Source organism: Zootoca vivipara, chromosome 3, assembly GCF_963506605.1.
Source record: "Zootoca vivipara chromosome 3, rZooViv1.1, whole genome shotgun sequence".
In the NCBI taxonomy this organism is placed as follows: Eukaryota; Metazoa; Chordata; class Lepidosauria; order Squamata; family Lacertidae; genus Zootoca; species Zootoca vivipara.
In genome coordinates this window covers 61,893,248-62,455,135 of record NC_083278.1, presented here as the reverse complement: position 1 = coordinate 62,455,135, position 561,888 = coordinate 61,893,248, and the positions used below count along the sequence as shown (strand labels likewise).

Genomic DNA, 561,888 nt, shown 5'->3' with positions numbered 1-561,888 from the left:
TCCGTTTGGATTGTGTCCCATTGGCCAGATTGAACCCAGCAACGAGGGACCTACCAATTGGGTGTTGTGGCTGACCAATCGAACCCACCCACAACACAGGGAATCGGGTTCCAGATCTCACCGTAACACGTGTCCTCTTTTAGGAGGATCCGATTTGGGAATAATGATTAAGGCACAAGGTACTTCCTGATAGATCAATAACCCACTGGGAGGAATTAATGGTCCAATCTATGCTCTGCTTTACTAAACTCTGCCATCCATTAATCCCCAGGTAATGTTCTGTGCTGAGGCTGCGTCTGTTGGTTTAAATTGACAATAGTTTTTATTCTCTAATTCTGATTATGGTTGTATTCTGTTAATAATGATATTAGATATGAGTATGCTAGGATGTAATGTCCAGACAGAGAAGCTCTGTGGAGTTGTAACTTTGAAGACAATGAAGCTATTATTTACTCCAGCTGCAAGGATCAGGAAGACTGAAATAATACATATAAAATTTGAGCATTCTAAAATGTTACATAAATGCTAAAAACCCAATCTAGCTGACCTTCTATGTGCATTGTTTGGCGGGTTCAGCTCTCTTGACATAGGGGGTGGGAGAGGAGGCCATGGTGCTATTGTTAGTGGTAGGCAAACAATAAGACAAAACCACCGCAACAACTCCCCGAAACGAGATGTATTGTGAAGACAACTTAAAACTAATGACTATTCAAAAATATATATGTCTCCCAAACTTAAGTAAATAAGAAAGAAATTAAACTTTTTCTAACTGACCTATAAATCAAATCACCTGACGAGATGCCGGCTATAGCAGATTTTGGACTCCCATCAGCCTCAGCCAGCATGGCCAATAGTCAGAGACAATGAAAGCTGGATCCATCTTCAGTATCTTCATTTTACTGGCTATGTTGTTCATTTTGCAACTTTGTACATTATTTGCATGCATAATCTACCCGACATATATGATGACAGAATTGCATGCATGGATCGAATCACAATTGCTGGCAGTGGCTCACACATACTCCATTGGCTGAATGCGCACTGCTATTGTAAAGTTTCTCATGACTAACAAAATAAAATACAAAACATATGAACAATGTTGGTCATGTAGGTCAGTGTTGCAAGACTTCCAGCTGAAGATTAAGTATGTGGAGTAGACAGTCCATGACGGATACCATCTGAATTTGGTGTGTCTTCTCCTCCATCGCAAGCCCTGCACCCCAGTTCATTGCCTGCCACTAAATGCATTCATGAGTTCACAAAACTATTTTCAATTTTATTTGGATACTGGCTCTAATACTTGGTTATGTAAATATACTAAGGGTGAAACTCACTCTATAGTTATACACTTGGACTAGTTTATATCTTATCACACCCTTCCTCCAAGGAAGTCAGAATGACATTTTTAGTATGTTTATGTTGACAGAGAGTAATTTGCCCAAGCCTATCCAGAGAGAATCATTGTTCAGTGAGGAACTAAACTTTCTCCTCATATCCAACACTTTTTAAACCACTACATCACACAGTCAGCATGTTCTACTGGATATGCAATATACTTTCATCAGGTTTTAAGTGTGCATAAGGTTAAGTTCACTTTTCAAGTTCAATTTCTTGCACAACTGCCACTTCTGTGAACAGAACCGCTCACAACTTACCCCTGTGATTAATATATACTTGACTCATTTGCAGAGTGTTTTGCTATCTTGCAAGCAGCCCAGAGAACTTCTGTTATAAAGTGGACTATAAATGTTTATAAAATAAATAGACAATTTCACTCCAAAAGAACTCAGTACTCATTGGGATCATACACATGGTAAATAAATATGTGTGCTTTTATTTTACATGATGATATACATGCAAAGTAGCCAAAATAATTTACACAGAAGTGATATTTGTCATCTGTAAAGTTCCTGCAGTGAACCACAGACTATTGATATCCAACTTGTATAATGGCAATATTCCAGTTTATTTCAGAGATCTTAAACTATGCCTCCAAAAGTTATATACTCATGGACTTCCGGCCACCGCAAGCGCTGAAGCCGGCGGGGTTTGCCTCGAGCTCCGAGGCAACCCGGCTTCGCGAGGGGGGGGGGAGGTGAGATAGCGCCTCACCTCCCCAAAAGAGCCTCAGGTCGAGCTTCCTGGGGACGAACAAGCTCAGCGGAGTCCCGAAAACGTGATCCCTCAACTCCCCGGCAAGCCTCAGAGCCCCGGAGAGAGTCGGAGTGGAGTCGCGGGGGCCATATTGAGCACAACCGTCACCCTCGTGAGGAGAAGCTACGTGCTGGCAGCGGAGAGCGGTGGATTTCTTCCTTTTATTTTCAAGTAAGGATTTTATATTCGAACCTGTTAGCAAAAAGCTGCATTTGGAAAAATTATTGAAAATATCAAGAATTGGCTGCAGGGGGTGATTTAAAAAGGGAGTCGATTACCCCCCCTTTGAGAGACTGCAAAGCAATGAAAGAATCCCTAGCTGATAAAGTGGGAGACATTGAATTTACCGGAAAGTGGACATAAAAACCCTCCTCTGTTGCAGGCACAGGGGAGAGGATTGAGCAAGTGGGAAATCCTGCAAAATGATGATTTATTAAAAGAAAGCCCTTCTGGAAGCTGGTCCCGGGTTCTCAGATGTGTCAGTGAATGGTGCTTAGATTTTGGCAACAACAAAGAATGATTTAAAAATAATAATAATAATATTAAAAGGATTGAGTAAGATTTTTAGAAATTATCTGGAAAATGGTGTTTAAAGAATTTATGCAGTTTGGACTTAAAAATGGCATTAGAGAAGACGAAATTTGATCCCAGCCATTTCCGGCCGCACATTCTGCTGGACTCATATGAAATTTGAGATGACAAAGATGGCTGTAGCCATAACAACATCATCACAGGACCTGGCTTGGCAAAGGATCTCTGGGTTACTGCTGGAGATTAAACAAAAACTGGATGAGAATAACAAGCAACTGAAAGAGACCACCAAAGTGTGGGGAGAAAGTAATGACAGCTGTGATGCAAAAAATGGATCTGAAAAAGATATGAATTTAATGAACAAAGAGGATTTACAAGATGACCAAACACAAATACTGGAAGAAGAGGGAAAAGACGAAGGATACATTGTTCCACAAGTGAGAGATGTGGAACAGGACTTTGGTTTGATACAAGGAGGCCTCAAAAAAGAAACAGTGTATACTGTTGGACTCCTAGTGAGAGAGGGAGTCCAAAGTCTGCACTGGGAACTGGATAAAAAAAGGAGAGAATTTGAAGTTGTTCTGGAATTGGACATTGTAAAGGACTGGTTTCTTCCCACAGAATCAAAAAACAATGTAAAGTCAGTGGAAAGGGATTGGGCAGCAGGTGTAGCATGGAAGAGACGGCTCAAGATCTGGAAACAAACTCGAGGAGTTTGGTGGGAAAGGGTGGGAATGGGGTGAATTATAAAGGGATATTGGATTGGATGGATTTAAACGGTCTGAAACTGGCTTGATATTAGGAATTCACTGAGGGGTCTGGGAAATTTGGTTCCAGCAAAAGGGGGGATGGTTCTAAATATGAAGAATTAAGAAAGGAGAATAGAATTTTAAGATTTGAACACAAATTGCATTTCTGGTAAAATATTAAGTGATGGGAAGAAATCTAAGACAAGGAAAAATTGGTAAGATTAGATATGGATAGTGGAGTTATAAAAAGGATAAGATTGTAATGTGTAAAGGAAAATAGTAGAGTCAGAGAACATTGCATATATGGTTATTACAAGGGACCCAGAGCGGGGGGAGTCGGGGAAGTCCAAGATGTTATTGCAAAGATTACAAATAAGATGTTTTTCTTTTTCTTTTTTCTCTTTTAAATTTTTTTTGTATTTTTGTATTTTTATTGTTGTTTGGCTTTTGTTTTGTCCCTGTTTTCTTTTTTTTTAAGTTTTTTTTGGGGGGGAGGGGAATACTTTCTCTTTTTTTCATTTTGGGAAGGTGGGGAGGGATATGTGTACTTCATGTGTTATTCTGTAAAATCAATAAAAATCATTTAAAAAAAAAGTTATATACTCATGGTAAAGCATTCCAATTTCAGGGAAATATTACAACTCCAAGGCTTACTGCTTGGAAGGTAGTCAGAACAAGTTCTGCACACCCTATATTGTTGTTCGTGTGATGTTGTGTGAAGTCTCCAAGAGCAGAATTCTGAGACTTCTCTAAACATTCTAGAGCACCAGCTACAGCCAGTGACCTTTCATTACTTGGTTTCACAGGCTATATATAGATGATTGCCTTGTAGACAAGGTATTTAATTGCTGCTACATTGATTCACGAAAATAAAAAGGGTAAACAGATTAAAGTCTAACATCTAAATATAATACTTGACAGGCGAAACAGAAGCATGACACTGAAATTTACCAATAGAAACCTTATAAGGCAGAGTTCTTGAGATAGCCAGAAATGTGAAATTAATATGCCTTTTCTTTTCTTTTTCTGCAGAATTACATCCAGAATGACTCCCTCCTCACACTGCATACTACTGATACCAATGCAAAGTTTCTTTGTTTTCAGAAAAGCTCAGGCAAAACAAGACTCAGCAAGGGAAAGAAACTGGAATCTCAAAAATACAATGCCAAATTATAAGGTAACTTTGGTAAATGGACAACAGCCATGGTTCTTGCTGAGCTCTTGGATTCAAGTGGGAGGCACTTGAGGATGAGGGCTTGGAAGAGGAGGAGGGAATGAGACTACGCAGCAAAGTCCACTGGGGGAACCTACCCCCCCCAATGACCCCAGATGCACCAGTACCCGATGGGACCCAGAGGTTGCCACTACCCAGTCTGTGGACAACGATGGAGGTTGAGGGGAGCAGCCTGCTGTGACAGAGCAGGAAAATTCAGATGAAAAGGCATGTCCAGCAATGTCTCCCAGGTAAAAGTGGTTCCTCAAGGTAAGAGAGGAGATTTATCTTCCTTGGAGAAATGCTCGCCTTCAGGCCAGGAATTTTCACAGAGATTCTTGCGAGTAGTTGAGCCTTTTGTCTCTGCCTACAAGCTTGGCGGGTAGGTGTGGAAATTTGTTGGAACCCTGTTGCAGCTGCGGTGCGGTGTCTTGGAGCTCTGGATACTCATCTTGGCTTTTTCAACCTTGGCCTTTGCTTTTGCTTTGGATTTATTGTTGTCATGCCTCTGCCTTGAAAGAGCACCTAGATAAGATTCCATTTCCTAGCTGTTGAATTTGTACTGTTAGACTGCTGTAATAAAATATAGATGTCAGCGACCACTTTGAGGATGTGATGGAAGCAGTGAAGCAGTCACTGCTTTCACTGCCACACTGTAGACATGATTATGTGTTCTAGCATGTGCTTGGACCTCTTTGCAGTGGGGCTTCTACCACCTGCCACTGCCTGGCCTGTTTTGTTGCATGTAGCTCCCCAGAATATAAGGGACCCTGATATGCTCTGTGGTGTTGGAGAGGGCACTCAGAAACAATTATCTCTCTGGCCCCATCTACACAATGGGAGGGACTTCCAAATGGTAGGTTCTGAAGGACAGGGTCACGCTGTCACTCTATCTAATGCATTGCTCTTCAGATATTGACATTGGCATTAGCCAGCAGAGTGGTAAACTAGAATACACAGGCAAAGCTGAGCATCTTTACAATGAAGCCCCCAAAAAACCATCTACTCATTCTAATGCTCATTGTTAAGGAGAAGGAACAGAGGCAGCTCAGAGCATTCATACAAGAAATATATTGGATTATTTCTCAGAAAGTCACTGGAGAGGAAACATGTGCTCCCTTTCTATGATATATAGGCATGTCAATAACACCTCATGATCAGCATTACAAAAGGCAGCTGCTACATCTAATAATGTCAGCAGGGACACCCGATTTATCACTGCAAACTGTGCAGACTTTGTGCTGTATGCAAGACAGCCATAGAAATCAGAGATATGTACATGCTGCAGAAGTGACAGGGGCACTCGTAATAATAAATTGCACACTACCTCTGTGGTCACCAATAGTCAGATTTCACAAACAACAGTGCTTTTTTAAAATAATAATAATAATAATAATAATAATAATAATAATAATAATAATAATAATAATAATTAAAGGACATAAGAATGGTTGTGCTGGGCATCTGAGAATTTAATACACCCATGAATAAGAGTACTGGCCTAATCACAATTCCTTCAATTTGCATATTGTCTCTCTGTGTGTGCTCATGCCCCCAATCACTTTCACAGTGTGGGCAGCTTCATGAAATCAGCAAGAATTGACTGCCTGGAGCACACTAAAGTCCATTTAGCCCAGCGTAACAGCAGCGGCGTAGCTAGGAGGAGGAGGAGTGTTGGATTTGATATCCCGCTTTATCACTACCCGAAGGAGTCCCAAAGCGGCTAACAATCTCCTTTCCCTTCCTCCCCCACAACAGATACCCTGTGAGGTAGGTGGGGCTGAGAGACTTCAGAGAAGTGTGTCTAGCCCAAGGTCACCCAGCAGTTGCATGTGGAGGAGCGGAGACACGAACCCGGTTCCCCAGATTACGAGTCTACCGCTCTTAACCACATGGTGCATGGTGCGACGGCGTGTCCTGCAGCCAGGGGCGGGGCAATCTGCCTATGGGGCGGGGCAAGTCTCTCCGCTGCCTCCCCCTCATCTGTAGGGCGGCTGAGGGAGAGGCGGTAGGCAGACTCAAGTCCCACACTGCTGTTTCAGGCAGCACGGAACCTTCAGGCATCTAAGTCACCATGTCACTCCTAAAAAGTTTTGTGAGCCCTTTAAAAACAAAAAACAAAAACTCATTTTGTCACACACCTGGGGCGGGCCACACCCCTCTCACTCCCCTTCCTCCACCACTGCATACCAGTTCCAACAGGAGCCAGCTAGATCCTCTTGGAGAAGAACTACCAGGACGTGCAAGTCACAGCTATCCCCTATTGCTTCTCCCTTCTATACTTCCCCTGAACATGCTGCTACCGCAGCTATTTCACTTGCTATAAATATCTTTCCTCTATAGTTCTTATGAATGATGGAGCTCTTCTGCTCACAGGAAATTATTGAACCAGGGTTGTTAGTCTGGTTTGGCTCTACAACTGTTGCACCCTGTCCCCAGAGAAGTGGATTAAGGGTTATATCCAAATCAGTCAATCAAACCAAGGAATCCTTAAAGAGAGATGCCGCTGAAAACCACTTTTTGCAGGTGGGTGAGAAAAATTGCACAATATGTGCTCATACAAAAACACCTTATCTTTGTTGGAAATGGGAAGTTAGACAACACACAGCAGTAGCCCAGACTTGCCAGACTCTAGCTATTATCATCACCCCTGACTGGTCTGATGCATGGGCAGGCAAATTAAGGCCCGGGGGCTGGATCCGGCCCGTGGACAGTCCGGAAATCAGTGTTTTTTTACATGAGTAGAATGTGTGCTTTTATTTAAAAATGCATCTCTGGGTTATTTGTGGGGGATAGGAATTTGTTCATATCCCCCCCCCCAAAAAAATATAGTCCGTCCCCTCACAAGGTCTGAGGGACAGTGGACCAGCCCCCTGCTGAAAAAGTTTGTTGACCCCTGGTCTGATGTGTGTTGGAGTCGAACAATATTTGGAGGACTGCATGTGCCGCATGCCTGATCTATGCACACTCCTATAGTGTATCTAGAAGGAGATTGCTTCTCCCTACTGTGTGGTTGGGCTGTCTGTGATTTCTTCCCATTATTAGTATCAGACACAGCTATTCATTCATTCAGGATCTGGAATGCCTTATTTCAGTAACTCTTATTCATCACAAATTTAATTCACTGGCCAGTTCTGTGCTACTTCTCCTCATTGCATTACCATTATTGCTACCTTACCATTATTCTTCGGGAGCACAATAACCTATAAAATTCCTACCGACTGCATGGTAGGTAACCCAGAAGACAAAACCCTAGACTAAAGCAAAAATTATACCAAAAAAAGTTGTCACACTGTCAATTTGCTGTTTTCTCTCTGCGCCCAAGGCCCTGTTGGCACAAGATTTCATACTGTCCAGATGGTCTAATTTCCACTTCCTATGCATGCAACCTTTTATTTTTGCCCAGCCGGTGAATGCCAAGTTTCTGGTAAAAACTTTAATTCATTTATCTAAAAGGCTCGTGAGATCTTTCTTTTAATTCCCTCATCATGCTGTACTGATGACTGCTAGAAAAGCTCCCCCCCCCCTGCAATGTTCGACAATAGAATCACAGAAAAGCAGGAAACATAAACAAAGGGCCATTCTCCAACCAGAGATAATAAGTGTTTGGAAATTAGGAGAGTCAAGCAAATATTCTTCTAAGTATTCTTTTAGAAGTGTGGCTGAGGCTGCACACATTTACTGGATAGGCGCTGGGCTGTGTGTTTTGCCGGAGAGCAGCATTGCAGTGGCAATTTCTGCTTCCTACTCTGCATGCCTTCTCATCCGAGTATGCAGTGTTCCTATACGCATGCCAGTGGGTGTACATAGGCATCTTTCTTGTTGGGAACCCTACAAAGTCAAGCGCCTGGTCAATCATGAGGAAGATGTGAATATGCATGTAGGCACACTGTAGATTTTCACTGGACTACACCAAGAACCTACGGCCACAACACAACACCCTAACACCTTACGTGAATTTACTAAGCACATGGCGGCCCAGCTGCATTTTACTTTCAGTGTAATCACTGGATAAAGGGGACTAACTCTCAGTGTAATTGGTGCTTAATTTGGCAGGATCATGCCCCCCACCTATGTTGCTACACATAATTTTTTTTATTTGCTTGTTGGGGTGGGGAGGGAAAATACTTAACAGATTCAATCCCTGGTCCTCTCCATTCTAGTACTGTATACTATATCTAACTGTGTGTACCTTATATGAAACCACCTTGTAAGATATAGTTGTGTGTCAGTATTTTAAAAAAATAAACCAAAGAATCATCTGTTCTGGATTACTTGCTCTTTCTGAAGCACACTATTTCCTCCTGTGGTGTAGGGAATTTGAAAGACTTCCTGCCCCTGTGATGGACACAATAGCCTAGAAAGATATCTGTTCACATGACCAAGAACCACACAGATGTTACGGAAGACCAGAGACATTTTCATTGTAGCTGATGGGAAATCAGCTTGCCTCTCATGCGGTAGAAACTTCAGAAGAAACCTCTGGAGTGTCAGCAGTTTCACTCTAGGGTCCACTTACAAAAGAATGCCCTTTTCCTCTGGAGCCTTAACTCCTTCTGCACCATCCTTGCACAGAAGTTCATTCATTTCTCTAGAATCTGCCCTGTATAGTACTCCATTCATGAATGGACTTCCTATGTCTACCTTGAGCATAAGTTCATTCAGTGCACCCAAGCCATACATGGTATATGGTGCTCATTCTGTGCCCACCCTGATCTCCCACCTTAACCCTTTGCAGTGCACAAAGGACTGAGGGGCATAGCACAGGTAGTGGCGTCTAAAGAGAGGAAAGGGCAGCGTTGATAAGCTTGGGGGTAAACACAGGGTTTCCTTATGAGTGCGAATACACTTTATGGAAATTTTCATTCAGATATGCCAGAAAACAGGGATGGCTAAACTTCTAAAACTCTCTCTCTCTCTCTGTGTGTGTGTGTGTGTGTTGTATTTATATATTGCATAATATTATCATTTAAGAGCAGTATACCTTTAAGAATAATAATAACACCACACAGTGTTGGCTAACCCTCAGAGGGCAATAAGCCTATAACAAACACAAACACCACATACATGCATGCCACATTCATAGACACCTACCAACACTAACCTTGATCATACTGTAATGCTGAGCTGAAAGGAGAGACTTAAAAGTCTCCTCTCAACCATGTCTTCAGTGGAGATTCAAAGCACCCTATCACAGCACTGGGCTGAGAAGAGATGTTTAACCCTCTCTTTCCAGTTCAGCACTGTGACAGCATCATTTATCCATTGCAATGCTGAGCTGATGGGATTGTTTAACCTCTCAGGTCGGTATCATAATGGTGTGATTTTTCCATCACAGAGCTAGGCTGCGTAGAGAGGTTTAAACCTCTCTAACCAAGTCGAGGGCTGCAATGGGAAGAATGCCCCATCGTCTTATCTTGCAGAAATGCTTCTCCTCCCTCTTGTGCAGTGCCATTGCTTAGGGTTTTTGAGGCTCCTGCAAGTCTCCTTCATGCCTAAACACTTAACATGTTGTTGTTGTTGTTGTTTAGTCGTTTAGTCGTGTCCGACTCTTCGTGACCCCATGGACCATAGCACGCCAGGCACTCCTGTCTCGCACTGCCTCCCGCAGTTTGGTCAAACTCATGTTCGTAGCTTCGAGAACACTGTCCAACCATCTTGTCCTCTGTCGTCCCCTTCTCCTAGTGCCCTCAATCTTTCCCAACATCAGGGTCTTTTCCAAGGATTCTTCTCTTCTCATGAGGTGGCCAAAGTACTGGAGCCTCAGCTTCACGATCTGTCCTTCCAGGGAGCACTCAGGGCTGATTTCCTTAAGAATGGATAGGTTTGATCTTCTTGCAGTCCATGGGACTCTCAAGAGTCTCCTCCAGCACCATAATTCAAAAGCATCAATTCTTCGGCGATCAGCCTTCTTTATGGTCCAACTCTCACTTCCATACATCACTACTGGGAAAACCATAGCTTTAACTATACGGACCTTTGTCGGCAAGGTGATGTCTCTGCTTTTTAAGATGCTGTCTAGGTTTGTCATTGCTTTTCTCCCAAGAAGCAGGCGTCTTTTAATTTCGTGACTGCTGTCACCATCTGCAGTGATCAAGGAGCCCAAGAAAGTAAAATCTCTCACTGCCTCCATTTCTTCCCCTTCTATTTGCCAGGAGGTGATGGGACCAGTGGCCATGATCTTGGTTTTTTTGATGTTGAGCTTCAGACCATATTTTGCGCTCTCCTCTTTCACCCTCATTAAAAGGTTCTTTAATTCCTCCTCGCTTTCTGCCATCAAGGTTGTGTCATCTGCATATCTGAGGTTGTTGATATTTCTTCCAGCAATCTTAATTCCGGCTTGGGATTCATCTAGTCCAGCCTTTCGCATGATGAATTCTGCATATAAGTTAAATAAGCAGGGCTTAAACACTTAACATAGCAAAGTTAATATAGACTCTGTTGGTGATTGACTTCATTGACTTATTAGTAACTTAAAATTTCCAGACAGATCAGACCAGGCTTGCACAACTTGTGACTTATCAAGCTAATGTAGACCACCAGCCATGTATTGTACCCTGCTTAGGTCTTGGCAACCTGCCTGTTTTTGCAGTCTCATATAAGTAGCAGAAAACTGTAAATTTGCACAAATCCCTAGTGGGCTGCATTATTTTGATGGGTCATAAGTTGTCAAGGCCTGAATTTTAGTTAGTACTTGAATGTAAATTTTAGTCATTTTACAACAACAATCTTTATTACGGTCCATAGACCCATCAACTCGTTACCAAGCGATACACAGCTGGGACACTCCACCCTCAAACCACTCAGACATCTTACTCAAATTCGGAATAGGAAACTTTAGTTCTTGTGACCACCAATAAAAACTTTGCCACTGCTAGTGTTCTGGCATTTGACCGGTCATTTTAAGTCCCATTGATTTTAATGAAATATTTAACGATGTTTTTAACTCTGTCATTGAAATCAATAGGAATTAGATTCTGAACTGTATGATATACAGGCCCTGTCCCTTGGCTATTCTATTAAGGCAATTATTGTTGAAATAAATGGAAATTGCACTGGAAGCAGTCTTCATAGCCTTTGGGGCCGTAATCTTTTAATTCCTCACAGCTATGTTAATTAGTATATTATCTTGAAAAATCAAAATAATATTTTGATGCAATCTTGTGTGCCATATAATTATGTTTTCTTCAGCTGCCATGCAAACACTTTCTAGGTCATAAATAACCTTCACATGGGAAAAATCGTTCAATATCTATAGTTTATATATATATATATATATATCTTGAGATACCTTTTAAAGTGCTAAAAAAGAATAAGTTTTTTTAAGTGTCGTAAGTGCTGTTGTTGCAAGAAATTTTGGACTAGCAACCCGTTATAAGGGAAAAGATCCATGAACAAAGAGTGAGACAATCAAATGAAACAGACAATCAAATGATATCTTCATATTGCAATATAATTTTAGTACAGTCCAGCTGAACGTTATTTGAATGTTAAGGGCACAACACACTGGGAAGTTTTCATGCAAACAATCCCCATTAAATTAAAGAAGAACAGTGGAAAAACACTCTTGTGCTGTGCCTGTTCAGCTGGGCTGGGGTTATAAAACATCCCAGTGAATTTCCTAGACATCACACATCACTATCTCCCCCGTCCCTCAGCCACCATGTTAGTCCTTCCCTGTGACTTAGCCACCTCTTAATCAACTTCTAGATGTGAGCAATTACTGTCTTGTAATTGCTCAAGCCTTTATAGCTGCAGGGATAAGCCACTTGTAATGTTGTACAGCTTCCCCAATAAAGTGATGCTGATGTGGTAGCATCAGATGGTGCAAAATGATGCAACTGGGAACCCTGAACTCCAAAATACCTTGTTCCTTCTGTGGCTGCAGTCATTCAGTTCATCAGTCTGCATTGTTGACAACATGTTGCCCTCTTAGTCTCCCTTCAAGGCAGTGCCTCTGCCGCCACTGCTAAGTGGTGACAACAGACTAGGGGGACAATTGCTGGCCATCTTATAAAACGTTTTTGTAAATTCTAGCATCTTTTCAGGGTTGGGGTTTTGTGGGAGGAGGACACTTGGACTGAAAGTGTATTTGCTAGGCTGTACTTAATCCCCCCACCTTTAAAATCTGTTTTCTTTTTATGTATTTATAAACAGATTTCCACTTTGCACATAAGAACCAAAACAGTGCACAATAATAAAACAACTGTCGTTAAAATAGCATAAATGCACAATAAAACAATGAATATACTATAACTGGGAAGAAAATTAGTGTCCAGTAATTCCCTGGGTAAAGAAGATTTTTTCACTGCCTGTAGAGACCTCCCTCTAAAGGCACTCACTGTATCTCAGGGAAAGAGAGACTGTACGAAAATACTGGTGCCATTATAGATCAACTGATGCAGGTCGTGGTGCCACTAAAGGGGCTTCCTTGAAGATATTAGTGAACAGAGTGATTCATATGGGAAAAGATACTCTTTTGGACAGCCTGGTCCTGAGTCATTCAGGGCCTATTAAATCCAAAGTAAAACCTTAAACTGGGCCTGGTAGCTAAAAATGCAGCTCCATTTTTTTCACACAAATGCAGGTAGTAGGCATGGCAGTTAGCAGCCGAGCTTCAGCTTTCTGCACTTGTTGTGTCTTCCAAACCAAGCCTAAGGGTAACCCCACCTAGTGTGTACTACAGTAGTCCATTCCTGAGCTTACTGACATTGTGGCCAATATTTCTCAATCAAAAAATGATCATAGTTAGGATTCGAGCCAAAGCTGATGAGAGGAGCTCATATTCACTGTGTCTACTTGGATGACCTGATCATCACTGGTGGCCCGTCAAGTTGACCAAGGCCATTTCAGTATCACAACTAGACCTGAACTCATATTGGAAAATATCTAGATACTCAGTATCACCCAAGAGTGCCTGCAGCTGAACCACCACCACACTCTCAAGCACCTTATCTCAACAGGGGGCAGGTTAGAGACCAGGTGGGAGTTGTTAACAACCTCTAGGCCCATAGTGGTTTTCTTTCCAGGAGTGGAGATGCCACTAGCTCCTTAATTTTGGCAGGCACCACACCTTCAAGTAGCAAGGCATTAACCACATCCTGGACCCATCCTTTCAATCCCCCTCAGGTAGCTTGAATTAGCCAGGAAACATAGTCAGGTGAGCAGCTACAAGCACCTTGGTCACAAAACCGCAAAAGGCTGCAAAAGCTTAAACTCGTAAAACCAGACCAGACAGTACACCTTATATGGACCTGTCATGACCATAGCATGCAAATCATTGTGATCAAGACAATGCAATTCTACTCTCAATGTGCCTGACAAATCCGTCATTGCAGAAGAGTTCCAACATGCCATGTACTGGAACAGATGCTAACCACCTCTCACCACTCAGAAAAGCTCTTTTGGGTGGCTACTTGAAAATGCAATAGCAGCAACACAGTAAAGCCCACCAGGATAAACCATTGTGGGGTTCGCAAACACCATGCTCGAGAGTAGGGATGTCAGATAATTCCAATGGAAATGGAAGAGAAAATGGCCAATGTTCACTTATTTGTCCCATATCTGGAATGGAAATCTATCCAGTGAATAAAATCAGTAATGGTTGTGGTGGTTGCTTTCGGTCCATAAATATGTGAGCGATTACATTTCTCCTCCTCATGTGCTTTGTGTTTCCTTTGCACTGAAATGAGTGGAGTAGAAAAACACAATGACATTGTAATGAATTGTGTGAATTATGAGAGTTACGTAAATAATTCCACCACAGCAGAAAGCAATATGAATAATATAGTTTTTGGCAGAAGACGAAACGTATGGGGATGGAAACAGTGTTGCATGAGATGGATGCAGGGCGGAATGAAAAACAATGCCTTCTAACATCCCTAGTCAAGACCAGCTCAGTCAGGGAGGCTGGTCTAAAACAAATTGCAGGTCCCCACAGCCTGCCCCAAGCCAGGAGATCTCCTGGGGAGAAAGAAGAAATTTTCTTCGGATATTAATTTGGAGATGTATGAAGTTTTTCATACTGTGTGCTTTTATGTGTGTCTTTTTTTAATAATAAAAAAGAATACACAGGCACATGGGCAAGCTAGAAAGATTTTTTTTTAATCTCACCAATTATAACAAGAGATGCAGTGATGCGGCTATGGTGCCTCTTTGTCCAACACACCAGTTAGGAAGACACTCTCGATTTGCTGGGAACTCTTCCTGTCTCCACAGTTGGTCTCTGTCTCTACTTTGAGAAACTGAATCACTGCAATGCAGTCAATGTGCAACAAACAAATGAGGTGAAGGAAACACCATAACCTTCCTGAGCAGACATATTTTTCCTATCGAAATGCTCTCAGCCAGATATCAGGCAAAGCTTTTCCATCAAATGAGCTGGAAAAGTTAAGTATCAGGCAGGCTGGGGTGAAAAACCCATGGCAACTGATATAAGAGGCCATTATGCAACAGAATGCCTCTGCTTACAGGAAACACAGTGTCGAACAGATCATTTAACCAGCTGCAGCTAATTTCAGGTCACACATCTCTTCATTAATATCAAGCTCTCACCACACAATCTGTGCTCAGCGGGCAGCCTGCTTTTCGATCTACGGTACTTATTATCTGGGTGAAAAACAAACAATATTGGCAGTCATTCTAGGAATGAGATCATGCAGGTGATCATGCAGGTGTCAGAAGCAGCCCTTGCATTTTTATGTAGCGACATTCTTTATATGTAGGGAAATAGACTCAGGTGGCTGGAAAGATGTATGCCTGTGTCATTTCTGAACCATGTGTTGCATGTTTACCAAAAGAAAAATAAAGAAAAAGCCATAAGTATGTGAAAAGAGGCTGGGTAGAAATATGCAATGACATTTGCAGATTACTTAGATACAAACCTCCCGGAGATTTCAGGTCTATTCCTTGAACGCGTTTCAGAAAATGACATAGGAAGTGGCTCTCTTGGTCTGGTGGAGAGATTGCTGACTTGGCTCTGGCTTCTTTGCTTCAAATTTGGCCCTTGGCTAAGTCAATCTCTCAAAATGTGCCTCCATATTATTTATTGTGGTATGACCAGTACAGGTAACCATATGGCAAGCAGTCATTGTTTTCATTCCATGTTTTAACTTCTTAAAGAAGTCAAAATTTATGATTGCTTAGACATAAAGGTCATGCCCATCACCTTCCTGGTCATTGTCCTCTCCTTTATGCATCATGGTAAGATAACTTTAAGAGAAAACCTATTCATTCCGTTTGCCATTTTCTTTTCAGAAGAAGAGCTCAATTGGATCAGTTTAGCATCCAATTTCCAATACTGGCAAGCCACATGTTATTTAAATTACCAAGTGAAATGATCAAAAGCTCTCTATCATATCACAAGGTGGAAAACTACTTACTGTAAAATCTTACTCAAAACCAAAAGAATATACAATGAAAAAATAATCTTTACAATGTGAAACCATCAATACAATTAGAAACTGAGAAGACTAGCCAAATTACAGAATGCAGATCAAAAGCTGTCTCAATTACAATACAGTGCAACAAAAATTAGAATTTAGGATTGTCACGGCAATCCTAATAAGCAAATCAAGCTAATAAGCAAATCAAGCTGCATTTACAGTACATGCTTCTTATATGAAACTGAAGTTCTGTCATAGCTTTAAGAATACAAATAGGCTAGTCAAGTGTCACATTAATATCTTATTCTAAGATAGTGCAAGTAGATAAATAGGTACCGCTCCAAGCGGGAAGGCAAAAGGCGTTTCCATGTGCTGCTCTGGTTCGCCAGAAGCGGCTTAGTCATGCTGGCCACATGACCTGGAAGCTGTATGCCGGCTTCCTCGGCCAATAACGCAAGATGAATGCCGCAACCCCAGAGTCGGTCATGACTGGACCTAATGGTCAGGGGTCCCTTTACCTTTACCTTTTTACGGCTTAGTGAATATATGACCAAAGTTGTCCTAATAGATTGATCAATGTTTACACAGAAGTAAGAGCAGTTGATTTTAATGGGACCTTTCAAAACTAAATGTCCACAATCCAATACAGAGTTTAGCACACTTAAATTAACTGAAATAAATGGCCTTAACTGTGCTCACCCTTGTATTGGATTATGGATAGTACACTTATGGAATTAGTGTGGTAGCCAATATAGGCAATGAAGCTTGTATGTAAAATAATAATCCCCCCCCAATTTTTGGACAGAATTCAATAATACAGTGACTTTCCTCTTCCATATTTGGTGGTTTCAGGCAAAAATGTGCAGGCAACCCCCACCCACCCCGCAATGTCCTTGCATGCATTTACACTTGAATGTGAGCAAAATGCCTCCTGTGATTCATCATAGTCCTCAGTCACACAGGTTGTCCTATTTGCATTCAAGTGACCTCCCCCCCCCCACTCAACATGGGGATGGTTGGTTGGTATAAGGTGCACCAGGAAAACTGGGGCTTGTATGCACACCCTGTACCCCCATTAATCGATACAGAGTATGCATGGTCAGTGAACATACAATTTGTCTTCTACTAACAAGCCTGATGGGTGATGGTTAAAAACCTTTTAACCACTGTTAGAAGATATTTCTCTCCACAAAATTTAGTCTGAATCAACACCAGCATATTTTTTAATCATAAAGTAATTGACCTCACGATTTTGGAATTAAGTTGGGACATGAATAATTCAGCACTTTTCTCTTCCTACACAGCATGGAAAATACTTGTAATTTCGATTCACGGTTTCAGCTAAATAAAAAGCTGACAATGCTATTTTCTGACCAGCCACCTGGCATGTTCTTTCAAAAGAGGTGCTTTGGGCCATAACTCCCTTTAAAGTAACAAATAAAAAGAGAATGACCAGTAGGAAGAGAAATTTCCTTTATGGGAGCTATTCCCTATCCAGACATGCAAAGGAGGACCCACATATACAAAATGCCAGAGGCACACTCTGCAATCAGGAAGGCATTGCAGATTTTGCTAGCATCAAAATAATCATTTTACAAAAAAAAAATTTTTTTAAACTGTCTTGATGATTTAACAATTCCATTTCCCACTGTGCTATATAATCACTTGAAAAATGGTGAAAGATTCACCCATGTGATCCTGCTGTTTAATTATTTTATTTTATGCATTTCCAGAACTTTCTTTAAAAGTTGGAAAGATTTGTTTTGTGCTCCACAACTATCCTATGATGCTTTCTTTAAATGGCATCTGTGCTGAAGATGCTCTGATACATGCAGAATGGATTGATTTTTCTTAAATAGAAGATATAATCACTCTTGCTTGTCTGGTCATAAAATTTTATTTAAAAGAGATAGGGGTAATGAGGCCACTGAAATACTGAAATTCAAGCTCTAGAGCAACCTTTCCTAACCTGATATATAATGCTTGGAAACCATTAAAAAAAATATTCTGTGTAAAACCTGCCAGAACCCACAATAACTTTAGGTAGCTACATTTCCTTCATGGGAGATCTTAATACCACTGAGTTAAGCTGGTAACTGAGCGACAGTTAAATACCAGGGATATGAAACTTTCAAGAGGGGTGAAAACATAATAAACTGTCCTTCATCAAATGAATTCAGGGAAGTGTACAAAGGTGTGAATAAATCGAATCTATCATTTAACATATAAATACAATTTAAAACCAACAAATGAATATCATAGAACACAAGACAAAAATAAATTGAAACCTGAACAACTAAAGAGTAAACTAAAACAAACGATAGCATAAAACACTAAAATGCCCATCCTCTTTCTGGCCTTGACTAAAATGTCTTTTTCTGGTGCTGGAAAGCATGTAAATGTCAGGGCTAGGATTGCCTCCTTGAGGATGGAATTCCAAAGCTGAGCACCCTAATAAAAACATAATGACTCTTCACTAAAAGAGGATATATGGACTGTTATGGGGCAAGAGAAGAAGAAATCCTTCAGGTATTTGGGGCTGAAGCAATTTAAGGATTTAGGGGCAAGCACTTGCACAGGTGGCACTGTGTGTTACACCACAGAGCTTAGGACTTGCCGGTCAGAAGGTCGGCAGTTCGAATCCCCACGACGTAGTGAGCTCCCGTTGTTCAGTCCCAGCTCCTGCCAACCTAGCAGTTCGAAAGCACGTCAAAGTGCAAGTAGATAAATAGGTACCGCTCCAAGCGGGAAGGTAAACGGTGTTTCCATGCACTGCTCTGGTTCACCAGAAGCGGCTTTGTCATGCTGGCCACATGACCTGGAAGCTGTACGCCGGCTCCCTTGGCCAATAATGCGAGATGAGCGCCGCAACCCCAGAGTCGGTCATGACTGGACCTAATGGTCAGGGGTCCCTTTACCTTTACCTGCACCTTAAATTAGGTTTGGGAGCCAATGTAAGACCTTCAAGTTATGTATAATAGGAACAAGTCTGGTTGTACCCATCAGAGGCCTTACTGAGGCTTCTGGGTCACTTTTAAGGGCATTATACACAACACACAACACATTATAGTAACAGGTCTGAGAAGCTACCAGAGGATGAAGCTGGTAAAAGGCTCTCTGAGCCCCTGAGACCACCTTGGCCTCAGTTATTCTTGCTGGATCCAAGAGTGCACCCACACTGTGAACCTGTTCTTCCAAAGCAAATGAAATCATGCACAGAGCAGGATATACACTGGTTTCCCATACCTGAGAGTCATCCACCCACAATGCCTCCATTGTGTCAGGATTCACCTTCAGTTCATCAGACATTAGCTCTTGGAAGTTTCTTCTGATAACCTAATTTACTTGGCAGTTAACAGCTATGCATGATTCTTTCTTCTATTATTAATTACTGTATGTCCTCCTTTTCTCTCTCTCTCTCTCTCTCTCTCCCCAGAATTCTGTACTGTACTAATGGAAGTTTCTTCAAAACAATTATTTTTATAGCATTAGTGTTTCCCAACAAGCCACTTTCCATAAGTGGCAGTGGAAGGGAACAAGTAGTACTGAATTCCACTCCCACTTCTAATTCTCCTACATCCACCCATATATATATAAATGAATGAATGAATGAATGAATGAAGCTGGGTGTGCCAACAGTAGGAATAGTTTTCCTATGTGCATCATACGACTGCTGGTTCAGGTTAATTACCAAGAAGCCTGGAATGAACTTTTATTCTTTAAACATTCTCTACACTCTCTCCTAACTAAATTCCTCAAATGTTTGATGTTTAGTAATCCATTATTTTTTGTCATTCTAAACCACAAAATTAGATGCAAATTTCTGTAGATTTTCTCTTCCTTCCATAGATTTTAATCTGAACATTAATTTAGCCTTGAGGCCAGCTAACTTTCAAGTTCAAAACATTCTCAAATTTTGTACAGGAATAGCCTCACGTTGAGATTATGGTGAAACGTCTCTTTTTTGCTAGTGTGTGTCACCTTCTGACACTTTAGGAATTCATTATTTGATCAAATGCAAGCTAAGGCCAAGCAAATTAAGCTGACACGTAGTCCCAAAAGATTAACCGTATATCATTTACAGTATCAGAGCAAGACATTACTCTGAATTTAGGTAGTGAAAATTAAACACTAGTCAAAGCAGAAACCTGAATCCAGTTTGTTGTCATCAGAGCTGATCTTACAGAGCACAAAAATTCACAAAACAGGTAAGTCCATTGGGTTCTCTATTCCAGTGGCAGTATGTATTCCAAATGGGAGCAGTTATTCCTATCATGTGGAGGAATAAATATGGAGGCAGTATTATGTTTGCTATCCTATATGTACAATACACAGATACATCCATAATTCAGACTGTTGTAGTGCAATTTCGTAGTGCTTTTTTAAACGTGGTTTTAACTGTGCTATTATACTACTGTGCAAAATTTAAATTCTGGATATTCAAATTCAGACAGGTGAAAGAGGAGTCAACTAGATACTGTAATGCCAGGGATTACATTGGAGGCCAGAAGAATCAATGCTTGGCTTCAGTATGAGATGCGAATAGCATTGTTTATGTGCACTTGTGAATTGACACCTTACTAGCCTTTCATTTTAAACAATTGTAGTGTGGATTAAACACTCGTGTTTGCAAGCCCACAATTTCTCCTGCCTTTAAAAAAAAGCTGAAAAATTAACAGTCGTGAATTTAGGTAGTGAAATGATTTTGAAAAATTAATTTGGGAAAAATGATGAATGAATGAATGTTATCTCTGATGTATTTAATTATACTTTCTAAGGAATAGGGGAACAGAATCAGTTATACCAAAGTAACAGCAGGATGATTCTAAGCCAAGTTATGGAGATAGTTACAGGTAGGTAGCCGTGTTGGTCTGGGTCGAAGTAAAATAAAAAAATTCCTTCAGTAGCACCTTAAAGACCAACTAAGTTTTTCTTTTGGTATGAGCTTTCGTGTGCATGCACACTTCTTCAGATACAGTGAAATAGGAGTCCCCAGGCACTTATGTAGAGAAGGAGTGGGGAGGGGAGGGGGGATCACTCAGAAGGGTGGTAGAAGTGGGTGATTGACTGACTGATAGCTGTTGATGACCGAAAACGACTGCAAATGGTTTTGCATGAAAAAGCAAGGGTTGAGATGGCTGAAGGTCGCTTATCATGTATAATGAGATAAGAATCCGATATCTCTGTTCAAACCAGGTCCCTCCATGGTTTTGAGCTTGGTGATAAGTTGTAATTCAGCAACTTCTCTTTCCAGTCTATTTCTGAAATTCTGGGATGTTGGTATATAGAGATTCCACATCCATAGTGGCTAGTATAGTATTGTTAGGAAGATTGTTAGGAAGAAAATCTGTGTGACACCACAGATTTTCTGAGGAAAATACAATCTTTGTTCCCACACAATGATGGTTTACAAGCCATAAGGAACACCATTTCAGATAAAACCACAGCGGACTTTGCTACCAAACTCTGCCACTTTGTCCTTACCCACAACCACTTCAAATTTGGTGATGACCTGTTCCTCCAGATCAGCGGCACAGCCATGGGCACCCGCATGGCCCCACAGTATGCCAACATCTTCATGGCAGATTTAGAACAACGTTTCCTAAACTCCTACCCACTCAAACCTCTCTTGTACCTGCGATACATTGACGATCTTTTTATTATCTGGACACATGGACAACAGACCCTGGAAACCTTCCACCAGACATTCAATGACTTTCACCCCACCATCAACCCTTGCTTTTTCATGCAAAACCATTTGCAGTCGTTTTCGGTCATCAACAGCTATCAGTCAGTCAATCACCCACTTCAACCACCCTTCTGAGTGATCCCCCCTCCCCTCCCCATCCCACCCCCTCCCCACCCCTTCTCTACATAAGTGCCTGGGGACTCCTATTTCACTGTATCTGAAGAAGTGTGCATGCACACGAAAGCTCATACCAAAATAAAAACTTAGTTGGTCTTTAAGGTGCTACTGAAAGAATTTTTTTATTTATGGAGATAGGTTTTTTATGGTTGGTTACATATTAATAAATATGTGGTATCACTCCCTTTAGTAGCTATCATATTAAAAATGTGAACAAGCTGGGACCTAACCCCTGTCAAATGATCTAGGGTTCATAATGTTAACACCAAATGTTGGAAATGGACAGGGCTGACTTTTTTCATTGCTGGTGGCCATGTTCTGTGGCAAGGGATTATTGGCAAGAAATCCAAAGGAAGCAGGAGCACACATGGATTCAAAACTTTTTAATTAGCCGAGTTAAAATACTCTGTCCCAAAAGAGAATGATAAATTGTTGTTTTATATGGTTATATTCCATATGTCTGTGGGTGGGCATAGCACATTTCTTATATTTTCCCTTTTGTTTCTTATGCATATCTGGTTTTACTGAGATACCTTGGGAGCTCACTGTTGCAACACAGCAGAAGATGATTTCACAGATTACAGCATAACAAACCTGAAACAACCCAACTTTAAAAAACAAACAAAACACATTTGCAACCATGTCATATAATATGTGATCAGCAATGATGGGGAATTCATCATGAAATGTGATCCTTTTTCTTTGGGGTTGGAAAAATCTGTATAAAATCTATAACAGCAAACTTTTTCTCTTTAGCCTTGTGCTGCACATACGGTATTGTTTAGCACTCCTGTAAATCAATCTATAGCCATTTCTACCAAATGCCCTCACCACTTCTGTAAAGCTTAACAAACCTTTATAGGGAGAAATTTATAATCATGTTAGTACATCCCATGTTGCGCTGTGTTCAGTTGAATGTTTCCTTGAAAAGTATAAAGGAAAAAAAATGAACCCCATTACGTCACTGTCCACTGCCAGGTTGTTGTTGCTGTTTTAAAAACCCACTCCTTTTCAACATTCATTGCAACTTTCTGCAATGGAAAGTGGTGAGGGTGGGGGTAGGGAGAAGAATCTCACTGTCCAGGCTGATCAGGCAGGCAGGCAGGCAGAGCGTCCTCTCATATCTGCTGACAAAAAGGTCACTTTGCTAGCTTTTTATTATTCAGCTTCCACTCCAGATCTTGATTTTTAACTTGACACAAATAAGTCACTTCATGCTCGCCAGATCCCCAAGGTTGCCAAGCTGTTTTTGGATTATTTGGGATAATTTACTTTGAAAGCAGCCTGCTGAGTCTCTTTCCATGTACTGAGAATGTTTTAATGCTGTTTTGACTGTCACCCACAGGAATGAGGCTGTACACCTCCACTCTCTAATGTTTTATAGGAGAAATGTAGGAAAAGAAGGGATTAACGTCCCACACCCTCTGCCTATTGCACTTTGGGCTTTGACAGATGCTAACCTATTATTTACCACACTCTTTGGGTACTTCCAGATGACTTACTTATTGAGCATTTGTTTTGATTTGTTTGTGGGGAAGTTAGATGATGTGTCAAAGCAAGCATTATCCAACCCTTTCCGATCATCATTTTCCTTATCTCAAAAACTCATAAATATATTGGGGAAGCAGGTCTGGTATGCAAGGCCTCCCAATCTACTAAATTTCTGCAACCTGTATTTGCCACTATGTGATTTTCTTTTGTTCTATAATTGTATCCATCTTTTTCTCAATTTGCTCAAGGGGCTGCACATGGCTCTCTCCCTTCTCATTGAATCCCCACAACAACTCTGTGAAGTAGGTTAAGCTGAGAGGCAGCGGCTGGCCCAAGGTCGCATAGTGTGCTTCCTGGATGAATGGGGATTTGAACCCTGGTCGAGGGACCCAGGTTGAGGGACCCAGGGGGCGCTGTGGGTTAAACCACTGAGCCTAGGGCTTGCCGATCAGAAGGTCGGTGGTTCGAATCCCTGTGACGGGGTGAGCTCCCATTGCTTGGTCCCAGCTCCTGCCAACCTAGCAGTTCGAAAGAACGTCAAAATGCAAGTAGATAAATAGGAACCGCTACAGCGGGAAGGTAAACGGCATTTCCATGTGCTGCTCTGGTTTGCCAGAAGTGGCTTTGTCATGCTGGCCACATGACCTGGAAGCTATACGCCGGCTCCGTCAGCCAATAATGCGAGATGAGCGCGCAACCCCAGAGTTGGTCACGACTGGACCTAATGGTCAGGGGTCCCTTTACCTTTACCTTCTGGATTCTAGACCAACACCTTAACCAGAACCACACCACAACATCTTGCATCCCATCCAAAAAGAGTCTCTTCCAGTTACTAAAATGATATGTTTGCTAACCAGTCTCATGAACCACTCAGACCAGTAGACTTAGCAAATGTACAGTCTATAAAACATACACAGAAGTAGCATGCTATTATTATAGCTGTGGGTAAGAACATTTCCTACTACAAGGAAATGTTGCTTGCTTTTTCATGCAAGACCAATTGCTCTCATTAACAGTCGTTAACAGTCATCAACAGGTTTACCACTCCTATCAGCCCATCACCCATTCCCATCACACACCCCACCCTCTGACTATACATAAGGGTCTGGTTTCTTCTGTTTCAGTGTATCTGAAGAAGTGTGCAAGCACACGAAAGCTCATGCCTATGACAAACTTAGTTGGTCTCTAAGGTGCTACTGGAAGAATTTTTTATTTTTATTTTGACTGTGTCAGACCAACACGGCTACCTACCTGTAACCAGTACTACAAGACAATATTCTTGGAGGAGAAAGATGATTTCTGAAATGTTCAAAATACTTAAGTAAAGGCACCCTGTTTTCTGGAGATCCCTTTCTGGACTTTATGTATCCATATGCAAATTCAACCCAGTGCTCAGTCTTGGGCTGGTGTTCTGTCAATCTCAGACAACATTGTCAAAAGGGAAAAATACAAAGTCGCAAAAGACTGAGTGCAATCTAAACCTTCACAGCATCTAGTCTCCTCTCTTTGCTAAAAAATGACAGGCCTTATAAAAGTCCACATGCCCATGTGTGCTCATACTTTCTCCAAATCTACCGGTACATGCTGTCAAAATTGCCTTTGCAGGGTTTCTGCATGTTTGGTGCTGGTATATTATACCATCCCAATTACTTCAGATATGACATGCATTATTCAACCCCCTCCCAGGCACAATAAAATAGTCTTTTTGTGAAAGAATTTGCTTGGAATTATGAAATGTGCGCGTGCGCGCGCACACACACACACACACACATGCCTACAAGATTATCTCATTTTTAAAAGTTTGAAAGTTTTGTTTGTTTGTTTCAGGAGAAAGCATGATTTCAGTTTCTCCAAGTAATGACGTTAGCCTTTAGAGCAATGTGATTTTCTGAGATTATGAAATGTTATTGATTGGAGAAAAGGGGTAGCAAATGCATGTCACAAAGACAGCTGAGCGATTTCAAAACAACACAAGCTATTTATGGTCCACAGACAGGAGGCAGTCAAAGAAAAACAATGATTCAGAAAATATACTGCTGCATAGGTGTCTAGGAAATATCCTCATTTTTGTAGGTAATGGCACCTGTACTATAGAGACTTGTCTTTTGTCTGCAAGCATTGCATATTGCAACTCTCATCAACCCTGACCACTGACTATGCTGGCCAGAGCTGATGAAAGTTGGGAGCCCTCTCTTAGGGAATTAAGAGGGAGATTGAGTTGGGCTACCCAGCCACTCCAAAGTGCACCAGGTCTTGATGCAGTAAAAAAAATAAAAATAATGTTGGACAGGGGTAGCCAACACAGTGCCCTCCAGATGTTGTTGGCCCCCCAACTCCCATTAGCCACAGCCAGTGTGGCCAGTGATGAGGGATGATGGGAAATGTAGTCCATTAGCATCTGGAGAGCACCGCGGTGGCCACTTCTGACATAGAAGCTTGGCAATACACATTGTTGGGAGCCCTTCCAGAGCTAAACAGCAAAACCGGAACTGGACTGCAGCTCTGATGATTTTCACGGGGAAAGCAACCCAGAGAGCTGGTTCCTGTTACTGCCATGAACAGCTGAGAGCTGGAAATTGGGAGAACAGCCCTCTCACTCTCCCTCCCCTTGAGGGAGGAGGAGGAGGTTCACCTCCTGTCAGACCTCATAATGACTCAGATGATTACAGCTTTTCTACACACACACACACACACACACACAGCAAAGTTGATAGACACATGAAAGGGGCTTGTGAGCCTACTATGGCTGACACCCGTCTGAGCCGAATGTCCATTTTATGCTGAATACGTAGCATGTAGCAACATCTTCATGTTTTCTTTAGGTAATGACATGTCGGGAAAATGGTTATTATTGCGAGAAAGGAGGCTTCTTTCCCCACTTTCCAGCAACCATTAAAATGACACACACACTCTGCCCACAGTTTTTCTTTCTTTCTTGGTCACCACAAACACTTGTTCATCTTCTCATGGAGGAAACCTCTTTGTTTGATGCATTTATATCCCACCTTTTCTCCAAGGGGCTCCTTGTTCTTTCCTTTGCTTCAAACATGGACAAACACGTCCTCCCCTCTGCCGCTTTGTTGTTTTTAACACTTCTCAGTCAAGCTCTGATCTGGGAAGGTGGTCTGTGTTCTCCTCCTCCTTCCCAAGTAGCATCATGTGGAGCTAGCCAGCCTTTTCAGTGGTAGCCCTGGAGCTCTTCCCAAGCAATCCATGTCCTTTGCTCCTGAAGCTCTGGAGAGCTGAGCTCTGGTCAGGAGCCCAGGCAGCTGGTTGGGGGAACCAGACAGCTGGGGCAGGATACGTACTACAAATCCTATGGCTCTTCTGAGTCACTGGCAACAGGCAGATCTGCTGGGGGGGGGGGTTGGTGGTTCTTGCTTCCCCCTATGAGATTTCAGGTTTCAGTTCTGGTCAGGCCTGCTTCTGCTTTGCATGCGTTTACCTCATCCAAACCTGAAGCTTCCTTGTTTGATGCTGTCTTAACATACATGCACTCTCCAACTCTGACTAGAACCCAGTCCAGCTGAATCAACTGCCCAGGAAAGAAATGTCTGGAAAGGGAAAGGGAAAGGGGTGGTGGGTGGGAAGAAAAAGAAGCAACTGTCTGCTGGATGAAATAAAATAATTGTATGAAATGGCCACTAGTCTCCCACATACTCGTTTCCTCTGCGGATTTCAGTTGTCAGCATGACTTCTAATCTTGGCCTTTCAGACTAGTTTGCCTTTCCTGTGTTTGACCAGAGTGTCAAATATAAATATGTTTCACTGGCACTTCCTGAACACGTTCTGAACCCATGTAGGTCTTGGATTGCTTCTCCCCTCCTCCCACCGAAGTGTGGGAAGAAGTCAAAAATGATGGATGGTATCAAAGGAATTGTCAACACCCTGTAAGTCCTAGGGCAATAATCCTTCTTCCCCACTCCCCACCCCTGCTTGGCACTCCTCTGCTTGTTTGCCCACTTCTGGCAACGGTCCATTAGTTAGACCAAAGAGTTTCGGATGGTTGGATTAAGACAATAAAGCTCAAACACACAGCATACCAGATAATCAAATATATGTATTCAACACTGCTTAATAACTGTTGCCAAATAAGACGGCAAATTCTTATTTGTCGTTTCAGTTGCAAGTCAGCTTCCCACGTCTCATATCTCAATTCTCAAATGTCTGGTTTTGAGCACAGCATGACATTTGCAAAGGAAGAAATGAGATGCAATCATACATCATAAAACCAGGGAATGATGTCCACTTAAAGAGAGGCGGCTTGCTGAGCTGGGGTGACCATTTCTAGACAGCGCTTTTCTGCATCTGCTGCTGATAAGGCCAACATAATATGCTCCAACTAATGAGGAGTTCTTATTTGTATCAATCACAGCTGAAGTCAGTGGGTAACATTGATCCTAGCATCTGCCAAGAAGGAGATGAAGCATATTAATACAAATTCAGACAGAAAACCAAGCTCCCTGTGTTGATGACAATGAATCTTTCCTGAAATCTACTTGGTATTTAGAAAATAAAGTCAATTCTCAGGCCCACAGCCAGTAGGTAGGCCTTGTGGGTGGGTCCAGTATTATCCTGTACAGTATTTTCATACTTCCTACACGGATATAAGAAACATACTTTCTGTCAATTTCTGCCACTGAATTCTTCTCACTAGAAAATTCTTATTTCAAAAACATTCATTCACATATGTATCTCAGTAAAAACAGATAAGCTAAGTATGTTACATTGCATTATTAAAGTGCTTCATCTACATTATCTCACAACACACGCACCACCTTGCCCCCATGGTTGGGCTGTGTGATGTCAGTGCGGTGTGTACACATGAGTCAGTGCCTGCTATGGCTTGATGTTGAACATGTGCAACAAGGAGTGCTGGCATGCACATGGATGCCCCACAGGATGCTTGTGTGGCTGGCATAGAAGTTTGGGGGTGGCCGGCTCTTTTATTTGGAATTTTGTTGCGGACTTGGTGGCCTTGGTCTCACAACAGAATTAGGCCACTGTGTTTGCCCATTAGGATTGTTTTTAAAAATAAAATATGCAATCCAGAATAGTAAAAAAAGTTGTCAAGGTATCAGCCAGCTCTTGAGTTCTCCAAAATGCCTAATCAGGCTGGATGCTAAAGAAATTGAAGGTGAAGTAATAAATGCTGAACATGATGTCGCTTCATCCAAGTCTGCCATTTTTAACAGTCTTAAAATGAAGCACAAGAAAGGTTATGCAAGTATAACTGGATTAGCCTCGCAAGGTGCTAAACAGTTTGTAGAATTAACCCTGGGGCTAATGGGACAAAGAAGCAAAAAATCTCATAGCTACTGGAGTCTGCTCCAGCACTATCAGAGTAATCCTTTACAGTAATCCTGTAAAAGGTATATGAAGTATTACTCCCACGTTGCAGATCACTGGCTTGCCTTAGAAAATTACAGTTAGATGCTTATAAGTTTTGCTAAAGCACTCCTGTCTTAGAACCTTATTTCTATTTACCTTTATCTAGAAGAGAACACACCATTTTAATATGTTCTTGGAATCCAGCACAGCATTTAGGGTTTCACAATTAGGCTTCATAGATCTAGCAGATGGAGGCACTGTGCCGCTTCTACAAAGACTCTGCCGTCACACAGTTTTGTAGCCCTATTATTTACTTGTATTAAAGCAGCTGGCATCCTACATGAAAGTACTTAACAGCAGCTAAGGAACCGCAATATGCAGCAGACAGAATTTAAAATTGAAAGTAATATGGGTTGTGTGTTCAGACCCAGAGACCTCCCCCTATATAAATTCACACTTGACTCAAATTTTAGTTTTGGTTTTTGGCAGAATTTAGCCCACAACTTTATTGATTACAGAAAGTGAGTGGTTGCATAGGCTCTGGTTTGACTAGCTCCCTGCACCCTTGCAGGTAGCACTGACCCAGGGCATCAGCATAGGTCAGCCAAGGGTGAACACCTGGATAGGCGAAAAGTTGGGAACAGACTATGTCCGCCACCCAGATGTCCCCCTGGACTCAGGCATGGGCACAACCCCCTCTCAGGGGTTGACCAAAACATTTGAGTCCCTGGATTCCTTTAATGGAATACCCTTCACATAGGGATGGTGAGAGTGTTCCCCCATCCCTATCATCTGAACCAGAGCCTATCCACAACCTTATAAGTTGTGACAATTGGCTAAGCGGCAGGCGAAACCCAAATGGCAACAGCCAATCAGCCAAGTGGGGGAAATTCCTGCCGTGCCCCTGTCCCAACGACAGACGACACACGACGGCTTAGCAAGGTCAATCGCACAAGCCCTAAAAATAGGGAGAGGTGGGCGGGTGTTCTGAATGCACGTGCCGAAAGAGGAAGCTCTGGGTCATGTACATGGGCATATATAGGTCCCTCGATCCGTTTGGACTGCGCCCCATTGGCCAGATTGAAACCCAACATCAAGGGACCTACCAATCAGTTGTTGTGGCTGACCAATCTTACCCACCCACAACACAGGGGATGGGTCTCCAGCTCTCACCGCAACACATGCCCTCTTTGAGGGAGGACATGATAAAGCAAAGAGCAGGATCTTTTGTATCTTGTTGACACACCCTTCCAAAAAAGGAACATGTTGGAAGAGAATTCTTTTTCAAGGAATTGGAAAGTATCTGCTAATTGCTAAGGAAGTATTAAAGGAAGGTTTCCACACAATCCCAAATTAATTTAAAAGTTATATACACCGCGATTTCAAAAGTTTGGGTTCATATATATATATATATATATATTCTGGATTAAAGCACAAAAAGCATATTGTCCAGATTTCTTTATTTACAGTAACTAATATAGAGGATTAAGCACAAAAACCTTTAACTGTTTAAAAAAAATAATTTACAACTAACTCAGAATGCTCTTTTTTAAAAATAACAAGTAGTGTGTTAAGAGCAAGGTAACCTAAAGGAAACAATGTCATTAGCGATTATATTAGCAATTATCATTATTCCTGTTGGATTTTTACATCTTTGTGCCCACCCACCTTTTTGCTGAACTTCTTCTTGGTGCCTAGCAACTGCTGCTTTTCAAAGGGCTAATGGTGACCATCTTCTGAATCCAATAGGAGTGTGAGCGTGTCAGTGTGTGTGTATTTGTGTGTAGTTTAGGCTGTTCATAGGGAAACAGTAGAGTGAATTAATGCAGAAAAAGATCCAAACCTGGTAGCTTCATTCTAATGTAAGAAATAAGAGAGCTAGTTTCAGCTGTGGGTTTTTTTTTATCACACAGGCAGAAACTAGGTGGCTTTGCAGTCAGCCTGCTCAAGATGCTCATATGTAATCACAGACCTGGGATTGCACAGTGCTTATGTTCTCGAGGATGGATCATAGCTCACTGGTAGAGCATGGGGCTAAGGGTGGGGGGCATGAGGGCCAACTGGCCTGGGGCCTCAGGCTCCTTGTTAATTACGTAGCATAGGATAAGTTTCACAACTTGTTTTTGTGCGCAGCAGACCAAATTGTGATGCACTCGAGCAGCTTAAAGCTACAAATTGAAACAAGTAAGACATATGATTTGGTAAATGACATAATTTTTGTTAAATGATAATAGAGTTTGTCATACGCTTAAAATCAACTGTGACATTGTGTGAAAGCAAGACTATCCCTCAATAAATAGTGCATTTGCGCAGAAAAAAGACAAGAAAAGCATTTGTTAAATTTTTATTATTTGTTAAATTTATATAAAGCCCTTCATCCAAGGATCACAGGGTGGTTTACAGTATAAAATCACAAAATACAATGCATAATAACCAACAAAACAATACCACCACCGCCACTCCCAGTTTAAAAGGCCACAAATTGTTTCATTAGCCAAAGCCTTGGGATAAGAGAAACATTTTTTCCTGGTGCCCAAAGATATGTAGCAAAGGTGCCAGGTGGGCCTCCTTCGGGAGAGCATTCCACAAATGAAGAACCACCACAGAAAAGGCCCATTCTCATGTTGCCACCCTCTGGACCTTTCATGGAGGAAGCACATGAAGTAGGGCCTCTGATGATTATCACAGGGTCTAGGTTGGTTCATATGGAGAGCGGTACTGTGGGTACTGAGCCTTTTAAGTCTTTATAGGTCAAAACCAGCACTTTGAATTGGGCCAGAAGCTAATTGGCTCCCAGTGCAGTAGGGCCAGGATCAGGATAATATGCTCAATCAGTCTTTCCCTGGTGAGCAACTTGGCCACTGAGTTCTGCAACAGCTGAAATGTCTGGACTGTCTTCAGAGACAGCCCCACATATAATGCATTGCAATAATCTAACCCCCATTATGTTTCACTATTCTCTCTCTCTCTCTCTCTCTCTCTCTCTCTCTCTCTCTCTCTATTTTGCTGCTTCTTTTTTATTCCTTGTTTTGCTTTCATGTGTTGTGATTTTATTTTTTATTATGACTGGAGACCTTAGCTTGTTCATTAGTGCAATTAGGGCTTAGCCCTACCAAGAAAAATGTCAAGCAATTTTTTAGGGAAAAAATCTTCATAAAACTTCAAGCCTTCTTTTCTCGGTGAGGAATAAAATGAAAGGATATTAAGTGGAATAGGACCTAGAAGATCATGATAAAAACCACACTCAATGCAACTCACTGTGGGACCTTGGGCCACTCACTATCCATCAGCCTATCTTCCCTCACAGGGTTGTTGTGAGGAGAGCATGGGGAAGAAGAGACTCATGAATGCCACCTTCAGTTCTTTGGAGGAAACATGGAATGGCAATAAACATAATACTTAAAAAGAAAAAGAAAAAAAATCTCTTTCCAGTCTTCTTCTACCCAATTCAGAACTGGGGAATGCAGGCAAAATCTTGTCAGCATCAGCTGAATGTACAGTATTTTGAAATTACTGGTGCCTAGCATATTGAAAGGACGCGGGTGGCGCTGTGGTCTAAACCACAGAGCCTAGGGCTTGCCGATCAGAAGGTTGGCGGTTCGAATCCCTGTGAAGGGGTGAGCTCCCGTTGTTCGGTCCCTGCTCCTGCCAACCTAGCAGTTCAAAAGCAAGTCAAAATGCAAGTAGATAAATAGGTACCGCTCTGGCAGGAAGGTAAACGGCGTTTCCGTGTGCTGCTCTGGTTTGCCAGAAGCGGCTTAGTCATGCTGGCCACATGACCTGGAAGCTGTATGCCAGCTCCTTCGGCCAGTAAAGTGAGATGAGCGTCTCTTCTTGTGTTCTTTTCTAATGCAAAACGTCTAAAACAAGCAATTCATGCTGCCATATTACATGTAGGCTTTGCATGCAGAGATCTCTTCTGAGCCAACTCTGGTGCCATCCTACTTTTTGTACTGTAACAGCATTTTAAATTTGCCAGAGTGTTATATATTCTTTTTATTCTCACAACAGCCCTGCATAATTCTCACAACAGCCCTGCATAAATCAACAACAAAGAACGGTTCTTGGATCATAAACACCAATACATTTATTACAGCCTGAACTTTGGGGGGCTAAAGTCCAGTTCAGCAGATGAATCATTCTTGGTAATCCATGAAAACTTATGGAATAATACATATGCTAGCCTCTAAAGTGCTACTTTACTGCTGTTTTATTTTTGCTGAAAGCCAGGGCTAGTCTGCTACTCCTGTGATTGAAAGGATACCAGAGTAATATATCCTACCTCACAGAATAAGTTGGTGACAAAGAAGAGGATTTTTAAACTTAAGTCTTCAAATCCTCTGGTATGCTTGTTTTTTTTAAAAAAAATGTACAAAAGTATAAAGACAGGGAGGCTTTTTCCAATTGGCTTACCGGGAAAGAAAATGTGCAGGCGATATTCTATCCAATTAAAGTATGATGCAGCCCCAGGGGGTATAACTATCAGCACCACCACAGTCTCCTCGCAAACCATAGCCTCCTCTACAAACTTGAGCAGGGGAGACCTGATTAGGAACTTTGAACCTCAGAAATAAGTGACATGATAATGCACAAAGTGTACAGTACTGTACCTGCCTCAGCAATGAGGAACCTCTGTTTGTATTTTAAAAAGTTCTGCAACAGATTATCTTTTCTATAAACAGTGCAATGCAGAACTGGCACAGTAGAAGGCCCATCCATTGCAAGAGGCCCATCCATTGCAGCATTCTGTTCTCACAACACCCAACTAAACACACGGAGCATTTTTTAAACCTAAAGAAAAATAGGAATGCAAAATATCCACACTTCTCTCAAACATAAATGACACACACATTTATACCTATAGTTCCAAACACAAGTACACAAGAAATTCAGAATTTTTGACATAATAGTTATTCTGACTTATTAATATTTCTGTAAAGTTATTATGAACAGACTACAAAATCAAATGACAATTCACATTTGGGGAGTCATAGGTTGGCAAATTTACAATTTTGTAGGAGGAGGACTTTAAAAGTAAATAAAGGCTGAAGACACCATTGTGTCTAAGAGTTAAAAGTTTTATGGGAATCATAAAACTCTGCAAAGACAATTCTTTCATTCCACCATCATCTCTCATCAAACAGGTTTTTAGCAGCTCTTCAAACCCTGTAAAACCTGTTTATCAGAGATGAAAGTGGGATAAGTATGCATATCATGGGTGATGCTGGTTGTCCTTCAACAGTCTGAGAAATATGTGTAAGCCTATGTACACTTTAGTGGCTTAAAACCCTGTAAATTCATTTCCCCAGCTGCAGTCCAAGTCATATTTTTACACCAGAGATGGGGTGAGTGTCTCTTCACCTGATGCACATTACCCGATTTCTTTCCCTGCACCTGCAACCCTCCAAACTCTTATTCAATGAAGTTGCCATCTTCTCATGTGCAATGGCTGTTGGAAATACACACACCTCAGCTTACCTGCAGCTTGTGTTTTCAAATCAAATGGAGCTGGTTTGAGGGGAAATGTATCAAACAGCTGTATTTCTCAAAACCCACAGGCTACAAATGGATAATATCATGGTACTAAGTTTCAAACACCAGCACTGGGAGAACACGGGAGAAAATGGTAATGTATACACAGCCTAAGTCTCTTGCCAAAGTAATGCCCAGTTCATTAACTGAATCTTCCACCCTGCTTCCTTCTGCATCTACTATATAGTTTGGGAAATAGTTTGGACATTTGTCCTTTTGTTTGTTTTTCATCTCCCAAGGTTGGGGTGGCAGTCCTTATTAATGTCTGGACACGGGATGTCCTTCTGAATCAAGATGGCTGACTGAAACATCACTTCACTTACTTCAAGGTGCGAAGACTTGTAGCTCAGTGCCAGAGCACATGCTTTGCATGCAGACGGTTCCAGGTTTGATACTGGAATCTCAAAGTATGACTAGAGAAGACAGCTGTTTGAAATGCCGGAGAGCTGCTGCCAATCAGTATAGACGAGTAAGAGCCAATGTGCCGCCCTCTAATGTTGCTGAACTGCAACTCCCATCAGGCTTGGGGAACACGAGCAATAATCAGGGATGCTGGGAGTTGTAGTCTGATATCTGGAGGGCAACGCATTGCGTGTTGAGGTCCCCAAGCCACCCTCAAAATAAATCACACTTCACACAGAATTTCTGTTTAAGGTTTTTGTATTGAATACAAAATGTGAGTGGTTGCTTAGGCATTGATTCACGACTATCGGTCCCCGCCCAGGGACAGAACTGACATCCACACGCCTGCAAAAGTCAGTAAGGGAAAACATTTTTGGGGAGAGAATAGAGCTGGGCACCAGACCCTCACCTCTCCCCAAATGCTCCCAGGGGCTCTTCTGTGGCCCTAGCCCTTTGACAGGGGTTCGGACAAGAGCACGGCAAGCCCCTGGATTCCTTTAACGGAATACCCTTGCAGCAGCAGCATTGGAGGGGCAGGCACAGCCTATCCATACCCCTCCAACAACCAAATTTAACCAATGCCTAACCGCAACCTTAAAGTTGTGATGATTTGCTATGCAGTAGGCAAAAACCAAATGGCACCAGCCAACTGGACAAAATTCCTACCAGGCCCCTGCCCCTCCCCCAAAAGCAGACGACCCCATAACAGGCATAGCAAGGTCAACTTGAAAAGCCCTAATATCAGGGAGGGTGGGTGGGTGATCCGATGCCCGCAGCGAAAAGAGAAAGCTCAATGCTCCGTGCAGGGTATGCATAGACTCAAGGCTGTCAATCAAAATTAGCAACATCCAAATCTCCCCAACAACTCAGAGGAGCCCAATCACATTCGTGGCTATCCAATCAAAACCCGCCCAGCAACAGAGGGATGTCTTGCTAGACCCCACCACAACACGTGCCCTCCATGAAGGATAACACACTTTGGCTGCCCCTGGTTAGACAACGCGGCCCTAGATCAGCGCCGTCTTAGGCACCCCCGGTGCCGTGGTGCGCCGGATCCCTCCGGCGCCCGCCGGATCCCTCCGGCGCCCTCCCGCCCCGTTTCCCAGCACGGTGGGCGGGTGGGCGCCGCGCGCAGCACGAGTGCAACAGGTGCTGCTGCGCGGCAGGCGGGCGGGCAGGCGCAGCTGCACGGCGGACCGGTCGGCCAGCGGGTGGCCGCAGCTCGCGCCGCCCTCCTGGCGGGCTGGCGCCATGGTGCCCTGCGCCACCCAGCCTGCACGTAGGGCCGGCCCTGCCCTAGATTGACTAGTGGTCTGACTGGTATTAGACAGGCTTCCTGTGTTATAGGTCCACATGGATCGTTATCCCAGTATGTCTCTGTATCAGATTTTTGATTGCTATAATTCTTTGTATATATGAAACTGTGCCATTGGTTTTTATTGCTTTTACAGCGAAATCACTTTTAGATATTTTGATGGGAAGCAATTCAGAAGGTAAATCAAATACATACATACATACTACACACATACGGTGCTTTTTTCAAAAAAAAATGTTTAGGGGTACTCTCATTTTCCTAGTCATATTGAAATACTGCCCCTCAATGAGGCCAAACTTAGATTCACAAAATGTTTAGGGGTATGGCGCCCCCCCGCCCCGTTTCCCACCGTGCCTGTCTGGCGGGTGCAGCGCGCAGCGCAGCTGCCACAGGCTCAGCAGCACGGCACCCCCCTGACAGCCCGGCACCCTGCGCCACCCAGCCTTGCCGTAGAGCCGGCCCTGGTTACCCCTGTGTCCCCCCCAGAAAAAATCTACTGCACACACACACACGTATTCTACTTAGATTTGTTTTCAAGGAGGGCTCCTCTTCCTAATATATAATAGCTTTTATCTCTGCCTTTAAAAGAAAGTATTCTTCATCCATCTCTAAGACAGAAACAGCAAGTTCCCCTTTGATCCCCTCCTAAAGCCACTGAACTATAATAGGTTCCAGTGTTTTCATAATGCTGTGTGAGGGCACAAGTGCACTTTACAGAGGATGTTGCTATCTTCACCTATGTTTACATAACACAACAACATTCAGAAAGCAAATAAAAGAGAGCGAACATGAATATCCATTACGAACAGCCATCCACACAGAAATGCATGGGTGGGAAGAACTGCTTTTGGAGCTGCAATGTTTTTGAAGCTGTTTGTTTTACCAGCTCAACAGACAAGGTGCTTTTAGAAATGAACTAATTTCCTCTGTGGCAATGATAGCTAATCCCAACTGCACAACGCTGCAAGACAAATTCCAAAGAAAGTCCCATCTGCACAGGTAGCTCTTATCTACCAGTACATTTATTGGCTTCTTTAGATTGTGTCCAGCATTGTTAACTACTGGGAATGTCAACCCCACCTAGGAAGCCTTCAACCTTTGCAGATAATACCCTAAAACTAGTATCCCAAGAATCAATGCATGCACTCTGCACTGGAGCGAACTGAAGGAAGGTCTAATTTGAGGAAGACATTTCAGCAAGGAATCCTTTGGCATGGGTTTGGATGGGATGAAGGGATAAGCTTTAATTTGCATTCAACTTTCATTAGAGCTATATAATCCAGGAAAAGTGGGGAGGGAGGTATCTATTTTGGAGTTTGGTGAATATATTGCAGCAGAATGCAGAACTAAATAGCCTGGTAAGACTGCTGGTTGAAAGAATAAAGCAAACTACGGTAAGTTTATTATTTTTGGCAAACAATGCCATTCTGACAGATTACAGGCTTTGGCCAAAATGAAGTTAAGTAGCTAACACCATCCTATGCTTACACATGCTGTTAACTAACTTGGAGAAGAAGCAGGAAGGAAGTAAAACGCAATCATGAGAACGCAATCTACATGAAAACAAGTCATTACTAAAAGAGATGGAATCAATCAGGATAGAGAACAGGTTGCCTTTTCAGGGAACCTATTTCAAGTATTTTATTTTTCTGCTGGAAGCCGCCCAGAGTGCCTGGGGAAACCCAGCCAGATGGGCGGGGTATAAATAAATGGTTATTATTATTAGTAGTAGTAGTGCTGCTTTACTCTCAACAATTTATTTATTTTAAAATTATTTATCACCTTTTCTGTGGTATACTAAAGTGGTGTAGAGCATAATTAAAGGCATATTACATTAAAACAACTGAAAATATACCAAAAAGGAATTGCATAGTGAACAAGTAAAGAAAAGGTAAATGAGCCAGTGAGCAGCAATTTACAAATGCATTGCTTCTTACATGAAAAAGCTACATGTAACCTCCCCATACATGTAACCTCCAAAACCTCCCCATAAATCGTCCTGCAAAACCTGCTTTTGTGCTCAACCATTGGTGCTACCTTGGAAGTAGGGACCAAGGAGTGCCTAAGAAATGATCAGGTAGATTTAGAAATGATCCTAAGGAGTGCCTAAGAAATGATCAGGTTTGCAGACATAGAACCTTCTTATACACTGCAAACACTCTGTGTTTCGGCTTTCCATTTGCAAACTATACTAATATAGAATTATTAGAGGATTATAACCCTACATGTAAATGACCTAGCAAACACTGAGTGTCATCAAATACTGAATCTATGAAGCTCTAAATAAGCACTGATTAACATATATCTGGACAAATTAAATTGTTATTATGCTAACCATCCAACCCCATAAACTTGACAGTGCTTTCCATCAAATTCTCTAGGATCAGGGTTAAAATACACATTTTGAAAAAGCTAATTATTCACATCCTGATCTTGTTTTACAGTAGGAAATTTTTCTTGAGTTCCCATAATAAATACATTAGACTCTATTTGCAACAAGACGTTTGCTGGTTTTGCTGCAACAGACTGACAGGAATGTTTTTGAAAATGTTCACATTACAGTATGATTAGCTATTGTTATTCCCCAGCATCTAAGCACCTGATTTTGGGCAGAAAAGGAGATTGGTACAATCTTAGTACTGTACTGGGTAAGTTTTCAAGTTACAGTATTTTCAGCCTTTGTTTTCTTGTAGGGAGGGCAGTTCAGAAAAGTACAGTCTGTGGGCTATTTCTATTCAAGAGGTTGAGGCTCACACATAGCCCCTCAAATCTCCCCTGGAGGATTGGCAGGGGATCCAGAACAAATCCCAGGAGGGCAGGGGTGGAGGGGATGTGCTATTCCAAAAGCAGAAGTCCCTGGAGCCAACTCCAGGGGGCCATGGGTGTTTCGGCACTCACAATAATATATTTGTGGTGCTGGGCCCCCACAAAGTCAATAGGCAAAGTTGAAGCCCTTTGCTTCACACCATCTTCGGCACGAGATGGCACCTATGACAGAAGTCCTTGTGTAAACAGGACAACTTCCTTGGATACAACTTGTAGCACCTGTGTGACACATCACAAGTAACATGGAAAGGAAGGATTCAGGCAGATTCATTTCAGCCAGTCTACACTGCTGGCTGATATTGAGTTCAACAGGCTGGTGGCAAACCACACAGGTAAGGCAGGAATGACTACATTATCTCACAATGTATTGCTTGAGTGGTACTGCCTAATACCTGGACTTGAACTTGCCCATGTGCCAGTAATTTTGCTCTTTAAGTGTCATAAATATTGATGGCACTATCTAAACAGTGATACATTGAAGTGTCCTATTATTCTTTGGATTGACTTTTCCCTGTCTTCTGCTCCACCTTTGTTCCAATTTGACACAGATAATTTGCAAAACTAATTTTGAAACCGGCACGTGCGTAGCCCCCCTCCCCGCTGTTGATTCTGTTCATTCATATCTTCATTTTCTTTCACATTCAGGTGACTGACCTGCATAAGTGCCTATGCGCACTAAAGGTGCAGGGAAGAATCTTAATGAGGCTGAGTGCTCCATCAATCACATCAAGAATCCTTTTTGTGCTGTTTTTCTGCCAGTGTCACACATGCTTGTGAGCATTCACAATCAACATTCTGGCAGAGGGGGAGGATATGAATTAATAGAAGGAATTGAGAGCTATAGCAATCTACCCATATGCTGCAGTCTGTTTAAACTCCAAAAACGAAACCCGGAAGAATAGCAGATTGCCGACATATCCGTGCTACTCTCCAAAGAAGAACGGATAATTGGGTTCTGTGACAGGAGAAATTCAGGAAATAAATAATTCAAGACCCACCCCATTTGGAGCACGAAAATTTCATAAGCATCCTAATAACTAGCCTTTTCAAAAGCATTCACCACCGGAGTCAACATAGGTCTATGATGAACACCCTAGAATATCTCTCTTCTCCCCCCACATTTCACTGTTGCGGGTTATGTTAGATCTCATCATTTACTTAAATGCATTATTCATTCATGTAGCAAGAATGATGAACCTGAACTCAAAAGCAAGTCCAGATGTGGGATAATTTCTCTCAAAGCATGAAAGCAGCCATTGTGTTTGCAGATAATGATAATTTATCACTTATAAAGTGTCTAAAATTTTCCAAGCACTGTACAGAGATTAAAAGATAAGGACAGGATCAGAAAATAAATAATTATAACAGTGAAAGCTAGCTTGTTGGATGTGTTTGACTTGGCTTTCCCCCCCTTTTTTTCTTTTTGCTAGTATCTATAACAACCGCTATGTGAGAACAAGTCATACAAGATTTCATCTACAAGATAAATTATTGCATTCATGAGCCTTTATACAGCTCAAGTTACCAGACTTTGCAAGCATATTTGACAAGCTCAAGTGAAAATGAATAGCAAAGCTAGCAATAAAGAACACGTGAAAGATTTATAGACGAAGCTATAGAACCTGAATAGATAATTCAATAGCAGATTATATAGTGGAACTACAATAATCCTATGGATATACATTTTCCTTACTGTGAATATCAGTAGCCATCTTCAGGTGTTTGCCTGAATGTTTAAGTATTAAAAGCGTGTATAGAGACCATTGTGTGCACATACACAAGCCTCCCCCCCCCAGTGTCCCCAGGCACACAAGCTCCTCTTAGAAGCCTCTGTGAGTTGAGGTGTCCCATCTTTTCAGGATTCCTAATAACATGGAAGGTTCTAAGCACATTCATTCCAATGCTTGGAGAAGCCTCCTTCAGATCTTTGCACTCAATGTTGGAAGAGAAGCCCATACACCAGGGGCCATTGGGCCAGAGCTTACAGGCACACACTCCACTCCTCTACGCACTTTTAACCTCCATGTGTTCAGTTGAAAGCCTAGAGAAGCCTAGAATTCCTGAATGCCATGCATATATGTAATTTGAATACCTTTGTGATAAGAAAACTCCCCAAATTTACCTGACATTGACACAAAGCTGCTGCAACTATTTGGACAGTGAGAATGTTCCCTCCCACCACATTTTCTGATTCCTGGGATGTGATTAATTCAGCTTCTATGTGATTAAACTTTGCATGCAGTTGTTGAATGTATAGATAGCTTAAGTACAAAATGTATCCAAAATGGGGTGGCTTCATCACACCACTCTTTATAAAAATCACAGTTATGCTAACAATATCATTAAACATGTAGATTGGTGTTCAACTGTTACTCACAGAAGACCTAATGAAATGAACAGGTCTAATGTAGTCACGTTAATTAATTTCAGTAGGTCTACTCTGAGGACAACTGAGTTTCATACCACTCATTAATATATATTTTTTTCTAAGTGAGAATAATAAGTTAAACAGCAAGGCAATCACCGCATGGATACAGCTTGTTTTTTATTAGTACAATCAGAAGGTATAACACCGCTAGATTAACAAACACCTATTGTCAAAAGAAAAAGTGAAAAGAAAGAAGAGGCATTGTAAACTAACTAAGCTGGTCAGGTGGACAGTATAGAATCACCATAGTGTTTTATAGGTGTGTAATATTCTGCAATAAGAGATTCATTTGAAATTCCTTTGGGGGGGGGGAGGTTGTAGCATATGCTTTCCATATAGAAAGCCCAGCATATCCAGGCAGGTCTAGGCAAGTCCTACCTGAAACCCTGCAGAACACTTGCCAGCCAGCATAGGCATTACGTAAAGAGCAAAATGGATAGTCCAACTCTGCATAAGGCAGCTCCCTATGTTTTTAAAATAAAACAGCATCTGGCAATTCAACAGCCCCCCATGTGATTTGATTAAGGCATGAGTACAAAAACTTGGGAAACATTTCCCTATTTCCTGGTCTGTGCTGAATATATCATGGTGATTATCAGTCCTGGAAAGCAATGCTCCCTTCTTCATTGTTTTCAAGCTTCAGCTTTCCTTTCCTTTCATCCGCCAGGGATCTTAAAAGCACACGGTGGGCTTCTCTATACTTGCAGTCTATTCATTCCCTCTGTTTCCTTGCTCTTGGCATGAGGACAAGAAGAGCTAATAATGCCATACAAGCATTCACTTTGGAGTTTTTTTTAGTTACACTTTGGGAAATGAGATGAGGAAAGGGAAAGTCAGATATGTTTTCTTTTTTTACTTAAAAGTTAGTTTGAAAATCTTAACAAAGGTGCAGATCATATTTATACAACAAAAATACAGCATTAAATGTAAAGAAGGGAGACTCTACAGAGGAAATTATAGTTACAGATAAAAGCCGTGTTGCTCTGATGTAGTCGAAAAAAAATAAAAAAAATCCTTCCAGTAGCACCTTAGAGACCAACTAGGTTTGTCATTGGTATGAGCTTTCGTGTGCATGCACACTTCAGAAGTGTGCATGCACATGAAAGAGGAAATTATGTCAGACTTAGCAGTGTTAACCCAGAAGAAAACTTTAAGCCAAGATTTTAATAAAGGGAGGTTTGGGTTCTTTTTAACAAGTACTGCTACCACTGAGACTCCACCTCTAATTATCACAGGCCAGAACCCCTTGTAAGGGTTAATAGCAGTTAGTTGCAGTTTCTGCTCCCTATGAAAACTCAAGGAACAAAGCATCTTTTAATTTTTACTGTGAACAAAATACAAACACAGAGCATGGGGCGGGGGAATTACCATTTGTGTGGCATGCTAAAGCTATAATTAAAACCAGAATTCTGTCAGGCAATTTTACAATTCCCATTATTTGTTACTAGCTGCCCAGGCAACCAATGGTGTAGTAGTCTCTTCTGTTCCTGCAGAAGAGATTGTTAGATCTTTGCCCTAAAAATCAATGATGTTATTGTCTTGATTAGCCAGGTGACATTAATAGAAGATGGCATGGCCTTTCAGAGGACACCTCCTTTCTTCTCAATAATTTTAAATAAAGCACTCAGAAAAGGAAGTGGCTAAATTCCAAAGAGAGAATTCAGAAGTCTGTTAAGTTGTGCCCTATCCTCTTAGTATTCTTGATTGAATGATTTCCATTGTTGCTGAACTATTTTAAATGTAGGGACCCAGAAGTTAAAGAGCCCAGGGGATAGATTAAGCAACCGAACCGTTGTATTAGACCTATTTGTGTGTAATATTGGTGGGAGAGTGGAAATTAACATAGAGGAACTATGTAATATATTTTCTAAGGCAGGACACATTTGTGACTGATTCAATAACACAATAACCTAAAATAAATAAATCCTATTTATAGAATTCCTTCTGTTTGTCCTAACTGGCTGCAAGCTAACCTAGTTATAAGCACTTTGCTGTGATCCAGATGAAAGCATGCATCCTTCAGATTTCCACAGGGCACAGAGTCTCTGTATTGTGTGTGATGTGGACCATAGCTGCCAAGTTTTCCCTTTTCTCGCGAGGAAGCCTATTCAGCATAATGGAAAATCCCTTAAAAAAAGGGACAACTTGGCAGCTATGATGTGGACTAGTTTTCAAAAAATAAAGAAACAAATATAGAGATTTTCCTAAAACAAAGATCAAATCACTGAACTAATTTCATTACTAATACCATGTGCTTATTCACAACTTGGAACAGTTTCCTTTGATTTAGTTGGAAAGGAGAAAAAAAGTTGGGTATCATCATTATATTGGTGACACTGAACTCCCAATGACCTCCCCAGAATTTTCATGTAGATGTTAAATAGCTTGGGGGACAAGATGGAAGATGGACATCACAGACCAATGGCTAAGATGTCAAACAGGAATTCCTAGCATCATCTTCCAAGAAGGACCAGAACCACCAAGAAATGATGCCTCAAAGTCCATTGATTGCACAATGAGAGCCACAAAACCAACAGGGTCCTCCTCCTACCTATCAAGTTCCTGGTATACATACATACATACATACATACATACATACATACATACAACCTCTGGGGGAAGATGCTTGCTGGAGGAAGCCCATTGTTATGGCAACCACACAGCTTGATCGTATGATAGAAAGGTGGGGCCAGTTCTTAAAAAGAAGGAGGAGGATTTGTTGATATGTAAAACTGTAAGGGGGGCAGTTTTTCTGCAGAAATTCCAAATGTCATCACAAACAAGCTGTAGACAGTTCATTACATTAATTTGCATAGTCCCTGAGGTTTCCTGTAACGTGCCGTCAGTTTTCATGTCAACATCCACACCCATTGCAAATTCCTTGAACGTACATGTCCCACTTGAACCAGCAAATGAAAAGTTCATACCAGCACATGGGGAAGGAAGCAAAGAAAAAGAAAAATAATATCTGCCAATATGCTGCATTCCCCCCCCCCCACCCCGCCAGCAATGTTTTTTTGGCAACCACTATATGAACTGCTTATGCAATGTACGGTAGAAGGATTAAGCAAACTGGCATAAGGTTGCTTTAATTCCTGTGAGTGCGTTTAATCCCAGAGTGTTTATTTATAAGAACGGAACACAGTTTAATCATAAATGGGGAGGGTCTCTTATAGAGATGGAAAATAAGAACTTTACATCAGCAGCTGGAACCATTTGAACGTGTAGTTTTTGTCATATTTCAAACTCTGTATGTACTCAAATTAACAACCTAGACTTCTTGTGTATTAATTTATTCAAATATTTGAAACCTGTATTTTGGTTCTAAAATATCTAAAAGGTGGCTTTCGAAATTTTTGAAATACATAGTACAAAAGAAAATAATCAAAGCCCATAATTTTTCCTTTAAAAGCCCATCCACAATAAAAAAATAACAATAAAAAAGGAAAGTGACAACTACTTGAAATTAGCAGCAGGAGCTGATGGAAAACTCTGACAATCCCAAATGATTGCAGGGGATAGGGACTGTCCAAGCTCAGCACCTAATGATCTGTAGAGATGTGGTAGACTGTGACTCTTCCTCAGGTGAAACCAACAACATTGGTGCCACTGCTGAGTGGGCTCTGTTATGTAGCCCTCCACCATAACACCAATGCCAGTGGGACCTAGAGCATTGCCATGAAGAAAGATCTTAAAATGCAGGGAGATTCATGTGAGAGATTGAGGTCTTTATTGTATTCTTGATCCCAACTATTCAGGGCCTTAAAGATCAAAGCCAGTACTTTGAACAGAGCCCAGGAACAAACTGGAAGCTGACAAAGTTACTGTTGACAAAGGCAGTTTCATGTAGAGCATTCTGCAATAATCTAATCTTGATGTCACTGAAATATGAATCCATCACTTAGGAGTCTTCCATCCACCTCACAGCATAACCAAGGCAGCAGACTCGATCAAAAGGGCCAAGATAATCAGCATCATTCAAATATCCCTGAAGCTAGGTCAATGCAACCTGCCAATGGTTGAAACCTGATTTAATGGTCTGCTTGTTAAATAAAACCAAAATGTTCTCCCTGAGTTTATGACAGCCATGGATTGGGGGCGGGGGACACAATCTACAGAGGATAATGCAAATGTTTGAAATGGTTTTTGTACAGCAACTATGAAAGTTGCAGCTGGATACAGGGTAGGGGTGGTAAATGTTTGACACTTTGTAGACATCCATTTCAAAAAATAATTTGCCACCAATGAACAAACAGAATGATGTTCAAGTCAACACGCAATAAAGGCTTTAAACATGTCACACACAATGTTGTTGTCTGCACCTTAAATCTGGTTGCCACATTGGCCTTATAAACTGCCACACCAGTCTCCAAAAAGGATGAGGACGACATATAGTTTGAAAAGCATGGCTATTGCCTCAAAACAGAAGGAACAGTGCAGCTCTCTTATCTGTTTACATACTCAGATAAGGGGTTCACAAAGTAGAAAGGTTAGGCAACACCCAGCCACCACTGGCAGATAACTAATCTCTCAGCAAACAGCTTCAAAATCCTTTGAGTCTGAGGCAAGGGCACACTGCACTCTTGTTTTACCCAAGTGAGTATAGGATACTAATCCCACAAGCAGGCCCAAACTCGGCCCTTCTGCTACAAAGTGCAATAATAAAAGTAGTGTGAGGTAAAATGGCATAATAATTTATTCCATTGAAAAGCAAAAGTAACAAATACCGAGGAATACTAATAATAATAACGATCAATAGCGTTTGATACCTGCATTAAATCAAACCACTTTGAAAGATCCCTTCAAAGTCATATCTGCATTTCTGAAGGAAGATAAGAAGCATGCTGCCTTTTAGAAAAAATATTTAATTTTACTTCTTCAGCAAAACCCTAAAATAAATCCAACCCACAGGCTTGGCAATGTTTGTGAAAGCCAAACTCCTGTCAGCTCCAGGCAGTTCACTGTGACGCACAAAGTCTATCGATGCTCACAGCATCGCTCAGTGTGACCATGTGTCACATAGGCTGCGCAGAGTGCGTGAGGAAGTGGCCATTTTCATTGTGAGGGTCTCCCCCTTCCCAGTGGTTTCCCTGCTTTCCCCCCATATAGTCCAGGGATGGGGGCGGGCGGGGGAAATCGGCAAGAAATAAAATTACAGCTGTGGTCCAGGCCACAGGTTCATTCACGGCAAAGACCCACACCCACTTGCACAGAATGCTTTAGCTGATCATATTCCAACTATGACTAAACACAGCTTGCATTTCCATGAGCTGTTTTGCCCGAGGAAACACAGTGTGCAAAGTGTGTGTGATTCATCTCAGCAAGAGACAGATAGAGGGTGACAGTGAGAGGCTCTGACTTCCCCAGCGCAGCCACAACACAAGAGGGAGGAAACCCAAATAGCTTCACTTGCATCACAGTGCCCCTTCCCACCCTCATTCCTCAGAGCAATATGGGCTACTCATGGCTTGCAAAAGATTCCCTTGCCTTTCCAAGCCTCACTCTGGGCTATAATTAGGAAAGCTGATGTAGCATATTGGCCTAAGAGACAGAGGCTATATGCACATTAGTGGCCTAAAACACAGCAAGGTCATTCTCCCTCCTACTGCATTTCAAGTCACATTTGCACATTGCTGTACACACCAGAGAGGGTGTGGGGATAACTTTGCCCAATACACAATACTTGCGTGGCTTTCCTGTGCCCGAACCCCTCCCCCAATCCTATTCATGAAACTGTAATCTGCACATGCGCAATAGCTGTCTCAAATGTACATGCCTCAGCTAAACTGAGAAATAAATGTGACTTACCGTATTTTTCCGTGTATAAGACTAGGTTTTCCCCCTAAAAAATAATATCAAAAATTAGGGAGCATCTTATGCACGGATAGTGCCAAGGGTGGATTTTCTTAAATCTGAGTCCCCAAAAATTGGGGAAGTCTTATACATGGGACGGGAAAAATACGGTATGTTTTCAAATTGGATGGAAGCTGGTTTGAGGGGAGAAGTATCCAACAGCAATATTTCTCAAGAAACTACAGGATGGGTGTGAAGTGTGGTTAATGCCATGTGAACATGGTTTCAGCAGGAGTGCACTTGAGCCACAGTAAGTGGTAATGTGTATACACCCTGCATTATAAATCGGGAAGTCCCTGCTTTGAACCTTACCTTGGCCACTAGGTGGACTTAGCCATGCCATTCTCACTTAGTCTCAGTCATTCCAGCCGCAAAATGGGGGGGGGGGTCCATACTATAGACTTACCTTACAGCAGGACTGGGGAACCTGATGTTGTTGGACTCCACCTCCTATTCACTCCATTCAGCATGGAGTAGTGACTGCTGGAGAGGAGTCATGAAGTCACCCTCCTGACACCAGTCTTGCTGCAGCTTACTAGGACAGTTGTGGGGTGGGGCAGGCTGGAAATGCCGTTGGGGGGGGGGGGTTGCATGGATACACTGCTGGAAGCGCATATCCTCTGCTGCTCAGAGATAATGGAAGTTGTAATCCTACCAGACTTGGAAGGCCACAGGCTCCCCAGCCCTACATTACAGATGGTTATAAGGATTACAAATAGATAATGTATAGGAAGTGCTCAACATGTATTTTAATTACCAGATAAAATTTTTGCTCCAAAGGGGAGAACTGATAAAGGTTAAACTGCTTCCTACTGAGCCAGACCATCGCATTCATCTACCCAGGTAATGCCTACTCCAAAGCCTTTCTCAGCCCCATTACTTAGCAAGTATTTCAACTGAGCACTTTCAGCTCTCTTTGCCTGTGGCTCTTACTGTCCGAAGGCAAAGCGGGTTTGCCTAGAGACGCAAAATGTCTGCCAGTGTTTGATATAAACAGTAAGGCAAACCATGCTGGAGAGACAAGTGACTGAACCTTTCCTGGAAAGACCATTTGTATAGAAAGCTTTTGCTCTGCCCCTGAGATATGGGCCCTGCTTGGCAGCTGGATATTATGAGGCAGCATAGAAGCCAAAAACAGGAAAGGCTGTCCCTGTTCTATGAGGCAGTCATGTTCTGCATTCTCCCCGCATAATCCATCACAAGACACAGTGCATTTTATGGGGAGGCACAAAGGGACCTCAGCCCTTAGGAGTTCACTCCTATGGGTGGTTCAATATACATTATATGGCATAGGTTTGGCGATTTTTGCAGGTGCCAGCTTCTGAAGAACTATTAAAGGAAGTGACAAGAAGTGGTATTTCAGGTTCGGAGTGGGGAGGCAATATTCCTAGCAAGGCTTGATTTGATCTGCCCATCTCCTTCCATGCCCATGTGTCCCCAGTCCACAACAGGCCATTTCTTTGCATCACCAAGAGGGATTCCCTGAAACCGAGAACAGGGCTATGCCTGACAGTCATCCCTCTCGGCCAGTGAAGCATGCAGGTACTTGTGAAAGAAAAGGGAACTGGGCTTTAATAATTAATTTTTATAAATAATCATAATCATAATAATACCCCGCCCATTCTGGCTGGGTTAAGACTGGTGTGCATTTTCAGAGCCCAAGTGGTCCTTTCAGCAGGGAAATTGTATTTGTTTATTTATTTAAATAACTTTTTAGCCAGCTTTTCACACACTCAAGGCAGCATACGGAAAGTAGAAAAAGACTGCAAAATAAGAACAAGGGAATAAACAGCACCAAACAAGCAAACTAGCCAGCTGAGCTAAAGGCTAAATCTTCTCAGCGGAGAAAAAAAAGAGGATGTGTTTTGAAAATTCACCAGAGGAAAGGGAATAGAGAAGGGGAGTTGTTTACCTCAGGGTGAGTCTATTCAGCAGCCTCAGGGAATTGTGTGTAAAGGCTGTGTTTCTTGCCACAGCATAGTATTGAAAAGCATATTGAAGTGGGGGGAAATTAAGGAGAAGTGTGAGGGAGCCCTTCCTTGAAAGGAAAGGGGAGATTTTACTTTCCTGTGAATTTTTAGAGATCTCTATAGTTGAAGACTATGTGAAAGGATGTTTATTTAAAACATCTCCAGCCTTTCCAGATAGGGTGTGAAATGTCTCCTATCTGAACCCCTCGAGAGACTCTGCCAATCACAATAGACGATACTGAACTAGATGGACCAATGGTCTGACTCAGGCATGGATATAAATCAGGAAGTTTCCTAGAAATCACCAATAAACCGTAATTCCCAGACCCAGTTTCCATTTTAAAAATAGAAAGTTTGTAGCATTTGTAGAACCTGAGACAGGAGACAAAATGTACATATGCATTTCTTGGTGAGAAATCAGCCTGCTCTTCCTTTCAGTGATTTAATTTACCCACCAGGGCCGTCTTAAGGTCCTCGGGCGCCCTGGTGCAGGGATCCCTTGGGCGCGCGCCCCCCCCCACGCTTAAAAAAAAGAAAAGAAGGGAAACTCACGGCGGCCCCCGCACCTCACAGCCGCGCTGTGCCGGAGGCCGCTGGATAAGCAACCCGGTGCTGCTGAGGCGCGACAGGAGCTGCTCGCAGCCGGGCTGCCTCTGAGTGTCGCAGGCCATTTCCGTGGCCCGCCTGCCGAGCTCTGCGCGCCGGCCAGAGACGCAGCTGGGTGAGTGCAGGATGCGGCCGTCGGGGTTTCTTCCCGCCAACAGGGAGCTGCGTTTCATTGATAGAGGAGCTGACATGTGGCTTCGCCTCTACCAATGAAACGCAGTGCCGGGGTGAGGGATGACCCTGGCGCTGCAGAGCGGAACAGGGTCCTAGTGCCCCTGTTCCGCTCGCTTACCTCCCTGCTCTCCCGGCGCGGCTGGTGGAGGAAAAAGGGAGGCCACCGCAAAGCTCCCGTGCTTGCTGGGGCGCCCCTCAGCGCCCCCCTGATCGTCCAGGCGCCATGGTGCATTGCGCCACTGGAGTCAATGGGCGAGCCGGGCCTGTTACCCACAGACAGAGAAAATTGCTGCAGGAGCCCGTGGTATCAGGCAGCTTCTTGTGTTCCTAGGTGTTCCTCAGAAGAGCCACTGAACTTCCCTTCTTGTGCCCCATAAACAGGGCCGTCTTAAGCATATCTGGCGCCCTGATGCGAAGATCCCTCCGGCGCCTCCCCGCCCCGTTTCCCAGCGCAGCTGTCTGGCAGGTGCAGCGCAGCTGTCGCAGGCCAGCTGCGCGGCGCCCCCCTGGCGGCACGGCGCCCTGATGCCCTGCGCCACCCAGCCTTGCCGTAGGCCCATCTATGCCCATAAATCAGCCTTTGTCTATTGTTCTCATCAGCCCCAGCCAGCTGTGCTGCCCTAAGTGGTACTCCTGAGGTGCTGAATTGTGTTAGCACCAAAGTCCTGCCCTGCTATGGAGCAGGGAGCTGAAGGCCTTTGCTTCTTTGGATATGACAGTACTACCTCAGATCAACTACAAGAAGAAATGTTTTCTTCCACAAGTAGCTCTTATCAGTCGTTTCTTTTGTAAAGAAATGAAGCAACCTGACTGATACTATAAAATGTACAGAGTGCCCCGAGTCATCACATCACATCAGAGGGAATTAATCTGACCTTTGTAATTTCGTGAGCACAGAACTATTATTTTCCAGGCAGTACATATGTGCCATTTAGATGGCGGGAGCTGCCTTTCTCACAGCATTTGTACTGGCATGGATTAACCAACATTGTAAACAGCAGAAGAAAGGCAAATATTTGACCTCCTTTATTTATTGTTATACAAAAACACCCTGTCGAAGCAAGGATGTTACAGCAGCTCAAGCTAAGAGAAGGGAAAGAAAGCTTCTCTGGGTAGCATGTTCAAGCATGGATGTAACCAGTGCGAGCGATAGCAGTTTTGAACAGGGAGGGGTGATGGTTCTAATTATCAGTGCCTCAATGTCACAAGTGCAAAGTGGGAGAGATAATGCCAGGGTCTGGCGGGGCAAAATTCAGACAGCTTGTAAGAACCATGATCTGTAGGTTGGGATAGGTGAAACTGCCAATTGCGGCTTCTCTTGGTTTTCCATTTTCCAGTCTAAGGTTCGGTTCTCCACACTTGCACGTCAATTTGCAATTAAAAGCACCATCTTCAGGAAAATGTATTGGTATTTTAGTGTGGATTTATCCCAATATACCTATTTTATATGCAATTTGGCTTAATATACATACTTATGCAGAGCAACCTGTCCAGTGCCCTAACGTAATATGTTTGTATATTTTCCCCCCACCCATATATGCAGTTGTGTGCACACTTCACCCTAGTATATGCATGTTGTTGTTGTTTTCTCAGTACTTGGCTAGAGAAACTGAATGCAAAATTCAGAAAAGGATGAATTTTCAGTTTGTGCATTGTTTCAGAAAGTGTGCATTAGTGAGGTTTGCCTTTAAATGTGAAATTAATCCAGTTTTCCCCCATCGCTATTACTGGAGGTGAGCATGGTGTTGGAGGGGGGGGGGCGGATGCTGAGGAAAGGGTTTTGAGCATACCTCTTTAAGAGCCTGGTTTTAGTTTAACTGGGCTCAACTGAAATCCTGCTGAAGACTATTGAGTTGTGCAGAACCACTTCAAAATATACCATTCGGGGAGTTCAGGAGAGAGCACACATTGTTTCGCTTTCCCCGAGCTCAGACTACCTATCATTTCTCAGGACTCCTCTGTTTCTGGGCAACTGGTCACACACACAGACTAATATAAACAATGGACATCACTATGCACACTGATAGGCATGCACAATAAAGGCCTATTTACTTGGGTTTTTTTAAGGGGGAGGGGGTAGCTGAGATATATTGACTGATCATATTAAACCTTACGAAAACATTGCTATAGTTATCCTAGCATTTGTTATGCTACGTTTTTCATGCTTCACATACATGCTTAAAATTAATTGTGAAAATATCCAAGGCCATGTCTTGAACCTTGATGAGAATATTATCCCACCTATGAACTCTGAGACGGTGACCTTGTCCAGTACAAATTCAGGAGACATATTCAGAAATTCTGTCTCTTTGCGGTTATTGCTGTGATTACACATTATTAGTGTGCCAGTTTAATACCTCAACTATGGTGTGTTTAGGCTGGTCCAATTTGGGCAGGTGAGCCAAGGGGATATGGGGGAACATTTGTGTTTTTTAGGAGGCCCATAAAATTAAATTGTGATTTGTGTTTCAAGGCCTTTTGTGTGTTTAATTTGAGTTTATATTGCAAACAACAGACTTTCTTTGACTGATAACACTTTTATTGTGTTTTGTTAGGGACTTTTCTTTTTTTAGACTGTGCTATTGCAGAATTCTGTATTGCTTCTGCTCTTATCTGTCCTGATCCCTTTGCCTTCATTAACTGTTAACCTTTCCTACGATAACAAGAGGAGACTCTTTAATTTTCTTCTGCCCGATGAGAGAGATTTGAGAGGCATACCAAGGCCATGCATTTCACTTCCCTTGGAATCTTTTCCTTTTTCAGCTGCTAGTTTCTGGCACAGTTTATGCCTGTGACATTTTCAAGAAAAGATAAGGCCACTCAAAATGGTGACACATTTGAGCTCGGTTCACTCATAAGTTGTTCTGCTCTGAGCTAGAAGTGAATCAACTGAATCTGAATAAATGCCATCTCACTTATTTCTGTTCTGAGCAGAATTTCAAGGATGCTGCTATCCTGAGCATGTTTACTTGGAAGTAATTATTGTTTGCATGGATTAGGGTGCTAGAATTCTGAAGTATACCTGGATAGAACTAGAACCAGCCAAAATTGAAGATGTCTATAATGTTGGATATTTTGAATGGCAAGTTGGATATTTTGAATGGCACACACTTTCAATGAACTTATTATAGAAGAAGTCCTTCAGAAAATGCCTGTCACTGCAGAAGGTCATTCATGGGACTCTACCCCCCTTAAGGTTCCTGGCTCTGTAGGGGACAATCTCCATTCCAATTATGGTGGGAAAGTGAAGAGGTAACCTCCCCCTTCTCATATGCTTCCTTCCCAGTTAGAATCAGAATCCCTTGGATCTTGTTTTTAAGGGAAAACAAAGTTTGTAATTGCATACAACACATTAAGAGAATGTCTACCGTGGCCCTCAGTGACACTTCTGGTGGAAACAAAATAAAAAAATTCCTTCCAGTAGCACCTTAGAGACCAACTAAGTTTGTCATTGGTATGAGCTTTCGTGTGCATGCACACTTCTTCAGATACACTGAAACAGAAGTCACCAGACCCTTTGTTGTTCTGGTGGGAACAACAAAGAGTCTTGCAGCACTATATTAGGACTGCTGACTCTAGCCTGAGACCTGCGGATATAGAGCAGTATGCAAATTTAATAAACAATAATAAGGTGCAACAAGGTTCTGTGGTTCTTGATACAACAGACTAATGTAGCCCCCTAACTAGAAAATGCTGGTAAGGGTCGTCATGACCATCGCCTTGTAATCTCATTCCTAACAAAGATCCGCTATCCTGGCTTTTATAGTTATTCTGTGCTGAAGGGAAAGGCATTCTACCACCTCAGGGGCAGCTTCATCTATTTTCTGAGCTTTGGCATACCAAGATTGAGCCCAAATTACGGCAAATTCTGTTTTTGGCTCAATCCTGTGAGTTTGGAGGAGAGGCCTCATGAGATGAACACAAAAGTCACCTTGCAATGAAAAACAGCTAATGAGACTCCACCGTTGCCATAGGGTGGCTGGAAAAATCCAACTGAGCCAAGAGAAGAAGAACCCACTCGCAAAGGGCTTGTTATCATCTTATGATTACCTATCTAAAAAATGTTTGCTGATTCAGCATTCACCTTGAGCCTAGTAACCCATGTTCTGACATGCTAAGTGAGTTATAAACATTCCCAGATCTCTAGATAACATTACTAGATCCTATACTGCATAGCTGCCAAGTTTTCGCTTTTCTCGCAAGGAAGCCTATTCAGCATAAGGGAAAATCCCTGTAAAAAAGGGATAACTTGGCAGCTATGTATACTGGATGGGCTCCTTGCTCAGGAAAGGATGCTGGAGTGGAGGAAGAATGGGTTGTGAGCAACATGTAGTATACAATGGATAGACAAACCTCACTAAAATAAGGCAACAGTTGATTTGGTAGAAACACTTAACAGCACAGTCCTGTACATGCCCACTTGGAAATATGTCCTATTGAGTTCAGTGAAATCAATGCCATCAGGCTCACTTCTAGATAGGCATGTATAGGAATGTGCTGTGAGTCACTATCAAGCCCCGTGCTGAGTGAAGAGAGCCTAGTCATATTGAGTTTTAACAAAAAATTCAAAGGTCCCAGAAAAAAAAATGCATGCATAATAATTCATAAAATTTTTACACAGGCTTTCTTGTGGGTAAACAGAGATTCACTGGTTGAGGTTCATCAAGGATGCTTTCTGTCTTCCAGCTTCTAAGTCTCTATTCTGTTCTAAGTTGTGTGCCCCCGCCCCCTTGCCAGGGCACACAGACAAGTGGCAGGCAAATGACTGTAATTTTTTTTCCATTGTTCAATAGCAGGCTCAAATTAAATAGTGCCAGGTGCCATATTGTCACCCACACATCTGTTTGTTTCATTCTATAAGAGCCTTCAAAAACAGATGGTATCTTGGGTACCCCTTTCCTCCCAATGAATCAGCTGGCCTTGAGACACTAAGATCTTCCTCAGATTTCCATCATTAAGAGAAATGTCACTGTAGCTGCAATATGTAGCATTACCTGTCTGTAGTGCTCATGCCTAATCACTTCTCTTAATTAAGGCTAATTCCAAGCACTAATGTTGTACCTTCATTAGCTATCTCATTTTTCTCTACGGCAAATATTAGAGCAAAAAGCTTCTGTGGATCCAATATAACTGTTCAGTGTTTTTAACTACACTGGATTTTGACTGATTTAGCTTGGGAACAATCCTAATTATGCTGGCAGGAAGACTGACGTAATTAGTAACATGTTTTGGCATTGTTTGTATATCATTATCTGCAGTATATTATCTGTCTGCTTAATGAATCCAGATTTTTGATAAAAATGTATTATTTTAATCAGATCAGGTAGAATCAGATTAAGGGGGGAATATGTCCGATTGTTTCTTGTAGCAAAGAGTTGCCACCTACTGAACTGTACTTGCAGACCCACCAAGTTTCCCTATTTTCCAGGGACATCCCTGATTTAGAGAATGTTCTGCTTTCCCTTAGGGTGTCCCTATTTTCATTGGGGAAATTTTGGAGGGTATGGAGATATGCGACCTCTGAGCAATCTGAAGGCAATCCTGTATAGGGAAGTCTCTTTAAATGTTTAATGTTTTATTATGTTATATATATATATATTGGAAGCTGCCCAGAGTGGCTGGGGCAACCTAGTAAGATGTGTGGGATATAAATAGTAAAATCATCATTATGGGATGGGACGTCCCTATCTTTCATCAGAGAAATGTTGGAGGGTACGTGCTTGGCCCTCTCTCTAGCCAGGGCGATTAGGAGTGTTGAAATTTGAGCGGAGGTACTCAAAGACTCCTATTCAAATTCTTGCAAGCAGAATTGAAGCAGGCATGCCCTGCTGTGAGCAGACTGTGCTAGCCTCGATTCTGCTTGCCCTCCACCACCTGCTCCTCTATCCCTTGAATAACAAACATTCAGCAGGCTTCAGAGAGGCCTACTAATCCTAGAGCACATGATTTGCATGCAAAAGGTTTCAGGTCCAATCCCCACCATCTCCAGGAACAGCTGGGAACACCTTGGAAAGAGACACTGCCCATCAGTGTGTCGCAGTGCTTAGTTAGACGACTCTGGATAGGGCAATTGCCTATCTTCTTTCCTCCAACTCTTTGGAAAGTGAAGATGCTGTGGGCACAATGAAAACCCTTGAGGGTCTTTTCCAGCAATTGCCTGAAATGCTCAAAGATGCATTTTGGGATGGCCACAAAGCTTCTCACTCATTTTAAATGGCAATGAGGGTGTTGATGCAGACAAACATATGCCACATAAGTGGTTACCACTCACCTGGTCCCACCCTAAGAATTCTGGGAACTGTAGTATAATTCCCAGCACTCTTAACAAGGCACAGTTGCCAGGATTCTTTGGGGAATGCCATGTGCTTTAATTGTATGGTGTAAATATGCTGTCAGCATAGTCCAATTTAGGCAGGTGAGATTGCTGGATCACTTGTTTGAAAGTAGCTCATTTACTCTCCCCGCTAGGTGACTTGTTCTTCATTTATGTACATGCCACACTTCATGATATTAGATTTCAGTGCCGCATACAATAAAAAAGTACAATATAATAAAACACAAAAGCTAAGACTGCAGAGTTAAGTACTGAACTTTTTCAACAGCAGGGATGCTCATGAAGGCGTACACAACTAGGTTGGAGTAAATACCTTTAATTTGGCTGGGTGCATTCCTTGATGCAAAACAAATGTATTAGCCTCTCTCTAGAAATAAATGATCAATTAAGCCCTGTTGGTTCAATGGCACTTAAGCATGACTAATGCATTCTGGATTAGGACCATAAGCTTCTTGCTTATTGGTTAATTTTCATTCATCTTTTATTTCAGAAGTCAAAGAAGGTGAAGAAAACAAGAGAAATTCTAATAATTCATTTGCAGTATGTCGTAGGGCAGTTCTAGAAGGAAAAGGTGACAACACTCCACCCTTTTCTTTTTTTGGAGGCTATGACTCAGTAACCTACATACTTCAATAAGTATATGATTGTCTGAAATAATCTGGTATTTCTCATGGACTCTCCTAGGTGAAAAAATAATAGTTTCTTCTTACATCTTAAATGAGCTCATCATTCTACAAACCCTCCTGTGGATCTTAGATAATGATGCTTTACAAAGTTGGGCGCAGAGAGAAGGTCGATACTCTGAAGCAACATACAGCTGCACCGCCTCATTGACGTCAGTGGCATTACACTAGAGAAAGTGGTTTGAAAACAGTATTGTAGTTTCTTCATGGTGGCTGAAGGGGCACTGAGGGGGACTCTTAAACTGGAGGTAAGCATCATACAGACAAAACAGTGAGTCATTTGAAGATCTCTCTCATCAGCCGCACTGAAGAATAATGATGGGCTTTCCAGTAAAGAGATTCATTGTTTTCCTTAAGTAGGTTATTCCTGCAGCAGCCATTGTCAAAGACTCTATAGCAGGCGTGGGGAACCTCTGGCCCCTGGAACCTTCTGGAAGCCACACCCCCACCTATCACTCACTCTGCTTTGTCCCCTGAGGGCTTTTGCTTAGGCGAACTCTGAGAATGCCTCAGGCTTGCCTGGATGGAGTTTAGAGAGGGGTGGGTAAAAACTAGGCTGCCCTACAAAGATGAAATGTTCATGAGGATTTTTCAAAATTGCAAATTGATGCAGAAATATAGAGAGCTGAATTTCAGGTTGGACAAATGAAAAATGGACAGACAACAAAGCTGTGGTATTTGCCCATCCCTACTCTCTCTCTCTCTCTCTCTCTCTCTCTCTCTCTCTCTCTCTCTCTCTCTCTCTCTCTCTCTCTCTCGTGTGTGTGTGTGTGTGTGTGTGTGTGTGTTATTTCTTTGCACACCAACACACTAGTCTCTGCCCACTGCAGTGCTGTGTCTGTTTTAACTTTTTCCTTGCCAAAATTGGTGGAGTCATAGAGAACCAGGAAAATATGGTGTTTTTTTGGGGGGGAGGGGCTGGTTAGCCATGCTTGCTATGCAGCGAATGCTGGCTCAGTGTTTTTGGCCCACACTTGTTGAAGTACCATAGCACAGATCTGGGCCTGGGACATCTCTTAATGAATGAAAAGCATTCTAAAAAGCTTAGCTGCATGTGTCCTTCTCTCACTGGTGTGGGGGACTAGCCTTTGTGCCATCATTTGAAATCTGATTTTGAAATGTGCTTTCAACTGGAGATGCCACCTCTGCTCGGATGACTGAGCCAGCCTTGGTGTCACAGTCCATCATCGCATAGAAATACAAAATGTTAGAAGTGAGAAGAAACATAGTACTGTACTGGGTTCCGGTTCACTGTAGAATATGTTTCTCTTTAAAGCCTCTTCCCAACCACGGGACTGAGGTAAGCTCTGAAGCCCTGCCCTGAACATACCTGCTGATGAAGTATGTCAATACTACAGATCAAACAGTTGTGCAGTGCAATCCATGGTGCAGGTAGCTGTCATGATAAATATTCATATAAATAGGAAAATAATCTGAGTAGTAGTGGCTGGATAATTTATGAGGTAGCAGGCAGGTTTATGTTTATGATTCTCCCCAGAGTGGATGAAATGCTTTCTGAAATAATGAACAGTCCTTAAGACAATCTTTAGCTTGTCTGAGTCAGTCCCCCCCCCCCACTCTAGGCTTATTAGCAACAAGCAATCAAGAACAAAACACAACCACCACCCCACTCTCTGTGCATAATAAAACAACAAAGGTTGATTTTTCTGCAGGAACATAGCATTAGTTTTTCATGAAGCCTTGGATCATCAGGCAGAAATGATCTGCAGAACAGCTGCCTGGGTGCTGTGCAAACAGTCTGAGGGCAATATTTGTCCAAGTATTCAACCTTTACAGCTCTTCCAACACTTATATATTTCACACTTTGCCCTGAGGAACAAAACCCATGTTGACGTGGGAGCCCAAAGGGATGCTGATAGCCCCAAATAACCCAGAACAAACTGCTTTTGAATGTTGCCTATTGGTTTATTTAAAACTTATCTATCCTGCCTGATCTTTTTAAATTCTAAGTAACAACAATGCTCTGAGGTAAGTAGTTTGCAAAAAATTCAATGTGAGACAGTGAACAAAGAGAATCATTTTAAAACAGAATATACACCGAATGCTCTGAGAGTACTGAATTTCACTGTGTAATGCTCGTAATTTTAGTGCCAATCTTTCCCTTCCAAAAAGGGGTGTGTGGTTGTGACTATTACGCGGGGAAATATGAAAGTGCTACCATTATGCAAAGAAAATGGTCCAAGGAGCTGGGCTGGTGGAATAGGGAGAGCAAGCGTGGACCTTTTGCTGTAGGAGAAGTGAGAGAGGTGGGAGGCTAAAAGGCTTTCTCAAATAGCTCCTCAGATAACCACGTGGCCTTTACAGGAAGGGATTTTTATATCCTTCTAAATGACAGATAAGAACGCATAGGCAATGCTAGCATAATCAGTCACTACCCATATCTGTCTAGTCTTCTTAGCATAAGCAGCACCCACCCACTAACTCTCATCCCACCATCAATCTGCCACACACAGAAAAGGTGACCAGATTCCAGTCTATGGTTCCTACCTAAACCTTTGAGGCTGAGCCCCTATGCATACTTAGTGTGCAATATTTCCGAGTAAACTGGCCTAGGTTCTATCTGCAAACATTTCAAGAGAGTGGGAAGAGAGTCTCATCCATGCGTCCCTTTACCCATGCAGGACTACAATGCCTATCGTGTCCCACCCAGACTGGGCCTGATGGGAATTGGAGTCCAACAACATCTGGAGGCTCCCCATCCCTGCTCTTTAGTAGAGAGGGTTATAATGGATTCCACAGATGAGAGAGAGAGACAAAGAAACATGGTAGGAAACATAGCTGTGGTTTCCTCTCTCATTCCTTCTAAAGGTACAGTATAGGCAGGATGTCTGAGGGATTGACTGTCCAGCCATGTCAAAAGACCCTCCTACAGCAATGCCTCTTGCTTCAGCGGAGTCTACAGGATATCCCAGGGCAATGATGGTGTGCATTGCTTCCTGATACTCCACCCAGTATTTTTTTTTACAGTATGAAGCCCAGGATGAGAAAGAGCTGCTGATTTGAAAAAGAGGAAAATCAAGACTCTTTGGGTTCTGATGTTCAGAGCTGCTGAGGTTTATAGACCAGAAAGCTGGGGCCTATAAACCCTGGCTTTATAATTTTGGCAAAATCCAGCAACTGTGATTCACCGGTGATTTCCCTTGCATCACTCTCAGTGGCAAGCAACAAAAGAAACTAGCATCAAGAAGAGCCAACTTTTCTATCTGTCAGCTTGCCTTTCATTCTCTCTTTTTAGAAGGAAATCGTGGTGGTTGTTTTTTTTTGACCCAGGGGCTTCTGCAGGGAGCTTGAGTCTGCCAGTCCGCCTGCATCAGCATTAATGAAAGGAACTCAGCTGCTGATCATCCCTGCTGATATAATCTCGGGAGAAATTAGAAAGGCAGAGGCTTGCTTGTGAGGGGAGAGAAGGGGCTGAAGGAAAGCAATCACAGGAGCAGCGAAGAGGGAAAATTGAGAGTGTAAAGAGGAAGAACAGGAAACTGACAGGCTCCAAAAGCATATTGTTTGGCAAGCTGAATGCAGTACCTACACAGCCAGTCCAAATCTATGAGGACTCAGTGGAAAAGGTTTCATACTGGTTTTGAATTCACCTTGTAATGAGGAAAGAAAGGGCTTGCCACTTCTCAGGACATCAGGGTTTGAAAAAACAACAACTCCACTATTGGGCACAGTCCAGGCATGTGCAGTTAGGGTGGAAGAAGATAGCTGGAGAGGGAAGTGCAGGAAATCCCATCCTCCTATCTATCTGATGTTACAGCAGGGGCAGCCCAAAGCGTTTTGTTGCTTCCCCATCAGGGCATCGACTACATCTAAGGGCCACCAAATTATTTTGCCACCCAAGGCAAAAAATCCCATGAACACCTACCTTCCCACCCTTGGTGTTTCCCTGCACCCACCTCAATCAATGCTCTCTCCAGAAATAGTTGCATTCATGCCTGAATGATTTCCAGCTCAGGGGCTTGCAGTTGATTGTGAGACAGGCTTCATACAACATATGAAGGACCCCCTGAACACATACTTTGCCTGGAGCAAGTTACCTCCATTCCATAAAAAAGAAAAGGTCTAATTGGCTTAGTTTGTGTGCATATTAAGTTGGAGCAGAACAAAAGGTTGGAAAAGCAACTTTTAAAAGTGCAATGGAAAAATATTTTTTAATCAAGTTGTACACAACCTGCACCATTCCTGTACAATTCCTGCACCAAAAAGGAATGAACGAACTAACGAACTAACTAACTAACTAACTAAACTAAATACATAAAGGGCATCCGTTACATTTCTCTATTCAATTTCAAAGCAAGCATTAATGAGTTAAGGAAGATGTCTTTTTTTTCTCCAGCCACTAGATGTCAGACTAGACTTTAGAAATGATCCTCACATTGAAGGAAAACCTGTACAGTATTTTATGAGGCTTGCTAATGAGGCCTTCACATCTAAGGTGTGATGGGCATAAACCATTCCTAGCCAATTTGGGATTATATATTATTATTTTTTATGAGAGGTGCACAGCCACAAATTGTTTTCACAAATTGTATCTGTTTCTGAACCAGTATTAAATAAGACCGTCTTGGAAACAATTTCACAACAATTAGCCCCTTCCCATTGCGGAACATTTGAGGGTACAGTTTCCAGGTAGGCTGAAAGCCCAACATGGATCTTTTGAGAAAGATTCACTACTGCAACACCTAGAGGTCAGGCACCTTCAATTAATGCATTGATAAGGCACAAGATTTCTGTTTTCGTTGCATTTGTATTCTTCCCTTCCTCCAATCTGCTCTGCATGAACAGGGTTTCACAAACACACTGCAAACCTGTGAGGTAGGTTTGACTAAGATTTGGCTCAGGGTCAAGTGAGATTTATGAATAAGTGGGGATTTGAACCTTGGCCTTTCCAGTACTAAGCTGGTACTCTAACCATTATACATCACTCTACTTGCTAAGGATGTGGTGGTGGGGGGTGCTTCAATCTGCATTTTAAAGCAAACCAATCTAATTTGCAAGTCCCTGATTTACATGTGGATTGGAATGCAGTTATTGGATTATGTACTTCTCCACATTTTTCAGCGCAGTTTAGATTTTTTTTTTTAGTAGTCAGAAACATCTATATTTTTACAAAACAAAACAAAGAAAAGGATACCAAATATATACATTGGGGAAAATAAAGGTTACAAAAGTGTATTTTTGGAGGAGGGGGAGAATGCATACAAAATGCATGTAATTAAACTGTGACCCCCCCACACACGCACAAAATGAGCCAGCATAGATCTATGATGGAGTGCCTATGAAACTGACATGGAATGGAAATAGAACGATATGCAGGCAAGTTATAATCAATTAAAAAGTGCTATGATAAAACATGGGGCTATGTTTCAATGGATAAATTTAATCCTCTGTATCAGATTCGGAGAATAAAATCAGAGAGAGGATAAGGACAAATGGGACAAAATTTATTGTGGGGTGTACAAGTGGTTACTCAGTGCATGTTATGGCTTCTCAGTGTTTTTATAAAAGGAAGTTCATGTCACCCCAAAGTCATTTCTTGTACTACTGTATAATTTCCTTGAGACAATGTCTAAACTTTAATAACTGTAAGATACTTTTTGTTATCTATTCTACTTATTTCAAAAAACATCCATTGCAACATAAAGTGAATTCAAATAAGCAAGCAAAGAAACAAATAAGCAGACGCAATTGAATATGCTGTCTACCCCTACCTGTGGCTGCTCCCACCTTCTCTCTCCACAGGCTTTCATTTTGCCCTCTTCTCTCGCTGGCAACAGAAGGGCAAGTCTCCATGTTCTTCCTGTTGCTGGCTTGAGCAGCCACAGCTGTTTCATCTCCTATTTACTGGTGCATTTAAAGGAACGTGTTTCATTTTCTGGAATGCAGTTTGGTAATCCTAGTTAGAGTTCATGAGATTTTTTTGTGTGTGTGCAATTTACTTCTGTCAGGGTTGCTGAAAGTTTTCCTGACAAAGGCGTCTGTTTCTTTAAAAGTAACATTGCTGCAAATAAGTCAACAGGTAACATTTCCCCCCAGTCACAGGTTTAAGCAACTGAGAAAACACTCTCAGTTGCACTTCTTGTAATTGTGCAGGAACTTCTTTCAAAATAGGTGGCAGACCTTTTTTTTTGGTGCCTGGAGGAACCTGCTACAAACTTATCACGATGTAGAACTCCTACTAAACCTCTCATATTAATTCAAGGCTATAATCCTTATGTCTACTCAGAAGCAAGTCCCTTTGAGTTGTGGGGCTTACTCCCAGATATCTGGGGTTGGGATGGCATCCTTGGCTGGAAGATCAGCTCTTGACATTATGAAGTTTTCTTGTAAGAACAAAAAAAGAAGAAATAAAACACCTGGCGCATCTACCAAAAACTGGTATTCTAGGCTGCATCAATAGAAATATAGTGTCCAGATCAAAGGAAGTCATAATTCCACTCTGTTCAAGGTGAGTACTTTGTTCCACGTGGAGTACCATGTCCAGTTTTGGGCACCACAATTTAAGATGGACATTGACAAATTGGAACGTGTCCAGAGGAGGGTGACCAAGATGATCAAGGGTCTGGAAAACAAGCCTTAAGACGAACAGTTGAGGGAGTTGGGGATGTTTAGCCTGGAAAAGACGAGACTGAGAGGAGATACGATAGCCATTTTCAAATATCTGAAGGGCTGTCTCATGGAAGACAGAGGAAGATTGTTTATGCTGCTCTAGAGGGTTTGACCCAAGCCAATGGATTCAAGTTACAAGAAATAAGATTTTGATGAAACAGAATTTTCTGGCGGTAAGAGCTGTGTGACTGTGGAACAGATCTGATTTTTAAAAGACTTTTAGAAGGCAGCCCTGTTTAGGGAAGTTTTTAATGTTTGATGTTTTATTGTGCGTTTAATTCTGTTGGGAGCTGTCCAGAGTGGTTGGGGAAACCCAGCCGGATGGATGGGGTATGTACGTACGTACGTATGTATGTATATCATCACCATCATATCAGGAACATGACACCATAGTGCATGCAAGACTGAAAGATGGCAATCAAATAGCAAGGCTCAACAGGAATTAAAGACTGAAACCAAACAGATTCATAAAGAAAACTGAAAAGCTGTGTGGTCTGAGCTTAAGCTAGAGAAATAACATTGTTGGTGAAGTTGAACAGAATCTGGCCAAAGTAAATGTTAAGCACCTTCAAAGCAATCACTCTTCCTTACATAGGAATAATCCACTTGGAATGCAAATTCAGAGCTCATTTACATGGTGCCTGAGGCTGCTGAAACAGGGTTTGATTCTGAACCAACCATTTTTCTTTATACAAGCAGGAAACCTGAGGGTGCTTTAGCCACACACCCTTGCACATCACTGCATATCGAAGTGTGGGCGCAACTCTTCAGGGTTGCTGTTGATGATGTGCTTTCAGCTGTGACAAAGAGACATTCAATAAATGGGTCTTCTCTCTCTCTCTCTCTCCCAGCATGGAAATGCTCCAAGCAGAAAACATTTCCTATCAAATTTATGACTGTCATGCAGATATTTAAGGCACAGAGTCTCTGTCAGAAAGCATCAAACCTGAGGGCAGTGCAAAAATGAGTAATGTCCACATCATAGCTGTCAAGTTTTCCCTTTTCTCGCGAGGAAGCCTATTCAGCATAAGGTAATTTCCCTTTAAAAAAGGGAGAACTTGACAGCTATGGTGCACATACCAAAGATACTATCAGTGATGACGACATTCCCTTATTTATGCTGGTTGACCCTTAATTCTCCAGGTGTTTTCCCTTCTCCTCCACAGCTTCTGGATTATCAGAGTGAGTTTTCTGGTGCTCTGGCCAAAACAGATCAATAAAGAAAAGCGTTGGGCTGCTTCATATGATGTAACAGTTGATAGTTTTCTTCATTTGTAGAAACAGTGAAAAGTATAGAGAGCTGTTTTATACCAAATCAAGTTACAAGAAAGGAGATTCTGACTAAGCATCAGGAAGAACTTTCTGACGGTAAGAACTGTTAGAAGATGGAAAGCACTCTCTCAGAAAGTGGTGGTCTCTCTCTTGTGGAAGGTTTTTAAGCAGAGGTTGGGTGGCTATCTGTTATGCATGCTTTAGTTGAAATTCCTGCATTGCAAGGGGTTGGACTAGGTGATCCTTGGAGTCCCTTCCAACTCTACAATTCTGATTCTATGAAAGTGTTTATTTATTAAAATAGTCATGATGTCCTGCTAACAATCTTTAGACATCCACACTAATTTTAAAATTTGAAACCCTTTGTCCTAATATAAGTGATAGAAAAACCTTCAGCATTGCTGTTCAAAACAGGAGCAGGAGCTCTTGCTGTCAGTTGTTGGACCCAGTTTTCTAACTTCTTGCTGTGTTGTGTCTTGAGGCCACATCAATAAAATCATATCACATTTGCGGCAGGCCAGTGTTCAGACAGACGCTGAGAAGAACAAACAATTGATCTGCTCCCCACAAAAACTTGCATTTTCCAAGTTTACTGTTCTTGCACAGGGTAATTCGCTATCGATATTCCAGCATGAATCTTTACTGCAGTGTGATCAATACCATGTATCGTTGCCTAACGGGTCAGGAGCAGGGAGGTCATCTAAGGCGTTACACTGCCTGAGGACAAAACAAAAAACAGCTTCTAATTACCTTCAGATCTCAAAAGTCCACAGCAATTAGATCTGAGGGCTGTAATATTTCACACCAGGCAAGTTAATTACATTCTGTATTTGATATAATAGATCTTGGCTATTGCATGTAGAAGAATAATTACACACATGTTAGAGCGACTCTGCATGTTATATGGCAGTCGGCTGCAAGTTTTGCCTCGGCAAATACACAAAAAGTGTTGATTGCAGGATTCCAAGGCATGGTTCCAAAGGAAAGAAAGGCATTCACTTCCTTATCCATCCTTCTATCAAGAAGAACGACCCAAGGTGAAAGGAAAAGAGCACAGTCATAATACAGAGAAACTTGAGTGCTGATGCTTTCTGTCTAGGAGGTCAAGATTTTCTATTGGCCAAGATAAGAGTGCAGCTTTTAGTGGCTTGAATAGCATCAGACTTTTTGCTGTTTTGCCAGCCAATGCTTTTCAGCGATGCTTTTGATTTGGGCTATTTATTTATAGCAACTACTCAGCACTGAGTACAGCTCTTGCTGTAGGGAGGAGATTCCAGCAGTATTTAGTATATGGGATAAATAATAATAAAAAACCCCAACTGTGCCTATCAACATTAACAATCACATCTGTGCTATTTCATTAATAGTTCAATAAAATGGAACTGTAGGGTGATTTGCTAGCTGACATAAAGGAGGCCTTGAACATTTTGTTGATTGGATTGGCAATAATCAGATAAAGACCATAGATCAAGTGAGGGGCTGTTTGGGAGATACATAATTTATGCTATACAAATATTTTCAGGTTAGAGACTTTAAAAATTATTGGTTGCCAATATACAGAGGAGGAGTGAAGCAGCCAAATAATTTTGTCAAAACCCAGAAAAATGGTTGCCTCACATATGTCAATCTGTTATTCATATGGGAGACAGTACACAAGTTGACTATGTCACAAAAAATGGGAGGAAATGATTGGGGCATCAATAAATATCTGGAAACATATATGGGAAAATATTACCAAATATACTGCATTGTTAGCATTGATAGATAATTCTATTAAACTTTGGATAGTGTGGTATCTAACACCATCTGGGATATCTAGAAGATACAAGACAGGAAATGATAGATTTTGGAAACGTGGAGCAGATAGAGCAGATTTTATCCACTGCTGGATTTCTCATCCTCAGGCTAAGAAATATTGACATGAAACTGTGTCTAATATAAACAATACAAGCACTCAGTACAGTTAGACCCCAAAGCCTACTTAATAACTTTCTTTAAGGATGCAATCCCCCAAGGACAGAGAGAAAGTCTTATATCATATGGTTCTAGTAGCAAGGATTTTGTATGGGAAATATTGGGAGGGGAGAACACCTCTATTTAAGGGAATGGTTTATACAGTGATACTTTTGGAACTTTAAGCACAATCACCTGGATGCTTTGGGTCCAACAAGGCAAAAGGAAAATTGAAATATACTCGGAGTCGAGAGTGAATTTCATGCTCTTTATTCAGCTCATAGTCATCAAGGAGAAGAAGAGAAGAATGGCTCTTTCCCCAAAACCATCTGCTTATATACATTATTTACACAATGGGCCTTGCGTGATTGGCTACTTCAGGGCTACACCTGTGGGCCAATCAGGTTGTGGATTGACTTCTGCCTGCAGCCTGATTGGCTGCTCCTACAGGCCAATCAGGTTGCAGATTCACTTCTGCCAGCCGCCTCATTGGCTGCTCCTGCAGGCCAATCAGGTTGCGGATTCACTTCCACCTGGAGTTGGATTGGATAGCTCCTGCTGATTCTGAATCCTATTGTTCTAGGATTCAGCTCAGTACATAACAAAAATAATATTCTTTTCTTCTCTTTCTTTTTCTCACTCCTTTGGTTTTTTTATTATTTCTATTTGTTTCTTTTTTGCTGATTTTATATTTTGGATTTAAATGATAATCTCTGTTATTTAAAGTTCACTTACAATCCGATGCATCTTTGTAAACCAGGTAATGATTGTTTGGATGTCAGTCTGTTTCTATTCCACTTCTTCTATTTTTACCTCTACTAATAATAACAACAATCAGTGCTTTTCTCTCTCTAAAAAAATGTTTAGGGGTACTCTCATTTTCTTACACATATTGAAATACTGCCCCTCAATGAGGCCAAACTTAGATTCACAAAATGTTTAGGGGTATGCACCCCCTGTGTCCCCCCAGAAAAAAGCACTGATAACAATCAGAAAATAAAAATTGTAAACCCCTAGCAAGCCTTTCTGTCAGCTGTACATCAGCAACAACCCTATATTTCATAGAAAATTATTATTGTTTTATTTACTTATTTTTGTTAAGCAGCCTTGAGGAAAAGTATATTTTCCACCTCCCCCCCCCTCTCTCTGTGTGTGAACCTTGTTTTGTGCATTATCCGATTGTGCAACATTCCAAACCTAACAAAGTCAAAACCTCATTGTTGCAAGTAGCTTCCTATGCAGGAGCTGTTCATCTGCAAACAAACCCGTATCGATGCAGTAAAAATGGCTTGGAAACAAAAATCTTTGCAATATACAGTATTGGGCATACAGTATATAGAAATACCCCCCTCTAGTGACTAAAGATGGTGATCTCTTTCAATAAGGCAACCTTAAACCTTTGCTGTAGATTTTACCTTCCAGGCGAAGAAAATTATGCATGAGCAATTAAATTTAATAATGATGATGGTGATACTTTTATTGTCAATGTACAGCCTGTGTACAATGAAATTAACCGAGCCTCCCCCATCCAAACAGTCAATCTCATTGCACTCTGTGTGCTTGTCGCACAACACACCAACCCCGAAAGTCAGTTGCACTATTTTATTTTCCGCTACTGTATTAGGCCCCCTGTGAAAATAAAGAATTTTAGGCTGAAATACTTCAGCTTAACTTGGTTAACTAAACTTGGTGCAAAACTTCACAAGAGCCCTCATGCCTCCTTCCTAGCACCTCAGCACCTCGTTTACCCAGCTTTGGGAAGGCAGAATGAGGGCTGTGGAGGCATCAAAAGTGGCCTTGGACTGTGTGTTGGACTGCCCTGAGCTGGCAGTATTTTTGTCACCACATTGCAGATGGGGGGCTGAGACCTCCAAGGAGTGCTATTTTTCTAGAAAAAGGGGTGCTGGAGCTCACCATGAACACCTCCCTTGTTCTCTTAGAATGGCAATAGCACCCACCTGAGAGGTGCCAGAACTGAGTTCCAGCATGTTCTGGCTGAAAAAAAAAGCCCTTCCCCCAGAAGAGAGTGGTTTGACAAATGCCTACTAGTGAGTTCATGGCTGAGGTGAGGCGTGGATTCTCCAGCTCCCTGCCTTTGCAATCATATTATATGAAATTTGAATCTTACCAGCTTAGCATGTGGGTAGGTAAAGATGATGTCAGTCCTGCACACTGCAGTTGGGCCCGGTACTGGGCTCAGGAAGTGGTGCCATCAACTTGTCTCTCCTCCGATAGCACTTGTGAGAGGCTTATAGCACACTTAGATGGATGAACAGATTATTACTGAATTTCTGCTAGAACGGATGCAAGACCTGAAACAAATCTCAACTAGCATATTCTCTTCTACCACAGCAGCATCTTTCTCAGATGTAACAGGGATAAATTATACCTTTAGAGAGCATCAATTATAGCCAATTACTCGCATCTAGAACATAATGAAGATTACTGTATTTTAATCAAGATGTGTGGTTTTGTAAGTGACAAAGCCCTTAGAATTCAGGAAGTGAAACTGTTACATAATGTATGCTAGAGAGGTATACTGATAATGTACTCATTTCAGCCTACTAATTTGGATGCTTTATTATCATAGGTACACATATTTTGGGGGAGAAGGAGTTGCTGAGCAGCTGCTGTAGCATTTTCTGCATGAAACATGTTCGTTACTATCATGGTAGATGAAGATTGAAAACTAGTAAGGGCTGCATACTTCCTTCCTTTACTTTAGACCAGGGGTCAGCAACCTTTTCCAGCCGTGGGGCGGTCCACCGTCCCTCAGACCATGTGGTGGGCCAGATTATATTCTGAAGGAAAAAAATGAACAAATTCCTATGCCCCACAAATAACCCAGAGATGCATTTTAAATAAAAGCACACATTCTACTCATGTAAAAACACACTGATTCCCAGACCATTCTTAACCTGAAACTGTTCTTAACCTGAGGCACCACTTTAGCTAATGGGGCCTCCTGCTGCTGCCACGCCGTCGGAGCACGATTTCTGTTCTTATCCTGAAGAAAAGTTCTTAACCTGAGGTACTATTTTTGGGTTAGTGGAGTCTGTAACCCAGTGTCTGTAACCTGAGGTACCACTGTATCTAAAATGTATTGAACTATAAAAGGGTGGTAAATGAACAAACATTGTTCTATGCTACCTCTCAATTATTCGAAATAAATAGGTGGCTACAACCAATAATTCATTGTATCAATCCGGTTTAACATTGCACTTGTTGTTGTTTAGTCGTTTAGTCGTGTCCGTCTCTTCGTGACCCCATGGACCATAGCACGCTAGGCACTCCTGTCTTGCACTGCCTCCCGCAGTTTGGTCAGACTCATGTTGGTGGCTTCGAGAACACTGTCCAACTATTGCACTACAGCATTTTAAATGTGGCTTTAAAGTGAAAGGTAAAGTCAAGTATTAATAGGCTAAGAGATTGTGAGTTCCTCTATTTTTCAAATCCTGCAAGAGAGAGGTGAACATGTCGGTCACGTAGATGGTCAGTCCAGATGGAGATGTGAACTGCTTTCCAATGAGCCTGATGGATGCTTCTGATATGGAGGGATGCCTTCTGAAGTCATTAGGTGAGGTGCTCTTCTTTTTCTTAGCTCAGCATGGATAGTGGTCTGGTCTTCCTAAGTTTTATATTTTCTTTTTAGCTTCTTTTTTCTCTGAAAGGCACCTTTACCCTCCCTTGTTGATCTGTATTTCCTATTTTTCTTAAAAAGAATAAGCACATTTAATTTAAATTAAGCCTGACACAATCTGGATTAATGTTGCATAGTTCCCTGCTTATACTTACGGTATTTGGGGAGGGAATACACACGATCCCTCCTTTCCACAATATGAGGGGACATGAGAATTGCATCGCCAAGCCATGACCCTTTGCATCAGACAGCTATGCCCTCTCTGCAGCGCATGGTCGTAAGCGCAGCCTTAGTGGGCATTATAAACTCAACATTCCTCCATGGACTCCTGGGCCAATCAAGATTCCCCATCATTTGGAGGAGCCCCACGCCTGTGCATCCTTACACATGCAGGGCCCATTACCACTGAGCCTGAACTTGCAACCATCAGAGAGGCATGGCTCAGCCAGCACAATCCCACTTTCCCCTCAACATGCAGGGGGTGTTTTCGTGAACACCCTGTTGCCAACCTGTAACTACCGACTGTTATGTTGTGTAATGTCAGTGACACTGGGTCTCTGTGTAGTTGTGCTTCTACAGCTTTGTACTTAAAAGTAAGTTAAGATAGGAGCCAGCTCCTAGGGGCCGAGGGGTCTATGCCCGCTCCAATAAAATATTTGTGGGGGCCAGGAGCTCCCAAAGTTGATGTGCCTTACCATTTAAATGGTGTGTGTGCACCATGTCATGTAGATTGCTTATGTGTGGTGGGGCTTACCTAGGCACCTCAATATTTTATTCAAGTTGGCACACCTGTAAGACACTGAGCTTTGTGCATCTGTGAAGGGAAGCAGTTTCCTGTGACCACAACTCTGACCATGTCAGCCTATAGTGACCACCCCTACTCCTCAGGTTTTTGTAAGACTCATATCTGTCATGAGTAATAAGAAAAAGCAATTTCTACATTTATTAAAAATCATTTTATTTCTCATATTATTACTAGGGCTGCCATTCAATTAAAAATGTAGCTGATTAATTCTGTAAGATGTAGTCAATACTTCCGTGCATAAATTTGCATATGATAATACAATTGTGCTTGTAAAAGTCTTGCTTTTAGACAGGAGCAAAAATGTTGCCACATGGTAGAAAAGGCATGCCTCTATTCTAAACTGTCACACTGCGGTTTTTGTAACTGTGCATTAAAAATACTTTTTTATAAAGAAACAACCTGCGACCTGGGAAACAACACGAAGGGTGAGTAATATGGAAATAAAACAAAATTGGAATATGAGGGAAGTCCAGTGGAGGAAGGGGGAAAATATGGAAATTTTTTAGAGAAATATTGTTAGAGGATGTATACATGGAAAAACCAATAAAAATATTTAAAATAAAAAATATATATTTAAAAAGTCTTTATTTCTCTTTTAAAAACATTACATAGGAAATCATCGTACATAATGTAAACACAAAATAGCACAAAATAAACTTGAAAAATGAAAGCGAAATTACAAATTATATATGCAAATTATATATATATACATAAATTCCAACACACAAAAAAAATTGAAATGAAAAAGAAAAAGAAAACTAATAGGTAAAGATAAACATTAGGATACGAAAGCAAAAATTTAGAAAAGAAAAAGATTAAAAATTAAAAATACTTCCGATTGGATATATATCGTTTCTAACCATTTCTAACTGTATCCTGTTTTCTTTATTTTATTTTTCCTCGCCCTTCATGGGTGAATCTTCTTCTCCTTACTGTTTATATAAATCAATTTAGACAAACTACCAATCTATTATTTATACCTTCTGTCTTCAAATGTTCTTCCACTAACTTCCACTCTTTTTGCACTCTCTGTTTTGGTGTGTTTCTTATGGCCGCTGTCATTTTATCTAAATTCATATATTCTACTAATTTGATCAACCAATCTTGAACAGTTGGCACCTCCGATCCTTTCCATTTTTGGGGCTGTTACTCCTGCATATACCGTGTTTCTCATATTTTAAGGCATCCCCAAAAAATAAGCCATGACAGGATTTCTAAGGGTTAGTGAAAAATAAGACATACCCCGAAAATAAGCCATGTCGTGTAGCCCCGACCGAGCGAGAGGCGAAGGCGCGGGACCCAGCAGGAGCTCCCTGCCTGCTTCCCCGAGCCGTCGCGCATCGGGGGACAGAGCCGAAGATCGGCGGGCGCTCCTTGCTGGGCTTGACAAGCCCGGGAAACAGCGCCCGCCGATCTTCGGACCTGTCCTGTGTGACAGGCGGGGGTGGGGGGGGAAGCGGAGATCATGCTCCGCTCTCCCCCCACCCCCGCCTGTCACCGAAGATCGGCGGGCGCTGTTTGCTGGGCTTGACAAGCCCGGCAAACAGCGCCCGCCGATCTTCGGACCTGTCCTGTGTGACAGGCGGGGGTGGGGGGAAGCGGAGATCGTTCTCCGCTCTCCCCCCACCCCCGCCTGTCACCAAAGATCGGCGGGCGCTGTTTGCTGGGCTTGACAAGCCCGGCAAACAGCGCCCGCCGATCTTCGGACCTGTCCTGTGTGACAGGCGGGGGGGGAAGCGGAGATCGTTCTCCGCTCTCCCCCCACCCCCGCCTGTCACCAAAGATCGGCGGGCGCTCCTTGCTGGGCTTGACAAGCCCGGCAAACAGCGCCCGCCGATCTTCGGACCTGTCCTGTGTGACAGGCGGGGGTGGGTGGGGAAGCGGAGATCGTGCTCCGCTCTCCCCCCACCCCCGCCTGTCACCAAAGATCGGCGGGCGCTCCTTGCTGGGCTTGACAAGCCCGGCAAACAGCGCCCGCCGATCTTCGGCCCTGTGCTGTATGACGGGCGGGGGTGGGGGGAAGCGGAGATCGTGCTCCGCTCTCCCCCCACCCCCGCCTGTCACCAAAGATCGGCGGGCGCTCCTTGCTGGGCTTGACAAGCCCGGCAAACAGCGCCCGCCGATCTTCGGCCCTGTGCTGTATGACGGGCGGGGGTGGGGGGAAGCGGAGATCGTGCTCCGCTCTCCCCCCACCCCCGCCTGTCACCGAAGATCGGCGGGCGCTCCTTGCTGGGCTTGACAAGCCCGGCAAACAGCGCCCGCCGATCTTCGGACCTGTCCTGTGTGACAGGCGGGGGTGGGGGGGGAAGCGGAGATCGTGCTCCGCTCTCCCCCCACCCCCGCCTGTCACCAAAGATCGGCGGGCGCTCCTTGCTGGGCTTGACAAGCCCGGCAAACAGCGCCCGCCGATCTTCGGCCCTGTGCTGTATGACGGGCGGGGGTGGGGGGAAGCGGAGATCGTGCTCCGCTCTCCCCCCACCCCCGCCTGTCACCGAAGATCGGCGGGCGCTCCTTGCTGGGCTTGACAAGCCCGGCAAACAGCGCCCGCCGATCTTCGGACCTGTCCTGTGTGACAGGCGGGGGTGGGGGGGAAGCGGAGATCGTTCTCCGCTCTCCCCCCACCCCCGCCTGTCACCAAAGATCGGCGGGCGCTGTTTGCTGGGCTTGACAAGCCCGGCAAACAGCGCCCGCCGATCTTCGGCCCTGTGCTGTGTGACAGGCGGGGGTGGGGGAGAAGCGGAGATCGTGCTCCGCTCTCCCCCCACCCCCGCCTGTCACCGAAGATCGGCGGGCGCTCCTAGCTGGGCTTGACAAGCCCGGCAAACAGCGCCCGCCGACCTGTGCTGTGTGACAGGCGGGGGTGGGGGGGAAGCGGAGATCGTTCTCCGCTCTCCCCCCACCCCCGCCTGTCACCGAAGATCGGCGGGCGCTCCTTGCTGGGCTTGACAAGCCCGGCAAACAGCGCCCGCCGATCTTCCGACCTGTCCTGTGTGACAGGCGGGGGTGGGGGGGGGAAGCGGAGATCGTGCTCCGCTCTCCCCCCACCCCCGCCTGTCACCAAAGATCGGCGGGCGCTCCTTGCTGGGCTTGACAAGCCCGGCAAACAGCGCCCGCCGATCTTCGGCCCTGTGCTGTATGACGGGCGGGGGTGGGGGGAAGCGGAGATCGTGCTCCGCTCTCCCCCCACCCCCGCCTGTCACCGAAGATCGGCGGGCGCTCCTTGCTGGGCTTGACAAGCCCGGCAAACAGCGCCCGCCGATCTTCGGCCCTGTGCTGTGTGACAGGCGGGGGTGGGGGAGAAGCGGAGATCGTTCTCCGCTCTCCCCCCATCCCCGCCTGTCACCGAAGATCGGCGGGCGCTCCTAGCTGGGCTTGACAAGCCCGGCAAACAGCGCCCGCCGACCTGTGCTGTGTGACAGGCGGGGGTGGGGGGGAAGCGGAGATCGTTCTCCGCTCTCCGCCCACCCCCGCCTGTCACCGAAGATCGGCGGGCGCTGTTTGCTGGGCTTGACAAGCCCGGCAAACAGCGCCCGCCGATCTTCGGCCCTGTGCTGTATGATGGGCGGGGTGGGGGGAAGTGGAGATCGTGCTCCGCTCTCCCCCCACCCCCGCCTGTCACCAAAGATCGGCGGGCGCTGTTTGCTGGGCTTGACAAGCCCGGCAAACAGCGCCCGCCGATCTTCGGCCCTGTGCTGTGTGACAGGCGGGGGTGGGGGAGAAGCGGAGATCGTTCTCCGCTCTCCCCCCACCCCCGCCTGTCACCAAAGATCGGCGGGCGCTCCTTGCTGGGCTTGACAAGCCCGGCAAACAGCGCCCGCCGATCTTCGGCCCTGTGCTGTGTGACAGGCGGGGGTGGGGGAGAAGCGGAGATCGTTCTCCGCTCTCCCCCCATCCCCGCCTGTCACCGAAGATCGGCGGGCGCTCCTAGCTGGGCTTGACAAGCCCGGCAAACAGCGCCCGCCGACCTTTGCTGTGTGACAGGCGGGGGTGGGGGGAAGCGGAGATCGTTCTCCGCTCTCCCCCCATCCCCGCCTGTCACCGAAGATCGGCGGGCGCTCCTAGCTGGGCTTGACAAGCCCGGCAAACAGCGCCCGCCGACCTGTGCTGTGTGACAGGCGGGGGTGGGGGGGAAGCGGAGATCGTTCTCCGCTCTCCGCCCACCCCCGCCTGTCACCGAAGATCGGCGGGCGCTGTTTGCTGGGCTTGACAAGCCCGGCAAACAGCGCCCGCGTGCACTTTATTAAAAAATAAGACATCCCTCAAAAATAAGCCATGTCGTGTTTTTTTGAAGAAAAAATTAATATAAGACATGACTTATAATATGAGAAACACGGTAGTATTATATTCCTTCTATCTTTCGGTGTATTTTCTGGCAACATACTCAATAAAAATAGCTCTGGTTTTTTCCCCAAATGTTGTTTTTAAGATGCTGAAAATGACTTACAGGTGGCATCTCACACCAGAGAAATTAAACAAAATTTATAAGACGGGATCCAACAAATGCTGGAAGTGTCAGGAGAAGATCGGCACTTTTATGCATTGTTGGTGGCAATGTAAAAAGATACAAGAGTTCTGGAATAAAATCTATGAAAAATTAAAAATACTTTTTTATAAAGAAACAACCTGCGGCCTGATTAATTAGAGGTACTTTTAGTCAAGTGAAATGTTCTAAATTGATTAATTTATTAGCCTAATTCCATGAATCTTGCAGTCTTTACATATCACACATTTAACGCAAATAGATAACAAGGGAGGGAAGCAACAAAAAATAAGTAAACAAAATATACAAAGGTGAATGAATCAGAATTACATAGCATACAACTGAAAATGATTCAAAATACAAATAAAAACTAAGAAAAATGATTAAATAATTTTTCCATTACCAGCAAGTCCCATTTATTTATGAAATGTATGCCCTGCCACAATGGAGGCCCTGCAAGGCTTTCTCTTAGTGGGAAATGGTGAATGGAGCGTCACCTCCTCCCATACATCATGGAAAATATAACTACAAAAAAAGTTGCAAGCTCTACACAGGTTCTATTAAACAAGAGGTGTTGCAGGGTCTCTCCAATATGAAAGTGAGACCTCCCTGATTCCCATTACTCCCCCCACCCCCACCATGCAAATGTGCAGGAATAATTGGATGCTTGTGGGCACAGGGTTCAAATCCCACCTCAAGTCAGAGCCAGGTCAAAACGAACTACACCTGATACAAATAAGGTCAGACTTTCCAAGTGTGTGTGCCTTTCAAAGAGAATAACATTTTAAATCCTTCTCTTCCCATTTGGAGTCTCACAGCCTCATTACTCAATGTGCTTGAAGTTGAATGACAGAGTTGGAAGTGACCATGAGGATCATCTCGTCTAGGGTTGTCATATCTTGAAGAGCAAAAAAGAGCACAGCCCGAGCCACTGCCAGCCCAAGCCAGGAAAAGAGGCAGGCGGATGCGCGGGTGTGTGGGGCTGCCACACATTTCCCTCCCCAGCTTGGGCTGGCAGTGGCTGCAGTGTGCAGAGCGCCCATGCCCATCTTTCCCTGGATTGGGCTGGCAGAAGCCATGGCATGCAAAGTAGCCTGAGCTGCCCACGCCCGAGCTGCCTGCACCCCCCCAAAAGGAACCCCCCAAACCCAGACATTTGCTATAACTGTAAACATCCCCCCAGATGGGTGTGTAGGCACCCCAAAAGAGGATGTGTCTGGGATTTCATGGACGTAAGACAACCCTAATCTATTCCAACCCCAGCAGTGCAGAACTCTTTTGCCCAATGTGGTGCTTGAACCCATGATCCTGAGATTAATAGTCTCATGTTCTACCGGCTGAGCTATCCCTATACAGTGGTACCTTGGTTGTCAAACTTTACCTGTTCCGGGAGTCCATTTGACTCCCGAAACTGTTCGAAAGCCAAGGCGTAGCTTCCGATTGGCTGCAGGAGCTTCCTGCACTCAATTGGAAGCTGCGGAAGCCGCATCGGATGTTCAGCTTCCAAAAAAACGTAAGCAAACCGGAACACTTACTTCTGGGTTTGCGGCGTTCGGGAGCCTATTTGTTCAGGAGCCAAGCCGTTCGAGAACCAAGGTACCACTGTAATGCTGCAGGAAGCAAGGATTTCACAACACTCTTGCTACTGCTACTAGTTAATATTTATTAAGTACCAAGATTCCATAGTGTTGGTTCAGAATGCAAACATGATGTATTAGGAGGGGAGTGAGGGAGAAGCCATGTCAATCACCCCCAACTCCTTTGAAACACCATAAGCAAGCAATCAAAAGGAGAAAATGATAGGTACTATGGGGCCCAGCCTCCATCAGTACAACTTGAGTGAAAAATATGGGCTTGGTGTAGTTACAGGACTGCTTCACACAACTATCCAGGCTAGGAAAGTACTAGAATTCTCAATTCACAGGCTTAAAAATCAGATTATCTGTGCTGATAATGTTGTTGAACCTTAGAGCTGGCCCTTGGTCCTTAGGTTAAAAGACAAGTTTTTACTGCTGATTAGAGAAGAGATTTCAGGCAAGCAATGCACCAGCCTCAATATTGTTGCCAAAAGACTACTGTTGCCAAAGTCTTTAAAAAGATGCTTGACAAATCTGCAGTGATTGTGCAAATGGTATTGCTATTGTGTGCATGGGGGAAGACTTCATTGGCTTTCGCATGCAGCCATTCACAGAGGACAGATGGAGAAAATAGGGATGGAAAATAAGGTACTAACTTTGAGAAATACACTGGTGACAAAGAGGATGTAACAGAGGAGCTAAAAGGTGAATTTCAGTAAAGGCTTTTCAGGAAAGTGAGTGCTGAGTAGTGATGGGTGATTTCCCATCAGCCAATATCAGACTGACTTGGAAAATAAGTCAAACTACTTTACAAAATTGAAATACCTTAGCTTATTTCCCGAGCCAACCCAATTTCAGAAATTATTTACCATCCCAGCCTGCAAAACATTCACCACCTATGATTGCCAATCCCCCAATATTTATTTCTAAGCAACAAATTTTCCAGCTTGGAGTAATAGAATGCAGTGTTTTCTGGCACAAAAAGTATTTTGTTGCTTCCTTTTCTTTCTATTCACCATCCAGCTAGGGTGCTTATGAGAGAAACATCTTCCAGCTGGACAAAAGAAAGGCCAGTGCAGATGCAATGCCACAGAATGAGATTAGTCAGCACTAGCCTATGTGGGCTAGGACACACTGCCAATAAGCAATGTCTGGTAGTGTGAGTAAGGTTCTGGGATCCAATACCTGTGTCATTAAAGGAAATTGGATTCAATTAGTCTGCTGCGTTTCTACAAAGCAAAATTATTTATCATGCCATCCTTCTAATTCAAATGACAGGATTTTGCCAAGTATTTGTTCAAGCTTATCTCAGAACATACCATACTTCTCTAAAGTACTAACTGTTGCAAAGGGAAACAATACTCTCAGTTGGTAGAGACCTAAACAAGAATGAAAAATGATAGGTCGTGTGTAGGATTTGGATGAAACTAGCTCCTTAAGAATTGAAAGTAAGCTGATAAAAATATATCATTTAACAATGTTCCGAGCATAATTTGTAAACATTCCATTAGTTATCACACATGAGAATGACGCATCCTTATGTTTTGTCATTTTTTTTGTAATACTAGGCAATAACCTTTCACAAACTCTCTCTCTTCACTAGAAAAGGTGAAGAACAAAGACAGCCCAAAATACCAATACTGAGATTCCTAAGAATATTTTAGCGTTCCTCTGCTGGGCCATGTACTTTGTAGGCTGTGTGTCTAGATTCATATATCCTCCCCCCCTCCCCCAATAGTTACTTCTACAACAAGGGATTCTATAGCTGTTATTGCACTTCATAAAATCCATAAATATATAGCAAAATGGCAATCAGAAGCAGGCACATGGTCAAGTTTTGCTCAGAATATTCTTTTTCAGGATTTTTTGCTTGAATCACCACCTCTTGGCCCAGCAGAATGCTTGAGGGTGGTACCAAGATAACTCTCCTCTCCATTCCACTAGACTTTCTTCTTGATTTAGATGCTCTTTTATTCTAAAAACTGTCTGACAATACTGAAAGGCATATTGGTAATTTTGTTGCAAACATTTATTGCAATTAAAGCATAAAAATATAATGCCAAAGTGATGGCATACAATTACAATTTTAAAATCAATTTTAAAATCAATATCATTTAAAGATTATAAATGGATTTTCAAAAATAACACTTGGAAAAAAAATACCGCAAAAACTGGTGCTCTTTTCTGACCACTAAGGAGGTTTACCCAGCTTCTATTTCAAGCAAATTTACTTTTTCTTCCCTCCTTTTCCTCCTTTTGCTCCTCCTTTTGCTCCTCCCTTTTTCTTCTTCTGCACATCTGGGGTTTTCTTCTCTTGCTCTGCTCGAAGAGCGGCTTCTTCAGCTGCTAGTGCTTCTAATCTTAAGCGCTCAGCTTCTAATAGCTTAGCTCTGTATGCTTCCCGGACGCTGAGCACCCTGCCTCGTGCTTCATCTAAGGATGCCTATCCAAAGACAAATACATCCACTCTATTCAAAAATAAACCTTTAGGTATATAATAAATCTAGTGCCTCTCTAGTAATATTTTAAGTACTTCATTTATTCCATAAATATATGGGTCCTTTCCTTTTCCCATATACATGGCTTAATTGTCAGTTTTGTTTAATTATATCAAATGGGAGAAACTATAATTTACCTTTTCAAGTGTATACTTATATATCTTGGGTGGATACCTACAACAACAACCAAATATTTTGAACAGATTTCATTGCTCTAAAACTCTGTAATGCTTACTTCACAACCAAGAAAATTGCACAATGACTTCCTTACTTATTATCTGACACCAGGCATTTTCTACCTATGGAAAAATTCTTCATCTTGATACAAGAATGTTAAAACTCAACAAATGTTTTAAAGTATAAGACGCATCAAATGTGTATGCAATTTGTTTGATTTCCAAATTATTACAAGATGTTATTTCCCAAAAGTCTGTAGTAGCATAGAAGAACTGTAATTAAAAATCCTAAGTATTATCTCTTCAATACTGTGGGTTGCACAACTTTTATAAAAGCATGGATATTTTAGTTACCTAGAGCTCAAGTATATTTCCTCACAAAGTTTTTATTTTTCTAATGACTACATAGATGTATTATACTGAAGGCTTTTTAAAGATGTGTGTCTAGGGGCTGCTTGTTCATACATAACTTTAAGTACCAATACTAAAGAAACTGCCTAGGGAGCAAGCCCCATTGAACCCAGCAGGACTTGCTCTGAGTAACCATGCACAGGATTATGTTATTGCAATTTCTGGTCACTATAACTGCATGTTGTACTTCCTCTCCATCCTCAGCCTGCCAAATTTTGATTGATGATAAAAAAAGAAAGAAAATGAAGTGAAAGGAAATCAGGAAAAATATGAACCGAGCAAAAATGTAACAAGCATACCCAAGAATAAGACATTTATTCAAATGATTAGCAGAATTGTGCATACTTACCTGAAGATCGTCATACATATCAAGTACATTTTGCTTCAACCGATTCCTAGCCGTGTGTTCTTGCCCTCTGTGTTCTCCAACCATCTCTCGAAATTGTCTAAAATGATTTATTTCTTCTGCCTTACGCATCTCTTGCTCTTGAATAATAGCTTCATTTTTCAAGACAGGTTCAGGTAGTGTTTTTCTGTGGGTAAAGCAGAGATTAAATAATTCCCTTTGATGTGCTGCTTAGTTAGAATTGATTTCAGGGTGCTCGGATCCAGATCCACTCCATCTCCATAGCTTTGGGAGCAGGACATGCTTAGACAGTGGGACTAGGCACAAATGAGACAACATGGTGTACTGCTAAATATAAAGGCATATAAAGGGCTGTATCCAAGGAAGCCAACCTTTTCGCAAAAGCACTTTTGACTGAGCAGAATGAACTTTTCAAGTGCATGTTGGTTCTCTACCCTCTAGAGGGGAAATGCCGTCACACAAGTACTGTAGGAGTTCTTGTGCTAGTGGGATAACTTCATGGGATACAGCTAACCATAGGATCTAGATGAGTACTTTAAAATATTAGGGTTGCCATATATCTTGAATTTCCTGTCCATATATGGAATATTGCATTTGGCAGCAGTGTCAGGCGGAAATCGGCAAAATGTCCAGGATGTATGGCAACCCATGCTAGCGGTGTCAATTTTGCCCGAACTTCCATCAAAGTCATTTTTTTTTTGCGAAACAAAACCAAAAAGCTGAACAACTTTTCCGTCACTGTTTGAAATATAGCAACCCTACATTTCTTAACTTTTACACATTAAAAATAAATAAATTGTTGTAACCGAAATTTAAACACTTGCCGCAATTTACCTAATATAGGGAGAGAGGTCTAAAGGTTCGAATTCCTTCTTCTGCGTTTCAGCAACTACTCCAGGCGGGGACACCACTGGTTCAACAGGAGAAGCAGTCCCTGACCAGAAAAAAGAAACTGGTCAAAACTTTAGTACCAAGTTATCCCAGACTATGAATACATAGACAGTTATATATTGACCTGATCCAAAGATATAAATATTCACCAGTATGTATATTTGCAAAGTGACATGATGATCTGATGGCCATTGAAGTCACCTTTACCTAAACTGAACTGCTGCCTGGTAGATGAGCTTGGGCTCTATCCCAGTCTATAGAAACAGATTGTCAGTACTGTCAAAGCTAACAATTTTTTACCCATCTGAATGAAATTGCACCTCCAGACCATGGTCTGGCTATGCACAGCAAGGCGTAAGCCTTTCTCCTTGTGCCTTATTTCCTATATCCTTCCACTCACTAGGCTACAGACTTAATTAGCTGGCTTCCACTCCATTTCCAGGACCAATACAAAGTGCTGTGTTTACCCTCTAAAGCCCTAAAATGACTTAGGGCCGGGTTACCTGACAGTTCACCATCCCTCATACATATCTGTCCAGACCCTGCAACTTCCTTAGAATCCCCTTTCCAGGTTTCCTACCTAATTGAGGAAAAACAGCTACTAGGGAAATGTGGTAGTGTCTCCCCAAAAAAGCTTGCCTGCCACTTCACTATGGTCTTTATGACACCAGAAGAAGACCTCCTTGTTTTTCCAGGCCTTTTATAATTACAACCCATTGAGTGCTTTCAGCTTTTGTGCCAGGGATTTTATGCTAGTGTTAACTATTTTAAATTCTAGGTTTCTGCTTGCTTTAGTTGCTTTTTTGCTCAGCTTTTTTGTTTTTGTATCCTATCTTATTTCGGTTTAAGTGTTTCAACTGTGAATTATATTTTGTAATTTATGTAAACTGCCCAGAAAACTTAGTGCATGAGTAATATACAAATGATACAAATGAAACTGACAGAAAGATAGATACCTTAAGTGCATGATTAAATATGTGTGTATATACAAGAGCCATTAGGCATTCTGACTGGGAGTCACACAGTGGATGTTAATCCTTCCTTCCATGCTGTTCTCCCAACAAAAATGGCCAGTGAAGCTTCCATGGGGGAAGTTGATATGGACACAAAGTCCATGGGCCAAAAGTCTTCCTAGGCCAAATGTCAGACTGCCAGGTGGATTTTCACTAGGAATAGCAAGGGAAACATCCTTCTTCCAAGCTCCTGCCACTGACTTGGATCAGGGGCCTCTGCAGCAGGGTTGTTTATGTCGTGAACTGCCCTGAGATCTACAGGTATAGGGTGGTATACAAATTTAATAAATAATAATAATAGTTTGGACTGCAGTATTTTTGCTAAAATGCATTCCAAAGCAAGGTATATTCAGAAGTGACTTGAAAGCAGCATACGATAGGTAATGACACCCATTTTATGGCGGGCAGAAATTACTATTTCATTCCACAAATCCTACACCTGAAAAAAGTTTCTTCAAGGTTTTCATAGGGAAGAAAGCTTGTATTATTTTAGGGTTGCCATGTGTCCTTTTTTCCAGGACACCTTTCAGCAGTAAAATTTGAGACAAATTGCATTTGCTTTGAGTGGCTGTTATAGCCGTCATAGCATCCTCTTTTTTGCTCTTCAAAATATGGCAACCCTATTTATGTAGGCATATACATACCTGTTTCTCCTGAATCCACTCTAGTGCTGACACTGTCAGCCTCAGATGTAACAAAAGCTTTCCGCGCACATTTATTAATAAACTGCTGGCGCTCCTGAAAAGCCTGCAAAGAGATTTTTATTGCAAATATTTGAAGTACTGCATGCTATATTAATTATCAAGCCATTTTTATATTGGAACATTTTTAGCACTGGCAAAAGATATATTCAATAATTCATGAATTTTATAGATGCAAAAGCCATAATTTTAGGCTAAAAGCTTAATAAACCATGTTTCTCCGAAAATAAGACACCGTCTTATTTTTCCTCAAAAAAACCCCCACTATGGCTTATTTTCAGGGGATGTCTTATTTTTTCCTCCTCTTCCTGCTGCGGCCAGCATTGCTGCTGTGCCTATCACTATTTCTTATTTTCGGGGTATGGCTTATATTCCTTGAATGCTTAAAAATCCTGCTATGGCTTATTTTATGACTACATCTTAAAATAGGAGAAACAGGGTATGATCATAAAAATTCTATGCATCCATGCACAGGCGAGCACTGGTTATCAACATGGATTTAAAACCTCTTGGTTTTATCAATACCAACATGAAACTAGCACAAATATCTAAACGCAATTCTAATAGTTTCCCCACCCTCAAGTCTGTTTAGAAGATGCTTCCAAAGCCAACATCTTGATTATGAATCCCAGTTCACATGTAAACAAACAAGATTGGCTTCCCCTGTTTGCTGTTGGGTTGGCTTTGCAAACAGACTTGGGACATTGGGAAATAGGGTTCTTCTATGCAGCAACAACTGGTGACTTTTTAAATTGATGGTGAAGCAATTATTTAACCCTCCCTTCCTTTCCCACATAATATTGGTGTTTATTGTAATAATGTGAGTCCAAATTATCACACTGTAGCCTTGGGATGCCTCTGTTGCCTCTGTTTGCTCCAAATCAAATCCTGCCAACAGAAGGTCCTTTCATGGCTGACAGTCTCCAGGAAAAGGGTTCCAGGCAGGAATGCTTCCCTATATTTTATAATTTTGAAATGACTGACAAAACAGTCCTTGAAGCAGATCTAAAAAAAAGCCAGGCAATACAAAGGTCATCCACAACCTTCTTGTCTGTGGTGGAGAATGAGCAGGTGGTCACTCCCTTTCTTCCACACATTCCATTTTCCTTAAAGTAATTTGGAAAGCTATTATTCCCTTTCCCCTTCAAATAAGTGGAACTCGGGGAAAGGAGATTACCTTTTTTGGAGGCACAATTTTTCAAAGAATGTGTCACAATTAAGAAAATATCTCAATATATGTCATCCAGATGGGATGGGGGAGGATTTGGCTTCTCAGACAGGAGAGCAGAGGAGGAGAATCCAAAACCAGAGGCAATCTGGTGGGGAGTAGCTAAATACACAGTTCAAAATTAGGGGAGACAGGTCCAATGAGTAGGTGATGGGTGTTTGTCTTCTTTCAACTTCAAAAGGCAGCTATTGTGTCTGACTTTGTATGCAGAAAGAAACTAATAGGCAGCCTACAGAAAGCCAGGATTTGACACTTCGCTGGTTACGTTAGGAGACACATTAGGGCAGTCTTTAGCATATGTGCTGCCCAACGTCCCAAAATTTAGTTTAGCCGCCCCCAAATGAACTTTTATTGAGCTTTTTTTGGAAGGGGGGAAGCCAAAGTTGTTGACTTTTGGGGGGAGCGAACTCAAAGTTGTTGAGATTTTTTTTGGTAGGGAAAATCGCTCACCTGTAACAACAACACAGTGGAAAAAAACTGCTTTTGTTTCCTAACTCGTCAGGAATATTTGACGCTACAGGGTAACAGAGCGATGGAGGAGGGGGGGCGAAGACTTTTGCTCCATTGCTTTTCACTGACGGTGATCGAGAGGGACCGGTATACAGCAGTAGGTATACATTTGGCACCCCCCCCCCAAGAATTTGGTGCCTGAGTGCCCTGCACACCTTGCACCCCCGGGTAAAGACGGCCCTGCAAATACTACCACATCTACTTCATGTGAGGCACTTAAATGCATACATTTAAGTGCCTCAGGGTGCCTCAGGGCTCTGTCCTCTCCCCCATGCTTTTTAACATCTATATGTGGCCGCTGGGAGAGATCATCAGGGGGTTTGGGCTGGGTGTTCATCAGTATGCGGATGATACCCAGCTCTACCTCTCTTTCAAATCAGAACCAGTGAAGGCGGTGAAGGTCCTGTGTGAGTGCCTGGAGGCAGTTGGAGGATGGATGGCGGCTAACAGATTGTGGTTGAATCCTGACAAGACAGAAGTACTGTTTGTGGGGGACAGGAGGCGGGCAGGTGTGGAGGACTCCCTGGTCTTGAATGGGGTAACTGTGCCCCTGAAGGACCAGGTGCGCAGCCTGGGACTCACAGCTGTCCATGGAGGCACAGGTCAATTCCGTGTCCAGGGCAGCTGTCTATCAGCTCCATCTGGTACGCAGGCTGAGACCCTACCTGCCTGCAGACTGTCTCGCCAGAGTGGTACATGCTCTAGTTATCTCTCGCTTGGACTACTGCAATGTGCTCTACGTGGGGCTACCTTTGAAGGTGACCCGGAAACTACAGCTAATCCAGAATGCGGCAGCTAGACTGGTGACTGGGAGCGGCCGCCGAGACCACATAACACCGGTCTTGAAAGATCTACATTGGCTCCCAGTACGTTTCCGAGCACAGTTCAAAGTGTTGGTGCTGAGAAAGACAGGAAAATCTAAATCACTGCATGTCTGCTACATGCCATCTTCTCCCCTGTCTGACTACTAGTTTGTGTTTGAGCTGAATACTATCTTAGAGAACAAAAACAAAGAAATAAGCTTGCATTTTCTCACCCAATCCTTTGCCCATTGCCCCATAATAGAGCCACTGCTGGTAAGATAGCCACAATATACCAAGCATAGTCAATGTTAGGGCAAGCAACAGATATAGTCAAAAAGCCTGACATGGCATAAGACAGCTTCCTGTATTGCCTATGATGTTACCATAGCAACATAGGCACATGCATGTAATTGCAGTGGCATACGAAATAACAATCTTCAGATTTGGTCTGGCTGTACAACAGTAGCATGTTATCATTGCACACCAAGAGAACGTATCATTTAAATTTTGAGCTGAGTGGCTTAATTATTTTAATAAGTGATGGAGGCCTGGCTGACAACTGAATGATGAGTCACTGAATTAAGGCACACACATGGGTAAATGACTCATGTCACAACATTGCACTGCAGTGCTTGGAGTGACAGGAACAGAAACAAAAAATCAATATTTTCTCCTTAAATTATGCAATTTTAAGCTGTTTGACTACTAGCTGTTAAATAACAAAAACAACTTTGGGTACATGGAAAATGTACTGAATAAAGCACAATATTTTTTAAAGCAACCGAAAAGGGGAGATTATTAATGCTTATAAAAGAAAAAGACCTTGTTTTGTTTTTGCAGTCATGTTGATGCTCAGTTATTAACATAAAATATGCTGTGCTGGAATGGATCAAAGGCCTATCTAATCCAGCATTCTGAATCCAACAGTGACTGGTATTGTTTTTAAAAACATATTAGGCTGGATTAAACTAAGTTGTTGTGCTAGCAGAATCCAGTGCAATGAGTAATGAGTCCCACTGTAGGACTCCCTTGCTCCCCCCTGTTCCCAAATCAGCTTGGGAAGATCAAGAGAAACCCTAGAAAAGTGGGAGGGGTGGGAAATCATTCTGTCTGGCAAGCACAGGGATGCCATCTCCTAGGGGCTGAACCCCCACCCCCAAGTCCAAAGCATGCATCTGAGCACAGTGTAGCCTCAATAGCAATGGCTCCTTCTCCTCTTCCTCCTCCTGCTATGGAGGGGGAAAAGGGTGAAAGCAGCCCCAGGTCGGTAGCGGCAGCAGCAGCTGGAGAAACCACAGCCACTGAAGCTGTGCTGCCACTGCACTGCCACTTCGCTGAGCTCTGTCCCAGCTCCTCCGACATCCTGACATGCACTGTGCACACACACACCCCAATTCTTATTCAGAAGCTGGTACGTGTGGGCAAGCAGAAACACTTCTGCTGAGACGGCAATTCCTTTGGCACAAAATTTAATTGCACCCATTGTAAGCCACCTCATGTTGGCTCCTGTGATGAAAACAGCAATGTTAAAAATTGCAGCCATAACCAAGTTTGTAGCAGTGATCTTAGATTGATGTCAGCAAACCACATCAAATAGAAAGCTAGCTGTCAAAACCCTCAGCTGTCAAATGCATACAATAGTTTTAACGTACAGCGCTGGCAAACCTTCCTGTACGTCAGTATGCATAAACACGCATTCACAAGTTGGGTCAATGGGACATCAGAGGGCAGCAGGTCACTACTGGACTGGCCAGAGTTGGGAGGATCCTGATGGAACCGGTTAGAGCAGGGGAGGCTGGTCCAAGCCTGAAGGGTCAGACCCAGGTTAGGAGGAAGACAATGGGAAAATGGTGGAGTTGGGGGGAAAACACCAAGAGTCACAAGATGGAGAGGAGGGGGGTGTTTAAGGAGTAGGCCTGTGACAGGGAGAGGTCTGAGGAGTATGTGAGGACCAGGCACTTCCTCTATGGCGGAGTTTTAGGGTGTTGGCAGGATGTGACATACCCAGGAACACCACCTCTTTGGGACTTGACCAATTGTCATTGGATGAAGGATGCACCTCTAGTTAATCTTTGACAGTTCTGAAAATTTACAATAAAAGGGGGCGCCCGCTTTCGTTCTGGGCGACCTTCCGGATCCACATTCTGTCTCCACAAGTTGGAATGTTACCAGCCAGCACTGTAAAGCACAGATGAAAATTCAGGGCTTTCACTGCCTAGTTGCCTAACGTGGTTTATTCAAATCAATCTCTCAGTTCAGCCTCAGCACTCACTCTTCAAACAGGAGTTTGATACTGAAAAGTCTCTGCAGGGATTTGACTTTTTGGTTGGCATTTCCACGCTACCCTGCTGAATCTCGAAACTCATTTTAAATGCATGTGTAAAACAATAAGCCCTGGTTACCTTAACAGCTCTCCCTGGCTCCGCAGCCTCCCATGCTTGCTTCATAGCTTTGATCTCATCTGCTCTCTCAGTGTCTTTCCTCAAATCCAGTGCTTCTATTTCATTTTGTTCAACGACTAGACGTAAGATCCAGGAGGGTTTGTTAGGATCAGATTGCTGGAAATGAAATGCACAAAGCAAAATCAGAAGAGCACATATTGCTTTGAAACTCTCAAATGAACGAAAGAGCCAATTCATTATCGAGAAGCACTGTCTGTTTCCCCTCCACATGCAGCAAAGGCTGCTTTCAGTCAATATCTTCTTTAGCAGACAGGAGCAGTAATGGGTCAATGGAGGGCTGGATTTGAAGTGAACCCCAATGTGAGTTGTTTTAAAACCTGGTTTCTAAGCTGGGGTTCAGGCTTATTCATGGCTAGCATATGACTGCAATTAAAAGTGTCAAGAGAAATTTGTACAAATGGGGTAACTGCTGGGGAGGAAAGAGAGCATGTGATTCTGCTACCCAAACTATGAGTAGTCATGGAGTAGCACTATGTTTATCATGGGTGCTAATCATCTGCAGCACATCAGTGGCCTGAAAGGAAGGGGGGGACACACCTCTTTTTCCCTTTACAAATGCTTGCTTCCTTGTCCAGTCACCTGACGATGGCTGTTATTTGCCATAGCTAAGATATCAAGCAAGTTGCCTGGGGGGCTCTTGTGGATAATTAGTATTACCTGGCTTATCTAGGCATCACTATGTAAAATGAAGAAATGTGGAAGGAAACAAGTTAACGAAAATAAACAAGAGAGGCCACTCAAGTTGATCTAAGTAGATAGACAGAAGAGGACACCCTAAAAAGTGTGGCAATGTATTTCCACCCTCAAGTGGAGGAATCAAAACCTATTAAGGGTCATTAAAATAAAGGCGATGATAATTATGATAGTGGAAGATGTGAATGAAATGTGTATGACGGGCATAACAAGTTGTGAAACCTCTCAGTTGTCACAACTATCACATTAGTGATGCAAATTGCGGCTGATATTAATATTTCATTGCTCCAGCAAATTCAAATAGAATTTGAATTCAATTCAATTTGCATTCCATTCAATTATACAGGATCTCAAGACAGCTATCTACCCAGGCAGAGCTGAAATATAGCACAATATAGTGTGAGTTTCAGCCACAGCACTAATAGGGAGGTTACTAGAGAGTGAACATATCACTTTTTTTTTACTACTTTCCCCTTCACTCCTGGAAAAATAAAGAAGAAATTTACCTTATAATTTTACCTCATTCAGAACATTTGAAAATTCACTTTATGAACTTTATTATTACCTGTGATTCGGGCCTAACAACAGTTACAGGTTTTTCTTTAGCAGCTTTTTCTGCCTTCTCAGTTGTTTTCTCCTTTACTTTTCGACCTGCTTTGGAAGAGCCTGCAGATTTTTGTCCTTCCATGTTGCTGTGAATGTCTGGACTTAGGACACTTACACTTTCTTCATGTTTTTCAGTAGGACGTGCTGTGTAAATTTCATTGCAGTGTTTATTTATGCTTTCCATTTACGCTTGTGGAGCTACATAATTGCTTGTTACTGAAGAGTTTACTTTTAGGAAACAGGTCTTAAAAATTATGCACTCTCCCTTATTTATGACAAACTGCTGTAAATTTCACTTTAAAAGTGAAGTGTTCTGTCCTAGCTACTTAATTTAGACACTAAAATCTACCCTAGATGGCACTGTTGTCTTACATTATGAAATATTAGGATGAGAGATGAAAGCTTATAGCAGTGGTTTTCTATTTTTCCATTTACACAATAGCATTTTCTGGAAATTATCAAGTGACATGTTGTTTTGATGCAGGACTGTATCAGCATCTTTGAATAAAAAATAATTTTGACTACATCCAGCATGTCTGCAACATTTCTTGACAGCCTCTTTCTGAAAATGGATGCTTTCACACTCAAACACTACCACTACTTTTCCAAGTTAATATAATGATGGGCTTTCAGGAGGTACTTTAAATATTTTTTTTTTTTAAAATATTTTTATTAATTTTCCAATTAAAACCAATTATATCACATTCAATATTTCAAATTATACACATATATATATCAATCAAACCGAATGTTATGCCAAATCATCTAAATAATTTATTTTTGGGTTCCCATGCTTCAAGAAATTGGGAATTCCTCGCAACTGTCCACTGCCGTCTTATTTCTAAAGTTCAAATCGTCCTCCAAGCTCATAATATTCCAAATCTTCCCCTTACAGTCACCTAGATGTTTTCCACTTTCATCCGATTGTTCCAGCTGCTGAGATAAATGTCAAACGAAGTTTCACAGATGTTCTTTCTCCTGTGTGAGTTAATCAGTCCAGCCTCCCCATAAATCTTCTTAGTGGAGCTCCCTGTTGCGACGGAGTAGCAGCGCCATCTTAAAAGGCTCAAATCACTTTCATTTTCTCTCATAGCCATGAAGATTTACGATTTATTTATCTTTATAGAATTTACAGCTTTTCCAGGCAGGAGACCCAAACATCCAACCATGAACTCTTGGTAAATTAATGGATCTCCTTGCCCTATAGCTGAACTTAGCTTCAGGTCGCTGCTCCAATTTAAAGTGCGTCACAGCTCATAAATCCTCCGAACGCGTCCAGAACTCCTTCCGTCTGACTAGGGGGGGGGCTTTTCTCATCGGCAACTTCACACTCACACAGTCTTTTGCTTCTCTTTCACTCCAAACAAGCCAGGACATCGCGTCCGGGAAGATACGAGGCAACAATATGAAGAAAAAATAAAAACTTGCTTCCCTTATCGCTCCGTCCCCATCAATCCTTCTTCCAGATGCCGTACATTCTTTGACTCCTCTCGCTCAGCAGCATAAAATTCTCAGCAGTAAACAGCGCTTCTTCCCCTCCTTCTGAAGTATGTCCATAGATTTAAGCCTAATTATCTTCTTTAACCATGGAAATCCCCGCCATGCAGATTAGCGTCCGGGAGTCCTGGCCGTCGTAAGTGCTCAGCCCAAGCTCCCCCCACTCCAAAAACAGTCGGAGTGGGTCTGGGGGCATCGCGGGCCAGCGGCCCCTCTCCGTAACCCCCGGAGAGGGTAGGGGGTTGCCATTTACTCCCCTAGCAACCGCCAAATTCCTTACGAAGGTCAGAGAGATGGAAAACAGGTCCGCCATTCCTGCAGGCGGAAACCGGAACCAGGAGGTACTTTAAATAAACAAAAAGTAACTTAGATCTTAAGAACAGTTAGTTGGATAACAGTGAGTGGTCTTAAGAACAGTCAGTCACAAGGAAGGTGTGCTGGCCAGCTGATCCTAGAGAGGTCCAGGTGGAGCACACAGTCCATTGTATACAGAAAATTGTAGAATAAATAAATAAAAATCACAGGCAACAGCTTCTTCCGATAGCTTCAGCCACAAGGGAAATAGGGCTGGCCGCACTCAGCCCTGGACAGAACCATCACCACCTAAAAAAACGCAGTTTCATATCCTTTGACATGCATAACTATTTCAATCATTATAAAGGATGGTAAAAAAGTTATCATCATTAGGGGGCATAATTCAAAACAAATGGCACTCCAAAGTAGAAGAAGTTGGAATAAATAAATAAATAAATAATGATATCATTCTCCTAGTATCAGAGCAACAGTTCATCTTCAATTGTATGTTCATATTTGTTCATTTCAGTACACTGTTTCTAATGTCTTGGTGTAAGAGAGGTAATAAGGTACACTAGCATACTAAAGAAGAAAAAAGCTACTCCCAGAGAAATTTGCACTCCAGTCTTATTGAAATCCTAAAACCACCTACTAGGAAGAATGTCCCATTGAAATTCATGGCACATATTTCGGAGTAAAAATGCATAGGATTGCCCTGAAACTTAAGCACCATAGTTTTAATGGACTTGAGTACAATTGATTTTTTCTGGTTTGACCTCTCTTTCTCTATTTGATAAAGTTTTGTGCTACCATTCAGTAAAAACGTTCTCAGGGTGGTATTAAAGGCATTTATCAGAAATAATTAAATTTGCTATTTGTAAGTTCTCATCAAAATTCTGTTAAACGTAAGTTACATAATTAGCTAACTGAAATCAAAGAAATTGGTGTTTCAGTTATGACACATTTCAATAAAAAAAGCATGTAGCAAAGTGACTCACTCACCTTTGATTTCATTTTTTTCCAGTTCTCTCAGTGCCTGAACAAATACCAATTGGTTCTCAGTAAGTGGCCAACTATTATGCAACACTGAGGCTTGTATAATATACTTGTGAGGCTGTAAAAGACAAATGCAGTAAATTACTTTTTCCGGAAATAATCACAGCTTCTTATTTTAATATTTTAAAAAACCTTGCTTTTAGCCACCACTCCCCCCCCCCTTTGACTGCTATCTTGGATTTCTGTAGGGAAGGAAAGAAGGGTCAAATAAGGTGCTTGAAGAATATGTGGTGAATTCCTGTACAAAGCAACATGATCTAAATTTCTCAGACTGAAATGCAGGTTGAAACTTAACTAGCCACTTCTCTGAATGCTAAAATTCAGTTCTAAGCTGTTTAGTATCAAAATATGCACTTAAATATGTATTTTGAAAGGACTTTTAGAATAATTTTTAGAAATGCACAAATTAATGCAGAAATGGAATTATGGGTAAAAGAGGCAAGAAATACCATGATGGTATATTATATGCCCCAGACAAGGGGGCTTGGTTTTGAGGAGCAGAAGAGAAAGAGCGGGTTCGGTGCCCTATTGCTGCCTGCAAGGAAAGACAGAGCACTCTCTAAGACATTACTGGGCTACCTCTTTGACAACTTGAGCATGTCCCTTAACTCCTTGTTTCCTACAGGTTTGCTCTGCAGGTGACTGTGCCCAGCAAAGGCAGGGGGTCAGCACAAGAGAGGAAGCAAACCATGACATACAAAAGCTGCCTTCTCTGTTACAGGTAAACTTGCACATATTACTTATATATTCGAGTTCTTAGTCGCTTGTTACAGAGAGGTAACCTGCAGCTTATTACAAACATAAGCATCAATACATTATAATATGAACATGTACCTTGGATACCAAATATTGTATTACCATGCTTTTATTTATATTGTATAGATTTAATATCAGCTGAGGAAGCCCTTCGGGGTGAAATAAGGGAGCTATCCGGAAACCTTGTTCTGCCCAAGTTAGCAGTTTGCACCTGCCCCAGCCAGCTTGTGCCAGCAGTCTACACCAGCTGTGTTGTTCTTGTTACCTTGAGGACTCTTCTATTTTCACCTAAGGATTGTGTTATACGGGAACTTACAAGAAGAAACAATAACAAAAGATAAGAAGAAATGTATTAATATTGTAAAAACAAAATAAAAAAAATCCTTCCAGTAGCACCTTAGAGACCAACTAAGTTTGTCATAGGTATGACCTTTCATGTGCATGCACACTTCTTCGGATACATGCACGCACACGAAAGCTCATACCTATGAAAAACTTAGTTGGTCTCTAAGGTGCTACTGGAAGGATTTTTTTATTTTGTTTTGACTACATCAGACCAACACGGCTACCTACCTGTAACTATTAATATTGTCATTAGTCTCATAGGTTATATACCGTACATATGAACTCTATATGTTGCACATACTGGGCTAGACCTTTACGTTAGAAAATAACCAATAAAATGTTTAGTTATTATTATTACTACAGTTATTATTATTCAGCTTGTTGTGCTTTGTGTATTGTGTTACACCTGAATACAGCCACCACAAGCATGTGGTGACTCGGCAAGATAGCCCCACTGCTGGTGGTGCCTTGTTCCGTTTTGCACAAAGAGTTTTGTCCTTCCTTTTCATCTAATTTCAAACCCATATTTAGCAAGAATCTTGAATTACCTGAACCTTGTTTCAATCCTCTTGTTTTAGATAATGCTCCCCTTAGGAAACACGATACCTAAGAGTTCACTCTTGGAGAACTGTTTTGTTTAACATTCCACAGGAACTTTACGATACGATGTTTATTACACTATGAAGCAATGTAGTAGGAATTATTCTCAAAATTCCTCCACAAATATATTTAAGATCTCTCACCTGCTGAAATAAATTTTCATCAATAATAGGGGTAACAATTGTTTCTTCTTCTATTAAAGTTGGGCCTTCCTGTAACATCTTCGCTGTAGACTTGACATTCTTCTGAGTTGCCACAGAACCTTTTTTCTTAGAGGCTGCAACTACTTCAGGTTCCTTTTTGGGACTTTGGGCAACTCCACCTTTACTTGATGTTGCTGGAAGAGGCAATAACATTTTAAAGAGTATTTTAGTATTTAGTCATTTGTCTTACTAATTTCAATTTTATATCTACTTCTGTAATTCTCTCCTTTTCCTGCTTTACCTACTTACCTACTGACTCTTTCTAAGGATTTACATCCCACCCTTTATAAACTTTCCCAGGGAATTTTAAATAATATAATACTAAAATACAGATAACCACAACTTCCAAAATGCTGATATCAAACAGTATAAAAATTAGATAAAATACCTGTTTAAAATGCCATGAAAAAATAAGAAGTCTTCACCTGACACCTAACTGAGAGAGCCAAGTCTCTTCAAATACAGCATGTAATAATTACGTACCACCACCAAAAAGGCCCAAACCGTTTTTCACCTATTCTATCTTTTAGAATGGGAGACGATCGAGGAGCAAACTAAAACTCCAATGATTAAATGGGCCCAAGACCTGGGTTATAACATCAACATAGACCAGTGGGAGAGATTGTGGGAGAAAGATCTAAAATTTACAGCATGTTTCAACCTAAGAGAAAATTGTATGAAAATGATACAGTAATACCTCGGGTTACGAACGCGATCCGTTCCAGATCGCAGTTCGTAACCCGAATAGTTCGCAAACCGAACGCGATGGGCGCCGCCATTTTGCGCATGCGCAAAACGCGTTTTTCGCGCTTTGCGCATGCACAAACTGCGCGATCGCGCGCGTGTGGCTTATGCACGCGCGCACGCGCGCCGAAAACACTTCCGGGTTTGCGCAGTTCGTAACCCGAACTGTTCGCAAACCGAGGTGGTCGTAACCCGAGGTACGACTGTATACCGCTGGCATTTAACACCATGTAAGCTGGCTAAAATGTATGGGGGTATGAATCCGAGGTGCTGGAGGTGCAAGAAAGAAGATGGCACGTACTACCACATGTGGTGGGCCTGCAAAAATATAAAAGAATACTGGAACAAGATATATGAAGAACTAAAGAAAATGTTTAAAATAACATTTTAAAAAATGCCTGAAATGTTCCTTTTAAATATCTTACCACCGGAAATAAATAAGGAAATAAGATCTTTATGCCTATACGCTGTGACCGCTGCTAGAATCTTGGTAGCTAAAAATTGGAAGAGCGAGACACTGCCCACAGTAATAGACTGGCAAACACAAATGTTAAATTATATTAGGATGGCATGGTTGACAGACTCAATGAGAGATATACCTGTACAAAAGACAGTGAAAGAGTGGAGAGTGTATAAGAACTATCTCAAAACATATTACCCAAATAGCTCTCTACTCACGGATATTGATTGATGCTTGAGAGAAATAGAAAGGATTAGAATAATAATGAGGAGGAAAAAGAGATATCGTTAACATAAGCCTGTGAAACATAAGATATTGAAAAGTGTGCAACAAAAGGGACAGGAAGTATCTATATGTAGATGTGATGAGTGTATCTGTTTTATATTCTTATTTGTTTTGTAAATCTGTGAGGATAAGTTTTGACGAAATATTGTAAGAATAAGGTTTTTCTTGCCCTTTTTTTCTTTTTTTCTTTCTCTTTTTTTCTTCTTTTTTTGTTATCGATCTTCTTTATTGCATTGCTGATTCCCCCCCCCTTATTATTCTCCCCCACCTTATTATTCCTTTTTATACGTAAGTGTGTATTTGTTGTTCTGCTGATTTTAAACAATAAAAACTATTTAAAAAAAAAAGAACAGGCAGGCCCATATGGAGATTGGTGGGTGGTCTCTCTCTCTCTCTCTCTCTCAATATTTTAAAATGGAATTTGGTCTCTTTGCTCTTTATTCTTTTGAATAATACACGTTTGAATAATAATTAATCCAGAAAAACAGCTCAGAACTGTTTATAAGGAGCTTATGAATGTAGATTAGTCTTGGCAAAATAATTGCTTGATTGGAAGCTTGTTAGTTCTAAGTAAAGCTTAACTGTCAGAATGAGGAGGTATCACATCAGACTTTGCTATTCCTGCAATATATTAGCTGCTGTGAGACTCCTAATAGCACCCTAGTGGAAATCTCTAGAGACAATGCCCAAATAGATGTGGTGTAGCAACATATGAGATGGCTCTCTTGGAACACCTAACTTACCACTGTAGGGTAATTTGAGGGGAAACAGAATTTGAATCACTTGACAAGGAATGGTATACCCATTCTGCATGGTCTGATGGCTCCATATGCCAGAAACCGATTCTAAATATGCAAGCCTGATCACTCAGCAGCAAGCATGACAAAGCAAAGTCAGTAATCCTTAAATGAGGTCTTAGCATATGCCACAAATCATTAACTCAGTTATTAAGTACATATGCAAATGTATTGGCAGTCTCTTTGTCCACAATAATCATAGCAATTCAGTTTACCATACTTACACATGCTACTTAGAGGCCGCTCATTAGATATGAAATAAAATGCAGGAACAACAGCATGACCCTTCCCAACAGAGTGCACCATTTCTTCCTCAGAGTCCAGAACTTGCACTTTAATGATTACATCTGGCTTGCAGGTCTGTACTTGCACAGTAGCCATAAGTGGTGTTGTTACTTTTACTACATACCTGAAGGAGAAGGAGGAGTAAAGATATATAATTAACTGAGCCAGATTTTATTATCTTCAGCAAGTCTAAGATCTCAATCCATAAAATAATGTTATTCAAGAAGGCAGGCCAGCCCCAGCTCAGTAAACTCTGAGATGGAAGTTAACACATATGTTTAGAACAGGCCATTTGTTGCTATGGAAACCAGTTATCAAAATGAAACTGCAGTTAAAATGTCAAGATTGACTACAATAAACTTTCTGAACAAACATATTATACAAATGATAAAAAACAGGCCTATGCAAGGCCCTGAGTACCTTAGGAACAATCTCATACACGTTTGCACAGAAGTGAGTCACTACTGAGTTCAGTGTGGTTTACTCCTTCATGTTTTTAGAATATAAACCTCATTTCCTAGATCATGCAAATGTCTTGAGATGAATGTAATAGAGAAAAACAACTTTCATGTCTGACTTTCAGAAAGACCAGGACTTTCAGAAATGCCCAACGAGGTATATTTGGGCAAATATACAAAAGCATTACTGGGACAGCTCAGTTGGCAGAGCATAAGACTTATGGTAATCTTGTGGGTTTCAACGTATGAACACTCAAATAGGGTACATATGCAAATACCTTTGCTGTTTCCTCAATTTTACCTGAATATAATATTCTTAGCATTTGGTACATAATAGTCTTTAACTTCTTTAATGGAATATACATTGTTCATAGTCTCACGAGAAAGAACTGGAAGGGGACTGTAGGAACCTATGAGTCGAAGCCTCCATTTCCCAGCCAACACTGGTGACTCACCAGTTTGAGCTTCGGCCATAAAAGTATATCCTCTCTGAAATTAAAGTTAATTTTGTTAGCTATTAACACATGTAATATGATACAATAAGTACTGGTAAATAAAGAGCAAATATTAGAGCTGCTGCTGATGCAATACTATATATCCCAAAATGGCCCTACAATAGTCAAGACTTGTACATTATGAAGAATTACATGTTGTGTTGTTGCATTCACAGTACCTGGGGAAAATAATTGTTATTTATATCAGTGTGTAGTAACAGGTCCTTTGTATCGTTTTGTGTGCGCACTAAATTTTAGTTTTCATACAATCATATTTTTGCATATTGATTTCTTCATTTGAATATGCTACTGAATTGTGTGTTTTCAAATTAAAATAACTATTTAAAAGAGAAAAAAAGGATTTCAGTTTCTTACATATTTGGGCAAATAGTTGTTGCTTGGGGAGTATGTCTAAGAGGAAAGGGGGAGAGCAGTGGTTCAGGGTAGGGGGAGGTATGGTTTGGGAGGTGGGGCAGGCCAGGTGGGGCCTAGTGGGGCAGGCACATGGCACAGGCTGTTAGTGACTGTGGCACATCCCAGTCCCTCCTCTAACCTGGGGAATTGTGGTTGTCCTATCAGCCAGCCCTAGGATCTGCAGTTGCTCCTCCTCAATGCCAGGTCAGCTTTGAATAAGACCTCCCTCATCCATCGTCTGATTGTGGGTGTCAATCTGTATCAGTGAGACCTGGATGGGTGAGAAGGGGGCGTTGGTCTCACCTGCATACCTGTGCAGCACCAGGGCAGATTTGAGGGTCGGGGAGTTGCTGTGGTCCAGGCTTCCTCAAACTCGGTCCTCCAGAAGTTTTTGGCCTACAACTCCCATGATCCCTAGCTAGCAGGACCAGTGGTCAGAGATTATGGGAATTGTAGTCTCAAAACATCTGGAGGGCTGAGGTTGAGGAAGCCTGCTGTGGTCTATAGAAATTCTCTCTCTCTCTCCCCCCAGGCTCTCTGTCCAGATGTGGGAGGGGGGGATCTAGACTGTATGTCTGGCATTAGACAATCGAGACACATTAGAGATCCTGCTGGTTTACTGCCTGCTTTTCAAGATCAACATGAAACTGCTGAGTGAGGTTGTCAGCAATATGCTAATTGCACACAGCTCTGCTTCTTCTTTACATTGGCAGGTGTGGCAGGGGATGTGCTGAACCATTACCTTGCCTCAGTGATGGGCAAGATAATAAACTGAAGCTCTTCCCAGTGGGTTGCTCCCAGCCTGGATGGATGGGAGGTTGTCTGATCTTGATGGTGCTACACTGAAACAGTGGGTATGCAGCTTGGGGGTGCTTCTTGGTCCATTGCTGTCACTTGAGGCTCAGGTGGCCTCAGCGGCATAGAGTCCCTTCCATAAACTTTGGCTGGTGGCCCAGCTGCACCTCTATCAGGACAGGGAAAGCCTAACCTCTGTTTTCTAGGCTCTGGTAACTTCTAGGTTAGATTATTGCAATGTGTTATATGTTGAGTACCTCTCTCTTTTCTTTCTCTTTCTTGTTTTGTTATCATATTATATAATGAAAAACTTTAATAAATATCTTACTAAAAAGAAGAATATTCTTGGACTATGTATGCTTCACATTTTAGATTTCATTCTGTTGTGTCAGTAATAAGTGTAATAATTGTGTCAGTAATATGTGTGTGTGTGTGTGTGTGTGTGTGTGTGTGTGTGTGTGTAAGGTAGTATTACTGTAATTACTATGAAGATGTTTGTGTTTATCACCTTATTCTTTGTATAAAGATGTGGTGCAACCCTGAGAAAGATCCGAGGCATTTCTTCCAATGTATCATTGTCTACGACGTGCAATACGCATGTAGCAATGGAAGAATAAAACTTTGCTGCTATGATCATCTCTTCTGGAACATAAAACACCTCTCTACAAAAAGGGAGAAAGGGGTAAAGTAAGGATAAGGGGATCTGTCTTTCTCCATTTCGTGTCATTTTTGCAGGTTTTACCCATATTTTCATGTCACTTCCACCATGAATCTAATTTTTTTAAAAATTCATTCAAAATGCATATTTACAGGCAGATTTTGACATGCTTAAACTGCCTAGAACTGCATTACAACATTCAAAGAAGGGTTGAAATCTAATGAGCATCAAAGTTCCGATCCACATGTTAGTTATAGAGATGTGGAACAGATAATTTCATATTGAAATTAATGAAGACTGAATTCCTCAAGCATGACCTTCATGAACAAGTACAATAATTTTTCAACATGTGGTTACTTGGCTTTCAGTCACATGAACAGAATTAGCAGTTAAACTATAATATGATAGATGGTCTGTATGTGACTCATCAATAATAAACCTCACCTGAAGACCACAAACCAAAAATTTGCTGGCTGGTCCCCATATGTTACAGTATAATCAGCAAAAGATGTCTTAGTCCACTCATCTTCAGCGCAACGGTATTTTTCAAGAGACTTACATTTACTTTTGAACATATCCCTATGAAAGACAACAAACAGAATATGAAATAATCAGTTGAGGTCATAGCCAACAGTACTGAGCTTCAAGCTGCCTCCACTCTCTATATATACATAAGATATAATAGCATCCCAAAGATTAAGCAGTGGCAACTGTGTTATGAAAAAAAAATGCCTTCCTCAACAAGCAACAAATTACTTGTGGCAGAGGCATATCAAACACTTTTTAAGTGTGGGTGTACTCAATCTCACAAACTAGGGATCAGGCCTTCCAGATGCTGCTAAACTACAACTCCCATCAGCCCAAGCAAGCAAGGCCAATCGCTTCCCACACCCGAATAAACTGTAGGAGGTGATTTAAAGGACAAAAGGAATATGGGGATGAAGGGTTCTGAACTATACCCCAATCTGAGGATTACCTCTGTTTAACTGGGATTTCACTTCTCTTGTCAGCTTAAATCTAATTGGGAGGTGAAAGCAGCTGGAGCAAAAACCGCAATAAGCTCAGGTTCAAAGCCTCACTACACATCATTTTTGTGTGTTCTTAAAACCAGACCCCCTTTGTTCCTTTTGCTTTATGCTTAATTAGCCAGACCTATATTTTAAGAGCTGGCGAAACTAGAAGTAGCATGGGAGATGCTCAGATGCATCTTTCAACATCTTTTTCCCTCCTGCTAAAACCAGCTGTGGGCCCCCCACTTTGGATCACGGCCGATCCAATTCACACATATACCAGCTGCTATTAGCTGTGCAAGGAAAGTGTGCTGTGGAGAGTGAAACTCATACTGTTTCTATATATTTTACTGTCTGAAACGAACAGCAGTTCGCAGAGGGAGGATTTAGATTAGCAGTGTGACCCAAATCTAGCCCTACCCTCTCTCTGTGGCTGTTTTTGGAGAAGAATAAGATGTCAGGGGTTGTATTTCTGAATCTTTCACATTACATCTAATGTGGCCCTGAGGAGTAGTAGAAGTTCAAAGGGAAATTAAGATATGATCATCCAGCTTTATCACTTGACACTAGAAATATATTCTACCGGTATACATTCTTTTAAAAACAATGGTCTCTGTATCAATGTAATAACTATGCTACCTCCGGGCTGGCATAGTTTAGGGATCCAATTCTGGGGCCTATCAGGAAAACAAAGGAACTTTGGATCCAGCGGGTCAAAGGCTACCTTTGATCTGCCTCTGCAATACCCTGTTTCAGACCTTTTTGCTGGCTGAAGCTGAGTTGTCAACACAGAACAGATGTGTACATTGGGGAGGCAGGGTCTCAACCTGTGAGCAAGAAGAAACCTTGTGTGTGATCAAGCCACAAGTCTGTTCTTACTGTGCGGTGTAAAATGTATAAAGCCTTAAATGGCTCAGGACCACAATACATTTCCTTTCCTCATATGAACCAACCTAGTCCTTGCAATCATCATTCAAGGCCCTTCTTTGTGGGCCCCCTCCATGAGAGGTCTGGAGGGCGGCAACACAGGAATGGGCCTTTTCTGCGGTAAGCTCAGCACTTGTGGAATGCTCCCCCCAGGAAGGCTCGCCTGGCACCTTCATTACATTATCTTTAGGTGCCTGGCAAATCTACACCATTATAAACCGGGGTGTGTGTGTTTTTGCTTGTTACTATGTTATGTATTTTGTGCTTTTATATTGTAATCTAGTCTGTGATCCTTGGGATGATGGATAGAATAGAAATGTAATAAATAAAATTATAAATATATAACCCTTTCCTCATGATAAAAAAATTAAGCAATTTGGCTTCCACCTTATCAACTAACACAGTTTGAAGAGAACCATCTCTACTCAGTCAGACTATAGCCCATGGTTTGTAGATCTGTTCATGCAGGGCTCAATCATTTATCTGGGACAGCAATCTGGTATCCTTCATACAGATGTGAATGTGGATCAATAAACAGAAGAGATGTTGCCCCATTTGCCAATTTGCACATACATTACATTTAATTCTTCAGTAACAAATTTATGTAAAATTCATAGTCTCTTGATTTTTTTATCCCGAATATAAAGCAGAATAAAAATTGATTCAATGGTTAAGCAGGATGGTCTTTAAATTTCACTTTTACATCTGAAACACTAAATATGGGGATGCCCAAAACTGGGCTACAGTACTTTCCCAATAGCACCTCCACAGGTGCAGGCCAGTTTTTATGAGAGAAAATAGAGGGGGGGGTGTTGTGAGGCAAAACATAGGATTGATATATGTGACCCTGCAGAAACCATAGTGTGTATTACCTCAAAAGTGTCAAAGAACATTGTTCAAAATTTGGCTCTATTAGAGCCCACAACCTTTGAAGTGTGTCTTTGACTTTAGTATTCTCCTTAGTACCTGAAAAATTAAAAGACAAATAAAACAAATCCGGCTATTAGTAAATATTCAACATAGTTATCATTCCTAAACACTGGCATGAAGAAATAGGGTAAAATATAAAGCCCTGAGAGTAAACAGAATGAATGCATGTCTAGCTGAAAAGATTACAGGTAGGTAGCCGTGTTCGTCTGATGTAGTCAAAACAAAATTTAAAAGATCCTTCCAGTAGCACCTTAGAGACCAACTACAATGCCATGTTTTGTACAAATAAATAGCTTTTATGATATAATGACCAACTGCATTATACAAGCACTGTGGTGATTCTTATGGCATTCTGTGAATAGTTCAAGATTATAGGTGTCAAGAATGGGCCCTGGCCCCCCAAGCCAAAAGTCAGGAAAAATGTGTTTGGCAGCCATTTGGAAGTTCTATGCCCTTTCCACTCCTCATCTGGGCTTCTGGACAGAATCTTCCATCCAGATCCCTTTTACAGGAGTACCCTGATATACCACATGAGCTGGCACCCAGTGCAGCACACTTTATACTTCAGTGGTGGACCAGAGTGAAGTCTTGGTCCCTTCAGTCCGTTTCTGAAGCCCTGCCCCACCCCGCAAGTAGGCCTCCATTGGCCAACTTAAATTTAGAGTTTTGGTGGGCTATCCCATCATCCTCCGTGGCTGGTTGAAGCCAAAGCAAATGGCTGTCTGCAAAGGAGGAAGGTTCTGCCCTGCTCCATATCCTAGGGGCTGTGCCGGGTCACAACTGTCACTTCCCTCAGAAGAATCCTGACCTGGTTTTCTGCCATTCATTAGTAGCCGCACATAAGACCCTTTCCAGGCAGCTTGCAGTTTAAGTGCAACTTTCTCCTCTTCAGGTGTGGGATCTTTGCTTTGCCAAGCAGAAACATTTACCTCTGTCAGCTCTAAAAAGAAATTAATACAAAAGTTACCTGCCTGTGAGATTACAATACAAAAACCAACCATGTCTACAAAAACCAACAATGGAGTGCTTTGTTGTTTTATGATGAAATCCTATATACTAATATTAAATTTGCATCTACAAGTGTGGATTCTTATGTAGTCACACATAAGAGGATCACTGCAACATTTGATTGCAGTTCCTACTTGTTCATTACAATGCAGTAACTCAAAGAAAGAAGTCTAATGCAACATTTCTGATGAAAATATATGGTTGTGTACTGTTTCACTGCAAAATGTTTTCAGGTAACTGGATACTGCAAGACATGACAAAGAAGCCATGAAGTATTTACATGAATTTAGATCAGTTTGATGGATCTGAAACATTTTTCTCATCTAATGAATGTTTATTAGACCTTATGTCAGCAAGCTTAGTGCTGCATACATCAGTAAAAACCCAGATAGTCCAGGCAGCAAATCAGGATAGTTGGCAGATTATGTCCTCCCCCACCCCCGTGCCCACAACTGGCTGGCTGCCTTTCTCTTCTGCTGCCTGCTGCCACCTCATCCTGCCCCTGCTCCCTATTTGCTACCAAGAGTGGCGGCAGGTACTCCATGAATTGCTCTGGGGATGGGGTATTTCCCCAGAGTAAGATAATGTCAGTGAAATCTCCTAGATAGTGTTTGTACTACAGCTGTAAATTACAGCTTAAGTTGCCATTAAAAAAGAAAAGAAAAAAGATTTAAAGAGTCATTTGCTGCCAATGGAGAAAAATGGCAGCCCAGAGCATCTCTGAGATGTCTTGCCTTAAGAAAGGAGTCCTTTGTCGGAAGAGCAAGAGTGGGAGGGAGTAGTTGGTGGAGGGGAGGAAGAAGAAGAGGGGAGCAGCAGAAAAGGTGGCGGCATCTGCTGCCATCTCAGGTGGTGCAATATCTACTGTTGGTCCTGATTAATCCTGATTGCCAAAAATAGAACCTCAATTTTCAGAGGCAATTGACTGCTAATTTTCAGATGCTAGGCACCAACCACAGTAGTGGCTTGTAACTTCCCGAAGCTTGGCCTGGCAGCTGTTGGAGATAAAGCACTAGCTAAACAAAGTACTTAGTTTTGGTCCAGGATGACCTCAAACAGACAGCTTGGACAGTTTCATCCTCCACATTAGATGCAATGCATTTACACTTTAAGTCTGGGAACATAAAATGCAAATTGATTTTTGTATCGAGTGCTAGACTTATGTCTTGCAAGCTTAGGTAAGTGATGTGCTGTTCTCCTAGTGTCAAATGCTAATTAAAACTGAAATCCAATTAAAGTTTAAGAACATATATATGACTGATTTTTTTGTAGGTCTTGCAGAGCATTTGAATGATTGCAATGCTGTTGAAATGGGAAAAGGATGTAGCTCAGTGCTAGAGCATATGCTTTGCATGAAAAAGCTCCCAGGTTAAATCTCTGGCAACTCCACATACGGATGTAAAAGACACCTGCCTGAAATCCTGGAAAGCTGCTGTCAGTCAGTGTCAGCAATACTGAGCTAGATGGAACAATGGTCTGTCTAGAGAATCAACAATGTTCAAGTGTTCCAGGGCTGTTATTGCTAACGTTGTCCTAGTCTCCCTTTGTATTCTTTTGCTTTCATCTCCACATTGATGCCCCAAAAGTTGGAATCAAAGATGGGTAAACTTCAAGAGTATCACACTAAAACCAAACAAGTTCAATGGCATAAAGGTGTGCTGATACAGAATTAAAGTTAGCAGCATCATGTTAGCTCTGCTGTATGAAGTTAAAAAAATCTGTAGGCTCCATCAGTTATATGAGAGAATACCACCTAAGAATTTTGTGTCTGGTTTCTTGTGTTCAAAATGGCAGGACAACTCAACATTCAGCAGAATTTTTCTGTAATGGTATCTTCTTAATAGATTATTTAAAAATAAATATTGCTGATAAATTATTCATGTTTTCCATATACCTGAGGAGTCTGTGTCTTCAACAGACACATCACTGTCTTTAAAATCCAAAGTGAAACATCTGTAAGCAAATTTATAGTTGAGAGGAACATTCCCCAATGTCTGTTTTATCAAATGCCAAAAAGCATTATTGAAAGCCTAAAATGTAAAAGAGAAATTGTCAGTAAATTATTATAAATAAATGTTCAAATATTTTCTACCACTGATTTTCAGAGGAAAATATTGCCGAACACATACCCGAACCTGTGTATTTGACTACTGGATAGAGTGGATTTGTAGAATCTATAAAATGGCTCACTCCAACTAAATGAGTTTTCCTTTTGATATTTCAAACCAGCCACATAATGTGATCACTATCTTAAGATTTGATGGCATATAAACAGTATATTTTCAGAGTATCAGATATTTGCCTAGTGACATTACGGTTTCCAAAATATTTAATTGCAGAAGCAACCAGAACAAAAAAATGTATCTTTTCAACATGAGTCAAAGGCTGGGGACAATTCCAGATTTTGGGGCACTGTGGTGTTTGAACAACTGGCAACCCAGCAATAACAACAACAACAGTTAGCTGAAAGCTACATCCAAAGTCAAAGTCTGAGAAATGGGCAGTTCAATAACATGTTAGCTACTGCAACATGGGCAACATGATCCTAATACTTGCACAGCCATAGCAAAAGGGACAGTCCTTTGAGATTAGAGGAACACAGCTGCTCAGTGGAGCATATTGTAATTGTCTCTAAAACCCATACTTCACTTTCTCATTATTTATATAATATACTGAAAAATTAGGGAGTGGAGATCTGTTCTGAAGACATCCATTCTTCACTGTGTCTTCATAATTTGAAAAATGGCCCTTGTGTGCCACATTGGCACAAGACCATAATTTCATTTACAGCGTGTCTCCTCACTCCAACAGCACAGCTGCTGATTCTATGCTCTTATGTCACTAAGCAGCCAGAAAACAGGCATCAGTGTGATTGATTATTAGTTCATACCATCCAGAATACGGGGTTAGGTTTCTTGTCAACACTGAGGAAAATCTAGACTTTTCAGATATTAGAAATTTTTTTAAGGTGATAAGTAGAAAGGAAATTTAAATAGAATTTAAAAGAATTGTTATTTTGTGAAAACTGCTTTGTAAGGAATGGAAAAAATGAACCAATGAGGGGGGAACCGGGGAAGTCCAAATGAATTGATGAAGATATAAGACTATTGGACATTATTATAATTTCTTTTTTTTCTTTTTGCTGTTGATGTTTTTTGTTTGTTTGTTGTTCTCTTTTCTTTTTCTCTTTTTTGTGCTTATTATTCTTTTGCTTTTTGTATTTTATGTGTAAAATGAATAAAGATGATTTTTTTAAAAAAGAAAATCTAGACTTTTCAAACTATCTGATGTGAAATTCACAAGAGCATGTTTACAGGAGTTAATGGGAGACAACCTAAATTTTCATTATCAGGAGTTTCAGCTAATGAGCTGCACTAGAAAACAATCATTTGGAAAGCACAATATATTCTGCATGTTAACAGAAGGATAAGATTCATTTTCTTCTTCTTCTTCTTTTTTACCTTGAAGTGTTCTCTAGTTGTTCCTGGAGCACAGAGGCCAGGAGGACAATGTGTTGCTTCCAGTGCCTTTATGGCTGCGGGAAGGTTTTCTGCATTTCCATAATTCAGTATCACATTCCCAATGGCTTTCATGATAGTGGTGGCTTGTTCTATGAACCGATAGCTTTCCTGAGGAGAAAATACATAAACTACCATTAGTCAGAACTATTAAAAACATAGCTGCCAAGTTATCCCTTTTTTAAAGGGATTTTCCCTTATGCTGAATAGGCTTCCTCGCGAGAAAAGGGAAAACTTGGCAGCTATGTTAAAAATATATCACCATTTCAACAACATCACATGTTCAACTCATTAGGAATTACTGTAGCCCTAAACCTATGTTACTGACTATTACATTTATACGTCATTACTATAAGGGTTTTTCCAATGTCCTTGATGAGAGAGAAGAGAGTTCAACATAAGAATCAGTTGAAAAATCTATGATTTCAATATTACCGCATTGGCCCGAATATAAGCCGCACTCACAAATAAGCTGCACCTTTAAAATTTGGCTGCTTGTGGGAGGCTTGGGAGTCGCGGACAGGACAGGCTCCATTGCTTCGTGCTCCGGGGTGGGGGTGGGGCATGGAGCCGCGCCACTTTGCTGGTGGTGTAAGGTTGCGAATATAAGCCACGCCTTAGCTTTTCACGATCAGAATTTGGGGGGGTGGCTTATATTCGGGCCAATATGGTAGATCAGATTGGGGGAACCACAGAAACATAAACACAGTGAATAAACAAAAGGGGGAAAACTACTGAATGAAGACTGAGCATGCTCAGTGGGTATGGAATGCTGTCTGTCTGCTAGAAGAAAACTTAGAAAAGCAGGAGATGAGTGGAGAAAGAATAGAATGTCTGGAACCATGAACAGAAGGACTTTACACTTTAACTCCACTTGTATAAATGTATTTGCTAGCTCTAGAAAGAAAATCCAGCAGAAATTGAACCACCACTACTGTTTTTGAAGAGCTATGTGAGATTCTCATGGAGCTCAGTCTGTAGCCATTTTGCAGAATTTCTCCCTGTATGATTTGGAGAAAAAATGCTGGGCACTTACCTCTGCCCATCCATGGGGCCGGCAACCAAATTTCAATATTGCATAAGCATTTGTATGTTTTAGCATTATTTTGTGATTATGCAAGTGTCTTCCAGATCCTGCCCATTTTTAAATTAAATTGCAGGATAATTATGGATCTGTGATCTTTTCCATTCAGAAACAGACTAAGTATATCTCAAACAAAACTCTCACTTCAATAGGAAATAAAACTTGATAATGAACATTTGTTACTCCCAATGGGAACATAGCTCAAGTTGTTATGGTAACAAATACCTTTTCAAGATTTGGCAGGACAATATCCTCTTCACCAAACACACATGGGACCATGCTACAAATATGGATATGGTGCCCTACGGGAGAGCTCGCAGTGAAGAGTAACACATGGCGCCTACATTTAAAATAAGCACACTAATGAACAAAGAAACTAAAACAGAACAGAAATTCTAAACAGTCAGTATAAGTAAATCCCTCTTGTCTCTTTCATTATTTATTGCTTGGCTCTCAAAACATTTAATGTATAAAGGAAAGAGACGGCTCTAAGACTATTTGGTGGACCACATGTGTTTGTACACTTTGAAAAGAGTTATATGTGAAAAAGTGCTAAGACTTATTGGCATTTCATCCACCCACTAGCAAATAAATATGTAGCTTATTTTGCAAAGTAAGTAACCATAGCTATGTTCTTCTTCCTCGTGCAAGAACAGATGCCTCAGGTGGGAGTTGAGCTCTCCCTTGTGGCTGAAACTGAGATGGGAATCAGAGAGTTCCTGGCATAAATCTGAGCTTTCAACAAGGCACATGAGAAGAGGTGAGGGACTAGTGAGACACGTTAGCACTAAAACTCCAAACCATACTGAGGTAAAAAAACAACAATGACAGCCAGGGAGGGAAACTACCACAAAGGCACCCCACCTTAGAAAAAACACACATACAAAACTGACAAAAATCACCAATGGGTTAGAAAGAAGAGGCCAGAAAGGCAACACAAGCTGTGTGAAACCAAGAAATCAGATCGTGGCTTTCCAAGGGAAAGGCACACAGCAACTTCTTTGAAAATGTCAACATTTCCTGTCCGCAAGCACAGGGAGGAACAAGATCCCAGTTGGAAGTGTCCTGTTGCCCTCTAGAAAACAGAGAGTTCTTATGCTGAGGCTTAGCCCTACCATGAATTAATTAATTTAAATATTTAAAACTGCATTTTCCATAAAAGATACAGCAAGGGGGTATACAACATACAAAGTGACAATAGCTTTGATAAAAGCATAAAGGTGTGTTTATTTATTTAAATATTGAGGTAGCGTAAAAAATAAATGCTTATTTCTCAGCCTCAGTAACTCCATGGAAAGAATGGCACTGACCTATTTTACAGGATTGCTGTGAGGATTAGAAAATCTGAGGAGGTGTGTAAAGAACTTTGAACACTTTAAAGCCCTATTGCTATGCTTCTAACTCCTGGATCAAAAGGGTGGAGCAGACTGGCACTTACCCAGCAGGAAGACTTATCACAGCAGCTTTAGTGGCATATGTATGGATCTTCAGGATTAATTGTCCTGGAGCCAAATTTTTCCATGAGAATTTTTCAACCATGAGTAATCCCTTAGGCAAAACATGACCTTCTTTTTGTGCAGCTGCTATAAAAGTGTACAGAAAACCTGTTTTTTAATCACCAAAATGTAACAATTTCCAATATCTTTACATATGCTGAGGATTTTATTTATACCCTGCTCATCTGGCTGAGTTGCCCCATCCACTCTGGGCGGCTTCCAACACATAAAACATTTAAAAATGTCAAACACTAAAAACTTCCCAATACAGGGCTGCCTTCAGATATCTTCTGAAAGTTGTTCTTAGATGTAACCTGTAGTTTGTTGCTTGCAAACCTCATAGAACATGATTTATATCTTATAAATATCAGCAGGCAGTCTTTCAAGAGAGTAGACAATAAAACAAAAGGAAAGGGGAAGCTCATCAGCTTTTTCCTTTCTGCCTATAACATGTTAAGTCAAGTTGCCAGGGAAAGCAAATAATTCAAATTTGTAAGCAGTTCTACTAAGAAACAATGAAATCCTCAAATCCTACATATGCCTACCACTAAGAGGCTTACTTCAGGTACATGAACAAAGAATTGCAGTCTAACATGTTTCTCTTCTACACCTTCTTGAACAGGTCAAATCTTGAATATGCAAGGAGTGAGGAACATGCTATGCTACCCTCCCCAGATCTCAGGTAATGAGATGCCTCTTGTGGTGGACAACAAACCAAACTCAAGGCACTGATAGGAGACGGAGTAGACTGGTCCTTCATAGGTTTCCTTGAGCCTCATGTTCACTGAACTAATGCTGAAGGGACTATGAGTACTATGTGCCTTCCTTAAAGCCTAAAATAGAAAGCTTAGTAGTTGTGTGGACTGGGAAGGCAAGCTCTAGGAGATTAATGGAGGGGGAATAGTAGGGATGGTGGTGAACCGAGCAACCAGGGTTGCAGACCCTAGAACTTCAGTAACAAGTGAGCCACATGTTCAAGACATTTGTATTCTGACATATGCCTTGAGGCTGTTTTGAACTGCAAATTATGGCAAACCATAAAAGCAGCTTCAAATTAGTATGAAGAGGATGGAAGTTGATTGAACTTTGATTTGTTCATTAATAACTTGTGCGGTCCTACTACAGACTCTGGGCTTAAGAACAATTAATTGAATCCAGTACTTTCACCAAACACTCATGGGAAAATGAGAAAGTCGTGTGTCAACATAGGAGAAGATCACAAATACTGCAGCTCTATCTTTGAGTACTCCTTTGTGAAAAAAAAATCATAAAAATCAATATTTGCATTACCTATATTTTTGTTACTGATCTTACCTCCTGATTCTCCCCAGTGTACTAATGCAGAAAAGCTAATCAGCATATCAATAGGCTTCAAACTATCTACAGATAAATAATATACAATACGTTCGTCCAACATCTGTAAGGAAAAAAAGAGTATTCATGTTTATTATTTATCTAGTGTTGGAGCAACTAGTATTTGGCAGCATTTGAGTTATATTTTAAATACTGTTTTTCAAATCAATGTATGATATAAAGTGAACAATGTAAGGTCATCAAGGAAAACCTTGGGTTTTGCTTCCCCATAACATTTAGCTTTGTCCATGGAGTTTTCTTGGCAGGGTTACTGGAGTGGCTTGCCAGTTCCTTCTCCAGGTGGATCACGTTTAGTCAAAACTCTCCACTATGACCTGTCCATCTTGGGTGGCCCTGCATGGCATAGCTCATAGCTTCTCTGAGTTATTCAAGCCCCTTCGCCACGACAAGGCATTGAAGAAAGTAGGAAAAACCACTGGGCCAGTAAGATACAATCTGAATCAAATCCCTTATGAATACACAGTGGAAGTGAGGAACAGGTTTAAGGATTTAGATTTGGTGGACAGAATGCCTGAAGAACTATGGATGGAGGCTCGTAACATTATACAGGAGGCAGCAACGAAAACCATCCCAAGGAAAAGGAAATGCAAGAAAGCAAAATGGCTGTCCAACGAGGCCTTACAAATAGCGGAGGAGAGGAGGCAAGCAAAATGCAAGGGAGATAGGGAAAGATACAGGAAACTGAATGCAGATTTCCAAAAAACAGCAAGGAGAGACAAGAGGGTCTTCTTAAATGAGCAATGCAAAGAAATAGAGGAAAACAATAGAATGGGGAAAACCAGAGATCTGTTCAAGAAAATTGGAGATATGAAAGGAACATTTCGTACAAAGATTACCATAATCAAGGACAAAAGTGGTAAGGACCTAACAGAAGCAGAAGACATCAAGAAGAGGTGGCAAGAATACACAGAGGAATTATACCAGAAAGATATGGAGGTCTCGTACACCCCAGGTAGTGTGGTTGCTGACCTTGAGCCAGACATCTTGGAGAGTGAAGTCAAATGGGCCTTAGAAAGCACTGCTAATAACAAGGCCAGTGGAAGTGATGATATTCCAGCTGAACTATTTAAAATTTTAAAAGATGATGCTGTTAAGGTGCTACACCCAATATGCCAGCAAGTTTGGAAAACTCAGCAATGGCCAGAGGATTGGAGAAGATCAGTCTACATCCCAATTCCAAAGAAGGGCAGTGCCAAAGAATGCTCCAACTACCGCACAATTGCGCTCATTTCACACGCTAGCAAGGTTATGCTTAAAATTCTACAAGGCAGGCTTAGGCAGTATGTGGACCGAGAACTCCCAGAAGTGCAAGCTGGATTTCGAAAGGGCAGAGGAACCAGAGACCAAATAGCAAACATGCGCTGGATTATGGAGAAAGCTAGAGAGTTCCAGAAAAACGTCTACTTCTGCTTCATTGACTATGCAAAAGCCTTTGACTGTGTCGACCACAGCAAACTATGGCAAGTTCTTAAAGAAATGGGAGTGCCTGATCACCTCATCTGTCTCCTGAGAAATCTCTATGTGGGACAAGAAGCTACAGTTAGAACTGGATATGGAACAACTGATTGGTTCAAAATTGGGAAAGGAGTACGACAAGGTTGTATATTGTCTCCCTGCTTATTTAACTTATATGCAGAATTCATCATGCGAAAGGCTGGACTAGATGAATCCCAAGCCGGAATTAAGATTGCCGGAAGAAATATCAACAACCTCAGATATGCAGATGACACAACCTTGATGGCAGAAAGCGAGGAGGAATTAAAGAACCTTTTAATGAGGGTGAAAGAGGAGAGCGCAAAATATGGTCTGAAGCTCAACATCAAAAAAACCAAGATCATGGCCACTGGTCCCATCACCTCCTGGCAAATAGAAGGGGAAGAAATGGAGGCAGTGAGAGATTTTACTTTCTTGGGCTCCTTGATCACTGCAGATGGTGACAGCAGTCACGAAATTAAAAGACGCCTGCTTCTTGGGAGAAAAGCAATGACAAACCTAGACAGCATCTTAAAAAGCAGAGACATCACCTTGCCGACAAAGGTCCGTATAGTTAAAGCTATGGTTTTCCCAGTAGTGATGTATGGAAGTGAGAGCTGGACCATAAAGAAGGCTGATCGCCGAAGAATTGATGCTTTTGAATTATGGTGCTGGAGGAGACTCTTGAGAGTCCCATGGACTGCAAGAAGATCAAACCTATCAATTCTTAAGGAAATCAGCCCTGAGTGCTCCCTGGAAGGACAGATCGTGAAGCTCAGGCTCCAATACTTTGGCCACCTCATGAGAAGAGAAGAATCCTTGGAAAAGACCCTGATGTTGGGAAAGATTGAGGGCACTAGGAGAAGGGGACGACAGAGGACAAGATGGTTGGACAGTGTTCTCGAAGCTACGAACATGAGTTTGACCAAATTGCGGGAGGCAGTGCAAGACAGGAGTGCCTGGCGTGCTATGGTCCATGGGGTCACGAAGAGTCGGACACGACTAAACGACTAAACAACAACAACATTTAGCTTCTATTTTAATCTACTGAAAAAAGTTAAGTTTATCCTAAGAATAATTTTATGTATGGCTTCCTACGAGGGCTGCTCATTAAAGATATACCCTGACCCACTTCTGTTATTGTAGGAGGATGAAATTGTACATGTATACATCTCTCCATAGGTAACGTGGTAATTTGTAGCTGCATAAAGCGATGGGGGAAGTGTGTGACTCTTGTTGGTAGCTATGTAGAGAAGGACTAATAACTGTGCCCAGTTTCATTTGCCTCAGTCCACGGGAAGTACATCAGGAGAAATCTTTAATGAGCGCCCTTCGTAAGCTACTGGTCTAAATATTTTAAAAGAGAGGACACAAAAGCAAGTTAACATGATGAAGCAATGGGTTTAGGAATACTGCAAGTAGATTTTACTTAATTAGCTCAAAATACTTAAACCATAGCTGCCAAGTTCTCCCTTTTTTAAAGAGAAATTCCATTATGCTGAATAGGCTTCCTCACGAGAAAAGGGAAAACTTGGCAGCTATAACTTAAACACAACACAAGTCTCCTCTGCATTTGCCCCCCCCCCAAAAAAAATGGCCCTGAGGGGTTCAGGAGAATCCCAGAACAGTATGAGTGAGAGGAGAAAGGGGATCATTCCATCGGGTGGAACAATCACTTTAGTACAACACTGAATTATTTCCCATGTATTGGTCCAGAATGTGCGGCTTGCTTTTAAAATGTAGAACAAGTGAAATTCTCCTCAATTTCTTCTAGGCCTTAGGGTACAAGGGGTACTTGAATTGGCTGAATGCCTAATAACATTATTCCACTGTATTCCAAAATGTTTTGGATCCACAGAAAATTCCACAGCAGGGGACTGGGATAAGTTTTTTTTTTTAAGTGTCCCCGGTTTCATTGAAAAAAATCTGGTAACTATAGGCTAAACTGTCTAAGCAACTAAAGGAATTTCGTGGGTCAGAGGCAGATTGACTGAAGTAACTGGATTGGGTTGTGGCTGTATTTGACTGGGGTAGAGGAAAATATTAGTATTCCTTTGTGCATAGTATCCCTTTTAATTAGCCAATGATCTTAGTTAAAAGTTCATCTTATCTCTCATGTTGTTGTCCAGCTCATATGTCAGCCTACTATACTATAAAACTACAAAAAGGTTTCAAAGTATTCTAAGTGAATTGATGGCAGAAGAAAAATTAAAAAATACAATTATCTAAACTTGTGTTTATACAAAATGAGGCTAAGGGAACTAGTTTCCCTGTCAGATCCAAACTGAAATTCTGCAAAATAAAAAAAAATCCTTCCCGTAGCATCTTAGAGACCTGAAGAAGTGTGCATGCACATGAAATCTCATAACAATGACAAACTTAGTTGGTCTCTAAGGGGCTCCTAGAAGGAATTTTTTTAAAAAAATTCGACTACAGCAGACCAACACGGCTGAAATTCTACAGTATCCCTGATCCCAAAGTATCATAATAACATTGTTTTTAATGTCTGTCATTTATATTTTAGGATTTGTATCAATTATTTCTGTGCTAGGTTTTTGTAGACAGTAACATTTTACTGGCAAATGCAAATGTTTACAGAATGGATACAAAACTGGGATTCACAATGCCGCTTTAGTTTACAAAGAGATGAATAAATCATGTAGTCAGTGCACTTACTCTAAAATCTGACTTCTGATAGGTGTAGCCATAGGTGTTTGGCTTGTGGAAAACATACAAATTCCTAAGGAAAGCAAACATTATTATTTTAGCATTAATTATACAGAAACCTCTCCCTTATGCTGTGCTTCACGTTTTACTGAATTATAAGACAGCTGAAACAAACCATCAGTATTCTTTGAACAGTTACTCAGTATGTTATTATCATCTAGCAATAGAAGTTAACTTCCAAATACATGACAGCTTCTGAAATTGAAAATGTGAATAATCCGTCACCATTCTGAACTGCAAGCAGTAATTAAGTCTAAATTTCCATTGTTCATTTAGGCTACAATCCTGTACTTCATTGCTGAGAGTAAGCACCATGGAATTGAATGAGACTTATTTTTTAACTGATGTGCATAGTTGTGGTTGCAGCCGTGACAGAACTCTTCCATTACACCTTTATCAGGTTCTGGCTAAATTTAGGATGTTTATCAGCATCAAATCTGATGGAAAAAATATAACCATGTGCTTAAGATTTCCCTAAATGCTAAAATATTATATGAAAGGACCTTTTTACTTGTACATTGTTTTTTATTTCACCATAACTGTGTTTTCATAAATAAAATAATATTTGGCATATCAAGTCATTTATGTATGAGGGAAGAATGTGTCCAGTGAGCCATTCTTATGTCCAGGAGACACAGAACCAAAAACCAATGTGAAAGCATGTACTGTAGAGTAAGTTCAAAGAACCTGGTTTCAGGGACGGGGCAGCAAGAGGCAGAATGGCAAGAACTGCAAGGGACTAAGAGCTCTTTGTGGAGGAAGTAAAATGGAGCTTGCAAAGGTGCTTTTGTAACCAACCAGACAGGCCTACAGACCTATGGGCTGAGATGACACCTGTGACCTTATGGGTCTAGCAGTTGGGTTTGTGCAGCTTATTCTCTAAGGAACAATGGAGGGGGAATGATAGGAGTTTGGCAACTGCTTTTGAAGACACTTATTCTGGAAAATTGATGATACATTTATTAAAGAAGGTTATCAGACATCACAGAAATCTCTTACTGGGCAACATCCATTGTTGGATGAGCGGACTTTTGCTTGCACAATGGGACTTCCCCTTTTTCTCTGCCATCATATCCTCCCCAGATCTACTCCAGGGGGTCCCTGAACCATCAAGAACAGCTTTTGAATGTCAGCAGAGGGAAGGAAAGGAAGGGAAAGTTCTGTCACACCAATAGAAGTCCATTCTCCTAGTGGTGGCCACCACTGGACACCATCCATTGTCTTAAAGAAAAAACAGAATAATTTGTTAGGAATCATCAGATGGAAGATTTTTAAGGAAATCTGCTGGATTTCTAGTATGTACCACAGGGGCTGAGGATGCCTTTTGTGTAGCAGCCATGAGTCACCTACACAAATTTGAAGGATAATTTGCAAAAGTCCACAAAAGAAGATCTAGTCTCTGTAACAATAATAAAAGCATGCCTTACTGAAAACTAACACAGAAATCTTCATAGTCCATCCATATTTCCTTGGAGATGGGGCTCTTTTCTGATTCAATCTCTTCCTGAGATTTATTTGCTAACTGGTTATTAGCAGGTTCTGTTGATTCTGGCATTGGAGCTGCTTCACTACTTATTTTTTCAGTCGATTCCCCTGCACAGATAAAAGGGGGGATTTCCTTAAGATTACACTCAGAAATGAAAGACTATATTCTACTGGTAAACTTGAGAAACATAAACAGGGCAAAATTATCCTAGTAATTTATCATAAACAGCTTAGCAATATATGTATACCCGCAACAGCCTAAAGCCCCACTGATTGCTGTGAAGCTGCATGAACTACAAAGGCAACTGCTTTGTAGGTAAATGGACTGAACTATTCTATCTTCTATTTAAAAAGGCAAAGAAAGGAGAGAGAGATTGAATTTCTAACTCCCAGAAAGCAGCACATTAAGGCAGATTTCTTAAACCTGGTGCCATTCCAATATTTTGGAATACAACTCCAATCAGTCCCAGCCAGCAACACTGTACAAAATATCTGAAAGGTACCAGGTTGGGAAGGGCATGTTTGTCCAGCAACATAAGCACAGATGAACTATCAATACGTCAGAAGAGAATTCTCAAAAGCAGACAAGCATTTTTTTGAATACACACCAAGACATCTGCTAAATAATGACTGAATCAAGGAGGATTTGTCCATAACCACTTGAAACAGGGCCCTAAAACCAACATATTGCTTGCATATTAAAGATTTCATACATCTTCCAAAAGAAGAAATAAATTATTTAACGACTGTGAATTGAAATGAAGGTTGTGAAGCTGTGAACCCTTTAAACCCAATTCACAAAAATAACGAATAAATGAAAACGTAATGGTTATGCTTCACCTCTAGAGGGCTCTCTAGGTTAGCCCTGAAGCATGCTGGCAAAGAATGCTTCTCTGCTTTACCTAATCTCTAGTAAAGAAGTTACAGAATACAGGGTTGTCAATACACATCCTTGAAACTATCTTATATACCATATTTTAAAACAATTTGTTTTTAAGAGACAAGCTCAACTGAAGTTCTGGAAGCGTTGTGCTCCAAGAAGCCAATCTGTGCTAACTCTGATAAGAAGGGACCTGAACAACATTTCCTGGTTCAATATGACAACCTGAATTTAGTTAACTGGCTTTTGCAATTCCCTCGTGTTTGGTGCAAGGTTAGGTTGATTAGGTTTTGGCTCAAAAAGTATTGAAGTACATTTTTAAATGTGTATTTTGAGAGAAAGTAAGTTAAGAAATGCAGATTTTGACAGAAAAGGCCTATTTAACCCCCCCCCCCAAAAAAAATTACAGATTGTGGAGATGCAATAAATGTAATTATAAGTGAACATAAGAAAAAGTGACACGGAATATAAACAACCATCTATCCCTAATTAGGTTACTGCTATGTGATGTTTCTGTAGTTATATAATAACACAATGTGAAATATTAACACACATGCTTTTTTTGAGAGAAGCACTCATGTACTATGTCATAGTTTGAGAATAGCATGAAGCATTAAAAGAGATTAGGCATTATTAAGAGGGCTTCAGAGAACACAGAGCTTTAGCATTTGGGAGTATGACACAGGATTGGTTCACATGTAAACCAAACCATGGTTTAGCATAGACACGATGGAACATAAGACACATTGGAACTAGCTATTTACAGAATTTTCACTTCATTTATAACTAAATAACTGAATGAATAAATATTTTCCTATTAAATATTAATTACCTTTGGTGGATCCTTCCATAGTATGTGGTGGAGCTAAAGTAGATTCCTGCAGAGTGGGGGAAAGTTTGTTTAGAACAATACTGACACAATAGCAAAAAGCAAAATAAATGTGTCATAAATTAGAAGTGTCATAGAAAGCTAGTCATCTGTAGTAAACGTCCACAGTCTGGCAAACCTCACTACACACTCATTTCCATGAGACAGTGTGTGCATGTGCACACATGCATGCTAATGTTGGCTTCACTGCAGGATGTGAGGCAATAACTGAATGCTTAAAACAACTCTGTTCTCGTCCCTAGGGAAAACTCTTAAATCAGAAGTATGCTCAGCCCACTACTACCAAATTGCCTCTATGCATGGTGGCAGATTTAGGATCATGCCCACCAACTCCATTTTAGGACAATTGTTCTGCTCTCAGATCAATATGGTACTGGGAGTCCAATTTAAGGGAATATTTCTGTATTTTTACAAATTGTGTCCTCCGTGTTACAGTCTGCTTAATAAAGGTTATAAAATGATAGAATCTGGAGTCCAGTCGTACCTTGGAAGCCAAACGGAATCTGTTCTGGAAGTCCATTTGACTTCCAAAACGTTTGGCAACCAAGGTGCTGCTTCTGATTGGCTGTAGGAGCTTCTTGCAGCCAAGTGGAAGCCACACCAGACATTCGGCTTCTAAAGAATGTTCACAAACCGGAACACTCACTTCCAGGTTTGCTGTGTTTGGGAGCCAAAACGTATGGGTGCCAAGGCATTTGGCTTCCAAGGTTTGACAGTATAGCCTCCAGAAGAGGGATGGTGGAAGCTGAATTTCCCAACTCATCCACACAGCCCCTTAAAGCCTCTCATGGGACTTGGGAGACCCTGGTGAATGGAACAGAGGTTTATACAACCTGTCACTAGTCACATTAAATGCAGCCCAGCAGCATTTTGTGCTTGATAAGCATCCTGTTTTTGCTGCCTACCTTGGACTGCCAAAAAAAACCCCCCAAAAACCCCAACCAGGGCCAATTTCAAACCCCAACAGGTTATACATGTATGGCTGGTAGGCTGAGTTGTGCTTGCTTGGCAAGTTGTGCAGGACTGATCTAGAATGATTTGTGAACATCACTTTTTTACTTCAAACTTCAGATGAATCACAGTCTTCAGATTTCTTCAAATGCAAAGAGAAAGAGCTCAGCAACATTTTTCTTTTTTCAAAAAACTGATCATACAGGAAGTAGTGTACACAATTTTTAGAGTGAGTAGGGAACAACTCATGCAGAGTAAAATCTTAACCTGAGAAATTTCTTCTGTACTCGTTAAATATGAATCTGCAGAAGAGTCAATTACACTTTCATCATTTTCAGTGACAGCAGGAAGACTGGATGCTGGAAGAGATCCTTTTTTGAATGTAGAAGGTGGGAAATGGCTAAATAAAAGACAGATAAATTAACATTCATCTCTAAATAAAATGTATATATTAAAATGTCCAGCCGAGTGACTCTACTCCATTAGCAGTTACCATAGAAAGAAGTCCTACTGGAAAATAGGGAATATCCAAGGAAAAATAATTTAAGTTCAGAAATCAAAACACTTCCTTGCACTTTGAGTAGGTGAGATTTACTAATGAAGCTTCTAATCCTGGTACTTGTTCTATAAAAGAAGGTAGACTATTTTTTAAAGAGCAGAGGCTCTGCTCACCAGAGGCTGGGCTAGTTGTTCTAAGGAAGTGGAAGGCCTATTTGAGGCTTATTCTGGGTTCACTGTTTATTGGAGCTACATTCAAGCTTTCCTTGTTTCATTGCCAACCTAGGTGCTACTTGGAGCTATCCAGGGTGCTACTTATCTAACAACCTTGCCGGTTTGCCTCATAGACCTTACTTTGCTTATTTAGGCCAGGCATCACCAAACTCGGCCCTCCAGATGTTTTCGGACTACAATTCCCATCATCCCTAGCTAACAGAACCAGTGGTCAGGGATGATGGGAACTGTAGTCCCAAAACATCTGGAGGGCCGAGTTTGGGGATGCCTGATCTAGGCCTACATTTTCCTTTGTCTGGCTGTGCCTTACTGGGCTGGGCTTCCTGAAGGGAGATAGTAATATGTGACAAAGAGTCCCTGGGACCTTAGAGGAAATACACATTAGAAATGAAATCATCATCATCATCTCCAATTCCTTATGTACCCCCCCCCCTCCCTCGCACATGCATGCTGCCTCTCACGCTTCTCTAGGGAATCTCCAAATCCTCTGGTTCAGTTTTTCAAGGGTGTGGAAAAGAATCTGAGAAAAGTGCCTCTCCTTCCTCTAACATGATTGCAAGTCTGATTCCACCATATTGTCTTTTGGACATATAGGAAATTATATATGTCTAATGGGATTTTTGAAGTTCATTTTTTAAAAAATATTACAGCATTACCATGAATACAAATCACTTGTTGCACATCTCCCCTCCTTTCTTCCTTTTCTTCCTCTATTGATACACACACCCCTTTAATACTTTGTAGTGTTAAATTGTTCTTGAATTCACCTTTATTGCACAAAATATCATTATTTATTAAATTTTATATAGCGCTTGATTGTATAAAACCTCAAAGCAGTTTCCAAAAATAATTCACTGAAGCCCACTGGTTCATATACTTACGTGTCTCTTGGTATTGGCATTGGAGAAAGTCTATAGCTCAGAAATGGGCTAGCAAGCTCAATGAATTGTTCTGGCTTTTTTATGACAGGTTCTGGAAGGTAAATAACAAAAACAGGAGTTCTTCGTAGTTTAAGAAACCATCCACAAAGCCCTCCACAAAACAAGACTCTCATTGAAAAATAACAACCTGAATCCAGGGAATAGTATATTATCTGCAAGTTCTACACAATTAGACTGCCTTTCATTCAGGAAGGTGAAATGCACACACAGACAAACATGGTTAGCAGGTTTATATTAAAATGTTAACAGCACAGTTTTAACAAGAAAAAATGTTCTTAATGTTGTAAAGAACATCAGCCTCACCTTCATGACAGTACCAAAAAAAATGACCCCAACTGGGTGATCCCCTTTCATGTCACCCCTTTGGGGTCAGCCTACCAGCAGCAGTCTTGCGTTGTGGGCAAGACTGAGGCTAAGATGCCTAGAGTCCTTCAGTTGGTTCTGCCACAGCTATAAAGCTTCAAAGACAGATGTTGACTATTAGGAGCTAGAGCAGGCATCTCCAAACTGTGGCCCTCCAGATGTTTTGGCCTACAACTCCCATGATCCCTAGCTAACAGGATCAGTGGTCGGGGGAGATGGGAATTGTAGTCCAAAACATCTGGAGGGCCGAAGTTTGGGGATGCCTGGCTTAGAGCAAGCATCCCCAAACTCGGCCCTCCAGATGTTTTGGGACTACAATTCCCATAATCCCTGGCCGCTGGTCCTGTTAGCTAGGGATGATGGGAGCTATAGCCCCAAAACATCTGGAGGGCCGAGTATGGGGATGCCTGAGCTAGAGGGGGATAATATGATAGTAATATTCTTATCTGCCACTCTCTTTTCTCATTAGTCTTGGCCCAAACAAAGAAAAACTCAACATTCCTCCCATCAATATGATAACACTTTCCACATTGCAAGTTTCTGTGCCAAACCAGAGAAATGTCCTATACCAGGCATCCCCAAACTCGGCCCTCCAGATGTTTTCGGACTACAACTCCCATCATCCCTAGCTAACAGAACCAGTGGACGGGGATGAAGGGAGCTGTAGTCCCAAAACATCTGGAGGGCCGAGTTTGGGGGTGCCTGTCCTATACTATATTTTGTGTATGTATGTGTATTGCTGTGGGTTAGATAGCTTTCAGAAGACACAATACTGTATACCCCTATGTCTCAAAAGTGGTCAAGACAAGGGAAACACAACATAAACCACACAATAGTAATACTTTCAGTATTTATTTCAAGCACAGAATAATACTTATTAGGTAACCGATAAAGTAAAAAGCACCTGAATTTTCATATATTAATCCTTTTGATCCTCTAAATGGCAGTGTGGGTGAAATCAATAGAGACAAGTATTACATTTTGGCTCATTGTTTGTTAAAAATATACTGCAAAGCCTGGAAAGACAAACCTTGGGGTTCATCAGTCACAATAGTTTCTTTTTTCTGGCGGATAAGTTTCCAACGAGGAATAGATGGTGGTTTTGGAGGAGCTACCAGGGGACCGGACCTTGTTCTGGTTAGCAGTGCAGGATGACTGTATATGTGGGAAAGACCATATTGCCGCAACTGCTCAGATGAATCAGCCTGCAAAAGAAAGAGGAATAAAATGCACAATGGAGGCTGTGATACACATAAAAATATCAAGAGGAAACTAATTTTGGCACAATTATGTAATTTCTGACTATCATAATTGTTCTAGGACAGAGAGCACCGCGTTGCCTCTGTATGTGGGGCCATCAACAGCCCTAAACTCCATTTGAGCACTCCAATCCTACTGTTGGCAAGAAGGGGAGGGAGAAGGGGAATATAGAGGAATATAGGAACAACTGCACAGTCCTGTAAAAACAATAAGATTCAGGTTTGGAGTGGAAATAAAATATTGCACTGTAATTGAGCTGTAATTTCTCTCAAAGACTGTTGGCAAACTTGGCCAGTCACTAGCATAATTGCAGCCCCGTCTACTTCTAGATTATCCTTCATTATGATGGGCAACTTATTCTTGGCTAGACCTATATGGAACGTCTCCAGTAACATTGGGAAGATCTCCTTGTCAAAGGTAAGAATACTATACATGCCAGGATTCCAATTAACTGCACATTGCTGTACCAAGTTTCAAAAGAGGAACGTTTATGAAACATATGTTTCTTTTTAATAAGTCAAAGCACTTAAGGTTTAAAACCACACAACCAATCACAAACCTGAGTTCGACAGAGGCAGAAAATTGGTCTACAAACAGACCTTTTTACAAATACGTTTTGTGTTCTTTGTTGATATATTTGCTGTTTTTATTGGATTATTTGTTCATATTTTAAAGGCAAAATAAACAAAGCCTTACCATTTTCCCTAATACAAATATCTTTCTTTCAGACACATAAAGAGGCATATAGCAAGCATATACCACCATCTGTGGTTGCAGTGGTGTTGCAGAACCTATTAAAAAGAACACATTACGTATTATTATTAATTAGATTTATATACCGCCCATCAAAAGATTTCAGGGCAGTTCACAAGATAAAAATACAAGATAAAAAAACCCCAAACAGTAACAAAAACCCCTGAAATGGTGCCACAGATAATAGCTCAATATTATCATACGGTAAATATTATAGACCTTGTTAGGTGCTATGTTGCTATAAAGGCAAGAAATGAAACTTGATTTCACCAATTTTGTTCAAGTTAAGTAACCTTTCAGGCAGATGAATGGAGCTACTTCAGAACAGTGGTTTCATGATCAGTTAGGGCTTTACACTCAAATGGCATACATTTTATTCACTTTTTTCCTAGGGCCTGATCTGCCCCTACGTGACCTCTTGTGCTTAGAGCAAAAAAAGAGCTAGCCAAACCATGGAAGGAACCAGCAACCTCCAAGTGAATTGTTCCATGTACCCTCCCAGCCACCACCTGCTTTTCCCACAACAAACCCAAAATTTTAGCAACATGTTCAGGATTGCAGTTTACCTGAAGAGGTTAACTTCTTCAGACCACCTAAAAGAAGAAGGGAATGTGGGGCAATATACACTTTCTCTGAGGCTGAAACCAACTATGAAGTACTTTTTGCCTGCCTTTGACATTCATTTGTGTTTCATGCAGACTGGTGTGATTTTTTGCAGTCTCATTTAGCTTAGGAAAAGCCTACAATTCTTAATTATGAGCAGAAAATAAAGTATTTGCTGTTGAGATCAGTTGTTACATATTACATCTAGGAACAATGATATTTTACCATCAAGAAAGAGAGAATTTTGAAAGTCAGAAGACACACGTCCAGAATGAAGCCCTGGCCTGAATCTATCCCTTTCACCATCCTTGCTTCTCTTCTTTCCAACGTCTTTTTGATCTTGTTTCTCTACCAAAGAAAGACAATGCACGTGTGAATACTACCATACATGGTTACACAACACTCAGTAGTCCTTGTCTCAAGCAATGGATAATCCAGAAAACCGTGAACCAAAATTCAGGCCTCTGTTTTAGATAAATGTTAAGTTCAAGATAAATCATGATTCTGTGTTTAAGGCAATCTTTACTAATGGCTCGCCACTCATATCTTGTCTATAACCTTTCCAGTTATTTTATTTTAATTAAATTTATATATCACCTTTATCTTCCAAGGAGCTCAAGGTGGTGTGCATGGTTCTCCTCCTCCCCATTTCATCCTCTCAACAACGCTGTGAGCTAGTTAGGCTAAGAGATGGTGACTGACCTATGATCACCCAGTGAGCTTCATGGCTGAATGGGGATTCAACCCTGGTCTCTCAGGTCATGGTCCAGCACCACCCATTAGCAACTATGAGAATCAATAACTAGCGCAGAGACTGTGATCTTCATAGATGCCCCCATGCAAAGTCCCAGCAAAGACTGGAATGCCAACGCAGGGGCTTCATGAGCAGATAATATGAGTCTCTCTGTAAAAGAACTAACACTATGCCTGTTTACAGGCCTGCCTAGTGGTTTTATAGCAGAACAAAGCACAAAGGATAAATAATAGTCACCTTTCTTTCTAATTTAAAATGTTTTTACACTGTACTTTCCAATCTAAAGAACCTTTAAGACACTTAACAACAATATTGATGAAGACTATTCATATACAATAAAAATATAATGCTTATGCAAAACTATAAAATATTATAGAACATTATAGTAGTAAAATTCCAGTAGGGATAAAATAAAATAAAAATTACAAATCCCAGTAGCCTAGGCCCATGGAAAAAATGTTTTCACCAAAAACAAGTTGTTAATCTGGGCTTCTTGTGGCAAGGAATTCCAGAGGTAAGGCATGACAACAAAAGTCTTGACTACATACTGATCAACCACACTTAGTCATAGAGCAGAGCCTCTAAAGGTTTAAGCAGCATGGGCAGGATTACAAGCTTTTCAGGTCTTTAAAGGTGAGAGCCAGCACTGCGCTCAGAAACAATTTGGAAGCCAATGAAGCAGCAGAGTCCAATGATTTCATTTTATTTTTTAAAGAATCAGGTTAAGTTAAACTCTTTCTGCCACCATTTGCAGTAGATGAAGTTTCTGGACACTTTTCAAAGGCAGCCCTATTGCTGCAATAATCCAGTTTCAAGATAACTAAGGAATGTGTGAGGATGGCCAGCCTTCTCCAGGGAAGGGCACAGCTGGCTCACAGGGTCTAAGCAAAAAACAACACTCCTGGTCGAAGCTGTTATGTGCTAAATGTAGAGCTCTCCTCAGTTTCCAAGGGCCAAACTTGTCATGACCCCATTCCATGCAATTAGAAAGTGCACTAATACACACACACACTATATATATATATATATAGAGAGAGAGAGAGAGAGAGAGAGAGAGAGAGAGAGAATATGTGACAGGAATCAGGCACCAACAGAGATCCTTTACCTTCCTGTGGTTCCTGCTATTTACTTTACAAAAAATCATGCAATTGCTATTGGTGCAAATGTTTTTGGCTCTGAACTATGTTATCTAAAGAAGAAAACCCCAGATAATATTTAAGACTTGATTTAAAAATATTAACGTGGAGAATATGTTTTTCTGTATCCTATTTGAGCAGTACTTACAACTAGACTTGCACTATCCTGTGCACAGTTAAGTCTACTGAAATTTGACTGAAATCAACAAGGCTTAATGCATTGGTCCTGCTAGCTAGGGATCATGGGAGTTGTAGGCCAAAACATCTGGAGGGCCGCAGTTTGGGGGTGCCTGGCTTAATGTATCTCCTGGCGCAGTGTACTGTATATTTACTCAGAAGTAAGTCTCACTAAGTTCAGTGGTGCTGAGTTATCTGACAGCAGTCCTAAATTTTCAATCCAGCACACTGTTGCACTGATTTCAATGGGATTTAAAGGTACTTTATTGTACACTGGATGGCAACCTTACATCGAACCTCAGTTCTCTCTCACACATACACGTAACACCTTCAAGTCTGGTAACTTCTTGGATTCCTTCGAGTTTAATGTGATTATTTGACGCCTATACAAAAAAGTGCAAAGGAATAAAGATGTTGTTTCTCTGTCCAGAGGGTGTCCTTTGTTGCATATCATTTACACTCTTCATCATGTCATACCTTTGGCAGTTTTTTCAGGTTTCTCTACCTTCTCTGGTGGCTTAACTGCAGGTACGGCATCATTTTTAATGTCAGAAGATTTTAGATCTTTTTTAGTGTCTTGAAGTGACATCTTCATTTCAGGAACTGATTCTTCTGGTAACTTAAATTCTGGCAAGGTCTCTCTTAAGAATTCCCATACTTTATCCATATATCCAGATCTTTAAAATATACATAAACATTACTTTGAAATGTAGTTCTGTCTGCTGTTTATTTACTACATATGCATTATGCTATTCAAGTAATTCTTTTTTTTTAATCTATAGGAGTCAAGTAAAGAAGCTGCCATGCTAAATTTTACTACCATTTAAATAGTGTGGTTATCACTGGAACCAGTGACTCTTGGTCACTCTTGGTACCTAGTGTCATCTAGAATGTATCCACTCCTTGAAAAGAAATGCAACCTATTTTTTTTCTGGAGTACTGAGAAAATAACTCAGAAAAAAACCATTCAGAAATAAGCGAAACAAAAAAACTAAACCAAGCAATTACAAAAGCAGATATTCAAAATGATCCTTTGATACGATGAAACATAGTTTCCCCCCTACATCCTTGGACAGCACGATCCAATGTATGTTTGCTCAGATGAAAGCCCTACTGAGTTCAACAGGTCTAACTCCCAGGTAACTGTGAATTTGCCATTAATTTAGGCTGGAATCCTATAGACACCATTAACTACCAGACAAACCCAACAAATAAAACATGTGTACAACAATTTTAAACAGTAATATTTCACTAAATAATCATAAAGTGATCAAATAGTGAGTGAGTATTGAGCAGGCAGAAAGGAATACAAGAAGACCCCAGCAACAAGCAAGTTATGATCTTTTAGGGTTTTTTTTAAAAAAAAAAATCACAGAGTTGATTTTGACTGCTTTTAAGTTTTGAGTCATACTGTGTATCTGTTCACCCCATCCCACCCCAAACACCAGATCAACCAAGTATAGGGGAAGCAAAGCGGAAGGAACTGCATATAAAAGTAGAACTTACTGGAGAGGAATAATTTCTGGTATCCATCCAGTAAGTGCATGTAGAACTGTGAATTCCCCCAGTTCCCTTTTTCCTACGTCATTTATGCTAAAACAAATACAAATATGCATATAAGCAGATCAATATTCTATTCAGACAGTAATTTTGTCTCAACAATCACTCATATCCTTCCAAATTCTTCATATTTCATATATAATTTCCATTGCAAGCAAACAAGAATATTCACAAATCAATTCACAGTACAGCTGCAGTCAGAGGGGTACAGGCCTCTTCCCCGAAACAAAATATAGCATCAGATAGGAATGAAGCATTAAGCAATTCAAGCTTTCAAAGGTTTGAAGAAAAACAAAAACCAGGGCCAATGACTTTTTGCTGTAACTCAGTGAACAAATTCAGTTGACAAATTCCAAGGAAAACTTGTTAGCCAGCTAGTCTTAAGGTAACTGAAAAATGAAAAATTATCTTGAGCCATAAACTTTCATGACAATAAAGACATGCTTCCATATTAAATGTCCATCTATAAATCTATTTAAAATTGCCATTCTACATCTTCTCAGTAAAATTTTAACATATGAACACAAAGAGAACCTGCTGGTTCAGGTCTATGACCCATCTAATCCATCACCTTGTTCTCAGTGGCCATTCAGAAGCATGTGGGAAGCACATTGGAATTCAGAGTAATACTGCCTCTCACAATGGAGGTGGATTTCTGCTGCTATAACATCTACGTTTCTTTAATGCCTTCATACAATTTTTTTCATTATATTTGTTCCAAAGCTATGCAACTGAAACTGCTAGACACAAAGTTATAGAATTATTGGTCAAACAGGCCAACATGTAGGGTGGCAATGCAAATGTACTTTATGTTATAGTTGTTGTGTTAGCTTTCCAGCTGCCAACACAATTCATGATCTACATGTTAGGGTTAAAAGCAAAATCAGCAGAAACTGGTTGAGGAACTTACACATAGAGACCAAGGCTTAAACAAATGCTTGGTTTAATGGAGAAAGGAAAAATTACAAAAGTAAATTAAATTAGGCTTACACAAAATACCCACACAACCAAACCACCCACCAAGAGCACACTGGGAAAACGCCCAGCACAGAGGCAACACACAACACCCCTGATATACCCTGCATCATCAGCTTCACAGCAACACCTGTAGAGCTGCTCCACAGCTGCAGAGCCCCAGTCATTAAATCTTTCCTGACTCTTAAAGATACAGTGAAACAATAATGACACTTTTACACAATCATTCAACATATCCCCTGCAGTTCATTATTGTGAAACAGAGACAAACTTTGTACATGTCTTTCATGCGCAACTTTTGGAAGTGCTTTAGTAAAGATGTCTGCAACTTGTCTGTCACCGGGGACATATTCAAAAACAATTGTTTTGTCAGCAATCAAATTCTTTACAAATTGTAAACGTAATCTCAACACTCTAGTGCGCTGTGTGTTGGTTTCTGAGCACAGGATAGCAAGTCCACTCTGGGAATCGAGATAAACTTTTACTGGGAGTGATGCTGGCATCTTTAAGTCTTCAAATATTTGTAAATACCACTCTATATCACGAATGGCCTGAGTACAGGCATATAACTCACTTTCAGTTGAAGAAAGACAATTAATCCTTTGATTCTGTGCTTTCCATTCAAAAGGACACCCATTATAAAAATAAACCATACCAGATGTACCTTTGTAATTATTTTGCTCTACAGCATGAGATGCATCACAATATATTTCAAAACCTTTGTCAATAGATGGTGTAAACTCCAACCTATAATGTTTTGTGTGTTTGAGGTACATCACCACTCTCTTAAGAGCTTTGAAGCATTGGGTAGTGGGTTTTTCTACAAATTTTGCCAGAAAATGAAAAGCATAAGTTACATCTGGCCTTGAAACTCTTTGAATAAAATTGAGCTTGCCTATGGCAGAGCGATACAAAGTTTTGTCAGAGAACGTGTTATTGCCATCTGTAAAAGTAAAACCACATACCATAGGCGTTTCTTTCCCATTTGCATTCTTTAAACATAACATTTCAACAAGATCATCTATTTTTGCAGTTTGATGAATCAGATAAGAACCATTTTTGCCTTCTTCAATTTGCATGGATATATAGTTTTTAGCTTTGCCTAATTCTACCACATCAAATTTTTCTTGTAACAGTGACACTATCTGTGTATATTCATGTTTAGTTTTTGTAGAAATTAATATATCATCTACAAACACACACAATTTGGTCACAGAATTTCTATTTTCTTTTGTAAATACACAGTTATCTGCCTTGCCTTGTGTAAAACCAAAATTCAGCAATTCCTTCACTAAAGTCTGATGCCAGTTTTTACCACTCTGATGCAAACCATAAAGAGATTTATTTAATTTGCACACTACTCCTTTAGTGGCGATTACGCCATCAGGGACACGCATAAAAATTTGTTCTTCTAAATCTGCAAACAAATAGGCAGTTTTTATATCTACATGATAGACAGAATGTCCACGCTGGGATGCATCTTTTAACAAAAGCTTAACAGATTCATATTTTACGCTCGGTGAGTAACACAAATCATAGTCTTCACCTGGGATTTGCTGGAAACCTCTGGCTACTAACCTAGCCTTGTACCTTACAACTTCGTTTTTATCATTCATTTTCACTTTATAAACCCATTTTGAATCAATAACTCTCATGTCTGGGGTTTGTGGTACAAGAGACCAAGTGTTATGCTCTTTTAAAGAAGCTATTTCAGCATCCATAGCTTTGTACCAATTTGCAGCTTCATGCAAAGGTAATTTTTGAACATCGTTGTAGCATTTTGGCTCAAAAACTGCTTTATTGGCATACACAGTGTATAACTGCTCTTTTGAAAACCGTCTTGGTTCCTGTCTCTTTCTGTCTGAACGTCTTAGTCCTGAAGAAGAGCTAGGCCCTTCAGAATCAGTAGAACTATTTGGACTTCTAGCTTCAGACTGTAAATTGCTATCATCAGACTGATGAGACTCTTGTGGGCTTTTCTTACTTTCAGAAAACTCAGAAGAACTTAACCTTTCTTTAGGTGTCTGTGTCTTTAAATTTTCAAACAAATCACCAGACACAACAGGCTTTTCGTCTTCAGATCCACTAGTATCCCCTGCTCCAGCGTCTTCCTCTTCTACTTCTACTTCCTCCTCATCAGCATTATCTAAACCATCTCTATCTTGAAAAATAGCAACTCTATTCCAATTTACAGTTTCAATCATGCTTCTGGTAATATGAAATTTGCCAGTTGCTGGTACATAAACTCTGTACGCCCCCTGCTGGTAGCCCATGAACTTTCCTTGAACACTACGTTCATCCAACTTGTGTCTAGCAGGGTAGTGAATAATAACGTCTGAACCCCAAATTCGCAGGTATTTCAAATTAGGGCGTTTTTTAAACAACATTTCATAGGGTGTAACATTTAAACTAGAATGATAGGATCTGTTTTTAACAAAAAGATAGGCATGAAGAGATTCCGCCCAATATTCTTTCCCCAAATTAGCATCATGCAAGTAAGTTTTAACACCTGCCTGCAAATCACGTTGCACTACTTCTACAATCCCATTCTGCCAAGGACTTCTAGGGCAGGACAACTCGTGAACAGTCCCCTGCGCTTCCAGGAAATGTGAAAATTCCTCAGAAACAAATTCTCCCCCCCTGTCAGAAAACAAATGCTTTATAGGTTTGTTAAAGTGGGTTTTTACCCAGTTGCAAAAAATCTTGTACTTCTCAAGTGCTTGTGACTTTTCAGCAATGGTGTAAACAAAACAATATCTGCTGTACTGATCAATAAAAGTAAGCCAATATTTTGAATTTCCTAAAGAAGGAGGGAGTGGCCCTACTAAATCACAATGCACGCGTTCAAATGGCTCTGTTACTTTCCTGCCTGAGCATTTACCCTTTCTTGCAACCTTAATCTTATTCTTACAGCAAGATACACATTGCATATAGTATTTACATGGCTTTAAGTTTAGTCCATCAACAATCTTCTCTGTCTTTATCACATCTGTGAAATTTAAATGTCCCAAAAGTCTATGCGCCTCATGAATACATCCGGAGTGAGGCTTTACATTTCTCAGCCCCTGACTTTTTCTCAACCCTTGACTTGGCTGGGTTACTCTACAGTTCACAGGTGGCTGTGAATGCTTTTTAAAATATAGTCTATATAAACCTTCAGACTCTCTGGCATACAATACACGTTTTCCCCCTTTGTAGAACTCACATAGTGATTTTGTGAAGCACACAGTTACTCCTTGGCGTGCAAAGCAACTTACTGATAATAAATTGTCCACTGATGGGCAGTAAGTGCAATTTGCTATTGTGATGTTTAAGGAGTCAAGTTTCACAGTACCTCTGCCAAGCGACTGTAGAACGTCGGAGTTGGCCAGATGAATGGTGCCAATTTCCTCTTCGAAAGAAACAAACAGACTTCGGTCGTTACAAAGATGAATTGACGCCCCGGAATCTACTACAAACGATTTCCACGTGCCATCTTTAATTACTTTACGACCTAATTCACGAACATGGAATGCTCGCGGCTCACGTCCATCTTTACGATGTGCTGCCGACTGCTGGGTTGCTGTCTGTGATTTACGAAATGGAACGGACCCTGAAGCATTTTGCTTTTTAAATCTGCAGTCCCTCGCAAGGTGCCCCTGCTTTTTACAAAACCAGCAATGCATGGAAGTTTTGAAAGCAGATGAATCACCACAGACTTGCATACGGCGTTCCTCATTATTTTTAGAAATAGGAGTGCTAATCCCACAAGCCTCCCTTCTGTCCAGCTCGCCCATCAAACTTGCTGTTACCCCTTCCACAGTTAATTGTGCTGGAGGTACAGCAGATATCTGGCTAGCTATGGCAGACGCTGACTCCTTTCTAACGTGCACTGCCGTAAGACTGTCCCACATTTCTTTGGCAGTCTTCTTATTTCTTATATACACAACTTGCTGATCACTAACAGACAAGTTAATTAATGCCCTTGCTTTAGCATCACCTTTCGACCAGGCTTCGGTCACAGGAGCAGCAGGAGGGTCCTCGGTCACGTACTTCCACACATCACAGGAAGTCAGAAGTGCTTCCATGCGAAAGGACCATAGACTGTAGTTCTCGGCCGTTAGTTGCAGGAATGTTAAAGCCTTCTCAGCCTCAGCAACACGGTCTGCCATGCTGGAACTTTTCAACCACCAGCCCACAAAACCGTTGCAGCAAAAAGAAGGAAAAAAACCTTTCTAAACCTTTCTCCAAAAACTAACATGTGCAGTTCCACGCTCAACCACTGGGCCCATAACCAAGATGTTAGGGTTAAAAGCAAAATCAGCAGAAACTGGTTGAGGAACTTACACATAGAGACCAAGGCTTAAACAAATGCTTGGTTTAATGGAGAAAGGAAAAATTACAAAAGTAAATTAAATTAGGCTTACACAAAATACCCACACAACCAAACCACCCACCAAGAGCACACTGGGAAAACGCCCAGCACAGAGGCAACACACAACACCCCTGATATACCCTGCATCATCAGCTTCACAGCAACACCTGTAGAGCTGCTCCACAGCTGCAGAGCCCCAGTCATTAAATCTTTCCTGACTCTTAAAGATACAGTGAAACAATAATGACACTTTTACACAATCATTCAACACTACAATGCAGTGAGCTCTACAACATACACCCTCCTAAAACTCTGAATCTTTTTTCCCCCAACTTTCCAAGCATTTCCTTGCTTGGGTGGCCTTGGGTTTTGAGAAACCAGGTCTATAGCTCCCATGCTGTCACAGACATTGGCTGAAGAGGGAAATAATTCCATCAATCCCCCTCCCGAGAGGATTCTAACTGCCATCAAGTCAGTTAAGGCAGCTGCCTTAGGGAAGAAAGGTGGCAGAAGCTGCTCTGTCCTGCACATTGTTCAGCAGTTCTGCTCCTGGACTGGAGGAGAAGAGTGCTTTTGGCGAAGAAAGCCCTGGCCATAACTGCCTCTGACACCTGTGAGTAGATGCAGTTATTCTACACAAACAGAATCTTATAACAGTTATAAGAACTGTAACGTTACGAATTGAGCTCCAGTGTGCTTCCCCACTCCACCTTGCTCCCCGACCACTCCTTTTTCCTCATGTGTCATCTTTTTAGAACATAAACCTTAGGGCAGGGACCATCTTAAAGCTGATTTTTTTTAAAAAAAAGTCATTTTGGCAGCCTTTTGGGCTAAAGGGTGCGATATAAATACCTCATTAACAGAGCCTTAGAATCTACAACTGCAAAATGAGCTCAAAAAATGGAATGGGGATTCCCCACTACTTCTTCCTAATACAACTTCATGTAGGAACTTGTCCACTTCCAAAAGCTTCCTTCCCCCCCCCAAAAAAAATAGTGTTCAGTGGGGTACAGGAGATTGCAGCAAAGGGAAAGGAAAATCAAAGACACCCTGGGCCTCTGTGGGATTGAAATGAAAGTGTTTGTTCATTAATCCTATATAATAAAGTGCAAATCTCTCTGCGTCTAGTCCCTGTGTCCATGGGATTGCGCTACTGCGCATGTGCCCCACGGACAGCCATTGGGACTTGGAGCGCAGAGACTTCGGACGGAATAAACCAGGACCATGAGAGAGATTACATGCTTGCATATACATAACCATACAAAAAAAAGTGTGCGGCTACCCCTTGCCTCTGCTGCGCTACGGAAGGATCTCTCTCTTTCCTCCTGGTTTCTTCTCCGTTAGAGGGGAAGGAGAGGAGGCAGGCGTGTGCCGGCGAAAGGGAAAGGGAGGGTAGGTGGGTGTGGATAGAGTGTGTGCGCGAGCCGCGAGTGATGCGGCTGCTGGGCTGAAGGATTGTTTAGCCTTTACTGAGGGGCGAAAGCAGGAGAGCCGGCGGTCGGGCGCACCCACGGGGGAAGGGGGAATTAGTCTCTGGAAGTGTGTGTGGATTTTTTTTGGAGGGGGGGGGGGTTGGAAGGGCTGCTGCAACTGGGACCAGCGAGGGGTGGGAGAGAGAGAGAAGAGGAGTAGAAAAAAGAGGGTGGGAAATGGGGAGGGAGAGAGGAAGCTGAGGAGGCAGCTGGCTGGGGCGGGGCGCGCGGAAGGGACTGAGTGAGGGGCTGAGGTGGTGGCGGTGGATGAGTCACCGGGGGGGAAGCCCGCAGAAGGGAGAGGCAGCCTTTTGGGGGGGGAGGGTAGGTGGGAGATGTGAAAGGTGAGCGTTGAGGGGCCAGGGAACGGGTGGGGTACCTCCCTACATATCCATCTTCAAAGCAGCAGTGGGGGCACCTCTTTTGGATAGAAAGGTGTCGCCCTCTGAGGAAAGCTGCGCGGGCGGCTCCCAACCAAATATTAAAAACACAATATAGCATTACAGAGACTTCGGACGGCCGGGCGGAACTGTTGAAGCGGCGGGTGTGTGCGGGCACACGGCAGGCAGCGCTCTGCACATGTCCCCGAGGTTGCTAGAGCAACAGGTCTGTTCTAGCACCCGTTAATTTAACGGGCTTCATGATACTAGTGTAACTATAATCCAGTTGCATTTATGTAACACTAAACCATTGCTTATTGCTATGTGGATGAGCCTGAACAAGTCTGAGTAAAAGGTCTAAGCTAATGCACTGCATTCTCTCCTTCTCTTGTATAGCTGGAAAGGGCCAAGTTTAACTTTCAAAGAATCCCAGCTTAGCATTATGTTCAAACCACAGTTCCTGTTTAAAACAAACTCTAATTAAGTTTCAGAAGAAAACAATTTCAAACCATGGGTTATGAAGCTCAGTTCTTAAAACTAACCAGTTTGTTTTAAACCAATGTTATTGGTTTAACAATAAGCTGGGGTTCTTTAAATGTAGGACTAAACTCTGCCAAAGTCCTCCTCCCAGATGTGCAAGAGGAGTAAAGCAGGGAGGATGTAAGCTTATGCTGCAGTCAGACATTTCAGGCTCATCCATGTAGCATTAAACTATGGCTTAGTATATGATGTGTTAACATACCCACTGACTTTGGCTGCAGCTGAGGATCTTCCTTTGTTTGCTAAATTTTATAGGGTTCAAAAAGCACCCCTATCAATTCATTCATTCTTAACAAACAAGCATCCACCCTGTGTATTAAATTCTAGCTTTGTTTCCCATAGCTCTATTTTGATCTCAAAACAGACACAAAGCTTAGAAAACATACTCATTGTTTGCTAGTTTAATTATGGCTTTGGATAATATCAATGGCCAAAGTTCAATTTCACATGTTGTTACTGGAAGCAGCATTTCATTGTCTTCATTGAAAGGTATGCTGTCATCCACAATGATCTTTCGCCAGCTCCCCTGCAAAAGAGAAAGGAAATTAAATGTGATTAGGTGGCAATGAAAAATAGTGTCAGCATGAAAATCTGTGTGACCTTCCAAGAACTTGACCCTCATTATAGATAATTTTAATAAATAGGGAGGGAGAGCAAATATGAAAGTCCAGTAGATTCCATCTGCACAATGGAAAGCAACACAGCTAGTACTTTTGAAATTGTTTGCAGGGTACTAATGAGCTATTCCTCAGTTGTCAGCTCTCATGTGGTTTTCACCAATGCAAAACTATCCTCTCAGAACTAAAAGGATTAGTTGGAACATTCTCATCTTATAAAAGCATAATGATAAAAGCAGTTTGTCATCTATCATTATTACTCATATGAAGTGGAAGTATGGGGTGGGACAAAGTGTGCTACTCAGATGCCACTGAACAACCATTGAGGGAGAATGTTATTGGAATATTCTGCTACTTTGGGAATGGCTTGTTATGCTTTCATGGCAATATATTCGAATCCATTTTTCTGGAACTTTCCAGAGCATCTGGAACAAGGGAGAATTATTTCCTCCTTGTTTACCTATGCTGTCTATATAGGACATCTCACATATGGGATTGCACTCCTTTTCAATACATGGTTTGAATCGGCCTGAATCTACATTCACCTAAGTGTGGTTTCTCTTAAACTTAGTTGGTCTCTAAGGTGCTACTGGAAGGATTTTTTTATTTTGTTTTGATCAAATGGTTTAGTTACTTATATATATATATGTAACTTGTGGGCACAGCTTAAATTTTAAAATGTATAATTTCTTCCTGAAGAGGTAGAAATTTGTTTCAGCCTGTGCTCTCTTTATATTCATGCATCATATACTGGTCAGTATTTTGGTTCAATATTTGTCATTCATTTATTAAAATCATTGGCCATGCTGGCTGAGGCTGATGGGAGTTGCAATCCAATAACATCTGGAGAGTTGTAGCTTTCCCAACCCAAGGCTATAGGAAGCACTGGATTTCCCTTTCTGCAGACCATGTCAGATCTCAGATAGACGTAGAGAGATCCAACCCTGTATGGCCCCTCCCTGTCATTGCAGAAGTGTCCACAGCCTCTGTGTGGAAAGGAATGAAAGGGGTGTGTGCTGGAGGAAGGTACTGATTCAAAGGATTCCTAGCCTGTCCAATTCTCTGGCACACCCACCCCTACAAACCAAGAAGAAAACCATGCCAGTTTTGGAGCTATTGCTACTAATGAAAGGAAAACTGTAAACTAAAATAATAAACTGGAGGAGGACATAAGAGTGCAAGAACTTCACTTCCACCCTTCCAGCGAAAGATCATTAAGCCTTTGGATGAGGCCGCTCAAAGGCTTTCAGCCTTCAACCACCCCTCCCCACAACAGGATTGCAACCTATGTAAAATAAATGATGTGCATAATATATACAGTCATACTTCTAGATACGAATGCTGCGGGTTGCGTACAACATGGGTTATGAACGCGCTGAACCCGGAAGTAACAGAACAGGTTACTTCTGGGTTTGATGATTCGCGCATGCGCAGACGTGCCGAATGACATCATGTGCATGCGCAGAAGTGCTGAATCGCACGGCGAGCATGCACAGATTCGGCATTTCAGGTTAAATACTGCTCTGGATGCATACGGGGCTCCGGAACGGAGCTGTACTAAAAAGATTGATGCATACTTACCATCCAATAAAGCTTGACTACGTATTTTCCATAGCTATTGTACAATGGCATATGTCCCTTGATAGCTCTGCATAACGAGTATATATGTTCCCATGGCTTCCACAAAAGCTGAGGTGCTTCAGTTGCAGTAGCTTTAGGATCAGGACTTAAAGCAGGTGCATTATACAATTTCCAAACTGCATAGATTTCACTTATTATCCATCTTATCAGCTGAAGTCAGGGTTTGTTTGTTTTTTGGGTGGTGGAACAAATAACAGAAGTCAGTTTTGTTCACAATACATATACATATACACACATATATAGTCTAACTCTACTTTAAAATGAAATACATAATGATAACAATACCATTTAATTGTACAGAAGCTAATAAAGCAAGTGCTGCACAGATAACATTAAAAAAGAAGTCTGTGCTCAATACAGCAGAATCTAAGCACCAATATGACATGAAAGAGAAGGGTATGGGAGACAGAAAGACAGATTAAAAGGTGCAGAGAATACTTTATTTATAAATCACCAGGCCTTTATAAAAGTAGGCAATCAATGCAACCAAAGAAAAATCAAAATAAAGATGAGTTTATTGAGGGATCTCTTCCTGGATCACGCACAGCAAAATAATCTGAAACAAAGACACCCTAGCAAGCATGATCTGGAACCAAATGTGGCCATACATTTGCTAAAGAATGTTGTCAGGGAGAAGGAGCAGAACCCTGTCATCTGGGAGAATAGATGACTCCTTTCCTCTCCTGTCACCACACAGTTGTTCACCAGCAGCAGCTCTGATAGCATGGATCATATGCGCATAGGGACAAAGTGGAAGATCCTGTATGTTGTTGTGGGTGAACAGCATCTAGTCTCTAGACTAGGGCCAAGAACTTGATATCCAACCTGGTAACAGATTAGTTAATTTTAACTAAAGCCTAATGCATTCCCGTATGTAGCCCTTCCTTAATTAACAGTTCAAGTCTATTATTACCTACTCAGATGCAAGCCTTACTGGGTTCAGGGGAACATATTCCTAGGTAAGGTGCAATCCAAATGTAGGTAAGCTTAAGGCCAATGACATCAATGAGACCCCAACATGCTTAAATTCACCTGGATTCCCCCACTTTCCCCTTTTGGTAGCTCCCCTATAACACCAAGCCCCTTGTTAAAATTTCCCAAAGATGGAAATTGTTCTCAATCTATTTGTCATCTCTTTTTTTCATATAAGCTGCCTCTTCAGCAGCTGGCACTCTTCCCCCAAGCCAATTTTTTTAACTCAGTTCATTTTGAATTTTAAAGTAGCTCAAGGTAGCTTATATACTATTTTGAAAATGTAAGTGCGCTTATACTTCCCTTCATCTAACCCTCCTTCTGTGGCATCACTTGCAACAGGTCACTTCGGCTTGCAGCATGGTAGAGCCATCTCTGCCCTATCAAAGGCATTTTACCTGTTTTATGACATCAAAAGTGTCCTCCATTCATCTACACAATTAATATGCTTTCTTTTTAAAAGAAGAGATCGTACACATACCTCACTGCCCATTAAATGTTCATTGGGTGAAAAAAGGTCAAACCCTGTTTCATTTTTCACTACCACAGGCACCTAAAAAGATAATTGTAATTATTTTATTAAAATGTTTATGAAGGCTTATACATGTTCAAAATCTTGAAATAAATTATAACTGCCTACAAAATGTTATTCAAAAGTTAAGAAAGGTAATTTAAAGTGATCAGTGCTAAAATTCTGTAAAAGACTGATGAACCGTGGTTGAACTGAGTTTGGACATTAGTGAAAACATCACTGGGTAACATACAATAGTGTTAAAATAAAAAAAATTCCTTCAGTAGCACCTTAAAGACCAACTAAGTTTTTATTTTGGTATGAGCTTTCGTGTGCATGCACACTTCTTCAGAAAAGCTCATACCAAAAAAAAATAAAAATAAAAATAAAAACTTAGTTGGTCTTTAAGGTGCTACTGAAGGAATTTTTTTTATTTTACTTCGATCCAGACCAACACGGCTACCTACCTGTATACAATAGTGTGATAGTGCCATTGTTTACCATGGAATACATGCCCCCCCCCCAATTGCTATACACTGGTCAGGCAAATTTTGAAGGCAAACACCCGCAAAACCTTTGAATATAGATAACAGTGGGATCTTTAAACAATATTGTCCCAGATTGGACAATGTTTGAGGGGGAAAGTCATCTACAAGCTTCTCAAAATTAGAGGTGTATGAGGATATGATTGTAATTATGTTTCTACCATTGCACTATGCTCTCCCCTACTCAAACAACTTGGAAACAGGCAGGAACAAATGGTGATGATCATAATGATGCCTCTGAAATGGGCACCCCCCCAACCCCCACCACTACAACTTTGCAGGCAGCAAAATGACTGACAGGGAATTCCCACATTCTTTCTACTACCACAACACAGACACTTTTAAAGAGCCTTTCAAGTAGCCCCTGCTCCATGTGGCTGGCAGGCAGAAAAACAAAATAAACAGAGTGGCTAAAAAATAAAACACAAGCTGGAAAAGTGCACTAAAGGGCAGGGGAAAACAGAGACTGCAGGACTCAATGGATTCATGTTGTCTGGTGTCCAAACAACTCACTTATCAATCACAGCTCTGACTTCACTCATTGGCTAAAAATATTGACAGGAAAGAGAGCTAGGCTGGCTCTTTTCACAGAAATTGATTAGAAGCATATCTGCATATTTTGCTTCATAACTGTATTTCTAGGAAGGGAGATGCTTCTTTCTTTCTTTCTTTCTTTCTTTCTTTCTTTCTTTCTTTCTTTCTTAATCTGGTAGGGGTACCAATGGGTGCAGAGTTAGCAACCCCTGCTGTAAAAAATAAACATCAAATAAGAAACATCTTCTCACCTTAGTGACTAAGATTTCTTGTGGCCTTCTCCAGGAACTCACTTTTAAAGAAGGGGGCATTTCAATTTTTCCTTCTGGATCTTCAAAGACATGCTGTAAAAAGCATTCACACACACACACACACACACATATCACAATTATATGCTTATCCTGAAGAGATTCAATTACACACAATTCAAAGACAAGTTGCAAACTTTTCACTTGCAAGTCTTTTTAGTAGCATATCTAATATTGTAATAGTGATTAAAAAAAACCCTAAAGCTTAAACAACTGAGAGAAATTAAAGAACACTTGTATGAAATGGAAACTATCAATTATTTTTAATTCTGAATTTTTATAGATGGCATAACAACAATCATATAAAGAAAGCAACAATGTGTGTTGTAGAGACTAGCATTAAAAGACTAGCATTAGAAGAGCATAAATAGCTCCATAGTAACTCAGGACACCAACTATCTATACCTTCCAGAAATAACTGAAGACTTCTTTTTTTTGTTTTGACAAGCTTTTCCAGCTGCCTTAGGGTTTTACGTTGCATTGTTTTAAAACCTATCTTGTATTCTTTTTGCAGTCCACAAAATTATTTTCGCTGTTTTATGATGTTTGTAAATTGCCTTGAGACGCATGTAAAAGGCCATTCAGAAATATATCAGCAACACCAACATCATGATCATCATGATCATCATCATGATCATCAATCTGGGGCAGGTACCAGTCAAAGTCTGATACTTTTAAGCAGGAGTAAACTATTTTGTTTGCTGCACACATCGTGATAAGTACACAGATAGCTCTGGGAAGTGTGATGGGTCTCAGGCTTCTTCTCAGCCCTGCAACTATTGCAGGTGGAGGGAGAAGAGAAGAGGAAGCACTGGAGAACAAGTCTCTGCCTCCACCCTACAGCTCAGAGATAGAGGAAGAAGGCAGAAGCATGTTGGCTTAGCTTTGTGCTTGCCAGTCACTTGGGGCACTTGGTGAGCAGAGTTGCACAAGGCTCTTTACCCCTTCCGCATGGAGCTGTTGAGGGGCGGGAGCTCATTATTACTATGTGTAAAATCCCTCTCAATGCTGTCCAGCTCATAGCTTGGAGTGGGAGAGAACAGCAGATAGTTATCATTGAGAGCCTCACACTGGGTTTTGATAGCACAGCACCAAGTCAGTTATAAGACTTTGGCCCTTACGCGAAGGTGTATGATCCTAGAGATCACAATATTTTGGTTGCCCATGAAGGTCAGCCAAAAATTGGAGAGCTCAACTTTTAAATCTTACTGTTTTTAATACAGTATAGAACACAGATGTACACAGATCTGAGCAGTTCAACCAAAAAGTGCTTAACTTTGGCTGGACCCTATCAATATATCCAAAGCTATTGGTGATCCCACTCAGAAATGCCTCATTTACAGACTTTCTCCTTCTACTGCTGGTGGGAAAACCTCCAGCAGTAGCTCTCTGCCACGCTAGGCAAAGCTGGGACCATCACCATAGTATAGCCTCCCCAAAGGGCAGCATTATTCTTAGTGAAAGATACCAGCAGAGTTAACTTTGCACAATCCTGATCAGAAGGTGTTAACAAGGTCCTTCTATCAGTGCCGTGCTCTCCTTCCTCTATATGCTGTTCTGGGAGGAGAGAGGGTGCCGAGATACCCACTACAGTAGTCAGAGTCCTTTTGCTGGCTTCCACTAGCAGCTGTGTTATAACTGGTGCCCACATCACTCTCTTAAAATGCAAAATGTGACCACCAGTTGGCAATACTTGACCTAAGGTATGATTCAGAAACAGCTTAGCACTTTAAACTTTAATATTAGTTTAATGAAAAGCCTCATTGCATTACTAGAATGGTGAGCACTCATTCAATGATGAATCTTTAAAATGTGTGCTTAAGAAGATAGTGTTAATACATATTTTCATATACTGATGAATCTGAAAGAACTTTTCTGATTACTATAGAAAACTTACTAAAATAGGACTTCTTCCAGATTTATCTTTTTCCTTTGCACCTTTTCCAGCATCCCACTTCTCTGCATTGATATCTGCTTCATTCCATTCTGGCCAGATAGGAAATTTTGGCTTCCTAGACTCACCCAAAGGACCTTGAGGGTTTACAACAGAGGTTGATCCAGTAATACCCCAAAGGCTGAAATGAAATTGGAGTTCTTGGTAAAGTCCAGAAATAAACAGTAAATTGAAAGAACTCAGGCCAGAAGAAAAATGGATTTCAAATAAATCTTCACAAGGTTTTATTTGTGTGATGAGGAGTTCAAATAGGAGTCAATCCCAGTATTGAAGGCAAATAAAGATAAATTCCAGTAAAAATCAGGACAAGGCCGTTTCGACAATTCGTCAGCAAAGATTCACAGGTCAGAGTGTACCAAGTCTGTTTGCCTTTTTGTTTTTGTTTCTACAAGACAGATCACAATATGCTCTACTGTGTGATCAGGAAGCCCACCTGAAACACACACTGCTCACCCTCCAGTCTTAAAAAAATGCCTGCAACTTTTGTAGGAGACAAATGACCCCAAATAATGAGGGTAGCATTTTTGTCCAAGCCTACTACTATCCAGTTGGCAGGGAAATAGTGAAAACTCTACCAGTAGTAGCATCTAACTGAAGAGCCATGTACCTCTGACCTGTTTGACATTCAAAGTGAGACTGCTCAGCATTGTGCCAGTCTGATAATCAAGGGTGCCTTTAAGATTATTGACAAACAGTGCACATCACCCCTTCACCAAGCTCAAATGAATCCTTTACATAATATAAATGTTCACTGGGGCTGCGACTAAATGTCTGCACCTGCACAGAGAAGTAGACTTTGCTCTTGCACTCCTGTTGCATTTCTACCACCTCACCCTTTGAGGAGCTGTCAATGGAACCTGAATATCCTTTTCAGTTGTGGCTTTCCATCTGTGGAATACTCTTCCCAGTGAGGTCATGACATATTTTTGGTGCTAGGTGAAGACTTTTTTCCAAAGCTGAGCTGATTTTGTTCTGCTGCTAGTGTGCTGCTGAAGTTTCCTGCAGATGTTACCCAGGGGATGGGAGGATGTCTTAATTGTAGGTGTTTGCATGAGAATGTATGAGAATATTAATGTTTTATATGACTTTTTAACAGTACAGTATACTGTATTTATGTTTATGTCCCTAAATGTAAGTCCCTTGGAGACCCTCGGAACAAGTGACTAATAAACAATAAAAATACTGTAAAAAAATAATTCAAATGGACCAACAATTGAATCTTACTTTGACAGTGCCAGGACAACACCACTACCCTAACTGGAGGAAGCAGGCTAGCTTAGGGGACCTAGGACTATTTTGGAGAAGATGGAGATTGCTGCCCTGCCTCCTCCAGCATCTGAGGCAACTGACTCATTCTGCCTAACAGTAGGGGCAGACTTGCTTGACTTTAAGGCAGCTGAGTCAGATATGAATTTACAGTTGTGCAACCAGAAAGTTTCAGCTTGGACTATAGGTTCATAATTACTGAAATAATATCTCAGGAATTACTATGATAATTACTCTGAAATAATCACAAATAATACTGTGAAACAGTTTGAACGGCAATAACTAAAAGCAATACAAATCTTGACTCCTGGATGTGCTACTTTCATTACCAGACAAAATACTTAAGCTACATTTATATATAATGTAGCTACTGTCAGTGCACCCAGTTCCAGTTTCAGACTAGTTTCTAAGTACCTATTATAAAAAAGTATTTCCATAAAATGTCTATAAAGACCACAGTAATTACTTTCTTCAACATGTCTTCATTATTGTACCAATAAGGCAAACATCAAAAGAAATTAACAAAGCAGGTAAAGTGCAAGACAGCAGAGAAGCAGATTTTCCAATATTTTCCCATTGTGTTATAGTCTGTAGGGTGGTGGTAATTCATTTCCTCTTATTATATTGAATGGTGACAGCTCCTTAGATAACAGTTTGTGTCTTTATTTACTTCAAAAAGACATACTGTAGAGCTGGAAAATGTGTGGAAAATGGCAACTAAATGATCAAAGGGCTGGAACCACATCTCTAAGAGGAAAGGTTACAGCATTTGGGGCTTTTCAGACTTATGGAAAAGCACGTTCATTAGTCCAATTTTTAAAAGCTGGAAGGCTTCCTGATACTTTACAGGTGCTTTATTTATAACATACAGACTTAAATATTCAATATTATGCATACAGACGAATGTCAACAAGCTAGGAGAAAGAAACTGACCTCTTTGAAATATGTATTTATAGTTAAAAATGTCACTTAATAGATGACAACAAGCTGCCATCAACATCTTGATTTAAATACTATCTACAGTTCAGCAGTAACTAAACTTAAATATTTCCTGACAGCTGGGGCCAGAAGGCTTAGCTGGTGGTTTGTCAAAGTAGAAGAGAGATATGCTGCTTTGACCTGACACTATTTCGAGTACAGCTTCATAAAAGACTTCATATATATATATATCCTTTGGGATATATAAGCAGTGACTTGACTAAGGTCAATCTGCAGAACAATGTCAGGATTGGTTGTTGTCGTCATTAGATTATTTGTTTAAGGGTTTCTTCCCCACTTTCGTATTAGACAAGACAGCAAAACAATCCATCGATAAAAAAGAAACTGAGCTTGGAAACTTCTGCCTGAACTTGAAAGGGACTCAGGACATATATAGAGCACAGCTGTGGAGTTTGTTCTACTTTTTAAAATAAAATTGGAAAGCAGACGATTATAACACATTTGGTACTACATTTTATTTCCTGTTCATCCCCAGGTTCCCCCCTTGCACTAGGACTAGGAGTGAGTGAGGCCTCTTTATGCTATATTAGTAAATAAATGAATTGGATAAAAGTGGATAAATACCCCCAATACTTGCTTATCAGTGGCCACGAACTATGATGGCTGTAAGTGTATTTGACACTTCTCAGCTGCTGAGAATAGCTATCATTATCTTGTGTTGGGGCATGTGGCTAGCCACCATCAAATCCACAGTGCTAGAACTGATGGCTCTTTAGCATGACCCTGAACAACTATTATTACCAATCAGCTACTGGTTTAGCCAGCTCCTGCTGAAATTCTGTTCCAACCCTTCCAAAAAATAGTAAATACGGTTAGTTCTCAGGTAGGCATGACATGTCTTCTGGCCACACAATCAGTCTTACACTCCTTTCTTTCTGCATCAGAAGACGTTAGTATTCAAGGCTTAAGAAAAGTATGAGAGCTTTCTGATATAGTAATTTATTTAATTCCCAGGTACCAGGAAACAGCTGATATACTCATTCAGAAGCTCCTGGAGATTGATGTGGCATCTCCTCTTTTAGTTGATTAGGGGGAGCGATGGTGAGAGAGATAGACAGACATCACTGAAGACAAAGAAAATCCAAGGCTTACTAAACCAGAGATAGTACAACACCCAGCAATTTGGTACTGTACCCAGAATCTCAATAGCACTCATTCAACACCACTAACTGATGACAGTTCTTCCATTTTTCGTATGAATTCACTCTTAACCGCGGCAGGTATGCTTACTGTGTACCAACAGGGTGCACATTACATGTGAAGAGGAAAGCCTGTTTGCAAACATCCAGCAGACAGAGAGGTGCAGTTAACCTTATCTTCCCAAAACATATCCCCAAGTGTTTTGAAATCATAAAAAGCCCTGTTGCGTTAAACAAAAGGTTCACCAACCAAATATTTCCTGGAATCCACAAGCAGAGGGTATAAGCAATAGCTTTTCCCTGTTGTTTATGATTCCTCGGTGTCCAATATTCAAAGATATACTTTCTTCAAACATGGAATAGTATTAAAGCTAATAGCCAGTGATAAACGTACCTTCCATGAATTTTAGTAATAAAGCTACCAATGCTAGCAATCACCACTACATTCTGTGGTAATACATTCTGCAAGTTAATAATGTTTTGAGTGAAATAGTCCTTCCTTTCATCTGTCCTGAGCCTACTGCCAATCAATTTCATTGAAGTTAAGAGCCTCTCCTTCCTACTTTATATGCTGCCCTTAACGTACATCTGTGCAAACAAGAAAACACAGCTACTGTTTTTAATTGTGGCTGACTCTAGTTGACCGCTACTGCTCTCGCTGCCTCTTACCTGCCTGTGTTGCATTCCACCCAGACTACATTTTCTGGGAGCAGAGCAACACTTCTGTAGCAAGTCTGCATATTCCAGACAAGAAAAATATCTGACACTTCTAAGATTCAGCACCCATTTTTTTAAAGGAAAAGTAGACAGTGGAAGGATGATTGCAGCGGAAAGGCCCAGCTTCAGTCTCTGCTTAGCCTTCACACTCACCCAGGCCGATTCCTGTACCTGTTGTTAAGGACTGGGAAAGGGAAGTGTGTATGTCACACGATGAGCTCCTTCCCAAGTTTCTTGAAGGAAGGGAGAGATAATAAATGAGCAATCTACACAGAATCGTTTTAAGGTTTTGAGTCCCAGCCAATCCCAGGTGCTGCAGTGCATCAAAACAAGGCCACTGACAGCCGCAAGTACATGTGGCAGATATGGCATGTGGCCTATAAACAAGAATCAAGGACATTTAGCACAGGCAAGACTTACTTGAGTAGCTGATGGCTAGATATAGCTAAGCTGCAGCTGGAAAGAAAAATATTAATCATCATATGCTCAACCTTTCCCTAGACCCCAAACACTGCGGGTATGATTTGGCAAGGACAGTGCACTCTGCACGCGCCCAGAAACACTCTTTCCCGCTATTATCGCTTCACATCTTCCAGGAGCGAGTCCTTAACCTTAGAAACAGAAATGCATTGAAAGAGGCGGCGAGGTGTGCGCAACCCGCAAGGAATGGGGGCCGCTTGAGAAGCGGAGGGTATTGGAGCCTTACTCTTTAGAGGAGAAGGGCGCCTGGAGAACGTTGTTGCTCCTCACCAGCTCCTTCTTTTTGCTTAACTTCGACATGCCAGGCTCCCTTAGACGAGCTTCAGCGCCGCCGCAATAGCTCGCCTCCCTCAGGCGCCGGCGTCCATTCCGTTGCTAAGAGACGCCGACTCAGCCGCCAAGATAGAAACGGGACACGCATCCCGTACTTCCGGCACAATAAAAAGCATGGAAAGTCTGAGTCGCCCACACCAGCCTCGCAATCATCATTGCCCACTTCCGGTCCGGAACCGTCCCTCCAAAGCACAGTAGACAGGGAATGTTCTTTACCATAGAGCTGCCGCCGGGTAGACGGACGCCTCCCTGAGTCCATAGAGGTAATAACACGCGCCTTCTGGCTTCCTGTTTTTATTTGTCGTTTGTATTTTTACGCTGTTGGGCGAAAATCCCGACGAGTGAACAAAGCCGGAGGCGCAAGGGGTTCGCGCCAAGCTGAGCGCAGGGAGGACGGTGTGGCTGTGTGTTTTCAGGGAATTTAGATACTTGATTTTGTTGACAGTATGCAATTCAATTGTATCTGTATCTTGCGTAAATCGTTCTTCTGTCCATATCTTGATAACATGTTGAATACAGTACTGTATCTTCATAAATACAAAGAATGAGAAGGTGATGGCTCTTCAGAATCTGCATTAGTGTTTGTTTATTTAGGTGGCGGGGCGGAGTTCAACTTGAAACATATATAATGCACAAGAAATAAAACAAATTTGAAAAACCCAACGGTGTACATCTTTTCTGCTGGAGGCAAGACACATGCTGAAGTTATTTGTCCAGAGGAGTTATTGAAAGCAAATATTTTATCTGTTAACATTAGCCTAATCTGAGAAGTAGAAGATCTCGAGACGGAATAGTTGTGACGTCTTTCCATCATTAATGTGGCGATATTAGTCTACTACATTACAAGGGTATCAGAAGCCACTCTTAAATTTAGCCTGTCCCCATGTATGACCTACAGTACAGAATAATGATACTGGAGTACCCAGAGCTGGTCCACCCATGAGGCAAGGTGAGGTGACCATCTCTGGTACCGGGAGCAGAATCTGCAGGATCAGCAGATCCCTAGGTAGATTATTATTCCCTGCCCTTATTTCTGATGTAGATCTTCACTCACCTCTTCTTTCCTGGCAAGGAAGGAGCACCACTTTGCAGTTTGTCTCAGGTGCCAAAATGTATTGGGCCTGCCATGGGAGTGTTGGAAGATTCATTCCCTGTGTCTGCTGTCATGAGATACCGGTAGTTGTTTATCACATGGTGGTGTGTGCTTTCATCCACAGTGGGAAGTGAAGACAGGATGTTTGTGTTACTGTGTTCCCTGAAGTGGGACTATTGTCCTTTGTTCTCTCTTTGTTGCCTGATGCTACAGAGAGGGAGCCATGTTGCAGTGCTCAGTGTGTGTTTATATGTAAATAAAATAGATTAGCCAAATGCTGAGTTGCTGAGGTCTGTTACGCAATTGCAAACACTCTGGATCCCCAAGTGTGCTGATGTTAGTTGGCATCGGTCACTGTGATGTTCGGGCTGATGAAAGCTTTTGAAGCTCCTGAACAATCGACCAGGAGGGAGGGAACATGACAGTCAGGCATGTGTCTCTGCCAGGGTCCTACTCATGAGTAGGAGATCCTAACAGGGAGTACCTTACCAGATCAATTGTGCACAGTATAAGCAGTAAGGCACACACTCAAGGAAACAGGAGTAAAAGCAAAATAGTTATTGGAGGCAAGGTAAGGGAAACAAAACATTGCAGGGAAAGGAGTCTGGCATTCAAATGGAACAGATTTTCAAGTAACTCAGATTTGCAAGGATTGGGGATCCTGTGGCCCTCCAGCTGGACTACCTCTGAAGGACTGGTCTATACATACAGCAGAATGGAATGCACCACTTAAGACAAGAAGTGAGTGGTGTTACTATTAAGTACTTGCTTTTTAAAAAATCCTGCAAGCCGAAGACAATGCACCGGAGAGAAAGTTTTTTGTCCAACTGCATTGGCTTTCTGTTGGCAGAGAGGTTTAACATAGCAGTGTTGGGGGAAAAATCAAACAAGTCTGAAATATGGACCAGTCTTGAATGTACACAGTAGAGAGCTGCAGACTATCCAGTACTCTTATTAAGACTGGTGAGATTCAAGTCTGGCTCATCTCTGTGAACTGTTTGAGTTGCTTGGGGTTCTTTTTTACAGTATCAGTTGCAGTTACGGGGGGTGGGGGTGGGAATGTACAGATCACTGCATCTTCTAAAACTTCTCCAACGAAAGCTCATGACACCTCCTAGAATTTAAGGGAATAATGGATCATCTGAGGAAATGAATTACTCAGTTACTTCAGATGTTTGTTAATCCATACTCCGTTTTTACCAAAACATCATCTCCCAGTACTTAAGAAGAGAAACACAATGTATTGACTACAAATTTTATTTATACAAAATATAAAGAGCACTTTAAAGTTTTAGAAAACAAAAATAGTGTCAAAAAAGCAAGGGTGGGAACAGAAAACAGATCCTGAGCACTGTATTGGAGCAAGTCAAAGTAGACAATTGCTTTTGCACACACAAACAATTGGATTTAGTATTAAAAACTTGGTGTACAAAGTAGAAAAAACGTTAGCTGTTAAACATATATTTTCTTCCAAAAAGATTTAGAAATATATAGTACATATTCTAGTGCCTAAATAGACACAGCCAACACATGGTGGATTCCAAAAGGGTTCAGTGGAGACCCATCTTCCTAGTTAAGTGTGGTGCAGAGGGTGGCAGAGGCTGGATGTGGAAGGGATATGCAGGCTACATATTCCCCCAAACCGCCCTGTCTCGTTACCTGCTCATGCACCCATGTACTTATGCTAAGCAGGAAAAGCAGGGACTGTAACTATCATTAGCCCTGGCAAGCATGTCAAAATTAACCTCACGACAAGGCTGTTAAAGGAGAATATTAGCTTAGAAATACAAATATAAAGGCTTCACACACCAGGACCATCATTCCATTTTGCATAGTACTGTTTACTCTGACTGGCAGCAGCTGTCCAAGCACATAGCAGAGATCTTTCCCAGCCCTTATAGTGTAGGAATTTTAACTAAATATTCTACAGTGGGAGCCATCAGCCCTTCAGTCGCTCATCAGGGAGCAGTAAGGTCATTGTGTAGTTTGAGAAATACACTAAATTAAGCCAGGGAATAAATCACATTTCATTTCAAATTTAAGAGTGACAATCATAGGACAGGAGTTGAATGAACTTCAAAGGGAGAAAGGGGGTCACTGCTGTTGGACTCGCCTTCTCTGGACAAGAGTGACTTCTCAAGAGCCACGCATGGAAGTCAAGTTATACAATTATGCTGCTAAGGTTAAAAGATATAGAAAGGAGGTGGAGCTATCAACAACTTACTTTACAACATTATTTCTGCTACTCACAGAGAAAAGCAGGTACTAATGCTCCCCCCCCCACACACAAACTAGAGATTACATATAATACCGCCTCTGGCTTTTGAACATCACCAAGCATTGCCTACATGCTTTAAGCTAGTATAAGATGCACAAAAGTTATTTTTTTAAAAAAAAAATTAAGCTGAGTTCTACAGCTAATACCACATTCTGTACTATATAAACAGTTAAAGGTGCAATCACTGAGTATTCTATGGCCCCTATGCCAAAAGGCACCACCATGCCCCTTTATGCAAGTGCTTTGCCCCCATTTAGAACAATGCAATATCCATGGAAGACCCCCTATCAACAGTAATGTGCATTGAATAGTTAAATGTGCACACCAATAAATATTTGGTAAGCTTGCTACTATCACCAAGCTAGCAGGTGTCTCTTTCCCCACCTTTGGTACATTTCTAGTGGCTATAGGATGCTTTACCATTACCTAGCACAAATCATGTGATATGTATTCAGCCTGTTTTATATGCTGCAATGAAGTTTAACTTTTGAATGTTTTAAGAATTCTAGAAGTGATCAGAGCAGCTTGCTGATATCAGAGCTCTAAACACCCACTGTCAAAATGCAATGTAAACTTCTCACTTAGATTTTGGGAAGAAATATTCAAAAACGTGTAATTGGAAAGCTAAGATTTGACTAAACTGTTTAATTAAAAAGCTGCAGAAGTGAGAGTTCCTTCTTAAGAAAAAGTGGTGCAATGCTTTCTCAAGGACAGCGTGAACTCACAGTAAGTATACAAAACATTTTTCTTCTTCTTGCAAATTGATATCATATTGGACAAGTATCAACAAGTAGTGTGATGTTATCCGTCTTGCTGACCTGTGCATGATTGTTTACTTACAAGCAGAGATTACTTGTGCTCAAAAGACTGCCATGTTAAGCAGAATGCTGAAAGCCTGGCCCCCAAAGAATGTTTCTTGTTTATTGCCCTACTCAGAAGTAAAGAAGTGCTGGAGGCTAGCAGACCGCATCTCCAATGAGGTTTTATAAACATGTTCATTTGCACACATCTGTTAATGTAAACACAGTTACCTACCCCCTCCACATCCAATACAGCAAGTTTGGGGTGCAGAAGGTGGCTATAGGATGCTTTACCATTATATTTACCATCAGAAAGTGCATTTTGATTTTTTAAAAACAACGAGTTACTCAAGCTCACATTTAGAGTTTGCACTTCATGTGTGTTAAAAGCTACTCCAAATGTTTTTATTTATTTTAGAAAACTAAATGATAACCACAATGGGTTAGGGGATTCAGCATTAAAAGGGGCTTTGACTTTTGTGGAATTCAACAAAATTAGTGCAAGCCTAGAAACAGAAGTCTAGGAACATGAGATGCTCTCTTTGGATTCTTGACAAAGTGCCTGAACATACCTTCTAAAAACTCTAGGCGTGTGCATTCACATCATAAAAATATTTGCCTGGTATTTAAATCATATCAAAACATCTTTGGTCACATACCGGTAAATAGATTTGTGACCCAGTTTAAGCTTTCAGAAATATTAGGTCAAAAGTACCTTAAGATGTCTAGCGGCTGGCATGCTATGTTATATAGGTGTAAGGTGCAGAAACCAAAACAGGATTAACAGGTTTTAAGACTGTAATAAGCAATGTGTTAAATATTTTACAGAAGTCACCCCATTTCACACACACCATAAGAAAAAGGCAGTTTTTGCACAGATACTTCAGACTTCTTATTTTTGCGCGCACGGCTTTAGCAGATAGCAGAAGTAATAAAACTAATAATATATTCCACATTTGCAAATTGCTCTTGTGCAAGACTTGAATCAAGCGTTACTCCTTGTGTTAAATAGTAAAAGTGGAAAAATACAGGTACTGTACTATAAATATAGCATGATTAAGAAGAGGTCTCTACTAGTACACCTATAAGTTAAAAGATCGAAGTTGACAGTGTTGCAATCTGTTTTCATTTTTAAAAAATTCTTGAGACAGCTTAATCAGGCACATTATTCATTTTTAACCCATCAGATACCCTAAAAACATACAGAATTAATTGTGCTTGTGCAAGAAGGGAGGTTTTCCTTAAGAGTTTAATTGTGCACAGATGCAATGTATGCAAGTGTACTGGAATGTTTGTTCCCATTATCTGAGTCAGAAGTGGTCAGATGGGACAGCACAGACTTATCCTTATCACTCCCTTTCAAACAGCATAATCTTCCTATCCCGATTTCCAAGCAATAGAGTTTAAGATTACCATTGCTTAATATCAGTCTTGTGCTATTCAGAAATGAAGTGTTCTTGGGTGTCAAGTGTCCCTAAAGGCTTGGTGGCCTTGGTGTTCAAGACAAATGGAGGAGACATTAGAGGAAAAGGAGGCAGCTATAGGATTTTGTATGCATTAAAGGGGGTATAAGCAAACGATAATAGCACTTATTAAAATGAACATTTTCACTCATAGGCAGATGTTCCTATTCTAGTTCTGAAATTGCACTGTGAAAGATAAATATTGGGATTGAGTCACCCATACTGACCCTTGCCTTGTAGGATAAATACTGCCTTTTCGTATTGGAGGCAGCTTTCAACTGTGCTAAATGGTTCACAACCAGACAATGATATAGTGTAGACGGCAATTTGAAGTCCTACCCAACAAAGGAAAAGGTGTGTAAACGCCTGAAGTGTGACCAACTCTACAAAAAACAATTCCTCATTAGGATTGTTGTGATGAAGCACCATAGCAGCAGTCCAACATGAGGAGCAGGAATCTCACTGCTCTGACATAGTGTGTCACTGCAAGATTGGATGTAACTAACAGCACTGAGATTTGCTTTCTGCTGTCAGAGGACCTGATTCCAGTTTTAGTCTCCCGACATCATTCTCTTCACTAGGACAGGTTTTGAGATTTGCAAGGATGTTTTCTACCAAGAACCGAGCAGCTTCGTCTATGTTGATATTGTCCTGTGGAGGAAACCATAGGAGACAAATTAATGCTTTCCTGTGTAGAAGAATCTACGTAAGAGCGCCACCTCTTCAGCATCCAAGCTTTTTACAACAAGCCTGCAACTTAATGCACATTCAGCTTTACATGCTCGGCAAACCTTTTCTAATTTTTTTTAGAAGGGGACAGAAAGGGGGTGGGCATCCAGGGGGGGGGGAAGGCTTCAGCAATCCCATCCGCCAATGCACTCAATGGGTTTTGACGATACACTATTTTGGCTTTAGGTACGATCCCTGAACGTAAGCCCAGCGTAGGTTGCAGACTTGCTGTATATGTGTAAAAGCTGTTTTGATACATTGATTCAAACAATTTAGGAAAACTGTTCAGAACTAAAGTTTACAAGCAAACCACTTCATGACTGTTATTTCAGCTTCCATGCAATTGGTTTAAGGTTAAAGTCTGCAACTTTACCTTTCTAAAACCAGTGCAAAACAACTGCCATGTTGAATTTCATTTTCTACACAGAAAAATGATCTTCAGGTGGATAGAAGAAGCTGCATTAAAAAGCTTATAATTTAGTTTCTCTCCCCCCCCCCTTTTGCCTGCTTTGGCATCACAGATACACTCCTGCAGCAGCAGCAGCAGCAGCAGCAGCAGCAGCAGCAGCAGCACTAACATTTTCAGAGCTTGCTTCTCCCCCGCATGAGCCTAGCTAAGCAGGGATCAGACAGTAAATATGTTGAGAATTGACATCAATCAAGATTACTTCCTAGCGCCTTATTCACATCTCCCTTTCTTGCTGTACAGTCAGTTCCACTGTCCATCATTGCTATGGGACAAGATTTCTCCGCATCTACATATGTGTGGTTCAGTTAAGTAGTTGGGGCAGAAATGTGGGTGCCAATTTATATTGGAATGCCCATTTCTTGTCAAAAGTAATATGCTACTGATGGACAGCATTTGCACCTGAATGCGTGATTTTCAGAAGGATGAAATTACTAGCTCCCATCTGCAATTTTGCCCCAATTAGTCAACTATGTGTGGCAGCATCAGCTGTCCTACCTCAAGCCATTTAAAGCAGAGATACATGAAACTTAGAACTTGGGGCCCCTTAGAACATCAAGGATATACAGTACTTAGTTACACATCTTCCCTTCAAGAACAGCTATTGAGTGAACACCCAGAACTGAACTGGAACTTATAGTCAAATGTTCTACCAGTGAGCTATGCTTCCTTACACATTTATCATGAGAAATGGGTTGCGATTCTAGTTATTCAAATGTTTGCTCAAAGCAAGAAGCAGTGGGGTTGCCATTTCTTTTAAGAGTCACATGTGTCTGATCTTCCTAGAAGCTTTTACTGTTTCAGGCGATGTGCTCCTCAGATCAAAAGCACAGCCGTTAACTATAAAGTTTGGTCTAAAGTTTCGTTTCCTGGATTTTACTGCTTCACCGTCCATATGACTAAAACACGTAAGTATCATATACCACATAATTACATAGCAAGAAGATTCATTTACACTAAATTAAGAACCACATCAAAATTAAGAAAGGATAAGCAATAAGCTCTGGGACATTTGGCTTTTTACATAATCAAACACAGATTGACTTCAGTGGTAAGGGCGATGGTGCATACACATAAGTTTTAAAGCTTACCCTGGTTTAAGAATATTCTTACCTTTGCAGAGGTTTCAAACCACCCAGCAAAACCTCCTTCTTTGCAGAACTGGTCCATCTGAGAAGGATTTTGGCCACTGTCTTTCTTTTGGTCACATTTGTTGGCAATTAGAACTGCAGGGATTGGGCTGCCATTTGGGAGAAGCACTTTGCTGTCCAAGTCATGTTTCCACTTGGAAACTGCCTCAAATGTTGAGCCTCTTGTGACATCAAATACTACAAAAGCACCAACAGCTTCTTTATAGTACACTCTGGTCATGTTGCCAAAGCGTTCTTGACCTGAAAGACAAGGGGGCAAATGTTACGAAGGGCAGCACGAGGCACTGTTTTCTTAAAGTAGCCAAAGCAAAAAGGGGTTGTTAAATACTGATAATCAGGTTATGCGGCAGCCGATCATGTGAATATGGGGAAAATGTATGTCCAATTGAGCTAGCACTCAGAAGAGCTAGAGATGAGTGAAATAATGAAGTCTGCCTGCACAAGACTTTGAGGATCCCCCCCCTCCCCAGAATTTAGGGAATCCAGCAGTAAACAATTGATCTGGTCAAACACCACTGGCCTGCATAGCACAGATCAAGCGCTCTTGGAAAGGGTCAACTGGAAGAGTGAAGAATACAGTTTGTACAAGTCCTGAACACAGTGTCCATCTATGGTGAACAGAGTTGGTGCCCTGCATGCAGAAAGTGTTGCGTTCAGTCATCAGCATCTCCATATAGATCTGGGAATCTCCACTCTATGAAACCCTGGAGAGTGGGCTGCCCATCAATGTAGGCAATACTGAGCTAGATAGACCAGTGGTTTGACTCTGGGAATTGCAAGTGGGGGTTGCTGTTGCACCCAGGTTCTATTTTCAGGCTTTTAATATAAATGTAGTTGGCCACTGTGAGAACAGGATGCTGGACTAAATGGGCCATTGGCCTGATGCAGCAAGCTCTTCCGCTTGTATGCAAGACCTTTCCTATGTTCCTAGAGCCTAGGATGTCTGCACAGGGGGTGTGCATGTCCTGAAATGTTGGGGGACCCATTCTTGTTTCAGATAACCTTTGGCACAACCCCTTGTTGTTGCAAAGTAGGCTTGAGACACAGACACACCCTGGTCACATCTACCTTCAAGCTAATCCCCACAGCAATAGCTTTACTCAGCTTAGCAGTGGATTAGACGTTCAAGCAAAAGCCATCATTCATGGCTGAAGGTGTGCACATTTTATTGCAAAATTCATGTACCCTATTTCCAAGGGATCAAACTAACATTTACACATTGATAATAACTTAAAAGAATTCTAGTTGCTTAACGGTCAAGCATTGAGTAAGTACTAAGAATGCTAGGACGTCTTTCGATGAACAGGAGATTGAGATCCCTTGTCAAGTGCTGGAGGTCATCTGCCTAATGACCCTGGGTACAGTACAAGCAAGGTAGAAAGGAGGAGCGAGTTTTTACAGATCCCACCAGAGCACATGCCAAGGTGGCCAACCCGAAGTCCCTGACATCACAAGCGATTTTCGGCGATTTTTTTCCCGCATGGGCGCGTGTGCGCATGCGCACGGGCGCGCACTCCCCCGCCCTCCGGCCCGCTGCGCGCGCACTCCCCTGCCCTCCGGCCCACCGCGCGGTCGGCGCGGCGGGCACCGGCCCGCCGCACGGTAAGTCTGGGGACCCCTGACTTAAGGTGTGTGGGGATTTAATTGGCTTTTGGCCTGTTGAGAGCAGGCTGCTTAACCAAGCCAATGGGCTAGGACTTAGAACACACCTTTCTTCCACTGCCAGAGAATTGCTTTGACCGAGTTGATTTAGGTAGACAGTAGCCCCAGCAATTTTGGGTTATGGGCTCCATAAGACTTCCTATAGGAGGGGGAAACAGTACAGAGAGCCCCCTCCCATCTTGAGGAGCAGCTCTTCCACCAGCAGCGGAGCCAGCGGGGAGGGAGAAGAGTCCAGTGGGGAAGTAGGAAGTAGGAGACAGGGCTCTGGCAGGATAGCAGAGCCTCTGCTGCACGGGAGAGAGGAATAGAGAGTGGGGGAAAGGGGGGAGAAGGAAAACATGGAAAGGAGACCCTGTTTCCCTCCGGTTCCGGAATTACGCAGAAGGAAACGCGGAAGGAGATTTGGGGTGCCCAGACTCTTATGTTGGAAGAAAACGCGGGAAGCGTCACTCCAGGGTTCTGGGTCAGACTAAGAACATGTACCCTGTACAGCTCTAGCACTGTAAAAAGCTTGCACACAATAAAAGCATGAAAAGGCAATGGTTTGGAGAGTCGTTACTTTAGAGTAGTCGCAACGCTCCCTCTGTGACACAAGGCTTTTCTCCCCCTCCTCCCCACACCAATTGATTTCTGCAAGAATGCAATACGCTATATCAACCAACCCTCCCTTTCCCCCCTTCTGACCACATATGCCAAGTTTGTAAAAACCTGTATAATTATAAACAATCAAAGTTATCTTGGATATCTTGCATGGAAGGCTTTCATCTTTTGTAGAGACAAAGCACACAGTCAAAAAGAGGATTATGCATGCTGATCTTAAAAACTGCAATAGAATTAAACAGGGCACGGGGAGGCTGTTTCTATGGTACTGGGGTAGGCACTGTAATGAAAAATTGGATCATTATTCCACATTTTATGTTTTAATTTGTTCATGTATGCACTGTTGTAATATTAACCAGCCAAGTTAAAGACATAAAAGCCTCTCACTAAACTCATTATAAAACTATACTTGAGGTGCTAGGATCAAACATTTGAAGATGATGGATCCAGCACCAGAAAATCAGTGCAATTTTCAGCTTCCCATGGAGTCACACATACCTGGCTACAACGCAGCATTCTGTAGTCTACTGAAACTAGGTCCATCAGCTAAAGTAAAGCTGACATCAGTTCTAGAATAGACCTTAATCCATCCCTAGATCAAGTCATGGGCAAACACACAAAACACCTTGCCCCATGAATCCTTCAGTATACTCTGCAACATCACAGAGTTTGAGAAAAGTGGAATTCCCAATTCACAAAGTTAGTTATTGCACACAGTGCCTGTTAAAACACTACTCCTGTGGGCATCAACTCCAGCAGCAAGTTCTGTTACCGAGAAGCTTGCTTTAACTGAAACTCTGCACATGTACCAGCATTGTGCAAACCTAACTAGTCTTCAGAATGTCTACCATATTTATACAAACCAATGAGGTAATGGTGAAGGTGCAGGCAAATTCTGTCAAAACTTAGAACAACAAGAGTTTACCCTTCTCCTTGTTAGATTGTAAGTATTCAAAACTGGGCAAAAGTTTTGAAGTTTAACATGACAGAAACCCTTTATGGTAGCAGAGTTCAACAACATCCAGGGCAACATGTTCCCTACCACTGGTCCACTATTTCTAGTTACTGAATCAAATTACTGCTACTGCACCTGAAAAAGGAAAAAACAGATCCCCGTCCAAGGCCAGACCCCTTCAGTCTCGAATGCCTATTCCATGCATGTCAGCTCACTTCTCTTCTGTGACTATTGCCTTCTGAACCTTCATTACTCTTTCCCCAAACCATTCATGCTTCTTTTACAAGTTCTGGTTAACCACATCCTGCTTACACCTTGGGCACTTCTCCAACATTTCCCATGCTGCAGATACATGGTAAAGTTGAGCTTCTACCAAACAATGTTTGATGGGGCTATATGTATAATTATAGAAGTGTTATTAGGAAGTCACAAACCAGTTTTAGTCCCCTGAAATGTATGTTCCATTGTATGTTTTTAAAAAGTTGGTTTTAGATACATTTTAAATTGCTATAGTTGGTTTTAGATACATTTTAAATTGCTATAGTTGGTTTTAGATATAGTTTTAATTGTTTCTCCCGCCATTTTAAGGGTAAAAGTTGACCCAAAATTAAAACAGCTCTGGATACTGAAAATTCATTTCCTTTAACAGAAGGAAGACATAATACACTTGTCAGCTCTGAAGAGATGATTGCTCAAAACCAGTTTTAACAGTCACCTTGCCTTGTCTTAGGGGTTTCAACACTTCATGCAGTGTGTAGACTTCAGCCCTGTTCAGTGGTTCTCCATGTATAGAATCCAAGTGTGGAGAAATGAATGGAGGTTTCTATATTTGCATAAAACAAATGGCAACAAGTTGCATACTGGAAACCCCATCTGATCACCACTGACCACAAGCAAAGTATACAATTTCCTTTTGTTTTAAACGGCTCAGGACCTCAATACCTCAAGGACTGCCTCTTTCCATATGAACCTACCCAGACCCCAGATCCGAGGCCCTCATTTGTGTGCCTCCTCCTCGAGAAGTCCGGAGGGTGGCAAAACAAGAATGGGCCTTCTCTGCAGTGGCTCCCCGTCAGTGCAATACTCTCCCCAGGGAAGTTCGCCTGGCGCCTTCACTATGTACCTTTAGGTGCCAGGCAAAAACATTCCTTTTTAACCAGGCCTTTGCTTGATCCCATTTACATTCTATGCCAGGCATGTCAAACCTGCGGCCCTCCAGATGTTTTGGCCTACAACTCCCATGATCCCTAGCTAGCAGGACCAGTGGTTGGGGAAGATGGGAATTGTAGTCCAAAACATCTGGAGGGCCGCAGCTTTGACATGCCTGTTCTATGCCCTTTTAAAATGTTTCTTTGGGGGGGGGGCTATTGGGTTGTTATTTTTATTAATGCATTTTGTGGTTTTATATCTTGATTTTATTCTGTGAACCGCCCTGAGACCCCTGGGTATAGAGCGGTATATAAATTCAATTAATAATAATAATCCACCGTGACGTACCTTGCTTGTTTTAGCCAGACCCAGGTGGCGCTGTGGGTTAAACCACAGAGTCTAGGGCTTGCTGAGCAGAAGGTCAGCGGTTCGAATCCCTGCAACGGGGTGAGCTCCTGTTCCTCGGTCCCAGCTCCTGCCCACCTAGCAGAACTTCGAAAGCACATCAAAGTGCAAGTAGATAAATAGGGACCGCTCCGGCAGGAAGGTAAACGGCGTTTCCGTGCGCTGCTTTGGTTCGCCAGAAGCAGCTTTCTCATGCTGGCCACATGACCTGGAAGCTGTCTGCGGACAAACGCTGGCTCCCTTGGCCTATAGAGCGAGATGAGTGTCGCAACCCCAGAGTCGGACACGACTGGACCTGATGGTCAGGGGCCCCTTTACCTTTACCTAATAATAATAATCCACCGTGACGTACCTTGCTTGTTTTAGCCAGACCCTAACTGATAGTCTACCCCAGTGAGAAACAGTTGCAACTGCAGCATAGCAAGTGGTGTGACAGCACCTTCTTCTCTCATTTCTTCCCTCCTTTCCCATCTGCTTGCCACAAGTTTCTCTGGAAAGCAGCCAAGGCCAGAAAGCCAGCCTAACATCTATGCACAACACTGTGTGGCATTTTACAGCCCATGCTGAAGCAAGCTCTCACATTATTCTGCTCTGCCAACAACTAACAACTATCACAGGTTTTAAACATATTGAAACCTCTCGAACTGGCAGACCTGCCATACCACACTTCTTCTGCCTTATGAAATTTTAAAGGCCATTCATCTTCTGAAGTAACACAAACAGTTAGAGGAATGACCCAATTTATACAGAGGGAGGTGTTGTAACCTCTGGTGTGTGCTTCTTCCTGGTTCCTTTTAAGAGACTCGAACTAACTGCTAAAATGCTCTGTAAGTTATTTGACTTATTTGTGTCTAGCAGAGAAATTTCAAGGCCAGAGTCATGTGCAGTTTGCTCTCCTCTCCATGCTACCATTTCCTTAGCCACACACACGAATCCAGGGAACCGAATTCAAGCAAGTCAGGAATCTGCATAAGATGTGATACAAGGGGCTGATTTCATACATACTGGCCTCCACTAATGTTATCCCTGATGTGTTAGTGTGTTGGGATGGGGGCTCGGTTGCACTGTTTTAACTTTAGTGCATTTTAACTGCTTTGCAATGCCATGAGTCTTGTTTCGGAAACGACAGCTAAGAAATTGCATAAACTAAACTTAAGAGCTCCACTTTACCTGGAGACATGCACACCATGTTGCTAATAATATCTGAAAGGAAATCCCTTCCACCTCAGTATCCTTTCAACACCTTCTGCTACCTAATCTAAGCAGACTTGGGGAGCCGTTTGACATAGCTTTAAAACTCATATCCCAGTCTAATTTTGCTAGTCTCTTCTGTTTCTCATTTTAGATTTACAGTTTGAGGCTTGTGATTCTTCTGCTCACAGTCAAGACTGTGCCCTTCTACGATTGTCCCGGCAAGCCCTGCACTGGAAGCAACGTATTTTGCACTAAAAGTGCTTGCCTCCCAGCTTCCTTGCAGAGAAGCAAGGGACCTCATGTTTGGGATCTTTGCTACAGGTGCTTCTTCTTAGGGTGGTTGTGCATCATGGGACCAAGGGCCATCTAGTCCAACATCCTGCAATGCAGGAATCTTTTTGCCCAACATGGGGCAAAATGACCCTGAGATTAAGACTTTTATGCTCCACCATCTTCAGTCCACTTATCACCAGTATACCACCATGAATGACTTGCCAAGGGCACCCAGAAGCCTTACTGGCCAAGTGGAGATTTGGGCCTCCATGATATTATTACTGGATACAGAGAGACCCACTGGGCACCATTCCTCTCAACTGTCATGCCAAGACTATTTTATTTACCCAGCTGATTTCATGTCAGTGCCTAGAATTTATACCAAGTGATTCCATCCTGCTGCTTTTAAATCTGGATTTTATCCCGCTTCTGTGTTTTTCATTTTTAGCCATTTTAATTTGCAACTTTATAATTTTCTTTGGGGTTTTTGTTTGTTTGTTTTGTTACCTCCTACTCTGGTGATGTCGTTTATACGTTTTGAAAAGTGGACAAAGTATCTTCAAGACATACTCTTTTAAAACACCTGGGGAAAGGTTAGTGGGTAGACGAGTGTTGCAGCTATTTTCTGTAACTTTTCCTGTTTTTCTAGTTAGCCTCAGATGTTCATCAACTTCTGGCAGCCTGTGATTTGAACCTCCAATCCCTAGACTTGCACACTGGCACAAACTTGAACATATTACAGTGGTACCTCAGGTTACAGACACTTCAGGATACAGACACTTAAGGTTATAGACTCCACTAACCCAGAAATAGTACATCAGGTTAAGAACTTTGCTTCAGGATGAGAAGAGAAATCGTGCAGCGGTGCCACAGTGGCAGCGGGAGGCCCCGTTAGCTACAGGGGTATCTTAGGTTGAGAATTTGTTGTTGTTGTTTAGTCGTTTAGTTGTGTCCAACTCTTCGTGACCCCATGGACCATAGCACGGTTGAGAATGGTTTCAGGTTAAGAACAGACCTCTGGAACAATTAAGTTATTAACCCGAGGTAACCCTGTACAGAAGAATATATTGATGGTGCATTATCTGGACACCTTGGTGAAGTTCTGATAAGGTGCAATAATGTCCTTTATAATAAGGGGTGTGAAAGAAGATGGGTAAATGAGAGAAAAACTATTTTGGGGGCGGGGGGTATTTTACTGTGTTAATAAATTTAGCTGTCAGGTTTTGTGTTTTTGTTTTTTTAAAGGTTTTGTCAAGTAACAATTTCTATGGCCAAAAAATAAATACTGTCGTTGAAGAAAAATTACCACTGTGGAAGAAAAATAACGATATTATTTCTGAAAGTGTAGATCGATAGATATAAAAGACCTGGTACATAATTGCTTTGGCCATTCTTCCGCAAGTACTGAGTGCAGCCAGTAGGATAAAATGACAGCATTAATTTAGGCCTCATCCACACTTACTTTTTGCCCTGTGCTTTCAAGGCACAAGTCTGCATTTTAAACCTCTGTGTCCAAGCACCTCCCCCCTGGGAAAACCTGCTCTTTAACATTGAATCGGAATTAATGGAAATTTGGGTTTTCAACGAATTGCCATTTGATCCGATTCAGCAGTAAAAAGTTTTTGTGGTTTTTGTGGGAAAGATACTTGACAGAGCATCAGACTTGGAATTGATTATGACAGCATGTTCCCCCCCAACAAACCCTAAGCACAACTCTTGAAGAAAGCTTTTGCATATTTATCTTTTGCTGGTATTTAGCACCCATAAGGCTTTACAGGGTAGAGAGGAGAACAAATATATGCTGGAAGTGTAAATCGTGAGCCACGCTGATATGTCTGGTATTTTTGGTTCTGCCTGAAAATTTAAGCCTTCTGCAGTCATAATAAATTAAATCAAACTTGCAACAGGATATGACTCTTCTGAACACTCATTAATCTTGTCATTTGGCTATGCATGATTTGGTTTTGTCAACGGATATAGGAATGTTACTTCATTTATTAACAGTGGCACATATGGCAACTTGTTTTAATGGGGGGGGGGACTCCTTTATCAGACGAGTGGATTTTGCAGGTCTGGGAATTGGCAAATACATTCTACTGTAACGATTATACGACGGCGAGGGAAGGTGGACAATCTAATGATTTTATTATTGAAAAATAGAATTATGCTTATCCTGTACTGGTGTAATAAAATGTAACAATTTCCACCCGCATTTAGGAACACCATAAAAATATATTGAATGGATTTACTACTGACTATTTGGGAAGAATTTATGGATAACAGAAAGTTTTGTTTGTATTGTGATAATTATTCATCTGGCTATTTTGTCTTTATAATTATTTTATTACATTATCCTTTACCATACTTTTCATTGTAATAATAAAATTTTAAAGTAAAGTAGTAGTTGGTAAGTAAAAAACATGCCTGCAAGTGAGTGGATTCCGGGTCTGGGAATGTGCATATTCTGGATAGGATTGTATTCCCTCCAAAGATTGGGTATTCAGTCCTCAGTCCATTTTCATCACTGGAAGCCCAAGCAACCTCTGTGTCTGGATATTGACAAAGGCCGAAATAAAGCATGTTCATTTCCCCTTTTGCAGTAGACATCCTCCTATGTATGTACTATGAGTGTTTCACTATGGCATAGGAATCAGCTTTTCTGGAAAGGCAGGCTTCTCAGTACACCTAACTTGGTCCTCTTGATCCCAGCCCAAGTATGTTACTTGCTTAATACAGGTTGTGGATTGCAAGAGTAGATCGCAATGTTCCAGTTTAGATGCAACTGCCACAGAAGGACTTCCAAAAATGAGTAGTGTGTACTAATGCAAGACTTAAGCAAAAGTCCCTGAAGTCTTGTGGCTTTAGTTTTGCTCTTGTGGAAAGACCTGGTAAAATGTAGAAGTGACTATTCATTCTTTTTATCACATGAGCTAAGTCTTGTGAATGGAGACCCATTTGTCTGAATTTTAAGCTTATTTTCAAGACTTCTGATTAAGCAAGATAATAAGGAAGTGCTGTTTTGTGTAAATGTGTGGTTTCAACTCGATTATGAATTAGAAATTTGTTTCCTCTGAAGCAGAATACTCTATGTACCAAGTCTTATACATCAGCAGCAGCCATCACATGAATATTGAAACAGTCTCAACTCACTCTTGATTCCTGCAATTAAATTCTCTACCCCAAGTTAGCTACTCATTTCCACTTGAAAATACAATTTGTTTTTATACAGGATATAAATACCAACTTTGATTGATTTTAAGCCTGATTTAGATGAGTCATTTTCCTATTTGCTTCAGATAACCACATTTCATTTTAAAAAGCAAAACAAGCCTAGAATTATTTTGCCTGTCGCCACACATCAATACTGCAAAGACAGACAATAGTCAAAGATAGTCAAAGAGAATGACTATCACATGCTCACTCTGGAGCGTCACTCCCTTTTTCTAAAGGGCAAGCTTTACTAAGAACTTGCACGTTTGGTTTAGCAATGCATCTGACAACTGGAAATCATCTGTAGGAACATTGAGACCCTTCCATTTACTATCTGCATGCACCCCAAATACTGAACATATTTACTGCTGCAAAACATTCATTGGGTAGCTAACCAAGGACAATTTATTGTAATGCAGAATAGGCACACTTAGGACTGCAGCCTACAAATCTTCTAGGTGAGTTGTCAGAGGAATGGTTAAGAGATTATCAGTGTGGTACTTTGCTCCTTTTGAATTCTTCAAGTGAAAAAGAACATTTTTAATTTGAGACTACTGTAAAATTTAATAGAGTCTCATTTATCTTAATCAAGAGTGGTACTTCAGAGAAGTCTACTGCCATGCACTTTTTATTTTTTTAAAAACCTGTTGCTCAACCACTCCTGTTAGCTGCTCAACCACTTCCCATTAGCTTATGGTGGATACTCTCTTTGGAGAAGCAACTTCCATGTTCAGGCACCACATATTCAGCCTAGCAAACAGTTGAGCTGCAGCCTCATATCCCTACTATAACTTCCTCACAGCCTGCCTGCTCTTCATTACTGCTCCCATTATTAGTTCTCTTGTCACAGGACAGTCTCTTTCCCTGCAGGGGATCTCTGCACCAGAAGCTCTGCTGGTTGTATGCATCACCACACCATTTCCTTTACAAATATGCACTGCTGAAAGCCATAATCCAGTGATGGCCAAACTTGGCCCTCCAGCTGTTTTGGGACTGCAACTCCCATCATCTCTAGCTAACAGGACCAGTGGTCAGGGATGATGGGAATTATAGTCCCAAAACAGCTGGAGGGCCAAGTTTGGCCATCACTGTCATAATCCTATAATTTGTTACCTGGAAGTAAACCCTACTGAGTTGATCTGAGCTTGCTTTTGAGTAGTCATGTTGAGGATTACACTGAAAGTCACACTGAATTTAATGGAACTTGCTTCCAAATGCTTTCCTCACCTTCCCACCCCAAACCCCTCATGATTTAACATTTAAAAGAGTCGGGTCCTGCGGACTGTCATGAAAAACAAAAACAAAGTTGTTGAACTCAACAAACATTGAAATAAGGGCCCATAAAAACTTATTTCCCAATTTTAAGGAGATGGTAACGTAAATTATGCTGGAATAGTAAACTACCGGTAGGAAATCCTGGGCAACTTTGTGCTAGCATGAGGTTTTGTAATGCACATACACAGAGACACTGACATTAGCATGTACCAAGATTAGAGCCTAGTTAAGGGCTCACCCCATTGCAGGGGACGCTCAACATTCATTCATTCACACACACACCGCGATATTCTTGGAACCTCTACTTCTAACCTTCATTATTTCCTCTTATAGCAAACTCAGCTGGGAAGCATCATCAGGAGATCAAGTGCAGTCAGTGAGGGGAAAAAGAGGGGACATCAGTATGTTTAAAGGTAAAGGTAAAGGGACCCCTGACCATTAGGTCCAGTCGTGACCGACTCTGGGGTTGCGCGCTCATCTCACATTATTGGCCGAGGGAGCCAGCGTATAGCTTCCAGGTCATGTGGCCAGCATGACAAAGCCGTTCTGGCAAACCAGAGCAGCACATGGAAACGCCGTTTACCTTCCCGCTGTAGTGGTTCCTATTTCTCTACTTGCATTTTGACGTGCTTTCGAACTGCTAGGTGGGCAGGAGCTGGGACCGAGCAACGGGAGCTCACCCCGTTGCAGGGATTCGAACTGCCAACATTCTGATCAGCAAGCCCTAGGCTCAGTGGTTTAACCACAGCGCCACCTGGGTCCCTTTTTAAAGGTAAAGGTAAAGGGACCCCTGACCATTAGGTCTAGTCATGACCGACTCTGGGGTTGCGCGCTCATCTCGCATTATTGGCCGAGGGAGCCAGCATGCAGCTTCCAGGTCATGTGGCCAGCATGACAAACTCCAAGGGAACTCCAAGTTTTGCATTAGTGTGCTAATAATGGATTGGAGTATCCTGTAAGAAAGCATGGTTGGCAGGGAAATAGAAGTTGAGCATGCCACAATGTCAATATTTTGTTGTAGATCCTACTTGTTTCTCTCAGAATATAATCGGCTCCAGGGTCAGAGTGGCTCTTGTCAGGCATGTGTGCTTTAGCTTCCCTAGTTGCAATCATCAACTCAGATGTCTCAGTAACCTAATTTGGGCACACGTATTTCAGCATGTAACAATAAATCCGCTTGAAATTAAGTTACATAAGTAATGGCTGTATGTCACAAGATTTTGAATGGCATCTTGCAAGTACAAACAGGTTGAATGGCTTGAACCTTTCTATGGGCAGACAGGTAGACTTGCTTGAATGGAAGCAGAGTTTGAAGGTTTCCAGGCACATTTTGCACCTGGCTATTGACCACTTCTGATGAAGTGAAAATGCCCGGGCGCCAAGATGGCACCCGATGTCTCCAGCATCTGGAGGTGCATGCCTGGGAATCCTTACACTAGCAACACATCCGGTAGAATTCTATCCATTATACTTTATCTGCACAATCAGACTCCTGCCCACCTAGCAGTTTGAAAGCACGTCAAAGTGCAAGTAGATAAATAGGTACCGCTTTGGCAGGAAGGCAAACGGTGTTTCCATGTGCTGCTCTGGTTCGCCAGAAGCGGCTTTGTCATGCTGGCCACATGACCTGGAAGCTGTAACGCCGGCTCCCTCGGCCAATAGAGCGAGATGAGCACCGCAACCCCAGAGTCGGTCACAACTGGACCTAATGGCCAGGGGTCCCTTTACCTTTACACAATCAGAATGAATTTCAGGAACCCAAAAGTTGCATAAAAAATACTACTTCCGAGCTGTCTGGCCCAAAAATGGAACTAGGCATTCCATTTTGGTGACTGTGACCCTGGTTTGAGGAGACATTTGGCACCTAGCTTATATATATATGAGTTTCTAACACTGCGTGGAAGATTGTCTGCTCATAAAAGGAATAATCAGAACTTACACAGCCACCTTAGTAAAACTTCAACTTTTCCCATTTTGGTAGTTTCTCCAAGAACGTATTATTTCTGTACTTCACGTGATTGCTGTGTTTGTACCTTGCAATAATTATAATGTTCTATTATTGCAGTAACCACTTCTGTAGAAAGTGCAGTGCAAAATTGTTTTGGACCCACTTCGAAACATCTAGGGGATTGACAAATGGAACACACTGGTTCAGCAGGCTCCTTGCCAGGTAGGTTGCATTCTCTGCATTGTTATGTTTCGCTCTACTGACTTGCACTTCATTAACTTATGAAGCGCAACCAATTACAAGTACATTTCATGGCACTGATTAGCTGAAAACTGAAAGGTGCCAGACCACAGAAAGATCAGACCATTATGTAACACAAAGCTTTGGAGACCAGAATTTGGTTCTTCACACACTGTGCTTCGGAACTAACTGGACAAGAGACTTAAACCAGCCAATTCTCTCATCCTGATGTGATGAAAATACAACAGTCACAAAGGAATTCTAACCAGGAAGATATTCCCGTGTATCTCTTGTGCAACCTAAGCCACATTCTAACTGCTTCTGGCCCAGTTTTTCTCCCTGCGGTGGGTGGAAGCCCAGCACAAACTTCACTAGCTTCCCTTCCACTGACTCCTATGTGGTGCATTTCAGTTACACCAGTGACTCTGCTGGCAAAAGTTACACCGAGTGCTGAATGAAGGCAGTTTTAGGATGCTGCATAACTTCGTTTATCCCTGTCCCTGCCATGCCTATTCCCATCGCTGACGCTGTCTGGGACAGGTTAGGATGTGGAATATCTGAAACTTAGTCCTTTATCATCAGTCTCATTGGTACTGACAACAGGTTGTCATTTCCTGTTGTTCTATCGAAGAAAATAGTAAACACTATTTAGATTTATTGTTTTAGAACAGCCTTAAGATAAACAAAAATAAAAGACTAAATCAAAAGCACCCAATATCTGCAGATCAGTACATCAATCTGCAACCTCATCTTGAAAAGATAATTTCAATAGAACTCAATGAAACCCAGCATCTGAAACAAACATTTGCAACAGTTTGGCTGTCAGTTGAGACTCATATATATGTTACTGAACACTGGTGTCCTGTTTTTTCAACCCTTACACCTGGGGTGGGCAGACTTGTTGGATGTACTTTTGTTTACTAGAAGATCACAAAGACCCACCCATCAGAATCAGATGCAAAGGACATACTGTTAAAATTAATCAGCAATTCCTTCGGAGCACATTCTAAGCCCAGGAATTCTTTTCCCATGCCAAACTGTACCAAGTTCATAGTTCTTTCACACAAAAATCCATTCCTGATTTGCTTGTTTCATTCAACAGCCTAATTTAGCTGGGAAAGTCATTTTACTGCGGCTCTTTAACAACTAGGTGTCAGAAACCTTTGCTGAGCTATTACAAATGAGTCCAAAATCAATCATCAGACCCACTCCCCCACCCTGCCCCCAAATTAGGCAGCAACAGCAACAGAGAAATTACAGGTGGTGCTTGTTAGCACTGTTAAATTGTACTGGTTGTGTAGATGTAAGTATATGTAACAAGGACCATTTCTGGGCTACCAGCGGAATGGGAAAACCCACACCAATATAAATGCTCCCCATATTAGTGACTGCTTTGGTAACACAAATGTTCAAAAGAGAAGTGAACAGCCTTCATTTTTAATCAACTATTAGAATGGAGTTTTTAACAGTACGTTTATATAAAAGCTGCTTTACAGTCCTAGCAACCTTATTAAGTTAGTCATTATGATTCACTTTTACAGGCTAGTATTTGAAGGTGAGCAACTTGCCTGATGCCACCCAGGTTAAAGTACACTTGCAAAGCTCAAATGCTGCTGCATGAAATCTGGCCTACTCAAATATGTCACTGTAAATCGGCCTATGTATCACCCCCAATTCGAAGCTGCTCTGCAATCACATCAATTCAGCCAACTAAAAGGTCAGAAGAGCAAAAGGTTTGCACCAATCACATTACTTTTTTAAATTAAGGGGGCGGGGAATTGCAGTTTTAGTAGCTTTCCCCCAACTGACCCACTCTATACCGTAAGGTAAAGGTAAAGGGGCCCCTGACCATCAGGTCCAGTCGTGTCCGACTCTGGGGTTGCAGCGCTCATCTCGCTCTATAGGCCGAGGGAGCCGGCGTTTGTCCGCAGACAGCTTCCGGGTCATGTGGCCAGCATTACAAAGCTGCTTCTGGCGAACCAGAGCAGCGCACGGAAACGCCGTTTACCTTTCCACCGGAAAGGTACTTGCACTTTGATGTGCTTTCGAACTGCTAAGTGGACAGGAGCTGGGACCGAGCAACGGGAGCTCACCCCGTCACAGGGATTTGAACCGCCGACCTTCTGATCAGCAAGCCCTAGACTCTGTAGTTTAACCCACAGCGCCACTATGATAAATAGTTGCTGGACTCAGTTGTGGAGAGGGAGGGGGTACTAGGAAGAGAATGCTGATCCCATAACTGGAAAGTTGTCAACTTGGCAGATGAAAAAGAAATCCTTCTTGCATTCCACTGCTATAGAAAAGAATTTGTAGTCTTAAAAGGTAAACTGGGAGCTAGCAATTGTCTAAAGGAAAAGAGGAACCGAAGAGACTATTACAACGAAATTTGCAAAACTGGGAAGACTTCTCTTTCAAGACTACATCCAACTGAAGAAAATGCCACATCAAAAGCTCCCTGCAACTTACTGTTACTAGATGTTTGTCTAAAACAAGAAGTAACACCTTTTATTGAACAACACAGCAACTGCCATAAATCATAAGAAATGACACTCATTTCCAAAATCCAGAGTTTTTAACACATTTCACCAGAAGTCTGGAATAATGTAAAAAGTACACTTAGAAATATTCTAGTTAAGCTGATACTGATAACTTCTGGAAAATCCAGAATGCAACATAGAATTAGCAACATCTTTGAAACCCCACAACCTCCACAGCTGTCACACATGCAGACCTTTAACCTATGCCCATGTTTTAAAAGTTTACTACACGTACACATTTTACACATTAAGGCTTAGTACCTCTGCTTGTGAGTGGGTATATACAAAAGACTACAACTTGTGTGCACGGAAAAGCATAGATAAGATACCTACATGAATAACTTTATCAAACTGTATCTCCACATAACACAAACATATGCATTTAGAAAACTGACAGGGAGAAAGAGGCTCTTCCCCCTCCCCAACAAGTAAATAATGGCAGACCCATTCGGGTAACCCTCCCCTCCAAGCAGCTCTGAGTGGCATATATGAATTCTACTTACCGTATTGATCATGCCCATCCTATAAGGCGTGATCAAAAACTAGCTGACCTAGAGACACCCAGTGAGCAGGAAGGAATATGAATTCGCATCTTCCCTGGACAAGCCCGGCCCTCTCTCCATTACACCACACACTGACTTTCCACCCAAGTAAGCAAAACCAAAAGCAAAAGACCGCATAAAGCCCGCATAACGAGGGATTGCCTCCGAGCACATGCAGAGAGCGCCTTTTCCATACGAGAGCCGGCTCCCCCAGCAGGCATCGCCCGCCTGTCGCCTCCTCACCTGCGATGTCCCACAGCTGCAGCCTCACCAGGGTCCTGCTATCCCAGTTGAGCACTTTCAGGGCGAAGTCCACGCCGATGGTGGCCCGGTAGTGCTGCGAGAAGAGCTGGTGCACGTAGCGCTTGATGATACTCGTCTTGCCCACGCCTAGCTCGCCAATGACGAGCACCTTGAACAGATGCTCCCGGCTCTCCGGCAGCCCCGCGCCGCCGACGCCGCCTCTCTCGCCTCCCCCCGCCATTCTCGCGCCCCTCGCCCGCCTGCCCGCCTTCCCCCGGGAGCTCCCCAGCCGCCAGCGACACTCAGGGGGAGCGGGGCGAGAAGGGGAAGGTTCCTAGAGCTTTGCTGCGGCTGCTCGGCAAACCTTCTTTGTTCAACTCCTTCTTTTCTGGGGGGAAGGCGCGTCCTCCCGTAGGCAGCTGTGGAGAGCGAGGGAACCACCTGACCGGAGTCACAGGACGCGGAAACCCGGCAAGTTATAAAACTCCATAGAGGGGCGGAGACAGCGCGGGCGGAGGAGCACGAACAGCCGCCGCCTCCTCCTCGGCTCTTCCCCGCCTCTCAGCCCAGCCCCAACGCTGTAAGGCGCAAAGGAGGCTGGCGCTCTCTCGCCCTCACGCTGCTGCCCTGCTTTGGGTTAGGCTGGCCTCACCCCCGCTGACATGAGACTAAGCCCCGACGAACTTCTTCCACAGAGGGGAGGGTCTCTCTAAAGATAGTAGGGAGCCTTCTCGGGCTTAGGGTAGCGAAACCAAAAAGAGCCCTTGCGCCTTTAATGGCTGCATGGAAAGGGGAGATTGCCGCGCTTCTTCAGGAGAAGCTCTGTACCGGATTCCCTCTTCTGCACCACGCAACTCTTAAAGCTGTCTACCCCCTTTGCCGCCTGGCCACGTTAATGTGTCGCGGCCACATCATGGATGCCACGGGATGCCCACTATCCTGTGACACTGCGGAATGAAGTCGGCGCGGTGTTCTTTTCAGGAAGCATGCATATATGCTCAGTCTGCAAGTGTGCTCAGGAATGCGGGCCTTCATCAGACATAAGCCACAATAAGATCTGTCCTGTACAATTGTATAAAATATTGCATTGACTGAAGTGAGCTGGGAAGAGGAGGTGACTGATTTCAGGGTGAATATAAAATGTGTCTGGGGGGAATATGATGCAACTATCTTGTTGAAGATAAGCAGGTCTGGTCTGGGCAGTGCTTGGATGAAAGACTACCTGAGACGTCTATGCCATCTTGAGTTACACAATGGAATGAAACGGGGGGCATTAATGTACTATTTAAATAAATTCTAAGGAAACAAAATGTAGCCTGACTGATTAGGATAGCAGCATGTCATTAGCAGGTAAATAAAGGTAAGCACCCTTCCAACATTAAGCATCTAAACTCACAGTCCCACTCCAACTCATACCTCTTCCTCTTAGTCGAGTATGGAGTTTACTTTGTTACTCAGCAGAAATGAACCAGGTGGAGTGCCCCAATAAGTCCTCTTCAGTAGTAGAGGTGCTGGAGAATTCAAACTATACATCCCAGCAACCCCTTGGAAGCCACCACAGTTTTGGAATATTGGAGAGAAGAGTGTTAGGAGATGGTTCTCAAAAGTACACAGCATGCTTTCATGATCCACCAGATGGACCTATTGTGAACAACTCTCACCTTTTAATAATAAAATGTTCATAACTATCGTTTTAATCGGCTCTAATTAAATCACAGTGTAAGTCACATTGAAAGGCATTACACAATGTAAACATAAGCCATTTTAAATTTACTTAGGCAAATTTATTTAGGCATGGGGAGAGGAGAGGGAGGGGAAGTTCCTTTCTTCAGCAGAAGTTCTTGCACTAATGGAACTACTTTGGTTAATCACACCCATAGTTAAGCTATTTTCCAAGTGATGAATTTACTTTCAAATGTTATTGCGTTGTACCTGCATTTAGACAGCACTTTATTCCATTTTCCGGACATTTCCTTACCTGGTAATGTCTACATTTTATGTGAGCTTTCACACAATGTAAAAGTCGCTTCTGGAAATCTAGCAGAAGTTTAATGCTCCTTTCTGTGTTAATTGCTTCCAGAAAAAAAGATTTGTTTGCAACCCCATTAACACAAAAAAATTGTGGGAGTTTTGCACTGTAATTTCCCCACTGCTTTCATGGAACATGCCATGAGACAGAATTTGTGGCGGTATTCTGGTATGCAGCTCTTTCCTGCCATTATCATGAGGGGAATCATGGGTGACCAAAGCATGCATGCACGTTACAGGTTATGACATGTCTAACACCCTCTGGTGTGATTGAAAGTAAATGTGACATAGCAGTATATCGATCAAAAAGCCACAGTTCTATAGTGGGTCATGCAGTATAAAAGGAATGTTAGAAACAGTCCTCGCCAACTGTAGCAACTAGTGTTCAGCGGCATATTGCCTCTGAATCTGGAGGCTTCATATAACCCTAATAACTACATAATAGCCACGGTATTCCCTGGACTCAATGCATTGCAGAGTGGAGATCAGTAATTCAGGGCAAGTTGTTTTCTTATCATTCTTCTCACCACATAAGCCCTTACAATTGTCCATGAAACAAAGTTAGAAAACTGCTCAGGAAGACACAAATGTTTCATACGCTTAATAATATGTGAGGACGAGAGGTGTCTTTTTTGCAAGGTTTGTCATATCTACAAACCATGTCTTGGCTTGTCATCTAACTTTCTCTTGAAACTTCCAAGTTCCGATACATGATGCACTTAGGGAAATGTTGTCAAGCAACTAGGAGTGCCCCAATAAAGTTAACTGAAACTTTCTGCTTGCTTTAATATGAACTGAATGTTTGGTACAAACTTTCACTTCTCTTTTCTTTATGGTTTGGTGAAGTCCTTTCTAACCTCAGGCAGCAGAGTACATGATTCTGTTTTCTAGCTAGAAAATTTGCACTTGTCATATTTAATAAGCACATACTGCTTATTTATTGGAATGATAAACAATGTTGTTCATTTGCTTATGACTACTGTTTTGCACAAACCTGCCACAAGAAGCAGCATTTGATTTTAACAATTAAGTTCAGGACAATCATGTAACTCAGAGCTAGTTTTACAGTGGGAATGAAATCTACTTCAGGACAAATTGGAAGAACAAACTTGTCATTCTTAATTAGGGTCATTTGCTTGACAATGGAAGGTGATATGAATTTTAGGATTCTGAAGATTAGCATGCTGCAGTCTTAATGCCAAGAGCCACTGGTGTTCTGTCTTGTGGACCAAAGTCCAGTGACCTTGGAATTCATTCAATCAATCTCACCGGTTGTCCATTCAGTTTCTTGCCCAGGAGCATTAAAAACATTGCGAAATATGAAAATGGATTTTCTGAGCTGGAATGATATAAATGAGATGAGACACTCTCCTTGAAATGGGAATCACATAAGACAAGCACTAAGCAAATCACCATCTGCACATTTTGTGTGGAATAATGAAAACATAAGAAGAGTCCTACTGGATCAGATCAAAGCCCTATCTAGTTCTGCATCCTGTTGTTACAGTGGCAAACCAGATGCCTATGGGAAGTTCACAAGCACGACCAGAGTGCAATAGCACTCCCCACTTGTGATTCCCGGTAACTGGTATTCAGGGGCATCCTACCTCCAACATAGCAACTGAGCCTGGTAGCTATTGATTGCCTTATCCTCCATGAATTAGACTGATACTCTTTTAAAGCCATTCAAGTTGGTGACCACCACTACATTCTGTGCAAGTGAATTGCATAGATTAACGATGCACTGTATGAAAAACTACTTGTCTGTCCTGATGGTCCCTAGCTCTAGCATTATGAGACAGGAAGAAAATACTTCTCCATATGTACCTTTGTATAGTGTTGTGTTAAAATGATATAAATGCTACAGCTATACACCTGTATCTTCTCTCCCCTGACTTATTTTTCCCGCTGAACTAAAAAGCCCCATATAGAACTTTTCCTCATATAGAAGTTGCTCCAGTCCTTTGATAATTTGGCTTGCCTTTAACCGTGAAGTGGTTGGCCACTGTGGGGAACTGAATGCTTGACTGATCCAGCAGTTCTTATGCTCATATATAAGGATTTGGTACATACATCTTGCACACAACTTTTACTCTTTTTAGCTTTCCCTTAAAGTTTATCATAGGTTTTATTTAAGCAATGAACTCTTACTTCATCTTATATTTCCCGTTAGGTGAAATCAGGGTTTCTCTCTCTCTCTCTCTCTCTCTCTCTCTCTCTCTCTCTCTCTCTCCCTCTCCCTCTCCCTCTCTCCCTCTCTCTCTCTCTCTCACACACACACACTTAGTTCACTACTTTACTGAAAATCTTTTCACTTTCCCCAAAATCCCTCAAAAGCTTTTGCCCAGGCCAAAGCATCTAAACTCAGCGACAATGTTACTGAATTGCATTGTGTTCTGAAAAGTTCTGTCATGAGATGGGAAGCTGTTTTAACATTAGGCAATCTTGCTGTCTGGTATATTCCTGACCAGCTGAAACTGATTGCAATCATACACTATCACATGTACTAAAAGCACATGTTGTGCATTGCTGGACCTTTTGGGCAAGACTTCATTTCCAGATACTTCCTCAGTAAACATTGTGCTTAATTGCCCTGTCCTTTAATGGCATATAATCTGCCTAATCGGATTGGTCAAGCTTCAGAAAAATTTAACAGATGCCTCAGAAATTTCTTTTGGGCCACTGATTTCATGCAATAAGAAGTATGTTCTGCATGAACAGGTCCCACGCCTGCAACATGCTCTATACATGTATTTAAAATGTGGTTTCTCCATTAATCAACAGTGGTATGCCATCAGCACCAGACACTGGAAATTGTTGCTCTGCTTCATAGACTGGCCATTTTGACAGTGCTGAAGGGTGCAGGGAAGCTTCTACGGTAGAGGGGCAAGTAGCAAGAATGTGGAATGTTGGGAAAAAGGAAATACACAGGGGATGGAGCCAGCATTATTATATTCTTTTCTATGCTCAAATATCAGCTTTCTCCCACAGGAGGATGCTGAGGAGTTGCCAACTTACTTTCTCAAGAAAGGGAATGTCTCATACAGCTCAGAAAAGGGAGAGCTTGTGCTCCAAAAGTTCCTGAAGGAATCCTGAGAAAGCTCTCCAGAAATCATTGTGATTGGCTTAAGAGATTGGCTTAAGCCCAAATGGATGTGGAACACAGAAACATAAAATGGAATAATGCAAACAAAGACTGCTTAACATGTCACCAAAGTCGGAGGTTGGAGGTTTTGGTGTGTTGCTTGCATCTTGCTATGCTTGCTGTATCTTTTCACTGTATGTAAGGTGCTGCTTTCTGTTATTTCTAAGTGGATTCAGAGGCATTTCAGCGGCTCACCAGTTCTTCTAGCTAATAAGGAATTTTTCAATGCCAAGAAAAATCACAGTGCTGAGACACACCTCTAAAAATTATCTTGGTTCAGAGTCTCTTGTTTTGAAGCTGATCAATTCACAGCCCCATTCCATTAGCACCACCCCATACATCGTCTCTCTGATTACATAAGGGATGGTATAGTATCTGGTCAGATAAGCAAGTGTCAGGGAGAGGCACTCATTCCTGGAAGAGGCGCACTGAGCCAGGATTTTTCTCTATTGACAACAACTGTAGAGAGTGGAGTACTGTGTAGTTCACGCAATTGTGCCATGATTTATTATTATTTTTGTAATAAATTACTGTGTCATGCTCAGCATCAATGGCCAGTTGTAGACTATAGATAACAGCAACATGATTTCTTCTTCTTCTTCTTCTTCTTCTTCTTCTTCTTCTTCTTCTTCTTCTTCTTCTTCTTCTTCTTCTTCACAACGACAACAACATTATCCACCCTTCACCAACAGGTTCAGGGTAGGTTACAACAATTTTAAATTCAGAATTAAAAACAGTTAAACCATATTACATGCACAAGAATAGAATGGGTCCCAAAACACGTATCTCAGCTGTCAGAAGTACTTGTATTATTATAATATCGTTAATGAAAAATTGAGGCTATTACACCTACTTTCATGATTTCTATTCTATGCAAAGATTCCAATGTTATTTAGCAACACACCAGGGTTATTCAAAGTGTGCTTTTTGTCAATACTACTGACCAAGTAACCTCTGAGGTTTAATGGAACTCACAATAGGAAGGAAGAGGATCTTGGAATGCCAATCACTGAAGAAATCTCTTTAACGTTAATAGCTTCAGGAGGCAGTCTTTTAATTAACAATACACTTCTCATGAAATTAATAGGCATTTCTACCAGGCAATTTGCCAAAGAGGACATTTAAGTGTTTGGGAAGTGCAGGGCATGTCTGAGAAGCTGTAGCAATTAGAGTTGCACATGGAATTGGCCATGACTGTTTATGAGACAAAAACACTCATCCATTGTGGGGCCATAGATATCATTAGACCACACCATCCATGGGCATCGGTGCTTTTATAATTGGTTGAGCAAAACTATGCTCAGAAAGCACAGCTCCTTGCCTAAATCAAAACAACAACACTAAGAAGATAACATTGGGAGTGGAATGTATTCCTCAATACTAACACAGTTCATGTGCTCATCTGACAATAACAACAGATAAAAGAGGGATGATCATCTTCCAGCCAATGCTGGCTTGCTCTCCATATTCTAGTTGGGCAAGATGGAGGCTTATCATGGCATCTCTCTCTGCTTGTCAGTCTGTATACTCATACCCAGAAATTCCATGAGAGATGGGCAGGAAGGTTTGTCTAGTCTTCATGTCTAGAGTTTTGGGGTGTGACACATTTGTATTGGGATACCTGAGTACTCCTGACTGAATTTCTTTTTTAAAAAACATGCTGTCACAGTGGCCTGGGTGGGCTACTTCAGAGAAACTCTCCCTGCTTTCCCCAGCGCTCGGAGATGGGCTGGAGCTCAAGATGGGAGGGACCTCCCGATATCCCCTGTCCCTCACACATATGAACAATTTACTACAGGTAAGCTATTCAGAAGTTTAGTGACACATCCCATTATTTTCATGCTGTTCTATGTGACATTCAATTTGGTTCCAGCACAGGGTATTTTGAAATTTTTTGGAAAAGCAATTTCTTGTCAAGAATGGACCTGGGAGATTTGGTGTGGCTCTCTATAATTCCTATCTAGAGCTTTGGGGCATCTCAGTCTGGTTGCTGGGATATATTAGAATCAAGTAACCTACAACTTCTAACATTTAATATATGAAATGGACCTTCTAAACTTTTGTCATGAAGTGGGAGAAGCCCATCTTGAACTCCACAGTGTGGATAATACCATATCTTGGTTATTCAACTTCAAGATGAACAATGCTGGAAACAGAATGTGTCAGACTCTCTTGCTTGATTAATTGTAATGACAACAAGAACACAACATAGCATCATTTATACTGTCAAATCACCCACAGATGAATAACTTCCTTTTTGTTAAATAACTTGGAGAGGAACAATAAGTGCTGAATTGACAACAGGAAAATTAAAAAATTCTTCATTTTACATAATATATTCCATATTCACTTTTTCAGACAGATCCACCTATTTCATACAGGGAACCTATATTTCTGAGAGAGAGAGAGAGGGGAGGCTGGGGGCCAGAAACAATATTTGGGGGCATAGGGAAGCAGCCCCAACACTCAAGTTCTGGACCAGAAATGAAACCCAAATCCTACGAACTTCTCCCATTCAATTGCTCACTATCACCATGTAGTCAAAACAGATATGGGGCATCTGAACTAGGCTAAAACCATTTGTTTCCAGGGCAGAAAATATACATACTGCAAAACCACTTTTCCCACACTTGAAATGCCTGTCTGTCTGCCTTCTTCCCAAGTCTCCTTAGGATCAAAGCCAAAATTGGATTGAATTCAGATATTGTGGCTTATCTTACTTCAAGAAATGAAAACTCTTTTGCGAGGCAGCAGTGAGGAATGATCCCTTTCTTCTGAAAATATGCAGGCAACTGTGATAAAATGCCTTGAGGCAAAAATAAAACCAATGACAATGCCTTAACTTGTTGCCTAATAAGAATAGAAGAAGAACCTGCTGGATCAAGCCAGTAGACCATCTAGTGTAGCATCCCATTCTCACAGGTGCAAAGCAGATGCCTAATGAAAGCCCAAAAGCAGAAGCTGAGCACAAACTCCCCACTTGTGATTCCCAGCAGCTGGCATTCAGAAGCCCGTACATGCTAATATATAGAGAAAAGCAAATTGTACCTTAGGCTTTTAGGAGATGTATGATGACCACGAAGTTCTTTAGGGGGCGGAAATCATCCTGGTTATCCTTTAATTAATATTTTGATGATCCTTCATCTCTGCAAAAGCCTCTGTTTTTATATTAATATGAGATTTAATTCAGTTTTATCAGCTGTGATCTGTTTTGCCGACTCTATTTTTTATAAATTGTGTTTTAATATATATTATATTTTTCCCCTTCTTATACCTGCAAGCACTTCATGTGTCTGAAGGAGTAAGCTTGAGTCCACAAAGCTTTAGGCCATAATACATTTGTTTGTCTTTAAGCTGCCACAAGACTGTTTCACTCTTTTCCTGCAAGAGACTAATGTGGCTACTCTTCTGATATTTTATGCAATAGTTTATATGCATATTTTATGTAACCAACTTTTATCCTGCTATTTTTGGTCAGTGGACCATCAATGACTGACCAGCTGCAATAGCCTCTGATTACTGCCGTGCTTTTGGACTGTATATTTCAAAAGGTGATGGGTTGGACGTGGAAAACTACGGTAGGTGTTTGCATTTTTCAGTTGTGAATGGTTAACCTTTCAAATACAGCACAGTATTATGATAAGATGCACCGGTTTAGAGACTGAGAATATTCCCACATCCTAACGGAAATGGCTGCCTTGAAATCATTGAAGTATTATTATTATTATTATTATTTATTGCAACCATGAAAATTTGAAAGTCATTAATGATTCAGACTCAATTTATCCGATTGAATACTATTTTTGAATTTTGCTTCAGTTGTACAGCCTTCTAAAAACTGGATAAGGAACAAACTATTCGGGTCTTATTTAACAGATTAGATGGGAGGGAGAGAGAGGAAAAGTCTATCTAAAAAAAGCTATTCTGTGTATTCAATCTTCCTCTCTCTTTTCTATTGTCAATTATTCATTTGATTCCTCTGGGGATTTGTGAGTCCTGCCAATCTTTCCTTGCAGAGCTGGGGAGGTGTTGTGGGGGGGGGGGGAGGCCTAAAATATATATGCAGTCTCAATATTGGGAGTGTCAATCTAGCTACCTTCTGTACCAGCAAACCTGCTTTTGACTGTAAATGCCCTAGCAACAAGCGCCCGCCTCTTGGGAGATCACAAATGTCACCAGAGATATTTTGAATGCGTGAATTGCCAAGTATTTCACCCCCAAGGCAACAGGAAGCAAAACGCTGAGGAATCAGCCTGAGGTTTGTGTAAAGGTGAAAACTACTGTACAAGAAGTCTTACCCAGGGCACACACATTCCTGTCTCCAGTGAGGATTTTGGAGGAAGAGATGTGAAGACAACCTTTTCATGACAAATAATACATTTTTGGACTCATTTAGGCAATATGTGATTGAAGACAGAGGAGTCCCTTCAAAAGAGTGGCTGGGGAGACCCAGCCAGATGGGTGGGGTATAAATAATAATAATAATAATAATAATAATAATAATAATAATAATAATAATAATAATATAAAAAATAAAAAACGTCTTTTTCTGGCAGGGCTCAAGCCACGCTAAGCTTTAATGCATGACAACCAAACCTGCTGAAATTGTGTGCTTAGCCTACACAACTAATAAAGGTTGCAGGAGTCCATGGTTGTTTTTTGTTTTTTTTTTCAGCCTTGCCACTGTAGCAGTAGAACTACATTGGACATTTGACTCTCAGTTCCTTTATTTACATCATACTTTGGATAATTTCTGCCGGTCAGAAGCAGATGCTATAGAATTGGATGGGCTAGTGACTTTGCTGAGCATAAGACAGGTTTATACTGTATATCCGTAAGGGAATTATTCAGCTTCTTTTCTAATGCTGCAAATTGGACTGTACGATGTGTTACTATTCCTTTTAGTCATCCCAGACAATGAGCAAGACATGCTGTGGTTCAGGGCATCTTTTTTTTTATTAGACCAACTGCTGTTAGTTAGTTTGCAAGCTTTCCAAAGAGATCTGCTCTTAACATCTCATTTGCGAAAGTAGCTGGACTCTCAAAGGCTCTGGGCTCTGTTCCAGAAGATGATGATGTAATAATCACATACATCACTTGCCAGCAGGATGTTTTTTTTTGTTTTTAAGAAGTGTCTGTTAAATACCTCATTAAGAAAGGCATGCTGTAGGCTGGCTGCTTCTTTCCCTTGATGAATTTGCAGGCTGGTACTTGCCAAGTATCATTTTACTGATCCAATTATATAAAAATACCCTTCAAGAGGTTGTTAAGATATACTCCCAAAGACTTCAGCTCAAGTAGTTAGGATTACATAGGAAGCTGTCACACCATCAGTCCATCTAGCTCAGCATTATCTTCATTGACTGGCAGAAGCTCTCTAGAGTTTCACTCTGGGAGTCATTCACAGTTCTACCTGAGAATTGAACAGGGACCTTCTTTATGTGAAGCAGATGCTCTACCCAGGGCCAGCCCACTTGTGAGGCAGCCTTGGGCAGTAGAATCCCAAGGGGTGGCACCAGTGGAGAAGGGAGGGAAAGCTGTTTGCGAAACCCCTTGATAATAATAATAATTTATTATTTATACCCCGCCCATCTGGCCGGGTTCCCCCAGCCACTCTGGGCGGCTTCCAACCAAACAGAAATTCTAAAATACAGAAATCCATCAAACATTAAAATACAGAAATCCATCAAACATTAAAAGCTTCCCTAAACAGGGCTGCCTTGAGATGCCTTCTAAAGGTCTGGTAATTGTTGTTCTCTTTGACCTCTAGTGGGAGGGCATTCCACAGGGTGGGTGCCACTACCGAGAAGGCCCTTGAGATCTCATGGAACTCTTCTGAGATCTCACAGAGCTCACACAAGATCTCGCCATGGCCCCCGATTCTCCTCACTTCTCCCATGGCTGAAAGGCACCCTCTCTCCCCACCCCCACTGCTGCCACTGGAGAAGCAAGGAGAAGTGGCTGTGGTTTCTAGGTTCTGGCGAGATCTTACAGAGCTCTGGCAAGGTTTCACAGGAACATGCGCAGTAAGCAAGGCTTCAGCAGGGGAGTGGTGGGATTGGCTGCTTCTGGTTCTTCCACTCAGCAAAGATTAAGTTGTGTCCCATTGACCTTTTTAAAAATGTCCTCTAGCCAACATTTTTTTAAAATAATAATAATAAATGATTGGAATTACATTTCAAAGCTTGGTTCTCACTTCTGTTCTTTTCAGAATTCATTCACACAGCATGCATATGCAGTGATTGATGGGACAGGAGAGGACGGTGGTTTAGAAATCACCATCCTTGGGAAAGCGCTGCTCTCCATAGTTCATAGGCAGACGTATTTGGTGTTGAAGTAGGCACTTTTAAAGTCTTAGGGCTGGCAAGTACAACCAGAACTGAAATGTTATGCTTATCTTTTGCTTGCATCTCTTGATACTTCTCTCTGTGCTTAGCAGTAAACATGAGTTTTGTTGTTTTAAATGGTCTAAATTGGTGCAATTCAAGTTGCTTCCTAGGTAATGTATTAGAGAGGAGTGAGGGCCATGAGGTTGAAAAGATACATACAGAAAAGATACATACAGAAGAGGAGATTTTTAAGTAGACAAGATCCTGTGCAAAATGGTGCGGTGACATTCCCTCAAGCAAGTAAGTTTGTTCCAGAGACAGTTTACACATTGAGCTAAGTCCTCTCTCACTCATCAAGCAGCTTACAGTGGTACCTCTGGTTACAAACTCTTCTGGTTACGAACGCTTCAGGTTATGAGCTCCGCTAACCTGGAAGTAGCTGCTCCTGGTTGCAAACTTTGCCCCAAGATGTGAACGGAAATCACGTGCCAGAGGTGCGTGCGCAGCGGGAGGCCCTGTTAGTGAAAGCGCACCTCAGGATAAGAACAGTTTCAGTTTAAGAATGGACCTCTGGAACGAATTAAGTTCGTAACCAGAGGTACTACTGTATCTGTGATTCTATCCCATGTGCTGTGGTAAAAGATAAGGTAAAAGACCCCTGGACAGTTAAGTCCAGTCAAAGGTGACTATGGGGTTGCTGCGCTCATCTCGCTTTCAGGCCGAGGGAGCTGGCATTTGTCCACAGACAGCTTTCTGGGTCATGTGGCCAGCATGACTAAACCGCTTCTGGCACCACAATGGAACACTGTGGCGGAAACCAGAGCACCCGGAAACACCGTTTACCTTCCCACCACAGTGGTACCTATTTATTTACTTGCAGTGGTGTGCTTTCGAACTGCTAGGTTGGCAGGAGTTGGGACAGAGCAATGGGAGCTCACTCCGTCATGGGGATTCGAATCGCCGACCTTCCGATTGGCAAGCCCAAGAGGCTCAGTGGTTTAGACCACAGCACCACCCGCTCTGGTATGCCTCAATGTCACTAGAACATACCAGGGGCCAATCTGATGGGTAGGCCCACCTTCATTTGGAAAGGAACTACATGCTCAGCCTCACACATGTGGTTGTGGTCAACCTTTTAGTGAAAAACCGCACCTGTATAGGAGGAGCCAAGAAAAATGGCCGAGTTTTGCAAGTGACTGTGGGATGGGGACTTGAAGTGATCAAGTAATGTGTTAATCAGCTCACCAGGGCCGTCCCTAGGCCCAGGCCGGGTGGCGCAAGGCGCCAGGGCGCCTGGCCATCAGGGGCACGGAAGGGGTGCTGAACGCTGGTGTCTGCCTTCGTGCACCTCTGCTGTTGAGCGGCTACAGGCAGCTCTCCGGAGGCGTGCAGGGAGCACGAGCCTGGGGCTCCTGAACAGCTGAGAGGCGCAGCGCGGTAGCCCCAGGCTCGCACTCCCCTCGCGCGTGGAGCGGGAGCCTGGGGCCGCCTCCTCCGCGCCTCTCAGTTTTTGATCGGCTTCAGGCCGCTCTCCAGAGGCGCGCAGGGAGTGCGAGCCTGGGGCTGCCTCCTCTGCGCCTCTCAGCTCCCCGTGCGCCCCTCCTGCCCGCCTCACACACGGGGGGCGCCAGAGGGATCTTGGCACCAGGGTGCCAGATATGGTTAAGACGGCCCTGCAGCTCACAAAAGATTATTACTGATTTAAACTCTTTATGTGGTTTTTGATGTATAGTTTTATGTATCATTGTTGAATAGCAGTATATAAATATTTTTATAAATTAAAGAATAACAACACTATGTGCAGATATTAAAACCCCTGGAGTGTTACTTTTTCAGATATGTAGTTTGTATCTTAAATCATGATAACTTCACGGAGTAAAAATATAAGAGTATCTTCTTTCAAAGTAAATATAAAATACTCATTAGACAGTGTTATAAAGGCAATTTTAATTAATCATATGACAGGCCCAAAATATACTTTTTTACAGAAATCTTAGAAGTTTGTACAACCACACATGTGAAGGTCTTAACCTTTGGATAAACATTAGAGACATATATCACAGTTCCAGTTTCCAGTTACAAACTAAGAGCTAATATAAGGAGCCTCAATATATATGTAAAATGATTACTTATTATGTTGAGATTGACTAGATCAGAGTACAAGTTGCCACCATCAAATAGGCGAAAAAATAGGTGCAGGTAGATGATGTGCTTCCTCTTCACATTTTATTTTTGAATATGGAAGCTATTCTCACTGCGGTACTGATTTTGTATCAGTCATAACGGTGAGTTATCCTATTTCAAATGTTGCCTTCTTAGTAACTAGAGAGGGCTTATTGTAAGATTTTGTTCAAACAGTGTTTCTTCAGTGGTAGAGTAGGACCGGCCCTGCCATTAGTCAAGGTGAGATGACCACCTCAAGCAGCAGAGGCTAGATGGCAGCAATAGCCCCCTGGCAGATTCTTCTAAGCCCCCAAGCCATTCCCTGTGTATGTTACATGGACTGTCCTGCCCCACTAAAGCATTCTGCTGTCAGGTGCAATGAAGAATGCTGTCTTCAACCTGTGTTGAAGCAATAGCCAACTGAGGAGTCAGGCCAGTTAAAAAAAAAGTCATTCTATTCTTGTATACAGTGATATTTACATGGCAGGAGAAAAATATTCTGAACTTGTGAACTGCATGTGTAACATGCATGATTTCACTAAGGTAACCTATTTGGGGATTGCTAAATTTGCCAAATAGTACAAAAACCTTATCTTTATATCCTTAGCTTTTGCTACATGTCTCTTTACGCTGGCCTTTGTCAGTTAAGGTATTTAAATTTTTGGGGACCTTGCTTTTTTGCTGAATTTATATTGTTCTGTTTCATTTGGACTCATTTTACATGTTTTATAATAAGAAAGCTGCAGCCTTTTCTGTCAAATCTACAGCCTCAAGAAGACAGGCTACTGTATTGCAATGAGATTTGGGGGGGGGGGTTACAAGGGGCGAAGGGATTTGACAAAAATTGGGCAGAGGCACTTCGCATGAGCAGAAGCAAAGTGCTCCAGCCTTGTTCTAACTTGCTGAGTTTCATGATACTTTAGAGCAGCCTTTCCAACCTGATGGATTACAAATTAATTAAATTTAGTCTTACTTAATTTCCCTTGATTTCAATAATTAAGTGTGGATCAAACCATCTATTACAATGGCTAAGTACTCTTTTGGGCTTCCCTAATATTCACCTTTTTCAGGCAAAAATAGTGATTTTGGTGGTGTAAAATATTTCCACAAATATCCCTTTAGACTACGTAAACATTTACCATCACCATCCAGTCATGTTCAGTGCCAACATTCTGGCTTCCTGATATTATTTCCGTGCAAATTCCTGTTCTCCAGCTACTGTTTCTTCCTTCTGGATTACATATGGGGGTGATTGAAGGTCCCCTCAACTTATTGGGTGGGCAGTGTTGCGTTGATCCAGCCCAGGGACAGAGACTGGCACCCTCCCCACCGCTGCTTGCCACGCCATCGGCGCTGCATGGGGGCCCTGCTCAAGGGGCGGGCCCCAGTGACCAATCAGCACCAATGGGGGTGGGGGTGGCTGCGGAGAATTTAAACCATGGCATGGCAGGGAAATTGAAGCCAATCAGGGATTAAATAGTCGATGGAATTGCATCACAATGCTAAGTATGGTCAATTAAATTTGGCTGCATGATGACATCACCGACGGCATTCTTTGAAATTTACACTCCTCCAAATTTTGTGAGGCAGTTCTCCAACCAAACAAGCAAAAATGCATGGATTACGGGAAAGTGTGCATAAAATGCATATATTTGTGATGTACAATTGTTGGGGAAAAAATCATTGCAATATTCATATTAGGCAAAATTGTATATAAAAAATGTATATTCCAAACTTCCACGTTGACTTAAAAAAACCACAAACTGATGTGTAAATGTGAAGGGTTGAATTTAAGATTGGGGGGGGGACATAGAAACTGAAATAAAATGAAGTTGATAGATTTGCCCACGCTTACCCACTGTAAGATCTGGGTAACATCCTATGCTGTTCTAGAGCTTTGCCTGATCTCAGGTCAGGAGCTCACGGGACTGATGTCAGGAAGAGAGAAATAAAGTCCCTTTGCACAAGCACCCCTACACTTGTGTATCTTTGGATACAACTCTGTGGGTATCTGTGTCTTAGTGGAATGCATCCGTACACCCTGGAGATATTTGCTTGTTTCCAGTCCCCACTGCCCATTTAAGCCCAGCCTGAAATGCTGGTTTTAGGAGTAGAGAAAACATCAGCAACAGAATGGGATATGATGCAGAGGGCTGCAACTGGTAGGATCATTTAAAAAGTGGATGCTTTCACTTGTCCGTGCCCAAAGCATTTTTAGCTAAATCAAAGCCGCCACTGCATACAACATTTTCCAGTTACATATTCTCCGAATTCAATTCTGTTATGCATTTCCTTCAATCCCTTATATGAAAAAAGTAATAGAAATAGGTTGTTAAAACAGCATGTTAATAATTGACAATGATTTCGATTATTAGAAAAGAAACCTACACAAAATCCGGAAACTGGGGGAAAGGGGGGGGGGAAACAGCATGAGAGGAAGAATAACAATGGTAGACAGATTCAAGCACCATAGAAATTTCTTTGCCACAGGTATGGTCTTTGAGTTATCCATAACGAGAAATGGTCTAAATACTTTTTCCAAATTTGCCTTTACAGTTTTTTTTTTTAATTCTGGTGTGTGCAAGATTTCTAAAAGAGTTGCATCCTTTATTAAATACATTTGTTTAAAATACATGAAATAACAAATTATTGGAGCACTGGTTATTTTCAACAGCATAATTTCACATGGCAAAAATATCAGCAAAATCAAGCACCCTATTATAAGGGAAGGCTTAGCTTATTAAAAATGTTTCAGCACAGCTTACAAACCTTCAAAGATCTATAGTATATTTTTAAACAATGCAATATAAAACATGATCGAAACATAAAAATATCGATAATATATTTGTAGGACAATCATCCAGTGGCAGTTATTAGATGTTATACAGCACATGTTCTATACAGTTACACACGCACACACAAACAGACACAAACATACACTCATTCTCTTGCCTCTACCATGAATCTAATGAGCCACGGTTAAGAATTGCTTTTTGCTTTAAAGTAGTAACTGTTGCTCAAAATATATAATTATTTCATATGTAGTTGTTTCCATAGTAACACAAACAATGTAACCACATGGCAAATGCATCAGATTATGAAAGTCGAGTAGGTAAATATTGTTTTGCTACAGGAAATGTAGTGTTAACAGTTTAGCCACCTGGCTTGCAATCATCTACAAAAGGGCAAAGGCTCAACACTACAGGAATTTCTACCTTGGTTCTCATCGGCAGCCCTTTCGTGTCTTCACTGTGTTTATTCTGGCTCTTTTTAAAATCAGCACAAGTGGGGGGGGGAATACTAAATCAGAGGTTCTAAACATTCCTTATAAACTATATTCTCACATGCTATTTTTTGCTTCTCTGACACAAACTTCACATGACAACTTGTTATTTCCAGGTCACCCACTTAAGAAAGCATAAGAAAAGATATACCCAGGTGTGCTGTCCGCAGAGAAGTCTTTTATTCCTTCCTTTCCAAGGGAACGTTGCTGCATTCAATGAAGATGTCCAGCGGTGAGATGTGCTAAGGTCTCCTCTGTGGTTTGTGTTATGCAGAGTCCTATTCAAGTGTTGCCAAGAGAGAGTGTGACAGTGTGTGTGAAACGTTGTGTACTGTACTTATTATTACCCCTTTGAATTTTGTTTTTGCTATAGAAGTTGTAGATGGGATTTGTGCTTTGTCAAAATGCCTACTGTCTTCTCAGAATACAATACTTTGAAAACAATACAACACTTCCCCTTTAAAACACGTGCACGCACACACACACAACAAGAAAGGAATTGAAGCCCTCTAATAGATTTAGTGCAGGATACACATTTGTTCGTTGTTGTTGCTGCTGCCCCCTCCTATACACAACACCATGTTGGTTTGCCTTCTTTTGCCCTCACATAGCTTGTGCTGCTTTGCCCCATCAAACCAAAGCTGACCAAGGAGATGTGGTCCACTTGCTTTCATCACCACAGCCTCCGTTCTACAGGGTTGATGAAGTTTGCTTATAATCCCTCAGAACAACAGAAGCATAGGTTGCAATGGGAGGTGTGCAAAGCACTGATTCAGATACCGGGGAGCTGGGCACAGAACTGCCTGAGGCCACCGAATCTCGAAAAGGAGATGGAGGCGTCAGTGCTGGTGAGTCTTCTAGAGTCAGTTTGCTGGTTGCCCGCTCCTCTTCCTCATCTTCATCCTCCTCTAGGTTCCCTGGCCGCTCATACACGTACCCTTGGATAAGTTTAAACTTTTCGTTTTCTTCCTCCTCCTCCTCTTCCTCCTGCCCCTCTTCTTCAGCTGGGGATGAAACTATCTCTTTGCTGAATGTACCCATTTGGAGTGGCAACACCTGCTGTTGCAATAATGGAGGGTGATAGATAGGCCTTACTCCGTTCCCGGCACCAGGTGCGGGGATCACAGAGTTGAAGTCCGGGATGCCAGTGGCAAATTTGTTGACCACGCCTTGCAGCTGCTCCATAACGGATCTCTGTGGTGGTGGAGGTGGTAGGATTTGCGGAGTCTGCTCGGACAAGAACAGGTGGGTTTCCTCTGCTGTTGTCTGCAGGGGAGGCGTCGCCATGACTCGCCGATGAACAACCATGGAAGGACTATTTAGTTGGCTGAAGCGCACTGGCTCGCTCTCCTCTTCCTCCACCACATTGTACAGAGTCTTACTGCTGATGTCTGAAAAAGTCAGGCTCTTGCCTTGGCCTGGGTAGCTTTTAGTCAAGGGCTTGATCACTGCGGTCTGATTGCCTCCTGGCTCCTTGCTCTTCACATGCACTGAGAGTCTGTGCCACATATGTTGTCCCTTGGGAACGTCTCTCCCACCTGGTTCAGACCAGGACACAGACTTGCCGTTGGAACTATGAAGAAAGCAAAGATGGTTGGTTTGCGTTTGCTTCAGGAAAACAGAGGCAACAATAGCAAAACTGTCCTTAGTTCTGTTCTGTAATATTGCCTCCATTCAGAAGCAATTACTGTACAGGGAAATACTACATTGAGAAACAGCAAGGACTTTTAAATCAAACACTTGCTGCTTTTTAAAAAAGGAAAACCAAATTATTCTTTGTTGTGGGGGCAACATGTTGTAGAACAGAGGTCACAAACGAGGCGCCCATAGGTACCAATGTGCCTGCCAGTGCCTTCTATGCCACTCAGTAAATAGTCCCTAAAAGATCCACAATATACAAGAAACTATTTGCTCAAATTCTCCTACATTGAGCACACCTGCTTAAACATTCCCACAACTTATTGTATGCACTGGAGGATGAAGGGGGGCGGGGGGGCGGTCCACCCCAGGTGCCATCCCTGTCAGGGTGCCATCGCAGCCACCCCCAGGACACGCGCCGTACACCCCCCAGGACAAGCGCCACACCCCCGCCTGTTCTCCACTCCCGGTGCCAAAGCATGTAGCTCCGCCACGGATTGTATGCCAGGACTGGGCACTTACTATCCCTTTCATTCTGAACATTGAAGAGGTGCAAAGGGCATCTCTCTTTGAGTGAGTATGGTGGCCGCTGTAGGTGCTCCCCCCACTGTGAATTGATGAGGGAGTATGCCTGCACCATTTTGTGGCCCAGTAGCTCAGCCGTTTTAGATGTGGCAGCCATTTTGTGTTATGCTGCCACATAACACCCCCATGACAGCAATTTTGTGACTTGCAACAAAGGCACTTTCTCAAAGTTCCAAATGTGCCCCCTGGTCAGGCAACTTGGATGACTTCAGTTATTTTGGTTTCAAAGTTCTCTGCAGGGATAAGGAACCACTAATCAATGTTAGATTCACTTTACTTGAAAGTTTTGGAAGATGCAATCCATAATCATTAGAACTCATCTAAATCTATGGCAGTAGAATTAAAATATTTAATGTTATATTCCCACGTGCCATACACTTTACATTTCTGGGTCCCATCTAAGCTTCTATTGTGCTTTTTTCTCTGCCACATTTCTCAGGCAATTCTAGTATACAGAATCCCAACTTATTCCATCGTGCTTTAAAAATAATGATCAGTGTTTGGTCCACTCATAATAAGTATATTGAGGTTCATGATCAAGCTTATTCCCTTGAAATGGTAATAATCTTATATCCAAATAAAATTTGATAATGTCCCTCATACATTTTTTTTTATAGAAAGCACCAAAGGAAGAGATTTCAACATTGCTCCAGACAAAGGATTCCATGGCCCATGGAAGGAATTGCGTATTGATGTTTCGAGTAAATCTGTTTTGCCAGAACTGGAAGCTGCAGTAAAAAGTTGATTTCTCCTTTATTTGCCGGTAAATGATGCTTTTAGCTGTTTTGGACAGTTACCATGTTCCATTAAACAGTTTGTAATTACCGTTGGGAGTTTTAATTGTGTCTTTAAGACATCGAAATAGTTTCACGTCAATTGTGACTCATGATGGCAGTTTTTAAGGGAATACCAGAATGTTAATTTCATTCTGAAAAGTAGAAAAATTTGAAGAATTTGGAACCAGGTTATCCCCAATAACACCTTAACTTCCTGGTCACTTTGATCCTCAGGCGAGGCATTCTTAGAGGTGCTGTATGTTACTGATGTCCACTATGGCCTTTAGTGTGGTGTTACTAGCCTTTGGAATGTACTCCCAAATCAATACCAGGCATGCATTTGGAATTCAGGTGCCCTGCTTAAAACTCATGTTTTCACCCAGGCTTCCCTTGAGGGGGTGAGCCAGCTATGTTGATGTATTAAGCTAATGTACACATTTGTGATATTTTTTGTACTTGTTTTATGCATGTAATCTCGGTGTTCAATTTACAGCTGTTCACCAGCATGGTCTCCCCACCCTTAACATTAGTGGTTATAGACTTCTTCTTTTTGCAAATAAACAATATGCTAAACTACTTTCTTCTTATCCTCACTAACAGCCTAGTGGGACTTAAGTCCCATTCATTTTATTTATTAAACCTAGCTCCCACCCTTCCTCCCAAAGGAGCTGGAGGCGGCAAACACACAAATGAAAAAACAACAAAAACATATTAGAAACCATTCCAATACAGACACAGACTGGGGGAGATCTCTACTTAAAAGGCCTTTGTTGGAATTTCCAGCAGACTTAATACCAGCCAACTTGGGGGTGCTTCCAGACAGGGGCCTGATATTGCAAGTCGGCTGTTCAAAGCACATTAACTTCCACGCATTCCTGTTTTTTTCAGTCATGGATATTCATTGCTATTCTGCTGCTTGCTGTCCACACAGGTGGGTGAAGGTTGAGGAAATGTACCTGGAGGGCTTCCCATTTCATTCCCCTCAATCACTCATTTCCAGCCCTCCAATGCTGTTGTTGGGCAAGTATTGTGGTATTTTCTCTCTGTGTGTGTGCTCAACTTTTTAAAAAACAACAGTAACCCAGGAAGCGCTTATGAGTGCAAGAGGAAATATCACCAGGCACAACATGCAAAATGGGAACTTGTGATTTGAGGGATGGGTGTGAGCAATATCCATTTCCATTTAAAAAAAAAAATACTGAGGACTTGCTTATGAGTGATGTTTATCTAAGCCTAGTACAAGAGTGATACTGAGATCTTGCACAAGATCACTGTATTGGTTTTGTTGATAATAATTAAAAAGACAGATGTATGTATTGTGAATACAACCTCTGAGGTAATTTAGGAGATCTTTTAAGAAAACTCATAGCAACTGGTTTGCTGAAATTTAGGTGTGCCCTCAGCATGTGACAATTGCTGGAAATAGGCACACTTGCATCACTTGAGCCCATGGAAACAGAACGGCTGGATGAGTGTGGCATTAGAATCCATCCACTAAATGCCACAATATGTGACAAACCATGGTCCAAGACTAAATTAATGTGCTGATAAGTGACTGCGGATCACTAAGGTTTATTTTTATGAATCAGATTTCGAAAGGGGAAATCTGGACTAAAATTTTAAAAAGTACGGGCTGACATTTTGTTGACAAGGATATTGTGTGGGCACTGCAAAAAAAGAATTGTGTTCACGAGCACCAATTACCCAATATAAACTCCTGTCTGGAAGCATCCTTAGAGTGAACTCAGACAAACACTTAGCAGCCTATTTACATAGAGAAGTGCTTTTTCAATGGTGGCTATTGGGATGGAGGCTTCCAGTGACTTGGTTGTCATGTGCTAGCACAAATAGCAAATTAAAAGCATTATTTTTAAAAAATGTAGCCTTAGTACACCCATCCAGCACAAGTCTGCAAAATCTACAACGTGCATTTGGCCCGCATTTGTATCACTTGAATAAATATGGGAATTGATTTTTTAAAAAAGCAATGCAAAATTGGCTCAAACTATGTGACGACTGAAATTCTACCTATCAGACATGTTGTCACTCATCTATCCCATCTTGCCAATTTTCTCTATCGCTGTATATGTCCGTGACCATAATGAACTGATTCATTCATTCATCTTGCCGATTAGAGACACAGAAGCTTGAAGGGGTCCCTCTCCCCCAATTATGTTTAGAACAAACACACAGGTTCCACGGTACAAAATTCAGCCTCAGTAATCACTAACACAAAAAAAGGTAATAAAATACAAATGGAGACATATTTGATACCTATGACTATACAATACAATTGTGTGTGTGTGTGTAAGTAAGTAAGTAAGTAAATAGGTACATCAAAATTTTCAAGAAGTGTGGGGGAGGATGCAAGGTAAGCTGCAGGAGCAACCAGTTGCCCTGGAAAAACCCAAATATGTTAAAAACAAGGGTGTGCTAATAATATGGCAGCATCCAGAAGATTGAGACCATTGGGTACAAAGGCACTGTAAACAGTGAGACTCAATACCACATCCATTTAAAGCAAGGGACACACAAAACTTTAAGCAGGACTCAGGCATCATGACAAAGGGAGTCGTAAAGGTATGGATGCTAAGGAGATTTGTGGCCCAGGCAATCTGTTGTGTCTTAGCTAGGAGGTGAGGCAGGATTTTGCTCTCAGGTAATAAGTCTCTAAAATAAGGAGAGCTTTTCCATTTGGGAAGGGCTTGGGGAGAGTTAAAGAAGAACTAGGAAGGGGGGTGATTGGAACTCAATGATAAAATGCATTCTTTGCTGCATAAAGAAAGTTCCTGGTTAATTTCCTCACACTCGTTCTTTCCTAGTTCTGCTGGATCTCTCAGCCTCCTTTGATACTTTGACCATGACATCCTTCTGGGCCATCTAGAGGAGCTGGGGGCACTGTTATACAGTGGTTCCGCTCCTTCCTCCTGGGCTGTGTCCAGAAAGTGGTGTTGGGGGATGAGTGTTCAGACCCCTGGGCTCTCACTCGTGGGGTGCCTCAGGGTTCTGTCCTCTCCCCTATGCTTTTTAACATCTATATGAAACCGCTGGGAAGGATCATCAGGGGGTTTGGGCTGGGTGTTCATCAGTAAGTGGATGATACCAAGCTCTACCTCTCTTTTAAATCAGAACCAGTGAAGGCAGTGTATCTGGAGGCGGCTGGAGGATGGATGGCAGCTAACATATTGAGGTTGAATCCTGACAAGACAGAAGTACTGTTTTGGGTGGACAGGGGGCGAGCAGGTGTGGGGGACTCCCTGGTCCTGAATGGAGTTACTGTGCCCCTGAAGGACCAGGTGCGAGTCATTTTGGACTCACAGCTGTCCATGTGACTAAGTTCTGTAATTCTATATTTGTATAGAATGGAAGACAATACACACTACACTATAAAACATTTTTGAATAGTTATACTGATTAATACATATAAACACAAACAGAAAACCTACCTGCATGATAGACACAGAACTGAAACACTTTTAATTTCCATTTTAATAAGGCTGCTTTGATGAATTTAATCTATTTACAACAGAACCATGCTTTGAAATAGGAAATCCTAATGGACTTTTGATATTATGGTATTATAGCAGGGATGATTTTCTGTTAAGGAAAGGTCCAATATAGCTGACCTTACATATAATTCATCAGGACCTGTTTCCTAGCAAATCATGTTTTAATTCACCTTACTCAGAAGCAAGATCTGCTGGATTTGCACTCAACATAGATAAAGGTTTGTGCTGCAGTTACAGTTAGATGGTTCTAAATGGTGTTTCAGTCACTATAACTGACATTTCATGATTTGCTAAAAATCTGGGAGCTGCCAGTAAATAATGCAAATCCTGCTTCATTCATACTATGCCTTTGTTACATATCTTCAGGTGCCAGGAAAAAACACTCCTCTTCTTCCAGGCCTTTGGCTAATTAAGCAATCTACGGTTTTTAAACTGTGTGTGGAGCGTGGGCTGGGGTGGTGATGGTGGTTGTTTCGTTGGTTACTTTTTAATTTTCATATTGTAAACCCTTCTGTGATCCCCAGAAATTTAATAAATATTAATAAAATATATCAGAAATAGTTGTATACCAAACATTTGTTTTTTAAAACTGCATACATGAATGTGTTAGACTTTCAATCTGATTCAGAGATTAACAGTGCAATCCCAGCCATGTCTACTCAGAAGTAAGTCCTATTGAAGGAAGCTTACTATCAGGTTAGGATTGCAGCCTAAATTTCACAGGCCTTTGGAATTTGGCTAGCCTTGTTGAAACTCTTTTTGCTTTCCTCTAAAGCAGAGGTGGAGAACCTGTGACCTTTCAGGTGTTGGTGGACTCCCAACTCCCATCACCATGGTTATTTGTGAGAGATGGGACTTGTGGTCTATTAATAGTTGGCGGGCTACAGGTTCCCTGCCACTGCTGGAAAGTGTTGAGTCTAAACTTAAGGATGTTTCTCCTAAGACGTTACATCAGAATAAAATAAAATACAATAATCTATTAAACATTAAAAGCCTCCCTAAACAGGGCTGCCTTCAGATGTCTTCTAAAAATCTGGTAGTTGTTTTTCTTTTTGACATCTGGTGGGAGGGCGTTCCACAGGGCGGGTGCCACTACCGAGAAGGCCCTCTGCCTGGTTCCCTGCAACTTGGCTTCTCACAACGAGGGAACCGCCAGAAGGCCCTCGGTGCTGGATCTCAGTGTCCGGGCAGAACGATGGGGGTGGAGATGCTTCTTCAGGTATACTGGACCGAGGGCATTTAGGGCTTTAAAGGTCAGCACCAACACTTTGAATTGTGCTTGGAAATGTACTGGGAGCCAGTGTGGGTCTTTCAGGACCGGTGTTATGTGGTCTCGGCAGCCGCTCCCAGTCACCAGTCTAGCTGCCGCATTCTGGATTAGTTGTAGTTTCCGGGTCACCTTCAAAGGTAGCCCGTAGAGCACATTGCAGTAGTCCAAGCGAGAGATAACTAGAGCATGCACCACTCTGGCGAGACAGTCTGCAGGCAGGTAGGGTCTCAGCCTGCGTACCAGATGGAGCTGATAGACAGCTGCCCTGGACACAGAATTGACCTGCGCCTCCATGTCAGCTGTGAGTCCAAAATGACTCCCAGGCTGTGCACCTGGTCCAGGGAGTCCTCCACACCTGCCCGCTGTGAATGTTGCTGTGGGTTAAATTTGGTGGTTACTCCAGAGGTTTGATCTTTGTCAATTGCATGGAGAGGTTCCCCAGAAAACCTGAACCCGCAGCATATATTTGGTGCTGGTGAGATGCTGAATTTGCCAACAATACAGCTTGTCAGTCAATAGCATGCATCTTTCTATAGCTCCTAGGTGGGGGTGCACATCCTCTATGCAAAGAATATTTTATCATATTGTTGGGTGCTTTGTTTCCTTCCTTGAGTATTTTGTCTGAGTAGGAAAGTCAACATTTGCTGTGAAGATTCAATTTGGGTTTCAGTGGCAACTCTGTTAAAACACTGAGATGACCACTATATCTGTGAAGTCTCTTTTTCTTGGCTAACAGCTGTTTCACGGCTTCTGTCATATTCTTATTTCTACTTGGTTCATGTTCTCACTACTTTTGTCTGGCACTACCTTCTCTGTGTTAAATTTCCCAACCAGAATACTGCTGTTCTCATTATCAGCTTGATTTGAACTTTAATAAAATTAATTATCTCCCACTTTCTACCACAAGCATCATGTTGGAAAACATACCGCTTCTATAACGACTGTTTTCTTCTCCTTTTCCTAACATAATTCTGCTTATTAACCAGTTTTCACCAGCCCCAAAATCTTTGACATAGCACCTACTAATCTGTAGACACATGTTAATGTGACGAGAAAGGCAAGAATCAATTGGGTTTAATTATTACTTTCAAAAGTAATAATTAAAATCTTCTATCTCATTGCTTGAGTGTTTGCATTTCAAAATTCATGCATGGCCAGCTAGAGATCCCATAAATGGTTGTCAGCATGAAGCTCTGTGTTTTGCACACTCCACCAAACCAGTGTTTTGTGAAAACCTGCAGCCGAAGTTCACCAACCCAGGCTGTCAAGAAGGATCGGTCACAGCAAAGCTGCAGCAGCCACTAGAGAAAATATAAAGCTGTCATTGAAAGTAGGCAGGATTGTTTCAGCTCCATGCAGAACTCTGAACAGGGGGAAACAGTGTTGGCTAAAGGATGGGGGTTAAGATAAAACGAACAAGAAAAGTACGTATTTTTGTTTTCGTTTTGCAATTTGATCAGCAGATGCTGAAAGTGACAACCATGGGGGGGGAAAGAGTTTCTTTCAAAAATTATTCCACAGTGTCCTTTGAAGAATATATGGACAAGCAAGAGTCAAGGCAGTGTGAAAAATGGGACACATAAGCAACTGTTCCATCATTAATGGCATGCACCACATTTGTCCCATTATCCGGAATGAGAAAAGTCATGAGAAAGAGAAAGCAATGGGTAAAAAATAAAGATAAAAAAGATATAACAACAAACACCACTGTTTGTCATGCAGCTTCTCTTACACATTCACTGCAGTTTGGGGGTTTTTCAAAGCTGCACATGGGCCGACGGACACTGGCTGGTGGGCGAGAATTCTGGCTGCCTCTTCCTGAGGATTGAAAAGAAAAAGACACCCAGTGAGTGGTTATCCACATGCACATTCATGGCAGCTGTACCACTCAGTTGGGTGCTTGTCCCTGGCCTACTTCCAGCCTTCCTCGTGCCGCTTCAGGTGTCTTCTCCCGGTCTGCATGACTTAAGTGGTTCTATCTATCCTGTTCACCTTTCCTTTCTTCTTCACCTACCGACTTGCTATGCAGTTAAAAATCAGGGTGGTTATGCAGTGGATACAGTGCTGTGAGTTTTTTTTGTTTTGGAGAGGGGGGCAGCCAGGTGGAAATCCCTGTGCTTCATGGAATGGGCAATGCACTAGCACCCTTAATGGCTTATGTTGGAGCTAAAATAAGAGAAATGTATAATGGTTGTCCTCCAGAGCTTCCCACAGGAGAGCAGGAAAGAAATCTAAATAACATATAACCTCCAGATCAGGCATAGGCAAACTCTGGTCCTCCAGGTGCTTTGGAACTACAATTCCCATCATCCCTGACCGCTGGTCCTGTTAGGTAGGGATGATGGGAGTTGTAGTCCCAAAACATCTGGAGGGCCGGAGTTTGCCTATGCCTGGTCCAGATGATAATGGTGCTGTGCATGAGTGGAAACACCTCTTAGTCATGCTTAAATAGCTTGTAATTAGCTATTTGTTTGGTTGCCTATGGTGAATTAGACCTGATTCTGAGCAATCACGGTCAGCTGGTTCTTTTCTACCCTTGGACTACTGATTGTCAGAAGTAACTAGCACAATTAACACGTAGGGATAGCCAGGCTTAGGGGGGAATTGTGGGGTAGTAATTTATTTGCAAGGTGGGTCTATATGCCACATTCATATTGGAAACTTGCACAATATATGGAGGTTTTCCTTTCCCAGTGATCGAGTGCTTGGAAAGAGGGCACATATATTCTACATCCACTTTTTTGGATTGCTGATAGCTTTTCGCAATGCACAGGCCCTGCCTTTCCATAAAAGCCATTGTCACTATTTGCTTTTCTCATTTTTTATTTATATTTTTTATTTTTAGAATTTGTTTCCAAACTCAGAGTCTCAGTATGGGTGACATTTTGTGCCATAGTAATTAGGGAGATGACAAATTAAAACACAGTACATTTACTGATATAATTGCAGTTATGTCACCATCAAAAGTGTCACAGGAACTTGAGGGAAAAAACGAAGTGCTCGAAGTCAGCATAGGCTAGCACTTACCTGAACTGGTGAGAGGATAAGAATATTCACAAACATTCTGTGCTTCATTTACTGAGCTGCTAGAGAGGAACTACTAGCCTGTCCTCGTCCCCAACGCCACTTTTTTTTTTTGCTAGAATAGTAGGCTGGCCATGGTTTCACATGATATATTTGTGAAAATTATGTAGATAAATTTGTTACTTTAAAAATTATCCAGTTTCTGGCACACCCCTGAGGCTTAGTGAGGCAGATGCCTCAGGACAGCAGATATGAGACAGTTGGGATGGATGGCGCATCCGGGCCCATGAGGAGAGCATCACCCCTCCCCCTTTGCCTTTCCCCCTCTTCCTCCCCTCCACAGGTCTCATTTTTGGTCTCCCTTTTCTCCCTTTTTTCTCATAGTCATCATTGCAGGGGGAGTGGCAAAGGTGGTCAGTGAAGCTAGGGCAGACACCCCCAAACTTCGGCCCTCCAGATGTTTTGGACTACAATTCCCATCTTCCCCGACCACTGGTCCTGTTAGCTAGGGATCATGGGAGTTGTAGGCCAAAACACCTGGAGGGCCGCAGTTTTGGGGTGCCTGGGCTGGGGGGTGGGGAGGATTTGTCATCGGGGGTGGGGGAGGAGTTGGTGAGGTGGCATTTTCTGTTTTGCCTCAGTGGCAAAATGTCCTGGTTTCAGTTTGTGGACAAGAATGAACCAAACTGTAGGAGTGATGGAACAGACTGTCTAAACCAGGTATGGCCAAACTCGGCCCTCCAGATGTTTTGGGACTACAGTTCCCATCACCCCTGACCACTGGTCCTGTTAGCTAGGGATGATGGGAGTTGTAGTCCCAAAACATCTGGAGGGCCAAGTTTGGCCGTGCCTGGTCTAAACCTTGCTTCTCCCCCCCCTCCTTTTTATGTTAATTACAGTACTTATTATAGATGTGTGTGCTATATTGTGCTAACATTTGTGTCATATTGCAAAGACTTCACAATAAACTGCTACTTCTGCTACAAATATTCTTATAACTCTGGGCTAAATTTTCAGTGTGAAGGGCCAACAGACATATGGAGGCATGTGCTATTGTTGCGAATGGGGTGAAGATGCAAGGATAAATGAATTTAGAAGAAACTTGTTGGAATATCTTACTGCAAAAGGTTTCTTGGACTCCTGAGGAACTATATGGTTCTCATGTATATGCAAAAGTTGCCCTGTAAAGTTAAATAGATATCTCCCTTTTAATGTATCTGGCTTGGAAGTTATGATTGGTTGGAATCCTATAACTATAGATATGTTAATTACATTTCATTTCAGTTTTCTTCTCTTCGATGAACTGTGCAGTGGCAAGCTGCCAATGCAATGTTCCCAAAGTTAAACAGAAATGTTTTCTTTTAACAAGTCATGAATGCTACCTTTCTGCTGGCTTGGACCAGCAATTAAGTCTAATCAGGATTTTAATGTCAGCTAGCAGGAGCTGATTTAGTGACCATGAACTACTGCAACCATAAGCCGACATAGCATTACGTGCTATTAGCACATTCAGACTTAGGATTTGGGGGAGGGTGTGTGTTGATGTGTCTGTTTACGTGGAGCACTAAACTACATACTATGATAAGCGGGGGGGGCACTTACATGTCACTAAAAAAAGAGAAGACTGTGACCGGTTGATCTATATGTGATTGCTCAGTCAGCTCTCTAGGTGATAACTGTTGATGGGCAACTTCTAAGCCTTGTACTCTATCTTCACATGGTTCTTTGTCTTTAAACTTGACGGGCTGGACAGTCCTACAAACAGAGGACTGTCCCCTGACTTCTCTTCAAAGAGAGGACTCTAAAGTAGGCCACAAAGCCACCATAATGAGAAAGTTGCTCCAGGTCTGGTTCTCTTGCATCTGCTGGCTCGGAAGAAGAGGCAGGTGTTGGTGCCTGGAAATAGGTGCCTGGAAATATGTGACAGAAGAGGCAGGGAATTTCAGATCTGGGAGCAAAGTATGGCTCTCTGGGGTTCTTTATTCAGTCCTCAAAACTCTCCCCAGATCACACCTGCTCACTGGTCTTGCTCCATGCTTTCCTATAGTGCTTTTGCCTGGATGAAGTGTGTCTTTGTACCAAGCAAATGAACCTTGCTTGACTGAATGAATAGGTATAAATAAATAATTATTATTATTATTATTATTATTGGTGTGTGTATGTAAAAACCTTTAGACTTGTGTGCAGCTGTAATGGAGCGTACTCTACAATGGTAGAAGTCACATCTGTTGCTCTGCTGACCTTGCCTCTGGCCCTGTCCACAGTTAGCATGTGGCCCCTGGAAGGGTGCCTACAAGGGAATATGGCCCTCAAGCCATATTCTGCCATCCCTGCTGTAGGCTTCGCGACAATGAGGTGCCTAACAATTTGCCCATGGAAGGCTTGGGGTTTTAATGAATGGAACTGCTTGAAGCAGAATAATCCCTTGGGGTAGAGGATGTCTTATAATTGTTGAGAAACTGTAATGTAAGAACCATTTTTCTATGCAGGACCAGGGACCCTGGGAGCAAGATTCTTGCAGGGCATGGATGAACATATGGGAATATTTTGTTTAGTGTAGTTGTGTTAGGCTTGCTCTCTGTGTGTATGCAAGAATTTTGTTGCATATAGCTGATTGGTTAGTTTCACCAGAATAGAGGGAACTATAACCATGATGAGAAGGAGGGATAGGGTGCCCTACATATGACATTCTGGCAGATTGCGTATTTCACAGAAGATTTGATCCCAGATTTCAAAGAAAATTTATTCACCTAGTGTCCTGGCACAGATCTTCTACCGGACAGAATTCTACAAAAAGAAAAAGAATGCATAGCTGCCAAGTTATCCCTTTTTTACAGGGATTTTCCCTTATGCTGAATAGGCTTCCTCGCGAGAAAAGGGAAAACCTGGCAGCTATGAGAATGTAGTTTTGCTCTAAAAGCATGTAGAACAAAACTCTGCAATTTTTGCTCTCGACCAAATAATCAGTATGCATAGTATTAAGATTGCATTTGGCACAGATAATGAAGGATTCTTTGACTGAATGATTACTTGAATTTTTGGTGTAATTTAAAGGTGCAAGTCAGTCTCATTCCAGGGTCGTTTCCTTACGTTCATTCCATTCACAAGAAATTCTACATGCAATGACAGTCTGAAGCTTAGCGACTGTGACCTTTTTTATTAGGCCTTTCAAATTCACAATGCTTCTGATTAACTAGTCCAAGTTGAAAGGCAGCCTGATATGTGAACATTTGACTCCTGGTTGAAAAATGATGTGCATCATTATGTGTTAATTATCTACTTGTCTTGGTTCAAATTAGGGAGAACAATATGTTCAGGTAAGGGATTTGATGCTATAGGATTGAAAACGCTAGAGCTGCTCCCCGCCTGCCCCCCCCCCAAATCCTAATGCACGGTACTCAATTTTGTTTGTCACATATAGTTTAAGGGAAGCGACTGAGAATCCTATCTGCCTATTTCCACTTCTTCATTTGCATAGGCCAAACTGAAGGGTCGTGCCCTGATTACCCTGTGTCCATTAACACAGTGCAGTGATGAACAGCTCAATCACAGACACTTGAACATATATAATGCTCCAAATTTCTCCCCAAGTGTAGGGTGCTTGGTGGAGATATAGAACTAATCACAACTAATCACAAAAATCTCCACCCACCAACAGCCCTAGCGCAGGCACCTGGGCCACAATATCCCACCGAGTTCGATGAAATGTGATGTTGGTTACTAATACTACATTCCACTTTTCCTCTTAAGGACCTCACAGAGGCCTACATGCTCCCCCACCCTCTCCATTTTATCCTCAGAGTAACCCTGTGAGGTAGGCTGAGAGAAATACTGGCCAAATACACACAGTGAGCTTCATGTCTGAGTTTGGATTTGAACCCTGGCCTTCAGTGGCATGTCAGACTATGTTAGTCCCCTAAAATGAAGCAATGATTCTTCAACATCAACTTCGTTGGACTGGTCATGTTGTGCAGATGCCTGATGATCGTCTTCCAAAGCAACTACTCTATTCCGAACTTAAAAATGGAAACCGTAATGCTGGTGGTCAACAAAAGAGGTTTAAAGACTGTCTCAAGGCAAATCTAAAAAAAAATGTAGCATAAACACTGACAACTGGGAAACACTGGCCTGCGAGCGCTCCAGTTGGAGAACAGCCTTTACCAAAGGTGTCATGGGCTTTGAAGAAGCTCGATCTCAGGACGCAAGGGAGAAACGTGCTAAGAGGAAGGCACGCTTGGCAAATCCACACCGTGATCAACTCCCACCTGGAAACCAATGTCCCCACTGTGGAAGGATGTGCGGATCCAGAATTGGCCTCCACAGTCACTTACAGACCCATTGTTAAAATCGTGCTTATAGAAGACAATCTTACTCGGCTACGAGTGATCACCAAAGAAAGAAAGAAAGAAAGAAAGAAAGAAAGAAAGAAAGAGTATTAAAGCCTGTCACCTTCTTCCCAAAACCAGGGAAGCTTCTTCCTGGCTAAGGGAGGGAGGCCTGGTGGGGTCCAGGAGCTCCCCACCATCGTCCTCACAAGCTGGCGCCTCTGGCCCTAACTGTTCACCTATGGAAAATTTCACCACACACCACTCCTGGCCTTCTTAGGTCTTGCATAACCACTACACTGGCTTAACTCTCAGGGCATCTTAAGTTCCAGGCTAGATATTTTCATAGCCAGCAGCAGGTACTTGTGCCCACAGATGCATATCAGGATCTCCCTTCTGAACAGACATGTAAGGGTTATTTTTAGGTGAAAAGTCTGTGACACTCTTGGATCTCAGGAATTCTACATCATAAATACAAGTTATATCCCATGTTACTGTGAAAGGTGTAAAGAAACCTGAAGCAGTTCAGAGCTGTAGAATATGACTCTCTTTTGCATTTCATTTTATTGCAGCAATTCTCCGTATTGGTGGACAGCGACACATATATATCTTTGTTTTGAGGAGAGTATATGCAGCGAGTCCTCAAGTGCAGTGACAAAACACCCCATCCCTGAGAACAAACATTTAGAAAACATAATTTTCATGACCCATTGAACTACCGTACTACTCTGCTTATTCAGTAAGAAAAACAGTTTTTATCACAATGCAACCCCCCCCCCCCAATAGTTCTACCCTAAGTAAGATACTGTCACTGCAAGTTCTACGAGAAAGACTCCATAAAAAGGAAAGATTCTCATTTGTGCACCAGATACTTATCTGCAAGGCTGAGCTTTTATCTGAGCCAGTAAGAAGAGAAATGGAACTTATGATATGGATAGAAGGACTTCAAAATTGGATGGCACAAAAAACAAACAAACACTTGATACAGGTGAGAACAGTTTTCACTGTTAAATAGAGACATTTCTCCATGTCAGGCTAACTGAATTGTTGTGAGTTTCTTCCTATTGCTCAAATGAAATATACGTATATCAGTGTGGTGTCCAAACTTTTTCAAAGAGGGCCAGATTTGATGAAGTGAAAGGCTGTGTTGACATTTTTTTAGGGTAGAAGTTGTTGAGCTTTTTTTTAGGATTTTACCCCAGGAAATTAACTGCCACAGGCGCCGGGTTAGGCTCCCAAAATGGACTTTGGACATGCCTGGCGTATATTCACAAAGGTACCAATACAAGAAAATGTAGTATGAGATCCAGCCAAGCAGGAAATTAAATTATAACTGGCGTGTGCATTACTTCTGACATGTTATGCCATGTTATTATTTCTGACATGTTATGCCATGACCAAAGCATTTCCTTATGTTTTCCACAGTGATACATTTGTGACCTCCAACTTTATTTTTTATTTTTACCCACTCTGCAGTTTCCAAAACATTTGGACATGGGGCATGGAGCTGGAAAGTCTAAGACCCTTTTGGGCTGTCCAAACTCATTTCAAGGTCCTTTGGATCCTCCTACCATTAAGGTGATACTAAGCTAAAGCACGTCAAAATGCAAGTAGATAAATAGGTACCACTCTGGCAGGAAGGTAACAGCATTTCTGTGCGCTGCTCTGGTTTGCCAGAAGCAGCTTAGACATGCTGGCCACATGACCTGAAAAAACTGTCTGCGGACAAACACCGGCTCCCTTCATCTATAGAGCAAGATGAGTGTGCAACCCTAGGGTCGTCTGCGACTGGACCTAGGTTACCTTTTAAAACTATTTCACTGAATATATATTGCAGACAATTGCTGACTGAGGTGATGGTAAAGCACTTAATTTAACATGCTGATTTCATACAAAGGCTGGATCTAGACACATCAAAGAAGCATTTGAGTTAAACGTGCCATAAATTTAAACAGGGAAAACAGGTGGAGAAAAATGAGACTCCGCAGTGCCATCTGGTGGCAGACAAACGCCGGCTCCCTCGGCCAGTAAATCGAGATGAAGGTCGCAACCCCAGAGTCGTTTGCAACTGGACGTAACCATCAGGGGTCCCTTTACCTTTTTATGACATGGTATAAGGAAGCTTCCTATGTTCTTAGGTTGTTCCGATTCTCATTCCATCCCAATCTGACTCAGTAACCTATACCTGTCAAATATGGAATAACCTGTGTGTGTCCCTATTCATTTGCATTGGACAGGGCCACAGCAGCTTACACTATGAAATTAAATGCAAATGAGATGAGGCAAAGTATAAATAGAGAGACTGAATCGATTGAGCAAGCCTTCGGCTTTCGTGCAATCAAGGTTTAAATGTTAATTCGGATCTCGTTGGCTGCATTAGTTTCCGTTGTATTCCCCCACCCACCCACCAACCCATTTTAACTGTGACAGTTCCTTTAAAAAATTGTTGCCCTGCATCTCGCGGGGGCTTTAAATATTCTCTTAAGTCTATAAGCTGACAATATAAAACACATCTAAGCTTGTTGAACTTCCTACTTGAAATTCATCTCACACAAAACGAAGAGCTGGAAAACAGCCATTATTTGTCACAGTCCTGTGTGTCCTACAAAAGGACTGAAGTTGAGCCAGCAGTGTTGGCAAACGTGTGACTGTCTGGGGTGGATGCTTGGCACTTAAATCTTTAATTATTGTTTTGTGTTAGCTGCACACCTGCCTGCAGAATTTGGGGAAAGGTGCATTTACCGAAGTCAGAATAATTGGTAAAATCTGAATAACAAACAGTAAAGAATAAAACATGGTTTTGTTCTAAAGTTTGGGGGTTTGGGAACAAACCCGTCCTCTGTCTGCCTAAGATACAAATGTAAGTGCCTCATAGAGCAATGCAATACCATTTTTAATTGAGAGATCTGGGAATCCAGTAAATCAATTCTGTTCTTTGTAAATATATGGAAAGCATTATTTAATATAGAATTACCAAGCATGTAAAAGAGCAAGTCTTGCTGAAGAAGAATCAGCATGGCTAGTCTTGGCTCACTTTCTTTTTAGAGTTCTCTGGAAGTGTCAGCAAATATGTGGATGGGGTGATCAGGAATGGTGATCTCTGCTTTGACTCTCAAAAATATTTTGACAAATTCCCTCACCTATCAGCTGTATCTAGCACATGTTGTATAAGGGAATTCCATCACAATCCTTACTATTTCCCTATTCTGTCAGGCAGAGTGACTGTTAGCACAGAGGCATAGTGTGGGTTGCCAGCGCCTGGGGTGGTGGACTGGGCAGCGGTCAGGCCCTTCACTGGGCAGCGTCTAATCAAGGGAGTCTCTCCTTGCAAACTAGCCCATGTATTTTATGCCCTGGGGCCACCTGCTGGAGGGGGGCATTATACATTTCACAAAGAAATAATAAATAACAAATACCCTGTTTCTCCTAAAATAAGACGTAACCATAAAATAAGCCATAGCAGGATTTTTAAGCATTCAAGGAATATAAACCGTACCCCGAAAATAAGCCATAGTGATAGGCAGTTTAACTTTGTAGGTTAAACTGTACCATACTTAATTAAAAAAAATAGGACATCCCCTGAAAATAAGCCATAGTGTTTGTTTGTTTTTTGAGGAAAAATAAATATAAGACGGTGTCTTATTTTGGTGTCTTATTTTTGGAGAAACACGGTAGCGGAAAAATGCACTGAGCATGAGCGATAGCAAATACAGAGACCAAAATTAGAGGCATGGCAGTCTTCTCTACTGAAAGGGCAGAGGAACATTAGATATGGAGCTGGTGAACATGTTTTCAGCTGCACCTCTGATCAAGTATGCATTCTTCCGAGGGCTTGTCCTAGTGCTCCAGTGGGAGACAGACTTCCTATGATGGAGACATTTCTATGAGAAAAATTAAGAGGCATCTGCAAAGGTGGTAAGAGCCAAGGCACATTTTCACCAACAAGACAGGGATGATGTGCTGGCCCAGGGGTGACCACAGCAGCTATCTATCTATCTATCTATCTATCTATCTATCTATCTATCTATCTAATCTATCTATCTATCATCTATCTATCTATCTATCTATCTATCATCTATCTATCTATCTATCATCTATCTATCATCTATCTATCTATCTATCTATCTATCTATCTATCTATCTATCATCATCATCTATCTATCATCTATCTATCATCTATCTATCTATCTATCTATCTATCTATCTATCTATCTATCATCTATGTGATTTATAGCCCACTCTTCCCTTCATTAAAATCAATCCCAAAGCAAAGTACAATATATGGGGTCCTCTGACCCATTCCAAAGATCCTGAGGAGTAAATGTTTCCATCCCACAGGATTTCTGAGGACATTTATGGATTCTCAGTAAAGAGATACCTTTGATTTCCCTTCCTTCATGGGCATCTTACAATGTAGAAGTGTTTATCCTACAGCAACGAGTAATTATTTGATTACATTGTATTCACTCTAGACTCTTTGCTTCAGGGGTCAGCAAACTTTTTCAGCAGGGGGCCGGTCCACTGTCCCTCAGACCTTGTGGGGGGGGCGGACTAATATTTTGGAAAAAAATATGAACGAATTCCTATGCCCCACAAATAACCCAGAGATGCATTTTAAATAAAAGGACACATTCTACTCATGTAAAAACACCAGGCAGGCCCCACAAATAACCCAGAGATGCATTTTAAATAAAAGGACACATTCTACTCATGTAAAAACATGCTGATTTCCAGACAGTCCGCGGGCCGGATTTAGAAGGTGATTGGGCCGCATCCAGCCCCCGGGCCTTAGTTTGGGGTCCCTGCTTTAGTCTGTGCCAAAATGGTACGGTGAATGATTTGTGGTAAATATATATTCATGAACGGAGCTACAGAAAGAGGAAGGATGAACTCTGGGTTTAATAGCTGAGTTGGGCATTTAAAGGGTGAGTTATCACCCTGGCTTTCCAGCATACAGTGTGGGGTGTTGGCCAAATCACTTAATAATAAATAGCCTATCTTTCAGAATACTAAACTAGAAATTCTTTATGGAATTATTTTTATTAAGTGCAGAATCTGGAGAGTTTTAAGTGAATTTATTAGGCAGAGTCACATGCTGAAAGATTAAGCTAGAAAGAAATGCTTTTTCATAGCTGAGGATAACTCATTTCACACCCTCTATGTAATGTATGAATGAATCTTTTCTCTTTTTGCCCCGCCACATATCCTGCCTTCCTGTCTGTCCTTATTTTCCTTTCTTGATTAATGTTGTTTCATCTTATTTCTCTGTTTCCCAGGGTTGTTAATTTAGTTGTTTAAAAACAACAGTTTAGCCCCTTTCTCCAGGAATTCATCATGTGCCCTTAAACATCATCACTTGGAAATAAACCCTATTTATTTCAGTGGAACTTAACTTGAGTTAAGTGAGTTAAAAATGAGCTTCCAACAGCTTTTTCACTTACACAGGGGCATAGCAACGAGGGGCGATAGGGGCGGTGCGCCCCGGGCTCCACTCTGGGTGGGGCAGCACCCCCTCCCCACCTCCACTGACGACGGCCACTGCCGCCATGACTGCCATGGCAGGGGTGCACATCTCCAGCTCCCCAGTAGAAAGGCTCGCTCGGCGCGGGTTGCCCGCCGTGCTAAGCGGGCTTTCTACCAGGAGGCTGGAGGCTCCACTTTGGAGTCGTGGGGGGGGGGCACTACCCGCTACGTAGTGTGCATGCGCATGCGATGTTATGTAGCAAAACATGCGTCGTTACGTAGCGACGCCCCGCCCCCTGGGTGCACAGCAATTTGCCGCCCCGGGAGACACAGTGGCTTTCTACGCTGCTGCACTTACAATCAAAATCAGGCTTTGGACAGGTGAGCATTCAAGAAAAATGAAGATGAGCAACAATTTAAAGAAAGTTGTCTACAGTGCCTACAGAGCAAGTAAGGACAGCTGTTTGCACTGACTTAATCCAATTTGAGTTCTGTTTAACACCAGCACTTGATCTTTATCTCAAGTTGTATTGTTTTACTTTCCTTTTTTGAATTGCTCCTTTTTCTGAAGTCTATGTCTCTCAGTGTTTCACCAATAAAAGTATCTCACTTGATCTAACATTTCTAAGACTACTGTTAAACTGTTGTTAACAGTTTGAAAAGTGTCTAGATGCTTTGCAACATGCCTTTAGCCTGGGAAAACAAAGCAGTCCATTGAAGGCTGATGGCATCAACCTTCTGCTCCAAAGAAACTATCTTTAGCCAGAACTTATGAGACCTTGAATAAAGGAGGTTAATGCCCTAGATCTATTGATAAGTATTATTTGACACAGGAATTAGAAACCAGCTATCTACACACATTTCTGTATCTATTACAAATGTTAGAAAGGTAAAATAAATCCTCTGAAATTGAATTTTAAAAAGTAGAGAATAAACTCATACTTCCACTATTATGGTCCTATATTTGCAATGCATCCGCAGGACATTGAGTCTCCTCTTTCTGAATTTATCTTCCCAGATATCCTCCCAGAATAGCAACCGTTTCCCTTGCTTATTCCATTAGGAACCAGCAACTGGCTGAGTGCCTTTTCCTAATAAGAGGTAGCAGATTTACAAGACGAAAAGGTAATATTATATTTTATAGTCAGAAAAGTGGGGAGCTACTGGCCAGGGAAATAGATGGAGAAGCTGTGTGGGCTTTCTTGCCTAAAGAAGCTGAGTAAACATCAGTCAGAGATGGCTTAGTCATGGCAGATCCAGCCTCTCTGCCTTAGATGATCATTGAGTTCTCCCAACTCTATGATTATCTTCTCAAGAAGTGCAAATATAGCTTATCTTGGGCTGCTGACGCAGTGCTTTAAAGCCAAAGTTATCTTCTGGGATGCCCATCAGCATGTTTACGTTGGTGCATAATAATAGCATGGTTGTGTGCCCCCACTTGAAAACAGATTTGCTGTAGCAGCAGCATATTCCTGCCTTGCAAGCAAGCCCTTGTGAATGCTAAGGCTGGCAGGAATAGCCTATTAGGAGACTTAGGTCACATTGCTGCTTTTATTTTGGGTGTGTTAATGATCCATGTGCCCCGAACAAACACAAAATACAGAAGACATATTAACAAACTAATTTGCTTTTAGTTCCAGGTCACAGTAGAGGTACAATGACCGTTTGTTTTTGTTTGTTTCAATCATTACATACTTCCTGGGTGGAGAAGAGCCAGAGGGAAAGAGAAAAGGAAAATATCTCAAGAATGTGCTCAGTGCTTTTCAAAATGCATCAGATTGTTTAGTGGCCGAAGGAAGAGAAATGTTTTCTTGTAATATGTACTTAAGGCTGAGTGCAAAGTCTAAATTATGAATGAACAATATAGAAGGCGAATATTGCTCCTCCAGTTTAGTTCCATTCTCTGTCATTCAAAATTACATTTGAAGGGGTTAGTCCAGGTTCTGTTATTATTTGATTTGAAATCTTTGCTAAGAGTGGAGAAAAAGAGTGGTTGCTGAAGTTGCTCATGATTCAAGGCACACAAAATAACTTTGGTGAGGATCCTTAGAACCCAGTCTGTTACTGACTGTGAAACATCAACAGCAATTACCCATGACCTTTACCCAACAAATAAAGTTATTTCAGAGAGAAAAGATACTGAGAGTTGTGAAAATTAGGTTGAATTACATTCAAGGAAAATAGTACCTGTCTCTATATTGCAGTTTACAATATTCTGTCTCTTTGGCATGCACTCTGTGAAAGAAACATATGGCCAGAAAATTGGTTCAGAACCATCCAAAATTTGAAACCTTGGTGACATCAGACTAGGACATCTAGTAGAGTTGAAACTTCTGCAGAATTAATCAAGATTATTCTGTTCATCTTTATCTATTACTCTAAGATAGACAACTGTTGCCAACAGGTCCAAGACTGAAATAAGACTGGCTAAAATCCTATTAGTTTAATCAAGTATGCATATAATACAAGAGCAATAGTCTGATGATGTTCATGAAACTCTCCAAAACCTTGTACTATAAAAGTGAATGTATATTTCTGTATTTTTCAGTTGAGAAATCCCTTTAATCTTTCTAGATTTAGACGTTCCGTTCCATTCCATCCCATACTCTCTATCTAGCTCAATAAATATCTAATTGTTAATTTCCATTGGAAGGGTTGTATGTAATTATATCTCTAGACAGAAGAATTACTGGGATTCCTCATATTGAAGTGTAAAAAAAAATATATGTTTAGGTTAACTTTTTGTAAGGCTCTGTCACTCTCATATAACAGAGCAAGAAGATGTAATTTCCTTACCAAGCCTTGAAACCTGATCCATAAACAATTTGAGAATTACTATTTCTTAGGGAAATATTCAGTCACCTGAAGACTACATTGGTTTAAATTGAATTTGACTGATTGCTAGAAACGTGCTGCATAGTTCAATAGCTTTCCCAGACTACTTGAAAGGTGGTTTGGGTGAGAGTAGCCACTCCATCATGGCTGTTCATATTATGCTAAGCAAGAGAGGTGAAAATCCTGGATTTGGAATAGCAGTTAGAAATCCTTCCAGTTTACTTACCTGCCATAGATGGGACTACATTGAAATCTCACTGCTGGGGTTCAGCCCTGCCCAGACCTCAAATCTGAGGTTTCCTCAGAGGAGGAGCAGGGGGTGCAAAACCATCCAGCAGAGCTCCACTGGGGAGCAAATGGACCCAGATACCCCTGCCCCAGGACGAGAGATCTCCACACCAGCTGCCTGGGTTGCTGGTTGGCTCTCAGATCTCCCTACCTCCCCCTGGGCCACAGAAGCAGAAGAGTCATCTAAACAAGCAGGAGCTTCATAGCCATTGATGAAAGGCCTGGGTAGCTGCATGTGAAGCTACATGGGAGGAGTGGAGGTGCATGGAAGCACCTGCTCAGATCAGGGGTTGGCTGACAGCTCCTATTTAAACTTCCAGTCTGAACTGCTTCATTGCTTGAAGCAACAGCTCTCTCCTAAGCTCTAGGCGAGCGGGGGGGGGGAGTCAATGCACAGCTGTATTTCAGACTAAATATTTCTTCCAAGACAGGAGTGTTCAGGTTAGCTTTTTCAACTCAGTCTCAACCAGTCAACAAGTATAACAGGGATTACTGCTCACCAGCCAGGGGCCGCCATCTTCATATGTGGCAGTACTGCGATAAGCATAAAATATAATATTTTGAACAAATGTAGAAACATGGCTACCAAGATTTGTTGCTACTTTACAGTGCTAAAAAGTGACCGCGATTTTGTATGCATGTCACTGTGGACCGAAGCAGAATAGGTTAAACGCAGGATTGGGGGTCAATGGCAGAAAAGCACGTAGGCCTGTTGCACCTGACACGTAGCACAGGAGAAGCAGAGGGGAAGAACAGGTTGTTCTTGCAGACTATTCCAGAGTTCATGTCTCATTTCCTCCCTTGTGTCCTCATGCAAAGAAGTTGTAGCAGAATCACAAACCTTGTTGAAAAAGTAAGAAGGTTCCTGAAAACGGGAAAAGACTAAGAAAGTGAAAAACAAAGACTGACAGATGCACAAAATCAAGTTACTTACTTTGGGTTTCCAGTACTTGGCTTCTTCCGCCGGAATATGCTGAGGAAATTGTTGGACCTGCAAGGTGTCTTCCCATCCCCAACATGCATACGCACCACATCTGAAGTGGTGAAGGCACTGCGGACATTCCTCTCGGGCTTGGCAATGATGATATACATCTTGGGTGTGAACATGCACCCCAGGGCTACTGTCACACTCAGGCTCACCGCAAAGCAAGTAGTGATGATCTTGTAATTGCTCCCAAAGTATATAGGTACAAAGGCCAGCCAGATGATACATGTTGTGTACATAGTGAAGGCAATGTACTTGGCTTCGTTGAAGTTGGCGGGCACATTGCGAGTTTTGAAGGCATAATAAGTGCAACTCATGATAAGGAGTCCGTTGTAGCCCACTGGGGCCACCACACCTAAGTTGCTGGTGTTGCAGATCAGGAAGACTTCCTTAATGCTAGGGTAGGAAAGGATGGGGAAGGGGGGCTCCATGATGATCAGGGTAATCACCAAGGTCAGCTGCACACTGATTAAGATGGAGGCAATGAGGACTTGGGCCCAAGCACTCATGAAGCGCGGTTTGCGGGTGCAAATTTTTTTCTTGCTCCCTGCTAGGATGCGCGCAATGCGATTGGTTTTGGTTACAAGGGCAGAGTAGCACATGGCAGAGGAAAGCCCCACGAGGAGGCGCTGGAGGTAGCATGAGGTGACAGTGGGCCTAGCAATCAGGGTAAAGGGGCAGATGTAGCCAAGGAAGATCCCGGCAAGTATAATGTAGCAAAGCTCCCGGCTGGAGGATTTGACAACAGGGGTGTCCCTGTAGAGGGCAAAGATAAGCGTAACAAACAGGGTGACCAGGATACCCAGGCAAGAGAAGGCCACAGCCACAATGGACTCAATGTCACTCCACTGGAGATATTTTACAGGGATGGGTTCACAGCCTAAAGGATACAGAAAAGAAAGACAGATAAGTTTTTTCCCCAAAGAGAAACTTTGAATTAACAGATACTTATTTATCAAGCGTAATTTATTTTTAAAATCTATACCCAATAACTCTAACATTTCTAGGGTGGCTTACACACACAATAATGATTTGTAACTTCATGGGCGTACCCAGCGTGGGGCGGGGGGCAGCTGCCCCCCTAGAAGCAGGGCCGGCGCACGAGAGCGGTGCTGCCGGCGGGGCTGGTGGGCAAAGACGGAGGCGGAGTGCAAGTTCGGCGTGTCCGCCCGCCGCGCCGTGCCCTCCCTCCAGCTCCCCGTCACGCCCTCCGGCAAGGCCAAGCGCGGTGGGGAACCAGAGAGCACGATGGGAAGCTGGAGGGCGCGGCGGGCGAGAACGCTGAACTCACGCTCCGCTGGGCTGTGCTCCTCCTCCTCCGCCTGCCTCTGGAGACTCCCCGGCTGCCACCGATCCAGCTGCTGCTGCTGCTGCCGCCGCTGGCGCCCCCCTCACCCGGCAGCCATCATGCTCCAGCTCCTCCCCCACCCTGCCCCGCCATGCGCGCTTCCTCCCTTCCCTCCCGTGCCTTGGCCTTGCCTCTCCCTAGTTTTGATCCTGGGTACGCCCCTGTGTAACTTAGAGTTTATACCTCCATCCCAATATTGGAAGGGTAAAATTCTTTCACTCTATGCAAAAACTAAATTAGAGAGAAGGAAAGAAGGAAGAAAAGAAAGAAAGAACTTGGAACATTTTGGCTATTATTAAGCAAAGCTAGATAATAAAAGGATTAATTATAGTCATTACTTTTCTTTTAAATATAACCACACACTTTTAATAACCCGTATGCCAGTTTTTATTCTGTCTGGCATAAGAGCTGCATGATCATTTGAGAACATGGCTTGGTGGTGTGACCTGTAGAGGAAGGTTACCAGACGTCCCTGTTTCCCAGGGACAGTCCCCAGATTTACAAATCAGTCCCCTGACAAATCCATCTATTTAGTAGGAAGTTGAAAAGTGTCCATGGATTCTTTGAAAAAAATCTGGTAACCTTACTGTAGAGTCAGAAAACTACATCTATTTGTACTTTATATCATTTTAAAAGTAGCCACATTTTTATTTTCTTAGCATGTTTATGCTAACTGACCAATGTCATGTGCTAACATATTTGATTAGCTAAAAGTTATTGTTTTGAAAGTGTAGGCATGGGAATGTACAGTAATGTCTGTATATGCTTACATTATATGTGGCTACTGTGCACAAGAAAAAGGCATAGAAGTTTCCAAGAAATGTATGAGTTGGATGTTTTAAATAATTCTTTGTCACAAACCATTTTACTCCCTCACAATGTTCCAACAGACTCAGTGCTGCTTTGTCAAGCATAATAATGGTGATAAACTATTATTATGCTTGACTATAGCAGCACTGAGTCTGTTGGAACATTGTGAGGTGATAAACTATTGTAAATATACCTGCTGTTTTAGATCCTTTAAAATACACATTTCTAAGCTTTTGGAACAGAGCAGTTGTACAACCTTGAGTTAATGACTTGAAGGCCATCTTTAAGGGGAAAAATGCCTAAAGACCCTTGATTTATTTATTTGCCACTCTTTAATTCAACATTTTCGGAGTGGTTTATAATACCTGATAAACACACACACACACACACACCCCAAAGAGAAAAAGGCCATGCTGGAAACAATAATAGCAGGGGATAAATACATGGAATTAAGACATGGGGAAATAAAATGTTCTGTGCCTGGCAGATCAAAGGCACTAGATGAGCTTTAAGAAAAAAAATTGCCATACATGAGTGAGGTGCCACAGCTCTCTTCTCCATTGATCCCCACCTTAAATAGATGGCATGGGCACCCAGAGAAGGGCCTCTGAGGAAGATCTCAGTATATAACAGAGGTGTGCACCAGCCATAAGATTTCAATTCCTGGAATGGAGCATTCCACCGTGAAACCTTGGAGAGCGATTCCCAGTTAGTGTCAACAATACGGAGCTCAATGGACCAATGGTCTGACACACACACACACACACACACACACACACACACACTTTTGTTAGTGTCATGGCATTTCCCCTTTGTATTTAAGCACACTTTCCCTCTCAGTTCCAATACCTGTCAGTTCTGTGTTGGGCCACCATCCCAGGTCACAAGCTTTGCATGTGAACTCATCCTGCACAAACTCGTTTTCCTTACAAGCTGTGCAGATCCAGCAGCAGCTCACTTCTCCCTTTCTTATAACCTGCAATAAAAAAAACAAAAACAATGGACGTTATTTAAAAATATATTAAATGGCATCTCAATTTCACTCTGTTCCACCTACAGTAATATAATGTATAGTATAGTGCAGTGAAACACAGCCTTGGGAAATAGTGATAACTGAATCTTTCAACTTGTATTCATGTCTCAACTTGCTTGGTCTAAATTAATTTTTTACAAGTACAAATTCTCATTTGTACTTTCCAACACTCTTTCTCGTCTCCCACTCCACAAACTAGCAAACAAATAAACCCAGAAACTACAATGGATACAGATTCAGTGCATAAGATCACATGGTTTGCATGCAGGTGTTCCCAAGGTCAGTCCTTGACATCTCTATATAAAAGAATCCTTGGTTTCAGCAGGGGAGAAGTCAATACCTTTGTCTAAAAACAACCCTCCATGTAAATACTGAAATAAATTAGTGATGGAGAACCTGTGGCTCTTTAGATCTTTTTGGACTCCAAGGGTGTCCCGCCACAGCGGGTGGCGCTGTGGTCTAAACCACAGAGCCTAGGGCTTGCTGATCGGAAGCTCGGCGGTTCAAATCCCCGCAACAGGGTGAGCTCCCATTGTTCGGTCCCTGCTCCTGCCAACCTAGCAGTTCAAAAGCATGTCAAGTGCAGGTAGATAAATAGGTACCGCTCTGGGGGGAAGGTAAAGGGCGTTTCTGTGCACTAGTCTGGTTCACCAGAAGCAGCTTAGTCATGCTGGCCACATGACCCCGAAGCTGTTTGTGGACAAACCCCGGCTCCCTCGGCCTATAGAGCGAGATGAGCGTGCAACCCCAGAGTCGTCCGTGACTGGACCTAACGGTCAGGGGTACCTTTACCTTTAACCTTTAAAACTGAAGGGTTTTTAAAATTTATTCCCAGTCCCCTTTTAAAGGAATGTTTTGCTTCTGCAAGCTAACTTTATACATGCATTATATTCTCATTAATACCTCCTTTTATGCCACACGAGCATGGTGGATGGCGAATTGCTGTTAGTGAGATACAAACTGAGTTGGTAGATAGGTATTTTGCATGCCGTTCAAAACTGCTCGTGAGGTGGGAGCACAGATCCCACCCAAGGGATCTGCTGTTACATTTAACAACTTGCTAATATGCTGGGTATTGATTGGATTCAGTAACATTTACATCACATATTGTACACATAATGCGGTCTGCCCCATTAAGGAAAGTCAATTGAGGAAGAAACCAAAGTTCTAATTATACAAACTAAAGCCAGGTTTCATGTGCAAGATCAATAGGCTTTTCATGTATCCAAAGGGACAAGCATTTGTTAGAAGTTTAAAGAGAGAATGCTAGTGAAATGAATTAATGTCACAGTGGCAGGATGATACCTAGGATACAAACTGAAACTTGGATCCAGCCTCTCCTTCCAAGAGTGGAAGCGGGAGATGACTTCTTATCACTCTCGCTTCAGCCCCTCACACCAAAGATATGCTGAGGAGGGTTGGGTCACCATGGGAGGGTGGGGAGGGCATAGAATGGTAAGTTGGAAGGGACTCCAGGGGTCATCTAGTCCAACCCTCTGCAATGCAAGAATCTCAGCTAAAGCATCCATGACAGATGGCCATCCAACCTCTGCTTTAAAACCTCCAACAAAGGAGAGGCTCGTAATAATAATAATAATAATAATAATAATAATAATAATAATAATAATAAGGCTGTACACATGGTTCCTGGGAGCAGAGAATTTTTTTGCAAAGATATGCAGATTTACTGAAATGAATCAGAATTTGTCATTTCTTTTGCCCCCGGCAAAGATTGCACTGCATCCCAAGGGAGGGCTACAATTTATCTTAACGCTAACTCCCCCACCCACCGCACAATAGAGATACCTCAGGTGAGCAAGCACTGGCAACATACCTTAATTTGACCCTTCAAACAGGGGTCACTACACACCGACCGGACCATTCCGCTTTTGTTCATCTGAATCTTATTGTCATCAATATTCAACACCCCTTCGTGCCATGTCCCAATATAAACATAATCATATTGGTTAGCTTCTATGTGCTGCAGGTTCATGATGTCATACCTGGGGAACAAGAGCAGAGTGTGGTAAGTCAAATTAAAATTTTCTAGGTGGACCAGAGTCTCATTTTCCTGTTCCACTCAGCTTCTAAATGGAAGACTTCTTCCAATTAACTTCTTTCAGTTCATGCTCTTCATGTGCAATAAAATCATTACAAGTGACTGTTTTGGCTGCAACTTCTCTTCAGTTTGTCAGGATCAAGTCAGGGCAATGAAATAACTGGCTAGTCCCAGAGCCAGCACAACTCTAAAGATAAGCTAGGCAACTACTTGGGGTACCAAAATTCCAGGGCACCTGCCTGTTAATGTAAATTTATCGAAGAAAGAACCACCATCTTGCTGGTACTTTTGGCTTTAGCAGCATGAAGATGCCATCCTGTGTCAGTGATTGTATGTGTTTCATTTAAATTAAGTAATGTAAAGCACAATCATGCAATGCTGAGTTATTGAAATAAAAATGGAAATAAGGAAATAATTGCATGTATGATTTTCATTTTAAGACAGAAAAAGCTTGGTGGTTATTTATTTGTAATATTATTGTCACCTTTCCACATTAATGTGTTCAAAGCATCTCACAAGACTAGAACAGAAATGCAAATTAATAGTACCATTACAAGAGACCAGCTCTAGGATGGATTCACTGCAATCAAACAAACCGTAGTTCATTTCAATAATACTAGTATTTTAAATTCACTATAAAATCTGCAGCGCCAGTCCTTAACATACAGTATCAGATGGATGTTATTGATCAGTTTCTTTATACAGAGGAAAGGTTTCTGACTGAATGTATTTTAACAGTGAAGAAATCTCTGTAGTCTTTTTAGCAGTGTCTGAAAGGGAAGAGTAAGGAAGAACGGCTGCGGTGTGGTCACCAGAGGTTTGAACTATCAATGGCTCTCCAACACTCATGGGGAGTGGCATTAGTTTTATCAGTCTCCATTTGTAATTTTTGTATGGAACAGCCACTAAAATTCCATTGGCCCTTCAAACTGCACCTCCCCATTTTGCCTGTGAATGAGGCAAGTCCCAGGTTGAAATAAGTGGTTCTGTCATTGATAAGATAAGCCGGAAGGCTCAGGGACCATTCTTTTCTTTTCTCTTCCTAGCACCTTCTCTCAGGGAACAGCAGGCAAATCCTTTTAAAGTGGTCTGGCAGATGAGCCACCTGTCTTTGTTAAACCTGTGGAGGCCCAAGCCGTGTTCTCATTGACTTACGGAGGTTTCTTATGATGTGCTCAGAGAATCCTTGACATAAATTAATCACAGGGTTGTGTTTAATAATGGATGGAAGGCAGCTTTGCAAGCATCTCATGAACATTTAGTTATCCAAGTGGAAAATCTGCTGTTCGCCTGCTCATGGGAGGTAGGCTATGTTTGCAGAAGACCAAAACAAAGTCAGCCTACATGTTTCCAAAGGCTTTTCATCCTCTGCCCACGCTCCTTGCCCACCACATACCAGCACTACATTGTCAGGAGTCGTTTGCTGCCACCACGATATGCTGCTTTTTCTTCTTACAGGGAAAAGGGATTGTGCAAAAGGGAAGATTGACGGCAGTAATTTCAAGGTGGGGGGAGAAAGAAGTAGGAGTGAAAGGAGCAGAGGAAGGAGGAGGCGGAATCACCACTGAGTCTAGACAGACAAGCTGGTTGTTGGGATAGAGAAGAAAAGATGGTTGTGGGTGGCAAGCAGAGGAATGTTTTGATCAAGATTCAGGGACAGGAAAAAGAAGCAGCTAGAAACCCTTTACTTTGCCTAGAAATTGCAAGAGACAGGCTTCTTTCAGGGCAGCTGCTTGGTCTGTTTGGCTGGTGGCTTTAGGCTCAGGCAAAGGCATTTCCCCCCTTGAGTGTCACAACCATACAGATGCGGAGAAAAATTGTACAGAAAAGCCAGACAGGTGCTTGTGTCCTGCATAGTAATGAGGAGCAGGCAAACAGATTCTGAAGAGCAGAAGGACAGTGCCCCAATCTTTCCCCCCCTTGAGGTTGAAACAAGATAACTCCTGTCTCACATTTCTGCAAGTCAATTGTAAACTGTATTTTCGGAAGATTTCCTGCCCAAAGGTTCCAAGGGCATCTTACTTCAGTTTCTGTATGCTTGAATGTAAACATTTCAAGTATTTTTTTTTTCCTGAGCTTCCCCCAGTTTGCTAGGGGCTCTTAAAACAACAGGGAATGTGGGTTTGTGCAAAGAAGATTTTGGACCAGTGCAGTTGTTCAGTCTGTTGCACAGTTGTCAACTGTTGTGTGGCATCTTCAAGGCACCTGCTCTCCCTTCTTACAGTTCTTGATCTTAGACTGGACAGCTCTTAAACTAGAGGATGACTTCAAAGAGAGGCTTGCCTTCTTAAGGCCCTTCAAATAGAAGGCTATTCTAGTTAAAGCAGGATGCATTACCACCCTGGGCAGCACACAAACCTGATGCACATTGTCATGACAACATGGTTTCTTACATCTGTAATGTCACCTTACAATCTTATGCTTGCCCTATTGAGTTCAGTGGGGCTTAGTCTACAGCCTTAATGACACACCTGCTGTTGACAGAGCCTAATTCTAATGTTCTGCTTTTGAGCATATAGCGGACACTAAAACCTGACTAGAATTTGCAATGTGTTTTGATAAAGTACAGACAGATGGCCAGTCAAAGCTGTGGCCCCTAATCTGTCCATAAAATGCCAGCTATTTATCACACTTTGCCAGATGCTCAAAAAGTCTCCCAGTTTTGGAAACCCCAGGCTGCATAAACATCATTTATCTTTTTTCCAGAAGCCAGTTATCTTCTGTGAAGGAACATTAGATTAGTCTGTTTTGATGCACTAGTAAAGGACTCAGGGCTATTTATGTCTCACCTGAAGAATTTCCCCCTTTAATATTTGTTATAGATCTTTACTATGGCCAACACCAGCCCACAAGCTCTACAGGGATATATTCACTTAATATTTCTTAAGTACATACTTTGCAGTAAGGAATTAGACTGTGTCAGCGTAGAACAGCTGTGCCCAGGTATCAACACTGTTTGCCAATTTGCTACTGGGCTAATTTCAAGGTGTTACTAGTAGTATATAAAGTCCTTAACAATTTGGGACCAGTTTACCTGTGAGATCACCTTGCCCCATAATATGCCTGCTCAACCACTTTGATGTGCAAAAGTGCCACTGTTACAGGTGCCACACAATACCAGTTCCTAATTTGTGTGGCAGCATCTATACTCTGGGAACCTGCCTAGTGACATCCGGTAAATGCCTTCACTGCACTGTTTTCAGCACCTGTTTTTTACTCCTTTTTTTGGAATATTTTAAATAGTTGTTTTTACAGCATGCTTGTTGTCACTGATGGGAGTTGTAGTCCAAAACATCTGAATGAGCAAATGTTGCGCTGGAGTACTGGATATCTTACATGAATCATGTTTTGGAACAGAACTTTGCTTTCTATCATTAATTTGATACACACAGTATGCAAAAGATTAAAAACACTTATATGATCTGACAGTCTACAGAGTTTATTTAAGTTGTGGCTTGTAATTAGAACCATCAAAGAAGTCAATTGTGAAATAATCAGCAAAGCATAAAATGTTTTTGATATGTATCATTGCATTTTATTTTGTTCCTGTTTTGATACTTACTGAATATAGTTGTATAGAAACATGGTCAAATATAAAGGCCTCTGCTATTTCGTCAATGAAGAAAATAAATGTAATTAAGAATTCTTAATATAAAAATGAGTGATTCTTTGTGAATAAACTTATATGGAGTGCATTGTTGCTCAGCTTTGCACACCTTATGTTAAGGCTTTGAGTCCATCAGAGGCTTCTTACACAAGTGGTGTTTGTTCATTATTATTTTTTTATAGGAAAAGTGTTACCTTTTTGTTATATTCTGTTGTAATGCTGCGGCAAAATGTGTGAATTTGAAGCCTAATAGCATAACAGTATTTTCATATAACTGAGCTTTAAACCTCTACTGCAGGTAATTAACATAAAACTATTCTTATTTTAAAAAGTATGAAAATGAATTATTTTCCGCCAACAGTTCTTTACATGAAACTTTTTTGTTTGTTTTACTTTTGCTTCAATGGAACCTGTGCCATGCCTTCTTTACTGGTGCTTAACGCTATCATATGAAAGAAGGAACTCAATGGCCTTTTCTTTTGTTGATTAACATGGTGGTTGGCTACGTTGCTCCCTCTTACTGGTACTATCCATCTGCTGTACTATATAGCAGAGATGGGATATCTGCAGCCCTCCAGATGTTGCTGAACTACAACTCCCATTATCCCTGACGATTGGCCATGCCGGTTAGGGCTTATGGGAGTTGAAGTACAGCAGCGACTAGAGGAGCACCATCCCTTATTCACAGTGTTAAAAGTATCAGCTTCTAACTGCACAAGCTAGGCAAGGCAGGGTGACATAGTTGCTTACCTTCCAGGAGCATCTCCATTTTCATCAATTCGAACTTCCTCTCCTGAAACGCCGATGAATGAAGAATTGAGCAGAAAATCCAAGAGTTTGCTGCCATCAATGGGCTTCATGGCATCGCACAGTCCAATGTGTCCTGGGCAAAGAGCATGATGCATACTTTGGAGGCCGTGAGCCATAGCATAGATGGCATTGATAACAAATCCCATTTTACTGTCCTGGACATAGTTTTCTTCCAAACTTTCATTGCCTGTAAGTTAAAGATATTGCGTAGGATGAAATTTAAACATACAAAAATACCAGACCTTATTTATATATAAACATTCTTATTTATTTTTAAAGGGAGCCTGTGAAGCAAGTTCAGTGCACACCCACATGCTGCTTCCCTCTTCTGAATTACCCCCTCAAAAAGTGACTGCTCTTTTCTTCTTTTTAAAAGGGTCTGGGATTCCATTATCCCCATTTGTATATACTGTAATGCACTGTTAGCCTCCCCTGCATCTCCTTTTTTCACTATTCTCCTATGATGAGATGTCCCCATACATATCACTGAAAGGAAGACATGCGATCACAAAAAAGACTCGTATGTTCGCTTCCGGCGCTTCTGTGCCATTCTCAAAGCCTCCCTCATGTATTGGAGGGGGCCCTCAATTGTGCCGTATGCCAGAAGAGATAAATCCAAAATGTCAGCCTTCTTTCCTTAATCCTTCACAGGACAGCTCTTTATCTCTCTGTTTTCATGTAACAGAAAATATGACAATTCTATTATGATTCTTACGATCCTATTATGCAAAGTTGTCTTCTCTGCTTGCACCTATGGCTTAGTATCAAGTACACAATCATCCCCAATAGCATCAAAGTGTTGTTTTCATTATGTGTGGCATCTGTGTGCTCCTCCACCACATTTTTGGGGAAAATATGTATCAATGTTTAGCGGTGGCAATGTAAATAAAAAGGTAAAGAACCCCTGACAGTTAAGTCCAGTCGCGAATGACCCTGGGGTTGAGGTGCTCATCTCACTTTACTGGCTGAGGGAGCCAATGTTTGTCTGCAGACAGTTTTTCCGGGTCATGTGGCCAGCATGACTGAGCCACTTCTGGTGAAACCAGAGCAGTGTACGGAAACGCCGTTTACCTTCCCACCGGAGAGGTACCTATTTATCAACTTGCACTGGTGTCCTTTCAAACTGCTAGGTTGGCAGGAGCTGGGACTGAGCAATGGGAGTTCACCCCACTGCGGGGATTCGAACCGCTGACATTCCAATCGGCAAGCCCTAGGCTCAGTGCTTTAGACCACAGCACCACCCGCATCCCTTGCGGCAATGTAAATATCTGAAAGTTTTGTGTTTTGTGCAAAAAAAGAAAGAAGGTATTTGAAACTTCTTAATATTTAGGCAAAAGGATCAAGTGATCAAACAGCATACTTAGGCTCTCCTTAGCCACATCTTGAGCAAGGTGGGTGATTACTGCCTTCCACTAGGTTGCTCTCAAACCCAAATAAATTTGACAAATACAATGTTCTCCATTCAGCAGCCATACTCACAGCCTAACATTTCTGATATCTCAGACTGGAGCACTGTTACTTGTATGTCAATCACATGAATTTCAGTGCGATGGCATCACCTCCATAGCTGCTCAAATATTGCTCCAGGAAAAGTATAGAGCTTCTTCACAGAACGGTGCAAGCAAAGCATCTCCCAGCGGAATAGGTATCAGTTGCATGTTATGTTAACATAGTAACAAGCAATGACAGATAACCCACAGCCCAGTGGTGTACATGGGCTGTGGATTGTCTGCCATTGCTTTCTGTGGACTCCCAAGACCCATCCCCATTTGTTATTTTAAAAAAGAAATAAATTTATTAGCATTATTGTTATTTTAGTGTAGGTATGGGTCTTCCACTGTGATGTCATTAGGCCAAAGGGTTTTTTGTTTTTGTTTTGCTCTGCAGGCTCCCCATTTTGGTGTGTGTGGTGTGACAACTCCTTATAAATAAAAAAAACTTTGACTTTGGGCCACTATAACCCTTGGCTTGAGTAAGCTTAGGCCCCTCTGTTCTAAAGCAAAGCAATATGGGCAGAAGTTTTAAATCCAAATCCAAATCACTTTATTTCAGCTTTAAGCTCATAGACATAATAAAACAAGAACAGAAACGCGCACAATTTGATTTACAATTAAAAGGTAAAATAGCTTAAAGGATATACAGAATTAGATAAGGATATAATAAAAGAATTTCAAATTGTATATAACAATCCATTCCGTCTCTTATATGTCAAAACAGAAGTTAATTTTTTTGCCATTTGTAGAGTTACAAACGGATTTGTGTCTTGCAATAAAAAAGCAAGGTGAGAATCTTCCAGATGCCCAGGGAGTTTTTGAATTAGTGGGAGCTATAAATTCTTCCGGACAGCACAATATAAAGGATATATAAACACTATGTGCTGCAGGGTTTCAATCGAGGAGTTATCACAGGCACATAAAACCGAAACTTGGCCCTTAGAAAATCTGTGAAGGAGGACATTTGAGGGGAAGACATTAAAAACGTGCCTTAATAAAAGCAAAACGATGAGTGGCAGTAAGAAGGGATGATAAGTAAGTTGGCACATGAAATGAAGGAATAACGCCCAAATGTCCTGGGGAACATGTCCCCCCACCAAGCTTAAGATTGCGTTGCTTCTCTATATCGCCCACCCAATCTTTGGATAATAATCTTTTTTGCTGTAGTAAGAGAAGTTTTAAAGCATTTCTGAAGTAACATTGGAGGAATCACATGGAACTGACACTCAAATGTTTCAAATTGAGATGTCAGAACCTTTCCTTTTTACATTACAAAGGAGGTTAATTGAAAACATTAATTAATCAATGCATTCTATTGCAACTGTAGAGATTAAACTGTCCCAGATCTATTCACACTGTGCTATTGATTGAGGTTGTGAAGATAGTGGTGGTTATCGATTGCAACACAACCTTCAATTCCCCCCCCCCCCAAAAGCTGTTTTGGCTAGCTAATAACAGCTGCAACAACCAGAGAGGTGATGGTGCAAAACATGGGCTGCTAAGAGCAAGCAAGGCATCCTGTGTCTGAATAAATTGAATTTACAGAGTTGCAAGAGACCATGGGGATCATCTAGTCAAACCCTTCCTCTCAATGCAGGATTTGCAATGCAAGTTGCATCTGTAGTGTCCCTGATGGATAGCCATCCAGTCTCTGCATCAATACGGCAAACAAGGAAGAGTCCACCACCTCCTGAGTCAATCTGTTCCACTTTTGAATGGCTCTCACCCTTGGGAAGTTTCTAGTGATACTTAGCTGAAAGGAATTTTCTGGACAGATCTGGAATACTTCATTCGGCAGCAGTGTCTGAGCAGATGTACGACAGCCCAATAGGCAGTGCTGTTTTGGCCAAAAAAAGCTCAGCAACTTTTCTGTCCGGATTTTCACTGTTTGAAATATGGCAACCCTATCAAAGGTCCATCTAGTCTAGCACTCGGTTCTCACAGTGGCCAACCAGATGCCCATGGGAAGTCTGTGCAATCTCTACTCATTGGTTCTAGTCCTGTCCTTGGAGAAAACAGGGAACCAGCCCATCTTCTCCAGACTGTATTCGAGTCGTTGTGAATGATAACAATCACTGTAGTTATGGACCCAAAGATCTAGAGCAGGGCTGTGGGACTCCCACTCCCATCAGCCCCAGCCACAATGGCCAGTGGTCAGGGATCGTGGAAGTTGTAATTCAGCAATGTCTGGAGGTGTTCCAGCCTTGAGCTAAACTCTCAATCCAGCACTGAGATGCAGATGAACTGTACCTCAACACTGCAGCTAATGGGTAAGAACAGTACAATTAAAGCATGTCTATACTAGGATCAGTCTGTTACTTATATAAAGCATTAGAAAATGAAATTACAATTAACTTCCCTTCTATGTTCATTTGCTAAAAAACTACTACTTACTTTTTATGACCAGTAAACATGACTGCTGGTAGGGATTAATAATCACTGGAACAATTGACTTTCCCTTGAAATAACATGCCACTTTTAAAAAAGAAACATGAGGGCTCAACTCATTAATATATGCAATAATAAAGTGTGAATTAGTTTCCCATTCTTTTGGGAGTATTGGACAACAAATTTCATTACATTAGAGCTGAAGGCATTATGTTAGTCATGCATGAGAGTCGGAATTCTTCAGATGTGTTTAATCTATACAATGAAGCCTTTCTGGAGTAGAACCACCACTCAAAGTTCTGGTGGTGCGTACACAACCTTCTTTGTATTATTAGCTACTATTAATTTTTAACTAGTTTTTCATATACAATATCATACAATATATACAATTATCTATGTAAAACTTAATATATTTATAGCAACTGATCAAGCATTCTCAGCTCACTAACATTTTACTCCTAATTTATTCAAATCTTTCTATAAACGTATGTGGTGTTTTGACCCGCATTAATACATGCCTAAATTCCTTGTGCTCTCCATACTACACCAGGCAGTGTTTTTACTACAAGTCAACTCCATGCTTCAAAGTACTTGATAATGAGGCAAGGGAGGAAACTCAACATCCTTCCATTGGACTGTGATTCCTGGATGCCCTACATAGCATTCAAAAGTAGGGGTTTATTACTAAAGAAACATAGGAAAATACCAGTTCTATGATGATACTATTGTTTAGCATTTTTTTTCTACTTTGTGCCTTTGCAAACACTATGTAATCTTTGTGATTTTAAAACTGTTTTTAACACAACACATACAACCAATCCCCTCTCTACCTGAGTTTGTCACTACATAGTTAGTAGAGACTGTGTTGTATCACGAACTCTGGTTAACTAAACAATCCAGCTTCCTAGCTCATGGTTTCAGTTTGGCTTGTTTTGAAATTGACCAGGGTTTGTTTTAAACCACAATCACTGGTTTCAAGCGAGAATTTGTGAAACTGAAACAAAGCACTGGCAAAGACCTTCTGCCAGTCATGTGGGAGAAGGACAGAGTAGGGAGAGTGGGTGATCCCAAGGCTTTGCTTGAGCTTAAACCATGATTTAGCAGGACCGGGCCTCTTTTCACAGAGGATCTTGGAATATTCCAAATGGATAAAGTAATAGAATGAGAGCTCTCTATGCAGAATGGTTTTGCACACAGGCACTCCTGCAAACCTTAAACTGAATGTGTGGTAGTTGGTGCCATCTGAATTGCTCCTCCGCACATTGGGATGGCATCCAAACTGAGCTAAGCTGCGTTGTTACCAAGATATCTTATTACTCTCTAAATAAAATGATTAACAGATTGTTACTGCAACTGAAACACTATGGCCAGTGGACAGCCAGATGTATGTAGACTTTTGGATTCTGTGGCCAGAGGTTAAATTATTGTTCAGCCACGAGGTCAGGGGTGGTCCTGGCAGCTTCAGTTGTTCCCCATTTGCAAAATGAGGTTGGTATCAGCCTAGTTTCTGGAGCCACTGGGGGGGGCAGTGGAAAATGCTGTATATAGGAAATATTGTATACATTGTTTTTTTTTAAAAAAAGATTCTTCGATACCAGATGCATATAAAAAGAGAAATTATTTGAAATTATTATTTCACACCACACCAATCTCTGAGTGGTGTGAGATTCCAGCGTTTCCAGACATTTACTCAGGGTTCACATTTCCTTTTGGAATGAGGCACAGCAGAGATTGTGGTGCCTTTATGGTTTATTTACACATATATGCAACCTGAGCCTACAATGGTGGGGTTCACAGCATTAGCACCCCAAAAAGGTCTTGTTTCTTTCATAGTCTCTGAAATCAAACATGGCTCTTTCTCTCTCTCTAGCTCTCAACTCAGGCTTTTTCTTTCCACCATTTGCCATTTCGCACAGAACCTCCTTTCTTTTGTTTTCTGAATGGGCCATCACCCAGGCAATCACCTCAACACAGGAACCCAACGTGGCTTTAACACTTCCTAGATCTAGGGTTTAAAAGGATCCTGCATATAGCCTACTTTCCTCACCCAACTCACCCAACATTATAATGTGTTTTTAGCGCTAGGAAGCTTTTTGCTTGGCATATTACAGACTTGAACAAAATCAGTGCTCCCTGCCATATGCTGAGTCAAGCTCCTTTTTAGCTGGAATACAATAAACTTCACCTTTCTGCAAGCAGCAATTGGAATTAAAATACATCATACAAGCACTTTGCTGAGGCCTGAAATGCATTAAGCATCTGGGAGCTTGCAGGGCACCTGAAGCAATAATGAGTTCAAAAGGCTGCAGACGTCACATCCAAGATGTCACTAAGTGAGTGCGGTTTCATTCCAGTGCTCTGAAGTATTATTTTATTTGCCAAGAAAACAGAGGCTTTGCCCACCCACCCATTCAAAGCCACTGACATAATTCAAGTTTGCCTTGTTAACGAGAGAGTAGAATCACAATAGCTGTTAAAGGATCTGCATTCTAAATACTGAAAACAAAAGTGCCTCATGTAATATAATACAGTAGGTTATATATTGGATGTTGCTTGATCGATGGGACAGTGCCACAGTGCTAGCTACCTGGCAGTTGCTTACCAGAAGAGGAAGACAAGGTGGGGGGGGGGGCTATCATGCTCTTTCAGCACAACCTGCCTCACACAGTTGCGTTAGGGAATCATTCTGGCAGAAACAGATAGAAGTTTCTAGAAGGTTCCAGAACATTTGTGGCCCTTTAAGCATGCCTATAAAAGGAGGAACGATCAGTTTCGCTTTTGCCTGACACCTGACGGCAGATGGAAGACGTCTGACAAGGAGAGCTGCATCAGGACTGCTAATGAGATGATGGACTGTTCCTGTAATTATGCCGTGCTGAAGAGACTGAAAGACTTTTAACTGAAAGAATGCCATTAATAGCTGTTTGCTACTGGAATGCTTTTTATGACTGGTCAGGTAATAAATCTCTTGACCGTGATATCAAGACGTCGTTGAGTGTTTTATCACAGAATAACTTGCCTACTGTTCACTGCTTACTGCCTACTGTTCACTGAGGAAATGACAACTCTGCTAAATAGTTGGAAAGCGGTTTACTGAGGTGCCATCATACAAGTATCTGCGCAGCAAAAGTGTGATGGGTGGTGACCTGTTGCTTTAATAGGTTGTTGTGACGATAAAAATGGGGGGGGGGCATGTACACACACACACACACCGCTTGACTCCTTGAAATGAGCTATATAAAAATAATACATTGTTATGTTTTCTGAAGAGATATAGAGACCTTGATTTTGAGTATAAGGCCTTCAGGTCTGAAATCCTTGTGCATATATACTATTATTTATTGTGATTTGTTATATAATACCCTGTGAAGCTGCAAAATATCTAGCAGTACTTGATGCATTTTCAAGAAGTACCTTTAAAATCAAGCGCTTATATTAATTTAAAAGTTTCAGTGGGTTTGAAATGTCACTTTAAACCTGAATAGCAGAGCTATTGACATTTAAATAGCTTTGTCTGTATTACATAGAATATAGAGTTAGGAAGCTCAACAATATTGCTTGGAAGATATTATACAACATTTACTAGTAGGAACCCTCAACAGCTGTCCCTAATAGGAACGCTCCTTTTTAGCACTACAGCCCATAGCTGCCAAGTTATCCCTTTTTTAAAGGGATTTTCCCTTATGCTGAATAGGCTTCCTCGTGAGAAAAGGGAAAACTTGGCAGCTATGCTACAGCCAGCCTGCAACAGCAGCCTCGTAGTGCTGTTCGAGGCTTTCAATGTTGGGGGACACCACACACACACACACACACACACACACACACACACACACACTTTTCTTTCTTTCTTACATTCCTGAAACCTTCCCCTGCTGCACTGTGCTGAAGGTTCTGGCCAAGCTCTCAGCCCCAAAACTATGTACTTTATTTCTCTACAGCAGTGGAGGAAAGTCTCTAGAGACTGGAAAAGGGTACCCGGAGTATTTTTCCTTTTGTCCCTTCTGAAAACTCCCTATAATGTCTGCCAACACTTTTGACATCCTCTAGGATATTAAGGAAGACTGACAGGCCAGTACGCCCCTCTCTACTTTCCTCCCCATGAACCCTAAACATGCCATGTATTTTACCCACAACCAAAGCTGAGGCAGAAGTTGTTAGAAAAGGTTTTTCTGGGGGAAAGTAAAAAATCTCTCTTGCTCCCTTTCCACTTCCCAGAATATTTTCCACCTTCTTTTGTGGCAGTCACCTATTTCTCTCTACAATGCCCTGGAACAATGCTAGAGCCAACACAAATTAGGGGGGATGAGGGGGAAAGAGTCTGAGCCATGACTAATAGTTAGCCCCACTTCCAAGAAACTGGTGAATTTCTCCTTTACCCAGAGAATGAATTTGTCTGACACAAATCTTGCAAAATATTGAGAGGGGGAAATTTATACCCTCAATATTCTATGGAACACAGGAACCACTGAGCTAAGGTTCATGCTTCTTTTTTTCTTTTAGTTTACAAAATAATATACTGATGCATACCTTGAATATTCCCTGCCCAGGTATTTTATGTATTTATTTCATAGATTTATTGTATCACATACACTGCTGTTCAGTGGATGAGGTTTCTAGAGTGGGAGAGGTTTCAAGAGAGGGGAAGGAAAAAGGACATCTTTCCAGCTCTTTTGAAACCTCCTGCTTCGCCGACCCAGGTGGCGCTGTGGGTGAAACCACAGAATCTAGGGCTTGCCGATCAGAAGGTCGGCGGTTCGAATCCCTGCAACGGGGTGAGCTCCCATTGCTCGGTCCCAGCTCCTGCCCACCTAGCAGTTCGAAAGCACATCGAAGTGCAAGTAGATAAATAGGGACCGCTCCGGCGGGAAGGTAAACAGCATTTCTGTGCGCTGCTCTGGTTCGCCAGAAGCAGCTTTGTCATGCTGGCCACATGACCTGGAAGCTGTCTGTGGACAAACGCTGGCTCCCTCAGCCTATAGAGTGAGATGAGTGCCGCAACCCCAGAGTCGGACACGACTGGACCTGATGGTCAGGGGCTTCGCCATAAAGAGCTCAGATTTAGGGAAGTTTCTGAAAAGGGGATGTTCAGTATTCTAGCCCTTCATGGAAAGCCCATGTAAACATAGTCAAGTCCTTCTGAGGAGCCAATATATGGGAACCAGGAACATCATTCTTCCAGAAATGAGTATTAATTATCAATAAGAAGAGAATGTAAGTAGTAGGTGAGAGGACAGAAGTGAATTTCCCCCAATGGTTTAGATACCAGAGTATTTTCTATAGTGATGGGATATTTTGAAACAAGATGTAGTTCCACCATTTTATCTGCTGGCACAAACACTTTTAGGATTCTGAGCCTAAATGTGGAGAATGTTGATTTTGTAGTTTCAGTGGATTATGGCATAGCCTAAAGTTTCAATCCAAGCAACTATTCAAATCAGTTACTAATGCATTGTATTCAAATAATATGCATGGACCTATAGTCCTTTTGAATCCAGCCCACTTCAATTTACCTTTTCATGTCTCAAGATTGAAAGAGATCCAGATATACACATTAATTACTGTATCTCAAATAGCATTCACAAAGGAGAAATGACTAGATTTTGCCCACAAGAGGGAGCACACCATTCTTCTCTGCCATGAACTTTTGTTTCTTGCTCAGATACAAAGCTGGAAAATTAGGGAAAGTAAAACATTCAACAATTTGGAATCCTTCATCTGACACGAACATTGGTGTCACCAGCTCCATGTTAAAATTAGAATATCTCACTCTCAGTGGGGGGAAAACCGGGCACCTTAATATTCATTCCACTTAATTTCCAAGGGATAATATTAGAAAAGGTGAAATTAATGCCAAACCCTCATCCCTGTTAACGAAGCAAATTAGTTATCAAAAATTGAGGTAAGCAAAAATGAAGGTCAACTTGTATGGTAGCTATTGCAGAGATTGACATTAATGAGATTTCCTCATTCCTGAGGTAAAGGAGATGGAGGGAAACCGCTGCTGGGTTTCTCTCAGCAGTGGTGGACAGAAATGAGTCCACCTTCCTCACAGGTCCGTCACAAATCCTACATATTTATTTGGAGAGACAATCCCTCATACGCCCCCCCCCCCCCAACAGCATTAAAAAATGGAAAATAGGAAAGGGGTGGCAGCCCTAAAATGCTGCCAGGAGTCCACTGGATGTCATTATATATAAAAATGGCACTACTCTCTTCATCAAATGCTGACATCAGCATCCATATACACATCTGAACACAGCATTGTGTGCTTTCCCTGTACATCTGTTTCGTCAACACTTCCCACTTAATTACAGTACACAATTATACCATGGAACATGTAGAATACAGAGTTGAAGCAGGTATTACCAAATATTTGATATTTAAACTCATCAACATTTCCAATGCTGAATGCAACATTTTACCCTCCTGAATTTGAATACATTAAATTCTTTTGATATCATCTGTTAAACGCATCGTGCTGTCTGCAAAATATTTCAGATATTCAATACTATTGTGTATATAGTTAAATATGAAATACTACTAAATACACTTTTGCAAGGTATCTGATGAAATGTATGGAGTCAGTAGTGTCATGCAAGAAACCTTTCATTCACTGTACTCATTATTTCCTTTTTCTTTGGAAGGACTGTGTGGTTTCTAAATAAGAAACCTCTGGCTAACTGGGTGAACAACCGCCTCACAAAGGTTAGCTCAATTTGAACTATCAGCTAGTAACACACCATGATTAAGCCATCACACTAGCTCTCTGTTGTGAGCTACCAGACAGAGAGTTTGCCTTACCAGAGGCATAGTAATGGAACCAGTTACACGATCATCATATAATTCAAACTATGGAATTCGCTGCCATAAAATGTAGCAATATCCACCAATTTGGACAAATTCATGGAGGATAAGGCTGTCAATGTCTAATAGTCATGATGAGTGTGCACTACGTCCAGTAACAGAAGTGGTATGCCTCTGAACACCATTTGCTGCTTTTCCCAAGTGGGGAATGTGCTTTTGCAGATGTGTTTACTTGCAGGCTTCCCACAGGCATCTGATTGGCTAGTGTGAGGACAGGATACTGGACTAAATGGGTATGTGACCTGATCCAGCGGGGTTCTTCTTATGTTCAGCCTCAGGGTTAATTCAGTTCTTCCGTCTCTGTAGTCTGCACATAATATCCCATTCTTCTCTGTTCCTGAGCTCTTTGTTCCCTTGAGTGACTGTTCACATCATTCAACATGACGAGCTTGTTTAAGACCAAGACTGATGCTCTTAGACACAGGGAATGCAGACCTTAACATGCAATCTGTTCCATGCTGTGTTTTGTCCTTAGCTTTGGTTAGCGCATTGGCGCTTTCCAGTGGTGCTCAAGGGACACAGTGCCAACACAAGACTAACCCTAATTTCAAAGACGTGACAGAAAGCTGCAGGGTGGATAATGCACTCTCCTCCTGTAATATGGACCCGCTTAATGTTGTTGCTTTAATGTGCCAGTAAACCAACCAGTACCCACAGTACAGATTGCATACCAAGGCACATTCCATATGTCCAAACTTATAACGCCATTTCGCAAACAGTCCCAATTCCCAAGGAAGCTTAAAATGAAGATCACATCTGCAGTCTGTGGGGGGAAATCGCATGGGGCACATCAGCCATGTGCGGTGCGTCCTAAAGACATGGCCAGATATCTAGGCAGGTAAAGCTGGGGCACATTAATTTGCTATCCCTGATCTTTAGTGTTGTATCTAGGCTTCTAACATAAAATCCCATATTGCACATATTAATTCTATCTCTTCTGATCAATAAGGGGTTAAAATTAGTGCTTAGAACAAAAATCAGCTGTGCTGGGCCTTTTCAGAGGAGCAAAAATGTACAAACACAGCATATTTCTGTGATTACTTTGAAGAAAACAAGGGCGGGGGGAATCCCACACATTTACATTGCATTTCCTGTCTCTTACAAAATCTTTTCCAACCCCCTCAATATATAAACTAGCATGGAATGCATTTCAGAAACGATAAGAACAAGTTTATGGGAAATAGATCTATGAATCCCTCTTATTTCTAATCTTGGAGGGGAAAATAGTTTTACTTATGTAAAAAATGTGCCAGCACAGACAAGAGGGAGGTGTCAGCTGGACTCAGGGGACACCATGAGACTTGCACAGAGTACAAAAAGGGTTTTCGAAAAAGATAAAAGAAAACACCTAAGGGGGCAAAAATCCCAAACAACCTCAAATAGCCCAGTGAAGGCCGAATATGCTCAGTGGGCTCAGAACACTGACAATGAAATGGGGAAATGAGAAATCAGAGAAGAGAAATGGAGCAGCTGGAATCCTGAACAGCGAGAACTCCATACTTGTTGCACATCAATGGCTACTACCTATGATAGTTACATGATTACTGTACAGAGTCAAAGGGTTTCAGTAAAGGGACAAAAAACAGGAGAGGGCCTTAATTCCTTGCCAGAAGTCCCTGGAAATCACTTCTGAAAAGAAACAGCTTATTAAAGTAAAGAAAAGTGCCACCCTGATAGGGATGGGTGAATCTGCCCATTTCAGTTTCACTCTGCTTTCCGTTTCCCCTTCCTGCCCAAACTTTATTTCCATTTGCCACATTTCTCCACAAGTTTGTGAATTTTTAAAACTCCTCATGAAAATTCACCAACATTTTAGTTCTTGCTATTTATCAATTCATTGGCATTTTAGTGCTAATTTTAATATGTGATTTTGCTGAGTACACCTGCACATTGTCCAAGCAATTATTCTTAAAATGCACCCTGAAAACCCAAATTATGTATTTTTGAACATGCATTTTTATTTGCGCCTTCTGTCATTTCCACCCCCTCAGTATGGGGGCACTTGCTGGTTGGGAGGGGGACACCTATCCCAGCGGGCGAGAAGAGGTTTGTCCATTTGTCACGCAGAACAATCCTACTGGTGGTAATGGTGGGGAGACCTGGGGTGCCAAGCCCACTCTCCCAGAGATCATAGGATTGTCTCTAAATAATAACAGGGAGAGACTGCACCTCATTGGTAGAGCACATTCTTTGTATCCAAATGGTGCTTGTCAGGTTCCGTCTCCGTAATATCCAGGGAAGGCTAAGATAGATTCTCCTGTAAATTTCTGGACTAGAGCTGCAGCCAAACAGTATGGACAATACTAAGCTAGATAGACTATTGGTCTGACTTGGCATAAAGCATCTTCCTTAGTTCCTAAGAAATAATTGTATTAACAATTCATTCAGTTGGGAGCAGGGATGGCTCACTAGTTGTATTATAACCTCACTGTCTTTTTGGCATTTCACTGAAAGCAGGTTTTTGTGTGCTTTCCCCATGTATGTAGCAGGCGTGTCCACCGGCTCTACTGCGCATTTGATTTACAAATGGCTCTTGCCTGCTTTCCGACTGCTTTAACAATGTACACACAAACAGCAGGGTAGAGGCTGGAAGGCACTTTCAGCACCTTGTGTGAAGGTCTGAAAAAATGCCTCAGGCCTTGTCAGCAATCAAGCCAGGTTTTCACTCTACAGTATTCTCCTATTTTACCACCTGCAAATTCATTTTGAAATCAAACAAAAACTTCTGCTTTGCTGCGGCAGGAGAGAAAAACCAATTAAGAACCGGTTAAGCACAGCCAGAGGACATCTCAGGCAGCCTTCCCCATCATGCGATGCTCTTCAGATGCAGCTGGATTACAGCTCCCATCAGCCCTGGCCCTTAGGCCATCCAGGCTGGAACTGATGGAGACTGGAGTCTAACAACACATGGAGAGCACCACGATGGGGAAAGCCTGACCTAACACACCAGTTAGATATCCCATCATTGAACATTCACCGCTGGAGTGCCAGGGACAGAGTTCCTTAGTTCATCAAAGACCAGTAGTAGCAAAGTGGAGATTGCCCCATGTTGACACAGCACCTTGCCTACCACCCCACCATGATTTGATGGTGGGGTTTCCTCCATGATTTCATGTACTGTATAGGCTTTTACTGCAATGCTCAAGCAGGAAAAAGAGAAGACACATGGCAGGGCAGGGCAGAGCAAGGCAGGGCAAGCTCTTGTTTGGAAATTATTATTAATAATATATGTATATATTTACCAGTGCAGTTCTTTTGAAAGTTGGGGTTCTCTAGAGGATGTCCTGGAATGCGACACTGGAACCTGTGCTGCCAAAATTCTGGGAACCAGGGATTCCGCGTGTTGGTTTCCAGCCGTATTTTCAAAAAATAGTCATCGAATGACACGACGTCCGGAGACTGCAGCTTGATTGTGATGCCCCCATTTGCTTCAGCTTCGTACCCTTCAATGACTTCGTCTCTATCTGCCCATCCATCACTTTTAAAAGAAGAAGGAAAAGCTATTAGGAGGGAGCCAAAAGGAGGGAGGAGAGCATGTCAAAAGGCATCTCGGTCTTGTTGAAGCAGATGCCCCTTAGCAAATCAAAAGGTCATTTCAATATGATGTATTAGAGGAAACTATGAGAATATATGCTTCGCCTCCCACATCACCTCTATGTAATATAACTTTCTGTTATTTATCCGGCTTGGTACAGCACTCAAAATCACTTGCAGAAAAGAAGACTTTATAGAGACGGTGGCTGATCTACTTTCTGTAGCAGCCCTTTTGTAGCCAACAGCACTCAAGAAGGGAGTGTTAACTAGCTTGTGGAAACTTCAAGATGTGCAGAAGTATTAAAAATAATGGTGGGAGTCCTAACTTGCTGCTTAAGTGGGGGCAGGGATGGAAAACACAGGGGAAGTACGCATTGAATGGAGTATCCTGGAACAGGGCATGACTGGCTGTCTGGAATCCTGAACAGGAGCACTATACGCAGCAACATTTTGTTGTCATCCCCACTTGCAGTACTGCAAATCTTTATTCTCCAAGTCTCTAACTCCCGGGCCCAAAGAAGTGCTCAGCTGCATCCTTGCTAAAGGACACTAGTCCTTGTTCGCTTACACTGGTTGCCAGGGCATGCCTAAGCCCCATTCAGGGTACCGGTTTTAATCTGTAAAGCTGAACATGGCTTCGGACAAGCATAAAAACATAAGAAGTGCCCTGCTGGATCAAATCAACAACCCATCTAGTCCAGCATCATAGTCCTCAAGTGGCCAACCGAACATATATGGGAAGCACACAAACAGGACATGAGCACAACAGTTCTCCCCCACTCATGTTCCCCAGAAACTAGTATTCAGAAGGATACTGGAGATAATATGTAAGCCATAATTGTATTTATTTATTAGATTCATACCCTACCTTTCCTCCAAGGCGCTCAAGGTGGCATATATGGTCCCCCCCCCTGATTTTATTGCTGTGGAGGGTGTTAGGCTAAGAGACAGTGACTGGCCATTGGTCACCCAATGTGTTTCATGGCTATGTGTCTACTAATTTTGTGCTAGCTTAATCCTCCAAAAATTCATCGAATCCCTATTTGAAGCCATCCAAGTTGGCAGGCGTTACTACATCTTGTGGTAGTGAACCCCATAGTTAACTATATCCTGTGTGAAGAAGGACTTCATGTGCCCTGAATCTTCCACCCTTCAGCTTCTTCACTTGCCTCTGAGTTCTAGAGTTGTGTGTGTGTTCTCTGTCCACATCATGCATAATTTTACACACTTCTATAATGTCCCCTCTGATTTGCCTTTTCTCTAACTAAAGACTTTCCTCATAAGAGGAGCTGATCCATCCCCACGATCGTTTTGGTTGCTCTTGTGTGCACCTTTTTTCCAGCTCTATAATAACCCTTTTGAGGATTCAAGCACAACTCATAAAGCTGATGATCTAATTTAAACCAAATACAGTGAAACCGTTCTTAACCTGAGGCGCACTTTTGCTAATGGGGTCTCCTGCTGTTGCCGCACCACCGCCACACGGTTTCTGTTCTCATCCTGGGGCAAAGTTCACAACCTGGAGCAACTACTTCTGAGTTAGTGGAGTTTGTAACCCGAAGTGTTTGTAACCCAAGGTACCACTGTAAGGACCAAGAAATGCATCCCAATGTGTCAGAACAGGGAGGAATGAAACGTACGTAAGAAAATTCAATCCACTGAAAAACCATCCATCTGCTATTCATACACAAACACTTTTTTCCAATAGGCAAATAATCCTTTTCCTCCTGTGATATTGTCAAGGCAAATTGGCTGTGCTAAAAATGAGAAAGAATTCTAAACCCTTCCAATACAGACGGACATATTTTTATTGGTGATATTTATCTGATAAGATCCACTTTAATGCTTTTCAAATGAATCACTTGGGTGAGGAGCTTTTGACTTTGTAAAGGTTAGCTCATAAACTCTTTGGATCATAGTTTAGTGGTTTTCTCCAAATCTTTCTGTTGTCCCCCAGAGACTAATAGCTTGGAGTTTAATTTAAGTGCAAATGCAAGTCAGTCTGCATTTAATTTTTAATGTGTGTGGTCATGTCGCTAAAGAAAAGATTATGTTGGCATCTTAGAAATGGTGGCATCCTTGTGGAATGATACCAGCAACTCTTTCTGTCGCTTAAAGAGCTTAATCTGCTTGCTTCTCAAAGCAGCAGAGTGCTACAAAAATCAATGAGACTTACCATAAAGAACGTACAGCTGACCTAAGCCACAAGATAAGGAGTTACTTGCAAGAATTGTTCCAGACACCCAGGAGACAAAATGTACCTGGGTTCCATTGTAAGGGTCAATGTGCAACCTTAGAGTAAATCTGGTGTAAAAACAGATCAATACAGGCACAACTTCATGAAGATTTAACTAGTCTTTAAGTCATAAGGGTATCTATGGTGATTCTCTCACTCTGCTTATAGTATGAACCTAATCAAAACTGCACTCAAGGAATTGGTGATTTCAAACCAATATTTAAAGAAGAAGCTTTCCAGGGCAGATATCTGGTCAAACCCTGTCTAGGCTGTTATGTATTTATTTACAGTGCAAGCCCATGCAACCCTCTGCTCAGAAGTAAGTCCGATTGCATTTGATGGACCTTACACTCATAAAGAAGGCTGACCGCCGAAGAATTGATGCTTTTGAATTATGGTGCTGGAGGAGACTCTTGAGAGTCCCATGGACCGCAAGAAGATCAAACCTATCCATTCTGAAGGAAATCAGCCCTGAGTGCTCACTGGAAGGAGAGATCCTGAAGCTGAGGCTCCAATACTTTGGCCACCTCATGAGAAGAGAAGACTCCCTGGAAAAGACCCTGATGTTGGGAAAGATGGAGGGCACAAGGAGAAGGGGACGACAGAGGACGAGATGGTTGGACAGTGTTCTCGAAGCTACAAACATGAGTTTGACCAAACTGCGGAAGGCAGTGCAAGACAGGAGTGCCTGGCGTGCTCTGGTCGATGGGGTCACGAAGAGTCGGACACGACTAAACGACTAAACAACAACAACACTCTCTAGCAAGTATACATAGAACTGCAGCCGCATTCACTTATAAAAGCATTTGCATGCTGCTTTTCAGGCACAATGAAACAACTTAATACAAATTAAACCATGTCATACATGAAAAACAGCAGCAGAATAAAATACAGATTTCAAAAACTGATGTGAACTACAGATGTTTTAACAGAGAGTGGGCTGCTAAATATTTCTAGGAAGTAAGTTCCACAACCTGGAAACTTGAACAAAAACACCAAAGGAATTCACGAGACCTACTTGTTCTTTTAAAACTATAGGGCTTTGCAGAGTGTCAATACTTAGGTAAGGTAAAGGGACGCCTGACCATTAGGTCCAGTCGTGATCGACTCTGGGTTGCAGCACTCATCTCGCGTTATTGGCCGACAGAGCCGGCGTACAGCATCCAGCTCATGTGGCCAGCATGACAAAGCCGCTTCTGGCGAACCAGAGCAGCACATGGAAATACCATTTACCTTCCCGCTGTAGCGGTACCTATTTATCTACTTGCACTTTAACATGTTTTCGAACGGCTAGGTTGGCAGGAGCTGGGACCGAGCAATGAGAGCTCACCCCGTCGCGGGGATTCGAAGCGCCGACCTTCTGATCGGCAAGCCCTAGGCTCTGTAGTTTAACCCACAGCACCAATAGTTAAATGGGGTTAAATTGCAGCCCTCGCCAGCTAGCATGGTCAATGCTCAGGGATGATGGGAGTTTTATTTATTTCAAAAAGATTCAGATACCACTTGATTGCTACTCACAGGTAATATAATTGATGCATGTGACAAAATGGACAGCCGCACTCCACTCAGCTGCTGCCTATTTTGCTTTTGAGATGGCTCCAAATAGGACACTTCACTGACACACACACCCCAACTACCTCTTCACCACCACTCATAATTTCCTTTTAAGTTCTCCTCTGAGTAGGCAGTCCCAATTTCACTGTCTTTTCCTAAAATTTTATGTAACATCTTCTTTTTAATTGCTTTCTGCTTACTTTTGGTAAGCAGTTGCTAGGCATGAGAGGCTAGCAAGATATGCTACCAAGGTATATTTTTGTGTTTTTGAAAATGGGGAAAAAATAAAATATATAAAGCATCCCAAGGACTAAATAGTGCTAAAATTATCTTAGAAACATGATCTTTGGGATTAGCCCTCCTCAACTATTGTTTCTCAGCATCTTTTCTTCCTCCCTGCAACCATTTTTCAAAAAGTGTTTGTAGTCTTGAATGCAAAGCTGTTAGTTCTGCCAATCAGATGCAAGATTCTCACAAAAATATTACAGAGTCTACTCGGAAGTTAGCTATCCTGAGTTCACTAAGGCTTCATCCCAAGAAAGTGTGCATAGGATTTCTGCCTAAAATATTTCCCCAAGAAAAATGGCTAGGGAGACTTCAAATGAAGAAAAGAAAAGAAACCAAAACAAAGGCTGTGATACAACAACTGTTGAGCTATAATAAAGAATTGTACCATTGGAGACTGGAGCCCCTTACCGCCCCCTTCTGTTAAATCATTTCCCCACCAATAAAATACCAGTTTACAATCCTAAAATCTGAACAGTCAACCTAAAAATTAAGATTAGCTGACAAATTAATAAATAACTGCACACAAGCCACTAATCCACGTTTAAAACCTACTTAACTAGCTTGTTTTGTCATAGCGTAACCTTGTAGTTTTGCTCTGAATCTGGCAATTTGTGCAACAATTAAAAGTACTGATGCTCGGCGAGGGCGTTGAAAGTGTGAAGGCAGAGAGGTTGCTTGGAAGGGACGTGCGTGTGTGGGTGGAGAACCAGCAATCGCACTCCTCACTGTCATGAAGAAAGAGACAACCAACTGTTTTCGTTGCTGTTTCACAGTGCGTTTGCCACAGTAAAGTGGCTGCCAGTTTTCTACAAGCTGCACTTGTTTAGATGCCTCATGTTGTACAACAACAACAACAACAATGTATGCGTTTTACAGGCGATTTTTTTTTAATCCAATACAAAAAGAAATGGTGCAAACCTAAGGATTACTCCCTGTTGTTTTGGATTAGGCATAGCTTCCCACTGGCACCATTTCATTTCATAAAAAGGAAGCCTGAAGGGGGTTTCCTTCTGTGCTACTGTGCAGCAGCTGCTATTTCTATTTGTTTCCACTGTTTGTACTGATATACCTGAAATTGAATACAATTATAGATACCTCTCAAGTCAGTGCTTGGGCCTGCATGCTTCCTTGCCAAGTGTTGCCTTGGGGGCAAATTGGCAAGGCGTAACTGCCCTTTTCATCGACCTACCCTTTGATTTAAAGCATTGCCAGGGTCTGTGTGAACTTCTCATGATGCCGAGTTGGATTGTGTGGCTTCCTACTGACTTCCTCTAAGCCAATACTCAGTGTAGAGGCTTGTACACCTCGCTGCAAAGCTTTTTGCAGCATAAAGTTTAGGAAGATTTGAGGTTGCAAGGATCTTAAACTTCCAGGCAACTTTAATACTTCAGATCTAGGGGTCAAATCTATATTATGTGGAGCTCTATAGGGACGTGGGTGGTGCTGTGGTCTAAACCACTGATCCTCTTGGGCTTGCCGATTGGAAGGTTGGCGGTTCGAATCCGTGTGACGGGGTGAGCTCCCGTGCTATGTCCCAGCTCCTGCTAACATAGCAGTTCAAAAGCACAACGCTGCAAGTTGATAAACAGGTATCGCTGTGGCGGGAAGGTAAACGGCGTTTCTGTGCGCTCTGGCTTCCATCACAGTGTTCCATCAAAGCATTCCGTTGTGCCAGAAGTGGTTTAGTTATGCGAGCCACATGACGCGGAAAGCCGTCTGTGGACAAAGGTCGGCTCCCTTGGCCTCAAAGCGAGATGAGCGCAGCAATCCCATAGTCGCCTTCGACTGGACTTAACCATCCAGGGGTCCTTTACCTTTACCTTATGTAGAGCTCTATGACTAACCACCCTGGCAGCTGCAAAGGGCCGCATGCTGGGGGGGGGGAGGTGGAATAATTTAATACTTCCCCTACACACCAATTTACTAATTTAAAAACTTAATAGATGTGCATATTGGCTGTGAGCACGTGACTGTTTTTATATGTTTGCAGGTGCTTTTATATGTTATTTATTCATTTGCTTTTAAAAGTGTGTTGTTTTGCTGTAAATACCCAGAAATCAACTTTGAAATCTCTCATTCTGTTAGTCCAAAAGCAAGCTTATGTTCATCAAGTCACCCGTAAACATCCATTTGCTCTTGGACAAATAGAATGAGAGATTTAAGTGTTGACTTCTGGTATTTACACAGATGATAATAAGAGCAAATACAGTCATATTATTAGTCCTGATGTAAAACTGCAGGCAGAATTCTGCTCCACGAGTTGCATAGTTCTGAGAAAAGTCAGTCATATTTTAGTAGGATTTATGTTCCTTCAAAAAACCAAACCTGATATATTACAGTGATAGTGAATATGGCTCACTTGGCCCAGATACAGCATATAAATGGATGGTGTGTCTGAATCTGCATTCTTAGTACTATTAAATAGAAGTAGGGCACTGCCCTGAAAAAGTCACACTGAAATTAGCAATCAGTCAATGTGGCTGAAGGTGGCTGTGGTTTTAAATAATTCACCCATGAAGAAAATAGGCTCTCGTGGGAAAATCAGCAACTTTCTATCCTAATTATTTTTAAAATGTAATAGATGTCCTTTTTTGGTTCAGATTAGTGAGCTTCAGTTGAAACACCATCAGTATTTTAGGAACTAGTTAAGAATGTTAATGTAATATTAACTATTTCTTCTTTCTTTGTTTAAGAAACAATAGGGTCACTTAAGCAAATGAAAATCTCTCTTCTTGCAATTCTCATCTTTCCTGTGCAAATATTGAGACTGGGCTCCAACCCCAATCGCTTGGAACTAGATGAACATTTTTTTAAAAAAAGGGACGTCTGCTTCTTGATGAAGATACCTGCGCAATTCATAAGATTCCATGATCTTGCACCGTGCATATTTTGTGATTTTTAAGCACGCATGTAGATACTTTGTGATGAATGGAATTGAACAGCATTCCTCTCCAACAGGTGGATGACAGGATTCCCTCATAAACAGATATTTCAGGGTCTCACTTCTTAAACTTCCAACAGATATTTCACAAACCATGAAAAATATAGGTTATGTCTTGTAAGACTATGACAGTCTGTTTTGTAAATATGTATTCAAGAATCAAAAGTACCATATGCACTGCATATATTTATTTTCATAATGCATTTGTATCGGCCTATCACACGTGTCATCTTGGAATTGTTACCATGAGGAGCCCTGACACTGTTAGCATTTTCAGCTTTTTGTCGGAGTGACTGCTATGCTTGTATATTAGCTCTTCTCAAGGATGCCTGTTATAGCACGTCTTGGTAAACGTGGGCTCCCGTAATCCATGCTCTCACAGTTAACTGTATAGATGGTTTTCTAATCAAGGTACATCTAGGCGATCCCAAGCCCTCTTTATTAGAGCAAGTATACATTGTGTGAATTGCTTAATGACAAATAGCCTATTGAAAATAGCCAGCACATTTTTATGGGAACATGAAGGAGACACTCAGTGTTCAGGTTTGGGCAAGGTGACTAGAGAGGTCAGCTCCTAGCACATTTGGTAATGGGAAAGTCAGGGAAATAATAGTAATAATAACTCTGGGCAGCTTCCAACAAATATAAAAGCATAATAGAACATCAAACATTTTAAATTTCCCTATACAGGGCTGCCTTCAGATGTCTTCTAAAAGTTGTACACAGTGGTACCTTGGTTCTTGTACTTAATCTGTTCTGGGAGTCCTGAAACCATTCGAAAACCAAGGTGCAGCTTCCGATTGGCTGCAGAAGCTTCCTGCACTCAAGTGGAAGCCGCGTCAAACGTTCGGCTTCCAAAAAACATTCGCAAACTGGAACATTCACTTCCGAGTTTGTAGCGTTCGGGAGCCGATTTGTTCAGCAACTAAGCTGTTCGGGAACCAAAGTTTGACTGCAGTTATTTATCTCCTTGACATCTAATGGGAGGGCATTCCATAGGGCAGGCACCACTACCAAAAAGGCCCTCTGCCTGGTTCTCTGTAACCTCACTTCTTGCAGTGAGGGAACGCCAGAAAGCCCTCAGAGCTGGATCTCAGTGTCTGGCCTGAACAACGGGGATGGAAACACTCCCTCAGGTATGCCAGGTCGAGATCAAAATGCTTTTCATGAACAGTTGCAACCTGCCCTTTAGGAGAATGTAGTAGTATGGCTGTGTAAGGGAATTTGTTCTCAAATTTCATGTTCAGAAAGCATTATTCCCTCCTCAGAATTGGTTTCATGTGCCCTTAGTGACAGAGGGGACAAAGATCCAGAAGAAGATTCGGCTGAAGGAGGGTGGGAGTGGGAGGCAGTTGTTACTGATTCTCCTTTTCCTTTGCAACTACCAGTTCTACCTCCCTTCCAGAGGATCCTCCAGAACAACTTTTCATTGGCCACAGGATAGCTGTAGAACTTGATGGGTGGGCAGAAATCACTCCCCACTTCCTTCAGTGAGACAGCCTCACAGGCAGAGCTCCCCCACAGTCTGGATCAAATAGTATATAGTTTCTGGTTGTCTAGGGTCATATAATGAAGGAAAATAAAGCCTTGGCTAAGGGGGAAAAATAGGATGGCAAATCAGAAACAGGTTGACCTTATCTTAAAAGATGGGCATTTTCTCTGGTTTGATGCCCCACACAAAACATTATCTTTCCCAGAAACAGGCAAACAATTGGCACAGCCCTAAACCTCCTCAGGTATTTACCACAATTCAGTTCAAGACTATGCATGGGGATGCACACAAATTCTAGTAATTTGGATGGTTACATAAATCATTCAACCGATTTACAGAAGTAACACCATGAGACTTCTGACCCCCCCTAACACCACATGAGTAACACTCCAGCTGCAATGAACAGCTTGTGGAGACTTTTCAGATGAATAGCTGAAGAAATGTGAAGGTAGTTCAGAATAATGAATTCATCTGAGAGTTTGGCAATCTGTTCATATGTAAATAGTTGTGGGAAAAGAAGTCAGAACGCATTTCTCTTATATTTGTCTTAGCCTTTTCAGCCCTTCTGTCACCTGAACAACTGTTGCTTTGAACAACTATAGCGTACACAAAGCTCAGGCTTGTTTGTTTCATTTCACGTACACATGGTTTCTTTTCTGAGTGCTTTCTGCAAAATCTAAGATGTTGGCTCAAGCAAAATTACACACAAACACACACACCCTATATCTATCTCTATCTCTATCTCTATCTCTATCTCTATCTCTATCTCTATCTCTATCTCTATCTCTATCTCTATCTAATCTATCTATATCATAAGTGAAGAATAGCTTGGTCGTAGGTTGTATTTTATATTGTATATGATTGATGGCAACCTGTCTGTTTCTTATCCAACATACAGAAATGACGAACAGCTCACTCGATAGAGCATGAGACACTTAATCTCAGGGTCGTGGATTTGAGCCCAGTGTTCCTTCATTGCAGGGAGCTGGACTACATGACACTCAAGGTCCCTTTCAACTCTACAGTTCTATGTTTCTATGAATAATAATAATAATAATAATAATAATAATAATAATAATAATAATAATTTATTATTTATACACCGCCCCTTTGGCTGGGTTTCCCCAGCCACTCTGGGTGGCTTCCAACAGAAAAATAAAATAAAATAATCGATTAAACATTAAAAGCCTCCCTAAACAGGGCTGCCTTCAGCTGTCCTCTAAAAGTCTGGTAGTTATTTTTCTTTTTGACATCTCGTGGGAGGGCTTTCCATAGGGTGGACGCCACTACCAAGAAGGCTTTCTGCCTGGTTCCCTGTAACTTGGCTTCTTGCAGCAAGGGAACTGCCAGAAGGCCCTCGGTACTGGACCTCAGTGTCTGGGCAGAGTGATGTAGGTGGAGACGTTCCTTCAGGTATACTGGACCGAGGCTGTTTAGGGCTTTAAAGGTCAACACCAACACTTTGAATTGTGCTCGGAAACGTACTGGGAGCCAATGCAGGTCTTTCAAGACCGGTGTTATGTAGTCTCAGCGGCTGCTCCCAGTCACTAGTCTAGCTGCCGCATTCTGGATTAATTGTAGTTTCCGGGTCCCCTTCAAAGGTAGCCCCACGTAGAGCGCATTGCAGTAGTCCAAGCGAGAGATAACTAGAGCATGCACCACTCTGGCAAGACAGTCCGCAGGCAGGTAGGGTCTCAGCCTGCATACCAGATGGAGCTGATAAACAGCTGCCCTGGATACAGAATTAACCTGCGCCTCCATGACAGCTGTGACTCCCAGGCTGCGCACCGGGTCCTTCAGGGGCACAGATACCCCATTCAGGACGAGGGAGTCCCCAACACCTGCCCGCCTCCTGTCCCCCACAAACAGTACTTCTGTCTTGTCAGGATTCAACCTCAATCTGTTGCTTATATGTTGCTTAGATGCCAAAATGCTTCCAAATGACTTCTAGAATGCCCCCATATTAGTATGCAAAAAGCAAAAAAACCACACCAAACTTCTGATATTGTACAGATGAGTAGACTCTAGTCCACAGAAGGTTATGCCGAAATAGAAGTTGTTGATCTTTAAGTTGCCACAACACTCTTTGTTGCTTTTACTGCAACACAACCAACTCTCTGTCACTGCAGAAAAACATGAGCAACATTGCAGGAGCCCCAACTACGCTTGGGCAAAAGCTTCTCTATGTTCCCCCTCCCTGAGAGGTTTGAAAGGTGGCAACACAAGATTGGGACTTTTCAGTGGTGCTTCCCTGACTGTGGAATGCTCTCCCCAGAGAGGCTCGCCTGGTGCCATCATTGCATGTCTTTAGGCGCCAGGCAAAAACATTCCTCTTTACCCAGGTTTTTGGCCATTAAAAATCTATGGCCTGTTAAAGCTGCAATGTGGGGTTATGGCTATTTTATTAATAAGGTGTCTATTATTATGCTTTATTATTATGCTCGGTAAAATGTGTTCTTAATGTTGTATACCGTCCTTGATAAAGGGAGATAAATTGAAATAATAATAATTAGGAAGAGCTTTGAGGTTCTGCAAATGTGCTTATGTGATTTGCTCAGTAAAATTTCAGCTTAAACACGATCCCAGAATGCATATGCTGTCATGTCTCAAAACAAAAGGTGCATTTAAAAAGGAGGGGGTGAGAAAAGGGGTATTGTTTTAGTTTTATTGTTTTAAATTGGAAGAACTTCCTTCTTCTAGGGCAATGTCAGGGCTCTACAAAGCCCGGCTTGGCAGGGAAGCTCTCTTCAAGGGCAGAGAAGCACACGGTTCATCCCAAAGGCATCCTCTAGGGATGCATTTGATAAAGGAGATCTATATCTGAAGATGACAGGGAAGAAATTGAGATCATACAGATAGAAGCTGGTAACAGCCACAAGTCTTTGGGGACTGGCTGGTTAATTACAATTTAGGATACACAGTAGTGAGCTGTTAAGCAAAAGAAGAAATGTTCTGTCATGTAATGTACAAATGCTGGAAGCCTAAAACAGAGAGGTAAAATCCCGCAGCACGTTTCCAGCTCAGCATCCATTTGTATGAATGAGGGGCAAGCAAGTACAGAGCATGGATAAGCTGCTCCCTTGAGGTAGATGAATGTCAATGTCTGCTGCTGATTAATACCTTAGAAACTGACTGGAAGGAGAATAGTCGGTGGGCCTGGCCATTCCAGCACATAAATAACTGAGGAACGACAGAGCTAATTCACTGAACACATCTAAGAAGGTAGATGTCTTTTAAGAGAACTAAAAGCTGTCCTACAGAAGTTATAAAAATTGGACATGCAAATAATTGGCGAACTGTTCAATACTTTGCTTTTTCCCATTGAAGTCAATGGCTGCCATTCATTTCTAAAGGATAAGGCATGGTATATGCTCAGGGAGCCATTGAACAGGAGCCGAATCTATCCTTGTTCAGGATCCCTGTAGTTCACAAACCCACCTTCCCTTCCACAGCCCACCATAACATTTGACATTTTATTAGTTTTATATATTGTGAATTAATTAATCAGGCAAGTTTACACATCTACCTACTAAGGAGCAGCGTGTGCTATTAATTTATGACAATAAGCAGATTATTAAGTGGAAGAAACCCCAAGGAGTTTTAAATCTGTGAATTGTGATATCTTCACGCTGCATTTTGGGTCGCCTCATACAAGGTGTGAGCAATTTCTGAGATTAGAGGGAAGGAGGCTATGTAAGTGCTGAAATATTTGTTTACACAGTCAATTATGCACGAGCTGTGCCTGTGAAGAGTTGTAGATAACACCTCAGCATTTGTTCAGAAATTATTTCTTATCTAGGACTGTGTATTTGTCTTTGGCTAAGCCCAAGACAGCACCATACAGGCATCAATCACAAGTAGCATGACTCTTTAGGTGGCAAGCCCAAGGGCAGAGTGATGCTACGTCGGTGTTTTCTTCTGCAAGCCCTGGAAATGCAGAAGATGTCATCTATGTACCAGGAACATTAAATGCATGTGCATTTAGGGACCTTTGGGGGGGGGGGCAGGGACTGGTTGGACACTGGGGAATGGTGGCAGGATTCCAATGAGTGGCACTGGGAGAAAGGGGCTTGGAGACTGAGGGATCAGTGAACTGGGTGGGAGGCTGTAAAACCTAGGAGATGAGAGTCAGAAGGCGCAGGAGAAGGTGAAGGACTGGAGAGTGAAGGACAGGTGCAGGAAGAGGGAGAGATAGGCCAGGCTGGTATAGAATCAAGGGCTTCCACACTTCCTCCTTCTGCTACTACTTCTCCTGCTCCACCGTCACCCAAAACCAGAAGAGGATTGGAGCAGGAGGAGCAGGAGGCTACACGCAAGGAGTCTTCACTTAGTTGTGTGCTGTTCTGTTGTGGCAGCTGCCTCATTGGACGCACATCTAACAGTAGCTGAGAAATGCCATGCCTTTTGCTAACTTTTAAGGGTAAGGGTAAAAGTAAAGGTACCCCTGACCATTAGGTCCAGTCGCAAACGACTCTGGGGTTGTGGTGCTCATCTCGCTCTATAGGCCGAGGGAGCCGGCGTTTGTCCACAGACAGCTTCCGGGTCAAAAAAAATGAAAGGCACAAATACAGGATGGGTTACACCTGGCTTGAGAGCAGTACATGTGAAAAGGATCTAGGAGTCTTGGTAGACCACAAACTTGACATGAGTCAGCAGTGTGATGCAGCAGCTAAAAAAGCCAATGCAGTTCTGGGCTGCATCAATAGGAGTATAGCATCTAGATCAAGGGAAGTAATAGTACCACTGTATTCTGCTCTGGTCAGACCTCACCTGGAGTACTGTGTCCAGTTCTGGGCACCACAGTTCAAGAAGGATACTGACAAGCTGGAACGTGTCCAGAAGAGGACAACCAAAATGGTCAAAGGCCTGGAAATGACGCCTTATGAGGAACGGCTTAGGGAGCTGGGTATGTTTAGCCTGGAGAAGAGAAGGTTAAGGGGTGATATGATAGCCATGTTCAAATATATAAAAGGATTTCATACAGAGGAGGGAGAAAGTTTGTTTTCTGCTGCTCCAGAGAAGCGGACACGGAGCAATGGATTCAAACTACAAAAAAGAAGATTCCACCTAAATATTAGGAAGAGCTTCCTGACAGTAATAGCTGTTCGACAGTGGAATTTGCTCCCAATGAGTGTGGTGGAGTCTCCTTCTTTGGAGGTTTTTAAGCAGAAGCTTGACAGCCATCTGTCAGGAATGCTTTGATGGTGTTTCCTGATTGGCAGGGGGTTGGACTGCATGGCCCTTGTGGTCTCTTCCAATTATATGATTCTCTGATTCTATTCTATGATTCTATGTGGCCAGCATGACTAAGCCGCTTCTGGCGAACCACAGCAGCCCACGGAAATGCCATTTACCTTCCCGCCGGAGTGGTACCTATTTATCTACAGTACTTGCACTTGATGTGCTTTTGAACTGCTAGATGGGCAGGAAACTTTTAAGGGTACTTTTGAAAATAAAGAGTTAATTCCTCACTCTGGACATTCTTGCCTGACAGCATTGTGGCAACAAGTGTATAAAGACACATTTACAGAAGGTACATTTATTTCACTTTGTTTGTGGCATTAAACACACACACACACACACACACACACACACACACACACACACCACCCACTTATGTGCATGCAACAACTGCATCTTTTTTATTATTTTGACAAAGTAATAATAAATAATAATAATAATAAATGTGCCCAAGACCATTCCATTGTAACTATCCAACCTCCCAAAATTTCAACATATCTTGCGATGGTTTGACCCCTTTCTGTTTTAACAATACAGATTCTACAAATACCTTCCATATCTCCACAAAATTATTTCTCCTGCTTATTCCCCGTCTTACCTTAATGGCACATGTTAACTTATGATTAATAGCTATATCAGCAACTGCATCTTTTCTAAGCTTTGAGAGAGGAGAGAAAAATAACCTTTCTTAGATGAAGGCACAGAAACCTGCGCAGGAAAGTATGAATTTTAAACACAATAATTACACTGTACTGTACACAGTTATTGTAAAGCCTTAACCAGTATACAATAATGACATGCCATAAAAATGGCACTGAGAGCCAGTTTGGTGCAATGGTTGGAGTGTTGGACTAGGTTCTAGGAGACCAGGTTTCAAATCCCCACTCAGTCACCCTACTGGGTGACCTTGGGCCAGTCACTGCCTCTTAGTCTAACCTACCTCACAGGGCTGTTGTGAGAATTAAATGGGGGCAGGGAGAACCAAGTATTCCATCTTGAGCACCTTGGAGAAAAAGGTGCCCTATCAATGGAATAAATAAATTTTAAAAAATCCCACAAGTGTACCTCATGTTCCCTTTCTCTTGTAAGTAGCACTGAGTGTGCCATACAGTGTTATAACTCCCCTATTACTTTCTTCACAATGTGACAACCCATTAGCGAACACCTCCACATATATATGATGTAGTTGGCGAGCCAGAATGGGCAAGCCCTGGTATCCTCTCTCCATCATCTCAGATCTCCTTACCTTACCTCACCCAGGACACAGTGATCCAGTTGCCCCCATGAGAGGCATCAAAAGGCAGACATACCTGCAAGGCCCAACCACTGAGTGCGGCAGCTAAAACATTATTTGGATGGTATTGATGGTAATTCCAAGGGCAATTTAAACGACATTTCTTTCCTGGCACCCCACCCGTTCACCTTCCTTCTTGGCATTTTATGTGCTGGTTATTTCAAACAAAAGCCACCACCGAGTAAAGCATTTATTCTGGTTTGTATTAAAGGAATTTCATGGACAGCTAACATGGATGCCTGTGGCTTCTTTCTGTCTCTGGTACCGAGTCTGTTTTGCCTTGCGGCTTTAATCAAGTGAAGCATCCTGGGGGGGAAATACAGCCATAGCGTTTCACTTATTGTCTTCCAAATAATGTGAATGGTTGCAATAGGAAAGATTATTCTCTTTGTTTTGCAGCTGCCTAAATAACGTCCAGAAATAACTAAGATTATTAAGCTGTGAGAGGATGACCTGAAAGACATTCATTCAGTGAGATGAACAGAAACAGTGCTGTCTGGCTATCCCCAGAGAAGTCCTCTACCAAAGGCTACAACTACAATGTGGAAATAAGAATAATTGTAGGCACTGGAGTGTGGATAGATTAGTCTGAAGGTCTTTCTATTTTGTCTAGAATCATCCAGACTAATTAACTAGCTCATTGTGATCTTATCGCCGTGAAACGAAAAATACATTTATAGTAGTGAGCTCCTTCTAAAATAATGGGAAATTGTTTTGTTGTTGCCGCTTGTGCTGAGATATCTAGACTAGGCCCTCTGCCCTGGTTTCATTTATGCACACAAAAATGTGGTAGCCCTAATTGTCCAGTCCACTCATTGTTCTACGCAGAGGATGCTTTTGACCAGGCATCCCCAAACTTCGGCCCTCCTACAATTCCCATCTTCCCCGACCACTGGTCCTGTTAGCTAGGGATCATGGGAGTTGTAGGCCAAAACATCTGGAGGGCCGTGGTTTGGGGATGCCTGCTTTTGACTGTAGATACAGAAGTGCCAGATTTTGGTGCTGGTTGATTTTTGAGGGAAATGTTACCATTTTGAAGGAAAGGTGACTGCTGAGAGTGAAAGTAGTATCTCTAAGCTTGCCATAGCACCAGGGTGGAATGCTGTGGTGAGGCAGGGGGACTGGGTATGGGGAGAGGGGAGAGGAACCAAGAGCAGAGGGGAAGGGACACTGAATCGTTTTATGAGACGATATTTAAAGGTCATTCTACTTTGCAATTACATTCCAGGCTACATTTCATTCTCATCTCCAGTGTTTTCCTTCTCAACAATTCACCCCCACCAACAAGCTGCTTTTGCCTCTACCGGATAAAATACTGCATATATAGAAACCTGTATGTTTTCCTTTCTATGCAGAAACACAAAAGTTCATGAAGGTCTGGCCCTGTTATCTGCCTGAGTAGGAGACTGTCCCAGAGCCCCTCTCTTTGCACATTATCTGACACCGTCACATTATAAATTTATTTACCTCCACCAGTTGTAGCCAGTGATGTGGGGCAGAAATGCATAGTCTAGTAAAGCAGGATTCAGTGTGCCGCTAGTAGCAGAGTACCTGAAAGGAGCAGAAGAATTTCCCCTTCCCCTGAATTTAAAAGGGGAAAGTATATAAATCTTTTGAACGCAAGTTGACTGGACAGGGATTACTTCTTTGTTCTGCATGCCACCTAATTACAGTTGGCACTAAATATATATCTAGCTGTAGCAATCTGTAGTCTTCATTCTGCTGATTACAAAGTACTCTGGCCATAGCCTGGACTAAACCAAAATTCGGCTGAGGAGCAAAAGCCTTAAGGCACTGGGGACCATTGCAGCTCCAACCATAAGTCATTCTAATTAAGCTATCATACTCCTCCCGGACTCCTCAGATGTGATATAACCAGTGAGGCTAAACTCAATTATTCCTTAATGATCAGCCTTCCAGGCAATATGAAGCTTACTCCGAGGAAGGACACAATAGTAAATTTTAAAATAAAATGAGATGAGTATTGACAAAAGACTGAGTTCAGAAGACCAAAGTTGGGTTTTTTCTCCTTCTCTGATTGAAATACTTCCGACCTAATTTATAAATCAAAAGCCTTTCTACTAATGATGAAAAAATACATCAGTGAAGAAAACAACAACAACAACAACAACAACAACAACAACAACAACAACAACAGAGAAATCAGTCCAGCATCATCAAATGGTACCATGAGATGTAAACTGAGAAATCTTTAATAATATCAAATGGTACCATGAGAAAAGAGATCCAGGACTATTTTTAAAAAAGGCTTTCAGGGGGATACAACCTAAGCAGGGACTGTTCTAGAGACTGTAAATGTCAAATAATGAACTAGACTTCAGAAAATATCAGCAGGATATAAATACCTTCTCCTTGTGGTATTGGTGAAAGTTTGAAATTAGCAGAAGAAAAGTGACCCAATATTTTTTTTGAAAGTGACCTGGAAGACAACCGCCTGAGTTCCTAAGACATGTCAATGAAGCACAAATAAAACACAGGAACAATGCAATAGCAACAATTCCACAAATACAGGACTGATGGTTTCATTACTAACATTTGCAAACTTTTCTGCAACTCTCCTTATAACTCCTATTATGTATTCCCACAGAGACTGGCTCACACATAATGCTACACTATGGCATTGTGTTATATGTAAACCCAGCCCAGGTGCTGCAGCACTCATGTCCAGCTTGCAGGCTTCATACAGGCATCTGGTTGGTGGCCATGGTGCAAACAGGATGCCATTGGCCTGATCCAGCAGGCTCATCTTATTCTCTTATCACTCCAGTTCTTAGCTGCATAGAGAGAAAATAGAAACTCTTCTTCCACCCCTAGTGGCTCTGCCTTCTAGGCTGCCAACCAGATGAGAGAGCATTTATTTGGCATAGAGCATTTCTTTTCTTTCCAGAGTTGTATAGAATGTATAATTTTGCCAGCTGCAATTTTTCTTTTCAATGCAACCCTTAAAAGTAAAGAAGCCTTCCCCAAGTTTGGCTCTGGCACAGCTGAAACTCCACACTGATTCTGTTTCCAAGCTTCATGAGTTAAGTGAATATACATACGTCATCTGAAAAGGGCTTGTGGGGATAACATTGTTGGTCTCTGATATATAAGGACACATGATTATTCATACTCAGAAAAGAAGGGATGTGTTGTCTAGATTTTTGAGGACTTTGCATTTCGTCTGATATGAATTTATTTACATAGCATTCAAATCCTCGCTTTGGGGCATCACCAGAAACGTCCATTTGCTTTGTTGTCCGAAGTATAGGTATTTTGCTTCCCCATAGAACACAAATTAACAATTCAGTCCACAAGAGCAATGTTAACAGCTTCAGATTTTGGAAAGGGTAGTAGTAAAAGCTAATGAACAGGAGACTGGTTGTCCACTTCTTTTCACTCTTTGTTCTAGACTTCCTGAAACCCCACTGAGTCCACTTAAATATTCATTGTTTAACTGGGAAGTCTGCTCCAAATCTGTATCCCTGGCAGAAACAAGAAAATAGCAGTAGGTAATGACCTGTTTTGGCCCAAGACTCTTTCCCCTGCTGGGAGGCCTGTTAACTCACACACACTCCTTGCTTTCAGGGATAAGTATGAGGATGTCTATCATTAATCCTGCAAACAAAAACGCCATAAAGCACACACCACAATGGTCTCAAGAACATCCTTTGAAGGTTGATAGGAGGTTGCCAAGAAAGCCAGTAATTCCAATTATTGAGCCAAAACAGTGCAATTTTGAACTTTTCTGCATCACCACAGAAAAGAAATAAAGCACATCTGGAGCAGACAGCCTGCATATGAATTCCTGACTCACTGGGAGAATTCACAGCAAGAATGTTGAAGAAAACACACACACTGAGAGAAAATTATAAGGTATGAATATCGTATTGACTCTTTCCCAGTTTTAAGAACCTTAGCATTTGACTATTCAGTCACGGACATAGAGAATTAGAAACCTGCTAGGAAGAGCTTAGTCCTAACAGAAACATTAAAATAGCTTGGAGTAATGAATGTGAATACTTCCAAACATGTAGGCATGGCTAAATGAAATCAGGACTGCCACTCTCTGTACAACTCACCCACTCAAAAGTCCTTGAGCACCTTGTAATTACTGATCCATTCTAATGCACTCAAAGGGAACAATAGTTTATGTGTTTCCGTCCCCTACCCCCTATGGAGTAGGTATGGTGGTTTTTATGGGATTTTGCCTAGAGGTTTTCCAGGTCTCAGATGCTAAATGTTTCACAATATTTACTTCAAGTTTTACTATAGCTTTTAGCTATTAGGCCATAAGTACATGCAAAAGTAGAACTTGCCAGCTACTGAATCATTTACCATTTAACATCTTCCTGTTCCCCTCCATATTCTATCTCAAAAAAACAGTTGTTGGAGCAAGCTGGATTTCCACAGTCATGAGAATTATAATGGAAAATGAGTGTGCTGTAGCAAATGCCTACTGGGCTCTACAGTAATCTTCAGTCCATGTTCAATTTCTTGCATGAGTGAAATGCCTCCTGAGGTATGATGCTAACATATTGTGAACATTTGGGCATGTTATGCACAGCAGTTAATTCCAATCTTTTTAGCTAGCATCTCCTTGCAGCCAAGCAGGCATCCTTTATGTACTATATACTTTTAAAAGTTCAAGAGAGTCATAATTGGCTTCCGATGGAATGATCAACAAAATATTTTCTTCGATAGGCAAGTGAATGTGACCCCTCTCAAAAATTATTATATTCTTTAACCAGGTGTTTTCCACAATTGGTTTTAAAGGGACTTCTGGTCTCAGGTTCTCTTTCAGATGCTCAATGTATTGTAATATTTAGTTCTCTCTTCATCTCTCTCTTCCATAACATCCCATACAACTTATCCTGTGCTCTGATGACATTATGCTATGTTTGTCTCCACCCTCCAGCCAATAGCATTCAGTGGGATCCCTGCTTCTGCTGCACAGCACAATATTAGCAGAAGTAAAGGGAGAACTTGGAATGATGTTATCATTTCCAGTAACAACCCTGTGTTCCTTGTGACGTTTCATCTCAGCTGAGACTTGTGAGCCACGGAATGCTAGTCAACATCCAGTCTGTTTAGTAGACATGACAGCTAATGGTCCACCTATCTGAACTTCTCATCTCCCCTCCGTATCCTTACAGAATATTTAATATTTGAGCCAGATCTAGGAACTGGACAAGGAAAACATATTCTCCAGGTAAGGAAAACATACATACTCCTCTATGATTCTTACACCCCTCCCAAAAAAACACACTAACCACTTGCATTAATTATAATCATGCAGTCACATGGGTGAACTGAATGTGCAGAACTTTAAAAGGGCAAAATAAAGGTTCACCCACCAAAACGCCCCTACCATTTAATTAATGCTAGTTAAACAGTGGTAAGCTTTCTCTGTGAAGTACTTTAAATGTCAGCTTTAATCTTCTTTGGATTTTATTCCAAAGCATTTCGCTTTATAGCAAAAAGAAACAAAAAAGGCATATGCGTCTCCCTCTATTTTTTTTCTTCTGTCTTTGTATCCTTCCACTGGGAATATGTGTGTTTGTATGTGTGTTGGGGGGGGGAATAAAAATACTCTATTTTGTTATGTACCATAAACTCCAATCAATCTTACAATTATAGTCTTAGTTTTGCTGTTTGCAGTTAAAATGTGCTGCTGCATGTGTTTCCCTTTCCCTTCAATATTTTATTTTTGATTCAAAGTCTTGGCCACTTGAAGGAAGTGAGAAAAAGTTCCAATGCAGTTCCTGTGCAACCTTACAGGGCCAGGCTTGAGAAAAGTCCCAAGCCTTGGGAATAGGAGGGCAAGGCAATTTCAGAGAAACTTCCTAATGGACTGAGATAAAGCAGGTGGTGCTGTGGTCTAAACATTACCTTTGCAATCAAGACACAGAAGGAATTCAGCAATTGCAACCCCTTTCTTCCCATACTGGGACATGGGTGGCACTGTGGTCAAAACCACAGAGCCTAGGCCTTGCCAATCAGAAGGTTGGCCGTTCAAATCCCCGCGACGGGGTGAGCTCCCGTTGCTCGGTCCCAGCTCTTGCCAACCTAGCAGTTCAAAAGCACGTCAAAGTGCAAGTAGATAAATACAGTAGGTACTGCTCCGGCGGAAAGGTAAATGGTGTTTCTGCACGCCGCTCTGGTTTTGCCAGAAGCGGCTTAGTCATGCTGGCCACATGACCTGGAAAAACTGCCTGCAGATAAAAGTCGGCTCCCTTGGCCAGCAAACCGAGATGAGCGCTGCAACCCCAGAGTCATTCATGACTGGACTTGACTGTCAGGGGTCCTTTACCTTTACCAATCTCATTATTTGGTTCCCCCCCAATCAATGTATACACAGGTTACAGGTAGGTAGCCGTGTTGGTCTGGATCGAAGTAAAATAAAAAAATTCCTTCAGTAGCACCTTAAAGACCAACTAAGTTTTTATTTTGGTATGAGCTTTCGTGTGCATGCACACTTCTTCAGATAATGTATACACAGCTACTGAATATACCACAGGCCATGCCTTGTGTCCTTTAAAAGCTAAGGCAGCTTGATTCTCAGCACCTTGGATAGCTCCAAGTGCACAATTTGCTGAGTTTTGCCTGGATCAGCTATTTATTGACTGAGAAGTTAGCTTGCCCAGATTACCCCTTGCTTGTCAAACCAACAACCATTTCACCAGCATTCCAGTCTTTGTCCTAACATTTCTGCCTTCACTTTTCTTTTCTTCAAAACATGTTCTTCTACAACTCCTCATTATCAACAACTCTGTCCACTTCGTTCTATTCTGTGTGCACATTCAGAAACGCAAACATGTATATGTGGTTTTTCAAGTATGGACATTTTCACATTTTGTTATCTGCCCTTCATCACTTATTTGTATTTTAAGGACCGTTAGGTATCAGAAGAGGAAATACCTAACCAACCTGACTTCTATGTGCCACAGTATTATTATTATTATTATTATTATTATTATTATTATTATTATTATTATTATGGAGGGTGGAACAGTCTCCCTCAGGAGGCTGTGGACTCTTCTTCCTTGGAGGATTTTAAGCAGAGGTTGGAAGGCCACCTGTCATGGATGCTTTAGCTGACTTTCCTGCATTGCAGAGGGCTGGACTAGAATGACCCTCAGGATCCCTTCTAACTCTACGATTCTATGATTGGCTAAGTGGACCCTTACTATATTTTCTACTCAAAAACCTGAAACATACAATTCACCCTTGGCATTCCTCTTGCAGCATAAACAGGGTGAAGCTAAGATTATAGCAAGGTCATGAGTCATACTTTAAATATTCTGTATATCATAAAGGACACTGTCAGTTCAAGTTCAAGCCTTATTTTTTTTTAAAAAAAAATCTGCTTAATCAAAGCTTGAGGCAATAAAAAAACTTGGTTTATTTCCTCTACTCACACCCCAAGTCTCACAGGGTATAATGTAAATGTTGATTTAAACATCTCTAGAAAATATTGTACAGCATTATATAATATTGTATATTATCAAACTGCCCATAATCAAGCCATGGCTTATACATTTAGTGGGTGGCAGTACATAAATGGTGTGGTGAAAAAGCAGAACAAGCTCTTAATAGCACCATGCAGAAAGCCTTCCTTGTCAATTGGATTCCTCAACATCAGGCATGGCCAAACTTTGCCCTCCAGATGTTTTGGGACTACAACTCCCATCATTCCTAGCTAACAGGACCCAGTGGTCGGGGATGGTGGGAATTGTAGTCCTAAAACATCTGGAGGGCCAAGTTTGGCCATGTCTGCTCTACATGAATTCTACTTGGGATAAATTTAGGTGATTCTTTCCCTTCAAAGAAGTGGTCAAAGACCCCATGAACTGGGCCTCTGAACATATGACAGGCCATTTGTGCAGAAAAGCATAATTGTGCAGAAAAGCATACACACTTCTTTCTTTCCAACCTCCCCATTTTCCTCCTACCCATTCGTACAAGCCACTTCCCTCTTCAAAATGTATCCAATAGCCCTTGATGTGGCTCCCAGTAGTTCCTCTTCTATGTCTAATTTTATTCATGGCCAGCAGAAATCATGGGAAATGTAGTGCACAATTTCACCTAGGATATGCATTTTTGGAAACATTGTTTGGTTGGAGAACTGCACTGCAAATTTCAAAAAAGAATGAATTCTGAAGAATATGGTAGCTGAGTTTCAGCTTGCGTGTTGTTTTGGAAAGTGCAAAATGGATAGATTTAGCTTTAAATCCATACTGAATCAAATCCTCCCCCCCACAAGATGAACACCAAAACAGACAGTGACTGAGAAGGAGAAGGGTCTTGGGATTGTGGAGGGATAGCCTGATGAAAACATTAGCTAATGATCCAAGGATCATTAGAGAAGGTATAGGAAACAAAACTACCAATATCATAATGTCTTTATTCCAATATCTGCTTTGACAGCATTGGAAGACATTTGATCTAGAGGCTAGAACAATTGCCCTATGAAGAAAGCCTACAATGTTTGGGACCTTTTAGTTTTATTAAAAAGGCAAGTAAGGAGAGACTTGATGGAATCTTATAAAACTAGGTGGTGTGGATGAAGAGAGTTCTTCTTATCCCATAATATTAGAACTTGCTTACAGCTTTTCCATCTGGTTGACCACTTTGAGAACAGGATGCTGGAGTAAACGGATGTGTGGTCTGATCCAGCAGGGCAGTGCTGTTCTTATGTTATTCTCAGCTGTTGTTGTTTAGTCGTTTAGTCGTGTCCGACTCTTCGTGACCCCATGGACCATAGCACGCCAGGCACTCCTGTCTTGCACTGCCTCCCGCAGTTTGGTCAAACTCATGTTCGTAGCTTCGAGAACACTGTCCAACCATCTTGTCCTCTGTCGTCCCCTTCTCCTAGTGCCCTCAATCTTTCCCAACATCAGGGTCTTTTCCAAGGATTCTTCTCTTCTCATGAGGTGGCCAAAGTATTGGAGCCTCAGCTTCACGATCTGTCCTTCCAGGGAGCACTCAGGGCTGATTTCCTTAAGAATGGATAAGTTTGATCTTCTAGCAGTCCATGGGACTCTCAAGAGTCTCCTCCAGCACCATAATTCAAAAGCATCAATTCTTCGACGATCAGCCTTCTTTATGGTCCAGCTCTCACTTCCATACATCACTACTGGGAAAACCATAGCTTTAACTATACGGACCTTTGTCGGCAAAGTGATGTCTCTGCTTTTTAAGATGCTGTCTAGGTTTGTCATTGCTTTTCTCCCAAGAAGCAGGCGTCTTTTAATTTCGTGACTGCTGTCACCATCTGCAGTGATCAAGGAGCCCAAGAAAGTAAAATCTCTCACTGCCTCCATTTCTTCCCCTTCTATTTGCCAGGAGGTGATGGGACCAGTGGCCATGATCTTGGTTTTTTTGATGTTGAGCTTCAGACCATATTTTGCGCTCTCCTCTTTCACCCTCATTAAAAGGTTCTTTAATTCCTCCTCGCTTTCTGCCATCAAGGTTGTGTCATCTGCATATCTGAGGTTGTTGATATTTCTTCCGGCAATCTTAATTCCGGCTTGGGATTCATCTAGTCCAGCCTTTCGCATGATGAATTCTGCATATAAGTTAAATAAGCAGGGAGACAATATACAACCTTGTCGTACTCCTTTCCCAATTTTGAACCAATCAGTTGTTCCATATCCAGTTCTAACTGTAGCTTCTTGTCCCACATAGAGATTTCTCAGCTACATACAATATTCTCAGCTACATACAATAATAATAATACAATACATGTTGTATTATTGAAGATTATTATTAGTATTAATAATTATTATATTTATAAGAGGCTTACTACAAAAATAATTTCTCAAAGCAACTTACAATTGTACAAAACACACACATATAAGGATTTAAAGCAAACATCAAGAAGAATAAAACAACATTAACTTACTAAAATCGCTTAGTCTGCGATTATAAAAGGAACAAAGTCTACCCTCACTATGCTACAAGATGAACACCATAACAGGCAGGGTCCTAATATCACACGATCCAATAAACAACCAAATGTCTGGGTAAATAGCAAACTCTTGGGTAATGACCGCTCCACACCTCAATGGAGGGCGACTTTTGCGTGGTCATGCGCAACCCCCTGATCCCAGAGGGCGACTCCCTGGTAGTTCGGGGCTGGCACTGCCTTTCCAGGTAGGATGCCTGGGGTCTCTGCCTACCCCAGCCTAGCGTCCAGTCCTGCCTGGGGAGGTGTTGCCAGGGGATGGCCAGGTAAGGGGAGGGACTGTCCAGCTCCCACAATAGAATTTGAATCTTACCTCCAAGCAGCAGTTGATTCCAGAGCTTCTCCCATCCTCCACACCCTCATTCAAGTTCTTTTGCAGGTTAACCTTTTCTCTACAGGTACACAGGTGCTGCTACGTCAAGGCCGCTGTTGAAGGGTCAGAAAGGAATTTTCCTGCATTGGCAGGTTTCGCCTTTCCCGTAGCAATAAGTCACAACTTTGGCAGTGTCAGGTCTTGGCCGGAATTCTTTGGCGATTTTCCTAGAGGGAGGGGTGTGAGGCAGAGACCTCACCCCCATGGCGGCAACAAGATCAGGGTATTGGGGGAAGCCTTGACCATGCCAATAGGCATCATCACTTCCCCCTTCCAGCAGCGGCGAACAGGGGGCGGGCTCTCTCTGCTTGAACATATGTTCTCCAGAGCCAGCTCTAACCCCCATACATATGGATAACCCCGAAGCCTCCCAGAACCCCGGCTGGGGACTGGGAAGGATAACGCCCAATGCCTGAGCCAAGGTCTCCCTACATCTGAATCTTAATAAAGTTGTGGCCAATTTGAATCCCATAGCACGTTGTCCTGCATCTTTATTCTGCTCAGGGGGTCGCCTGGGGGTTTGGGGGACCCTGCCTATCCACGCAAAGTCTTGTTTCTGAAGTTATCCTGTTTAACATGAATGGGAAATGAAAGGACTGGGGCTGAATGTGGCCCTCCAGACATCTTGAACTGGCCCTTGGGACTCTCTTCAGATCACTGGCATGTGACCTCCAGAACATTCCCTTAAAGAGAATGCAGCCCATAGGTTGAAAAAGGATTCCCAACCCTGCTGCTTAACTTCCTAGTCCTTCCACATATTATTGGCGCTTCTTAATTGTGTGCCCTCTGCACGTTCCATTAACAAACATCTATTTTTCACCTCAAGGTCACTGCAACGTGAGCCCAGTGTAGCATCTGCATGTGCTATATAATGGTGCAGATGGAACAAAAATGACTTGCTGTCTGGATGACATATTGTCAGCAATACAAATTTAGTAGTGCGTGTATATATCAAACTCTTTGAAACCGCATGAAGGCTCAGCAAATACTCAGTAAAACACCCAAAAAGGACAATATACTACTGACATGTCTATTTTAAGCAACAAGTCTTCTTCAGAAACACCAATTTTATATTATCTTCAATCTTTTAATGCTCCAAGGCTGCTATGAAGGTTCTTAATAGTTGCAACAATGTCCAGCCCAGTAAGAAACAGATTTACCACATACCAAGTTCAATGGCACTTACTCTTGTGTAAGAGTGCAGAGATCTGCAGCCTTAGTTACTTCAAATTACTGCCGTGGGTTAACCTCTACTTTGAAAACACTATAAAAAGATATTTGCCACTTTCCTCCATCATCCCTTAAGGAAGGGAGCAGGGGTTTGTCTTTTTCTGGCATCAAAATAATTAAGAGGTGGCAAAGTGGTGGGTATTCTTGCTTGAATCCTTTTGAAAACTTTGCCACTTCCTAGAGGTCCTTTTTTTTGGTGGCTGTGTTCGCCATTCCTCCTGACAGGACTTACAAAGTGAGGTTGTCTAGTGGAGTTCTGAAGAGCTCTGTGTTTCGTTTTTGTTGAAGCAGAGAAACATAGGCTTTTTAAAAGAAACTTAAATGAAACTCTTGGCTTTTAAGAAAAACATCCACTGCTGTGCTTGCACAAACAAACAAACAAACAAACAAACAAACAAACAAACAAACACAGAGCTCTTCAGTCTTATGCAGGGAACATTTTTGACAGCCTCATTTCTTGCAAAGCCCATAGATCTAGAGGATACAGAGATTTGATAGGGGAGCATAGTGCTGCATCCCCACAGAAACAGAGCACTCTGTAACTTTGTGTCTCTGTAGCCCAGTTTGACTCAGGCATTGCGCAGAGTCGAGAAAGAATAAGCACCCAAATTACTCCAGTTTATCTCATTGTTTGGTTCCAACACACAACCAATGCATACAGCTACTGAATAGTACCACAGGCCATGCCTTGTGTCCTAGAAGAAAGAGAAACCACCAACATGTTGCAATTCTAAGCAAATGTACATTCCCTGTATTAAATAGATCTAGCCCTGCATGAGGTGAACATAAGGCAGCTGGTCAGACAACGGACTCTCCTGCTTTAATGCTGTTGTGTCACTACAGCTGAATAATGGAGCACAGTTCTCAGGTCCTGCTGCTCAGGGATCTCTCAAATAACTGCAGACTCTCCAAGTGTCTCTATTTTCCAGAGACAGTCCCAGTTTTATGGAAGCCGTCTCAGTTTCTGATTTGATCCCAGAATGCCCCTATTTCATCAGAAATGTTGGAAAGTATGGTATGATGTCCCCACTTTCATCGGAGAAATGTTGGTGGGTAGGGAGATAGGCGACTCCTGAGCCAAGGAGATAAGTAACTACACAACCTTTAGAAGACATCTGAGGTAAAAGGTAAAGGACCCATGGACGGTTAGGTCCAGTCAAAGTCGACTATGGGGTTGTGTCGCTCATCTCACTTTCAGGCCGAGGGAGCCGGCGTTTGTCCACAGACAGCTTTCCGGGTCATGTGGCCAGCAGGACTAAACCGCTTCTGCCGCAATGGGACACCGTGACGGAAACAAGAGCGCAAAGGAATGCTGTTTACCTTCCCGCTGCAGCAGTACCTACTTATCTACTTGCACTGGCGTGCTTTCAAACTGCTAGGTTGGCAGGAGCTGGGACAGAGCAACAGGAGCTCACCCCATCGTGAGGATTCGAACCGCCGACCTTCTGATCAGCAAGCCCAAGAGGCTCAGTGGTTTAGACCAAAGCGCCACCTGTGTCCCTGACCGCAGGCCTGTATAGATTTTTTTGGGGGGGGGGAAATGTTTAATGTTTTCATATATATATATATATATATATATATATATATATATATATATATATACATACACATACACACCCAGCTAGATGGGTTGGGTATAAATTAATTGTTGTTGTTGTTGTTGTTGTTGTTGTTGGAAGTCTCCCAGCGTGGCTGTGGCGAATTATCCTTATTATTATTATAATGCAACAGGATACCCCTATTTTCATCAGATAAATATATGTAACTGCAGTTGTCCACATCTTTACTTTTTTTTTTGTAACATCAGATTGCTGCTGAGTGAAGCTCCAAGTAGTCACACTAAGTAATGTGCCTCTAGGTACATGTGGAATTCTGGGAAATGAAGATGGAGGACCAGGAATTTAGCTCTGCAGTGTGTCTGTTGGGGGGTGGGCACAGGCAGGGCTGGTCCACCCATGAGGCAAGGTGAGACAATCACCTCAGGCAGCAGGATCCACAGGAGCAGCAGATCCCTACATATATATTTATTCCTCCCTCATTCCTGATGCACATCTTCACACGCCCTTTATTCCCTGACAGGGAAGGAGGCACCATTTTGTGGTTTGCCTCAGGCACCATGTCTGGGTCTGGCCCTGCGGGCAAGAAAGTAATTGCTGTGATTGCCACCCCTGCCAGCTGGTAAGGGGGAGGAGGGGAGAAGAGTGCGTAGCTGGGAAGGATAGAGCAGGTCCACGTTCCTTTCTTTAAAACCTTTTGCAGACATTGTTTGGTACACCGGAGCATATATTCTGTAAAACATATTAAAGAAAGCAACAGGCGCACACCTCTTCCTTTAATCGTGCCACCTGGTAAACTGAGGGAGATGAGTTTTTTCTTTACTTTTTCTTCCCTTCAACAAAGAACCCATTTGTCCATTCCCTCCCCTAATGGCTAACCAGGTAGCAGGAAATGAAAAATAATTCCATTGGGGGGGGAGGAATTTGTGTCCTCTCCCCCCCACACACTTACCAGGTGTAAGGAACTGAGGAGAAGCAGCAACTGGGTGAAGGAAGGGGGACAAAATCTTGCTGAGGAACCCCTCAAACCTGGCTGCATAGCTGCGTCTATATTCTTTAAATCCCTGTCCCTGGTGTTGATTACGACACAATGTGGTGCTTGAGCAAATGGCACAGATAATAAACATCCATCTCCCTTCATCTCTAGGTTATGTCCATTTTAGTTGATATTGTGGATCTCTTTATGTAACTAACAAGATCTTTTTGTCTCTGGCCAATCTTGCCTACATTTCCCCCCTGCAGTTTGATAAAGGGGAGTGCTATCAATCATTTTATATTGTCTTTATTTTCACATTTTGCACTCCTACTTTTATAGGTAAAAATGTCCCTATTTCAGAGGCAGAATATATGAAAAGAAAGGGGTTGGAAAGTCCTTTCATGAGATGTTAATTGGTTGGCTCCTGGGCATCATCAACAGCAAACTATGGAAAATAACTACTAGATAAATCTACCTAATTTTGATTTTGTATGCATATTTCACACCTAGGTTGAAAAGGTGCTATGTATGAGGATCATTTGATAAAATTTGGACAAAACACTCCCCCAGCCCAGCCCAGTGCTTTGTAATGGTGCTTCGCAGCTTTGTAGTTTGACCCTATAGTAACACTGGAAAGAAATCTATGAATTATAAAAGGCTTCCACTTGTTAGGGAGAATAGATGGAGAGTACAGAAAATATTTTCTTTACGTTCAGATTCTCAAGGAACTTCGTACAGGACTTCATCCCTCCCTCAGATACCACTCTTGCCATTCCTACTAGACCCTAGGCCTGGTCTCTTTGAATGTGGGAGATCTTGGTCATTTGTCAGTTTATGAAGTCTGCCATGTCACGGCTTCCATCCCTGGTTGGGTGCTACAGCTTATTGGTGTTATAATTCAGACCAATGAAGATAAGATAAGATACCGGTAAGATATAAGATAAGATAATCTTTATTGTCATTGCCCCCCTTGCTGGAACAACGAAATTACTTGGCTGCTCCATCCACTCAGATAAGGCACTCAGATAATGAACAGCTGCCACTGGTGCTTCTCAGACCCTCCAAGTGTCCCTATTTTCCAGGGTCAGTCCCAGATTTAAAGAAGCCACCCCAGTTTCTGATTTGATTCCAGAATGTCCTGCTTTTTCTTAGGATGTCCCTATTTCACTGGAGAAATGTTGGAGGCTATGGAGTTATGCAACCCCCAAGTCAAGGAAATAAGTAACCAAACAACCGTGTGTGTGTGTGTGTGTGTGTGTGTGTGTGTGTGTGTGTGTGTGTGTGTTTTGGAAGCCATCCAGCCTTTTACATTTCATTAAGCCAGGAGGCTACAGCTCATCTGCTACAAAAGAGTGTAGGGAACTTTTGAAGCATGTTCACTTGCTGGACAATACTTTTTGTGCCTCTACAGCTATTGCGTGTTAAAAGTGTCAGCCGGCATTTCTTGTGCAGGTTTTTGCCAGCCAGTAAACTTGTGCTTTGCTTCCTAACATGGTCCTACAGGGAAGTAAACTCCTCCCATTGCCAGGTCATCCAAGGTGGTCACAGTTATTATCTTTCAAATAAATAAATAAATCTGGGTAAGACATTGTGAAGTGATCAGAGACCATGCAAAATCCCAGAATGTGTTGGAATTCTCAGCAGGTCTCAATATTCCACAGAGAATCTCATTTTCACATTGATCTGTGTAATTAGAGGCACTTATATACAATACTCTATCATTTTCCATTTCCCCAGGTCAGGAAGGCTGGCACTTGGCTGACAGCTGTTGCTTCAGCAATGAGGCAGCTCAGACTGACAGCAGATAGAGGAGCTGGAGGTTCCATTCCTTCCAAGCTCTCAGTCAGGCCTTGATCCAAAGAGGTGTTGCCATGCACTTCCCTCTTCATCTAAGTAGCCTCATATGCAGCTAGCTCGGTTCTTTGCTGAAGGTTCTGAAATTTTGCTTGGCTTGATATCTTCTCTGCTCCTGTGGCCCGGGGGGGGGGAGATTGGGGTGGGATTGCTTGAGAGCCAGTCAGGAACTCAGGCATCTGCTCTGGCAAACTCCACTCTTGGGGCATGGATGCTCAGATCTAAAGGTTTCTTAGTATTTTTGGCAATGTGGAAGAGATATGCTGGTGAGGCCAACACCCCTTACCCGTCATTTGAGAGACCTCAGGTTTGAATACTCAGTAGGGCTGATTAATGACAATCATTAAATTATTAAATGTTAATATATACCTTAGGGACCCAGGTGGCGCTGTGGGTTAAACCACTGAGCCTAGGGCTTGCTGATCAGAAGGTCAGCGGTTCGAATCCCTGTGATGGGGTGAGCTCCTGTTGCTCAGTCCCACCTCCTGCCAACCTAGCAGTTCAAAAGCATGTCAAAATGCAAGTAGATAAATAGGAACTGCTACAGCGGGAAGGTAAACGGCGTTTCCGTGTGCTGCTCTGGTTCGGCAGAAGTGGCTTTGTCATGCTGGCCACATGACCTGGAAGCTATACGCCGGCTCCCTCGGCCAATAATGCGAGATGAGCGCGCAACCCTAGAGTCGGTCACGACTGGACCTAATGGTCAGGGGTCCCTTCCCTTTACCTAATATATACCTTAAAAGGCTGCCTTATGATGGTCCTCCATTCCACCCTCATCCCAGCTTGTCGGTTACAATTCACAATCCTTGCAAATGAAGCCTGAGAGTGTTTATGCCATTGGTGCTACTGCACGAGTGCTTCAGCTGTTCAATAATCCAACTGAACCAGCATGTTGCACTGCAGAGAACCTTATGTAATCATTCTACTTTAGGCACTCATTAGCTTCTTCCTCTTCTTCACCTTCCAACTTGTGATGAGAGAGAACAAATTAATTTTGAAAAGAGGTTGCTTTTTGGGGGGGGGAGGGGGTAGTGATACGGTTTGCCTGCACCCATTTCTCTTGCTATATGCAAACCCATATTATTCTATACAGCTCTGAAAATCTCATGTTCCTTATCAGGTTATGCCGTTAGATCTATAAAGCTCAGATATTAATTGGAGGTTTGGTTTTGCTCAGATATGAGTTCAAATGCAGTATCCCACCCAAGCTGAAAGGTTGCCTAGTAACAGCTTTTAAAAGAGTGCTATTTGCTCTCCAAGCGACAAGCTGTTATTTCTCCCTTCTTTAAAACAAAAACATAAAGAAAGAGTAGAACTAACAGAAGAGAGTCTAGTAATTACTGCACCAAATAACAGTGTAAATGGCCCCATGGTGACACATGATGCCTTTCTGGTTGCCACTATAAGGCTTCTAAGAGAAAGAGTAACCCGGCGTCATTGTAACGGAGGCTTACTGAAATAACCCATATAGCCTTAGGGAACATGAATTACATGGAAAACATCTAGCTGAATCACTGGAATTGTCATGCTCAAACAAGTCAGTGGCAAATCCAGTTGGGTGATGAGTGAGTGTGTGTGTCCTAGCATCCTGAAACAAGTGCTTCGGGAAATATCCCTGATCTTTGTAATCTCAAGTAAAACATTTACTGAAATGCCACATTGCAGAACCATCACACAGTTAGGGTGGATTGATCTGACATTTTCCCCCACTGAGAGGTGACTTTTCACCCCATGGTTGAGATTCACAAGGAACACCATCACCCAAAGGCGTCAACTGCCCCAATGGGATTGTAATGCAACACGTATGCTGTAGACGTGCTTTTGAGGCTTACTGAGCACTCTGCCTGTCTCAAATTGCACTGGCCCCTTCCTATAACCAGTTACATGTAAGCCTCCAGTTTTTTTGGGGAAATTATAATAAACCCTATTATTTTCATTGCCATGATCCCACACTCTGTCAAAGGGAAACTCCCCACTGGAGCAGAAATCATATATCAAACAGTTGGAAAGCTCTTTAATCTGAGTAGGCTAAAAGCAAAGCGTAACGTTACCATAACTTCCATGATAGAACTTCAGTATGCACACTCAGAGGATGGCCTCGAAACCATCCAAAATATCTTTGCATAAGCTTACAAAAAGCTTGGCCTATCACTCAACATCCAAAAAACAAAAGTGCTGCACCAACAAGCACAAAACAACCCCTCTGCAGCGCCACAAATCCAATTTAACAGTGTAATGTTGGAAAATGTCAATCACTTCTCCACAAGGGCCGGCGACACTGATGCCAAAATCCAGCATTGCCTGAGCTATGTGAGTGCAGCTTTCTCCCAATTGAAGTGCAGAGTGTTTGAGGACCAGGACATTCGCACCTCGTGGGCTCCACATACCTCACAGAGCACCTCTTCCCGTACCAACCTTCCATACACTCAGATCATCAGAGGAAGCCATTCCTTATCTCTAGGAGAAGGACATCACACATGAGTTTTAAAGAGAGGGCCTTTTCTGTAATGGTGCCCCGCCCGTGGGTTGGTCTCCTATGAGAGGAACGACAGGCTCAAACACTGCATTATTTTCAGTGCCAAATTAAAGCCTTTCTATTTGCCTATGCATTTTAGATTGTGATATTATTCGTTTGTTGAGTAGTTTAATTGTTTTTAAATTTATTGTACTGTTGGTTTATATCAGGGTTCCCCAAACTAAGGCCCGGGGGCTGGATGCGGCCCAATCGCCTTCTAAATCTGGCGCGTGGACAGTCCAGGAATCAGCATGTTTTTACATGAGTAAAATGTATCCTTTTATTTAAAATGCATCTCTGGGTTATTTGTGGGGCCTGCCTGATGTTTTTACATGAGTAGAATGTGTTCTTTTATTTAAAATGCATCTCTGGGTTATTTGTGGGGCACAGGAATTTGTTCATATTTTTTTCCAAAATATAGTCCGCCCCCCCAAAAAAAGTTCTGAGGGACAGTGGACCGGCCCCCTGCTGAAAAAGTTTGCTGACCCCTGGTTTATATTGTAGTGGTTCCCCCCCCCTGTAATTTTAAACATACCACCCTGAAATCCATTTATGATTAAAATTATAGAACGAAATAAAATAATGGGAAGTATTTGGTGAGACAACATTGAAGTGCATTATTTGGATGGTTCTTCAACTACTTGAATCAGGGCTTGTTTTTACTTGCTTCGGGGGCTTCCTTAAGCCCAAGGGACCTACATCCTGACGGCTGTGCACAGCAACCACACCAGCAGGCTCACTTGACAGCAGCTCCCATGAGGTGCCAAGAGCAGTGGAGGATAAATAGGCCTAAATTTCTGCTTTAGCAAGAATCAACAAACCAGGCTGCCACTGACTCCATCACTTCATCCCCAAATGGTGTGCTAACAAAACACCATTTTCCTTCCTTTGTGCAGACTGAGTGGGGAAGTGAGTGGAGAGAGGCAGAAGGAAATAAGTCCATCGGCTCAACAGATTTCAGTATTCTAAGAGTTTTGAGAGCTAGACCATAAAGAGGGCTGATCGCTGAAGAATTGATGCTTTTGAATTATGGTGAGGAGACTCTTGAGAGTCCCATGGACTGCAAGAAGATCAAACCTATCCATTCTTAAGGAAATCAGCCCTGAGTGCTCCCTGGAAGGACAGATCGTGAAGCTGAGGCTCCAATACTTTGGCCACCTCATGAGAAGAGAAGAATCCTTGGAAAAGACCCTGATGTTGGGGAAAATTGAGGGCACAAGGAGAAGGGGACGACAGAGGACAAGATGGTTGGACAGTGTTCTTGAAGCCACCAACATGAGTCTGACCAAACTGCAGGAGGCAGTGGAAGACAGGAGTGCCTGGTGTGCTATGGTCCATGGGGTCACGAAGAGTCGGACACGACTAAATGACTAAACAACCAATAGTTTTGGTTGCCAGCCATGAATAGCCATCAGTTCTTCCAGGAAAATTTCTTTAGCAAAGGCCTCTAGTTCTAAGGCAGAGCTCTTAGGTTGCTTAGAGAAACCCTAACATACTCTTCTCCAAGAGTGGTGTTACCCCTTCATTAGTGCACAGCTTGTGATCCACTAAACCAAATGCAGCCCACCAGTCACATATGGAGGGGTCAGTAGAACTCCAGTTTTGCCGCTTGCCTGGGCATGCAAAATGTGTGTGGGTGTCAAGCAACAATACATGCCTTTGTAGGCTGCATATAGCTTGGTGGGCTACCCACTGTGTACGCCTGACGAGGTGTAAAATATCAGTGAAAACTTGGGTGGTATCCTTGTTCCTGTTTGACCATTCCTTCCGCCTTGCAATCTAACAGGAATTCTGAAGGCGAGGAATCCAAAAGGAGCAAAGTAGTTAGACATTTTTGTTTTGTACAAGGATTTTGCACATATTGTATATATGAATAAAAAAGCTGCCTGCAGCATGAATGGAACCAGTTTTTTTTTATAAAAAAAAGCACAGCTTAGTTATTGCTGTCACGTAGGAACGCTGCTGAGAAAATTACTCTGGCAAAGACCAGGTTTTTAATCCTTGTGCAAATGCAGTTTAATGATGATTATTTCCCTTCCTGAACATTCCCCTTGGTGCAGCAACACCAATGGCATATTTCCTTTTGCGTTTCAATGGAATTGTAGACTGTTGTGCCTAAATTATGTCACCATAGAGATGCCAACAAAATCCAATAACATGACTAGATGTTGTAAACACTTGCATCCTTTCAAAACAAATGCACCTGACAGGAAGCCAATGTGTCCCATTCTTTACGCTTACAATGGAATCAACACCAGATTGCTTATGCTCTGAAATGTTGTTGCCATTTTATAATTTGAAATTGAGAATCTGAAACAGAGCACAGAAGGGGGAGGGGATGTATTGTTGCTTGAGAGATGTACTGTGAAGTTGCAAAAATGTACTTAAATATGGCAGCTAACTCTTGTGGGTTTTGAGAATAATCCTGGTTGTTGTGATGTTAATTACAAATCTCTTGAAGAAGTAGGCACTACAAAAATAATGTTGGGGAACACTCTGCCTGAATTTGCATCCAGACAATATGATTAGGGGAAGGAAAATGAGAGGCAGAGATCATTTATTAAAGGCTCGAGAGAAAATTCATTTTCAGACATGCTTTAAGGATTTGCTAGGAGGGAGAAACACATATTTCAGGAAGTTCCAAAAAAGGGAGCAGCAATAGAGAAAGGGCAGACATGGAATGAATGAAAATGTGCACATAATCTGTGCAAGAGTGGAATGGCGCAAGTATTATTTATGACCTGTCATTCATTACACACATATTGAAGCTTTATTGTTAATGTGACACCAAATGGCCTTTCAATCTTTACTACTACCATGCACATTCAATATTGTGTTCTTTGAGTAAATGACTGGCTGGAAAGGGTCCAAACTCAGGACTGACTTAAGATAGTAAGGTTAAAAAATAATGCCTTATATAACATCAAGTTTAAAATCTTTTCAAGGTTGATATCTCTAGAGCATTAACATCCTTCTACTGCAAAGCTGTGTCTTTTTGTGAGAAATTGGGAAAGTCCTAAAGGAGAATGATCTATAGCATGAGTTTAAAAGCAGGTGTCCAAGTTTCAAGTCGGGGTGTGCAATGACAAAATTTTTGGTTTTCACTCCAATTTGGCATTTTGAAAAACACCGTACACTGCCTGGTTCTGCTCAGGGTCTGTCTGAGTCTGCTTTTTGAGAAATGAAGAAATTTCTATTCAGTGGTACCTTGGGTTAAGAACTTAATTCGTTCTGGAGGTCCATTCTTAACCTGAAAACCTGAAACTGTTCTTAACCTGAGGTACCACTTTAGCTAATGGGGCCTCCCGCTGCTGCCTTGCCGTCAGAGCACGATATCTGTTCTCATCCTGAAGCAAAGTTCTTAACCCAAGGTACTATTTCTGGGTTAGCAGAGTCTGTAACATGAAGCATCTGTAACCCGAGGTACCACGGTAATTAAATAAAACCAAACTTCTGACACAAGTAAATGAAATTTGCAGCCATAGTAGCCTCTCCAGAGTAGTTAAAACCTGCCAAATTACAGGCAAAGAGGTCCAGGGGCTTTTCTGCTGAGCGCTTTTAACATTGGATTGATACAACACAGGGAAGGGCAATCCCACTGGTGCTGTATGGTGCAGGAGTGTGGGGTCGGGGAAATGTTGTCAAGCCAGAAACCATTTAAAATTTATTTGAACCACCCACAAGACATATTGTCCAGAATTCACACTGTTTTGCTGTTACAAGGTTAAAATTACAGAGTATGCAAGATGCAAAGTTTCCCAAAATGTGTTATTTGGAACAAATTTGCAACAGAGCTGTACAAAACTGAGCTAACAAATGCAAAACATTATAACATGGGTAATCAACCCAGTGAATAAGAGGTATGGGAGGTAGCGGGGTCTATTGCAGCATGCCCAGGCTGGGAAATTGTCTCATTCAGACTGTCTGGCTAAATCTGACTATCTCACTTTTCATTGCTGAACCACAGGAGCTTGTACAAAGGAAGGTATTGCTATTTCCTTCACCCCCCTGGCTGCCTGGTTGAGAGTTGTGTATGAAAGGTGTGTGTGCTGGATTGAGTGACATTTGGGTGTTGGTGTAATGGGAAATGTGGCAAAATCACATTATTGGTAACAGCAGAGTTTCCAGGGACACCGTAGGCATTTCTATGTATGCTACAGCATCAGTACCTGTTTCTGCAGCTCTTTCTTGGTGTTTAACTCCACTGCTGTTTGAGCATAGGATTGTGTAACTATTTTAAATTGGTGTTAAGATGGGAGAAGTGGCTGCCTGGTGTACCAGTGCTACAGGGTTTCTCTGTCCCTGTGAAATATTTTTCTTGTCGCAGAAGTGTTATTGCAAAATTCATATGAGCATTTTATTGAGAATATTAAATTAACTTTTATTATTTATTTATCATGTGCTCCCCACCCCGCCGGAGAAATGTTCATTCAAATTTACTACCAGCAATTTCAGGGAAGACTATTCAGATTGGTGTCAATTAGAGATAATTCTCAGCAATTATTTTCATTGTACACTACCTATTTGTATTTGTATATCCAGTGCATTGTTTGTATATCCAGTGCATTGTTTGTGTGTGTGTGTGCGCGCGCACACACACACACACACACACACGTGTGTTGATGTGCGTGCATGTGTTTTGGGGGATACTATGCACTTTGTTTGCTGGCAACAGATGACATCGGAAGTCCAACTGTTGTTCCTATGGAAATGCCCCCAGGTTTTTTCCATACAACCAAAAGTTTTAAGTACTCAAAAATTCTATTGTTGCTAATTCTGGAAAGACATACTGAAAAATGGTTTTCATTGCTTTTTTAATATAAGCAAGATAGTGGCAACTTGCATTTCTGTCATTTATTATCTTGAGTTTTTTATGTATATCCGATGTCTTTCACTCAATGAAAGACAATGGGCAGGATTTTGAAAAGTCTCCTTAGAATTCAGCTCACACCAATGCTTGGATCCTAAGTTGCTCCTCCGTTCACATTAAGAGGGAGGGAGAGAAAGCCCACCAACTCCATACACACCCAGTCTGCAACTCCCACACAAAAGAAACGTAAAAAGAGATTGCTGGTTCAGACCAATGACCCATCTAGTCCAGCATCCTGTTCTTACAGCGACCAATCAGGTGCCTGTGGGAAACCCGCAGGCAGGACCCAAGCACAAGAGCAACTCCGAATGTGGAGGCAGAGCATATATTTGTCTATACAGCATAGATATCTCCAATACCTCCATACCATTGCCCAGGACCCCGCAACCTTCAAACAAAGGATTTCAAAAAGGCTGCAGAGGAAGGCAGGCAGGGGAAGCATCTTTGCATTCATGGACAGAAACTTAGGATCAAACTCAATGGGGCTTCCACCTTGCCCTTCCTAACCATCAAGGAAGTGGCTGGAATGTAGAGGAGGAGAGGAAAGGAGCAAAAATGGGGAGGAGGGAAACGAACATGATTTTAAATGCCTTCCACATACTCAATGGACTGTGTGGATCCCAGTTCAAATATAATGTGCCATAATTGTTTTCTCTTGCCCCTGGTAAAGGATTTACCTTGTTGTGAACCAAGCACAGCAAATTTAGCACAATGGAAAATATTACAAAAAGTACTTACGTAAAGCACATGGGGAGATGAAATGGGAAGAGAAACAGGAAGCTTCCCATGGAAAATGCTGATTTGGGTTTCGTTCAGCTGTGGAAGAGGAAGGCCCTCCAGATGTTGTTGGACTCCAGCTCCCATTAGCCACAGTCAGCATGGCCAATGGTCAGGGGTGATGGGACATGGAGTCCAGCAGCATCTAAAAGGTAAAGGGGCCCCTGACCATTAGGTCCAGTCGTGACCGACTCTGGGGTTGCGGCGCTCATCTCGCGTTATTGGCCGAGGGAGCCGGCGTACAGCTTCCAGGTCATCTGGCCAGCATGACAAAGCCGCTTCTGGTGAACCAGAACAGCACACGGAAACGCCGTTTACCTTCCCGCTGTAGCGGTCCCTATTATCTACTTGCACTTTGACGTGCTTTTGAACTGCTAGGTTGGCAGGAGCTGGGACCGAGCAACAGGAGCTCACCCCATCACGGGGATTCGAACCGCCAACCTTCTGATTGGCAAGCCCTAGGCTCTGTGGTTTAACCCACAGCGCCACCCGCGTCCCTGGCCAACCACAAATTCCCCATCCCTGCATTAGGCCACAGCTATCCCAAGTACAACACATGCATTCAGCTACTACATTTTGTCATGCAGTTGCCAAGATTATTATAAAAGTAATTTTCCACCACAGCATAATTTGACTACTGCTGCTGTACTCAAAACACATTTAATACACATTCTTTCGGTTCTCTTTTAATCCATTCACCAACCCATCAATTCCTTCCCTGAAATCTATTTACATGTTTTATTCAGTGTGTGAATCTTTTATTTATACATGTCCCTTTGATGCTAACATGCTTTGTCACAATACCACATCTGTATTACCAGTCTATCTATCATTTATTATTTTTCACAGTTAACCAAGTCTTTCATGTCATTCCTTCAAGAATGGCCAAAACATTACTGGGATATATTTGTTGATACTTTGCAAGCCCTAGAAAATTATTACATAAGGGTGTTCTTTAAGCACTTTGCTTTCTAAGAAGTACATTTTCCCTCAAACAGTAATAAGAAAGACTCAAAGTACACTCAGAGTAGACCTATGATTTAAGACTATTGGTTTTAATGGGCCTCTACAGTGAGGAGAACTTAGCTGGATTCAACCAAACTCTAGAATTAGAACTGTTGCAATCATAATTGAACACATTGCCTCTGAAATAATTTTCAATAGTTCATTGATAATTCACATGATGCAAATGAAAAAATAAATTATTTCTGCATTCTTAACTGCTATTAAGTTAGTTTTTCCTCCCAACTAAACTAGGCATGAATATATTTCTGCTGCTATATGGGTGGAATCTACAACTGTAGCATTTGTTTTTAAAATAGGGGCCCAGTAGAGAAACAGATTTATTGTGGTATGAGCATGTCAATCTTTTGTGGTGCCAAGGACTGGCACAAGACATTTTGCTGCCTAAGGCAAAGGACAATATGGCACACATATCCACTGTTTCCACAAAGAGAAGCCAGTTGAACTGGACATTAAATCTCACTCCAACACTGATATCCAACACAGTATTGATATTGTTCACTGTTTTATTTCATATTTTTGCTAGCTGCTTAGAAGGTTGTTGAATGAGAAGCATGTACCTGATTTCTCTCCTCCCTTCCATCTATTCAAGTGGAACAAGTGAAATGAGCTTTGATTGTGTGGACAGGGGGAGTCCCCCCAAACCCCAGGCGACCCCTGAGCGGAATAATGACTCAAGACAAAGTGCTATGGGATTAAAATTGGCCACAACTTTATTAAGTTTCAGATGTAGGGAGACCTTGGGCTCAGGCATTGGGTGTTTATCCTTCCCAGTCCCCAGCCGGGGATCTGGGAGACATCAGGGTTATCCACAATGTGTGGGGATTGGGCTGGATCTGGAGAACATACGTTCAAGCAAAGAGCCCGCCCCCCGTTTCGCCACTGTCACAGGGGAGAGCAATGACAACCTCTTGGCGTATGGCCAATGCCTCCCCTCAAGACCCCTTTAATGGGGAACCCTGGGATCACTGCCACAAGGGGGGCATGGATCACCACTTCACGCCTCCCCCCCCCTTTAGGTAGATAGACTAAAGGATTCCGCCGAAGGGCTGAAACCGCCAAAGTTGTGACGTTTTGCTACGGGAAAGGCAAAACCTGCCAATGCAGGAAAATTCATTTCCAGCCCTTCAACAGCGACCATGACCTCTTCTCTGTGGAGAAGAGGTTAACCTGCAAAAGAAAGTTTAACTGAGGGAGGGCAGGGTGGGAGAAGCTCTGGAGCCAACTGACACATCACAGGTAAGATTCACCTTCTGTTGTGTGGACAGGGTGGTCCCTCCCCCTACCTGGCCGATCCCCTGACAATGCCTCCCCAAGCATGATTGGGCGATTGGCTGAGGTAGTCGGAGACCTCCAGCTTGGGGAGGGAGAAGCCAGCCCTACTACCGGGAGCTGCACTGGGATCTGGGGGGCTGAACACGACCATGCAAAATGTGCCCCCCCCCCATTTGATGTGGGGAGCGGTCATTACTTTCCCCCGGAAATAGTAATCCAACATTTCTACTCATAAGACTATGATTTCTATAGGCTCCAAGATGGCAGAGGTGAATGCGTGGGAATCTTTGAAACCCCCCCCCCCCCAAAGTAAGAAAATGCATTCAGAGTTAAATAAAAGAAGTGGATTCTTTTTATTTCAGACTGGTGCTATCCCACCTCCTGTTGCTTTATTTTGCTCTTCCCAATTAGGTATTCTTATAAAACTTGAATAGAATACCAACAGCATTCGCAAGGTAAAGGCCTTCATATTCAAGACAATGAAGTGTAGCACATTTTGAACTTTCAAACAAATTGTTGGCATGGCAACAGAAAGCATTTACTGCTAGAAGGAAGAGATGGGGGATATATGCTAAAATACTGCACACTATATGTTAGGAATTCTACTGTTTGGTTTTTTTTAAAGAGGGATTTGTGTGTGTCTATCAATCCTCTTCAGTCAATGGCCTCAATTAAAACCCTTGTAAGGAAATGGTGGTGAGGAGACATAATGGCTCATTCTTTCCTTACAGAAAATTAAAATATTTTTTAACAGCTTTGTGCCCTAATAACACTGCTGGTATGCACTCTTAAAAGCAGGCCTGACCCTTACCTTTCTCTGTTAGTCAACAAGTCTCCCACAGGGCAGCCAGGGCAGCCAGCTAACATTGGTACTAAAACAGCAAGGAGTCAGAAACGGCATACTAACTATATAAAGTTCTTAGACGTGAGGACAGAAAACCTAGACATTTATACACTATTAGTAAGGAGGATTAGCAACAATAATTCCCTGCTAATAAAAATGTGCTGCTGCAGCAGCAGTGTTAATTAGTGGACATTATTTCCATTTTGCAATTCGCAGGAACCAGCACACCATGTCGCACAGGCTGCTAGGCTTGCGTGTGCGAAGGAACCGAACGATGGTCCTTGTGCCTGGGAATCAGATTGGGAGCCCATCTATGGAATAGGCCCCTCCCCCTCCTCCCAAAGCTGCAGCGCTGTGGCTTAGTGGTAGGGCAACTGGCATCTCCAGGTAGGGCCGAGAGACACCCCTGCCTGAAACCCTGGACACCTGCTGCCAATCTGTGTCCACTGAACTAGATGGAGCATTGGTCTGATTCAGTATAAGGGAGCTTCCTATATCCCTGTTCCCATAGTTCAGGCTAATTGAATTCTCCAGGGACACTATGGGACTAAAATAGTACAGTTGTGATTTTGATTTCTGACTGCTCACCTACCTGAGCTGCAAACGTGCCATAGGCCTCTGTCTTGTTTATGACCAATTCAGGAAAAGGAATTATAATTCTCTACAGGTTAAAGGCCTGATCACACAGGCTGAAACTGAGAAACAAGCCTCAAGTTTTGCCGCTTGAATAGGAATTTACTTGAATAGGAATTTACATGCCATGGCCTTGGCTCACATTCAAGTATCTAGAGTATATGCCGTGTCCTTGTCTCCAGATGCGATGGACTAGTGACTATTAGCAAGGACCTCTTCAGAGGCAGGTCAATAGGAGCCTTCTGCTGTGACCCGCAGGACTCCCATAGCGGTTCAGTCTGAGGGAAAGCACTTGGGGATGTCATAAATAATTGCAAATGAGGGCTCATAAAAGTGTGCTCCATGGTTCCGTTTCCCACAAGGTTTCCTCTGTGACCTCAGCAGCTGTCATTTCCCTCTTCATCTGTCCCTTCTCAGAGCTTACCCATGTCAGCAGAAGGGGGAAGTGGCTCTCTGGATCACTTGACTGCAGAAAGGACTGTCTTTCCTGGGAAGTTTCATTTGGAACAAAGATATTGTTGACTAGGGTGGCAAAGAGGAATTGTTTGAGAAGTAGGGGTGCACTCAAATTTGGAGAGAAATCAGAGAGAAATCGTTTGGCCAATAGAGAACAAAGAAAGCTCTAGATTTCTTTGAAAGCTGGGAGGGAATGCAAGGGCTTGCAGCAGTAGCCAATTAATGAATTCAAGAGATGGCAAAATACTGTTTTCTTAAACCAACCTTCACCAACCTGGTGCTCTCCAGACTTACTGGACTACAGTTTCCCAACATCCCTGCCTGTCGACCATGTTGGATGGGGCTGACTGGAGTTCAAATTCAAATATGGAGGGCAGACCCAAAGTGTGACCTCTTGTGAACAGAAATTTCCATTCAGTATTCTCTTCCAAAGCCCAAATGTTCTACAAAATATCAGGTGTCTCAGAGACCAGCATAATGTTAGAGCTTCCCAGAACTATTCCAGGTGACCTTTGATTCGTGTTAAGCCCTGTACGCAACAGTGAGGCTGTGGCAAAATCCCCACCATGCTGAACTTTGGAACACTGATTCAAATTAAACACAGATTGGTTGTCCTGTTCTGCAAGTGTGCCCTATCCAACATGATGGAATCCAACATTGTGTGAGCAGACTTCCACTCATGCAATGGGACGTTGCCATCCTCTCCTTCTCCTGAAGCCCCACCCATCCCCAAACTCTGCATCCTCCAAGATTTTGAGACACATGGATGACTGGAAGCGCGAGGAGTGAAAGGCAAAGTCCCAGTGCATGAGCGGCCACCTAATCTGCTTGGATGAAACCTATATAGTGCAGTTGGCCTGGAAAGTCCTGTTGCCCATATTTCTTCTTTGTTCCTTGTTTATGCTGCATTGTGGGAATCATTGCGATCGCAGCCTTAATGGGATATAATATACAATGCAACAAACAATCTTAAAGAGATATATGGATGCATATTTTTAAGGAAGCTGCAAATTGAAAGACAGTGTCATGGGTCTCATCAATTATTCATGTGGGATTAATCACACACCCGTCTTTTCCTGGTATATAATTGTGTGGAGAAAAGCAGCTGTAGTTTAAATTTCAAAAAGTTGTGCAGGAGCGGTGCAACCAGCAAGAACAAAGTGCAAACACTGACAAAACCTTTAAATGTCATTATCTTAGCTAATGATATGCCCCAGTTTATAAAAGGGAGTTCAAAGGCACTAGTGGGTGTTGTTGTTTTTTAGGGCAAAGTAATCCCAGGTGGTACAGTTTTATATTCTTCTATCTCTTCCAATGTTCTCTAAAATTACAAGCTTTTAGTGTTGTCTTTTTTTCCACCAGGCATTTGCTGCTACGGACCAAGGTGGTTTATTCCATGGCAGTTCATTCTGTTTTCCTGACATTTTCCTAACTGTTAATTTCTGTATGATATCTGAGCTTTCACACAACATAAAAGCCACTTCCAGAAATGTAGTGGAATATGATGCAGGTTTACTACTTACTTCTGCGTTATTTGCAAGCAGACCTTTCTCCTGGAAGCAAATAACAGGGGAAAGAACTGTATTTCTGCAAATAGCTTTTATGTCATGTGAAAGCTAAAATGCAATGCAGGAAGAAACAGAACTGCTGTGTGAATGGAGTCCATGACAAGTTTGGGGCATAATCTAGTTCTAGAATAATGATTCTCCAACCTTTGGGGGCCCAGAGACCAAGCTAGAAATCTAAAAAAATGGATGTGGACACCACAAATAGCCATTTCACAGGAGAAAAAACTGGCAAAACTCAGAAACCACCACCACCTCAAAAAACCCACACCCAAGCAAAAACCCATACCTCCAAAAAACAAATAAAAAGCAGGCATCACCAAGCAACTGAAACCCCACCCACCCACACACGAGAGGGGAAGAGGGTTCATGGGGAATCCCAGACCTAAACTGTTCTGCATGCAGAGCTCAAATGGCTACTACAAAATATGCTTTTAACCTTCAAGGGAAGTAATAGTACCACTGTATTCTGCTCTGGTCAGACCTCACCTGGAGTACTGTGTCCAGTTCTGGGCACCACAGTTCAAGAAGGATACTGATGAGCTGGAACGTGTCCAGAAGAGGGCAACCAAAATGGTCAAAGGCATGGAAATGATGCCTTATGAGGAACGGCTTAGGGAGCTGGGTATGTTTAGCCTGGAGAAGAGAAGGTTAAGGGGTGATATGATAGTCATGTTCAAATATATAAAAGGATGCCATATCGAGGAGGGAGAAAGGTTGTTTTCTGCTGCTCCAGAGAAGCGGACACGGAGCAATGGATTCAAACTACAAGAAAGAAGATTCCACCTAAACATTAGGAAGAACTTCCTGACAGTAAGAGCTGTTTGGCAGTGGAATTTGCTACCAAGGAGTGTGGTGGAGTCTCCTTCTTTGGAGGTCTTTAAGCAGAGGCTTGACAGGCATATGTCAAGAATGCTTTGGTGGTGTTTTCTGCTTGGCAGGGGGTTGGACTGGATGGCCCTTGTGGTCTCTCCCAACTCTATGATTCTATGATTCCCATTTTGGCTTTCTTTTGGCCACAGTGTTCTGCAATGATATGCAACTATTCCTGGTAAGCAGAGACTTTCCTGCACCTCATTTATATGCATCTGGTGGTCTGCTGTTTCACCAGCTGCCACACGTCCCTTCTTCTGCTTACCCAGGCAGAGCAAAGTACTGTATGAAGCTTCCAAATAAAACATCCTAAGGACACCCCAGAGTGAACATTCTTCCATGTTCAGAGGTTATCTAAAAATTATTTAGGAGTGCCAGCCCAGAGCTTCCCCAACCTCACCACCACCTAGCAAACCTCATCACCATCCTGCTGTGTGGCAGCTGCTCTCTTACATGCCACTGCTGTTGTGTTATACAAAATTGGTGTAAGTCCATCTTGATGGGGCTTCCTGGTCTGGGACGGGTGCCATCAATCATCTAAGGGGCCCCCTTCGATGACGATCTGCTATCAGACTGAAGGGAAAATGCATTTCCTATTTTTATTCATTCTTAAAGTGTGTGCCAGCTTTCTACAAAAATATCCAGAACTGGATAGAAAAGTGTAACCTAAAAACAGGACAAAATGCAACCTGAGTGCAAAACAAAGTAACAAGCAAAACCAGCAGCAGTTACCAACAAACAAGCAGCAGTTTTAAAAGGAGATCACACTGGAGAAAATTAGGAGCTAAAGGACTGCACTCTTCTCTCCTCTCCTGCCTCCATTTTCTTTTGGCAGCCTTAACCAGGGTACCCACCCTCTAAACCCATATTTGTGGCTGCTTCTGTAGTTAAGAGGCAACCACATTTGTGGTAACTGTGTTACTATTAATGCCAGTATAACACAAAACCACAGTTAAAGCAAAACAGAAGGATTCAAGTGAGAGACCGGGTGATTGTATGCATGATCTTGCTGTCCCCTTGTGATGTTGTAGCCACGGTTAAGATGTTGAGAATGCTATATCCGCACTAGTTCTATATGCCTTATCCCAGCTGTTGCTAATCTGATGATACCATGGATCACTTTGCCAGTTTGGACCCATTCCAGTGGTACAGCAAGCCTGCAACTTACATGGGAGTAACATTCTGGGAATCATACCTAAAACTAAGATTGTGTATAGTCACAACCCCATTGAATCATTGGGTTTAATGGCAGATGGAATTGGAAAATCTTGTTTCCCAGATGCCCACCCCCTGTTTAATTTTTAAAATATTTTTGCCAAGCACATAAATCTGAATGCCCACGAGTTTAATGTGCATAAATTGTGGGCTTATTGTATAAAACCCCCTGGAATTAAGGGTATTGATGAAAGAGCCCAAATGATTCCCATGCTATTACAAAACTGTTTGGAAGAGTCCTAGCCTAAGCAGCTATTTGGTTGGGTGCAGAGCAGACAGTCAAACTGAACTTCAACCAGGGGGTGTTGCTAGGGGTGACCCATACCCTAGATCTTTTGCATTAGACGATGGATCATAGCTGCCAAGTTTTCCCTTTTCTCGCGAGGAAGCCTATTCAGCATAAGGGAAAATCCCTTAAAAAAGGGATAACTTGGCAGCTATGCTATGGATATCGTAGGGATGCGGGTGGTGCTGAATCACAGAGCCTAGGGCTTGCTGATCAGAAGGTTGGCGGTTTGAATCCCTGTGACGGGGTGAACTCCCGTTGTTCAGTCCCAGCTCCTGCCCACCTAGCAGTTTGAAAGTGCAGGTAGATAAATAGGTACTGCTCAGGTGGGAAGGTAAACAGCATTTTGGTGCACTGCTCTGGTTCCCCAGAAGCAGCTTAGTCATGCTGGCCACATGACCCAGAAGCTGTCTGCGGACAAACACCGGCACCCTCGGTCTATAGAGCGAGATGAGCACGCAACTCAGAGTCATCCACGACTGGACCTAACAGTCAGGGGTACCTTTACCTTTACCTATGGATATCCTACCCCTTATCAAATGTTTTGTTTGTTTCCCTTTATTTATAGGATGGCTGGACACACTGCTGTTGAGACCCCAGTCACCCAACATATTAATTTCCTAGAGGCATGCATACGTATACATTATCATATGCAAATTTGTGTCACGGGCCTGTGCCCTGAGTTCTTTAGTAAGATCCCTGACCTGAACAACAAAGAAATAGCAAACCAGAACAACTTCCTTTTCAGGTGAACCTGAAGTGAACTCAAACGCTAAATGTTTTGACTCCATGGTGATGAAGCTGTATCTTCCTGAGATCTATGCCAAGTGCAGGAGCACTTATTTGGGTGATTTGTTCTGGATTCAGTGTTTTTTTCCCTCCCATATGGCTGGCTTTTGTTTAAGGCTGGTCCATATCCTACAGCATGTAAGCACATTACATTTTGGATGAAGGAAATAACACATTGCTTAGCTATGGTCTTGAAAGGACTTGAGGGGCACACGGATTATAAAAATGGCTTCAGCACAGGAGCAGCTTTTGTAAAGCTACCAGTACATTGTAAAGTTCACAAAGCCGTATTGGTCAGGCTTGAAACTGCTGCAAGCATTTTCCCCTGTTTGTGGTTCTCTCTCTCTCTCTCTCTCTCTCTCTCTGTGTGTGTGTGTGTGTGTGTGTGTACACTATCACAACTGGGTACATGTCAAGAGCAGGTCCACAGAGAGTGGATAGATACATATAACGATTTCAAATGGCCTTGATGAACACAGGAATCAGCTTTTATTGAATCTACAGTTTGTTTGTCCAACCATAAAAATACATGGTCCACTGACAAGTTGATCTGATGTCCAAAAATGGCCACGTATTGAGGCCATTATTAGAACTGTGAGAAGCATTATTAGAAGGGTGAAGCTTAAGTTAAAAACTTGTGTTAATTAGCTGCTGTTATGAAACAATGACATTACAATCTAAATCTCTGCAATCAATTATTTACGGCTAAGTTATGCAAACATAAATGCATGATAATGAAATTCCAAAGACCGTATTTCTCATGTTCTCTCCTGGAACCTGAGGGATAGCCCAAACAGTTTTGCATTCTCAAAGTGAAATTAAACAAATAAACCTTACAGAGCAACTAAAGACAAAACTAGTTTCTAAATGTTGTTTTGGTTCTAAAAAAGAACAATGCAGCTGCAAAGGTCTGGGGAGACAATCAGCAACAGGACTATGACATGCAAGGAAACACACATTCAAACACACACACACCCAAAGCGACTACCGTAGTTTCCCACAGGAAAGATGGTGCTATCGACACCAGTGGCAGCTTCTCCCCAAAGATGAACAACAACTTCAAGACAATGGGTGGACTTCAATATTGTGTTGCTACAAACGTTCCACCTGCACCAGGCAAGCATATCAGCTTGCCAGACAGAACAACCACCCTCCCCTGTGTGCTGTTCTGTGGGTTCCCCTGACCCGCCTGAGCCAATTTAAGGGGGCATGGGTAGAGAATGGGTAAGCCATATTGCCCTAGTGCTGGGCTTTTGCTGATGGGATTCATTAGGTGAATCCCATCCAAAGTGGTTTCAAAAGCAGTGCATGATCCTCACATGCATGATTGGTTCCTGGCACCAATATGTGAAATGCAACCATACATTTCCAAGCATTATCTAGTTTGGTCTTGTGTATGCTTTCAGTACCTGATTCCCGCAGGCTTGGAAAGCAAAGGGACCTCACTGCTACCCTTGCAGTGATGCCATTTAAAAAATAAGCTACTACCGGTAATCACAGAAGGATGTTCTTCGCTTCAGGGAATATTTGGCAATATTTGACTAGCTAACTGCCCAGTATCTTAATCCTAGTTCAAGCTATAAATGTGGGTGACTCTTGGTCACACCACTTTTGCTAATGAGGTCCACACTAACTTGGACTAAATATCTACAAGATGCATTTCTCACTGGGAGCCAAATTAGGAACAGTAGTCCCATTTCTGTTTACTATTCCCTTTTCCCCTACGCCAAAATTTCCCGTAAAATATTTCATAATAGCAGCATTGCTTAAAATCAACGATACAATTCTTACTGCAAAAAGTATGCTTTATACAACACTCTATCCTTTACACTGCAGTACATTCAGCATAAGCTGGCTATGTAGAGCAATCTTGCACGTATTAAGAAATAGCGATAGTCTGAAACTCTCTGCTCTAGGCACTGACACCGTCTTCATTTTTAGAACATTTTAATTGGTATCTGCATATCTGGGAATTTTTTTTATTGCTTGTATTCCCAAGCAAGAGAGGAAAATGGAAAAAGAAGCGCTAATCCACTTTATAAATTAGCACATACACAATGCTGGAGAATTGCCTGCCTTTTATCATTTTGACATTGGCTTGGTAACACTTAAGAAAAACAAATCCTGTAACTGCATGCAATTAGCACCCAGTAAGAACCTTGTATACACAATCTCAATGTGTTGAAGAGCACCTTTTCATCCCCCACCCCACCCCATTCTGATGCAGCCAGCTAGTGGCTTATGTCAGCCAGTAATTATCCGAGTGCATCACAAGTTGTTTCCTTCCCCAAAATACTCAAAAATTATAGACTAGACTTTGCAGTCTTCTGGCTGGAGACAAAGGAGAAGAAAAGAAAAGCCAGATAAACAGGATAAACATAATACTAAAAATGCTACTGGTTGGTTGAAGCTGATGTTTTAAGTCCCCAGTTCTATCAACTAGTATTTCTGGATTTTACTAATTAGCCCCCTCAGAACCACTTCACACATTATACAGAAGCAAGTCCAGGTTTGCCACTAAATGGATCAACCTGTGATATGGACCTGCAGCCAATTCTTGCTCTCTCTCAGTTAAGCCTGCAAGTCACAAATACATGAAAAAAGGGATTTGTTGCATGCGCACACTGGATTCTTAGCACACACCTAACAATTATGGTTTAAAAATGAAATGTGCTTTTCTGTAAATAATAATAATAATAATAATCACATTTCAAATCAAGTGTTTTCCTAAAGCCCCACTGCTGGAATCTTGAAAATCTCATAATATTTTTCTCATTCTTTACACAGCAGCTAAACAATGTTTGAGACCCAGGACTGATCATGTGGTCTTTAATAAGACCATATACATCATACCGCTGCCCAGGAGTTAAATGGCTGAAACAAAAGAAGGTTGGCACATCCAAGCAGATTTTTGCATTTTAAAGGAAATGTCTGGTTTTTTTGGGGGGGGGGGGCTTGGGCTGTTCTGCACGCCGCAGCCGCTGCCAGCCCAAGCTGGGGGAAAAGGCATGCGGGCGTGGCAGCAGCGCCCCCGCACACCTCCTTCTCTGGCTCAGGCTGTCCTCTATTTTGCTGTTCAAGATATGGCAACCCTAGTTGAATGTTGAATGTTTCCAACCTTATCCATAGCATGTTGTTGGGAAAAGATCAGAGAAAAATAACACAACTCCTGATGGTAGCCTAAAACACTGAAAATTTTGGACACCTCCCTATACTTGTTAATCCTCTGCCTTTTTGTACTTATGTATCTCAGGAGCTGCTGTGTTTTTCAGGCAGTATGAAAATGGAGAGGAGCCACCATAGAGTTTCTTTTGCAATGTTGCAAAATATGTTGAGGTAGGACTCTTGAATTGTCCTCTAAGGTACAGTATATTGGATCATGTGGTGCACCTTTTTGGCTTGTGCAGTTTACCATTCAGGGACAGGATAACTTGGACAGCCAGATGCTAAGGACTAACAACGGGGGCTCACTCCTCTTGTCCCACTCCTTTCCCCTGGGGAAAACTGCTCTTTAGTGCTCAGTCAGAGCAAACAGCAATTCAGTCCGTCCCCCTGTCCCCCGGATTGCTATTAGTTCTGATCTATTGCTTTGGGAAGAATCTATTGTTCTGATTTTCCATTGGGAAGAAGTGGGGCAAGTGAAAAACTGCTTGGACCTGTGCTTTCTAAGCATAGCACAAGTGGACGCATGCACAAACCCAGGGTATTAGAACACCATTAGAACCAGAAGACAAATGAAAGTATGCACATGAAATATCTCTTTCTGACTCTTCAGAAGATACCACCTGGCTTTTCCCAAACCTTTCTCTACATGTAAGAGAGCTACAAAATGAAATACCAAGAACACACAAATTCTACCCCAGAAACCAGATGTTGAATTTGCATTCCGAGCCCACATTTATAAACACAAGCATTCCGCATAGCCTGCTAAATAGGTCCAGACAATTATTCAAGGATAATTATAAGACTTATACTTTAGGGGCTGAAACATAAAGCTGGAGGAAGGTAAAGGTGTTCTGCGAATGCTCATTTTATGGCAAATAGCACTGTGTACTTTTGAAAATCAGCGTTCATGGATAGTGTACACTAGCCCATCAGTTTATATTGAGAAGGATTTCTAAAGACAGCTGCTGCTACCAAAACAGGCTTGATTTCCAGTCCTTGAGACTGTACCCTCTCTTCCCTATAAATGTTGATTGTGGAATCACTGATGAGCAGCTGACAACTCTTGTCAATTTCTGAAATGAGTTCTCCCTTTCTTTAGGTAGCATATTGTCTTTCATTCAGGAAGTATGATAGACATTTCCATGATTTATTTGGGGGGATGGGAGAAAGTAAATGAAATAATAAATCAAGGTAGTCTGCATCCTTTGAGCTTTCATCACAGCTGAGTTTGGTAGTCTGTAAACATTGCCTGCTCAGAAGATGACACACTGATTGATAATCGTATAAAAGATTCCATGTGTGCTGTTGATAAGTGTTGGTGACAAAAATAACTGCAGAGGTGCCTCATCCTGTAAAATATTTACGCAGATGCTTGGCCTTGAATGACAGAACCCAACCCAAATGAAGTCTAAGCAGGTGTAGCTTAATATATTCACATTCTCCCTATGTTCTTTCTCCCGTCTTATTTCTCCTCATTGTATTGCTTGTTAGCATTTAAGACTGCTTCCCTTTCTTGGGATTTCATGAAAAAATTGCATGAAGAAATTTATTGTGGATATAATTTTTTTAAAGGAATACAAGCAATTTACTCAGAACAAAATGCGAAATTAATTGCAAACCAGGTGATAACGAATGAATGCAAGATACAAAAAGGAACTAGGCAAGGATGTCTGCTATCACCGTTACTTTTTATCTTGGTCCTGGAAGTACTTGCAAGAAATATAAGAGCAGATAAAGAGATTATAGGGATGAAAACTGGAAAAAATGACTATAAATTGAAATCTTTTTTCTGATGATTTAGTAATTATGGTAGAAGATCCAAGAAATTCTCTCCCTAGGGTAACAGAGAAGATTCAGGAATTTGGGGAAGTAGCAGGATTTAAATTAAATAAAAGTAAAACTAAATTATTAGTTAAAAATTTAAAAGAAGAGAAAAAAGATTTGGCACAAAGTATTGAGATAGAAATTCACAAAAAAGTAAAATATTTAGGGATATGGTTAACAGCAAGAAATATAAATGTGTATAAACACAATTATGAAAAAGTATGGTGTGAGATAAAAAGGAATTTAGAAATATGGGGTAGAATGAACCTTTCCCTATTAGGAAGAATTGCCGCAGTGAAAATGAATTTATTGCCGAAAATGCTCTTTCTCTTTCAGACAGTCCCATTAATGGAAGCTCCTGCAGCCAATGGGAAGCTGCGCATGCCTCCTCCGTGCCAGAAGGAGCACCGGAAATAGCGTTTGTGCTATTTTGGTGATTTGCATGTTACTATCCTAAGTCAGCTGTAAATCAAATATGTGTACAGTATGTGTGTCTAGGTGCTAAATAAGCATCCTCTCTCACTCTCATCCTGCACATTCCCCATTTGCCCCAGAATTATCCTTTTTATCCTTTAAAAACAAATAATTCCAACATTGGATTGCTGCCAAAGGCATGCAACTAGGGGCAACTTTATGTGGGCACACTCAGGTAGTAGAGTGGTCTCCAAAATCAAATCTCTGTGTAGGGATTTTGGCTTTTTAAAGAGGGGAAACCTTTCATGTGCAAATCTCTTATACAAAAGCAATTGATTCCCTTTGGATTCTAGGATTAATGAAGCATTTGATTAATTGGATGTGGTTCTTTACTATAAATAACAAATCTTCAACATCTGAAAGTGTCCCTTTGATAAAAAAGGGTAAACAGTCTCATTGCAGGGCCAGTAATTACACAGAGCTTTAACATTTTAAAAACAAAGCCAAAAACCTTTCACCTCCAGTTTTTATATTCAGGCAGACAGAAGATCCTGTCATGGCTTTCAAAACAAGCAGGTCATTACCACCGTGCTCAGAAATATTTTACAGAACATATCCACACTTTGGTGTAACCCCCCCCCCCTTCATTGTTTTCTAGACTAGTTTTGAAAGAAAAAGAACATCAACAATACACTGAAGAATGATGAGCTTTCAGTGATACCCCCCACTTAGCACTCCTTTTCTTCCTTGTGGATCACTAATACCATGTGAGTGGCCCTATAAATATTGGGATTTTAAATTATCTGCTCAGTTAGGTTTGGTGAGGTAGACCCAGTGCTTTAGGATCTATGTGACGAGTGGCGTAACTAGCTGCTCGGGTGCCCAGGGCAGTGCAAATGCCCTGCACCTGGGGGCGGGGCAAGCCACCCATGGGGCGGGGCAAGCCGAGGCAGAGCATGCCACGCGAAACCTCCACCAAGTCCGCAAGCCCCATGTTGCCGTTTCGGGCAGCGTGGAGCCTGCAGGTGCCTGAACCACTGCATAACTCCCCAGGAGAGACATGTGGCTCAGGCGCACTGCAGGCCAGGCCCCGTGGTCACCCCCCTCAGTGATGACACCCGGGGCGGCCCGCACCCACCACACACCCCTTCCGACACCACCGTATGTGACTGAAACAGCACATATGTGGCTGAAACAACAAGACCTTGCACCAAATTAGCTGCAGCACAATCCTGACATAGGTGCAGTACGTCTCTCCTGCTGCTCTCCCCAGCCTTTTTGATCATGTATAAGAGACATGGCCATAGGGAGAGGAAATTCATCATGGAAGATGATGGCAAAGCTATTTACACCTTGCACCTTGCTCCCTCCCCTCCCCTAACCTGATTCCTAATCACTTGTCTACTGTGCATGCTGTTATTTAACACCAGGTTGGTACAGGATAAGGGTGCTGATCTGGCATGCATTACCAAGTCCTGGTTAGGTGAGGTGGGGGCAGTTGATCTGACCCACCTGCATCGCACTTGGATACTCAATGCAGCATCAGCACAGGCTTCAGATACTGGGGGGTGGGGTGGGGGTGGGGAGTGGCTGAGATCCATAAAATTTCCATCTCTATCTCCAGAAAACCCCTTGGTGAGGGCCTGCAGATATATCATACATGCTGATGCCCAGCAGCTTCTCTGGTCAAACTAGCAGAGTTGGTATCCGTTGCAGTTGGAGGACCATTGGGGGGGTCTGGGGGCTATTGACATCAATGCTGATGGTTCGCATTCCAGTTTAGGACTTTATGGCCTTCATTATAACCATGGAGTCTCATAATCTGTCCAGTATGGCGTATCATCAACTTGGCCTTTTGTCCTGGTGGAGTAAATGGGTTTGTGTGGACAGGCTGTCATGGTGAAATTTCACCCCTATCCCACAGGGATGGTGGACAGATTTGGATGGTCTGCCCTGTGTTTTCCCCTCCAGTGGGAGGTTGCTTCAGCGGGTCCATAAACTGTTTCAAATACTTTTGACCACACAAGTATTATTCTGTGATCTTAAAGGACCTGACTCAAATATTCCTATTCATAGCATTTTCCTTACCAGAGATATTGCAATTGAAGGTGGCAAGTTTCTTGTGAATTCACTTTGAACCCTCCAAGCACATTTTGAGTTCATTTTATATTCACTGTAATTGTACTGATGAGGAGAATTCATTTGATATTCATTCAGCCCAACACATTTATTTTTGTACTAAAGGTGTTCCATTTTAAATTCACTGGATGCTAAACAGGAACACTTTGGGGAAGCTTAGGGATCTTTGATGGGTTGCTGTCCTTAGAGGTATTTGCAGTCCTAAAAAAGTATATGTTGCTTGTATATTAAAAAGTACACATACATATTATGGTCCTCTCTGTGAAACGCATCATACATAGGGTACTTTAGTTTTAAAGGAACCATAAGGCTCTTTGTTGTTTTATGACATAGAAAGTTAGTGAAAGAGCAGGAGGTTACATCTTCAAAAAGATGATTCTTATCTGTTTGGTATATGTCTTTGTATTCTCATCAGGTAAGATATTTGTATCCATCAATGCAATGACACAACCTACCATAATTCAATTTGCTGTACTGTACAGTACCTGTTTTGTTTTGACAAGCACTTTAATTTTAATTCAGATGTGCTGTCATGTGTAAGATAAATTGGGTCCTCCCTAACAAGAGGGCATGTGTTGTGGTGGGACCTGGCAACCAGACCCTGTGTTGTGGGTGGGAACAACTGGATGGCCACAACACCCTATTGGAGGTCCCTCGATGCTGGGTGCAATTAGACCAATGGGACACCAGCAAAATTGTATCAAGGGACCTCTATATAAACCCATGCACGTGTCCCTGAGCTTCCTCTTTTGGGCCAGTGCATCGGAACACCCGCCCACCTCTCCCTATATTTAGGGCTTGCACGCATGACCTTGCTACTCCGTCGTGTGTCGTCTGTCGTTGGGACAGGGGCACGGCAGGAATTTTCCCCACTTGGCTGATTGGCTGGTGCCATTTGTAGCAAATCGTAGCAAATCGTCACGTAGCAAATCGTCACGTAGCAAATCGTCACAACTTGTAAGGTTGCAGATAGGCTCTGGTTCAGGTGGATAGGGGTGGCAGAGTGGTCTGGCCATCCCTATGCGATGGGTATTCCGTTAAAGGAATCATGGGACTCTTGGTTGGTCAACCCTGAGAGGGGTTGTGCTTGGAGCCAGAGTCCAGGGAGGCATCTGGCTGGTGGACTGGCTTGACCCCGCCTTCCACTATGCCAGGTGTTCACCCAAGGCTGACCTATGGTGTGCCCTGGGTCACCGCTGACTGCAAGGGTGCAGGGAGCTAGTCGAACCAGAGCCTATGCAACCACTCACTTGCTGTAATCAATAAAGTTGTGGCCTAAATTCTGCCAAAAACCAAACCTAAAATTTGAGTCTTGTCTGAATTTATTCAGACTGCAGGTATCTGTGTGTGTAGACCCCTACACACGCAAACACCTGCAGTTCATCAGTAGTGTCTTGAAGGATAAATGTGTCCAGAACTCAATGCATACACCAGCTGTCCTTTGCCTGGTGCTTTCTAGGTGTTCTGGACAACATATCCCATAATCCATTGGCCATGGTGGCTGGGGTTGATAGAAGTTATAGTCCTAAACATCTGCAGGGCTCTTGTTTAGTAAGGTCTGCACTTCTGTATCCCACAGAAGACACCAAAGTTGAAATCTGTGCTTGTCACTGTGGCCTTGGAAAAGGCCTGAACTGTTCTTTCATTTTCATCATGACAACACATGGCCCAACTTAGGACACCTTGGGCCACAGATGAAGAAAACCATTGTTTAGCTTTTATTATGCAAAAGTTATGTGAAATACATGCATTAACATTCAGAGTAGACATTCACATATTAGCCATTCAGGAACATAGTGTCCCTTTGGCATCTTCTGCCAAATAGTAAGTCCTACGGAGGAGATCCAGCCCAACCTAGTAATATTTCTTCATAAGGCTAATTTTTCCAAGGATGCACTTTTATATGCATTAATGGGCGTTAGAGAGAGAGGGGGGGGGAGAGAAAGGAAGGGATGCTTTTAGTAGATCTCTAATCTGCTTTCTTCCCTGTGTCCTCTACACCTCCAAGAAAGTCAGTGACAATATGATTACCTGCCTTCTTATTAATTATGTTTCCATGGTACATTCAAAACCAGAATTAAATGTTTTAAAAGCAAGCCTTGTTTTTTTGCAAGGGGGGAGGGCATTTGCTTTAAGGGCAGACTCTTTCCCCACTTATTTTCTCAAGGTTTGTTTCCTTGGTGTGTTTTTTTTGGGGGGGGGGTTGCCAATGTGAAGCAGAATAATATCTTTATCCTTTAGTATACTTTAATATACTTATGCTTTTTTCACAGGTTTTTTTTTGTGGGGGTGGGAAGGTCTGACACAGAGATCAGACCACAAAGCTTATATGGAAGTTATTGAACCCTTTTGTACGTCAGCCTCTTAGATGTCATAGTACTGAAACTATTCAGCCGGTTTGTAGTACTGAACTCATCAGGGAGGCTGACAGTGATCCATAAATGGGACTCTTCAATGCAAGAGAGCCAAGATGAATTGGATGTACTGAGATAACTCTATTAGATCCTGCATCTTATCTGGAAAATGTTACCTTTGCAATCAAGACACAGAAGGCATTCAGCAATTGCAACCCCTTTCTCCCCATACACCCTTTAACCTATCCCTTCCACAACATTGCGCCCTCCGGAAGTTTTGGACCACAGCTTCCATCATCCCTAGCCAGCAAGGGCAGTGGTCAAAGACGATGGGAATTGTACACCAGGACAGCCCCAATTTGGGAAAGGCTCATTTAAGCAAAATATGGCTCAGTTACTGCATCTCAGATAATATGCTGCAACTATAACATCCATGCACAAACCACACCAAAATTACAGAAACATGTGAGATGCTGGCCCTCCTTTCATACTTATAGTACAAGGAGGAGGAAGATGCATGGGCAAATTGGGACTCCTTCCCATGTCCCATCTCCTTGAGAAAAGGAGGTAAGGAAATAAATAAAGCCAGTATAGGCCAGGCAAGTCTGTGTTTTGCAGGAATTGTAGGAGGACATCTCAACTTGAAATCTATCAAGCCAAGTGCAGTCTATCAGCCATGTATTGTGGACTGCTAACTGCTCAATATTACCCTACCACCATTTTGAAGTCCCTGTAAGCTTCAGAAAAATATAACCCCATATTTTATACAATTTTAGAAGTCTATGTAGGAGAGGCACAAATATGATTTGTTTGGGGGTTTTTTTTACTGATCAGCAAAAAGAAAAAAAAACCTGATGGATGTTCCCCTTGGTTCTTTGGCTTGACAAAATCAGATGCAAATGTATTGAAGCCATAAAGAGCTCATCTCTTTTTATATGGCGTGGCTTTCATAGAGACATATTTTCTTGAGCTATATTCCCCAGACTTGCAGCATTCATTTAACATATTAACTGTTGCATGCAGAGTCAGCCCCCTACTAATATGGTAATTTTCTACATAAGCACGCTAGTGCTAATATTTTCATGACTTAAAAAAAAGTATGGTGATAAACCTCTGCTGAAATCCCACATGAAACTATCATCTCTTTGTTTCATTTTGTCAAAATACAGCAGAGTGATCCCACATTACACTGGGATATTACCACCAAAAGTGTGCATGTCACATAAAGGAGATTAAGAGGAGGTTTAGAGATAGGAAATCTTTCTCTTCATTAATGCATTACTAATTATCTTCTGCACCCAGAGCACAAAGGATAGGGAGGACCTTTGCGGCAAAGCTTGCATTCCTTTTTGTAAAGTGCTGGCTAGGTGCGTGACCACAGCACAGCCCTTTGCTTCAAAGAAAATGTGACTAAATTGGTTGTACAATGTAGATGGATACTCTCAACACAGTCCAATATCCAGTGTCAGTAGAAATTATTCTACAATACCCTATTAGATTAGTTTTGTTAAAATCAATAGGACCTACTTCCATGTAACAACCATAATTCAGTGACTCCAAGTTATTGCCTCAGCTGTCCTCTCTCCTTGTGTACATAGGAGAACAGGAATGAAGAGGCAATTAAAAAACAGAGCAATTCCTGGGCATGGAGCCTGTTCCACTAGAGAACTTGATAGAAAACCACCGCACAAACAAGACTTTGGATCAGGCCCAATGTGGTCAGGGAGTAAGTTTTCACTGGAGGCATCAGATAATGGACCTGCAAATTAGCATATTTAAATCAAATTTATATCAGTAGATTTGTGTCTGAATGTCTTTGGATGGGAAGAGCCTAAATCCTTAGACCAGATCTTTAGCTGTTCTCAATTAGAGCAGCACTATTGACATTATAGGTAAAGGTAAAGGTACCCCTGACAATTAGGTCCAGTTGTGGATGACTGGGGTTGCGCACTCATCTCGCTCTATAGGCCGAGGGAGCCGGCGTTTGTCCACAGACAGCTTCCAGGTCATGTGGCCAGCATGACTAAGCCACATCTGGCGAGCCAGAGCAGCGCACGGAAACGACGTTTACCTTCCCACCGGAGCAGTACCTATTTATCTACTGGCACTTTGACATGCTTTCGAACTGCTAGGTGGGCAGGAGCAAGGACCGAATAACGGGAGCTCACCTCATCGTGGGGATTCGAACTGCTGACCTTCTGATCAGCAAGCCCTAGGCTCTGTCGTTTAGACCACAGTGACACCTGCGTTATGCTATTCATTATATTCCCCATTGTTATAATGACGGCATAGAGAGGATAATTAAAATCTGCAAAACAATGACTGTCTATATTTTTCAATTCATATTTCTATGAAGCGCTAATAAATGGTATTTCACACGCAGCAAAGAAAAATAAATAAATACAAAAACCATTAAAAGATGCGACCATCCCTTGGTTGACTGCAAAAGAGAGGCAATGACCCACCCACCCCCAATTTACCTTTACCTCTTTTTTTTACTAGATCTGTTTGCATAGCCACCCCCCTTTGTTTTCATTGCAGATCCTCAAAGTATTCAACAGTGAAACTTCTATGCAAAAATATTTCACATCCACCCTACTTACCCTGAGCTTCCAGAGTTCATTTTACAGTGTGCAAAGTGCAACATAGCTTACCAGAAGGGTTTTTAATGAAACAACTCCCACCCCAAACAACACAGCTCATATATGGCACACACCAGCAATGTTATCATATTATTTAAATCAAACGAAAAGGGTGGTGTCTCTGCAGAAAGCAGAGACAACACCTTGCTGACAAATGTCTGTATAGTTAAAGCTATGGTTTTCCTAGTAGTAATGTATGGAAGTGAGAGCTGGACCATAAAGAAGGCTGATTGCCAAAGAATTGATGCTTTTGAATTATGGTGCTGGAGGAGACTCTTGAGAGTCCCATGGACTGCAAGAAGATCAAACCTATCCATTCTGAAGGAAATCAGCCCTGAGTGCTCACTGGAAGGACAGATCCTGAAGCTGAGGCTCCAATACTTTGGCCACCTCATGAGAAGAGAAGACTCCCTGGAAAAGACCCTGATGTTGGGAAAGATGGAGGGCACAAGGAGAAAGGGACGACAGAGGATGAGATGGTTGGACAGTGTTCTCGAAGCTACGAACATGAGTATGACCAAACAATGGGAGGCAGTGGAAGACAGGAGTGCCTGGCGTGCTATGGTCCACGGGGTCACAAAGAGTCGGACACGACTAAATGACTAAACAACAACAATACGAAAAGGGTTATCTTATAGTGAAAATGAGCTCCCCCTGCCAGCAACAACAGTGTTTTGCATACTTTTATCAGCCTTACCAGGCTCCAAGGGTCTTATTACAATGAGGGTCTTATTCCATATACCAACCTGGTTGGGGTTTTATTCCAATAAGCTTACATCCTGATCAGAAACAGATATACATTATCATGTTTCTTTTTTAATTACTCAGAGATCAAGAGTATAATTCTTACAGCCATATAAATGAAAGTGTTAAATACTTAACTTTTAAGGAGTGTCTAGACTCTAGAGCTCAGTAGTACTGTCTATTCTTTGACCACAGAAAGCCTCAGATTCAACTCCTGACATTTCCAGTTAAAAGGAATCTCAAAAGGAAAAGATCTCTGTTCCCAAGCCATGGAGAGCTGCTGCCACTCAGGGATACAGGTGGTACGGTGCTAGATGGACCAATGATCTGACAGAATATATGAGGCAGATTGTCATGCTCAATCTCTTGCATAATGCAACATGGTGAAGAATAGATAAGCTGCTCTGTTACATTTTTCATTGCCTGTTGTTCAAGAAAAACAAAACAAGGTAGACTTCTGTTCTAGCTTGAGCATGTGGCTTGGCCTGGGAATGGGTTCAATCTATAATACAAGTGACCTGGGCACACAGAGATCCATTTTAATGGGAAATGTTATATCACAGCAGCAAGTCTGCTGGTCAAGAAGAAGGAAAATATTTAGAAGGATTCTTGTAGTTTCTCCCTTTCTAGCATCAGAGGGAATTTTAAATCAAGGGGAAAGAGAAAGCTGGAACTTAAAATCTTTGGAGTCAGATGAACTACATCCAGGAGACACACCCAACTCATTTACTCTCATCTGGCCCACTCTTGGGGTGTTTTCTGGAAAAGAGTTAAATTAAGGAAATTTTATAAGGTGTGAAATAGGTTTAATTTATGCTTGCTTTGCATAAGTTTAGGGCAAGACCCTAAATCCGTGTTAAGGGGAGGAAACTGGCGTTCTAACACAGCATAGCACATCTAATATAAAAACAAATAATAAAAATGAGGGGTCCCTTAGATCACACAGAGAACTGATATTATGGAGTTAACTGATATTGATAAAATAATTGTAACTGACAATCTGTGTAGCTATTATAATGTCAGAAGAGACAATGGTTTAAGTAACTGAAGCAGCAAATGCCATGTGGACGAAGGGATGCACTGGAGCAAATACCAGTTATTTTTATCTATTTAGCTCTATTCTTTATTACAGTTTTGTGCACCTTTTAATTTCATGAGAATGTTTTGCTTTAATGAAATGAAGGCGTAAGAGATTTTTCCCGGGTGTGTGTGTGTGTGCAATTGCCCTCAAGGTATGTGACTTTCAAATACAAAATGGATGACTTATTAATAGACAAAGCTGTGGGAACAAGTTTGTCCAGAGATGAACCTTGTTTTGAGGTTCCTCTTCACCCACATGTCTTCATACATTTTGGTATCAAATAGTCTCTGTGCCAACTGAAACAAAATCCTCAGAGCTTCCAGTCATGATCAGTCTCTTTTTTGACAGCTCAGTCCACAACACTTCACTACAACGAAACTTCATCTAGGGCCATAAGAGACAAACCACTGAAGCAGTGACAGGATTTAATCCTTCAGGCAACAGGAGGAAGAACAGCTACCTATCACAGCTATTTAAAATCTGATAGGAAGACATGAATGAAGGCAATTTAACAAGTTTTACTGTCTCCTGTTGGGGCAAGCTGCCAGAGTCACAACACTTTTTAATCATCATCTGCGTAACTGTCTCACCTATGTCTATCACCACGAGGAATCATCCAAAAATACTACCAATGCTGTCTCAATTTCATGTTGGGCCTGAAGCAAGACTAGTAGGAGCCTTGTATGTATGCGACTGAAATCCCTTCTTAGCATTAACTTAGGCAGAAACTCAAAAACACAGAACTTAGGTCCTTTTTATACTTTTAATACAAATCCCAGTATCCAATTTACCACCACAATGCCACAGTGCATTGTTGTGTTTTTCTCAGGTGGCCACTTCCGTAAAAATGCTTCTCATAGATTGTCAGTAATCCCCACAACAATCTTGCAGACTAGGCTGGTGTTATTACGTACATATTACTGGGGGAATAGGATTGTGACTTTCCTAAATCTGCTGAGTTCATGGCCAAGTCTAGATCTGTACTGGAGGGTTTCTGATAAATAGGAAATAACCTGGAGCAGGGATGGACGACTTCATAGGCTGGGAGAACCAGATTCCCACCCCCCCCCAAAAAAATCCAACTCCAGAAATTGATCAGCAAGAGAAAGTCTTGGGAAGACATTTTGACCTTTTCAACCCTTCTTTCAACACATGGAGAGGGTAGATGGCAAATTGTATCTGCTCTCCCTGCTCCCAGTCTTCACACATTCATCTGAAGGTCAAAACAAGCCCTACACATAAACACTTGACATATGTTGGGTTATTTCTGTACAGCTGGGAACACTGGAAAAGCAATTGTATGTGCGCATGTTTGCTTCCAACTTTATTTAAAATGGGCTGTAACCAACACAGCATGAACAGGACTTCCCCTATTTCTCTTCCTCCCTGTAGTCTCCTACTTGCTCCCAAAATCTGCTCCTGAGGGTTAGGTGTATTCACTCTGTGAAGAGGGTTTTATTGTTAAATCACTCAGGGGAAGAGGGGCCTCCTAACAATTGTCAGCATCCTTAACAGATTACAACTCCCAGAATGACTGCTTACAGTGACATCACAGTGCTTTAAATCTGTGGTGTAAATGTGGCCAATATCCTCCTCCCAGTGGGTATGTTAGAGTGGAAAAAGGGAATTCAGATTGCAAATCATATTGGGGAAAGAGTTAAACACTCATCCTCCAACATTGCTGCTGTGATCAAATTAAGCATCTTCTCAAAGAGGCATGAAAACGTATCACAATCTCTGCCATGAAATATTTATTTTGGTCCTTAGTCAAAGTAATACTTTGCAAATATGTAATTAAAAAACTGTTCCTGTGGGCAAAATATTCAAACATTAATTTGGGGCCAGGGTATACTACTCTGCAGAGCCTTTGCTGTAAAACACCAGTTGAGAAGTCTTCATAAAAGTGATATATGAAATGTAACAAGGCATTTAAAATTAAGTAATTGGATACATCTGGTATGGGGCAGTAAGATGTGCAGAACAAGAGCTGAGTGGGGAACTAATATTCTGGATTGCCATAAGATTATTATTATGCCCCACTGTAAATTCAAGCTAAAGCCATGTTTGTTAGATTAGGGGAAAGGCAAAAGATAAGTTTCCTAAATGATAATTAAATAAACAAAACAAACCATTTTGAGACCCGTAAAGAGAAATATTTATGTCAATTGTTGTTGTTTAGTTGTGTCCGACTCTTCGTGACCCCATGGACCAGAGCACGCCAGGCACTCCTGTCTTCATTTATGTCAATAGTTTGCTTTATTTTTTAACTATCTTCACTGTCCCTTAAATCTGAAGGACCATCTTGCCCTGAGGGGAGTAGAAAGAGGCTTGAAAAAGTGTCACCATCCAGTTCCATAGTGGCCCATTCCTTCAGCTGCCACCACAGAGACCCCCATCTTGCCCTGAGGGGAGGAGAGAGTAAACAGCTTTTTCTAAACCAACAAGTCCATTCTATTGTATTATAAAATACATGGTGTTGTAATAGCCTTACGTAAATCACTTTGGTTACAGGTAGGTAGCCGTGTTGGTCTGGATCGAAGTAAAATAAAAAAAATTCCTTCAGTAGCACCTTAAAGACCAACTAAGTTTTTATTTTGGTATGAGCTTTCGTGTGCATGCACACTTCTTCAGATACCTGAAGAAGAAGTGTGCATCTGAAGAAGTGTGCATGCACACGAAAGCTCATACCAAAATAAAAACTTAGTTGGTCTTTAAGGTGCTACTGAAGTAAATCACTTTGTGAGTTCTGGCTGAAAGGTAGTACTGTATATAAAGGGAATAAGTAAATAAATGCCCATGTTTAGAATAATCAGCTGCTGTGACTTGTCTCTAAACAGAAATGTCCATATCCCAATACACCAGTAAAACATGACTGAAATAACCTACCTGCCAATCAAGACGAGCTCCCCCAGCACTCCAAGACGTTTCATAGCCATAAGTATTCCCCTGACGGTCATGCCTTCACAGAAACAAACCACAACTCTGGCCTTTGGCAACCTGTCACGCAGCTTCTGAAGCAACTTTTCGAAGCTCTTTTCACCTGCGTTGCTGTAGATCTTGTCCGAATGAGCAATACAAAGACCTTCTTGAGCAGCCAGCTCTTTGAAGGCTTCCATGCCACTCTCCCCATAGTTTCCTAGAAAAAATATATATTATGGATTATTATTACTATTGTGATTCCAGGGTTGACACCAGCGGCATCAGAAAGCTTACTGAATTAACAGACACAGTAAACTGAAATAGTACAGCTGCTGTCTCCCATTGTAAATCTTGGCTAGTTAAATCACATAAGCAATTTAAACCACTGCCTTTCCTTTATTGGTTATTTGGGGGGGAATTAATGCATGGAAACTTCACTCTCAAATTGGGTTGTCAAAATGCTATCTATATCCAAGCCTGGTGGATAACTAAGTCTGTACAACCAAACCAATCCCTGTGGGGCAACAGGGTCCAAGCATAATAAAGATGATGTGTTCTTCATTTTGTGGTTCCTTTACTATCTGGCCAAAAAAGCAACAGTGATTTACATAATGTGTATTTCTAGCAAGAAAAACATACTTGACTTAGAGAGGCTGACTTTCCCTTGTCAACAGATACTGGAAAGTGGCAAGCATTTGGGGGGGGAAAGGCAAAGGAAGGAAAGCAGTGCAGAGGTTAACCAAGAAAGCAAGGATTCCACTGTCTCTGGGGGCTTGTTACTGCCAAAGACAGAGGAGAAAATCAATGGTGCTGTCAGCTTGTTAGGGCGCTAAGAATAAGCAGTGAACCAAGACCGTCAGTGTTCAGATGGGCAAGGTACCATTTTCTCTCTTTCCAACTGCAGCAATCAGAATATAATTCAGAGCAGCCCTCCATTGGTTCAGAGTTCACAGGTGGCTTAGCTATGCTTTTTGTGTTCTGCCCTTTAGGAGTCTTCATTTGTTGCACAAAACCATATCTCTTCCATTTCCTTTGATAGGAGATTAATCTTATTCTTATCCTGTTCTGCAGGGTTTTATGAGATTGGGCTAGGTGTAAGGGGTAAGTGTAGTGTAGCTCATTGTCTGATCATCACAAAATAAGACTAATAACAAAAGGAACTACATATCCATATAAAAGCAAACTGTTAACATATGAAAGTCAACACAGAGGCAAATAAATAGAACTATTTACAGGTAGGTAGCCGTGTTGGTCTGAGTCGAAACAAAATAAAAAAATTCCTTCAGTAGCACCTTAAAGACCAACTAAGTTTTTATTTTGGTATGAGCTTTCGTGTGCATGCACACTTCATCAGATAGATCAAATAGAACTATGTTAAACATAAATTTAACATACTGGAGCTCCCTGGAAAATCAGAATGGTCACCTTATTAAAAAACGAGTCTTTATTTTAATACATACTAATATTATAATAATTTTAATACATGCTAACATAAATAAAATTTACACAAAACTGAATGAAACTATGTAAAGCCTGAATAAAAGCATGAGCACACAAAAAATTCTGAATCCCTCTGTCATGTTCAGTCATCATGACAGTTCTATAGCTATCTTGCCAACAGAGCAGAATGAGTCCAGAAAGGCTGGGAAACTTGTGGCCTTCCAGATGGGTTCCAACTCCCACCAGCTCCAGCTAACATAGCCATTGCTCAGGGATGATGGGAGCAGGAGTCCAGCAACATCTGATGAGTCATTGGTTTCCCACCCCTGAATTGCCATCTCATGGATGGACCTCTCCACTCATCTCCCTAAAATTTGTCCCATGTATTATCCCCCCAGCACATTATAGAAATGACAATATATAACAATATGCACAAGGTCTTTAAAGTACAAGGGCAGTCACACTCAGAATATGGTCTGTTCCTTTATCTTTTCTAAAGCAGCTGAAGACATCAGATTTAACCATGCTTTGGTAAAGGCCGTTCTCCCATTTTTGGCAAATCCTCAAAACAGCACAGGGGAGAGGAAATCATTATACAGTAGTGCAGTTCAGTAGCGGTTGGTGTCGCAGCACAGGCAGGGCATGGCTGCTCACCTGCCTTCCCATCATCGAGCAATGCTGTTGGTTCCTGAGAGGATGAGGGGTGAGGTGTTGGGAGCATCAGGTTGGTTGCACAATGAGCTTCCCACACACCACTCCTCTCACTCTCAGAAACCAGCAACAACACTTGGATTTTGGAAGAAAGGTGAGAAATCCTACCTGTGCTGCCCTCACCAACCCCTACTGGGTGCTATTTTAGAAAACAATACAGAGTTCATTCATCACTAGCATGTTTGGCCACTTTAGATCATCCTGCTTCAGCAAGTTTAGTGTGTGGGTAGACCCAACCTATAGAGGGAGCTAAGGCTTCACACACAAGATCGTTAAACAATGGTAGTATATTCAGGTAGGTAGCCGTGTTGGTCTGATGCAGTCAAAATTAAAAATTAAAAAATTGTCCAGTAGCACCTTAGAGACCAACTAAATTTGTTCCGGGTATGAGCTTTCGTGTGAATGAACACGAAAGCTTATACCCGGAACAAATTTAGTTGGTCTCTAAGGTGCTACTGGAAAAAATTTTAATGGTCGCATATATCAGGCATGCAAAGACAAGGGTCTGGCACAAGTAATCAATCTGAGTCCTGAACATGATCCAAAGGGCAGCATCAGAAGGTTAAAGTCCTGGGGAGCAACATAGATCATGCAACCTGATCAAAGAATTAGAGAACTGTGTTGTTTCAGCAAGTAGGAAGCTCAAAATATAGCCTGGCCTCCCAGTCCATAGGAGGGTAACCAAGATGATCAAGGGTCTGGAAATGAAGCCTTATGAGGAACGGTTGAGGAAGTTGGATATGTTTAGCCTGAATAAGAGGAGACAGAGCTGTCACATGGAAGATGGAGAAAGCTTGTTTACTCTGGCTCTGGAGAGTAGGACCTGAACCAATGGCCACAGGTTTTAAGAAAGGAGATTCTAACTCAACATCGGGAATAACTCTCTGGCACTAAAAGCTATTCAACAGTAGACCAGACTTCCTTGGAAGGTGTTGAACTCATTAGAGGTTTTTAGGCAGAGGTTGGGTGGCCGTCTCTCATGCATGTTTTAGTTGAGATTCCTGCACTGCAGAACTAGATGACTCTCGGGCATAGCTGCCAAGTTTTCCCTTTTCTCGCGAGGAAGCCTATTCAGCATAAGGGAAAATCCCTTTAAAAAGGGATAACTTGGCAGCTATGCTCTCAGGGTCCCTTCCAGCTCTACAATTCTATTATTCTAATACCAACTGCTGGTGTTTTGAAAGCCCTTCCTCTTGAGAAGTATTGTTACTCATAAGGAGTTGTTATTACTACTGAGCCACATGGTGACTTTGGGCTCTCAGTTGTGCACTTTGTCATGGGTTTACAGCTTCAATCTTTAGGTACCCATGCCCTTAAAGATTGCTGGTAGTGGTGGCTCCACCTTTCCCATGGACTCCACCAGGAGCTCATCCATTGACGCTCCAACTGGAACCCACACAAATGGCACCTCTGGAAGGACCCTGCAAAGTTCCCCCTGAACTCTCTGAACGCTCAAGGCTGGCAATGGGGTGGAGATGCCTGCTCCCCCAAGTCTTCAGTCAGTCAGTTGGAGGTCCAATTCATCCTCTGAGGAGCTGGTGTCCAGGTTAAAGCTGGGCATGACATAGACACATTTTTAGAATGTAGCAGACTAAAGATCCCCTGACTTTACAAGCCTCAGCCATATTATATGGATGATACTATTTCTATTTAAAGCGTCCATGTGTCATCGAAAGGTGGAGGGGGGACTGGCAGGAGGTCTGGAGTTGGCCTTTTCTCTTAAATTTTATATAAAACTTCTATTGACTGTAATGGGAGCAAATTTAGGTCAGGACAGAACACTTTAAAAAATATTCCCTGAAGAGATCTTTTTTATTGAAAAACTCAAGCAGTGCTATTAATTGTGTGTGACAGCCAAGAACATTTGTTTGCTATGAGGAAGTTTCCTCTGATCTTTACCTATGCAACTGATAGCAACTGAAGTGGAGAACACACAAGACTGTATATATTAAGAGGATATCTGCAGGAGAAAGTCTAAGGACAAAAAGACGCAGACAAACAGACTTGGTTTCTTGGATCAAGGAATCAGAAACTGAAAATAACCAGACCAAGGTAGTCCTGACTTTTTGTTTCATTTACTGCTCAACATATTCTCCAGATGGACCTTTACAGCATTTTGAGGCTTACAATAGCACATGGATCCTAAAAACAGAACTTAGGCCAATGGCCCATCTAGTCCAGTATTCTGTTCTCACAGTGGCCAACCAGATGCCGATGGGAAGACTAAGTAGGGTAGTTAATATTCAGAGGCATAGAATCTTAGACATTTACAGTAGGAGGTGCCAATATACCTTAGGGTGTGTGGATCATTGGCCTGAAACCTATATCTTATATGTTCTATATACGACATCTGTCCTGAACCCTTGTCCTACCTGGTAGCAAGTCAGCATGTCAAGTCCCCAGTCCAGGGTCAAGCCACATGTTGAAAGTCCAAACCAAAGCAGTTCCACAGAAATCCTGGAACATCCAAATTAAGGTCCATCAACATGGGCACTTAAGCAGACCTAGCACCTCAGCTCTGCTGCCCTTTTATACTTTGTATGCTGACTGCAGCATCTGGGCTTGATGAGGCATATGAACCTCACCTGTTCCAGCCGAGGAATTACACACCTGCTCCCGGAGCAAGTGAGCCCCACCTGGCCAGCTAGGGAGCTGAGCTGTGGGCCCTTGCCTGCCTCGACCTCCTGGAGCACCCCACCCATTGCTCCTACACCTCAGAGCCTGCCATGTTTGTGGAGACAGGGACCCCTCTGGCTCCGGGTCCTGCTGCTCTGGTTCCTGTGTACTGACTCCCATCCCCACGACATCCTCCATAGCCCTGTGAGTACTTCCTACACCAACCTCTCCTTCCCCATCCCCGGCTTGTCGCGGTGTGTCCCAGGACAAGCGACACACCTTGCCAGGATCCTCCTCCTCCCTGTTGTCCCGCCAGATCACGACACATAGAGAAGGTTGGTTTGTGTGATATAGAAAGTAAACCTAACCATTAGCCATTGTTAGCTGTGATGTTTATTTTATGAGACAATTGTGTTGAAGTTGCATGTGCAGTATATGTAAAGATTAAAAAAAACCCTTGAGTTTTTGCATATACAGGTGGGGTATATTGGCCAGGGGATATATATTCTTGTTTTGGTTTTTATCACTTCACTTCTTCTTGACTTAATACACCAGCTGTAACCAAAAAGGGATTCAGAAAGCCACTGGGGTGGTGGGACCTTCCCTTGAACCCTCACTGAGGCTCAAAGAGGTGAGATCAATTATGTGAAGCAGCCATGATGGGTGTTGTAGTGAAGAAGGCAATGCTCCCTGCTCCAGTTTCTATGCTCAATCACAAAGACAGATGGCTCAAGTAAAAAGGCAGGCCTAACCTTCACAAGAACAGACACTGCTGAAACCATCACAGTATTTATTGAACATCAGTTCTGTAAGCAAAGCATAAAAGTACATTTGCCAACCATTTTCTTCTTGCAGAGTCTGTCTCTGCTCCTGCAGCTATATGAAAGACAGTAGGATAAAGATACAGCTTTCCCTTTCACTGTAACTTTGTGCTGGGTACCACTGAATCGCTTACACTACTGCCAGTCATGCTCTTTGGAAAGGCAGGAGCAGACATGGGGGAACAGAGATGGTGGCCCTCACAGGAACAGCAAGCTTCCTACTGGTTACTGCTGCTTCTGTTGTAGCCTTTCTGGTTGCCTGCTTGACATTGGGTGAGGAATATCCTTATATCTCTGCATGTTGGAAGACTTCCCCATTGCCTGTTGAGAGACAAGAAAGGAGTGTGATGAATAAAAGTTAGCAGCTGCAACAGACAATGAGAATCACCATAGGTGATCTTCAATTCTGCATGCCCCAGCCCAACTCCCATTCTCCCCAGTGACATTCCCCATGGGGGCTATATTTAGAGATTGACCTGTTGTAGTAATAAAGACAATACTCACACATCTCATATAGTGGAATGTACTGGCATTGAACCTCCATTCATTGTTTGTTCTGCTCCATGTGTCTTGGCTCTGAACCTGAAAGTTAGAACGAGTCTTGGATGTTTCACTACCAGTTTCAATAGAGTTCTGGATTTTTTTGTTGTTCATTATGGAAGATTACTTACAGTTTGCGATTTGCAACCAATAGGTAAAAACTTTCTCCAACATCAATACTTACTCCTTGTCCCCTGTTGGGGAGATACTCTACACTTCATACCTAATGTTGAGCCATAGTTGGTTTCACCTAAGTTGTGCTTTGGTTGAATGTCCCATGGTTTATTTTACAGCAACAAACCACAGTGTAAAGCCATGGTTTATTGCCAGCTTTAGAATATCTGCTTTCTTTAACCATGGTTTGTCACTACACCTGAACTCATGATCCTGGCTTAATTCTGGTTTGTTTTGGCAGCCACCCCAGCTGCTCGCTAAGCTACAGGCAAGAACAGCTAGAAAACAAAACCAAGCAGCTCTCACTGGTGTTTTCTGAGAATTAGCCCTCCCTCCTCATTCTGCTTGGTAACAGACTGCTTTTCCTCTCCAACTCCCTCCCAACAAGTCCTCCCTCTCAAGTCAACCTGTCTAGCTTCGCTACTGCTTTGCAAGGAGACGAAAATGGACTAATTGGCTAATTGACTAAGATCTATCCAGGAGTGTACTTTGAAAGCACAACTTAACGCTTAGCAGATTTGGATGACCTTCTGAGGATAAAAACAAATAACTTTTAAAGAGAGACCAAAGCTTAGGGTCTCCACTCCACAGCACTGTTGCTGGGATCTTCTTACTTAGACACCTAATTGACCAATCAATGATCCTGGGACAGCTATTGCAGTGGTGCCTTGCAGACCCAGCACAGACTCCAACTACATAGCATGCATTTGCATGGGCTTCCTGCTAAAGAGTTGGATGCTAGGTGGCAAAAGAGCACCTTTTTGGAGGGGAAGGGGAATGCTCCATCTTGCTAGGTGGTCTGTGAGGAATAATTTGGCCAATGCTTTGCTGAAAGTTTGAAGATACCAATCACTAACAGGAAGGTGTAGTAAAAATTTCCCTTAAGGGTCAGTGGGTGTTGTCGGCGTGTCAAGGAAAGCATTCATAACCCTTCACCTCTGTGAATTAATAATTTCAGTCAACAAATAACTTTAAGGACAATCCTTAAAGTTAATGCCACCCAGGTTAGTCACCATCCCTAAATGTCGCATAAGGAAATTCCATAATTTCACAATGCACTGGTACGAAAGGGATATTAATTTCTGGTCTCAAGATTACATTGTGGGGCAGGGGAGGAAGGCAGGTTGTGGAGCATGCTGAAAGCAGCCCAAAATGCCCAAGGAAAGTTCCATGCCCTGTTTGAGCATAGTTAGGCGTGCCATATTTCAAAAAGTAAAAACCAGCACCACCTTTCAGAAATTCCCCCAAAGATGTCAATTCCACCTTTGAAATCTCGGTAATGTCCAGGGAAATCTGTATGGAAGCCTTAAGCATTGTAATGTGGTGAGCCTATGCCAGCCACATCACTTGATCCAGCTGTGTTGATGCATTAATCTGAGCTGCTGATTTATGGTGTATTTTGTATTTGTTTTATGGGTGCAATTGTTGGTTTCATGCTACTCACTGCCATGAGACTTTATTCTTAATGTTGCCAGTATATAATTTTTTTCAAATAAATGGCAGCACAGGAACTTTGCAAGGGCATTTGTGAGAAGAGAACAAATCAGGATTGGGTAAAATAAGCCATAGTTTCCTAGGTCATTTCCCAGACTGATCATGGTTGGTCTATAAACCATGGGTAAAATAAATCCTGCTTTACAGCCAATGCTAACCTGTTGGGTATGTTGTTAAGCTAGTTAGTGGTTGGTGTTTTATTGTGTTTTTAATATTTTGGGAACCACCCAGAGTGGCTGGGGCAACCCAGTCAGATGGGCAGCATCTAAATAATAAAATTATTATTAAAATATAACTAATTAATACATAGCTTCATCATACAGTGGTACCTCGGTTTAAGTGCACAATTGGTTCCGGAAGTCTGTACTTAACCTGAAGTGAACTTTCCCATTGAAAGTAAGGGAAAGTGGATTAACCTGTTCCAGACGGGTCCGCGGAGTACTTAAACTGAAAGTACTCAAACCGAAGCGTACTTAAATCGAGGTATGACTGTACTATACAGTACTGGGTGGGGAGACACACTGTAGCCATGACTGTTTCTCCCTCTCTCTGACTTACCTGTGCGGCATGTCATTACAGCATCAGCTGCAGCAGTAGAATTGAGATTCCCGGTGGGTATTTGTATCTGGAGTCCCGAGCAAGGGTTTCAGTAAGGGTTCTGAGAAAATGAGTGTTAGTACTTCACATTGTTTCTGTTGTGTTATGAGCCTCAGTTCCTGGTGCATTAGGCTTGTAGTTCTTGCATTTCACTAAATGTATTCTCAGTTATCTAAGTAGCTGTAGCATGGGACACCTTGATCTTTCTTGATCATTGTTACTGTAGCACATTATCTGGTCTGTTGGCTGTAATGACAAAGAACCTTCAAGCCCCTCTGAGCCATGCAGTGTTCTATGGTCCCCTTTTCCTTTAACTCCTTAGCTATAAAATGAGCAGGCTTAGTAATATGCTGCCTTATATGGGAATTGTAAGGATAAATACATGAAAAATTGGTGAGGTGATCTGATACTATGGTAACAGAGTGCCTGATAAAGATCCGTATTGGACAGGCTTCCGAGGTAGCAGCTAGTAAGCTAATACAGGGCACATTTCGCACTTTGAAGTTTGAGCAGCAGCATTCTCTAAATGCTTTCTGCTTTAAGAATAAAAGCTCCCATCAAAAACAAGCCCCTCTGAGGTTTTATATAAACAAGAGGGTAAAGCTACACGCTCAAAGCCCAGCAAAGAAGCTTATTATGTGGCAACCACATAATTTTGTAGAGTCTGGGAATATGGATAAATGAGCCACCCAATAAATACACTTTCGACCACTTATCCAATTCCTGTTCCCTAAACAGATCAATTCACATTCATCATCCTTTAAGACCTAGCACATTACTGAACACAGCCACCATACCTTATGGCCACAAAGCAGATGGCTGAAGGGAAGCTGGACCACTTGCTTCTCTTTAACCTCCTTCTGCTTCCAGCTAGGCCTGCTGGGCCATCTTTCTTTATATTTTCTCTGCTGCCAACTTTCAGAGGGAAGCACACAGGCATGAGTCTCCCATTCCCACTGCAGAGGATGTCCTTTCTAATGCTTTCAATCCTTCTTGCTTTCTGGATCTGCCTCACCACAATATCCAGAACCTTCTTCATTGGCCTGCTTTGGCATCCATCTCAACTGCATATGGGACCGGCCATTCATGAAGAGGAGGGGAGGGGATCATGCCTTGCACAACAAGGAGTTCAAAGCAGCATAAATGGGGCTCATCCCACTGTATGACTGGCTTAAAGTCATCTGGGGAGCTCCATGGCTAAGTGGAGTTTTGAACTCAAATCTCCTTGACCCAAGTCCCACTATACTGTGCTTTACTACTTGGTGGTTAAGTACTAAGATATCAGATGTAGTCTTTTAGGACCCAAAGTTCTTTTCCTGCTGTAGCCTTGTGTCTATATGATAACATTTTGTTGGTTCTGTTAAACCTTATTACATTGTTTTGTGGTGATTTCTGCAAGTCACCCTCAGCACATGTGCTTAGAGCCATCCTAACATAAACACATTCACAGAGAACAGGAAAGAAAAATCTGTCCTTCACACTATGAGACTGTAGTTTGGGATAGGGAACATTTTTTTTGCCTGGTGATATTTATCTCTCCTGTCCTATCAGGCCTACTTTGGCAAGTGGGTGGGACCACCTACCTGTCAATCATCTGACATCATATTGATGCCAGGTGACTGAAAAGTGGGTTGTCCCACCCACCTGCCAAAGTTGGCCCTCATTGGTGGTGGTAGTGGACCAATCAGGACTGACTGGTGTGGGCCTCATCTGAGCAGGATTAAACTCCCTGCATATCAGCTGATATATAGGTGAGTTGATTCTCGTTTCTGCAGCAGCATCTCTGCCACATACCAGGCATTTTGTGTGTGGGATATGTGGATGTAGCTTCTGGAAAACAGCCTGATGGACCAATTCAGAGGGGATTGGTGGAAAGAAACACAGACAGCTTGGGATTCATGATGAGACTCCTGTGGATGTGCTATAGCCAGAATTCAGATAACAGGATAGAACAGGCATCCCCAAACTGTGGCCCTCCAGATGTTTTGGCCCACAACTCCCATGATCCCTAGCTAACAGGAACAGTGGTCGGGGAAGATGGGAATTGTAGTCCAAAACATCTGGAGGGCTGAAGTTTGGGGGTGCCTGGGATAGACCATATACCAGTTGGGACTGGCTTTGCTAGAATGATTGACATGGAGCTGGGAACTTTGAAAAACTGATCAAAATTTAGCTAAAAACACTACAAAATACCACCACCAGACGTCCAAACAGGAAGCAAATATATTGATGCAAGGTGTATCCTACAAAAATCCCAGTACATTATGAGCAAAATAGCTCTTAGGAAGGGCTTTTACTTGAAGATGTAAATTTTCCTGGTTAACTGCTAGTTCAGTTTTCAATTGAAACTACTGTATGTGTTCAATAGTTTTCATGAGTGCTGCAGTGTGCGTTTTATGAGGTTAGATTTTCCCTCTGAAATGTTGCCATTGGAGGTGGGTGAAAATGTTAACAACCCCTTCCCACTCACCTCATACATGTTTCTGTTTATTTTTTCTTTGATCTGCTGTTGCTTTGAGAGAGGATTACACCCCCATTCCCCATGCAATCAGCCCAGCCTTCCCTACTTTGTTATGCTGCTTTAGCAAGTTTATTGCTCACCAGCTCTGCACAGCAAGACTTGCATCCTGATACAGCTCTTGATGCAGAGTTACATATGACTTGTTAAGGGATGAGATGGGCATAAGAATAGGGATCCACAGTGCCACAGAATACAGATGCCATAATCCCATGCAGCATGACTTTCTTGTGTATCTGAGTGTGCATTCCCATCCACATTCTTCCACATTCTTTAAGAAAGCATGGCTGGATTGGGAGAAGAAGCATCAACCCGGGGGTCTCATCTATGGGGCATAGCCCCTCTTCCCCTGACATACACTCCCTTGTACAAAAATAATCACTGCAAAGGAAGAGGTGCATTTCTTGGGAGTCATGAAACTTAGCAGTCATTAAGAATGGGAACAGAGCCAGACTAGCACCCTGGACAGCATCTGAAGATAGAAGCAGTTAATTCATGGGTCAGCACGAAAATAACATAGTAGAGAAGGAGCAGAAAACACTTCCACCCAGCAAACGGAGAGTCGCTAATGTGTTCATGCAATTTATCCCCCTCTAAATAGAAGGGGGGAAACCATGCACTTGAAAGGAAGGATATCAATGTAACAATGCACAATATAGAGGTTGCAGCAGATGCAGAGGTGTATCTGTCAGAAGGGGCTGTGCCTTTCCTCAGTCATATTACTTGACTGCTGGTTTTTGGATCCAATTGAAAAAATTAAAACAGATACACAGATATCCATAAAAGGTGAGCAACTCAGCTGAAAATAAAGCAACAGTAATAAAAGAAGCCTAACACATCCATTATAAAGATATTTGCCCGTGTTCAGCAAAACACAATCGCTCTGATCTATGGACACGGGTGGCGCTGTGGGTTAAACCACAGAGCCTAGGGCTTGCCGATCAGAAGGTTGGCGGTTCGAATCCCCATGAGAGGGTGAGCTCCCGTTGCTCGGTCCCTGCTCCTGCCAACGTAGCAGTTCAAAAGCATGTCAAAGTGCAAGTAGATAAATGGGTACCGCTCCGGCAGGAAGGTAAACGGCGTTTCCATGTGCTGCTCTGGTTCACCAGAAGCGGCTTTGTCATGCTGGCCACATGACCTGGAAGCTGTACGCCGGCTCCCTTGGCCAATAAAGCGAGATGAGCGCCACAACCCCAGAGTCGTCCACGACTGGACCCAACAGTCAGGGGTCCCTTTACCTTTACCTTTATGTGCACGTTTCTTCTTCCAGCTTCCATTGAAATGTGGGGCATCTTGCATGTATGAAATCCATGAGTTCACATTTGAGAGTTCTCAGGGCTATGATTGGTTTGAATGTATCTACAGTATGTGGGTCTTTGTTTATTTTTATTTTTTGTTTTAAGTCAGTTTGAGTTGCCTTTGGCAAGGTAATGATGATAAAATCAGACAATAGAACAGAAGGCTCTTCTGTATGTGTGCATGTGTGATAGGGGGCTAGGATATGCTGTCAGATTGTCATGTTTGACAACATGTGGGTGTTCTTGCCTCATGTATTCATGCTGGCAAGCTAAGTTTGGGTTTCTGTCCCATTGCATCCACACCATGTGTTCATATAGTGGGAAACCCGTGTGTGTCATTGTCACAAATAGTGAAATTCATATATGCCAATGTCACATGCAAGTTGCCTGTCATATGATGCATAATGTGCTTATGGTGTTCGCTGCCACAGAAAGTAGTGATAAATATTAGATCAAGACAGAAGCAGACTGCATCTGCCACATGGGTGCAATAGATTGCATCCTTTTGGGGAATCTGCACACACAAACCAACATACTTACTGCTATATATTTGGAAGTACTTGTCATGTAGAACTCGGCCACTAATACTCCATTGAGCATCTCCACTCTCTTGCCCCATTAAACAGCTATGTTATGACTGAAAACCATAGCATAAGAGCCAATCTCTTCCTTGGGTTGCATGGGGAATATATTCAGTTGCACACTTGGGGGGGGGGATCCTGATATTCATTTAGAATCATAGAATCATAGAGTTGGAAGAGACCACAAGGACCATCCAGTCCAACCCCCTGCCAAAGAAGGAAACACCATCAAAGCATTCCTGACAGATGGCTGTCAAGCTTAAAGACCTCCAAAGGACTGTAAAGACCTCTGTAATCTTTCTGTAGTTCATATGAAACAACTTTATAGAAAATCTCCATCAATCAGATAATTATAAAGCAAATGAATATTATGTCACCATCACCACCATCACCACCACCAGATTTATGTTTTTCATTGCTACTGTTCTTCTTGCCTTTCCTGTGCAAGAAAAGGAACCACCCAAAAACTTTTTTGTGAAGTCCTTAAACATAAATTTCCATTCTGTTTGTTCTGGCTATTGGTGCCATTTGGCTCACACACTTCTATTAGTATGGCTATTAAATATTGAAGGGGATTGAAGGAAACCTTTGTCAAATATTTGGGTTACTTATTTCCAAATATGTAATATGGTATTGTATTCTTCTGCCGTATTATTGTACATTTTCAAATGAAAAATCAGACTAAAGGCTTCTGTTGTAGTAGTGAAGAAGAATTTAATTAGATCAGAAGTCACCTCTTCATCTTCTGATTATGCCCCTCTGCAGGAAACTATCAATTGCATTCATATCAACCAATAACAACACTAGCACCACCACAGTTAACACTAGTGGTCCTGTAACTTCCTTCAAACGTGTATTAATTCAATAAGACAATGAATGGATACGCTAATTGCATACACATACCCTGCCCCCCACCTAATCATTTGCACAGTACTATGGAAATTTGCTGCCAAGGAATCCAAAATGGCCCATCACCGACATGACAGCAAGGCAGCTCAAACCATTTGAAACACACTCTTTGAAGTACATCCTACCTACTCAAGCACTGTAGAACTTGAGCCAAATCGAGATAAAGAGAAGAGTCCTGTGGATCAAGATTTTGAAGTTAAAAAAAATCCACTGTTTATAGTAGTATGGCCAAAAATCATGAGGAGAATTGCTCCATTGCGAATCAAACGAACTGACATTTCAGAGATGTGAGTGTTCACAAACAATTTGTTAAACATCACTGCAGGTACCTAAGCTGCTGTGATTCATCAAAGTGGGTATGTTATTTCCCTCTCACAAACGAGCAAAATGGTGGAGAAGGCCCATAAATGCAATAAATGTTTAAACAGAAATTAACAGGCTGATCCTATTTCCAAATTATGCTGACTGGGAGGGACAGGATCACTCTTAAGGCCCATGGTACTGGCAAAAGTCAAGAAAAACCAGCCTAGGTACTGCCAGAAAAACCCTACCAGTGCAAGGGATAAAATTGGACAGAGCTAGGAGGACTGGGTGTTGCTTGTGCAAGAGTTGCTAGACTTAAAATGGAGTAACTAAAATCCCCATTTCCCCCCTCACTGCCCTCTAGGCCACAACAGAGTATAAGGTTTCAACTACAGATGTAAGAAGGCATCTATCTCCATCCCACCTCATATTCATCGCATGCAGCACTTGTTTCAGTTCCGCTGTAAAACTACATTATTTGTCTTACTTTCAGTAATGGTGAAATTTGATGTAATTCATTGTGTGATTCATTTGATCATCATTAAGGAGAAGGGTGAGATGGTTGGACAGTGTTCTTCAAGCTGCTAACAATGAGTTTGACCAAACCACAGGAGGCAGTGGAAGACAGGAGTGCCTAGCGTGCTCTGGTCCATGGGGTCACGAAGAGTTGGACACAACTAAATGACCTTCCTCTTTCAACAATCCTTTTAAGTAGAAATATGCCCTAGTCTATAGCTGCACTGAATTTGCTTTTAGATGATCTAATTGTTTTTTCTCTTCAGAGGAAGTGCAGGATATAAATTTAATACATTGATGGTGATGATGATGGTGATGTTAAGTACTATCTACAGACTGAAAACAACAAGAAAGAATATCGATCATATTTGCTGGATTGATTTCTGTTCCAGATATAAGCAAACATTGGCAATTTCAGTTCTCATTTCCTTCAGAATTCTCCAACATCCCTAGTCTCATCTAACTCGGCAGTTATCACACTCTCCCAGGAGTTTGTAAGCAGCAGCCAGAAAACACAGAAGATGTATGCAACACAGAAGACAGTACGCCATGAAACTGTGCTCCCTATTTAAAAAGACAAGAGTAATGGGAATAACAATTACTAAAATAATTCCATTTTTTTAAATGAATGTGTTGCTCTCTCAGCATACATGTATTAGATGTCCCAGTCTGGCGAAATTAGTATCTCCTGCATATGAAGTAGATTAAATTAATAGTAGTGTCTAGGACTGAATCTTCTGTTGCTGAATGCACTGCAATCACAGTAATCCCACAGTAATCCTAATCAATTAGTGATTATTTTAACATTAAATACCAAACATGTTAATTCCTTTGCTGCCATCAGAGTACATGCTACCTGTCACTTTGCAGATGAACATAAGCAAAAAAGTCCATTGTTTTCATCATACAACCTAAATTAGATTAGAAAAAGAAATGAAACAGTAGTTTTAATATGAAAATGCATACAGAGAACAGATAGTGGCCCCATACCCATTGCTCAACCATCATAATTTGGTATTAATGAGGATAATTCTAAAAATACACACTCCAGACTAGCTTCTTATAGTGATAAAACTGTAGCAGGTTTTTTTAAAAAAAATTGAAATGTTAATACAGATTTTAATCCTCCTTTGTAGCATAACCACTAAACTGTAACATATGAATGAAGTTTTAATTTCAGGAGCCCATTAGTACTGTCAATCACATGAGTCGTTAATGCAGTTACCTTAAAGAGGCTGCTACCTTGAATTTCTGAACAGGTATTATTCCTTGGGAACAAGAGACATGTCCAGTATCGTTAGCTCAAGGCTCAGTAATTTGGCCATTATTTCTGAAAATTGGGAAATGTTGCTTTAGGAGTAGGCGGTACTCTAATTGTCAGGTTGGAAGGGACCCAAAAATTCACCTACTTTCTCCCCCTGCCGCAAGCAGAAGCTTCAACCTTCTACCCTAGTCCTTCAGATTAGCAGAGACAACCAAGACCACTGTGTGTTGAGGCAGAATGCAAAAGCATTCTACAAAGCATGCAATGGCAGGTAACCTTTGCAAATGAAGAAATCAATATTGACTTCATTTCAGCATTTACAAAGAAAGGAAGCAGGGATGAGACATCAATCAGCACTGACATAACCAAGACAAGAAAAGGGACCAGGGGTGACTAAGAAGAATTCCAGAAAACACTTGAGCAATTTGAACAAATTTAAGTCAAGGGCATTCCAATAACATTTTCCTAAGGATTGGTATAATGAGTTCACTTGGCAAATCTCAAAACTATTACACCGCCTTATTTGCAACAAGGTCCATCAGTCAACTTTGTGGTTTTGTTTTGCTTTTTAAAAGCTTTGTCTGGAGATCGGTCAACCAATTTGCACCCTCAAAATATTGTTCAAAAGTTGCCACACAGAGGAGGATAATTTCTGCCCAGAGAAATCTAAATTCAGCTTCTAAGGCCTGAAATTGCACCTGTCAGGAGTATGGGCAGGAGTCAGGCTCTGGGGCCTGTAGTGCTTTGCAGGACTGGGGCCTGCCTCAGCTTGTGCTGGGGAAGCAAGGCGTGGCCACACAGGTGAAGACATCAGCTTGTGCTAGAGAGGCAAGGAGTAGTCACCCAGGTGAGATCACTTGGGATCTCACTTCACCTGGTGGCAGGAGCTGGGAGGGATAAAAGCCCAGCATTTCCCTTCAGCTCTTTGCCACAGCAACGCTTTCCCTGCCTGGTTGCATCTGGCCTCTTGATCCTTGCTCCGTGGACCCTTGCCTAGCGGACACCTTGATTCTTGCTCCGTGGACCCTTGCCTTCGCCTTGCTCCTCGACCCTTGGACCTTCGCCTTGCTTCTTGTTCCTTGGACCCTCGCCTTGTCGACGCCTTGCTCCTCGACCCTTGGACCTTCGCCTTGCTTCCTGTTCCTTGGACCTTCGCCTTGCTTCTTGTTCCTTGAGCCTTCGCCTTGCTCCTTGCTCCTGGGACCCTTGCTTCGCCTTGCGCCTCGACCCTTGGACCTTCGCCTTGCTTCTTGTTCCTTGAGCCTTCGCCTTGCTTCTTGTTCCTTGAGCCTTCGCCTTGCTTCTTGCCCCGTGGACCTTCGTCTCTGCCTTGCTCCTTGACCCTGCAACTGCCTGCTGCTGGACCCTCAGCCCTGCACCTGTTCCTGCTTCTTCACCACCATCTTGCCTCTGGTCCTGACGCCCGCCGACCGGACCGTGACAGCACCCAGCAACCTAGTTCAAGGCAAACTAACCACCTGTCCCTCTTGTAAACATACACACATGACAAGCTAAGCCAGTGGCAGCCATCAGGCCCATGAAACCATAGCTGTCAAGTACCCTGTATTTCCCGGGAACCCCCCGTTTTTACTTACCGTTTCCCGGAGGTCTCCCGTTCCAGCTCCTCTCCCGTTAATTTCCCTTATTTTTGTTCCTGTCCACGGCCATTTTTCTGGTACCGCTTTGCCCATCTATGGGCACCAGAAAATGGCCGGCGCCGGAAGTGGCATCTACGCATGTCCGGAAGTGTGTAGACACAACTCCCGGTGTCACTTTGCCCATCTATGGGCACCGAAAATGGCCGGCGCCGACACCAGAAGTTGCATCTATGCACTTCCGGACATGTGTAGACGCAACTTCCGGCGCCAACGCCGGCCATTTTCGGTGCCCATAGATGGGCAAAGCGACACCAGAAGTTGTGTCTACGCAACTTCCAGTGTTACGCAGCTGCTGATCCCGGATTTCTCCACCGGGTACTTGGCAGCTATGCATGAAATTCCTACTGATACAGCTTCATGCTGCAATGACATCAACATAAAATATAAACGTAAAGAAACAGTGTGTTTTAGAGAGCCATTCTGGTGAAGTGCCAGTGTGGTGGTGAAAGTTTTGCACTAAGACCTGGAAGAACAGGGTTCTGGTCCCCTGCTCAGCCACGAAGCTCATTGGCTAACTTTGGCCCTGTCTCTCAGCCTAACCTACCTCACAGAATTGTGATGATGCAGTGGGAAGAGGGAAAATCATGTAAATTTTAAAAATGTAATAAATATGAATACAAAATAATAACAGAGAAGAGAGAGGTAGATATGGGGAGGGAACAAAATAAATATGAGGGGAGAGGATTGCAGTACCATTAAGGGGGTGGTTAGATAACAGACTGTCATGCTGACAAGCCTATTCTTTTTTTGAAAATTAATGGAAAACTGATCAGATTCCAGAAAACGGAATAAAAGCAAATATATAGTGCCTATTTTTTACACAAGGACCACAAGGAATTATTGGACAAGTTCATCTGATTACTTTACCTCAAAGATAGTGCAGCAAATGATAAAGCCACTTATTCTACAGCATCTAGACAAAAAAGGCATGATTACTAGCAATCAACATGGCTTTGTTGAGAACAGTTTAGTTTTCCTTTTTTTGATTAAAAAAATGGTTTAGGAAGCAAAGGGAGGGCAGTTGGAGTGCCTCCGTTTCAGCAGGACTTTTCACCTAGTCCCACATGGCTTCTCCTAAACTATACAAATGGCTAAAATTTAAACACTTTAGTCTTAATATACACACATCACTAGAAAATAACATAAGTTCAGCTGGATCTGTGGGACTTATGTCCAAAAGGGGGTGGGGTGAGATAGTCGGTGCAGATTGGAAAGAAGTAATCAGTTTGACATAATAATGAATTGGATGCTAGTTAAATACAAAAATGATCATCATAGTTGTTGTTTATCAAACTCATTGATTTCTAACGCAAGTTGTCCCTAAATAATTTACAATATAAAGCATATCACACAATGCAGAAACATAAAGAAATTAAACAATTTGAAGCACAAAAAAGGTTCCATTCCAGTGACCACATCAGTAAAACATGTAACAAGTTATGACTACTCTAGTGATTGTCACATAATTCATACATAAAAATGGAGCCCTCCCAAGAAGCAACACTACATCACTCAAATGCCTGGCAGTACAGAAAGATTTTCTCCTGGCTGTTCTTCAGCTGGAGTTGGCATTGGACCAAAATGAAGGTTGATGTGGACAAAGGTAAAGTGTTGTCATATAAGAGTGAAATAACCTATGCATCAGAACATTTGAACAAAGGAAGCTGCCTTGGACTGAGTCAGACCATTGTCTATCTACAGTAGCTAAGTACTATGGACACTGGCTGGCAGCAGGTCCTCAGGGTTTCAGGCAGAGGTATTTTCCAGCCCTACCTCAAGATGTCAGGGACTGAACCTTGAGATTTCCTGCATACAAAGCAGATGCTCTACCATTGAGCCTTTCCCCCTTCTCATTCAGACTGTCCACCCCATTACCCAAACACAATCCAGTCAGAATGGCAGTAAAAACTCAGTTGATGGGACAATGGATCCTCCACTACAACAAGCAAGTTTAAGGGGTACAAGAGAAGCCATGTTTCATCCACAGTTCCATTCTCCAACATTTCACCACCACTTGCTTGTTGCTCTGCCCAGCACCTATTCACTCAAACAAATGCAGTACTACAGTAGTGATGGCACCAGCATGTGTAACATGAGCAGAGCAATGCAGGGGCACATGCAAAGCTTGCTGGAGTGTGTGGCGAGTGTCGGCCTGCTCACTTTGTCAAGCGCTTTTTCCGAATGGCATTGTCAGTCATGTGTTGAGAGAAGACAACTAAGCAAGACACCCAACCAACCCAGAATAACCTAACTCTTAACTATATCCCAGTCAGCCAAGCAGGGGCAAGGCAGAGTTTTAACCTTCATCCATTCCCTCTCTCAGAATCCTGATGAAAATTGCCCCCCTTCTACTGTTAAGCTCAGGAAAAAAATCATTAAAGAGACTTAGACAAACATTTTCTTAGCCGTGGAATATATGCAGTGCCTTTTAGCTAGACTAAATGTGCCCTCAGTTGATCGTAGCACTCTAAATTCTGTAAAAGATGAATATCTGTTTTTTCTTAGTTTAAAATTTATTAGTTAATTATGTTACCAATGAAAAAATTCTGTGCAAATTTCAGCTAAGGTCTAGGGCAAGCCATTAGTATGAGCTAATACTTTTTTCTGTTCGCTAAAGACAAATATTTCAATTTAAGGGCATTTAATTTTAAAGACAACTAGCTCATCTGTTTAGCACAGTGTTTTTAACCCTTTATTACTTGCATGAGCTGAAATAGCTGTAGTTTTAAACTACACCTTTGTTGCTGCTGAGCCAGAAAATGCTGGGGCTAAAGTCTGTTTGCAATTCTATACACGCCTACTCAGAAGTAAGTCCCACTAAATTCAGTGGGGCCTACTCTCAGGTAAGTGGAGCTAGGACTGCAACCTGAAGCTCAGCCTGGAGCTCAACAAAAATGTTTGTTTCATTCAGTAAGGCTCTTTTGTCAAACAGGACAGAAATCTGAAGTGTTTCTCTGGTTTTTGCCAAGACAGGAACACTACATCTTAGCACAGTCAGAGCTGTGCAAAAGATTCCAGATGCTGACTTTAAGGCTCTGTGTAATCACTGTGCCAATCTGCAGGGCATAGCTCTGGGAAGTTCCTCAGTCTTATTAGGGGAGAAGGAAGCATGTAAAAAATTAAAGCCAAGCTGAAATGACCCATTCTATTTCTGTACGTTTTCAGGGGAAATTTAGGGGCATTCTCATGCTGATGATATAAGGGTTCCTCTCAGTGGCTAGCAGCCTCCATCATTCCCCTCAGAAAAGGCCAAACATAGCATTCATTCCAGAGCATTCTGGAGGGAAATGACACCACCACCCTAACACACACACACACACACACACACACACACACACACACACACACACACACACACACACACTAGCAGCTGCCAGTGAGGCCTTCCCTTTCCTCCCAGAATACTGTGGAATAATATTTTATCAAGGGCAGTCTGAAGAGAAACCCCCCCCCAAAAAACCCCACTTTTTGACACTCCACTCCCAAAATTCTGCAGTGGTCATGTGAGATCCACCGTAGCATTTCTCTGTGATCATGGTATCTCCCCTGCCAGGTAAGTCTCCACCGTAGCATTTCTCCTTGGTGGTATGCCTAGGTAATGTGAGGTGCTCCAGGCCACAGGGGAGAAGCCTGTACTGTAGTTGGTTTCTCACACCAGCTTCTGTCCTCTGAAAAGCAGGTCATGGCTGGCATGTGGAGGGGCTGAATTGCAGGCTCCTCTCACACAGCCTGGGACTTCCTACTATACCATGATAGAGCAGGAAGAACTGGCCTTATAGGTTTTTGTACCACAATTTTTGTACCGTAAGAACCCACTCATCCATTTCATCAGCACTTCAGCATCAATGTGGCTTGTTTACTTTTATTAATTTGAGACAGGCTCAGAGTGTTTGGTCTCACGTAAAACTTGAACGTTGTTTATACAGGCCAACAGATTCATTCCATCAAAAACCCTATCAAAGTATTTGTCTGAAAACCTGCCAGAAGATCTACTGTGCCAAAGATATACGAGCCCAAAAAGGGAAAAATAAAGTTCCAAATTCCAACGTGGCACTGTAGAAGTTAGCATTCCTGTCAAGCCCCTGGCATGAAATAACATAATGCCTTGTGACAAGATGCAAGAAAACACACAGTGAATAGATAATGAATCTTTCAGACACAGAATATTCTCAGGCCAAATATCGTCTGCCTCTGTAGCCAGTCCAAACACAAGACAATTAACCAAACTGAAATGAATATTAACACGCGTGCAGGATGCAAATACTGGCAGCTTTTCAAGTGGATAATTATGTTGCATTTAGCAAAAGATGTAAACAAAGGAAGTAAGAGTAATTATGAAGAATATATGCATGTGCATTGTGTATTTGTGTTTGGCCTTTTTGTGACAGTATCCACTGTTGCTGCCCATGGCAGCCATTGATATTGGCATTTCTATCAATATGAGGGCACTAGGAGAAGAGGACGACAGAGGACGAGATGGTTGGACAGTGTTCTCGAAGCTATGAACATGAGTTTGACCAAACTGCGGGAGGCAGTGGAAGACAGGAGTGCCTGGCGTGCTATGGTCCATGGGATCACGAAGAGTCGGACACGACTAAACGACTAAACAACAACAATCAATATACCAGCATGTCTCATAGATACTTCTTTTTGGGGAAGAAAAAAATGTAGCATAAAAGGGACTTCAATTCCCAGCTTCACTGTTGTTTCTCTTACATCCTCACAACAGCTGTAGAAAGAGCTGTCTCAATTTTACCAGAATTCAGAAAATCCACATTGCATTGTGAGCACACCAAGGGATTCACTCCCACAAAAGGCCAGTGTTATTTCTGCATAGAAAACCTTTTCTCATATCTCTTAATGCAAGTACTATTATAATCATGGCCCTCCAGGTGTTGTTGGAATTCAACTCCCATCAGCCCTAGTCAACATGGCAAACAGTCAGGGATGATGAGAGTTGTAGTCTAGCAACATCTTAGTGACCACAGGCTCCCCATCCTTGAGGGAAGCTGACAAAGACCACAAAGCCTACTCTTTTTATACTGGGACTGTCCTGTCCCCATCCAGAACTATACTGCCAGCTATCCTGATGACTTTGGAGATGTTGTTGTTGTTAAAGTGTATTTTAATGTTACCTGTATGCTGCCTTGGAAGAATTTGGATCCAAAAAGATGGAGTAGAAATAATTGTGGCGGTAGCCACCACAACAATAACAACAGCAACAACTTTCTGTATTAAAAGCGTGCCCTTCTAAAGCAATTCTTATCTCAGTTTATCTGTTCGTAGTCACTGCCAGAAATTGAACAATTCTGTCCACTAGGCACCTCTCCGAAGGTTGCCTCAGCAATTCTCAACATATGCAGAATGAAATCTGTAATAAATATGCATAGATAAGTATTTGCAATGGTTATAGTGTAATCTCCAGCGATCCTTGCCTGGTGAGCTGTTTCTCAGAACAGTCCCAAAGCCCCAAAACTGCCACCACACAGAAGCAGCTTCTGCTTCCTGTGGTATTGGTCTTCGAATGGCGCAAGGAGTCACATGCAGATCATCAGATGAATCTGAGGGTTTGCAGTGACATAGTTTGGCAGGAGGAGTACCCCCTCATCACACTGAAAACATCGATGGTTCACTGTGTACAGACTGGCACCAAGAGCAGCAATTTAAAGTAAAGTAGCTATTTTGTTGGCCTTTGACGCATAGGCCTTTCTACTAGAACTGACTCCTGGGTGGAGGCAGGCCAGGTAAGTTGGTGGAGACTTGTGGACTTTACTGGGCTTTATAATATATATGTCTAATTGGATTTAAATTACATTTTCATTAAAAATCATTGCTCATCTTCAAGCCTTCAGGAGAGAGCATAAATTCAAATACAGGAATAAATGTAGAGCCTATTTTACAGAGAGTTGGCATTTTAGTTTCACACAGGTTGGTTTAATGAAAAAGGTGCTGAATTACACCAAAAACCTGGTTCTGGAACTCATTTTACCATTCTGCCTTACAACCATGTAAGAGACCATTAATGCCTTCCTTAAAGGTTGTAGGTAAAGGTAATGGGACCCCTGATCATTAGGTGACCAACTCTGGGGTTGTGGCGCTCATCTCGCGTTATTGGCCGAGGAAGCTGGTGTACAGCTTCCAGGTCATGTGGCCAACATGACAAAGCCGCTTCTGGCAAACCAGAGCAGTGCATGGAAACGCTGTTTACCTTCCCGCTTGGAGTGGTACCAATTTATCTACTTGCACTTTGATGTGCTTTCGAACTGCTAGGTTGGCAGGAGCTGGGACTGAGCAACGGGAGCTCACCCCGTCGCAGGGATTCGAACCGCTGACCTTCTGATCGGCAAGCCCTAGGCTCTTAACCCACAGCGCCACCTGCGTCCCTAAAGGTTGTAGAGTAACATTTATGGCAATAGGGACTACTTGGTGTTCAATAATAAGTAATTACAAATGGCTTCCAAGTGGGACCCAAATTCCTTCTACACGGCAGCTGGTCAAATCCCTCTAAAAGATCGCAAGGAGTGGAGGGAACATAGAGGTTCCTTTTAGTCTAATAGTTCTATCATCACTAAATTTGACTGAATCTGTTTTTAAAGCAAAACAAGCAAGTCCAATGGTAATTTATTAGTTATGCATTGGCACACCAATCTACTAGGGCTGACAGTCAGTCAAGAGCAAGCGCATCATTTCTTGCTTTTGATTAATTGTGAGGGGTGGAGAGGTGAATTGGCATCCTTCTGCCAGGTGAAATCAAGAAACATGAAGCAGAGAGTTCTAAGAGGAGTTTAAGACTTCCTTGGCAACAGTTCCTGACTCTCACATTCCCTGACCCTCATCCCCCGGCCCACATGATACCAAAAGTCAGATTTTCCCCAAACTGGTGCCCTGCTGCTGATTTGGACTACAGCTCCCATCACCCTTGGCTGTTGGTCATGCTAGCTGGGGTTGATGGAATTGTAGTCCAACAGCATCTGGAGGGCACCAAGGTGTTGTTGTTGTTGTTGTTGTTGTTGTTGTTTGTTTAGTCGTCTTAGTCGTGTTTGACTCTCTGTGACCCCATGAACTATAGCAGGGGTCACCAAACTTTTCCAGCAGGGGGCCGGTCCACTGTCCCTCAGTCCTTGTGGGGGGCCGGACTATATTTTGAAAAAAAATATGAACGAATTTGTATGCCCCACAAATAACTCAGAGATGCATTTTAAATAAAAGGACACATTCTACTCTTGTAAAAACACCAGGCAGGCCCCACAAATAACCCCGAGATGCATTTTAAATAAAATGACACATTCTACTCATGTAAAAACATGCTGATTCCCAGACCGTCCGTGGGCCGGATTTAGAAGGCAATTGGGCCGCATCTGGCCCCCGGGCCTTAGTTTGGGGACCCCTGAACTATAGCATGCCTTGGAAACTCTCACTTTCTTCTCAAAGCTTCTCTTTTTTTATGTCCATGGAGTTTTCTTGGCAAAATACTGGAGTGGATTTCCAGTTCCTGGTTCAATCAAAGTCAAATTTCCATAGCCTCTTTTTCTTCCTCCCTTTCATCATACTGGCTTAAGGCTCATCATACTGTGTTCCCTGAAGCATAGTGAGCATACTCAACCCTCATTGACTGGTTTGTTTCCTCCCCTTACCTTAAAAAGTACAAAGAACTAATAATTTTTGGCATACTTTTCTCAGTATTTGGAAACCACTGCCTTGTCTTTGAGTGGCTCTGTTTCACTGTTCATTTAACAGACACATGGCTACCAAGTGACACATTAAAAAGAATGACAGGAGGACAACTCTATGCAATATATAACGCATTTCCAGAATTACTCAAACCTGACCTGATTGCTCAGTAAACTGGCTGATTTGACATGCTGTCATGTCTATGTTTAGTCTGATTTTCCAGTCTGAACAACATTTGTTTCTCATGGACAGGAAAATATTCTGCATATACTAAGAAATGCTGGAACAACTCTGTTAATGGGTTTCTCTGCAAGCTATCTTGCATTCATAACATACAGTTCAGAAAGTGCAGGATAGCTCATGCTTCTTGGCTGAGTTCCCAGTCTGCTGTACGGATGGGGTAGAATCAGGCACACTCTTCAGATAAAATTAAATGTCTTTGAAATTCAGGGTCTACGTAGAAGCTGGATTGGTTCGTTTTAAAAAAATAGCATCAAACAGCTGATAACAGTAGCCTATTAATCTTTAAGGGCTGCAAACTTCTGTATATTTACTTGGGAGTAAGTCCTGTTGAATTCAGTGGAAAGACCTCTGAGTAGACATGCATAGGATTGCACGGTAAATGTGAAAAAAATGCACCATCAGGGAATGTTTTATGTCTGATATATTAGAAGCAAAGAACTCCACCTTACCATATTTACATAAAGGCTAGAAAGGAACAAAATGGTTTGCATTAAATGAAATTTCACCTCAAGCTCAAACTGAAGCAAGCTTATAAAGCAGGGGTAGCCAAAATTTTTGGGGTTGAGGGCCATGTTGACTCATGATTGGCCTTCCAGAGATGATGTATAATAGTGGATGTGTCTGAAGTGTAAAAGTAGGCATGACCAAAGTGAAAAAGTGAGTGTCTCCAAAGTATAAAAAAGTAGGGATAGCCAGATTGCAAGGGCCAAATTTGGGGGGGTCTTTGAGAGTGGCTGGGGAAAGCCAGCCAGATGGGTGGGGTATAAATAATAAATTATTATTATTATAAATTATTATTGGGAAATAATAGCATCACAGTGGGGTACCTATCAGAGCAGTCAGTAAAAATGTTAATTATTTTTAAATACTTGTTGAAAACTTTTTCTGATTTTCACGATTTTCTGATTTTATATTATATTGTGTACCATGCTTAGAGGTGCTTCGATTAAGTCGTTTAACAATTTTCTAACTCAATTTTATTTATTTTTAAATGGACTAATTTGGAGGAGCCTTTGTAATGTAAAGTGTGTGAGTCTTTTCTTTTCTTGTCACAGCGAAGTGGCTTTATTTATATATCAGGGATACTCTCAGGCTGGGTGGGTAAGAGGAAGTCACATGTGTTTGCACCCAGGTGCTTGGAAGACGGTTCATTTGCATAGCCACAATGGAGGGTTGTTGTAGCACACAGAACATCCCAGGTCAACCCTTTGCATCTCCAGGAAGGGCTGGGAAAATCCCCTGTCTGAAATCTTGGAGAGCTGCACCCAGTCAGGGAGGGCAGTACTGAGTTGGATAGACCATTGGCCTGACTAAATATAAGGTAACTAACTACCTACATTGTGATAAAATATTTCATCAGTGGCAATCTAAGTTGATTTTTGTTTTCCTCAGAGTGGTTTTTTTTATTATTAAAAAGTCTCTCTGTCTCTCTGTCTCAAAATAGGAACTTAGCTGAGAAGCCAATAGTGGGATCTGATATTTTTGTTCACTGGTTAGTTAGGGTTTTTTGTGGGTAATTTTTAAAAAACTTTTCTGGAAGGATTTCTCTCAAAAGCAGGTCTTTTCCTCACTGCATTCATAAAAAAGGATCAAACTGCAATGAAAATGTTAGTCGGACCACATTTGGGGTGTCTTTTTTTCTCTTTGGCAAGGATAAACCTTTATGCTTAGCACAAGGCTGAGGCTTGGCTCTTTATTAGGGATAGACTGAGGCTTCTCACCCCGGCTTAGGGGAAAAACAATTACTGCAAGAGGGCAGAGAGTGGTTTCCATGCCTCATTCCACTGGGGTAAAAAAGAGAGAGAAAGTTAAAGACCTTTTTAAAATTTTCAGCCTGGTTTGCAGACTGGGGGAAAACATGACATGAACACAGACAAGACCCTATACAGCTTTGGACCATGATATCTAATGTACCCTACAAATCACTACACTTGGCATGAGACACCCTCCTGCAGATAACATCTCATCAGGAAGTTCGTTCTCTACAATGCAGCAATAGAGCACTTAATGTGGTTGGCAACTAACCCTTCGAACTTGCTTTTGTTAAGGCGCAGTCTCTATTTTCATCCCAATGCTTGTGATGGCAGTTTTATGTTTTTACCTGTGTATTTTTTGTCTTACACATCATATTACTTGACTGATTAATTGTGGTATTGTGTGTTCTGTAAATGGCTTTGTAATCATCAATGCTGAAAAGTGTTTTATAATATTGAAGCCTTATACATATTAAACCTTTGCCATTAAGTCTTTTAAGTGGAGATTTGTATCCCAGTCTGCAACACTGGGTTTGAAATTGTTTTATCTATGAAATTGTTTCATATATGTTTGTATTGTTGGCGTTTTTGTTGTTAAATTGCTTTCAAGTGTTTTGTAGGAAGCGATTCATAAACGGAATGAAATAGACAAATCTACAAGTAGTGCTAAGGAGATCCCATGACTGCAGACACGGGGAATGAATCTCCAACACATACAACCCTGATTTTCCAGGGACCCCCATCACATGGAAAGAATCTTCCATACTGAGCTGCAGATAGCATACACAATCCCATTCCTTCGCACACTCAATGCAACGTGAGGAAAAGTGCATCCAAGGTTATGGTTATTAAAGCAGCCCTGGGATGTCAGATATGTTTCATTTTTCAAGTGTGCTATTACCTCAGAGATTTGAATTTTGTTTTAGAAAGTAAACAGGCCAATGGAGAGGAGGCTTTCCTCCCCTGTTGATTACACAAGAACTTCTCTGACAATGCCTGTCAGAGAAAAGCTGACTGAATCAGCTCTCAAGATGTATAACATTTGTTGGCAAAACATTAACTACAGAAGAGCCAATAAATTGTCTGGTTAAGTTCTGTAGCATGAAAGTACCGGTAAGGGCTGTGATTCTAAACACATTGACTTGGAAGTAAGTACTATTCATATTAGTGCACCTTAACTGTTATTTCTGCATTGCAGGGGTTTGGACTAGATGACCTTTGGGATCCCTTACAACCCTACAATTCTGTGAGTCTTTGTCATGACCCCTCAGTCTGGGATTGCCAGTTGCAGAAGCCACCTTTCAGTCTGCTCTGCAATGGGGAGCTGTCCATGGTGCTGTCTGAATCCCAAATTCTTGCTTCACATGGACCTCATCCTATTTTGCCTCACTGTGGTCTGCTCCACTGAAACTAAGGCTTTTGCCTTAGCTTCAAACTTGGGCCAAAACCTCACTATGGCAGTGACCATTGCTTGGAACAGATAGAACATGACTACTTCCATGTATTCATATAGATTCAAAAAGTTCTATGATTTATTTATGCATTTCTTTTTTTCATATTATGCCCCATCCTTCCTTCCTTTCAGCACAAAGTTTACCATGCTATTTTGTTTGCACCAGATGTATCTGTCTGATTTGGGCTAATACCCTGGGGTGGTGTTGTGGCTTATTGTTCTTTCCCTCCATTTTCATGGGGGATTTATAGAGGAACAAAAGCACAGAAAGACATAACGGGTGGTGTGGTGACATGTCTGATGATCTGCTGTTGTGTCATCATGGCCAGTGGTATGAATGAAATTTAGCACAACACAACATTATATAGTGAACAAAAAAACACTGTTCCACAACACAACAGGTAATGCAGTGTAAAAAGAGCATTAGAAATTGGGGCAGAAGCACTAGCATTATAACCAGGAAAACTAATGCGATAATCCTCAAATCTAAATGCATCCATAGTTTTATAAATAAATTAATACAAATACAAGGTTTGACAAAATTATGTAGTTACCTCAGTTTAGTTACAGAAGAAAGGGTGAAGAATTTCTTAAAAGTTCACTTAAAATATTTTGGATAGATTAACAACTATCTGTTTATTTTTGAGACATAGTCCCAGAGTCATCTGGAAAGTAGCGGGGGAGCCTTTTTGCTTTTATAGTTTGAAATTAATGGAGAAGCCACAAGTATTTCTCGCCAACCTTTAAATAAGGTTGAATATGATTTCTGGGAAGGCAAGGGGAAAATACCGGTACTAAATAGGGCTTAGTATATTTTGGTGATGAATGTTCTGCCTTTTGCAGATTGGGTTTATTTCTTCCTCTCTGAATGCACTTGAATTTTTTATTTTCTTGCTGGAATGATTTTCATGGCTTCTCCTGAAAGACCCAGAGCTCCAGAATAACTTTTATCATTGAACTGCAGTGTATATACTGCTTGGCTTTAAACAGTGTCTTTGAGAAATCTCACAAGATAAAACAAATCTAGGTTGCCTCACTTTACACCTTCTGCTGCTTAAGCTGGTAAGCCGTGTGGGAATATAAAACCAATATACTGTAGCTTCAAAATGAAAAGAGAGAAAGGGAAAGGTCTTTAAAGGCACAGGAGGATAAATCAAGACTGGTTTGTGCAGGGCCAAAAAAGCAGGAAAAGGAGTATAAACAATCCAGGCATCTTCTGCTCTAGCATAAAACTTGGCAGATCTTGCTGCACTTCTTGGGGAATAATGGAGTGGGCTGCAATGAGGTATTAGTTAGGGAAAGACCAAGCTTGTACACTAAATACAATTAAGAATAGAAAAGAAATAATAGGTTGCCAGATGCTTGTTGAAGAGCCAGGGCCCATTGGTAGAGCATCTGCTTTGGATGTCAGGGTCCCAGGTTCAATCCCTGGTAACTGCAGGTAGGTCTGGGAGAGATCCCAGCCTGACTCAGTATTAGGCAGATTCCTATGATCTTAAAAGGGACAAGCATGTGCTACAATCCATTGGATCTGGTGCACATGCTAGGATGCCAATGGCATCCAAATATCTGTGGTTGCAAAGGCCATTCTGACTGACAAAAATAATACAGGCAGTGGCACAGCTAAGATAATTTTATACTTAAATGATCTTCCAAGTAGAAACATAGTGCACAATTTCTAATTTCCCATTACCACCTTCCATGGTCTACAATTGCTTCTACAATCCTGATATGTTAAGAGCAAAAGACAGTTTATCAACATTTTCCCCACCACAACCAAAAATCCCACAAAGATTTGCAGTTTCATATTTTAAACTCACATAATTCATCACACCGTTATGGTTACTGGAACAAAATGCTTCTGCTGCCCTGATTCTAAACACATTAACTTGGGCATAAGCACCATTTTGTTATAGAAAGCATAGCATATTTTAAAACGAAAAACAATAAAATAACCATCTGAAACCCATTCAGCTTCTTCCTGGAACTCTCATCACCACCAATAATCTCAGTAATTTAGCCATCATCTGTGAGGCTTAATTGTCTTTAATTGGGGGACACTGTTTCAGTGTCCCAAGTTAACAATGAGTTCTAGATGGGAGACAGTCCCCAAAACTCAGATTCACAATGAAGGGTGGAATTCAGCATCACACAAAGGAGATAATTTCATTTCTGCTTGCCGGATATAACAATCTCCATTTTCCTCTCTCTACACACTGTTTGGGGGCTTCTCCTGACCCTCTAGATTTGGAGAGGGTGAGAGGTGTATGTGGGGGAGGAGAGAGAGGAAAGTAGGACTTGTTGAACAGGCCTCCTCTAGCGTAACAATTTAGTTGGATCTGGCCCCAAATATTTACTCTAGCAGTGCCTTCTGGCATTCTGGGACTTTTGACCACATAGACCAGTGTACATTTGACAAGGGCTTAGTCATAATCAGGCATGCATACACGTCAGACTTGAGCTATATATAACATCTGCCACAGGGATCAGCATCCTCATGGCAAATGGGAATTTTCCTTCACTCACTCTGCAGTTCATGGTCATCAGTGACTAATTTTCTGGGTTGTGTCAGCAGCAGCACAGAGCAGGTATGGAAAAACTTACAGCACTGTGTGGGAGACTTTGCACAGGTATGCTGATCCCCGCAGTGAATGTGTAATGGCCATATCCCAGCTCCCTGGGTCCTGTGCATAGCTGTCAAGTTCTCCCTTTTTTTAAAAGGAAAATTCCCTTATGCTGAATAGGCTTCCTCACGAGAAAATGGAAAACTTGACAGCTATGGTCCTGTGCCACCTGGGGAAGGGAGGCCTGGCCACAACAAGGGGTGCCCCTCTTTTGTATCCTTTCCATTAAATGCACTTGCAGAGACCAGATAAGAGATCAATTATTTACCAGCCTGCCTCTTATTTAACTTCCCAAGGGTCTCTTTGAAACCTCCTTGGGTAGCATAAGGTTAAAGTTATAAAGGCCTTAAGTGGAGGCCACACAGGGCTTATGAAACAAGAAATAAGTTTACAAAGGAAAAATAATAAATGGCAAGTGAATGCTACAGAGAAAGAAAACTGATGCCCTCACATTCCTGAAACCCAACATATTCCATTGAAGCAAAAACAAATCAAAATTGGCAAAATTCAATCCCCTATCCCTAGTTCAGAATATTCCAACTCACCAGCTCTTAGCAGGGTTTTTTTGCTTGCAAGCAGGCTTTTTGATCCTTGGAGGCTTGCTCCCAGGCTTCCTAAAACTTATTAATATCACTTGAGATCTCCTACATCTGCCCACCTACTGGTTGTCTATCTGTTTTCAAAGACTTTCCTCGTCTATCTTGTGTTCTTCCCCTTGGGATACCTGCTCAAGTAAGTTTAGAACTTTAAAATTTCCTGTCATGAGAGACAGGTGTGCCTTTCTGCAATGGAGTTTTGCTGCCTCAGGGCATAGCTAGTTAACCCCATAATCCCCACATGGACAAAGCAGAAGCATTTACATCCCCTTGCCAAATGCAGCAAGACATATTGACCAGTGGCACACAACTGTAGTTCAATTCCTTCACAGGATGGAATGTGCAGCCCAAGCCTAATATTAGCAGCTATGTGTTCTGAGAAACTGTATCAGATCTTAAAAGGGGTTGATGTCATCTCAGCAAATTTCTCTACTACAGGTGATATGCCTATCTCCAGAAAGGGGGGGGGGAATAAGCAGCCATAGCCAGTTCAGAACAGAGCTGAATTCTAAAGAACAAAGAAGCACACCTTCCAATTTCCCAAGAATTAAATTGGGGAAGTGATAGATTCAGAAGGAGTAGCAAAAACATTGCAACCATGGGAGAATGGCTTTTGGAGAACAGAGAAATCAGCAAAGGGAAGTTCTATTTTCCATGTTACCCTGAAAGAGTAAGTAGATGACCTGTGCTTTTTGTCCATTTCTTCTTTTTTGCTTGTAGGATAAAAGCAATCTGTCAGTAGAAAATGACAAGCTTCCTTCTTAATGAATTACCTGCTTCATTGTCATCGTAATGTGGAGATGGTGGAGGAAATCTCTTAATATTCATTTCCCAAAGCACATCCACTTAATCACATTTTGTTATAGGTGTTGGCAGATCATCTGTCAAAATGAATTAGTGGGAAATGTAGTGCTTTAGTTTTGCAAATAATAAGTTTGCCATGACATTTCGGTTTCCTTTCAAGCTCTTCTCAGTCCCTGATTTATGCCATCTTCTACTACTCTCTGCCAGTTTGATGCCAGCTTCCTATCAAACATCTAAAACGGATGGGGCAGAAATGTCTGTTTTTCTTGTTTTGTAAAGACATTGTGTGGGTACATCACAGAGGGTGACCTCACAGTTTACAATTTGTTCCTTTGTACTTGTATATACCTCTGCCAAGGTCAACACTTCATGCATCTGATGCGGTGTGCTCCGGAACTCAGAACCATACTGTAAGAAAAATCCTTAAGGAGTCCCAATACCCTTTCCTAATTTTGCTGCAAGACTAAGGACATAGGAAGAGTTGGGCAGGCCCAAAACTGCCACCCCCAAACTGCGGCCCTCCAGATGTTTTGGCCTACAACTTCCATGATCCCTAGCTAACAGGACCAGTGGTCAGGGATGATGGGAATTGTAGTCCAAAACATCTGGAGGGCCGAAGTTTGGGGGTGCCTGGTATAGATGCTCTATATCGGTTTGGAATTCAGAAGGCAAAGAAAAAGTGTCTGTTAGTACTAGCTTGATCATAGCTGCCAAGTTTTCCCCTTTCTCGCGAGGAAGCCTATTCAGCATAAAGGAAAATCCCTTTTAAAAAGGGATAACTTGGCAGCTATGGCTTGAGTCCTCTTATGCCCATATTAGTGCAGGTGTGGAGGAACTGTAGCATTTAAGCCAGTGAAGCCAGGACACCCATAATGTGGCTCCATACATGGCCTTTGTGATTTTTAGTCCAATGCTGGCTATAGGAACACTAGTTGTTTTGTGCATTGCTATACATCAATCCTTCAAGCTAAGTGAAACAATCATAGGTGTAATAGAGCCAACCCTCCTAGGAAATCAAGATGTTCTCTATGTTTCATTAAAAAGAAAAAGAAACTAGGGCACAGTTAAAAGTAACACCAGGTCAGCTGAACAAGCAAAAAAAAATCCCTCTGCTCTTTCATTTCCCAAATAGGAAGAACAAACATTCCAGAACAAATATGTCAGTTTCTCAGTTCTGTAAGAATGAATCTCCCTCAAACCACAGAGTAACATTAATGAAACACTAAAAGTGAAAGGATAATATTATGTTGGTGGTTCTTAGGCTCTGAAATGCAGGTGTAACAGCAAACTTGTCAAGTGCTTCAGAGCAGCTTTGTAGCTCCTCCAAAGCAACCCACTTCATTTCAAAACCCAGGGTTTTTCCAAATCCAATGCACTCCACTTGCATTGACATTTTAACATTTCCTTGGGTTCGCATTGTCACAATCCAATTCAGTTTATTAATTGTGTTACCCAGTGGCCATAGCAAAACCAAATAATGTAAATTGCCGCACTCTAGTATGACACTTTAGCAATGGAACTGAAGGTCAAACTATGCAGGAAGAAGAGCACTCAGTTCTCAGTGGTTCACATTAGGTTTGATGAGACAAGGTACCAAGTATTGCCTGCCAGAACAATTACAAACAGGCATTTTTATTGTCTCTTTTCTTCTTCTTCAGGCAAATGTATGAACTGTTGCTTCTTAATGTGAAGGAAATCTCAAGTATCGAAAGGCTGAAAAATGGCCCATGGTGAATGCGCTGAACACAAGAATGGAGGAAACTATCAGACCTGAATGCAGATTGAAGCTCTGGGTGCTTTCGGAATGATAGGAAATAACCTGTTATTTTCAAGACAAGTGGCACTCGCCATTTCAACAGCGTAGCTTTCACTATTCTCCAAAGGGGCTTTGAGAATGATCCTAGAGAGCTGCTTTAAGCTCTCAGTACCGACAAAACTGCCAAGCATGGGCTCTACCAGTGAGCCATGACCCTTCCCAAAGTGTGTCTGAATTTACCTTGTGCTCCATTATGATAGCTGAACTCCAAATGACATGTTTCTGCTAAAAGAGAAGTCATATGCATATTCTTGTTAGAAAACACTATACGTGGGACTCAGTCAATGTGTTAATTAGCACTGTGCGAGAAGTGTTAAAATGTTCAAATATGCCATAAAATTTAGGAAAAAACACTTCAGGGCATGTGTAAGGTGTGGTTTTCATTAGGGAACTTTTTAAATTGCAAATAAATGGTCAGTGCATCTATCTACTAATAGATTGCAGACCTTTTTGCAACCACGAGAAAAACAGGATAACTTTTTTTGATATGTGAATACCTTTATGAAAAGAGAGAAGAGTCCCTGATGTGAGCTATTCTATTTAGGAAGGGTAACTCAGCATGGCATGTGCAGGGTCTGGGGTCTGCGTGTGGGGTGCTCAGTCTGCTATCCAGGAGAAGAGTCCTGCTCTGCTTTATTATCATTCTTGATCTTTAAACTAAGCATGTAAAGCTAAAGGGACCCCTGACCATTAGGTCCAGTCGTGACCGACTCTGGGGTTGCGCGCTCATCTCGCATTATTGGCCGAGGGAGCCGGCGTATAGCTTCCAGGTCATGGGGCCAGCATGACAAAGCCGCTTCTGGCAAACCAGAGCAGCACATGGAAACACTGTTTACCTTCCCGCTGTAGCGGTCCCTATTTATCTACTTGCACTTTCATGTGCTTTCGAACTGCTAGGTTGGCAGGAGCTGGGACCAAGCAACGGGAGCTCACCCCGTCACAGGGATTCGAACTGCCGACCTTCTGATCAGCAAGCCCTAGGCTCAGTGGTTTAACCACAGCGCCACCTGGGTCCCATAAACTAAGCATGTACATTCCTTTAAATAAAGATCACCTTTAAAAACAGGCTGTCCTCTGTAGAGTACATGGCCACTTCAATGGGAAGGAAAGATCAAAACACAGCAGACAGCTACCTTGCTCATTTTTATGAAAGAAAGATGTGGTAGAAAAAAATACACTGTCTTTTATCATATTTATAGATGGTATACAATTAAACAACTTTTAACACATTACATTGCAATCCTAAACATGTCTGCTCAGAATCCTATTGAATTTACAGGGGTAAATCCTAGGGAAATGGAGTTAGGATTTCAACCTCAATCTATGTTTATGTTTTTTTAATTGTTCTGAATTGATTTGAGAGAGAGAGGGCACATAAGCTGCCTTTCCATAAAATTTTTGTTTTTCCATCTGCTTAGGAAAAGCTTTCTTACCATTTAAGAGGGGGGAGGGGGAGTCACTGATTTCCTCCTGGTGTGCATACCAGTTCTATCACCTGCAGGGGTAAGGCAGTTCCTCCTTTCAGTCTCCATGGGCAGTCAGTCAGGGAGCCTTTCTGCGGAGCCTCACAGTAGTGGTTTTAATTAATGCCATCTATGACAGTGGCTTCTGAGTTGTGAATGCCAGCTGCCTTAAAAACTCACACGGAGCTCTCGCTCTTTCCACATAGTCTGCCAGGCAGCAGTTGGTTAGCAACAATATTCATTCACTTAGCTTGCAGTTAGATGGGAGTAAGCCACATGGAACATAGCGGGGCTTACTTCTGAGTAGATCTGCCTAGGAGCACACTTTCCAGAGTCTCAAAAATCCTGGAATAAGCTTCAATTTTGACTTTGAGAGCTGTGAAGGCTACATTATTTATAAATGCTCTCCTTCTGGCAACAGAAATCCATCATCCAGTGATTTCACAATTTATACCAAAAAATATTGAGATCTGCCTTCTTAAGTGTAGACCAGAGCACCAGAAGCACAGTTGACCCATTTTGGAGGAATTCGGACTGATTAATACTTTATAAGTGGAAGGCAGTGAAACCAAATGCAAGCTTCTAGGATGTAAATTTCCATTTCAATCATCCCCCCCCCAGTTCTACTTTTTGCACATGCTCACTTTATGTCAGCTCACTTTGTTCCTTCTAGCTCCCATTTCTGTACAATTTAGCCTCTTCCCTCATAACTGACTTCTGATCTGAAACCTGACCTCTTCCTGCTTCCCTGTTTTCTCTGCCTCTTGTGAATCTTTTGTCATCTGGAGAAGGCCTATCACTTCTGTGCTCCATACAGTGTCTGGCACACATCAGCTACTAAATAACATGGACCAGGGCAATCGGATCCTATGGTCTAGTTAAAGTAGTTTGTGCTATGCCAGGTCCTAATTGTAGTATAATGCAATCCTGTGCTCAACCAGCAGGAAAGTCAGAAGCACAGCAATGAAATGAGAGCAACACTGACAGCCACTAGCACAGCATCCCTGGAAACATCATCAGTGTGCATCAATCATGGGCTCTCTTGCCAACAATGTCACCCCATATCAATTGATACCTAGTGATGCTACCCTACACAGCACACACAAACTAAACCTGAGCTAGGCAATCAAGAAGAGGGAATGACCACATCAGCCCATGATGACCACCACGGCACAGTGGAGAAGAGAAAGCAACTGCTCCTATTAGGAGAAATTGAGGAATTACTTTTTTGTGAATTCAGATACAACTTGACCTGATCCACACTAACCTTCCAGGCTAATCTGCTCAACAGAACATCTCTGCTCTTCGGATTTCACATTTCTCTTGTATGCAGCTCCTAACTCAAAAGGCACATCAGAACGGTTTGAGATACTGTGCATTTAGCACTTTAAGTAGGGACCCAGGTGGCACGTAAGGACCCAGTTGGCGCTGTGGGTTAAACCACAGAGTCTAGGGCTTGCTGATCAGAAGGTCGGCGGTTCGAATCCCTGCAACGGGGTGAGCTCCCGTTGCTCGGTCCCTGCTCCTGCCCACCTAGCAGTTCGAAAGCAGATCAAAGTGCAAGTAGATAAATAGGGACCGCTCTGGCGGGAAGGTAAACGGTGTTTCCGTGCACTGCTCTGGTTCGCCAGAAGCAGCTTTGTCATGCTGGCCACATGACCCGGAAGCTGTCTGTGGACAAACGCTGGCTCCCTCGGCCTATAGAGCGAGATGAGCGCCGCAACCCCAGAGTCGGACATGACTGGACCTGATGGTCAGGGGGCCCTTTAACTTTACCTATTTTGTGAGAAAGTACATTCAAGGCTACATATTGAAATGCACATTTTTTGCTGATTTTTCTTTTTTTTAAAAAAAAAAAACAATAATTGCAGATCAGTGCAGAAGCGAGAGAGAAAAGAATTATTATTATTTATTTATTTATTTATTTATTTATTTATTTATTTATTTATACCCCGCCCATCTGGCTGGGTATCCCCAGCCACTCTGGGTGGCTTCCAACAGAAAAATGAAATAAAATATTCTATTAAACATTAAAAGCCTCCCTAAACAGGGCTGCCTTCAGATGTCTTCTAAAAATCTGGTAGCTGTTTTTCTCTTTGACATCTGATGGGAGGGTGTTGCACATGAGTGATCATGTGCAAAAGTGACACAGATCAAAAAGAGGCAGAACCCCCAACCTCCCCTTCTCTAGAGCAACCTTCTAAGAAAGCCAAAAAGCAGGCTCATGATGCCAGACTTTGTAGTGTACTGAACTGGCAGTCAGAACAGTAATGCATTAGAACCAGTAAGGCCTTGTTGCTCAGGTAAATGGACTTTGTTGCCTAGTCCAATCAGGAAGCCTTTTATAGCCATCACTTTCCAGGAGCATACATACATACATCATTTTATTTGTATGCCACCTTCCTATGGTTCAAACCATGCTCAAGGTGGCTTTACAATATGAAAAAAACAACCAAATTAAATAATTCTACACAACTCATAATAAGTACTGAAATAAAGATACAGAAAAATGGCATCAATAACAGCAACAAACCCTCCCCCCACCCAACAAAAAACCCTAAGCAATGCCCCATGCAGCCCAAGAGTCTGTTCAGTAGTCTTAGCTTTTGTAGCTGGAGTTCTTCAGTGACCTTCCCAGGTCAGGTGGAAAAGGCCAACAAGGCAGGGAGCAGGTCTCCCAGGACTCACAGCCAAGATGGCAGGCCTTAGGGAGGAGCTGGCAGGTCAGAGCCTGAGACTACTCCATGGTCAAGCTGCAGTTCTGATAGCTCATCACATGCGCTACTTTGCTGTCAGGCGCTGCTGTTTGTAGCCTTTGAGGGGTGCACCACACACCATGTTCCCACTTGTGCAATCTGCATGCTAGGGACAGGACATAGTGCCACATACCCATGTAAAGTTATAGTTTCCTGGCTCAGTCTTAAATGCCCCTGGAGGTGTGTTGTGAATTCCGTCCTCCCTAGCAGCAGGGAGGACACAGAGGGTGGAGAATAGTCAGCTGGGACTGATCATTTCAATCACAGTGTTTTAAATTTCATCATCTTTCATAGACATAATGGGAAATGAATGAGTCTTGAGTGAGCATAAGGTTCCTCCTGATATTTCCCGGATCACAGCCACAGTCTGCCCACTTTTTACCCTCTCATGTTGGTCATGCATGAAGGTCTTGCAGACATAGCACCAGGGGCGTACCCAGGATCAAAATTATGGTGTGCAAGGGGCAGGGCCAAGGCACAGGAGGGGAGGGGCCACTGTGGGAATGTGGGCGGGGCTACGTGGCCTGCACCTTTCAGCTGTTCAGAGGAAGCGGCCCCAGGCTCCTGCTCCCCGCGCGAAGCTCCGGAGGCGCGTGGGGAGCGTAAGCCTGGGGCCGCCACGCTGCGCCCCTCAGCCTTTTGCTTCTGGGGGGGCAACTGCTCCTCTGCCTACGCCCATGCATAGCACAAGAACAAATGGTCCTTTCATCCCAGGATGGTCTACAATGTCTGGCAACAGCTCTCCAGAATTGCAGACTGGAGACATTCCCAGTCATAGAATCATAGAACTGTAGGGTTGGAATGGACCCTGAGGATCATCTAATTCAATCCCCCATAATGCAGGAATATGCAGCTGTCCCACAGGGGAATTGAACCTGCAATCCTGGCATTATTAGCCCCACACTCTAACCAACTGAGCTATCCATGCATTCCTACCTGGAGATGTGGGGTGGGGGTGGGCCTGGGACCTTCTGCATGCAAAGCAGGCAGTTTTGTACCCAGCTCTTCTCCAATGATGCCACCAAAATGCTTGGGACTTAAGAGGACCATTCCTGTCCTTGTCTAGGGCCTTAAGCAGGGAATGAGATTGGTCTACTGCTCCTATGGATAAAGTGTTTTATAACTAAACTGCAATTCCAGTAGAATATAATTCTGCTTTTTGTTCCCTTAGGCAGGCGTGGGTGTTTTTTTATGTCACATAATGATTAAGAGGTCTACCCAACGTCTGACCTACCAATGCAGCCACCAGTTATGTATTTTCGCCCACTAGAGGATCTTCCACCTTCTGCTTTTACTGCCTGCCTGGAACTGGGATTTGTCAAGCATCTGGCAGGCCACAGCACTCGGCTGGTAAGCTACCGTACATTTGGCTTGGTCAGCCACCAATGTGCAAGCCTGATTTAAAGAGCATTTCTGTCCCACTGTACAAAGCAGGGCAATATAATTAAAAAACACATTTCTCAGCACTACAAAATGTCAAGCTCACATGGCAGTGCCAAAAGGTTATATTTCCCTTGGAAATGAGATCATGCATACATTTAGCCATATTCCATATTTTTCTCCTTATTGCATTAATTTGTGCATAGATATTATTTTCTTCAGAATCACCTTGTAGACTGATAGCCAGCCATGAACAACTATCAGACAGCAACACAGAAAGGTTCTTCGGTCTCAATGTTTAAATTAAAAATGATGCCAGGCATTACGCTGGAACTGCTTCAGAGGCTTACACTTGTTGAAAACCAAAATGCATCACGTAAAAAACTGGGGAGGAAAACAGAGATTAGGGCAAATAATGAAGTGCTACAAAATCCATCAACAAGCAAAGGTAATAATTTAATCCTTTTTGCATTAATCTGCATATGTATAGATTCAGCACAGCCTGTAACACTTCCACAATCTGTCACATGCAAATTGTCATATGCACAGCAATAGAAGTGCTTGATTAGAGGACTCCTTTGTGCTTCGGTGCCAATCTGCATACACAAGTAAATGCCTGATGGGCTAAAGGAAAGTGTGCATTGATATTTTAAGATTAATGGAATCTGCTATCTAGAATAAAATGAAACTCAATTTCCTTTCCCATATTAATGAGAACCACTGTAAGACTAGTTTTCTAGATCATTAGTAGCAGCCTATACATCACACACACTCTGCTTCTTGCAGCTAGAATAAAAATAATAATAATGGCCAGCAAGAAGTAAGGGGTCTGCATCAGATCTGGACAATCAAGAATCAAAGTGAGCCACTTTGTCTGGGAGCTTATCCACACTTACCTTTCCTCTGCTCTTTCCAGGACGATCCATGATTTAAAGCTCTGTGCCTGTGCTCCAGAGTTTTTGCCGCAAAAATGCACTTTTAAAGCTCAGTGGGGTCAAACATCAATCTGTGGAAAACCTGAACTGATGTTTGCCCCAATTGAGCTTTAAAGAATGAGTTTTTGCTGGGAAATCTCAGGACAACAACAATGCTTGAATATGGAGTGTTAAAGCACAGACCTCTGAACAGTGGAGCAAAAGGTGAGTGGGGATAAGCCCTGAGTTCAAGTGGGATTTCTCCAAGATGCCCTAAACTGAAACAGGGATCTCTGAAGTGGCTCAGAAATTCTGATAATTATTTTTTAAAAAACAAGTACTACTACTACTACTACTACTACTACTACTACTACATAGGCAGCAGATCTGTTAAAAAGCGACATTTCTCTCTATGCTAACCATTGAAAACACACACCAAGGAGGGAGGCCTCTTTTCTGACAATGATTTCACCAGGACTTTCCAATCCCAGAGCTTGGAGAAAGGACATCAGCTTGTAGTTTTCTATTCTGCATCTTTGCTGGTTCTGCTAGCAATGCTTGCATGGAAATGCCGGACATTCAAGTTCTTCTGCCTCTGTGCCACACACCCATGTACCCATTCCTGTCAAATCAGCTTTGCACTTACAGTAGTTTCTTTAAGTCTTGGTGCTAGCTGAGCAGAACAGAAGCCTGAGGTTGTGATTCCCCTCCCTTCACCATAACTCAGTACCTTACACCTAATGTTCTGAATTTTTGCAGATTACTTTCCTATAGGATCCTCTAGAAAATTGATGCCCACAAAATCGAAAGGAGGAAAATAATTCCCATTTAGCTCTTCCTCTGCCCTAGAAAATCAACTTTAAAGGCACAAGCACAAAATCTTCCTAGACTGATTTGTCCATAATGTGGAAGTTTCTTATCTAGGAGCACCCTCTCACGCAAACAATTTTCATATAAAATTGCCCACAAAACAATAGGGGAAAGTAAGTAGATCCTTTTAATCCACCTGAAAACAGTAAAGGACAACCATGCAGGAAAATCACTACAGCTTTCCTTTTAGAATTTGGCAGGATTCTCAAGAACACCCAAAGATGCTAACCAGTCTGAAAATTCATCCAGTTCTACAGAAATATTTCTTTTAAAGTTATAGAGTGCAGGGTGGAGGGGTTGAATAAAATTCAAATGTGCACTGCACATAACCCCGGTAGAGAAGGCTGGAGTCATGCTTATCCAAACTAGAATTCAAATCTAGACCTAAGCTGAGTCAGACAACTTCTGAAGCATTTTGGACTAAAATGCTCACTGATGTGCAAAATCAGGGTCCAAACCAAACCTTGTGCTCAGTGTAACCCCTAGCAGAAGGAACAGCTTTTAAGTTTTTGAAGATCTCTGCAGGTCTCATTTTAGCCTTTAGTGCCTATTGACCAGAGAATTTAAGGAGAGCCCTGCTGGCAGTGAGATGGTACAGAAGCATATGGCTGTGTCATGTTCAAATAGTTGGTACCGTAGTATCTGGTAAAATGATAATCAGATGTGTGGTTTTACCTCAACATATATTTGTATGAACACCCAACAGCCTAAAGCAGGCAGTTGTTCAGGGAACCGGTCCTATGACTAGTGTGTAACAATGGCTGCAGATATCACAGCCACTCAATTGCTCTTCAGTAGAGTGGTGGCAATAATGATGGATGAAACTATTAACTATTGTATTAACTATTTCCTTCAAAATTCTACAGTTCAGTGATATTGGTCTAATTTACAGTGCCATACAAGCCAATTTACAGCCAACACAAATGAGAACTGGCCACTCTGTTCATTCATTCTCAGGGTAGCCCCATTAGGGGAAGGCCCATAGCTTAGTGGTAGAGCAACTGGTTTGCATGCAGATGGAAAGATTTCCTGCCTGAAGTCCAGGAGAACCACTGCCAGTCAGTGTAAGCCATACTGAGCTAAATGGGCCTATGGTCTGAGACCCCCGGGTACAGGGCAGTATATAAATTCAAGTAATAATAATAATAAGGCAGCTTTCTATGTTCCTGTGTCCCATATAAAACAGGACATTTGCAAGTGCCTTCTGAATTTTTTTTATATTATATATAGTAAGGCTCCCCAGAAACCAGTTGGCTCAGAATGTGTGGACTTGTTCTACCGTAGCAATTTGATCCATAGACTAGAACTAAGCTCCTTGGTGCATTCCCCTTCTTGCTTTATCTATCCATCTTGCTCCTTTTGCATTTATTCTGTAGTTCACAACACACATCCCCTCTTGGTGTCAGCCATTCTGTTTCCTGCTTGCTTCAGACTACTGCTCCAGAACTCCCCCTCACATGCACCTCTGAGACGGACTATCCATGCCATTTGCCAAGTTTCAGCCAACAGCAAGAGAGGAACCCACTAATGTGAATGCCTTCCTCGCTACAAGAGGCAAGAAAAGGTTTAAATGCCTCTTCGTTCATTAAGAATATTTTCTTGCGCACCAAATGCAGGCAGTTCCTGAATCCAGTTCAGAGGAAAAACATGCAGCGGCAGGGTGTTTTCTTTTAAATGCAGCAACAGATTACATTAAATGCCTTGAAGCAAGGATGCCTGGTGACAGGCATTTGCACAGACAGATGCAGAGATCCTCTCACTTTGTAACTTGACTGTTGCTTCCTTTCGAAATAATGCACTCCCTGATGTGCAGCTGCAGAACAAAGTTACACGATAATCTGGCAAGATTAGCTGTTTGTGATTTCTCTTAATCGTGTGACTTTATTTGTCTTCTTCTCTCTCTCTCTTCTTTCTCTCTCTCACACACACGCACACACACACACATATAATGTTGAGGGGGGAAATATAGTCAGGCATGTGTTCTCTGATTCTTCTCTAGACCCTACGAATGTGAAGCAACAATGTCCATAACTATCAAATGACATCAAGCTTACCTTGATTGAAAATGCTAAAAAGATTTTTGCAAATGTGTTTGTGGGAAAAGGTAAAGGGACTCCTGACTGTTTGGTCCAGTCGTGAACGACTCTGTGGTTGAGGCACTCATCTCGCTTTGCTGGCCGAGGGAGCCAGCATGACTAAGCCGCTTCTGGCGAACCAGAGCAGCACAAGGAAAGGCCGTTTACCTTCCTGCCGGAGCGGTACCTATTTATCTACTTGTTTGATGTGCTTTCGAACTGCTAGGTGGACAGGATCTGGGACCAAACAACGGGAGGAGAGTTCACCCCATCGTGGTGATTCGAACCGCCGACCTTCTTATCAGCAAGCCCTAGGCTCAGTGGTTTAGACCACAGCACCACCCGTGTCCCACTGTGTTTGTGGTACCTTACCCAAATTGGATCACTGTTATCACCTAAATGGCTACTGCATACCTGCACAAGCTGAAATAAACTGACTGAAACATTTGTGGTGTTGGCAGAATAATGTAAAATTAATGTATAATCCCTACCCCCTTCCCAGACCCAGAAAAGCTGCATATTTACCAAGGTAAAAGATATGGTGGTCTCTTTAAAATATCTCTTTTGGGAAGCAAGATCAATTTCCTACAGAGTGTTTTGACCTGTGGCCATAGGAATGTAGCCAGAGGTATGCCTACTCAGAGTAGACTCAATAAAATTAATTTACATGACTAACTTAAGTCTGTTGATTTCAGCTGGTCTACTATGAGTAGAACCTAGTTGGATACAACCCATATCAAAAAGTAGTTACAATATAGCATTATATAACAAACATTATTTGTTTATTTCACATCCTTTTTTCTCTCTTTTTTTGGGAAAAAATGATCCTTGGGTGGTTTTACATCCCGGCACTAACCAGATCCAGATCTCCTGAGCTATACAGTGTACCCTCAGACTACTCAAAAACACAGATTCCATTTGAAATCTCAAGAAAAACTTATTGGATTTTTCCTGCAATATCCATATGAATGCCACATCACAATCTAACATTTCCAACACATATTTCTCCGTGGTTATTTTTTTCAGTGCAGAAAAACCTCAAAATCTGCCTCGGGAGGGGAGAAGGCCTGTGTGGAATACTGCAGGGAAAAGGATCTGATGAAACCAGGAAACCAAATCACTAACCTATTTAGAAGATTCATTAATGTATCCCTGTTTGGAACTGAGCAACAGCAACTGATCACCAGCTGAAACATATGTGGAGTGGGAAGGTGAGCTCAAAGCGAGTCTAGTATCAGACTATGAGTCAAGCCACACACACACACTCACACACCTTATATTGCTATATCAAGGGTATTACTACTAAACTATTAAAAAATAAAATCAGGCATTTTTTTCCTGGTCTGGAATGGGAATAATGCTTAGACTTTAGCATGTCCTATCTCTTGGTGACAAGTAGTTTTAAAAGGAAGCATTCTCTGCCCCCCAATGTGAGCCCTAATCTCCTCCAAAAGTCCAAGGATATTTGGCTTGGCTGCTTAACTGTCTTTCTGGAGATGACTAATCATGGAATGTTTTCAAACATGAGACTTAAATCACCACTGAAGCATCTCTCACGCTGTTTATGTCAAGTCTGATCATTGAGATTGAGAGGCACTTGACTTGCAAGGAAGCATTCTGGTCAATGTAAGCTTTGCATCTACATTGCAAACCACTGAAACAAGAACTACTTAGGACACCTCGTGTGTGAAAATGCCATTCCTGTGTACAAAACACTGGTACAATTTAACAAAAGGAAACTCACATCAGCACCAGATATGGGCCACATCATGTTTAGACTGAACATTTTTCTCTAAAGAATCACGGTACAGAAGAATGGTACACTCTCTTATCAACAGTTATACAGTTCAGAGTGCCACTAGATGAGGTGTGAGAGATCTGTTTTCAAAATCTCCCACTCTGTTTAAATTTTAAACCACCCATGGTGCCACCACATCACATCAGAGCTGTGGCATTGTGGAAGTGGATGGCTGATCCCTTTTTCAATCTGAATAATCTCCCCAAACTGTTATTTGACCCCTGGGGAAACATCAGATACCAGTATTATTCTTGTATGTTTTCCCCTACAGGGCAAACCACATTTGGTGTTTGGGGAAAACAGCATGAGGGATTGGAATAACTTGCCTCTGCTAGTACTACTGCACTGACCCAATTTTCACCCGCTGCAACTGCTTTTAACTTCTTTTGGGTGATCCAATTTTGATCCAGTTGTGAATGTCCTATCTAGTCTAACCCAAAGTTGTTCTTAAATCAGCAGTGACGGTCAAATCAATAGTCTTTCATTATCTCCTGTCCAGTGGATGACTCCCAGGGCAAAACCATAAAAATACAGTATATCTCTATTGTGAATTGTACAAAATGGAGAGGTATTTAAATTCTAATAGATCTTTTACTGATGCTTATATAACATATAAACAAGAGAACCCCCAAGATAGCAAACTGAAGAGAGGTGCATCCATTTTTCCTCATTTTAAAAAGCAGGATAGTGATTATGATGATGATGATCTCAACACCTTATGCATAGCTGCCAAGTTATCCCTTTTTTACAGGGATTTTCCGTTATGCTGAATAGGCTTCCTCGTGAGAAAAGGGAAAACTTGGCAGCTATGCTTATGTAGTTTACAGAAAGAAGTGTCATAATCTTGTTGGAGGTTTGGAGAATAGAAAACCCCAATAATATTGCAAATTCAGTATTATTTCTTCCTTAATTGGGTTTCGTTGGGATCCTAGATGGACCTTTGTAAGTCCCACCAAACTTTCAAGTAAACATGCATGCAATCAGGATGCACATCTTACATTGCAAATATGTTGGGTGTAAACAAAAATGTACGCAGCAATTGTATCTGTAAAACATTTATGATGGCACACAGTGAGAAATCAGTATGTTGCAAAGCAGACTTGAGCCCCAAATCCCAAAAACATCATAGTAGAAGGGGAGGTTACTTTTAAATTACTTCTTGCTAAGGAATATTTTCACTTTAAAAGGGCAGCTTACTGAAAGATTTTGCAAGCAGTATATGCAATTACTAGTGAAAGTATCATACCCTTCACCTAGGCTTTACAGCATGCACTGATTTTAAAATACATTTCTCAGAATGATTCAGTGACCCCATTTACTTTTGAGGGGGGAATAGAATATGTGATAAATAAAGAATAATCTTCCCCTTCACCTGCCACAAGATTCGGCTATATCCACAAACAGTGTTGTAACTGAGTGCCAGGAGTATGCAACAACTGGGATGAGTTACAGTTATATTATTCCTAGGTTGCCACAGAATGAACTCCATGAATACTAATTCCACATTTTTAATGGCTAACACCACTCCAAGTCAAATCACCTGTGACTAACTGAAGGCTTTCTTATTTCATGAGTCAAGTCTACACTTGTAATTTGTTTCTTTCAGCTATTATTTGATCACAAAAAGTTCATGAAAAATCCTATTTGTTATGTCAAAAAGACATTGAAAACCTCAGTATAACAGGAAATTCAAAATGCAATGCTTAAGAAGTCCAAATTTTGCATGTAAAAAGTCAGTTATTATTTAAACAGATCTCAAAGTAGAACATTTCCCCTTGTGGACAACTTTAATTATTTTTTATCTATTTGTCATGATCTAGCTAGAATTATTGCTTATATTTTCTAATAACATTTCTCCCCAATTCCTTCACTATAGTTTTAAAGTATAGTAAACTTCTTCCTTGTAGTCACTAAAAGATAATATTATCTGGCAATTCACAAAGCATCAACACATTATGACTATTAATTCTTTTGTATAATTGCACACTAAGAGATCTTTGCCCACATCAGTTCATTTTATGAAATATGTAACAACAACATTTTTGGCTCTCATCCTTGCTGCCTGGTAGTGTCCACAGATAACAGATTCCCTAGGGGTCAAATGCCCATATTTTATTTTTTTTAACAACCTTGTTGCTCACAAGAGCAAAAATACAATTGACATGAAAGACATCTTTTTTCTCTCCCTCTCTTCAAGGCAAGCCTGCAGAACCTGCCTCATCGAAAATCTTTAAACTTCATTACTGAGCTGGCACTTTTTCTTTGAGAATGATTTGTTCATGCCATTATTAACTTTGGCTGTAGATTTCCACATCTGCTACCTACTTAATTAGATATGAAAGACTGCTTGAAATTGGAATTATTGAGTCTCTGTGAGGAAGAGGATAAAAAGGTTGGTTTAAGTACAAAGTAACACTACACATATCAGGGGTGTGCAAGTGTGGGTGTGCATGTTTCTTCTTCTAGATGTTCAACTTCTATCATGGATTATACTACAGGAAGGTTCTGTGGGGAGCTGTCTATGGTTGTAAGAGAAAGACTAGTCCAAAGCAAAAGGAAGGAAGAGACCATAAGTAATGCACACATCTAGCAAAGTTAAATGGTTTGGACTTGAACCTTGGAGTAGGATCAAGACCCTCTTCTCTTCTGATATGAAGTCACTCCTTCATAGCAGCAGTTTCTCAAAACTGGCATGATGTTGCCAATCCTTTAGGGTTAAAGTTGTATTGAGACTACAAAGTGATTTATACCTGAAATGCCCTATAGGAGCAATTAATAATATGATATTCTCTTTTTATACCCACCTTCTGTATGGACAGCAGACACATAGGTCCAGTTGTAACGTTTGACTATGTCGAGCATGGCTCTGGCTTGCAGAATGTCCGATGGAACTACCCTCAAGAAGTATTTGTACAAAGTTTTGTCACTCAGGTCAATACTGGTTGCAGAATATGCAATCTGGGGAATATCAAAGAGCTGAAGCAGATTTTGAACCTGGATGGCCACAGAACTGGATCCTGGACCGATGACACCAGCAATGGGCTTTTTCTCCCTGACCTGGTGGTGATATGCAGGGTCAGGCAGGCAGCGGCCAAGAGCATCTTTCTCATCTCGAATGGAGATCAAAGAGTCCCTTATGAATTCAATACTCTGCTCCAAGGCCACAGAGGAGTGCCAACAGGAATCTCGGATTTCACTGCCTAAAGTGATGTTGGGCAGCAAGACTGGGTCTGAATTAATTATATCCAGAGTGTGAAACATGGCCTCAACTCTCTGGATGCCATATTGCTCTCGGATCTCACCACATTTTCTTTCGGGCACCTTCTCAGCTGGAGGTTGGTGATGAACAGAAAAGAGGGCTCCTATAATGACATCACCATCCATTCTGGCTACTGATCTTTGGGCGGAAGCACCTGAGATCAAAACCTTCCTGCCAGCATTCTTGGGGAGAAAGTCCATCTCCAGGAAAATTGCAGGGAAGAACACCAGCAGCACGCCTATCATCTTGTTGCAGGAAGCCATCCAGATTCTGGCGACCAATTTCACGGGCTCTTCCTGCCTGCACATTGTTAAAGATATGGCAATGGCGGCAGATTCGCACCACTGTTTTACTTCTCAAGTGCCTCCGAAACCCATTACAATGTGCCTTTAAAGCAAATTGCCTGGAGGGGCAACAGAAGTCATCATAGGAGTGAATTGTAGCCTGTTGACATAGGAAGAAAGAACAGAACACATTGATCAGCTGAAAATATGTCAAAGCAGAGCTCAGTAAAGGTCATTTTCATCATGAACATCTCTCCCCACCTGCCTGGAATATTAGCAGACACCAAATCAAATGGCTGCAAATAGCAGGTGTCTTTCAATTTCAGATCTCAAGGAGAGAAAGCAGGGAGAGAGTAACAAGGCACAGTTATACTACTGAGACCAACACTGCATAGGTGTGGGTGTGGGTGTCTGCACACACAAACACAATAAAGTAGTGATGCCTTATTGCATGCATGCATATGTAATATACGAAGAATCTTGCATTTATAAACAGAGTGTAGTGTGTGACTTGATATATTCATTTATACCTAACAACCTCCATGTGCAGAAATTGGTATCCCTTATCTACATTCTATTACCTGCATCCTGACACTTAAAGCAAAGAAAAGCCTTTATAAGTTTGAGAACTTCCTTATGTCTTTAATTAGATTTTTTTTTAAAAAAACTTCATTATTAAGTCAAGAACAAGAAAACTATGCTAGTTTAAACATCTTGAGAAAGATGGGGTGTGTGCGCTTCTGTGTAGAATCCTCAGAAAAGAAAATGTCATTTAAAGGTCAAGACAGAATTCTTAAAAACTCTTACAAGATAGAGCCTTTCCCAGCTAGATTAATCTTTGGGTTTTGAAAGGGAGAAAGCTGTAGTTCGACAAAAGAGACAACTATGCAAGCTGTGGGAAATACATATTAGTTACTAAGGCAACCGCAGGCAAAGTCCTGATGTGCTTTTCTGGCACCGCTTGCTTTTCATGCAGACTTTGGGCAGGAGAGGTGACAAGCCAGGCGGCTAGAGTTTAAGTAGTTTAATGCGATTTAAAAGGCGATCGGCTGCTCGTTGGAGATAATTGCTGATTGGAAAGTCGGGTATGCTTCGCTTCGCTCGGCTGCCTTGGCTCCCTGTTGCATGGGCAGGGATTGCTATGGATTTCAGCACCCTGGACAACGTCCACGGCAACCTAGCGAGTTCATCCGTTCGGTGCAACAGAATCTGCAGCTATGCTGCGCGCTTTGCCCCAATAACTTCTTGCACCCGCTGCTTTGGTCTTTTGCACCCACACACCCACACCCACACTACTCTCCAGTCCCCGAAAACACATAGTAGAAATACATACAGAGAATTCCAGTTGCAGCAGCCTCTTCTCCCCACCCTCTATCTGAAAGGCTTTTAATGCCTAAGGAATGAAGCGCTGCTGGTGGGTTTCTATGAAGCAAGCCAGATTTCTAGTTGCCGTCTCCCCACTCCCAACCTTGCTTCGGTCTCTCTCCCCATCCCTCTGAAGGACAGGAGAGGGGAGAAAGGCGAGAGATGAAAGCGGGCAGAAGGACGGTACTGTGTGTAGCAAGTGCCGATTCTCCCCGCACAAACACACACATCTACGGAATCCAGAGAATGAGAGAAACTGGTCACAGGAAGCCGAATTCGTCTGAAATCTAATGGAGAAGGAAGGTCCTTTTGTCTGGCTCTCTTCCCTGCAACGTTATGGTTCGCGCCGGTCCCTTTTGGAGGATTAAACTCAAGACCTACCTGAATCCGAATCGGTGAGGCTGGTCGTTCCTTTCCGTGTCCGAGGGGTTCATTGCCAGTTCTCCTGTTCACATTTCCCTTTGCCACAGTCTGGTACAGGCGAATCGAAAGAGATGGGCTGTACGCGACTGCCCTCTTTCTTCAACGCTGTTTTACCGCATGAAGGAGGGAAAGGGGAGGGGTGTGTGGAAACAGGTCATTCCAGGCTCATCTATTATCTCATGCATAAAGATCAGTCATTCTTTCCCCTTCTTCAACCAGCTCTCAACCCCCTCCCTTTCCATATATATGCGTATATATGTTGTTTTGGACTGTATTTCAATGCCATAAATTCGTTACTTCCCAGTCATACAAGCAAGTATAAGAAACAGGAGAGAGGCTGGTTTCAGAGGTATAGACAGACATGCACATTTGCATCCTGCTGAGAATTTGTTGAGTGAAGATTTCTAACACTGCATCTGAGGATTTAATTTTCCAATTACTATTGCATTAAAACCCTGCCAGAACAAAGCAAAATCCCATGAATTGTCTAGAATGGATTTTTTCCCCCAGCTGAATCTAAAGCTTGCATGCTAAGAGGCATGTAAGATTAAAATAATACCAGGCTGAAAAAAGGCAATTGACCTGAATTAAAGGACTCTCATGTTTTAGTTTATTATATGAAAGTTAAAGTTAGAATAAGACTCCACTGGGAACGCTAGATGCTTTCAGGGCTGATAGTTGCCCTACTTCTGAAAAGGCAAAGACACCTTGTGTAAAGAGACTACTGCAAGAATCCAAGGATCATTTTATGTGGGCTTATTTGCCATGGTTTTCTACCCGTGTGATCTCTGTTACCTTTATACAGTTCATTTATGTGTTACGTTGTGTTTACATTTGTACCAGTATTACTTTTTTTAAAAAAAAACAAAAACCTGTGGACCTGTGAGTTTTATGGTATGTTTTTGGTAAAAAAGAATAATCTTCCTTCTGCCTGAAGGACACCCAAGGTAATGTGCATCCCATAGAAGCCCACTCAACAATTAAAACAATGGGGTTTAAAGTAACTGATGAAAGACTATGGTTAAAATAGCTGCACAACCATTTGCAATGCAATAAAATGTCTTTTTAAAATCCATTCCAGTCTAAATCCAATCATTGATGTGGCCTGACATCTCTTACTGAGAATCAGACTCCAAAGCTGTAATGGCCACCTGTGGGAGCATTCTTGCCTCAAGCCCCACATGTCATTTAAGGAAGGAAGCCTGGTGTAAGGTCTCACCAGCTTATCTCAAAGAACAGGGTTCATATGTGAGAAGACATTCCCAGAGGTAAGATCAAATTCCTTTATGAAATCAAGAGAGACCATGAAGCTACAACAGGGGACAGTGAATCAATCTTTTGCAGAACCAACACGTGAATGGTGACTTATGCGTTAATTGTTTCCCACATAATGGGATTAAGATGACAAGCAGGTAGAGTTTCAGATTAGTTTATGCTTTATCTTTGGAAAATTATTTTAAGAGAGGGAAATTCTCCCCTGAGGAAAAAGTGACAGCTGCTTAATAAAAGCAAGGAAGAAATCCAGGATTTTAGCACAGATGTGATTGGACAGCTATGCTCCCCTCTCAAACAAATGTTACCAACAAAGGCAAGAATTTCTGTCTTCATTCACTATGAAGCCAAACATCTCCAGCCAATGAGGTGAAAATAATCTAGTATTTTTAATCTCTTTTTAGAATTTTTTTTTTGTTGTTATCATACAGTACCTGTGTTGTTTTAAAATGCATATATTGCAGGTAGGTCAATTACACACATACTCACATCTTATGCTTTTGACCTCAGCATTCCATAGGTTCTGGCAGTTGTGTGGCAATATGCCCTCCTTCCCCAGAATAAAGACTCATGACACCGGGATTAAGATTTAATTGGGTGGTTAAGGCCACAACTTTATTAATTATGCATGTAGAGCGGAATTGGCTTAGGCGTTGGAACCTAACAGACTATATCCGACTCCAACCCGTGTGTTGAAGTCTGTGAGAAGTTAACCACCAGAAAGGAGCCCCGCGACGTAGATCTACTAGAGCTCCTCCTGTGGCCACCGAAGGGGCGTGCCTTACGGCCCAGGCAACTCCAGGCTCAGGACCAAGCCTCGCCCCCGGAATCCTTTAACGGAATTAATTCTCCAAATTGGGCAGCTGATGACATAACCTGCCCCTCCTCCATCTAATTGTTATGCAAATTTCCAATGCCTAACCGCTACTCGAGCCCCTCCAGGCTCGCCGCCAACCCGCTCACATGTAATACCACCCTACTTCCCATTTCAAAATTAATTATTTAATTATTTTAACACTTCAACATTATTAAGGGGCTGTGGTCCTAATCTCTTATTCGCCTAGTTATGTACACAAACACGTAACCAATCTCGGATTCCCGTAATTATGTTCTCCAGCCAGATATCATTCCCCATAGGCGACAGATGTACACCGTCATAGCGATAAAGGGCTGCTTCACTCTGTTTCAAACTTGGGTGTGAAACGACTCGGCCATTCAAGGATAACACTCTGCGAATCACAAAGGAATTCAGGCGCCGCCTGGTTCTGTTCAGAGCGATAGGGCAACGTCCATCGCGCCAAATGCGCCTCTCCAGCAAGGAGGACCAAAGCAGCGTCATCCCCGGGCAGGAATCCATTAGGATATCAAAGTCACTGAATATTTTCAATTTCAAGTCCACTGCATTACGGTAGGCAAGGTCATTCTCCCCGAGCTGCAGCACCAGCAGGTCAGGGTAGCCAAGTGAAGCAGCCCGGTTTTCGATGGTCGGCAGCAACTCGTTCCACCTCATGCCTCGGTGAACAGGGGAAGAGAGAGGGAGCTTTTCCCACCCGTGGAGCCCTTTAAAAGACGTGGCCCCGCCCCGACCGACCTCATTGGCTGGTCGGGGTGTGACGCAGGCGGGAACATACCATCACGTAGGGGCTGAGCTTGCAGCCCCTACGTGATGGTACAGTCGGGCAGCCCACAACCCCACCTCCGACGCAGGCGCGGAAGTGGCTTTCTCAGCTCATACCGGTAGAAGCTCACACCTACACATCTATAGATATATGGAGTCACCTGAATAGGTAAAAGTCATACCATAGCAACATACTTTTGAGTGGCCATATTTGACTTCTAAACTGATAGGCATGCAACAAACCAATTTCAATACCCAACGAAGGATGCTTTCTAGAGCATCCATGATTTGCATAACAACAAAAGCACCTTTAATACCTGAGGGGATAAGCTTCTACTCCTTAGGAGGATGGCTCAGGAGCCACAGGATGCTGCTGACATCCCCCATCTCGCCTCCCCCTACTGCCGGACGGGGAAATCTGCCACTGGGTGATCTCTCCAGTGTGGCAACTGAAAGTTCACTGCCATTTCTGTTCTGACAATGGTCTTCCAACAGAGGTGAGGCCAGGAACAGAGAATGCAGAATCCAATGCCCCTTTCACTCCTGCAACACCCCTTCAACAAAGGCCCTAAGTTTATTTTAGCCATGGATCTGGCATAGTTAATTCCCTCCCATTGGATGCAATGGGAGCGAATTTACATAATTCTTTAACAAACGAATGAATGGGCCATTCCCACCTGACTGCTGTGAGTCAGCATTGCTCTGAATGCAATGGGTGGCTGTGCTACAAATCTCCGCCACCCCCAGCATAGGTAGGTTAGTTTATTTACCAGATTTGCAACAATCACAATTCAAGTGACTATGTGTGTTTTCTTTGCGCATACAATGTTTGCATTCTATTTTCTTTCACCAACTTGGCCAGGATACCCATTTGATTTACACAGCTTCAATTCTGAGTCCTGTCCCATCCCTCCACTCCCTGCTAAAAGTGGGATCACCTCCCTCACACACAGCTTGATAACACTCCAAGACCACAACGTAATTTTTACAGAGCCATATATGGATAGTTGTTTCCCATCTTCACAATAGACTGAACCATTTTGCTGAGATTGACAGGCAGAACTGCCAGATCAACTATTACTTATAAACAATCTGGTGTTTCTGGGATATGGCCAATCTGCATTACTAACTCAAGTTCAAAGGAATGCATCAGATTTATCTGTGAACATTTAAAAGTATTATAATAAACTGCAGTATGCATAGAGCATGTAGAAACCTGGAAGTCCGACAAAAGTCATGAGGATGAACAGCAGGTTTAAGATTATAATGGGAACCTCATTCAGTGCTGATTATTTACAGTGCAGAACAGTGCTATGTACATGTTGTCAGTTAGGTGTCAGAACCTCCGAATGGAGGTTCGCGCGTTTTCTTCCAACAAAGTAGTCTAGGGATACTGAATCTCCGCCCCCGTCATTTCCTGCGCAATTCCTGGGTTGGCGGGATCGGCCTTCTTCCCTTGCCTCCCGCTTCCCTTCCCACACTAGGCATGGGCTCCGCTATCTTGCCTGAGCCTCGGTCACCACTTCCTGAGTCGCCGCTGGAGATATCCCCCTCCCCACTTGCACTAGCGCTGGGCGACGAGCTGGTACTTAAGATGGGAGGGACCTGCCTGTAGCTTCTGTCCCTCACATCCACCCCCCCCCCTCCAGGCTCCCCTCCCCCCCTTCCTGAGGGCTCAGAGAGTGCCGGGGACGACTGGAAACCAATAAAGTCCGTGGCATCGGAGCTGGTGGGGGTGAAAATTTCCCCCCAATCCGGGGAATGCCCCCCTTCTCCCTGGGAGGACGGAAAGCCCAAAAAGTCCGTGGCGTCAGAGCTGGTGGGGGTGAAAATCTGTCCCCAGTCCTCTACTGACTCTGACGCTCCAGCCTCCTGGTAAAACCATACCTCCTCTTCTGGTTCCTCAAAACCCGCTTCCCATCTCCATGGGGAGCTGCTCTTCGATTCCCCTCCTGAGGGTCCCTCCCCCTTCCCTTCCCTGTCCCTGTGCCAGGGCTTGGGCTTGTGAGGGAAGAGAGTGTGGAACTCTTCCACTAAGAATTCCTCCTGTATCTCCGTGGCCGGCACCCACTCATTTTGGGATGGCATTGTGTCTTCCCACGCCATGAGATACTCCAGCCCTCTCTCCCCCCACCTGGAAGTCTGACAAAAGTCATGAGGATGAACAGCAGGTTTAAGATTATAATGGGAACCTCTAGCATGATTTGGAGAGATAGGAACATCCTTAAGGCAAAACAAGTAAGAGTTATTGTAGCCTCCTCCAGAAAGATTATTGATAAATAGATGTTTTAAAACACATCTCTGCAGCAATACAGGAAGGCTGAAAGACCTCACATATTATCTTCAACTGAAATATAAATTCCATGATGGTATTCCATTAGCATAATGAATTCCATATAGTCTTTTTAAAGTAAGCAAATCACATAGACTTCCCCAGAGATTCAGTCAATAGGGAGTTTTCATCTCGTGGTGGTTTCAAGCATCTTCAAATGTGAAATATATCTTAATGCATAATCCGGCACCTTGAGACACGTTGTGTGTTTTTGATGCTCTTCGGGGGCTTTAGTCTCTCCCAAGCAATGCATAGTTTATGTTCATGTACTACCTCAGTAATTGCCTGCATTTGTCACAGTATTTTATCCATACTATATGCCAGCTCTCCCCCCCCCCCCAAGTGTGAAGGACTGGATGTGGTAGAACAAGCAGAGGCTCAATTCAGATTAAACAGAAATTGTTGATGATTCATGTTTGAGTTTGCAGTCTGGGATGGAGTTGTGATTCCTGTGAAAGATCAGGTACTTAGTTTGGGAGTATTCCTTCATGCATTGCTCCTGTTGGATAGGCAGGAAGCATTGGTTGTGAAGAATGCCTTGTCCCATCTTTGGCTAGTTTGCCAACTAAGAACTTTCCTTGCCACAGTCATTCATGCACTAGTGAAAGGGAAGCCAATGTGGTACCTTCTAGGTGTATGCAGAAGGGTCATAGCTCTGTAGTAGAGCATCTGCTTGGCATGCAGCTCCCATCTTGAATTTTCAGAATGTTAAGGTAGGCCTGGAAAGACCTCACCTTGAAATCCTAGAGAGCTGCCACTAGTTAGTGTAAAAAAAAAAAACTGGGCCAGTTTGACTGTTAATCTGACTTGGTTTGAGGCAGATTATTATGTTTTGTTGTTGGACTCCAACTCCCATCAGCCCCTGGCAGCATGGTCAATATTCAGGGATGGTGGGAGTTGGAGTCCAATGACAACCAGAAGGCACTATATTGGTACTGATGTACTCTCATCCTCTACACTGGATTAATGGATTACTGTGTGGGACTATCCTTGGAAAGTGTTCAGAAACTGCACTTGGGACAGGTTGCTGACAGGTGCTAGCATTTTGATTCCAATCTGCCCATTTTGAGATGTGCCTCCTGTGGTTCATGTAATGAATGTGACAGAATCCTGAGCTTCTTTCAAACCCAAACAAAAGTTACTTTCAGCATTAAGGGTAATTTCATTTTAAACCAAGTGCCTGGTGTGGATAATATTATGCCCTGGGCATATGAGACTATCCTAAGGGCTGCCAATTTGAGCATCACAACTAATGTATGCTGTATGCTACTAAGCTTTACTGCTAAGTGCAAAGGTAGCCTAAGAAACTGTGAAGATACTATGCTCTGAAATGAACACAGAACTCAATGAGTTCTTGGAAGGAGAAGGAGAAGGAGAAGGAGAAGAAGTTTGGATTTGATATCCCACTTTATCACTACCTGAAGGAGTCTCAAAGCGGCTAACATTCTCCTTTCCCTTCCTCCCCCACAACAAACACTCTGTGAGGTGAGTGGGGCTGAGAGACTTCAACGAAGTGTGACTAGCCCAATATCACTCAGCAGCTGCATGTGGAGGAGCGGAGACGCGAACCCAGTTCCCCAGATTACGAGTCTACTGCTCTTATTAACCACTACACCACACTGGAAGCCATGCAAGCATTTTAAAATAAGGCTGCGGTTCTAATAACGCCACTGAAATTCATTACATTTTCCATGTGTAAGGAGGGTGTGGAAGTTTGCCACAGATTTAATTTAATATATTTGCATTAATGACAGTAAGAGGGGTGGCTAAGCCACAGCCCTCTAGTTGTTGCTGAAGTACAACTCCCATCTCTGACCATTGGCCATGCTGACTAGGGCTGATATAAGTTGTAGTTTAGCAGCATCCGGAGGATCACAGACAGTGCACTCCACACAGCCTATGATTTTCTTTTACAAATATTGGCGCTGGCAGTCTGGAGAAGGTGCAATAAAGCTCATGGATAAAGCTGGCAGCCAAGTGAATTAGTGCATAGCTGGGCTGACAGGTGGGTGGATTGGGAGCTGAAAGCCAGCAAAGCCTGTAGCGATAGTCTGAAGAAAGCTTGATTTTTACCCAAAGGATGGATTGTCAAAGCAGAATCAGAGGCTTTTTAAAGTGCCAGTTGGAATCAACATTGGCCCTTTATGTCACCTTACCTCTGCTGACTAAATCGCTACAGAACTGCCTTCTGGCCATTAGCAATGATGGCACTCAAGTAGCAACAGAGATCAGGCTAGCCGCTCTCTCTTCTGGCCACCTGCCATGAAATATATCTGGGACTAGTAATCAAAGTCCCTCGTTCCAGATTGTTGACATCGAACAACAAAACCCCATGGAAAAGGGGAATATTTGCTGCAAAAGTTAGGGCTTATTCCCCCTCCCATCCCCAACCAAGAAGAAGAAAATGCAGAAGAAAATGCCTGCATCAAATATTTAGCTGCTGCTCTTTGCACCCCTCAGTATCCTACCATATTTAGTTTTTCATTTTTATATATTGCACAAAAGTATTTTAGCAGAATCACAAAAGTCAGAAAGAGCCATTTCCCTTGAGTCTCCTACAATTATGTTGTTGTTGTTGTTGTTTAAGTCTGATTTAAAAAGAAAAAATAAAAATAAATGGAAATTTGGAAAGGGTTATGAAAAAAGTGCATTTTGACATGTTGGAATTGTGACTGATATGAATAGCATAACCCCATTAAAAGTCCTCCATCTCCACTTGTGGAATATAGCTTGACCCTCTAACATAACTCCATTCTGAGCTTAATATGGAAAAATCTCACATAGGTCTATCTTGGGTCATATGTGAAATGAACACCAACTTCCTTGGGAGTTCTAGCTAATCATGGACCATGCAATCATGCACCACCTCCTGAAGCACCTTGCTCTGCTCACAAGTCATTGACCATGTCTACTCAGAAGGAAAGGTAAAGGTAAAGGTCCCCTTGACCATCAGGTCCAGTCACGGACAACTCTGGGGTTGCAGCGCTCATCTTGCTCTATAGGCCGAGGGAGCAGGCGCTTGTCTGCAGGCAGCTTCCGGGTCATGTGGCCAGCATGACTAAGCCACTTCTGGCGAACCCGAGCAGTGCATGGAAATGCCGTTTACCTTCCCACCGGAGCAGTACCTATATATCTACTTGCACTTTGATGTGCTTTCAAACTGCTAGGTGGGCAGGAGCTGGGACCGAACAATGGGAGCTCACCCTGTTGCGGGGTTTCAAACCACTGACCTTCTGAGCAGAAGGAAGTGCCCTTTAAATTAAAGTGGCTTACTTGCAGGTAAATGGGATTTGGAATGAAGCCTAAGCAAGCTTCTGCAGCTAGTAGTGTCATGTGAGTGGAGTTCTGATCAGGAGACTCTCTCACTAACGGAAGTGGGGAAGTGACTTTCAGTAACCTCCCTGCCAATCTGCCACAGAGAGTTGTGAATGGAGCTCCACAGCAGCATTGGGCAGCTGCTGGGTATGGAGAGATGAACAAAAAAAATGCCATCCCACCCCATACTCTGCTAGATACCAGCTCTCTCCATGAAAGGAGCCCTAGCAGAGGGCTAATTAAGATCCAAGTTTGGTAGCTAAAGGGAGGGGTTTTTTAAATGCATACTTAAATCTTAGGGTCATAGTGTTCTTACAATATCCAACAGATAGTGTTCTTACAATATCCAACAGATAGAAGCTTGGATAGATAAGGCTGGTTGGCTCACACTGGTAGAGCTTAGATCACAACAATCTTGAAGGTGCACAAGATAACACTAGTTTTTTATGAGGTGGAAGAGAACCACATACTTGAATTAATATGCCTATGAAAAAATGTCCCTTATTTGCAAAGCTAAGGCATTAGAGGGAAAGCTAGACTGGAAGCCTTCTGCCTGAGATATATTAGCCTTACATATAATGGGAAGCTTGAGTGTGGAAATGCATTCAACCAAGCAACCCCCCTTCCTTGCATTTTAGGGGGGTATGTAAGGTTTGTACTGCATCCCCTTGGTAACAACATGTTTAAAACATAAATAGATGCCGGTAGGCTGAAAAATGGGGTGCAAATGGGGAAAACAAACAAATATGTGAACTGGCTCAAATATCCCCTCGATTCACCCATATTGTTATTTGTACAATGGCAAAGAGGAGAGTAGCTAGATGGAGGAAGGAAATTACACAAGACACCCTTGATGGCAGAAGGGGAGAAGTTAGCCACAACTTGCTTTATTCTAGCTTAACAGTAGCAAGGCAGGCAGGGCATGATAACAATGGTTGGGTCTGCTAAAGCCTTTTATCAAGTCAGACTGTTGGTCTCCCTACTTCAGTATCGTCTACTCTGACTGGCAGTGGCTCTCCAAGCCAGGTACCAGTCAAGAGAATGTCTCAACCCTACTTGGAGATGCCAAGGATAGGCAGACCAAAGACCAGAAGGGAGAAGTTATCTCTCTAGACCTGTCCAACTCTTCCCTTAAGAACTTAATCAGGTCTTGATTGTGGGATTCCCATAGGCATCTGGTTGGCCATTGTGAGATCAGGAGGCTGAGCTAAATGAAACACTGGTCTGATCCAGCAGGGCTCTTCTTATACTCTTAACCTGACCAACTCAGCAAAGGAGATCAGTCTTCCCCAAGTCAAAGCCAAAAAGGGCCACTAATGGCCTGCTACTACCAGTGCAGAGATAGGATACCCTCTATCCTATCGCACAGCACAAAGCAAGTCCACTAATGAAAGCAAGGAACCAGCATTTCCTAAATGGTATTTCCCATCTGCTGAGAAATTAAAGTCATATTCCTTTCTTTAACTAATCTTGCTAAATAAATTCTTGGTAATCTGCAGTCATCCCAGTCAAGACAGGCTCATGGGTTTGTGTTGGTGGGTGACACATCTGTCCACATGTTGCCACCCAGTGGCTGCTCTGGTAAGATCCCCTTCCCAAGGCCATGGCGGTAAATTATATCAGGCATTCAAGTGCAGACCATCCAGTGCTCCCATTATTTTTTGAAAAATGAGGTTGCAAAAGTCTAAGGTGCCTCATTCAATCTTGAGCAGCATAACAAATACAGCAGAGCTGCTCTATTTGTAACCTGGTAGCCCAGTTTGGAAAATAAATTAAACTTTTGATTAAATCAATGTGTTTTAGAGATGCATTTAAAATATGAGCCTTCAGAAAGTTCACAGCATGAAAAAGCGGGAGACAACCCTGTGCTTCCTTGGTTCATTTTGTTTAGTGGTCATTAATACGGTAATTGCCTCATGAATAGAACTGAAATAGCTACACTTTTCAAATTGCAAAGCACTGAAAACTGTGTCTCATTTCCATGTACTGAGGTGTTTTTTTCTTTAGAATTCTCCAGTATTTTTGGAGAGATTTTTTTAAGCCAATATTTAAAGAGATAGTGGGTTTTCTTTTTAGTAACTTCATATTTCTCTTGGTGTTTTGCAGGGCTGTTACCTCTCTTTGTGACTATTTGATTGAGAAATTGAACCCTAGCTTTTAAAATTTACCTGTTAAGATTAAATCAGATATTACGGGAATACAAAGAAAGCTAGAACAACTTAAAATAACAAACTATCTAACTGTACATGAAAAATTCATGTATAGTTTTATGATCAACCCCCCACTTTTTTTTTCCTTGCAGCTGATCTGCTATGAGGCAGTTTCCTGTTTTACACACTGACATTGGCCCTCATGATATTTGACTAACCTAAAAGGAATATTAATGTATAGTTTATACTGGGGCTTCATTAGACCATACATTTCTTGCATTAACTATAGCAGTTTAGGTCCTGTTTTCTTTCCAGCAGCAATTCAACAAAATAGTATCCCCTCATATCACATTTAATCTCTTTTTTTTTTTAAATATTTTTATTAATTTTCCAATTAAAACCAATTATATCACATTCAATATTTCAAATTATACACATATATATATCAATCAAACCGAATGTTATGCCAAATCATCTAAAGAATTTTTTATTTGGGTTCCCATGCTTCAAGAAATTGGGAATTCCTCGCAACTGTCCACTGCCGTCTTTTTTCTAAAGTTCAAATCGTCCTCCAAGTTCATAATAATCCAGATCTTCCCCTTACAGTCACATAGATGTATTCCACTTTCATCCGATTGTTTCCCAGCTGCTGAGATAAATATCAAACAAAGTTTCACAGATGTTCTTTCTCCTGTGTGAGTTAATCAGTCCAGCCTCCCCATAAATCTTCTTAATGGAGCTCCCTGTTGCGTCGAAGCAGCTCGAAGTAGCGCCATCTTAAAAAGCTCAGATCACTTTCGTTTTCTCTCATAGCCATGAAGATTTACGATCATTATAGAATTTACAGCTTTTTCAGGCAGGAGACCCAAACATCAAACCATAAACTCTTGGTAAATTAATGGATCTCCTTGCCCTATAGCTGAACTTAGCTTCAGGTCGCTGCTCCAATTTAAAGTGCGTCACAGCTCATAAATCCTCCGAACGCGTCCAGAACTTCTTCCGTCCGACTAGGGGGGGGGGGCTTTTCTCATCGGCAACTCCACATCTTTAAAAAATATGCTCAGTAACAACAATTATAAAGTTCAACTCACACAGTCTTTTGCTTCTCTTTCACTCCAAACAAGCCAGGACATCGCGTCCGGGAAGGTACGAGGCAACAATATGAAGAAAAAAAATAAAAACTCACTTCCCTTATCGCTCCGTCCCCATCAATCCTTCTTCCAGATGCAGTACAGTCTTTTGACTCCTCTCCCTCAGCAGCATAAATTTCTCAGCAGTAAACAGCGCTTCTTCCCCTCCTTCTGAAGTATGTCCATAGATTTAAGCCTAATTATCTTCTTTAACCATGGAAATCCCCGCCATGCAGATTAGCGTCCGGGAGTCCTGGCCCTCGTAAGTGCTCAGCCCAAGCTCCCCCCACTCCAAAAACAGTCGGAGTGGGTCTGGGGGCATCGCGGGCCAGCGGCCCCTCTCCGTAACCCCCGGAGAGGGTAGGGGGTTGCCATTTACTCCCCTAGCAACCGCCAAATTCCTTACGAAGGTCAGAGAGATGGAAAACAGGTCCGCCATTCCTGCAGGCGGAAACCGGAACCCCACATTTAATCTCTATTGTCTGACGTTCACTCATAGACTTGCTGATTCAGTGGCATTCAAAACAGTTCGCTTATTTATTTTACCATATTTTTAACCTACCCACCTATTTTTCAGGCAATTATTCTCCCCCAAAGCAGCTTGCATCAATTTAAAAGAGGAGCCCTGCCATCAGGCACACAAAGACCCACAAGGGAAAGGAAGTGAATGGAAAAGATAGAGAGACAGAACATCAGCTCCTTAAGGCCAGACTGAAGCAGTGAGCCATAAGCAGCCATTTGTAGTCACCTGGGCCAGGTTGATCTTCACTTGCCAGTGTTCTTGCTTGAATAGCAGTTGATGGCTCTCAATGGATGGGGCCAGAACATCCTCTCATTTTGCTTCTGCAATACTAAAGCAGACTGGAAGTTGGAGCGGAGCGTTCTTTCTGATATGGAGGAAAAAGCAAGCTCCTTCTGTGGCCAGCGAATGGGGCCAGGCTGGCCTCCCCCTTGCCATGAGGTTCTTCCTAGGAGCCTCCCAGTGGCCTTTGGTCCCTCTTACACTGAATATAATCTTCCATCTACAATTCTCTGAAGCACCAAACGGAAGCTTTAAAACATAACTAAATAAATCCTTTCAATCCCATCCAGGGAGTATGTACAGACTTGTGATGTTTTCATGTCATGCAGACATGATGTTTTCATGTCATGTTCCTGAAAGAGAATCACGGGGTGGTGCTGCGGAGGAAGTGTTTTGGACATTAACACAGAATGCACAGTGCTGTGTTGACAGCAGAAGAGAAACTCAGTCTGTTCACATTTTTATTGTACATGAAAAATATGTTAAGACACCTGTGTGGTGACTGTACAGAGCCGAAGAGGATTTTTTAGAGAGAAAACGGATTTAGTACCACAATGGAGATGGATAAATATGAGCTTAGCTAACTGACACAATGTTTTTATGCATTTAAGATTAATTATGGGCACGACCCATACATAGCATCAGTGCCAGTTCAAACATATACTATATTATTGTTATTTTGCTATTGTTGTTGATATTATTAGTATTGTGTTACAATACTCTCTCTCTCTCTCTCTCTCTCTATATATATATATATATAGTATACTATACAATACTATATATATATCACCCTTATTATGTGTATTTTATATACTGTACCACCCTTTGATGAAAGAGCACAGGGCAGTTTAAAACACAGAACACAAATGTCAATACATAACATAATATCTGTACAATATAAAAATCAAAATGGTTATATAATTACAATTGTCGTAAAAAAATGCATAATGGAATACAGATATTTTTTTAAAAAAAGATAAAATACAGATTCTCATAACAGCAACAGCACAAACAAAAAGGAAGGAGAACTTCATCAGCCAGGTATCTAAAATTCAAAAACAGTGCACAAATTCACAATCGTCTCTCTCTGTCCAAAGTAGCTCTTAATCCCAGCCCCACACAGAAAATGACAGACACTCTGAGCTCTCGCCTGGGAGCTTTCCTTTTCTCTCCCAGTTTCTCACCCTGGGAGATGTTCACACTGTTTCTCACTGAGGGTCCTTCACTGAGGTCAAGCAGAAACCTGCCAATTCAAAGTCAGACAAAGCAGAGGCAGTAGGTTCAGATTAGCAATGTCAGGCAAAAGCAGATAAGGGGTCAAGGCAAAGGCAGTTAGCACCCTGGACAGCTCCACGTCACATAGGTTGGAAGTTTGACAATACAGTCTTGAATGCTGCTCCAACAGCCAGCAAAGTCAGATTTAGCCTTAACTGGACTGCAGCTTCCACTGAGTAGCCAGCCTCGCCCATGGTGGTTGGAATCTTGTTTGGGAGCCATTGACTCTGGCAGCTCAGAGCAGCCCAGGATTCTTCTATGATCTCTGAGCTGTCACCCTTAGAGTCTGAGAAAGGCAGTGCAACCTCTTGGGGCTGGAGAAGTGCAGGCATCACCTGCTTCTCTGGTGACGTAACACCTGAGGAGACTGGAACAACCAAGACTGGTTCTGAAGGGACTGGTTCCTCACAGTTGAAGGTAGCCTCTGTACCCACAGCCTCAGTCCCTGAGAAACCCCGAGTCACATGACACCATAACATTTTTTGCACATTTAGTGGGTATGTTTAGGAAGTTGAAGAATTTTGGATGGAGGTGAGGAGGAAATTTATCAGAGAAACCACCATTAAGGGACAACCATCTAGCCTGGTTTATGCAGCAGAATTAAGTGAAAAAATGTGGGGGTAATAGAATGGACTGTACCACTGCAGAATGCAGGTGAACGTATCATTTTTTTTTAATGTAAGGGAACATTAAAAAATGGTATATTCATTTGCAATCTGAAGCAGACCCTCTCTGTCTCTGGGGTATTCCCAACTGACAGCTAGCAGAATAATATACTACACCCTCCTTAGGGTGTTCCAAATTGGCAGCTACTAGAATAATATATTGCTCTCTTCACAACAGTGACATGTATACTGAGCAGCCACAGACTCAAGAGAATTTAAATTGGCTTTGCAGCCACATTTTCAGGGGTGTAAAATGCTTTCCAGCTGTACTTTATGGGTTGGCTTAGTATTTCAGTTATCTAAAGCCAAAATGCTCTTGAGCATAAAACACACACACACAATTTAAGAGATAGTTAACTCTTCACCTAATGAAATGATTGCTATTTCAGAAATGAAATAGGACTACCTAATTAGATATAAGGCCTTCCTTTAAAGTACTCTTTCTTTTTCACTTAGCTCAAATTTTAAACCAAACCTTTTCAGACTGAAGGATGGAATTATTCTCCTAATCATAATAGCACCATTATGGGGGTCAAATATTCATAAGACTCACTTCCGGTGCTGCTGCCATGGTGAACAGCGGATCCCACAATAGCGGATGCCAGCCGTGCAGTTAATTAAGGATAATCTGGGAGTAAAATCCCAGATTTGGGATCACCATGTGTGTAGGCTCTCTGCATGCATATACTGGTACACACACAGAACTCCTCACACATGTAGGACACGTGGGTGGTGAGGATGGGGCCACTGGGTGTGTTGACATCAGGGCTATCTTGTGCACAAGCTCCTCACATGTTCTTTTAATTTTTATCTGAACTCCCCTATTGTCATAGCATATGACATTTCACCAGCATTTAAAGACTAATTGTTGTTGTTGTTTAGTCGTTTAGTTGTGTCCGACTCTTTGTGACCCCATGGACCAGCGCAAGCCAGGCACTCCTGTCTTCCACTGCCTCCCGCAGTTTGGTCAAACTCATGTTTGTAGCTTCAAGAACACTGTCCAGCCATCTCGTCCTCTGTCGTCCCCTTCTCCTTGTGCCCTCCATCTTTCCCAACATCAGGGTCATTTCCAGGGAGTCTTCTCTTCTCATGAGGTGGACATAGTATTGTAGCCTCAGCTTCAGGATCTGTCCTTCCAGTGAGTACTCGGGGCTGATTTCCTTCAGAATGGATAGGTTTTATCTTCTTGCAGTCCATGGGACTCTCAAGAGTCTCCTCCAGCACCATAATTCAAAAGCATCAATTCTTCGGCGATCAGCCTTCTTTATGGTCCAGCTCTCACTTCCATACATCACTACTGGGAAAACCATAGCTTTAACTATACGGACCTTTGTTGGCAAGGTGATGTCTCTGCTTTTTAAGATGTTGTCTAGGTTTGCCATTGCTTTTCTTTTTAGTAGCATTGTAAGACAGAGCTATTGCCTGTCAGCAGCTACCACAGTGAAATTCTTTATTAATAACATTATGCAAAGACATTTCAAATAGGGGATAGAAATTTAGTGCAGTATGGGTGCATGTGTTGATTGTCTGTGTATCTGAAAGAATTTTGGTCTCTTTTTCATCAGAGTCAACTGCCAGTGAAATCCTCTATACCAGGGATAGGAAGTTTATGGTCTTCTAGATGTTGCTGTATTACAATTCACATCATCCCTGATCACTGGCCATACTGTCTGGGGCTGATGGGAGTTGGAGTCCAATAACATCTGGATGATGACAGGTTCCTGACCCCTGTATACTTTGAAATATTTATTTATAATGAGATGGGTACTGAAAAGCCACAAAGCAGACATGCCCTACTGCCCTTCCGAGTTTAGTTCCATCAGTGTGTGTTGCTCTCTGTGTTATCATAGCAATACACCCACCTTTAGGGTCAACTTGAAAAGCCTTAAGTCCCCCACTAAGTAACATCGCCCCAAATAATCTGGATTTTTCACTCAGACCAGACATATAGGATCATTACTTAGTGTAAAAGAACATTATGAACATTGCTGGAAATCCTCTGTGATGTCTGGTGTGTTAGTATACAACATAAGCAATTAAACTGGGGGAGGGAAATAAAGGTATAAAATCCTCTGGAGGTAATTTCCCTACTGTTATATAAAGTTGATTTCTTCACTGATCTGAAACTTAAGTACAGTAACTTTATGCCTGAATAGTTTTATAGTCTGTTGTAAAACATCTCATTTATGCTGGGCTATGTTCTTGTCGGCAAATCTTCACAAGCTTTTTGCACACTTTAATTAAATAATTATCGCCATATCCCTGTGAGTCTTGAAATGTGTCAAAGCTGTTCTACTGAAGCAGACAGGTAGATGTTATTAAACACCTTCTTTGAAAAAAAAAAGTGTGTTGGGTCACTGCAGTTATGTAGTGTCAACATTAACTACCTGCATTTGTCTTCTAATCTTTCATTAAGGTGTTTTTTTTTAAAAAATTTTTTTTATTAAAAGTTGAATTCAACTTGTAAAATTAATGGTTCCTATTCAGTAGCTGCAGAAAGGGTTGTAGCTAAGAAACAGAGCCTCCGGTTTGTATGCCAGAAACCCAAGATTCCCTACCATTTCCAAGTAAAGCTGGGAATATTCCCTGTCTGAACCTCTGGACAGTTACTGCCAGTAAGTGCTGATCAGAGGGGGTTAACCTGTGGCCCTCCAGATATTGTTGGACTCCATCAGCCCCAACCACCATGGCCAACAGCCAGGGATGATGCAGACAATAGTGAGCTAGATGGACCAATGGTTTGACTCAGTATAAGGCTATATTCCTAACTAGTGAAACTTACTGAATGCAGCAAGGTGCATAGTACTTATGACATCATTCCCACCTGCAACCCCACCATAATATTCCGGCATTGTTCCCTTGATGTTCTACCAAGGACGCATTTGCACAGACACTTTACTACTGGAACTTCTCCTAGATCTGTTGCTAGGTATGCATTACCCATCGTCTTCTATTTTGCTCTGTATCCAGTGCATGCAGCAGTGCTTCCATTCCACTGCAGTTTCAGTTCTGCAAAAACATTATTCAGCTTGTTGTGATGATACTACATGACTGACAGGTGGGCACCAGCAAGGGTGGGCAAGAGAGAAGAGGCAGAAGCCTGCTTGCATGCTTCCCTGCCGCCCTCAGCCTTCCACCCCGCTTCTTTCTAGGTTCAGGGCAGCAGCAGCCATTGCCTCCTTAGGATCGCTCAGCCAGGGATGGTTGCTGCTGCTTCCATTTGTTTGCTTGGCCTTTCTCTTTGGGTGGTGCAACAGCATGGATTTGGCTCAGCAGCAGGGAGCCAGAAACAGGCAAAAGGAAGAGCTATTTCTGCCAGCTGACCTGCTTTCTCTTACTCTTATGAACCAAGGGAGGCAAACTTCTGGCTTGTTGGATCCATTTTGCTATGGAACCCCAATTTTATTTTATTTTTATTTATATGTTTCATAAAATTTCTATATGGCTTCGTTGTTGTTGTTGTTGTTTTAAAAAAATCCTAAACATTTTCCAAACCAAATAAAAAAACAATATTATTGGTAAGAACAATTAAGACAATTAAAACCACTAATAATATAAAAGCACACAAGCATTCTAGATGCATGGGTAAGGCTCCCGTAAACAAAAATGTCTTTAGCAGCAGGTGCCAAAAAGAGTACAGTGAAGGCCTGATTTCAATAGGCAGGGAGTTCCAAGGTGTTCATCGCACTACAAAATCTTTTAAAAGTTGCATCTAACTTAAGTCGAAAAGACGGGGTTGGTTTTTATAATAAAATAATAATAATAATAATAATAATAATAATAATAATAATTTGAAAATAAGGCTCAAGACCTTCGCAGAACCTCAAGACCAACCAACACGCCCCCCCCCCCAAACTAATCCTGGCTAAGCCCTCTCCATCACAGCAACCTAATCTGGATGGAGCGGGTCCTACAGCAGCTGTTCGCCAAGCGTCTCCGTTTGTCCTGTCCGCAGAAACACGGAACACGCCGGGTTAGAAAAAGAAGGCACCGCGCACGCGCACATTCGCCAGCGCCTGCCGCCGCTTCCCTGCCGTTGGGGGCGGGGGGGGGAGGCGCGTTTTAGCGCGAGAGGGGGAGTGGGCGGGGCCACCGCGTCGCTCTCGAGCTTCCGCCTCCTTCCTCCTTTCCGGCGGGTGAACATTGAGGGGAGAATTTTCTTGTTGTTGTTTTGCTTTCCCCTCCCCCAGCCCTCCCTTCGTTCCTTCCTCTTCCTGGTTCAAGGATGGTCGCTGCGCTCCTTGGAACTGCTCAGGAGCTCGTTTCTTCTGCCAGTCTCGCCGCCGCCGCCGCCGCCGCCGCAGGGCCCAGAAGGGGAAGCCGGGGAGGGGTCCCAAGGAGCTGATTCCAACCCTCTCAGGTGCGTCAGGCTAAGGGCGACCCAGAAGAAGCAGGGGGGGGGGGAGGCTGCAGTTAGTGGCTTCGCCCCCGCCTGTCGCTTACACACTTAACACACACTCAGAGTGTTGTGTGTTTATAGTTTTATATATAGAGGGAGAGACAACTTCTTTGTTGGTCTATGACGTGCAATAGGCCTTAATTGGGGGGTGTTGTTGTTACCGGTGCCTTGGCCTTGTTGGTATCCCTATGATCTGCATATTCTTAAAATCTGCACAATATAATGAATAATTCTCTTGCGGTTTTGTATCTCACTCTCCCCCCCCCCCAGCCCCTCTTATACGTTGTTGAGAGGAGCACGCTAATCCTCTGTCTCCTTCAAAAAAAAATCCTTTTCTGGTATGCCATGTGCATGTACAGCCAGAGTTTATTATATTCGTGATTTATCTGATAATGTAGTTAGAAACAATCGTAGAATATTTTAATACTGTAGCATCTTTGTTTATAACCATACAGTGAGGTGGAAGGAGGGGCAAAACCCCACTGTCTTTGCCCAGTGTCTACTCCACTTTAAAATACGGTAGCATAATTTGCACAGTTTTTGTAAAGAATCCAGATTACATGGTTATGAATGTGTGCATGTGGATTCTTTTCCCATTTCACTTCCTGTCAGCTGATGTGGATTAAATGTCCTGAGTAACAGATGGGTCCCAGAGTTCTCGGTCACCTGTAGATAACATAAGGCAAATAAATATGTATCAAGTTCGGTTTGTATCTGTGGCATAACTTCTTTGTTTGATGTAGATGTATTAATTATGGCTTTCATTTGTTAAGTGCAAATACAGTTGATAGTATATGCAACAAAGAGTCTTGTGGCACCTTAAAGACCAAATTTATTATGGTGGACTAGAGTCAAGTTCTTTGGGTGCATGATTGTAGTCTATAAATGTTTATGCTGTAATTAATTTGTTAATCTTTTAAGATGCCATAAGGCTTTTTGGTGTGTTTTGCTCCAAGAGAGTAACACAAGCCACCTCTTTGGAATAGGTTTGATTGTGTGGCTGATTTCCTCCTTGAGACAAAATGTCATGTGTTGTTACCAACATTAATAGGCCTTTCACAAAGATTTAAAAATACTGCCTGCATCCCTCATCTCTGCCTCCATCCCTCATCTGTCCAAATATTTTAGCTTTAAGGCAGTGAGGGTGTGTTGTAGTATAAGGTGGCATAAGGCAAATTCTGAATGGCTGCCCAGATAGAAGCTTTCTGAGGAACAGGATTGTGTGTTTTTTAAGTTGTTAATCAGCAGGTATTCATATACCTGGTCCTTGTTGTCATATTAACTTGGTGATTAAAGCAGGTCTCTCATGTTCATAGAATCTTAGAGTTGGGAGGAACCCCAAGGGTCATCTAGTCCAACCCCCTGCGGTACAGGAATCTCAGCTACGCATCCATGACAAATGGCCACCCAACCTCTGTTTAAAACCCTCCAAGGAAGGAGAATCCACTACCTCTAGTACAAGGGTCCCCAAACTACGGCCCCCGGGCCGGATGCGGCCCAATCGGCCTTCCAATCCGGCCCGCGACGACCCCCGCCGCCCGCTGCCGCCGCCCGCTCTCACGGCGCGCGGCACAGCGACGATCTAAAAAATCGGCAAAAAATCGCTGAAAATCCTTTGTGCGCATGCGTACGGGCCTCTCCCGACCCGGAAGAGGTCATTTCTGGTGCACTTCCGGGTCGGGGGAGGCCCATACGCATGCGCACAAGCGATTTTCGGCGATTTTTTCCGCCCGTGTGCGTGTGCGCATGCGCACGGGCGCGCACTCCCCCGCCCTCCGGCCCGCTGCGCGCGCACTCCCCTGCCCTCCGGCCCACCGCGCAGTAAGTCTGGGGACCCCTGCTCTAGTAGAACTCTGTTCCACTGCTGAACAGCTCTTACTGTTAGAAAGCTTTTCCGAATGTTTAGTCGAAATCTCCTTTCTTGTAACCTGAAGCCATTGGTTCAAGTCCTACCCTCCAGAGCAGGAGAAAACAAGCATGCTCCCTCCTCCATGTGACAGCCCTTAAGATATTTGAAGATAGCTATCATATCTCCTCTCAGTCTCCTCTTTTCCAGGCTAAATATACCCAGGTCCTTCAAGCGCTCCTCATAAGGGTTAGTTTCCAGATCCTTGATCTTGGTGGCCCTCCTCTGCACACGTTCCAGCTTGTCAACATCCATCTTAAATTGTGGTGCCCAGAATTCGACACAGTATTCCAAGTATGGTCTGACTAAGGCAGAATAGAGTGGTACTATTGCTTCCCTTGATCTGGACACTATGTTGATGCAGCCTAGAATAGCATTAGCTTCTTTTGCTGCTGCATCACACTGTTGACTCATGTGTATCTTTGGTCCACCAAGACCTCTAGATCCTTTTCTCATGCACTGATAGTAATCCAGGTGTCCCCCATCTTATATTTGTGCATCTGGTTCTTCCTGCCTAAGTGCAGAACCTTACATTTGTTCTGACATATTGAAATTCATTTTGTTAGTTTGTGCCTAGTTCTCCAATCTGTTAAAATCATTTTGAATTCTGATTCTGCGGCTACCCCTCCCAGTTTGGTATCATCTGCAAATTTGATGAGCATCCCCTCAATTTCTTCATCCAAGTCATTTATAAATACATTAAACAACAACAGAACAACATCCCCCCAGAGCAATCCCTAGGAATCCACAGCACCCCACTTGTCACTTTTTTCCAGGATTACGAGGAACCATTAATGGAATACTTCTTTGGATTTAAACTATATCTTGAGCACATGGTGTCCATCCATTTGTAATCACATGCCTATTTTTAAATAACACCATTTCCTAATTAAATAGGCTTATGTGTTGAGAAGAAGGGTACAGATCCACTGGTGAATTCACCCTTTAGAGAAGGTAATGTTTTGAATTATATACCAATTTCATGAGCGCCTTTGCCCTTGCATGTCTAACAAGGTACAATCTGTAACTCACATTCTTTTATTTTGTGAATTTTATAGTGAAGAACGAGCTCGACTTATTTTACCCCTTTTATCAAAATTTACACCCTTACAATATTATTTGGAATTTCCCCCCGAAATCTTACTAAAATTCCTTCTGGAAGATTCCTCAAGCTCAGTGTCATATGACGTGGCCAAATTCTGCACTTTAGCTATTAAGAAACGTAAATCCCTTCTATTGAATGACACATCGCAAATTCCTTTTGTGTAATTGTTCTATTTCTGGTGATGTTATTGCTGATTTTCTTTTGTTTGGAATTATGATATTCTGTATTGCTGGCTTTTGCTGTAATAAAAATTGAACTTGAACTTTAGAGAAGGTAATGTTTTGAATTATATTTAGAATTGGAAAACAAATTTGGAAGGAGGAATATTTAGCTTGTTGAAATATTGTTCTTATAAGCATAAATTGATTAAGATATATTTACTTTTTACTGAGGACTTACATTTTAGATGTGTCTGTTTATATAATTTCGACAAGTGTTGTGGCTCCTTCACATGCTACTATTTATCATTCTTGCCTTGAAACCATTTGCAGTTAGAGATTACCAGTAAACCACAGTTTCTGATCAAACCCCAGAATATTCTTTCGTGGGTGGGTGAGAGACAGAGGAGATGTGACACAAAACGCATTCTCTGTTCAATAAACTATAGATTGTTACCTATACATTTGTATCAGGCCTTTATTGTTAATAAACCAAAGTATATTAATCCATGCAGAAATGTAAATAGATGGATGTCAATCTGTATTACAGAGATTAACCACTGCTAGTGAAACATAAAAATGAGTGGCCGTCGAAAGCGTGCTCCTCCATCGAGGATGAATGATGAGAAAAAGAAGCAGCTCTGCTGGAATATGCATGATGACCGTAAAAATGAAGTGATAGATTTGGATGCAGTGGATGAAGACCAACCTCTTGCAGGTACAAGCTCATCTTCTACAGCACATGTTATAAATGATGATAGCACTGATGAAGCTTTGACGCTCAAAGTAAACAACCTAAAATCATTGAGCTTCTCAACCATTTTGGATGAAGCAGACGATTCCTGCCATCTCTTGACTTCTATATCCATACAGCTAAATATTGTGATATTTCCTTATATTTCTGATTCTAACTGGAAAACCTTGCTTGGAGAGTTCATTCTGCAACCTCTTCCTGGTCAACAATTAACTGAGAATGTCCATAAAAAGAGTTTTACACTGATGAGAGCAGAACCTAGTGATCATTTGCGTATCTGTGTTCATGTGAAGAACGTTGAGAAGGTGGATGAGAGGGAAGAATCATTACAGAACACTTACCAAGAAGACGTATTAGTTGAATCATCTTTAAGTAATGAAATGTTAGAAGACTTGATGTGGCTGCAAAAGAAGAGAGTAATTGTACTTTGTCAAAGATCCGGAGATGGCCAGTGCTTAAAGGTATTTGGTTTACGTAATTAATAAGACTTGCTAATTGCAAGAGTACCCTTTCTGTTTGATTTTCAGAGAATCGTCTCTGTGTACATTAACAATATAGTCATGCATATTTATTCAGAATTAAATTCCATTGAGTTCTTTATGCGCATAATCCTAAATATGCATAGGATTGCAATGTGAGATGGGTCCAACGAATATTAAAAGCTAGCCAAATGCTTGCCTGCAACATGAGCATTACAGTGGTACCAGTGGTGATTAAATTTTAATCCCACATTACAAACCAAAATTGGCTCCCTAAGCAGACACAAGACTAATTAAAATCACTATAAATAATTAAAACACAACAAACAGTACAGTGCTACCTCGGTTTATGAACACAATTGGTTCTGGAATTCTGTTCATAAACTGAAGCGTTCATAAACTGAAGCGAACTTTCCCATTGAAAGTAATGGAAAGTGGATTAATCTGTTCCAGACGGTCCGCGGAGTACTTAAACTGAAGCGTTCATAAACTGAAGCGAACTTTCCCATTGAAAGTAATAGAAAGTGGATTAATCCGTTCCAGACGGGTCCGTGGAGTACTCAACCTGAAGCGTACTTAACCTGAAGCATGGGTGTAATTGGTTTTGGAAGTCTGTTCATAAACTGAAGCGAACTTTCCCATTGAAAGTAATGGAAAGTGAATTAATCCGTTCCAGATGGGTCCGCGGCGTTCATAAACCGAAAATTCGTAAACCGAGGTGTTCATAAACCGAGGTTCCACTGTATAGGTAGTTTTTTGGTAAGATTTAGTTTAGCATATTCTAGGATCCAGGAAGCTGTAGTTTACTCATACCATGGAATGCTATCTGAGCCACTTGGGGTCGAATAGAACATTATAATCAGGATTACATGTAGAATCCCCAATTTATGCTTGACTAAGGCTTACATCTTTTGGACTTTGGGCTCCCCCAGAGAGCATTGACATTTCACACCTGAAGGTTTATGTTACTAGGGAAGTAGGATTATTTTCAGAGTGCTAAATGTCACTTGTTTGCACTGTCTGCAATCTAGCTTCTGGGCATAATTCAAACAGTGGTTGGCTGAAGGATGTATTGGTTACAGTTTTTTACTAAGAGCTAGGAGACCAGGTTCTAGCCATGAAACTCACTAGGGGACCTTGGGCCAGTCAGTGTCTCTCTAACCTATCTCATAGGGTTGTAAGGATAAAATGGAGAGATGGAGAACCATGTGTGCCACTGTGAGCTTCTTGGAGGAAAGATGGGATATAAAAGCAAGGAAGCAAGCAAAAAACAAAATAAGGCATCTGGGAATGGGGTAAACTGTCTTTCCTTGAGTGTTGTTGCTTTGATCCATGGCTGTGCTTACGGAAAAATAATTATAATGGAAAATCTAATAATGGATGTCCCACATACATATAATTTGGTCCTTCAGCCTCAAGTTGCCAAGGGTGGTCGCCTAAGAACTCTGCAATTCTAGCCGTTTACTTGGAAGTAAGTCCTATTATATTCAGTGGGGGTTGCTCACAGGTAAGCAAGTTTAGAATACCAGCCTTAGTCACCAGTAAGCTCATATTTTTCTCATATTTTTTCTTGCACACTCCAAAATTCATCTAAAAACTACATTCACAGGTTGGAATGTATCTCCTTGAAGTTGGCTTAAGCAAGCTAGAATTCCTTAGTGATGGTGGTGGCAGAATAAAAAAAGCTAATCAACTCATTCAAAAACTGATGGAAAAATTCTACCACTTCATAATTCCAGGTAATCTTATTTGATAATATTGACACATATTAGTTATACCATTAAAACATATATATGAGTTTTGAGGGAAATGTTCTTATTATTAGGTGACCTTAATTTGTCTTCTAAATACTATTTCTGAAGTAAAGAAGGTTTTAGCTTCTTTTAATCTGTGGAAAGCAGAGCATAAATTATTTAAAGTGTGTCACATTTGTTGCTGACTTTTGATACTTTCAACCTGAGTAAAACTGCACACATACACAATACAACAAAGTAATAGGACATACTTCAATCAGCTCAGGGGTGAGGATTTTGGAGATACCGTAATCAAGAAATGAAATGTCTGCCAGACATAACGGTATATGGAAACATGGCATAATAATAATAATAATAATAATAATAATAATAATAATAATAATAATAATAATAATTAATTTATACCCCGCCCATCTGGCTGGGTTTCCCCAGCCACTCTGGGCGGCTTCCAACCGAATATTAAAAACAGTACAGCATCAAACATTAAAAACTTCTCTAAACAGGGCTGCCTTCAGTTGTCTTCTAAAAGTAAAATTGTTGCTTATTGCCTTGACATCTGCTGTGAGGGCAGGGCGGGTGCCACTACCGAGAAGGCCCTTTGTCTGGTTCCCTGTAACCTCACTTCTCGCAATAAGGGAACCACCAGAAGGCCCTCGATGCTGGATCTCAGTGTCTGGGCTGAATGTTGGGGGTGGGGACACTCATTCAGGTATACAGGACCAAGGCCGTTTAGGGCTTTAAAGGTCAGTACCAACACTTTGAATTGTGCTTGGAAACGTACTGGGAGCCAGTGTAGATCTCTCAGGACCGGTGTTATGTGGTCCCGGCAGCCACTCCCAGTCACTAGTCTAGCTGCTGCATTCTGGATTAATTGCAGTTTCCGGGTCACCTTCAAAGGTAGCCCCACGTAGAGCGCATTGCAGTAGTCCAAGCAGGAGATAACCAGAGCATGCACCACTCTGGCGAGACAGGCAGGTAGGGTCTCAGCCTGCGTACCAGATGGAGCTGATAAACAGCTGCCCTGGACACAGAATTGACCTGCGCCTCCATGGACAGCTGTGAGTCCAAAATGACTCCCAGGCTGTGCACCTGGTCCTTCAGGGGCACAGTTACCCCATTCAGGACCAGGGAGTCCTCCACACCTGCCTGCCTCCTGTCCCCCCAAAACAGTACTTCTGTCTTGTCAGGATTCAACCTCAATCTGTTAGCCGCCATCCATCCTCCAGCCGCCTCCAGGCACTCACACAGGACCTTCACCGCCTTCACTGGTTCTGATTTAAAAGAGAGGTAGAGCTGGGTGTCTTCTGCATACTGATGAACACCCAGCCCAAACCCCCTGATGATCTCTCCCAGCGGCTTCATATAGATATTAAAAAGCATGGGGGAGAGAACGGAACCCTGAGGCACCCCACAAGTGAGTGCCCAGGGGTCTGAACACTCATCCCCCACCACCACTTTCTGAACACGGCCCAGGAGGAAGAGCGGAACCACAGTTGGCCTAGAGTTGGATGTGCCTTTGTATAAAGAGCAGAATATGTATGATTCAGAATCATGTAGAAATATATCCCTATATGTCCTGCACTATCATTCAATTGTTGGTCTAGGACTCTAGGCAATGCCTATGCTGTGTTGGTCAAATCTATGCTAATAATATTTATTCATATAAAAATAAGCAATAACTTTATTAGAAAGATAATGCTCTGACCGCCAGACTCTGTAGAGAACATCAGTCTGAACTGTTGTACCCAAATGGTCAATGGCTGCATAATATTGCTAAAGATGTGTCTGTTATATAAATTGGCGTGACTTCTTTTGAAATTGGCGAAATTGTGCTGAGTAAATGAAACAACTGTTTTGTGCATTTTTAGATGCTTTAGTTAAATATATGTATTCTTGGCTCATAATGTGTAAAGTGCACATAATGTGTAAAATAGTCACAATTCGCTTGTAAAGTTGAAAAAAGTGATGATTGAGTATAGTGAATCAATGCACAAGTTCCACACAGAATGGCAGAGGAGAGCGGAAGAAAAATAATTTGGCCTTGCATTACCGTATTAAATGTCTTTTGATTCTTCATTCTCTCCCTTCATCATCTGCTCAAGCCCTAAATGTTCCTCTCCCTATCCCTGTTCATAGCCACTCAACTTATTTTTTTTTACTTTGTACAGTGAGGGTGGGAAGTGGTTGGCTATTAAAGGAAAGCATCTGGTTTTCTGCATCACAGCTGCTGCAAGAGTATTTGTTCATCAGTAGCAAATTTAATCAACACATTAATTATAATATAATCCACAGAACTATGGGCATCACATTCACTGTTCACCAAGTACAAGGAAAGTGTTGTGAACGAAATCAAGATTTTGTTTTTAAAAATTGTGAACTGTAAGCTTTTTAAATAATGGAAATAAATTATAATTTCTTACCGGTAATACAAACTCAGTACTTTAGAAATTGTACTCTCTCCAGTTCCTAGTATTATTTATTGGCCATGTTTTTGATCTTAAAAGAGAGCCAAGTTCTCTTCTTCCCCTCCAAGAACTATTCGGTATTGTACGTAAGACTGGGAACAACATGGTACTGGATTAATATTTCTTAGTACTGGGATACTATTTTTATCCAATTGTTTTGTTACTTCATTGCAGTACGTTTAAGGTATTGCAAACATTACTGACTGTGAATCAGTACCATACGGTTCTTTTAGATATTCTGGAGGAAGATGAGGAATCCGATAGAGATATAGAGCGGCAAAATATTGAAGAGCTTTATGACTATGTGAGGCATACACACCAAAAAGAAATTCAGTTTTTGAAGGAGAACGTACAGCACTCTGCACTGATTCCTGTATTGAGGCCATACCAAACTGAGGCTGTAAACTGGATGCTGCAACGTGAGAACTTCAAAAATGTACCAACCAATGGCAAGTATCTAGAAAAAGGCAACATAAATATATATCTTGATTACAGTGATACTGACAGAAATTCATGATGATGTTACAAGAAAGTTATAAGAAAGTCGCACATAAGTCCCCCACCTCAAGTAGCAAAAATTTGATGCCCTGCTTGTGTGAATAGAACTGCTTTCTGCTAAGGCAAAGTTGCCATTGAATACAACCCATTGTGCATCCTGAATTGCTGATCTGAGACATGCTCATGTTGCATACATCAGCACTTAGTTTATACACAACATAAGGGTTGTTTGTGTTTCTAACATACCAGATGTGGCATTAATGTGCGTCACTTGGTTCAGAAGTGGCTAATTATGAATAGAACCCCCTTTAGGGAAATTTCTTTCCCCCCTCTCCCATATTTATATTTTTGGCAATTTCCTTCTTAAAGGTAAAGGAACCCCTGACCATTAGGTCCAGTTGCGGACAGCTCTGGGGTTGCAGCGCTCATCTTGCTTTATTGGCCGAGGGAGCCGGCGTACAGCTTCCGGGTCATGTGGCCAGCATGACTAAGCCGCTTCTGGTGAACCAGAGCAGCACCCGGAAATGCCGTTTACTTCCTAGTTACTGCTTATTTCCTTGATGCTGTAGGCAGGAAATGTATGTAGCCTGAATCTTACATTATTCCGTCTGGAATATAGTAGGTACTCCATGTAAATTTCCATTTAGGGCAACTGGAATCTGGGGAAGGCTTAAATGCTGGAAACCTGATTATCTTGAGAAGTAATAAAATAGACCTACCATAGCACACTAGCTCAGAGAATAAGCTGTGGGTCAGAAAGTCTCTGGTTCATATCTAATCATGGTCATAAACCCACTAGTTGGACTTAGGCATGTACGACAAGTTGTCTTTCAAGCTTCTTGATCTGTTAAACTGGGCTTAATAATGCTGGTTTACTTTATGGAATTACTGTAAGGATTTGTGTATGTAAAACACTATAAAGCACTAAGTGGTAGTGTTATCCAGATTTACTTTTTTAAAAAAATAATTTTTATTGATTTTTTGACATATAACAGCAAAACATACATCACCCACACACCAACCCCAGCCTTACCTAAAATAGAAAACAAGAAACACAAATAAAAGCATTAACATATCTAAACATAATAATAAAACAAACAAAAACATACATACCGTATATAGTTCAAAAACCATTCATCTTTTCTAACATTGTAAGTTGACCTCCTCAGCCCCTCTTACTGTGGTTCATCTTATACTCTCTTTGGCAATTTCATAATCATCATCTTAACATTATTTCTTTCTATCTTAAACATGTTTATACCTTTTAAATTTTACACCAAAATTCTATAATTATCCTTTGCATTATAGATTACATATTTATCATCTATGACAACATCATACTCCTCTTTCCTTACATATTATATTTCTAACTTAAACATACTTCTTCATTTAATTCATATTATAAAATTCTTAATCTACTTTTACACTATACTAAACTAAAAATTCTCTTCCTTATACCCACACCTCTCTTCTAAGAACTGCCCGTGTTATCCAGATTTACAATCTGGTCATTTAAGGGTCTTGTAACTATTTGTACTGGGTTCATTTAATCTTATAGAAGCTGAAGGGGCATTGGTCTGTAACAGAACATAGGACTCGAGGAATTGTGAAATGATCAAATAAGATTCCTTGGAGCTTCAGTTTCTGTACTTTCAACTTTGAAGATAAGCGAAGACGCAGTCAAAATAAATTTAAATCATATGAGTAGCATTTGTATGAATCTCATTGTTTTCTTCTTTCTCTCAGTAGAAAATGCACTCCACTTCTTATGGAGAGAGTTTATTACTTTAGATGGACTAAAACTGTACTATAATCCTTTTACTGGCTGGTAAGGATTATTGGTCTTATTATTACAGCCAAAGTGCATACAATTTAAGTAACTGTGTTTAATGCTATAAATATCACTCTAGCACTTGTTTTATGAAAATGCCTTAATGTAAATATTTCCTAGATTTAAACAATAAGAACTTATATGAATATCTTTTGAATACTTCTGAAAATGAGAAAGTATGACAGAATTGGGAAATGAATTAAAACTGTTAGTGTGATTTCATAGAATTGTAACTTGAAAGGGACACTGAGGGTCATGTAGTCCAACCCCCTGCAACACAGAAATATCAATACATGGTCCCCCATCCAATTTGAAAGTATAATGGATCTTGCTTAATTTTGCAAAAAATAAAAAAGGTTTTATTTAATTCTGTGCTTGATTGATAATGAAATATATAGTATATCATCTCCTTTCTGTTCTTAAAAAATGTGTAGGTACTAGGATTAAAGCAACTCTTATGATGGATTTTGTTCTGTGTACATCTGAAATATTAGAGATCCACGATCCTTCTCCAAATGCATGTACTTCTAAAACAGGGGTCAGCAACCTTTTTCAGCCGTGGGCCAGTCCACCGTCGCTCAGATCATGTGGTGGGCCGGACTATATTGGGGGGGGGGGATGAATGAATTCCAATGCCCCACAAATGACCCACAGATGCATTTTAAATAAAAGCACACATTCACTCATGTAAAAACACCAGGCAGGCCCTACAAATAACCCAGAGATGCATTTTAAATAAAAGGACACATTCTACTCATGTAAAAACGTGCTGATTCCCGGACCGTCCGTGGGCCGGATTGAGAAGGCTAATGGGCCGCATCCGGCCTACAGGCCTTAGGTTGCCTACCCCTGTTCTAGAATGTTACCTACTTCAGAAAATGCCAATGTAGTCATTTGCTTCTGTTAAATTTGTGATCAGAAATTATACATACACATAACATGTTCTTAACTAGGATGAATCTTTGATCTTCAGCATTATTCGTGAACGCCCAGTTGCTGGGCCTCAGTGGCCTGGAGGAATATTGGCAGATGAGATGGGCCTTGGAAAAACAGTAGAAGTATTGTCCCTTATCCTGACACACACTCGAAAGGATGTTAAACAGGATGCTCTGATGTTACCTGAGGTGAGAAATCTGCAGTAGGTGTGAGAATGAAGCAAATGGTTCCAATACTTTTGCCAGGGTGGGTGGCATGGGGAGAAGAGACCATTCTTGGTAGCAGAACATTGAACTAGGGGTTTATTAGAACTGCTCTTTTATGTTTATATTCGTAATAAATAAATGTTTTTTTTTTCAATTCCCATTTTATTAAAAATGGAGGGGAAGATCTAAGGAGTTTAAGCATATCTACACAAAAACAAACTTGGGACTGGTTGCTTAACAGTGTATCTTCAGCATTAATAAGTACAACTTTGAAATCTCTGCATAAATTGAGCAAGAGTTTACCACTCAGTCTCGGATTTATGTTGGACCAGATTGTATGCATATTTTTGGACAACCCTGATTTTTGTGGACTGAAGTTCTTACTATTATACAATAGATTACAGGTTACCATCTAGAACCAAATGCCAAATTGGTCCAGAATTGAACTTCCTGAATTGAACAAATTGATCTACAACCTACATAATCTGTCTGATCATAATAAATTTAGTATTAGACATTTTAGAAGATACCAGAAGCACCAAGTTTCACAGAGTAGGGTTCATGAAAGTCAGGAAAATTGTTTTTGTTGACAAAATTTATGTACTTCTCCCAAGGCCAAGCAAAATACACAGCATTCACTAGGCTAAGCTTATTGAGAGATGATCTTTATTTGTAAATTACTAGAACAACAAATTTCAGGTCAATGTACAACCTTGTGTGTGTTTTTCAATGTTTTGAAGACCTTGCCTCATACCTGTGCATAGCTGTAGCTTATATTCTATATACTAGGGCCAATCTGGGAAACCCAATCTTTTTCTTTTACTATTTTATGTCGGTCATCATCAGACTCTCAGTGTTGTGTCCCAAAACTTCTGCTTGTCTGGTGGAATTTCCCTTCTTCTCTCCTTTCTGCACACTACCAAAAATATTTAATACCTTTAAATATTAGTTTTTCACTTCAGCTGGGATACCTGTTTGATATCACCAATCTTAACCATATTGTTAGTGAATTGTTAGTGTTTGCCATTGCATTGTCACAGCAAGCATTACATCCCCAGCCTTACCGGTAGTTTTTCTATGTGTTTTCAAAACCGGAGAGTCAATAGTTAATATTCAAATATTCTTGGCTTGCTTGTTTAAGATACATTAATTGTGCGTCAGACTCAGTGATGTAAATGTTAATTTTGTGAAGCAGATCAGCATGGTAGCTGAACATAAATCTGATATTGTTAAAAATTATCTCTTAGGGCTTTTTGGTAAACTTCTTTGTTCCGCCTCAACCTAGTGAAGGAAGCAAAAAGAAAAGCATAAAGAAAATGGAACTTAAATTGAAGGAAAAAGTGCACTATCCTAGTAAGTGTTCTTCAGTAGGTTTAATTTGCCAGAAGCAATAATAAGAAATATGTACCATTTACAGTAGATTTGGTGCTGCTTCCTGCAGAAACATCTAACTAGACTACTTTGAATTTGTGGGCAAAGAGTGGTAGAACTGCTGTTGAAAACAAAATATTTAAAAGCCTTACAGCACAGCCAGGCCAATATTTATTTGCCATTATACACTATATATATATATACATCAGCCTCTGTTTCCTACTATTCTTTGAACCAATTTGGTGCGACATATTTGCAGATACATTTATTGCACATGTTACATTTTACTTTGATGCTCAGATGCAAACATGGTTCCCATATCAGTGGGGGGACTCATTCAAACGTCTCAAGCGGACATTAGGGAGCACTGTTGAGTATATTGTTTGATAAGTTGTTGAGGCTCATGTGAGATTGAAGGAAAAATGGGTTGTGGTCTATCAAAAAAAAAACTTTTAACATGAAAGACATTTGTAGCATATATGAAATGAATAAAGCATTTACTACCAAGCCCCCCAAATTTATCTTTATTTATTGAGGTTTTAGTATATGGTAATGATGCTTTTCACATCAGGGCAGATCCTAAATTGATTGCATGCAATTGAATTATGTTTAAGGGGTTTTCCCCAAAAATTATTTGAAATGCTGCAATAGGTTCCTTTAATTTTGTTAACTTTCCCTATTAACTAGTTTTGCAGAATTGATTATATGTAAAAATTAATGATACATCAATTTTTAAAAAAAGAATAGCCAGTGCTGCATTAGTATTGTATTGTATTTGAAATTGTTCATCACGTTGAGATGTTTTCATGGAAAGTGATTCCTAAATAAATACATAAATACTGTTAAAATCTTAACATTATTTTGCAACCTCTTTTTGCACAACTCCTTATCGTAGATATTTATGCCTTCACAATAGGTTTGCGAGTGATGCTCTTAACAGCTATAAAAGAAATGAATGTGAAGAAGGGAGCATCTATTGTAGCAATTTTTAAGTATGTCCATGCCATATACAAGTACGACACACGCAGAAACCGTCGCATTCTTAAAAGGACTCTGGAAAAATTAATTGCAGAGAAGATAGTGGAACAGGTCAAAGGTCATGGTCTTGCTGGTTCTTTCAAGCTGGGCAGAAACTACAAGGAAAAGAAATTGTGTAGTAAATTTAAAAAAGAGGTAACCTGGGAGTTTTTTAAAAAAATAATCCATGGAGGGAATTATTTCCATTTTTCATTCTACTACTATAATGGACTACTATAATGGGCATGTTTTGATACATGTCCATTATAGTAGTTTTGGGAATGGGAGCAAATGAGAACAGAGCAGCCAAGTTGATAGAGTTGATAGAATTCAGGGGGTAATCGCTGTGTAGGAAATCTTATCTGGATTTGCCACTGCATATTTTCCACCATCTGCTTTAATAACTGTAGTCTCAAAATTTGTTGTGAGATATCTTCATATCAACCCCTGAACATTTTAACGGGTTGAAATCATTGCATGTAATTTAGGCCAGGAAGAACTGGGTATGACCCCCAATGGCTGATAATGAGGATGAATGTACCACTTATAATGTGCAGTAGATCACTTGGGTGTAATGCTATTACACTGTTTAATGAATTACAGATGTGTTGCATTGTAGTTTGGGGTGTAGTTTTTCAGTGTTAGACTGCAGTGCTGAATTGGAGGACAAAAAAGAACTTAAAATGTATAACAGTGTGTTCACATGCATGCACACACATATATATTTCTATATACATTAAAATGCAAGATGTCAACACACTGCAATTTGCATGGCCACTGATACCAGTAGGCAGTCTATCAGTGAGCTATTTATTGGAAGGGGTGGGATGCTGTAGCACAGTTTAATGGGGAAAGCCCTTCACACAGTAGTTGTGTAGGTAATGATGCACACACAATTTCTCTGTTTGGAATTCCCTTTAAAAAGTTTTGTAAAAGTCTACTCAGTATCCTGAAAGTGTATTTTGTTCCAATCATGCACATAATACAGCATGCACATTGGGACTTTTCCAGCTCCCCTTCCCTTGTGCCTCCTAATCAAGTTTTTGATTTAGTCCAGAGTGTTTTTATGAAGCTGAAAAAGCAAAATAAGTTTAGTTTCTTTTATTTGTTTGTTTGTTTGTTTTAGAAAATAAAAACTTCAGATAGGGTTCAGAAGAAGAATTCACCAGAAAATGAGAATGAAACCAAAGAATTGGGAGATGAGGGCACATGCTCTCCAAATGGTCTTAAACTATCTCAGGCAGTAGACATCACAGCAGAAGAGCATGATTACTGTACAAGAAGCAAAGACAATAGAAAATCAGAACTGGATCCTAAGGGCTGGATAATGGAAGAAGATTCTCTACACAGAACTGCTGACTTGCAAGAAAATATGCTTGTTTCAAAAAACAAAATGTATTCTACTGACATTTCTAAAAAAGATGATGAAGCTGAAGAGCAACAAGACAACTCAGAAGGGCAGCCTCCAGCCTCTCAAGAACACACTAGCATTTTTGTACCACATCCTGGTTCTATTTTTCCATTCAATACCTCTGATTATCGTTTTGAATGTATATGTGGTGAGCTTGGCTTGGTTGACTATAAGGCACGTGTGCAATGCCTGAACTGCCATCTGTGGCAGCATGCTGAGTGTGTGAACTACAAAAAAGAAAATCTAAAGATCAAGCCCTTTTACTGTCCCCATTGCCTTGTAGCAATGAAACCAGTTCCAACAGGAGCTACTCTGATAATCTCTCCAAGTTCTATCTGCCACCAGTGGGTTGATGAGATTAACAGGCATGTGAGATCATCTTCTCTTCGAGTGTTGGTAAGAAACGGTGTTGTTTCACAGCAACCAATAGGGGAAGTATACTAAGTTGAGGTAGAGTGTAGCAAATGCAGTTATTAAGTGAGTAGAATGAAAATGTGTTTACTCCTGGGTAGTTGTTACAATAAATGTCCAGCATTTCAGTATATTTTGATATTGGTAGGAATCCTTAAGATTTTTTTTTGCACGATAGATTGATTTATATTAAGACAATTTAAATCAGTGATTTAAAATCAAGGGGAAAATGCCAATGTAAATCAAGGGCTGTATCCAACAAAATTGTTCATGCAAATACTTCTGCTTTTGTCACAGAAAAGCAGAAACAGATTATTACCTTCTGAAACAGATTATTTCTTGTAAATCCTTGTTTCTAAAGTAGTCAGTTCTTGATTCAGCAGTCATTTCTGTCATGAAACTTGAGAGCCAAGTTATAGAGAACCTACATTTTTTTAACCACACCATGCTTAACTGTGAATAAAGCTGTCATCATAGTGTTAGAATCCTTTTGCAAGGCAGGAAATTTTCAGCTTCTCAGTGCTCTGTGCCTGCCCCCCCCCCATTTAATTGTCCATGCTTGCTCTCATGTGAATTGTGCCCAAATTTACGCAGGTTTATCAAGGAGTGAAGAAGCATGGTTTCTTGCAGCCTCACATCTTGGCAGAGCAGGAAGTAGTGATCACCACATATGATGTCCTTCGTAGTGAGCTGAACTATGTGGACATTCCTCACAGTAATAGTGAAGATGGACGCCGTTTCAGGAACCAGAAGCGTTATATGGCTATCCCAAGTCCCTTGGTAGCTGTGGAGTGGTGGAGAATTTGCCTGGATGAAGCACAGATGGTGGAATGCACCACTGCAAAGGTGAGAATGAACATGAGTTGCTTGGGTATGATCCTGTTGAACATGTACAACATAAAAGCACATGAAAGAGCCTACTTGTATACCCTTTAACATGCAGGCATATAAATTTGACCTTGACATTTATTCTTCTGAAGTGACTAATAATATAGTTTCCCTTGGAGGTGCTACTAAATGTTTTATCTGCCAGAGGTTTGACTTGCTATGAAGCTTAGTATTTTTTATTATTTAATCTCTTAACACAATGTATTCTGACAGTTTAAAGAACTAGGTCATCATGTATATTACACTGCTTGATAGTTGAAAGCAAGATGTTAGTCTGTTTCAGTGCCTATCTAAACAGGCAGAGGGTTTGCCCTTGGGGCTAGAATCTGTAAAACGGTCTTTGTTGACATTAAGAAATATTAAGCAGGACCATTTCAGCTGTTTGCAAAGTGATGCTGCTGTGAATACCTGCTTCACCTCCAGTAAAGGAATTTCTTGATGGATTGACATTGCATATTTGAACAGCTAATCCTTTCAAGAGTAACAATGTGATATTCTCTCTCTCTCTCTCTCTCTCTCTCTCTGTGTGTGTGTGTGTGTGTGTGTGTGTGTGTGTGTGTGTGTGTGTATGGATCGGAATGAGAGAGAGAGATGACGGAACACACCCACAATGGGTGTATCCTCATTCAGATCAGATAGCTGTTCAATTTTACTGAGAACCTCCATGTGTACAAATGAATAGACATCTGTAAAGCATAGTGGAGGAAAGAACCAGATGATAGTGGGAATGAGGGGAATGGGTTCCAGAGGCAGGCTTGCTGAAGAAAGGAAGGGGAGGCTGAATTGCAATGATACGGAGTGTAGGAAATTGGAACAATTTGTAAAAGTGTTACGGTTTGAAGAAACGAGAAGCTATGGGACAAGTAAGTGTGTGGGGGGGGACCTTTCACACAGTGTCGGTGAATATAAGGGGCTTTGTTCTGATGGCAAGATGCAGTAATGATGGCAGGCCAGGAACTCACCTGAGTAGGAAAACAGAAATGGAATGCTGCCCCAATACTTCAGTTTACATTGCTCAAATGTTCAGCCTATTTCACCCCTTCCCTGTTCACAAACTGAGCTATAGCCGTGTGGACTGTGCAGATTGTTGGGATATTCCAGCTGAGCATTTTTCACTAGGACTCTTTCTACTGGTTGGTCTCTATAGGGGGATGAAATAGAAAGGTGGGGAATCTCGTCAATCTCCTAAAGCAGTTATTCTTCACTGACCATTGTGGTATTAATCCTTGCCATCCAAGTCATTTAGGAAGTACATTTAGAAAGCATAGTAGCAGATGGACCCTTAGTATTGCTTAATATTCTTGGGCTAAGCATGAGGTTGTTCCTAGTAGTCATGGGCTTTAATTATACTTTCTATAATATTTTATTAGGCTGCAGAAATGGCTCTCCGTTTGAGTGGAATCAATCGCTGGTGTGTCAGTGGCACACCAGTGCAACGAGGATTGGAAGGTGAATAGTATAGCTAATCTTCTGTCTGTATCAACAAGCATGCAGTAATGGCAAGGGTATTTTGGTCCAAACTCCCTTCTAGAAAGCAATTCTTCTTCTTTTTAATCAAGAATATTTGTGTCCTGGCTATCCAACAGCATATTGTTCAAGACAGCTAATAATAAAAGAGAATCCATCAAGTGCAAACTAAAGCATATTTAAAATACACCTTAAAAATCACACACCAAAAAAAAAAGCAGAACAAAAAACAAAAACAGTACTAATTGTAACTACAAATAGGCCTTCTCTTATATTCCCACCACATGTACCTATGACATTGGTGAGATACAGACAGCGACCTCATTTACAGATCTTAATGCCCAGGCAAGTTTGTATTGGAGCAGGCAGTCCTTCAGGTACACTGATGCCAAGACATTTAGGACTTTAATGGTCAAAAGCAGCCCTACTTTGATTTGGGCTTGGAAACTAATTGGAAATCAATTCAGTTGTTGTGATTAGAGTCACATGCTCCTTATCAGCTACTCCAGTTAGCAGTCTGGCTACAGCATTTTGGACCAACTGCAATAGTCCAAATGCACGTAGAGCCCAGCATCCTATTTTCACCGTAGCCAACTAGATGCCTATGGGATGCCCACAAGCAGGACATGAGCACATCAGCAGTTTCTCCACTTGTGTTCCCTAGCAACTGTTATTCAGAGGCATATTGCCTCCAGTACTAGAGGTACATGTCAGGTAGTCATTTATAAACTTATATTCAATGGGTTTAACCCTGTTTTTAAGACTCCATCTTGTGGTAGTAAATTCCAGAGTTAAGTTGGGTGCTGTATGAAGAAATGCTACCTTTTGTTTCTCATGAATCTTCTGACATTCAGCTTCATTGCATGGCACCAGGTTCTACTAACTAGGGCATGTGTTGGGCCAAATCCATATCTCAAGTTGTAGTTGACATACTAGCCAAAGCTATGCAAACATAGTTCCAGCAACAAATTGTTGCCTGTGTATCCAGTTTCCAGGATTACTCCCAAAGTGTGAACTTCATTAATCAAGGGAAGTGGGACCTTCTCTAAAACAGGATGAACTCCAACTTTTGATCTACAGTATTATAGATTATGACAGTGTTGGCCAAACTTGGGTCTCCAGCTGTTTTGGGACTACAATTCTCATCATCCCTGATCACTGGTCCTGTTAGCTAGGGATGATGGGAATTGTAGTCCAAAAACAGCTGGAGACCAAAAACAGCTGGAGACCCAAGTTTGGCCAACACTGGATTATGAGCACCTAATAATTGTATTTACAATTGCCATATATTCATTTTTAGTCATAAACTTAAGAAATGGCAACAAAAATATTTTTTAAGCACCGGAAAATTTTCTACCCTTTGTCATTGCTGCCGTGCAGTAATCCTTGTTCAGGAAAGCCTCCTAAGAATTAGGAGGAAGCTGGAAACTGTCCTTCTATGAACTTCCATATAAAGTTTACATTTGTAATTGAAGCCCAGATTTTGAAAAAAATGTCAGTGCTTTAAAATTGCTGGTGGACTCTGTGGGATACTTATAAGGGGATGTACTGCTTATTTTAAGCTTTCACAAAGATTTAATTGTATACACAGCACCCAAGTTCCATCTCTCCTCCCCAAAGAAAGAAAGCGTGAAGCAATTTAACTTGTCAGGCTTAGCTAAGTTGAATTGTGTATAAGCCTTTTTAAAAGTATTTCTTGCATGCAGTATAATGTGCTGTTCCTTTGTCATAGATTTATATGGATTAGTACTGTTCCTTGGAGCTGATCCTTACTGGGTCAAATATTGGTGGGATCAGCTTCTATATCGACCATACTGCAGGAAAAACACACAGCCTCTCTACAACTTCATAGCCAAGATAATGTGGAGGTCAGCAAAGAAGGACGTGATTGACCAAGTAAACACACAAGTTCTAAGAAATATGTTTATAGACAACATTTTTCACCTAATACTTGAGTTACTCATTTGTCATTACATTTTATTATTAGATTCAGATCCCTGCTCAGACAGAAGATACACACTGGCTCTATTTTTCTCCTGTGGAGAGACACTTTTATCATCGCCAACATGAGGTCTGCTGCCAGGATGCTTTGGCAAAACTCAGGAAGATTTCTGATTGGTCCCTCAAACTTAGCAGCTTGGATCGGAGGACAGTTGCTTCCATTCTGTACCCTTTGTTGCGCTTGAGGCAGGCCTGCTGTCACCCACAAGCTGTACGTGGAGAATTCCTGCCACTGCAGAAAAGGTTAATTACATTAATTCTTAAAGTAACTCTAGACCTCTCATAATTACGGGACTCATACTGATGTACATGGGTCAGTGGGGCTGATTTCTGGGTAGACTTTTTGTGGTTTTTCTAAAGTTACTCTAAAGTCAGTTGGTGAGTAAAATTCACCAGTTTGGTATATGAAAGAGAAAGGTATTTGTTATTCGTTTGGACTTCATATTCCAGGCAGTCACTCTAGAAATAGCAGAGTACTTGTGAAGTTGAATTTATACTTACAAGACAGCGTTTGAAAATACACTGTATATTTTGCATACAGAGCAAGACATACATACATACATACATACATACATACATACATACATGTGTGCAACCTGCTGTAGTCTTGTTACTTCACCTGATAAACATTAATGATAGTTGTTGAAGTTCAAATTTCAGATAATATGCAAAACTGAGATCCCACTCCATGTTTTTAATCATTGTGACTTGCATCAACAAAGTGCAAGTGAGGTTGTAGTGGGAAGGGGAAATTAGTGGAAAGTGAGGAAGGAAGCAGAGGTGCCCTTTGCTTGCAAAAGAGCAGCTTTTGATCCAAGGCTATGAATTTAAAGATATCAAATCTTTAAATTTTAATTATCTTTACTTTAACTGATAGTATTCTGAGACAACTATTTGAGCAAAGAAATAAATAGATCTAAACTATGCAGATAGGTTTAGCCTAACTGTAGTTGGGATCTATTGGCCTGTTGGGTCTTTGCTCTTGACTCAAAGACTATTCGTTTGCCATAAATCCAACAGTGCTGAAGAATCTTTCACTGCGCACACCAATTGAAATTCGTATTTTGATCTGCAACCAATAAGTAATAGTACTGATTGATTAATCCTTTTCAACTCTGCAGATTACATGTTTCTATACTCTGCTATGAGAAGAAATAGCATAACAGTATGACAACTGATGTTGACTATTCATACTCTCACAGTTCTAGAAATATAATAAATACTAGCTTGTATTGGGAGCAGAACATTGCCACTAACTCTTTAGTGTTTAAGTTGATGCAGCAAGTTCAGGAAATGTGTCAGTGAAATAAAGCAGGTTTAATTTTAACTGTTTATCTGTCCTAGCAACCTATATTCAGTGGAATATTCATGGGTAGCAGCAACATAGCCACTTCAGTAAAGGAGGAGTACAGTAACAAAACAAGTAGCTCCCATAAAAAGGACCGCAGAAAAAGGATCTTTTTCTAAGCTCTTTTTGTCTGAGAGCAATAGTCCATTTTTACAACAAATGGTTGAAATTACCTGTGGGTATCCTTTTACTTCTGTGTCCATGACACAGTGCTCGGGCTTCTGAATAATAGAACAATGAACCCATCGTCTCTATCAGGTTAGCAAGCTAGTTCACTGTTGCTTTTCTATCCTGCCCTCTGTGAAGTTGGGGGTCCCAGGTTGTCTTTTATCCACATAATGGCCCGGACCAGTCTCTTGGTTTAGATATGGAATGACATCATGTTTCTTTGCCTGTTGTTAAATATATATCCTTTTCCTCAGAGCATGTCTTTTAGAAATCAGCATTTATATTTTATTTTTACAATTTGAACCTGACAGTGAACAATGACTACTTTCTCTGTTTCTCCCACTCTGGTCCTGTTTTGTGCCTGGGGAATGTGAACATGAGAGTGCTGTTTTCTCTCTTAGGGTGCTTCCACCTGGAAGCCTTCTGCAGGTTTCTGTTCCTTCTCATTCCACTTTCATCAGATTATGAGATAGCCGTGTACTGTCCACACCATTTTAATTTTTTTTTAAAAAAAGCTGAGTTGAACGTTGTCACCATCAACAAGCCCAGACTGGAATGTTTTAAAGCGTTTCTCCCTTTTCCATGGGATGGCATAGCAGGTCCAGTGGAGAGTTTGGGGCTGTTTGTCAAATAATGAAGATTATTTTGCTTGGCCAATGGTATCATGAGACCTTGAGCAGCATGGGCTGGGGGAAAAGGAGTCCCTTCTGCTGGGTAACAATCCCAACTGCAGTTACTTCTCTCTCCTCTCCTGCTGCTTAACACACTCCTGTAGGCTATCAGTGCTATTCCACTATTTGTTGTGTCACTAAGGTCATGTCACTTAGTCGTGTCAAGTCAGTCATTGTAGTCTCTCGCCACACTTTTGCATATAATGTGGATTACAAGGCATCTAGGCAAGGATTGTAGCCTTATTTTTTCTGTATATTAAAGGAATTCATTTAGTAAAAATATTAAATAATAGCAGTTGAACAGCATCATTTTTTAATTATACCAGTTGCTAGCCCTTTCGGTTTATTATTGTTATAAAAAGTACATTCTTGGAAAGGTGGACTTATGACCTCTGATGCATATTGAATGCCTGCACTTCATGCTTTGGCTCTCTGTTTCAGCACAATGACAATGGAGGAACTTCTAACATCACTACAGAAAAAATGTCGAACAGAATGTGAGGAAGTCCATAGGCAACTGGTGTGTGCTTTGAATGGATTAGCTGGTATTCATATTATTAAAGGTAAAACTGGCTCATAATAGTTTGGTGCAGTTCTTATGACTGTTGAAGTTAAATGCAAAGATATATATATATATATATATAGAGAGAGAGAGAGAGAGAGAGAGAGAGTTCTTTACTATTACTAATTTCAGACGAAATCCAAAGGGCCAATTTGTTTTGCCTCAGATTCCTCTAAGCAAAATATAAGCTTCTGTGTCTAGCCACTTACTAACTACGAATATCCCTTGGCTTTGAGCGCCAAACTAAATAGAACTACCTGTGGAATCTGTTGGTTGTTTCTTAAATAGTTAAATAGCAGCCTAGGTGTTTAGGCATTTCTTTAGTAGAGTTACTGGTAAATCCTAAAGGAAAATTTGTATGTTCAAGATATTCAAGAAATGACATTTGTACTAGATGCAAGCAAAGCTGCAGAATTGTAAGCCTGTGGAAGGTTAGCAGGTATAAGTTGCTGCTTTTTCAGTTTTATAAATATTACTTCAAGATAGACTTGGTACATCAAGTTGCAGGAAGAGAAATTTAATCAGAAATGAGGATGGCACTTGAGGAAATACTTGCATGCCTTTTTAAAGCAGTCAGCAAAGAGGAGGGCAGTTTTACATGCCCACTCAAAAATCTGGTGACCCAGCACTGAAGCACACAAATCTGCATCAGCATAAGAAGTACTTGAATCTAATAGGGAATAGTGACTATATACAGTTTTAATTTATATCTCATTCTTACCTCAAAAAATATTTTTTACAACATTTTAAAAATATGCTCTCTTTATCAGTGGCTGCATACACAATTATACTGTTTTGATGTTAATGTTACAATAGGTTTGCTGGTCTGTCTCTGTCAAGCTTCCATTTGTAAATAGCCAAACAATTTACTATAATGCTTTCCAGTAATGTTTCTAAGTGTTGGAAATAGGGAATTATTTCTGTTTGGGAACATATATAGAAAGTGTCTGTATCTTCCATTTCCAGGGTGGGGAAGAGGGCTCCCATTGCTTCTACTTCCCTGGAAAGTGTTTTAGCTTTGTTTTCACAGTTGAAAATTTATTCTCCAACTCCTTTTCAGTTATAGTTTGTTTATGCAGCATAGATGTCTCTAATTAAAGTGCTTACTAAGAAATCCTGGTGGTGTTGAGTGTACAGTTGTAAGTAATTAGACATTTGAAAGACAGAAATCCCAATACTCCAGTCTGAAATATGCTAATTTTTCAGGTGAATATGCATTGGCAGCAGATATGTATAGAGAGGTGCTGCGTTCCTCTGAAGAGCACAAAGAGAAGCTCAAAACAGATTCATTGCAAGTATGTGCATAATCTCTGAAGCCACTCTTTAAACTAGTACAGAAGTTTTGTGGAACTTTTTTTGCCTTTTTCTTGGCTTTTATGTCTGTTCATGAGCTAAAAGATTGATCACCTGATCAGACATCTTTTGCCAAGAGAGACTTGGTAATGTTGTCAACTTTCAAGAATCATCATTGTCACCAGGCATATATTCTGATATTTAGGAGCCAGCTTATATTTTGCATCAGTTTAGTTCAATCTATCCATAAGAGGAAAACTAATTGCTCTGTTTGAAATACAGTAGTGTTACATCCAGCTTCACATATGAATAGGCAGGTGCTAGGCAAGCATTGGGTTGCAACTAGTGCATATACTGCAAATAAAAACCCTGATTTCTTCACAAGGATCTCATAATTGTTAACCACCCTGGAAGTATGGAAGACTAGGATATAAATATTTTGAACAGTAATACTCAATCTATGGTACCAGATGAGCAATGTAAACAGTGAGCTAGGCCAGTGTTTCTCAACCAGTGTGCCTCCAGATGTTTTGGGACTACAACTCCCATCATCCCTAGCTAGCAAGACCAGTGGTCAGGAATGATGGGAGTTGTAGTCCCAAAACATCTGGAGGCACACTGGTTGAGAAACACTGAGCTAGGCCTTTCAGCTGGTGATGGTGTTGTTTTTTAAAGCATCACTATGGAATACCTGTGGGCACCTATAGTTCTATAGTGTACAGGAGTCAGTTTATTACACTATTACAGGAGTAGAGAAAATGATCTGGCCAATGGACTAAGTTTAAGAGTGGGACAGAGATGCCCATCAGTCAAACACCTAATTTCAAAATGTTTTTGACCCTACTTGCCCACATAGATTTTGCAGAGAGCTTTTCAAAGTACGGTACTATACAAGCTGTGACACTCAGCTGTTTTTTTTAATCTTCAAAGGCTGCTTGCAAAGCACTATCTTGCTGGGTGCTTTGCTGGATAAGACTCCCCAGCCAGCCTGGACTATGGTCATGGATGAAGAGAGTTGGAGTTGAGAAACATCTGGTGCACCATGTTGATTGCTACAGGGAACTCCCCATTATGTGTGCACTGTTTGCACACAACCATGCACACACGCAGTGCCAGGATCCCAGAAGTGGAGAGAACCCTGGAGAGTCCTCCTGGCTTGCGATGAGACTCTCCCCAGAGCCCAAAGAGGACATTCTTTCCAGGCTTTGGGGAGGGTTTTGTTGCAAGCCAAAGGCACAATAGGGTTTTGCTGAGGTCTCCTGCCTAACAGCTGACGTGTACGGTAGAGCAGCCATTGCTGCTGCTGCTGCCATTGCTTCCCCATGATGCTATCCATGTGAGCCAGAGGGACAGTGTGACTCCACTGAATGGTCCAGCCAATGTACTTCCCCGTACATTAGCTGTGTGAGCTCCCCTGTCCCTCTGGCTTGTGGCAGCTGGAGGGGCAATGGAGCTGGGTTGAGCAGCTCAGCTGACCCATGGGAAAGGGTTCCAGCGTGTCATCTGAGCGGCCTCAATTAGCCTCTGAGTCGTGCAGAGACCCTCCCCAGAGCCCAGGTCTCCACACGAGCTGGAGGGACATCGGGGCTTCCTCAGCTGATGTGCGGGGAAGTGGTGGCGGAGGGGGGATAACCAGCCTCACCAAAGCCCTGCTGCTGCTCCAGCTCATGGGGAGACTCTCCCAGAACCAGAAGAGCCCTCTTTGAGCTCTGAGGCGGGTCTCCTTGAGAGTCAGAAGGACCCTCCAGGGTGCTCCCTATTTTACACAATTTCGCGTATGCGCGCGGGGGTTCAGAATATAACCCCCACGTAAATGGGGAGTCACCTGTACTGTTCTTTTCTGTATAACATGAATAAGTGTATAGTGCCATAATTTTGAGATGTGGGTAGAAGATTATTTAGTTCTATGTGGTAATGTATTCATGTTTCTGTGGGGATTTTACTGCCAATTTAAACTTCTTATTGTTCGTAATTGTCACAGTACATCAAACTTAATCACTGCTGCCTTGTATATTGACAAACGCAGAGACTTCATTCTACGCACAACCTGATGGAGCTTCTGGCAGGAAAGCATCCTGGGATATCACCCACTTTGCGCGATAGCAGGCTTCAAGAAGAGGTGATTGTACCCTGTGTGCACTTCAGTGTGTTAAGGAATACTTCCTGCAAAATAATTTATAAAAGAATGTAATTTGTTACAGGATAGCTCCGAGGCCTCTTACAAAAATACTTACAATCCTAAGGTCAAATGTAAGGAAATTCCATGTTTGCCACATCTTTCCAGATACAGCTGTAGTGCACTTTCAAGGTCACAACTGTCGGCAACAAGCTACAAGAACAAATGAATAGTTTCCTTATGGAGACTGCTGTGCTTAACTTCTTCATATCCTTATCCTGGGTAGAGTTAATGTAGAGTTAATGCAGTTCTCCTTCTCAAACCTCCACTAACCGTACTGGGCTGTTAATAATAATAGAAAGAGTATGGTTGTGAAGTTGAAGCTAATTGAATTGATCGGTACTTTTAAAGGACTGCCTTTAGGTAAGAAGGACAGAGCAGGTCAACTCAGGCCAGTCACTGCACAATTAGGACTAGCAAGGGAAGAATGAATACCAATAGATCAGATGTTTTGAAGCTGACCAAGTAACTTTTCACAGACGATCAAAACAAGGATGTGACATTTAATGAAGAACAAACTAGAATTGGAACACAGAATGGGAATTAGTGGCAGTAGTTGTAGCGTTATATTTGAATAAGAATTAAGAGGGATAACAAGGAAGTCAATTTGGACAGGAACAATGATTTGAAGGCAAGATTGCATGAAAATACACTATAAAAATGATGGTATCCACTCAGGAGGCTGGTAAGTTTTTGTCTTGCTTAGGTGAGGCTGTTCTGCTTTCAGTTGATTGCTGATAGGGAAGAGCCAGGTAGGCAAACCCTCAAACCCTGGCAAGTTCTTTCTTTTATCATCCTTTGCTAGCTACTACAATTGCCTGAGTAATGTTTCAGGTTATACAAAGGAGTATTATTTATTAACTTTATTTAGAAAATTCATAAATGGCTTTATTTATATATCCAAGCAATGTAAAGATAAAACATGGCAAAAAACTAATTAAAAATAAATTTGCATAAGATAATCATTTTTTAAAAAAAGATAAAATCAACAAAACTTTAAAACAGAGTTTTCAGCATGTGATTTTAAACAATGTTAGAATGGTGCCTTCTTAATGTCAGTAGCCAGGGAATTCCAGGGCACATGCCACACATGGAAAAACTCATCACAAACGCACAACAGGCAGCTTATGGGACTGCAAAAGAACTTGTGATATTCCAGATAAAAAAATGAATATCCTTTCTATTTAGAAAAGCTGTGTAAGTTTCTCTATGTTCTAGGGATAAGGGCAGTCCTTACTGAAATATGGCTTTTGAAGAAAATATCCCCTATGATTGGTTGGTCTTACTATGGGTTGCCCATAGAATCACAGAATTGTAGAGTTGGAAGGGACCCCAAGGGTCATCTAGTTCAACCCCCGGCAATGCAGGAATCTCAATACAAATGTCTCTTGAGTCCTTCTGTAGATTTTGTTGTAGATAGCAGCTGTGTTCATATGTGATTCTAGCTTCGTATAGCAATTTAAGTTGTGGCCTTTCTGGAGAGTGAAAGTCATTTAAAATGGCCTAACACTCTTCTACAAAACATAGTATTCTATTTCATCTACAACATTCACTGGTAATAATGTATCAGCTATTAACTAACAATGTTTTAAGTATTTCAGTGTTTGGTGTCTTTCTCTCGAAGACCTGGCTAATTCATTTATCATTTAAAAAACAGTGTGAGCAACTCCGTCAACATTATATGAGTAAATCGAATGCAGAAGTTTCTGAAGCCCACCAGGCTTTGCAACCAGTACTACAGACAATCCATGAACTCCAGAAGAAAGTAAGATTTTAGTAATATCTTTGACTTGCTTTTTGATGGTATGTGAGATATGTGGGAGCTTAAAAATCTATAATAAATTGTCCATGAAAAGATTCCCTACTGCAGCAAGCTGGATCAGAAATGGAATTCTAGAAAACTGGCCTTCAGTAGGTTATATCCAATGCTGCAGTTCCATTCATTCAACAGACTTCCACAGTGCAGGTGGATTTCTACCCATATAACAGGACTCTCTGTTGTTCTCCTACTTCCTGCAGCCCCACTCGTGCCCTCAAAAGTCTGATCCAGAGCAGTTTTGGGGGGTGCAGGGAGGGAGGAGAGGAAGGAAAAGTCCTGTTATGTGAATTAAAATGTGCGTGCCAGTTTTAGATGCAACCAATGCATTGTTCTTCCACAGAGTTTCTACAGAATAATGTATGTTCACGTTTCTCTCTGCCTCACTCCTGTCCATAAACATTTAAGATGCATGAATTGACCTGTGAATATACAAGTTAACAGCTTCAGTACGCGCAAATGCTATAAAACCCGGGAACTGCCAAAATAAAATAGATACAGTGGTACCTCGGTTTATGAACACAATTGGTTCCGGAAGTCTGTTCATAAACTGAAGTGAACTTTCCCATTGAAAGTAATGGAAAGTGGATTAATCCGTTCCAGATGGGTCTGCGGCGTTCGTAAACCAAAAATTCGTAAACCGAGGTTCCACTGTAAAGCAAATTTTCCTTATCACGGATTTTTTCTGTTCCTCCAAGGAGCTCATTCCATCTTAGGCTAATTTACTTCACACTTGACAATGGATAAAAGAGCATGATTGGCTGAAGCTCATGGCCGATCCTTCTGAGTCTAGTCTGACACTTTGTTTGCTGCTGCACTCTACGAGACACATTGTGCGCTGTGATGATAATGAACACTGATGGCTATGTTCAGGCATAACACTGTGATGTGAATGAGCCTGGGGATTGCACACAATTCCCCTTCTGCCTTGGCATGGCCACAAGAAGTGCAGAAGGTTTCACTTACCTTTTTGCTTATCCCTGGCATTTTGTGTCATTCAAACTGGCAAGTTGCTAGTATAAAAGAAACTAGCTCTTTCCTCCTGTTTGCATTGGAGTTTCTGAGTTCTGAGGCTTACCTATGCTCCTTCACAACACTCTAAACCAAGGTTTATTTTAACATCCAAATGCATCCACTGTGGCTTTCTCAATGAATCACATTTGCATTCGTTTCTTCAAATGTAAGTTGAGCAATCACTTATACCAGGTGTGGAACAGCATGATCAATCGTAGTGTCATTTCTGTAATCCTTAAACAAATGGTGTTTCACTTGGAGATGCTGTGTTTCTCTAAAACTAATAAAAAGCAGTTCTCCAGGTAAGACTTGCTTTTCTTTCTAAGGAGCAAAATAACTTTAAGGCAAGAAGATGTCAGTACTTAACATGTAGCTCCTCAAAGATCTTAGGAAATAATTCACTACAATAGGCATTTCACTTTTAAGCCTCATTTTGGGGTGTAACATATGAAGAAAAGGGGGAAGTACTCATGTCATTAAAGAGATATGCCCACCTAATTGTACTGTTTCCACAGTTTCAAATATTCCTCATTTATTTTTCATTATTAAATCTAGCTACTGATTTGTCTCTCTCTGTCTTAAACGCTACAAAAAATAAGTAAACAAAGTAGCAGAAAATACTTAAACAATTGTATATATTTAAAAATCAGTTCTGAAGTTATCTAAGATGACTGCAGTGTGTCAAAATTTACCTGGGGAAAAGCTGCTGGTCTTGTATTTAGTCACAAGGAAGTGTGTGTTTCTCAGGCACGGCTTTTTATCACGCAAGGTATGGCACATGTATTTATGGGCCTATTTTCTGTCCTACACCTAGATGCGCTCCAATTCACCTTGGTGGTTAGATGTGATCCAGTCAGCAATACAATATGCTATTGATGAGGAGCTTGTTCAACGGGTGCAAAATGATCTTACTAGCAACTACAAACAACAAACTAATAAACTCTCTATGGTAGACAAGTAAGTCAGCAGCTACAAAGTAATTTTCCTTATCATAATTCTCAAGTTTTACTCAGTTTGTGACAGCTCATACCCCATGCCCCAGGCACTGCTTGCTTGAAAACATCTGGGCTATCATTTAAAATTTGAAAATGCTTCAAACAATGTATCCATATACAACATTTGTTTTCAAAAATGTAAGCCTTCTGTTTCCCTTTATGTTGATTTAAATCTTAGTTGTGCATTGGATGTATTCATGTTTGAGATAATACCGGTAGTCTATTCATCTCTTTAGCAATTATTTTTGCTCTGGAGTGTAATATTTTTTTTATAAAAAATACATCATTTTGCTCTTAAAGCACCATTTTCTAGGAATAAGTAGAATTGTATGTATATTTTAAAAGATCAGCTTGGTCACTGGCAATTGTTCTCCCACTTTGGGTGTCAGATTGCTTAAAAGTATATATTGGTGTATGCTCTGCATTGACTTGCCTTTTCAGAAAACTGCATTTGTCTTGTATAGGCACATTACCTCACTTATAGGCTACTCACAGAGATCGGTCTGCCAAAAGTCAAAAGCAGGAATTGTTTGCAAGCTGTTAGCCACATAGTCACTTCTGATTGTTCCCCTGATAAAAATTTGAAGTAAGATTTGCATCCTCATGCCGTTCAGCCAGAAGAAGCTGCATACAATATATGGGCCATGAGTCAATCCATTGATTTCAAAATAAAGTTTTGACATTTCCTGTTTTTGCTAGATTCCGTGATTGCAGAGGCCTTCAGTACCTGCTCACAACTCAAATGGAAGAAGTGAAGAAATTCCAGAAACGTGTGAGAGAGGCTGTGAAAAAACTGGAGGGTCCTCCTTCCAAAGAGGTTATCGAGGCTGCCACTATCTGCCATCTGCGCCCTGTGAGGTTGCCCCTAAACAAGTAGGTGTGAAAAACACCTTCACCTCTGTCACTGAGATTCCAGTTAGCATTTCTTCTAATAATGAGGCACATATCCCACAACTGAAGTGAAGCAATCAAGTGTGTGCATGGATCCTGTTGAGTTTTTAAAACCTAAATATATTTTTCTGAATTTCATGTTACATTTCTTATTAGGCATCTCAGTGGGGTTTGTTTCCGAATCTTTTTATTAATTGAAAGAAAACTGCTAGCAAACTTTGGGAAATTAAATTGTTTATTGATCTTCTAAATGCTTCTCTTTGTAATATCTTGTATTCCAGCTGTGTCTTCTGTAAGGCTGATGAATTGTTCACAGAATATGAGTCAAAGCTCTTCTCCCATACGTAAGTGATTTTCTCCTTTTTTGTGCACTTGTGATGAAAGCAAACTTTTTTCATAGATCAGAAAGCAGTTTCTGCTGTGACCTTCTATATCCTTTCTGGAAAGAAACAAGGTTCCTTCTCTTTGAGAGCTGCTCCACCTCTTGGGAGTGTGAATCTCAGGTGAATTATCTTCTCTTTCACTGTGTTCTTGTAAGGAGAAGTGGTATTCGTTTTTAAATAAGGTCACTATATCAAGCACTGTAGCATTTGTTTGCCTATTATCTTTGATTCTATTAAGATTCATACGGACTTCAGATATGATGACTGCTCTAATTCTTCTACCTTATTTAAGTGTAAAGGGGCAGATGGCAATATTTGAAGAAATGATAGAAGATGAAGACGGTCTGGTTGATGACCGCTTACCTACCACAAGCAGAGGTCTCTGGGCAGCAAGTGAAACTGAGCGCTCTTTGAAAGCTATACTGTCTTTTGCCAAAGCTCATCGAATAGATGCCAAGGCAATTGAAGAGGGCAGCATCTTCTTGGAACTTTTTGAAGCATGGAAAAAGGAATATAAGGTACAACAGCAAGAAGAAATCATGGTGAAAAGTTCAGAACATAAGCATTTTGAGTTGGTTGGTTGGTTGGTTGGTTGGTTGATAGGCATATAGACAACTCATGCATAACAGTCATATCGATTGATTTATTTGTAAACCTCCTTTCCACAAAAACGTGCTTAAAGCTGCTTACAAGAATTATAATGACAACAGTCATAAAACAGCAATATATAACGGTGGCACTGTGGTCTAAACCACTGAGCCTCTTGGGCTGGCTGATCAGAAGGTTGGCAGTTCGAATCTGTGTGACAGGGTGAGCTCCCGTTGTTCGGTCCCAGCTTCTCCCAACCGAGCAGTTCCAAAGCATACCATCCAGGGGTCCTTTACCTTTACCTTTTACCTAACAGGTAACCATTTCATACAATGATAATTCATTCAATAAATAATAAGGATGGTAATAATACATAGCACACACAACCACAACATTTCATATGTGTGATCAGTATGTATATTCTTATTGCTGTGTTACACAATTGTCACAGACCACCATTACCCATTGCATTTCATAATCTTTTGACTTCATTGTTCACAGTTGTTTTCCTTTCGGTGGAGATGCACATAATGTAAATGATCTCAGTGGGCAAATATGTAACCAAATATGCTGGGTAACATATACTCAAAAGGTTCTGCGCTGATTAATGAAAGGGTATGCCACAATAAAATGGTTAATGTGCCACATTAACCATTAACATCTTTGTTATAGATGTTCCCAAAGCAATTTTCTCTAAACTAAAGGGCTCATTTTGAAACACCATTCCCAGCTTTTCACTGCTCATGTCTCAACCCTTAAGTGCAGGGCAGGATGGAGGCTTTGTCCTACAGGCAGTCAAATTACTGCTGCTAATCAGACATTTATGACATTCATGTCCTTCTAGTGTTGCAAGTGGGGAACAAATTGTCTCTTCACATACGGTTGCTTTGAGGACACATATGGAGACCTGTTACCAGTGACAAAAAAGGCTGTGCATTTGTATCTTCCATCTGTCCAGTACTAGTAAACTTTCAATTGGGTATGTCGTCTTTGCAGTACTGTACCTGGTAACTACCAAGGCCTTGTGTCCTGTGCTGCATGGCAGCAGCATTTAAAAACTGAAAATTGATTCCTGTGAAGGCATTTTTAAGTTGATATAGTTCTTTATTCCTCAGACTATAGCTGTCGGCTAAGAGAATGAATTGTAAACTAGGAAGCTGTAGGTTAAGTCTCATTTTAGGCAGAAATTAAGTAGTCTTTAGGCAAGAGGTAGTGTCTCAGCATTGGATCCATAGCCGCAATTTGGGGGTGATAATAATACAGGCTTACTTTCCTAGGTCATTGTGATGATATTTGTGCTAAGAGTACTGTACCTTTAAAATATTGACTTATATTTTCTCTAGTTCTGCTGTGGTTCAAGTTATTTTGTGAAAGTGGGCTTTTTATTCTGTCTTTGGACCCTTTAATAGCAATAACAACCAAGAAAGTCCCTTCCGCCATAGGAGGAGGGGAGATTGTGGGCGCCACGAGCACTCCACGTGATGGGGGAATGGATGCCATTCCCCCCAGCCCATTGGCCAGCTCCTGGTCGTGGCGCTCCCTTGGTGCGTCCAATCAGGACGTTACAAGGGGGTGCGGCTTGCTGATTTAAGCAAGCCCGCGGCCGGGAAACAGCCTCTCTTCTCCTGACCGCTAGCTGCTTCGTTTTTCCTGCCCACCCTCCCTTTAGGCAGGGCTCTCTTTTGACATTGCTATGGACATCGGTCGGTCGCCATTGAGGGGCCTGGTAGGAATTTTCCCACTTGGCAAATTGGCTCTGGCCTGGTGGTTTTCGCCTACCTCGTAGCAACTCGTCACAACTTTGGTTTTGGCGGTAGGCATTGGATTATCTCTGAAAGGGTACAGGTGGGGGGGGGGAGGTTGCTGCCATCACCTCCCCCAAAATGCTGAGGGGTACTCCCTTAAGGAGTCGGGGGCGTGGCCATGTCCGAAGCTGTGGTAGGTGAGAGCCCAAGGCGGTGGCCTCAGGATGAGTTCCTAGTTGATCTGCATTGTAGGGCTCACCCAACAGTGGTTAACCCTTCACAGACTGCCAGCAGAGCGGGCTGGAGTCGGATATAGACTGTTAGATCCAATGCCTAAGGCAATACCTCTCTGCATCCGTAATCAATAAAGTTGTGGCCTTCTACGCCCATTAACCATATGCAATGTGTCATGTGTCTTTATTTATTCGGGGGGGGGGTGATTGGGGCATTGCCACACAATTGTGCATACTGAAGTGTGCTTAGTTTTGCTAAAATAGCTAGTTTTGCTAAAATAGCTAACACAGAATTTCTAGTTTACTGTAGCTTTCTTCTGTGTATCTGGGTGGGTGGGTAATGAGTATGCATATGTTTTGCACTACAAAGTACAGTAATTTTACAGTACAAAGCTGTAATTTTCCATTAGATTTTTTTCTCTTTGTGTTATTTTGAAATCCTTAGTGCTGGGACACAGAATTATTTGTTAACCACAGCCTACCGTGCTGCTGCTGATTATCTTTCAATCTTCCCTTCAGCTGCTTCATGAATATTGGATGGTCCTCCGAGATCACGTGTCTGCCATTGATGAGCTTGCCATGGCTACAGAACGGTTTAGAGTGCGTCATCCGGAAGAGCCAAAACCCAACCACCCTGTTCTTCACATAATTGAGCCGCATGAGGTAACAAGATTACATTGTCTCTGAAAAACAGTAGTGCTGATTAAGCTACCATTCGGGACTGCTGCTTGCCACTAAACAGGACCTTAAAACCTCAGCCCTGCTGTTTGTTGAATGTTCTTCTTGTAGCATCTCTCCATTGTTTGGGACTAGATATAACTTGCACACCAGGTTTATGTGTTTATTATATGAGTATATCTAGAGATTGCCTTAATGATCACTGAAGGGTTACATTTCTTTTCTAGGTAGAACAAAATCGAGTGAAACTCCTTAATGACAAAGCAGTTGCCAAATCACAGCTTCAGAAGAAACTGGGCCAGCTTCTCTACCTTACTAATTTGGAAAAGGTAAGGTTGACTTGCACCATTTCCAAATTACATTCATGTGGAACCCTCTATTACCTTGAAGATACGATTTTCTCTTTAATCTTCCCTCATATTGTTTGAATATCGAAAAGAAAGAAACAGAGCAAGTAGGGATTCCTACTTTGCATTGGCATTATCCTCAAAGAGGTTCTTGGAGCCGAGACAAGAAAAGCTGTGGTGAGGTTCTGCAGGTTTTACCTCATTCCTTCAAGTATGTCCAGTATGGATTTAAAGGACACAGACTCAAACTATGACTACTTGAACAGCTGTAGATACTTACTGCAGATGTTTGTATAGCTATGCCAAGAAGCAGCATACCTTCCAGACTATGCTTCATAGCTGCAAAAGTTGCTAAACTTCACATAACTGGGACATTCTGCTGACTTGAATCACTGCAAACTGCTCTAATTAAACAAAAGGAAAAAATCATTCTTCCTTAAATGTCAGCTTTGTAATTTTTTGATCATGGTTATGAGAACTAGGCAAGCCATTTTGTGCACAAAATGGATTCATTGTCTCTTTCTTATATACATGAACTTACCATACTACACTACATAGCTAGCTAATTATCAGGGAAATTTCAAAACCAGTTTGCAATACTGAAGCAGGCTGTTGCCTAAATGATAAAAAAGACAGAAGTCCCACTGGGCTTCTACAAGCTCTTGGACACACCCAAAATTGTCTGGATTGTATTTTAAAATCATGACTCAGAATTACCCCCCTGATTGTCCCTTGGAAGTTTTAATAGAGTTTTCCATAGAGTTGTTTGCATTCATCAACCACAGTGCTTTAAACAATTCTTTTTAAACAATATCTCTCATAGAAATCCTAAAGCTGATCACCGAATCTCAGACAGCATTTTATCTTTTAGTTTTAAAACTCCTGAAAAATATTGGCTTGAATCCAAATATGCCCTTGTGGTTACAGAAGGGCTGTTGACAGAGAGAGAGCGCACATAGCATGAGAAAGTAACCCCAATTCAGAAAAGAATTTTCTTTTTGCACAAGTTTACTAATGGAGTTTGTATGCTACAGCTTGTATTGTATGTTTCTCATACTGTAATAATGCATTCCCAAGTACAGTGGTGCCTCAACTTATGAATTTAATCCATTCCGAAGGCACCTTCATAGGTCTAAAAATTCGTAAGTCGAAAAGCGCCATTGGAAACACGATTTCCCATAGGAATGCATTGGAAACGGAAAAATTTGTAAGTTGAAGCAACCCTATCTAAAAATGCGTAAGTCGAAAAATCCCTATCTAAAACCGCCGCGGTTTCCTTTTGGATGTTGAGACATTCGTAAGCGCACGACCATTTGCCCCATTCGTAAGTCGAAAAATTCGGTTGTCGAGTCGTTCGTAAGTCGAGGTACCACTGTACATTGTGGTACTGCACTGTAAGATGTCTTCCACAAGCTTGCACAAGAACACTTGGAATAGCACTAACACACACATGAGTCTTTGAATCCAAGCTATTGCTTTTATTTTTCCAGGTATTGATTTATTTTTAGCATACTTACAAACAGGCCCTATATAATGAATTGTCAAACTTACTAAGCTTTAAAGTTGTTCCAGCTTCAAATCATTTGTAAGATTACTTTAAGTATTAATTTACTTTTACTCCCTCACCCAAAATGCTTTTCTTTAATACTTCCATAGTCTCAGGATAAAACAACTGGAGGAGTGAATCCAGAGCCATGTCCAATTTGTGCACGGCAACTGGGAAAACAGGTAAGACATTCACCTGTGGATTTTTCTGTAGAGGATCTTAAGATTTCATATTTTTAGTGCCAACCGAACGTCCCTGGGGAGAGCATTCCACAAACAGAGAACCACCACAGAAAAGCCCGTTCTTGTGTTGCCACCCTCTGGACCTCTTTCGGAAGAGACACCTGAAGGGCCCTTGATGTTGATGACAGGATCCAGATTGATTTAATTTGTGTTTTTATGCTCCATTTGTAATTATATCCATTTCACTAACTCCTTGTTTTTTCCCTTCTTTTGACTTTATAATCCAAAGCTCCTTGTGTTGTCTCTCTCTCTGTGTAGATAGATAGATGGATAGATACATAGATGTAGATACAGATACAGATACAGTTGTACCTTGGTTGTCGAACTTAATCCATTCCAGGAGTCTGTTTGACTCCCAGAATGGTTTGAAAACCAAGGCACAGCCACAGAAGCTGCTTTGGACTTTTGGCTTCCCAAAAACATTTGCAAACCGGAACACTCACTTCCGGGTTTGCAGCGTTCGGCAGCTGATTTGTTCGGGAGCCAAGCCATTCAACAACCAGTACAACTGTAGATAGATAGATAGATAGATAGATAGATAGATAGATAGATAGATAGATAAGAGAGATTTTTCTGATCACTCCAGAGATCAGTGTACAGTATGGGGTAGCAACATCACTGGCTTCTTCCCTGATTCATGCCTTTAGAATCCTTAAGTAATGTGTACATATTAATTGCAACCAGCATTGTAAATGGATTTCTTCATAGAACTTAAATTCGAATGTTTAAAAATTACAATTTTCTACTTAGTTCTAATGTATTGTCATGTTTGCATGTGAACTTCAATATCACATATGTCTCTGCACTTACTTGCTGTTATTTCTCCCTCTAGTGGGCAGTGTTGACATGTGGACATTGCTTCTGCAATGAGTGTATCGCTATTATTATAGAACAGTACAGTGTTGGCACCCGCAGAAGTTCAATCAAGTGTGCCATCTGCAGACAAACAACATCACATAAAGAAATCTCTTATGTCTTCACTGCAGAGGCAGCAAACCAAGAAGATGATATACCTGTGAAGGTAAACTGACGTACAGATGAGCACTTTTTATATTGATGCATGTTTCTAATAATCCTGTAAGAGTATTTACATTTTTCTTACTTGGAAGAGAGTTTAGATGCCATGCTGACTGGCAACAAGCCTAGATTTTTAGGAGGGAAACCAAATGACTAATTTTTAATGTTTTAGTATGTTTATGTTTGAAGTGAGTTTTCTGTAAACCACCCAAGGACTTCAAACATTCAACAAATGTTCTGAATAAATAAATGGCAGCAGTCCGTTTAAACAAAACAACACCAACTTTTAATCACTGAGATTTTATTTATGGGCAATAGGAACTTGCCGGTAGCTGAATTTGATTTTGTGAAGTTTATAGTTCTTTAGCTAGCAAAACATACTGAGTAATCTGTTGATATTTATAGTGCCAAGCCCCAAATACCCTCCAACCATCAACCAGCCATTGGGCTGATTGGCTTTCAATATACACACCCAATGCCTACACCAAAACCTTCTGACATCTGTAGTCATTAAAGGTTGTGGCCTCATTTAATCCCAATACTGCTGTCCTGTGTCTTATTTTGTGTTACTTTGCTTGTGCCCGCTCCACTCATACCTTGTGCTCTACTGCACCTCAGTCCGCAACTAATTACTTTTAATTTTTTTTAAAAAAAAATCACATGGAGGAACTTCTATTTGAATAACATTTTTATGAAATGCTTACAATGTTTATACATAACGTTAAAAAATAGGATAGATTTCTTTATGGAAATCATTTATAGCAAATTTCACTGTATATATTTATGTAAACAAACATCAACACACAGTGTTACTGAATGACTTTAATCAGATCTGAACTATATAAAGGAAACATAAACTTCAATTTCTTCTTTTTCAAAGGGAAGTCACTCTACCAAAGTGGAAGCTGTGGTCAGGACTCTAAAGAAAATCCAGTTCAAAGATCCAGGGGCCAAATCCCTAGTTTTCTCAACAGTATGTCTAAAAGTTTTAAAAATTAAAATGTACATTATTCAAAAGGTGGTATATAGCTAGATTGTTTATTTCATACCTTTTGTTCACTGCTTGATTGTAAATGCACATACACACCTCAAAGCTGTTTGGATTGGGTGATTGTATAGCTAATGAAGATAATTTTAAGTTAAGATAAAATTAGGATACATAGGAAAGTGTATCTTCTAATTTTCTTCCCACCTTTTTTAGATGCTGGATGCTCTGATAAGTACCATCTTGTTTGTAATATGGAAATATCTTCTCTTTATATTTTATAGTGGCAAGATGTCCTTGATATCATTGCAAAAGCGCTATATGATAATAGCATGGAGTTTGCTCAAATCAATGGAATTAACAAATTTCAGGTATGTTTCTTCAACTGCTCACTGATTGTAATTTAATCCTTTGCTTTGTCTTGAGAGTAACATTATGAGGATTTCAGAGCACAGACGTCTGCCGGAACATATTAGGACAGGATTCACCTAACAAGTCCCATTAGCAAGGCTTTCTGCTTGCACAACGGAGCTTCCTCCTGTGCATCCCTATGCCCCCAAAATTGGCTTGGGGGGGGGAGAGACAGGCACATTCCCAGGACTAAGAGGTAGGGAGAAAGAGTAGGGAGAAAAGGGGAGATTGTTCCATCTGGCAAGCTGAAATGCTTGTGGTGAAGGCATGATCAGAAGACTGTGACCTTGTATTTGAGCTGATAGCACCTAGCACTTGCTTGGCGCAGAAATAAAAAGAATTAAAGTGCCAGAGAGCTAGGCTAATTTTAGAGCTACTAGAAAGATAATGCCCACTCAGTTAATTGCAGCTAAGCAAGTCAAAATAACTCAGGAATGTGCATGTACAAATTGTGTCTGGACCAAGCTCCATCTGAAAAGCCCCCTCATGCCCACCTATCACCTTTAATCTCTGAAGTCATCAGAAGGAAAGGAGGCAGCAGCCAGGCAACCCTCTATCACGCCTGAATACATCTGCAGCCGTACTTCATGCCCAGGCACCCTTCCTGCATACCTGTGCTCAGGTATAGTGCACACCTGCTCTCTCTGTCTCAGCACTCTCACAACACATCTAGCCTAATACTGTTTGTTGTGTTTTAATTATTTATAGTGATTTTAATTAGTCTTGTGTCTGCTTAGGGAGCCAATTTTGGTTTGTAATGTGGGATTAAAATTTAATCACCCATTGTTCATGTTCATTGCTATGGAAGTTAACAGTGGCTAAGGGTTCAATTTCATGCAAGCTGTGAAACATCCTTCAGACTAGCTTCAGGTCCTTTGCTGCAGTGGTGAGGAGGGGAAATTATTCCAGAGGTGCAAGGGAAGGAATTCTTATAGTCATCGTTAACAGGAGGAAGTTATTAATATATGTGCACCAGCTCTAAGTATTCTCGGGCTATGTATGATCCATTACCTCTCAGATCCACTCTGTCTTTGTAAAGAATTTTGGATTCAAGTGTCACTAGTCTGTCACACTTCATAGCAACTGAATTTGTTCTTAAATATACAGGGAGCTGATGAAGTTTTGAATATTATTATTAATTTTGCCTTTCAGGAAAATCTATCTTCATTTAAGTATGATGCCAAGATCAACATATTGTTATTGCCTCTTCATACTGGCTCGAATGGATTGAATATTATTGAGGCAACACACGTTCTCCTAGTAGAACCTATCTTGAATCCAGCACATGAGCTACAGGCCATTGGCAGAGTGCATCGCATTGGGCAAACTAAGTAAGGATCAAAACTGTTGTGGGCTCACCTAACTGCCACTTAATGCAGTGTGTGTATAACCACTCTGAGGTTTTCTACAATCAAGCGGTATATAAATTCTATGAAATAAATTAACTAAATAAATGCAGTGTTAGGATTTCACACAGTGTACGACAGTAAGTTGAGAGTAAGTGGCAGGTCAGTAGAAACATGAAGTACGAGCAGAACCAACCACTTGCCAATACAGTCATACCTCGGGTTGCAATCGTTGCGGGTTGCGTGTTTACGGGTTACGGACATGCCGAACCTGGAAATACTGGAACGGGTTACTTCTGGATTTCGGCGCATGTGCAGAAGCGCTAAGTCACGCTTTGTGCATGCGCAGAAGCGTCGAATTGCATCACACGTGTGCACAAACGCAGCGCTGTGGGTTGTGAATGCTGCAGGTTGCGAACGTGCCTCCCACATGGATCACGTTCGCAATCCGAGGTTCCACTGTAACCTGATCTCATAATGAAATTGGCTGGTCAACACATGTCAAAATTTCTGTAGCCAGCATTGTCCTAAAGCTACATTATAATTCTAGCATCTTCTGAAACATAAGTGGTTTAGTTTATAATACACACCACATGCTTGTTGTTGGAGCTATTATAGACTGAACAATAAAGACTATTAAGGCTATAATCCTAAACTCCCTTTCTAGGGAGTAAGCCCATTGAACACAGTGATCTACTGAGTAAACTTGTAAGGGATATCGCTGTAAGTGTAACAACGTGCTGAATAGTCTTTTCTTTCCCCCAAAATAATTTCAGGCCCACAATTGTTCATAGATTCTTAATCAAAGCAACAATTGAAGAAAGAATGCAGACAATGCTGAAAACTGTAGAAAGGAGGTAAGTAAAGCCTGTCTATACAATATTTCATTTTTCAAATTTGTATTCAAATTTGCAAGGGCAGCTACCCCAGACATAAAAACTGAGATCCTAGACACTTACTGCTATGTGTGTTAAGTTCTAGTGAACTCAGTAGGACTTACTTCTGAGTAGATATGCATGGTGTTAGAAGCCAGAAAAAAAATTGTTAACAAAAATGTATTATGGTGCAAGAAGGGGAGGCATTATGCAAGTGATACTTCTGCAGTCACAAATGATTACGAATTTCTACACAGTACTCACAAATGCAACAGGTGGGCTTGTTGCCCAGAGAATATTGCTTTCCACAAGCAAAATAAAGCCCTTTGAAGCATTGTGGAAATCAAACCCCTACAGTAGAATAGTTCCCCCAAGGATCAAACATTTGAATCCTAGACAATAAGTAACTGCATGCACACTTTGATATAAACTGATCCTATGGAAATGGTTCTCTGGTTTGTCCTTCTGATTTGTATGTATTTCCAGATCTTTCATGTATATAGAGAGCCCTAGAATCAAAACTAGTGATGTGGTTTGCCATTACATAGATTCAAACTTTACTCCTCATTGGCATTATTTTCAGGCTACTGAAACTGAAGAGCTTGGGGACATTTTTCCAAACAAAATTAAAACAGAGTGAATTTACTTTGAATTTTTGTATTGTCTGATATTCATAGTGAGCCCAGATTGTCAAGTGTCATGCAAAGCAGTGTGCACAAAAAGCAGCACAGGATGTTAACAGGTGAAGAACTATTTACCTGTTAACCATTTACAAGCACAAATTGCCCTTTTCTATAAGTCTGCTTTTAGAGAAATCTAAGATGGTTTCTGACCATCTTTTGTAGGTAACATAGCATGTTGATAACCTCTCATAAGGTTCTTTAAATACACAAAAGCTGTTTCAATAAAAGAAGACTTGCATATAAAATTCTAGCAACAACTTGAAAGACATAATTCTGTGAACCGTGATAATGCAAAAATGACTAAAGCAAAACACTGGCTTAGAAAGAAAACAGTTCACAAAGCAGCTTGTCCTTGCAAACCTACATTTGACTGTTTTCTTCAGGTAATTAGACAGCTTGGTCCACCTTTAAGACCCAGTGCTGTGCTTTTGAGTCTCTCCATTTCAACCATAATCATTGCAACATAAACCTCTTTAGTAGAGCTGCCTCTTATATGTAATGAATGTAGATGTGAGCTACATTTCTCATTTTTAAAAATGTATTTTTCCCTTCTCCCCCTCCCCCAAAGCCACTCTAGTTCTTCCATGAAGCAGTCGGAGGCCTCTGTGTTAACAGTAGCTGATCTCGCAGACCTTTTCTCAGCAGAAACTGAAGAACTTGAATGAAGCAATGGATTTCATGCTCTTTTGAGACCAAAAGAGGGCCATAACCTACTTGTTTTCTAACCAACACGTACAAATAGCTAACTGTTCAGAGGTTCCTGTAGATGTCACCAAACACCCACCCTTATTAGGGTTCTATGAACTGATTAGTCTTTTTAGCAGTTTCCACTAAGTTCTGTGGTTGTGGATTTCTTCAGCACATTTCTGTTAAGAAGAAGACTTGCACTTTACACAAGCACTACATAGCTTTGCACTTCCAAAGAACATGAATATCCCAGTCCAGCTTTATTTGTATGATTTTTTAAAAAATGTATGACTAGTTGTGCCAGAAAACGAATGGGGATTCACATGCCATTGAAAGCAAGGAGTATGGGTAGATATCCCTGACATTCCTAAACCGACAAAAGACTTGTTTGCTCAAGGTGTTTGACTAGACATTGAGGAAAGAAAGCTTTGCATGGCAGGAAAGAGTGTGAAAATCATGAAGCAATTCTTTTGCCTTCATTTTATTCCTATAATTAATTACTAAAATAAGTTAGTGAGTAAGCAAATCATTTTTAAGAAAGGGCTTCTAGCGGTGCTGACATATTATCATGCAGGTTTTACCAGTTAATCCTAGCTACAAATTTTTAGACACCACTTTGGCATTTTAAATCATTTTCTTGTTATTTATGCTGTGATATTATGTTGTAGAAATCTGAAAATATTTTGCTTGTTTATATTTAAACGTTTGCTGTTAATGTCTGCACTTCTCTTGATAAATTATGTCTTTTGTATGATCTTTTGTCTTGAAATAATAGCTGAAAACATCTGTTTGACAGATTTTTAAACGTTCTTACATTCTTGTTTAAAATTTGGATTCTTGTATCCTATTAAACAGGTAAAGCTTCCTCTTGTGTAGCTCACTTGATATCTATTAATCAATTTAGCAGCTTAAAAGAATTAACATCAGAGGGCAAATGTTAATGCTAACAGATGTGTATTCAACACTGAAAAATTAAATTGTTCAAACACTGAGATTCAATAAGAGCTTCTTGGAGAAGACAAATACTTGTATGGAATACTCCTGTTAAGAGGGACTTTTTCATAGTACTGTATGTCTTCACATGGGAATGCATATTAGAAGTAACATCCTCCTGGCTTGTCTGGGCCGTCACTTTCAAGTACACCTCTCAAATGGGTATTTTGCATACTCAATTTCCTGCAGCATCTGAGCTGTCATCAATCACAACTGTCTTTTGGAGTGTGTGTAGGGTGTTTGTGTGTCCTTAATCTTTACTTATCGTTTGCTATCTTGGAGGCCTCTTATTAAGCAGAAAGATGGTTGAAGTGGATCCCACATGTGGATGGAATAATATTTTTAGACAGGGCTCAATTCCAACTTCATTTCCCTGCAATTAGTGCTTAACTTCAGTCCTGGGGACCAAATACAGCTCTCCAAGTCTCATTGTGTGGCTCTTTAAGGTCTCTCCACACACACAATTTCATTCTGGCCACACCCCTTGAGTGTTTTTACCTAGCTGGTATGCATATCTTTGAGTTGCAGTAGTGCCTTTTGCTTGCCTTGGAAGGAGGATAGAAAGAGGTATGGGAGTGTGTGTACTGCACAAAGTTAAAATTTGCATGCATTGCTCCACCTACTTTTGCATTTGGCCCCATCATCACTCTCATGTCCTTCCCCCACCCCAAAGTGATTGTGGTCCTTGAACTAAAAAAGGTTCTCCACCCCTGACCTAACCAAACCAACATATTGGAGGCTAGAGACTTGCATACCATCGCAGAATACTGTGGTAGCATATGAACCTACCCTGAAAATTCTTAACATTGGTTCCACGGAACTGGGGTTTGTTAGGAAAGTGGAGATGAATCATCGTTTAGCCATGCCCTTTCTCTAGAAACAGTGTTAGCAGGGATTATTGGGAATGCCCAAAGATCAAGAGCAGGGTCCCAGAACAGACATAATTGAGGTGTGTGCTGTGTTTATCAGCCATATGAGTTTGTTTGTTTTTGTATGGAGCTGTTAGGCTTAGGAATCTTGGTTACTCTTATGTTAACCACCCCTGTAGAATAGATTCTGGTGATTGATCTACTTTTTTAAATATACAGATGTTATTTTACTATCTGTATTTAGTATCTTAATATTTTACTAAATATTGCAGATTGTGATTCTTTCCTTGTAAAATGGGGATAAGTTACTTAAGGATGTAATCATACACCTATCTGGGAGTAAGCACCATTGAACTCAATTGCTTCTGAGTTTACACAAAGAATTGTGCTGTAGCGCATGGGTTTTCTGTGAATAAAACCCTGGATTATAAATCCATTTGGCAGATCCCATGCCACCCCATGTCACTTAATCTTTCCAAAGCAGACTTTGGGGATGTATTCTGAGTTGTTTTATGATTATTGCCCTTGATTTAGTGCTAGTCCTCCCTGAGGCTCAGTGGCTTGGCAGTTTCCCTTTGGTTGCTAGAGCTAAAGCTTGTGTATGGATGGCATGTAAACATGGATGCCTTGCTTTATTTGGGTGATGGATGTAGCTATCTTTAAGCTGCTTTAGACTTCTTTACAGATTTTAAGATCATGTTTATTTCTGTTTAAGCATCTTTTTCTAACATAGTTACACATAAGGCAAAGAATATCTAGCTGAAACATAGTACAAATAAGCAATACATGTGTGTGTTTGTGTAAGCTGCTGGTTCAGTCACAACAAGAGTTTCAACCATTTCAAGGAGCTGGACTTGGCCTGCAAAGCATCCGTTGGTACAACCAGCCTTTTTCTTCCTTTTTTGGTTGCCTGGAACATAAAAGTTGTTTACGAGAATGGTCATGTACTATAAATGTAGGCTTGAAAAAAGATCCCACGCTGGGAGAAAAAGGAAGCCAAGGAAATTACTTGCTTGCTCCCAACCCCCCTCGTTTGCTCAGTCTGACAAAGATTGTGTCTGGTCAATGACATTAGGGCAGATGAGTCACAATCTATAAATTGGCTGCAATGAAAAGTGTGTTTAGAACTAACATTGTAGGAAAGCCAAGCCACTTTTGAGAAGTTATTCACTCAGCAACACTATTCTGGGAATTTCTGTCCTTTTAAAAGCTGACCAAGCTTCAGTATGGTGAAAAATGCCAACTGGCTACTCGCGTTGGGCTAGGCGCATGGAAAATGTTACTGTTTATCACACCTATAATACTCATTTGCACTGCTTCACAAGTTCTGCAGCCCCATGAAACAGGAACCCGCAGTTTGAATGAGAAATTGAGTTAAATATAATAATTTACTTGCCTGCGGCTTCCCAAATTAAACCACGGGTAATTAACCATGGTAATTGCATTTGTTTCTCATTAAAACAAGAAATCCCATTGTTGAAGTGGTGACTTAACAAACCCTATCTCTGAAAATGAAGGTACCATGTTTGACAGCACCACAGCATCACAGCTGGGATTGCATACATCACAAGAAATCAAGTCACATGCTTATAAGGGAAAAAGGGATCTGGATACAGTATACAGTATCAGTTTGGTGGTCCTCTGATAAGAGGATATTGATTCAGTGGAGCAAGTATGCAAGCAATGACTGGTGATTTCCCGCTCTCTCCTGCAGCTCCTCACGCTGTTCTGAAGGGGCAGGCAGGGGAAGAAGAAATCCCTATGATCCCTACTCTGCTAAAAAGCTCACTGGGTCAAAGAACCTTTCAGCTGAATACTGTATCCATCTTTTAAAAATACTTGTGTGATGCAGCAGATCATACCCACAGTGAATTAAGGAGCAAACACAACCATTGCAGAAAACAATTTTATACCCCCTTTTGTGCTTTAATAAGAGTGCCATTTCCAAAATAATAATATTGCTTATCAAGCAGGAAGATTAGTAACAAAACTGCTTGTTTTAGAAATTCACAATCTGAGTATGTACTGTAGAAATTATACTCTAACAGAACTTGTGCTTTCAATGGTATAATAACAATGATAATAATTTTATTATTTGTACCGTACCCATTTGACTGAGTTGCTCCAGCCACTCTGCGCAGCTTCCAACAGATATAAAAACAGATATATCAAACATTAAAAGGGCTGCCTTCAGATGTCTTCTAAAAGTTGTATAGTTATTTATCTCAACATTTGATGAGAAGGTGTTCCACAGTGTGAGCCCCACTACCAGGGGCCCTCTGCCTGGTTCCCAGTAACCTCCCTTCTTGGAATGAGGAAATGGCCAGAAGGCCTTGGAGCTGGACCTCAGCGTCCAGGCTGAATGATGGAGGTGAGGGCACTCATTCGGGTATACAGGACCAAGGCTTTGAAAGTCAGCACCAACAGTTTGAATTGTGCTCAGAAATGTACCAGGAGCCAGCATAGATCTTTAAGACTGGTATTATATGGTCCTAGTGGCTGCTCCCAGTCACCAGTCTAGCTGCCATATTCTGGCTTAGTTGTAGTTTCCGAGTCACTTTCAAAGATAGTCCCACATAGCGTGCATTACAGTAGTCCAAGCAGGAGATAACCTGAGCATGCACCACTCTGGCATGACAGTGTGCAGGCAGGTAGGGTCTCAGCCTGTGTAACAGGTAGAGTTGGTTGGCAGCTGCCCTGGACACAGAATTAACCTGTGCCTCCTTGGGCAGCTGGGAATCCAAAATGACCCCCAGGTTGCACACCTGGTCCACATGAACCAGAAATGGCTTCTTCATGCATGATTTGTTGAGGATTTGGAATAAATTGTTGTGGGTCACTGCTGTAAGATGGAAACACCACTGATTTCTGTTCAGTCTTTCATTGGGACCATACTTCAGACAAGTGACAATCTTAAGTAAGTTATTTTTATCCTGCTTGAATAATAATATAAGCCAGTTTTAAAATGTTTTAGGCTGCAATCCAGAACCCTGACTGGATTATTCCCGGTAATTTCTCACTTGGGAATGGGGAGATAGTGTGGTTTTCATACATTACGGGTTTTGTACTGTTCTTGTTTTTACTTTTGTGTATTTTATTTACTGTAACATGCCTTGCATCTTTCCCCCTTATTTTTCAAAAAAGGGTGCCTAAGAAATCTAATAAACCTAAACATATGTGTTCACATTAAAGTGTCAGGCAGACTGTTGACTGTGAAGATGCCTCATCTTTCCCATCAGTCAATATAATCAAGAAGGAGGTGGCTTATATTATAAACCACTAATGGACACAGGTTGAATGCTAGCTCTTTTGTTTGGAGCATCCAAAACATCATATTTAGTTTGGTCCATTGCTGAGTTTTAATTATATAGTACACCGAAGAAAGGAGAGGGTTTGAACGTTTGAAGATTTACATTCCTTAGAGTTCTATAATGAAAGTGGTTCCAGAGTTCAGTTTGGAACCATTGCTCCTGGGAATAGCCTTTCTGTTACTAACTTTGTAACCTAGTTACTGTGATTGTAATGTCTGGAATTGCCATTCCTGGCTAAGTTAACTGAGGGATTCCTCCTGCTGACAAAAGGAGGAAGTTTGCCTAGATTAAAACCCAAACAAGGCTTTTAATTCTTCCTTTCCCCAGTTGAATTAAGAGTTTGTTGTGCCTGCAAGTAAAAACTATGGTCAGAGAAAGCTATTCATTTGCCGTCTTTGAGTACCAAGAAATTGTTAACTGCACATGTTTAGTCTTGGACCCAATACTAGCAGTAAAGGGGCCAACTATCAATGTGACATTAAATACAAATACATTGAATACAGACTCTCACAAGCCCCCTGCCACCATGATCTCACCATGATTCCCCACTGAATTAGTCCAAAATTCGATCAACTAATGTTAGCGAATTTTCTTTCTAAACCCTAATCTTCATGTTTACTCAGAAGTAAGTGCCACTGAGGTCAAGGGAGCTTAGTCCAAAATGTTTATGGAATTGCAACCTTTATTGCTATTCCTACAGCATTCAGCGCTAAAGCATTACACATAACTATATACTAAATGAAATTATTATTGTACTATTTGCCCTTGAATGGTCCAACTGACATTGATTTTTTTAAAAAAACATTCTAGGTTGCACTAATGGTAGGTTTTTTCTCTTTTGAACAGCTGGTCACCTCCTTTCCAAACACTAGATTGCAAGCATCTTCTGAAAACTCAGATTCAAAAGCAGTTTGATTTGCAGAATTGGGTGTGAGAATTTAGGGGCTCTCGGAACTTGTTTCACCATCATTTGGATCCTGAATGATATTTTGGCATCATTCTCTACTGATAATCTTCTAAAATCCTCTTACCTCATAATACTGCTGTGGATGAACACCTGCCCTCTAAAACTCATTAACACAAAACTCCAACAGTTGTTAGATCCAATCCAATTCCATGGGCTGCAACAGACAATTCAAAAAGCGGCTTAGCAACTCTTAACAATCCATCATTATATTGGGCCCGATAAATCTTTAGGTTTATTTCCCTCGTCTTCTACAGGCAGCTATAGCCGCGTATTTCCCGCTGAAATTCTTTCCATAGAAATGGTTGGGGTCATTGCCTGAAAATACTGTAACAGAAGACAGTGACTTGAGAGAAGTACACATTCTTGCAAGTTAATAGCATCATTTTGAAAGTGTTGCTGCTTTTTTCCTCTGAGAAAACTCTTGCCTCTTTTAGGAACACATTTATTTATTTACATTGCCCATCGATAAAATTAGGACATTATTTCCAATTCATGCTTTGTCTTCTGTGGGGATGGTGTTAGTGTCTTCTATTATTTTGCGCCTTTATTCCCAAGAAACAACAACCTAAATGAATGAATAAACAAATAAATAAGGAGCTGTAAATCATTTACTGCCCTTTTACAGAGCAGAATGGAAGCATATAAAACACCCAGAGGGAGAATCCCAAAGGGAGTTGAGGGAGGTCCTTCTCCTCCAAGATAAAGGACGTGCTAAGCGGCTGCTATAGTAAAGACAAAAATGTGAGGTGGGGAGGAAGGGTTTTCTTCTTGGGGAGATTCAGCTCTAAAATAGGTGGTGACTTTGGCGTGAGTAATCATGGTCTCCAGTGGCTATCTCTGTGGAATCCTATTGTTGGACCCAGAACACCCTTGCGCCTTCAGGCAGGAGTTTAGAAAGGGAGGGGGGAAACACCACAGGGTAAAAGCTGTAAGGAACCATTTACACCACACCCTCATCCAAACCCTCATCCAAGACACAAAGTTGAAAGGGCAGGAAGTCTCCGTTCAAGTTCCAGGCTGGTGCTTTTTGAGGAAACTTCGGTTGTGATGGCACCTTGCAATATGCCCTTCTCTGCCCTCCTGGCAGCTTCTCTGCTGATGTCTTCAAGCGGGACCAAGACTGGGGAGGGTGAGTTTTCTTGGGAGGAATCTACTTTGAAACAATGGCTAGAACTTCTGCAATAATATTGCTCCAATTCTAAATTTAGCTTTGTCTTATAAATACAGTTTAAATGTGTTTGTCATAATGTAGCTTTGAAAACATCGCTTGCGGCACACTTTGATGTTTCTATGCATTGTGGCAAAGGTTCAGTATAGATACCTTAACAGATATTTTTTTTAAAAAAAAATACAAAGTCACCTTTTCTATTGAATCAATGTTAGTACTGTAATAAGAATTGGCCTGGACTTGCACACCACCTTTGTGATAGTTACAGTAGATTTTAGAATAAATAATACACTGTTAAAGTACCTGGTTGGAAATTCCTGAAACTTCTTGCCTCAATGGGTAAGTATCACTTGTTAAAATACGTTCTTTAAAAGGTTAATATAAATTTGCTGGTTATAATAAACTACCATGTAAGGCTTGTGATTTTAGGTTACTACAGATGTCCCCAGTTTTAATAAACTGAGAGAGATAGTATCTGGGTGACTTTTTAAAATCCAATTTTCCTGGTCTAAGGAATGCAAGCTTTCTTGAGGAGCAAGGATGAACCCTAAGAAACACAAACAGCCTCTTTCATTGTAGGCTGGGGGAGCCCACAGTGGGGAAAGAGTGAGGGAGAAAACGGTAGGAGGAGGGGCACAAATAAAAATGGAGGAAGGAAAGTGGGAGAGAAAATCCTCTGCAAGTGATCGGCTCAGACTTGTGGCAAGGGAGAAAATGAGATGGAGGGATTAGGGTGAAAACAAACACACAACACTCTCTAATGCTGCATACTTTCCACCACTGGCTTTGGTGCCACTCAGCATCACAAAGATGACCTCTGTGGGAATGTGACCGTGACAGAGAAAAAATGATTCTCTAGTCTTGCATTCAAGGAGAGGACCCTTATGTAATTAACATTTATGAAAGTTTAGAAGAGGGAACACAAGTTAGTCTGAGTTGTCTTTTGGGGGGGGGGGAGAGAATTGATTCTTCCTGGAAAGTTATGAAGCAAATTCTGCAGGCACCCTTCTAAGCAATTTATGTGAGATGAGCCAGCCTGGCTGCTCCTATCTTTCCGTGTTTTAGACAATAAGTGAAGTCAGAGAGGTTATTAAGGAGTTTGAATGCCAGGTGATAGGATCCACTCTTTTCACTCTGTCCTTAATGCACTTTTCCTGCTTCTGTCTCATTTTGTACTCCTCGAAATTTCTATAGTTTGCCCTTCCTTTTTTGCCTAGAAACAAGAGATGCACATTTCCTGGTGGTGGGTTAATTTTAGTACTCTAGAAGTTATTTTCTGCAAATCCTATCACACAATAAGTGCAGGTGGATGCTATAGAATCCCACCCACTGCAAAATAACAAATGGGAAAACTTTGTAAAGCTTAGGCACATTTAAAGCTAAAGACCAGACGTGCATCAAGAATTCACTATTGCAGCTGAATTTTACACATGCCTACTGATGAGTCTTTGCTGTTTAAAAGGGTTTCTTCCCACCCAGGTAAGAAAGTACAGGGTCACAGTGTAGGTTTAGGGTTGGCATTGGGGAAAAGCAGGGTTCTTGTGCCTTTAAGAGCTGAATGGCAGCTAAAAATTCAACAGGTTAAGCATTTTATAGTATGGACATACAACTGGACATACAATTCACCTGCTGACATTCTGTCTGTCAGACATTTTGTTATGTGTGTGGCAGAAGTTTGTTTTTTTGACCCTCCAATCCATCTGCAAAAGAGGTTACAAATTTGCATATGACACAAAGCATCTGTAAATGTTATGCAAATCTCTCTCCTCTTTTGCAAGTGGGACAGAGGGCCTAAACTACTCACAGTGGACCAGGTACAGAAAATTATGTTGGAACCCCTGTGCTTCAAGGGTGAAAGAGGCTACATCTATTGACACCCATGCTATCACACAACTGTTAAAGGTAGATGAATCCTAAGATGAATTGTGCCTAGTCACTTTTCATCAGTACAGCATAGTCATGCTCAGAATTATTCTGCGCGTGATGTTGTTCAGGATTTTTGCTGGCACTCTCCTCCCTTCCCGTAAATTAACTGCTTCTTCTTGGCAGCTTTACAGACAGATTGGCAGCTGCAAAGCTCGAGCTGCTTTCAACAAAACTCTGGGAACATGAAAACAGGAGTAATTCTGAGCCCATCATTTTACATGTGGACAAGTAGGGCAAATTCTTGAAAGCTGCCCCACCAGCCTTTGGGCATAGGTCCTCCAGATAAAGTTTGATAGTGAGTAAAGAGACACAACAATATTTCCACTGATCTTTGAATAAACAACAACATATTTTTTTTAATTCATAGGACTTCTTTATTACTGATTTTGGAATAACACAGGTAGCACTCCATTTTAAAAATCTACAGTTTCTGCTGAATTCATAAAATAGCCCACTCTGTTCTACATTTTCCATAAAAAAACATTATAAATGTTTTAGAAATAATTTTATTAGAATATTTTCATAGAATAGTTATTATTTAATCAGAATTTACATATGCTTGTTCCATTTGTTCAACTTTTTATTTTGCATTATACATCTAAGACTGAAACCCTTTCTACGTCCAGGGCAGCTGTCTACCAGCTCCATCTGGTATGCAGGCTGAGACCCTACCTGCATGCAGACTGTCTCACCAGAGTGGTGCATGCTCTAGTTATCTCCCGCTTGGACTACTGCAAAGCACTCTGTGTGGGGCTGCCTTTGAAGGTGACTCAGAAACTACAACTAATCCAGAATGCGGCAGCTAGACCAGTGACTGGGAGTGGCCGCCGAGACCATATAACACCAGTCCTAAAGGATCTTCACTGGCTCCCACTATGTTTCCGAGCACAATTCAAAGTGTTGGTGGTGACCTTTAAAGCCCTAAACGGCCTCAGCCCAGACACTAAAATCCTTCTCCGAGGGTCTTCTGCTGGTTCCCTCACTGCGAAAAGTGAAGTTACATCCTCTCTTCAGATGTCAAGGAGATAAACAATTACACAACTTTTAGAAGACATCTAAAGGCAGCCCTGTATCAGGAGTTTTTTTATGCTTGATGTTTTTATTATGTTTTTAGATATGCTTTAAGCTGCTGAGAGTGGCTGGGGAAACCCAACCAGATTGGCGGGGTATAAAAAATAATAATAGTAGCAGCAGCAGCAGCAGCATTATATTGTAAACGACTCTGTAGACCACTTACTAATTCATGGATAGATCAGTTCAGTGTTCAGTGTTCTTCCATTGTAACATCAGTTCTAGACTACAGCTCAAATTTATTTTCAGGATTCCAAAAACAAACAAACAAACAAACAAAACCTGAGACACTAATAATAGTCTAGTCTAATCTTTGAGGCCTCATTTGCTAACCTCATCTTCCAGTTGATAGAAATATGACAATCTGGATTAGTCATTCATTTCTGAAAACAATTCTGTGCTAAGATTAGGCTTTTAATACACACTGATCAACCACTGAAAGCAATGTGCTAATTCATCTTCCATTTTAGCCACCCAAAGGCTAACAATTATTTCCTGAATGTAAATTATATTTCTTTCAAGCCAATAACCTCTGTGACATTTCAGCAGACCATGAGTAAGTAAGGGCCTTCAATGGAACCTGCTCTGTGATGCTTCAAGAAGCGCAAGAATCAATCAGCCAAAAGCTCTGTTAACATTATTTGGGTCTGACAAAGATACAATTTCTCAAAGGCCAAAGCTAATTGGTGTTCTGAAGATACTTCCATTGCATCCAAAAACTAATGTGTTTTATGAAAAGCCCTGCAGCTGATTTGACCTGGAATACAAAAACTACTGCCAAGTGAGTTTGGGGGTAGGAAAGGGGTGGTAAGAATGACTGGCAGCTCTGGCAGGCTGTCCTACAATATAAGCCAGGCTCAAATGCAGAAGGATCCAAGTCTGGGGAGACTCCAGTTTGCCTCCATCACAAGCAGGAATATGATTTCCCATCATAGACATCAAAACCTATTGAACTGCTTCTGCAAATGGAATAGCTTTCACCCACAATATTCCTGTATCTTATAGCAAGGCAAGAATTCTGACCTCACATCTGCCAAAAAAACAAGCTTAGATAAGCAGCAACAACTGGTATCCTCAGTGAGGAAACAGGCACTGTAGCTGTTCCACAGCTGGGACAATCTGGTCTAATCCTAGATACCATTAAACTAGTTTAGCATTTCAGCTACACTGAAGAATACACAATAAAACTGAAGACACGAGGAGAATTCTTTATTGCAGTGGGTCATAAGACTGGGCTATACAGAAGTGTTCGCTTTCCCAGAATTGGACATGGCTGTCAATGTTTGCAACTGGGTAACAAGGCCTCACATTACAAGTTGGGCTATGCTAAGAAACCTGTACACTGCTAGGGAAAAACTGGCCACGCACACGTGAGTTCTGAACTGCAGCCATTGCATCTGATTTGGGCTTTAACTTTGGTAAGAATCCCAAGTGTTCCGGGAAGCTGCAGAAGTCACTGATATTCACTAGCCTGTATTCTAGAATGTATCCCAAGAATAATATTTCCTTTTGAATTTCACCTTTGCTTTTCAGCAATCAAGATTCAAACTCTGTACATACACACATGCAGATTTTACACCCACACCCACACACCCACACCAGAAAGTCGGGACTGTTCTTCCCCTTTCTTCCCCTTTAACAAGCAGCGTTTTTATATACAAACACAGAAATCAACGAGACCATCATATGTACTAAGGACCTGATTGAAGTAGAAATTCCGAGTACATTCTTCCTGTCAAAGAACCCTCCAATATTAGTAAGTACTGTGATTTTATAATTTTAATTTTTAAAAATCCATTCAGTTACTTTAACATGAGGTAATCCCCTTTATTTTGGATGTGTGCGTGCAAATGCATATTTAGCAACCACTGCATGCATGCATGCATGCACGCGCGCACGCACGCACACACACACGGGAGGGATCCTGATGTTTGTAGAATTGCAAACAAAAAAATTGGGGGGGACGGACCCAACAAGGAGGGTGGGACCCAAAGGCAGCCCAAGGAGGACTGAGTTGCCATGAATGGTGACTGTTGTGTGTGGTGGTGAGGAGTGAGAATGAAAGGGCATGGTTGGCCCCCTGAACAGGAATACCCCCACAGTGCAACATTTTGTTGTAGATCTCCTTTGGGGTTTTTTTCCCCCTGAATGCTTCCCTTTTTCCTATTACAATTCAATAACCCAGAGGAGCTCAAAAAGAGTTGTGGCTAATAGCTCGTTTCATTGCCTCTAGTTTCTAGAACTGTAGCATAAGGGAACATTATTTATCCAGATCTTATCAGCCAGACGATGATAAAATGTGAGCTGGTATATTGCAGACTACGCGACGTCAAATATTAGGAAAATGCCAGGCCTTTCTTAGTGCCTTCAACCATGAAATACTTTAGCTGTGCTCAGAAAATTCAGGGGAAGTGGCTTTTGAAAGAGGGGTAGATTTTTCTCTCACTCTGCCACGTTCTCTGTGTCCAGCTCCTAATGGGATCATAGGCTACATCACATGAATGGATTTTTATTCCCCCCCCAAATGGTTACTATCACATGATAGAATGTACCTGTTGATCGAAGGCAGGTTGGCACTTAGTAAGATTGTATCTTGATGACTGTGAGTCCCAGAAGGCAAAGGAAGCATTTTTCATGCAATAATGCCATGCTTCCAGGTGAAATGACCAGGTGATAGAACCAAGGATATGCTGATTAGCTAGTGCAACTGTAAACATAATCTAAAATTGTGTTGAGAATTATATTGTAAAATTAAAAGCAAAAAGAAAGTTTTTTTCCTTTGCAGGTCTCTGATTTACACCTTAATGACCCAGCATGTCATGGTACTCAAGTAGGAAACCTCTACATATTCAGCATTAAGACCAACTTCACAGACTGTGGAACACGAATGGTAATATGCAAAAGATGTTGCTGTGGTCTTATGACTTTTTACATGCCTTCTCTGTACACTGCATTTATCCTCTTGTATCCTGCTTATTTAGTATACGAAAGAACAACTTTTGAAAAATGACAGAATCTCACACACATTGAATTCTATATGGAACTAAACAATCATCTGCTTTGTCTCTATTCATAATGCAAACCACAGAAACATAATTCCTGCCTTTTAGAAACTGATTGAGAATAGCAAAAGCACCAAGAACCCGATTAACATGTGAATCATACAGGGGGGCATAGATTTATATGCAGCTTACTTGATTGTGTTTGCGTGTGTGTGTGTGTGTGTGTGTGTGTGTGTGTGTGTGTGTGGTGTTGCTTTTTATTTAATCCATTTCTTACATGTCCTTCATGATAAGGTCCCAGGGCAGGTTACAGCAATTTAAAAATACAATATTAAAAGCAGTTCAAAAGTTCCATGATACTATTGGATTCTATTATTTTGAAGCAAAACCCATTGTTCAAACATTGGTCACCTTTACACTATACATTAAAAGACATGACTTCCCTCAAATAACCCTGGAAACTGTAGTTTGCTAAGGGTGCTGGAAAGTGTAGCTCTGTAAGGGTCCCAAGATTCTTTGGGTGAAGCCATGTTTTAAATGTGCCTTAAATATATTATGTGGATGTGGCCATTCTAGGATGGCAGAAACTATACCAATACTCAAAAAACCCCAAGTGCATTTGTGACTTATCACAGTATTTCACTACACATCTAGGTTTAAGGACAGAAGCTGTCTGTAGAGGTCTCTAGTGCCTCTCCCCTCTCCCTGCCCAGAAAGAATACTGTATGCTATTTCTTGTTGTTGTTTTTTTAAATAAATCTTTATTCAATTTTTTTTAAAAACCACATACATGACTAATGAAAACACATACATAACTAAGGAAAACGAAAAACAAAAATAATAAGAATATTCAAATTATATACATACACAATGAATTTGTAAACGAAAAAACAGAAAACAAGAAGGAAACATAAGCAATATTGTCGCGAATAAAGTAAAAAGAAAGAAAGGAGAAAAAAAAGAAAAAAGACAAAAAAGACAAAAAAGTACAAATAAAAATCACTTCCTGTTATTTACAGCACGCGTTTCTTTGTTTCCTCTCTTCTTCTTGCTGATCCTCCTAATCTATTCCACAGCCCATTTTCACTTTATATTTAATTTCTTCTCTCCTTTTAAATTCTAGTCTAGGCACTTCACTAAATTAATCTTTATATTTTCTCTCTCCATATACTCTTGAACGTACTTCCATTCTTTCATTATCTTTTGTCTCGGAACGTGTCTAATTATTGCCGTTAATTTTGCCAATTTTAAATATTCAATTAGCTTCTCCTGCCATTCTTGTATCGTAGGTAAGCTAGCCCCTTTCCATTTTGATGCAAGCAATACCCTTGCCGCTGCACAGGCGTACAGCAGGATATTCACTCTATCTTTTGGTATATCCAATGGAGTCATACTCAAGAGAAAGATTTCAGGGGTCTTTTTAAATGTACATTTTAAAAGTTTTTTTAACGCTTCATATACTTGGTTCCAAAATTCCGCCACTTTAGGACATGTCCACCAGCAATGATAGTAGCTCCCAATTTTATCCTGACATTTCCAGCATTTCCCCTCCCCTGTTTTATAATATTTTGCGATCTTATCTGGGGTCATATGCCATCTATAGAACATTTTCAAGATATTCTCCTTAATTGATATACAAGCTGTAAATTTGGCGTCAAATTTCCACAATTTATCCCATTGATTTATCATAATCGGCCTGCCAATATCCGATGCCCATTTTATCATAGTATTTTTTGTAAGCTCATCTTTTAACTCCCAGTCCAATAAGAATCTATAAACTTTTCCAAGTATTTTTTTCTCATTATCTAAAATAATTTCTTGTAATTTAGACTTTTCTTTGGAGAACCCAATTTCCCTATGTATCTTGAAAATGCTCTGTACCTGGCAATAATGTAACCAACTGGCACAGTGTATTTTAATTTCTTCATATGATTTTAAATTGAGTTGGTCCTTATCTTGTATCAGTAAATCTCGGTATGTAGGCCATTTTTCCTTTATTGGGTATCTGCTCATCGCTGTCATTTCGGTGGGTGACGCCCACCAAGGGCTATATGGCTCCAATAGCTGTTTAGATTTGAGCCAAATCTGGTACAGGGATTTCTTGATAACATGATCTTTAAATTCTCTTTGATTTCCTTTTTCCTCCAACAAGAGGTAGGCGTGCCACCCTCTTGTGTGTCTGAATCCCTCTAGTTCCAACAATTCTCGGTTCTCCAAAATCAGCCATTCTTTTATCCAGCACCATCCGGCTGCAGCGTAATATAATTTTAAATCTGGGACCCCCCACCCTCCTCTTTCTCTAACTTCTGTCAATAATTTAAACTGTATCCTGGGTTTTTTGTTTGCCCAGATAAATTTACTTAATATTCTTTTCCACTCGTCGAATATTTCTGTTTTTCCTATTATGGGTAGCATCTGGAAGAGGAAGATAATTTTTGGGAGGATCACCATTTTAATCGCCGCAATCTTTCCCGAGAGGGACAGGAATAGTTTGTCCCATCTACCTAGATCCTCCTTTATTTCCTTCCATAATTTTACATAATTATTTTCAAATAAGTTAATATTGTTTGGTGTTACTTCTATGCCTAGATACTTTAATTTATTTACGATTTGCCATTCTGCCAATTCTTCCAACTCCTTAATTTCTTTTCCTCTTAAATTTTTAATCATAATTTTTTTTTTTGCATTAACTTTAAATCTAGATACTCTCCCATAATTCTCCAAATTTTGCTTTAATTTAAGTATTGACTCTTTTGGGTCCTCCAACATAATTATAACGTCATCTGCATAAGCCTTTATTTTTATTGTGTGCTGCTTAACTTTAATGCCCTTTACTCCCTCATCCTGTTTGATCTCATTTAACAGATATTCAATTGATAATATAAATAATAGAGGCGAGAGTGGGCAGCCTTGTCTTGTCCCCTTACCAATATCGAACTTTTCTAGTATGTTTCCATTCACAATTAACTTTGCTGACTGATTATTATAAATGGCTTTTAACTTTGGAAGAAATTGCCCTTAATACCCATCTTTTCCATAGCGCCTTTCATGAACTCCCATGATAAGCGATCAAAAGCTTTTTCAGCGTCGAGAAAGATAAACGCCGCTTTCTTTCCCGGGTTCCAATCCAGGAGTTCTATCATATTTAGAAATATCCGTATATTATTTGCAATTTTTCTCCCTGGCAGGAACCCTTGTTGGTTTTGGTCAATTATTCTATTTAGTATCTTTTTCAATCTTTCTGCCAATATATTTGCATAAATCTTATAGTCGACGTTTAATAATGATATAGGCCTAAAATTTGCCACATGTACTTCTTCTTTTTTCTCTTTCGGTATTAAAGTTATGTATGCTTCCTGCCAGGATTGTGGAATATTGCCTTCGGTTAGTGCTTCATTTACCAATCTCCAATATATCTCTATTAGATCTAACTGAAAGGTTTTATAGTGCTGACTTCCCAGCCCGTCTGTGCCGGGGGATTTTCCTAATTTCATTTTGGCGATTGCTGTTTGGATTTCTTGTTTTGTGATTTTCTTATTTAGGAATTCTCTCTCTTCCTCATTTATAACTTTCCCTTTGTAATTTCCTAGATATTTCTTTATCTCCCCTTTATCCTCTGGCCCTCTCTCATATAGATTTTTATAGAATTTTGTCAAGCATCTATTTATGTCCTCCTTTTTTGTCCAATTTCTCCCTTCATCTTTAACACATGTTATAATTTTCTTGTTTTGTCTTTTCTTCAGTTGCCACGAGAGGAGTTTACCTGTTCTATTACCCCATTCAAAATTTCTTTGGTTGAGCCATTTAATTCTATTATCAATTTCTTGATTAACTACATTCTCCAATTCTTTCTGTAGAATTTTTATTTGGTTCGCCAATTGTTTTTTTGATGGGTTTTTTACTTGTTCTTTTTCCTTTTCTTCTATTCTCTTTTTAATTTCCTCTATCCTAGCCTTCTTTTCTCTTTGTTTCTCTATTACTTGTGTGATCCTTAATCTCTTTCTTTGAACTGGGAGAGCAGAATGGCTAAGAACTGACCTGGGTCTGGGGCTCTGCTCTGCTTAATGGACCTTTGATAAGGCATCAGTGAGGATCTTCCTTCCTTACTGGGTGCTCTAGTTCAGGCATAGGCAAACTTGCCCCTCCAGATGTTTGGGGACTACAATTCCCATCATCCCTGACCACTGGTCCTGATAGCTTGGGATCAAAGGAGTTGTAGTCCCAAAACACCTGGAGGGCCTTGTTTGCCTATGCCTTCTCTAGTTGGTTAAGGAGCAAAGCTTCCAAGTCAGGAAGCACAGCTTCAGAGCAACCTTCAGTTCCCATTGCCACCACATTATAATTTTCCTATCAACTTAAGTTTTGGGACTTACTGGGATATTTTTGTGTTTTACTAACTTGCAGGATTCCGATGGCACACATATTATGTTCATCAACACCATACAGAACAACCTCTCTGATATAATCACAAGAACTTTTATCAATATCACATTTGCCTGCCGATATCCTATTAATTATATGGTACAGCAACCTAATGGAGAAAATAAAATCAGTGTTGATATCAGGTAAGCCTGTTGCCCTTATTGTTTTCTGTATACCAACATTGTGCCTGGATTAGAAATAGTCACATCTGTAAATTTTGGTTTCTCATTTTTCCAGTTCAGTTATCACCATTTCCAAATTAGTCTGTGATTTTTTTTTTAAAAAAACCACATGCACACATTTTGGTACAGCATTTCCCCCGATATATCCATTTTTGCAAGCAATGTTCCCTAACATGATACATTTTTGAATTTTTTCCCCACAAACGCAAGTATTTTTGTGTGCACTTTTCCATATTATGCAGTATTTTGGCATGCTTTTCTGATTGCATAACTGCACTGTAATGTTTGCAGAAATGTGCCTTTTGGTTCACATATTGGTTTGGGAAGTGCAAATTACATATGTTCACACTAAAATGCAAAATGAACTCCTATCGTCCTCCATCCCAAATCTGGATTAAAGTCACTTGAGAAGTATGCAGACAATATTGGATTAATCACTGCACTAAGTAAGCTGCATAAATGGTGTGCTCTGTTAAAGTTCCTTGAGGAGTGGGAATCTGTTGCTTAGAGCTCTTACCCTGTTTTCCATAGCATAACTTCTGTGCATGAAAGGCAGGCATGCATCTCGTTAGGACAAGCTTAGCATCGTTTCACCATACTTGGGAAACTTTCACCAGCTGAAAGTTTATGCCTGTCATGCAGCTGGTCCAAGTCATAGGAGCTTGCCAGAAAAAAGTTGCAACTTTACTTAAAAGGGTATCATCACCACTGGCCACTAGAGCTGCTCCATTCCTTGCAACCTGATCCTTTTTGTGTATAATACTGAAGTACCAGTATTTGTGATGCCAATGTTGTAATTTCCATAGCTGGCCAAGGCCTCACCATTAGGTTTCCTAGTAAATCGTGTGTGTGTGTGTGTGTGTGTGTGTGTGTGTGATGATGATGACAAATTATCATGGAAATTGTGTCATTTCAGCATCTCCATCATATCTATGTGTCTTTGTTTGTGGCAGGACCATTACACTAAATACAGAAGATGGAAATTTCTCTGTATCCATGATGCTGTACAAAGACCGGCATTTTGAAGACATGTGGACTACCATTCCCTTTCTGACTCTAGAGGACAACGTATTTGTCAAAGTGAAAGTGGTACCTGGCGCTATTGAGTCTCTGATGAATCTGAGAGTTGAGGTGTTGGATAGATAGCAAAGGCAACACAGCTTCATCCCACCGGGCACGAGCCAAGATCCATTGGGGGGGGGGGAGAGAGAGAGAGCAAAACCAACACGAATCTGAGAACATTTTTGAATGTTACTATTTACTTGTGACTTACTTTATTATCATCCATTTGCAGGTGTAGGGTTGGGAGAGGATAATAAAATACATACTTTTTTAAAACAGAGAATGAATTTCCTATCAAATATTCGGTTTCAGACGGATAGGGCCAGTGGGAACAGGGATATCAGGAGCATTTGGGCTGAGAGCTAACAATATCCAAATCAGAGAATCTACATTCACCCGTAGGCCTCAGCCTTACTGTTCATGGATAAATCCTAACCAGGGGCCTGGGGAGGAATGAAGCAGCAGATCTACCCTACTGCTCTAGCACCAGCTAAGGGTGAAGGTAGAATACCCCCCTTCCCCATTTTTTTTGCCATGCCAGGAAATGGTATAGTTCAGGAGCCCGAGATAAGGCCCATCAGGGGACAGGTGAGGAATTGGATCCAGGAGATCTAAAATTGCTGGCACCCACCCCCTACTCCAAAATGTCCTGATTTGGAGCTTACCATTTGCCACTGCTGGTGAGAGAAGCCAGCAGAGACAAACCTATACCCCATCCTAACACTGCTCATCCACCAACCTTGTGGGTGGGGTAGGTACTCTTTGTGCATGTATTTTGGGGGGGGGGGGTGGAATGCAGAAGAGAAAATTGCTTGCAATAATCTTAACCTCTAGGAGAAAGGTGCACTAAAATACTGGTGGATTTTTGCGAGGACAAAAAAAATATAATTTTTTTTTTGCAAACTGATGCAGAACTGATATGCCAAGCTGAACTGAATTCTGGAAAAATACAAAACAGAGAGAACCCAAAATTGACGGCTTTGTCCAGCCTAGTGACAGCAGCCTTCTATTTGTACCCAGCATCTAGTTGTCACAGTTCCTTGTTAGCTATCATGGCTGACAGTCATTGTTAGGCTCATCCTCCATGTACCTATCTAGTCCTTTTGAAAGTTACTGACTTAAGAAACAAAGACCCTGTTTATGTTCTGTCTCTGCATTTGGCAGGTCCCAGGCAACTTAATCATCAGGCTTGAAAACTGCTGGTCTACCCCAACGAAGGATGCTGTTCATGCTGTCCAGTATTCTTTTATCAGAGACAGGTTCGTATCCCGCTTTGGTAAAATGAACAACTCATTCTGAAAACATATTGGGCTGAGCTTTCCATTTCCTTTAAAAAAACAAAGCACAATGACCGCTGTGAAGGGGAGGCTGACCAGATCAAGTCAAAGCTATGCTTCAAGAGCTGAGTGTAGGTTATTATCAGCATAAGAGTCATTGATCTCAGTGTTGTTGAGAATACTAGAACACACTCTGAGGGAGACTGTAATGAGAATGAGTATTAGCAAAAGGTTGTTTTGGTGAATGGTGCTGAATCTGACCTCTCCCCCTTACTGTTTCCTCTTCTCTTAAGCAAATGAGCCAGAGGCTTATTTTTCACAAATACCCGGTAGCAGGTGCCTTTGCATCCTGTGCGGGCCCAACTCTCTTTATGTAACAAGTAAATACATGTTTGTCCATATGTGCCTGTACCTCTAAAGCTGTACATGTAAACAGTATAATTTGAGTAAATCAGCCTTGAACAATGGCAGAATCCATAGCTTCAATGGTAACCTCAAGTACCTTGGCATAGATGGTTTTTCTGACTTGCGAGGAGCAGAGAAACATTGGTCATATTGAAAGGGCTAGGCTGGTAAAATGGAAAAAGATGCCCAATATAGACCTCTTTGATACAGCTAGAAATGCTCACAGTTGAAAAAGCATTCTAATAGTAGTATACTTTTGAGTCAAGTACTTTGCACCAAGACTGGGTTTCTTCTAGGTAGTCTATTCAAAATATGTGTATTCATTTTTATTTTTATTTTGCAGAGATGCCAGCTTTTGATGTAATCATATATTTTTGGTTTTGTTCCTGCATAGCTGCCCACAATTTGTAAAAGATGAAACCCTATCAGTAATAACAAATGGAGAAGGCGAAGAAGCACTCTTCAGGATCCAAATGTTCAAATTTGTTGGCATCTCATACAACCATGTTTTCTTACACTGCACAGTTCAGATTTGTCATGGCACAACAGCTGCTTGCAAACCAGTAAGTTGATTTTTTTTACAGGAAAATTTCACATTCAAAATTTGAATTAAAACTTTGCATTTTGCACTCAAAGTTGAGGCTATTTTTGTTCTGGTGTGCTACTGTAAAAGGGAATGAAAAGAAAATGCTAAAGATGGTATTTCCTTCTAGCAGCTGAACTCTGAATGGAAGCGAGCCTGGCTGGGGGGAAATGATTGGGGAGACTAGTTGTGAGGCAAAAAGAAACACACAAAATGTTTCAGTAGCAGCCCTTGTCTGCACATCGCTATTGAAGCCCCCTCATTGGTTCTTCATATTCAAGTATTTTCTGTTGTGCTGTTCCACTTCAATCCATGTGTTTCTGGAGTGTGTCACACGTGAATATTCATCACTTATCACTTCATCATTTTGTGGCAACTTTAAGAAATGAATAAGCTATCAGAGTACAGTACTCTTAATGGGAAAATCATCTTGAGATTAGAGTTAACTGTAGGAATGCTTCAAGAAAAGTATGTTAATGTGTGCATTTAACAGATCCTGATTTGTCAAAACTAAGAAACTGAAAGGTTTTTGCAGCTGCCAATGAAGGAGAATCCTTTAAAAAAAAGCTGATTATCAGAAGCACTGGAGCTATTTTTTTTGGTTTATCTTCCTCTGTGTTTTCCCCCTCTTGCTACCAGAGCTATCACTGCAGATAAAACTATCATTTCATAGCTTTTATTGCAGCCAGCTCATACAGCTACAGGTTATCAAATAATGAGCATGGTTGTATGACTCATCTCTTCTCTTTCCATCAGAGCTGGAATGATCCAATCAATATCCAACATCACCATTTATTAAGGCAGAACTGGAAGCCTTCTGGGTTTGTCTTCCTGACCCAGAGTCTGTGATATGCCAAGGAGATCAGAATGGTTTCTGGGGTTGAGACAAAGAAGAGGTGGTAGAAGAATTCCTGAAATCTGGCATACAAGGATTGTTGTGACTTCCTTCCCTTCCTGATTTGGAAGGTTACAATAGACTAAAGCATGCAATTGTCAGGGGGGAGTTTGGGTTTGGGTGGAAAAGGGCTAAGGACTATAGTGTATGTACTGCTTTTACAGATTCCTGAATCACAGCCTTTCAAACACACAATGAAGTGTCATAGGAACATATCTGAAAAAGTACTCAGTCCCAATGGTAGTATAATTAGGTGACCTTTACTGGCAGTCAACTAGAAAATTATCTCTGCAATTAAAGCAGGGCTTTTTAACGGATGCAGTATAATATCCTGTTTCAGAATGACACTGTTCCTTAAAACTGTTTGGATCTGAATCATCAGCTGGTAGGTGACTGAATACAGTGTACACTTTAGTATCCTTGTGAATTATTTTAGAAAATAGATGCTTCTACCTTAGCAGCCATTGTCATCGTTTTGGAAAAAAAAACACTCCAGAGAAGGATTTATTTTCCTAGTGCTATAATGAAAATGTCCCTACACTTAAATACTAAGCAAGGACAAAATGAAATCTGAAGTCAGTGTGACGTTTTGGATGGAGACAGTTATAATATCAGAGGCTAGCACTAGATGGCTTATAAAACAGTTCAGGTCTTATGCAAGCAAGTCACATTCAGTTAAATTTAAGAGTCTACATTGTATTTAGAATGAGAACTTTGCACAGAGTAGTAGTGTAGAGTTCCAAAATAGTGAGTCTTGTGGCTCATAGGGAGTTTTCTGGTTAGTTTACTATGGGATTTATTGCTTGCTTGCTCAGAATAGAGATGCGTAAAAAAAAGGAGACATTACATTTCAAATTCCTACATAACATAAAAGGAAGAAATACTGTTTTGCTATTCTGTCTGGTTTCCATGTTGAGCAGTATCTTCTGCATTAAACCTTCAGTTCATCCACACACCCATCTCTCTCTCTCTCTCTCTCTCTCTCTCTCTCTCTCTCTCTCTCTCTCTCTCTCTCTCTCTCACACACACACACACACACACACACACACACACACTGCTTAACTTCCTATAGTCATATCCATTGCCATCTTCTTTCTACTTCCCTTTGGGGATGGGCCATAGCCCATAGTTAGAATATATGTTCTGCATGCAAAAGATCCCAGGTTCAATCTCTGGTACCTCAAGTTAGGTAGGACTGGGAAAGACTCCTGCCTAAAACCCTGGAAAGCCACTGTCACTCAGTGTAGGGAGTACAGAGCTAGACGGGCCAATGGTCTGACTTGGTATATATACGTAAGGTTGCTACCTATGTTCCTATTATGGATAGATTGCAAGAGATTGGTGGGTTATGCATCTATATGATTCTAATAGTCTGGCATGGTGTATTAAGCAACTTTATGACTGAACATTCATACATGTCCTGCATATCACCCTTCAGTACTTGAGTTGGAAAACTTTGGCAATATACTTATGAGTTTGTTAGACACCCTAAATTCCTGGCTCCAGTAGGTGTTAGAATTTAATCAAGCCGCCTGAACCCCTGGATCCAGCAAGGGTTAAAATCTAAGGCAGGCCAGTCTCCTGATGTGGTAATTGGCTGTTGGTTAAACTATTAAGAAAGCAAAAGGAAGGTAATAGCCCGTTAAGAAAGCTATGGAGAAGGGGTCTGTGCCAGAAGGAAAGTGGGCAGGGCCCCTCCTTCAACTCCTAAATAGATAGTGAGAAGACAAAGCCAGAGATTGAAGTAGAGTCTTTAGAGTTGGCTGTGACATGACCTAGGGAGAAAAGTTACAGTCTGTTAAAGGCAGCAAGCTAGAGAGCCATGGCTGATATTGATGACATCCAAGCCTGTGGCTGTGGGAGAAACAAGACCATTTTGGGGTGTTAATGTTGTGGACTCCTCCATCGCAGTCTCAGGTTCTAGATATGTGTAAATAACCTATATAGAGACACCAGTTTTTGCATTGCCTCATATCCAAAAGGAAACACAGACCCTAGAACATGGAACCCCTGGAATCTTGCAGGTAAGAAAAGGTAAAAGACTCCTGGATGGTTATGTCCAGTCAAAGGCAAATATGGGGTGCAGCGCTCATCTCACTTTAGGCCAAACGAGCAGGTGTTTGTCCAGACATCTTTCCAGGACATGTGGCCTGCATGACTAAACCGCTTCTGGCGCAACGGAACACCATGACGGAAACCAGAGCACTCGGAAATGCTGTTTACTTTCCCACCACAGTGATACCTATTTATCTACTTGCACTGGTGTGCTTCCAAACTGCTAGGTTGGCAGAAGCTGAGACAGAGCAATGGGAGTTCACTCTGTCACACAGATTCGAACCACCAACCTTCCAATCAGCAAGCTCAAGAGGCTCAGTGGTTTAGACCACAGCGCCACCCACTCCCAGAGACCGGGGTGGCATGTAACACAACCTTTCATTCTGATTGGCAAATTAATATTCTACGGTAAGTAGACTTTTACCTAACGAAATGGGAATTTACTTGTAATCCTAGGGTTTCTTATTGTGCACTACAGTACTTTGATCATCACTTTAGGCTCACACATATTTACTAGTTTGTGTTTTTTTCTAGAACTGCACAGATGACAGTCTAACCAGAACTAAAAGAGAAGTCCCACCCTTTTCTAGTCACATGGTATCTTATGGCCCTATAAAGCGAAAGGTGGCAGATAATGAAGAGACTAATGTTGGTAAGTGAAAAAATTGCATGCTTTAAAATATAATTCTTCAATAGAGTTACAGAGAATAGTGGTTCTCTTTTGCAGCATACAAATATCCAATGTAGTAGAATAAAGATAATGTATGGAATTCAACATCATGCTTGATTAACATCCTTCCTAAACAAGCATTTCAGCTTACCAGACAGAACAACCCACATTCCCGTCCCCATGCACTGTTCTGGGGGGATGCGGGGAGATGGGGGAAAGCCCTATTGAGTAAGCAGAAGTCTTTGTGCAGGAATTGGAAAAACATCAATTAAGCAACATCAATTTAAAATCCTAAGGTTAATAATATAAGAAGTGGTTCATCCTCCATTCCCAGAAGAATGACTTTAAACACATTGAGAACTCACTTAAGCGACTGGCCAGTAAATGTGTATGTCTGCAGCTTCCATATTCAGCATCTCCAGGGAAGGAGAGCCGGCAAAGACCTCGGCCTGTGATCCTGAAGAGCCATTTCTAGTCACAGTAGACAATACACTGGGCTAGATGGACCCAATGATGAGCACAATGCAACTTCATGCATTTGTAGCAATGTCTCAGATCAGGATATTCCCCTTTTCCTGCCACCTGGTGTAGGTGAAATCCATGTTGCTGCTCTTTTTTAAAGCAGCATGCAAATACAATTCAAAGTTTTATCACGGTTAAAATTATTTCACACATTAGATTTGGTGCGAAAGTATTAACTTTTCTGGAAATCGTTCCGCTTTCTTTCAGACAGAGGAAAACTTCTACCAGTAGAAATTTTGATCCTTAGTGGAATTCTGATGGCCGTACTGGTGACAACTGTAATTTTTGGGAACCTTTTTCTTCAGTCACGGAGGACCTACCCTACTATGCAAGCACAACTAACAATGTCCCGTTTTCTCAACTCTGAAGTACCATCATGATTAACTGTTCCCATATATTTACATATTCTATAGAAATCTACTGATATTTATCTAGCTACGAAGATTACCCAAAATAGGTAAATAATAAATGTAAGTGAACCTACAATTTGAGGATCACTTCAGATGTGAACTGTGTTCTCAACTTCTCATGCACAAAAATGCCCTGAAGATTGTGTGTATATATATGTGTGTGTACATTTTGCTGTGTTCATGCATGTTCTGATGGAATGCTTCTCAGTATAATCACTGGGTGAGTGTGCATGACCATGGATGAGTGTGTGCTCATTATACTTGATGAGCTGGATGCTGATTGCATTTTTTTTCCTTCAGAAAAATGCTATCCACGTAAGAATTTTTTCATGCTGCAATAGCCATTCCTCAACCTCTTATGTTAGATACATGTCTCTCAGGAAAAACATTTATTTTCTGAGATCCCCCCCCCCATGGAAGCAGTCAACAAGTCAGCTGTCATTTCATTTTTAATGCATGGCACCATAATCCTAAATTTTATAGGTATGATCTGCTGCTCAGACACTCAGATGAAAACTACAGCTTTCCTACTGTTTGCTATGAAATGGCTTATGTTGTTAATTGCTACCAACTGACCTCAATAAGCAAATCATTGTTTAATAGCAGAAACTGGTGAAATTGTGTGACCCACCTTCCCTTTACTCCTTTCCCCCCACTGTGCTGCTGCATCGAAGAGTTATGGCACAATTCTGCAAGTGCTAATTTTATGAACTGTTAAGATTTGTCTGAGCTACTTAAGAGAAAGATAAGAGTTTCTGAATAAACACTGATCTACTGCTAAGAAGTTTGTAATGCTGAATGAAACAATCACTCAGACCTTATTTCCCTGACATACTGTACAATAATTATCACAACCTCCAGAAAAAAAAAAAAATCCTTCCAGTAGCACTTTAGAGACCAACTAAGTTTGTCATAGGTATGAGCTTTCGTGTGCATGCACACTTCAGATATACTTCTTCAGGTATCTGAAGAAGTGTGCATGCACACAGAAGCTCATACCTATGACAAACCTAGTTGGTCTCTAAGGTGCTACTGGAAGGATTTTTTAAATTTTGTTTTGACTACGTCAGACCAACACGGCTACCTACCTGTAACCTCCAGTAAGGTAGCCATGCCCTCCTGTAGCAGCAAAAACAAAAAAGAGGTGAAGATTAACTGTTAACATCTTACTGTGACAACTACAGCAGGATGCTTATTACACTCACTCATATAAACCCACTATTTTCTCAAGTCCAAGTTGATGCTACAAAGAATACCTTTATCAATAATTTAGCTAAGCAGGATGCAAGCACAACACAGACAAAATTGTTCTGGATTCTCCTGTCCACAGTTTCCAGGAGAAATGGACCTCTTCAGTAGTAAAAGGGGTATGCCCCTTTGTCCTGAAAAGAGATGGGGGGATGCATACTTTGATCCCAGTTCTGTCTCCACAGCCCTTCTGATGGCAGTGAGCTCCAGCCATCTTTACAACCCATCTTCAAGATGCCAAGGAGAAGGGGACTGGGCTTTATCAGCACAATACATTTCTTTATAGCTACAGCAGTCATTCCATCAGACTCCAGGGGTCTGCTGAAAGACCAGCAATGTTAGGCTCGTCTTGAAATTCTTCTATTCCAGCTGGTCATTACAAGAACTCTGCATTTAAGAAACAGTGCTTGAGTTTTCTTTTTTCTGATGCCCTCTCAAATTATTTTCCTTATGGGATAAAAATGATTTAAATGAATAAATAACCTGACATTGTTGGACTCCAATTACCATCAGCCCCAGCCAGCATGGCCAATTGTCAGATATGGTATCCAGAGGATGACCCTTGTTTTATAGGTTCCCTAATGCAACATATATTCTCACAAGGTGCTGGCAAATGGGTGAAACAGAGTATTACATAATAATAACCGGTACTTTAATATAATAAATATCATAATCCTAAAAAGGATACTTTACATCAGGCATCCCCAAACTTCGGCCCTCCAGATGTTTTGGACTACAATTCCCATCTTCCCCAACCACTGGTCCTGTTAGCTAGGGATCATGGGAATTGTAGGCCAAAACATCTGGAGGGCCGCAGTTTGGGGATGCCTGCTTTACATAATCCTAAAAGGATACTTTACATAAAAACCCAGCTGCGCATATTTGCAAATGAAATTTGACATCTTCTGGAGGAAAAGAAAGATCTGATTTATTTGAGGAACATTTGCTCATCTGTAAATAGTAAGTAGAACAAGTAGTAGTAGCAAATCTACAGAAGGAATACAAATGTAGATAGTAGAATAGCAACAGAAAACAATTAGACATTGGAGGCACATGCACTCAAACCATAATAGCTAAATTAGCTAATGCTTCAAAAATTTTGACAATCAGCACACACAAAACATGCACAAATTAGTTGTGTTTCTGAGTAACATGAAGGAATTTGTACTTCTTTCCTTGTGAGACTCTGATCCATATCCAAGCCCAGCAAGGCCAAAAGCCTCTCATGTCCAGGGACATATCTTTGCCAGTTTTGGATATGATTACTGTACTGTATTTCAAAGAAAGGAAATACACCATCAACAAACAAGGTGTAATGATAGTAAGTAGAAATCCAAGTGCCCTGTAAGTGGAGATAAGAGGTCAGAAAAATACCAGCAAAGAATTGAACCCTGTGACAGCAGCCTTCACCCCAGAATCTTTCCAGTAGCAGAATAGTAGTGGAAAATGCAATAAAGCAGAAAATTGCCTCTGTCAGAGTGGCTACAGAGCCAGCCATTGAACTGAGTGAGGCAGTCTCATTTTAGGAGGACAATGAAGAGGTACTGTACCATGGAAATGGTCTTTTATTCTTATATTTTTACTATGTGGCACAACAGGTAGAGATGTCAAACTCCTGAAATAATAATAAAGAAACTTGAAGCAGGACAGACCTCCCCCTTGCCCGCAGGTACCACCATGTCACGGGCCTTCTCTGGCAGAGGAAATGACTTTTCCTTTTGCACAGCATCGCTATATCCCATTGCATCCGCATGCAGTGTAAACCATGCCTTTCAGAACAAATAGTCCGGTTCTCTGGTCCCTTCCCTCATTATACATGAAGCAGAGCATGTGCGAAAGAAGCCTGGAACGGGGAGGCAGCACAGTCGCTTCCTCAGAAGTCAATTCCAGAGTAAGAGTACAGCTGCAACAGCCTTAATTCCGTAAATAAAATAATAATAATAATAATAATAAGACAACAACAACAACAACAACAACAACAACAACAAAATAAAACTATTCCCGCAATAGTTGCTTGCACTCCACCGGGGCCATTATCCTCCGCAATAACAATTTATACTAGTACTGTATTGTAAGTTAGCATTAATTCCTGGAGATAATGGCCGCGAATAAAATGCAAGGCGCCCTTGTATTTTACAGTAAGGGAGAGCGACGCGGAGGTGTCGCCGGACTCCGGGACAGCCTCTGTCACGCTCCCCCGGTGGGAAGCTCGCTTCTCTTTCGCTGCGTCACCGGCGCTGCTGGCCGCAAGGACTCCCGTTGCTCCTCCTCCCTCCTTTACGACACCCGCTCCCCCAACCGCCCCGCTGCGCGCAGCTGGGGAAGAGAGCGCGCGAGCGAGCGAGCGGCGTAGCCGGAAAGCGCCGCTGCGAGCCAGCTCTGGCAAGTCCTCCGCCCCACCCCTCACCGGAACCGGATCGAATCTTCAGGGCGTCCGGAGGAGCGGCTGCCTCTCTCGCCTGCTCCTCTCTCTTCCTCCCTCCACGTTCGAGCTGCTTTACGCGCAGGAGGCTGGAGAGCGACCGAGTGGTGAGTCTTACGTGTGTGTGTGAGAGAGAGAGAGAGAGAGAGAGAGAGAGCGGGAGGGAGAACACAGACGCGGGGCGGGACGAGTCTTGAGGGTTTTTCTCTGTCTGTGCTCCCCTCGGTGGGCTCGAACCACGGCTGCTGCTACTGCTGCTCCCTGCCGGCCGACAAGTAAACAAATGGCGGCTGGTGGAGGTGGTGCGGTGCGTGGTGTGGAGCTGCGGGGTGGACAGGCCCGGCCTGGTCTGGGGCGGTCAGCCCACCTTCTCGCAGGGCTGTGAAGCGGGATGGGAGTGATGGTGGTCGTCGGGGCCCGGAGGGGGGCGTTGCCATGAGGGGCTGACAGCTGGCGCGGTCTTTTATGAGGAGGCCCCGGGAGGTGCTTTCCTTGGGGCAGTGGCGCTGCTGCTTTTGGCCTCCCCCGCCCCCCCCCCGTTGTGTTTAAGACGGGTCTCAAGGGAGGGTAGGGGTCGGTGCGAGGGAAGGGGAAGATACGCCTGTGGCGCTGGCTCCTTCCCTTCTCTTCGCGGCCCACCCCTCCTCTTCTCTCTTTCCCCTTTGGTGTAGATGGAAACAATGGACAGAGGGGAATGGACCGCCTCCTCCTTGAGCCGATTACTTAGCATGGCTACGGCAGTAATATGCGGAGCTGCTCAACCACACACACACACAACCCCCCCCCCCCTCCGCGCCCAGCTCCCAGTGGTCAAAAAAGCCCTATTGTGAGTTGGGGTGTGTTGGTGCGACTGCTGCAAGGCATCGCGCTCCCTGCCCTCCCGTCCCCCAAGGGAAGGTGTTAAACAAATTAGTAGGCTACAGATAAGCGTGTTAGATTCACCGAAGGGGATTTCCCTGGGTTCCTATATGGGCGTGTGTTAAAAATAAATGGTTAAATGCAAGGGCAGTTCTGCCCTAGATGACTTGGCTCCATTGAGGGTTGTCCTGTGGTTAAGCCTGAGCCTTAAAAGGAGACGGCATCGTTCCCTATGTTAAACATGTGGGAGGGAAGGAGTATGGCTCTGCCTGTCACTTGTTATAAAGAGGAATAGAACACAATGGAAAGCGGTATTGATTCTTGGAATAGCTTCTTGTAACATCTTTGCCTACATATCTAATATGGAAGAGTTTCTAATAATCAATCACCTAATTGAAAATGAATGGATGGGTACAATGTTTTGTAAACGTTTGTAAGCTGAAAGCAGAATGCAGTAAAAGCTACAGTTTGGGAAAGGAGACATTGTAGTAATTGTAAAATAAGAGAACCTTGTCAGATTTTTTAAAAAGACATGAAACAGTGACCATAGGGACTATTGTTCAGAGAGGAATATGAATACTACAGTACTTTAGTTCTCTGAATTTCCCTATCACATTTTGTTGGCATCTACTGTAACAGTACAGTTTGTAGTTTTTGTGCTACGTAGTAAAAAAAAAAAAGTGAAAGAATATAGCTGGGACTTGAGTTATGCTGAAGTATATGGCTTAAGCCTGAATTTAAAAAGAGGGGTGGGGGATAATCCTGTTCAATAAAACATTATCAACTATGAAATTCTTTAAGTGACATGGTTTGTATATGTATATGTATCTGATAATGCTTATTTTATCTGAAATGAGTTGTTACAATTAGGAGCAGCTCTTTGAAAATAAGTCTTGGAGTCATTCAGTATTTGAGGTTCGGCACTGAAATTCTGTACAGTATTCACAAACTTTAACATTTTCCTTAAGCTTCTCCCTGCATTCTTTATCTTAGGTGCAATCAAGGGGTGGCAGATGTGGTGACTGGGTGGATAACGTAATATGTATGTACTTAAGCAAGCTTTGAGGCGGCTTCCTATTTTTACATACTATGTTAATGTCTCTTAAATATGTCCTGCAGTACTTCCAGAGTTTTCAGAAATTACATAGCTTTGGAAACCATATGGAGAAACTATTGCCCAGCTGTAGTACATTAAGCCATTTGAACTGTGAAGTTGTTTCTGAAAACACTTCAATCCCAACCACATTTTTTGAGATTAAGCTCATTTGATTTTAAAGGAATTTACTATATTAAATAGCAATTAATGGGCAGTAACACCTTGGGGGTGGGGGTTCTCTCCACATTATGTCATACATCAGATTATATTCCCAATCTAGAAACTATAACACACAGCTGCAGTCTACAGACATGTTGCTCTATGCCACAAGCTTTGTGTTAAGCAGAGTTTGGGTGTTGACAGCTCTTGCTGAGAAAGAGAAGGCTATTCGTCTGGAATCTGTTTCCATCAGACCTAAACACATTGACCATATGTTCAAAGCTGCATGTGTTTCTCCAATCCAGCAAGTAGCAGCAAACTTTACAGCTATTGAAACTGGATGCAGATTTTTCTCTGTGCATCATCTTTTCTCTGTGCATCATTTGTGCCCTAGGCCCCAATTTAGAACACTTTATGTAGGTGCAGATGTTAGAACAGGGCATATTGGCAAAACAAGCCAGCATATCTAGTAAACCAGTATGTTGCTTTTAAATTAAATCCAAAGTTTGAAAGTATCCATTGGGGTACAGATATTTAAAATAAAAAAATAGGTACAAAACACACTCGGTGTCCAGAACCATGATGAAGGAATGTAGGCAGTATTTGCATAATTGTGAAATATTGAAAACACATTGCCAGGTGTTTTAGCTACTAGCATTTTGAGAGAACTTAACTACTTTTATAATATTTTAATCTAAATTTCATCTTAATTTCTATCAAGTGAAAACTGACAGTACTATTAGCATAAGCGGTAAATGTATGGAACAGCATGGAATATATAGATATACCTGAAGGAGTGTTTCCACCCCCATTGTTCTTCCCAGACCCTCAGGTCCAGTGCCGAGGGCCTTCTGGCAGTTCCTTCACTGTGAGAAGCGAAGTTACAGGGAACCAGACAGAGGGCCTTCTCGGTAGTGGCGCCCGCCCTGTGGAAAACCCTCTCGTCAGATGTCAAAGAAATAAACAACTCTCTGACTTTTAGAAGATATCTGAAGGCAGCCCTGTTTAGGGAAGCTTTAATATTTGATGAATTATTGTATTTTAATGTGTTGAAAGCCGCCTAGAGTGGCTGGGGAAACAGCCAGATGGGCAGGGTATAAATAAATTATTATTATTATTATTATTAAGCTTAAAAATAAGGCATTAGTAAATGGGTGGCTATACACCACAAGATGCATGAAATAGCCTTTACTACAGGGTGGGGAACATTTTGAGGGACTGAGAGCTTCAGTGGGTGTTTGGAGATTTGTTGCAGTTGCAAGAGCACAGCCAAAACCAAAAGGAGGTAGGATCTGAACATTCAGTTAAATAAATTGTTTCAGAAACCACTATCCTTGAATATTATAACTAAGATTAGAACATTAATGTTAAGGCAGGCATAAGTTTGATAGTGTTCCCTGGCATCCTTTTTTTGATATTTGCTTCCTTTCATTTGTAACTATATCTACACCTCTTCCTTAATAGTTTTATTAATGCCATTTGCCACTTCCCTTTGTTTGTATTTTTACTCCTTTTATTTGGCATGTCACACTTCCATGTTTGTGGCCATTCATTCCCTCCCCACATTTTTAAATTACTTTTGTTTTCTTGAGCTGTTTTCTTTCATTGTGAGGTGGGAAGGGGTTTATTTCCCCCCTCTCCTTTGCAATACAGACATGCCACTATCTGATGCTCTTAATTCAAGAGCAGCAGCAGGTGACCATAAAGTATACAAGACAGACTTCACAGTAGACTTTCAACCAGATGTGCTTATGGTCAGAAGGAAAGACAATAGCAAGGGGCTATTGGACCAGCACTGAGTTCGGTGCTGCAGTGCAGAAGATAAAAATAAAGAAATAAAGTTATGCGTGACAGGATAGGCAAAAATAAGGTTATAATGCACTGGTGGGGTAAATTAAGCAGTGGAAGTAGAGGGCAAGCAGTTGAGTGCAGATGTATCCTGGGTTTTATTTTGTACATTTATTTGATGGTCCAGGCTCAATCTTGCAAACTCTGGATACCGGTAAGTGTCTCTGAAAATGTTATTTTGAGAAAAACGAACTTCTTCCTTTTCTAAATTTATGTTAATTTCTAGAAATAATGTTTGACAAATTGTGTATAAAATTCTGTGTCCTCAGTGTTGTGTATAAAATAATATGCCCTCTGTGTTAAGTCTATCTTCCATGCCTCAGAGTCCAAGCTATATAAGTGGCTTCTTTAGGGCAAGTGCAACTACAGAAATTAACAATTGGCAGACTGTAGTGTATTGTGTGTGGTAGATTTCTCACCTCAGTCCTAAAGCTGAATGCTTATTTTAAATATTACCTTTGTATAAACACAATACTGTCCAAAGCTATAATCCTTAAATGCAAATAGAGCTGAAACATCAATTTAAGGTAAAGGTAAAGGGACCCCTGACCATTAGGTCCAGTCGTGACCGACTCTGGGGTTGCGCGCTCATCTTGCATTATTGGCCAAGGGAGCCGGCGTATAGCTTCCAGGTCATGTGGCCAGCATGACGAAGCCGCTTCTGGCAAACCAGAGCAGCACATGGAAACACCGTTTACCTTCCCGCTGTAGCGGTTCCTATTTATCTACTTGCATTTTGACGTGCTTTCGAACTGCTAGGTTGGCAGGAGCTGGGACCAAGCAACAGGAGCTCACCCCGTCACAGGGATTCGAACCGCCAACCTTCTGATCAGCAAGCCCTAGGCTCAGTGGTTTGAAACTTTTCCTTCTCTGTTAAATGCTACAATTTAGTTGTAGCATTTAACAGAGAAGGAAAAGTTTCATCTATAGGCCAGGTATTTTCAGTGTTAATATATTAGAATAATGGCATGGATCATAGACAATTTGTACTAATTACAGAAGCGACTACTGTAGTGACTTAAGAGTCCAGAGCAGGGGTCACCAAACTTTTTCAGCAGGGGTCCACTATCCCTCAGACCTTGTGGGGGGCCAGACTATATTTTGAAAAAATATATAAATGAATTCCTATGCCCCACAAACAACCCAGAGATGCATTTTAAATAAAAGGACACATTCTACTCATGTAAAAACATGCTGATTCTCGGACCATCCGCGGGCCGGATTGAAAAGGCGAGTGGGCTGCATCCAGCCCCCGGGCCTTAGTTTGGGAACCCCTGGTCCAGAGTTTCACAGAAACCTGGCCAGATCATAAGGAAGCCATCTTTTCCCAATGCAGTGAACTTGATGATAGTATTGGGCACTTGCATTCTGTGCTGCTCTGATGTTTGCCTCATCTTGCTTCATGCTTCATCATGACTCCTGTGTTCCAGTTCCTGTTCAGAGATGCTTATAATTATGGCACATGACTAGTAAGAAAATCTAGGCCATGTGGTGTAATTGGGAGAGGAAAAGGCAGAAAATTTCTGGAGCAAACTGCAAAGCCTATGGTGCCTGAAACCAAATGAGGGAATTGGGTATTTGGCTGGAGAGCAAAGGGCCTTCAGGTTATAATCATAACATTCTATGGATGCAGTTTAAAAACCTGGAACTTAGACACAGCTATTCTTGACTTCATGGGCTTTTTTATATTTAAGTGATCAGTTGTTTTCCCCCAACTCTAGAACACTTGTTGGACTCTTAAAGAGAACCCTCTCCCTTAAATGTTTCATACGCTACTTCTGCACAGCCTGCTGCATGTGAGAAGAAATGTGTTACACATTAAATTTGCTTTGGTTCCTATGCTAATTTAACCAGGTAGTGCTTCTGTGTCTGATCTATCTAAGTTCTTTTTTTCTGCTATGTTTGTGTAACAGCCTACTATACCAAGTACTTAGGAAAATAAAGCATGTGATAATGAAAGCGGATCTGTCTGAAAGATACTTTTTATCTTTTTTAAAAAGATATTTTTAAAACAATTATGTTTACTGTTCACCAAGGTATTAGTAAATAGTGGTTTTGAGGATAGTAAGTTCACCCCATGGCATGCTATGGTCCATGGGGTCACGAAGAGTCGGACACGACTAAACGACTAAACAACAACAACGTTACCAAAAAAGAGACATAAAGAAAACCAGTTGTTCAGAACTGCCATCTCAGAGCTAAACATTTGTAATGAAATGATTGTAATCTAGTAATACTGTAAACTTAAAATTCTAATTGAAAATAGTGAAATAAACAGAATCCTATGTCACCTAAAAAGCAAAGACAGAAAAATAAAATTAGATATTTTATCCCATGCTTTGCTTGACTTGTGTGTAGTATAGGCCTATGCATGTGCAATGATAAGGAATTTATTGCCTACTTTTGAATGTGCTAAGTATTGTAAAATAATTGAAAGTCTATTGCAGAAATATTTCCATTGTACATGAATTTAATGACTAAGGTAACAGTAACAAACAATATGCTCTGATTTTCTTCCTGCCACTTTATTGGCCAGATTCTGAAATTAAGTACACTTTCTGGAGGCAAGATAGAGGGTTTGTCGTATCAGCTGTACCAAGTGTCTTAAGGTATGTAAAGTTAGAAGGCCAGCCATTCAAAAAGATATTTGAAATGGGAAAGCAGAGCTCATGTTGGGGTAGGGGATTGAGATGTTCACAGCAGTGATCCCAGCTCAGACTTTAAAACTGAACATTAGGAAGAGGAAAAGAAGAGGGTGATGAAAGGTGCTCATGTGGAGCTCTCAGTGTGATGTAATTTTGATCTGAATTCTGAAAATGGGCAGAAATAATTTAGAACTTATAAGCAATATTTTTGAGCAATTGATTTTACAAACTAATCTGAAATACTACTTATAGTTAAGAGGCTTCAGCACATTAGTTTTGCAATCCTGTATTTACACCTGTTTATGAACTATGATTTGTGAGGGGCTGCTAAACTCATATCAGACCATACTTTGAACTGATGCCGGTTTCCACAGTGCAGCTTGGACCCACTCTGATTTGCTGTTACATCTGAATTCAGAACCACGCTTCCATGGTTCTGTCTCAAGAGGCTTACTTCCTCATGGAGGTGGGAGTAAATTTATGAACTTGTGAAGTTGAGTGCTAAGCAGATGAAAAACACAAGAAGACAAGCGGCTCTAAACCACAGCTTACTTGTTCTGAAAGTGCAAACCATGGTGTAGGGTAGGTTCTGAGTTGCACCTACCGTAACACAAACCAGGATGTTTGATGTCTCAGTTAACCAATTAGTAAGAGATTACCATATTACCGACTTTTAAACAGTTATCTTAGTGTACTTTATTAAATGTATGAAACGGTTGAAAAATACACGCTGACATGTTAGAATTCCAGTGTTCAAAGTTTAAAGTGTAGCTATAGTAACTGGATACACAAGAAGCAGAGAAGGAGTTGAATTACACTTTGAATACCAAGAGCTTTCTATTTCAAGTCATTATTATGCTCTTAGTTGTTCATACAAACATTGGTCATCGGGTTGTTTGCTATAGCTGGAATTTTAGTTTTGGCAGCAGACGTTCCAAACACACTTTGAGAGCTCTAGTCAGCTGATTGTAGTATGTACAATAACATCAGGTGATCTGTACCTTCTGAGAGCAGTGTACATCTCACCAGAACTGTGTGTATTTTTAGGTTTCTTGGTTGGTAACAGGCAAGCACACATACTTCAACATCTCAGATGAACTGAACCCAGTTGCTGACATTGCCTAATCAGAAATGAGCAGCTGTTCTGCCTAGGTTTGTTCATTAGTAAGAGACCAGTATATCAGAAGCTCTTATCTTACCGTACTGATTGGAAATCAAGTTTCACGATGGTCAATAAGACTGGGTTTTGGCAAGCAAGTGTCTAGGAGCAGGTTGAAATATGTTTCCCATGTTTGTTTCACCAGGATTGCAGTTCAACTACCTTGCTATTCCAAGTGAATGTAGTGTAGTTCTATGAAAAATAATGCTTTGAATTGTCAGAATTTTAAAAGGTACGATGTTGGCACTTGCAGGTTTTGCAGACCCTTTCTCTAAGATACCAGTGCTGGCAACCAGCAAGGGGGATTGGGAGGGGAATTCTTGGAAAATAATGCACAGGCATTGTGTGCATGCTTGCTTTAGAAAGAACTGAAAACCTTGTAACACTTTGACCACAGCATCAAATAAAACAATCCAAAATAAAACATCACTGGAGTATACAAATATAAAGTATACATTCAAAGGAACATAATTAACAGGAAACTAAAATATTCTCATAAACATTTAAAAAGAAAACATTACTAAAGGAAGTCAAATATAAAATGCACATTTAAAACAGCACAATTGGCAGAAGAATAAAATATTGTGATAAGCCTGGAAGATATCTGCTGCTGTTGCTGCCAATCCTGGTTCATGGTGAGCAGCGACTGGAAGCTGAGGCTTGATGACGTAGGTCTGCACTAAGCAGCCTCACCTTTTGGAGCTAGAGTCCATCAGGGTTCCACCCTCTCAAGCCAGGTGGAAAAAGGCAGGGAGCAGGTCTTCCAGGACTCTCAGCCAAGAGTCCTGCAATTCTCTGCTCCTGAACCATCATACAAAATCATTTTTATTGGTAGAAGTGAACTAAGGGCATTGGTTAACTTTTTTACTGTCCATCGGCACATAAATTTCGCTATTCTACATCAATATGTTGCTTCCTTTCCTCCTTGTTCCAGTGTGCTATCTTTGTACAGTATTCTTACTTCTTGATCACTTTGTTTCTCTCTCCATATACCCCTTCCTGTCTCACTATTAATGCAGTGGCCTGTAACAGCTTCTTCTTGCTATTCTTTGAAAGAGTACTTTCTGACTTCTAGGAATTGGAATAATATTTGTCCAACCCTGTAGATTATTTTAAATACACGCTTTTCAGAGGTGGAGCTTTAAAAACAAATTGTTAATTGTTAATGCATATAATTCATTTTGAGATGCCTGTCGATAAATAATAAAATATTGGTATAAAAAAGAAAATTCTACAGGTCGCAATTTATGGACAGAGTTCAAGTATGATGTTTGAGTAGCATTTATGGGATTTACTGTCACATGCACTGAATTGAAACACGAGATCAACACATCTGACTGTGGAAACTGGTTTAGTACCTGGATTACCAGGAATTAAAATATTACAGCCATGAAAAGAACGGCATGGTACTGCATTGTGGAACACCAACAAAGCACTGCATTCTATTATCAGTTGTCTGGTGTTCTATAAATTTAACTTACCTGGATACTAAGTATATTTACTTTCACATATATTTATTTGAATAGAACTTTCTTCCATGGAAGTGTGCTTTGAATTGCAATATTGAAAATCATAACAGTCTATATGCCCACATGTTTCGTAAAATCCCAGTGACTTATTTCTTAAGGGAGTAGTGGAGTTTAGAACAGAAAAGTGTGTGTGTGTATGAGTGTGTGCTTATTCCATTTTGTGCTTACTGCTTCTGAAGCAGCTTCACAAAACACAGCTAAAGTGCATTGGTATATAACAGGCTGTTTCCACAGTTTATTGCAATGTCCAGACGTGGACAACACCTACTTCTCCACTAGTTTATCAAAAAACTTGCCTTGTGAAATAATGTTAATAATTTTTAAAGTTTACATTGGTGTTAAGAAGATTGTGTGTGTGTGTGTGTGTGTGTTTTTCTAACCATGTCAGTATACTATAATTCTAAGGTTGATATTATTATTTTAAAAAATAACTTTACTGAAAATGATTTGTTACAGGAAAAAATCAACCTGAACTCTATTCCAGCAATAACAAACTGGTAAGTAAGCTCTTATAACAAGGGGACTGGAGGGTGGGGGTGGGGAGAAAATACAAGGAAATACATTGAATAGGAAAACTAATGGTGGGGAAACTTCATCAGATATGCTGCTATCATACAGTAATTGGATGTTTTCAACCATAAGAGTTTATCGGTTTTGTAGTTCTTGCAATAGATTTAATTAGAAGTGTCAATCACTGAATTTTCTCACCTCATAACAACTTAGCCATGAAAATAAAGGGAGAAAGGGATATGAAAACTCATAGCTTCTGAAATCTGATTCTGTTTCTTCCTAGTTTCCTTAGCGTGGGATTATCCCCATCTGCATATTATATGAATGGAGTCTACACAGAAAAGTCTCACTGCTCTGCTGTCCCTTGGAAGGTCTTGATTTGGTGAGTCAATTTTCCTGTTCATAGGGATGTTCAAAAACCAGTACTGAACCACTTCTTGAGCAAGAGAAGATAGAGCTGAAGCTTGAAAAATGACATCTTGCTATTTTGGTTGCATTTATAAGTAGCAGAATTTGCTCTAAGGCCTGGTATATTCGAATGGCTTGTGAGCTGAGGAGTTCTTGCATTTGTTGCAAGTTCACTAGGTGACTTTAGCCAAGCGGATTTTTATTTATTTAAAGCATTTTTATCCCACTCTTCAGCCAAAAGGGCTCCCAGAGTAGCTTAGAACTAGAAAACAGTCTCACCCACAGACCTACAATCCAAAACAGGGAAGGGGAGCTTTTCAGCCCAAGGGCCACGTTCTCCTCTGTGTGAACCTCATGCCAGTGGTGGGCAGGGCCAGAGACAAAAACGAGCAGGGCAATGAATGTGAATTTTACCTTTGTACCAGTAGGTTAGTTTCTACACACTTGCACACCCCTCCCTTTCTTATCTAGGACCAGGTAGAGAGGCCCGAGGTTCCCTGTCCTTGATCTAAAAATACATGGCACAGAAGGCAGAGATTGAGAGGGCGGAGGAATTAAAAAAAGGAAAATTCCACTAATTCTTAAATTCCTGAATCCCTTTGGGGTGGAGCTCCACTGAATAATTGGTACCCACGTTGGATTATCTGAAATACGGCTTTTTAAAAGTTAAGCTGAATTTTGTGCATATATTGTCACAATTTTCATCTTTGGGCCTGAATCTTTTAAGTATTGATTAAAAGAAGGCAGTTCCCTTATATGGCTGATCTTTGTGTGTGGTGTCTGCATGGTTTTGGAGTAAGACCAAGTGTGATTCTTTATTGCATCTGTTAATTTAATCCTTGAATGACACATGAGTAAAGCAAGAGACTAGAATACTGTTAATGCCATATAGGACTCCCCAATGAAGCCTTTGGTATGAGGGATGTCAGCCTTTTTCTGTTTCAGGGACTCCAAATCTTCAAGGAGCAAGTTCAAGTACGTATTATATTGGCAAGATTTGGTTTATTTGAAGAATACATTTCTTAAATTTGGTGGTGAAACATTTGGGCTTAAAATACATTTTTTGGTTTCTTATGCTTTTAGTTTTTTATTGGCTTATTCAGGGGCCAGTTTTTAATTTAGAGACAGTGTTGGATTTGAATGGGAGATGCATTGAAATCTTTTTCACAGCTATAGTCATATTTCTTGTAATGTGCTTGCAATGTACTTGTGAAGAAGAAATTTATCACACTCTACTGAAACATTCAGTAGGCCTTGACCTGGGGTCGTATTTCAGAAGCATCTATCTTTAAGTTAGTTTTTATGCATTTAAGAGGTGGATATGGTCTCTAAATTATAGCTTATTCCTAATCATTAGTATTTTCTAGCACACCAAATTCTGCAAAAAAATAAAAGAAATCAAGAATTCGGGGTGCATATAGCTCCTAATTACATTGCTTAGCATGTAAAGCACCTTTCTATCAGAGGATCTTAGCACAGGCATCCCCAAACTTCGGCCCTCCAGATGTTTTGGACTACAATTCCCATAATCCCTGACCACTGCTCCTCTTAGCTAGGGATCATGGGAGTTGTAGGCCAAAACATCTGGAGGGCCACAGTTTGGGGATGCCTGTCTTAGCAGGTATATATATTCAACTTTTGTGTGGTATTAGACCAGGCATCCCCAAACTTCGGCCCTCCAGATGTTTTGGACTACAATTCCCATCTTCCCCAACCACTGGTCCTGTTAGCTAGGGATCATGGGAATTGTAGGCCAAAACATCTGGAGGGCCACAGTTTGGGGATGCCTGTATTAGACAAACGTGAAAGAACTCATTACCCACTTTATGTATGTTGGGAAGCTACATTCTTAAGCCTAGATCAAACAGTTTTTCTGTAGTGCCTCAGACACACGTGTGTTGGTGAAGAGCTTTACAGGGTTCCTTCCTCTTTAACAAAAGTCCTTGAAAATTCATATTAGCTGATAATTCATTATTTGGTCACTAGAGGGAGCTAAAATACCATTTTGAAAGTTAACATAATAAACAAAGGGCTTCTTTGTGTAAATATCAAATAACTTTAGTCTTAGCCTGAAAGCCTTGTTTGCTGCATTTGTATAATGCCCAGACAATACCCTATTTTTGCAAATTTGTTTTGATGTTATCTAGGGTTTGATCAAAATCTATCCTTGAAACAGGTGCCACAGGACTTTGTAGCGGTGAAGTGATTTTGTCACCATGTTTACACTGTCAGCGGGGGGAGGACTTCCTACTGTGCCTGCCTTGAGTATGCCTGAACGCAAGTAAGTTTCAATCCTCCAGTGCTTTTAAAAATCACTAAAAAGGACTAGAAAGGTCAATGTGGGATGGTAGTAAAATCCCAAACCTATAAAGTTTGTGGAACAACCGGATAGAGCTCCTAGGAAATAGTTTCACTTTTAGAATGAATGAAATGCTTTTGAATACAAAGATTGACTGGCAAAACATGTGAAATTATTATTATTTATATGCGGTAGCCAAATCTCTGGCATACAATGGCATACAATGTGCATACAGTGGCACTTGCAGATTTTATATGACCAGAGAGTACTTTGCTACAAGTTTGATGCTTTCTTAAAAGCAGATATGGACATTTGGTGTGCTTTATCTTCCTCTTTTCCTAGAACTGAACTTGCCATCGTGGAAGAACATCAACATCTACATTGCGTCAACTGTGTTAGTCGGCGCTGTATGACCAGACCAGAGGCTGGCATTTCCTGTGATTTGATTGGTTGCCCTTTGGTTTGTGGAGCAGTATTTCATTCATGCAAAGCTGCAGAGCATCGCCTTTTATGCCCACTTGAAAGAGTGCCTTGTCTCAACAGTGGCTTTGGCTGTCCATTTACTGTAGCCCGAAACAAAATTGCTGAACATCTAGAAATTTGCCCTGCAAGTGTGGTATGCTGCACTATGGAGTGGAACAGATGGCCTGTCAGTTATGCAGATAGAAAATCTTATGAAAATCTTAGTAAAGATGTTGATGAGGTTGAACAGTTAGACATGGCTCTTGCCCTTCAGGATCAACGAATGCTCCTTGAATCTCTCAAAGTAGCAACTATGACATCGAAAACAGGTGATGAGGTGGTAAAATCCAGAGAACAGACTTCTGTTGCAGGTGCCCCAGATGCTGCACTTTCAAATGGCTTGATGCCTGTTGATGAAGAGTCTTATGGTGCACTTTATCAAGCTACTGTGGAAACGACAAAGAGTTTAGCTACAGCTCTAGATATCCTGAACACTGCTACTAGAGACATAAGCATGTTAAGCTCAAAGCTTGGCATTTCACCACCTAAAACAAGTGAAGATTTTCAGCCAAAAGAGCAAAATTGTAGTAGAATGCATAAAGTAGAACTTGACTGTCTAGATGAAGATAACATGGGAGCAGTTGGTGGTATTCACTTGGATATCTTGAATCAAAAAGCACAGTTGGAACAAAATGGCTCAAGTGACATTTGTTACGACACCATGCAACAGTACAATTTGAATATGGGTCTTGATACCTCTTTATGTAATGGCTTTCATGCAGACGATACAGGCGCGGATACACTGCAACAGAGTAAAGAACTTGGTATGTGTAATTCTGACCAATCTAATGTAGCAAATGGTGTATGTAATGCTTCTCATGTTGAAGCATTGGGTTTTTGCAGCCCTATTCCTGTAGCAACACAACTTAAGGAAGAATTACCTCTCCACAGTTTGTCTAACGGCACTGTTAATCATGTATATCTGCCACAGTACTGTAATGAAGAACTGATACAGAAACAAATTGATCAGGACAGACTGAGAAGCATAGATGTATTTTCTTTAATTCCTCACCGTAACTACAATTTCCTTGCAAATCACTACATATCTGCACCAAAGGAAGACAAAGCAGTGGATACATCAGATTTGGAAATAACAGAAGATCCTATGGGTCTTCATGGAATAGATTTAATCACAGCAGCATTACTGTTTTGTCTTGGAGACTCTCCCGGTGGTAGGGGAATATCCGATAGTCGTGTTATTGACGGATACCGTGTTGATTTTGGGACGCAGACGTTTTCTCTCCCTTCTGCAATTCTGGCCACAAATACAATGGTAGGGGAGATTGCTTCAGCCTCTGCATGCGATCATGCAAATCCACAGCTCTCAAATCCAAGCCCTTTTCAGACTCTTGGGCTAGATTTGGTGCTAGAATGTGTGGCTAGATACCAAACAAAGCGTTCAATGTTTACATTTGTTTGTGGACAATTGTTTAGACGAAATGAATTTCCTTCGCATTTTAAGAATGTACATGGTGACATTCATGCTGGCCTCAATGGCTGGATGGAGCAGAGGTGTCCTCTGGCGTATTATGGATGTACATATTCTCAACGCAGATTCTGTCCTTCAACGCAAGGGGCAAAGATTATTCATGATCGGCACCTTCGGTCATTTGGGGTTCAGCCATGTATATCTACTGTGCTGACAGAGCCTGATAAGAGATGCTGTTTAGGACTGCGTAGTGACCACCTGAGTAATCTTCCTTTTGAAGTTCTACAACACATTGCAGGTTTTCTAGATGGTTTTAGTTTATGTCAGCTTTCACGAGTGTCGCGATTAATGAGGGATGTGTGCGGAAGTTTATTACAGGCACGAGGAATGGTCATACTGCTGTGGGAAAAGAGGACATATCCAGATGGAAGTTCTTCGTGGCAAATAAAAGAAAAGGTTTGTATGCATAACTATACATGGAATTGCCTTTACCTCTGTTTTAGAATTAGTATGTTCTTTTGTCTATGGGTTGAGGTCTCCCAAGCATGGTGGGTCCTCATCACTGCTAATAAAGATAAAAGAGGAACTAAAAATAAGAACTGTGCTTTTTGAACAGGAAGCCTCTAGTGCCCCATAAACCCCTGGGCTATGATCTGCCTAGGTCCCCAGCACTAGACAAGCTAGTTGTGATCAAGTTAATGAGTATGAAAGCAAAGCAACAAAGACGTTTGCTGCTAGAAAGGCAAAAGACCCTGGAAGCAAATGGCCCCTTGGAAACACAGGTCAGATTCCTCCCTAGCCTTGTCAACCAGTGGCTAGTGAACACCTATAGCAGATAGAGTGGGCAGCAAAGTAATGAGAGTAAGCAAATAAAACAGGTAAGACCAAAGCTGATGTATGGCCAAGGCAGTGAGACTTATGCTGGATGAGCCAAGTGGCACTGGACAGTGTGGGACCCTGGCTGAAGCAGGAGTTTGTAGTGAGTTTATAAAGAATTGGATCTGTAAAGGGTTATGCTAGTGAGCACAAGCTAAATATTGAACATCACTCTCTTCAGTAGTAAAACGTAAACACAACCCTAATAAATATTTGTAGATGGGCTATCTCTTTAAAACTAGCGCATTTGATCTAAAACAATTTGAGAATAAAAGAGCACCACATGGTTTAAGGGAATGCTGTTACAAAATCTGTAGATTAAGAATGTGTTAATAATGCCCTGTACTGTACCTTTAAAAATGTTTATATCCTGCTTTTCATTAAAGATTGGTTCTCAAGGCAGCTAATCATTAGGATCCAGAGTGGTTAAAATTACCATAGAAGTTCATGTGTTTGTGACAGGAGGATGAGTCTTTCATTTTGACTTATTCTTGCCATAGCTTCTTATTGCTAAGAAGGATGCAGATGAAAGGTTTTCTGGTTACGAAACCAAGACACTTTGGTTGATAACATCTCACAGGCTTAATTGCCATTTAGAACATTTCCCTCCTCCCCACACTCTTCACTCTTGGCAATAAGTGGCTAGTGTTACATCTACACCAACACCTGATAACAAAACCCTCATCTGAATACATTTTCAAACCACGGTTTGGCAATAACTGGTTAGCAAAAAAAATCATTTGCAGTTGCAATGTTAGCCAGTTACATCCCATACCAATGAGGATGAGGAGCTGCAGGAACAGTCTTGATAATCAAACTGTACCTTCTTGATCAGACCACTGTATTGTCCTATGAACTTAGGGTTTTGTTTACTGCTGTACTGCCATGCACTTAGTAGCTGGGAAACACTGCTGCCATAACTGTTATAAATGCAGTCTTTGAACCCTGAAAAAGCAGAACTAAATGCACTTTGATAAGAAAAATTTATTTTCTAGGTGTGGCGATTCAGCACAGCTTTTTGTACTGTAAACGAATGGAAATTTGCTGACATTGTAAGCATGGCTGACCACTTGAAGAAATGCAGTTATAATGCTGTAGAGAGACGGGAGGAAGCTGTACCACTACCGTGTATGTGTGTCACACGAGAACTTACAAAAGAAGGACGGTCATTGCGCTCTGTCTTGAAACCTGTACTTTAAACACGAAGAATTGACTCCAATTGCACATACACTCAAGCACCTGATGTAACCTCTATGTAATACTTTGTGACACTTTATTAATTTACTAAATACAATTTCTAGATAAATCTACTCTGTCATGTACATAAATTTTTGAAGTGGCATTTATTTTTTATAATACAGTCTGGTTAGAATTAATGAAAGTTGCCTTAATGTTTGAAACAATGGAACTTGCTGGACAGAGTAGTTTCTATAAAACTCCTATCTGTAAACTTTTTATTAAGGATTTCTCTGACTTACGGTTCTGTTTCTTTTTATTCACTTCTAGAGGTATGCAAATTCAGACAGGAACAATTGTATAAACAGGAATCTGACCAAACTGCATATATTTGGTCTCTGCAAATAAGGATACAAGTGAGCTGAATGCTACACAGCATTTAGCAGTGCATATTTTGAACAATCTTTTCCATTTTTGAAAGATTGCTGTGCTCATTTAAGCTGATTCAGTGGTATGTAACACTGTTTCTAGTTAAGTTTCTAGTTAAGGAGACTTATATAGGTTGGGTGCTTTTGGTGTTGATGCAAGTAAGTAAGGGGCGCAATCAAAGCTCTTTGAAGTCCGTTAACGAACTCCTGATTTTAATGAAGCAGAATTCCTTTTAATGACACTTTTTCTTGATGGTCAACAAAGGCTGCTGCAAATAAAAGTCTGATGTAGGGCTGGGGAACCTTTAGCCCTCCAGATGTTCCTGCACTCCAGTTCCCATCAGAACTAGCCAGCAAGGCCAGAAATCAGGGATGATGGAAATTGCAGTTCAGCCAAAGGTTCCCCAGCTCTGGTGTAATGGAACAAAAGTTAATTTTATTTCAGACTTCAATGTATACCTAGACTAGCATTTTGAATTAATAAATTTTCTCCCATCTTCTGTTGGCAAAGATTGATAAAAGGTGAACTTGAATAAAATTCATGTTGCTTGTTGTAAATTAGCTAAAAATGATCCACAATTTTTAATTCATTGATCTAATGAAGGGCTTGTTTTGTGGTATCAATGTAATACATTTTATTGTTAACATGTCTACAAATGTACTAGTTGCTTCCAGGCTATTTTAAATTGCATAGGACTCTTGATTCTGAGCACACTTTGAAGTTGGTTCCACTGAAATATGGAATTTGCTTCTAAACAAATGCTTTTAGGCTAGAGGTGTCATGCCATCTTTATAAGATGAAAACCTGTTCATTGCAAACAGCATATCTTAAATGCATGTTCATCTTTATCATGACTCCATCGTTTTCCAGTCTTCCATAATGAGGACATTGTGTTGAATGTTTACTGTAATTATAAGAATGCCTTTAACTATACTACCATAACTCTCTTTATACCATACTGCTAGTTTGAGCTTGTGCCATAGACGAAAACCAAGATTGTATTAATAGGGTGTTTCCATTTTGAAAAAAGATGGCTACATTAGAAGTGTTTATAATGAAATCATTTAAGTACTTGATCCAAGAGTTCATACATTCAGCATATATGACTCCAATCTGGGAAATAATTGCCTTTTTCATCACAAGTTGCCCCATTTTTTGAAAAACAAACCTCAGCATCATTCTCTTGTGCCATATATTGATACCATTAAGGAACACGAATGCTTGCTCTACATGGCTTTTGGTAATGCATGGACCTTGGGATCAGTTAACTTTTTCTCACAAAGCTGCCTTTCTCTTTGAAGGGTCTAAAGAATTTTCATTTAATCCTGCATAATTTTTCTTCAATCAATAGAACACTTCTAATTTTAGTTGTTTTAATACCTGAGAAGGGGACATCATTATGAGCATTCAAGTATACTGCTCTTACAACCAATAAACCTCTAGTACCCAGGTATAGACATTTTCTTCAAGAATCTGTGGGAAGTTGCCATTCTCCAAAACAGAGATGTCAGCCCAGGAACAACCAAGAATGTCCATTCCACAGTTTTTACAAGATACTTCCGTATACACTAATCTTTAACCATCAAATATCTCACCAGTGTGTACTTAAGTATTAACTGTGGGGGTTTTTTTGGCGGGGGGGGGGGGTTAAATACAGAGATAGGCAAAAATATGCCTCGGCCTCTTTGAGACACATTGTAACCCAAGGCCTTTTACAATAGAAGGCTCCCTAGCTCCAAATTGATTGTACCTGTGAGGAAAATTGATTCATTTTTCCACATTTAGCTTTTTGAACACTTCATTCTCAATACTGTGCACTTTTACTTTGAAATTTAGATACTGTGGTTTTTTTAAAAACTTTAATCCAGAGCTATTAAAACATTTAATGCTAAATAATTTTGTTTGGTACTCTTCTGTGTGCAGGAATTCAATGCAAATCTAGGATATCAGTATTTCATACTGCTATGCAGTTTTTAAACAAAACAGTGGCATGTAGTTTCTCAATACTTGACTTTTTCTCCTGTACTGTACCTTGTATTTTAAATACACAAGCCTGCCCTAGTACTTTGTCCAAGTTGGTTGCCTTTATTTACATTTTCCAGCTGTTCCTCTCTCACACCAACCCCACACTCCTTTGAATGTTTTCAGTTAATGCCATTTTTTGCAATGTTTGTCATATTCTTAATAAACTGTATTTGCCATTTCTCTCTTTAGTGCATGCTTTCCCTTGATCTAGGACAGGCATCCCCAAACTTCGGCTCTCCAGACTACATTTCCCATCATCCCTGACCACTGGTCCTCTTAGCTAGGGATCATGGGAGTTGTAGGCCAAAACATCTGGAGGGCTGCAGTTTGGGGATGCCTGATCTAGGATGATGTGTTTTGTGCTAATGATCCTCATGCTATTTGTGCTAGGCCAGTGTGGAGGTGGGGGGTTAGAACATTTGCTTTGCAAGCAGAAGGTCCTAGGCTCAATCTCCACAATCTCCCCTTAAACCCTGGAGTGTTGCTGACAGTATAGATCGTGTGGCTGAGACAATACTCTGCTAAATTGACTGATGGCATGACGATACAAGACAACTCCCTAGGTTCCTATTGAACCAATTTGGGTCTGAAACTATGAGTATAGCTGTGATTTATTATTAATTTTCCAAAGCTGCTAAGTACAATTAATCATCTTCTCAGGAAGCAAACCAGGAATCTTCTCAGGAAGCAAACCATGAATTTTCTAGAATTCTTCAAGAGATGTACTGAGTAATGAAGCATTCACTTTCCACTGTTCATTCCCAATGGATTTTTCCAATCCAATGGATTTTTCTCTCTTCTCCCCACCCTCCAGGTTATTTTGTAGTGTTTGCCATATCCCAAGTATGAAGCTTCAGTATTTCCTAATGAATATCATGGTTACTAATGTGATCTAACAAACTGCTTTGGCTACAGGGAGCTGGTAGATACACAGGTGTACAACTTTTTAAAAAGTTCAGTATTTGCTCTTCTCTTTCCCAACCTTCTAAAAAACAAATTTGGGCCAGAAATTTAACTGAATGCTGCACACTGAGACCTCAATGTAGTCTTTTGAGTGGTTTGAACAATTTCTTGTCGTATATGCTGTATGTGGGCACAGCAACTTGGCCTGGCAGTAGGGGACATGCAATGCCTCCTTTATCCCCATCTAATCATTCCACCCACTTTCCTCTTAAGTTGCAGCTGTGGAAAACCAAGCACACCGGACTCAACCCTAACAGGCACAACCCAGGGACCCCTGAGGACCCCTGATCACCACCATGTGCAAACAAGATGGTGGGAATGAGTTGCAACTCCTGGAGCTGTGCAGGGAGGGACACATTTCAGCACTAGAGTATATGCTTAGCACATACTGGCTCGATCATGGGCATCTCCAGGGAGGGCTGGGACCAGCTACTGTCTGCAACCTTGGAGAGGCTACCAGTAACACTGAGCTCAATGGACCAGTTGCCTGACACTCTGAAGTGACCAGACCTTCCTTCTTTCTCCCTGTGCCCAAGGGCTGGGAAGCCTACAGGAGAGCTGCCCCATCTCTCCCTAAGCCCTATAGGAGAGCCAGTGGGGTGCAGCGTCGGATTAGGACCTGGGAGACCAGAGTTCAAATCCCTGCTGGCCCAGGAAGCTCCCTGGGTGACGTTGCCGCGAGCATTGCCAGTCAGGCAAAACTACCTGGCAGGGTGGTTGTGGGGATTAAATCAGGGAGAACCAATGCCTGCCGCATTGTGGCTCTTTGAGGGAAAGGTGGGATGGAAGTGAAACGTGGAACAAATACAATGCAAGCCGAGCCTCGCTCTCTTCGAGAAGCGCTGGTCCTTTGGGAGCTTGCAGCGGCGCGAGAGTCCTTTATAACGGATTCCTGAAGAGTCACGTGTCCACCGGCTCGCATTCCCTTTTCGGTAGCAGAGCGCGGACGGGCAGCGCCTCACGGAGGCCGAAGTGACGTCGCAGTCGCTCGGCTGCGATTCCCTCCCTAGCGGCGCCGTGAGGGAGCCCAACAACATCTCGCTCGCTCCCTCTACCCGCCACGGACTCCTGCCATGCTGTTCCGCTTCGGGGTCATCGTGCCCGCCCGGCTAGCCGAAGGCGGCACGACGCTGTGCGTCTCGGGTTCCCGGCCCGAGCTGGGCCAGTGGGACCCCAAGCAGGCGCTGGCCATGAAGCCCGCGCGGCCGCTGGCTCCCTTGCCCGCTCAGGAGCCGGTTCTGTGGCTCGCGGAGGCGGCCCTGCGCGAGGACGAAGCCGCGTGCACCTTCTGGTACAAGTTCCTCAGGCGGCACGAGACAGGGGACGCCGTCTGGGAAGGTAACGGCCGCTCAGCAAGCCCAGCTCCCCGCCCCCGCCTTCTTCCTTTCCGTGTTTGTATGTGCGCGCGCGCATGCGTGTGCAACGGGGGCGTGGCCTTGGCGGTCAGTTCTCGCGTCGAGAACGGTGGGCCGTTGTTTTTGCCCGCGTCGTGGGCAGCGCGAGGGACGCGCGCTTATTGCATCAGCACAGCTGTGTCACCGTTATGTAATAAAAGAATAAAAAAAACCAGTCTGCCTTGAGCGGATCTTTTAGGTCTAGGTAGCTCACAAATGTCTTCCCCTCAGTTTGCCGAGATATATTTCTTCGCGTGGATGGTGCTGTTATGGCTACAAAGCGGGGGGGGGGGGGCAGATTATTATTGTAGTAAATAGGGGTGGAGATAGTTATTAGGTTTGCACACACACACACACACACACCCTTCTGTTGAGACTGGGAATGGGATGTGAGGTGGCTCTGAAGTGCAGTTATACTTCGGAAGTCAAACATCTTGTGAGCTGGAACCTTTTGGCTCCCAAACGCTGCAAACCTGGAAGTGAGTGTTCCGGTTTGTGTTGTGAATGCTCTTTGGAACCCAAATGTCCGACAAGGGTTCCAATTGGCTGCAGGAGCTTCCTGCAGCCAATTGGAACCCGCGCCTTGGTTTTCGAACTTTTTGGAAGTCGAACGGACTTCCATGACGGATTCCATTCAACTTCCGAGTTGCGGTTAGCTTGTGATGACCATGGGGAATTAACAAGGGTCATGAGTGAATACAGGGGCACACAGGTCTCTGGTTGGCATCTGGCTGTCTAGAGAGACATGAAGTCAAACCGCTGCATTAACAGCACCGAAGTGACTTCTCTGAGGCGCAAGCCTGGTTGGTGTGTATGGCTGTCCTGGGCTGCCCAGACGACAGGCCTTGCTGATGTGGTCCCAAAGGAAAGCAGAGCAAAACGTTTGGCATCAGCTTGTCTGCAGTCCAGTCATCTTAGGGACTCTGCTCCAGATAGGGTCTCTGATCCAGATCTGTGTAGGGTTATTTCTTCTCCTGAAGATATAAGGCAGCAGAGGTTTAGGATCTGAGTCTTTCTTCTCCTAGATGAGCCCCATCTGCCCCTCACCTTCCTCTACAGCACACGTAGAAACTGCTTTCTTGACCATTGAATCCACTATCGGTTTCATTTGCTCAGTTTGCCAGGGTTTGACTTGAGACCCATCAGCTACCCTCACCTGGGTTAGCCAGCCAGTAGATTCTGTTTTCCATGGTGTGGCCACTATCCACGTGCTGACAGCTTCTAGGAGCTACAGCTGGGAACTGAGTGCAAGGTGGGGACCAAAGGTGTACAAACTCTTCCAGAAGGAGCACGAAGTGTCCCACGCCAGAGGTACCCCTCCCTTAACACCCATACACCCAACTGTTGCAAATATATGCCATAAATCTCTTCTAAATGAAATGTAGGCTCCTGCGAAGGAGGTGTGGTTGGATACCTTTAGGCAGGATTTAGGAAAGAAAGGCGCTTGCATCCAAAACAATCATTGGAATATCCTGTGGACATGTGTATTTTGGTGAAGACCAACAGTCCCAGTAGGTCATACTTCTTTGGTAACTTTGAAAAACTGTTAGAAAGGTGTAGAAGTCCTTTTCAAGGGGTGAATGACTCACAGAGTAATGCTATGCAGGCTCATAGGGATGGTGGGAAAGAAACTACTGCACCCACAGAGGTCACATTGGATTTATATTGCCCCATTCACAGTGTACAAGATGGCTTCACATCCAAATGCAGGGCTTAATAATAATGAAAGTTGAGAGTATAGTTTACATAGTGCAGCTTCCAGACAAAAATGTTTATGAGTTAGTGCACCTAAGTAAGTAAGCATGGTTTATGGCACTGGAGAGGAAAATAAAGACACATTGTTTCAAGGTTGCAGTAGGCTGGTGAAAATAAAAGACATTCTTTTGCGGTTCAGTGTTTTGTTTTTTATTTGCACATTGAGAGTAGTAAGGTGTGTGATTGAAAGTTGCACCATGTACAGTTAATATTTAGCTAAGATGTGTAGTATATAATTACACTATCTTGGTATTATTTTTTGGAATTGTGCTTTATTGCTTTAAAATTTCAAAACCAGGTGTTATTTTAAAACAGTTGAGTACATTTCTTATGGATAGTGTGTGTGTGTGTGTGTGTGTAATGGTGGTAAGAATCTATTCTATTCTACTTATAATTGCATAGAAAAGCTAGACAGTATTGGAAATAGGGAGAAGACCTGGAGAAGCTAAAGTAGATAAAATGGAAGGGAAGAATGTACTGGGTACTGAAGGTAGCTATATATTGTTGTAGCACAGTTTCATAAGGAAATCTTCCTGTTCCATTGCAAAATGACAGTAGGTTTCAGAAACAATGCATCTTTATCTTGCTACTACAGTTGGTAGCCAATCATTTCCTCGTGGTAGCAGTAAAATCTAATTATGACAACTAGGAATTCTATAGCTTTATTTTATAGCTTTTTATATACCATTCATACAACAAAAATATGTCAAGAACCTGCTGTTTTACTCATTGATTGCTGATATCCTGTTTAACATACATCCAGAATAAATGACATTTTGAGTTGCAGAATGTATGATTTCAAGTAGTCAAACACCTTATAATGGGCACACACATTAATTATCACATTATCACATGAATCAGAGTTTGTAGAGACAATTTTCATAAAGACTCCTTATGTTCTAATGATAAAATATGCCAGCAATAGGTTTTTTTTTTACTAGAATTCAAATAATTAAACTTTAAATATTGACTCTGGGCATGATATTTAATGTGAGCCTTTACCCCTATAACACACTCTCCAAATCTGTGACCTCCAGAGAAGATTTTACTGAAATAATTAAATTTCTTGTTCCCTTTCATGTCTTTTTTATTCCCTTCCTCAATCTTTTGCTCTCTTTCTCTCTTTCTCTCTTCCTTCTTCAAGCTAGAATGGTCTATAAATCAATACTTTCTGCTCCCACTAGATGTCCCTCTTGGACCTGAGAATCGAAAACCCTCATTTCTCCTACAAGACAGCACTATGAGAGCTTAATCGACTTTTAACTCAACAAATTTAAATTTTATTCCCTTTGTGCATTTCAATCTTGTCTAAAAAGTAATAGAAGGGAAGGAACATTAAGCGCAACTAGGTATTGACTGCCTAATTTTTTAAAAAGCACAGCTTATTTCAATCCTTTTGCTGAGCAAACAGTATTAGAGCTTTTAATGTTTTCAGGTACAGTAAGGATACTTTGTGAGTGACTAGAAGTAAACACGAACATGTTGTAAAATTAAAACATTGAAAATAGAGCAATCTTCTATGGGTTAGTTTTCTGGTATGGTCTAAAATTGGGTTGGCACCTTTGGTTGGGCAAAATATGAGAGAGGTCAGGCAAAAGAAAGGACTGGGTGGGGTGGGGGGTCACACATACACTCATGGCACCAAATCCTCCCCCACTTTGTGGAGAGGGGTTCCCTGCATCTGGTCTCCCACTTCCCTCATCATTCTGGCCCTGCTCTTTCCCTCAACTCACATAGAGAGGCAGGGGCCAGGGATAGATGGCCGGCTTCCACAGGTGACTTTAGTTGCAGCTCCACCCTCTTGCCCTTGCTGATGTCAGAAGAGACTCGAGTGCGGAGGCGGAGGGAGGAGGAGAGGTTGTAAAGGCAGTACTGTAGAAGCATATTGGATATTTTCGGGGGGGGGGGGGGGCAAAAATCAGGGGATGAAATTTACCAAATTTGGCCAAAGCAAACAAGATGAATTTTAACAAGGAGAAATGTAAAGTACTACACTTGGGCAAAAAAAAATTAAAGGCACAAATACAGGATGGGAGACACCTGGCTTGAGAGCAGTACATGTGAAAAGGATCTAGGAGTCCTGGTAGACCACAAACTTGACATGAGTCAACAGTGTGATGCAGCAGCTAAAAAAGCCAATGCAATTCTGGGCTGCATCAATAGGAGTATAGCGTCTAGATCAAGGGAAGTAATAGTACCATTGTATTCTGCTCTGGTCAGACCTCACCTGGAGTACTGTGTCCAGTTCTGGGCACCACAGTTCAAGAAGGATACTGACAAGCTAGAACGTGTCCAGAGGAGGGCAACCAAAATGGTCAAAGGCCTGGAAACGATGCCTTATGAGGAACGGCTTAGGGAGCTGGGTATGTTTAGCCTGGAAAAGAGAAGGTTAAGGGGTGATATGATAGCCATGTTCAAATATATAAAAGGATGTCATATAGAGGAGGGAGAAAGTTTGTTTTCTGCTGCTCCAGAGAAGCGGACACGGAGCAATGGATTCAAACTACAAGAAAGAAGATTCCACCTAAACATTAGGAAGAACTTCCTGACAGTAAGAGCTGTTCGACAGTGGAATTTGCTGCCAAGAAGTGTGGTGGAGTCTCCTTCTTTGGAGGTCTTTAAGCAGAGGCTTGACAGGCATATGTCAAGAATGCTTTGATGGTGTTTCCTGCTTGGCAGGGGGTTGGCCTGGATGGCCCTTGTGGTCTCTTCCAACTCTATGATTCTATCATTCTACCATTAAATTTTTTCCTCCTCAGATCCACTCTGAGTGTGCCAGGGACTGAAGCCAGACCATTAGTTTATCCAGCTCAGCATTATGTGAACTTTCTGGCAGGGTCTTAGACAAGGGGTTTTTCGCAGCACTACTTAGAAATGCTGGAGATTGAACCTGGGTCTATTTCCTGCAAAGCATGTGCTCTGCTCCTTAGCTACAGTTTATCAAGCCTTTAGTTTTATCTTTGCAATTGTCCTTTTTCTGGTTGTAAATAAGAGCAGTGAAAGAGACTTACAGCATAATCCTAGGCATGTATACTCAGAAGTAAGTTCCATTGTGTTTCTAGGTAAGTGTATAAAGGGTTGCAGCCTTATCTCTGCCTCTGTGCCACCTATAAGTACTTGATAACAGAAAGGTTTTGTTCTCTTCCTGACTTGCAAGATGTGTGTGTGTGTGTGTGTGTGTGTGTGTGTGTGTGTGTGTGTGAATAAAGCTTATATATGTACTCAACACAGCAATGCCTCAGTTCCCTGAACAAAGGGACAGGTTTTAACTGATCCGATGAGCAAAAATTAACACATTCAGAATAGCAAGTGAGTACTGTACAGTGGTGCCTCGACTTACGAATTTAATCTGTTCCGAAGGCACCTTCATAAGTCGAAAAATTCGTAAGTTGAAAAACGCCATTGGAAACGCGATTTCCCATAGGAATGCATTGAAAATGGAAAAAATCGTAAGTCGAAACAACCCTACCTGAAAATTTGTAAGTCGAAAAATCCCTATCTAAAACCGCCGTGGTTTTTTTCAGATGTTGAGACATTTGTAAGCGCGTGGCCATTACCCATTCGTAAGTCGAAAAATTCGGTTGACGAGTCATTCGTAGGTAGAGGTACCACTGTATTGTTCACCCCCCTATTGTTTACTGCTGAAACAACTAAAGGGGGACACACTATAAGTTTACTTAACTTATTATCCACCATAATTTGCTGAAAAACAGAGACCAAGTATACAGTTTTTGTAATGTACATTTTGTAATGTACCTTTGCATTTTTTATATGCTAAGCCAGGCTTTAGAAATGTACAGGGAAAGTGCTATTTGGAAACCAAGCAGGCCCATCGCCAAGGGGTCTGAGCCATCTCTATTTAGATGAAGTAAGCTCAACATGTCCATAGCTCTATACAGTAACAATCAATTCAGTCTTGCATTCCAAGCCATCTAATACTGAATTTCAGTCAGAACGTAAAATAGCAGGGATGCTTCCATAACAGACTTCAATCTCAAAGGTTTAGAAACCTGGGACTTGTTTTGTTCACTGGTGAAGCCTAATAATGTTAACAGGTAAATATCATTCCCTGAAGTTGTTGTTGTTGTTGTTGTTGTTGTTTAGTCATTTAGTCGTGTCTGACTCTTCGTGACCCCATGGACCAGAGCATGCCAGGCACTCCTGTCTTCCACTGCCTCCCGCAGTTTGGTCATACTCATGTTGGTAGCTTCAAGAACACTGTCCAACCATCTCATCCTCTGTCATCCCCTTCTCCTTGTGCCCTCAATCTTTCCCAACATCAGGGTCTTTTCCAGGGAGTCTTCAGTAAGTGAAAACTGGACCTCAATGAATTTTCTTTTTCATTGTAATGCAAGACTACAGAAAGTTGGTAGTGATTTATCTGAATCTCTTCATGAAACTTTATTTTTTTAAAGCATCTGGTCAGACAGCTAAGCTGAATTCTCACCTCCTCATTTAATGTTGCACATTCACGAGTTCTGTGTCAATCTGCCTGTCTGCATTTCTTCGATAATCATTAAACCAGTTTTACATACTGTAAAATCTTACTCTTTCCCCCCTCATAGCTTATTCAGATAAATTCAACTGCTGAGCTGCAACCATGTTGTCTGGATTTGAACAGCAGTCTCTTTCAATTATATAAGACAGACTAGCTTTCAACCTTTGAGCTATTCTGAGGAAATACAACAACAACAACAACAACAACAACAACAACCTTTGTTATTCTTATTAATAACATTTTAATTTTTTCCACATAATTCTGTCATCTTTCTCCCAAACAGTTTGTTCAAAAAATGATCTGGAATGAGCAGTAAGGTAGCCAAGTTATGACACCAAACCACTGAAGGTGGTAGAAAAAAAGGATTGTGAAATGCTCCAAAAGATGTATCCAGAATGTGTGAAAATTGCATTAAAATGGCAAATGCAATTCAGTGTAAGCAAGGGGAAGGTAAAACACATTGGGTGGGGGGATCATAAGTTCACATAAACACTGGTCTTGACTGACCTCAAGATCATAATGGGGAGTTTAATGAAATGTCCTGATCTGTGGTGATGTTCAGCACCAAGAGAAGGTGGTGATGACCCAAGCAAGGTAGAGATCAGTAGAGCCAGGGTTCTGAAACATGATAGGTAAAGCAAAGCAAGGCCAAGACCTTGAGTAAGATCAGGGTTACAGTTGTGGTGCCCTGGAGCAGCTGGCAGAGTTTTGTAGCCTGGGCTAGTTACACAAGGTCATAGAGTCATAGAATGGTAGAGTTGGAAGGGACCATGAAGGTAATCTAATCCAGCCTCTTGCAATGCAGGAATATTTTGCCCAATGTAGGGTTCAAACATTCAACCCTGAGATTAAGAATCTCTGAGATTTCCAATGCTTTCCAAAAATTGGAAAGCACTTACAGATTATATGCAAACCAAGGTAGATAACTTAAGCCTTACCTCCAATGTTTAAAGGTTCTATCTTTTTCTTTCTCTCTTTAGAAATATAATGTGCTAATTGTAGCAGGATAAGAGAGATTGAGCTAGGAAATTTGATAGATGAGAAGAATGATATGAATTTATTGTAAATATTGAAATAAGGTATGCATATTAAGAATAAAAAGGAAAATAAAGGGGATTAGTTCAGGCCAGGTTGTGAAGTCGCTGGGGAGGGGAGCTCCTCAGAGGTCTCCTGATACTGAGGAGTCTGTATAGTACAGTCATTGATGGCATGTAGCAGAGATGTCTCCTCTGTGTTTGAGAGATGCAATGTGAGCTCCAGTGTCAGTAGCTTCACTTGGGAAGGACACACCCTGAAATTATTGGTTCTGTATCTGACAGTGCTGATGAACACACAAATGGCATGGCTGGTGCAGTCACAATCCAGAAAACAGAACTTACAAACAGGCCTGCCAGACCCAGTGTGGTGATCATGTCTCTGGAACAGTAACAAGGGCACCAATTTCAGATCTAGTGAACGTATCACACCATGAGAAAATCTGTTTTCTGTACTCAGATTCCCCTAGGAGAGCATATGAAATATGGTGCATTCGATGCGGTTTTTGCTTAGTTGGCTAGCTGGATGTTCCTTTCAGAAACATTGTTATCTATGTCTATTTTTCTTTGCAACCATTAAGAAGTTTTTTATTTTTATTTTTAAGAAAGTGGATAGTGGACGCCTTACAAGAACGTTGGGACCACATAAAATGCTACCCAGCATGTTGTGTGCTTGAGTTCAGCTCTTTTGATGTTTGCACCTCCTCCCTCTTCCCACACCCTTTTGGAGCTTATGTTTTCCCTCCCATCACTGATCTTGGGCTATTCTGGATTACTTCTTTCTTTTGATCATGTCTTACTTGCTTTTCATATTCTTGTTTGTTCTTCTCTCCCATATGAGCTGCTCATTGCTCGGAGATCTTTGTTTTAATCTCCTTTGCAATAACGCCAGTGGCTTTTTGATATGCCAGTTTGATCATCTTTCTTACGCATCATGCCAGAAGCCATATGGGCAGTCCTGCAGGCTTTGAAAGAAAGACTGTTCACAAAGATTGATTTGTAAGGCAGAGTTTGCTGATTGCTTTGTTCTTGGACATGTTGATGTGCAAGCAAATTGCATGGGAGAGTTTTTGAACAACAGTGGAATTAAAAAGGACTTAGTTTGGAATCCTTGGTACAGAAATACACCCTTTCAAGAATAACCATTATTTGGCTTCCTAATGTTTGTCAGTGATGGGCTCCATTGTTTTTATCTTAGCCTTTAGACATGAAAATCTCCTTCCACATAGGATATCCAGGCCACACCAGTAACGGACATAATGCAGGCACACAGCTTCAGCTTTTAGGCTTTGCGCGCCATGTCTAGCAAAGTGTCCATGCACAGAAACCATCTTCCCCATTCCAATTGTGTTTGCATAAGAGCAAAAGAGTCTGAGAGCAGCCTACAGGCTTCCACAGGCCCTTTCTCAACTGCTCCTTCTCTAGTGTGGTAGAAGTGTTTGTGTGTGTACTGGAAAGCCAGTATGATGCAATGGTTAGAGTGTTGGAGTACGACCTGGTAGAACAGGATTCAAATCCCCTCTGAGCCTTGAAGCTCACCGGGTACCCTTGGGCCAGTCACTGTCTCTGGACCTAAGCTACATTACAGAGTTGCTGTGAAGGTAAAATGAGAGAGGGGAGAACCATGTATACCCCCTTGAGCTTCTTGGAGGAAAAGGTGATATATCAAACCAATCAATATAGGAAGGACATAGGAAGCTGCTTTATTTGTCCATCAAGCTTAGTACTGTTTACTCTGACTGGCAGTAGTTTTCCAGGGTCTCAAGCATAGGGTTTTCCCATTCCCTGTTATCTAATACTTGTAATTGGAAATGTCAGCAGTTGATGTTCTGTCCCCTGGAAAACTGCTCCTGGACAATGTAGGACGGGGGCAAAAACCAGGCAAGGATAGTTACCATAGCTGCCAAGTTTTTCCTTTTCTCGCGAGGAAGCCTATTCAGCATAAGGGAAAATCCCTGTAAAAAAGGGATAACTTGGCAGCTATGATAGTTACAGTGGAAAGGAAGGGCCAGGAATTTCCCATGCATGAACTTCCTTGAGCTAACTTGTAGGATCTGAGCTATTGTGTGATTTGTAAATGAAATGGATTAAATATTGCAATGGTGCTGTACAAGGTTGTGTTTTATTACAAACACGTTCTTTAAAAAAGAAATTCTTAAAGCTACATTTATCCAAATAGGAAAGCTAAAGCTATCACAGTGAGAGAAAAATGTATTTGTCAATCGATCTGGACTTTACTAATGTGCTCTTTGTTTGGCCACATCCCTATTCCAAAGTGATTTTTGTGTTTCTTTCATTTATTATTCAGCAAGTGAAAGAGGAGGTGGGTGGAAACTGATTAATTTTGTCCCTTAAACTCTCTATGGGAGAAGGGGATACATGGAAATTGAAAAAAGTTGATGATTTAAACAGCCATTATTTCTAAAGTGGTATATTACAGACATTTTTTTCAATGTATAACTGCTTAAAGTTACAAACTGAGTAGCCAATCACAGTCCTTCCCTCAAAACACCAAAAAGCTTCCTCATGAAGGGTGTGATACTATGTTAACTCCTTTTTGAGCAAAAATAGGTAAATCCAGTGATATTTCTTGACTCTGCATGTGAGGATATATTATACATTTGATGCCCTACTGTGGTTTTGCCAGATGTGAGCTGCATATTCTGCCACGTACAGGAGCATTTTATGTCCAGAGATTTCTACATGAAATTCAGCCATCAAGATTGCCCCCAAAGCCTGTTTTCATTGTTATGTGTGGATTGGCAACCGATCAACTAAATCTGCTAATTCAGAGGAACACCAAGGAAGTACATCCAAATCTGGGCTTGAAGTAATTTCAGAATGAATAGAAAGCTGAACTTAAAAGAGCCTGTTAGGTTTATTTTTCATTTGTTCTGAAACAAAGGAACAGATTGTGAATGAGTATATCTTTTTGTATTCATTAAAGGCCTGGAGAGATGATCTGTGACTCTCACAGGAGGAAAGGCATGAGCTGAATTCAGTAGCTGCTCCTGCTCTTAGCATTTCCAATTCCCCTATTGCCAGAATGGTCTGGTCTGGACAAGAGAAAACGTCTAGCAGGGGATACCATTTCTTCCCTCCTCATAATCCCCTACAGTCACATATGGATTTCCCCCCTCTTAGATTAACTCCATTCGGACCAGATGATTTGTCCTTTTTCTTTTTCTCAGTAAGGTCTAGAACATCATCTCTCGTCGCCACTATCTGATTGTGTCCACAGTGGGGCGTTAATGCATATGTAGGTAGCAGTTTCCATATGGTCATTTGTGCATCTTCATCCACACATGAGGGTTTCCAGTTTTATGCCTCTGAAATCGACCCTTATGTTTCCCAACTACATCATTGGGCAGTGCTTGATGGGATGTATTCACACTTTGTGCTGTTGTCGTTTGTGTCAATTAGTACTTCCCTGCCCACAATAAGTTCTAGAAACCTAAGATTGATTGTGGGCAAGTGTGTATGTATGTGTTTTCCCGTTGCACTTGTACTTTAAAAAAAGAAAAAGGAAGACCTTTTTCAATCTACCAGATTTGAACAACATTTTCTCTTTTAGATGCCTCTCTGATTTTATTCTCTGGCTCAAGACCAAACTGATCTCGCAATTGGGGGGGGGGCAGCGAAGAAGAAGAAGAAGTCCCCAGCACTGCTTTACTTTGGGGGCCTGGTAGTGATTCTGTGGAGAAGTCTCAGTTCTCAGGAACAAGTCCATTTTGGCTGTTGTTGTTTAGTTGTTTAGTCATGTCCGACTCTTTGTGACCCCATGGACCATAGCACGCCAGGCACTCCTGTCTTCCACTGCCTGCTGCAGTTTGGTCAGACTCATGTTCGTAGCTTTGAGAACACTGTCCAACCATCTCGTCCTCTGTCGTCCCCTTCTCCTTGTGCCCTCAATCTTTCCCAACATCAGGGTCTTTTCCAGGGAGTCTTCTCTTCTCATGAGGTGGCCAAAGTATTGGGGCCTCAGCTTCACGATCTGTCCTTCCAGTGAGCACTCACCATTTTGGCTAATGGTGATTAATGCAGGATTTGATCCATATCTGATATTATTTCCTGTCTCTTTCTGGTAGTTCTATTCTCTTTCACTAAATTACGCCTTACTTTTAAAACAAGAATTAACCAGATGTTTCATAAACAGTCTGTAAAAGCTAGAAAAAACTTAGTTTGGCTTTCCAAATGTGGAGTTAGGGTTTACAAATCCAGGCAAGAGATTTCAAAAAACAAGCTGTGCCAAATGGTGGCACATGCCATGTTTTACACAGCAGATGGCACTCTTAATGCCCGAAATAGGGAAGGAATCCACAGACAAACAATGCGTGTTGAAATCTCTGGTGCAGAATTAGCACAAAGTGGTTGCTGGTGTCTAGGTCACTTCATTTAGAAACATAATGTGGCAGGCTTCTGCTCAGGAGTTCTCACCACATCTGCTTCCTTGAGTGATGGATTTAAAATAAGGAAGGTGAAATTTTTTAAAAAACCTTGTAGATGAAACAGCATTTTGAAGGCATCGCTGAATAGCAGCATTTTGCACATGTGGTCATTAGCTTGTGAGATAAGGAATTCTAGTGACAGTTAATGAAAGGAGTTATTTTCCCCTTTAGATTCAGGTTTTACTTACACGACACCTTTTGTTTCCATTTTCTGAAGGAAAATGACTTTTATTCCAGTGGATGGCTGCCTTGCTTCCCCCACAACAGGAGACACATAGGGTTGAATCCAGACTTGCTCATGCTTATGGCAGAGCAACTGAAATCCATTGGACTTACCATATGTTTCTTCGATTTCAATAGATCTACTCTAAGCATGATTAAGTCTAGATCAACCAATAATTGTGTTTGTGTGTGTTTAGAATGTGAACCCTCCCAGCTGATTGAATGAAAATCCCATGAATTCAGAGGTCTTTGTTTTTACATCATTGAGCTATATTGACTGACAAATTGTGTGTGTTCTCATTTCAGGCAATGGGCCCCACCATGATCGATGTAGTGTCTATAACCCAAGCAATTTGGTCGATGGAGTTTACTGCCTCCCAATAGGTCATTGGATTGAGGTTTCTGGCCATACTGATGAGATGAAACATACAACTGACTTCTATTTTAATATTGTTGGACATCAAGCTATTCACTACTCCAGGTAACAAAAAAGAGAGATTAGGTGTTATGGAAAACAGAATGGGAAGATGGAGATTTATGGCATGATCCTAAGCATGTCTACTCAGAAGCAAGTCAAGATTGCAGACTTAGCCGGGAAAACAAAATACTTGGTATTATTTGCTGATCGATGCAAACATGTGGGTGCTCAGATACCCCAGTCACATTTTCAAAAGTTTTGCTTGCAGTTGTGCTGACTAGAAACTCACATTTACACATTTGTTCCCCCACCCACAAGGTGAATTTCTAGCTGCCCTGGATGATCAGATGACTGCTTTTGCATGCTTTTATGGGGCACTTGATAAGTGGTGGTCTCCTTTACTGATACCACTTGGAAGATCAATTATTGGAATCAGCTAATGCCAAAAACTGCCAGCCAACTTAACTTACATAATTTTAGAAACATCTGACATTGTGTCAAATGACAATCTGATTATGACACGGGATGCTTATTTTTAACACCAGCTGCTGTCGTCTTTATTTAAAGTAGCAAAGCATTGTCCTGTCTGCCCTCTAGAACTAAAATAGTTATTGTCCAGTAAACAAGATTCTCAATAGCATTCTACAACATCTGCAGAAAGGTAGCTAATCTCCAATTTCAACATCTTGACTAATAGCGGTAATAACAGATGCCAGGTGTTGAATGGTGAAGAGAATAAACATGGAAAACAAAGAGATGAGATAAGGAATTCACAGTCAAACTGCAATGAGCAGAGCCAGAAGCTGGCAGCTGAGACTGAAGGCAGATGCTGGGTCAGGAAGCTGGGCAGCAGTGGGTGTAAGACTGGTAGACAGGTGCAGTGCCAGGAGCCTGACACTTGGAGATAAGCAAGTGTCACAGAACAAAGCCACAGAACTGCCATACTGTAGGTGCAGTTGGCTTGCCTTCTTGTAAGGCTGAGGCTGGCCAACATGAAGCAAATGGGATAGAGCTATGTGAGAGCACCAGATGCCAAGGTTGGCTCTTTAAGCATGCTTCCCCTATTCTTAAACTCCTTGGACGAAAGGTGGGGTATAAATGTAATTATAAATAAGTAATCTTTTTTTTTTAAAAAAAAACCTCATATGTGAAAGGAAAACCACTGGGTGTATGTGCATTTGAAGATGTGAAATCTAAGGGGGAAATTGCCATTTGCCCCAAAGGAACCAGAACATTCAAACGGAGATGTATTACAATGTGACTTTTTGAAGTGATCTAGATTTTTCCAAATATGCTCTTTAAAAGTTGGGGTTCATATAACGGCGGAGGAAGCTGATCGAGCGCCGCGCGTGCTCTGTGCCCAGGGGCAGGGCCACCTGCCTGTGGGGCGGGTCAGGATGCTCCGTGGGGGCTCCAAGGAGTTTGCCTGCCTCCTCCCACTCAGCCACCCTACAGCTGGGGGGGAGATGGCAGGCAGACCGTTTGGGGCAGCGCGGAGCCTGTGGGCACCCAAGCCACCACGTCTCTCCCAGGAGAGACGTGTGACACGGACACGCTGCAGGCCCCGAGGTGAGTGCTGCCCAGCATTTTGTCACCCCCACTCAGTGGTGACACCTGGGGCAATCCGCCCCCACCACAAACCCTTCCTCCGCCCCTGGGTTCATGTCATCTCTTCTTACATCTCTTCTTACCCAGTCCTACAGCCTTGATCCAGCTCTAGTCATACATTAAATCAATAATAGCACAGTTTTCCCTTGCTTGATCAAGTGCAGTGTAATTGTAATATTGCTGTAATAATTGAAAATAAACTGGTCAGTACGGTAGTTTGTAGTTTGCAACTCAGATTCAAGCTTTGGATTACGTCTGATCTTCCAGATCCCCATCACACTACAAATGTAGTCAGGTCCCAAGAACTGATGGGAACATCCCTCTAATGCTTGTTGCCTTGTCAGCACATAGACCACATGCAGGCCTAGCTGTCAACCATTTAGGCGTGAATATGTGCAGTGTGGTACTGCAGTGCTCAAATATAACATTTGGGAATGGATAATGAGCTTAACTCGAAATGCCACCTTGAAGTCAGGTATAAGTAGTTTTCAAGATTGCTTTATTACTTACCCTAAATGGAAGAGCCTTATACTCAAAATGCATTGGATTTTTAAAATCTTTTTGATAAGTATTTTATAAGAACAATTGCAGCAAGTATTGTGGTAGTGGCTATGCTAGCTTTGACTCTTTGCCTTGCTGTAACAAAATTAATTGTTTAATAAAGCCCATTAAAACGTCTAATCATCATGAATAAAGTCAACAGTGAATTATTAAAATACCTCTGAAAAGAAAAAAAAATGCTTTGGAATATATATATATATATATATATATATATATATATATATATATATATATGAAGCAAGAAATCCATTCAGTTGTTTAAAGAAAAATAACCTGTGTGCTAAGTGTCACCCTGGAGTGATTTTTTATTGCTAAATTATAGCATGAACTATGGTGGAGAAAGTGACGACTTTTAACTGGAATTCAGTGAGCTGTGCCATTTGAGTAGAAAGCTGAAAAGATGCCCTGTGGTTAAATAATTAATTAAGAACAGAGCTATGACATCTATTGGGATTTCTACCTTTGGAACTAAATTCTGAGGCCCAATTCCCCTTCTCTTTTCTAGAAGTTCAATAGCAACTGCATCAGTAACAAGGCTAAAAAATAATGAGCTACAGAGCCAAAGTCATTGATTGTATTGTAAGTTTTAAAGAGAGTCTAGATACAGGCTCTCATTTAAAACAGGGAAACAAGACTTGAGTTGCTTTTAATGCATGCTAATGGGTTTAACCTGTCCCTTTTGAAGTCAGTGGGAATTCTGCCATTGATTTCAGACCAAACAGCATTGGAACTCAAATAGCTCAGGAAAGTTAAATATATTAAGTGCATCATTTATCATTTAAATATCCCACGTAAGTAACTGAGCAGGGGAAAAAGAAGAAAAAAAGAGTAAAGCAATGTCAAGTAATGTCACCCTAAGTTTTCTGTTGCTATTACTGTGTAAGCTGTTGTCTTAAAAAGACTCCAATTGGCAGCCTGATCCTATGGAAACTTCCTTAGACGTCCTACTGAGCTAAGCCCTCTTTACTCACAAACAAGTGTATGCAGGAGTGCAACTTTAATGCATATATATATGTGTGTGTGTGTGTGTGTGTATGTGTGTATGTGTATGTATAAAATACAAATTGTCCACCATCTCTCTGAACCCATCTGACTTTCATGGTTCCAAGGCTTGAAAGCTTGGCTTGTTATACGGTAGTATTCCCCCCCCCCCATCTAGTCTCGCTATGGGTAACAAATGTTCCCCTTCATCCATCCCTATTGCTTCTACTGCACAGGATCTCAGATAAAGTCAGACATGCTTCCCAATCTTCACTGATTCCAGTCATTAAATATTGTATGGGGTTTGTTTAGGGTAAACAGACCTATAACAGTTTATTTTCCCTCACCCATGATTCCAGTCTGCAGACAATTCTCCAAGCCAGGGTAGGCAGCCAATCATGCTTCTCCCTTTACACTTTCTCTTCCCAACAGTCTTCCAGTTACAGTGACTGTTCCTCCAACTTTACTCTTTTGTTTCTGCTGATAGCCTCTAGAATAGATACAGCCTTTCAATCTTGGTTACTGGCTACAAAACTTCATAGGCCAAGCTCATCAGTTACTTATCCACACATTGGACTTCTTCTGGCACCCCAGCGGGGTGCTTTGCAGCTGAGCTTCTAGATTAGCTGTGTCCCTTAATATACACATTTTTGTATGTTGTTTTCTCAGACATGTGAATTTTAATGCACACTTACCCCAATATACGCATTTTTGTATACGTCGCTTAGCTGGAGAATTGCATTGCAAAAGTCATTGAATTTTCAGAGGATGGCTGTGTTTCAGTACATGTGAATTAGGTGGGTTCACCTTTAAGTGCAATCTGAATTTCTTTTCCCTCCCTAGCTGGCCCTGAGATTGCTGCAGCTACATGTGAATCCAGAGGCATATGCCTGTAGTCCCTGTACACCACTTGAGTATTCCTGAAGTGTATTTATTCTGAAATAAGTAAATAAACGTACTTTCTCCTCCCTCTCTGCTCTAGACAATACTTTAGCACCCCACAGGTCCAGTGAGAGCACAGGGACTCTTTCCCCCTGCCTCCTCATATATCATAAGAGAACACAAGTTCAAATCCTCGTGGATTCCAGAATCCTACCAATGCAACCACATTGTGTCTTTGGACTGTATATTGTTTCAGGCTTATCTACAGCTTTCATATTGGTCTCAGAAGCCTATATATGGTTTATCAGAAGAAAACTTGCATATTCATTGCCTGTAGCTTAGTTTTTATAACATTTCTTATTTTTAAAAGTAAACAAACATTACTGAATTATTGCAGTTTTTCCCCCAAGAGACCTTTTGTTTCTGCAGAAAACAAAATTCCAAACAGTTGAATTGTGGCTGTGCTTGTATAGAGTGTACTTAAGAGGCTCATTTGAAAAATATCCCATTTCCCTGCTTTAATGCTATGCAGCGGGAGATTTTATTGTGATACTCAGGGGGCTAGATGTACAGCTCCTATAACAGTTAAAAATGTTGTTCAAATCTCTGTGAACCATGATAAAAAAAACTGAGCTCTGTCAGTTTGCCAACCTGTTTGAAATATGGATTTCATTTCCTCTTTACTGGCTAAGCAACATTGAAGACTTGAAAATCAGAATGATGTGTCTCATTCCATATTTTCCCTCCTGCTCCCCACAACTTTTTACCAAGATTATAAATACCCAATAGAACAAAAGAGTAAAGGAATTGGACAGAACATGCATTTTCCCATTAAAATTAAATCCAAGGGAAGAGGTCATGTTGATAAAATGGGTATGATCATTTTGAGAGTGAAATTAACCCCTTCCTATAAAAAGAGAAAGCAATTACACTTTGTTCAGACAACTGAGGTGGAAAGATAGGAATAAAGGTGTTGTGGGGGAGACTATGAGCACCTCAAGTTTTCATGATGCTGGGAAAATATTGCTTAATTTTACTGGTAACTTGCTACGTAATGTATAAAAAGGTAAAGGACCCCTGAGACTCTGGGGTTGTGGCGCTCATCTCGCTTTACAAGCCGAGGGAGTTGGTGTTTGTCTGCAGACAGTTTTTCCGGGTCATGTGGCCAGCATGACTAAGCCGCTTCTGGTGCAACAGAACACTGAAACCAGAGCAGCGCATGGAAACGCTGTTTACCTTCCCGCTGGAGCTATACAGTACTTATTTATCTACTTGCACTTTTTTTTGACGTGCTTTCAAACTGCTAGGTTGGCAGGAGCTGGGACCGAGCAATGGGAGCTCACCCCATCGCAGGGATTTGAACCGCCGACCTTCTGATCGGCAAGCCCAAGAGGCTCAGTGGTTTAAACTACTCTCCAAATCAGTTCTTGATGTTGGGGATTTTCCCCCACCCCCTTTCTGTAACTGAAGCAAGCTGACTTATGCAGCACAATCTTCTACATAGACTTACAGAAGTAAGTCTCATTGCGCTCAGTGAGGCTTACTTCTAGATAAGGGGGTATAGGATTGCACTTTAGTGTATACAGTGGTACCTTGGGTTACAGATGCTTCAGGTTACAGACTCCGCTAACCCAGAAATAGTACCTCAGGTTAAGAACTTTGCTTCAGGATCAGAACAGAAATCGTGCGGCAGCAGCGCAGCAGCGGCAGTGGGAGGCCCCATTAGCTAAAGTGGTACCTCAGGTTAAGAACAGTTTCAGGTTAAGAATGGACCTCCGGACCTCCGGACCGAATAAAGTTCTTAACCCGAGGTACCACTGTATAAGGAATAAGGAACCTGTAGCCCTCCAGGTGTTTTTAGACCACATCTCCCATCATTCCTGACCATTTGCCATGCTGGCTGTGGCTGATGGAATTGGAGTCCAACAACAACTGCAGGACCACGATTTCCCCATCCCTGAATGAACAATGACAGGATTCCATCAGTGAATTGTCCTTTTATTATAATGAATGGAGCAATTAACTAACTACCCATTATCACTCATGCTGCTCCTTCTGGGATTTTCTAACAGAGTGGTTCCCAAACTCTCTCCCATGGGCTACCTGACAATTGCTAAGGGCCTTGGTGGACAGCTTAATAATTTTTCTGCCTGTTGCAGCAAATATAATGCGCTATTCATCTTGTAGGTCAGAAAACCAGACTCTTTAATTCAGCATGAATAGTTTCATAAGCAGGTGGCATAACACTTATTATTCCATGGTTTCAAACATGTTGTATATCACTATACAGTATAATGTGGTGTTAAACAGTGATAAAAAGGTGCCTGCCACCTTTTACTTGCCAGGTCTGTTCCCTTGTGAGGATCTCAGATAAGTAGACTAAATAACATCTAAGAAGAAAATTTGCCAATGCTTAATTACTTTTCACCAGTGTGCCCCACAAATAATGAAAAAAGAGGGAAATGAGCATAGAAAATGTATTGTGTACAAATCGCTTGTGATGTGATGTAGTGGCACAGAAGTATGAAGCTAAATGGCACCATACACAAAGGTAAAACCTGGATTTTCTTTTCAATAAAAAGCTTGTATACAAATACATTAAGAACAGGTGATAAGCAAATGGAGATCTTCCATTTTGAACAACCTGCTGATTAGTGAATAGTGAATCATGTGCTTCCAGCCACCAGAATGGTTGCATCTCTTGTTGGAATCCATAAGTTTGCTGGGATCCAATGCCTGGGCTTACCATTTCTTTATCTTGGTTTACTCCTCTTCTCTATGATCTTTTCCTATCCCATACCATATAAAATGAAACATGCTTTTATCAAATGCAGACTTAGTCGCCGCTTTGACCTTGACCTTTTCCTGCTCGCTCCCAAATCTTGCAAGTTTCTCTTTGCTCCTTGCCCCACTGCTGCCTACTTCTCCCTCTGGCCTGCCTGGGCTGCCCTTTGGAATTGGGACCTGATTTTATCTCACCTCTTTCAGTTTCGCCTTTGAACAAATGTGAAGTCTTTCCCTTCAGAGAGCTCAACGCTGCAAGGGGGAGAGCACCCGTCAGCGTGTGACTATGTACCAGTGAGCAGCAGAAGCTCTGAAAGGGAAACGAGTATCTAAGAAAGAGTGCATGGATCAGGAACCCAAAATCAGTCACTGCTCCCTGATGCATCCATTGTGCATGAATAAGCTATGTTCAGATGTAACATAGCCAAATCCTATGCAGTGTTAGTGTGCCCATTCAAATCAATGGACTCAGGCATACCTGATATTGCATATGATTAGACTGGTAAAGTTCACCCTTGGGACATGTGCCACAACCCTCTGGAAGAACATCTGCCATGTAGAGTGTGAAGCGGCCTTCAACAAGATTGAGTCAGCACATGACTGGTCAAGTAGAGTGAACTGTTTCTCTTGACAACTTAGCACAGTTTAAGTAGATACTAAAGTAGGAGTTCATTGCTGTGCTTTTGAAAAGAATGCATTGGCTTTCATCTAATCAAAATCAGCAGTATAAACAACTTTAATGGCTGGTGAGCGACTTTATTACCAATTTCTTCTGCAAAGTAGCTTAATTCTGGCAAGCGTTTAGCTTTTAACCATAGGTGATGGCCATATAGTGCCTCATTATAGATAAGCAAGTTAAATGCATCACTTAAAGTCTGCTTACATGGGGTTGCTTTTTACAAGGCTTCTGGACAGGGATGGGTTGCTCATGAGACTAGAAGCAAGTTTTATGAGGCTGCTGGTTTTTTTAGTGCTTCAGAGGGCGGTGTGCAGTGCAGAATAGTGTCAAAACAGCAAAGATCTTTTACAGCTCTAGGCTCACAACATCTCTGTGGGTGAGAAGATGATTCACGTGTGTATTGATTAAATGAAAAGAATGTGTGGCTTCAGCTATATCTAGAGTGAATTGTCAAATTTAATTAAGAATCTACAAAGGTGGGAAGGGAGTCATCCAAGCATTTGGTGCTTTGGCATCTTTAAACTCATTAAAATCTTCTGACGGAAGAAACACTCTGTAAAAGTGACTTCCCGGGATCCCATGTTTCCTCTGCTCTTTTTGGCTCAATTTTCAAATTGCCACAGACTTCCAGAACCTGGCCTATTCCTTAGTCTTGAGGGGAAGAGATATCCTGCTCCATACTGGTTGCCCCCCCCCCCAATCTCCCCACACAACATACACAAAAAACCCAAAATTAGAGAAAAATATAGAAAGAATGAGTCTAATTCTTCAGCAAATTCTTCAGCACTAATTTCCTGTCAAGTCCTTACATGAGAATGCCAGGTCAGTGGAAATCCTTGTAAGATAGGGTTTTTTTTGTATATGATTTTATTAAGTTTTCTGTTTTACAATTTAAAATACTCATTTTACATTCTTAAGATATCAATGACTTCCCTTCTCTTTCCATGGTTCATTTTACATATCATAAACCCCTGCATATTTTACAAAAACTATACCATTCAGTATTCCATTATTGTATCCATCAAAACTCGTTTACACTGTTGAATTTATCAATGCTGCTAGCGTTTTCAGCTGTACACAATTATTTCCCATATATTCAGTAAACGTTTTCTAATCTTCTTTAAACATATGTTCTTCTTGTTCTCTTATTCTATATGTTAAGTCTGCGAGTTGTGCATATTCTGTCAAGTTAAGTTGCCATTCTTCTTTTGTTGGGACCTCACTAGTTTTCAATTTTGGGGCTAACAAAACACGGGCCACAGTAGTACCATACATAAATAACCTTTTTCTTGACACGTGGGAATTTCAGCCTGAATTATCACCAACAGAAAGAACTCTGGTTTTTTTTGGGAAAGTACTTTCAAACATGTTTTTCCCCAATTCATTATGGATCATTTCCTAATACTCTTTACCCTTTTACAATTCCACCACATATGAAAGAACATTCCCTCCACCTCTTTGCATCACCTTGTAAAATAGTCTTCATGGGAACTTAGGATCAAATGGCTACTTACCCTTCTATGGTTGGACAGTGTTCCCGAAGCTACGAACATGAGTTTGACCAAACTGCGGGAGACAGTGGAAGACAGGAGTGCCTGGCGTGCTATGGTCCATGGGGTCACGAAGAGTCGGCCATGACTAAATGACTAAACAACAACATCAACAACCCTTCTATCTCCTAGGGGTATCGCTGGCTTTGGGGCAGGCTTCTTTGACCATTTTCAATCAATATAAGAGGAGGCATGAGTCGCAATGGGTAGATAATATTCTCAGCTGCACTTCAGGTCCAGACAGTTTTACCATCTTGTCCTGTCCACATTCGACAGAACTGACTTCTGTATTATATAGAGGTGGAAAAGAACATCAACTATTTGTGCTTCTCTGCCCTGCACACTTTCTCACGTCCCCTATTATATGGAAAGTGGGACTTGCAGATCTCATTCACTGTGAGAGCTCTAAGCTCCAGTAGTTATTTGGGGCTTGTGAATCTTATCAGAGGATAAATCCCTAAGTCCCACTGCTCATGTTATACTGCAAGGAGAGAAATTAGAATTCTGAGTCATTCACAGCTTGTTTTTCTTTTCCTCGTCTCTATAATGGATATATGCTCCTTAGTGTTCTGATTCTAACTCAAGGATAAGCTTTGCATTGCCCTGTTACTTTGTCAACTATAGAAAACAATAGTTGCTACTCAAACAACTTCTGAAGAAAACATCAAAGAAAGCCAAGTTCTCGGGAGCCATTGTGACACTGTAGACTTGAGGTGACCAAATGGACTATAGATAGGATCTGAACTTAATTTTATATGTCTGGTGCATGGAGCTTGTTCCCACGTCAGTTTTTGGATTCCACATGAGGCTCAGAGAACAGGAATAGATGCAACGAGGGTGAAAACGCCTTCATTTCTTCTGCTTGAATAATAATAATAATAATAATAATAATAATAATAATAATAATAATTTATTTATACCCCACCCATCTGGCTGGGTTTCCCCAGCCACTCTGGGCGGCTTACAACAGAAAAATGAAATAAAATAATTAAACATTAAAAGCCTCCCTAAACAGGGCTGCCTTCAGATGATTTGGGATCTACACTTCTAGAAACAAGAGAATAATGAACAAGGATTATACATCATATGAATGTTGGTATTCCATGGCCCTCTGGTTAAAATATACAGTTTAATCCTCCCTCAACAGGTGGGGTCAAATACACCCCAACAGCACTGAAAAAATAAAACTTTGTGTCACTCTTTCACAACTCCATGTTCCAGGTAGGTCTCAGCCATGCTGAGGTGAAAATTGCCATCAGACACACATACACCAATGTTTTTACTATTATGGCATTTGAGCTCAACTCTACCACATTGGCAGTACTGAGGAGAAAAAATGAACATATGGTACCCCACAGGTTTATAGAATGCCTTTACAAACCTGAATTATTTAAACATTTTTTCCTTGTGAACCTCCCCACCCATTGTTTTGCACAAAACCTACTAATTCAACTTTTGGTGGGGGAGGTCACTGAGACCCCAGTCAAATCTACAAATGTTTGTAACTAGCCTGCACCCTCGCTTCACCAGATCGCCAGACTTAATGCCGACTTTCAATCAAAGAAGTTTTGAAAACGCTTTTTGTGATTAAAGAACACTGAGGTCAGTTAGACACCTCCCCCCCCCATACCATTTGTGTAGCATTTTGTACATTATAGAGATCATACTGTAGTGGTTAGAGTGTTGGACTAGGACCTGGGAGACCAGGGACCAAATCCCCACTCAGCCATGAAGCTCTCTAGATGACCATGGGACAGTCACTAGCCTACTTTGCAGGGTTGCTGTGACAACAAAGAAGGGAGGGGGAGCCAGAATAGCCTGGTTTTGGAGGAATCTAGCCAGAACAGATATTTCTTCTTGGTACACAAATGTATGGGAATCAACCCTTTAAAAATGACCATATAAACTAAGAACCACTAGAGGTCAAATTTCTTTCTGTTTGGTAGGGTTTTATTGTTTACGTTAATAATGCAGAACATAACCAGTTTCACCCTAGCCCCGTCTATAAATGGCTGTGGATAATACAGTAAAACAGGAAGATGTGCAGAGCTTTACAAACTAAAGTTAACTGAAAATGAAGCTCATTTCCTTGGAATATAAGGGTTAACCATATCAATGGTGTTTTTATTTTTATATATTTGTTATAATTTCTAATGTATCAAAAGTCCGGAATGTGTTACTGAAATCTATGGTCCCTCTTTGTCTCTGCTTCAATATTTCCCATCTGTTTTATGTGATGGGTTTTTTCTATGCTTGATTTTACATTTTAATATAAAATAAACAAATAGGGAGGGGGAGAATTGTTTATGCCACTTTGAGCTCTTTGGGAAGAAAAGTGTGATGCAATGTAAAAAATAAGTAAATAATGTAGTGAGGTATTGTTGACCCCAATGATTTATATGTAAAAGGAAGGTCTTACTGAAGGCTTAAAACACACACACACACACACTGCAAAGAATGGCATGTTTCATAACTTCCACCAGGTATTTGATTTATTTGTTACTTGGGCTACAGTTGTCCTGATACTGGGTTGGTACAATCAGTATTTCAACTGAGCACAGTCTGTTTTGTTATTAATAGAGGGTTTACTCTATACAGGGAGAATATTCAGTATTTAATACGTTTGTTACTACTATGCAGAAGCAGAGCCCACACATTCTAGAGAGATAAATTTAATGGAGGAATTAAACTTCTCTCATTAAAGCACAGTCAAATGAACCAATTCTTTAAGGCAGATTTTGCAAAAACAGAATGGTAAAAATTGCTGTTATAACTCTTGCTGGCAGTCCTCATGACAATGTGCTTGTTTAACAAGTATGTCATATTGTAGTGCTCACATCAATTATCCATATAAAAGGCTTTTCTGCTGCAAATGTAGAAAGACTTTCTTTGAGAGTTTCTAAAGCTGTCAGCTCTTGATGTCAAGAACACTGTTTTCCTTCTGAATCAAAATAAAAAAATTCCTTCAGTAGCACCTTAAAGACCAACTAAGTTTATATTTTGGTATGAGCTTTCGTGTGCATGCACACTTCTTCAGATACACTAGAAACAGAAGTGTCAGACCCTATATATATACAGAGGGTGGTGGGGGTGGGTGGGAATGGGAGATGGGCTGATGGGAGTGGTAAACCTGTAGATGGGTGTTAATGGCTGCTGATGGCTGCAATTAGTCCTGGGCTGAGGTGCTACTGAAGGAATTTTTTTATTTTGCTTCGACTCAGACCAACACGGCTACCTTCCTTCTGAATGAATGGCTGCTAGAATACTGTGGGTGTTAATGGAGCACAAATGATAATCAATGGGACACTGTATCCTGCTTTATAATATCCAGACTAATCCTATTGCAGACTCACAGACCAATCCTAACTGTAAAAAGCTGGGGTCAACTCCACTGTCATAAGGCATGCTGGTGTGTTACCCCATTCCAAACTCTGTTCAGGCAGAATTTGACTTACTACACCGGTGAGATGTCTGTGGAGAGCAACGGCCTCCTTTTCCCCACCAGCACTGTCTCTATGTGCGTGTCTACCTGCCTGAATGTGTGTACAAGTCTGCCAGCCTGAGTGAATGTCTGTATGAGCATGTAATGAGCATGTAGCATGCAAGTGTCAGGCGGCGGAGGAAACAACACCCATTGCAGGTTGCCGGGAACGGATGAGACAAGGAAAAGTCTTACCACCTGTTTTTTTTATTCAATATTTACACAGAGAGGTTTGGGATGCAGCCTTATGGAATAATGGCGTTGTCCCGAGTGACTCTCCACCCCCTTTTTCTCCCACTTCCTCATTCGTCATCATCTCCCTACAGGTGGCACTGAGGGTCCTTTGCTTCTGAGCCCTTCTACTTTCAAGGCTCACTAGGTTCTGGGGGGGGGGGTCTGGAATGCTTTCTAAAGGCACTGTGTCCATAAGCTGTTGCCCTCCTGGTGCTTCCTCTTCCTCCTCCTCTCCCATTATTTCCCAGCTTTTCCGCTCATCTGCCTCTGAGCTGTGACCTCCCTCAAACCCCTGTTGTAATTCTGAACTGTCTTCTTCTCTGGGAGGGTCAGGTTGAAGAGGTGGTCTCCACTATTCCTCTGCCCAACAAGTGACTGTGTGGGCCATGCACACTTCAGCCATTCATACTTTGGCTGGCTGTCAGTGCAGATCTTGAGCCAAAAGTGGTTAGCCACCCTAGCTGTACAGCAATATAAATACATAGGACAGGCGGCATACCGGTAGGTGTCCTGCTATTGCAGCCATAAACCCATCGTGTCCTTCCTATGTATTTATATCATGTTACTGGTTTATAGAATGTCTTTTCTTTTTTCACAGAATTTTGCCAAATATATGGTTAGGAAGTTGCCCTCGTCAAGTGGAGCATGTGACCGTAAAACTAAAGCGAGAGTTGGGCATTACAGCGGTAATGAACTTCCAGACTGAATGGGACGTTGTTCAGAATTCCTGGGGATGTAATCGCTATCCTGAACCTATGAGTCCAGAAGTTCTCATGAAGCTGTATAAAGAAGAAGGCCTTGCTTATGTCTGGATGCCAACACCAGACATGAGTACTGAAGGTAATTTTCACATTCTGCCATGAGTTAGAATAACTTGGAGAAGAAGAAAAACATTCAGGAAAATATACCGTATGCATTGTGTGAAAGGTTAGCATCAACATTCACATGGCTTCACAAATTACTTACTGTTATCTTCCAGGCAATTTGTTGCCATAGCACACCATATACCCAGAGATAGAGATCAGAGTATTCTATGGATTTAGTAAGCAGCTCTCATATATAAAAACTTGTTTAAATTGTGCTTGCACTTAACTGCATTGAGCAATCTTGAAATATGCTGAATACACTTGATGTTCAACAGTACCTGAAAGAAAGCTCTATTTTTATTACTGAGATTAATAATATGATGATGATGATAATGAAGATAAGCAATCATATATACCCAATATATTAAAAGTTGCTTTTATCAGTAGTACTCAAAATATACAGGGATTTATTACATAATCTGAAGTTTTCCCACATATATAAACAAGTACACCATCACAATTGATCTCAAAGGTAGCACACACTTCCCTCCATCTATTGATGTGGAAGGGGAAAGTATTCATTTCACATTTAATGCAAATCTATCTAATCTGAAGCAAAACAGAGCCAGCCTTCAAAATTAATACTTTGCAATATACTGAATTTTGCAATAAAGTTTTCCAGCCAAGTAATGTGTACAAGAATGTATATATTAGAGTAAAGGGGGCATATTTCAGTGGAAAATAATATTCCAAAATGCATTATATTAGGGGAAATTGCTTTGCAAAAATGTGTATATTAGGAGAAAGTCACACTACAATGCTGGTGATATTTCTTTAAAAAAAGAAATTTTTTTATTTCTTTAAAAAAAAAAAGGTTTCCAAGTTGATGCGGGAATGTGGAAACCTGAACTTAAAATTAGAAAAATAAGTACCAGAGAAACTGAAAGATTCATCCATCCCTACTCACATCAAATATTACCCTTTGCCCCAGGAACTAGATGTGCCAAAAAAGTCAAAGAATCACATTTGCTATTGGTCACTCAGAGTGACTTTAATGCATCGGAAGTATGCTGGTCCCCACAAAAGTTCATGTCACAAAAATATGGTGCTTCTGATGCAACGCACTAGATCGCTACCCCTCATGAATTTCAAATTACTTTGTGATGAAGACAATTACAATTTTGTTTTTAATGTTCCAGGAATAGCTTCTAGGCAAAATCAATATACTTCCATAATGGTCTTCATGTTTGTGTTGTTCCAAGTCACAGTGCTTGAACATTTTTTAATTTATTTACTACCTATTACAATATTTGTGCCCTGCCTTTTTGAACCAAAAGGACTTGAAAAGTGCCTAGCGATGAAAGATGGCAAAATGCACAATGAAAACAGCAACTACAACTACAACTTAATAGCAAGAATTAATAAAATTAATAAAATTAAATTAGCCAGCAGTGAGCAAAAGAACAAGAGCCAACAAAAGAAAGAAACCTAGCAGGAGGATCACTTCAAATTCATAGTGCCCCAAACTTGCCCTGAAAAAGGCCGGCTCTTACCTGGAGATTAAAACTGCATGAAAACTATCTAAAGCCAATTTAAAGCACACACACACACACACACACACACACACCGAAAAAAAGAATCATGGAACTGTAGAATACCTCTCTGATCTACAATTTCCAGCACCCTTAACAAAATGCCATGTTGGAGATCATAGTTGGGATGTAAGGCAATTTTTAATATTTATTGTTAACCTGAGTGCTTGGTATAGTTGAAGTGCACAGGCTAGTAGCCACTCTTGTACTAGATAGAAGCAAGAAGGCAAAAGCGAATGAAGAGTCATCAACCCTAATCTCACCCACATAGCCTCATCCCTCCACTTCAGGTAAAAGCCACCTAGAGTGGGTGGTGGCCCTTATGAAATGACTTCAATGTATAAAGTCTGGTTATTGCCATTTTTTTTTTAGTATGTGCAGTTTTCATATGTTCTTGAGTTACAGTCACAACAAAAGTAGTCCATTATTACCTCTTGTGGAGACATTATTTTCCCCATTCAAAAGGAATAGCTTGGCCTTCTCCACATCATTAGAACCAACCTCCAGGCACTTGCCAAAGGGCAGTGTCAAGTTAGACTAGCCATTTCAAGGAGTGGGTACTATAAAGGTTTTTTTGCCCTCTTCCTTACTTTACATTTTTCTTCCCATTTTCTCGTTGACAGAGAGAATTAGATTTCTCCATCCTTATTAGTTGGGCTGAATCTTTTATTAAAGGATCACCCTGGAAAACAGGACAAAGGGAATGAGAAAATCTCTCTCCTTGCAGTCTTCTTAGAAGACCGTTGCATTATATGTTAAGTGGAAGTATGGAAAACAAGGAAGTATTTGATTATGGAGCAGCATCTGCCAATCTGTGAATTGGCAAAATATGGGGGCAAAATACAGAAGGGCAGTTGCTGGATGCTTGTTCCTGCACACAGTGGCCTATCATATCCTACAGCAGTACAACTGCATACCAAAACCTGTTTGTGTAGGCAAAACATTGCCTCTGCATTGGGGTGAACACACTCACTATATATACAGTAATCAGTTTTTGAGGTCTCTGTTTCCCTTTCTTCACCTGTGTCTTTTGTCCAACTTAGACTTTTCTTTTAGCCCTTCATGCCCTGTGTTTTCTTATACATAGAATTGTAATAAGGAAGGCTATACCACATAACACTGGTTGAGACTACATAACACCAGTCTTGAAAGACTTACATTGGCTCCCAGTATGTTTCCGAGCACAATTCAAAGTGTTGGTGCTGACCTTTAAAGCCCTAAACGGCCTTGGCCCAGTATACCTGAAGGAGTGTCTCCACCTCCATCGTTCTGCCTGGACACTGAGGTCCTGTACCGAGGGCCTTCTGGCGGTTCCCTCGTTGCGAGAAGCCAAGTTGCAGGGAACCAGGCAGAGGGCCTTCTCGGTAGTGGCACCCACCCTGTGGAACACCCTCCCACCAGATGTCAAAGAGAAAAAAAACTACCAGACTTTTAGAAGACATCTGAAGGCAGCCCTGTTTAGGGAAGCTTTTTAATATTTAATAGATTATTTTAATATTCTGTTGGAAGCCGTCCAGAGTGGCTGGGGAATATATTATTATTATTATTATTATTATTATTATTATTATTATTATTATTATTATTATACATCAAAATAAGGTTGGCTACAACTCGTGGTTAGCAAAGGAAAAGCTTACCCACAAACCCAGGTTCAGATGACACACTCAACTAAACCTTGGCTTAGTTCAGGGTGGTGCTCCCTTAAGGGTCACTAGTGTCAGTAGTGATAAGCATCTTATGTGAGTCCTAGATAGGGATTAGACTGAGGACACACAGACTGAAGAACTCCTAATCAATTGCTGTTTCTGCTAGTCTCTGACCTGTCACTGTAAAGCAATATTTCATTACAGTTCACAAAGGTAAAAGAGCAATCTTGTTTCACCAGTGAAAATCCTCACAAGCTAAATATGGCCATACCTAGAACTAAGGCACAACACAAACCGCCACCAGTGTTTCTAACTTGTGGAGGTAAGGTTGTCATGCATTTAACAGTTGTCCTGTTTCTAATTCTAGGTAGAGTCCAAATGTTGCCTCAGGCTGTCTGTCTCCTCCACGGGCTACTAGAGAACGGGCACAATGTCTACGTCCACTGCAATGCAGGCGTTGGCAGGTCCACAGCTGCAGTCTGCGGCTGGTTAAAATATGTGCTAGGATGGAACTTGAGGAAAGTGCAGTATTTTGTGGCCTCCAGGAGAGCAGCTGTCTACATCGATGAAGAAGCTCTGGTGCGTGCCGAGGAGGATTTCTTTCAGAAATTTGGACCTCTTCGCTCCTCATGCAAGCCTTAGCAAGAAAAAGAGGACGTCGCTAGAAGTGTTGCCAAACCCAAGCATTTGAGGAATTGTGAAACTGGCTCCAAAAACAGTGTCACTGCCTGAGGAAACAGTGGAATGATGGTGATAACGGTGAAGATGTCTTCCGAGTCTTATCTTTCATACGTTGCTTTTTCTTTCTCTCTGAAACAATTAAGCAAAATGGCTTCGATTCAGCCAAATGTGTGTGCAGCAGTCAGGGCTATGATTGTGCAGCTTTGTTGGGAAAAGTGTAATCACATTGATTTGCTGCTTGGCACATTGATTAGCTGTTTGGGGAGGGGTAGCCGCTGGAATTAAATCCATCTCTCCTCCTTTCCTTCACAAACACCACTGTAGATTTTGTAACAGGACTCCACATGTTGAGCCCTGGCAGCTGGATCAAAAGAGAAGCTGCAGGTTTAGAACTTGATTGTGCATTTAGTTCCCTCATTCAGCTAAAGATAAGCATGTATGTCCCCTAGCTGGATCAGGGCAAAATTCTTCTAAACTTCCTAGCCAATTGGATACCCACACATAAGATTCTTATGCAATATCAGGCATAGGTGAATGATGCAAAGAGTTAAAAGAGAAACACTTGGGATAGGAAGAAGTCAGAATGGATCGGAACACAAGCTGTTACAAACTAAAAAATCATTTACCCCACACCTGGGTTTATTTGGATTATTTGGTCATTTCAAAGGGAGCCTTTAGCACAGTCTTTGGCAAATAGAAGTTGTAATGAAATAAAATTTTAAAGAAAAATAAAAAGTGGGGGTATTATTCTTGTCTGCATTGACATATTTATTGGTAATGTATTGGTAATGTACCTTTATCTTAAAGGTAAAGGTAAAGGGACCCCTGACCATTAGGTCCAGTCGTGACTGACTCTGGGGTTGCGCGCTCATCTCGCATTATTGGCCGAGGGAGCCGGCGTACAGCTTCCAGGTCATGTGGCCAGCATGACAAAGCCGCTTCTGGCAAACCAGAGCAGCACATGGAAACACCGTTTACCTTCCCGCTGTAGCGGTTCCTATTTATCTACTTGCATTTTGACGTGCTTTCGAACTGCTAGGTTGGCAGGAGCTAGGACCGAGCAACGGGAGCACACCCCGTCACAGGGATTCGAACCGCCGGCCTTCTGATCAGCAAGCCCTAGGCTCAGTGGTTTAACCACAGCACCACGATGTGTATAATGTTTTTAGGTTTTAACTGATTTTTAACAGAAAAATATTTATATGATCTGAAGAAAAACCAGAGGATAGAGAAGCCAGGAATATTGTTGAAAATGATTTCTAAAGGTCCTCAGGAATGTCTCCTTAATATCTTTATTTGATCATTTGCATTTATGTTTGGATCATTATCTTGTATTTTTGTGTATTAAGCATGTATAATGTGGTTTATCAATAATTAAGTAAAAAGTAAAATAAATAAGAAAATAAACCTTTAAAGCTTAAGTTCTAATCCACTTAGTATATTTCAAATCCTGTATTCAAATCCCACTCACTATTCAGAGATAGGAAAGGGTTGAGATTGAAAGGGAAAAAAATACAAGGAAATTATAGGGAAAGAGACAAAAGTAATAGAGAAAAGAAAGTGGATCACTGCAGGCTCTTAAAATGGACAGTTACATCTGTCAGTATTGAGCCACACTTACACCTCCACCAAAAGCCATATAAAATGATAAGTGGTGTGCTTATCTATAGCGTCCTACTTTGCTTTTGTTTGTTTCTAAACTTATCTTCCAGTACACCCTATGCATCCAATAAAAATGTAACTTATGTAACTTTTGCATATTTATTTTTGTTTTATGACACCTTGGAAAGGCTAACACCTAATTCTCTTGACTCAAGTTCTTTCTGAATCTAATACCAGCATTGTTTTAACTAGGAGTGGGTGGATTTCCTATGTTCCATTGTGAAATTATTTTATGGCATGACTCTCCCATGTTCTGTTCTGCCATTCCGTTCTTCTGCATTTCCATCTAGAATTTCTGTCTTTCACTTCAAAAACTGGTTTTGAAACATTCTGTTCCTTTCTTGTGTGTGTGTGTATGTGCCCCTTTCAGTTCATTTTGTACGCAAGTAACAGAATACATTAAAATACCAGGATTTTCCGCCAGCATCCATCACTAACATGCACACTGGTTAATGGAAAAGTCCCATCCCAGCATTCTTTGTTCCCCATTAATTTAAAGGCAGAGAGACCTTGTTGTTGCAAGCCATGTTCTCAGTCTCAGCACACCTATCTCCAACATGGTTATAACCACACCGGCATTACCTCTGCTTTCATTACTGTACAATACTGAGCCTTCATTACAAGCCTGTTGTAAGATGCTCTGTCTCAGCTTTTTCTTCCAATCTTGATAGAATTTAAGCATTGCAGTCACCTTCAAAAACAAACTAATGTATCGCTCTGCCAGTATTTACTTTTCATTCCAATTCTCTTGCATGTAAGGAAAGGAGTGAAATTTATTTTAATTATTTTATTTTGTGTGCTGGTCTGATGTTTTATTTCTAATTTTAGTTTTGTGCCAACATGTCATTAAATACTTGAAACTGCACTATTACTGCTGGTAAATAAAAATCTTGTGCTTATACAGATATGGCTTTTTGCATGCTATGCAGCCTAGATTGATGCATTTGTTCTTCTCATCACCCTGTTGTATTTTAATGATTTAGCCTACCATTGTTTTCAGTACATTTAAAGTTCCTTCTGTATGCTCATTTGCGTTCTGTATGCTATTTGAGCCCAATTTAGAGCTAATTCATGCTATGTGTATTTTCCAAACAGGTAGCATGCTCACAGTGATAGACAAATATACGAAGTGCTTCCATTATTTTTGTGGAGTTGGCATCAGCCCATATTCACCATCTATTCACAGTTTGGCTCATGTTTGCTGTTTGTTAAGCCAGCACACACACACACACACATCATCCTGGAGAGACCATAGAACAGAATTTCATTTTTTGACAGTGCCATTTGATGCAGCAGATTCCTCCATCATTTGCTTAGTACAAAGATGATTCGCTTACATGGGGTAAATCCGATAATAATATATGAACAGCCACACTGGTAAACATAAACATAATTCAACTAGACAAAGATATTGTCCCGGATAGAAGTCATTATTGGTTGTTGATGGAAAGTATGCAAAAACATAAGCAAAATATTCTGTCCTTTATAGTTCACTCTCAGTTTCTGAGTGTACTGAAAATTGTGTGTGTTTGTGCATATGTATCTATGTATGTATGTATGTGGGTGGGTGAGGTGTTGTTGTTTTGGGTCTTGTGAATGCTTCTGTTTTTTAAAACACAATTTTATCATAGAGCACTCTCACACCCTCAAAGTCTGCAGAGCTGCTCTTCAGTTCCAAATTAGATCTGATGTTAAATCCATGAATGCAATTAGTTTTTTGAAGTTAAATAGCAGCCCCATAGCGCAGAGCCAGTTAGGATCAGGACCATAGTATGCAGAGATAATTCAAAACCATTGTGTTCATGCTGTACTCTTGATGAAAGTACCCTCCCTGCTGCATACACAGGGTAAACCCATGTTTATTATGTGACCATAAGAAAACAAGATTAAACATATTTTCTTATTATTATTGTATAATTCTCTATATATAATGGTCAAATTTATTACAGTAGCTTGTATCACTTGCAACAGATGGTGGTTGCTACTTCTATTTACTCCACCTCTTCCATTGCAAAAAAAAGAAGAGAGTTTGTCCCAGTGTATTAATGTAAATTGTGGGGATGAGCCAGCCAAATTGAAACAGTCTTGAATCCCATTTATTGCAGTGAAGAGTTAAGCATACTCTTACAACTCTCTACCACTGATATCAATTAAAATTAACCATAGCCGGATATCAATCCACATTCTAGCACATCTAGAGAAACACAAATTTCTCTTTCTTAGGTATGAAGGATAGCTCAGTCATTAAAGCATCAGACTCTTAATCTCAGGGTTGTGTGTTTGAACCCCACCTTGGGCAAAAAGATTCCTGCATTGCAGGGGTTTGGACCCTGCCAACTCTACAATTCTGTGGCAAAAATAAATTTAGCTAGCACCACAAATGCAAATGACAGAGCCCACGGACAATACAAAGTGGTTGTCTCAAAGTACTGATGCCTCCCCAGTAGCATAATTACATAATAAGCCTAGATCTAGTACTTATCCATTAAAAAAAACTAATTTTAAATATGCTCTACTGATTGGCTCATTAGCCATTACCACACAAAAACCTGTTTATGCTATGTCCGAAAAGATGAGCACATTTTTGAAACTAATGTATGGCTCCTCTTGGAAGTCTGGCACAAAGGTGTTAATACATTTTTGAGAGACAGGGTGGGAGGTAGGAAACTCCTAAAATGAGAATTAATCCATTACCCTAATTTCAAAGGGAGATTTTTATTTTATTTTTGCTGTGACAATGAGGAAGGCAGAGTTGAAACAGGTCATCCATTCAAAAGCACCATCAAAAGAATTAATTGCAGCCAAAGAATTTACACAGAGAGAAGAGATTCAGACATAAAAGCATACCCCAACTAAAAGAACACATTTGCTGACTGGAATAGCATGGCTCAAACCTCAAGATGGAACTAGTTTACAGATTGGAACTTATTGCACTCAGTATGGGCATATTACATAGAGACTCATGCATGGACATGCATGGACACAGAATGGTGACTATACATGTTAGCACTTGCAATCTTCCTATTGTAAGAATATCTGAAGCTGCTGAGTCAGAGGTGGAGTTAGCTGCTCCGGCACCCGGAGCAGCGCACGTGCTGTACACCCAGGGTGGGCCGCACTCCCGCACCCCCTTCCTCCGCCAGTGTGCTGAGTAAGACTCCTGGCTCATCTAGCTCAATATGGCTACACCGACCTGCAGCAGCTCTCTTGAGTTTTAGGACCAACCCTTTCCATACCTACAAATGAAACACAGGCTTTCTTCTTGCAAAGCAAATGATCTACCATTGAAAAGCTACATCCCTTTCTCTAATATGTTCTGCACATTACAGCCTGGGAATGATGTTCAAGAGCACTCCTGGTGCTCAAAAACACAACATGAGAAGAAGCAACCCAAGGTGTTTCATTCATTAAGACCGAAGAGCAGATTTAAGTAAAGAAGGATTATATGATAAAGCTTCTGATTTGTGAAGCATTATTAGGGATTAGGACTGCAAACTTAGAAAGGAAGGGAAACATTAAAAACCAGCAATACTGATTTAGGTGACCTGCTGAAAAGCTATAAACACAGCCAAGGATATTTTCTAAGGGCTGGGACCAGCTTATTTGCATTAAGTCTAGCACTGTGAAGTTGTGTCATTGTGATCCCCACCCCCCAATCCCATGTCATCTTTATCTGGTGCTGAATAATCATGAAACTCACAGCAAGATTCCACCAAATTACCCACTGACTGAGAACAATGGGATTGTGTGTGTGTGTGTGTGTGTGCGTGTGCGCGCGCATATATATATGATATTGCACAAATAAATGCACAGCAGTCTGACCTAGATCATCTTTTGTGAAGGCATAGTGTACAAAAGCAATTACTAAAAGGGAAAACAGCTTGGCCATTATTCAGCTGTTGAACAACTAGGGCAGGGGTAGGCAACCTAAGGCCCGGGGGCCGGATGCGGCGCAATCGCCTTCTCAATCCGGCCCATGGACGGTCTGGGAATCAGTGTGTTTTCACATAAGTAGAATGTGTCCTTTTATTTAAAATGTATCTCTGGGTTATTTGTGGGGCCTGCCTGGTGTTTTTACATGAGTAGAATGTGTCCTTTTATTTACAATATATCTCTGGGTTATTTGTGGGGCATAGGAATTTGTTCATTTCCCCCTCCAAAATATAGTCCGGCCCACCACATTGTCTGAGGGACGGTGGACCGGCCCATGGCTGAAAAAGGTTGCTGACCCCTGAACTAGGGCTTGATTTATAGGAACACCCACCCACCAATTGTCCTGATTTGTCCGGGACATCTCTGATTGACAGAAGCCTGGCTTATGTCAATACATGATGTTTTGCTTCTTCCGCCACCAAAACAGGTACGTGCTTCCTCCTTCCCCATTTCCCACTGTGCTCCACCCGTCCCACCACTTCCGCCACTCCCAGAATGCCTCCCTCTCACCAGACCTGGGTGTTTCACAAGGCCCAGCTGTGCCGCTTTCTGAAGAGGGATAGCCTAACTTATCATGCATTTAATCTCACTGTCATTCTCATCAAACCAGTCCTGGTGTTTCTTGGTTGGCCCAGATAAATTTGTAAACAACATTCAGCTCCTCCATGATAATATGACAGCAACAATCGCAGATAACAATGGCCCTCAAAGTGAACCATTCACAGTGGGATCAGGTGTTATTAAACAGGGTTGTGTTATCACCCAACTCTATTCATTATTTTCATTGCCATGATCCTACACTTTGTTGAAGGGAAACTCCCCACTGGAGTAGAAATCATATACTGTATCGAACAGATTGAAAGCTCTTCAATCTGAGCAGGCTGAACGCAAAGAGTTAGGTTACCGTAACTTCTGTCATAGAGCTTCAGTATGCTGATGACAACGTAGTGTGTGCACGCTCAGATTCCATAACCATCCTAAATATCTTTGCAGAAGCTTACGAAAAGCTTGGCCTATCACTCAACATCCAAAAAACCAAAATGCTGCACCAACACGTACAAAATAACCCCTCTGCAGTGCCACAAATCCAACTCAATGGTGTAACATTGGAAAATGTTGATCACTTCTCCTACCTAGGCAGTTATCTTTCCACAAGGGCCAACATTGATGCCAAAATCCAGCTCTGCAAGTGCAGCTTTTTCCCGATTGAAGTGCAGAGTATTTGAGGATCGGGACATTTGCAGGGAAACTAAAATGCTTGTTTACAAAGCTATTGTACTGCCAACCTTACTATATACTTGTGAAACATGGACCACTTATAAACACCATCTCCAACTCCTCGAAAGATTCCATCAATGGTGTTTCTGAAATTTTTTACACATCACTTGGGAAGATAGGCGAACTAATATCAGTGTACTGGAAGAAGCAAAGATCACCAGTGTTGAAGCAATGATTCTTCAACATCAACTTCGTTGGACTGGTCATGTTGTGCGGATGCCTGATGATCGTCTTCCAAAGCAACTACTCTATTCCGAACTTTAAAATGGAAAGTGTAATGCTGGTGGTCAGCAAAAGAGGTTTAAAGACTGTCTCAATGCAAATCGAAACAAATGTAGCATAAACACTGACAACTGAGAAACACTGGCCTGTGAGCGCTCCAGTTGGAGAACAGCCTTTACCAAAGGTGTTATGGGCTTTGAAGACACTCAAACTCAGGACGCAAGGGAGAAACATGCTAAGAGGAAGGCACGCTTGGCAAATCCACACCGTGATCAATTCCCGCCCGGAAACCAATGTCACCACTGTGGAAGGATGTGTGGATCCAGAATTGGCCTCCACAGTCACTTACTGACTCATAGTTAAAACCGTGTTTATGGAAGACAATCTTGCTCGGTTACGAGTGATCGCCAAAGAAGAAGAAGAAGCCTAACTTATGTTGTCTTATGATCTGGTAACCTCCAGGTTAGTTTACTGCAAAATGTTATACATGAGGCTGCCATATGTGCAGATTTTCCCAGATATTTTCCCAAATTCTGCCCGGACACTGCTGCTGACTGCAGTATTCCAGATATGTCTGAGGAAATCTGGACATATGTCAACAGGCCTTTTATGTGGTGGCACCCATTTGTGGAATGCTCTCCCCAGGGAGGCTCACCTAGTGCCTTCATTACGTATCTTTAGGCGCCAGGCGAAAATGTTTCTCTATAACCAGGCCTTTGGCTGATTATCATTATATGGCCTTTTAAACGTGTTTGTGTGTGGGGAGATATTGGTTTGTGTTTGTTTTATTATGTATTTTGTGTTCTCATTTTGTATTTTTGTGTTGTGATCTTCAGATGAATGTTGGTATACAAATTCAATAAATAATACAATAGTAATAATAATTGAGATCCCTCAAACATTGCCTGTCTTTCTTCCCACCATTGCAATGGAACATGGCATTCTGACTCTGCAGTTTCTTTCATATGTTGTTGATATGGACATGTTCTATGATAGGCACATCGGTGTTGTTGCCATGGTTGCTGGAGGAGGGGCTGTCCGGGTAGTTACATTATGCACCGTTTTCTTTTCAGTTTTTCTGTCAGAAGTTCAAAGAATCCCAATGCCAGGGTCAGCTGCCTGCTTGTGAAGCTGGGCCATTGGATTTCTCTCTGGCAGAGGTGGAGGGGGTGGGAAGCAATATTATAAGGGGGAAATGACTGGCAGAAGAGAGTTATTCCAGCTAACTGAGGCAGAACAAATGAATTAATCACCTTCAAACAATGGAAGGTCACATGGACAGAGGAAACAGAGGAAAAGAGGAATAACTGGTGAGGGGAGGTGAACTGAAAGAGCAGAATGAGGTCAGATAGATTCAAGGATCCATGCAGAGTTGTGAGCTGCAGGAGAGCAATTCAGACATGAGTTAAGAAATGGAAAATGATGTTTGGTTTTGCTTCCTGGGTGTACTGGCCTGCAGAATTCAGGCTAACTCAGTTATTTATATGTGTTTGGAAGAATAAATCCCATAAACTGAAAGTTTAGAAAGTAAACATGCACTGAGAATGAAAATAGTTCAGAAAACTTCAAACAGATTTTAAGAATGAAAACAGAACAGAAACCTTCAAACAGGTTACAGGGGGAGAAATAAAAATTATATAACAGAATCTGCCAAGGCAATTACCCAAGAGAGGAAAAACAGAACAAAAGCGCTCCTGATCATCCAACAAAATTAATGCAAGCAGGGTTAGACTACCGTATACTTTATTTACTTAAAAGAACAACTGCATGGCACTGCTGAAATTGTTGTGACTTATAAATCTGAAACAGGTATTTTATTTTGCATTTTTATTGGTCATTTTATTATAGCAGACTCATAGGTTGCTCCGTGGGGGTGCAGAGAGGTAAGTACCCCCACAAACAAGGAACTTGCCCCCACTAGCCCCTGTTTTCTGAACTCCTGTCTTTAGCATATGCTTTTATTTTTCTTCCCCATCCACTTAGAAATATACTTTGCCCTTTCTGTGCGCCCATTTTTTCTGGTACCAGCACTGGGCAGAATCCTGCTTCTCTTTGTAGTAATTTCTGGTCAAGGGAGTTGCTAGGGCTGGACCTAGACGAGGTAGATAGAGGGCAGTGCAACCGGTTCCACTGCGCTGGGTGCAGAGCCTAGTGGGCACCACAGGGTGTCACAACTAGGATGTAGTGAATTAAGCAGAATGGAAGGCGAGAGGCAGTGGGGTGCCAAATTATGACATTGCACAGGGCACCACTGAAATCTGAAAGACCAAAGTCCGCCCCTGGACCTGGAGTCTATTTATGTGCCCTGAGTACTTCCAGATGGGTAATGAATTTGGAGGGAAGGTGATCTAGGTTATTGGGTAGTGTATTAATTTGGTGAAAATAGGTTAATTTCAGATAATAGAACAATAGAGTTGTAGAGTTGGAGGAGACCACAAGGGCCAACCCTCTGCAATATAGGAAATTCAACTAGATCATACATGACAGATGGCTATTCAAACTCTGCTTAAAAACGTCCAATGAAGGAGAGTCCACAGTCTCCCAAGAGAGTCTGTTCCAATGTCAAACTTCTCAACTGTCAGAAAGTTCTTTCTGATGTTTAGTCAGAAACTCTTTTCTTGTAACTTGAATCCTTGGTTCAAGTCTTACCCTCCAGAGTAGGAGAAAACAAGCTTGCTCCCTCTTTCATGTGGCAGCCCTTGAGATATTTGAAGATGGCTATCATATCTTCTCTCAGTCTCCTCTTTTCCAGGCTAAACATACCCAGCTCCTTCAACCGCTCCTCATGAGGCTTGGTTTCAAGACCCTTGATCGACTTGGTTGCCCTTCTCTGCACATGTTCCAGCTTGTCAATAGCCTCCTTAAATTGTGGCGCCCAGAACTGGACACAATATTTCAGGTGTGGTTTGGCCAAGGCAGAATAGAGTGGTACTGTTATTTCCCTTGATCTGGACACTACTTTTGTTGATGCAGCCTAGAATGGTGTTAGCTTTTTCCTGCTGCAACACACGGTTGACTCATGTTAAGCTTGTGGTCCACCAAGATCCCAAGATCCTTTTCACATGTGCTGCTAGTAAGCCAGGTGTCCCCCATCCTATATTTGTGCATCTGGTTCTTCCTGCCTAAGTGCAGAACCTTACATCTGTGCCTATTGAAATTCATCTGGGCTCAGTTCTCCAACCTGTTAAGGTCATTTTGAATCCTGATTCTGTTTTCTGTGGCATTAGCTACCACTCCCAGTTTGGTGTCATCTGCAAATTTGATTAGCATCCTCTCAATTCCTTCATCCAAGTCATTTATAATGATGTTGAATAACAACAGGCCCAGGACAGAATCCTGTGGCACCCCACTTGTCTTTTTTCCCCCTAGGATGACAAGGAACTATTAATGAGTACTCTTTGGGTTTGGTCAGTGAACCAGCTACAAATCCACCTAATGGTTACCTCATCCAGCCCACATTTTACTAGCTTCCTCGCAAAAAGCATTACTGAAATCAAGATAGACTATGTCCACAGCATTCCCTGATCCACCAAGCTTCCAACTACATCATAAAAAGAAATGAGATTCATCTGGCATGACTTGTTTTTGAGAAACCAATGATGGGTCTTAGTAATCACAGCATCCTTTTCTTACAGACTAACTGCTGAATTATCTGTTCTAAGACATTTTCTGGTATCGATGTCATACTCATTGGTTGGTAGTTACCTGGGTCTCCCCCCCTTTTTTTTGAAGATGGGGACAACATTTGCCCACCTCCTTTCTGCAGAGAGCCCACCTGTTCTCCAAGAATTCTCAAAGATTATAGACTCTGAGCTCCAAGATCCTTTAGTACCCTTGGGTGCAGCTCATCAGGCCGCGGAGATTTGAATTCTTTTAAAGTTGCTTGGTGTTCCCTTGCCGCCTCTTTTCCTGTCTGGGGCTGCAACTCTCCCTCCTTACACCATTGGGCGCTGCTTTCCCTTTGGGTGAAGACAGAGGCAAAGTAGATGTTCAGCAGTTCCGCCTTCTTTCTGCCACCTAATAGAGGATAGTATCATTTGTGGTTAATGAATGGGGTAACTGAGGAAGAATTGAATTGACTTGGAGCAGATTTTGTAGGGAAATTAACTGGGAGTAAATGAAGATGAGCTGATTGGGGTGAACTGGTGTGGCTGCAAATTAACTGAAAAATTCAACTGAGGTAATCTGAATGGGAAACTAGGTGGCTTGCTGTCTGTGACATTTAAATTCCAAATTTGCATATACACAGATATGTGCAATTTTTATGCAAATTTGTGCCCATGCCTCAAATCTTGTAAGTATGTTGGAATGGCCCTATTTATAGCTCCCATGACTGTAGTAAATAATTGCATTGCTATAAACTCGGGTGTTTCTATGACCTTAACCTTATTGGTGTAGTCAATGATTCCCCATTTTCCAGACTGTTTGAAAAGAAGAAAAGGAAGAAAAGGCATCATTTATTAATAAATTCAACATCTGTGGATTTTTTTTATAAAAAAAATAAAAACACTTCTAAGTATGCCTTCCTCTATGACTGACTTGTTGAGAAAGAAAATTGAGGAATTGTAACAGAATTGCTTCATCAAATATTCAGAAGTTTAGTTGCAAGAGAAAGAACACTAATGTGCCAGATTAAATCATAAAATGGCCTTCATAAATTTATCCATTCCAATTTCTTATTACCTTCTATTTGCAATTCATGATCAGCAGCATAAGATGAGTAAATAAAAAACTAATTAGATATGCTTAGGTGTGACAGTCAAGAGCAGGAAGCATCAAATATTCCCATAAATAGCCCTCTTATAATTACAACACAAAACCTGCTTAGAGCTAAGTGGTTTAGCTGATGCCAGATTTCGCAGGCCAAGGCCTACTTCGTTAGCTATGTGAATGGACTGAACTGACAATGTGATTTCAAACGTTCTGGGGCTGGTTGAGGTGACACTAGGGGCATGCTGGGAATATAGCCAAGCTCAGCTTGCAAAGAGTTATTGTATACCAGAAATGTTCCTCCATGAGTGGTCCTTATCTGGATGAAGATCAGTAGTTACCCAGACTTTGTTGCTGGTTGCTAAGAGACCCCCATATCAGTTCAAGCTTCAGGGTCCCAAAAATGTAGGTCCACCACTGGGTGGGACTGTTTTGGTCAGCTCCCCCTCCCCTTCAGGGCTGCTCAACAGCCCCCAGAGTGGAGTCCTCTTACACATCACTGCTTGAGATATCTCTACCCTCCTCTGACAGATCTTGCCATTCATGCCCCTGCTTGGCATCACAGGGCCCATAACACTAGAGTACAATTTTTGTTGTTGTTGTTTAAAGTAACTTATGAAGGAGTGTGGGAGTATGAATGGTTCCCCCCCTCCACTGACTCCAGTGCCATTGCTTATTCTTCTATTCTTCTGTTCTATTCTCCCGTTGTTAGTTATTACAGACATCAAGTGTTCCACACATAGAAGATTTGCTGTAGCATTTCACAGCCTCAGCGGCTTTCTTTGGGCTTTTGCCACTTGTACTACATGTCATCTGAAATGAGGTAAATGGTCCCAGCTGTTGTCAGCAGATCGATGCGCACCTCATTTCATACTGGGAAGAACTTCACTTGACTGCTGACAATTGTGTGGAATGGTTGATGAGGCACATAGGCTGGATTTGAAATCAGTTCTGCTGCTCATTTCACATCTAATGCAGAGTTAACATTTAAGCAAATCAAATCAATTAACCCAGCATAATTGCTTAACAAGATTAAGCAGTCTTTGGTATTAGAGATGTGTCAGGATTTAACAAGCCACAGATTACCTAGACATTTCCAAACAGGATATATCTGACATGTCATAACTGCTCTCTGTTGTTTTCATATTAATGTTGGAGCAATTTCAGGATCACATGTAATCTCATTTGGTTTCAGTGGGTGTGATCATTTGAGTGTCCCTTACCAAGGAGTTGGATAGAGATTCAAATGGGATCCTAGGTCTATCACTTGGTGGATCTGTTAATAAATGTTATAAGTAAGGAGAGGTTTAAGGAGGAAAGAAAGACAAGATATGGAGTTTTTTAGTTATATGTACATTTCATTGGAATAAATGGCCTGGTCAGGAGCAAATTTGTGGACTTTATTTATCTTATGTACCACATTTATCTTATGTACAAACATTTTGAGTGGTTTACAAAAGTAAAGTAGGGACTCTCTAAACTTTCCATCGGTGCAAGGAACTGAACAAGATTATTACATTCCACCAAATTATTGTTTCCTCTTTTGATGGCATTCCAAAGTGTTAAACTAGTTTATTTTGGCTGAGAAGATGGCCTCCAATCAAGGTCCCCCATACAATCAAACAAGAAAGCCGCTTTTAGAATGAAATCCTGAATGAAACTAGTAGAGCCCAGTCTTCACATCTTTTGGGACCACGTTTGTCTACTCCTCCAGCATCTGCCTGTTGTGTTGTTCGACTCAGAGCAAACATGAGCACTGTCCCTTCCCAGAGAAAAAAACTGTTGCGTTTATAGGCTAACATTGGATTAAACAAGCCCCTTTCCACCTTCTCCCTAATGCCTGCTCTATTGCCCCTCTCTGTCTTGGTAGCCCTGGAAATGGTGTACAGGAAGAGAAGAAAAATGCAGTCCAGGAAGTTATAACGGTATTGAAACAGAGATGAAGGCAGAGGTGGATTTAGGGGTGTGTGACTGGTTCACCTGCGCACTGAGTACCGAGCTGAGGGGGCACTGCAACAATGATGAACAATGGAAGGTGAGAGGAGGGCCAAATTTTTGGCATTGTGCCACTGATAAAGGCCATTACTAATTAGCTTCCTTTTTAGGAGGCTTGTTCCTGTTTTCCCAGTTCTGTCATTTTAACTGGAATTGGAGGAGAGGCATTCACACAACTTACTACAAGACGTTCAAGAGTTCAAGTAAAGTTGAGCAGACACGGTTGGTCAGGCTTGAGTTGCCTGCAGTTTTTTATTTGTATTCCCTTCCAATGAGTTATATGCGGCTGACTTTTTGATGTTTATTTTGCAGGCTTCCATTTGACTCCTGCACTTCAAGGAGAGCCAAGATGGATTATGAGGAGGCACATGCTGTATAAATAACACTGTAACTGAAAGTATGCTGAGAATAATGAATGTCTCCAGCTTTAATACCATGAAATTGCAATGAGCAAGCGGATCTACCAATTTAGGGTGAAAGAAAGGGAGAGAGAAGCAGAATAGGTTTCTTCACACTTTAGATTAAAGTAGTGTCCACACAGCAGTTTCTAGTACCCTCACTTAAGGGATTTGTTCTCAGCCAGAAGAGCCAGCACTGAGATAAAACATGCACCTTGACAAAGTTGGTATGTTCCTTACAGCTGGAAATGTCATTTTTGTTGTGTGGATTAGAGATCTCCTAGAGATCTCTGAGATATGGATGTGCAAGGCTGGGGAAAGGCCATGATTGGCCAATAAATAGTCAAAACAAAAACAACAAAACAGTAACTATCCTCTCCCACAAACATATTTTAAAGGCTGTAGAATATTAATCAACCCAAGGCCTGGTTGAAGAGAAACATTATCGCCTGGCGCCCAAAAATATATATTGAAGGCGCCAGATGAGCCTTCCTGGAGAGAGCATTCCACAAACAGGGAGCTGCTGCAGAAAAGGCCCTTTCTCGTGTTGCCACCCTCTGGACCTCTTGTGGAGAAGGCACATGAAGAAGGGCCTCAGATGATGAACACATTTGATACAGGAGAAGCAGTGGAGGAAGGAGAGGGATATGGAGGCTAGGATAGACAGGAAGAGCATATACAAGAGTTTCAGTTACACATGCTCTGACTTATTTGTGGGTTTACCTAATGCAGGGCACCAGAACCAAGTGGCTTACAGAAAAGGTTGGCCATGAGAAGGAATTTGAAGCAAGTCAGAGGTAGCTTCTCACAGATGTTCTGGGAGGTATTTCAAGCATATGTATGCAGGGGAAAAGGGTGGAGTGAAAAATATGTACTTTGGCATCACATAATAAAAGGTAGGTGAGGCAACAAATAGTACAGCAAAACCTCCTAAGATTCTTCAATGATTTAAATGTTGATCTATACATCCATACTTTCTTTCATTACTAATATACAAAATGTGGCATCTCAAAAGAGCTATAACAGGAAAATATTCATAGTCCTTCAATAATTTACTCTCAAACTGTCTTCCAAATGTACTCAATTTCACATCTTTCTCCTGTCAAGTGTTCCCTTGCTAGGCATTTATTGAATTCTTGGCTCACTAAAGTTTTTTTTTATTAGTCTTTGAATGAGAAAACCAAAAGTTTGGCTTTTCCGTTTCCCTTTTCTAATATTACAAAAGGCAGTTTGAAACCATTTTCTCCCTGTTCAGTTTCTCAATGTCTTGTTCTGCCTCAGAAGAGTCTTTCAAAAACTAAACAACCATATTTCAAAAGGCTTCCCCTGTTCATCGTTATCACAGGTATCTTCTTAGAAGGAGACATACCTTATTCAGATCAGGCTGATTTAGTTTCTCCATCTGTGTCCCCGTGTCCCCAAATTCAGACAAGATAGATAAGCCCTTGTCAGGTGTCCAGTATGAATGGATCGCTGGGTTTTCATGCAGAAACAAGCTCGCCCGACACCCTTGTTACAGTTATGTGCATCAGCATCACCACCAGCCAACATATCATCCCTATTGGGCTGAAGAGCTCTTTCCATGACACACAACAAGGTTCACTTGCTGAAATTCTATCTTATCAACAACTATTAAAGGTGCTGAAACCCTTATCATATGTGGTGGACCTGCAATGCAATGCTTCCAGAAATGGAAGGAAGACACAGTCCCGACCAGAGAAGAATGGCAAACAAGTTGATGGACTATGCCAAAATGGCAAAATTAACTGGGAAGCTCAGGAATCAAGAAGACAAGAAATTTTAAAAAGAATGGGAAATGTTTAAAATGTATATACAAAATATTGTAAACAGGCCAAAACATTAGCAGGATTTTAAATACACCTTTAAAGTAACAGAACTTAGGAAGATGAAAAATTGGAGTAGTAATGAAATGCAGTTGAAAACAGATTTCAAAGGACCCATGGAAGAGATGGGGAAAGTCAAGAGATTCAGATATTTCCATATTTGGATTTTGTACAGTTTAATGTTGTACGTTTATATTTTTAAAAATTAATAAAAAATATTCTTGGCTATCCAGTCTTCAAACATGACCTCTTATGTGAATGCTAGTGCAATCCTATACAGAGTAAATTAAGTCCCTTTTAGCTCAGCAAGACTTACTCTAAGAATGTGCGGAGCTGTAGCCTTAATTTCTATCCATTACAACTCTTTCACTCCTCTTTGCATTCTGCAAAAGTTTTTTTAAAAAACTTTATTCAACTTCCTTCTTGTCATTTATCTGATCTGCAGTTATTCCAGATGCAGCTCCTCTCCTTTCATTGCTGGGTGTCCAGACATCTATTGCAGATTTCTTATTTACTGAATATTTATTGTGGATTGGATTTATTTATTTTTTGTAGGGAAGGGCTGTTTTGTGGTTTGGAACTCAAAACAAATTCCTGGGCCCATAATTTTTTAATTCCGAGTTTAATGTCTTTTGTACTTGGCTCCAGACAGTGGATCGGAAGTATAGTAAAAACCAAAGTAAATCCCAGAAGCCTGAAGTCTGCCTATCTGTGGTGTGGAAGAGGGGATTTCAGTAGGTGTAGCATGCCATAATTGACCTGTGGAGCTACCTGCAGCTTCAAAGGGTTGGGGGAATAGCAGAAGAGGAAATGATTAAATATGCATTGTCTCTATGCCTCTTCACTGATCTTCAAAGCAATTACAGTGGTACCTCTACTTACGAGTTTAATGCATTCCGAACGCACATTCGTAAGTCGAAAAAATTTGTAAGTCGAATCCCATAGGAATGCATTGGGAGAAAAAATTCGTAAGTCGAAGCAACCCTATCTAAAAATTCGTAAGTAGAAAAAATCCTATCTAAACCACATCCAAGATGGTGGACGGAGCTCCGTTCGTAAGTAGAAACATTCGTAAGTAGAGTTATTCGTAAGTAGAGGTACCACTGTATGTGAGACAGTCAATTAGGAAAAACAAAAGCATGGAAACCAAGCCTTATGAAGAACAGTTGAAGGAGCTGGGTACATTTAGCCTTAAAAAGTGGAGACTGAAGGAGATAGATGGTAGCCGCCCTCTAATGTCTAAAGGACTTCTACATGGAAGATGGAGAAAGCTTGTTTTCTCCTGTTCCGGAGGGTATGACCCAAGCAAATGGATTCAAGTTACAAGAAAACAGATTGTGTGGCAATGTCCCTCCTTCCCATGTAATCAAGACTCGTGACACAGTGATTGAGATTTAATTGGGTGGTTAAGGCCACAACTTTATTAATTAAGCATGTTGAGCGGAATTGGCTTAGGCGTTGGAACCTAACGGACTATATCCGACTCCAACCCATGTGTTGGAGTCCTTGAGAAGTTAACCACCAGAAAGGAGCCCCGCGATGTAGATCTACTAGAGCTCCTCCTGTGGCCACCGAAGGGGCGTGCCCTACGGCCCAGGCAACTCCAGGCTCAGGACCAAGCGACGCCCCCGGAATCCTTTAACGGAATTACTTCTCCAATTTAGGGCAGCTGGTGACGCAATCAGCCCCTCCTCCATCTATTGTTATGCAAATTTCCAACGCCTAACCGCCTAGTCTAAGTTGTGACGACATGCTACGAGGTAGGCGAAAAACCCATCATGGCTAGCCCAGTATGGGAAAAGTCCTACCCGGCCCGCTGACTAACCAGGCAACCGACTCACGTCCATAGCAGCATCCCCTTACCTCTTTTTAAGGGGTGGGCGGGTGGGTGAACTGTTCGCTCCGGCGAACAAGGAAGTAAAGAGGGCTGCTTCCCGCCTGCGGGGAGCTTTAAACTTGGCGGCTCCGCCCCGACCGCTCTCATTGGCCGGCTGGGGGTGACGCAGGCGGGAAGCCACCATCGCGTAGGGGCTGAACTCGCAGCCCCTACGCGGTGGTGCAGTCGGTCGGCCCACAACCCCACTTCCGTCGCAGGCGCGGAAGTGGCATTGTGTGGCAATGTCCCTCCTTCCCATGTAATCAAGACTCGTGACACAGTGATTGAGATTTAATTGGGTGGTTAAGGCCACAACTTTATTAATTAAGCATGTTGAGCGGAATTGGCTTAGGCGTTGGAACCTAACGGACTATATCCGACTCCAACCCGTGTGTTGGAGTCCTTGAGAAGTTAACCACCAGAAAGGAGCCCCGCGATGTAGATCTACTAGAGCTCCTCCTGTGGCCACCGAAGGGGCGTGCCCTACGGCCCAGGCAACTCCAGGCTCAGGACCAAGCGACGCCCCCGGAATCCTTTAACGGAATTACTTCTCCAATTTAGGGCAGCTGGTGACGCAATCAGCCCCTCCTCCATCTATTGTTATGCAAATTTCCAACGCCTAACCGCCACTCGAGCCCCCCCAGGCTCGCCGCCAATCCGCTCGCATGCCTCAACAAATAAATTGAAATTAATTATTAGATCATTTAGGGACTTCTTATGCAGTTAGGGGGCCGTGATCCTAATCTCTTATTTGCCTAATTAAATTCTCTAATACGTAACCAATCTCTGATTCCTATAATCAAGTTCTCAAGCCAAACATCATTCCCCTTGGGCGACAGATGAACGCCATCGTGGCGATAAAGGGCTGCTTCACTCTGTTTCAAACTTGGATGCGAAATGGCATGACCATTCAACGATAGGACTCTGCGGATCACAAAAGAATTCAGGAGCCGTCGGGCTTTGTTCAAAGCGATAGGGCAACGTCCATCGCGCCAAATGCGCCTCTCTAACAAGGAGGACCAAAGCAGCGTCATCCCCGAGCTGCAGTCCATCAGGGTATCAAAGTCTCTGAATATTTTCAATTTTAAGTCCACTGCATTGCGATAAGCAAGGTCATTCTCTCCGAGCTGGATCACCAGTAGGTCGGGGTAGCCGAGTGAAGCAGCCCGATTTTGTATGGCCGGCAGCAACTCGTCCCACAGCATGCCTCTCCTCATGATCCAGGACACTTGAACAAATTCAGGGAGTCCCAGCCCATTCCCCAGGCCCACCTCGATGGCCCTTTCCCGGGCCCAATGGACTATGCTGTGCCCGGCTATCCAGATCCGTACGATGCGAGAGCCTGAAAACAAAGAGTGACAACCGGGGATCAGCCAGGCAACCATGTCGACGCTACGTACGAATGTACCTTTTGTACGCGTTCGATTTCCACCTCCCCAAATCCTGAATTCTCTCGGACGAAAGACCCAAATGCATGGCTGACGTAGCAGCGCCAATCCTGAAAGAGTGAGCCGAAAATTCAGTGGGATTATAGCCGCAGGAGGCAATGGCCTTGCGCAGAACCCTAGTGAATTGGTGTCGGGTGAGCCTGGCGCCGTCCTGGTGGACAAGCAGTGGGCCCGGGAGGTTCCGGTTTCCGCCTGCAGGAATGGCGGACCTGTTTTCCATCTCTCTGACCTTTGTAAGGAATTTGGCGGTTGCTAGGGGAGTAAATGGCAACCCCCTACCCTCTCCGGGGGTTACGGAGAGGGGCCGCTGGCCCGCGATGCCCCCAGACCCACTCCGACTGTTTTTGGAGTGGGGGGAGCTTGGGCTGAGCACTTACAAGGGCCAGGACTCCCGGACGCTAATCTGCATGGCGGGGATTTCCATGGTTAAAGAAGATAATTAGGCTTAAATCTATGGACATACTTCAGAAGGAGGGAAAGAAGCGCTGTTTACTGCTGAGAAATTTATGCTGCCGAGTGAGAGGAGTCAAAGATTGTACTGCATCTGGAAGAAGGATTGATGGGGACGGAGCGATAAGGGGAGTGAGTTTTTATTTTATTTTTTTTCTTCATATTGTTGCCTCGTACCTTCCCGGACGCGATGTCCTGGCTTGTTTGGAGTGAAAGAGAAGCAAAAGACTGTGTGAGTTGAACCTTATAACTGTTGTTACTGAGCATATTTTTTTAAAGATGTGGAGTTGCCGATGAGAAAAGCCCCCCCCCCTAGTCGGACGGAAGGAGTTCTGAATGCGTTCGGAGGATTTATGAGCTGTGACGCACTTTAAATTGGAGCAGCGACCTGAAGCTAAGTTCAGCTATAGGGCAAGGAGATCCATTAATTTACCAAGAGTCTATGGTTTGATGTTTGGGTCTCCTGCCTGGAAAAGCTGTAAATTCTATAATGATCGTAAATCTTCATGGCTATGAGAGAAAAGCGAAAGTGATTTGAGCTTTTTAAGATGGCGCTACTTCGAATTGCTTCAACGCAACAGGAGCTCCATTAAGAAGATTTATGGGGAGGCTGGACTGATTAACTCACACAGGAGAAAGAACATCTGTGAGACTTTGTTTGATATTTATATCAGCAGCTGGGAAACAATCGTGAAAGTGGAAAACATCTATGTGACTGTAAGGGGAAGATCTGGATTATTATGAACTTGAAGGACGATTTGAACTTTAGAAAAAAGACGGCAGTGGACAGTTGCGAGGAATTCCCAATTTCTTGAAGCATGGGAACCCAAATAAAAAATTCTTTAGATGATTTGGCATAACATTCGGTCTGATTGATATATATATGTGTATAATTTGAAATATTGAATGTGATATAATTGGTTTTAATTGGAAAATTAATAAAAATATTTAAAAAAAAAAAAAAGGACAAGCAGTGGGCCCGGGCCGGGGGGCCGGAGGTAAAGAAACCGCCTGGTATCTTTCACCGGACATGGACCTGGGGTACCTGTTGCAGGGAGCTTTATAGTCGCGCCCCTTCCCTTCTGGTTTGTTTTGGAACACCGTATGAGCAGCTGCATTTGGGAGTCAGACAGTGATACGTCCTGTATCAGTATGCCACGGGTGATGCCCTGGGGGGAGTCCTCACACACGACCTCGCCCACTCTAAGCGCCCCAAAGTACGCTATAGAGAAAGCTGCAGAGAATAGGCGCGCTTCAAATTTGGACCAGCAGAGGGACCTCAACTGCCTATGTACCTGAACCAACATGTCAAAGGTAATGGGTCGCCTAGGGTCGCTGGCAGGCGGCTGGAGCCTGCGCCAGCCCTCCATAGCTCTACGCAAATGGAAATTGTCACACGGGTCTGTGAAATAGAGTGATTTTGAAAAGAACGTGATAGCAGCTGTGTGAATGTTGAGGGTCTTCGGCGCGCGCCCCAGGTTCCCCAAGTGCACTACATACTGCATTACCTCCTCCTGGGTAGGTGGGCCCAGCAGGGAGGCATTGGACCCCCTCTGCCTGAACTTAGTGAAATCAGCCCAAGCCCGTTTATACGAGCTCAGTGTAGAAGGGGCAACCGAAGCTAATACTCCCTTTAGGATTTCTCGCTCCCAAGGTTCCATAGGTGTTCCGGGAACGGCTCCGGCGACTGGCTTGCCTCCGGTGCCAATGATCGGAAGCGATCCATCTGGAAGCGAGACAAAGCATCTGCAATGTTGTTATTGACCCCTGGCACAAATTTGGCGGAAAATTGCACATTCAACTGCAAACTGAGTAACACGAAGTGGCGTAGGAGAGAGGACACCCTCATCGAACGCGTGGATTGGCGGGTGAGGACGCTGACCACCGCTTGGTTGTCGGTTCTGAAGCAGACCCGTCGATTCCTGAATTCTTCGGACCATAAATGCACGGCTACTACTATGGGGAAAAATTCTAAAAATGTTAAGTCACGTGTGATGTCCGTACCTTGCCAGCTGGCCGGCCAACGCTGCGAGCACCATCTACCTTTGAAGTAAACCCCGAAACCTAAAGAACCTGCCGCGTCGGATTGCACCTGAAAATCAGCTCGCCGTAACATCATGGTGTCCTGCCATAACGACACCCCGTTATAGTTCTCCAGAAACACTAGCCAGGCTTCAAGGTCGGCCTTGACCTCGCGGGGGAGCCGCTTCCTATGAAAAGGTTTTGTTAGGCCAACCGTGAGCCTGGCTAAGCGCCGGCAGAATGGACGTCCAGGTGATACGACCTTGCAGGCAAAGTTGAGGTGTCCTAGAAGTGATTGCATTTGCCTAAGGGTAAGTTTCTTAAGGGGGATGAGTTGCCTAATGGTCTCTTTGAGGGCGATTAGTTTTTCAGAAGGCAGGCATGAAGTTTGCGCAACAGTGTCCAATTCTATGCCTAAATATGTAAGGCGCGCGACAGGCCCTTCAGTTTTTTCCGCTGCCAACGGTACCCCCAATTCCTCTGCAAGATCTGAGAAGGCCTGCATAAGGCGTGCACACTCAGAACTGTGAGCGCTAGCCACAAAGAGAAAGTCATCAAGATAATGGGTGACCCCTGGCAGACCTGTTTTAAAGCGAAGGGCCCAATCCAGGAACGTGCTAAAAGTTTCGAACGCAGAGCATGCCACGGAGCAACCCATAGGCATGGCCTTGTCGATGAAATATGCCCCTTCGAATCTGAAACCCAGCCATTTATAGTCCTGCGGGTGAACTGGAAGTAGGCGAAACGCTGATTCAATATCGCATTTTGCCATCAAGGCGCCCTTACCAAATTGCCTTACTAACTTCACCGCCTGATCGAAGGAGGCATATTTCACCGTGCACAGCTCCTGTGGTATGCCGTCATTGACAGACCTGCCTATTGGGTGGGAGAGATTATGAATGAGCCTAAATTCACCTGGCGCTTTTTAAGGGACCATTCCCAATGGGGAAATATGGAGATCAGGTATCGGTGGTGCTGCGAACGGGCCAGCTACACGTCCTGCTGAAATTTCCTTGTTAATTTTTTTAATGGCTATGTCTGGTCTTTCCCTAACAGATTTTTGATTGGGGGGTTCACCTGTGCTAGGTGGGGTACACACGGGTATTCGGAAACCGGTTGAAAACCCCTCCCAAAGGTATTTAGCTGCATCGTTATTGGGGTAACAGTCAAGCAGTGATTTTAGTGGGTGAAGCCTTATAGGAGAGTGGGCCAGAGCAAGAGATCTGTTAATATCTATTAGTCCCTGCAGTTGCTCCCTGGGGGGCACCTGAGGTGTTTCTGGGACCCTGGTGCGAGTTTCCCCTGCCGCCCCGAAAGGACTGCCTCCCTTTAAAGCACGAAACTCCCGGGTGCTGACCCAAACACTTTTCGCATTCATGTATGTACTTACAGTTGGGTCGCTGACAAAGGCCCTTATTATATTCCCAGCAAACCCTGCGTCGCGGGTCCCTCCTGGGTTCGAACCTGGCGGACCTAGGCGGGTCCGTCTGCTTCCTCTCTACATACGGGACCACGTGATTGCTCCAAAAATGCTGGTGGCGCTGATCCCACCTGGTTTTTGGATTTTGTGAAGCATTCCTACGGAAGTCTTCATCGTAATTAAGGGCGGCCGCCTCCCCCGCCATCCTATAGGCCATCCTAACATCTGCTATGTAAGCCATCAGGTGCATTGCCCTCTTTGGGTATGCAGCTGTTATCACCGCAATCCAGATATGCATTCCATCCAGCCAATTTTCGAATGTGCGGTCAGCACGTGGGGTCCTATGTCTGCGCCTGCCGTACTCCCTTCTCTTCTCGCCCTTTCCCAGCATTTGGGATAACGGTAAAAGGGTGAAAATATCTATAAAATCGCCATTCAAGATTTTTTCCCGTGTTTTATTTGATAAATGGGATCCCAGAATGATATCTGTGTCTGAATTGGTGGAATACTTTGAGTCCGGAATCAGGGCACCATCCCTCCATTCCAATGTCCCCTTAAATGACTTACGATGAGCACTGGCCCGCCTCTTATGCACCCACAAAGGAAGCCCCATCTGATCTTCCGCAATCCCCCAATAATCCTCCATTGGGATCTCGCAATCTGAATCGGAAGACGTACCTGAGTCATGTGAGTCGTCATCCCTACTTCTCTTACGCTTATCGGTTTTCTTCTTTGCCTTTCCCCCCTGACGACGCTCTTCTTCGTCCCGTGACGCCGGTTCGGCACCTCTCGCCGGCCTGGAGGTGTCGTCATTTTCCGACGTGTCGGAACCCCCATCATTCCGCTGGACCACCTCTTGCGCGGGCTGGGCCCCTTGCAGGCCTGACCGATAGGAAGAACCTGCCGATTGAGCCCCCGCCCCCTGAGGTTGGGAGTTGGGGGCATTAGCACGTGCCTTCTGTCCCCGCGTCCGCGGGGCCTGACTCACGTCACTTCCACGCACGGAGCCGGAGCTGGAAAATAGTGAAGCAGAGGTACAAGGCGACTGGGAGTCTGATAAACCAGTGTCAAGTATGAGATCCTGTGACTCGGCCACCACCACCTGAGACTCCTGAGGATCCTCCTGAGAGGCGTCTGGCGTGGGAGCAAGTGATTTTGCAAGCGGTACTAGCTGCTTGCAAACATCCTGCAGGGTATTTTGAAGCGTAGAGACCACCCGTGCCAAGGCCTCCGTCTTATCCGGTGCTGCAGGGCTCTTGGCAGGGGCCTTACCTTGGCCACGCTTAGGTGCCATTATTAGATTGCTATTCAGCCTAAGTAAGGTTCCCACAAATCTAAAACTCCCTTATTAATTATATATACAATCTATTTTATTCCGCACTATTATATATTTACCTATTTATTTACTATTTATTGGGTTGTTTGTTTGTTTGTTTGTTTGTTTTTTAATCTATTTATTTATTATTGTTATTTATTGTTTAATTTATTATTATTATTATTATTATTATTATTATTATTATTATTATTCTAATATTAATTTTTACTATTATTCTTATTTATTTATTTATTTGCAATTACTATTCTAAATTAAATGCTTGTTGCCAATATTAGTTCAAGCTATTATTTGCGCGTCGGCTCGCCCCAGCCGGGGGAACAAATGAGTATATTTATAAGTTTATTTATAAACCGCGAATTAATTCCCCAAAGTAACTTAGATCACCCCAAATTTAACCAGTAACCAGCTGAACAATGTAATTGCGCAGCCAAATGCAACACTGGCCGCAAGATGCAGGAAATCCCCAATCAATTTAGTTTTGGCCTGCTAATAAAGATTGCTTCCAAACAATCACTTTTTCTCTGAATTCTTAACTTCAAACCACCGTACTTATTGCAACGTGGCTGGACCTTATTACACTAAAGCAAGGGAAAAACTTTTGGTAAAGCAAGTCCTTTGTATAATACACTATGTAATTTCCCACTCTGGACAACCACTAGGCTCCACCGTACCGCAGCCTGAGGGCTTTAATTGTTTCAGGTGGCTGTCTGAAACCTAAGCAGAAATTTTGACTCTCTCAAAATGGCGGCCGCTAGTGCCGAGCCTTAACAGAAATGTTTGCCCTTCTCAAAATGGTGCCTAACCTAAGCAGAAATTTTTTGACCTTCTCAAAATGGCGGCCGCTAGTGCCGAACCTTAGGAAATGTTTTGACCTTCACAAAATGGCGGTCGCTAGTGCCGATCCTTAGCTGAAATGTTTTGTCCTTCTCAATATGGCGGCCGCTATTGGACGTAGAAAGCCCCACACAAGATGGCCGCCCTATGCAATGCCGAGCAGGGAGACCCACCTAAGATGGCCGCCGCACCCACGTGGTCCCTGACTACCGCGAAATGGGCTCTCAGCCAACCGAGCTCACAACCACAACAATAGCAACCAGGGAGGGAGAACAAAACTGAAGCAATAAAGCTCTCTCTGCTGCGTGTCAGCAAAGGTGGGAAATAAGCTGCTAACGCTATAGGGGAGATAAGGGGATTGTAATCGGAAGCTGCTCACCCGGCTTCGCGCTGGTCCCTTTAAATCGAGCGGGGAGAGGAGGCAGCCGCCTCGACTCTGCACCCCGATGACCCGGCGCACGATGGATCAGGAAGAAGGCTAAGGCGTAGGAGACTGTTCACGGTCTCCCGAACAGTCTCTCCGTCGTCGGACGCTGCAGCGCTTTTGCACGCTGCCAGAGCCACGGACCCAGAAAGAACAGCTGGCGATTGGTACCGCCGCACAGCTGGTAAGCGGTAGCGTAAGCGTCTGGCGATCCCGGGCTCCCTTCGCTGCTCGTGCCTGTAGCCACGGGCCCTGGTAAGAGCTGGCGGTCCCACGCTATTCACAAGGAGAAAAAGGAGAAAAAACAAAACAGCTGGCGATCGGTCCCGCCGCACAGCTGATGAGCGGTAGCGCAGGCGTCCACCGCTCAAGGGCTCCCTTCGCTCTTCCCTGCAGCCTTGGAGAAAAATGAGGTAGGCAGGAACCCAAAGCACAAAACAGCCAGCAGATAGAGGCAAAAACGACGAGGCAAAAAAGGCAAAAACGACGAGGCAAAAAAGGGTCACAAGACGAGGCAAAAGGTGAACTGTTCGCTCCGGCGAACAAGGAAGTAAAGAGGGCTGCTTCCCGCCTGCGGGGAGCTTTAAACTTGGCGGCTCCGCCCCGACCGCTCTCATTGGCCGGCCGGGGGTGACGCAGGCGGGAAGCCACCATCGCGTAGGGGCTGAACTCGCAGCCCCTACGCGGTGGTGCAGTCGGTCGGCCCACAACCCCACTTCCGTCGCAGGCGCGGAAGTGGCATTGCAACTAAATATCAGGAAGAACTTTTAGAGCTGTTTAGCAGTGGAACAGACTCCCTTGGGAGCTTGTGGACTCTACTTCCTTAGAGGTTTTTAAGCAGAAGTTGGATGACCACCTGTCATGGATTCTTTCGATTCCTGCATTGCAGGGGGTTGGACTAGATGACGATCTAGGTACCTTCCAACTCCATAGAATTTTATGACTCCATGATCCTGACCCACGTTATGTTTGACCCTCAGCAGCCGTTTGGAACCTGGACATAGGTTAGTGGTGGTGGTGAGTGTACTGGTGTCATAATATGTTACCTTTTCTTCTGATCTACATGCGTCTATACTAGAGTGAGAAAATGGTCAAGGGAAAGGGGATTAACATGTTTTTTAAGTGGACATACTCTCTGGACAGTTCCAAGAAGCTAGGCCCCAGTGTGTTTATCAACCTTGTTGCCGGGGTTGTGTATAAGGGTTATATCACATATGTCCATATATGAAGTAAAACAGGGATGCTCTTACTATGGTGAAAGGAGAGCAACTTTTAATGAGACGCAACATAAAACAATGTAAAGGAATGCATAGTGAATAATGCTGGAAAACTATGATCATCAGTAATCAACCTCTTTGGATTTCTGCAGAACACATACTTTACAACTGGTATTTGCAATTTGTACTAAAACTCATCATAATGATGAGCCCATTTGGTATTAATTATTATCCCTATCAGGCACAATTACATAAGGGTTTAATTAATTCCTATCATTTGTTAATAGCTTCTGAATTAATTGGCTCTGGAAGATTGTACACTGAGTAAATAACCTTAAAATTATGAAGTTCTATTTGTCAGGCAAATACGGTGCATCCTGGCCAATTACTCAGATGGGATTTTAAAGTAAGAATTCATGCTATGCATCTGTATCATCTGCAATTTTATTTTTTTACAGAAAAGCACTGCTTGTTGTGCACTTGATGCTTGGTTCCTGTTCAACCGTAAATACATGCAAATATACTACTGAACAATGACATTTGTCCATGTTGCCATAGTTATGAGAGTTTTCATCCTTTTGGGAAAATGCATTTTAAGGAAAAGGTAATGATTTAAATTATTCAAAACATCACATTAAAGCTGTAGTGGGCAATTTAATAAGCACCAATATCAGGACTATTTTGCATATTCAGAGTCATATAACTGACATTATTTGCATACAATTTGCATGGACACAGGGGATATGAAACTACAGCTGGTGTATATACAGCATCCCTACTTTAAACATTTTTCCAGAGTTGCTATTTTCAAATATGCAAAATTGCAAAATTCAATTGAAAGTTATGAGATTAAAAAGAAAAGCTTGATTTTGCTTGATTTTTGCTTTTCAAAAGCCCAAAGTAGGTTAAACCCAATTAACAATGCAAAACCTATATGTATCTACTCAGAAGTAAGTCCCATCGTGTTCAATGGGGGCTTACACACAGGAAGAAGAAATAGAATTGCAATCTCCACCTGCTGATGACTCTGTAACTTACAAAATAGCCCTCTATGTCATGGCAACTAAGAAGATTAGGGCAAAAGGCTTAGATAATCTAGTGATTAACTGTAAAGGGGACTTGGAGATTTAATTTGTATATTTTATATGAGAATTACCTCTCATCCTATGTAACAAAGAACTTTAGCAGATTTGACGGTGGTTTTACTGTATATGTAGTGATTGTCAGTGATGATGATGACCATAGCTGCCAAGTTATCCCTTTTTTAAAGGGATTTTCCCTTATGCTGAATAGGCTTCCTCGCGAGAAAAGGGAAAACTTGGCAGCTATGATGATGACTTCAGTAAGAAGCTTAGGATCCTGAGGTGCATTGTTACACTGAGGCAGGTACCAAACCATGCCAAAAACAGAGCTACAACACCTGTAAAAATGCCCCTTTACGAATGAACTTTTTGGTTCCAGTAAGAACCATTTCAAAATTGGATACCATTGCTATGCTGATGACACCCAATTTTATCTCTCCTTTGTGCTGGTTTTAAAAAATGCAGATTGAATCAGCTAGTGTGTGTGACAATGGGATCAGAGTTTTCTCCCTTGGGAGATTTCCTTCCAATGGAAATACTACCTTTGGGGGAGGGACCAGTACCCACAAGGATACTATGGTAAAGAAAGCTATTGAGAGGTTCAGCACAAATAGAAGTAACACATTCCTCTTGGCTACCATAATCTGTTTCATGCAAGAAAGGCTCACTGCTAAAATATTGTCAGCCCCAACTGCTTTTTCATTGCTGAGTCCTGGTCATTCTGGGCTTTCTGTCTGTCCCAGTTTAAAAACAACTTGGGTGGAAAGTGGGGAAGCAGAAACTAATATGTTGAAATGTTGATTTTTGTTCAGAGAGATCACATGGGCATGCAGAAGGTCTATGACCAAGAATACACATAGTTGGGTATGCTTTATCTCAGACACCTCAAAGAGCAGATTAGCATGGTGGTTTGAGTTCTGCACACCATGCTGATGGCACTAATATCAGGCTGGTGGAAACCATGGGGGCAGGGGTATGAAAAACCAAGTGTGCACAAAAGCAGAAGTATTTATCGTTCCAATGTATTTCAAAACACATTTCTTCAGGGACTCTTAAAAACACACCACTGTGTTCTTGAGTGTGCCATATGCATGTTTGGGGCATTTCAAAATAGATTGTGACAATGAAACCCATAATTGTATGCACTAAGTTTACATCAAAATGTGCTGGGTCAAGAAAATGATTATTTTTGTGAGACCTTGACATTTCATCTCCCCTCTTTTTCTCCACCATGCTGAATCCAAACTGCCTCATCTTATCCATGAACTTTTCAGTACAGAAAAACGAAGGCTTTGCTATATTGTTTGCCAAGAAGATGGATGAACTCTTGAAGATCACACTCACAAAACCACTTATTTGTATTTGTATGCTGAAGTGCCATCAACCTTACCAAATGGCTGAGTCATTGCCTGTAACTCTGTCCCTGTATCACCCATATCAGATCATTATGATCAGATCAAAAATCACATAATAAATCACTAAAGTCTATTTTTGCATGTAGTTAAGGGGAAATAGTTTTACTCCCCAGGATTGCTGTTGGCTTAGATCCAGTTGCTGTTGTTGTTGTTGCTGCTGCTGTTAATTTATTTATACCCCACCATTATTTCCTGACATATAGCTGTCTTTTGACCCATTCCTTCATGCCATGATCCTGGTGAAAATCCCCTGCCTGAAAAGCTATGTTTCCCAATAAACATTTCCCAGCTGGAGAGAATAGCAGCTTTGGGGAGGGGGGCATATTTTTTTGGCAGGACCAGTCCCAATCGGCATCAACTCCCCTGTCAGTCCATGACTCCTGCTAGCGGACTGGAAAATACAAGTGCAAAACCAACCACTTAAAATAATGCATGGTTTGGCAGCAGGGTCAGACCAGGGCTTTTTGTTATTTGGTGTGAATGTTGTCTTATGATCTAAGACCAGACTGGACAGAGGAGGAGGAAAGGCAGAAGTTCCAGGATCATGGATAGCTCCAAGTGAGCCACTTGCTCCAACAAAGACCAGGAGTCGACTTAGGCCCTTTAAGCTTCTACCTTCAGACTCTCTCTCCCAGGCTCCACACCCTTGTGGAGAACTTTAGGTTCTTCACAGTTCCGTGGGAAGAAGTGCTGACTGGATCAGGTGTGTCAAAGGCAGAAAAAGTGTGGATTTTTGTTGATGCCTACGAGAGACTGGCAGGACAAGGAAGCATGCTAGAATGTTTATTGGCTTTTCTGATCTACAAATACTTGTTCCCTGAAAGAACACAGTTGGTTGGCTACTCTGCTAACACATAAACACACACCAGAATTTAATTTTCTAAGACTATGTTTATACACCTAGCAAAATGAGCTGGTAGAATCCTGAGGTGATATAGTTGGGTGTACCACTCAGACTTCAAGGGTGTTTCTCACATGTTCTGTGACCACCAACATTAACAATAAATAAATCTCTGTGCAGGTAAAATGCACAGAAATGTTCTAGTTCATCTTGCTGTTTGCCTGCTGAGCTTATTTCTACTTCCATGAAGTTTTAGGGGGATTATGGGAAATGTTACAATCCAGTTTGGCACCTCAGGATTTTTTTTCTTCCTCATTCCCACTTTTTCCATTCCTAATACTGAATTTGTTGTATTTATTTATTGCTGTAGTACATTAAAACTGAAATACCTGCTTTCAATGTGACATAAATCTAGGGATAAAGATACAAAGCCTCAGGCAAATCAAACAGCAAAGCTCATTCCTAGCAATCAACAGAATGACTATGGCACCAGAATATGGAGGAAAGAAGTGATACAAGAAGTAATTGCTATAAATATATATATACGTCTGAAATCCATCTAAGTGATGAGAGGTAGGAAATTCCCATTAGGGATGTTCTGTGCTTTTCATCTGATGATCTGCAAGAAGGATTAAGAAAAAGAGTAGCCCTCTTTTAGATGTCAGTGAACAACTGTTGAGTTTTGTCGAACAGAAAGCAAAAGTGGGTATCTGTCAAATTTCTACAAGATCACCAGTCCCTAAAGAACACAGTGTCTAGTTAAGACGGACTGAATTATTAACTATTCAGAAGGAGACAATTAAGTTTTTTTCTCTTTTAAATTTATGTGAAAGATTTAGCACTCTGATCCAGCCGCTCTGGCGTACATGCAGGCAGGATGAAACCTCTGTAGAACTCCATGCAAAAAGACGATGTTCTATATCTATTATATTATGTGTATGTACTGCTGAAGCTACTAAGCCATTATGATGCCACAGAATGATCACAAGTATTTAACCTGCTCAGGGGATGCAGCTGTCACCAACAAAACACTCTCAGACTAGCTTCAGTATAAAGGAAGGGATAAATTGTCAGGCTGGCTAGGATTAAAACCTCATACAAGCTGCCAGAGTGGACATACAGTAAATGCATGGGACAGGCTGAGGACTGGGAATTGTAGAGGTGGAAGGGTCCTTGGAGGTCACCTCAATTCAGGATGCAAAGATCTCTGGAAATCTCTGGAAGAAGCAAAGTAGCTGAAGGGAAAACATAGTGTAATAAATAGGAATTTGAGGAAAGAGTTGGTGGGAAAGAGATATGTAGAGGAGAGGAGACAAGCTCTTGAAGAAAGGAGGAACTAATGGCTTTAGGTATTGGGAACTGTGCATTATGGATCAAAGGACATACAACTGCCTGGTCCAGGCCTTGAGACAGATCCTGTACTTCCACAAATTTCAGAGAAAGGATAATTCATGCACACAGTGGCACTGCATGCTCACAGCACACCCAGCATAAAAGAATATAGGGCAGCCCCCATTTGTATATCCAGAATATGTTTTTAAAAAAATCAGACGGATAGATGAGAGAGACACAGAGAGATTTAGTTGTTCTCATTAATCAGAGAAACAAATTGCATGAAGATGTTAATGCCTTTCTGGAAGAGAAAATTAATGATTCTGTGAGAGGCAAATACTGAATGGATGCAACTCTTTCAAGGACCGCCAAGAGCAGCAAACAACCAGATGTAAATGAATAATCACAAACTAAGCAGAACAGTCATTAGATATAATGATAGAAAACCCTCTTTCAAACTCTCAAGACATCAGCCTTTTCATGCAGTTACAAATTGGCAGAAACAAAGCAAAGAGGTTTTTTGTGACTTTTTGCTCAACAATTGTTTTGCAGCTTTAGTTAGTCAAAACAAAACAAAACAAAACACACACACACACACAAAAGAACGAAAGAGAACATTATCATTTAGGCCCCTTCATAAATATACATATTTATACATATACATATTTATGATATGAAAATGTAAGCATAAAGAAGGTAAAGTTAAAAGAAGATTTGAATACAATTTCAATTCTGACTTACTAGAAATATTAGGATTAACACTTGCCAGACCTGTCTCCTTCTCCAAGGCTTTAACTTTGATCCAAAAAGAAACTCATTTTCTGACTCAGCTGAGATGTTATTGCAAATCACTATAGAGTGGCAATCCACAACCTATTTATCCCAAAGGAGAACTATAAAAATCAATTGGCTTGTTCCAGACTGAGTGGGTCCGAATTGCAGCCCATACCAATTTTATGAGATTTCTTCCTTTCCAAAATAGTTTGCAAGATTTCAGTGTAAGAGAATCCAAAAGGGCTTCCTGGTCTTCATCAATTTTCTAATGCGGATGATTCCAAGCTATATGGCTGCCTTGGATTCACAGTAGAAGCATAGAAATGAGAGCAATACTACAGGCAAAATAAGCTACAGATTCCTCTCTTCCTGACTGGGTCATACTGGGCATCCTGGCCTCTGTTGCTGAATAGTTAAAACAATGGCCGGGTGTTGAATGGGAGTGGGACACCGCTTTGCCTCAATTATTGACACCAGAGGTGGGGGACCTTTTTTCAGTGTGAGTCCCACATTCCTTCATGGACAACTTTTTGGGTGCCTCACTGTCTCATGGCAGCGGTACGTAGGGCCAGAAGCAAAAGTATCGTAAGCTGCATGCTTAGGAAGACACATTCCTCTTTCACGGTTTGTGTTTGCCATGGCAATTGTAGCTAGATCTCCATACACTGGTTTGATCCTTACAGAAGACATTCACAGAAGGAAAGCTTCTCTTCTACTCCTCCCCTTCGAGCTCCCTGAAAAGCCTCTCTTTAGGGTCAGGTGCTGTTTCAGAACAATGTGAGTTGGGGTGCTGTGTAAGAGACAATTGGGGGAAAGGGTATTGGTTGGAGGTCTGTTCAGTCTGGGGCAATTCTCCCTCCTCATCAGGCTCCTGTGCCCCATCCAACGCTGTTCAGAAAGCCCCAAGGAAAGGTGAAATTGGCTGCCCCAGGGTGGGGGGTAGGCAGGAAATTTTCCTTCCATTAAGTTCTTAAAATTATCTTATACTGGGATGCTAGCCAACAAATTTGCACATTCTGAATCATAGCAATTTAGGCTGGCTCCTCTTAGTCCTCAACAGTAGACACTGGAGGAATGCTGTAAAATACCATGCTCAGCGAAAGTCACCAAAGTGCCAGTTTATTGTGTTTTTAAACTGCCATTAAATTGGGTGCAAACCTAAGCTCTTAAAAATAAAAACGGAGCATTTCGCTCTTTAATAACTGAAGGAATGATGTAATGTTTCCAAAGAGAAATATTATTATCACTGCCATTTTAAGTTATACAGTACTGATTTTGTTGGTGGTTTTCTGGTGCTTTATGGAAAAATAATAGGAACCAAATTTGTGGAGTTAAAAATCTAACATTATAAAATGCCTTTCTGCAGAGAAGATTACAAAGTCTCAGGAATATGAAGCTTCCAGAAACTGAGGCTGCAATCCTATACACACTTACCTAAGACTCTCAGTATAAGTACCATTGATCCCTGTGGGGCCTCCTTCTGAATAGACATGTATGGGATTCCACAGTAAAGCTGCAATCCTATACCCACTTATGTGGGAGTAAGTCCCATTGAACACAACAGGACTTGTTTCTAAGTAGAGAGGTACACAATTGCACTGGAAAACACCAGTAAAACCAACCTCTCTATAGAAGCTTCACAGGCTGGAATTGTTTTCCATAACTATGACCACTATCATTGTATAAGGAACGTTCCCACTTTCTTTATATTCTTCTTATTCATACCATTGCCCTTAAGTGGAATAATAATTAAATAATTAAGCACTAGCATTACCAGTTAACAATCCATAAGAGGACTTCTTTTATTTCATGACTAATAAGCTTATTCAGAAAACTTTGGTGAGCCAAAAGCTCTTTGAAAGTCTAAGTACACAATGTCAACTTGTTCACCTCTCTATACAGTATATGCTTGTTAAAAGGTAAAGGTAAAGGGACCCCTGACCATTAGGTCCAGTCATGACCGACTCTGGGATTTCGCGCTCATCTCGCATTATTGGCCGAGGGAGCCGGCGTACAGCTTCCAGGTCATGTGGCCAGCATGACAAAGCCGCTTCTGGCAAATCAGAGCAGCACATGGAAACACCATTTACCTTCCCACTGTAGCGGTTCCTATTTATCTACTTGCATTTTGACGTGCTTTCGAACTGCTAGGTTGGCAGGAGCTGGGACCAAGCAACGGGAGCTCACCCCGTCACAGGGATTCGAACTGCCGACCTTCTGATCGGCAAGCCCTAGGCTCAGTGGTTTAACACACAGCGCCACCTGGGTCCCTATATGCTTGTTAAGACACTCAAATAGGTTAGCGAAACAAGACACACTTACTGAAACCATGCTGGTTCTGCTTCAGCAAGACTTGTTCTTCTGTATGGTTATCTTTGACAATGCTTTCCACCAGTTTTCCTGGGACAAGCATTAAACTGACTGTCATGTAGTTTCCATGATGCCCCCTGGATACCTTTTATTTTAAAAAATTGTGTTCCATTGGCCACTTTCCAATTCTCAGGTATCTTGGGGCAAATTACACATTTTTGTTAGCTTATTTAACTTTAAGGCTAAAGGAGATATAACAAGTGTGGAAATTCTTCAGCGTAGCCCATTGAAATGAATGTCTCCTCTTGCATGGCTCTCATTACATTCAGAAAAATGACTTTGAAGACTTTACTTATTATTCAATTAGTCAGTCATATTTTAATTTGTTTTTCTAAATCTAGAGACGGAAATTGATGAAGCACACCTATTTCTTTTAGAGATTTTTTCACCTTTACCTTTTGCTGCTGCTTTTTCTTTTTTTAACCCACCTTCCTTTTTCCAAGTTGTCAAAACAAAAGAAAAGAAATTCTGATCCGGCGTGACTTTGATAACTCCTTTTCCCTCCCAGCTGTTCTGTCAGTCACTGCTATTGTGCTCCATTAAAAAAAAAGAATCAAGAGGGAAGAACTCATTAACAGTCTGGGCACCAACAAACTGTAGCTGTATGAACTCCTCAAGGTGAAGCAGTCATTCCATCAGAGGACTCTTATTGTCCTCATCATGCCATTAATTTCTGCATGATTTAGACATGCACTTGCCGCTGCCTATTAGCTGGACTGTCTTTGAAATCCAGGGTGGGGAAAGCTTAAAAGAAGCTTGACGTGCTGTATTCCAGGATTTCAGAGCAACATAAAAATGATATTCTTGAAATGCAGTGTGAGTAGGACTAGGTGCTGAAGCAATCAGGTGCTGTTCAGAAGAATTGGCAAGATGTTCAAATCGTTCCGCCTCAATAAAGCCATAAAAATAAGGGACACTTGTTGTACGGAGGAGCTCAGTTTCAAGGTGCTCTGCTCAAAGCAAAACTTCGATCAGGGTGTAACGTCACATGGTGCTAACTGCAGTGCTTACAACCATGCAGATGTTTTTTATTTGTTTCATTACAGACGCAGATGCATACAATGTCAAGTGGTAATGTATATCCACTAAGCACAATGAAAATGGCACACACACCCCTAAACTGCAGTTAGGTTTAGGGGGGAAATAGTTACATTGTTGCCATTGGTGTGGGAGATTTGCAGTCAAACCTAACAATGCTAGTTACTATGTAAAAGGTTAAGGACCACAGAGTTCTAAATTGCTAGAGTAGGTTCTGTGATGTCACATCCCCTGTTTTCCAAGAAATAGTTGTCCCAAATTTGGGTCTTGGCATCCAGAAATTCTCATTTCTATATATGTGTATTGAAAATCAAATTCATTACAATTCTATGTATACTATAGGATTAAATCATAGCCACTCCTTCACACTAGGGAGTAACAGGAAGTGGAGTTTTGTAAGAAAGAGCTAGCAGCAACTGCTAATAGAGTTTTCATCATCCTCAACAAACTTCAGTTTCCTAAATTATTCTGGAAATCATTTGATCCAATACAAAAATGATATAAATGTGAAGTGTAAATATTCTTTGAGTACACAGAAAAGGTTCCCTGGTTTGTAACCACCAGAAGAAAGTCTAATAGAAATCACTAGGTTTTTTTTATTAGAAACGTTTGGATATTATTGAAAATTCAGTGAGGAATATGTTTGGAGTTAGAATCGTGTTGATGTATTGATGTCAGAGCATTACTGTTTTCATACATCAGTGTACAGAACTAGGGCTACTGGGGCTCCAAAGAGTGTGTGGTGGAGGCAGGGGACCAGGGGAGTGACCCAGGAGAAGGAACCAGTGGTTTATGGGGTGTGACACCACCCATAAGGCAGGAGCCAGGAGAGGAGGGAGAGTCAGGGGAGTCTGAGGGTAAGCAGGATGTGGTGGAGAAGGAAGGGACGGTTCGGGCAAGAGATGGGGCAGTAGATTCCCTGGGTCAGTCTCCTAGAACCAGAAGGGGTTTGAAAAGGGACGAGCAGCAATGACTTCCATGCAGGAGAAGTCTCAAGTTGTAGGCACGCAACCTGTCAGAGGAGGGTATATAAGCCAGACGAGGAGAGGACACACACACCCCATTTCTGCAACTGATCTGTAGGGTTCAGATCTGTGGATAACTGCCTAGAGCAGGCATCCCCAAACTGCGGCCCTCCAGATGTTTTGGCCTACAACTCCCATGATCCCTAGCTAACAGGACCAGTGGTCAAGGATGATGGGAATTGTAGTCCAAAACATCTGGAGGGCCGAAGTTTGGGGATACCTGGCCTAGACGCTAGAAGCCTGTGTGTGTGTGTGTGTGTGTGTGTGTATCCAGAGCTGTGGAAGCTGCTGCAAGTGTTTCTCTTGCCAATAAAGAGATAACTATCAGTTGTGTGCTTCTTCCTTTTCTGGGGCTGGCCTTGACAACCAGGTGTGTGTGTGTGTGTGTTACCATCGTCTGTCAAAAGACCACAGGGTGGTTTGCAACGCAGAACGTAATATGCAATGTAATGTCCATCCAACACAAAACATTAACATGGTCATATAAATACAATTCATAATAATAAGCAATATATAGCCATAGATAATGCATAATGGTTCATAATACATAATGAACAATGCATACTAAGCAGCAATGTCAACTTACACACAATGTCAAGCCAGCAATAAACTCCACAACTCAACCCCTGCGAAAAACAGAATCTCATAACGTAAGCTATTACCGACTTGTCTCAGATTCAACTGTGAAACATAAAACATGCCACCCAGAGTGGGCAGAAGAAGAGTTTGGATTTGATATCCCGCTTTATCACTACCCGAAGGAGTCTCAAAGCAGCTAACAATCTCCTTTCCCCTCCTCCCCCACAACAAACACTCTGTGAGGTGAGTGGGGCTGAGAGACTTCAGAGAAGTGTGACTAGCCCAAGGTCACCCAGCAGCTGCATGTGGAGGAGCGGAGACACAAACCCCGTTCCCCAGATTACAAGTCTACCGCTCTTAACCGCTACACCACACTGGCTCTCACACTGGCAGGGTATTATTATTATTATTATTATTATTATTATTATTAATCAGTTCAGTAACACAATCCGGTGGTGCCATATTCTATGAGGGATATTATAGTTTGTAAAAATACAATTTACCCCTTTTAAGAGGATTTTTTTTACCCTTCAGCACAGGAAACAGTTTTGAGAATTGTCAACTGAAAGCAAAAAAGAAAAAAAGAGAATGGAACCATTTAATAAAGTGCCCGTTTCTCTACCAGACAGCACAGTATTAGAATGCTCATATAAATAGATATGAAACCAAAGATGTCTTTAGATGCATATTATTGAAAGGCGCAGCTCCTTATTTTTATAGCACAGATGAAGTCTGTTCTGTTGTCACTCACCAAACCCAGAAGCTATGCATGGCAACCCACCAGAGAATATACTTTTTTTGTTGCCTGTCTGTGTGACTGTAAAAAATTTGGATTATTGTCAAACATCTGGCTGGATAGATTATGTGGCAGGTAGGTTGTGTTCATCATAGTGAGCCACTAGTTGAGCAAGCCGGATGTAGATGTCAGTAGTTCTGCGAGATGGAACAATTTCCACTCTACTACCCCCTCCACTCTTCTTGGGGTTATCCAGACACACACACCCCCGCAAGCCAATTTCAGTGGGGCAGAGGGGAAGAAGGCAAGAAGCCCTACTGGGCAAGCAGCAGTCCCTGCATGGGCCTCTAATATTTAATCTGTGCTTTAGTTGTCAGAGCAGCTAGAGCTCTACTGTTCAAAGACACTGCGTGAGAGAAATGAGTCTCTTTCAATATACATAGCTGTATGTAAACCGATGATATTACAGTTAAGGAATTCTGAAGTTCACAAGAAAGAATTAATATCCTTGGGGCTCTATGGCTCTATTACACACTAATTTTTAAGCATTAGGCATTGGTACTTGTCTTGGTCCTTTTAATCATTTAAAATCTAGTTGAGCATTATAATGATGTGTTTCAATCTTTCCTCAACTATTATAGATTAGCTGTTCAAATATCTGTTCAATAGTCCCAACTAAATATTTAATTTCAAATAAAGTAGAGATGGAAATTCCTCATAGTCAGATTTCACATCTACAAGGAGCAAAGCCAACCAAATATATAAGTGAGTTCTGCTCTTTGATGCATCAACACCTCTGAGGGCCTCTTTCTCTGTCTAGGGATGCTTGATTCAGAAGAGAGGACAGAGGGAGATCCTCTGCCTATACAGCAGATCCTCTGCTATAGAACAAAAGCATGCACTTTTCTGCATAGGGAGCTTTTCCGTGGGATAATTCAAAGCCCACATTTGGAAGCCTACGTTTTTCTTTCATCGGAACTTGGCGGTGCAAGGTCAGAAAGCAACACAGAAGAAATGAACAGAATGAATATCTTCTTGTTCGATAAAGCAGGAAATGCTGCTGGCGAGATCATTTGGCATGGCGAAGTTTATCAGGCAGCCTGGAGAGGGGGAAAGAAGGGAAAATGGCTGAGGAACAGTTGGAGTGATGGATGTCTAAGTCTTCTTGGGCATCAAAGAGAGAAGAATTCAGTCAACTGTAGGGGGTAGGGGGTGGATCAAGAGGATTCATCTTGATTGTACACTCTGCTAGACCCAAATGAATATAATTTCAGGGACTGGACAGAGGAAGAATGGTGGGGACTGCCTTCCACTCCTCCTGAACCTTCCACAGAAGACAGGGAGACAGTGGAGATTTACAACAGTGGTTTGAGGGAGGTTACAGCTCAGAGGTAGATGGAGAGAGGAGTTGGGAGATGATGGGAGAGGAGGAGGGGGAGAGAGAGCCGGAGCAGCTGGCTGACACATTATCACTGGATAGCATTCCAGACCCCCCCTTCTCCCAGGACCCAACGAGCATCGAAAGTGGGAGAGCAAAGGGCTCAAAGACAAATGACCCTTTGTGGCCACCGTAAGGTGAGGTGTTGCTGCTGACAGTTGAGGAGGGGTGTGTGTGAAGATTACCTGGAGCAACGCCATTATTCTAAGAGGCAGCTTTCCTAAGCCTCTCTCTGTGAATATTGAATAAAGACTCGGTAAGAAGTTTCTTGTCTACTTTCCTCGGCAGCTGCCGTGAGGGGGGAGGATCAGGATTCCATGAAGCCAGACATATAATAACATTTAACAGTATATACATATAGATAGATACAGTTTTAACTATCAAATTTAATTATTGTTAAATGTTGTTTTCGAAGTTGTTCTTATTTTTATCTGGAAGTTGCCATGAGTACCTGTCAGGGGAAAAGGCAGGGTATAAATAAATATATAATTAGAAAAACACCAATAATAATAAGATTATTTAAAAAAGAGTTCTAAGATCAGATGTAGCAGCCCCAGTCTCTCACCTGCCTCCAGCCAGAGTAGATTGGCCAGTGTCAGGGACAGGACCCCTTTGGTGATGGCTCCACCACTATGGAATTCCCTTCCCAGGAAGCTCAGCCAAGTCCTATTTCTTTGTTTCACAGGGGTTTTGATGCATCATATTCTGCTGGTTCTTGTATATAGTTTCTCAAGTGGATATGATTCTGAGCTTATTGGATATTGTCTTAAGCATTGTTTTGTCATCATTTTGATGTTTTCATTATTTACTGTATTCCACTAGGGGATATTTTTAAAGGTGGCATAAAAGTGGCTTAAATAAATTGAAAATAAAGGCAGTGGTGCATAGAAGCAGGTGCCAATCAGTGCCAATGGAAAAAGAAACCCTGCTTGTTTGTTCAGCTCATCCCATCCAGAGCATATTTCTCTCATGGTGACTTTGTGCTGATCTGCAGCTCAGACATTGATGAAAATGGAGGTGGAAGTTTAGCTTTTGTTTTCCTGTCATATAAATATGTGAAATAAAATTCATGACAGCACTCCAAGTCACTATGGCATCAAAACTGTAGAGAGCTGAATGGAGAGATTTCTGAGAAGTTTCTAGAAATCAACACCCATGGAGGCCACCAGATATGAAATGTTTGTGTGTTTTGTAAGAGGCAGGCATAAATGAGGGGCAGCTGTAAGAGGAGCACAGCCCTGGATTACAGATTAAGTGGCCCTAGTCAAAGTCTGGGTACTCCCTTCTCCTTAGCACACCTGTTTCTAAAAGAATAAATACATGCTGTCTTCTACCTCACCAGCATTCTTTGCACAGACATTGTGCATCTGTGATAAAAGAAAAAGTTGCATTTATAAGGTGACCAAAGCATGACATGAAGTTAATTCCACTTTGCAGAGCAAAGTAGAGCATTTTCCTGTTGGTCTCCTCATTGAGTAGGGTCCAGGGCATAGCTGCCAAGTTCTCCCTTTTTTAAGGGAAATTTCCTTATGCTGAATAGGCTTCCTCGTGAGAAATGGGAAAACTTGGCAGCTATGGTCCAGGTGGGCCATTACACAAAACAGAGCTTTCTCAGTGATGGCACCCCATTGATGGCACTCTCTCCCGGTACAGATCCAATTGTCCCCCACAATATATACATTCAGCTGACAACAAAAAACTTACTTATTTTCATGAGCTTTTGAAGCACAACAAAAGTGGCATCATTGTTTTATTTTTATTATGCTGTTGATTGCTTTGATTGTGGTAATGTATTTTATACTGTCTATTTTTTTCCCCTTGTATTGCTTATGTTGTTTGAATGTGTCTTATTTCATTAATACTTTTGATTAAATAGTTTAAATAACACAATATAACAGACTCGTAATGATCAGTTAAATTTGTACTTGTCGTTAGCCGTTCTGTTCTCTGTTTCTGGTTATAATCAACAATAATAGTAGTAATATTAGAACATAGAATTATAGAGTTGGAAGGGATCCTGAGGATTATCTAATTCAACCCCCTTCAATGCAGGACTACGCTCCTCTCCCATACAGGGATCGAACCGGTAACCTTGGTGTTATCAGCACCACGCTCTAACCAATTGAGCCATCCAGGCTGACCAACTATTACCACCACCACTAATAATAATAATAATAATAATAATAATAATAATAATAATAACAATAATAATTTTGCATATCCACCCATGGAAGTATCCGAGAATCCTATTGTCCTCCATTCTGTTCTTTAATCCAAAGTTTATGGAACTTTTTAGAGGAACTTTTCGCAGGAGGACATTGCCGGTCATAGAGGCAGCCCTTCCATGAGCTAAGCTCTCTTTCATTAGAGGACAGTTACTTCTGTTCCTATTTCAAAAACCTGGAATCCAAGCCTTTGTGTCTCTGCATGATGATTCACACATGAACGGGGAAGCTTTTGGGATCACACTCATGTTCATCTTCTGAAATTCTTGTACATAAGACTTGTGGAAGGAAATGTAAAAACTAAGCAAAACCGCCCACCACTAGGTGGGGATCTTCCACATGCTTAGTCCCTTGCTATGGTTCTAAGTTTGTCCCATTGTGGCACTGTCTTGCCTCGCTTTCTTGGAAAACTTGTGAAAAAGCTGATCTCTGCCGGAGGCCTGTGCTGTCATTTTCACTGACAAGTCTCTAATAAAGTATTTAATTTTAAGCCAGTATTGCAGAGCTTTCTGACAGCGTTTCCTAGTAGGGGTTCCTGAAGTAATGTGGAAAACTAACCGAAGAAGGGCTTCTGTGTTGTTTCTGGAAATGATTGACAGTGAAACATGTAATTTATCATTGGTCTATATTAGGCAGACTAGAGGAAGGACTCGTATCTCTGAGAACAGCTCAAGTGACAGTTCATATCTAGATGTTGCCTTAACCTTCTTGCCATTAGTAGTTCTGCCTCTCATTAAATGCAGTCCTCTATTTCGGGCATATATAGATATGAGGTGAACTGAAGGAAATCCCCCAAGATTTGCTAGGCTTCCACTGCCTGTTGAATAGTACAATGGATTAAGTGGCTCCTTAGTTGTCTAAATAAGCTTGTGTCATCTAAACATTCGGAACATTCTGTTCTTTTGTGAGCTTTCCACAGGCCTCTGCATGGCCACTGTGAGGACATGATGCTGACCTAGGTTGGCTATTGGCCTGATCCAGCAGGCTGTTACTATGTTCTTTCCTTGTTCTGCTCCCTTCTTTTGTTTTGCATTGTTTTCAAGAAGGACAATTGCATGAAGCATGCATAAATTCCTAGGAAAACTGGAAACAATGTTTATTTTTCCTTGTATAAAATGTTGTTACATTTGTTTGATTATCCACTTGATGAATTTATGTTGGCCTACTTTCCATCCTGTTTTCTTTGTCCATTGAGTTTTCTTGGCAGGGATACTGGAGTGGCTTGCCAGTTCCTTCTCCAGGTGGATCACGTTTAGTCAAAACTCTCCACTATGACCTGTCCATCTTGGGTGGCCCTGCATGGCATAGCTCATAGCTTCTCTGAGTTATTCAAGCCCCTTCGCCACGACAAGGCATTGATCCATGAAGGGCCACGACAAGGCACTGATCCATGTTCTCGAAGCTACGAACATGAGTTTGACAAAACTGCGGGAGGCAGTGGAAGACAGGAGTACCTGGCGTGCTATGGTCCATGGGGTCATGAAGAGTCGGACACGACTAAACGACTAAACAACAACAACTTTCCATCCATGCTAGAGTCATAAATCATTTAACAATGCAGTTCTATACATGTCTATGCAGAAGTAAGCCCCACTGAGTGCAACTGGGCTTACTTCCAGGTAAGCAGTCTTAAAGAAACTTGAAAAGGGTGAAACATTCATGTTAGGTTTTCCAACTCACATGCTGAGTGGGAATATTTTACTCCTCCACACTAGGCAAAGATAAGGGAATCCTTTTAACTGCAGCCTTAGATGCTGTTAACTATTTTTTCACATTTTCCTTTCTACAGACAATGAATGCCTAAGTCATATTGGCAGCAGCTCAGAACGTCTAAAGCCTTGTTTTTTCTTGGGTGTGCCCAACATTTGAGCTTATCTAGTTCATTTAAGAGTGTTTCTTGAGTCTTCTTCAGAACAAGCATGATTCCCCACCCCAACCCTCCGACCTCCCCCTGCTCTAATACAAGCTTTCTCAATGTCCTTGGTGAAATACGGTACTTCATTAAGGCCCAGGTCTTCCAAAAACATTTATAATTCTGGTAGTGACAGGGTAGCTGTCATTGCACTGACCCTTGCTATTTTTATTCCACCTGCCATCTTTACGTCAGAACTCATCAGAGAAGGAAGGGTAGGACCCTCTGCCTGCTTGGCATGTTTGTCATGAATGATATTCTATTCTCAGTTTATCAGTAGGTGACTGGAGAACGACAGCCTTTTGTCAGTTCAATTCATTTTTAAGAGTGGGAGCCAGTTCATGCTAGCTGCTGCTCTCTTTGCATGCACACTGGGAATGTGTGGGGCTGCCCCTGCACTTATGGATGAGAGATGCTCACGCAGAGGCACTGTCTGTATAACTTTGCCATGTTACAGTTTATTTATATACCACTTTTTGTCTTACAGGCCCTGAAAGTACTGAACAAAATTTTAAAACAAAATAAATACGCAATAAAATTTAGTCAAACGAAACAATATAAAATAGCAATGAGCTACATTCGTGTTTGCCCCACAGCCATAGCTTCCCATTATTCCATCTTTCACTTGGAAGCTACCGGTATTTAATTTACAGTGGTACCTCAGGTTACAAACACTTCAGGTTACAGACTCCGCTAACCTGGAAGTAGTACCTCAGGTTAAGAACTTTACCTCAGGATAAGAACAGAAATCGCATGCTGGCAGTGCAGCGGTAGCAGGAGGCCCCATTAGCTAAAGTGGTACATCAGGTTAAGAATGGTTTCAGGTTAAGAACGGACCTCCGGAACTAATTAAGTTCGTAACCAGAGGTACCACTGTACTTATAAACACATATACAGCTGCTCCAAACTCTTACCTAGAAGCAAACCCATCCACAAGCAATTGCCCTTGTCCTCATCCTTATCCTGCCCTGAAAAAGAGACACAAGGAAGATCTTTGGTGTCTTTCCCTTTGGAACTGGCCTGCTGGCAGAAACCTGTTATCATTGACAGCCTCCAACTAAACACCTGCCAAAAACAGAGGTCTTGCATTAGTGGGATTTTCAAATATTACCTGCTGTAGCTTTGTGGATCAGTGCACAGTAGGCAAAAATGAACCTTATTGTTCCTAATAGGGCCGCCTCTAATGCTAAGATTTCCTCTTTCATCCAGCGCCCACACTGATGGATCTTTAGCTATCGCTGGGTTTCTGCCCTCTTCATATCAGGTGAGCACAGTAATGGGGTAAGTGCAGGCTGTACCATTTCCTCATTCCAAGGTGTGTTGCCTGTTACATCTTGTTCTCGAGAGAGCTGCTTAGCTTTGAAGCAATAAGATGTCCTGTTCTGGTATACCCAAAATCTCAGAATATTTGCACCAGAAAACAGCAGAGCGGAAAAATGATTTGCTTCTTTACATTTGTTAGCTGGAATCATTTTCATCAACAAATCTTTGGGGCAGAGAATGTCACTTTATATATGTGTGTCCAGTGTCAACTATGAAACAAATTGGTCCTTAAATTAGCTGGCCTTTAAGATGCCTTTTATAATACAAATATTAAATAATAATAGGATTTTTACAATGAAGAGGGAACTCCATCTACATTAATGTTAGCAAATAACAGAATCCAGCTGATCAATCCTAATAGGGTCTCCTTTGGCTTAGGAAGCTGAATTATACTTGGCAATTGTTTATAGGCATGGGGCAAAGCATTGATTTTGTTTTGTTTTGTATAATTGGGTTATTTCCTTATGTTTCATTTGCTTCTCCTCTTCTGGATAAATTTGTCTGCATTTATTCTCTTCTGTCTTACTTGTTTATAGAGATCTTTTACTATGGTATCACAGGGTCACATTCTCTGCTTGCCCTCTGCCTCCTCCCTCCTCAACAGGCCGTTCCCTGGCTATGCTAATCAAACTGTGGTTTTCACGTGATCATTATTTGGAACTGGTGCAGCTCAATAACAACTGTTTCAAAAGACATGAAAGCATACCTGCCAAGTTCCTCTCTGAAAAATAAGGGACCGGAAGTCATGCTGCAGCCATTTTGGAACTGGGTAGAGCAGCATCAAAAGTCGCTTCTGAGCATGCTCCGCCCAGTTCCAAAATGGCCGCCGTGCCAGAATAAACAGGGGGGAAACGGAAAAATCCGTTTTTTCGGCTGTGGACAGCTGGGAAAACGGGGAAAACGGAAGACTTGGCAGCTATGCATGAAATATATGTTCATCACTGCTCAAAATTATCAACGGAGTTATAGCATCTGTGCTTTCAAACCTGTGGAAGGAATGGGAACACAGGGGAAACACCAGAACTCCTATATTGTTGTTGGGCAGTTTAAAATCCCCCTCCCTGTGTATCACAGTCCCAATCTTGATCAGAACCCATCCATGACCATCTTTCTTTCTTTTCTACAAAGAAGAGATACCAGTATATTAAATGCACTGAATGCACTGGTGCTTATTTTGATATTAATCAAGTTCAGGTTTACACTGATTTTTTTTTATAAAAAAGTCCTGCCTAATGGGAAGAGCAATGGTGGGAATTGCATGGGTTGCACTTTTTGTTTTATTTTTTCCCCCTGCTGCTTCTCCTGCGATTTTGAAGGGAGGAAGAAAAGGAGTTTATATATTTCTCCCATGGGCAGATGGAGTTGCTGACCTCTGGGTTATGGATGGGGGAAGATATTTGATTCACTTTGCATTTAAAGTTGAATCTACTTAATTTGCACTTTCCGAGGCAATAGGAGAACCAAAATGCAGCCATCGTTCAAACGTGAACCTCTCTGAAATTTTGCGGTGCGGTTCTCCAGCCAAGTAATGTGTTACAAAAATGCATCTATGAGAGTAAAATGTCCCGACAAGTGAATATATTAGTGAGAACAGCACACAGAAATGTGTTATTTGGGGGGAAATTGCTTTGCAAATAATAATAATAATAAATGTGTCCATTAGGCATAACTTGTGTATGTTAGGATTAGGAGAAATTTGCATTAAAACGCTGGTGCATTTTTATGAGGATTTTGTCTTTTAAATAACAAACTGATGTGCAACGTGTGGAGAACTGGACTGATTGGAAATCCCTATTATGGGATGGGAGAAGCAACCCCCCCCCCAAAGTACAGGGAGTTACATGGCCCTAAAGCATTACTTTTACATTTCATACACACCAGGATGACCAAGTATTTATGTCTAGTCCTGTCTTTGTATGGAAATATGTCCTTGCCTAGGATTGTAACAGGTACACAGAAATGCTTTTAATTTAAAATAATGAAGATTTCAGATTGTGGTTCATTAGTTTAACCTTCACCAACCTGGTGTATTCCCTGCCCTTGCCCCTAATATTTCGGACTACTGCTAGCTAGAGCTGAAGGGAATTATCTTGTGAACTACCCTGAGATCCTTGGATGAAGGGTGGTATATAAATTTAAACAAATAATAATAATAATAATAATAATAATAATAATAATAATAATAATTGCAGTCAAAACATCTGGAGGGTGCTGGAGCTGCCAACTTTTTCTTTTTAGCAGTTCATCTGTCCTTTACCAGCCTGACAAAGATATTTCTCAAGTGAAGCTTTCCCTCAGCTTATCTTTTTGCCAGAAAACATTTCATTGGATTCATTTTTGCATGTCTGCCCGCTGTTAAAACGACAGGAGCAGGGGCAGTGAGACAAAAATAAGAAATGCTGGCAGTCCTCCAGTATGCTGCACTTCTTCAAAGCCAGAAAGTGTAGCTAATGCACACAAATAGCTTTTAAGTGCATGCGTTGCTCCATTAGGCCCAGACCATGTTAAGCTGGCTCAAATGTAGTGAATGACTGCCAGCCTGCTAAAATGCTTGAAAATGCTTTGCATTGGATGGTGCAAGTCCAGGAGAAGCAGACATGAAGATATCATGCTGGAGCATTTGCTGAATCTCACCTGTAGTTGATTTACAGTTCACAATACAGTGGCACTTCGGTTTAGGAACAGCCCTGTTTACGAACTATTCGGTTTATGAACTCCACAAAACCGAAAGTAGTGTTCCTGTTGTGAACTTTACCTCGGTCTAAGAACAGAAGCCGAATGATGGAAGGGCACCGGCGGCGGGAGGCCTCATTAGGGAAAGCGCACCTTGGTTTAAGAATGGTTTCGATTTAAGAACGGACTTCCGGAATGGATTAAGTTCGTAAACTGAGGTAAAGGTAAAGGTACCCCTGACCATTAGGTCCAGTCGCAGACGACTCTGGGGTTGCGCACTCATCTCACTCTATAGGCCAAGGGCGCCGGCGTTTGTCCGCAGACAGCTTCCGGGTCATGTGGCCAGCATGACTAAGCCGCTTCTGGAGAACCAGAGCAGTGCACAGAAACGCCGTTTACCTTCCCAACAGAGCGGTACCTATTTATCTACTTGCACCTTGACATGCTTTTGAACTGCTAGGTGGGCAGGAGCAGGGACTGAGCAACGTAGTAGACCGTTGGGCGGATTTGAACCGCCAACCTTCTGACCGGCAAGCCCTTCCACCATCCAGCTTGTATGTTGTATTCCCCTCCCGCATATTCAGTTTCTCTTTAAAGAAGAAGCAACAGTGGCCCTTCAGTCCCTCCTCCCACACACTTTTGAACACTGTCTTTGTTTGTTTGTTTGTTTGTTTCTTTGTTTTAAAATGCCAGAAATAATGCCCTACTGAGTCTATAAACTCATTCTTCACATCTCTCATCCACTTCTGAAAGATTAGCTACTTCTTTTCAGTGACAAGCAAGCTTGTCTTTTTAAAGAAGAAATGAAGATGAATTTGGAATGCAATTTCCTTCTCAATCTGATGGGCTGAGAGTGGGGGGGGGTGTCAAAGGGTCTACAAGGCAGGGGAAAATCCACTGGCAGGCTTTACAAATGTATTGAGTGCACAACAAAAGCAAATTTTGTATAGGAACATAATTGCCAGCTCTTAACATCTGCCCGTTATTATCTGCTTTTTCAAATGGGTCTGATAAACCAAGGACTTGGCTGCTCTTTGTTATTAAACATTATGCAGCATTTATTGCAACTTCATTTACCAAATGGCTTTGGGGATTCCAAAATATTCAGATAATCACAAATTTGAGTAAGCAGGAGGACTGGGGCCAAACTACAGGGTTAAAAAAATAATAATGCAAATAGCATCATCTCTCTCTGTGTGTGATAATTAAAGGTATCAGAGCAGATATGAATGGAAATTTAATCCCTTCCTCCCTAAACTCCTCTTTTGAAGGTAGCATTTCATTTGAATTTCCTCCACTAGAGCCAATGGGAGATTTACTCCCAAAGCAAATATTAGCTTCAGAAGAAGATTTTCCTTAGGATGTCAACAGGAAAAGAAAGGGTTAAATTGCCCCCAACCCTTTTCTGATTAATTAGTAGCACTTTCAGCTTATGAAACTTGCCTTAAAACCTGTTGCTAGAGGCAAAGAAGGATTTACTATTATTTTATTTATTTACTTTGACAATTTGTATGCCACTGAATCACAGTTGTCTCTAAGCAGCGACCAGGAGACCCAGCACAATAAGACTAAAACGAGTTAAAAGTATAAGATCAGAATTCAATTTAAAAGCCTGCTGGAACAGCAAACAGCAGCTAGTAAGAAATGACATAGTAGATGATTGATTACTTGAGAGAAGTGGATATCTCATTATCTCATAATTCTAGAACTCAGGAATATCCAATGAAGCTGGATTTTGGAAAATCCAGGACATATCAAAGAAAGTTCTTCTCTATGCAGCACATGGTTAAACTATGAAACTTGCTCCTACAAGAGGCAGTGAAGGCCACCAAATTGGATAGCTTTAAAGAGGATTAGACAAATCCATAGAAGACAAGGCTATCAATGTCTACTAGTCATGCTGGCTATGTTCTACTTCTACTGACAGAGCCGATGCCTCTGAATACCAGTTGCTATGAGTCGCAGGAGGGCAGAGTGCTGTTGCAGCTCACAGACATCTGATTGGCTACTGTGAGAACAGGATGCTGAACTACATGGACCATTGACCTGATTTAAAAGTTCCATCTCATGTGTGTTTTCAGTTGCGTGGCAATGTCCTTCCCTCCCCGTGAAATAAAGACAGACACAAGAATTCGAATTTAATGGGTGTAAAGGCCACAACTTTTTTGGTTACGGATGTTGAGCGGTATTGGCTTTGGCATTGGACCCTAACTGTCTATATTTGACTTCAACCCGTGTGTTGAAGCTCTGAAGGGTTAATCACCAGTAAGGAGCCCAATGATGTACATCAACCAGAACTCCCCCTGTGATTACCGTTAGGGGCGTGCCTTCAGGCCCTTGCTTTCCCAGGCGTTGGACTGGGCCACTCCGCCCCCGGAAACCTTTAAAGGAGTACCCTTCAAAATAAGGGGCAGGTGATGCACTACCTCCCCTCCCCACCTGTATTGAAGATTTCCAATGCCTAACCACCAAAACCAAAAGTTGTGACTGATTGCTACGAGGTAGGCGAAAAAACCCTGCTTGGCTACTCCAAGTGGGAAAACGTCCTACCAGGCCCCTTGGCCAACCAAGGCAACCAACCGAAGTCCATAGCAAAGTCATGAGCTAAACTAAAGGGCGGGTGGGCAGGTGAACCTATGCAGCTGGGAGCCGGGCCAAAAGAGGGTGGGTTCCTGCCCTCCTCCTGCTTAAATACAGCAGGACACGCCCCCTGACAGCCCCTTTGTTTTGGTATGGGCGGGAACCCTCACCCTCTAGCAATCGCAAGGGGCTGTGCTCTCAGCCCGTGCACGTGATTGGGTTGTGACGCCCACAACTTCACCTCCTGCGCAGGCACGGAAGTGGTTTAAGCGAAAGAGGTTCAACAGGGAGGGGTCCTGTCTGATTGCAACTAAAAGGGTTGCATGGGGGTTAAGTAGATATTAAGGGGCCTATTTGGTGGCATCTAACACATCTGCCTGAAAAATCTGGTGATAGTTATGTGTGACATGACCTCATTTCATTTAGGATTTCCTGACTCCCTGCAAACAGCAGCCAATGAAGCTGAGGGTGGGTTAGCGGGTGTAGGAGAACATTGAATGCAATTCTATCACATTTCATTGAGCAGACGTTACTTGAGAGATGTGAAGTTAGACACACTTTGTACAACCATTCATTCCCTGTAATAAGTAGCTCAGCCCTAAAGAAAACCTAATCATTAATAGGTAGCCTGTAACTCTGGGGTTTAAATTGGTTTTGTTCCATTGACTTCCACAATACAAAATATGTTTAAATCTTAGCCTTCTGGATTGTAGATACTTTGGGCCTACTGAGCCTCAGTTAATCAAGGTTCTGGTCACTGAGATGTACCCACACAGCTCTAGGATGACTGCTCTGAGGCAAGTTAATCTTCATTAGTTATATTTTACTTCTTTAAGCATCACATACTATTTGGACTCTAAAATTTTAATGTGCTCCTGTTTTGGCATCCAACATTGCAGTTCACATCTCTTTCCATTTTGAAATATTAGGGAACCAGTGTCTAAAAGAGCAAAATTATATCAAGCACAAGCTCCCACTTCAGGTCAGGATAATTTACACAGCAGTTCTCCACACATTGATCTACATAATCCAGCCTGGGTCTCATGGACAGTGATTTCAGATTGTCTTGCATATTAATTGGAATACAAATTAATCATTGTAATCCTATTGAAGCGAACAGAAAATAATGAGGCTTATGGCAGCTTTTGTCTCAGGAACTGAGCCTGGATCAACTCTTCCTTTAATTTTGGACTGACAGAGAAAAGAGAACACCACAGAGGATGGTATTTAACTGAATTTTACTCAGAGTAGACCTGTTGAAATTAAATGACCTAATTTAGTCATGGTCATTTCATTTCATTGGGTTTACTCTGAGCTTACCTTCCAAGTTCCGGACTGCAAAATCCGGGACCGGCAGCCATTTGACACCGGAAGTTGTGTCGATGTAACTTCCGGTGTCGATTTACCCTTCTATGGGCACCCAAAATGGCCGCCGCCAGCTTCGAAAATCGCTTGTGCGCATGTCAGGAAGTGCTCCGACGCAACTTCCAGTGTCGCTCCGCCCATCTATGGGCACCAAAATGGCCGCCGCCAACACCGGAAGTGACGTCTATGCACTTCCGGACATGCGTACATGCGGATTTTGAAGCTGGCGGCGGCCATTTTTGGTGCCCATAGAAGGGCAAATCGGAAAGAAAAAAATGGCCGCCGACAGGAGAAAATAACAGAGAAAAACGGGATACGAAGTGATACGGGGGACCACCGGGAAAAGGTAAGGAAAAAGGGGTTTTCCCGGGGAAAACGGGAGACTTGGCAGCTATGACTCTGAGTAAAATCTCATTGAACATCTCCCATTCTTTGCTGCAGAAGTTTATTTGTATGATCCAAGACCATTAGCAAGACTCTGCACATGGTACAAAACTACTAAAGAAACTTCAAGGATTATTTTTTTATCAGCCCTCCTCTTTTCTTATTACTGCAGCACATTTTATTCATTTATTGTTCATTATAGACAATGAAATCCTTTATTGCTAGTGTCACTGAGCTATAGAGAAATATCATGTATTAGTTTTCTTTATACTCCAAGAATATATTTTGATAGCTTAATCAGAAAGAAAAGAAATCTATGAGTTCAGAACACCACTTACGTTCACAATAAAAAAACAACAAATCTTGATGTTTCTTTTGCTAGCAGCATCTGCAATATTAGAAGAGGTCTCTGCAAATAATGTTAACCATGGCCTTTATTTATTTATTTTTTTCAAAGAAGCATGAATAATAAATAACATCGTCATGGATTTCTTGCTGCTCAGAAAGTTAATGCTGTTGGGTCAGTTCATGTAGCAGAAGGTGAAGGGGCTAACTACATGTTTTGCACAAATGCATTGTTAGAGAGGTACCATAGACCAGTCTTTCCCAACCTAGTGGCCTCCAGAGGTTTTGGACTATAACTCCCATCTATCTCACCTTTCCCTGTTCTGGTAGCTTTCTACTTGGATTACTGCAATGGGGTTGCCTTTCAAGGCCATTTTTGAAGGTTCAGTCATTGCAGTAGGGAGCAATGCCACAGTCCCCTTTCCACCCACCAGTCTTAAAAGTGCTTCACTGGTTACCTTAATTCTACCTTAGATCAATCACTCAATAAATTCATTGGCCTGGGAGCAAAGGAAGGTCTTGATGTGGTGGCCAAAACATGACGATGTCAACACTAGGCAGACTTCCCTAGGGAGAGCATTCCACAACTGAGGGAGCACTACAGAGGTTTTCTCTTGTGGTCACTCTCTGCATCTCTACTACAAGGGTCACTTGGAGGTGGGCCTCCAAAAATATGAGAGGGTTGACATTAACATGAATGTAAAATTGTACATTTTGCTCTGCTTGCTGATATTCTGCTTCTTCTCACAAGAACTGAGTTTCTTTCTTCAGCAGAAACCCTTTTTTACACAGAGCACACACAGCCCTTTATATACTGAGTTGTAACATTACTGCTGCCATTTTATTGCTCAGTTGCCCTTTCAGGTTATGAACTAAACAAAACAGGAAAAGGTCTAATTAAAACTATTACAGTTTACATTGTCCTCCCAACTGGGGGGGGGGAGAAAAAACTCTAGCTCAAAAAGCCAGTTAAGGTTATTCAAGTGCATCAGGCCTCATCAAAACAATTAAGAGACAGGAAATCAATAGTAAAGTCCTAAGCCTGCTTACCTCCATGATAATGTCTTTACTAAATTACTTCAGCCACATTCATTATACAGGCCTGCAAATGTGTTTCATTTCCTCAGTGGTCCATAGGAGCAAGGTTAAGTTTTTTCATTGGTTTTGATGATCCTTATGTGGCCGTTGTGATAATACTGGACATTTGGGGGGCTGAGTCACAGCACATTTAAAACCTATAGGAGTCTTACCATTAACTTTGATTGTTTTTATGGCCAATTCATGAACATATGAACAGAAATGCCAAGGAAGGTGACTGCGAAGGGTATTTTCACACAGCCAAAATAGACTGGATTAAGTCAACATGAAGTCATATTTTATCCCATGAGTGTATTTGCTATGCCATAGCAAATATGACAAGTTAGCAATCAAACAGGAGATGGGTGTGCTATTGCCTCATATTTCCAGGGCCTGTCATCAATAGCCATACAGTTGGCAGCAGACTTAAGGCGGAAAAAAGGGAGCACATCATTACACAGTGGAGTGGTTCTCACTTCTAGACTCCCCTACACAATCATACACAACAGTGTGGAGAGATGTCGGTGTGAACCAAACTGGCAGACCATGTATATGATTGCACTGCACTTTTCTCAACAACTTCAACCGTGGAAATGGCTGCTGTGCACACTGAATGCCTTTCACTGGCTACTTGTTTTAAGGGGGAGGGCATCATCTGCATTTTTCCTGATTATGTACAGCAGTTCCTGTGGGTATATACAGGGGTGTAGGAAGGGGGGCGGAGGGGGCGGGCCGCCCCAGGTGCCACTCAGGGTCGCCATGCAAGCGGCAGCCCGTATGGAGTGCGCATGTGCATTTCGTATGGAGTGTGCATGTGTGGGATGCCGCACATGCGCACTCCCTACGGGCTGCCCTGCCCCAGGTGCCGGAGAGGGTTCCTCCGCCACTGGGAATATATTCAGAATCATCCAAGATTTGCTGCCAGCTTGACACTACTACTATTGATACTCCTATTGTCCATGCTCAGATGAACTTTTACATTGCTTCTTTTTGCAAATCAGTGCTATCATCCTTGGTGACTCCATAAACTTGTTCAAAGCTCACCCTAGTTTGTTACTCTATTAATAGCTCAGAGTACTTTCACTGGCATCAACTTTTTGATGTTTATTCCCTTTTCAGTAGTTTGACTTCTTGAAGCACCGTCCTTTGACCCTTAGAGCCAAAGCCTCTTTTTTGCCATCTGTTCACTTTTGAGCTGCATTTCATCTCTCCTGGATCTTTTCCTTCCACACGAGGGGATGACAAGCACAACACCTGGACCCCTAAATCTTTCACTGTTGTAGATAAATCTTAGTAATCATCTTCAAGCTGACATTTTTTTATTTTGTCTTTCCAGTGACATCGTCACAAGAAAATACCCCCCCCCCCAACTTCATATTTGCCAAGACGAAAGCCATTTACAATGAGCAATAAAGAACTCTGAGGGGGGAAAATATATATCTGGTTTTCTTATTATATGTTTTCTTGTTGTTGTTACATGATTAAATAATATTATTTTTCATTGAATATGTAATCGTTTTTAATGGTCTTTATATATGAAATTAGGGACCCAGGTGGCGCTGTGGGTTAAACCACAGAGTCTAGGGCTTGCTGATCAGAAGGTCGGCGGTTCGAATCCCTGCGATGGGATGAGCTCCCGTTGCTTGGTCCCAGCTCCTGCCCACCTAGCAGTTCGAAAGCACATCAAAGTGCAAGTAGATAAATAGGAACCGCTCCGGCGGGAAGGTAAACGGTGTTTCCGTGCGCTGCTCTGGTTCTCCAGAAGCAGCTTTGTCATGCTGGCCACATGACCCGGAAGCTGTCTGCGGACAAACGCCGGCTCCCTCGGCCTATAGAGCAAGATGAGCGCCACAACCCCAGAGTCGGACACGACTGGACCTGATGGTCAGGGGCCCTTTACCTATATATGAAATTATTCAACTGCCTTTATATATGCAATTGTTTTTTATATAATAATAAATATTTCTGTGAATGTTTAACTGAAAAACAGTTCTCTTAGTTTATAAGGTAAACTACTATACTAGAGGAAGCCCTTAAAAACGAGCAGTTGGCATCTAGGAGATGTGTTTGTATAGCATAATGTGCACACTGGAACACCTACCTGTGAATAAAATTTTAATGAGGCAAGTTATCCAATGTGCCAGATGTCGTTGACCACAAATGAGTATTTTCTGTCTCGTACTAAAATGGATGTTTTCTCTCAAGGCAATACAAGGAGTCTCAAGTAACAATTTTAATTCCCATACTTATTCTCTTTGGAATGCAGACACTCAGTTTTTATACCTTTCTGAAAAAGCAAATGGAGATAGTTTATTGCAAGGTTTAGTATGAGTAAACACACACACACATTTTAAAAAGCTTCATTGTTTTAAAATAGTGGCAATTTAATATTTTACACTGCTTCCAGCTTTTTAAGCTTACTTTAAACTTTTAAACTGTTCAAATATCAACTCTTGCATGAATAATTATGTACCAGGCCTTGCTGTGAAATAATTAGTGTTCCTTTAATCTATATATGACACATTTGTGATTCCCCGGGTCTACCAGGGCAATCAGAACACTTACCATCTATTTTTCATTACCTCTTATAACAAATCCAGTTTTGGAGCCAAAGTGGTCCACCCAGAAATGAGAGAGCTGCCTATGTATTGAGGGGTGGGTGTTCAAAGGTATGCAGAAGCTGCAAATTAAAATAATGTTTCTCCCCCCAAACTCCCAAAGCAGTCTGACCAAAAATGTAAGAGCCCTTCTGAAACAGACCAAAGGCCTACCAAGTCCAGCAACTGCTAGGAAATACTTTTAGGGTACAGTCTTATGGTCAATGGAAGATTGTCCCAGAGCCATAGGATTTTGCAGAACTCATTGGTGGAGGAGATCTACCCTTGGAGGCTGCATGGAAAGAACTGCTGCCATTGTTCCTTCACAGTGGCGACTTCCACAGGGGGAGGCAGGGTGGGGTGGTGATATTTCAGATGAATGGCTTTAGATCCAGTGAACCCCACCCTCCTGTTCTCCTGAATCAGGGTAGAAATTACACTGGCCCAGGGGCTTGCCTACTTATTTCCCTTCCTGTTAGGACCAACACGAAGGAATTGTGGGGGGTGGGGGGTGGGGAGACACTGATGGAAGGAAAATACACCCCCTACAACACATTCTGCCCTACAAGTATAAGTTTAAGTATAAGTTTAGCAAAGCTTTGGATTTGAGATTTCACCTAGTGATGGTCTGTTGCTGAGACCATGGCAAGTGGGCATTTTATACCGTGTTTTCCCTTTTTTAAGACACCATCTTATGACTTTTTTTTCTCAAAAAAACACCGGGTGTCTTATTTTCGGTGGGGTGTCAGTTTTTTAATTACCTGGTGATGGTAAGATATAGTTTGCATTTCTGTACATTACAAAAAGGGAAGAAAACAAGAAGAAAAACTGGCTTAGGTGCTCCGCCCGGCTGGGCGCTCCGAGCACTTGGCGCTGCGGAGCGCTTAGCGCGCTCCACGCTGCAGCCGCCGATTCTGTGCGGTGGGGAGGCAGGTCTCCTCGGCCGGGCCAGGCGGAGGCCGCTGGCTCAGGCGCTCCGCCCGGCCCGACAGAGCGCTCCAAGCGCTTGGCGCTGCGGAGCGCTCAGCGTGCTCCACGCTGCAGCCGCCGGTTCTGGGCGGCGGGGAGGCAGGTCTCCTCGGCCGGGCCAGGCGGAGGCCGCTGGCTCAGGCGCTCCGCCCGGCCCAACAGAGCGCTCCAAGCGCTCGGTCCTGCGGAGCACTCGGCGCACTCCACGCTGAAGCCACTGGTTCTGGGAGGCGGGGAGGCAGGTCTCCTTGGCCGGGCCAGGCAGAGGCAAGACCGCTGGCTTGGGCGCTCTGCACGCTCGTCGCTGCAGCAGCAGCTGGCTTCAGGCACCGAGCCGGCAGGCCTCCTGCTGCTGCTGCTGCAGCCAGCGTTCTGAGTCCCGCTGGTTGGTTGGGGCGCTTGGCGGTCTCGCTCCACACGGCATGGAGGTATGTCTTATTTTCGGGGTATGTCTTATATTTAGCAAATGTTTAAAAATCCTGCCATGGCTTACTTTATGGCTACGTCTTAAAAAAGGGGAAACACGGTAGCACGCTAGCCCACAAATATTTTGTCTGGAGTATGTACATTGAGGCTGATCAGTGATAATCCTGTACAAAATATTCCCTTTCCATTGCAAATCTGCCTGCCAAAGCTCCAGCAGAAACCTGTTGCATGAAACCAGCCTATACTACAAGAAACCTATAAGATGGTGTGTTATTCAATTTGATTTAAAACCTTCTACCTTAACCCCTTGCAACAAACACACAGCTCTCCCAATTCTTCTTGTTTTTTTTTTTAAATTATATTAAATACACTTTAAACAATTTCAGCCATGAAAACATTAGGTTGGAGAAGTTGGTTGAGAGTCTAACCTTTATTTCCGTGAGTTCCAGGCATTCTGAAGATGATCCCTGGGTAAATGCCATTCTGATTCTATTAAGGTTAAATTTCAAACAGACAGCAAAGGGCAAGACGAGAGCGGAAAGTAATTACAGAGAACAGTGCACATCTGCTTCCCAATGCCTGTTCAAAGTCACCAGCACCAAATGGGTTGAAGCTGTGCTCATGTCCGTGAGTGTTGGGTCCTATTAAACAACAATATAAGCCAGCTTTGAAAATGAAGAGCTGGGAGCACGGGAACATTAGAGCTCAAATGTTAAAGAAAGAACATTATTCTCTTCTTTGAAAACTAGATGTTGTTTGTTATGTATTGGTTTAATTTGTGTACATGAGTTTCTCTGCTAGTCCTGTAACTACCTTTCCCGCTCCTGGGAGATTCAAATGGGTGCGGTGACAGTTGCTATTGGTTAACTTGTTAGCACAATTTGGATCCTCACTCTGATAGGTTCCCGCCAAAATCTAAATGTATCCTTTCCCCAACCCCTGCTCCTGAGAGTATAAAAGGAGCTCACCCTTTCCCTCCAGTCAGTCAAGATTCCTACTGCAATAAAGAAGACTGTTCTTGTTATACTTGACTCCTAGCAGTTCCTTGCTAGTATGCTGAATCACTATTCTGAGCTGACTTCACGAAGAGCTGAAATCACACTCACGACATAACATTGTTCATTATATTATGGGTGCCTATATATTTTCAGAATCCAGACATGTATCATTTAGAATTGCTACTGGTAGAAAGGCAACAAATGAAGATCATTTTCATGCTTTGGAGAAACTCAAAACTGCAAGAGAGGGAATTAGTAGTAGTAGTGGTGGTAGTAGTAGCAGTAGTACTATTAGTATTATCCATACAATGCCATGACAATGCTGTGCGTTTGACAGGTGGTTTCCCTGCCCAGCCATCAAAGTTGGTCCATGGAGTGTGGTTAGATAAAGAGCTGGTCCCCAGAGCCAAAAATTTACCACGCGCTTGCTTTACAGGAATATAATTTGTAAATGTGACTGTTACGAGAATTATAAAGTATGAGATGTAAAATAAATGTTCATAAATGTACCAGGCAAACAAATAAATAAACAAATATATAAACCACAACAGTGAAACAGTACAGGAAAATAATCCTGAAGCCATTTTGACTCCCAAATATTTCTCTGCAAGGAGGAAGGAAATGGGAAAACCTGCCCATTGTCTCTTTGCTCACAAATCCTGTCTTAAGGGCGTATCTGTGTATGAATAGGGTGAGCCTGTGACCTGGATTCAGGAACTGAGTATTTACCATCACAAAAGTGTGCATTTCACGGACCACCTCTATTTTCTGCCATAAATAAAGCACAGCTCAGCTGGGTTAGAGAACCAAATGAGCCCGTGGTGTTGGGTGTAAGGAGAATTATGCCTCGATTGACAAATGCTGTTGATAACATCTGTGAAAAGATGATTAACTAATGAATTAATGTTACAAGTTTTGTATACAACTTATAATAAAACCTGAAGAGCGAATTTAAAAAACAAGGAGAATTTAAAAAATGATCAGTAAAAGAAAAACAGTTTTAAACATTGGAAAAATCAATGATGAGCTAAAAACCGGATTGAAACACATGTAAGCACTCTACATGTTCGGATAGGCTTGCCTACACAAAAATGTTTTAAGCAAGAGGTTAAAAGATGCCTGCCTGATGTTAATAGGCAGGGAGTTCGAAAGTGTAGGTTCTGCCATAATAAGTATCAATCCCTTACAAATGTATAATGAGTATTATGCAGCATCTGTAACAGTGCCTGCTCCTTAAATCAAAGTGATTGAGTGGGCATAGAAGTAATCTGATCACAAACTGTAAATACAAATATTCTCTTACAAATAGTAATAGAAGCCACACCATTGCCTGAACTACTGTGGCCAAGTTCCTGGTCATAGCTGTCATACCAATCTGAGCTGGTAAAAGGTGCTTCTAAAATGGTTTAAGCTTTTCTTTTTATATCAAAATTTCCAACTGTTTCTTTTCACCACCAGCTAGGTTCTCTCCAGCAGCCTATCACACAGCCAAGCGTATTTTGTTTCCAATTTGGAGCTGCCTGCCTTTGAGTTTGTTGTCTGCTTGGCAGCCGTTTGTCCTCTACAGCTTCCCTACCCAGACAGCACCTGTACTAATTAAGTAACAATCAGCAATCTGACTGCAAACCACCTGGGAAATCTCTCATTAAGATTTATTGGGAAGCTTTTTTGTGGCAATTTATTGCCAGGGTTCATTCTGATTGTGCCTTTATGCTAACCAGGTATTTCCAAATAGACCTCTTTCCCCTTGTTCTGTTAGGTTTTTTCTTGTTTTTGTAGAGTGCTGCCCTTTACTGTTTTACTGTTTTACCCTGCTGGTTAAACAGGAGGTGACAGACACAAGGCAGTAATAGTCAGGTACCTGTTCTGTATGAACAATAAAATGTATGTGCTGGGTTTGGTTTTTTTAAAAGCACCCTGCATGGTATAATTGTGAGCCCGAGGAGATTAAGGGAGAAGAACAAAGCTAGAGGGAAGGCATCTTCTATTTAACATAGTTTGCAAAATGTTCCGTGGTGAAGAAACAGAGTTGACAACTCGCTTCCTGGGAGGGCTACTCTCCATCTACACTGGGATGGAGAACCTGGGGTCCTTGAGATGTTGTTGGACAACAACATTTCTCCCCCAGTTGTATATCCTGGGGACCACCCCCCTGAAACATCATATATACATCACAGAAGGAGGCAGTCAACAGCAGAGGAGGTGGTCAACAGCAGAAATCATATTTGCCAGGGTACCTGATAATGGTCACTGATTGCATTACCTGAGCAGTCTGTCTATCCTAAGTTGTGGAGCTTGGTCCCCACAGAGGTGCATCTGCACCTTCATATACAGCAGAGACTGATTTAGATGCTCCACTTTGCCCTGTCCTTTGACACTCAAGATGTGTATTTTAGGACTCACCCTACCATTGGCTATGCCCACTCTCATAATTTTTAATCACGAAGCCTTCAAATCATTTCCAGCAATAACCTCATATGACTTTTCTCCTTTATGGGGCAAAGGTGGGGGGAACCCTCAGAAGTCAAATATATACATCCCCTCCACATACCGGTATGTTACCTAGCTCCTAAACAACTCCTTTGTTAAAGCTGTCTGTTGTATAGGTTTGAAACCCACCCAGTGCTACACAAGGTTTATTCTGAACCACATGCTTCATTAGCATTGGCCACACACTTTCCATTGTTTTTATGCGAGGTGCAAAAGGTAATTACCGCTTTTTGCAGGAAATGCAGCCGTGGGCATTGCCATAAATATTCAGACCTCTTAAGGCCATGGGCATTGGCATGCACAGGGAGTGTTCCCAAGAGACAGCTATTTCTCAAATCAGGGTTTCTTGCCATTGCAGTAGATTTAAGAGTGAGCTGATGAAGCATTTTACAGCATTTATCTTCTTGTCTATTCAAAAAGGCACAAAAGCAAACTTTAAATTTAAATATACATTTTTGCCCACTAAAGGAAATAAGTATATGCTACCCTCCTTCAAGCTCCCACTGTAAGTATTGGTTTGGGGATTCCCTGTCCATGCATAGCAACTTTTAAAAAAGATTTTTTTAAAGATTTAGCAATGTTCTTTCAATAACAAAAGACTTCTTATAATTCCCGCCCCCCTCTGAACGCAGATCATGTATTAACACTAGCAACATACACACTGCAATAAAATAAGTAAAAGAAGCACAGAACCAACAAAACAGAGACATTTAATAAATCGGGCACGCCCAACAGGTAGATCGTGATCTACCGGTAGATCACTGGACATCTGTGGTAGATCACTGGCTCACCCCAAAGAAGCTCAACAACTTTGGCTCCCCTAAGAAAAGCTCAACATTATTGCCCTGCACCCCCCAAAAAACGGGGCTTTCATCCTCCCTAAAAGCTCAAGAAAAGCTCAACAACTTTGACCTGAACCTCAAAAAGGGGAGTAGATCACTGCCAGTCTTTAACTCAGTGAGTAGATCACAGTCTCTTGGGAGTTGGCGACCCCTGTAATAAATCAACACTTTAGAGGGATTAGCAAAGGGCCTTCTTGTGTCCTTAAGAATGGCAGAAAGGGGATAAATAGATCTCCCAGGGCAAGCAAGGAACTCCATATTCTAGACACCACCATCAAAAAGGCCCTTTCTTGTTTTTCTACCAGCTAAGCCTGAGAAGGGGGTGGGACATGCAAGAAGGCCTCTCCTGCTGGCCTCAGTGGTTGCGATGGATAATGTGCAAGGAAATCTTCTTTTAAGTTGCCTGGTTCCAAGGCATGTAGGTCTTTAAAGTCGATTCATCAATGTTTTTTTTTTGGGGGGGGGCAGGGTCTTTTTCAGAAATGAATGCCAAAAAAGAGAGAGCATAATTCTGCTAATTCCCCCAAGTCACCCCACAAGCTTTCTGAATTGTTGTTTTAATTATTCATGTTAAGAATGCAATAGTGCAGGAGAATTAGAAGCACAGCACCCAGAAGGCCGTTTGTTACATAAAACGGTGGCAGCTGTGATGAGATAGAAGTACAATGGAGGCTCATATCACTGCTTAGTTGCTTGATCACAATGTTAGCTGCCAGGGCATGGAGTTTAAATTGAAAGCCCAAAGGTTGATTGTGATGTTGATGCCTGTAGGATGGACTCTGCAGAGAGATGTGCTGGGGTGATGATGTCTCTCATTACTGATGACTTTCAAGTGAGGCAGAACTATCATCTTCCTGCAGAAGTGACCCGCTAATTATATTAGTAACAGAAATTAAAGAGGACTTTTTAACACGAACAGCAATAACTGGCAAAGCTGCAGTGACAAGAACAGAATGGATCTGACCTGCTGCCCTGCTGTAATGAAGACCTGTGCTGACTTTAGGCTATGTGCATAACTAACACTATAACAGCTTTCTGTGGCTTTTGTAGTTTGGGTCTGATTCCTCTACAAGTTGCAGATTTTGGTAAATCTTTGCTCCCACATCCTTCCTTTTATTTCAAAATAATAATAATAGTGATTATTATTATTATTATTATTATTATTTATTTATACCCCACCCATCTGGCTACTCTGGGCAGCTCCCAACAGAATATCAAAAACATGATAAAACATTAAACATTAGATGAGCTTTCCTGATACGAATCTATACATACACATACACTCCCATCGCATCTGATTTTCTAAACAGGGAAGGTATGAATTCTTCCATCCAACCTCATGCAGAGCCATTGCAGACAGGAGGCATTATGAATCTGCTCTGATTATCATGGAAGTCCACATGGAGGGGACAGACTGAAAGTCACATGTTTGAAATGCATATTTCACAATGTAATCTAATGTGTCTCATCGGAAATGCACAAGCCAATACAAGCAACTCCACTACAAAATCCCAATACAAATACAGTGGAACCTCGGTTTACGAACACCTCGGTTTATGAATTTTCAGTTTACGAATGCCACGGACCCATCTGGAACAGATTAATTCCCTTTCCATTACTTTCAATGGGAAAGTTCGCTTCAGTTTATGAACGCTTCAGTTTATGAACAGACTTCCGGAACCAATTACACCCATGCTTCGGGTTAAGTACGCTTCAGGTTGAGTACTCCGCCGACCCGTCTGGAACGGATTAATCCACTTTCCATTACTTTCAATGGGAAAGTTTGCTTCAGTTTATGAACGCTTCAGTTTAAGTACTCCACGGACCGTCTGGAACAGATTAATCCACTTTCCATTACTTTCAATGGGAAAGTTTGCTTCAGTTTATGAACGCTTCAGTTCATGAACAGACTTCTGGAACCAATTGTGTTCATAAACAGAGGTACCACTGTATACAAAACTTATCGGCATTTTGTACCCAAACAACATTCCCCCCCCCAGATACTCCTGGTAGCTTTGAATTTTGTGAACCATTGTCAGGGACTGGGCAGAAGAGGAATGGTGGAGACCGCCTCCCCAGCCTGACCCTTCCAGAGAAGAAGAATTACAACAGGGGTTTGAGGGAGGCAGATGAGGGGAAAAGCTGGGAAATAATGTGAGAGGAGGAGGAAGAAGCACAAGGGGAGCGAAAGCTGACGGACTCGGTGTCTTTAGAGAGCATCTCCCAGAACATGGGACAGTAGAAGAGCAAAGAGCCAAAAGGCAGAGGGCATGTTCCAGCACCCGTAGTGTTGACTCATTAGGAAGCTGAAGGGGATGGAGATTCACTCAGAGCAGCGCCGTTATTTTGAGGGGCCACATTCCCAAGGCTCTCTGTGAATATTGAATAAAAGCAGGTGGTAAGGACTTGCCCTTGTCTTGTCCATGCCTGGCAACCTGCCGTGAGGGTTGGTTCCTCTGCTGCCTGGCAGCCATGTGAGCACACAAGAAGCAGTTACTTCGAGTGAAATCCAAAGAGAGTAGACCAAATGAAACAAACAGGCTTAGGGGCCTTATGTAGACCCCTCTTCCATAGCTGGGCCCTGGCAGGCTTAACTGGTGAGGATGGTAGCTGTTTAAAGCTCTCCCACCACTGGCGCAGTTTGCAACTGCTGCAGTAGCTCACCCACAGCGGCAAATTTAGCCAGTCACTGATTGGCTGAGAATGAACATGTGAACATTTCTTCCTGATCACCACATTCTTATTCTGTGCCCACATAATGTCCCCACTTCCCCCAAAATACTAAATCATCAAGTACACACGGGTGAAAGAAAAATGCTGATTAACTGAATGCCTTGAAAATTTATCCTACACTTTCAAAGCGGATGGGTTTTTCTTCTGATAAACTGTGATAGAAGTTGTGTAAACCAGCTTCACTATTTCTACTGAAAGATACAGACACAAGCCTTTGAGTCATAGTTGCTCGCCATTTTTTTCCAGGTCTATAGTGAATGGGGAATGATTTGTTGCGCTGCCTAAAAAATCTCCTATATCAAATGACCCTGAGTTCAGAAAGGAGCATCATTTTCATGCAATTTCTACAGCTATCAGTGGATTCCTTGGTCATTTGAAAGGTGTTTAATGTAGTAGCTATGACAGAGCAGCTTTATCACATATAAACAATATCTGCCAGTGTGCCGGAAATGTCACACATGAGATGCTTATCACCTGATGATTACCACATAAAATTGTCATGTGAATCCATCCTAAACATATTATAGCAGCATAGAGAATAGTGGGGCAAAGATCTTTGAACAAAGAATTACTCTGCTGTATTGGAGACTTTTCAAACTTCTTTGTTATATTATTCAATTT

The 561,888-nt window shown here is 41.8% G+C and overlaps 7 protein-coding genes and 1 long non-coding RNA gene across 21 annotated transcripts; 5 read left to right on the top strand and 3 right to left on the bottom strand.

Annotated features, from left to right (window-relative positions):
* Positions 1 to 75,482: 75,482 nt before the first annotated feature.
* On the bottom strand, positions 75,483 to 148,507 carry ADGB (androglobin). Of its 5 annotated transcripts, none has more exons than XM_060272736.1 (35): positions 147,361 to 148,506; positions 142,477 to 142,654; positions 140,523 to 140,615; positions 139,163 to 139,234; positions 137,650 to 137,859; positions 135,838 to 135,977; positions 127,677 to 127,763; positions 126,648 to 126,847; positions 124,329 to 124,451; positions 123,444 to 123,538; positions 122,518 to 122,692; positions 121,065 to 121,155; positions 119,719 to 119,851; positions 118,444 to 118,489; positions 116,674 to 116,839; positions 115,196 to 115,259; positions 110,987 to 111,089; positions 109,615 to 109,759; positions 108,402 to 108,516; positions 107,036 to 107,203; positions 105,469 to 105,604; positions 103,375 to 103,506; positions 102,509 to 102,602; positions 100,144 to 100,278; positions 99,550 to 99,703; positions 97,640 to 97,827; positions 96,820 to 97,004; positions 94,250 to 94,443; positions 92,352 to 92,463; positions 89,518 to 89,702; positions 88,200 to 88,355; positions 83,200 to 83,302; positions 81,486 to 81,585; positions 80,634 to 80,817; positions 75,483 to 78,384 (listed from the first exon to the last, which is right to left on the bottom strand). In XM_060272736.1, the coding sequence occupies exons 1-35, from the start codon at positions 147,432 to 147,434 to the stop codon at positions 78,310 to 78,312; spliced, it is 4,611 nt and encodes a 1,536-aa protein (XP_060128719.1). In that variant the 5' UTR covers positions 147,435 to 148,506; the 3' UTR covers positions 75,483 to 78,309. The 5 variants fall into 5 exon arrangements, with proteins under 5 accessions (XP_060128719.1, XP_060128718.1, XP_034964695.1 ...); XM_060272735.1 differs by having other exon boundaries at positions 78,294 to 79,194; XM_035108804.2 differs by lacking the exon at positions 75,483 to 78,384 and adding an exon at positions 79,060 to 79,642.
* A 3,466-nt stretch (positions 148,508 to 151,973) lies between these two features.
* On the bottom strand, positions 151,974 to 172,137 carry RAB32 (RAB32, member RAS oncogene family). Its single transcript, XM_035108806.2, has 3 exons — positions 171,681 to 172,137; positions 155,410 to 155,687; positions 151,974 to 153,752 (listed from the first exon to the last, which is right to left on the bottom strand). Exons 1-3 carry the CDS (start codon positions 171,919 to 171,921, stop codon positions 153,603 to 153,605), a joined length of 669 nt encoding a protein of 222 aa, XP_034964697.1. The 5' UTR covers positions 171,922 to 172,137; the 3' UTR covers positions 151,974 to 153,602.
* A 17,181-nt stretch (positions 172,138 to 189,318) lies between these two features.
* On the bottom strand, positions 189,319 to 351,856 carry GRM1 (glutamate metabotropic receptor 1). Of its 3 annotated transcripts, XM_060272734.1 has the most exons (10): positions 351,142 to 351,841; positions 302,648 to 302,897; positions 236,981 to 237,216; positions 222,934 to 223,180; positions 218,352 to 218,520; positions 216,334 to 216,460; positions 213,292 to 214,206; positions 194,535 to 194,554; positions 191,831 to 191,837; positions 189,319 to 189,524 (listed from the first exon to the last, which is right to left on the bottom strand). In XM_060272734.1, the coding sequence occupies exons 1-10, from the start codon at positions 351,839 to 351,841 to the stop codon at positions 189,319 to 189,321; spliced, it is 2,877 nt and encodes a 958-aa protein (XP_060128717.1). The 3 variants fall into 3 exon arrangements, with proteins under 3 accessions (XP_060128717.1, XP_034966553.2, XP_034966555.1); XM_035110662.2 differs by lacking the exons at positions 191,831 to 191,837; positions 194,535 to 194,554 and having other exon boundaries at positions 189,319 to 190,201; positions 213,276 to 214,206; positions 351,142 to 351,856; XM_035110664.2 differs by lacking the exons at positions 189,319 to 189,524; positions 191,831 to 191,837; positions 194,535 to 194,554 and adding an exon at positions 198,164 to 198,224 and having other exon boundaries at positions 213,276 to 214,206.
* Positions 351,857 to 372,327: 20,471 nt separating this feature from the next.
* SHPRH (SNF2 histone linker PHD RING helicase) lies at positions 372,328 to 418,049 on the top strand. Of its 6 annotated transcripts, none has more exons than XM_035108808.2 (30): positions 372,328 to 372,587; positions 376,346 to 377,010; positions 378,638 to 378,767; positions 381,481 to 381,696; positions 383,495 to 383,573; positions 384,550 to 384,700; positions 385,966 to 386,071; positions 387,006 to 387,262; positions 388,233 to 388,913; positions 389,523 to 389,774; positions 391,187 to 391,265; positions 393,016 to 393,179; positions 393,271 to 393,527; positions 395,913 to 396,034; positions 397,240 to 397,328; positions 399,353 to 399,445; positions 401,160 to 401,267; positions 403,147 to 403,289; positions 404,027 to 404,200; positions 404,500 to 404,562; positions 404,894 to 405,119; positions 407,687 to 407,830; positions 408,073 to 408,174; positions 409,849 to 409,920; positions 410,813 to 411,001; positions 411,878 to 411,970; positions 412,267 to 412,353; positions 413,546 to 413,724; positions 414,516 to 414,596; positions 415,866 to 418,048. In XM_035108808.2, the coding sequence occupies exons 2-30, from the start codon at positions 376,375 to 376,377 to the stop codon at positions 415,960 to 415,962; spliced, it is 5,070 nt and encodes a 1,689-aa protein (XP_034964699.1). In that variant the 5' UTR covers positions 372,328 to 372,587; positions 376,346 to 376,374; the 3' UTR covers positions 415,963 to 418,048. The 6 variants fall into 6 exon arrangements, with proteins under 6 accessions (XP_034964699.1, XP_034964698.1, XP_034964701.1 ...); XM_035108807.2 differs by having other exon boundaries at positions 383,492 to 383,573; XM_035108810.2 differs by lacking the exon at positions 387,006 to 387,262 and having other exon boundaries at positions 383,492 to 383,573; positions 388,801 to 388,913; positions 415,866 to 418,049.
* Positions 418,050 to 423,067: 5,018 nt separating this feature from the next.
* LOC118082034 (pancreatic secretory granule membrane major glycoprotein GP2) lies at positions 423,068 to 442,163 on the top strand. Its single transcript, XM_035108821.2, has 9 exons — positions 423,068 to 423,253; positions 427,957 to 428,045; positions 429,075 to 429,179; positions 433,696 to 433,856; positions 434,849 to 434,984; positions 436,122 to 436,216; positions 437,034 to 437,202; positions 440,707 to 440,824; positions 441,572 to 442,163. Exons 1-9 carry the CDS (start codon positions 423,172 to 423,174, stop codon positions 441,742 to 441,744), a joined length of 1,128 nt encoding a protein of 375 aa, XP_034964712.2. The 5' UTR covers positions 423,068 to 423,171; the 3' UTR covers positions 441,745 to 442,163.
* Positions 442,164 to 445,578: 3,415 nt separating this feature from the next.
* Positions 445,579 to 452,015, top strand: LOC132591898 (uncharacterized). Its single transcript, XR_009557351.1, has 2 exons — positions 445,579 to 449,559; positions 451,942 to 452,015. It is a non-coding gene; the product is annotated as an uncharacterized LOC132591898 (long non-coding RNA).
* A 3,254-nt stretch (positions 452,016 to 455,269) lies between these two features.
* On the top strand, positions 455,270 to 464,283 carry FBXO30 (F-box protein 30). 3 transcript variants are annotated; one of them, XM_035108817.2, is made up of 4 exons: positions 455,271 to 455,630; positions 457,833 to 457,937; positions 458,298 to 460,362; positions 461,778 to 464,283. In XM_035108817.2, exons 2-4 carry the CDS (start codon positions 457,873 to 457,875, stop codon positions 461,979 to 461,981), a joined length of 2,334 nt encoding a protein of 777 aa, XP_034964708.2. In that variant the 5' UTR covers positions 455,271 to 455,630; positions 457,833 to 457,872; the 3' UTR covers positions 461,982 to 464,283. The 3 variants fall into 3 exon arrangements, with proteins under 3 accessions (XP_060128715.1, XP_034964708.2, XP_060128714.1); XM_060272732.1 differs by lacking the exon at positions 461,778 to 464,283 and having other exon boundaries at positions 455,270 to 455,630; positions 458,298 to 461,771; XM_060272731.1 differs by having other exon boundaries at positions 455,271 to 457,937.
* A 142-nt stretch (positions 464,284 to 464,425) lies between these two features.
* Positions 464,426 to 497,351, top strand: EPM2A (EPM2A glucan phosphatase, laforin). The gene is made up of 4 exons (XM_035108819.2): positions 464,426 to 466,713; positions 479,033 to 479,207; positions 492,503 to 492,744; positions 496,316 to 497,351. Exons 1-4 carry the CDS (start codon positions 466,449 to 466,451, stop codon positions 496,588 to 496,590), a joined length of 957 nt encoding a protein of 318 aa, XP_034964710.2. The 5' UTR covers positions 464,426 to 466,448; the 3' UTR covers positions 496,591 to 497,351.
* The last annotated feature ends 64,537 nt before the right edge of the window (positions 497,352 to 561,888 follow it).

Excerpts from the sequence above, each read along its gene's own strand:
- RAB32 (XM_035108806.2), bottom strand. The coding sequence starts at position 171,921 with ATGGCGGGGGGAGGCGAGAGAGGCGGCGTCGGCGGCGCGGGGCTGCCG. Across the intron at positions 155,688-171,680 it reads GCAGCTGTGGGACATCGCAG|GTCAAGAACGCTTTGGCAAC; the intron begins GTGAGGAGGCGA and ends CTTGTCTTTCAG. Across the intron at positions 153,753-155,409 it reads GGTTTGAAACCTCTGCAAAG|GACAATATCAACATAGACGA; the intron begins GTAAGAATATTC and ends TTTCCTCCACAG.
- LOC118082034 (XM_035108821.2), top strand. The coding sequence starts at position 423,172 with ATGGCACCTTGCAATATGCCCTTCTCTGCCCTCCTGGCAGCTTCTCTG. Across the intron at positions 429,180-433,695 it reads CAGACTGTGGAACACGAATG|GATTCCGATGGCACACATAT; the intron begins GTAATATGCAAA and ends ACTAACTTGCAG. Across the intron at positions 440,825-441,571 it reads TAATGAAGAGACTAATGTTG|ACAGAGGAAAACTTCTACCA; the intron begins GTAAGTGAAAAA and ends GCTTTCTTTCAG.
- SHPRH (XM_035108807.2), top strand. The coding sequence starts at position 376,375 with ATGAGTGGCCGTCGAAAGCGTGCTCCTCCATCGAGGATGAATGATGAG. Across the intron at positions 393,180-393,270 it reads AGAAGGACGTGATTGACCAA|ATTCAGATCCCTGCTCAGAC; the intron begins GTAAACACACAA and ends TTTTATTATTAG. Across the intron at positions 404,563-404,893 it reads TCAAAGCTCTTCTCCCATAC|TGTAAAGGGGCAGATGGCAA; the intron begins GTAAGTGATTTT and ends ACCTTATTTAAG.
- FBXO30 (XM_035108817.2), top strand. The coding sequence starts at position 457,873 with ATGTTTACACTGTCAGCGGGGGGAGGACTTCCTACTGTGCCTGCCTTG. Across the intron at positions 457,938-458,297 it reads TTGAGTATGCCTGAACGCAA|AACTGAACTTGCCATCGTGG; the intron begins GTAAGTTTCAAT and ends CTCTTTTCCTAG. Across the intron at positions 460,363-461,777 it reads CGTGGCAAATAAAAGAAAAG|GTGTGGCGATTCAGCACAGC; the intron begins GTTTGTATGCAT and ends TTTATTTTCTAG.
- GRM1 (XM_035110662.2), bottom strand. The coding sequence starts at position 351,841 with ATGATAGGCGTGCTGCTGGTGTTCTTCCCTGCAATTTTCCTGGAGATG. Across the intron at positions 237,217-302,647 it reads GAGCTCGTCTTGATTGGCAG|TGATGGATGGGCAGATAGAG; the intron begins GTAGGTTATTTC and ends TTCTTTTAAAAG. Across the intron at positions 218,521-222,933 it reads AATGGAGATGCTCCTGGAAG|GTATGACATCATGAACCTGC; the intron begins GTAAGCAACTAT and ends CTTGTTCCCCAG.
- ADGB (XM_035108803.2), bottom strand. The coding sequence starts at position 147,434 with ATGTCGAAGTTAAGCAAAAAGAAGGAGCTGGTGAGGAGCAACAACGTT. Across the intron at positions 102,603-103,374 it reads AATGAATGGCAGAAAACCAG|GTACTAAGGAGAATACTAAA; the intron begins GTCAGGATTCTT and ends TTAATTTTTCAG. Across the intron at positions 81,586-83,199 it reads AGTGGATTCAGGAGAAACAG|GGACTGCTTCTCCTGTTGAA; the intron begins GTATGTATATGC and ends TTTTCTGGTCAG.
- EPM2A (XM_035108819.2), top strand. The coding sequence starts at position 466,449 with ATGCTGTTCCGCTTCGGGGTCATCGTGCCCGCCCGGCTAGCCGAAGGC. Across the intron at positions 466,714-479,032 it reads AGGGGACGCCGTCTGGGAAG|GCAATGGGCCCCACCATGAT; the intron begins GTAACGGCCGCT and ends TTCTCATTTCAG. Across the intron at positions 492,745-496,315 it reads ACCAGACATGAGTACTGAAG|GTAGAGTCCAAATGTTGCCT; the intron begins GTAATTTTCACA and ends TTCTAATTCTAG.